The sequence below is a fragment of the Bos javanicus genome, chromosome 12, assembly GCF_032452875.1.
Source record: "Bos javanicus breed banteng chromosome 12, ARS-OSU_banteng_1.0, whole genome shotgun sequence".
In the NCBI taxonomy this organism is placed as follows: domain Eukaryota; kingdom Metazoa; phylum Chordata; class Mammalia; order Artiodactyla; family Bovidae; genus Bos; species Bos javanicus.
In genome coordinates, this window is record NC_083879.1 from 20,876,731 (window position 1) to 21,420,895 (window position 544,165).

The window sequence follows — 544,165 nt, forward strand, 5'->3', positions numbered from 1 at the left end:
TCTTTTTCAAATATTAACTCTAACAGATGCCTGAGAGAACATTATTAACAGCTGCATTCATTTCCAAGTGTCTTCTTTTCTTCAATCTCTAACGACGTGTAACCTAACACGTATTTTGTACTTAATACGACACCTAAGAAACTCATAGAAATGTCTGCAACTCTGAATTAGGTCACAAGGACAGACTTTGGACAGAATCTGCTTATTCTTCCCCAGAATGTGCCTTCCCTTAACTGACAAACACAGTCTCTTTCTCATATTGAGTCACCAGATTTATTAACTTCTATATCTTGAGAACAAGATTGCTTAGAGTTCTTATATTTATTGTATTACATATAAATAAATACATTCACTTTTATTAATAATAAATAAGGCAAGACACCTTGTGTCCAAACTGATTGTGCTATATTTTGCTTCCCTCCCCACCCTTTTTTGCAGAATGTCATTTGCTAAAAGTTTCAAGTCATGCCCGGTGACTAATGTATTGTTCTCTTCCCAGGAGGCGGGGAGAAGCATGAGGTACCTGGTACCCAGCAAAAGCCCTAACGGCAGAGTTATCAGTGAAATTCCTCCAAGTGACAAAGGGCTACAAGACGGGTTCCTCGCTGGTACAATCAGGTCACAAGCCTAAGCAGGCTTGACGGGTGTGGCTGGCTCCCTCCCCAGGGCCCGCTCTGTTCCCGATCTGGGCTTGGCTGGCCGGGCTAGGCTCCTGCCCCTGGCTCTCTGTGGGACCTCAGGCTCCAGGAATTTGGACCGAGTGGTAGAGACATCGCCGACAGAGACGGCAACTGCCAGCTTCCTCCCTATGCCGTCTTGTGATTCAAAGCAGATTCTGCTCCACTTTTTTAAAAGGGGGAGCACGTTAACACCGGAGACCCACAAGGACAGGAGTCAGCAAGGAAACTCGGACAGTCCCATCCAAGAGAAGGTGAGTGAACAGCTTGTCCGCAGTGAATCACGGCAGGGACGTGGTCATGGGGAGCCTAAGGGCGTGAAGGGTTGATTGCTGCATCCCTGGGGGAGGTGATAGGAGCATCAAGAGCACTGGGAGTTGGTCATTTCGAAAAAGACCCTAGACTGGGGTTTCCAAATACACAGAGAAAGATCCCCACACCTGTGCACACCCCCACCCCTGTGATGCCTTTGTGCTTGGCTGCAGAAGGAAAGAGCTGAGAAAAAGAGGATGCTTTTCCATGTGGGGCCTTTATCTGAAATAAACACCTTTGAGCCCAGTGGCTTTACATGCAAACTTCTCATCCTCAGATGACTTCTTTGGGCTGGGACCCTCTCTCACCAATCCTGCCTGATATCGCAGTCAGACAACAGAACAGAAATTGCCACAGGCTGTCCGTGTGGCGTAGTCACTGAACACTTTGTGCCTTGCCTTTCTCTTCTTTGCGTTAATTTCCAGCAAAGGCACTCTCTTCCTTGAAGGGGTACATCTCTGTAGCAGGAGTTCTATCTGCAGCATTCTGCTCTCTGTGAAAGTGTCCTTTTTATGAAAATAATTCACATCACAAGAATTCTGATATCCTAGGTACAATTAGCTCATGGATCAATATTTTAATGTGCATTTATACGCTCAGTCTTTCATGGACCACCCAGAGGAGACCAGGACTGGAATCCCAGGCCTGTTTCCACCCCCATGTTTTCTTAAATGACCCACTGAAGTCTCTAAACATCATCATCTCTATATTTGCAATTTAATAACAGCTACCATGTAAGAATGTTGTAATGATTAATCATGAAAATACAAAGTCCTTTTTAACAGAGTATATTATTTGTTATTCCTATTATTATTACTGATAGACATGGCCCAGCTCTGAGCTAACTAAGTACTGAGAAAAATGAGTAAGACATACTTTTCAAGTTTCTGAGCCAACATAATGCTTCTGGTCTGACCAGAGCTTCACCCAAAGTCATGCATGTAGTAAGTGACAGTTGTTCAGTTACCCAGTCACGTCCGACTCTTTGGGACCCCATGGACGGCAGCACGCCAGGCTTCCCTGTCCTTCACCATCTCCCGGACTTTGCTCAAACTCATGTGCATTGAGTCAGTGATGCCATCCCACCATCTCATCTTCTGTCGTCCCCTTCTCCTGCCTTCAATCTTTCCCAGCATCAGGGTCTTTTCCAATGACAGAGCAGGCCTAAAATTCAGGCCTTCCAACTCATGGTTTGATTTCCAGCAAGTGTTTCTAAGGCAGATACAGAGACACATTCTGCTGCGGGTAGAAGGGTCCCGGGTAACAGGCCTGTTAAGTGATTCTCAGCCGCAGCCGCGCACCAGCCCCAGGCCCACTCCTCTGCAGGATGGAGCAGCTCTTGCCTCACTTGCATCTCTTCCCTCCTCTGCAGGAGCCATGCAGTCTCTCCTACTGGCCCTCCTCCTCCTTCCCGTCTGCTCCCCCGGGGGAGCTAGCAACCTCCATGAGGACCTGACCCTGCTGAGGACGGACCTGGCACTTCGCCTGTACCGGAGCGTGGCCGCGGCCAGCAACCAAACCAACCTGGTCCTCTCCCCCGCTGGCGCCTTCATCCCCCTGGAGCTCCTGCAGTTTGGAGCCCGGGGGAACACTGGTCGGCAGCTGGCCCAGGCCCTGGGCTACACCGTCCATGGTAAGCGGACCTCTGCTCCTCCCACTCTGCTGCTCACGCCCACTGCCCTGCTCACACTCACACCTGACCTCATGCTCAGGCTGCCTCGCGTGGCAGGCAGAGAAGGCTGCCCGCTGGCAAGTGTGCAACAGAAGGCACTGACACTCTACATCATGGTGGTGGCTGTTTAGTCACTCAGTCTTGTCCATGGACAGTAGCCTACCAGACTCCTCTGTCCATGGGATTCTCCAGGCTGGAATACTAGAGTGGGTTGTCATTTCCTTCTCCAGAGGATTTCTCCACCCAGGGATTGAACCCACATCCCCTACATTGCAAGGCGAACTCCCAACCACTGAGCCACCAGGGAAGCCCACATCGTGGTCACTCTCGATAAAATTTCTAAGGTTCGCTTCTACCCTTGGGTTTGGCGGCAATTTCTCCATTGCATTTTACAAGCCCTTTTATAACGCTTACTAGATGCCAGAAACTGCTAGAAGCACCTTACCAATACAATCTAATTCACTGTAGCAACAACCCTATCAAGAGGTAGGTAATTATCTCATCATCCCTATTCTAGAGATAAGCCAATTTAGGCACAGAGCATGTAAGCAAGTTGCCCAAGGTCACACAGCCAGCAAGTGGTCAAGCTGGAACTCAAGCCAGGCTGTCTGGTTCATCCTGCTTTAACAAATGTGTGACTTCTAGGCAGAGTCATATTTACCAACATAATTTGATATTTATGAGTTTAAGCTGGAACTCAAGCCCAGGCTGTCTGGTTCCAGAGACCATCCCGGTTTCATAAATGTGTGACTTCTAGGCAGTCATATTTACCAACATAATTCAGAACACCTCTGCCAGTGGGGGCAAGAGTCTTGTGATACCAGGTCAGCCACACCTGGTCCCACTTGGGGCCTCTGGCCCTGGTCCCAACCTCCCAACTCCATCTGAACACAAACACTTTACACACAACCTTTTTTCTCTATCTAAGAATAAGATGCCAGTGAAAAAGGATGAGAATTAAAATTATATAAATTAACCCTTTTTTAGAGCACCCAGGTACTAATACCAAGACAGCCATGGCAAGAGCTCCCTGGAGGTGGCATCTTGCGTTGGCAAGGTGAATGCTCCAGACAGCAGGCCACAGGCACTACCTGTGTGAACTGTCCCCATCCCTCCCCATCCACACCCTGTCCTCTGCCAAAATAATTCTCGTGAGACTGCTGGCCGACCTGCAAATGCGTTTTGTCTCTTAGGATAAGTGAAGACAAACAGAAGTTATCACGTTGAATTTTGCTCGGCAAGTATATTATAGAAATGCACGTATCCGTGGAGTTGCTCTCCAGCCACATTAGATTCAGTGCAAAGCCATCCATCAAGTATTTCTGAGCTCCTGCTGTGTGGGCTGGTGCTATGCCAGGAATTTAGCAGCCAGGTATATAAGGAACCCTTTGAACACAAGACTCTCAGTCTCGTAGGAACAATGCACACAGAAACACATTTTTAATAAGGAGCAGTTAGTGTACTTATGTGAAATATGTTCGTACCAGGGAGGGAATGATTTATTCCACTAGCAGATCAGGAAGGCTCCCCAGATAACAAGACCCCTGAGCTGGGTTATGAAGAACAAATAGGAATATGAAAGAGGGGCAGGCATTTTGGCCTTGAAACATTTTTCTCACAGAAGTCAGGACTAGAGGGAAAGTGAGAAACGCAAATGGAGTTTCCCTGCAGAGCCAGGGAACTGATGACAGTCGGTGCTTTGCTGTCAGGTAACGTCAGGGTACCTGCCTGAGCAAAGTGTGGCGATTAACAGGGTTTCCATAGAGCCCATTCAAGAATTACCAAATGTCCAGAATGCTTAATGGTCAAACTCTGGGGAACATAATCCCACTTTTTTTTCTTACTTATAAATGGCTTCATTATCTCATGGATCCATGGTTAATTATTACAAACAGGAATGTGCTGCTTGCAGAATTCTAGTTAATGGAATACCCCTGCATGTGTTTGCCCCCAAATGGCTCAGAGAATCACATGGGTGCTGATTAAGTCAACCTGCTACTGCCCACCACCTGCCCTGTCCCAATCTTTCTTTTACAAAGGAGCACAGATCAGGTACGTGAACCCACAGCCCAGGGGCTTGGGGCATTGTTCCCATCTGATCAACAGAGCTCTATCCATGTTCGCAATGAGACAATGGGCGCTTGTCTTCTCACTGACATCCAGCCAATAGGTGACCACCAGCAGTTTTTTTTTTTTTTAATATTTATTTGGCTGCACTGAATCTTAGTTGCGGCACATGGGATCTTTGATCTTTGTTTTGGCATGCAGAATCTTCTTTTTCGGCTAGGCATGTGAGATCTAGTTCCCTGACCAGGGACTGAACCCAGGCCCCTGCACTGGGAGCAAGGAGTCTTAGCCACTGGACCACCAGGGAAGTGCCTGACCACCAGCAGCTTTGCCAATATCCCCACCAGCTGGTCCTTAAGCTGGGCATGAGTTTCAAAGCAGACACCAGTGATATCCCCAAAATATTTTTGTTTTCACTGCATGAAAACATGATTTCCCAATGGTCCAAGTTCTAGGGATTTCCAATGCTTTTCCAAGTCAATTAATAAAGAACACATCTCAGCTTTCACACATCTCAGCTTTCTGTCACAAGAACGATGCTGGGAACAGAGGCCTTGGAGATGGGGGTGGGGAAGAATTCTGTTTGAAGACGCCCGTGGACTCACTTTTACAGTTGTTATGTCACTTGATCCTTATAGAAATCATATGCAATCGCCAAGCCTCCTAAAGTGCCCGTTTTACTAATGAGACAAGAGGTTAATGCAGAGAAGGCAATGGCACCCTACTCCAGTACTCTTGCCTGGAAAATCCCATGGACGGAGGAGCCTGGTGGGCTGCAGTCCATGGGGTCGCTAGGAGTCGGACACGACTGAGCAACTTCACTTTCACTTTTCACTTTCATGCATTGGAGAAGGAAATGGCAACCCACTCCAGTGTTCTTGCCTGGAGAATCCCAGGGACGGGGAGCCTGGTGGGCTGTCGTCTATGGGGTCACACAGAGTCAGACATGACTGAAGTGACTTAGCAGCAGCAGCAACAGCAGCAGCAAGAGGTTAATGATTTGCTAAGACTCAGCTCACCCAACAGGCAAGTGATAGAGCCAGGATTCCAATTCCAGATTTTCTGACTCCAAATCCTGTGCTCTTTCCTCAACTCCTTAGCCTCCCTCTCAGCCACTGAGCAGGCATACAAATTTATCTAAGCCCCCTGCCTTCACTGTTTTCCACCAGACTTGGCTTCCCAGGTGGCATGAATGGTACAGAACCCACCTGCCAATGCAGGAGACAAGAGAGATGTGGGTTCAATCCTTGGGTTGGGAAGATCCCCTGGAGGAGGGCATGGCAACCCATGCCAGTATTCTTGCCTGGAGAATCCCATGGACAGAGGAGCCTGGCGGGCTACAGCGTATTGGGTTGCAGGAGTCGGACATGACTGAAGTGACTTAGCACACACGCACGTATCTTCACTGCTCTCTCAGCCCAACCAAACCCTTTGCACATCGTCCTAAACTTAACTCTCTTTAATCAGCACCACAAAGATGGTTCTGGCCAGCTGAGAATTTCATATACATTAACTTTAAAATCCAGAACCGCCCCCCTTTAGATTCAGTGTCACATTCAAGAAGTTCAGTTCAGCTAATATATCGAGGAGGAAGGCTCTTTCCACGCTGGTCTCTCAAATGAGTTAAAAGGCTGGTCTGCAGCAGGACTCAGAAAAATACCATTTCCTCTAGCATTTTCCTGCCACTCTGTGCCATTCCAGGGACCCTCCCTTCAAACTCTCCACCCCTCCCCAGTACACCCCTGCTCTACTGCAGTCCTCCCCTCCCTGCTGTTACAGCCACCCAACTCCTCCAGCAGGAAAGACGGCTTTGTAGGAGGGGGAACGGGACGGGAGAGGAATCGAGGCAGTAGTTTCAAGGGCTGCAGGGGAGGTACAGTTTGTCACCGTGCAAGTCAGTTCCTTTTGCTCCACTGAAGGACATGGCAACCCACTCCAGTATTCTTGTCTGGAGAATCCCCATGGACCGAGGAGCCTAGCGGGCTATGGTCTATGGGGTCGCAAGGAGTCAGACACGACTGGGCGACTAAGCACAGCAGAGACCAGACTAGGAAATACAGGCAACTCAGCAAAACAGGAGGCTCTGTGAGGTTCTCCGCAGCAGAGGCAGCAGAGGGGCGGACTGTTTCCAGCCCACCTGTCCTTCACCTGGCAGGGAGCAGGGGGCAGGAGGTGGTGAGGTACCACCCCGACAATCAGATGACAACTGATTGAGCAACTTTATTCATCTGTCTGAACCCCCACTCCCTCATCCATAAATGCGATCATAATTGCACTTAATTCGCAGGGTTGTTGAGAGGATTAAAAGTGATCCTGCTTGCAGAGGGTTTAGCAGAGTTCGTCAACCTTCAGCATTTTTTATTCTGACAATATAGGTTAATTCCAGCAGCATCTAGAACACCACTTCTGATGTGCTAATGGTAGGGACAAACCAGGCTCCAGTGGAGATAAGATCTCTCAAGCCCACTGACTCTGCGCCTTGGGCGTGTCTGTCTGGAAGGATGGCGGGTCCCCTGGGCCAAGAGGGTGAGAGGACAGAGAGGAGAGCTCTGTGACACCCCCTAAGGTCATGTGACACTAAGGACCTCAGATATGTCTCCATTCACCCCTGCAGACAGTCTACACCCTACAGGGACGTGATTCAATGAGTATGATCTTCCTCAGGAAAGGACAATCCAGTGAGTTATTTTTTTCATTCACAGTTTTTTCTCATTAAAACAAAAACAAGCACTTGAGTTAGGCTGTAACTCGCTAGGCTATGTATTTATATATGCCTTGAGTCCAGTTTTTACAGTAGTAGATTCTAAGACGCGGCTTTGGTGGTGAAAGTTCTGTGGAGTAAACCTGCCCACAACCGCATCCTGCAGCCTGGTGGCTGGGGCCCCCGGCCCGGGGTGTGTTCTGGGTGCCGCTGCCCCCAGAAGGACTTTAGCCAGGCAAGTTAGGGGTGGTGGTCGGGGGGTGCATCTGCTGCTGTCTCCTGGCCTGGCCTTTGTGAGGGGACACAGAATGGACAGGCAACCCAAGCCAGGTAGGAGGGTCATTCCACCTGGTGCCCTGGGAGAGCTGGTGGAGGCAGGGTGGGCAGAAAGATGGTGCAAAGAGCCTGGGAGTCACAGGGGAGACTTGTGGGCAGCCAGGGGGCCGTCTCTAAGGTGAAGGGGAGGCGAAAAGCAGAAGGAAGGGCTGTGTTCCACAGGCAGCCTGCCTGCAAAGGGGTCCTGCAGGCTGGAAAAGCCCTGTGTGCACAGGTCAGGAGGGTATGCCACCCTGTCGTGACTCAGCAGTAGCTCCACATGCCCAGGGAAGAAGAGAAGCCACAGCTGTGAACAATAGCCTGAAAAAGAATTCCACCACGAATATGCAGAGAAGGAAGCGGCCTCCTGCGTGAGCTGTAAATGACTAGAAGTCCACCATCAGGAAGGTAGAAGCTATGGACTCTTTCAAATGCCTGATATTTCTACATTCTCGCAGGTTCCCGCGGACATGAATAATGGGCTGTCTGCTGGGGCTCAGAGAGATGGGGGAATGGGAGGAGTCCTTACCTTGCCCCTAGATTTTCCAGGTTGAAAGCAGAGTTCCACAAAAGACTACATCCAAACGCTGCTCAGATGTTAGTCGTGGGGATGAACGTGAGGCCCTGTACCAGGGATATCGACAATTCAACACCCTGGTCACTGCCCAGCACTGCTACTATGATGTTCCCCATAAATCCACTGGCCTCGTACATACTTAAAACCCTCTGCCCACCAGCCCAGGTCTCTCTGCTTTTGCACTGCTCCACATATCTGGCTCAGAGAAGGAAATGGCAACCCACTCCAGTGTTCTTGCCTAGAGAATCCCAGGGACAGAGGACCTGGTGGGCTGCCATCCATAGGGCTGCACAGAGTTGGACATGACTAAAGTGACTTAGCAGCAGCAGCAGATATCTGGCTCAAGAAGTTTAGGAAGCACAGTCTTTGGGAGGTTGGTAGTGTTTTTCTATCTGACTTAATCTCAGCTAGATTTGGGCTTCCCAGGTGGTTTAGTGGTAAAGAATCCACCTGTCAATGCAGGAGATGAGGGTTTGATTCCTGGGTAGGGAAGATCCCCTGGAGAAAGAAATTGCAACCCACTCCAGTATTCTTGCCTGAAATCCCATGGACAGAGGAGCCTGGTGGGCTACAGTCCATGGTCACAAAGAGGCGGACACAACTTAGAGACTAAACAATAACAGCCTGATTTCTTTCAAATCTAGCATGGTTTCTTCCCCCTCGACTTTTCATTCTTGGATCCAGGTTAACTCCTGGGCAACTGAGCTATGACTTTTACAAACTGACTGTCTACGGTGGATTAACCTCGGGACCTAAGAGTAGAGAGGCAGGGGTCCCATTCCCCTGTACCCAGCAAGCAGAGCCGGGGGTAACTCCTGTCTTACACTCACCATTTTGACTGATCTTCTTTGCAGACCCCAAGGTCAGAGAATGGCTGCAGACTGTCTATGCTGTGCTGCCCAGCACCAGCCCGGGTGCCAAGCTGGAGCTGGCCTGCACCCTCTACGTGCAGACGGGGACGCCACTCGCCCCCTGCTTTGTGGAGCAGGTCTCCCGGTGGGCAAACAGCAGCCTGGAGCTAGCCAACTTCAGGGAGCCCAACAGCACTGCCATGCTGGCCAACGGATGGGGCCCCAGGCAGACCGCAGGTAAGGAAAAACCATCCACCTTGATGAGGTTAATGGAGGAAGGCTGGGGAGACAGGTCCCAGCTGTTACCCATCAGAAGCCATGCAGTGGGTACACAGGCAGCCCTCACCTGCAGCAGAGGCTTATCCTCTTGGGAAACCCGACCCTCGAGTGAACAGGGCTCACTTTTGGTTATATTCTGTCCCTACCCCCCCCCCAACCCACCCCCAGGGACAGACACACAACCCCTCACACACACACCCACACACACAAGAGTGCTCTTCGGGAGCCCAGCAGACTTTGGGCCATGCAGCGTCCCCAGGTGTGTTTCCACTGAGCTCTGTTCTCATCAACCACTAACCCTCTTCAATGCAAAATGCAGTAGGAGCCCAAAACGTGGTTTCTTAGGAATTTCGCTTAAGGCAGTAACTGTATGTAATAACTGTATATAATGTTTAGCCCAGGGTTATCTTAATGTGCAGCAATTAGGGATGGTTTAATGAAAATCAGCACCTGCTTTGGCAGGCTACAGTCCGGAGTGTAGCAGGGAGTCAGACAGGACTGAGCACGCACACATATCACGCAGTTGTAATTACCATCAAAGATGATGAACGTCACGAACACTTACTAAGTGCTCAGTTTATTTCTTCAGCACTCTTCTAAGTACTCTGTGGTTACGAGCTCAGTTTCCCTCGCCATAATCCTAAGAGCTAAGTGCCATCATTGTCCCCGTTTTACAAACGGAGAAACAGAGGCACAGAGAATTGGGCCTCCAGCCCTGTATCCAGAGAGCAAGGGATTCTAACCCAGGCAGTCTGGCTCCAGCGTCCTTGACGATTACAAAGGTTACAGAGAACTACGGAGAGCGCTGAAGACCCAATGTTTAAAAGGCAGAACAGGGATGCACTTTATGAATCAAGAAACAGCATGTGGGCAGGTGCACAGAGGCAAACTGAACATTCAGATCTTTATTGATAAGGGGGTTTCCCCGTGCAGTTTGCTCCAACATTTCACAATGTCTTTCAGTTTACTTCAAAATGTTTAACTCCCTGCTGCAGCTCGTGGCGCTTCTGGAAGGCCCGAGGCCACGGTCAGCTGCTATCAACCCCAGGGGTGAATGGTCCTCTAAGAAAGAGACGGTACCCCTGAAAAGACAGGGGCTAGGCTGCTTGGGTTCAAGGCCAAGGTCTCCATCTAGGGCAAGTGGGCAGATGGTGGCTTTGTTGCTCACAAGTATGTGACCTTGGACAACCTTGGGGCCCCATCTTTAAAACTGGGAATAACAACAGAACTGGTAGGAGGAGTCGAGGAGGGTTTGCTGAAGCCTTGAAGACAGAGCCTAGCACAAAGGACGTGTTTATTAAAGGGATAAAGAGCTGGAAGGACGCAGCCCCTTGACAGGTGGCCAGCCAGCTCCCCTCTTAGGTAAGGCAAGAGACTTAAAGTCCGTGCCCTGGAGGTCATCATGTAAACAAAGGCTCCGCCAGGGATGAGGCCCTAGAGCACTTGGGGCGAAGGGAGTCGGGGGTGGGGGTGACACTGTGCAGCACCCGGTCTCACTTTTTAGTCTCACCCCCGCCCCCACCCCTGCCCCAGGGGTCTGCCTGAGCAGGGCAGCCTTCTGCTTCTGGGAAACAATCCCAGCCAGAACTAGCCAGAACTAACTGGAACCAGCCCGTAGCACCCCAAGCTATACATAACAAAATAAAAAATTAAAGCCTGGTCTCCAACCACAGCTCTTCACAAGCACCACAGTTCCACAGCTAAGAGTACGAACAAGCAAGCCACAACCCTCCGCGGATGCCTCACACGGGCGGCAGCCTCTCAGCGGCCCCCTGCTCTCTGCTCGCAGGGGACGGGCCGGTGGGCTCCGCGTGGGAGCGCGGTGGCGGCGCAGAGTCTGCGCAGCTGGTGCTGGTGAGCACCGTGTCCTTCCAGAGCGCCTGGCGGCATCAGTTCTCCTCGGACACTCAGCTCCTGCCTTTCACCTGCGCCCAGGGCCTGACCCTCGAGGTTCCCATGATGTACCAAATGGCCGAGGTCAACTACGGTGAGCGGGAGGAGCCCGGGAAGGGAGGGCTGGGCTCCGCTCTAAAAGGATGCGGCTGAGTGGCGCTGCAGGTCCCTCTGCGGTGCCAGGCGCGCCGAGGAGTAAGGGAAGGCCAGGGAGGTGGAGACTCAGGACAGTGAGGGAACCGATGGGGAAGAGAACCCCGATTTCATGCCTGGCCTTTCCCTCTGCACGGAGCAAAGCGGGGAGTCATGTGGCTGTTTGGGCAAACCCCTTCCCCTGGCAGTCACCCCCTCAAGATGAACACCTGCCTCAGCGTTTGGTGTTGAGAAATGACGGTTGGTGGAGAGTCCAGTCTAGAAGGTTCCCTAGAGCATGTCCATCCGGAAGTGCTCATCACTTTGCCTGCCCATCCTGCTGGAAGTCACTCGTCTCCCTCGTGGTGGGGTGCACCTGCAGCTCCCCTTCCCAGCAGACTATTGTGTGTGCTGTGGACGCTCCAGGGTGGGGGGCCCAGCAAGACCAGGCAGGAAGGGCCCCGCTGCCCTGCCTGCCTCACATCTCCTCTCCTGGTCACCCCTCCAAACCCTGGTTTGCATGCTCAGCCCCCTCCAGCTTGTGGGACTAATTATGTTCTTATTCCAGAAGATGTCAGTGAGACTTAAAACAGTGTTTTAGGAGCTTTAGTGTTGAGAGCACTTGCTATCATCCTGCTTTGACTCTATACAGGACCCTTGTGAGTTCCCAGTGCATTTATTCATTAGTTTATTCAACCAATAATTATTCATTGAGGTCAAGTAAGATGGGAATGGAAGAACGTCTGTTGAATAAACATACATTTACAATGGATTGTATTGAAAGTGAAAAGTGAAAGTGAAAGTCTCTCAGTCGTGTCCGACTCTTTGTGACCCCATGGACTATACAGTCCATGGAATTCTCCAGGCCGTAATACTGGAGTGGATAGCCTTTCCCATCTCCAGAGGATATTCCCAACCCAGGAATCAAACCCAGGTCTCCTGCATTGCAGGTGGCTGCTGCTGCTGCTGCTGCGTCACTTCAATTGTGTCTAACTCTGTGTGACCCATAGACGGCAGCCCACCAGGCTCCCCCGTCCCTGGGATTCTCCAGGCAAGAACACTGGAGTGGGTTGCCATTTCCTTCTCCAATACATGAAAGTGAAAAGTGAAAGTGAAGTCGCTCAGTCATGTCCAACTCTTAGCCACCCCATGGACTGCAGCCCACCAGGCTCCTCAATGGGGTGCCATTGCCTTCTCCATATTGCAGATGGATTCTTTACCAAATGAGCCATTGAGTTGACCCAAAAGTTCGTTCAGATTTTTCCATAAGCTATTATGGAAAAACTCAAACTTTTGGCCAACCCAATAATTCTTGCTCCTAACACTTTCCTGTCACTGCTGTGACCCATGCTGGTTGATCTGTCTGCTGGGTGATGCTGGCAGGCAGACTCCGAGATGTTCCTGTTCTCCCCAGCACAGTGCAGGGTGGCTGGGGAGAACACCCACGCAGGGTGGCTGGCACATAATGGAGGCTGAGCAAGTATTTACTGAGCAGATACAAAAAGGTGTATGAACCATGCCCCTGTCTTTCCCTAGTGATTGTAAGATTTTGCTGCAGTGGCCAGTCGGCTCTGCTGTCTGTCCACCCTGAGGCCCAGGCCCCCCTGTCCTCCCAGGGAAGGGATGGAGCCTGGAGTTCTGCCTGAGACTGGGGCTGCCACAGGCTGCCAAGTCAACCCAGCTCACCTAGATTGCTCCCTATTATTTGCCCGCCCTGTGCCATCAGGACAGGAAGATGCCCTGGAGGAGGAAATGGCAACCCACTCCAGTATTCTTGCCTGGAAAATCATGGACAGAGGAGCCTGGTGAGCTGCAATCCATGGGGTCACAAAGAGTCAGATGTGACTTAGCAACTGAGCATGCTCACACGCATACATATGCAGTGCTTCAGACGCTGGGAAATTTCATGTGACATCTAGGCTTAGAGCTTTGGTTGCATGAGTGTGTGCTAAATCGCTTTAGTCAGACTCTTTGCAACCCCATGGACTGTAGTCCGCCAGGCTCCTCAGTCCATGGGATTCTCCAGGCAAGAGGACTGGAGGGGATTGCCATTTCATTCTCCAGGGGATCGTCCCAACCCAGGGATCAAACCCATGTCCCCTGTGTTGCGTTGCAGGCAGATTCTTTACCGCTGACCCAGGCAGTGCATCAATCCAGGAGACACGGGTTCAATCCCTGGGTCAGGGACAATCCCCTGGAGGAAGGCATGGCAACCCACTCCAGCACTCTTGCCTGGAGAATTCCATGGACAGCGGAGCCTGGCAGATTACCGTCCATGGGGTCGCAAAGAGTTGGACACGACTGAGCAACTTCACTGGTTCACTGGTTACCACTAGCGCCACCTGGGAAGCTTTTGGTTGAAAGACAGGAAAATCTGGCACCAAGAGCCTGGGTCCTGATACGGCAACAACAGGCCAGGATTGTAGTGGCTGTCCCTTTAAGAAGGGGTTTGGCTCTCCTGAGTGCCAGTACCCCCATCCTGCCCAGCCACTGAAGGCCCCAGGACTCAAGCCACATAAGAATATCTTAGAGACATTCTAGGTCTTAGGATCAGCAAAGGTGGCCACAAGCCCCCAACAGTCTTGGTCCTCAAACAGCTCCCTGAAGGTGAGGTGGACACCCTCATTGTTAATAAAATGCATTGTTTCCAGTTCTGGGAGCTGGCCCCTCCCAGGGTCCGGCACTGTCAGTTTCCTTGGGCTCCCGGGACAGAACTGATCCCCCATCCACTGAACCCCCAGGCCAGTTTCAGGACCCTGCGGGCCATCAGGTTGGGGTGCTGGAGCTGCCGTACCTGGGAAATGCGGCCAGCCTACTCCTGGTGCTGCCTCGGGACAGAGACACACCGCTCAGCCACATTGAGCCCCACCTCACAGCCAGCCTCCTCCACGCCTGGACCGCCAGCCTGAAGAGAGCCCGGATGGAGGTGTTCCTGCCCAGGTGAGCGGCTGCATCGTCCTGTCGGCGGGCTCCTAGGCCTGCTCCAGTCGGCCAGACCTGCATTACAGAACCCGGGCGGCTGGCTCTAGGGTCTGTGCAGTTACCTTGGAGAGTGCCTCTAAATCTTATCACATCCTAAGAGTATACAGCCATCGTTTTTCAAAACCAAATAGGCAAGATCGCTTATGCAGTTGAGCAAATACAGATATAATTCCCATCAGAAGGCAAATTGAAGCATAAAAGTTGAAGGCTTTACATCCTTGCACTGAAGGTTTCATTCTTTCTAAAGAGTGGTGAGCCTTTCTTTAAGAAAACCCAATAGGTACAAACACAAAACCCCAAGAGGTCAAAAAGTTAAATGATGGTGCTGGATTTTGCTTCTCCAAAGCAAAACCTATTTGCAAAACTCATTACTTTACAAAGGGTTCCTCAAGGAGCATCTCTAAATGATAAGCTTCATTTGAAATCAGAGTAAATGCATAATTAATTTGGAGACCAGCAGTTAAACAAAAAAAATTATCCGAGGGTTCATTTGCAGTGTGTGGATTCTTCATGCTCCTCCCCACTGGCCACCTCAGCCTCCTCCACTGACCAGGCTCTCTGCATTGCTGAGCCAGAGGCCTTGGCAGGATTCCCTCGAGGAGTTAAAAATAAGTCCAGGCCCTGGAACAAAAAACAGAGAGAGAGAGAGAGACCAGTGAGTGAAGGGCCAAGGTCTAAAGTGAGATCGGCCTAGCGAAGGCAGAAGGTGAATTAAACTCAGACATAATGCCTGTCTCTCCAAACCAAATATTTGAACCCCAAATCAAAGCCCAAAGACTGGCTATTTCAGCAGATCTCTCTAGCATGAAGCAGAAACAAGCCTGATGTTTCTGTTATGTTTAAGAGAAGCTCAGCAAAGGAAGAAGAGCTTTCAAGGCTAACGATAGAGAGAAAATGCAGCTGGGAGTAGGACTTTGCTACAGTCTCTTTGAGTGTAGGAGACAAATGGCTGGCCTCATCCTGGAGCAGCTGATGTAAGGAAGAGGCCCCAGGGAGATGCCCAGCGCCACTGAGAACTATTCACTGGTGCTGATTCTGCCTCTAGAACTTGCAATCCCTTGAGAAAAGATCCTAAAAAACTCTGGAGGATGGGGAAGGGACAAGAAGGCAGAGGTCATAGTAACCCAAGTATTCATTCACACTTGACCTTATCTGGATTAAAACAAAAAAAATTTTTTAATCTCTCTAAGACTACTCAGCCTGCTATCCGAGAAGAATATAAGATTTTAGGGAAATAAAACTTCCCTTACCTTTTAGGGGTGTTTCACAGGCAAAACTAACCAAGTTTATTGAAAAGACTGTTCTGTCTTCCATTGAATTTTCTTGACACTCTTGTCAAAATCGGCCATAAATATAGGTTTATTTCTAGACTTCCTGGTTTTATTCTATAGGTACAAATGTCCGTACTTTTGCCAGTACTGCACACTCTTGGTTGCTTACTTTAGCTTTTTAATGCATTTAGAAATCAGCAGTATGAGTCCTTCAACTTTGTTTTTCTTTTTTAAGATTGTTTTGGCTATTCTGGGTTCCATGTCTTTCTATGTGAGTTTTAGGATCAGCTTATCAGTTTCTGCCAAATAAACAGCCAGGTTCTTGATGTGGACTTTGCTGACTCTGTCGATTAACTTGGGGAATACTGCTTTATAACAGTATTAAGTATTCTAGTCCATGAACACAAGATGTCTTTGATTTTCTTCAGGTTTTCTTTAGTTTTTATCAATGGTGTTCTGTAGTTTTCAGTGTACAGGTTTTGTTAAATTCACTTCTAAGTATTTTATTCCTTTCGATGCTATTGTAAATGGGATTTCATTTTCAGATTGTTCGTTGCTAGTGTAAAGAAACAATTTTTGTATCTTGATCTTGTATCCTGCCATCTTGATGAACTCATGTATTAGCTCTAATAGTTTTTTGTCTGTGTGTATGTGTGTGTGTGTGTATTCCTTAGGATTTTCTATATACAAGACCAGGTCATCTGTGAATAGAAAGAGATTTAGTTCTTCTTTTGATTCTGGACACATTTGCTTTCTTTTTCTTGTGTAATTGCCCTGCACACCCTTCAGTAAAGTGTTAAATAAAAGTGGTGATCATCTTTATCTTGTTCCTGATCTAGGGGGAAAGCATTCAATCTTTCACCATTAAGGATGATGCTAGCTGTAGGGGGTTGTAAATGCCCATTTTGAGGTTGAAGAAATCTCCTTCTATCCAAGTTTGTTAAGTGGTTTTTGTTTTTATAAAAGAATGTCAAGTGCTTGGACAAGTACTTTTTCTGCATCTCTTGAAATGATCACGTCGCCCTGGTCCTTTATTTCATTAATATGGTATTTTACATGGATTGATTTTCATATGTCAAACCCACCTTGCATTCCTGGGAGAAATCCCACTTGGTCATAGAGGGATTTATATGTTGCTGGATTCAATTTTTTAATGTTTTGTTGAGGATTTTTACATCTGTGTTCACAAGGGACACTGGTCTGTCATTTTCTTGTGATATCCTTGTCTGGTTTTGGTAAAGGGTGTTTTTTCTAACCCAAGATATTTTTGTAGCATCTCTTCTGACCTGGCCTTCGTAGCCATTCAAGAAACAAATCACTGTCCTCTTTCATAGTCATACCTCGTTTTTACTGTTGTCTTTAGTTACTAAAAATGGTATTACCCAGCTTTATCTCCTACCATAACCACCATACGTGGCTTAAAACATACCTTAGCTCTTTATCAATATCAATGAGAAACAAAACCACAGTGGTAACAGTAAAGTGCGTGAGCTGTCCTGGACGTTGTTCTGAGCGCTTTACCAGGATTACGGCACTTACTATTCACAAAACTAAGAACTGAGCACTAGTATTAGGCCCGTTTCCTAAGTAAAGAAACCGAGGCAAAGAGAGGCAAAGTGACTTGCCCAGGTTCCCTCAGCTAGTACGAGGCTGAGCCAGCATTCAAGCCTAGGCACTGGGTTCCCAAGTTCATGTTCTTAACCGCTATGTTTTAGCACTGAGAGTTCTCAGAAAAGTGAGGTTTAAGGATTTAAGAAAATTTCAGAGAAGGTGGTCTAAAAACTTTTTTTGAGGAACTTCTCTAGTAGTCCAGGGGTTAAGACTCTACACTGCCAGTGCAAGGGGTGTGGGTTCGATCCCTGGTCAGGGAACTAAGATTCCACATGCTGAGAGGTGTAGCCCCCGAAAAAAAATTTTTTTTTAAATTTTTGTGAAATATCAGCATACTTAGAGAAAGCTGGTGCCTTTTTTGGAAACTATGGCCAAGATTCAGAACACACATTTATGAGAAAATCTGATACCTTTGTTTAAAATATTGGGAACATTGTCTTGTATGGCAGTGAAGAACGTGGATATTTAACAGTCTGGTACAGTATTTTTATTCTCCGATAAGTTCTGCATGATTTATAGAAAAGACCATCTAAATTCCAATTTGGAAGTTTTTTGTTCTCAGAGGAAAATCACGTCATTCACCCTTTTAAAGCCGCCTTCAACAGTAAAGTTTTAAACGCCTTGCCCTTGGGGAAACATGATAAAGTTGGTGGGCTGGTTTTTCCTGCTCTCGGGACTTAACTGGGAAAACTCAAGACCCACGCTGCACACAGCAAACGTGAAAATATGTTGTATCAAACAGAAAAATGTTCAACGAGACACTATTAGTTGGCAGTTAGTCAGCAACTTCTTTTCCGCACCTGCTGTGTGTGAGACCCCAGCCAGGAGGCAGATGGCAGGTGGCAGAGTGTAGACACCGAGAGCACAGGCTCTGCGCTCCGTCAGCCTCGTCCAGGCGGGCTCCGTCGCAGACTCAGGACGTCCTCTCGGGCAGGCTCCTTAAACTCTTCAAGCCTCAGTGTTCTATCTGTAAAACAAGAATAATAACACGGTTACGTGATGAAGAGATGAGATCATCCGCATAAAATACTCTTAGTGCCTGGCACATGGTATGCACACGTGGGTGCTCAGTCGCGTCCGACTCTTTGAGACCCCATGGACTGCAGCCCACCAGGCTCCTCTGTCCATGGGATTCTCCGGGCAGGACTACTGGAGTGGCTTGCCATTTCCTACACATGGTAAGCACTCATTAAATATTAATTATTATGAAGAAATAATGAGCCTCTTTTCTCAAATAGTTTACAGTATCATAAATAACACTAACAGGAAACAGACCATTCTATACATCAAAAGAGTGGAACAAAGTGCTTAATAGGGCTTAAAGAACCGAAGGTCACAGAACAGCTGGGGAAGAGGAGGAGGGATCGCTGAACTGAGCTTAGAGGAGAGGATAGTACAATTCAAATTCAAGGCAGACCTGGAAAGAACAGCAGAAGCAAAGGTCCAGAGGTGGGAGAAGGGGCTGTGGGATCAGATTAGTCAGGGGGTAGGGGTGTGGGAAGGAGCAGTGACAGACGAAGTTGGAGGTGAGCCTGGAGCTCCCTGACTTTGAAGGGAGGGGCGTGGGTTGGCATGTGATGAATATCAAGGTGAGAATCTTAAGTGAAAGTGTATATCTTTTGTTGTTTTAGGTTCAGGATCCAAAATCATTTCGACTTGAAAAACATTTTATATTCCTGGGGAGTCATCGATCTTTTTGATCCACTCAGAGCTAACTTGAAAGGAATTTCAGGTAACAACAGTTCTTTTTCCAAGCATATTGGCATTGTGTGTGTGGTGGGGGGGCGGGGTAGGTGCTGTTTTTAATCAGTAATCATGCACTGATGAAGGGATTCACACCTACAAAGCCTTTAGAGGTAAACAGCCAGAGATGATGTGGCTTAAAAGAATAAAGAAAGTGCTTTACTGTATATAAGAACATGCTGCTTCAGATGCCAGATTTGGGTTGGACTTTGTGGGGGCGGGGGTGTTTCTTGAGATGGCCTCTAAGCACCCACCTTCAGAGTGAAGTCAGTGATCAGAGGTCACGATACAGCTCCCCTCCCTCTGCCCGTCATGATAGGAGAAACCAGAGATACTGGTACAATGGAGCCCATCATTCTGACCTCCCACCATCACTCTTCGTTTCTATCTCTGCCCCCTCCCTCCCTGCCTGGACCTCTCTGTCTTCTTCTAATGAACTTCCTTTCTTCAAATTACTTCCACAAAGTATAACCTGGCCTTAAAATGTTCTCCCTCCCAGAGTATTAGGTTTTGTGGCTTATAGTAGACAAGCTCCTGCTAATCTACGGGCTCTGCATTCACCTGTGGTCTGACAGAACTGACATCCAATGTTAAAAGAGAGGGGAAGGCCAGAACCTAATGTTTCAGAATCCTCCCAGGAGACCACTGGCAAAACTACTGCCAACTCCAAAGACTCGGGTTCGTTGCTGCTCTGGATAGTAATGAACTATCTGTACGAAGATGACCCTGGAGCAGGCATTGCCTTGGCCTTGATGCTTTCCTTGCCCGAGGAGCTGATGAAACCTCTGTTTGGAATGCTAGAACCTCATAGCTCAGATATGTTTTCTAAAGCCTTGCTCAGATTTCTTTCTTAAGCCATCGCAGGGGAAAAAAAAAGTGAGTTTAGTCCACACCAGAGTCTCGGCTTGGATATTAGATGTGACCAGTTAGATTCCATGGCAAAGTTACTTATCAGAAAGCACACGAGGAAGGCTCTATTCTAGGTTATTTATAATCTACCAGCTCTGAACTCATTGCCTAAACATGCAAAGAGATAGTAAGCAAAGCAATAGTCAAGTTTGGGCCCAGTGCCCCCCAACAATGCTTGGCATACAGTGGGGAGCCAGTAAACACTGTTGACTTGGAGAATGACTCTACCAGAAATTTTCCCTGGTGACACAAACATAATCTGGCACTGCCAGGAAAAGAAGACTAGAGCTAAAGGCTAAGAGGCAAGGAAAGAGCAAGGGATGAAGGATTTGTGTGCAGTCTATCTTTAATAACACAATCCCATCACTATCTTTGTGGCTCTGGAGCTCAGCTATGGCATTCCTGTTTTGACCAGCCTAATTCAAAATTTGGGAGCCATTCTGACCTTCTCTTCCACACCGCTACATTCCAGTAGTCACTGTGACTCACTGATTGCTCCTTCATCATTCTCAGAAATACATCCTAAAAGGCAGTCAACCCTGTGTCCTCAAAAAGAATTGAGCTCAACCCACATGATGCAGTTCTCCTATCAGTAAAGACCTCTGAGGCTCAGAGCTCCTTTGACAAGATCTAATAAGCAGCCGAGTTTAAAAAGAACCTTTTAAAATACCTAACCTCTTGTTTTACAATGCAATTAAAGTCTACTTATTTTTGCTCAAATCAGCAGAAATATAGGCTTATGGATCTGGCTTGTTAAACAAGTATCAAGCAGTTACCACACGCCAAGTGGGAAGCTTGCATGCCTATTTCCTTCAGATAAAATATATCCACCTTACAATCTTCTCCCATAAAGTTTTATTCCTCTAACATAGGGATCACCAAATGAGGGCCTACCACCTGTTTTTATAAATAAAGTTTTATTGAAACACAGCCACTCCCATTCATTTAAACTCACCCATGGCTGCTTTCCTGCTATAATGGCAGAACTGAGACTTTGCAACAGATGCCATATGCTCTATAATGGCTAAAATATTTAATATCTGGCTTTTTACAGATAGAGTTAGCTGTCTAAAATACTGCTTTCCGATGTTTTTCTTTAAATATGATCAATAGACTAGTTACTTCTGTGCCTAAGTAGACTGTTGACTTAATTCTGGAGACACGGCCACTGAATCTAACAATAGATGTGTCATGCCTAAAATGGGGTAGCCACCTCCCACCTCACATCTTATTTGCAGAGATGAAATTATCATACAGCAAAGCAAATTATCATACAGCAAAGAGAGCTTGACAGAGAGCAAGTGATCAGAAAATGCTGGTCTCCCATCCTACAATTAACAAGGGGCTGCAGATAGTTTTGTACTACTGATGGACACTCAGCAACCACTGGGAACATTTGGTTTTTTCTTTCTATTTGGTACCAAAGCCCAGAATCAAGTTCCCCTTCTCCATTTAAAAAGTCACTCATTTCTTCTTTTATGGCCTCAAATCCTATTTTTGCTGCATGAAGAACGCCCAGCTGGGCCTATGCTGTTTTTCTCCCTATACCACCTTGGCACTACATGTTATGAAGCTTTTAAGAATAATGCCAGTGTCACTCACACTAAAGACATCAGCTAGAGATCCACTTTCTGAGCAGTCCCACTTCCTGTAGGCTCAGCAGGCTTTCATACCAACCCAAGCTTCCTAATCTAAGAAACAGTCCTTGTGCACAAACTTGAAACTTTGAAGAAACTGTCTTATTCTTAACTTTTGTGACTGGTTTCCAACCTCTGCTCAGGAAGACGTACAAGCTCCCTGTTTCTATGATGTGAATGAACAAACCAGCCAGAGTTGTTTGGTTGTGAACTGAAGTTAACTTATGCCATACCAGTGATTGGGCAGAGCTGCAGAAGGTCATCAAGATAGCAACATAGGTCATTCTGGACTTCAGTCTCTTTCCCAAGAAGACCAACTAGCAAGTCTCCACACATACGTCAACATTGTAGAAATGCCCTCACCTGGGGGTGAGGCTGAAGCACCCCTCTGAAACACAGAGACTGAGAAGGACCACGTTAGAAAGTAAGAAGAAATGGCTTCCCTGGTGGCTCAGGGGTACAGAATCCACCTGCCCATGTAGGAGACATGGATTTGATCCCTGGGCTAGGAAGATCCCACACGCCGCAGAGCGACTAAGCCCACGTGCACTACAGCTATTGAGCCTGTGCTCTGGTGCCTGAGAGCCACAACTGCCGAGTCCACGCGCCCCACAGCCCGTGCTCCGCAACATGAGACGCCCGCACACCACAGCTAGAGAGCAGCCCCCACTTGCTGTAACTGGAAAAAAGCCCGTGCAGCAATGAAGACCCAGTGCGGCCAAAAGTAAATAAAGTTATACTTTTTTAAAAAAGGCATAAAAAGAAAGTAAGAGGAATGGCTCCTTTCTGACCACATCACCACCCGCTCCAGGCTGACACAGCACTGCACCGAGAGTGCCCCCTGGTCCATGGTTTCTCCAGTGAGAGAAGAGAGGCCCAAGGTGGACATCTGGCTCATCCAGCTCATTCAAGTGTTTCAGGACACATCCTGGCAGATCCGCTCAGGTCCTGCCTCACGGATCAGAGAGATAGAGAAGGGGGGCAAAGCCTACATACAGCATTCAGCACCTACACCTTAAAAGAGCATACTGCAGTGCACCTGAGCAAAATCCCCAGCCAGGAGCAATGCCCATGGGCAGAGCCAAGCCAGTGGCCCCATCTGGCCAGAGGGCTCAGTTGGCTCTTATGGGATTTGGGTCTCTGGTGAAAGGGCCACCATACTCCCAACTCACCCAGGCAGGAAAGCAAGTTCACAGCCCAACCTAACCACCAAGCATAGTCTCATGTCCCACTCATGCAGGAAGCCTGGCCAGAGAACCCAGATTGCCAAGAAGCCTGTCCTACGGCCGTGCTTGGGCAGAGCTAAGTCAGATGCCCTGCCCAACTGTTGAGCACAGTCCCTGACACCACATAACCAGGAAGCCTGATCAGGGACTGTGGATGACCTTGGAGCTCAACTCATGGTACCACCAAGCCAAAGCCCAGCCTGTGGCCCCACCTGACACAGAGCCCAGCCAATAGCACCATCCAGTTGGGAAACACACCCTGAGTCCCCATCTGACCAGGAATGGTTGCAGAGCCCAGCCCACAACTGCCCAATCATACCATCCTGCCAGGGAACACAGCCTGCAACCTCACTCAACCAGAGGTGATTACCTAACTAGCAGCTCAACCCAACCATGAAACATAGCCAGAAGCTCCACCTAAAGAGGAAGCCCACCCAGTGGCTCCACTTGAACGCACAGCCTAGCCAGCAGTCCCACCCAACCAAAGAAGCCAGCCAGCAGCAACCCCTGCAACCTCTGAGCATACGCAGTAGCCTTGTTCAAACAGAGACCCTGATAGAAGGCCTCACCCATCCATAGCTGCTGGGAGCTGACTGGTGAAGGTCTTTTTCCTGCCACAGCAAATCTATAAAGTCTGGGAGAGCAGACTGCTTACTTTAAATACATAGATGTTAATGCAAGGAATGAAGGAGCTTGAAGGATTAGAAAAACATGATAGAACTGAAAGAAACAAATAAAACCCCAGTAACTAACTGCAGTATGCTTGCCTGGAGAATCCCATGGACAGAGGAGCCTGGCAGGCTGTAGTCCATGGGGTCGCAAAGAGTCGGACATGAATGAGCAACTAATACCCACTCACTCAACTCTCATAGAGAAATGGAGATCTATGAACTAACAAAGAATTCTGAGTAATCCTCTTAAAGAAGTTCAGTAAACTACAGGAATGCACAGACAGACAAAATTGAGAAAACAGTGCACAAATAAGTAAGTTCAAGAAAGAAACACAAACTATCAGAAAACCAAAACAGAAATCCTAACGCTTAATACAGTGACTGCACTGAAGATTAGAGCCTCAACAGCAGAATTGATCAAGCAAAGGAAAAAACAAAAACCCCAGTGAATTACATTTGAAATTATCTAGTAAGAGGAGCAAAAGGAATATAGTGAAGAAAGCCTACGGTAGTTGGCTTTCTTCAAAGCCAGCAATATATACACTATGGGAAGGAACCATATATACACTATGGGAATCCCAGAAAGAAGAGAGAGGGACAGAAAGTCTATTTAAAGAAATACTGGCTGAAAACTTCCCAAAATTGGAGAGAAAAATGGGCATCCAGATTTTTGAGGGCCATGACCCCAAATAGGTTGAACTTAAATAGGGCTACCCTGAAACATGTTATAATTAGTCGAAAGTCAAAGACAAAGAATTTGGAAAGCAGCAAGAGAGAAAGGGGACTTCCCTGATGGCTCAGATGGTAAAGAATTTGCCTGTAATGCAGGAGACCCAGGTTCAGTCCCTGGCTTAGGAAGATGCCCTGAAAAAGGAAATGGCAACCCACTCCAGTACTCTTGCCTGGAGAATCCCCATGGACAGAGGAGCCTGACAGGCTGCAGTCCATGGGGTTTAAAAGAGTTGGACACAACTGAGCAACTAAGCATGCACACAAGAGAAGAAACAAGTTACGTACAAGGAACCCCCATAAGACAACCAGTGGATTTCTCAACAGAAACTTTGAAAATGGCTGTTATCAAAACGATAAGAAATGGCAAGAGTTCAGTGGTTAGGACTCCACACTCTCACTGCTGAGGGCGCAGGTTAGACCCCTGGTCAGGGAACTAAGATCCTGCAAGCCGTACGCCATAGCCAAGAAGAAATAGCAAGTGTTGGTAAGAATGTGGATAAAAGGGATCCCTCGTGCACTGTTGGAGGAATGTAAACTGGTGCGGCCACTATGGAAAACGGTATCATGTTTCCTCAAAAAAGTAAAATAGAACTTCTATATAATCCAGCAATTCCATATCTGGGTATGTATCCAAAGGAAATGAAATCATTGTGTCACAGAGATATCTGCACCCTCATGTTCTATTGTTTAGAACAGTCATGGAAAAAGTTAAGTGTCAACATATACGGTGGAATATTATTTGGCCATAAAAAGAAGAAAATCCTGCCATTTGCAACATTATAGAAAAACCCTGAGTGCATTACGATAAGTGAATTAAGTCAGAGAAAGACAGATACTGTATGATCTCACATATACTATATATAATCTAAAATCTAAATCTAATCTAATAAAAAGCTAAAATCATAGAATCAGAGTACACAGTGGTGGTGGCCAGGGTGGGGAGAATGGCTGAAGGTGGTCAAAGGGTACAGATATAAAGTATATTATTTGCAATATACACATACATAAAATCATCATATTATACACCTGAAACTTACACTGTACATGCCAATTACACCTTAACAAAGCTGGCTGGGAGAGTGGCAAGAAAGCAAGATGTGAGGAGAGGGCTAGATGAGAAGGACAGAAAGAGGAACTAACCACCTACTTGCAGAGGCCATTTCAGGTTCTTTTCGGCACTCTGTATATTCTGGGCTGGCTGCTATGTGAGATACACTCTCCATCTACAACTAAGTGACAAGAAGAGGGAAAGATAAACTAGAAGCAGATCCTGGCGATAACTTTTTCAAAGCATTAATACTGCCAATATTAAGTAATAATATCTGGGGAGACAAAAGACACAGCCAACTATGTGATGATGAGAAGCTGACAATGGAATGTCAGATAATCGGTTTACATTTTGCAAATCTTATGTTTATACAGTCTCACATTATGAAAACCCTTAACCTTCTGAGAGTATGGCCACATACAAAGCACCATGGGCTCCACTAACAAAGGGGAAGGGGGCTCTGAGTCATTCAGATGACACTTGCCAAGGACTCCTGTGCTGCGCCCCTGAGTCCACAGACACCAACCATTTCCTTACGAGTGAAAATCAGATTAAAGGACATTAAGGCAGCTGTTTTTATGGGGGAAATGAAACAAATGTAGTGTGTGGAACGAGCCCCCAGTATTCAGTCATTCGTCCAACATTCACTATACACCTATGTGTGCCAAGCACTATTATGCTAGTTGAACGAGGTAACAAGTATTTAGAATAATACAGCTTCTGTTTTCTGGGAACTTACAATCCAAAAAGGAAGGTTCAGATGGAAACACAGAAGCTGTTATGGAAGAAGAGTTTATTCATTTGCTTTGGATATTGAAATGTAATATAGGAGTGGAAGGGTTTATTGAGGGGAAGGCGGCCAGCTTCCCAAAGTAGGTTCTGTAGAATGCTAACCTGGTAAATTTGGGGACAGGAGATCGTGTGAGTCATTCCATGGTTAAACACTACATATGACCACGCTCCTGTAGAGCTATGAACACCATGAACATTAACAAATGAGCAACTCTAAGAAGTCTACTGTTAAAAACAAAAGCACAAGCCTATTCAATTTGCATTTCCCATGTTATTACTCATGGAACCCTTTATACAGAATAGCACCTGTAAACAACCTTGGGAACAGATTTTGGGGAAACAGGTTGAATGGCCCTCAGTGTCATTAGACAGTTGCCAACACTGCAGGAGAGAATAAGCCCAAAGCCAGGAGGATCCTCTAGGCTGAGTTCATTGCATAACATATCCAGAGCCACTTAACAGAAGTAAGCAAATTGGGATCTGCAATACAAGATCAAGCAAGAAGAAAAACATAATCCACATATGACTCCTGAATCCTTGTTTTGATGACAAATGCTGGTCTTCTGAAATGTTAACTCTTACCAGAGATAAAATGTATAGGAGATGAGGATGCCGAGGCATGCCAGGCTATGGGTCTAAGCCTATGTCTGTGCAAACATGTAAATGTCACTTCTTGGGCCACTCCTGTAATAGGATGGAGAAAAAAGCTCCTCAGTTGCAGTTTCAAGAAAGTGAAATAGCCAAGTCATCTACTGAAAAACTCATTCATACCAACCAGTTGGCACCATTTCTCACATTGTGCCAGGGCATCTGGACTCTAACACAAATGTATTCAACTATATTCTAGCTGATAGAGAACCTCTGCTCATTTCATTAAATATTTGGATACCATTCTAGATAGTAATGAAGTCACAGATTAGTAAAACCTTCTCATGACCATTAACCATTCCTTATACACACAGTTCTAATTTGGGTCCCACATTTCAGTTTGCTCAGGGAGTTAGCGAGACAGGCTATAGATCATAGATTTTCTAAAAAATGCTACTGAAAAAGACCAACTGCTAAAACCAATCAGAAGGCTGAGTGATGCCAAGTGACTGTTTCCATTGATTTTTCTCTCCCTCTGGCCCTTGTCTGGTCCCCTTCACTGGCACTGAGAAAGATCTGTTCCTTACAGCAAACAGCCAACTCACAATTCCCTTATGTAAAAGACAGATGAGACGCCACATATCCTGTACTCTGCTGGTCTTACTCTCTCACAACACTCATTCACCGTCCCCTCGTATTGTGTATGAGAAATCAAAAATAATTTATCCTAAGATAAAACAAAGAAGCCCTCTCAGAATACAGCATGTCCCTCACGATGTTTAAGACTCCTGACACCACTCCCTTTCCAGGGCATGCTAGAATCAACTAGAACACACTTTTGCAAGGTGGTGGCATCCGTGTGGAAGGGTTGAGTGGAAATGGGCAAGGTACCTGCTGTCAGAACGCCTGTATCTGCCCAACAGGACCTCTGGTCAAGCGTGTGGATTTCTAGTTTCTTCTCGTTCTCAAGATTCTTACTTTCATTTTTTGTGTCAAGTACCAAGCGAACTGTTTAAACATGATGGATGGCTAAATTATAAAAACCTGTCCATTTCTCTAACGTCACCACTCAAATTCCTGTTTGCTAAGCTTATGATGCCTTTGAAATTGTTGACATACAACCATTATAGTTCTCACCTCTCGTTTTCTCTGCAGACTCTAGCCCATGAGGCAAGGTAATTGCATAACTGATATGCTCAGTATACAGAATGCGGTCACGCGGCATGAGATATTTTTAATACATTGCCTTTTAAAGCCCATAGTACAAACCTCTGACTGTCATTTAAAAGTGGCTCTTAAAATGCAGCCCAAGAAGGCATTCAAGGGAAGTCATCTCAGAAGCTTGCTGAATGTGCAGATTCCTGGGCTCTGGAATTTGCATTTTAACACATACTCTGGCAATTCTTATACACCGAAATTTTAGAAATACTAAAGATTTCAACAGTAACTAGAAATTGGGCTTGAAAATTAACTTGAAAAAATGGGGACACAGCCCTGAATATTGAGTGGGATTATTTAGTAGATGGGGCTCAGACAGTAAAGTATCTGTCTGCAATGTAGGAGACCCAGGTTCAGTACTTGGGTTGGGGAGATCCCCTGGAGAAGGGAATGGCAACCCACTCCAGTATTCTTGCCTGGAGAATTCTATGGACAGAGAATCCTGGTGGGCTACAGTCCATGGGACCGCAATTGAGTTGGACACGACTGAGCAACTAACACTTTCACTTATTGGATACTTAACCGAATTTGAGGCTTTGAAAGTTGCATAAAATACTGCACCTTAAAATTTTCCAAATCGCTTCCTATTTCCACAGTAAGCAGCATGCAAGACTATAACTCTGTTCTTTAAAAATGTACTCACATCTTTCAACAAAATGCAAATAATCCCATTTCTATTTCCTCTGCTTAGGCCAAGATGGCTTTTATGTTTCTGAAGCGATCCACAAAGCCAAGATCAAGGTTTCAGAGGAAGGCACCAAGGCATCTGCAGCCACAGGTGTGTGCCCAAGAGGACTGGGTGTCAGCAGTGCTCAGGAATGCTGCGGGCCCGCATCTCCCCCTTTGTTAGACTCATCCAGTTCAGCCTTCACACTTCTAAGCCTTCCCACTAAAATCCCATGTCCAGATGTGATAAGAGCATTAAAAAAAAAAACGGAAAAACGGGGGGGGGGGGGGGGTGGTTAACAGAATCAAGTTCTTGAAAATGAGGGGAGAAAAAGAGCCATTTTGAAAAGGATCTGCACCATGACCCCATAAATAAGGAATAGTCATTCTGAAAATTACCTTCAGGAAGGAATTTATTCCATGAAATATTCTGAGAATAGGACACAGTGTTGGCTAAGTGCTATCTTTTCTTTTTAATTTTCCCATTTGCACCCCATCATAACACTAAAACAATGCTGTATCATTAGGATGCTTTTATTTCTTCAAATATCAAGTGACTTTGTATCCAATTATAATAGTGACTTTCCTCAAATGAAGAGAAAATACAATGGGATTCTACTCTTTTATCTTTCCTGCAGCTCTGTTGTTACTGAAAAGGTCTCGGATTCCTATTTTTAAAGCGGATCGGCCGTTCATCTTTTTCCTGAGAGAACCGAACACAGGTATATTAGTGTTTTTTGATAGGATTCATGTAAATATTTATCAGCACCTCTCTAGCAACAAGGGCTCATTTGTCCACCCCAACCTAAAACAAGCATTCCTTTTAGCTGGTTTCTGTAGTGCTTCCAAAGCTCCCCAGTTGCTATGTCCTGTATCCTGAGAAAAGGGGAATATTTCATAACTACTGAGGAGACTAATACCCTCTTGTGGCTTTTCTGCCTTCTGTTACTCTCAGCCCATTTAAAAATTTAAGTTTCTACTTCTGGGGAGGACTTAAAAAAAATGATGAAAGTAAAATAAACGATGTATCTTTTTTCCCCATTGTTGCTGAACTTTCTGGGCCTTGTAGGCTGAGGGTGTTCATTCAGGCCACGAGTGTCCAAGTTGTCCCCTGGTACTCTCAGCGCCCCTAGTATCCTAGGGAATGCACCTGCGTTTCTATAGCTTTTCTGTTGATCTTCCTCAAGCTTGTTGAAATTACACAGAAATCAAATATTTGCCCTAGGCCTTGTCCTACCATACAACCTCATCTTAATCCAAAGATGGTATGGTACAGGCAGAGCCTTAGCACATCAGAAGGACAAGCAGAAGTCCTTTAAGTCTCAACAACAGTGAACAAAGTATTCAAATGATTCCTCTTAATGTTGCCCCACCTTCTCTGGCAATTACTTATCAGCCTGGGGAAAAAAGAGAGATTCTCAGTAAAGAGTTGTTGGCAAGTCTAAACAATGTGTTAAAAATAAATAGGATGGACCAGGACTAACAAAATCAAGCAAAAGTGGATCTACTTTAACTAAACATCAGGCATTATTTTTATTTATGGAGAGAAAAAATGTCAAGTTAGAATAATGAAAATTATGCATAGGTTTTACACAAATCGTTAAGGAAATACTGTCAACATCATTTTATCTGAGAATCATTTGCGTACGGCTGTAATTTGTGCTAGAAAGCAAAGACACCTGTGACAAAAAGGATGAAGATAATCATTCACTAGGGAATTATCTATTAAGGGATTATTGGGGGGAGAGAAAGTCCATCAACAGAATATATCCTCATAGTATTTCACCAGATGAAAATGTCACTTATCACTCAGAACAGGTATGAGAGAGCCCTCTCTTAGAAAGGATACAGGTCAAAAACAGTTAAGATGAAGAACGACAGGTTCTACTCCCTCAAGAAACAAGAGACTGGACTAAACCTGAACAGAAGGGTCACTGTCAAAAGCTCATAGCCAATAAAGGTTGACGACAGTTAAGAGAACAGTTTCTCTTCTGGAATTCAACTGCATAAAATGATGTAAAATCTTTGAACTGACTAGTAAAGGATACATCACTGTTTCTGTGATAAAGAGTTTTCAGAACTGCCTTAATAAACAGAATGAAAATATAATCCAACACCAGTTCCATGATCCGCAATAGTCCCCGTGAGTTTCTCTGCCTTTCTCCCTGGGAGGTACCTGCTCACATCACACAAGGCCGAGTCGCTACTCTTCTGATGACGGGGTAATGAAAGGACAGAAATGAGCCTCAGCCTCCAGTATACCAAACTGACGAAGCTTACTGATAAGGGCAAATCATAACTCAATCAGTTGACAAATGGGACACATGTAAGAACATTACCAAAAATGATCTTCACCTCAAGATTAAACTGTTGGAGAACATCACTTGTCCAGCCTACAGTCAGCCATCCAGTGATCTAAAGGACCTAAAAGACATGATATTCCCCTCCATGTATTCCCCCTTCCCCTTTGCTGTAGTAGTTCAGTAATTTAACTAACATGCCCAGTTTCTTAATCTGTAAAAACAAATAAAAAAAGCTCTGCAAGAAATGAAATATTAAGCTTGAATTTTTATGGGTTTCAAAGCTTGTGACTGTATTTTGGGGTAAGAGCGTAGACAGAGTATGGTGGCAGAGAGATTAAGGACAAGAGGAGACAACACAAACTGCTTCTTGCCAACTCCACCTAGGGTTCATACCCTGAAATATATTAAGGATCAAGGGTCTAAAGGATCACCTCATGAGCAACCTGTGAAATGCAAGAAAGAACATTCTGATAAGGAAAAGTGGGCAAATGTTGGAACAGAATATTTAGTTGCTTTACTAAACATTCTTGTTAAATATTAACTTTTATCTGAATGACTTGTAAAGCTCTTCTGTTAATCTCAGAATCTAAACATATATAATTTAAAACCAGACAATATATTCTGGATTTTGTGTATCTGATGTTGAATTTAGCCATGTGACTGCAGCTAACTATTAATACCTTCACAATTCCACTTACTAAGTAATATCCTGCTCAGAGGTATTTTTTAAGAGGTTTAAAAAAAATGTTTAAAGAACTGCATATGAAAATACTATGTAACACTACATTATGTTTTTTTCTTGACAGCATTTGTCTTCAGTATTGGGAGAGTTTTGAATCCCCTACACTGAAATAACAGAGCTCAAGCATGTTCTCCACTTTATCTATGCTTTTCTTCAAAAATTACAATTTCATTTTCCTATACCCCTGAAATTTAAAAAATGATCTGCTTAAGTGTACAAAGATAAGGGTATGTGTTTTTCAAATATTATGAACCTAAAAATACTTCCACTTTGCCATAATTTTATAAATTTATTTTACCCTCTTTTAATCTAAATGTGTTTTAGCCTTCTTTTCTACTCGTTATCCCCGAAGCACTAAAAGGCACAGCAGTGACCTATGAATGGTGAGTGAGTCAGGCCACAGGCTCACAGTCCTCAGTAAGGACACGTGAGGCCACAGTGGACTGAGGGTGGATAGTGAATAGCGTTGCCTTTTCCTTATCCTGGACAACTCAGGGAGAATGCAGAATGGACAAAGTCATTTAAAATGTGTTTCCTTTCCATTTAGCTTCTAAAGGAAATGGACAGTTTAAGTGTAACAGCAGAGCAGAACAAAGAGATCCGTGGAACCCTCAGTCTGTTGTGGGACTTCTGCAAGCATGGCATCAGGCTGCTAAATGCTACACATTTCAGAGTATGTGGTGTCCCCCAAATTTACAACTCCCTGACAGCTTCACCACAGTCCTGGTGAGAAAGGAAAAGGGAGGGGTTGAAGGAAAGGAAGTAAGGAAACCAATAGAGTTCAAAGGTGTCTGCTTTTGAAACAGCTTTTAAGAGTCTGCCTATCCGCAGATACGTTTCCATTGTCTAGGCAGAAACGGAGTGTGTCGGAGTGGCCAACAAAATCTAAGAACATAGAGTAAAAAGACAATGCAGATTATGTAACATGTCATTACAGTTAGGTTTAACAAATGTGAACTTCAAGTGGTGTATTTTTCCAATGCTAAAAAGCAATGCCTTTAAAATTCCATTATCTTAAGATGGTTTTAAATGATTACTTTAAATGTGATTATTTCCTAAACCACACAAGAGTAAAATAGAGCATTTATTGATGGAATAACAAAAGTGCTTTTCTTAAATATTCTTCAAAATACATTTGTACAACTTACAATAATATATCCAAAATAACTGTATATACAAAACATTGCCTAGTTTTAATGTATGTGCTTTTTTTTCCCCAAAAATTACAAAGTAACTTTTTTATTTTTTTGGCAAAGTTCAACCTTAACAGAGGTGACAATTTTGAAGGTTGGTTTAAGAAAATAGAACCTGAGGGAAATTGACACGCAAGAGTCAATGACAAGCAAGAGATTTGGAGGAATATTTTTAGTTTGTTAAATAAAAATGTTTTTTTTAGAGTGATACTTTTCACATTACAAAAATAAACCAAAATGAAGAAAAGGTCACTGTAAAATGATGGAAAAAGGATCTGTAGACTTGCTCTTAGTATTTCAAAAAGCCAACAATGCATGTCAAAAAATGAATGCAAGATCACAACAGTCTTGTATTTACTTTGTATTTGGAGAAGGTAGTGAAATAAGTGGCCACATTCTCTTTTCTTTTAATTGCTATTAATATGGTTGATCTGATTGGCTCTTCGATGAATTTCATCCAAGAAGTTCTCCAGTTGTTCTATTAGCATTCTTTTTTTAAACCTGTATGAAAAAATAAGTATAATAGCACTCTCAATTTCTTTTTAACAAATAGTTACATATCAGTATAATTTTTTTTTAAAGAGAAAAACTGCTTTGAGAAGATTTTTTAAAGTGAAATGAAAATGAAAAATCAACAGCTTTATGATATATAAAATCTCTTAGCAAATTATTTTATCAGTACAGTATTATAGTTTGTTTCTAAAACAAACAATCCAGGCCTAGGTACAATGGATAAGAGGTTATTTCTTTCACAATAAAAAAGAAAAACAAGGGAAAAAAAAAAAAACCTAATAAATACAAGGGTTATAAACATTCCAGCAATCTGGGTTCCCAAAGAAATGACTCCAGTAGGTTCTTATGCTCTATGAAAGTGCAATGTTGAAAGGAGTATGAATAAAATATGAATATAATCCCCCACAAAATGGAAGAAATGAAATTTGGCCATTCACATTTAAACTGTGATGTTCTACTATTACAATTTGAAAACTAGCAACAAGTTAAGGACAATCAGACATCAGCACTATAGGATATAGCTAACAGTTAAAAGTTCAAGTGAAAATTTTTAAATTTTTTCAGTAATAAATATAGCAGACTAAAATTGCTTTTGTACAGAAGTATGTATACATAATGTACAGAAGTATGCAGATGCTTTTTAGACTCTCCAAAAACACGGCCCAATTGATGCCTACTTCCTCTGTACTTGTAAACTAATAACAACTAACCACCATAATATTATACAACTCTCTAAAAGGTAACAGAATTCAGGCACCCAGAATACAGCTAAATCTATGAAGTTTGAGTTGATAGCATGTTATATAAAGAGCAAAACAGGTTAAATATTCAAAGTAAGTAATATGAAAAGTTATGGCCTTATCTTGAGACTTGAAAGTAGCCCATGCTCTAGCCACTCATAGAGGAAAAAAAAAAAAAAAGGATTAATGGCTTTATCTTAAAAAAATAAAAACCTTTACATGAAGCATGGAAGAAATTGGTGGGGTACATAATTAAAGGGTGGGTAGCATAATTAAAGGATGGGTATCTTGGAAGGTCAGATGAGATAAACCTTAAGTTTTCTTACAATACTAGAATTCTAAAAAGTCTTAAAGGAGAAATTTTAAAAAACACTTTTTTACTCACTAAACTCATACAACTATGCTTTCCAGTTAATTGCACTTTGTGGTCACCGTTTATAATCTTGATCCACATTCCTTGTACTAAAGTACATAATCTTGGGCTACTGAAGCAATCAGAATAAGGCTCATTTGTCCAGCTCTTGTCCCTTAATTACATGTTTTCCCACGTACAAGTGAACTCCTGCATTCAAATACTGCCTTTCAAGGTTACTTTTAATCACTAATATTAACTGTAGTTCAAATATACAGAGAAAAATGAAAGACTGTAAAATATAAAGACATCAAAAAGCCACAGAGTAGGATAAATGAGAATTATGCCAATACCTGTAATGTGTAGAGAGAAAGGGTTCATGATTTCTAAAGAATTTGTGTGTGGCTATTTTTTAAGTGACCTTAACTTTCAATAAACCAAAAATAAGAATTACTTATTTACACATTGGTGTGTCATATACATGCATAACAACACAAGTATAAAGTAGATACTGTTAAAATACCAACTATAGAAACTGGGGACTCATTTCATCATACCATAATGTACAACAGATTACTTACCTTGATGCTTCTTTAATGACATTTTGTAAAAATATTAGTCTTGTTTGTAAACTGCCTTGCACATGCTTCAGTAAAGTGAAGATTCTTTCATATTCTTAAAATAAGAGAAGCAAAAAGAAAAGTGGTGTTACTTTGCACACTTATTCAATATTTTCCTATTACAGTTTACTACACATCAAGATTAAGACAAAACTAAAAACAGTTTACCTAAAAACTTCACCGTTCTTTAGAGATTTTATAATACATGTATTTCATCAGACATCAACAAAGATAAAATAACTTGTCAAACACTGCCTTTTCTTGGTAAAAGTTCTCATTAGGGAACTCATGTATATATATATATCAAAACATACAGCTTAGAAGAATGAGTAAACCTTTTTTGGTAGTGCCACTGAAAAATAAGAAGTGGCCTTTACAAAAATCCAACCTTACAACAAACTCTAAATTACAGCTAACATAGGGGGTGGATAAAATAGAGGAAAAAAAATAAACAAGAATGCTGTCTCAATTTCAAGTTTTCACATAAAACTTAATAGTCCTCTGTCAAGGACTATAAGCTCCTAAAATGACCAGTACTGAGTCTTACCCACTTCTGGACCCATGGGCACCATCATAGCAGGTGATCTGTCCAAATCTTCTGAATGAATATCAGTAAGAATATTGAAACTTTATCTCACAAAGTTCTTCTCTACTCATAACAGACAACTTCATAATTTTAGTTTTTTGGCCTAAACGCATCCCTGTCACTATTATAGTTTAAATCTTAAAAGTTAAGATGGTGGGTAGGTACTGTGCCAAGAACTTCACAGATATGAAGTCATTTAATATTTATTGCATCTTTGGGGGTTTTTTCTGTTACCTTAAAATTCCAAAAAAAAAAAAAAAATTCCAGTTGCTGGTTGGCAGAATGTTCAAGACTATCGGTTCCTGTCATGGGAGGAACCAGGTTTAATTTTTATCTGTGTGTTTCCCTACTCTACTCTCATCCCTCCTTATTTACCACACCTAACACAGTACTTTGGATATAGCAGTAAGTGTTGGCTGAATAAAGAATGGGATCTTATATAGCTGATATGTTGTTCTCAAGACTGATCTAAAATCAGATCTATGCTTTAGTTAATTTGACTTTTTTCTTAGAGCACATACAAAAATCAAATCTGTTGTCTGTCTCTATTTATACATACTTCTTCCTGGCTTTCGGATCTCTTTCATTATTTGTGCTTTTAGTTCAGTGTTGACCTCTTCGTGGCTTCTGCAATGCATCAATTTCTTTCCTTTGTTGAGTGAAGATGCTGGTATATTCTCTTCAGGACATTGTTCTTTATCTCTGGGCTCCTCGTGATTTTCTAAAAATCCACCAACAGTGAGGTCATTAGTTCCTAAGTGGTCGTGACCGAGAGCCTCTGTATGATTGGTTGGTCGTTCCAGTAAGTTGGCTGGAGAAGATCCTGAAAATTCAGCTTCCATAGCATTTGGTGTAGTATCTGATGAAAGTTGGTCTGCAACATGATTTTCAACCACATCATCCATTGTCGAATCATTAGTGGCTTCAGAAACTAAAAATAAGGAAAAAAGAAAGAAAGATGAGAGCCAATTTCAAAGCACACAGTAAAGAAAACGTCTAAGAAACAATATTGTAGCAAATCACAACTGATCTCCTTGACTCTTAGAAATTAACAATGTGATACGGTTCTTAAGCTTTGCCATATATACAGTGTATTTCAACGTGAAACATTCACAGTATTTACAAAATTTGTACAATTTTTGCCTGGGGGGAAAAAATAAAAGTCAGTTTAAAAAAACTTTTAGTTTTCTGGTTTTTTTCTATGGCAATTTTATTGAATAAGTGGTTTTCACTGCTTTAGGGACACATATATGATCAAGATTATCATGGTTATCCTTTTATTAGAGAGAAGGCAATGGCACCCCACTCCAGTACTCTTGCCTGGAAAATCCCATGGATGGAGGAGCCTGGTAGGCTGCAGTCCATGGGGTCACTAAGAGTCGGACACGACTGAGTAACTTCACTTTCACTTTTCACTTTCATGCACTGGAGAAGGAAATGGCAACCCACTCCAGTGTTCTTGCCTGGAGAATCCCAGAGATGGGGGAGCCTGGTGGGCTGCTGTCTCTGGGGTTGCACAGAGTCAGACACGACTGAAGCGATTTAGCAGCAGCAGCAGCAGTTCATTCCAATTTACCTCTGCCTTATACAGTTACTATTTAGAGGCAAAAGTAAACACAGGAAGCTTAAGCTAATCAGTATTCTGCAGCAACATGGCCCCAAACCTCCAGAGCACCTTTCCGTATAACCATCCACATGGTCTTCACTACTTGAGCAATGAAGAGTAGCTGGTTCCACTTCAGCTCACTAGACTAGACATAAAAGGCTTGCAAGCTTGCCACTTAATATCAGATTATTTTATCTGCTCACCAGAGAAAGCAGCTGAATTCTCAGTTCCCTGATTGCTCACCAAACCACCAGGACCCAGATGAATTCATCGCCTTACTATTCAAAATTTAAACTCCCTCCCCACCACAAAAATTCTCTGAACTTCTGACTCCCTTCCTTCATCCTAAATCGTACTCCATGATTTGCAAACTTCAATGAATAATCTCAACAGCAACTCCTGTTTTAACTGAAATCCAGCTCTCCTGCAAAGAAAGCCCTCGCTCTCAAACTTTCTCCACGGACTTAAAATGAGGTGGTGTCACTAGCCCCTTTTCTTTCCAATGCCGCTTCAAGAGCGTTTCTCCACGCACTCTTGTGAAAACTTGCTCTTTTCATCTATAAAATCCTTCTGTACCTCTCTTTTTTCTATGTTTCTTTTCCTTGAAAAATATATCCACACCAGATTCTTTGTCCTGTAATTTACCACGATCTGGATTTTGCTAATTATTTCCCTGTAGCTACAGAGGCTTGATCAGATTGATGTTCATTCAGTATTTTGGGTGGCAGATACTTCAAATGTAGTACTGTGTAATCCCATCAGGAGGGATCATATTTGGCTTCTCTCCAGTTAAGATGTTCTTACCCATGAATGATCACCACCTACAATTAATTACTCCATTAAACATTCCCTTCATCAACTCTCATTCTTCCCCAATAATAATATTCCACATGACTCAGCGACTGAACAACAAAAAATACTCCACACAGTAATGTCAGCCTGGTCTTTATGAAATGCCAATCAGATCAGATCACTACCTCTTTCAATGGATTTTCACTGTCCTTAGAATAAAGTCTAGAATTTTTTACAATGGCTTCCAAGACCCTCTATGAAATAGACTGTGCATGTCTTTCTTTTGGTTCTCACCTTACCTCATTCCCAGCAGCCCGCAAATATACCAGAATGCTTCAGTTCCCTTAATGCCCTGCTCCTCACAGTATGCCTCTGAGTATACTCTTCCTGTAAGAGTACTATTACTGTCACATAGGTAAATGCACAGCTTCAGTTTACTAATTTCCATTCATCCGTCAAGTGTTGGCTTAAACAGAACCTCCTCAGTAAACTGCCTTGACCCCACAGACTAAATCCTCTTGCCAAATACTTCCCCAAGTATACTTGACTTCCCTTTTTGTAATATTCATCACACTTCTAAGGAAATGTGTGATGACTTTCTTTCCTCATTATAAATGAAGGCAGAGATCACTATTATCTGTTTACAGCTACATCTCAATGCCTAACCCTGTCTAAATTAAGCATATCATTTAATAATTAATTGCCGAATTAAACAAATTGAAAACTATCTTTCTGTGGGTACTGATAATGCCCCTTTAAAAACTGTCATTTCTAAACGCTAAAGATTTGCAAATGATATTTCAAATCATGATAGCTATTAAGCATAATGAATGAATATACGAAATGTTCATTAAAAAGACATAAAAAATGATTACATGCTAATTTGGAATAAACAAGTATTTTCTCTAGACACTCTTGGAACTTTATCCACTTTTCCTATATCAGAAAACTCTCTCTCATGCAGAACCAAACTAAAAGCAGCAAATACTGTTTAAAGAAAAACCCTTACTTTTATGAAGAGGAAGGGGTTTAATGAGGTCTGGCTGTGCTTGGGTCATAGGTGCCGGTGGTCCTTTCCCTCCGATGTGGTTGTTCACAACTGGGCTCTGCTGCCGGCCCCTCAGCAGTGGAGACATGCAGCGTCGTCTCTTAGGGACACCTTGCATATTTGGTTCTCCAGGTCGTTTATGTTTATTTTGAGGTCCAGCCACAAATTCATCTGCCTCATCTATCATCATACCCTGTAGCAACGAAGAATTTCCCTGACTTTACATATGGTTTTCAGTTGTACGACAAACTCCAATTCCCATTAAAGTACATTTTAAAGATGTTGACATAGTATTCTACCAAGCAAATAATTTCGGCTTACTTTAGTTAAATTAAGAACTATTAAATCTGTGCCTCCCACAAAAAAAAAATTATATAATCGAACACTTCAAATTTACCTTTTTATCCAGCTTAAAGGGGTTGCCAAATGTATGCAACCTCCGCGGCTGATCAGGATCAAGTTCTCTTAATGGAGAAGGTACTTGCTTGAGGTACTCCTGGTAATTCCCCATTTGTGCTATAGGAACACTGTGCACTTGGTCTTTTCAAACAGAACAAAGCAATAACAAAAGTTAACTTCGCTGAAACTACCTTCCATTTAGTTAACAAATAATGTGTCCTTGTGTGTGAATGCTACCTGGTCTATTCCAGGCAACTTTTCCTTACCATATATTCTAAATTAGTTTGTTGCCATTATAAATATTGTGACATAAAATCTTGAGTGCTTTTTAATAAAATTTTAAATAATTTTATCTTCTAAACAAAGCAAAAATATTGCAGTTAGTTTCAGTATATAGAATAAACAGTATGTGTAACCCTTCTATGAAAATGTCTCTTCTATTCTACTCCAAAGCAGAATTTAGTTAAAGCATAATTTACAGAAAAGAGGTATCACATAGATGATCCTTTTCATATAAAACTATAGTTGAAATGTTTACATCAGAATTGGCAAAGGGTTAAGTTCTCATCTGACTTGATTTGTAGGTGCCAAAGGTATAGTTAAGGAAATACTAGAATATGACATATATTGGCCATTCCGAGTTAAACTATCAGATACTAGTAGATCACAAGAAAATGATTTTGTGTGTGCCTGTGTATGTGAATGTATGAAGAAAGCCACAAGGAAACTAAGCTATTACCAAAGGTTGTTTCCTCTGGAGAACAGAATTTGGGGCAACAGTGATGGTAGGAAGAAGTGTAGACAATTAGAGATGACTCAACTTTCTACTTCATTCAATGAGAATGTAATATTACAGTCAACTCTTTAAAAGTTATAGTAACACTCTGTATTTTCAATATAAAGAAAAGTTTACTGAAGAAATACCAATATTAAAACCATGATCTAACCTTCATCCTGTCCTTTAAGAAATCTGCGGGTGCTCTTCAAAAGATTAGATCTCATTCTTGTTAAGTGATCCAAAAGATTCCGTCTTGGTATGTCATATGCATTTCTAAACGTCTGTGGCTTCAAATCCTGTTTTAAAAAGATTCAAAGACAAAATGTATTTTGAAACAGAATTAAAAGACTACAATCTCCAGCCCACAGCACAGCTTAGAAAATAAGACATACAAGTCAACTAATTAGCTTAAAAAAATAGAATAAAGAGATATGATACCATCATAATGTACTGTTTTAATAACCAAAAGATAAAAACTCAGTACTGAAGCTCAACCAAATTATCTCAAACTCACATCTGTCCAAGATTTCATTATGTATCCTGGCTAACAGAAGTAAATAAAAGCTTTGATGTGTAATTTACATACTATAAAACAACCCCATTGTACATAAACAGTTTGAGCGTTAATAAATGTACAGTTGTGAAACCAACACTAGGATCAGTTTTAGAACATCCCCATCACTCCACAAGTTTCCATGTGCCCACTTGCAGTCACTCGCAATTCCTATCCCCGCAACCACTAATCTGCTTTCTCTCTACATCCCATTTCATAAATGGAATCTTGCAATATGTAATCTTTTCTATCTGGCTTCTTTCCATAAGCATGTTTTTGAGATTCATCCATGTTGTTCATGTATTGGTAGTTTATTCCTTTTTACTGTCTTTTCCTTTTTACATGGATATACTGTATCTTTATCCATTCACCAGTTGATGATCACCAGATGGTCAACACCGAAATCAGATTGATTATATTCTTTGCAGCCAAAGATGGAGAAGCTCTATACAGTCAACAAAAACAAGACCAGGAGCTGACTGTGGCTCAGATCATGAACTCCTTATTACCAAATTCAGACTGAAACTGAAGAAAGTAGGGAAAACCACTAGACCATTCAGGTATGACCTAAATCAAATCCCTTATGATTATACAGTGGAAGTGAGAAATAGATTTAAGGGACTAGATCTGATAGGTAGAGTGCCTGATGAACTATGGACGGAGGTTCGTGACACTGTACAGGAGATAGGGATCAAGACCATCCCCATGGAAAAGAAATGCAAAAAAGCAAAATGGCTGTCTGGGGAGGCCTTACAAATAGCTGTGAAAAGGAGAGAAGCAAAAAGCAAAGGAGAAAAGGAAAGATAAAAGCATCTGAATGCAGAGTTCCAAAGAATAACAAGAGGAGATAAGAAAGCCTTCCTCAGCGACCAATGCAAGGAAAAAGAGGAAAACAACAGAATGGGAAAAACTAGAGATCTCTTCAAGAAAATTAGAGATACCCAGGGAACATTTCATGCCAAGATGGGCTCGATAAAGGACAGAAATGGTATAGACCTAACAGAAGCAGAAGACATTAAGAAGAGGTGGCAAGAATACACAGAAGAACTATACAAAAAAGATCTTCACGACCCAGATAATCACGATGGTGTGATCACTGACCTAGAGCCAGACATTCCGGAATGTGAAGTCAAGTGGGCCTTAGAAAGCATTACTACGAACAAAGCTAGTGGAGGTGATGGAATTCCAGTTGAGCTATTTCAAATCCTTAAAGATGATGCTGTGAAAGTGCTGCACTCAATATGCCAGCAAATTTGGAAAACTCAGCAGTGGCCACAGGACTGGAATCAGTTTTCATTCCAATCCCAAAGAAAGGCAATGCCAAAGAATGCTCAAACTACTGCACAATTGCACTCATCTCACATGCTAGTAAAGTAATGCTCAAAATTCTCCAAGCCAGGCTTCAGCAATACGTGAACTGTGAACTTCCTGATGTTCAAGCTGGTTTTAGAAAAGGCAGAGGAACCAGAGATCAAATTGCCAACATCCTCTGGATCATGGAAAAAGCAAGTGAGTTCCAGAAAAACATCTATTTCTGCTTTATTGACTATGCCAAAGCCTTGACTGTGTGGATCACAATAAACTGTGGAAAATTCTGAAAGAGATGGGAATACCAGACCACCTGACCTGCCTCTTGAGAAATCTGTATGCAGGTCAGGAAGCAACAGTTAGAACTGGACATGAAACAACAGACTGGTTCCAAATAGGAAAAGGAGTACGTCAAGGCTGTATATTGTCACCCTGCTTATTTAACTTCTATGCAGAGTACATTATGAGAAATGCTGGACTGGAAGAAACACAAGCTGGAATCAAGATTGCCGGAATAAATATCAATAACCTCAGATATGCAGATGACACCACCCTTATGGCAGAAAGTGAAGAGGAACTCAAAAGCCTCTTGATGAAAGTGAAAGTGGAGAGTGAAAAAGTTGGCTTAAAGCTCAACATTCAGAAAACGAAGATCATGGCATCCAGTCCCATCACTTCATGGGAAATAGATGGGGAAACAGTGGAAACAGTGTCAGACTTTATTTTTCTGGGCTCCAAAATCACTGCAGATGGTGACTGCAGCCATGAAATTAAAAGACGCTTACTCCTTGGAAGGAAAGTTATGACCAACCTAGATAGCATATTCAAAAGCAGAGACATTACTTTGCCAACTAAGGTCCATTTAGTCAAGACTATGGTTTTTCCAGTGGTCATGTATGGATGTGAGAGTTGGACTGTGAAGAAGGCTGAGCGCCGAAGAATTGATGCTTTTGAACTGTGGTGTAGGAGACGACTCTTGAGAGTCCCTTGGTCTGCAAGGAGATCCAACCAGTTCATTCTGAAGGAGATCATCCCTGGGATTTCTTTGGAAGGAATGATGCTAAAGCTGAAACTCCAGTACTCTGGCCACCTCATGCAAAGAGTTGACTCATTGGAAAAGACTCTGACGCTGGGAGGGACTGGGGGCAGGAGGAGAAGGGGACGACAGAGGATGAGATGGCTGGATGGCATCGCTGACTCGATGGACATGAGTCTGAGTGAACTCCGGGAGTTGGTGATGGACAGGGAGGCCTGGTGTGCTGCGATTCATGGGGTCGCAAAGAGTAGGACACGACTGAGCAACTGAACTGAACTGGACTGTTTTCAGTTTGGGGCAATTACTAATGCTGCTATGAATATTTGCATACAAACCCTTTATACACATGTATTTTCATTTATCTCAGTAGATACCTACAAGTAGAACTGTTGGTATACAGCAACATTTACCTTTCCTAAGAAACTGCAAATTAACTGTTGATAATTTTCATCAACAATGTGTAAGAGTTCCAGCTGTTCTATAACCTTAAACACTTCATATTTTTCAGTCTTAAATTTTAGCCATTCTAGTGGGCATAAAGTGGTATCTCACTGTGGTTTTAATTTGCATTTCCCCACTTGACTAATAATGTTGAACATCTTTTCATGTGCTTGTTCAGGTCTGTATATCCTATCTGGTAAGGTGCCTATTCAAATATTTTGTGTATTTTTTTATTGGATGCTTATCTTTTTACTACTGAGTCTTAGGATTTCTTTATATATTTTGATACAAGTTCTTTATTCAACATATGCTTTTCTCCCAGGCTGTAGCTTGTCTGGGAGAAACTTCAAAGTTTCTTCTGAAGACAAAAATTATAATTTTACTGAAGTTCAGTGTATGAAATTGTTATGTGTATGTGTTTTTTGTGCTGTATTTTAGAAATCTTCATTGACCCAAGATCCAACATCTTATATTTTTCCTGTAGAAGTTTATAGTTTCAGTTCTTACATTTATAACTATGATCACATTAACTAATATAAGGATCAGTTCATTATTTTGCAGATGGATAGCCAACTGTTCCCACCCTATTTGTTGAAAAGACTGTCTTCTTACCCACTAAATTATTCTGGCATCTTTGTTAAAAATTAACTTTATATATGAAGGTCTACTTCTGTCCCACTGACCAAAATATTTTTCCTCATGCCAGCAACACATATGTTGATCACTGCAGCTTTATAGTAACTTTTAAAATTAGACAGTGCAAGTCTTTCAGCTTTATTCTTTCCCAAAATTTTTTCAGCTACTCTAGGACCTTTATACCTCCATATAAATTTTAGAACCAGTCTGTCAGTTTCGACAAACAGGCAACTGGGATGAAGATCTTTCTAATAATGAGTATTCATAAAGCATTTCAGGATTATACTGTGTAGCCAAGGTCAGTAGTATAAGTACCAAACTACAGTGAATTCTACTATTAGCTATGTAACTTCAGGCAATCTCTAAGCCTGTTTTCTATCTCTCTAAGCCTGTTTTCTATCTATAAAATGAACATGATGGTTTGCTCTTCATCAGTCCATCTGCTCATCCACTCACCATGTATAGTGTTTTAAAATTCAATGATTCAATAATATTAATAGCATAATTGATCATTATTCTGCAGAGGTATAGAAGTTTGGACAAATTGGGTATCAGTTAATAGAAAATTTGACATATTTGACAATATAGACTATTACTAGAGCAGTACAAAATTCACATAACTATTACCTTATTGAGCAAAGCAACTTGGAACCCAGTGTATTCTTTCATATTAAGGTCCAGCAGTCTGTGAGGAACATCCTCTGAAATACCCTGGAGCAGCTGTTGAAAATCTTTCCTATAAGCCATTGATAAACCATGTGATCTGCTTCGGACTTTAATTCCAGTTTCCTGTACTACTTTTTTGCCTACAGAACCGATGACTCGATCAGATTCTATTTTGGCCTAAAGCAAAAATAAATAAAAGCTGTCTTGACATGATCTGAACTGGTAAATTAAAGGCTAAAAGTAGTTTCAGTCTTTTATAAATTAAGTATTTATCACATTTTAAGAGAACATAAGAAATTAAAAACACTACTTAAGTTATGTAGTCTATGTCAAGTGCTTGGTAAACTGAACACAGTTTAAACAATAATGTCTTATGATTTTAAATCATCACAATTCTTACCTTTTGGAGAAAATCACACAAACACAACTTCGATTTATTAACACTCACTACATTGAAACCATGATATGTTAGTTAATACACCCTAAATAAAAATTCCCAATTCAGAGGTGACATAAAATTAGAAAACAACCTTATCAATATCTACTTAAAGACATTATTACTAGCACATAACTAAATGCTCACAGATAAAGCAAACAGCAATATTTTGACTCTTCTAACCTACAATTCAATTAGCAGTTGAAGTAGAGATGGCAAAAGTACTGGAAAAATTGTGCTTTATATAATTTTAATAACTTGGCAGTCAAAGGGTATACTGCTTGACTAATCTGGTACCTACTAACGTGATTTACATCCAAAAGGACAAAATTCAGTATTTTTATACATATTGCAAAAGAAACTCCCATTTTTACAGAAAATGCTATAGGTTTTAAAACATAAAGCAAAAGAAACTGATATTTCTTGACTAAGAAAAACTAATTTCTAACAAATTTCCCAAAAGAAAACATGAGGAATGTTAACATACAAGGCTAGGATCACATTAATAAAGCTACTTTCACAAACTAGAAATTATTATTTGAAATTGTCATTTCAAAACATAGCATATCATGCACTTGAGAATTATGTTAATATATATGTGGTTTTAAAACGTAATCTATTAATACAATTCTACTAGAACCATCAAGAACTAGTATCTGGCCTATTGACCACCTTAGCCAATACCATTCAAAATACTTAATGGCTCTATTTCTTAATATTACCTGCTGACTCAGTTTTTTGAGGTATGAAATGACACTGTAACTAAGTCCATATTCCATACTGTCTGCTATTAGGTTAGGTGCTCCCATCATTCTAACAGCTTTCTTCAAAGGCTACAGGGAAAAAAGAAAATATCACACTCAATCCTAAGCTTGTCAAAAATTTATAGCCATGAAAAATGAAAGTGAAAGTTGCTCAGTCATGTCCGACTCTTTGTGGCCCCATGGACTATACAGTCCATGGAATCTCCAGGCCAGAATACTGGAGTGGGTAGCCATTCACTTCTCCAGGGGATCTTCCCAACCCAGGGATCGAACCCAGGTCTCCTGCATTGCAGGCCGATTCTTTACCAGTGGAGCCATAAACGTATTGTTAATTTTGAAAAATTCACCCCCGCAAAACTTCTCCTTTTCTTCAATAAGGGTCACATAATCATATTTGTACTTCATTAAAATGTTTGTCAGTGGTATCAAAGGCAGTTTGAAATACTAAAGGATTAGAGGCTGTAATAACAACCCCCAGAGTAGGAAAGGGTGGAGTCCTAGACTTCTTAGTATCATGTGGAAGAAGGGGGCAGAAGACACATTGCAGATATAGATTTGACAGAACTTGGGTGGTAAGTGAAAAGAGGAGTCAAGGATAATAGAAGATTCTTACCTTGGGTAAGGATAGGCTAATTAAGAACTACTTTGTGCAATGAAAAATGTCACTGGCACAACAGTCTAGCATATGTGAATGGGAAAGAGTCAGAAAAAGGATGACAGCCACCCACTGACATATTACAAAGTGTATAAAAGCACTGGTGCCAAACTGGAATCAAATCCCAGACCAGATATTTAATATCCATGTGGCACTGGCTATATCCCCCCAGATGCTATGAAACATGAGTCAAATATATGCAGCAGTTCATATTCCAGTGTTTTCCTCCTTTCCCCTCTCCTACACAGCTGGTACTATCTGCTAGACACACACAGATTTTCTCTTACAACTATAATACATGATTTCAAAGCTTAAGAAATTAATGTTATTAGAGACCATTTAGAAAGATTACAGTTGAATACTACAATATTCCTGCAGTAAAAGCAGAAGTAATGTTTTAATCAAGTGTTCTAGAAGTTATTTTTCACAAAATCAATCAAGTAATTATTTTCCTGGAGAATCCCATGGACAGAGAAGCCTGGCAGTCTACCGTCCATGGGGTCACAAAGAGTCGGACATGACTTAGCGACTAAACAACAACAATGTATTTAATAATATATGTATTACTGGTCCTATTGTGATACACTAGGTTTCAAGGAATGTTTCTTGAGATTCAGAGAATAATGCAAACAAACCTTTTTTGTACCTGTAAGGAGAAATAATAATAAAACTGCAATTTAAAAAAGTTAATTGTAAAAGCTTAAATTCTAAAGCCAGCTGCCTGGGATTGAATTCCTGACCCTGATATTAGCTGTGTAGCCTTAGATGAATTGTTTAATTTTTTAGTGTCTTAGTTTCCATATCTGTGAAATAAAAACAGTTATTTCTGCCTCATACAGTTACCATATAAATTAAATGAGGTTAAGTAACACATGTAAAGTGCTGAGGATTTTATCAGGCAGGCCTGGATAAGCATTATATATATTCTCACCATCATCATTATTCTGCAAATCACTGAAACATTTCTTTCTCATATTTATATGGGTCATTTGTAAATTTTTCATGACATTTATTCTGTAACAGCAATAAATAAAAGCTTTAATACCTACAGTAAACTATAAGCATAATACAACATTTTATAACATTCTATTTTTAAGAGTAATATTCTTACCCCAAGATAGTAGGGAGGCATTGTCTTCAAATAACTTTCAAATGACTGTCTCCATTTCAAAGTTGGTTTTGCCTTATGGACTTTAAACAGATCATCTATAAATGAATGCATAATGAGAACAAACTATCATCATTCAGTGTTTTCACACATGAAAACCAAGTCAAGGAAGTTTCATTTTTAAAGTTTGCTTTATTATTTACAAGAGAGAGAGGAAACATCAATTCTATATTTTTAACAAAATTAAAGGTGATAAATTTTGGGTTCTGACATTTTTGAGTAGTAGTAATACCATTTTAAAAATGAAAAGGTGCCAATTAAGGTCTCAAATTAAATGTAATAATAAAGGTAGAATGAGAAAATACACAAGGAAAATCTAGACATGAAACAGATTGGATACAGAAACAAACTATACGTGAAAACATACCTACTAATATTTTGTCTATCAAGCTTTAAATCTGGTGCAATTCCATGAAGGAAAAGATGACTTCTCCAATAACACCCCTCAAAAAATTACAGCCAAAGGGTCTCCAATCAACTTTAGGCTTATCAATATTATTTAGAATATCATTTTGTAACAAATTCATGCACTAAAAAATTTGCCAAAATACAATTCTTAAAAAGAAAATACTCAGATCCAAGAACTATGCTTCTACAAAATATCTTAATTATTTACCATACACAAAGTCTGCTTTACTAATTCTAACTATGTAAGGTATCTGATTTGCAAAAAACTTAGAATATTTAATTTAGAAACAAAATATAGTATTATCTTCAATAGTTTGTAGAATCAAAGGTGTTTGACCCTGACTTTCAATATATCAGAAACATGCAGAGGTTGCTATAAAACCCTTAACAGCTTCAATATTTTAAAATATTAATAAAAATCTTCATTAATTTCCAGAAGACAAGAAAACTCAAAAAGGGAGGGATGTTCTCAAAGATTGCTTTTAGGAAAATTTATATGTATGCTAGGCCACAGAGAACATGACAAGAATGACTTACCTAAAAGGGGAAGGAGCACTGGGTAATTGTAAGGCATCACGAATAAGTTGACACAGTTCAGTGCTGTACTGGCTTTCAAGTAACCAAAGGGATGGCCAAGTTCACTGTATTTTGCACTATTGCTCACATATACCTGTTAAAAAGTAGTTAAAAGTTCACATTTAATAACCTTTGCAGAATGTTATATAAACCATGGATTCAATTTGACTTTTTAAAAAACACCAAATTAAAAAAAAAAACACCAAATTAAATTTTTAGAGGTTCTAATACTGAGTGAAGAGTTGACTCATTTGAAAAGACCCTGATGCTGGGAAGGATTGAGGGCAGGAGAAGGGGACGACAGAGGATGAGATGGTTGGATGGCATCACCGACTCAATGGACATGGGTTTGGGTGGACTCTGGGAGTTGGTGATGGCCAGGGAGGCCTGGCGTGCTGCGGTTCATGGGGTCGCAAAGAGTCGGATATGACTGAGAGACTGAACTGAACTGAACTAATACTGAGTGAAATTAAGTCAGACTGAGAAAGACAAATACCATGATATTGGTTATATGTGAAATCTAAACAGAAAGGCTACAAATGAACTTACCTACGAAACAGAAAGAGTGAGAGATGTGAAAAATAAATTTATGGTTACTGGGGTGTAAGGAGGCAGGGATGGATAAACTGGGAGATTGCAATTGACATATACAGACTACTGTATATAAAATAGATGGAACTAATAAGGACCTACTACTGCACAGCACAGGGCCCATTACTCTGTAATGCTCTACCCATATGGAAAAGAATCTGAAAAGAGAGGCTGTATGTCCATGTGTAACAGGTAGCTTGCTGTACACCTGAAACTAACGCAAGTGTCGACCAATTACACCTCAATATAAGTTAAATAAATAAATTTTTTAAATCACTGCAGTCTTTCAGCTTACCTGCCAACATGTCTGAGGAGATTTTCTTTCCAGGATAAACTGAGTCAGTGGTGAAGGTTCCAACTCATATTTGTCAAAAGGCAATTTGTCAATAACCATGGGTTCACAGTCTGTACAGGAGAACTTCACTACAGGATGAGATGTACGAGGTGGCTAGAAGGCAAAGTCTTATTGTTACTCTTTCACAAACTCTCAGAAACAAACTTTTCGTATCCCTCACCATCAGAGTTTACTCAGTTTCTCAGTTTCACTAGTGAGAGTTTAATTTACTATCAAAAGCACCACTAAGCGGAAAGATAATACTTAAAAATGTAATGCTTAAACTATCAATATTCACAAGAAAAAAAATAAACACTTCAAAATCTGCACAGGATTAAAGTTTTTTAAGTCTTAAAATCAAATGCATCAGAAAACTTAAATGCAATATTTTAGAATTAATTAAGTGCTCATTAATTTTTACATCTAACAAGTAATTAATGTAATTAGAAACCTTCCTAAAGACACAGTTGTAGCAGTTTAACTACCTGATTTCCAAACTGATGATGCACACTGATCAGTACAAGGTTTTAAATATATATATACTTGTAAATTATTAATTTATAGGTATATAATATATACCAAAATAATATTAAAAAATAGAAAAAAGAAAACAAATAGAAGTTCTACTGGTTTCCTTCACTATTCCAGTAAACTATTGGTTACCCCTATGGTAAATATGCCCCACTCTGGAGACCCTAGACTTTTAAAGAAAAAAAAAAGCATGTTATTCTATTCCCCCCTTTAACAGTCTCCTTCCTAAAAGTCTCACCAAAAGAAGATTGGTGAAGAAAATATGAGCTATGAGGAAATAATGTGAAATTTCAGAAATATAAAGGACTCCTTTTAGATTCAGTTACTATCTATCAATACATACACTGGTGGCTCCCAAAACTACTGTCTTGGGATCATCTCTCATTTCTCTTCATGTATCTAACCACCTACTGGACATAACCTCAATTTTCTATAGGTCCCTCAAACATACTACTACCCAATTCATTATTTCACCCCCAAACCACATAACCTGTTCTAAAAACCTAAATGTTATCCTTAATTATCTCCGCCTTACCCTCCATACTTAACTGTCACAAAGACCTAGATTCAGTGATACCACAAATTCTAAGCCACTTAGCAAACAATAAATATGGGGCAGATGCTCACTACTTTAGATGCTGCCCTCTGTCAATGCTAAATTCTCATCTCTCTGATTTCTCATCTCTTCTATTTCTTACCACTCTAATTCATGCCTTCATAATTTCTTAGACTAGATTTGTACAACTGTATATTTTTAATTAGTATCCCTAATTAGTCAGTCCCTTCCAATCAATCCCACGGCCATGAAATATAAATATAATCATATAATTTTCCTGCCTCAAATTATTGAGTAAAAGTAGCATCCAATCACCTAAAAATAGGGCCAGACTCTTTTGTTTTTTTTAAACAAAGAGCCTTGACTGTATGGTCCCTATCTGCCTTTTAACTACCACCCCAAATACACCCTGTGCTCCAGCCTTAAAAACAACTTGCAGTGGCCCAAAGAAATCACTATCTTCTCATGCTCCTGTGTTTCATGTTATCCCTGGCTGCTTTTCGGTTTTCTCCCTTGCCTAATGCAAACAAAGTTTTGAAGTCTGAACTGCCAAGTACCAACCTCTAAGAGGCTTCTTTCCTGACACACTCTTACCACATACCCCAAACCCACACCAGGCAGTTAGGTACCACCTCATCTGGCCTCTGCTCCACCACTTTGACAGGTGGCACACTGGACTCTATCATGTTTATACAGCTGACCTTCCTACAGAAGGTTCCAGATGGGAAGCACTATGTTTTACTCATCTTCTGCTCCTGTACCTGTCACGTACCTGACAAACAGCTTATTGAATCAGTCTATGATTCATGGGGTTTTTTTAGATGAAAATACTAAGATCCATTTAATATCCAAAATAATCCTATGAGATAGGAGTTATTATCTTTATTTAACAGATGGTAAATTGAGGCTTAAAGAAGATAATTAACCAAAGACACATGGCTAATAACTGGTAGAGCCATAATTCAAATTCAGAACCAGTCTCTAATAAATCACATTTAATTTCAGTATCAGTACCTCTTATATGAAATCCTATTATTTATAGAAATTTCATTTCCCCTCTAATATCCTTCAGTTACTAAAATTTGCCAGTTCTTTCCAATACCTCTTTTTTAACATTCTCTCTTCCAACATCTTAATTCAAACTCTTACTAGCTCTATATTGGGCTTCCCTGGTGGCTCAGGCAGTAAAGAATCTGCTTGCAATGCCAAACACCTGGGTTCAATCCCTGAGTTGGGAAGATCCCCTGGAGAAGGAAATGGCAACCCACTCCAGTATTCTTGCCTGGAGAATTCCACGGACAGAGGAGCCTGGCGGGCTACAGTCCATGGGGTCACAAAGAGTCGGATACGACTGAGTGACTAAGCACAACAGCTCTGTATTAAGTCAACTATAGCAATAGTCCTCTAGGTAAACAGCTTACCTGCCAATTCATCTGCTGATTCTGCTGCATATAACCACCACCAGATTAATTTTCCTAAAGGAACACTCTTAAAAATGTCTTCAGTTCTATGAACCCCACTGAGAAAAGCTCAAATTCCTTAACCTTGCATGTAAAGTCATGAGCAATCTAGTTTATTTAATAGTATTCTCAATGTCCTACAGACATATTATGAACCACCTATCCTCAGATACTTTCCATTCCTCTAAATTCACCTTGTTCTTTCCTACTTCCATATTTTCAACATTGTTTCCTGTTCCAACTAAAATCCTACCCACATTCCAAAACCCTCTATGGCTTGTAACAATTTGCAATAGACCACTAGAGTAAAATTGACAGATAATGCCTGTGATACTGGTTTTGGATTTCTTCCTATGCGGACTCAACATGTGCCATATGCACTACTGTAAGTGTTAAATATAATTGAATAAATAACAATATTTCATACAAATATGATAGCTGTTCTTTCAGAATTCTGAAAGGCTCCAGAAGAGAAACTAAAATCACCAAAGAAATCGAGAGCTCTCTAAGGTTAGACTAAAAAACTATGATGGTTCAATCAAAAAACGGAAGACGATCTCTCACTGAAATGTATAAAAACTTTATTTCATGTACTACTTCATTAAATCCCTAATGAACAAAAGAAATATCACAGCTCTTGTATAGAATAAAAGTAAAAAATTATCCTGAAGAGTTGATACAGATTTAAAAGTATAAAAGATTTCAAAGAGTTTAACTTAATTCATAAATGATAGCCACATCAAAAGTTATTAAAGACTACTTAAAGATCTTTGAAATAACAATTCTTATCTTCTAAGGGTAACATCAAAAGAACCACTGTCAGGCTCTCCCACAAAATATTCCACAGTGTCCTCTGAGTTACTACAAAAAATACTAATCTGAAAAATGTGTATTAACAAGACCGAATAGATATTTGTTAAATTTACCCTATTATTATAAGAACCATATAGTGAATACTGATAATTCACCATGACCACTCAACAAGCCCTACTTGTTACTAAAAATAATTCCTATAAATAAGACCAGAAAATCTTTTCTATCTTAAACCTCCAGACTGAGAACACTGAATATAACTAAACTATGCAAATCAACATGAATTTCTAAGATTAAGTCCTAAATGGCTGCAGGGAAACCATCAAAATTATTTTATAACCATTCATTTAAATTCTGTATTATGTCCCTGAGAACAAATCCTTATGTTATTTATATATTTAGAATATATATCTATGATTCTGTAATCAGATGCCAATAATAAAAACATAAGCATAATTTCAGATTCTAAAGGAAAACGATGCCTCTTTTCTATTATTTAAAATTATAATGAACAACACAGTATACTAAAGCAAGTAATAGCTTATCAGAGCACTTGGAACATTTGTCTAATTTCTATACAATAGCCACACCTTTAACTGACAGTAGTACTTAAAGCTAGTATGAAAAGCAGTTACTATTATAAAGTCACAATCTCTGGTACTTACTAGTGTTGGAGAATTTTGATCTGGCCAGAAAGATTCTGGAACAGGCCAATGACCTATAGGAACCCCAGTTTTAGGATTTGGTCTGACATAAATGAGTTTGTGACAACTATGCCAAGGCTGAGATCCAAAAGGTCTTGATATATCTGGCTGCCCATCTATAGCAAAGAAATTTTAAAAAGTAAATATCATTAAAGGAAAAAAACATAAGAAGTTAAACTATGTCTAATATTACTTAGTAAAAATATCTTAATACTTGTTTAGTTCTGGATTTTCCTGTTTTTCTTAAACAGTAGAATACTATCACGACTAAGACTTTAAAATTTAGATTAGATCAGAATTCACGAGAGGGTAACATCAGCAAATTTCGACTCTTTGAGTTCCACAATTGAAAGGAGGTCCCACAGCATCCTTTGCTTGCCCAATATACCTCACGGTAAATAGTTGCTTAACAAATGACATGTTTCCCCCACCAGATGATAAGGGCAAATAATCAATTTTTTCATCATCATGCTCAGCTTAGTAAACACTAAGTAACTATGGCTAAATATGGAGAAGGCAACGGCACCCCACTCCAGTACTCTTGCCTGGAAAATCCCATGGACAGAGGAGCCCAGTAGGCTGCAGTCCATGGGGTCGCTAAGAGTCGGACACGACTGAGCGACTTCACTTTCACTTTTCACTTTCATGCATTGGAGAAGGAAATGGCAACCCACTCCAGGGTTCTTGCCTGGAGAATCCCAGGGACAGAGGAGCCTGGTGGGCTGCCGTCTATGGGGTCGCACAGAGTTGGACACGACTGAAGTGACTCAGCAGCAGTAGCATGGCTAAATAAGTATTTTTTTAAAATCATTTTACTTAAAGCCTAAAAACTAGAACAAAAGTCTAATGTATAAATACAGATTTGAGGCACCTACCTTTAACCTAAAACAATCCTAGAAAATGGTAACTCTCTTCAACAGTACAGCAAACATTTACTGAGTGCCTAATTTTAAGCAAAGTCCTAAAATAATTTTAAAATAAATATATTCCATGTCTAACATTTCAATTCTTTTAAGGTTTCTTTTTTTTAAATTGAACACAGCAATATAATTTATATAATCTTTCCATCTTCTGCTCTCATCTCTATGACCTTTCTCTTCTCCCAGTTACCCACTCTACTGCCTTAACTCTGCCAAAGTGTCATTAACGACTTTCTAATTCTGGTTTTCAGCTATGTCGTACAAGGCAGAGGGTCCAGATGTAAGCCGTCCGTTGGTTCTGGCAAAACTCCTTATACCCTCTGGCTAATATAAATAGTTCATGATCACAGAATATTAGAATAAAGCCAGGCAGGGCTCAGCTAGAGTTAAAAGAATCAAGTTGAATAGCAAAGGCTGGTTTCTCATTTTTGGAACCACACCAACCATTTGGTTCTGATCAGTCTGATCTTTAGTAAAAACTGTAGCTAAGGAATTAAATAAACACCTAGGGCTGAACACTCTTGTGAATCAAGGGACACGGGAGAGGCACATACGCTGGAGAGAGTCAATGTTACAATACTAAAAAATGAAATACACTATTCTGTTCATGTTTAAAAAGGGTTTTAGCTCTTACAAATTATCAGGCTATGAACAACCAATATAAAAAGGCGATAGGACCAAACCACTTTCGTACAACCTTGACTTTCCTATTTAATCGTGCCACTTTACCAACAGCTCTTCTGTCATCTTAATAATTTGACCTTGTCAATGTTAAAGCCAAATCATAGTAATTTTTCAGTTCTAGCTGAATACTTGATAAAGCACGTTTAAAATGTCTGTAAGAAAATGACAATAATACCTTCTACAGGGGAAGGATCTGGTCCTGCTTTCTCAAAGTTTATTACTACCCCACTTTGTACTTTCTGCACCAAGGATTCTAGACACTGATTAAGCATTCTTGGAGAACATACAGAGTATGAGCGGCCTGAAACAAACAAAAAATAAAGTGAACTAGTTAGTTGCAAAAATTGCTACTTTAAGCAAAAAAGAACCATAGTGGGGTTTTTAACAATATTGATTCACAAAAGTTCAATGATAAAGTTTGGACTTTTCATTATCTAATGGAAGAGTAACAAAACAAAAAAATTTATTTTCAATCAACAATTCCATTTTATGAGAGTATGTAAGTTTTTTCTTCTAATTAAAGGTACACGGAAAATAAAAATATTGGTCTGAACAAACCACAATGAAAAAAATCATTACATATATACAATGTATCACATGAAATGAAATATTTTTTAAAGTATATATATAAATATAAAAAACTATTTTCCAACTGAGTTCCAATATAATTTATCTTTACTACACATATTGTGGTAAAGTATGGTAACTAACCCCTTAAAATCTTACACCTCCTGAAGAAAAATGTATCACTAAATATTAATGCTAAGGACATAGAAGACACCCAATAATTATTTAAGTGATTTGCTGGCAGACACCACATATTTTAAGTATTTGCACTTTAAAATAATACACAGTAGCATGTGCTTTTCTGAATTTCATTTGGCTTACATACTTAGAAATTACCTATCTTAAATGAATTTCCCTCTTGAATATTTTAACCTATAAAACTTTTAGTTCAGAAGCATTAAAATGATAGTAATTAAGAAAAAATACCAGTGGAAAGATTTCTTTAACAGGGATTTTTCAATAAATACAGCCAGATCTGTGCTGTCCCATACTGCAGCCACTGCCTATATATGGCTATTAAGAACCTGAAACAGAGCTAGTCCAAATTGAGATGTACAGTAACTATGAAAAATACACACTTCATTTTGTAGACATAAGATGATAATATCTCAATAATTTTAAAACATCAATTTCACAATGAAATATTTGATATATATTTAAATAAATGATTCTATACAAATTAATTTTACCTGTTTTTAGGTTTTTTGTTGTTTTTCTTCCTTTTTTTTGGTTTGAGGGATTGAACCCAGGCAGTGAAAATGCAGAGTCCTGAGAACTGGATCACCAGGGAGTTCCCTACCTGTTTCTTTTCAATGTGACTACTATAAAATTTATCATTATATATGTAACTTACATATTTGTATGTTCTGATCTAGACCAGTGCTTAAAATCATGACAACTAAAAATCTTTAATCAAACATCCTACAGTGTTATTTGTAATAAGCTCAATATGGAAAAATCCTATTCCTTAACAAATTCAACCAATTACTACCAAACAATGTTGTATTATTATACTTGACATATCAAATTACTCATATCAATTTAAACTGAACACGTGATTTGCTAAAGGCTACTCAGAAAAGAGGATATTAACATTAGGCAATAGTGTGATTCAACTCCTCAGAGTCAGCTTTACTTAGGAAAACAAGTATCATGTAACAAATGGTTTACCTGGATGCAACAATGAAAGCCGTAATTATAAAAATACCCACCAATTACTGAGTGTCTGTGCACCTGGCACTATCCTAATCACTCTATTTTATTAATTTCTCTAATCCTAGCAACAATCATATGGGTTACTTTCTCCATTTTACAAATGAGAAAACTAAAGCACAGAGGGATTAATTTATCCAAGTTAATACAATAGAGCAGCCAAGATTCAAACCCTTACAAGGCATCAGAAACATTCATCTGGATATACCACCTTCTTCCCTCAAAACCATGATGTTAATTTGCAATCAGTATTTAAAATAAGAAAGTTTATATGTAACCACACTTATGAGAAAGAATTGGCAAATTAAAACTTCTTTGAGTCAGTTTAAACACATACATAAAAATGCTGATCATCTTAATACATAAGGTATTTAGGAGATTATATAAAAGCTCAGTATCTTATTCCACGATATTTAAAAATATTTTGATGATGTCAATAAAATCAAAAGTTCCTAAATATAAAATTGTGGCAATCCTCTACACTTCTCTAACCTGTGTCATCAACTAACTGATTAGGAAAATATAAGTAAATAAGTTGTGATTTTAGTATGACATTAAATTACTAACAAAGATATTTTATGAAAATTAGAGAAAAAGTAAATAAACTTGAATCACTTATAAAAATAATAAAAATTCATTAACTCTTTTCAAAGTTGAAGCAAATTTAGACACCTTTACAAAGTGAGCCCATAACCTATGTTATGTTTCTCTTATTCTTTATGTCAAAACTTACCTCTTGGAATGCTTGATACTTTGTACTAAAGGATAAAGTGTCTGAGATCACTCATTATATTTGTGAGAAAAACACACACTTTCAAGCCAAGAAGCTGGTTCACTTGTGTTTATGTAGGGTCCACAAAAAAAGAAAAAAATCTTAACACAGCAATAAAGTGAAAAAAAAAACTTTCTCCCTTGGGATTAGGAAGGATTTTAGTATTAATAAAATGGATTAAGACACAAAAGGAGTAATACTAAGTTGGGCAACAGTCCTATTTACAGAAGTTAAGAAAGTTAAATTTATTTAATCTAGAAAAGTCTTCCAATTTTTATAAAATGCTTTTTATCCTTAATACTTCTACCAACATGTCTATTAGGTATTTTTAAAATTTGATACCACCCTTGCACCTCCCCCCAACCTGCTTCTCCTGAGTAACCATCTCAGTACATAGCATAGCCGTTCACCTCCAATTGTTCAGACCAAGTGAATTACCCAGGAATCATCCCTGATTCCTTCTTCCTGCATTACCTTCAGTCTTTCCTTTCCATCAGACCACCTCTCACCATCTCCAAACATAAACACTTGAGATCAAAGTACTATCATCTCTCCTAGTCTCCCTGCTTTCATTCCCACCGCTTTACAGTATATTCTCATCTAGCAGTTGAAGTGGTCTTTCAGAAATGGAAATCAGATGTCATCTCCTATAAAAAGCCCTCCAGTGACTTCTCATCACACTGGGAAAATAAATAATATTTATTTCAGCCTAAAAGGCTATTCACAATTTGGCCCTTGCCCACCTCTAGAAACTAACCTGTTATTCTCTCCTTTTCCCTACATAAGCTTGTAGCCGTATCAGCTTTCCTGTTGCTCCCCAAAATACATGGCATGATCCTTCTCTTACTATTTCCTCTACAGAGATCTTTGTATGGTTTACTCTGTTATTCTGAGTTCTGTTCAAATGCTAACTAGTCTTACTGCAGTGATTATTTCATAATTTAAACAAATATCAAATCATTGTGTTGTACCCCTGGAACTAAAATGTTGTATGTATCAATTTTACCTCAATTTTAAAAAGGAGAGAGGGTTGATGAAGACGCTATAACAATCATTTTAAAGGGATTAATATCTTTTATAAAAGAATAATTGTTGCTTTATTTAATTCTTTAGACAAAGAGAATAACAATTTCCAAGGACATGCAACATTTTAAACTGATTCAAACTGGGGTACACATATCCTTTAGGTTTACGGTAAAAAAGTCACCTCCTTAGAAGACATCCCAGGAAGACTCGTTCTCTGCCTCACTGCCCCCTGCAATCTCACCCTGTGTCTTTACTTGATAGTAAGCAGAACTCTCTGAAACATGATTTATTCATGTTATAGCATTTTATCTGTCATACAGCCCAAAAACGTAAGCCTTCTGTCTATTGATCCTGCTGTATTCCCATGATCAAAAACAGCTAATTGGCATTGAGTATTCATTAATTAAAGATAATAAAAGAAATATGCTTACAATGACAATTATATAATTTTTAAGGTATACATTAAAAATAGAATAAAATATTAATCACTTCGGCAACACATGCAAATTTCATTCCAATTTTTCCTTAATGAACATAAATTACTCTATAAAGGAAAAAACAAATGCATACACTATTCTTATCGTTTAAAAATGCACAGAACTGTTAACATGATTGCATATTTGAACAGTACTCCACCAGTGGATGTTAGCTTTTCAGTTATTGCTACTTTTTCGGTGTTTTATTCTCAAAACACTTTTTAGTCAGCATTCATTGAAAATAAAGAAGAAAGCATACTATAAGAAAACGAGTGGCATTTGAGCAGTCTCCCATTACTGCTAGCAGGAGCATGAAGAAAAGCAAAGTACTACATTAGAAGAGGTTCAGGATGTATGTTTGTGGAAAACTCCCTAATTCTTTGACCAACTGAGGTTTCTGGGTCACTGAAACATATCATCAATGGTGATTTCTGAATCTTTTAACTTATCTACTTCACATACCTATCTATGTAGGGTATTCTTTTTCATCTGTGAAATCTGCAGGCTTCCAAAATCCACAGAAAATTAGAAGAAAGGCACCTAAAACATTAATTAGACCTTACTTTCCTTTGACTTACACAGCTGGCTATGATGGGATCTCAACAGAGCATGGACAGTGAATGGAGACTATGTCACAACCCAGGACACCAATGGAAGAGTGGTGCGCCAGACCTGGACATTTTACCATCAGTTCCTTAAGAGGGAATGACGAGGCACCGTGAAAGCAAGAATACCATGCTTGTCATATTTACTGTGGCAGTCCTAAAGCGTGGACAGTGCTTGGTACACAGTAGGCACTCGATGCATATTGATATGAATTTAACCCACCTGTTGTTAACCAATTCCACCATACAGAAGTTCTGAGTCTATTACATCTTCTGTTTCAAGAGTTTTACTAATGTTCACTTAGCACAGCTGGTTAAGAGTTCACTACCTGTTTTCCTCTAACCTATCTCACTTCCTCTTTGCCTCTGGGTAAAACTGTACTTAACTAGGCATTAATCATTACATGGACAATGAGGTGATTCTTGAAACATTTTTCAGAGAAAATAATTCTATGGCATTTGTAAATCACTGGCAATCTTTATAGATAAGAAAATAAGTTTAACAACTTCAAATATTAGCATTTGCTATACGGTTAGAAAAAAATTATCATGCATTATCAGACCCAATAGTATTTACATCTTATTCAACAGATCAAAGACCATCAATGTAGTTTTAAAACCATGTATGTCTAGTAACTTCTAATTGTAACTTGTTAAACAAAACAAACACGGAGTTTTTGAAATGCACATTTTAAAACATTCAGATAAAATCTGCTTAAGTCACTGAATTACTGCCAGCGAAAAACTTACCGCCTGTCACCTCACACATTGGTGTGATTGCAGAGTCATCTAAAGGCACACCTGTCAACTGCTCTGATTCTACGGACATCGTCCCCGGCAACCGCAACACTAATGCAAAGAGTCTCTGATCCCAACGAAAAGGTTCCTTGGTCAATTCACTTCCAGGCAAAGGAGAATTAAGAGGTAAATGAAGCTGAAAGGGGAAAAAAAAAAAAAAGATGTCCACACACTATGCCTCCCAAAAAGGCTACATTTATTACACTTACATTGAAACTACATCATGAGTCTCCCATCATTCAAATAAGCTAAAAAGCAAAAGCTTATATGTATATATATATATGAAATCGCACATAAGATATTATTACTTCAGTTTTCTTAAGCTCTACTCTGAAGACCTCAATTGAAAAATAATAAATCTATTTCTGTAATGCTCTTCAGACTTCAGTATAACTCACCACTAGGTGCTGAGACTGCTTCCAAATAAATTGTTTCATTTAATCATTAAAACAAGCCTATGATAAATATCTTAGGATTCCTACTTTCTAGATGTAAATTAAAAAACAAGTCTCAGAGAGAATAAATGATTTGGCCTGCTGGGTCCAAACCAGTTGTTTTTTCTATCACACCACATCTCAAACGTTTCCACAGTTAAATGATTTAAATAGGCTTCATTTCATATGAAACACAGATCTTCCCAGAGCATCTGCTAAAAGTAAGTTGTGTCACTCCAGTTATACTGTAAATGTACCAAAGGTAATGATTCATAACCCATCTAAGTAACACTAGAGGGTTTGGGGATTTCTTGCATGTGGTCTTTAACCTATGTCTCTCCCCACCCCCTCTAAGGACCCGCTCAATCAGAATCTCAGATTCTTAAGAAATCTAAAGCGCTTTAACGTGCTTCTGCTGTGTACCTCCGTACTAACAGAGGCACAAGGCACCAAGAGACCCAGACCGTAGTCTCATTCGTAAGTAAAGGGAAGAACCAGACAGTGTGAGCCTCATGCCGGAAGGACATAGTGTTGAAAGGAGGGAAAGCTGAATCTGAATTTAACCAAGGCTTCAGTTCCAACCCAGTTTACTGGTAGTCCCTCAGGACTCCTGAGGATACACAATCAACTTATCCAGCACCACAGAGAGCAGTCAGTCAAACCCAGAGTGTGGGGTACTCGACAAGACACAGGACCTGGCTTCTCCAGTGAAACCTGCCACTGGGCAGGGAAGAGCAACGAGTGGGAGTGGGGAGGGTGGCCAAACCATTAGAGAATAAGAGACAAAACAAGAGCAAAGGCTTGTGAGACAACTGGGAAAATTCAAAATATATATTACTGGGATTATGAATAACATTAAGTGTGATAATGATACAGTGCTAAGGAAAACAAAAATCCTTATCACTTATAAAAAAGATTTTTTTTAATGATATAAAATCCCAGATCAGCGTACTCAGGGACTGATTTATTCAAATATTGGAGTTTTCTTTAAATACAGAACACATTTTAAAATATCACTTCCAAATTAATTGCCAGAGTTTACATTATTTTTGTCAAAACCAAGATGACTATATCACTTATAGACTTTCTAATTCTGACCTCGAAGATTTCTGAACTTGATAAATTAGGGGCTGAAGTCACTCTACACTGACTTAAGAACTCAAGTCTCTTCACTGACTTATATCAAACCATTAAAAAAAAATCAGATTCAGTGCTAAGAAGAGAGTTCCTAGTGAAGCTCTGCTATAATGGCACCTCTCTCCACAAGACTCATGCCAAGAGAACCTCCTGCAAGATTCCCCTATCAAGTCAGCCAGGACTTAGAGCCCATGGCCAAGAGTCATGAGCTTTTCATCTGGCACTGATTCTACTTTTAAGACAGAAGTTAGAGACGCTCAAAGAAATCTGGGCCAGGATGTTCCCTGAGGAAGGTTTTCTAACCTTGAAGGTTCTGTGACACTTGCAAAACAGCTTGGGAACCCCAAGCCCTTGCTGCTAGCCACTGCCACACCCTGCCAGAAGATAAGTATCAAGGCACCAGTGGTGCTGGAGGAAGAAGGTTCCAACTGTTAGTGCAGTAGCTCTGGAAAGTAACGGTATCTGGCCCTGGCTCAAGAATCCAGTGGCTAACAGCACTGTAGAGACCGCATGTACAATGGTGGACAGGACGTGGACCCCTACCATGTACATACACCCCCACCCCTAATCGGATAATAATGAGCATTATCTGCTTACTGGCTACATAATGCTAGATCAAGAATGTATTCCAAGTAAAACAAAAGGCCAAGAAGGGTCATGAGTATATTTTACACATAGCTGTATTAATTTTATAAATGTGTCAAATTTTTATTCATTTTTTAATTTCTTATTATTTCTGCCTTCCATATCACTACCACCCTCATCACCAAAGAGGAGGGAAAAAAATTCCCTGTAACTGAAATGCACTAGTAAAATAGTAAGAAGTGATGGCAAACAAACAGGTACAGGAAAAAGATAAAATGCTTTAGCTTAAAAAGTGAATACTCAAGAGAGCTGAATTACTCCAAACTGAAAGTCTACAGTTGAAATTCTAGCAATGTCTCATAATCACAAAGGGAGGTCTTTCCGAACATATGGAAAATCAAGGCAAAGAGCACATAAATCAAGTAGAAAAATCTAAAATCAACCATTAGAAAAATGTGCAATAAATATGAATAAATAATTCCCAAAGTTAAAAAAGGGCTAAAAAAACCCCAAAATACCCGAGGAAACCCATATGGCCTATAAATATATAAAAAAACTCAAATACACTGATGATCAGATAACACAAATTAAAGGCAAGATGCAAAATCAGACACCAAGACAGCATTTATATGCACTACTAAACAATTACTTAAAGAGCAGTTTTACATGTGTGTAACATAAGACGTAGAGTAAAAGTAAGAAAACATGAAATGGAAGGCTACACACCAAATTCATGATAATTTCTGCTTCTCGGATGGGGAACAGGGAGGGAAATAACAACTGAGTAGGGGAAGAAAAGAAACAGCACTCAGTTATCAGCAACGTTCTGTTTTATTCACTAAATTTTTAAAAATCCTCAACAACAAAAAAATCTAAACTAGCCAAATATGTCAAGAAATGTTTATATTACATATTCTTACCCAGAATATTAGAATACATTAATATGCAAAACCAGTAAATTATCCATTCAAGTAGTTATCTATACATCTCTTATAACAGTATTATTTTACAACAAAATGAAACACAAGAAAAGTGTATATACACATCAATCATTAGCCCCAAAGCTCAGTCATTCATAAGGACTCTACACAGAGTTCTACTTAACTGGTGCTATAAAAATATACTATAAGACAGAATATTTCTTGAAAATTATATTTGTTCTCCCATTTTTATGCCCCTACCAAATATTCGGTATGTGGGATCAGGGAACTTAAAGATGCATAAAAAACATGGTTACTCTACTCCAAGATTTCTGAGGACAGGGGTCATGCTCCTAAATGAAATAGTTTTAGAAATGTGTTTTAAGGAGAAGCTGACAAACAAAAAGAAGACAGAAAGTCACAGTACTGGCTACCAAAACATTTATTAGGATTTTTATTTCTGAATATTTGACAGGAAAACAGTTTTATAAAAGCTGTTTTCTGAGACTTAATTACAGGAAACTTTAGTAAGAGAGTACTCAAATTCAAATGCCTGATGATGCAAAAAGTTATTAACAACAATTATACTGTGGGTGTTGGAGAAGACTCTTGAGTCTCTCGGACTGCAAGGAGATCCAACCAGTCCATTCTAAAGGAGATCAGTCCTGGGTGTTCTTTGGAAGGACTGATGCTGAAGCTGAAACTCCAATACTCTGACCACCTCATGTGAAGAGTTGACTCATTGGAAAAGACCCTGATGCTGGGAGGGATTGGGGGCAGGAGGAAAATGGGACGACAGAGGATGAGACAGCCGGATGGCATCACCGACTCGATGGACGTGAGTTTGAGTGAACTCTGGGAGTTGGTGATGGACAGGGAGGCCTGGCATGCTCATGGGGTCGCAGAGAGTTGGACATGACTGAGCGACTGAACTGAACTGAACTGAACTATTATATGGCAGACATTGTTCTAAACACACACATACACACACACACACACACACACACACACACACACACACTCACTCATCCAATTCTGAATCAATCCAGTGATTTTGAACCACTAAATCCTAAATCTTATAAACATTTTAGAATGATTTCCTTTTATAAACCACAGTCCCCCATGAGTCTTTGATGGAAAGAGACACTTTTTTCCCCTTTTGCTATTCACTTCCAGTTCTCAAGTACACAGGTAATGTAACAAGAACAACACAAATAAACAATAATAATAATAACTGCTTGCATAATGAGCACTCACTATGTATGTGTCAAGCACCATTCTAGGAGCTTTTCATATTTATAATATGTTTATAATAAACCAGTGGGGTAGGTACTATTATTATCCCCAGTTTATAGCCAAGGTACAATGTAAGATTGTGTGTCAGAAGATTCCTGTCTGCAAAACACAGACTTAAATAAATGCTGCTATATAATCAAGTTTAGAGCACCAAAGAAGAGCTGCAAATTTTAAAAACTGGATAAATCATGTGAAATTCAATTAACTTACCCATAACCATGACATTACTGATCTTTATTAGGGTCTTCATAAAATTGTACTTTGCAAAGTTTCAGTCTAACGGACTAATAAGCAAAGAAAACTATTTATACTAACCAAGTTTCATTTTTACTTGAATACAATTGAGGTTTTCTGTATTACTATTTTAATTGATTAATTTTATTGAGCTCACCATTCCAGGTTTCTTATATTACCTTAGTAGCTGACAGAAAAGGAAATGTAACTTCAATTTAAACTAAGGAAGACTGTCCTACTTTTCCTTCTTTCCTTTGGAGAACTATCTTACTGTCCTTGTACCTTTTAGTCTTTCCTGAATTTCTTAAAAATATATATATACAATTTATTTCTCCATAGGTATAAAAAACAAAAGGCAGATTAGGACGGTGAGAGTCTATCACTGAGCATATTCAAAACTCTAGGTACTTAAAAAAGTGCAACTTTCTCTTGTTTTGTATTGTTTATGGTTCAGTCCCTAATTATTTATGATTTTGCTAAGGCTGGACTACAGAACAACTTAAATTTTATTTAGTTATTCACTGAGTGCCTAGCACAAGTAAGGCATTATTTCAGGATTTAAAAGGCTATGGCACCCCACTCCAGTACTCTTGCCTGGAAAATCCCATGGACAGAGGAGCCTGGTAGGCTGCAGTCCATGGGGTCACTAGAGTCGGACACGACTGAGCGACTTCACTTTCACTTTTCACTTTCATGCATTGGAGAAGGAAATGGCAACCCACTCCAGTGTCCTTGCCTGGAGAATCCCAGGGACGGGGAAGCCTGATGGGCTGCCGTCTATGGGGTCGCAGAGAGTCGGACACGACTGAAGCAACTTAGCAGCAGCAGCAGCAGCAGCAGCATACCAAGCCAAATAAATAAGATTTAGAGAAAGTTTTAGCTAGTTCTCTTGATGATAGCCAATTAAAAATTTAAAAACTTCAGTATCAGGATTCTCATAAGCTAATACTTATTTTTTTAAACTTGTAGAATGTAAGAAACAAATAAACAAAAGGCAGCAAACAGTAAAAGAAGATAAATTTCTTTTAAAAACATTTTAAATTTAGGACCCAAAGAGAGTTTTTTTCCTGGTACACAACCTAACTGACTCCTGGATGACGATCACACCAGAGCCCATCGTGAGAGTCAGGTGACTGATGTCATCTGTACTAACTCTTAGCAGGCTTCCCCTTGCATTTGGATGTTCTGCCAGTTGGGTCTACTACTGAAGTAATTCAAATTATAAACCCTTTAATAATAATCATACTTCCCATCTAAGTTTTAATGACCTATTCCCTGGCTGCCTATCCTTCTCCAGTTTAAGAGAAGGCAGGGAGAAGCATCTGATTCTTTTGTGTCCCCCCCATAGCGTGTGTCAACTGAAAGAATAAATGAAGTCCCTCCCATTCCCACTGCCTAAGACAAGTACTAGAGCGCGAGTGGAACAAGGGCTGCAGAGGGCACAGCACCAGTGTCCTGCCAGCAAGAACTGTGACTCCCGACCCTCACACACACACAGATATGGACGCCAACACACAAACAGGGGTTCCACTGCCATGTTTGTGGTGGGTCTCAGAACCAGCCGGTCCTGTCTCCAAGAGCTAAGGTATTATTCTGCCCTGCTATATGAAACCAGCTGATCTCCATGTCCCTTGTACGTACCCACACGTAGAGGATATAAAGACATGAGCTGCAACATCTACCCGACACCTAGAGCAAACAGACAACCGCTCTGTACGGTGAAGCCACTGCAACTCCTCCATCAAGCTCAGTGTACAATACTTATAATGAGAATTTACACATGGACATACTTCTACTGAGGCCATACAATACAATCTCATAAATTCTAGTCTTAGACTTTAGAGATATAAACAGTGTGGCCAAATATTTTTTTCTCATAAACATTTTTTACCTCACACACCAAACCATTACTCATCTTTAAGTTTAATGCACTGGCCTAATACCAATGAACTTGGCACAGTAGCAAAGAAGTAATTAGGTCATTACTGATATAAAAGTTTTCATTGTTACCATGCAGGGCATTTCCTTAAAAATTAAGAATGGAGATCACAAATCAAGCTGTAACTCAGGAATTATTTAATGAAAGGCAACACAGCAGACACTGTAATTTCCTACTTTCAAGAACAATAAATAATTGTAGTATGTTATATGTGCAACAGTAAAAGTATGCATGAGGTACAGAGGAATAATTGATTATTTGGGGGATGAACCAGCAAAGGCTCTCTGAGGAGACAGCATTTGAGTTATTTTGAATAAAAATTTTACTGAAACTCTAGAACCTTTTGAAGATTACAGGGCATATGCAGGGTGAAGATTAAGATGAAAAACATAAAAGGCAAGAAATAACAAATACTGGGATAAAAACTAAATTAAAATTCAGAACTGCTGGAGAGCAACATTCAAAGAAAAACTGAAGACTGTAAGGATGGGTAGGATTTTCCTATATAAAAAATAGGTAACTATTAAAGACCTACTGCATAGCTCAGGGAATTCGTTTCAACGCTCTGTGACGAACTACATGGGAGAACAATTTAAAAAGGAGTGAATACATGTATATGTAAAACTGATTCACTTTGCTGCGTAGCGGAAACACAACATTATAAATCAACTATTCTCCAATTAGGAGAAGGCAACGGCACCCCACTCCAACTCTGGCCTGGAAAATCCCATGGACGGAGGAGCCTGGTGCGCTGCAGTCCATGGGGTCTCGAAGAGTCAGACATGACTGAGAGACTTCACTTTCACCTTTCACTTTCATGCATTGGAGAAGGAAATGGCAACCCACTCCAGTGTTCTTGCCTGGAGAATCCCAGAGACGGGGGAGCTGGTGGGCTGCCGTCTCTGGGGTCGCACAGAGTCGGACACGACTGAAGCGACTTAGCAGCAGCAGCAGCATACTCCAATTAAAATTGGAAAAAAAAGAATGGTAGGATTTTAATAAGGGGGAGAGAGAGGAATAATATTCAGAGGAAATAAGCATATGAGGAAAGAAACAGGAAGCATTCAGGAAATTAGTAGCCTATTTCAGGTCAAGTTTAGAGAAAACACTGGAGAAGGAAAAGGCAACCCACTCCAGTATTCTTGCCTAGAGAATTCCATGGACAGAAGAGCCTGGTGGGCTACAGTCCATGAGGTCGCAAAGAGTCGGACACAACTGAGTGACTAAGACATACTTTAGAGAAAATACAGGGGAATGATAAGGAATTTTTCTTCATCTGCTAATCATTTCCTAGTCTTTCCGTTCTACTAAAACAACTCCCACATTAAGTCATCTTTTGGCCATGATGGTAGATGACAGTATTCCATGTCTAAGTCTTAACAGGCCTCAAAGCTTCACTGTCAAGGCATTGAGATCCAGCCACTGGGTAAAGAAGCATGAACTAGACCCTTGCATGATGAGATACCTTATGGAGAGACAGAAGTCACAGAGACAAGAAGCCAGTACCCAGGCAATGGTGAGCACCAAAGCCCCAGACATGTAAACAAGGCCATCTTGGATGTTCCAGCCCCAGCTAAGTCCCCAGCTCAATAAAGCCAACTCAAAAAATTTTGAGAAACAATAAACTGTTACTGTATCAAGTCACTGAGATTTAGCATGATTTGTTATGCTTCCCAGCAGCATTCAAAGCTATTTACCACTCTTTAGAAAGACACTCTCCATTGGCTTTCACCTTGAAATATTCTCACGGTTTTCTCTGCTTCTTCTGCTGCTCCTCTGTCTTCCACTCCACCACTCCCCTCCTTTACCACTCTTTAGAAAGACACTCTCCATTGGCTTTCACCTTGAAATATTCTCACGGTTTTTTCTGCTTCTTCTGCTGCTCCTCTGTCTTCCACTCCACCACTCCCCTCCACCTCTAACACCTAGCCATTCCATACTGCAGTCTCTCAAGGCTCAGTATTAAGCCTTGGCCAGTTTATACTCAAAACACACAACCCACTTACTCACAGCTTCAAATACTACCTACACTCAGTATCTTAAAATTGTGCATGTCCAGCCTAGATCTTTCTTTTGAGGACCAAATATTCTTCTGTCTACTTGCCATTCCCTTTGAATGGCTCAAAAGTACTTCAAACCCAGCTTGCTCAAAACTGAACTCATGATTTTCCTCCAACTAAAATGGAACTACTCTCTCAAGACCTCTTAGCTCAGTGAAAGGCACCACAATCTATCCAGTTCTGTAAGAAGCTGTCTCCCTCTTCCTTATACCCCCAAAAGCACTATACGTCAGCAAATGTGGTTGATTTAACTTTCTAAATATTTCTTGCAACTGTTGCTTCTTTCTGTTTTATTATCACCAACCTCCATGATCAAGTTACTGTCAGAACTAACAATGCCTAACTGGTCTTCCAACATTTGCTTGTCTTCCACTCCTCCACCCCCTCTCCCCAGATAAAACCCTTGGAAGACTTCCTATTGCAGTCATATTAATAACGTTACTTGGCATGGCCTCAAAACTCCTTGTGTGGTCAAGCCCAACCTTCTTTCCCATTTTGTACAATGATCCTTCTTCTTTTACACTGCAAGTCGCATAAGCCTTCTTCTAGTCCCTCAGTCTCAAAACACTCCCCTCGGGAGCCTTTGTACAGTGCCTCTACCTGGTATGATCCTTCCCACTTTATGTGTAGTAAATCCTTCTCACCTCTTCAAATCTCAGCTTTCAGTGACCTTCTTGACTAGATCTAGTATGCACTTATAAGCTCTCAAAGTACATACTCCTCCCTTTTCTAGGACACATGATCACTGCAGTTTTACTGTTATCACATGATACTTTTATTAATGTTTGTCTTCTCAACTAGACCCAAGCGGGCGGAGCTCCTGCTCGTTTTACCACTTGATCCTTAGAGCCTAGCAATGTCCAATTCACAAAAGGAACTCAATAAAATATGGCTGCATGAATAAAATGGATGGATGGCTTAACTGTAACAGGTATTGAGAAATCTAGTGGACAATAAAAAGCAATGAAATATTTTGAACAAGTGGAATAATACACCTAAACTGTGTGCTTTAGAGTAATTATAGCCAGAGAAAGACAGACTGAAGGAAACCAAGACAAGTTAAGGAGTTGAATCATAGTTTAAGAATAACACCAAGGCAAAAGGAATAGGAAGGAAAGCAAGAAACAAATTAACAAAAACAAAACGCAAGGGACCAAGACCAAAGACAATTACAGAGGCTCTGACAGTTCTCCACCTCCACTAATACAGTAATGACTTAACATGTTCAAATGATAACAAGTTATTGTAACACACAAAGCATGACTTTTCAAAATATGAGAAACTCAAGTTCCAAAAGGACATACACACTCTGAAAAAGCGCACTTTTTCTTAAAAGATGCACAATAATGTCACCAACTCTACCTTATAACTACATACAATTGTTAAATAGTATTCTAAATTCTTCGGAATCTAACATTTAAAATGAAATAATTATAAAGTATTAGATCAGAAGGCTAACTTAAAGCACACTTAAAGCTAACTTAAAAGCTGGCGAATCAGTTTGAGAACAATTATTTCCTAGGTAACTGAGAGCATTTAATGCTTCAAGCATAAACACTTACCGACCAAACTTTCTTGAGTGTGCTATATACATCCTATCATCTGGAGACACATTGTGCCCCTAAACATAACAATAACAATCTTTTCTTGATAAATCAAAGATGAGGTGAGAGACAGAAAGTTAAAGACCTCTTGTTCATACCAAATATCGCCCCGAATCACACAACAAGTTAACAGGCTGTCATTTACTGAAGGGTGGGCCATGGTTTTAATTTGATACTCTGCTTAAATCATCACATTTAATCCTCCAACATACTTGGCACCTATAACTTAATAGAGTCTAAGGTACATCACCAGTTTAATGTATCTCCTTGCTTCTCCAAACTTTAACATGAAACATAAATGAAACTTCTTCCATAAGCAGCACATAATTATCCCTCAAGCTGCATAAACCCCCTATTCTTCTTCCATACCACAGAGGTTCATACCACTTGAGTATCATGGAGTTTGCATCTAAGTCTTCTCCACACTGGATCTGAAGGTTCTTGTGAATCCCTTCTGGCCATCAGAAGTTAAGCAGAACACCAGAGTTTATAGTTTATAGCCTCTGCTTATGATCTTGACCTCTTTGTGGCACCTTTAGTTTGAAGAGTGTCATTTCAAGTCTACATCAAAGACTACTAGAATTTCATTTGCAGTTCCTATTTGATTAACCTTAGAATATATATATTTCGGAGAAGGCAATGGCACCCCACTCCAGTACTCTTGCTTGGAAAATCCCATGGACAGAGGAGCCTGTTAGGCTGCAATCCATGGGGTCGCTAAGAGTCGGACACGACTGAGCGACTTCACTTTCACTTTTCACTTTCATGCATTGGAGAAGGAAATGGCAACCCACTCCAGTGTTCTTGTCTGGAGAATCCCAGGGATGGGGGAACCTGGTGGGCTGCCATCTGTGGGGTCGCACAGAGTCGGACATGACTGAAGTGACTTAGCATAGCATAGCATAGAATATATTTATATTCTCTTCATTTCAATGATAATTTACTAAATGACAAAAACGCTTCTCCTTTTTAAAAGGCTGCTTTGAACAGATGTTGGATTCATCAGTAATAGTTATTCATAATTGGTAAGAGTCATAATACCGTATTATAGTTTTGAAAGTTTTACCTCTCTCCTCAGAAATTTCACAATTTGAACTGCCTATATACTGCACTGCCTATTGTACCATAGGTACATATGTGTGTATCATATTTTTTGTTTCTTTCAATGCTAATTCACTGTAAAGTAATAATTTCCTTAAAATTTTTTTTTACAGAACAATGAGGGATACAAATTTATGTTCTTGGAACTTCTATGAGAGGTAATCCCTGGTCCAGTGGCTAAGACTCCACATTCCCAATGCAGGGGTCCAGGGTTCGATCCCTGGTCAGCAAACAAGATCCCACATGCTGCAACTAAAAGATCCTTCATGCTGGAATGAAAGATCCCATGTGCTACAATTAAGACCCAGCGCAACCAAATAAATAAATATTAAAAAAAAAACTATGAGACTTCTGGATAAAAATACCTTATAACCAGATATCATGGGAAGCAAGTTTGGACTATGATTCAAACAAAACAATTGTCAACATTTGTAAGACAAGTAGCAAAACTGGGATATAAATTGGATATTGTATTATTTATTAAATCCCTTAAATTTTTTGCTAAGCTATAAAGAGAAATTAAATTTAAACTAATTTAATTAACAGTAAGTATACTGTAAAGTAAACTTAAATTTAATAAAATCTATTAAAATCACTTTTTGCTGAGTCAAAGAGCACTGCAGGAAAGTATGTGTGTGTGCAAGCACGTGCACTTACATGGTAAAGATGCACACTTAAGTACTCAGGGTAAAATGGAATGTTTGAAATTTGCTTTAAAATAATCCCCCTAAAAAATGCATATTGTGTATTTAACTGTATAAATGTGTATGGGGCAGGGGCAGATGAAACAAGATGAAACAAGACCAGCAAAATGTAGCTAATGATTGAAGCTAGGGAAGGGTTCTTGAGGTTAATCATTTCATTTTCTCTACTTCTGTGTATGTTTAAAAGTTCCAAAATAATTTTTATATTTGGACATATGTGAATAATAAACACAATTAAAAATGCAAGCAATTAAAAAGCCTCTGTGAAAGGGGAATGAGAAGTCTTGCTTTTATTAGTAGCCCTTGTATAAATGTCATCATTAGCCAAATATTCATGATACTTAAACCAAAAGATTTTAACTCTTTTAAATAGAATATAAAAATTTACTCCAACATGAAATGCTAAGAAAGCAAATAGTTCAGCCCAAGTGAGAGCAAAATGATCCACACATGCAATATGTGTCAATATGCACAGACACAAGCAGATGCAAGTCCATAGGGTCCAGCTGAAAGCTAACAAACGTCTCCTGATTTCAGAAATGCACAGAAGGTAAGGAGAGAGTGGATAACATTTCTTAAAACAAAACAAATACAGAATTATCCTTTAGGGGTAGGAGGAGGGTAAGGAAACCTTGACACAAAAAGATTGAGAAACTTGTCTAAGTAACTGCAGGTTCTGGAAAAAGCAAGATTTACACCCACATTCTCCCATTTTGCTACATTCTTGTTACATATTTGTGTTTTTACCTGATGTTTACACTGTGTTTAATAGTGTGTTACACTACTAAAAATTTGTTTTCCTCTTTGACTTAAAGTAATTTCAGATTGCTGCTCTCTTAATTCCTATGTCTGTTTATATATATTTATAAATAAGGCTAATACCAGTCGCTCAGTCATTTCCAACTCTTTGGGAGCCCATTCCAGGCAAGAATACTGGAGTGGATTGCCATTCCCTTCTCCAGATGATCTTCCTGATCCAGGATCAAACCCTGGTCTCCTGCATTGCAGGCAGATTCTTTACCGTATGAGCTACAGGGAAGTCCTTATAAACAAGGTTGGTTTAACATTAAAAACTAATCAATGTAATTCACTATATTAACAAAACTAAAAAAGAAAAATCATATAATCTCAACATGTGCATAAAAACTGACAAAACTGCATACTCATAATTAAAAAAAAAAAAAAAAACCAGCAAACTGGGAACAAATGAGAACTTCCACAATCTGATAAAAGGAATAAAAAAAAAAACTACAGTTAAAATCACACTTACACGGTGAAAGGTTTTACTCCCACCTCATTCCCCAAGACTGGAAACAGGCAAATATATCTATTCTCACAACCTCTACCAGTACATTTAGTCAAGAAAAAGAAACAAAAAAGGACAAACACTGGGAAGAAGTACAACAGTCTATGTTCACAGTTCACATAAAAAAATTTTCAAGAAATGTGGATAAAACTACTAGATAATAAGTGATTTTAGGAAGGTCACAGAATTCAAGGTCAAAATATAAAAGTAAAATATTTCTATGTAATAGCAACAAATAATCAAAATTTGAAGGTAAAACTAGGAATTTACAAAAGTATCAAAATATATGTGCAAAACTTACACAAGGAAAACCCACAAACATTCCTGAGAAAAATCAGACTTAAAAAGTCTGAGCAAGGGACTTCCCTGGTAGTCCAGCGGCTAAGACTCCATACTCACAATGCAGGGGCCTGGGTTCCATCTCTGGTCAGGGAATTAGATCTCACATGCTGCAACTAAAGATCTTGAGGGCCACAACTAAGAACCAGCACAGCCAAATAAAAAATATTTTTTAAAATAATAATAAATTTTAAAATCTGAAATATATACCTTGTTCATGTATCAGAATAATAATGCAAAATGTACATTTTCCCCAAATTAACTTAGAGATTCAATGTAATTACAATCAAAATTGCAGTAGTGTTTCCTGTAAAACTTAACAAGCTGATTCTAAATTAACATGGAAATTCAAAGACCTAGAACAGACAAAACAAGTTTGAAAAAGAAAAAGCTGGAGACAAACTCAGATAGACAGTGTTGTACTGGCAAAAGACAGAAACAGAGATCAACAAAACAGAATAGAAAATCCAAAAACAGACACTAAAATAAGTGGCCAGTTGACAAAGATGCCACAGCAATTCAATGGGTAAAGGATAATCTTTTAAAAAAGTGACACTGATACAATTAGCTAACGGGGTCAAAAAAGTGAACCTCAACACTTTCTTCCTACTATACAACAAAATTTCTAAATGAATCATGACCCTAAAAGTAAAAGCTTATACTATAAAACTCCTTAAAGAAAACACAGCAGAAAATTAGTAACATTGAGTTTGGCAAAGATTTCTGAAATAGTTCACAGAAAGCACAAACCATAAAAGAAAAAAACAAAAAACAGTCTCTTTAAACAGACAAGACTGGGAGAAAATATTTGAGACATGTATCCAATAAAAGACTTGTATCCAGAATACGTGAAAGATTCTTATAGCACAATAACAAGACAAACAATCCAGTTTTTTTAAAATGGGCAAGAGAATCAGAACACTCACTCCACTATACAGCTGACATATAAGAACATGAAAAGATGTTCAACATCATCAGTCATTAAGGAATGCACACTAACCAAAATGAGATACCACTACACACCCACTGTATTGCCTAAAATTTAAGACTGAAAAAAATCAAGTTTACAAGGATATTGAGCACCTAGAACTCTCATACACTTCCTGGTTAGGAATGCAGAAACAGTATAGCCACTTTAGCTGTTTGGCAGTTTCTTATGAAGGTAGATATACACTATGGTAATATCACCTACCAATTGCACTCCTAAGTATATACTCAAGAGAAATGAAAATATCCACAAAACGATTTTCATGCCAATGTACACAATGACTTTATTATAATAGTACTAGGGGAAAATCCAACTCTTCTACCTTGGTGAGTGGCTAACAAATTATAATATAGCAATATAGTGAAATACTACTCAATAAGAAGGAATGAACTACTGACAGATGCAACAACATGAATGAGGCCTTCTCTGGCAGTCCAGTGGTTAAGACTCCATGCTTCCTCTACAGTGGGCATGGGTTCGATCCCTGGCTGGGGACCAAATGCCAAGCTATGTGGCAAAAAACAAACAAACAAGTAAACAATAACAAAAAATGATGTGGATGAGCCTCAAAAGCATTATGCTAACTGAAAGCCAGACACAGACTACATACTGAATGACTCCATTTATATGAAATTCCAGAAAAGGCAAAACTACATACACACACACACAAAGTGAAACAAAGCATATCAGTGTTTTCCAGGGGACAGTGACAGAAATTAACTGCAAAGCCATAAGACAACTTTTTCAGAATGACAGCTATAGTATTTTATAGCATTACTGTGCTATTAAAAACTTTATATTTGCCAAAACTCACCAAATCTTATACGTGAAATTGCTGTATTTTATTACATATAGATTGCAGTTAGACACAAAGGGGACAATAACAACAAAAGAAATATCAGCAAATACAAATTTTGAGTACCATATATTTAGTGGCAAAAAAAGGGAAAGAAAGAAAATTCCCTGGAATACATATGCCATTTAATTTGGACTCTGGTGCCTTTCACTATTACCACGCTGCCTCCTCTCTAAATATCCAGGGCAGAATATTCATTCTCAATCTTTCCCATGGGACACAGAAGATGTGTATGCAAGCACACGCATACACATGCACACATGTACATACACACACTCTATCTTCCCCCTCCATGGGAATAGCAGACTCAATTCTCAGGAGGCTAATTTAACTATATACACCTTGCTCTCTCCCACTTAAGGCAACATAACAAAACAAAAGCAACCCAGTGGCTTCATTCTAAGGGATAGCTGAAGTACTTTATAAACTCTTTAACAATAAATTACTTGGCACACATTCCATAACATGCTGAGATCCAGATGGGCGTCACCAACAATTTCATTCATTAATTCACTCTGAATAAAAATCTACAAAGAACTAATGCTGTCAGACAATGGCTAAATAAATGGCAAAAATCTGCAGTGTATTAACGTATTATACATCATTGAACTTAAAGAAATTAGGTCAATAGCTATAGCTGTGCTAGGGACAAGGCAGCATTAATGAAATAACTACAGTTGGATAAGAAAGCTGTGGTACATATACACAATGGAGTATTACTCAGCCATTAAAAAGAATACATTTGAATACAGTTCTAATGAGGTGGATGAAACTGGAGCCTATTATACAGAGTGAAGTAAGCCAGAAAGGAAAACACCAATACAGTATACTAACGCATATATATGGAATTTAGAAAGATGGAAACCCTGTATACGAGACAGCAAAAGAGACACTGATGTATAGAACAGTCTTTTGGACTCTGGGGGAGAGGGAGAGGGTGGGAAGATTTGGGAGAATGACATTGAAACATGTAAAATATCATGTAAGAAACGAGATGCTGGTCTGGGTTCGATGCACGATGCTGGATGCTTGGGGCTGGTGCACTGGGACGACCCAGAGGGATGGTATGGGGAGGGAGGAGGGAGGAGGGTCTAGGATGGGGAACACATGTATACCTGTGGCGGATTCATTTTGATATTTGGCAAAACTAATACAATTATATAAAGTTTAAAAATAAAAAAATAAAAAGAAATAAAAGAAATGAAAAAAAAATTAAAAGAAAAAAAAAAAAAAGAAACATGTATAGTATCATATATGAAACGAATCGCCAGTCCAGGTTCGACGCATGATACTAGATGCTTGGGGCTGGTGCCCTGGGATGACCCAGAGGGATGGTATGGGGAGGGAGGAGGGAGGAGGGTTCAAGATGGGGAACATGTGTATACCTGTGGCAGATTCATGCTGATATATGACGAAACCAATACAATATATGACAAAACCAATACAATATTGTAAAGTTAAAAAATAAAATAAAATAATAAAAAAAATGAAATAACTACAGAATGATAATATAGGTAAATAATCAAATGTTAAATTTTGTGGTAGTTATAAATGCTGGAAAAGTTCATTTAGGGTATGAATATCAACTGAGAGACTACACTGTGCAGTGACTACTTGTAAATAAAAGGAAGATAGGCAAGTCCTTGCCCTTGTGGGGCATGGAGGCAGACTGACATTAATCAAATAAGCACACAGATCACTACGTAATTACACATTACACTAAATGCTATAAGGGAAAAAAGTTCTCTACTTTCTCATTCTAAACATCAAAACAGAATCCTATGCTCCAGTCTTAACTAATGCAGATCACTCTCCCCTGGCGAGTCTCTTGCCCTGATATTTTTCTAAAAATCTCTACATCCCATTAACACCAGATCTTTCCTGATTGTACCAGTGTTACCTTCATGAGCAAGCCTTCTCTAACCCCTACAAAAATTAGAAGTCTCTTTTTGTAGTTTGACAGAGAATAGTAAAACTAGAATTTCTTGAGCACCTATTTTCTCATTTAATCATTACAATAACCATGAGATACAGTTATTATTATCCCCATTTTAAAGATGAGGAAACTGAAGCTTAAAAAAGAGAGAGTTAAGATTACATTTCTAATTAGCTGCAAAGTGAGGACTCAAACCTGGATATTTATAACACAAACATATTCTTTAATAGTATTCTTTAGATTAAAACTACCTTAAATTTGAATTGGAAAGACTGGTATGAATTGATGACATATTTTCTTTCAGTGAAAAAAAAAGTATCTATTTCCTAACTCTGTCTACTGCAAAGGCATGAGGACAATCACCAACTCAACAGTAAATATCATCTGTGAGAGTGAAAGCCACTCAGTTGCATCCAACTCTTTGCGACCCCATGGACCATAGTCCATGGAATTCTCCAGGCCAGAACACTGGAGTGGGTAGCCTTTCCCTTCTCCAGGGGATCTTCCCAACCCAGGGATCAAACCCAGGTCTCCCACACTGCAGGCAGATTCTTTATCAGCTGAGTCACAAGGGAAGCCCAAAATCACCTCTAACACCCCTTTTTATGGAGTCAGAGGTTAGTTTTGTTTTTGTTTTTTGTTTTTTTGGGTTTTTTTGGTATTTAGCAAGGAGGAGGAGAAACTGAAAGACAACTGGAATGCCTATATTTCTAAAAATTTAGGTGAGGGTGGAGGAAGGGAATTAAGACATCTTTTATAAGAGATCCTGAAGTTGTACACAGTAAATAAATGTATAAGTAAAGGTGGGTATGGCTCAGCAGTAAAGAATTCACCTGCCAATGCAGGTGACACAGAGGCATGGGTTCAATCCCTGGATCAGGAAGATACCCTGGAGAAGGAAGTAGCAGCCCACTCCAGTATTCCTGCCTGGAAGACCCCATGGACTGAGGAACCTGGTGGGCTACAGTCCATGGGGTCGCAATGAGCTGGACATGACTGAGCAACTAAACAAAACAACATCCAGATTTATGGTTTCTATATATCATTTCCAAGTACACAGAATCTGGTATGATTCCAGGTCTGGGGCAAAATGTACAAGATAAACTTAGAACAAGATGTCAAACTACAAGATAAGGATGTTCCCAAAGCTTTTAAAGCGTAATTAATTCTTTACTACCCCTTTTATTTCAGAAACTAAAAATTGGCCCTCGAAAGCCTAATCTTTCTTTCTTCTTATCAAAACCCCTCAACTTCTTCTGGACACATAGCCGCCCAAGTAAAGATCCCATTTTCTATTCTGCCAGCTTCTGACTGATGGACTCTGACTGGAACTGCCATATACAAGGCTTAGGTCATCTCCATACTAGGAAGCTGCCTGCCGTCCATATCCTGCACTCCTTCCCAAAGGCTTAAAGTCAGTTGAAGTACTGAACTAGGATGTGTGTTAAAACCAGTATCAACCACTCAGATCAAAGCAACAAAGGAGATGGAACCCAGGGCCTAGACAATCGGCTGGAGCAGAACCACAGTACCTCCCAAGCCACCAACCAGTTTGTCTCTGACGTGAGAGAAAAAGAAATTTCCTATTTTAAGCCACTAATACTTTTGTCCCAATTACAGCAGCTGAACCAATATCCTATAAAAATCAGTATCTTTCCAGAAGCTTTCCCAAATCCTTGAAAGTTGACCTGGGTGCTAGTCTATTCTTTTGCTTTGTGGCAGACAATATGCATTCAAAGACACACTGTGCATTAAAGGCAGGGAAGCACCCATTCTAATCAAACCAACGCTGAACGTCTCTTTGTGATGTAATAAACAGGAAGCTGGCTCCTCAGGGATCAAGTCCCACTCTAGTCCCATTACTCAGATCTGCTTGGATAATGTAGATGGGGAAAAAAGCTTCAAATAAAATGAGTACTTCTTAAATCTACTTCCTCAAATGTAATACAGCCTTAGCTCTTACTCAATGAACAACAACAAAAATCCATATAAATAGTTATCAGGCCCTTATAGATTCATTTACATTTCTTCCTTCCCAATATATGTAGAAGATTTAGTCCTTCACCATTCTTTCTTTCCCTAAGATTTTACCCTTCAACAATCATAATCCTCGGTTATTTTTCTGTTTATATCCAAGGATAGTTTAAAATCCAAGGATACCCAAGATGAAATTATCTGATGGAGAAAAGGTATGTGAAAGACACCTGCCTATCCTAGAACCTGCTGCTTAGGATTAGAAAGAACAATACACTGTTACAGCACCTTTATGTGTCTGCCTAGTATGAGAATGTTATTAAAAAGGATGTACTAAATGGCACTGAATTTTTCACTTGAAATGATTTTGTTATATGTATCTTACTCCAAAAAAAAAGATATAAAACTTAGCAAAAAGCCAAGCCCTTTATCAACCTCGTTAAAATGAATAAAGACAAAGATGAAAGTGGGAGAGAAAAAAATAAACGATGATGATGACTGTAACAAATCAATTCAAGAAGTCTGACATCCAAAAAGAAAGAACAGAGACACGGGAAGGAAAAGATCATTAAAGAAATAAGAACATTTCTGAAACTTAAAAGATAAGAATTCCTAAATTAAAGGGGCCTGCCAGGAGCTAAACACAAAGATAAGTAACCAAATGAAATGATGACCATAAACTGGGGTGACAAGAAAGCCCTGAAAGTGCAGAGAAGATGCACAACTAAAGGCCTAAACGCACTACGGGGAGAGCACTTGACCCATGCCTCAGCAAACACGGAGTAGGTTTTGGAAAAAGAAAAGTGGAAAGAAACAGGAAACATTCCAACATTATGGAACAGGCTCTGACAAGTAAGAGTGTCATGTACTCAAGGAACAATGGGGTCAATTCAGTGTTGGTGAAGCACTTAAAGGTAGTAAAAACCAAATAAACCATGGGAAAAGTTAGAATAAATTTATAAAGGACTTTCACGCCCAATTAGGGAATACAGATATCCAAGGTAGGAAATAAGGGGAAAAGGAAGAACACCTAAGTGGCACCAAAACTCAATCAAAAATATAAAGGCAAGTGAAAGTAGCTCAGTTGTGTCCGACTCTTGGTGACCCCAAAATTTTCTAGGCCAGAATACTGGAGTGGGTAGCCATTCCCTTCTCCAAGGGATCCTTTCAGCTCAGGGATTGAACCCAGGTCTCCCACACTGCAGGCGGATTCTTTACCAGCTGAGCCACAAGGTAAGTCCAAGAATACTGGAGTGAGTAGCCTGTCCCTTATCCAGGGGATCTTCTCAACACAGGAATTGAACCAGGGTCTCCTGCATTACAGGCAGATTCTTGACCAACTGAGCTATGAGGGAAGCCCCTCATTTTAAAGTGAAAGTTGCTCAGTTGTATACAGTCCATAGAATTCTCCAGGCCAGAATACCAGAGTTGGTAGCCTTTCCTTTCTCCAGGGGATCTTCCCAACCCAAGGATCAAACCCAGGTCTCCCGCATTGCAGGCGGATTCTTCACCAGCTGAACCACAAGGGAAGTGGGTGGGGGCAGGCAAATGGGTGAAGGTAATCAGAAAGTACAAACTTCCAGTTATAAAGAGAGAAGTCACGGGGATGTTATACAGCATAGTGACTACAGTTAGCAATATTGTACTGTATATTTGAAAGTTGTTAAGAGAATAAATCTTAAAAGTTCCAATCACCAAAAAAATTTTTTTCTGTGTATAGTGGTCAATGTTCACTGAAGTTGTTTTAGTGATTGTTTCACAATACATGACTATAGAATTACTGTGCTATATAGCCAAAGCGTATACAATGTTACGTCAATTATCTCAATTTTTCAAAAAATACATGTGAGTATATACATATTTCAGAACACGTTCATCACCCAAAAAAGAAACCCCATACCCATTAGCATCTCCTCTTATCCGTAAATCCTAGCAACTATTATTTCTGTTTGTATGGTATTGCTTATTGAGACATTTCATTTAAACGGAATCTTTTATGTCTGACTTCTTTCACTTAGCATATTTTCAAGGTTCATCCACATTGTAGTGTATGTTAGAATTTAATTCCTTCTTAAGGCTGAATAATATCCACTGTATGGATATACCACACTTGTTTAAACACTCATCAGTTGATGAACATTGTACTGTTTCTACTTTTTGGCTATTATAAATAATACTGATAAGACATTTTATGTGGAAATTTTCTTTTTTGGATTCGATTCTGTTTATTGACTTCTTTTTTTTTTTTTGAGCATTTTTTATTTTTTTTTAATTTTATTTTTAAACTTTACGTAATTGTATTAGTTTTGCCAAATATCAAAATGAATCCATCACAGGTATACATGTGCTCCCCATCCTGAACCCTCCTCCCTCCTCCCTCCCCATACCATCCCTCTGGGTCATCCCAGTGCACTAGCCCCAAGCATCCAGTATCGTGCATTGAACCTGGACTGGCATCTCGTTTCATACATGATATTTTACATGTTTCAATGCCATTCTCCCAAATCTTCCCACCCTCTCCCTCTCCCACAGAGTCCATAAGACTGTTCCATACATCAGTGTTTCTTTTGCTGTCTCGTACACAGGGTTATTGTTATCATCTTTCTAAATTCCATATATATGAGTTAGTATACTGTATTGGTGTTTTTCCTTCTGGATTACTGGAAATTTTTTCGTTTCTCTTGGGTACATACCAAGGAGCAGCGTTCTGGGGTCACAGGGTACTGTGTCAAACTTCTTGAGGAACTGTCAAACTACTTTCCACAGCAGCTATATCACTTTATATTCCTACCAGCAATGAGGGTTCCAGTTTCTCTACATTTTCATCAACATTTCCTTCATCCATTTTTTAAAGGAAATGTTGATGAAAATGTAGTATCTCATTATGGTTTTGATGTGCATTTCCTTAACAGCTAATAACGATGGTGAACATCTTTTCACATGCTTATTGGCCATTTGTGTCTTCTTTGGAAAAATGTTTCAAGTCTGTGGCCCATTTTTTTTAATTGTGTGTCTTTTTATTTCTGTGTCTTAAGAGTTCCTTTTATATTCTGGATTCAGTTCAGTAGCTCAGTCGTGTCCAACTCTGCAACCCCATGAACTGCAGCATGCCAGGCCTCTCTGTCCATCACCAACTCCTAGAGTCCACCCAAACCCATATCCATTGAGTCAGTAATGCCATCCAACCATCTTATCCTCTGTCGTCCCCTTCTCCTCCTGCCCTCAATCTTTCCCAGCATCAGGGTCTTTTCAAATGAGTCAGCTCTTCGCATCAGGTGGCCAAAGTGTTGGAGTTTCAGCTTCAACATCAGTCCTACCAGTGAAAATCCAGGACTGATCTCCTTTAGGATGGACTGGTTGGATCTCCTTGCAGTCCAAGGGCCTCTCAAGAGTCTTCTCCAACACCACAGTTCAACAGCATCAATTCTTCGGCACTCAGCTTTCTTTATAGTCCAACTCTCACATCCATACATGACCACTGGAAAAACCATAGCCTTGACTAGACGGACCTTTGTTGGCAAAGTAATGTCTCTGCTTTTCAATATGCTATCTAGGTTGGTCATAACTTTCCTTCCAAGGAGTAAGCGTCTTTTAATTTCATGGCTGCAATCACCATCTGCAGTGATTTTGGAGCCCAGAAAAATGAAGTCAGCCACTGTTTCCCCATCTATTTGCCATGATGTGATGGGACAAGATGCCATGATCTTAGTTTTCTGAATGTTGAGCTTTAAGCCAACTTTTTCACTCTCCTCTTTCACTTTCATCAAGAAGCTCTTTAGTTCTTCACTTTTTGCCATAAGGGTGGTGTCACCGCATATCTGAGGTTATAGATACTTCTCCCAGCAATCTTGATTCCAGGTTGTGCTTCCTCCAGCCCAGCGTTTCTCATGTCACCCTGCTTATTTACCTTATATTCTGGATACCAGACCCTTATCCTATATATGATTTGCAAATATTTTCTCCTATTCTGTTAACTGTCTTTTCCTCACAGTATTCTTTGAAGTACAAATGCTTTTAATTTTGATGAAGTCAAATTTATCTAATTTTTTTTTGGTTGTGTTTCTGGTGTTATGTCTAAGAAACCACTGTCTAATTAATCCAAGGTCATGAAAATTTATGCCTAGGTTTTTTTCTTTCAAGGGTTTTAGCTCTTGCATTTAGGCTGCCCACTCATTTTGATTTCACTTTTGTAATGTGGCGTCAGCTAAGAGTCCAACTTCACCCTCTTGCATGGGGGTATTCAGTTGTCCACTACCACTGCTTGAAAAGACTCCTCTTTGCCCATTAAAATGTCTTATTTCCGTTTTCAAAAATCAACTGACCAAAAATGCATGGGTTTGTTTATTGATCTATATGTCTATCTTTAAATACTACTGCACTGTTGTTGGTGGGTTTATTTTTTTAATCCCACAATAGAGTATAAAGAGCAATGGACTTCAAGTAAAAATAAGAACCAATAGTCAAGTCCAACCTCTGCCTCTTACTTGGGAATCGGCTATAATTAGACTCATTTTCCTCACTCTTACAGAATTAGTAAGATGTGAAATTATCTTGTAAACAATAAAGGGTAATATAATTAATTTTGTACATGTTTTATTAATTACTACAATCAAACTCATAAATTTTGGCAGCCAGGAATAAAAGCACATAATAAGAACCTTTCATGATTTATTTCTTAAGAAACAGTACCTAGCACACAGTAGGGCTTCAATAAATATTTATTGAGTGAAATTAACTATTTTCCAATTGCTCTGTATTCTTTCTATTTATTTCCTATGTTAAGACTGAAGAAAAAACTTAAAATTTTAAATCATCAGGTTCTTTCTTTAGCAATTCTTTCCTTGGGGGAAAAAAGGAAGTAAATTTCCTTTAGGCTACTTCTACCTTTTGAGAATTATCCAATACTGCATTTAAGATGGTTCTCCTCATATGATATTTAATAAGGAAAGGAAAAATTTAAACATAAGAGTCAAAGTGTATTCAATAAGATTTAGTAACAACCTGATGTATTTAGTTGCTAGTTCCTACAGTTACACTCTATAGCTGCAGTGTATACTCTTAAAGAGGAAAAAACACCTTTTTATTTTTTTGTTCCAGCAGTGGAAGATCAATAATTTGTTCAGAGGAAAGAGCAATTACTTGAGAATCAACAATATGTTTTACTACAACAAATTTCAAAAGTGAGGTCTAATTTTTTAGTATTATTGCTATAATTACCTACCATAAAATGCAAGCAGTTTTAAAAGTGTCTAATCCAAACTATATCCAGTCTCTTGAGATATATAATGAAGAAGAGTATTTTAAAAATAATGTATATACATATAGAACTGAGTCACTTTGCTATACAGCAGAGATTGGCACAACACTGTAAATCAACTATACTTCAAGTTAAAGAAAGGAAAAGTGGTGTCCAATCCAATTATTTTTAGTAAATTTACAAAGTGGTGTAAATTTTTAGATCAATTTTAGATCATCCAGTTTTAGACCATTTCCAACACCATGAAAAGATCCCTCATTTCCATCTGCAGTCAGTCCCCAGTCCATTCCCAGGCAACCACTAATCTATTTTATGGACATTCCTTAAAAAACAGAATCATACAACATGTGGTCTTTCATACCTAGGATAACATTTTGGAGGTTCATCCACCCTGTAGCATGTTAACAGTTCATTTATTTTTGTTGCTAAATAGTATTCCAAGTTTATCTTCTAACCCACAAACAATCTGTGATCTCTTTTACAAGGAGGTTTAAAAAAAAAAGGCTACCCAAAATAGTTACTCCTTGTATACTCCACACCACTGCCACTGTCTTTCTAAAATCCAAATCCAATCATTTCTTCCTCTACTAAAATCTCTTCAACGATTACCATCAACCTATAAGGCCAAGTCCACACTCCTCGGCAGAGCACACACCACGGGCCATGCTTCTTTCTTGCACACTCTGCCAACAATCAGTTACTGAGGTATATACGGTCCTCCAATGCTCTCTTCTATCACCTTTTATTCCCTTGTACTCACCTACTTTACAAACTTTCATTAAGTTTTCAAAGTCCAACTTAATATACCATTTCCCAGCGCCAGCCTCACTTTCTCAGCAATATGTGCTGCTGCTGCTGCTGCTGCTGCCTAATGGCTTCAGTCGTGTCCAACTCTGAGCGACCCCAGAGACAGCAGCTCACCAGGCTCCCCCGTCCCTGGGATTCTTCAGGCAAGAACACTGGAGTGGGTTGCCATTTCCTTCTCCAATGCATGAAAGTGAAAAGTGAAAGTGAAGTCGCTCAGTCGTGTCCGACTCTAGTGACCCCATGGACTGTAGCCTACCAGGCTCCTCCATCCATGGGATTTTCCAGGCAAGAGTACTGGAGTGGGGTACCAATGCTTTCTCCAGCAATATGTGCTATAATTATTTCTGACACCATGCCTTAACTGTTTACCTCTCTCTCTTACCAAACTCATCCCAGCACCTAACCTTTTGTCTGAACATCACTGGTATTCAATAAGTATCTGTTCAATTAAACAATATGTTCTAATTGCTAACATTCTTCTGCTCACTTCAATAAGGAAGATCCATTGTACTCTTAAAACTGAAGGTAAAAGGACCTAGCAGACATAGTGTAACACAAATGCAAGGTCTAGGGCAGTGGTCTACAAAACAGGGTACACTCCAGGGGTCAGCAAACTATGGTCCTCCAGCCAAATCCAGCCCACAGCTTGTTTCAGTAACAAAATTTTAATTGAAAACAGCCACACTCATTTATTTCAGTATTGTCTGTGGCTGCTTTTACCCTACAACAGCAGAGTTGAGTAGTTCCAACAGAGACCATATGGGCTGAAAAGCCTAAAATATTTACTATCTGGCCTTTAAAAAGAATTTGCCAACCGGAATTACATCATGATGCACAGTGAAGGGAAACAAAATATCACAACTGCCTATATGTAAGTTTTTTCATCTCATCTTTCAAAACTTCTATTTTTGTGTATGCTTTCTAATATTAACACATCAGTGATATAAAATTACTAAATATAAAAATGTGCATACATTAGGGATGGTGCATGTCCATAGTATTATTATTATTAACTAATACAGGTGAATCAATTAACAAAATTTTTTAAAACAAAAAACCTAGTAAGTCTTATTAGGACAGACAAGTTTTAGAATTTACTTGAAAATTTAGTAATCAAAATTATTATACGAACAATTGGGTTCTGTAAGTGCTTCAAAGCACAGAGAAAGAGGCCTAGGATGAAATATTTTTCAAACCCAAATACTCAAAACATCTCTAAGGAATCTTCTATGAGGTTAAAAATGTAATTCAAAGGATGCAGATAGTACTGATTCTTCAAGTTGAATGCAATAAAATATGTGTTACATATATCTGAACTGCTTCAAAAGTGCCTATGGTTTTTAAAAAATCAGTGTTAACAGACAAATCAAATTCCAATTTGCCCTAAGCCCTGAAGCCCAACTGCCTGATATATAATTGATAAATGATTAGTGGGGAAACAGTGGAAACAATGTCAGACTATTTTTGGGGGCTCCAAAATCACTGCAGATGGTGACTGCAGCCATGAAATTAAAAGACGCTTACTCCTTGGAAGGAAAGTTATGACCAACCTAGATAGCACATTAAAAAGCAGAGACATTACTTTGCCAACAAAGGTCCATCTAGTCAAGGCTATGGTTTTTCCAGCAGTCATGTATGGATGTGAGAGTTGAACTGTGAAGAAAGCTGAGCACCAAAGAATTGATGCTTTTGAACTGTGGTGTTGGAGAAGACTCTTGAGAGTCCCTTGGACTGCAAGGAGATCCAACCAGTCCATTCTAAAGGAAATCAGTCCTGGGTGTTCATTGGAAGGACTGATGCTAAAGCTGAAACTCCAATACTTTGGCCACCTCAAGCCAAGAGTTGACTCATTGGAAAAGACCCTGATGCTGGGAGGGATTGAGGGCAGGAGGAAAAGGGGATGACAGAGGATGAGATGGCTGGATGGCACCACTGACTCGATGGACGTGAGTCTGAGTGAACTCCAGGAGTTGGTGACGGACAGGGAGACCTGGCATGCTGCGATTCATGGGGTTGCAAAGAGTCGGACACGACTAAGCGACTAAACTGAACTGACTAAACCATATAAGCTAATAGAATACTTCACTAGATTTTTTTTTTTAATCCACGAGTACTTAACATAAAGTGCTTTTGTAACAAAAGTGTTCCTTAGCTGTGATTGTAGGCTGTTTCCATTTAAGACAACAGATACTAACCTAAGATCCTGAAGGACCCAGGAAATACCACATTCCTCCTTTTATAGGTCCTTAAGGTTAGGAAGGTGGTTTCTAATAACTCAAAAGTTGAGGTTTGATTGCCATGCTCAACAAATTTATAAATTGAATTTACCAACTGAACCTGGATTTGTCAGGTTAGGATTATCATTGTGTTGAATCAGGTTCTCCGACAAATAGTCACAGCCCCCAGAGAGAACTACACTCTACTCTGCTCACCTTTAAGGCTCTTTCTGAGGCCTTCCGAGATGACTAGCATCAGACTTTTGAGGAAGGCTAGCCATTAGACAAGGCTTTTCCCCACGATCTGACTGCTTGAAGTGACATCCAGGACCAGGTCGATCCTGTATCCAGGAATCACGACCCTCCCTGAGGCACCAGTCATCGTGAGACAGTCAGTGCACTTTGGCACTTCTTGAAAACCACTGGACTGCTCCTTTAGCTGAAAGGAAAAAAAACATCAAAACCACAACAAACAAAACAAAGGGGGAAAAAATCAGTAATTCAACCTGAAAAGACAGAACGTGGGGAAAAATATACCAAAACAGCCTTGTCTAGGTCAAAATGTAGCCTTGCCTTGAAGTAGATCAGTTTGAGTACCATTCCAATCACTGCACAACATTTATTCCTAATACGCAAGTCTAAAAACCTGTAAATCTGTTGTATTACACCTGAAAAGAAAGCTTCAAAGTCGAAGTTATGTATAATAACTATTTATGGAACACACCTAAATAACATAATGAAGGTATTTACAAAAAAAACTAACAGCCTCAGGCTTAGGCAAACGTGTCCCAACCGAAGTCCAAGTTTTCAGCCTTTTCACACTCTCAAATTGTAATCTGACTTAGAGAGGCATGAAATACACCTAACAGGCAGACCTGAACTGAGTTTAATTGGCAGAAAACTGTCAGTGCAGTCAAAGCCAATCTACTAGTATTCTTAAATTACATACTGTTGAACAGAAAAGGAATTAAGTTTCCATCCTCTTTATATATGACTTGACACTACAAGGAATACCCCTCACACACATACAGTGCTCCTAGCATTATGAATATCAATCTTCACGCTTGTTTAAAATAAGCACTTAAAAGATGCTTACGTTATGGCTTTAAACAAAACAACTCAAAGATCAGATAAATAATAAAACGACTTAATGTTTATTTAATCTGCTTCAAAACAAAAATTTTATCAGAATCCAAAGATAAAATTCTGCTTATTTCTGGTTTTAAATACAAATCACTTTTCCTAAGACATAACATTAAAAGGCAAGAAAAAGTCTTTATGCTTATTGTCTTAGAAGTTGCTCTGAACTCCTTTAATATATCTGTACCCTAAAAATAATGATACTTTATCAAACAATTATTTTATATTCTTTTCTACTACTTATCCCATATTCCCATTTCAGTTACCACTACCAAATCCACACAGATTTCCATGCTGGAAACCTCAAAATATTATTAAACTATGATATTCTGTTTTCACTTGTCTGAAAACATGGTTAAAGCTTGACCTGTGTCCCCCACAAAAATATGCATACACATCTAGACAGTATCTGGATAAAGATTTCAGGTAATTCACAGAACCCTCTGAAATCCAAGCATGGACCCTGTTCAGAACCCTGTCAAATGCTTTGCTTTGTCCTGCCTAGCATACCTGACTCAGATTTCTGCCTTCCTACGCAGGCACTGGCTTCATTTCAGCACATCCCATGTTTTTCCTGGGTTATTGCATGTATTGATAGTCTGCTAATTCTTCCCAGTTTACCATTCTTTCACGTTCCAGCAAAGTACACTTACTAAAATGTGACTCATCTGCTTAACATCTTCAGTACCTCCTCGGCACACGTTAACAAAATCACCTCCTTAGGATGGTTATCTGGCCTCTGCCTGCATTTCAAGCACACAGTCCTCCTTCTTACAATGACCACACTCCCATCATATAATTTACCACCTTCCAATACACTGTTTTCATACTTTTATATACACTGTTCCCTCTTCCTGCAGTGTCATGGCTCAATTCCTTACTCACTTCTCAAAACTTAGCTTCTCTATTTCTGTCATGAGACTTACCTCAGAGTATTAAAAATGCTTATTTACTTTCCTATCTTCAAAGATAATGTTGTCTAGGGACAAACGGAGAAGGCAATGGCACCCCACTCCAGTACTCTTGCCTGGAAAATCCCATGGACAGAGGAGCCTGGTAGGCTGCAGTCCACGGGGTCGCTAAGAGTCGGACACGACTGAGCGACTTCACTTTGACTTTTCACTTTCATGCATTGGAGAAGGAAATGCAACCCACTCCAATGTTCTTGCCTGGAGAATCCCAGGGACGGGGAGCCTGGTGGGCTGCCGTCTATGGGGTCGCACAGAGTCGGAAACAACTGAAGCGACTTAGCAGCAGCAGCAGCAGCCAGGGCAAAAGCTTTGCTTAATTCCATCTTTGTGTCCTCAGTAAACAGACTACAGCAATACTAAATATAGATGTATGGTATGCCACTATTCTTGTACACAAACCAAAGTCACTATGCAGCGCAAGAAAAATCATTGCTGAATTAATCTAAAATATACTTTAAGCATTCAAAATTGGAACAATTCATTATAGAAGGGTATTTTAGCAGCAACTCCCTAGTAAGTAAAAATTAAATTTAACTATCACCAGTTCTATATACATACCACTTTTTAAAATAATGCTAGTTACAAACATCCAAATCAGGAATTAAGGAATAACAAAGATAACAGAAAACTATATAGTCCTTTAGATAAAAACTCCTAAGCCAAATAACCAATAGTATGAAACATGAACTAATTCTCCCCTCTTTTCCCCTGTCCTCCCCATCTCAGTCTCAGGGTCTGGGAGTCCTCTTCAATAGAGCACATCGTGTGTAGCAGCTGAAGACTGACTACAGTCAGTACAGAGCTTACTTCACAGCTATCCAATAACGGATTCTAAGTTACACCAAACACAATAACGAATGTATTCATAGAAGACCTATTCCATACCCTTCAGACACCCAATTCCCAAGTTTAACAATTCTAAAGGCCAAGAGTCAATTTTTAAACAAAACATCGCTAGTGAAAGTCGTTCAGTCATGTCCAACTCTTTGCAACCCGCATGGACTATAGAGTCCATGGAATTCTCTAGGCCAGAATACTGGAGTGGGTAGCCTTTCCCTTCTCCAGGAGATCTTCCCAACCCAAGGATTGAACCCAGGTCTCCCACATTGCAGGCAGAGTCTTTATCAGCTGAGCCACAAAGGAAGCCACATGTATTGCTACACATGTACATGAAAAACAGTTTTACCTTGCTTTGTTAGAGTGGTTTATTTTCACGTGTTTTTTTTTGTACTTTAAAAATGTATCTATTTGTAGTTACAGTTATGTTCTGAAACTATGGTTTCCAAACCAGACTGTGCATCAGAATCAACTTGGACACACTGAAAAAAGTACGGATTCCTAGGTACATGCCCAGAGCAATGGAACCAAAATGTCCAGAACCAGAGCTGAGGCATGTACGTTTTACAAGAAACTCAGTGGTTTTGATGCAGCCATCTGAAAACCACTTTGCTAAGTATCAGTCATTTATATATGGAAGAGCTAGAATCAGAAGAATAGAAACGTCTACAAATGAAATTTTCGTTACATGTATGGGACTGCTTTTGCTTATTGGTTCTGACAGGCTAATAAATGCAGGGTGAAGTTGCCTCACACTCTGAATAAAAACTATTTTGGTATAGCTTAATACAGAATTCTAGATAATACATTAGTAGTTGCAGCCATACAACTTCACTAAAGAGTGATCAGCCAGCATTTCTTTTTAATTATTCTATCATAGTGTTGTTTAGAGACAATCTTTAAGAGTTTCTCTTTGCTGATTTCAAACTCAAATCCTTAAGAGTCTGACTTTGAAAAAATATATATTTTAAGGGTATTGCAAATGTGATTACTGAAAATTCATTACAGTATTAAAATATATCATCAACCCTTTTAATTGTGCATTTTTTAACTACATATTTTCAAATACTAATAATTGCTGATATATATATACATTTAATAGGGCCAAAAATATGGGTACAAAAGAAAATGTGAATGATCTACATCCAACAAATTCTTATTAAATGTTCCTGAAAAGTTGAATTAATAGAGACTAACATATTTAGTCATGTTATACATATGTTCAGAACATCTGAATCAGTAAGACAGGAGCTAATCTTGATAATGAAAACTCAGGAATGCATTTATACACAGATCTGTTTAATACATTCTACCATACTACAATAACATCCTTCAAGATTCCTTAGAAGTCTTTTTGAAAAAGAAAAAAATAAAAATAAAAGTCTCCCAAATTCTAAGAGTACTGAGAAACAACAATTTAAAATATGTGTCTAAAAATCTTTGCACGATTAAAATAGTTTCAACAGCTTCTGGCACATATTTTGGTAGCTTTAGTGAAACAAAAATACTTATGGGGGGATGGAGATGTGGTTTCTGATTTCAGATAGTAGAAACATTTTAAAATTCTGGATTGTCTTTTAAACATTACACAACATGAAGAGTTAAATGCAAACTACAATTATAGATCCTAACTATAGATTATCCTTATAAAAGGTAAATTCATTCTATATTGCCCAGAATGATCCAGAAAAATCACTAATACCAGTCCACATCTCAAAGACTGATGGGACTTCTGCATCAACTTTTGAGAACTGAAAAAATGAAAGATAAGATCACAAAGGACAGCCACTTTAATACACAGTTGAGCTTACTCAGACATTTCTCTTTCTACAAACAAGTACTCTTTCAAGAAGTTATAGAAGTAGCTGTCCTAGTTTGTCTTAAAAAGCTGGAAAACTCATAAGAAGGCAAAACTTTTCATGTCAAAAGCCAATAGGTTTTTTTGACAGCAAATATCTTCTCTAAAACGATAGGGCAATCACAACATTGATAAAGAGATGCAAAGAGTCTTCAGCAAATCTCAGTATCTGAAAGGTAACACTACTATTAGCACTTTCAAGGAAGAGAAAAATAACTGCTACATGATCCTGGAATGTCATTCATCACCAAGAAGGGACTGGCAGGATTTCTTCTGGCTACTTTATTGAGCAATATAGTTAGCCACGTGTTCCTGGAATCATAGCACAGCAGAGTTTTCCATTGCAAAAGAGTATTAAAGATCTTCTCAAGCAATAAAAACCAGAAATTTTTTTTTAGTAACTCTAATTATAATTTGGTGAATCTACCAAAACATCTGATACATTAGTAACATAACATGATGAATGATACTAGAAGTATTTGACCACAAGTATGCTTATCAACACCAAAGATGACTATGGCAATAAGAAATACACAGATTTCTCATGTATCAGAATTCAAGGTCCCATCTAACTCCTACCTCATAAATGAAAACACTGAAAAAAAAATTATCAAATAACTACATTGAAAATGAAAAAAAGTCAAAAGATACACACATATTCTTCTACCATAAGCCATCATCAAAATTTCTACAGTTATCTAAAAACACTACACTAGAAACACACTCATGAACAACTCAAGACAATGGCCTGGATTTTCATTAAATAAGGCCAAAAAAGATAATTAAAATCATAAATTAAGGTAAAATGATTGCTCAGAAGTTTCATCCATAACACATGCTGTTTCTCTTCCAACCCCTAACACACTGCTAAATGATGACCTGTCATAGAGGAAACAGTATCCCTGTTATTATTTTGACAAACAAGTTATAAGTAATTAGATCATTCTGGCCTGTACAAATTTAGCCAGGTCAGGAGGCGATATGGCACCAAGTTTTTCCATGAACTATTTTCTAGGCTCAAAACAACTTTGTACCAAGTTTCTCTGTAACTTTCACAGATGTAATCTATGAGCCACATCTTACAAGGAATCACAAGATCCTTGAATTTAATCAAAATTAAAATGACTAAAAATTTACATTACACAGGATTTGATACATGCACAGGATAGGTAATATTAACCCTCCTCTCCTCCTTTAGTGCTTCCATACACCTAGTATGTATCTCTATTCTATCATTCATAAAACCATTTAACAGACAATCCTCCCCTTAGGACTGTGAACTTAAGAACCAGAAACCCACCCTATTCATCTTTGTTATCTTCACTACCTAGAAATGCCCTGGTCATAATGGTCATTCAAGGGACACTTAGAGAACAGGAACATAATACCCATGTCACAAATATACAGAGAGGGGAAGCAGACAACAGTAAATCAGGTAAGTAGAATGCAAATTTCAAGAACATACAGTAATAAACAGAAAGACAGCAGATAGCATCAGGGAAAAAGCACTGGGTCTGGAGGGGGTTGGGATGTCTTTGGAATTTAGATCAATTCTAATTCAGAGTTTGGTAATAATAAATGTTATAACCTTGAGCAAATCACTTTGCCTCCCCAGATCTCAATTTCCTCATTTGTAAAATAAAAAGTAATACACCATAAGGATGATTTCAAAGCAGCAGGAACACTTATTACTGGAAAACAGCACTAGCAGAACAGACCAAATACACTAAGTGAGGTAACAGAACTTTGAACAAAGGGCATTGTATGGGTGGGATGCACAACTCTACAAATAGTAACAGGCCACATCAACAGCAGTCACAGCTACTCAAGAATTATACACACATATCTAATGTGGAAATTATCAACACTCACTCATTCAGTAAGTCTTTAAAAAGAATCAAGTTTTGCCAAAGGTAAAGGTTAAGAGGACTGAAGAAAAAGAGGCAAAGGCAATATTCTGCTTGTTATTTCCTAGCAAAAAAAATTACAATACAGATCATATAACACACACACACACACACACACTCACAAAAAAATGAGCAAACTGAAAAGCGTCTTTATGCCTTTTATAAATTGATAATTGTCCTCAAAATGAATCACATTATTTAATTATTTGGACTAGAAGAGACAAGTATATCACATCTCAGCAAAAAATTAACCTTCCACAACAAACACATACAGGATACATTCTCTGGCCCTCAAAGTGAGTCTTGTTGGAATATTAAGAACCCAACATGAAAATGACCAAAGAAACTCCTAAACTTGAAACCCAAAACAACTCACAGACCTATGTTCCAACAGCATATCCAAAATAATCTTTGCCTCATAACAAATGGATTGTCTATCTCAGATAAGAAGTTGTGATCAATTTTGATTTTGACTATCAGACTCAATATAGCTGTATCTACATCCATACTTTTTCAGTGTAAGCCTTGTTCTCAGTACTATGCTAACTATTGTAGAAGATACAACAGCACTAAAAGCTAAGATCCTGGCCCACAGGAAAATCTTCCCAACCTTACTAGGAATGAGTTTTAGGTTAGTATAAACACATAGTTCTACTTCTCCAGTATCTCTCCCAAGGACCTCGGACAAAAGGTGAGCAATTCCAATATCCATATCCATATTTCAAGATATTTTGTAAAGCTAAAACAAATTATCAGAAACAAAGCAGATCTAGATATACGGGAACAAAATATACTGAACCCCAAAGGGAATTTCTACAAAGGTGGTAAGACAGAGTACCCTGAATAATCTCACATGGAGGACTACTTCATATAAAGGTAAAATATAAATAAAAAAGAAAAGTACCTTTGTAGCAATCGTAACTACAAAACAAAATCATAGTATTTCTGACCTGATTACTCATTCAAATTTTTCAAAAGGAAGGCAAAGTGGGAAAAATTTGAAATTTTCAAATTGAAGTTAAACAACCTGTTCACTCTTAATGTACACAATCAATGTCTGTTTCTGAAAAACGGCAGAATATAATTGGCTATACAGTCCAACTAAGTTTAAGAAAGCCCCAAAATCCATTAATGTCAGCTATGGAGCATTTCATAGCTATGTCTATAAATTATTTAATTACAAATTTTAATCTACCAATTTTTCAACTGTTTTTCTGTGAATTATATCCTAAATTCCCCTTCAACGCCAACTGTTCAAACAAAATAAATTTGGCTCTCCTCCCCTCAAGTCAAGATCAGGAAATAACGATTCTATACTAGTTCCAAACCTTCATGGTAGAATTATACAGTGTTCTTTTCATTAGAGGCTACCAAGTACTTTCATTCACATCATTTCATTTCAGTCATTCAACAACCCTATGAGGTAAGGCAAGAATTTATTTATGGACGAGTAGAGATTTAGGGATGCTAGGTACAAACTTCATTGCTAGAAAGTAGTTGAACTTTCAGGACTGTATATCCAATTTGCATTCCACAATGTCGCACAAATCGAAGTATTTCTACAAATTACTGAACTTAAAAACTACACTTTTCCTACTTACACCCTTTGTAAATACAGTGACAATTAAAATTAAGATTCTAAATCAACTGCAAGCAATAAAGAGAATAGCCTAAACCACCTCCTTTCCATACCAACCTATTTTAATAAACAAACACAATATTCAAGAGCAGTTCAAATATTACAGTAAAAACATCTTTAAAGTCAAGATGAATCCCTTGCATTGAACTTATCACACTACACACACCCAACTCTGCACAATGCATGCTAGCAAAGAATACGTGAGGCTAGCTCTCACTTATTTATATAGTATTTGACTAAGAATTAAAATATCTAAAAACCTTCACTTTTCCGAGACTTAGTCAACCTCTTGGCTTTGCTTACTCTAGGAGACTCCACAGTGGAGCGCACATGACAATCCACTGAAACAAGAAGCCATTATTAAAATGCTGCATCCATTTTTTGAGCCTCAAAATAAGAACTCATTTTACTAAATTTACTGTAACTGACACTGTGACCCTCATATAAACTCAAAAATACACATACAATTGAGATGGGTAGTAACTCCAAAATTTTTCACAGAAGGGATTCCTATTCAAGAAAAATTAGAGGCCAGTGCTACAAACAACAGAGAAGGTAAATGAGCTCTAAGAGCCAGATGAGTCTAGACTGCATCAAATAGAGAACCTATTTAAGGTTTCAATATCCTACAATGCCTATACAAATAAAGATTTTTTTCAAATGCCTTTGCATAATCCATGCTGATAAATATAAACATAACTTACCTCATCCTGGACTCCACTGGTAGTAGTCAACTTGCTCCCATCAGTAATTGTAATAATTATTGCTGGCTCCAAAAAAAAGGGGTTTCTTCCCTAAAGTCAAAAAACATATTGATCATATTAAAATCTAAAAATGAGCTTAATTTTTCTGAGTAAAAAGTCAATTTTCAGAACAGTATATAAATCCTCTTTTCTTGTTTTTAAATTTTATTTACAACTATACTTTTGTAAATTTTCAAAAAAGGTTTAGAAGGAAACATAAACTAAACAGGGGTTAACTTGAAGGGTTGGAATTGGGGGAAAAATGGATTTTTCACTTCTTTCTACATTTTTGTACTGTATTAATTTTCACAGTGAGATCTATACTTAAGTAATTAAAAGTATTTAACTTCTTAAAAGGGACCCTACAGTTCAATTCTAAAATATTTAGATATTACACATTAAAATAATTTTTAACTTTCTCAACATTTACCAAGTAATCTATGCCTATAAAGTATCTAGCCAAGTGATCCAGTACAGAGATGGAAGGGCTCCATGAGCTGATTCCAAAGAAACATTAGGCTTGCCCTGAGTTTAGCAAAACAGTCCAATATGAAAAGTCAAAATTAAGAAGGATGGCAACTGAAAGAAATTGCTTGACCAGAGGAGTAAAAAAAACAGCAGCAGCACAGGCAATGAAACAATGGCACAGGCTCTTAAAAGCTCTGCAGTTAGGGCCAATCAACTTCACTAACTTCCACTCAAATCCCTGGCCAAGTCACAACACTATGATCAATTCTAGGTGACAGATTCTGTTAGGGACTCAGATAAACATAAGCTTATCTTTTACACATAAATGGCTCATGAAGCATATTTTATATAACTCTTTAAGACAAAACCATGACCAAACGTAGAAGTTAGAGAGGGTAACTGTTTGAAATCAAAGGTATTGAATTCTCTGCTACTAACAGTGTTCAAGAAAGGACAGAAAGAAGTTTTGCTGGATACAACATAAAACAGCATGTGTCACATGCACATTTTAACATGCATATGAGTCACTTGGAGATCTTAACAAAATGCAGGCTCTGGTTCAGCAGATCTGGGACAAAGACTAAGGTTTCCCATTTCTAACAAGATAGCAGGCTAGGAAACAGTAATGTCCACCGACCACACACAGAATAGCAAGGATGTGGCATGTAATATTTTATAGTTCTGTAACATTTCCCTTACATTTATATAACTCTCAGTTACTAGCAGATTACAGCACATACTCATTTGTTGACTGAATTTACAAGCAGTTTCCACATATAGTCATTGTGATTATAACCTAATCGTAAAGAGGGAGCAAGTGGTATTTGGTATATTAAACTTCTTGATCAAGTCAAGAAAGTGTAAATATATGTAAGTGACATAAACATTTTTCCAACTAGTGTCCAAGAAACAATGGTTCCAAGTAGAGAAAACATCTTCTGGTCAGATCAAATTAAAATATGTTGGAATAACCTCTAAAGGCTTTCAAATGCAGTTGCATTCAAATGTTCTTAGAACCTTGCAGGAGGACGTGATTTCCCCTCCCTTCTTCCTCTACAACAATCATGGGAGATGGAACACATTTTGGAAAACTTTACATTACTCTGCTGCCTCTCACACCATTCACCCCCAACATACACAATAAATTCTCATAACACGGATCTCCTCTTCAATCTAGAAACAGATAGTGTTCATTCCCAACCTCTGAGCTTTGACTGGTTCCCTCATGAAGAATGCTTTTCCTTTTCCCTGCCCACAACCCATCTAATTCCTCATCATTTTTTAAGGCCCAGTTTAAGCCTTCCTCTCCTGCCTTAAAACTTTCCCTGATTACTCTGGCCTTGACTAATTCACCGCACCCCCCCCCCACCCCTTTCCCTCTCCAAATTTTAATAGTGGTAGTTTTCAAACTTAAATAAAAATATAAACATAACATTTCCCCAAATAAAACTAGACCTGGAGTGCTTTCACGGAGTACATTTTGAATATACTTCCCTAAGCATCTGTTCCTTATGTTCACTTTAAATATATTGCATCTCACACAATAATGTGAATATACTTAACACCATTGAACTCTACACTTGAAAATGGTTAAGATGGTAAATTTTGTTAACACAGTTTTACTATACCTTTAAAAAACACACCATCTTGTATTGTTTGCTATTGTTTCTTGTGTTTGAATCACGGAAGGCAAGGATCATGTCATCATTCTTCCTCAGCACTGAGCACAAAATATTTTAGCACTGGACACTTAAGTCACTGACTATAGCCTCATATAGACCTGTCCAAGTTCACAGAGCGAATCAGAATTACTCAAACTTCAACAAGCTTCAAAAAATATAGAAGTCACCTTTACCACAATATAAATGAATGCTTCCCAAACTTATTACACTAGGCAGTAAGAATATTCCACCTCTTTCCTACTTACATCCATCCAGTCATCCACTGTCCATTCATTCATGTTTGCCATTCAAACACTGAGTGACTACTCTACATCAAGAACTGTTAGCTGCATGATACATAATCTCTATTCTCATACATGATAAAAGTATGTACCAATGGACATACAATAACTCTCCTCTCCTCGTCTCTACAAATATCATATTTGGCTACAAATATAATCTGGCAAAAGGAGATAAAATCAAGACATCCTCGTCTGTATCTCACTTTCATCCTTAAGCTAAAACTACTCTGACTGACTTGCTTCCTTTAAGAAACAAATCAGCAAATCTATTAATGGCCACCAGGGCACGGGCTAAATACTTGCATAGGTATCTCTGAATCACCTTTATATTCTAACCTAAATCAAAGTCATATTTTCTGTTCAAAAGTTTGAAAACCATCTACTCTTATTTCTGTTTAAGCACACTTATAATTATCCTTCAAAAGCCAAAGAATTTGTCATATTTATAATTAAACAACTATGTACAGTTATTAAAAACTTCATGGATGATGCCATCCACCCAAAAACTCACACATACTTATTTAAGAACCATAATGTCTAAAAATCAAGTTCAAATGTATTAAAACTTAGCAAGAAGTCTTTAAGTTATGAAAATTTAAGCCAAATTTAAACATTAAAATCAAAGTTAGTTTTTCTTGACAACAAAGCTCTTAACTGATATTTTACTGCAGCCTTGTACATGTAATACTCTTCAGATTCTATGCCTAAAATTACTATAATAACCAGGCACTTGGTAATACCAATAAGCACTTATATTTATCTCATCTGATCCTAAAAACTTGGTGAAGTAAACACGTTTAATCATGGAGATTAAACAATATAACCCTAAGTCACACAACTGATTTTGGCAAAGCCAGAAAGTGATTCTAACTCTAAATTGCATGGTCTTTCTGAAGCATCTGAATGTCGTAACAGCAGCAGCTAAATTCTCTTGAATACAATTCTACACCAACCTGGATTGTGCCATTTCATGCAACAAAGAATGGTATTACAATTGCAGTTGTTGTTTAGTCACTAAGTCCTGTCCGATTCTTTTGCGACCCCATAGACCCCACCAGGATCCTCTGTCCATAGGCTTTCCCAGGCAAGAACACTGGAGCAGACTGTCATTTCCTCCTCCAGGAGATCTTTCCAACCCAGGGACAGAACCTGCATCTCCTGCATTGACAGGCGAGTTTTTGTCCAGGGAAGCCCCCAGTATTATAGTATTAGGATTAGTCACCAGGGAATCCCCCAGTATTACAGGATTACAATCAGTTTGGTTTTATTTAATATACTCTACCTGCAGTAAAATTAACTATGTACGGTAGGACTATTCCATTATTTGGTTTCCTGTTGCTCAGTGATGTCTTATTTCCTGCAGTTCTGTGATGCCATATCAATTTTTCTTTATATTAAATCAATATACCACTCCCCCAAGAAAAACACAGTAAAACAAAATGTTGTACGTATTACTTACTTTTGAAAACTCTATAACTTCAATCAACTTTCAGACACGATATATATACAAATTAAAAAATGAAATAATATTAAAAGCTTTTAATGACTTTTAAATTTTAGAAAATACAAGTAAAGATCAAAGGCAGAAAAAAGTAAAGAAAAATACAGCCATCCTCATTCACCTCTTTACTCATTTAACTCTACTGTGCCTAAGACCCCTTCCTTTCTCAGGTGAGACAGTTTAGTCAAGAATCACACTAAGAAAAGGAACAGTGTTCTGATAAAAATTAGAATAATGACTTAATGAACGTAATTTACACACAAAGAGAGGTTTCTTTATTTCCCCAGGGAAGAATTATCCCAACCTCCATATAAAAATGATTGTATTAACATTTATCTAAGCATAAACTTCTAAATATCCTGCAGAAAATGACCAGACCATGTTGTACCAATAAAGTTTTCTTACATATAGTTTTAGGCTGTTCCTCCTCTGCCTTTTCTAGTATGTTTACTCTTGGCAAAAGCATGTAAACAACTGGAATCTTTCTCTTTCTTACTATCTTTTACCCAGCAAACTAAAACACATTTTTAGTTGTCTGTCAGTATCACAAGATTATTTTTTTCATGTTTTACAAAACTCTGCAAAGTTTAATCAGATAAGTCAATGGCACCCCACTCCAGTACTCTTTCCTGGAAAATCCCATGGACAGAGGAGCCTGGTAGGCTGCAGTCCATGGAGTTGCGAAGAGTCGGACACGACTGAGGGACTTCACTTTCACTTTTCATTTTCATGCATTGGAGAAGGAAATGGCAACCCACTCCAGTGTTCTTGCCTGGAGAATCCCAGGGACAGCGGAGCCTGCTGGGCTGCCATCTATGGGGTAGCAAGGAGTCGGACATGACTGAAGCTACTTAGCAGCAGCAGCAGCAAAGTTTAATAATTCTCAAAACTTGAGTCACTATTTTACATTTTTATTCTTAACAAGGATATCTATGAAGTCACTCTATTTGGAGACAGTTCATATTAGAATTTACCTCAAAATTCACCTCAGTCATAAGGCTAGTCTTTATCTTAGAGTTGAAAAGAAAAAAAAAAAAATTAAGGTCTGCTACGACCAAGGCAGCCAGTAGAGGGACTAAAAGTTTACTTATGCCATTAGCAGAATTAAACTCAGATGTTTTCCTCTCAGAACCCTGGTTCTTGGCATAAAGAATCTAGACATGTACCCAAAAAAAAAAAAAAATACTGCGCAAAGTATAAATCTACCTCTAGAAATATTTATTGATGGAAATCTTGTCATTTAGAATATTTAAATTTAATATCAGCCAAAAGTCCTGAGAAGAGTTCTGATAAAGATAAATACAAAAACTTTCACTTTACATATATTCTCTCAATAATTTAACATTATTGTGATGTTAAAGTAAGGCATAAAAATCTTAATATGAAAGTTTTAAAAATAAAATTAAAATAGATTTATCCAACTAAAACCTATTGCAATTTTGCAAAAATTGCTTTGGAAATGTTAAAACAAGTTATTGGCATTCAGCAGAAATAGTTTTTAAAATGTAAAAATAAGCCTAATTTCCTTCAAATAAAAACTAACCAGGTTCTCAAATTCAAAATTTTTAGTTTTACCCAAGAAATTTAAAATGTGGGTTGGGGGGGGTGCCCCACAGGAGTTTTACTGTACCCTTAAGCTTGTCTTAGCTATTATCTTTTGAAGTGATAGTGAAAGGAAAGCAGCTCTAATATTCAGTAGACCTTTTAGTGGCTATCTCTGCTCCAAGACCAGAGGGCTCAAGTTTTCCTTCCATGCCACCATGCTCCACCATGATATCGGTGCTTTAAACAAATCCCAGAAGGACAGCCAAGTGCTTGTCTATGTTACACTTTTCCCAGGACAGGGAAAATGGGCACCAGAGATCTGCTCTCTGATTCTCTCCTGTGACAGTACCTTCAGCTTACCAACATCTATCACCAGTGAGCTATTTTACTATGGGTCAAGAAAGCTATGGCCAATGGAAATCAACAAAAAAGATGTTTAGATGTATAATGTTATATGGCTAGGCTAAAAGTATATTACCTAGCAGAAAATCAAAAACTTTCAGAAACAGCCTGTGCTTTTTTCCTATTTAAAATTTCCTTTTCAAGCAAATTACAGTGACAACAAGTAAAAATGTGAAGAAATGGAAAGGGCAGCTTTAAGAAATAACTACTACATCACTAAAGGTTCTCATGCATATACTGGACAAGTACCTAGCAGGATGGCAGCTAAAAATTTTGTGAGTTAAGTTCAAGACTAGAAGCTTTAAGTCCCGTTTATTTACATCTCTGTGGAATCTGCATAAATAGTAAAAATATGAAATGAAGCCTGCATTCATTATCTACCCTATTTTCCTCTAATACCATAGATAATAAAGAAGTAACAATAGATGGTCTCCTAAAATGATAAACCAACCACCTCATATTCATTTAGAAACTTTCTGACACTTCCCTTTATATTGTCAAAAATCAAATTCTATAAAAAATATAGAAACATTAATATTAAAAATATTCTATTTTAAACTTATTTCTAGAAGAAAAGCATCTAAGAATGCAATTCACATCCAAAGTCTTATTAATCATAATACTAATAAACACTTTTACAACTATACAGAATTGAGAAAAGGTTTTAATACATACTGTGTAAAACAAGTCAACCAGAATCAATAACATTCTTTAGCTCAATATTGCTCAAACTTCAGACACTTGAAAATCACAACCAGAATTTTTTCAATATTTACAATATTTATATACTTAATATTTTTAACTCCGTATCATTTTTTTTAGCTTCAAACTCTAGCAATAAGACCTATGAAATCATAGTTTTGATGTGCAAATTATATTTTCTATTCAATACTCAGTGTCAGTAATACTGTTTAGCTTTTGTTTATTAAAGAATGAGAAGGTTCATTATATTACAGGGATGAATACACAACTGCTTAATTACACATTCCAAAGAAAATATAATAATTATTTAAGCCACTAACAGCCCAACAGGCTTACATTAAAATCAATACTCTGAGGCCAGAAATACAAGTTTTATGTTTGTTTTTGAATTCAGCAAGACTATTACTTTTACAGTCAAGATCCCAAGTGGTATGGCATAAGTAAGTCTTTGATGTAAAAATTCAGATATTCATCTTAAGAAATTAGTACAAATTAGTGCTTTTAAATTAATACTTTTGATTATGTAGAAGAGATTTCTGAAGGATACACACTATAAACTGATTTACCATGGTAGCCTCTGAAGAACTGAGCTGAGCAACTATATAACTTTCTCTAATGCTTAAACTTTTTAACCATGCACATTTATTACATATTCAAAACAAGTACTCTTCAAAATTAAAATGTGCTTAATATTCAAAAATAAAACTTAAAAAAAATCTGCTAATGCATAAAAGTCTAGTACTTAGAATATGCTAAAGCATAAACTTCAAAAACATGTTAAAATTCCCCATTAAAAGAAATACACTTTTAGTTTCAAGTAACTTCATTATACAATTGTATACTAAAACAGTTCCTCTAATTCCTTATTCTTAAAAAATAGCATTAGAAAGAGATGGAATAATAAGACCAGCAAAAGCAGGAGGGAATCTTACATATTAATTTTAGCATATTGACTGAGGGGCAATATCCTAGGATGATTGAAATAATAAACTAAATACAGGTGATCCTTGAATGCAAGGTTTAGGGGCGCTGACCCCTGCAGAGTCAAAAATCTACACATAACTTTACAGTCAGCCCTTTATATCTGCAATTTCACAACCTCAGATTCAACCAACCCCCAGATGGTTGTAGTATGTAAGAAATTCCACATGATAAGTGAACCTGCACAGTTCAAACTTTTCTCATTTAAGGGTCAACCATACTAGTAATGTAAAAAATATTCACTATCAGAACTGAAAAATTACAAGCTTGACTTTGTGGAAAAAAGTGTTAGAAACTCAATAAATGATAAGTATTAGTGTATCAAAGGAAAGTATCAAAGTGAAGTAATATAAATTCAATATATCTGAAATAGTAAATGGATTGCATAGTATTAATTTCAGTAAAATATGTAATAATTACAGGTTAGGGAATTCCCTGGTGGTCCTGTAAGGGCTCCACACCCTCACTACTGATGGCCTAGTTTGATCCCTTGTCCAGGAACTAAGATGCCACAAGCCACTGTGGTGCAGCCAAAATACAAATAAAATTTAAAATTTAAAAATGTTAGAAACATAACAGAAAAAGTTAAGAAATAAACAACAAGATGAAATGAAAACACATTTTCAAAAACGGGGAAAGTTTTATACAGCAAATGCTGGAAATCTGACCTCCAAAAAAAATACACATCTGCCTATTCTATCACAAATAATCATCTCCTTGGGTGTTGATTACCACCAAACCTACAGACATCACATTTGTAAAAGTCTGATTAAATCATATATTTAACCATTATCATTACTTCCTTCTAAATATCCACATTATGAATATACTCTCAAAAGAATCAAATATAACAGGTGTCCTACAAAAAAGATGGACTTCAACCTCAGCATTCTATTATACAAGTATCTTCAAGACCACAACTGAAAATGAAGAACCGCCTAATAAACAGTACATCTTAGTAAAGTCAGCAAAGTATCAAACTTAATAAAGGAAAATAATTCATGATAAGCACTTGGAAAAACTAACAGTCTGTTGTTTTTCATATGCTATGGCTTAAGGTCAACCTCAAAATAATTTAACTGGATAAACCAAAATGCAAGATTAGTTTTAAGAGGCCCTACTCTGAAAAAAAATAAAAAGTACAGAATTTTTGTTTTCTGGGAAAGAATTTGTGGTAATCCAATTTCAATAAGACATTTTTAGGAGAAAATATTTAAATTTCTCCAAATTCATCATTTAGGTATATGAACTTGAGTAAAAGAATTTCTAGAAATGCACTCTGGCTAGATTCTGATCCAAACATTTATATATGCTTGTACTAAACACCTCCCCACAAGTGTTTATAGATTTAAAATTTTCAAAATAGATGACATACTTGGGAAACAAAAAACTAACCACATAATATATGGATCTATTGTTAAAAAAATTTTTTTACAAGACTTCCTAACTATACATATGAATCCACCAAGGTTTTACATTAGAAATGAACCTCATGAAAAAGCAGATGTCACATATGGATGGGTTGGTGCCTACACAGACTGCTACATGTTTTTGCTTGATACTATATAGCACACTGAAATGGAAGCTCTAAAAACATAAGACAACTTTTCTATATAAGGATTTACATTTAATATAATCTTGTTTGGGATTAGACATTATCCATTATGGATTAACAAAATTTAGATGTAAAGATCCTTTTCTCTTTCTACTACCTGACTTAGGCCCAATGTTCTGGATGCAATTACTTGGGTTTTCCTTCTAACTTACTGGTTTGAAAAATGAGATTGACAAAAATGTACAATAAAAATCCAAAATTTTACATTAATGTCTTCCAAAGTACATAAAGGATCAGAAACCATCAAAACTCAGGCATTACATCAGAAGTCACAAAAACATCACTTTGCCTATTCCTAATAATCCGAAAGTACTAAAATCTGTCATTATCTTATGGACCCAGCCTTTGTATCAATCACCACTGTGGTTCATAGTCTAACCTTCCACAAAGGTTATTTATCATCTTCAATTTCTATGATTAAAAATAATCAATTGTTTTTAATCCTCTCAGAAGAGTTGTTTGGATGCTTCTAGTGTTTATAAACTTCAGAATAACCAGAAGACTTCGTTGATGTTTCCTGATTCCTAACTAGCTTCACCAGCTTTAAGACAAAGGGAGAGTTTTCCTTCAACACTGATACAAGCACAAAACCTGTCAATGAAACACTGATACAAGCACAAAACCTGTCAATGACTAGTCAAATTACATTACCTAATAGCTAAGGCTACATTACTTTTTCTCACATACTCAGAAATGTTTTGTTTTCTAGAACAAAGTTTTTAAGAACATATAATCCTTCCAAGGACCTTCACACGTTCTTCAGCTTATCTGAGCAAAACTAATGGATGGAAAATGTTAAAATGTCATTTCAAGAAAAGATTAAAAAAAAAAAAAAAAAGTACGTAGGACCTAGAATAAGTTTTGATTAAGTCACCACTAGGCTGGGAAAGGCTACCCACTCCAGTATTCTGTCCTAGAGAATTGACAGTCCACAGGGTCGCAAAAGTCGGACATGACTGAGCAAATTTCACTCACTCAAGCTAATGTAAATTTGTCCTCTGATTACAACTAATTCTATTATAAGATTTTTAAGTTATAATACTTTTTAGGTTGATACAGAGCCCCTGTTTGAGTTTCCTGACACACACAGCAACTAGAGGGTGGGATGGGGAGAGATGGGAGGGAGGTTCAAGAGAGAGGGGATATATATGAATCATGAATATATATACCTAATGGATATAATATACCTATGGCTGATTCATGTTGAGGTTTGACAGAAAACAAAATTCTATAAAGCAATTATCATTCAATTAAAAAAAATAAATAAATAAAATACTTTTTAGGTGCAATTATCTCTCAATACACCAAATTTCAAATTATACAGGCCCCAACAGAAACATCATCACATAAAATAATCCTTACCAGGCTCATCCCAAATAAACCTAATTACAAACAATAAAAGGGATCATACATTTTCCATTTGACTTTTCTTCTGCACAAGAACATCTTTCATCTCATCCTAACCTGAATTCTAAAATACACTGCTGCTGCTGCTGCTAAGTCGTTTCAGTCGTGTCCAACTCTGTGTGACCCCATAGACGGCAGCCCACCAGGCTCCCCCGTCCCTGGGATTCTCCAGGCAAGAACACTGGAGTGGGTTGCCATTTCCTTCTCCAATACATGAAAGTGAAAAGTGAAAGTGAAGTCGCTCAGTCATGTCTGACTCTTCGTGACCCCATGGACTGCAGCCTACGAGGCTCCTCCGTCCATGGGATTTTCCAGGCAAGAGTACTGGAGTGGGGTGCCATCGCCTTCTCCGAAAATACACTGCTACAAAGCCCGAAAAATGGTCTAAGATGGAAAGTTCCTCAAAGAAGCTCAAACTTTTCTTGTTTTGAAAACCAAGAACATATTTGTTTGAAGTACTCATTGTTATCAAAACATTTCTGAACAAGTTAGAAGTCTAGGGAAGGGGGAAGACTTTCGTAACACTCAGGGAAAAGTATTTTGGAGAAATCTAGAAAGCTTCAATTCAACACCAAAACCCACTATGTCCCCAGTGGCAAGGAATTTCACTTGAAACAGACAACTGATTTGAGCTTCTTGTGATGTATGCATGTCGGGTTATACAAAAACATTTACTGTTTTTTCTCAAAGGCTGCAGATTAGAAAAGTTTTTCTAAGCAGGCACTTTGCTAGATGATTAACAAATATTCTTTTCAATCCTTAAAAACATTTTCAATTGGTATTATCACCATTTTGTGGGTGACAAAAGTGAGGCAAACTTAAGGGACTTGTCAGTCAATACAACCTCAGCTAGTAGCAGCAGAGCCTGGCACAGCCAGTTCTAACGAAGCAGTTCGTTCTTTCCCTATCACATTTCTTATTCTTAAAAATCTGGATGAAATACTCCATGTACCTACAATTCCTGTTTTTTTTTAATTCAAATAAAAGGAAATTCACAGAAATCGTAATAGGTGTTATTACACTAACAGATTACAGTGTTTATCAATCTTCACCACAATCCTACAAGATAAGATTCTTCCATTCTTATTTTCCTAATGGGGAAACTGAGGTTCAGAGATTACACGACTTGGGTGAAGAGCCGAAGAGATTTTTCTGAATTTTAAAAACAATGCCTAGAGACTTTCAGAAGTATCTTATATCAAAGGAAACTAACTGGTAGTTAACAAATTACAAACTGTCCAGGTAAAAACTTATAATTCCAATAGTAATACTGGCCGGCATATGACAATGGAGAAATCAACTGATTGACTGACTAGGGTAATAGTACTGTATTAACTACATCAGAAACTTAGTAAACTAGGAGTACAAAATCAAAAAGTACCATCAAATATACATATATATATATACACATACGTACACGCACACACATACATACACACATATACAAAATCCTGTCAACTATCCCCTACATTCATATTATTTTTCAGGGAGTGGGGAGGGACAAGGGACTCGCAAGGAAATCCAACTGAATATAACAAACAGTATTTTTACAGGGTGTTACAAGAAAAGCTAAATGCAACACAATGACAAAATGCCTGCTTTTCAGTGGAATTGAAAGAAGGCATATTCCACTAGAGAGCTCCAGATATAACCCCTACCACCTAAATGGATTCACATCTACAAGTTATACCTTTAAATAAAATTTGCTTTTAAATAAAATACAAATTACTAATAAATTTTGCATGACTGTTTCATAACCAATTGCTCTCTTTTTCATAATGTGAAATATTTCATAATGTGACAGAATTAAGCATTTAACTTTACTGGGTCTTACCTTCTACACTTATAAAATAAGGAAGATGAAGTCTAACATCACTTTCAATTCTAAAGCCCCAAAATACAGTAACTATAATTAATACTTAGAGAAAGTCTAATGAAAAGTTCTGTCAATAGATGCAAAAAGTTCAATTTGTTTTTCCAAGAGTGTATATAAAAATTCACTAAGCTTCACACATACTATATATATTTAAGGCGTATCTCAACAAAAAAAGATGGAGGAAAGAAGAGGGATCAGGGAATAAAGACAAAATCCAAAAAACTAGTATTCTATGGTCTGGGACCATGCTTAAATTAGGCAGATTAATAATAAGGCTAAACAAAAATTAAGTTTGTGTAAAGAAATTACTTCTTTAAAATGAAAGAAAACAGGGAATTCCATGCCAGTCCGATGGTTAAAACCCGACGCTTTAACGGCCAGGGAACTAAGATCCTGCAAGCCACATGGCTAAAAAGCGAAAATTAAAAAATAAAATGGAAAAAAAACCAGCACTGGTAATACGTTAGTGTTGATCCACCAAAGGAAAAATATCCACCAAAACAATTCATAAAAGTATAAATTTGAGTGGAGTATGACGACTAAAAATAAATATTTAAGAAAATTAACATAAAATATTATAATCTCCTTACAGAAATCTGTAACACAAACATGGCTAAACAATACTTTTAGTTAATTCTGACCATAAATGACCTTAAATCAATTGAAAATAATCGAATAAGTGATATTCTTTCAATATTTGTTCCTGGTCTTTTAATTTTCAAACATAATTTAATGTATATAATTTTTCATACATAGCTTAATACTAAATTATTGACATTCTATTGCATAAAGGGAAAATATTCTCTTTGAAGAAATGGAACATATTACTTTCACCTTTTGTACTTTTATTTTCAATAATTTCTAATCAAGAATGCAATGTCTGTTCAGGATGGGGAACACATGTATACCTGTGGCGGATTCATTTCGATATTTGGCAAAACCAATACAATATTGTAAAGTTTAAAAATAAAATAAAATTTTAAAAAAATAAATTAAAGAATGCAATGTCTTTAGGATAGTCTTTTTCATTTTCTTTTAAAACCATCATACCAAGGTGGGTTTTTAAGTCTCTTTTAGAAAATAGATTTAGCGTGTAAAATGATGAAGACAAATTACAGCGAGTTTCAAAGAAAATAAAACCTGGGTCTTGAAATCTGTCATAAATTACCACCTTCAAAATTACTGCTCAACAGGAAACAAATCATAGCTATGTTATACTACTTTGAGCTCAGTCAAACCTTATTAAAATATCCCTTGATTTACCCAATAGATGCGCTCCTCAAAAGTTCCTTGCAAATCAAATGTGTGTAAGTATCATCTTAAACGCACTAGGGGGAGCTCCCTATTTGAAAGAATCCTAAAACATGTGCTTTTGTCTTCTGAGGGTTCCTTTTCTAATTTACATTCCTATAAAGGAATGACTTTCTGACTTATCTACTGAACTATATTCATCCAGTTTTCATTTAACACTTAAAAAATCCCATCCTTTATCCCATGCTTATCAACTATCATTAAGACAACTTTGATCACATTATATTTACTTTTCACACTGCTTCCCTTAGGAAGCAATACAAAGCTCACTCCCCCCAAAAATAAATATATTTAATATGTTACAGATTTCAAAGCATGTAATAAATATCAGCTTTAAGTATCACTAGATTTTTATCACTGTACTTTCCAATTCAACAGGGAAAAATAATAGAAAACTAGAGGTAAACAATTTATTCAGGGGAGAAAAGTATGTCTTGTATCTACTGAGCACTTCATAACTTTTGAGGTACATTTTACCGTATCTTCCCATTTCAACCTCTCATTGACTCTATAAGGGTATAAATAGCTTCATTACTGGCAATTTGGGAAACAAAGAAGCAGAGGCACAGGGTAGTAAAGTGACTGTCCAGTATGACAGAGTAATTCAATGTCAAGGTCAGATTTTAAATTCCATTTTCACATTCCTAGCCACTGCTCTTCCTTTACACAATTACAGATGGAGAAAAAAAACATTTAAACCAGTTTGATTATAGAGGGCCCTATCCCATCAGTAATTATTGAAAATAATTTCAGTGACTTTCCAAAACCCTTCAAAGCGGAGGACAGTCTCTTCAACAAATGGTGTTGGAAATACTGGATGTCCACATGCAAATGAATGAAGCTGGACCCTTACTCCCCGTATCATACACCAAAATTAATTCCAAATGGATTAAAGACATAAATGTTAAGATGTAAAAGTAAACCTCCTAAAAGAAAATACAGGGGGAAAGCGTGAATACATTGGATTTGGCAATGATTTCTTGGATATGACACCAAAAGCAAAGGCAGTAAAAGATAAAGAGGAATACATCAAAAATAAACGTCTGTAAAAAGGACAATCAACAGAACAAAAAGGCAACTCATGGAAGGGGAGAAAATATCTGCAAATCGCACATCTGATAAGAGGGTACTATCTAGAATATTTAAAGAACTCCCACAAATCAACAACAGAAGAAAGTAACAATTAAAAAATAAGCAAAGGACTTGAACAGACATTTCTCCAAAACCAATATACAAATGTCCACCCAGCATATGAAGAGATGTACAATATAAATAATATTAAATAATTAGGTAAATGCAAATAAACCAATAAGATAACATCTCAAACCCATTAAAAGGGCTAATATTAGAAAAAAGGAAAATAGTGTTATCAAGCATGTGGAGAAATTGAAATCCTTGTGCACTACTGGTGGGAACAGTAAACAGTGTAACCTTTATGTAGAACAATATGGCCTTTTCTTAAATTTTTAAAACACAGAATTATCAAACAATCTAGCAATTCTACTTCAGGGTGTAAAGAACTGAAAGCAGGATCTCAGGAGACACTTGCACACCATGTTCACAGCAGCATTACTCACAATGGCCAAAAGGTGGAAGCAGCCCAAGTGTTCATCACTAATGCACAGGCAAAATGTGGTATGCACAGAGAAAACTTAAATGTGGTATACACATACAATGGAATATTATTTTGTCATAAAAAGAAATGATACCCTGATCCATGCTACAACATGGAATACTCTATGATTCCATTTACAGCACGTATCTCTAGAGCAGTCAAATTTATAGAAACAGAAAGTAGAATGGTGCTGTTCTTTGACTGCCAGTGGTTGGGGCTAGGGGGAAATAAGGAGTTATTGTTTTGAAAGGAGTTTCAGTTTTGAAAGATGAAAATGTTCTAGAAACTGGCTTCACAATAACCTGAACACTATGAACACTACTGAACTGTTCATTTAAAAATAGTTAGGATGGTATATTTGCTATTACATGTTTAAATTTAAAAAGTAGGAAAAAAAGGTTCAGGGACTTCAGCACAGAATGTTCAAGGATAATAATCTACTTTCTTTTGAAAAGATATCTATAGGTCAATAAATACCAAACTACTGTTTATACATTTCTTGGTAGACTAATGGAAACCAAAAACCCAACTGGGAATCAAGTTTTCATTACTTCACCTACCAGTGTTAAAAGAGAAACCTTTATTACATACTACCCGAGAACTAAATGGGTACCGCTTTGGTGAAGAGAAAAAAGCAGTATTACTAGAAATCTACCTGAATTATCTGCTTCATTCACAAATAGCTCTTTATTCTGAAGAATAAAATTGGCTGGCATTATTCTCCCTGAGATTCACTCAATTTGATCTTGTCTAAAAGCCACCATTTTTCAATGAGGTAAACACCTGGAATAGAAATCCCTCAAAAAATTAAACACATATTTTATCTCCTTTTATGTTATTATTCAAGGGTTGTCTTCACCAAAGGTATAGAGTAGAAGGTACCATTCTAAGTCCTGGAACAACAGAATCAGTACTAGTGTATTGAGTAGCAGGAGTGTGGAATCAGTCCAGTGACAAAAATGATGAACTGCAGGTCAGAGTAATATTTAGAAGCTAAACCTAACTGGAACCTAACTTTAACAATGTTGAAAATAATAGAACAACTTGCTAAAGTATGAAAAATAAACCAATCTACATATGAAATTTTAATCAAATATACATGTCCAACAGATATTAAGGCCAGATCAAATTTTCAGTGCCTCTTAAAAATTCAGCATTATTTGAAACCCTAGTGAACACATGTTAAAAAAAAAAATTTATCACATTTACCTGCAATGATAGCAATTGACTAATTGCTAAATAACTAATTTAGTTATTACTAAAATTTATAAGGAAGACTGACTACACATCATCCCATGAGTATAGAAATATCAGCAAATGGTACTAATTGTCAGATTTATAAGGACTTCAACATGCAAGGAATTTATTAGTGATAGCCAACGTGCTTGAGAAAACATTCACGAATATCCATTTTTTTCCCAGCCACTTTAACCTTGCTGAAGCCCTGCAAGTTCTTACTATACTAATAGCTCAACATGTTTTATTTTTAAGTATGTTAATGCAACAAATAGATATTTAAAACTCTTGGAATTGACTCTGGAAACCTGTATGTGCACGTATGTGGGTGGGAGGAACGTGTGGAGGTATCTGTATAAATATGCAGATATATATAAACCCCATTTAAGTGTTTTAGGAAAACTTTTTCAGAAGCTTATATAAAGTTTTCAGATGCTTTATAAACTCAATATGCCCTTTCATCTAGCTCACCTTTTCTCATTTCCTTCAACTACTGAGATTATACAATAGTATTTAGTACTACGGGCTCCACAGATCCTAGGACAGAGTATGAGAGGGAAAGTACTTAATGTAGAAACACTGAGGTTACAGAAAACAGGTATTCCACAAAAAATAGGCAGACAATCTCACAAAGAAAACATGAACTATTCACTATTAAATATATGAGACACTCAAAATTCTCGATCATTTGCCTTTTTTAACAAGAAAATATATATTTAAATCAGCAAGAAAAAAACCTCATGATGAAAAATAGCTTCTGAAAAGACATTTTCTTCTAATTAAAAGACTACTCAATCATCATTTTCATTTGGAAAATTATGGCTTCGTAAGTTACTTTAATGCTAGTATCATTTTTATGTGCCGACTCAGGATATTACTCCTTGCCTCTTCACTTATTCATCAAAATAACTAAAAGGCATAATCTCTACCCCTTGTTGAATCAATAAATCCTGACATTCAAAAACATCCTCATCTCCAGGCTCTTCTCTTGGTGCAAGTGGTAAGAGCACAGCAGGACCACATTCAACCTCAAACTTGCGTGAACTTTACAGACAAGAACGTAAGTGCTCCCTGGTGGAAGGCGACAATTGTGAAAAAGAAAATATAGGTTTAAGTTACAAATGTCCTCAGCCTCTCCATGACAGTTTTTTCCAAGGAAACACCTAAAAAATATTTTTAATAGGAGGTAGGAAGTAAATATGTCTAAAAGTCTTTCCCACTTATGAAATGTGATACAGAAAATTAATACTCCTGCTATACACTGACAACCTAACAACCAAGTAACAAGTATATCTAATAATAAGGAAATAAGGATAACCGAGTAAGGGCAGGTTTCTTATTTGACTTTGAACTCAAAATTCAGATGGAGACCTTAAGCACTAAGACTGCATAGTACTACAGATAACAAAGGAATCTGAAAGGGAAATAAAGAAACAAACTGAAAAGTTCATGGCAAATCTGCCTAAATTACTAACAGTTGAAACATAAAGCAGCATAGAAAGGGGAAACAGATTACTGTATAAGAAAATACACATTTACTAATTAAACAATGGAAGTACAATTCCATAAAAACAGAAACAAACTGGCTCCAAGTTGAAATGTATACTTTAAATGCAATAGGACTACGTTCAACCATTTCCAAAGATGTTCAGGCAATGAATAGTCATCCCTAAGAACTAAAGGGTAAACATTTCTAAAACAAAAGAACAATTCTGCTTCTATATAGAAAAAAAAACTAAAAGCTGTAGTTGTGGGAAGAATTTCCCTGAAACTTGTGAAACTAAGGAAAAGTGTGGCTGATGGAATTTGTGAAAAGAATAAAATGTATACCAAAATGTGTCACTGTGTGGTAATAGTGCTCTGCACAACACAGAACCTGTCATCCTTTACTTCCTGGGCCAGTTACCCAAAAAAGTGTCATCATGGACCACCTTGCATTATCCCATAGTGACCATCATGTGATTTAAGTATCTTGTCTCATCTTCAAACAGCTAAGAGCAGGAGTATTAGAGGAACTGGGGGAATTCAGGGAGAAAGGAAGGGCTCTTTCAAATTTTCCAACAGCCTCTCTTCCAAGGGTTGGGAGTTTAAAAACAAAATTCTGGACCTGCCATTTAACTCAAGAATGATTTCAGAATTCTTCCTGCAGTGGCTTAGCGGACACACTTCAAAAACTGAGAAATCTTAATGTACTCAGCCAGTACATTGAAAATCTTTTCACCTTTCAGAATTGTTATACAACACGGTTAAACTAAGCCCTTTTGCAACAAATAGAATAATTTCCTCTAACATTTTAAGATCATTTTAATTAACTAGTGTGTGTCAGTCATTGCAAGGGTTGCAGTTGCCAGTGGGTAGGCCATCACAGAAACAGTGTGGTGAAACAGGATGTTTTCCTTTTATTTCCTGAGTGAACTTTAAGGGATTAAAACTAAATTTATGTCAACTTTATGGCATTCAGATTCAAATTCTGAACCCAAATACATTTTAAGAAACAAACAAAAAAAAAACCTGAGGGCTATAAAACCATATACATTGTGGTCAGAATTCCACTTTTGTATTATGTGCATTCTGTATTTTAATCTGCAATGTTTCATATTTGTATTTCACGGTATATAGCTTTTGGACTGGGCTGCTTGTCCACAAAAAGAAAAATTAACTGTGTTTCCACCTTAATATTCAACCTACCTGCCCATAGTTGTCTATGCCAGTTACTAATCTATTTAAATTTAATAAATCAAAAGCTGTCCTTAAGGATTGGCCAAGAGTCGTAAGTCCTTCAGCTTGAAGGTTTTTCAGTTCATTCATAAACGTTGCATGGTTTTCTTTCCATCCGGCCTGAAAAGAAAAATGTGAGAATTTCTTTTTTTCATCTTTTAAAGCCAGGTACACATGGACGGCCGTTAACAATCTGCCGTTCACCAAGCAGCTGCTCGACTTTACTGTACGGTTTGGGGTAAAGTGTCAATGCCGTCTCTCTGTTAAAGAAACTCTCTTCCAGAGGTGGCCGAGAATAAACCTGCTGGCTCTACAGCTTTCCGTGGCTACCAGCCTTAATACTTCATAACTTTCCGGGGAGATGCACTCCCCAACCTCGTGCCCAAAAATCCGGGGATGCAGAGGTATTGGTGGAAAGCAGAAGTGAGCAGCACTTCCGAAGTTCACCCGGAGCTGTCCCACCGGCCCCGCGGCCCTCTCGGGGAGAAAACGGAGACCCGGCCCCGCTGCACCCCACCCCACCCCTCATCGCAAGCCCCCCGCCCGCCAGCCCGCCCCGGCCTCGGGCCGATTCCCCTTTAATGCAAACCCGGGCTCTGCACGGCCGGGCCCGGCTGTCACTCGGGCTAACTTGAATAAATATCCCCCACAGTTCATTGCTGCCGCTCACGCCGCGGAGGGGAAATGTCGGCCATGTTGATCGCCGCGCCGCCGCCGCCGCCGCCGCCGGGCCGGGCTGGGGAGGGGACGGCGGTGGCCCGGCGACTCCGCGCCGCGCCGGGACGCTCCGGAGCGGGGGGAGGGGGTGGGAGCCCGCAGGGGAAAAGACCTCAGCGCCTAGAGCACGGCGGGTGGGGGAGGGGAGCATAAGGAAGGGTGAATGGGGGGGCGGGGAGGGCGAGAGAGGAAGGGACGGGGAAGGGGAGGGGGAGGGCGAGGGCTGTTACCTTGATAGCATAGGGTGGCTCTTCGAAAGTGACCAGCATATACCTGTCTCCTCGGCTGGCAGGGTCCCGGGCACGGAGCTGAGGGAGAACGGGTGGAAAACGGGAGCAGGAACAGGGCGGGCGAGAGGGAAGCACACAGGCGAGGTTAGCAGGCGGAGAAGGGGCGCTCAGCGGCCCCGCCGCCCCCCCCCCCCACAGTTACCGCACACGCCGCGGCCGCCCCCACCCCCCAACACACACACACACCGGCCCCCCCCCAACACACACACACCACCCGGGGCCGGAGCCCGGGCCCTGGCCGAGCCCGGCTCGCAGCTCCCGGCCGCCCGCCGCCCGCGCGGTGGGGGAGGGGGTCCCCGAGCCCGGCAGCTCCCGCAGTCAGGTCCCCGACACCTCCGCCTCGCCGCCCTCCCCCCAACCCCTGCCGCCCGCGGGCCGCCGGGCTGGGGTCGCCCCCCGGGCTCGGTCGGTCGGTACCTTCATGAAGGTCTCTACCGCGCCTTTGGCCGTGTCCAGGTAGGTGGTGCCCAGATGGCTGCGCTGGTTCATAGAGGCAGACGTGTCTATCAGGAACAGTAAGATGGGCATAGTGCTGGCCGGGGACACCGGGGCCCGAGGTGGTGGAGAAAGAGGAGATGGTAGAGGTGGAGGCGCCGGTGGCGGCGGTGGCGGCGGCGGCAACCGCCGCTAACGCGGGGCGGGGGAGCGCGGCCCCCGGGAGGAAAACACCGTCTGGGTCTTTCCTCCGGCTGCGGGGAGTTTCTCCCCCGATAGTTGAGAGGAAACTCCCCGGACCCAGTCCTCCCCGTCGTACCCCCGCCTCCTCCGCCTCCTCCTGCCTGCCTGCCCGCTGGGGCGGGCGCCCGGCCGTCTGTCTGTCGGTCCGTTCCCCCCCCGCCTCGGGGGTCCCGTCCCCGCTCCCGGCCCCTGTGTGTGTCCCAGCGGGAGACGGGCCTGGCTCCCTACCCCACCCCCGGCGCTGGGAGTGGGGACCTGGGAGCTGGCGAAGAGGGGAGTGGGCTGAGGGGAGATTGGCCCTGGGGCTGTTGGGAGAAGTTTCAGGGACTCCCTCCGCACCCCGGCGGTGTCACCACTTTCTCAGCCCCTCTCGCTACTGAAGCGCTTTTCTCCCTCACACTCCGGTTTTAACTCGGGCAGGGGCCGCAGAGGCTCCGCCCTCTGACACGTCCTCTGCCCACGTGACGCACCGCCCCGCTATTCTATTGGCTGGCCCCTGGCCTCTTATTAGCATATTCAAACAGCTCTGGGGCGGGGAAAGCTTGGAGGCCGGCTCCGGGAACAGTTATGGAGCACGCGCAGAGGCGGGGCGTCGGGTGCGCGCGAGAGCGAGCGCGAGGGGCGAGCAGGCGGGCCGGCCAACGCGGAGGCGGGCTCCGGGAAGGGGCGGAGACTGACCACGGAAGGTCCGTGGGGCGGGGGCTGCGTCGGCGCGCCCAGGGCCGGCGCGGTTGTGAGTCTGCGCATCAGGCACGGCGGCCTCTCCTTGGCTGTCGGAGGTGGTAGGGGTCGGGGGAAGGGAAATGGAGGTTGGCCTCAGCTCCTCTTCCGAGGTCTTGGTAGCAAACCCCTTCCCTGTGGGCCAGCGAGGAGGGATGAGTAGCGCGATCAAAAGCCCGGGTAGGAGTTAGCGGCAAGCCCGCGGTCGCCCCCCAGAGGAGGGCTCTGGGCCGGCGGTCGTCGGAGGAGGTTCCTTGGCCCTCGGAGGGCCGGCCCCGGCGCGGGCGGGGCGGGGGAGGGGAAGTGAGAGGTTGTTTATGACCAGGGACTAATCTCCGCTAGTCACACCGCTCCCGCTGGGGAGTGGGGACCACGGGCAACCCTCGCCCGCAGCCGCGCTTGGCCCTGGGCAGCGACCGAGGGCGAGGGCTGGACCTGGCCAGTACCCCTCTCGTTGCAGGACCCACCAAAAAGGATACAAACCATTTTTTTCCCCCTAACAGCCCTAAAAGGACAGTGGGGAAAGATTCACCTATCGATAAACTGTTCATTGCCCTTTTTATACTGGGAGGGAAATAACCCGTCTTACCCAAAGAAGTAACCTCTGTCAAGCCATATTTACTTAGAGCCGTCGAATGTTAGTTTTCAGAGCTAAAAGGGACGCTGGCAAATCATAATCCATTACTCTTTATTTACTTGGCTGCCCAGGTGACACATAAGATTGGTTCTGCATAACCCTTCCAGTGCTCTTTCACATACACTGTATCAGGCTCCATCCAGATACTGCATGAGGGAAGACATCCTCGGTTAAAAACCAGCGCCTGTCATCAAGCCAGATGACATAATCAATCTTAAATGTCCGAGGAAAAGTTTCCTCAAATGTACTAGTCGACAGTTTGACTTAGGGACATACAACCCATATAAGACAAGACTCCCCTACTAGCCTTACATTTCTACTGTTTATTCTGAAATTCTTAATTATTTGCCTACTGGTCATTGAAATAAATTGTTCCTATTACTGTTAACATGAAACATGTTTTGTGGCACTTTTTTTAAATTTTGAATTTTTTAACTTGGACTTTTACTAACATTTAAGATAGTCTCTGAACTTTTGTTATAGTAGGGCTAGTTCAATAATACACTGTTCTGTGAGTAGGTTCCACAGAAGAGTAAAGTATTTTTAAGAGATTTAGACCACAATAGAGAGATTACATCCAGTGTTTACTAAGTGGAGTTAAAAATGATTAAAATATTATTCCTGCCTTCAAAGAACTTATGGTTTTTCTAGAAAAATATAGCCCATATATTATTAGCTACTACAGAACAGAAAGTGATTAGATACTAAATAATTCAGAAAAGAGAAAATGTTATTTCCCTGGGGAAATAACATTTTCTAGGGTCAGTAGGTTTAAGTGGTCCCTTAAAGCAATGTTTCCCAAAATGGAATCCTAGACCTGAAGATAAAGAATTAAGAGTTCCTTGATACTTTAAAATTTTTGTTTTTATTTTAATGACAATATTCAAATTGTTTTATAAGTCACAAAAACAAAATTTTTTTCAAAGTGATAATTTGCAACTGAAAGAACTCTTGATAGAATTTGTCCCCAGTTTTCTCTGTCAGTGCTTTTCAAACTGTGGTCTATGGATTCCTGCCTGTCAGAAAATGTATTCTCTGGAATCATAAGAATTTTTTTTTTACATTTCTCAGATTTGAGAAACACTGCTTTAAAAGATTGATAGGATTTGAATATGTGGGTAAAGGAAAAGAAGCTTCTGATGAAAATCCCTTCTAGACATTGAAAATGTAGTAAAGAAAGGAAGTTAGCACAGCACTGACAGTGGCTTCTTGGGGAACAATCAAGTTCAGCTTGGGCTGGAGCATCAGATACAGGAAGAACAGTGTAAGATCCAGAAAGGTGGGTCAGGTCCAGAGGGTCTTTATGCCAGGCTAAGACATAGAAATTTTTTTTCCATATAAATTGGAGTTTTTAGTTAGTACAAAGTAGTGTTTGAAAGGAATCAAACTAGAGTGAAGTAAATGAGCATGTGTTAATACTGACCTTAGCTATTACTGTTATTTGCAATCATTTCCAATGGAGCCAGCATGGTCTTTCTTCCCCAACTCCATGGAGTTGGTCGACGGTTGCACTAGGGTCATAGCGGAGGTATATGATAGACCTGGGATTAGAGACAAAGATCAAGAGAGCCAAGTCCAAGGAGCCAACCTGGGGCATATAACCAGAAACTACCCTTATAGTGGCACCTGAGATCAAAGACCAGGATTCCAGTTGAGAAGTCCAGAAGTATTGGACGGCAAAGCCCCGAGTAAAACAGGAAAGAAATAAGGACATACATAGACAGCAAATCAAAAGGCCACCTGAAACCAGGAAGCATTGACGAGTAGTCCCTAGACAAAACTGTGAGAAGTAGGCCAAGTTTATTCTTAGTGACTCTGGTTGACAATTAAGCTGTTAGTTGATGATGGCTTAAGCCTGTGGTTCTGGGCCAGAAGACGTGCATCAGCATTATCAATAGAGCTTAAAAATAATAATGAATGTACCAAACCCCCAAGCCCAGAGTACAGTGATACAGGAAAACTGCGATGAGCCTTCGACACCTCATTTTTTAAAAAGCTGTTCAGATGAATCTTAAATAATGCTGATTATGAACTATATGCCTAAAAGTATAAGAATAATGTATGTGTCTAGCCTCTAGTAGTACTCAGTAACTAAAAATTCACATAACCTTCGAGTATTACATTATCTAAAACTCCTAAAATCTGCAAACTAAAGGGGAAAAAAAAACTATAAATGTGGCACCAATATAGACAACAGCGAATTTCATCATATGCTTATTTAATTGTTTGAATTCAACTATGTTTGACAAAAATGTAAAATGAGAAAGCAAAATAATGCCAGAGACTCTCACTGTTCCACTCTGTGAGCTTAGGCCTTGAAGGAAGCACAGATGGAAACATGAATCTCTTCTTCACCTAATCTCTGTGATTCTACAATGTGATTCCAGAAAGATTCTGGTTATATGTAGGCTTATATCTCTAAAACAACCCATCATATGCAAGCCAACTATTTCATCAGACTCAACTGAAGAAACTGAGCTCTTGCAACGCTAGAGGGGAAACTAGTTGGAGTAGTATGTGCTAAACCCTGTCCTGGGGCAAGCTGAGGGATTAGGAAAAATTTTTCTGGGAGGACATTGGTTGGAAGAAGTATGTGGGAGAAAACATGGTCTTTGCTGCTGTTTTTAAAGGAATGCTGCCCAAATGCTATGGCTCCTGATTTAAAAGGGAAGGAATAAATTATACAAAACCCTTAAAGATTAGTGACTCTGGCTTAAACAATAGCCTAAATTGTTGAAATGGAGCTATTCTAACAGAATTAAGAACTGACGAATTATATTCATTTGTAGGAGCCAATCAGAGCCTTTTAAATTATTTTAAAACTAATTAAGCAGGGTAACACAGTTAAAAAATAATGATGTGCCAGTGACTTGGCTTATGGTATCTGGATGTGCCATCTGAGCAGAATAATCAGATGAACTTAGTGTTCCTCATATGTAACCTAACAAAGTTTCTTTTGGCTGTCTTACCATTCGTTTCCTCAGTTGTCTGCTTTACTCTTTGAGACCACAACAGTCAGTGATGTTGAGAGTTTGAGAACATCAGACAAACGTGAAGTGATAAACAAAAAACATCAGATGTGAAATTATGCAGCAGAAAGTATTTGAAAAGTATTGAATAATACATATATAAGGAAATTTAATTTAATTTTGGTCATCCTAATTTATGATGTTATATAATACCAATTATATAATTGGTATTAATCCTCGGGGGCCGGAGGGTGGTTGGAATGCTACTAGAGACTACTGTTAACAAGAGGGACTTCCCTAGTGGTCCACTGGCTAAGAATCCACACTCCCAATGCAGGGGGCCCAGGTTCCATCTCTGGTCAGGGAACTAGATCCCACATACCACAACTAAGACCTGGCACAGCAAAATAATAAAATTTTTTTAAACGGAAATTAGACCTTTCCAACGAGCAGTGTTTCACAGTAATAGCTGAAGACTTAGGCAACTCAAAATGAGTATTGAAAATGAACATATCCAGAATGAGAATTAGAATCACAGTGGAACAGTTTCTCTATCAAAGGAGCCTAAAACATAGCAGTGATTATGTTTACAGATAGATAATGAAAATACACTCATAAGTCAGCAGACCCCAGATAGGATACAGCAAGACCTGTCTTAGAGGATTGTTTTAGAAATGCAAGATAACACACCATATTTTATCAATTCTGAGACACCATGGGTTCTAAGACATGGTCTTAGAACTGAGTAGATGCAGGCAGAATCATGATACTGTGAGATTAACTCCATCTTGTGTCATGTAAAGTGAATATCAAACGAATGGTAAATATAAATTCTAACAAGAACCAACAGTGTTTATTCAGTCATTGGTTCAACCAATATTAATTGAATATGTGCAGGAGCCAGAAATTTAGCAGTGGATAAAACAGAAAGGAAAATGCTTGCCCTTATGAAGTTGACATTCTAGTGGGAGAGGGAGGCAGTAAACAAGGTAAGTATATGGTACCTTCACTCTAACTGCAACGGAGGAAAAATAGAGCAGGAAACCTAACAATGTAACAGAAGGGGGAGGGCTGCAGCATTGGACACGGAGAACGGGGAAGACATACTGAGAAATGACATTTGAGTAGAGACCTGAAAGAAGCCAGGGGCAAAGCTGCGCAGGTATCCAGGGGAAGACAGAATTTAACGATTTACCTTACTGAAAACATTTATGGTTTGAAACAGTTAAGGTCTCATCTGTTGGTAAGTATGCTTTGCTGATATACTTAATAAGTATTCTTATAACAAGTATTAATAATAACTATTCTTGGCTGATACTTAATACATTCTTACTAATAGTACTGCTCTAATTAATTATAATAAAAATTCTTTGTTCATATAGGTTCTCCTTGACAGGCAGAATATCAATTATTCATTAAATATTATTGAATATTATTGAGAGATTTATCTTAAAGTTGACAGGTACTGTTTCAGATTCTAGGGATTCCGTGTTAAATGAGATAGATCTACTCCCAACCCACACAGAGTTGCCAGATAAAATATAGGACCCAAGGTTAAATTGGAATTTCAGATAACACGTCATTTTCTAGTATAATTATGTACCTAATATTATGTGGAGTATACTTATGCTAAAAAAAAGTATGTTTTCTCATCTGAAATTCAAATTTAAGTAGGCATCCTGTATTTTTATTTGCTGAATCTGATCTCACTGAACCTACAGTCTGACCTTCTGGAAGCAGAGATGAGTAAATAAAATTAGTATACAGTGCACATGCTGTATAACCTGGGAAGCCATAAAATGGAAGACACTGGGACTCCAAGGGTGTGGAGGAAACCTGCCTGCCAACCAAGAACGTTCATCCCTAAGAGCAAGAAATAAACTTCTCTGTGCTTGAGCCATGTGTTTTGGATCCATTTGTCCCATGGTCATTTTGTAACACTGCCTACCCTAATTACCCTAGTGGTCATTCCTGAAATTGACTATCGTGGTCAGATTGACTCCAGAATCAGAAGTTGTCATGTAATGTACCAACAATTAATTTAAAACGTAAGTAAACATTTACATTTTGTAAATAAACAGGTAAAAATACTTGTACTGTAGTCATCATTCTCTCAGGTGCTGGTTTTAAAAAACTGGGGTGCCTGATGTGGGGTACAAACCCTTCAGTCGCTCAGTCGTGTCCAACTCTTTGCGACCCCATGAATTGCAGCTCGCCAGGCCTCCCTGTCCATTACCAACTCCCGGAGTTCACTCAAACTCATGTCCATCAAGTCGGTGATGCCATCCAGCCATCTCATCCTCTGTTGTCCCCTTCTCCTGCCCCCAATCCCTCCCAGCATCAGGGTCTTTTCCAATGAGTCAACTCTTCGCATGAGGTGGCCAAAGTACTGGAGTTTCAGCTTTAGCACCAGGTCTTCCAATGAACACCCAGTACTGATCTCCTTTAGGATGGACTGGTTGAACCCCCTTACAGTCCAAAGGACTCTCAGGAGTCTTCTCCAACACCATAGTTCAAAAGCATCAATTCTTCAGCGCTCAGCTTTCTTCACAGTCCAACTCTCACATCCATACAAAACCATAGCCTTGACTAGACAGACCTTTGTTGGCAAAGTAATGTCTCTGCTTTTATATATGCTATCTAGGTTGCTCATAACTTTCCTTCCAAGGAGTAAGCGTCTTTTAATTTCATGGCTGCAGTCACCATCTGCAGGGATTTTGGAGCCCAAAAAAATAAAGTCTGACCCTTCACTCCTCAGGAATAAGCACACTCATTCCTCTTTTTTCCTTTTCACTGCAACATTCCCTCCTAATCAGAGGTCGCTGCGCCAAGGGCGGGATTTACAGTGAGATTGTATCTCAGCCTTTCCTACCTGCTTCAATGTGGTTTCTCTCCGGTTTGCCTCATGTGAAGGGTTTGCTTTGCCAGTTTTTAGGTTTTTTCAGAGGAAATTATTCTAAAAACAGCTGTAGATAGGTTGTGAGGCAGTGAAATCAAGATCTTCCTATGTCACCATCTTGGACCAGCAAATAAAAATACAGGATGCCCACAGTCGTCATCCTAACATGGCTCTAAATCTGAGTATTTTCAAGGCAGTCATGAGGGACATAAGAAAATTACATTATTTGATGGTTTCCCTAAGCAACTAACGCTGTACATTATTTCCAGCTACTAAAATATTATACAATTTTTTTCTTTCAAACAGTTGTAGAATGTAAAGACAGGTATTGTAGGCTCCAAAAATTACAAAAAATACGACATGATTTCTGATTTCAGAAAGTGTAGGGCCTAGCAGAAATAAAGACAGATAATACTAAGCAGAATATAATTAGTGCCAAAAGTGCAAATAGTATCTTCAATTGAAGTGAGAAATTCATTCAGACTAGAGAAGAGGAAGCATTTTTTTCAAAGCTTTACGGTTTTCTATCTTTATTTTTTTTGTTGTTGAAAGGAATTTGTCGAAAATTTACAAAATGCAAAAATAACAGAGAAAACCAAAAGTCACTTTTAATCTCACTACACAGATATAGCCACTGATAAATTTTAGTACATATCCCTTCCTTTATATTTTAAATAAAATTAGGATCCTTTACGTATATTTTTCTAGCCTGCTTTTTCTCCACCTGATATAATGTGGGCATTTTCCACTAATGTTTTAAAATATGACTTTCAATAAACGCACAGTATTCCATCTCATGGATGTATCATGATTTATTTTCTTATTACTAGATATTTTATTTCCAGATGTTTTAGTTTTATAGATAATTCGTCACTGAACAGCCCTAATCTTTGTAATAATTCAACAGCTATTATTTGAACACTGTTGCTGCTCTGGATGTTGGAGATATGTTAGTGAAAAAACAGTTCCAAATTCTTTCCTGCCAGGGGGAAAAAGAGGAGAGACAATAAATATGTAAACTCTGTGCCTTGTGAGATGCTGATAAGTACTCTGGAGAAAGATCAAGCAGGGAAGAGGAATAAGTAGTGGGGCTAGGTGCTTGTCTTTTAAACCCGTGCAATAGAAATAACTAAAACATGGAGTAGAATTTGATAAATGCCAAAACAGATACAAAATGCAATGAAGGACATTACCTAGTTGGTCAGGTCAGGAAAGAGAAACCCCTCAAATCAGCAGAGAACAAGGTAGACACCCAAAGCTAAAGCAAAGAGAATTTCTTTTTTATAAAAGTTAATGACATACTAAAGTGAAGACTGAATAAAAGCTGTTAGATTTGAGGAAGCCACTGTTGACTTTTATAAGGAATATAAAGACAGAAGAAATAAGATGAATTAGATCACGGGGGATTTTAGTGAATGACTGAAGGCAGAGAATATAAACTTCTCTTTCTGAACTGAAAAAAGAGGATGGGATGTTAAGCTCAAAGGACCGAAGAGAACCTTTATTTTAAAGTGAAGGAAAAACCTGAACATGTTTTTAGGTAGAGAAAAAGCAGGGGTAAACTGAAAGTGTGAGAGAGGTCTGAGGGTGGGGTAGGTGTTAGCAACAGGAAAGGACAGGCTCGGGAGCACAGGTGGGAATAACAGGGCATGAAAGAAGGTGCACTGACTTCTCTGAGACCAGAAATAATGACAAGACTGTGAACCATGCCCAGCCCAGTGCTCAGTGCGATGGTAACTGACAACTGGCTGCCCAGACATTTGGTCAAAGATTCCCAGTGTATGTGAGCGTGTTTTGGGATGAGAATATTTGAATGGGTAGCCTGAGTTAAGTCGATTGCCCTCCCCCAAGTGGGTGGACCTCATCGAATCAAAGACCTGAATGGAACCAAAAGGGACACTCCCCTAGGAGGAAGGACCTCTTGCCAGACTGCCTTGAGCTGGACTTCAGACTTTTCAGTCTTCCGGCTCAAACCAAAACACGGTCTTTTTGGGTCTCAAGCCTGCCGGTTTGGGGACTAGAACTGCACCATGGGCTCTCCTAGGTCTCCACTTTGCTGACTGTGGATGTCGGGACTTCTCAGGCTCCATGATCCCCTGAGCCAATTCTTTAAAATCAATCTCATTCTCTCTCTCTCTGTCTCTGTCTCTCTGTGTATGTATATATATGTGTGTGTGTGTGTGTGTGTGTGTATATATATATATATATATATATGTATTTTGTGTTCTGTTTCCATTTGTTATTCCTCTGCAGAACCCTAATGTGCCAGTTCAGCCTTCAACTCTGGGCAATAGTGAAGGATAAGGAAGCCTGGCGTGCTGCAGTTCGTGGGGTAACAAAAGTGGTTCAGGACTTAGCAACTGAACAACAGTGTGCCAGTATATGGCAAATGTTTCGTCTGTGTTGAATGATAAAATCAATTATAGAGAAATTCAAAGGAAAGAATAAATACTGAGGGAGCCATGGGAAATGGATGGTTGCCCAAGCCAACCAGTGATACTGACGGCCAAGTAAACACTCCAGGGAAATCCCTTCATTGGCTGCTGCTGCCGCTTAGTTGCTTCAGTCATGTCCAATTCTGTGCAACCCCATGGACTGCAGCCTGCCAGGCTCCTCTGTCCATGGGATTCTCCAGGCAAGAATCCTGGATACGGTTGCCATGCTCTCTCTCCTCCAGGAGATCTTTCGACCCAGGGATTGAACCTGGGTCTCCTGCATTGCAGGCAGATTCTTTACCAACGAGCTACCAGGGAAGCCCTTTCATTAGATAATATGGACAAGCAAGCAGATCTTCTGAGCTCTTCATGGGCAAGGATTCTAGAGGGCAGGTGGTCAGCCTCTAGGACATTCAACAAGCATTCCTGTAGGTAGTCAGAGCTCTGAATCAGGAATATGAAATCAAGGGAATGGGAAGAAAACAAGCATTTCATCAACTACTTGTGCAGGCCCTCTGCTAGCACTTCCCATGCCTGCAAGATGAGTGTTCTTCCTTTTTCAGAAAAGGAAACAAAGACCAAGTAATATTAATTAAGATAATCCAAGGTCACAAAACAATAGACTCAGAACCTGGATCTGATTCTGGAGGCATTATCCAGGGCAAGCCTGACAGTTGTCATTGACCCGTCTATGGGAGTTGGGGCTTAGGGACCGGCTTCCAATCCCTGTGCAGACTGTAGGAACTGGGATTGTTGTTTATCTAAGTCATATCTGACTCTTTGTGACCCCATAGACTGTAGTCTGCCAGACTCCTCTTTCCATGGGACTTCCCAGGCAAGAATACTGGCTGCTGCTGCTGCTGCTAAGTCACTTCAGTCATGTCCAACTCTGTGCGACCCCATAGACGGCAGCCCACCAGGCTCCTCTGTCCCTGGGATTCTCCAGGCAAGAATACTGGAGTAGGTTGCTATTTCCTTCTCCAGGGGATCTTCCCAACCCAGGGATGCCACCCACATCTCCTACATTGCAAGTGTTTTCTTTACCACTGAGCCACCTGTGAAGCCCAGGAACTGAGATACCTGGATCAAAAACAAGTCAGAGACTTGGACACAGAGGAAAACATAAAGAAGCCAATCAACAAAATATAGTGTAAGGAAGAAATCTGCTCATCAGAATATAACTGGAAGGACAACGGGGTGAGAGCTTCTAAGATATCTGTAACACTTTAATGTTCAATTCGCTAGTCTCCAAAGACTGGTGCTCTTAAACAGTGTGATTCTTTTGTATCAGAGATAAGTAAACTGAGGTCCAGGGTTAAAGATACCTGCCCAAGTGAAAATATATTGTAATAAAATTAAGGGAAATGTTTCAATAACCCCAAACAATTGGACCTTCCCATAAATACATAGTATTTAAAATCCAGGATTCTCAAAGCACTTTTAAATCAAATCATTAACAATTCTGATACCTATGTATCAAATTATTGTCCTATTTTCTATCAGCTAGGTTGCCTCCTCTCAAACACTAACTGAAAGCTCAACATTTTCTTTGCAGGTGAATCAGTTGAGAGTTGCATTCATCCGTGAATAAGAAACCTGAAAAACAAGGGTTATTTTTTTCACCTGTGTCAGTGGTAGGCTGTCCAGGCAGGCCTCATTTGTCCACTCTTAAGTTTTATAATGTCATTAAGAACATGAGGCTTTCTCGGGTTTTTGTTCAGCCAGCCTTAATGTGTGCTTGTCAACTGGTAATGAGCTATTTCCACCTCATGCATTGTAGGTTTACTTTGGTAGACGTGATGGGAAGAAGAAAAGAAAGCATGTCAGCTGAACTGGCTTTCCCTTAGAAAAGAGATTTTTCTGGAACCACCCTAATAATTTCCTCTTAGAGCTGACTGTCCAGCTGTGTTCCACGGTCACTGTCACCTGCGCTGTGGCTGTACTAAGAGATGGGAGGGCACCCCATTGCCTCTGTAGGACTGTTGCCAGGTTAGGAAGAGCATGTGTGTGGCATCTACATCATGTTCTTGGTTCACAGTAGATACTGAAAAACCGGCAGCTCTTATTTTGTTAGAAAAAAATGAAATGAGTAGTGACATTGCCAAATTTCTTCCACAGTAATTATGAAGAAATGTAGAAATGTTTTCATACATGTATAGAATCCAATGTGGTAATGACATAATTTTCAGTAGTAAAACTCATTTATACTGAACTTCCATTTGGCACTAAAATATTGGTATGCTGCTGCTGCTAAGTCGCGTCAGTCGTGTCCAACTCTGTGCGACCCCACAGACGGCAGCCCACCAGGCTCCACCGTCCCTGGGATTCTCCAGGCAAGAAATATTGGTATGGCAACTTTTTAAAACTCATTTGATTAACCAGATTATCATTCTGGACACTAGTCAATAGTTTGTGAATATATGCACTGTAGTCTCAAAAGTTTTACATACGAATGACCTTTTTCTGTCTTGTGTTTCATGAGTTGGGAAGTATTTGTTTATTGTACTTTATTGCTAAAAATGTATTTTGGGACTTCCTCAGTGGTCTAGTGGTTAAGACACCAAGCTCCCAATGCAGAGGGCATCGGTTTGATCCCTGGTCAGTTAACTAAGATCCAGCATGCTGTCTGGTATGGCCAAAAAAAAAAAAGTATTTTATCATAAGTAAAGCATGTTCAAATTGGTAATATGTTGAGAGAATAACATCTGTTGGACCATTAAAATTTTACCACATTTATTTGTATTATTCATACATTGCTAAATAGAGATCATCACTTTAAAAAGATGTCTCTGTAGAGATCATTTGGTTTCTGGTTTCAGTTGCAAGAATTTCTAGTTTGCTATAGGCATTGCCAGTAGAATGGCGATACCAGAAGTTTTATATAAGGTACTTGATTTTTGTGAAGCAAGAAGAAAAAAGAGAAATACGTACTTCATAAGAAAATTAACCATTTTCACATACAAAAACTAAAAATATTAGCAGAATTTCATAGATACAAAAACACCTAGAGCTAACATCTGCCTCATACATATGGTTTCCATGTACCAGTCAATCCCATGATAAAAGCTGAAGTACAATCCAATATTGCATTATATTGAACTTTGATGATATAAATTGCTTTGAAATAGTAGGCAAAAAACAAACTTCACATAAAACCTTTGTCTAAATATTTTCTCTAAAATGAGTTGAATACGGGGGACTTCCTTGATGGTCCAGTGGTTAAGATTCAGTTCTTCCACTGCAGGGGGCATGGTGAGGTCAAAAACAAAACAAGAATTAAATATGAAAGGGGTATGTGTGTGAGAGATAAAAAGAAGGGGATGTAGCCATTTAAAAGTCTATCTAGGAATCATTATGCTTCATGTTTTACAAATACTTTTATCTCTCAATCTTTACAACAACAACAACAAAAAATCTTTACAACAACCCTGAGTAGTTATTTCCCCAGTAAGGGGATCACCTGGAGGTATCAGAGCGTCCTGAACAGGGACTGAGAGCTGGGCTTCAAACACTGAGCAAACTCTGCAGCCTACATCGACTCCTCTAGTCCACGCCCTAAACACGAGACTGTCTCATGAATGTGACTTCGCCTCTCAGTTTTTTCATAGCAATTTTGTGACTTTTGGGGTTCCTTCATAGTTCAGTTGGTAAAGAATCTGCCTGCAATGCAGGAGACCCAGGTTCGATCCCTGGGTCAGGAAGATCCGCTAAAAGAAGAGATAGGCTACTCACTCCAGTATTCTTGGGCTTCCCTTGTGGCTCAGCTGGTAAAGAATCCACCTGCAGTGTGGGAAACCTGGGTTCAATCCCTGGGTTTGGAGATCCCCTGAAGAAGAGAAAAGCTTCCCACTCCAGTACTCTGACCTGGAGAATTCACAGAGTCAGGCAAGACTGAGTGACTTTCACTTTCACTTTGTAACCTTTGATGTTAATAGATGTATTGTGGTTTTAATATTCACATCTGTGAAATGTAATTTTGGTTCTAGTTTGCTTTTCAAAATACAACCCAAGACAATACAAGCAATGTAATATGAAGAAATGAGTAATTAGATGGTGAATTTAACCAGTTTATAAAGTTTGAGCCCACGCTTGCCCTGGCTTGCAAGACTTTTTTCTCTTTAATTACCAAAATACTTGATTCAGTTATCCAGTTAATTTTATATATGTATGTACATCTTCAAATTGCATTTTTTAATTGCCATATTCCACCAGGAAGTATGTACATGCTTTTTCCTTTTGAACTTTTTTTTGCTATTTTTCCCTTTGCTTAGATTTACCCCATCATCTATAGTTAAGCCTGTTTTATAGGTCTGTGTGCTTCTTTAAATTATTTCTTTAATTCCACCTGTTCCCAACTTCAATTCAGCATACATCCTGCGCTTACCTATAGTACCTGTGTCAACAGTATTATTTCATTGGCAACACTGTCACCACTTGAAGTCAGTCTCAGTTGTGAAAACGAATTTGTTTAGGCCTAACAGCAGCAATGTTGAAAAGATATTTTCAATATCTTTTGTAAAGAACTGAAATAAAACATGAGTCTCCCTTTAAGCCACTGGATCTTTTTGCAGACATTAAAAAATTTAAGTAAAGTGCACTTCATTTTTCTCACTAATGCATCCAAGAAGATCCTTTTATACTTTAAAGAGTATCATTTTCACTTTTATGAAGAATTCTGAAACCTATTAGCTACTCAGATCCAATAGTTTTTTCCTTCCCACAGATTGGGCTGAGCAAACTGCCCTGGCAAGAGGCCACCAGAAATTCCAGTTGCAGAAGACTGTAATCTTCCTTCACAAAAAGGCCTGGAAAGTGCCGCTGCTGCTAAGTCGCTTCCGTTGTGTCCGACTCTGTGCGACCCCATAGACGGCAGCCCACCAGGCTCCTCCGTCCTTGGGATTCTCCAGGCAAGAACACTGGAGTGGGTTGCCAGTTCCTTCTCCAATGCATGAAAGTGAAAAGTGAGAGTGAAGTCACTCAGTCTTGTCCGACTCTTCGAGACCGCGTGGACTGCAGCCTACCAGGCTCCTCCGTCCATGGGATTTTCCAGGCAAGAGTATTGGAGTGGGGTGCCATTGCCTTCTCCAATGCCCTATTCCTCTTAAACATCTCTAACCCTTACTCAAGAAAAGGGCAAAGGTTAAGTAAAAATGTTTGGCATAGTCGATTTCTTAAGAATAATAAAAATGCATACTCACACTATGGATAAACTTTTTAAAGTATGTTCTGCCTTATTTTCTGAGGTATAAAAATATTTTAAGGCAATTTCAATGAATCAGATTTCAAGAAACTACTAGGACATCTTTTGTGAATTGCTTTCATTTTGTCTGAATTATGATATGTATTTCAACACTGTGCTCTACCAGAGTATGTAGGTTTGTCTGTCACTTCACAGCTGTCAAAGGGAAATTCTTATTTTAAATCTCTATATCATCATTGAATAGTTCTAATAATAAAAGGCCTAAATTGTAGGTCCTCAGGGATATCAAGGTATCTCATCTACTGTGTTGTTCAAGCTCTGGCAGCATGTTGTAAAACAAATATGTAATAAGCAATAGAGGGTAAGAACAAAACCTAACATTGTTACCTGGTGTTGATAGCACCTGAGATGTTGAATAAGATTATATAATATTTTGTTTAAGACAAGTAGGCTATTTTAATAAGTGAACCAAACTGGGGTGGGGAATTCCAGATATATCTGTTTCAGAATACATCTTATCATTGACCCCTTTTCCTCCTTAAGTAAATGTATTCCTCCTCCTACGTAGCTCAGAGCATTGTCGTAACATTCTTGTGAAAGCAGTCATTTAAAAATGGAGTTCACACAGACTTAAGATAAGGAACTTATGGTTGGGGGGGTGGATGGGGGGTTGGGAGATGGAGGGAAGGGATAGTTAGGGAGTTAGGGATGGACATGGATACACTGCTATATTTAAAAATGGATAACGAACAAGGACCTACTGACCACATAGCTCAATGTTATGTGGCAGCCTGGATGGGAGGAGGGGAGTTTGGGGGAGAATGGATACATGTATGTGTATGGCTGAGTCCATTCACTGTCCACCTGAAACTATCTCAATGCTGTTAATTGGCTATACCCCCAATACAAAATAAAAAGTTTAAAAATAAATAAATAAATAAAAATTACACAATACTATACTAGCTTTCCCATTAAAAAAAAACAAAAAACAGAGTTCAGAGTTCACACTGCAACCTTGTTAAGGTGATCAAATTGTGTGATGACCTTGGAGATAGCTCCAATTGAACAAAGTCTAGTGAAGTGGATCTAGCATAGCAAATACAAAACCCCCAAGCTTCTTTTTATTCTACTAAATATTTGTACTTGTTATGGTTTCCCTGAGGAAGGGTTTGGTGCTGATAAAAGGGCAACAAGCCTGATGGTCTGAATTTGACAGCCAAAAATAAACATGGAAAAAATCCTGACTTTCAGATGCATGACTCTGAGATTTGGCCAGGCTGAAGTCACTTACCTGTGCACTGTAAAAAAAAAAAAAAAAATTGCTAGATGGGTAAACAGAGTGTATCTTACTTATTAATGACTATCAAACAATCCAAGATATTTTAGGCTCAAAATTGTTTATTCACAAATAATGAAGAGGAGCATTAGAAACACACCTACAAAATTACCTCATGTTCATCACCTGATCCTTTTCTTTCCCTATCAGTTGTGCTGCTGTGTGTTCTTAAAGTTATAAATTTATAAAAATGTAGGAAACTTTTAGACAAGTTGTGAGATAGAGCGATGATAGAAGGAGAGAGTGTGTACGTATGTATTTTTATAAACATTTTTCCCCTGGTCCTTCTCAACTGGAGATGTTGACCTGGGAAGCGTTTGGAGATGAACGAGGGCGCTTCTGATTTCTCAGTGGTGGTGGATGTGTCAGACAGCGCGCTGCTGCCGTTCGGGGCCAGAAGCTGGGGGCGTGAAACGTCCTGCAAGCGTGGAGTGTGCACTGTGAAGAAGTACACAGACAGGAGTGCAGGCGCTCCGAGCGGGCCGCAGAGCCACACGGCTGGAGTTCGAACCCAGCTTCTGCCTGTAGGATCTTGACCATCTTAACTAAGCGGTCTCAGACTCAGCTGCCTCATCTGTGAAATGAACACGGTGGTCATCTCTGCCTCACAGAATTCTGTTGTAAGGATTAGGCAAGTTAAAATATATAAAGTGCTTGACACACGGTAAGCTCTCGATGCTGGCTACGGCTACTACAAGTTCACTCAGGTCCTTCATTTTATGTTAATTGGAACTGGTAAGAGACTGAACAAATACAGTTTTTGAAACCCGCACCTCCTAAATTTAAAAATTCTCAGTCTGGAATCCATGATGTAGTAGAAGATATTTCTTGATGATGAGAGTCATAATGGAAGCACACTTTCAATCACTAAATGTGTTCAGACGAAGCAGTAGGAGAAGGTTAAGAGTAGGAGTGGAAAGCATTCTCAGGTCAAAGAAAATTTGTGTGGGCTGTAAAACAGTGTAAGCAGACACTTTACAGGGTGAAGACATGCAGGGGAGGTCTGGTCAAATTATCACTGTGAGTTTGCACAGTGGTGATCAGAGCTGATGAGATGCAACCAAGAAGAGGTTATTACTGACCTAGGACCATGAGGAAAAATCAAATCCAGATCACAGTCAACTTGGAGGGTATCTGTGGAACACACTACACTCCCGTGGGGTCTGCAAGCCTAGAGCCTATCAATGCAGACTGCGAACATCCTGAATAGTTAAATGCTTCTTTCTGTAAAAGAGGAGACTTCTCACTCTGCAGTTAATCTTGGATTTGTTGTTTGCACGCAAGGGCCTTTCCTGTGTAATATTCATTTACACTATAATTCAGTCTTTTGAACATGTAAAGTAAAAGCCACTGAAAGCCAGTTTTACCTCTATTATTTATAAATCTAAAAGTGAGCATTAATTTTAGTGTTTTATACATACATACATTAAAAAAAACCACTGAATCCAAACAAGAATGAGGTTAGTGCCTGTGGGAAGAACAGAATAGCACATCACAGGTGGATGTAACACATTTTTCATAAGCACAAATTAAGCAGCCTGAAACAAAAAGATAAAAGTAAACCAACCACCCTTCCAATTTCCTAAATTGAAGTTCTGTCAACTGTCAGATGTTTAAAGTGATGATTCAAATGATCAAATGCTTTAATCAAAAATAGAATTGAGTATTAGCACCATTAATAGAAAACTTCCCAAAATAGCAATAGTAGTACTATGTTGATTCATTCTCTTTCAGAGACTGAGTCACAAAGTATAAAGTCTAGTAATTTGGAACCGATGACAAGCTATCCCATTTTCCCTGTGTCTTTCTTGGTTCCTCTTCCTACTGTGTAAGTCTTCACACTGCTGAAGGTCCAATAGTTCTCCTTTATGTTCTCTGGCTGCACACTTGCATCTCACACACACACACACACACTGACACACTTTTTGGAGACTCCTTAGAGTCATCTTACTGGCATTACTGTGAATGTTTCTCAAACCTCTGTCTGATCATCCTTTCACTGCACTCCAGTCGTAGTGTTTCTGAAGGCTATGAGATATCGCCAATGAAACACAAAAATTCAACTGTAGAGACTTCCCTGGTGGTCCAGTGGCTAAGACTCTGAGCTCCCAATGCAGGGGGCCTGGGTTCGTTCCCTGGTCTGGAAACTAGATCCCACACGCCGTAACTAAGAGTTCACCTGCTCTAAAAGATCCCATGTGCCACAGTGAAGACCTGGCACAGCCAAATACATCAATATTTTTAAAATTCTACCATAAAATTCACATATTTTCCCCTTACATCTCACACCCATCAACACATCGGGTTTATTTTCCATACATCCAAACCCTGACCCTCTCTCTTGGCCTCCCGCGGGTCCACACCAGCATCAGGTCTTCCTCCGTTGTCCCAGTGGCCTCATCACCGCCATCCATGCTTCCACCCTTGCTGCACTTCACTCTCCTGGACATAGGAGGCGAGTGGTGCTTTTAAAACAGAAGTCACATCCCAACACAACTCTGCACAAACCCTCCACTGACATAATTTCCCTGCAAGAAAGTGTGCTATCCCACTTCTGACACTGGGTTACCTGAGGAAAGCTACTTAACATCTCTGAGCCTCTATTGCCTGCTGGTAAAATGAGGACAATGATTTTCTTATTGGTGTACAGGGAATATACATGTTCGTTGTGACAGGCACAGCAGAGTGTGAAAACTGTACTTAATGCTACTGATCTCTAGGGAAGCCTGTGTGGCAATGAAATGAGCCATAGGATGTTCTATCAAACTCAGGAATGAGGACAGATCTACAGGGTCAGGTGGTAACTGAGAACCTCAGAGCATAACCACTCTGTGACTCTTAAGAAGGAGCCCTCGAGGAATTAAGTGTAAGGCAAACTCACAACCAGAAGATTAGAGTGCTGATAGGACCCAATACTCCAGATCCAGGTCATCTACTTGGATGGTGGGATGCAAGTGATCACTAGTATTTTAAGTAGAGAGAATGCTCAGGTCTGGGAGTTCCAACTTCTTCCCTTCAGTAAGTGAACCCTGGAATTTTAGTCGAATACATGGACACTCAGAATTGATCCCATCCCCTAGCTTTCCTTGCCTCTGAGTGTTCCCTGGTCTTGGGATGGGAGCAGGAGGAATGTATATAATTTTGAGGGTTGTAACTAAAAGAGCATGTCTTCCAACCCCTTTTCTTCATTTTGCTGCTAATTCATGGGGTCGCAAAGAGTCGGACATGACTGAGCGACTGATCTGATCTGATCTGATCTGATGATTAGCTATCTTGGATCCTGATAAGGACCACATTCTAAGATAGTAGAGAAAACAAGATCGCCAAAACTTGTGTTAGGACAGCCAAATTAATATATAGCAGATGACAGGATTGCCTGTTAATTATCTAGCAGCAAGATTTTTTCGGAAGTAACTTCGGTACAAAGGACAGGTTATAACCTATGGACCCAGTCTATGCTGTCCCTGGGAGGCGCCAGTCCTGGCCCCTAGCTGTGACCTCACACTATTCCTGGACCTTACGGCCAACAATGGCTGAACACCGCCCCAGCTAGAGCTACTGTGACTGAGTTTTCTTCTAAGGTTTGACGCACAGGGCTATCAGGGCTGACTCTGGACTCGTAGATTCTTTCCTAGACAAGCTTGATTGGGTGGTAGTGTGTGGTCACAGTCCTTAGCTTTGTTCCAGAGGCTCTCTCCTGACTTCTGATAGAAATTAAGACCTGGAGTCTTAGAATTCAGAGACCACTATCGTGAATAAGGAACAACCTCTCTGGTCCTATACATCACTGGAATGACATCCGATTTAATGCTGTACAGATCTTTGGGAGTCCCTTGGACAGCAAGGAGATCAAACCAGTTACTCCTAAAGTGAATATCCATTAGAAGGACTAATGCTGAGGCTGAAACGCCAATACTTTGGCCATCTGATGCAAAGAGCCGACTTGTTGGAAAAGACCCTGATGCTGGGAAAGATTGAGGGCAAGAGGAGAAAGGGGTGGCAGAAGATGAAATGGTTGAATAACGTCACTGACTCAGTGGCCATGAATCTGAACAAACTCTGGGAAATAGTGAAGGAGAGAGGAGACTGGCATGCTGTAACCCATGGGGTCACAAAGAGTCAGACACAACTTAGCGACAGAACAAACGCAACAAGAAAAGTCTTTCTTCAGCAAGCATGGACTTTAGCCTGAGGTCAGCATTCACAAATTCCATATGCTAAAATGGAGAACAACTTTGTTATTAGATATTTTGAAATTCACTTTGAGTACCACATGCAATGTGTAGATTTTCTCTATACTGCCGTAATTCCAAAACTGATATATTCTGTTTCTGTCTCTTGTTTTAGGGGATATTTTTTTTACTGTGCTAAAATATACATAAAATTTGTTTCAACCAATTTGAGTGTATAATTCAGTGGCAGTTAAGTACAATCTCACTGTGCAACTATCACCACTCTCCATCTCCAGAACTTTTTTATCATCCAAAACTCAAATACTATAACTATTAAACACTAGTTCCCCGTCACTCTCACTTCCCAGCCCTTGCTAACTACTACTCTACTTTCTGTCTATGAATTTGACTACTTTAGGCACCTCAAACAAATATATAGGGTATGCAATCATACACTATTTGTCCTTTTCCGTCTGGCGTAGCTCATGGTTCATCCATATTGTAGCACGTGCCAGAATTTCATTCCTTTTTAAGGCTAACTAATATTCCACTGCATGTATAGACCACATTTTGTTAGTCCACTCATCCATCAATGGATACTCAGGTTGCTTCCATCTTTTGGCTACACAGAACCTTTTGCTGCTATGAAGATGGGCGTACAATATCTTTTCAAGGCCCTACTTTCAGTTCTTTTGGATATGTATTTAGAAGTGGAATTGCTGGATTAGGAAGTAATTCTATGTTTTTGAGGAACCACCATACTATTTTCCATAGCAGCTGCACCATTTTATATTCCCATAAGCGATGCACAAAGACTCCAATTTCTTCACCCCCACGCCAATATTTGTAATTATCTGGGTTGCTGTTGTTGTTTTTATGACAGCCATCCTAATGGGTATGAAGTGGTTCCAGTTTCACATTTTTTAACGTTCTCAATTAGAATTTCAGAAACCCCTACCAGTCAGTACTGGTTTGCATCTTCTACCCTGACTGTATTCTTTGACAAAGTGGTTAATTGGGGAGTTCACTGTGGGATGGACTTTCAAGGTCACATTTGTCTATCGGTCTTCACATCTTAGTCCCCAAAGCTGCTTCCCCCATTTTCAGCCAAATATACTTCTCTTATTTCATCAGTTTTACATAGTACATGTCTGAGTAAGATTTCACTTTATAAAAGAGCTCCTCAACTTAAAAGAAAAATTTGAAAATATGGTCCATACTCTCTAAGGTTCAGAAAAATTAAGTGATTTTCTGAGGTCTCTTAGCTCAGTAGTAGCAGAGTCAGAATTTGAACAGAAGGAGACATCCAGTGAGACAGAAGGTATGCCTAGTAGCAGTCATATTATGTGTGCATTCTGTCAATCATTCATTCATTTTTTCAACATATGTTGCATATACAATTTAACTGCAAGATTCATTTACAAAATAGACTAGATCAGTTGATTTTTGTTGTTGCTGTTGTTTAGTCGCTAAATCGTGTTCGACTCTTTTGTGACCCCATGGACTGTAGCCCGCCAGGCTCCTCTTTCATGGGATTTTCCAGGCAAGAATTCTGGAGTGGGTTGCCATTTCCTTCTCTAGGGGATATTCCTGACCCAGGGATTGAACCCACATCTCCTGCATCAACAGGCAGATTCTTTATCACTGAGCCACCTGAGAAGCCCAGTTGGTCTTTATATCCCACCAAGTTACCAAGGAGAGTGGTAAGGATTCAGAGGAATGAAACATGCTCTGATAAATACCATCATCTTAGCAGACAAGAAACCAACAATAATAATGAAACTTCACCCCTTCCTGCCAAGGGAATTACTCATAAGAGATATATAGTTATAATGGAAAAGTACTGGGATAATTCTTTCTAGAGGGAGAAGAGTATCATAAGTCAAAATTCAGGGATTTCCCTGGTGGTCTAGTGGTTAAGAATTCACCTTCCAATGTAGGAGACCCAAGTTTGATCTCTGGTTGAGGAACTAAGATCCCACCTGCTTCAGAGAAACTAAGCCCACCCACTGCAAATACTCAGCCTGTGAGCTCCAGAGCTCAGCTCTTGGAAAGCCCGTGTGCCTCAACAAAGATCCCGAGTGCCACAACTAAGACCCAATGTGGCAAAATAAGTAGTTTTTTTAATAAATCAATATTTAAAAATAATAATGAATATTTCTGTGAAATGCACTACATTAATACTGATAGAATAGGAAACAGTTGAAGGAGGTATAGGCCACGCATGTAAGAAGCTTATAGTATAATAAAGGCCTAAGACAGTCTACAAACAGCCATGAGCAGAGTGACAAATACTTGAAAGACCAGGGTAAAATCAAAGCACTGAAAGTTTTTTTTAAAGAGACTTAAAGGAGAGAAAGACCCTATTTGGTTAGGGAAATCCAGGAAGTCTTTGTAAGGGACTTTGTAAAAGAGAGTCTAAAGGAAGAGGACTATGGTCTATTCTCTGAAAGGTACACAGATGTTGAACAAGCAGATCTTGGGGAATCAACAGAGGGAAGGCCAATTTAAGTAAAACAAAGTACATGCAAAGACACGAATGGGGAGGATTATGAGCTGTATCCCAGAACAAGCTGTTGAGAATAGGTTGTATATGGGCTAGCTGCAGGATAAAAGCCTGAACAGATGAGTTAGGAACACATGGTGGAAAGAGCCTAGAATGGAAAGCTGCAAAGTGTTATGTTCTACTAAACAGAAAGTGAAGGGGAGTCATCAAAGGCTTCTTAGAGCACTGGTTGTGAGAGGTAGGTTATGTGGACAAGCAGGTTCTCTGGGCCTCAGGTTGTCACATATGCTTCATGCCCTGCTACAAGCACTGCTTTAGGAATATTTATCTTACAGATTGTTCCCTCCTCTCAAATGTCAAGGAGAACAGAGGCAAAGATGATGGCCATATTAGTGTGACAACTTGGTGCAACAAACTCAACTATCTGTACATTAGATTGGGTACACAGTGGACAGGAGTTAGGGTAACAGTTAAGAATTTATTACAGTAGTCCAGGTAAAATGCTTTTAAAGACCCCTAACTACAACCTGGTCATGAGATTGAACACACAGCAGAAAAGCACACTTGAAGGAGAAGGTAGATGACTTTGCAACCAACCAATGGGGAAAGGGAAAGGTGAGGAAAGGCAGGGCACAGAGAAGCATGACTGAGCCTGCAAGACTGAGTCCCTGGGCAAGGATCATATTTCCAAGTGATGTAGTATGAGTTGGGAGGAGGAGGAGCCAGTTAGGGGCTGAGCTTGTGGAAGATTATGCTGGATTTGGGATCTGCGGATTTCAGAGTACCAGTGGCCATTCGGGTCAAGTTGTCCAGCAGGCAGTTGGATTAGGTGGAGGTCACGCTACATTCCTAGAGATTGTGCAAAGTGGTGAGCATTATTTAACCTATGGAGCAAGAGGTCTGCAGGATGCCCTTTGAGGATGAAGCCTTGAGAGGCTTCATCTTAAACCTGTTCTTAAACCTGGGGGAAAAGAGTCATGGAGACTCATATAGGGGTAAGAAGGAGGTCAGCCATGCTTTGGGAATCCAGGGGTGTCAGATAACTTATACTGGTTCCTCCAGATTCCCTCTCCTGCTTCCTACTTTCTGCTCTCAGGCCCAAGTATGCCCCATATGGCTCTGTGTCTTTGGCTTTAAGATGTGTTGAGTCAAAGGGGAGTCTAGCAGGAGACACAGAGGAGGGAGGAGAGGGAGAGGTTGCCTTGGACTGGCTGTGATCTCCTCACTGCTTCTCTCAAAGTATTAGTACCTGCTATGCATGATTCTCCTTCCAGGCTCTGTAACTTTCCCTCACCTTGTCCCTTGGGGCCCAGGAGTGACAACTATTTGGCTGCTGCCATTTCTGAATTCATCCCACACCTTATGGCTCCCTTAACTCTACCTTCAGTTTTGTACTTAGCTTTTTATAACATTTATAACACTTAATAAGTTATCCTAATTTGAGTGTTCTACTTGTTTCCTGTTGGGACCCCAAATGATATACTTACTATACTTTAATATTAACAGTAAGTGTTAACTAGGGGTATGACTGGGAACACTGACATTGTCCTAACCCCTATCAATAGCTCCTTTTCTTTATAGGAATCAACAGCAAAATTTAATTTCAGCCATAATTCTACCTAGTTCTTCAACTCCTACTCAGAAATTGACATGCAATTGAATAAAGGGGACCTTTGCTAATCAAACTAAGCTGTTGTTCATTGTTTTTACTCACTAAGTCATGTCTGACTTTTTGTGACCCCACGGACTGTAGCTCGCCTGGCTCCTCTGTCCATGGGATTTTCCAGGCAAGAATACTGAAGTGGGTTGCCATTTCCTCCTCCAGGGGATCTTCCCGACCCAGGCATCAAACCTGAGTCCCTGCATCTTCTGCATTGGCAGCTTTATGGCTGAGCCACACCTAGGCCTAAAACCATTAGCACATTTTTGATAAAGATGCTGACTGATACATGAAGAAAGTAAACACATAGATAAGAGGGAAGCATCCTTGATTCTTGATACTCTCAAGATGGGCACAACTATCAGTCAAACGCTCTAGGAGTAAAAAAGAATCCCTGCTCTTTGGCTGTCTGAAACACTTAGTCTCTCCAGGAGGTCAATGGCCAGCCATTGTTGACAGCCGAGCTTCTCACAAGCTTCTCCACTTTCAGAGCTGTATCTTACACTGATTTCTCCAGCTTAAAGACGACTTTGAGGACAAGAATATCCGATTCCATATATCTACCTGAATCAACCCTAGGGGCCCATGGAAACAGATGAATTCAGGATTTAGTGGTCTTTTTAAGCCTCTAAATATTGGAAATATTTCAGTTGTGAGACTTATAGAAGGGGGACTTCCCTTGTGGTCCAGCGGCTAAGACTCCACATTCCCAATGCAGGGGTCCAGGTTTGATCCCTGGTCAGGAAACTAAACCACAGCAAAGATCGAGGATCCCATATGTTGCAACTAACACCTGGCACAACCAAATACATTTTTTTTTTTAAAGAAGAACTATAGAGGGAAATTTCAGTAATTCTGGGGTACAGGGAGCCTGGTTTCATTTCTGAAACTTCATCTGTCCTTGCAGTATAAAAAAAATATCTGAGAATGGGGTTTCGTGGCCTTGGCAGGGAAAAGTTTTAGATTTCGAGAGAGAAGGAAGGAGTCTGAGTTCGGAAACATGTCTAAGTGGTGAATAAGCACAGGCATTGAGGTTTTTAAGAGCAGCTGGGTTTGGCAAATATGAGGCTGTTCCTTCTCTCCCTTTTTGTTTTCTTCTCTCCTTTGCATAGTGAGGCAGGCTTCTGCGGTCTCGGAGTATTTCTCTGGTCACTGGTCAGACCCGCAGGAGAGCTTCTCTGATTCTGAGAAACACCTTGAGAATGAGCTGTTCCGAGAAGCTTCCAAGCCTTTCAGCATGGCAGGACCAGGGGTGGCAGATTTCTGATGAGAGATGGTCCTGCTTTCAGGGCTCTGCATCAAAAGTCATACGGCTGGCAGATGCTGCTAAAAAAGCAAGCACATTCCATTCAAGGCAGTGCTTCCAGCATACTGCAGCTGAAGAAGGGACATACTCTGGGTTAGAGCCAAGGCTGAGTGTTGGAGAGTGACTTCAGAGGTAAAGCTTGACCTCTCTCCCCTTAAAGAGGAAACTACCAGGAAGGGATTCTAAGCCATGAAACAAGTCACTAAGGTTGCTTTTACTATCCCCAAGCTCATGGCTCACAAAACTATTGTTAATCCTGGTCTCACCATGTAGCTTTAGGAATGAACACACTATCCTATGATGGGTATGTTTTAAGTTATGTCTTCTATGCATTTAGTATCTTCAACAGAAATGCACATCAAGATTTGCTATAAACAATCCTGATGAGGATAATCAAAAGTTGTGGCCACGTGACTTCCTAGTTTTCTTTCACTTTGATTTATATCTGCTGTGTTCTTTGAGATAACAGAGACTCCTATTTATTACTGCTAATTCCTTGACACAGAATCCCCCTGAAGGATATGTATCATTTCCCTTTTCTCCCAAACATACATGCATGTTAAAAATCATTCCCGTAAGTGGGGAAATTTATAGCAAACAAAAAATTGCTGCATCAGTTCAAGTTTTCAGAGAAATCCTGAAGGGACTGTACATTTAGCTAAGCTGCACAACAATGCGAGGCTAATTCTGGGGAAGAAGGAGGGAAAGCGTTGACTAGGAAAATGTAGATGGCAATAATTGGACAGTCTCAAAATGACAGCTTTGTGACATGAATGCAGAGTCAAATTCATTTTATTTATTGTTTATTTATCTTTGACTGCCTTGGGTCTTCATTGCTGCACGCAGGCTTTCTCTAGTTGTGATGAATGGGAGCTTCTCTTCATTGTGGTGTGCGGGCTTCTCATTGCTGTGGCTTCTCTTGTTACCAAGCGTGAGCTCAGTAATCCTGGTGCACAAGCTTAGGTGAACCATGGCATGTGGGATCTTCCCAGACGAGGGATCGAATTTGTGCTCCCTGCATTGGCAGGTGGATTCTTAACCACTGGACCACCAGGGAAGCCCTAAATTTGTTTTTAATAATAAAATGTCTCATCTGCATTGTGTTATTAGGTCTGAGGCAGTGCTCTGAGCACCTGCCATTGGACTATCTGATTTGGTCCTCACGTTAACACTCTGAAGTGTGGGTACTGTGGTTATTTACATTTGCTAGATGATGAAACTGTGGCCCAGTCACACAGTTTGCAAACAGTAGATCAAGTATTCAAATTTGGGTCTGTCTGACTCCAACATTTCTCCAACAAATGTATTTCATTTCATTTCTCCAACAAATATAAATTGGGCACCCACTCTAAGTCAGGCATTGGTAACAGGCAGACAGTGGTGTCTGTCTGCAGGACATTTATAATCTAGTAATGGTGATGAACGTTAATCACATATTTGGGTTAGAATTGTCATACACACCAAGAACAAATGGTAGAAGAAATTCTCTTATATATTGCAAAACCCAAGGTAATGCCTGTGTTAGATTCCCAAGAAATACTGCTTGAATGGTGGGCTAACCCTAGTCTTGGTAGAGGACCAGGAAGGCTTTTCTAAGGTCTTGAACCTTGAGACTTGAAGGATGATTTGGGCTGATTGGGAGGCAGGAGAAGCTTGCCAGAAAGCAGTGTTTTAAGCTGTCCACCTAAAGTACTCAATTCCGGGAAGAACCTTAGCAGTTAGAAGAGATACAAAGTAGTCCAAAGTTGAAGCATGGAGGGGTGGGCGAGTGTAAGTGAGGGTCAGTTCAGTTCAGTTCAGTCACTCAGTCGTGTCCGACTCTTTGCAACCCCATGGACTGCAGCACACCAGGCTTCCCTGTCCATCACCAACTTCTGGAGCTTGCTCATACTCACGTCCATTGAGTCACTGATGCCATCCAACCATTTCATCTTCTGTCGTCCCCTTCTCCTCCTGCCTTCAATCTTTCCCAGCATCAGGGTCTTTTCCAATGAGTCAGTTCTTTGCATCAGGTGGCCAAAGTATTGGAGTTTCAGCTTCAGCATCAGTCCTTCCAGTGAATATTCAGGACTAATTTCCTTTAGGATGGACTGGTTGGATCTCCTTGCAGTCCAAGGGATTCTCAAGAGTCTTCTCCAACACCACAGCTCAAAAGCATCAATTCTTCAGCACTCAGGTTTCTTTATAATCCAACTCTACAGTCCAACTCCAACTTTATAGTCCAAGGTTCAAGTGAGGGTAGCCAAGGATAAACTATAAAGGTAAGAAGGGTAAGCTATCCAGGGTCATGTAGCCATATAAAGATTTGGACTTCCCTGGTGGCGCATACATAAGAATCTGCTTACCGATGCAGGAGACACGGGTTCAATCCCTGGTTCAGAAGATGCCACATGCCTCGGAGCAACTAAGCCCATGCACCACCACCTCTGGGCTCGAGTGCTCCAACTATTGAAGCCCACATGTCTAGAGCCTGTGCTCCACAACAAGAGAAGCCACCACAGTGGGAAGCCTGTGCACCACAATGAAGAACAGACCCTGCTCGCCACAAGAGAAAGTCCAAGCAAAGCAACGAAGAGCCAGTGCAGCCAAACATAAATGGTTTTTTAAAACAGATTTTAATCTTGATTCTAAGAGCAACAGGTTTCCAGGTGATATTAATAAGGAGAATATCACCCATGGGTTTCCACTGATCATTCTTGCTGGAGTGCAGTAGTGGGAAGGTCAGTTAGAAATCTGTCACCATGGTCCAGACTTGGACTAGGATGATGGCAGCAGAGAAGGGGAGAAGTGAGTAGATACTTAGGAGGCAAATCCCTAGAAATGAAGGATAAGAGTGGGGAATTGTGTCCATCAGGGTGCCTGAATTAGTTATCTATTGCTGCAAAACAAATTACCTCAAACAATAAGTATTTAGTATCTCGCATAGTGTCTTGAAGGAGAAGGCAATGGCACCCCACTCCAGTACTCTTGCCTGGAAAATCCCATGGATGGAGGAGCCTGGTAGGCTGAAGTCCATGGGGTCGCTAAGAGTCGGACACGACTGAGCAACTTCACTTTCACTTTTCACTTTCATGCATTGGAGAAGGAAATGGCAACCCACTCCAGTGTCCTTGCCTGGAGAATCCCAGAGACGGGGGAGCCTGGTAGGCTACCGTCTATGGGGTCACACAGAGTCGGACACGACTGAAGTGACTTAGCATAGCACAGCATAGCATAGCATAGTGTCTTGAAAGGTCAAAGACCTGGGAGCAGCTTACCTGAGTGGCTCTGGCTCAGTCATTCATGAGGCTGATGTGAAGTTGTTGGCATGTGTCACAACATTCTTAAGTTTTCAATGGGGCTAGAGGATCTGCTTTCAATCTCATTCACATGATTGACTGCAGGCCTCAGTTCCTTACGACATGGGGAATGCTTGATGTGAAGGCTGGTTCACTCCAAAGTGAATGATCAGAAAAAGAGAGTGTGCAAAGTGACCAAGAAGAAAGCTGCGGTGTTGTTCACGAGCAGTCTCAGAAGAGACACGCCATCACTTCTGCCACTTTCTACGGTTAACACACACCAAGTCTGACACGATGTGGGAGGGGACTACACAGGACATGAGGGGACTGCACAGGAGGCACAGCCTGCTAGGGGCCTCCTTGGAGGCTGATTGCCACTGTGCTCGTTGTGAAAAAGACAGCACTTTCAAATGAGGGTAATTTGAGAAGTTGTGTATATGTAGGAATCGTTTTGTCTTCTTACACAGGGACAATTTACAAAGGTGTGTGCAAGGAAAAGAAAGACCACAAAGGAATAAAGACCACACTGGAAGCAGTAGAAGCTGTTATCACCCCCTACACCCAAGGGCCAAGAGGAGGGAGAGGTTGCTGGAACTCCGAAGGTGAGAGAATCACGGACAGCAGGCCCACCTTGAGAGAAGCTGAGTTATTTTGTCAGGCGACATGGCCAGTCATGTGCCTGGACATGCAGGGAGCTGACTGCTACCACCTTTCTCTAGCTATACATTCAATGACATCACATGGGTAGCCACGTAGGTTTTGGTTGGTAATATAGCAGAGATCCTAGTGAATAATATGAACCAGAACTTGTGTTTTTTTTTCCTTTCAAAGACCCAGTTGTTAAACATTTACAAGCACACTGCCGGACACAGCCAGCCTGAGGCAACCTCTCAATGTGGGAACTAAGAAAACTCACACTCACTCTCAAGTTAGGAGGAGGACCAAACTCAACCAGGAAGCCAGAGAACACAGGGGCCTCTTGACTCAATTAATTGCTCTTGACTTTCTCTACTCAAACCATCCGCTGGGGGAGACGGCAAGTAAAGGAGGGTGGAGCGTGGATCCAGCACACAAGGCTGCGTATCAAGTAGGATTCTCCAGCTCCGTCCGTGAACAACCATGTAGATGGCGATTCAATTCACTGGACACTGAAAAAAGACAAAGTATCACTTGTCACAATCTCCTTTAATTATACATTTGTACCCATCCATATCCCTCCTGCTTCCCCACATCAGTGGGGGTAACTGGCAAACAGCTGAAAACTGGATTTTCTAGTAGAGTCAGAGAATTAGTTCATTTTTTTGTTTAACTTTTTTAAATAATAGAAATTGACTCTAATTGAGAGAATTTATTAGAAAAGTGTGAGAGAGCTCAGAGAACTGAAAAAGGACTTGAAGAACGAGGCTCACGAAGGCAGAAACAGGGCAACTCTGAATCACTCAAGTGGTAGGAAGTAATCAATGATCTCAGAGCACCTCTGATGAAGAAAATCCTTCTCCAATTTTTTTTTTCTTTCATAACAGCCCTTGAGTTATTCTGTTCAAGATGCACTGTCGGAGGGCTTCCCTGGTAGTCCAGTGATTAAGAATCTGCCTTGCAATGCAAGGGACACCAGTTCCATCCCTGGTCTGGGACAATCCCACATGCCACAGAGCAACTAAGCCCATGCACCACAACTACTGAGCCTGCACTCTAGAGCCCAGGAGCTGCAACTACTGGGCCCACGCATTGCAACTACTGAAGCCCATGTGCCTAGAGCCTGTGCTCCACAAGAGAAGCCAATGCAATGAGAAGCCCACACACTGCAATGAAGAGTAGCCCCTACCCACTGCAACCAGAGAAAGCCCTCATGCAACAACGAAGACCCACCACAGCCAAAAACTAAAATAAATATATCTTAAAAAAAAAAAAAAAAAAAAAGATGCACTGTCCTAGAGTAAAATTTGATTGGCCAGCTTCAGTCACTAACTACTCTTGGCAAGGAGAAGCCAAGGGTTCCTTAACAGGCTCACTGGGACTCACAGTAAGGAGCCAGGAATCCCCAAAAAGGGATTCATAAATAAGAACAGGACGGTGAATGGATGCTGGGAAGCCAAGGAGCAGCAAATGTCCACTCCAGCCTGGGACGTGACTTTGCTCCAGGCTCCCTCCTCATTTGGCAGGTAGGGAAAAGAACAACTTTCAGATCATTACTGTGGAAGTAACGAGGAAATAACTGTTCTTTAAAAATCTCTAGGCATAATGTCAACAGTTTAGAAATGTCACATGATTTGACATTAAGAGAATTAATCTTGAAAAATCACAGGTATGTAAATAAATGTTGGAACTAAAATAAATAGCATCCTGAAAGAAAAGCTGAAATGTGCTGATGCTTTAAAAGGAAGGTCAGATGCCAAATATCAAACCTGATGAAAAGATAAGTGTGTTCCAGTTGCATTCAGAGGAAGTGGAAAATCTAGAGTTAAAACAAAAATAGGCTGTAAGTACTGGGAGTCTGTGGGATGTTTTCTGGTATACCTCAGTTGTAACTATGAGCTAAGAGAAAATGCTTGATATTTAAGACCATGGGTCCCCTGACGTGCACTGCTCTGCTCTCTTATCCACTCATCTAAGCCCTGCTGTCAAGACCCTGCACACATGTCTTCTCTCAGAGCTTCCTGGACCAGCTCAATCCAGCCCAATTCACAATTAAATAGCACTTCTTGTTCCATGCACTCAGCACTTCCTAAATGTCCCCATAGGTTGTTTCACATCTTCTGATGTGTGTGCATCCTGATCCTCACCGAGTCCAAGAATGTTGGAGGCAGGATCTCTGTCTTATGATGATAATAAGTTGCCTGTGGAGCTTTAAAGTAACTTTTTAAAGCTTTGATCTTTCTTCCCTTTTCTAGTTCCTCTTCTGCCTTTACCCTGAAAGTGAGGACCTTAGCAAGGGTTTGCCTCTTCTCCCTCCTTTTTTCTACCTCACAGTGTTCTTGAGAGAAGTAATGAAAGCATGCGTGTAAGAGCCCAGACTTACACCCACGTTTTAATTTTGTTTGCTGGTCTTTCCCCTGTCAGCCAAAATCTAAGTGCATAGGAAGATCCTTGAAATGGTTACTAATATTGATGGGATTTGTTTCGTTCTGCACGTCATTCCTCAATGATCTCATCCACTTGGGCAGTTTCAGCTGTGATCTTTAAGAGGGTGACTTGCCATCTGCCTTCAGCTGATTCATCTTCCAAGCCCTGGGCCCATATTTCCAATGGGAAGTTCTGTAAACATCTCAGACTCAACACATCCTGAACTGAGCTCATCTTTCCATACAAACCTAATCCTTCTTTTTACTGAGGTACTTGATCACAAGTTATAACTGAGCTAGATGTGACTTCAGCTTGAAATACCAGAAATGTTCTAGCTCCAGCATCTCCCACTCAACTCTCTCCCATCCAATATCCTAGTAGAGAATACCTTGTGTTTCTAAAGTTCTTTTTTCTCTGCAGCCCCATATCTGACTTTCATTAAATCTCAACTGAAACCTTACAAGAATGTCCTGGCTAGTCCCTCTATCTCTGCCCCGCCACCTCAGCCCATGCTCTACACTGTCATTAGAGTTCTTTTCCTACAAAAATGGTAAGATTTTATCAAAGACCAGCACCCTCCCCACATACATCAACGCTTTTAGTTGCCTTCTTACTGCATGTAAGCAGTCAAAGCTGTCCAACGTTTTCAGCCCCCGCCAAACTTTCTAGCCTCATCTCCTCTGCAAACTCCAAACCTAATGCTGCCGCTATTTCACATTCCCAAAATATGCCCTCCACTGTCACACCGTTAATTCAGTTAGAGTTGCTTCCATTGTCTTCAATAGTCTTGCCATCCAGGATCTTCTTAATCTTACATCTTCTAAACCGCTTTACTAATTTTAACAGTTAAAATCAATGGTTCTTTTCAAGTAGAAAATACTCATTACCAAGAACTAAAAGTGTGTTGGGGAATTTACATACATGATCACAGGAATCCTCACCACAATTGAGTAAGCTGGGTATTACATGACCACAATCCCTTACCCAAAGTCACGAGGTGAATTGTGCTTCCAAATTTAGGATATCTTGCTTTTTAAGAAAGACGATAGAGTGGACTGAGTCTCAGTTTCCCTATCTGTAAAGTGGAAAGGGTAAGAACTAGCGCGGTACTCACCTCGCGGAGTTGTTGTGAAACACGCAATGTGTTCCATCAGAAAAGTGCCTAATGAAATGGCCTTATTCAATGCATTTTGGGAATCTATTGACTTGTTATAATTCATAATACAGCAGCTATGAACAATGCCTTGGTAGGAAAATAAATGCATCAACTTGTATAGTTACCTAATTTGTATCAGAAAAGTAACCTGGATGGTAATAAAAGCCTTCATTTTGCTGGAAGTTGTGTTTCTTTTTCTTTCTTTACTTTCACTTCCTTCTGCTACTTACCACACCCTTTACTCAGTGTTTCCTACCAAAATCACAGGCCTTCTGCCACTGCAGTAAAAAACGGTTTCTTCAGTTTTCTGGCCCTGGAGAAGGAAATGGCAGCCCACTCCAGTACTCTTGCCTGGAAAATCCCATGGACAGAGGAGCCTAGTAGACTACAGACCATGGGGTCGCAAAGAGTTATTATTAATACATAATTTTCTCTGGCCAAAAAAAAAAAAGAAAAAATTATACAAGATAATTATTCCCTTCCTCTCTGACAAAAACACTTCATGATGATTGTGCTAATTTTAGGAAGTCATGAAAACACTACTAACAAACTCATCTCCTTTACTCTTCAATGGGATGTAGGCAAGATCAAGAATGTAGTGCTGGCAGGGACCTTGAAGTTCAGCTGGTACATATGATCTGGGCTTATTTAATTATCTAGAGGCAAATCTCGTTTTATTGCACTTCTCAGATTTTATGCTTTTTACAAATTGAAAGTTTGTGGCTACCCTGCATTGAGCAAGTCTATTGGCACCATTTTTCAAAAGGCATTTGCTCACTTCATGTTTCTGTCACAGTTGGTAATTTGCATAATATTTCAAACTTTCATTATATTTGTGTGGTGATCTGTGATCAATGACCTTTGATGTTACTATTGTAATTGTTTGGGGCACCATGAACTGTGCCCACATAAGTGGGCAAACAGTTGATAAATGTGTATATTCTGATTGCTCTATTGATGGATTAGTCCCCCATCCCTTTTCTCGGGCCTCCCTATTCTTTGAGACACAACATTATTGTAATTAGGCCAATTAATAACCCTACAATGGCCTTCAAGTGAAAAAAAGAATTACACACCTTTCACTTTGAAATTGTCAGCAGGGTGACAATATACAGGCTATTTGTACTCTTTTCCCAATATTGAACCAATCCGTTGTTCCATGTCTGGTTCTAACTGTTGCTTCTTGCCACGCATACAGGTTTCTCAGGAGGCAGGTAAGGTGGTCTGGTATTCCCATCTCTTTAACTTTCCACAGTTTGTCGTGATCCACAGTCAAAGGCTTTATTGTAGTCAATGAAACAGATGTTTTTCTGAAATTCCCTTGTTTTCTCTATGATCCAATGAATGTTGGCAATTTGATCTCTGGTTCCTCTGCCTTTTCTAAATCCAGCTTGTACATCTGGAAGTTCTCGGTTCACTTACTGCTGAAGCCCAGTTTGAAGGATTCTCTTGATAGGCTGAGTTATACTGATCGATGTCCAAATGTTAACCAACCTTGCATTCCTGGAAACCATCCCATCCCAACCACTTGTTCATGATGTATTATCCCTTTTTCTTATTGAATTTGATTTGCCAAAATTTTGTTAAGGATTTTTGCATCTATGCTCATGAGGAATATTGTCTGTAACAGTTTTCCTTTCTGTAACATCTATGCTTAGTTTTGGTGGTAAGTTAAGCCTTGGCCTCATGAAACGAGTAGAAAATTATTCCTTCCTTCTATCTTTTCTGAAATAGTTTTTGAAAATTTGTATTATGTCTTCCTTAAATGCCTGATAAAATTTATCAGTGAAGCCATCTGAGCCTGGAGTCTTGTTTGTGGCAAGATTTTAAGTCATTAATTCAATTTCTTTCGTAGGTGTTAAGATTATTTGGGTTTTCTACTTCTTGTTATGTCAGTTTGATAAATAGTGTCTTTCAAGAAAGCTATTTCATCTAAATTGGACAATTTACAGACACAAGTTGTTTATAGTATCTCCTTTTATCCTTTAAGGTCTGTAGACTCTGTAGTTGAGCTCCCTCTTTTATTCCTGATGTTGCTGATTTGTATCTTCTCTCTTTTTTTGGCCATGCTGTGCAGCATGCAGAATCTTCCCCAGCCAGGAATAGACCCTGGGCAGTGGAAGATCCAAGTCTTAACCATTGGAGTGCCAGGGTTTCCTGTACCTTCTTTTTCCCCCCCATTGATCTTTTCAAAGAACCAACTTTTGGTTTCATTAATATTCTCTGTTTTTGTCTAGTTTTGAAGAAGGAATTCATAGGGCCTGGACTCCATCTTCTCTGGAGAAGGAAATGGCAACCCACTCCAGAATTCTTGCCTGGAAAATCCCACGGACGGAGGAGCCTGGTAGGCTACAGTCTATGGGGTCGCAAAGAGTCAGACATGACTGAGCAACTTCACTCACTCCATCTTAGGCCTGTTCATGCTGATCATGCTCAGCCACCTTTCCAGTGGACTCTGAACTCTGTGTTTAGTGCCTATGAAAACAACAACAGAAGGATAAGACCCCCTCCAGACAGGGGAACCTTGAAGACAGTATCTAGGTTACTCATCGCCTAAGAGAAAACATACACTAATCACCCCTTCCTCCAGACAGGCCATACATTTTTCTGTATCTATCGGAGTGTAACCTCGGGTTTATTGATTATTGGTTAATTGTTTGACTGTTTGAGCACATGAGCACATAGCACGTGAATGATGGGGTTATTGGGATTGTATTTTCCTTGGTTTATGTAAGTCTCAAGGAATTTGGAGTGGGGGGTTCAGACACGTACACATGGGGTATAAAAGATTTTCACAAATGCTGGTCGGGGTCCTTGGCTAAGAGGAGACTCTGCCTTGGGCCCGCCGGTGTAATAAACTGCACTCCACTATCTGCATTGTCCTTCTGAGTGAGTTTGTTTCCCGAAATGCGTAGCTACAACATTTTCTGTTTCATTGATTTCTGCTCTTTCTTACTCCTTTCTTACTGCTTACTTTGAGTTCGTGCCAAGTCGCTTCAGTTGTGTCCAACTCTTTTTGACCCCATGGACGGTAGCCTGCCAGCCTCCTCTGTCCATGCGATTCTCCAGGCAAGAATACTAGAGTGGGTGGCCCTTCTCCAAGGGATCTTCCCAATCCAGGGATCAAACCCGCATCTCTTAGGTCTCCTGCATTGGTAGGTGGGTTCTTTACCACTAGCGCTACCTGGGAAGCCCCCTTAATTTACTCTCATTTTTCTAATTTCTTTTCCCCCACCTTTACTAAGATAGTTGACATATTGTGTAAGTTTAAGGTGCACACTATTTTAAAATTTTCTTAAGGTCAAAACTTGGATCACTGATTTTAGATCTTTTTTCTAACAAACATTTAAAGCAAAAAATTTCACTCTGAGTACAGCTTAGTAGACAAATTTTGATATGTTGAGCTTAAATTATCAAATAATTCAGGATATTTTATTTCCCTTGTGATTTCTCTTTGATTCAGGGGTTATTCACACATATGCTCTTTACTTTCAAAATATTTGGTGCTTTTCTCTTTATCTTATTGTTATTATTGCTCATTTAATTCTATTATGGTTAGAGAACACATTCTGTAAGATTTCAGTCTTTTGGTATGTATTGGGATTTATTTTATGGCCCAGGATATGAGCTGTCTTGGTGAACATTCCTTGCATACTTGAAAAGAATGTGTAGTCTGAAGTTGATGAGTACATTATTCTATAAATGTCAGTTAGGTTATAGTGTTGATAATGTTTTTGAGATCTTCTACAGCCTTACTGATTTTTCTGGTTGTTTTTTTTCTATCCATTACTATAGAAGTATTTAAAAATTTCCAACTGTGTTTATGTATTTGTCTATTTCTCCCTTTAGTTCTATCAGTTTTTGCTTCATGTATTTTGAAGTTCTATATATACAATTATGTATCATAGCAATGCATAATATCATTATAAAATATCTCTCTGCCTCTTATAAAACTTTTCTTGAAGTCTATTCTTTTATTAATGTAGCCAGTCTAACTTTCTTATGTTTATATTTTTAGATGCTTTTAGTCTACTTATGTTTCTGTTTTTAAAACATGTCTCTCATATATAGCAAGTAATTGGGTGTTGCTTTTTAAATTCAGTCTTACAGTCTAACAATCTCTTCTTTTTGATCAGAGTGCTTGGCCAATTTAAAGTTAATGTAATTGTTAATCTGATTGTATTTTGGTTTACCATTTTGCTGTTTGTCTTATCTTTATTATTTCTTTCCTACCTTCTTTTATGTTAAACAACTATTTGTAGCATTTCATCTTAATTCTTGTATTGACTTTTAAGCCATATCTCTTGGTATTCTTTCTTTAGTGTTTGCGCCAGGGATTACAATCTTTCATTTCTCCCAATCTGCTTAGAGTAAATGTTAATTTAACTCTCATGTTGAAACATAGGAAACCTGTATATAAATATTGAGAAATGGAGTATTTCCTGCCATATCAGAAAACAAGGATGTCACAGTCATCAGTGATCCTAGTCCTCCAATGTGAGCTTCTGAGCCCTAAGGCTCTCAGGAAGAATACCTGCGATTCTACAGCCAGCAGGACTGCAGTCACTCCTTCTGTGAGCCCCAAGGGAGCTCAGGATGTGAAAAACATGGGATACTGGCTCCAGATAGCCGAGATGCATATGAAAGGAATGAGCCCAGACTCTTACATCTTCCCATACATAGAAAAGGGCTAAATTCCTTAACGTGGGTATCTGGGTTTTTTTTTTTAACTTCCTTTAAGTCCTTTAACAAGAGCTTCCCTTGTGGCTCAGCTGGTGAAGAATCTGCCTGCCGTGTAGGAGGCCTGGGTTGGATCCCTGGTTTGGGAAGATCCCCTGGAGAAGGAAAAGCCTACCCACTCCAGTATTCTGGTCTGGAGAATTCCATGGACTATATGGTTGCAAAGAGTCGGACACAACTGAGCGACTTTCACTTGGGATATCTGGTTTTCTTTAACAATAATCTTTTGATGTTCAGATTACCTGCCCTTTGTTGCAAAACTTCTATATAACCCGGTTCCTACTCTCACCTCCTCAGAGCGGTTCTTTCAGGGTCACTTGAGATGTTGTTTCCTGGGCTTGAAGTCCTAAAAATTTCCACCAAATAAAACATAATTCTCAACTTTTAAGTTGTGAATATTTTTTAAGTCAACAATATATATAAACATATATAAATCTATATGTATTATAAACCAAAGAATACTAGACCCCAAGTTTGTGCTCTACCATTCCTGATTCATGGTGAGATATTCAATTTTAAACCATACCTTAATAGTTATAATCTAACCCAAGAAAGTCAAAACCAATTTCTCACTGGATTAAGAAATTTTCTAAAAAAGTTTGTGTCTTTATGCCATTAGAAAAGCTAGTAATGGGAAAACCTGAGCAGCTCACTGAGATTTATTCCTTGACTCTGAAACAAACATATGGAACATTTAAATTTCAAAGTTGAAAGAGAATTAAAAATCCTCTAGTCACACTCTCATTTTATACACAAAGAAGAGAAATCCAGACAACTAATATCACATACATCCATTTATTTAGTAGTTTACTTAAAATTTCACATTCTAAAAACATTTATTAACTGCTTCTTTGTCATTACAGATATAAAAGTGAATAAACACTAAAAGTCATTGAATTGTATACTTAAAATAGGTGAGTGTTATGGTAGGTAAATTATGCCTCATATGAAACTGTTGGGTTTAAAAATACATATATTTATTTATTCATTCAGGCTGCCTTGGGTCTTAGTTGTGGCATGTAGACTTCTTAGGTGCCTACTTGCCCCACAGCATGTGGGATCTAGTTCTCTGATCAGGGATCAAACCCAGACCCCTCATTAGGAGCTTGGGGCCTTAACCACTGGACCACCAGGTAAGTCCCTGAAACTGTTTTTCAGTTCAATTCAGTTCGGTCGCTCAGTCGTGTCCGACTCTGCAACCCCATGAACCGCAGAACACCAGGCCTCCCTGTCCATCACCAACTCCCAGAGTTCACTCAAACCCATGTCCATCGAGACGGTGATGCCATCCAACCATCTCATCCTCTGTCATCCCCTTCTCCTCCCGCCCTCAATCTTTCCCAGCATCAGGGTCTTTTCCAATGAGTCAGCTCTTTGTATCAGGTGGCCGAAATATTGGAGTTTCAGCTTCAACATCAGTCCTTCCAGTGAACACCCAGGACTGATCTCCTTTAGGATGGACTGGTTGGATCTCCTTGCAGTCCAAGGGACGGACTCTCAAGAGTAAAGTTCAGTCCATCAAGGAGTTCACAATGTAAGATAGGCATAAACAATTACAAGAAAATGTGAACATGCTGTAACAGACCCGTATGCTTAATCACGTAACACTGGAGTACCCTGGGGCTCAGGCTTGTACCTCCTGTATTTTCTTTCTACAACCACTCCCTTCATGATCTCATTCACTGTCATGGCTTTAAATATCAATTGTATGTTGATGACTCCAAAATTTTTATCTCCAGCAGATGTCTCTCCCAAACTCCAAACTCACTAATCCAGCTGACAACCTGACATCTCTCCTTTAAAGGCTGTGTATACGTGCAAAGTCATGTCAGTCATGTCTGACTTTCTGCAGTGCTACAGACTACAGCCTGTCAGGCTCCTCTATCCATGGGATTTTCCAAGCAAGAATACTGGAGGGGGTTGCCATACCCTTTTAAAGGGGATTTTCCGAACCCAGGGATCAAATCCACATCTCTCATGTCTCTTGCACTGGCTGGCAGGCAAGCTCTTTACTGCTAGCACTACCTAGGAAGCCCCATTTAAAGGCTCAGTTCAGTTCAGTTCAGTTACTCCGTCGTGTCCGACTCTTTGTGACCCCACTTTGCTTTCTGCCATAAGGGTGGTGTCATCTGCATATCTGAGGGTTATTGATATTTCTCCTGGCAATCTTGATTCCAGCTTGTGCTTCATCCAGTCCAGCATTTCTCATGATGTACTCTGCATAGAAGTTAAATAAGCAGGGTGACAATATATAGCCTTGATGTACTTCTTGCCCGATTTGGAAAGAGTCTGTTGTTCCATGTCCAGTTCTAACTGTTGTTTCTTGACCTGCATACAGATTTCTCAGGAGGCAGGTCAGGTGGTCTGGTATTCCTATTTCTTTAAGAATTTTCTACAGTTTGTTGTGATCCACACAGTCAAAGGCTTTGGCATAGTCAATAAAGCAGAAGTAGATATTTTTCTGGAACTCTCTTGCTTTTTCAATGATCCAACAGATGTTGGCAATTTGATCTTTGGTTCCTCTGCCTTTTCTAAATCCAGCTTAAACATCTGGAAGTTCATGGTTCACATACTATTGAAGCCTGGCTTGGAGAATTATCATCTTAAACTCAACATGTCCAAAAACAAATTCTAAACTTCACTTCCATATCTGCTCCGTCCACAATTTTCATCATTGCAATTCATTAATAGCTTCATCTTTCCAGTTGAGTGAAGTGAGTGAGTGAAAGTTGGTCAGTAGTGTCCGACTCTTTGCGACCCCATGGACTTATATAGTCCATGGAATTTTCCAGGCCAGAATACTGGATAGGGTAGCCTTTCCCTTCTCGAGGGGATCTTTCCAACCCAGGGATCGTACCCAGGTCTCCCACATTGCAGGCAGATTTTTTATCAGCTGAGCCACAAGGGAAGCCCAAGAATACTGGAGTGGGTAGCCTATCCCTTCTCCAGTGGATCTTCCTGACCCAGGAATCGAACTGGGATCTCCTGCGTTGCAGGCAGATTTTTTTACCAAATACTTTGGCATCATCTTTGACTTATTTCTCTCATTTACTCCATCATGAAATCCTACTAGCTCTTCCCTCAGCATATATCCAGAATCCAACCACTTCTTACCATCTCCCCTGACACAATCTTGGTCCAAGCCACAATCTTCTCTTGTCCAGATTACTGCTTTGTCCTCCAACAGTCCATATTCCATAAATCAGAGGAACCTTTAAGATTGTAACTCGGATAAGTCAGTTTTCATATCAAATCCTCCAAGGATTTCCTATCACATTCCTAGTAAAAGCCAGAATCCTCACAATGGCCTCCAGGACCCTACAAAGTCTTGGCCCCCATATCCACTCTATTATATCTTTCTGATCTAGTCTCTACTACTGTTCTTTCTGGCTTCCTTGGGGGCTCAGACGGTAAAGCGTCTGCCTGCAATGCAGGAGACCTGGGTTCGATTCCTGGGTTGGGAAGATCCTCTGGAGAAGGAAATGGCACCCCACTCCAGTACTCTTGCCTGGAAAATCCCATGGACGGAGGAGCCTGATAAGCTACAGTCCATGTGGTTGCAAAGAGTCAGACACGACTGAGCGACTTCACCTCACTTCACTTCACTGTTCTTTCTGCTCACTTTGTTCTAAGCACATGGGCTTCCTTGTTGTTCCTCAGATAGTATTGGCAAGCTCCAACTTCAGGGCCTTTGCACTGGCTGTTCCTTCTACCTGAGCGCTATTAGGTATCCCCATTTCTCACTCCTTCAAATCTTGGCTCACGTGTCCTCTCCTTACTGAAGTCTTCCTGATTACTCAATTTCAATTTGTAATCAATTTGTAACCTCCAACCTAAAACTGATACCCTTGTGCAGAGACTTTCTATGCTCTTCCCACTCTATTTTCTCCATAGGCACTTATCAGTTTCAATATACTATGAAAAATGCACTTATTTGATTCATAGTCTATCTCTATTAGGCTAAAAGCTCTATGAAGGAAGGCTGTTCCAAGCATCTAGAACAATAGGAATTCTATAAAATATTTGAAAAACTGAATAAACATGCCTTAGAAAAGGAAATGAGTATGTTTCCTTCTTCAACTAGGCCAGGTTTTTTTGTCTGGGTTTTGGGGGAGTGGGGGAGGGGAACTGTAGCTAAGATGGAGGAAAAGATTGCTGGCTATTAAGCAAGAGTTAACTGCGGAAGTTGTAGTTGAACTTAGTTATGAAAGATGATCAGGAATTTTCCAGACCAAGAAGATGGTGAAGAGTATTCCAAGTAGAAGGAACAACATGTGCAAGAGCAGAACATTTTGCAAATTTATGGCATGGTCACAAAAGGCCAGAGAGCTGGGTAGTTTCTCCAGGGAAGTATGGAGCAGGGAAAGTGATTTGGTGGGTCCAGAGAGGAGGCCTGGAGGGCTAGTCAGAATCAATCATGGAAAATGGAGGCAGATTCAACCCTGGTCTCCCAACTCTCTTCCTAATGCTATATTCACTGCTTTATACAGTTTCACTTTTCAGTCTAAAAGTTATTTTTCTTTTAGATATTGTAGTCTGATACCTTTACCACCCACATTTTCCTTTATAAATAAATACGCATTCATGATCCAGGACTGTGAGATTTATGGTAGGTGATTATCAAAAAATACCCACATTTTAAAAAGCAAAAAGCTGAAACGGTGCTTTGAAATAGATTACAGATTTTTTATTACTTATATACAAAATACTGAAATAATCAAAACTTCCAAAGAAACAACAGTTGGTGTATTAGAAATAAAACCCTATAGGAAAAAAGTATCTGTAATATAACACAGAGGGCTGTGGAAACAGATGTTAAGTTTTCGGGGGACTGAAAAATATCCTCCAAATTTTTTGGTAACTGGCAACTGTTAAATCAACACTGATATTATATTGACTATTTATTATGTATCTGAATTGTTAAATTAGGAATGAAGAATAGGAAACTGTATGCAGTAAACTGATCATGGACTATAATATCATGTTTTATTCTTAAAAGTGGTATTTCTTATACTTCAGTTCTCCTTAACTTGATATGTAAACTGAAGATCCTGTACCTTTCAAACTTCATTAGAATTAAGTATTACATATTAAAAATATGCAATGGCAGAACAATTATACATATATTCAACAAATATTTGACAGCCTACTATGAGCAAAGAATACAATTTGGTTTTAGATTCCAAACACAAGACACAAAAGCAAGTAGCTATTTCTCTTTTCTTAAAATAACCATGAGGAATACACGGATCTATAGTGTAGAGAACAACCATTCAATGAATCTGCAAATTTACAGTCTTGTTCAGTTTAAGACAAAACAGTTGTGAGAATCCACCTAAAGCCCTACGGAAATCAGACCACTCCCACTGACTTGTATGCACAACTGACTAAAACTTTGTTGAAAGCTGTATCTGCCTATATTTGCCTTCCAACAGAGATGTCACTTAACTTCCTTATACTGTAGTGAACTCAGCCTCCATCTAACCCTTGAGAGCCTGAACCACTGTAATATGACCAATTTTCTATGCATTAACATATACGTCCGTAGTATTTTTTAATTGCATTTCTTATAATATATAGCAAGAGCCAATAGATATTCTGTCACTTTGACCTAGCAACTCTACTCCTGGGAACTTATCCAAAAAGAACTAATTCCACAGAAGCAAAAATCTAGATGCACAAAATCTTTTATTACAAGGCTACCTATAACAGCCAAAATCCAGAAGCAACCTAAATTTCTGTAACCAGAAAATGATTTACAAAAGTATAATACATCAACAACACATCCTATTATGTAATCACTGAAAGCCACAACCATGAAAACTGCAGAAACTTCAAAAATATTTTTGATAAACCTGAAATCAAAAGGCAGTAATTTTTCACATAGTACTGTAACTATAAAGGTATAAACCAGATCTGTGTATGAAAGATTAGATGATAAAGTGGAAAAATGAAAACAACTGTGTTGGGATGGAGGAATAACGAGTTTGTTTTACTTATAAAAATGTTTCAAGTTTCGTTTTGCATCAGCTTTTCAACTAAAGATTATGCCAAGCAGAATCAAGTCACACCAGGTGGATATGTCCAAATAGATCACACATAAAAGCTGATTTTTTATGGAATTGACCCATTTGTGTTTTCCTTACTATAATCATCTCTGTAGTATCATCATTTTTACCATTGTTTTCAACCTTGCAGAGCTGTTTCCAATAGACACATGTTGGGCCTCATCTCAAACCTACCAAGTCTGGAAGTGAGGCCTGGGCATAAGCATTTTATTGATTATTTTTAAAAATTGAAATATAGTTGCCATCAATACTATGTTAGTTTCAAATGTACTATATAGGGGTTTGATATTTGCATACATTACAAAATGAGCACCATGGTCAGTTTAGGAACCATCTGTCCTCATAGAAGTCATTACAATATTATTGACAATATTTCTTATGTTGACTATCACATGCCCTTGGCTTCTTTATAACTGGAGGTTGCACCTCTTAATCCCCTTCGCCTATTTTGCCCATCTCCCCACCCCTCTCCCCTTTGGAAACCACCCATTTGTCCTTCACATCTGTGAGTCTGTTTTCATTTTGCTTTGCTTGTTGGCTTGCTTTGTTCTTTAGAGTATTTTAAATCTACCTCCAGGCAATTCTGAGATGCAGCTAGGGTCAGAACCACAGATATCACTATGTAAGAGAACCAGTGACCTGAAAGGCAGCCTTTTGTGAAATTAAAAAAAAAAAAGCTTTTTAAACTACATTTTAAAGAAAAAACAAAAATTATAGTCAATGTTCAGGTGACATTTTCAATTTTCATTCCCTGGGATGTAGGAAAATGTAGCAAATGTGTTCACACAGCTACAACCCAAGGCATGCTTTCCTGAGGTCCTCAGAGCACACCAAACCAAAGGAGGAGGATCCTGGAGCCATCCCAGACCCGATCCTCAAGGCAGGACTCCTGTGGCCATGGTGACCTTGTAACATGGCAGCAAGTGGCTCTTGGGAATTTCCCAGAAGGCAAATATTTCTTTCTTCATTAAATTTATATGGTGTTCAAAACACTCTACGAGTTCCCTAGTTTTCATTTTGATTTCTAGCAATTTTCAGATACTCAGCTGCTCCCTGCAGGCGCATGAAGCTCTGTTGCCTCCAGCATCCCCTACGGCAGTGTCAGTAGAGAAGGGAGAGCTTTCTGGAGGCACAGGAGGAACAGAGTCCACCATAGTCCTCTCAGTTCTGCCCTAATGATGAGGCCTCTCAATCTACGTCTTCCAAAGTGAGCACCTTACAATACATTCTCCTGTTGGCTAGTGGTGCTTTCCTTTCCTCTTTGATTTATAGGTTCTATGAATGGGCCATTATCTCAGAATATTAGAAGTTGGGAGGAACTTGCCCCAATTCTTTTAAGTTGAGAAAACCAAGGTCCAAAGAAGATAATGATTTTCCCAAGATCATATAACTTTGATGAGGCAAAGCTGCTTCCCTGCCTTAAAGTACACTCTTACTATTATTATCAGGAAACTTCTACGACCAACCCACAGGCTGCAGGGCATGTGCCTGAAGCTGTTCTAATAGTGAGGACAGTTGGCAGTGATTCACCCACATTCTCTTGCCCAGCCACCCTGTGACAGGTAACACATATCTGAGACATCTGCTGTGATATATTGAAATTGTTCAGATGGGTTATCCTGGGAGGGACGCTAGGAGAGACTGAACCTCTGACACTGGCCCTGTTAACACAACTCCTAAGAGGAGGTGGTGTTTGAGTAGAAAAGGAGAGGCAAGAATTGTTTGTAAGCCTATGTACGTACCTTCCCTGGTGACTCAATCAGTAAAGAGTCTGCCTGCAATGTGGGAGACCCGGGTTCAATCCCTGGTTCGGGGCAATTCTCTGGAGAAGGCAATAACAACCCACCCACTCCAGTATTCTTGCCTGGAGAATTCCTTGGACAGAAGAGCCTGGGTAGGCTACAGTCCATGGGGTCACAAAGAGTCGGATACGAATGAGTGACTAACACTTTCACTTCACTTTCATGTACCTTAGATTGCATGTCAACCACTCACCATAAAATACCAAGCACGAGTTAAATAACAGGATACAAGGCTTTTTCAAAATTTCTATATTCAGGCAGTTGCCAAAACATGACTGAGATATAGTCTATATTACCTGGAAGGATTTAATATTTGGAATTCTATATCTACTTTTGTTAGAGAAAAGATTATAGAATGTTTCTGCACAGCAGCCGACTTAGCGCCATATTGTTGGATGTGGCACTGACAGGTCAGACTGAACTGTGTCCTCCCTAAATTCACATGCGGAGGCCATGTGACTGTGTTAGAGATAGGGCTCTGAGGAGATGGTTAAGGTTAAATGAAGTCACCATCTCTGATCCCACACCCACTCCAGGATTCTTGCCTGGGAAATCCCATGGATAGAGGAGCCTGGTGGGCTATAGTCCACGGGGTCGCAAAGAGTTGGACACAACTGAGTGACTTTCACAAGAGACACCGGGGCTCGCTCGCTCTCTCTGCCACGTGAGAACACAGCAAGTAGGCAGCCATCTGCAAGCCAGGAAGGTGTTCTCATCAGAACCTCACTCTGCCTGGACTTGCAGCCTCCAGGACTATGGAAAATAAAAGTGTGTTGTATAAGCTACGCAGCCTATGATATTTTGTTATAGCAGCCTGAGCAGACTGTGACAGGAAATCTCCAAACATCACATGGACTCTCTGGGCTCGGTGTTCCAGACTCCCCAGCGTGGGCCCAGGAACACCAGGTGCTCCCTGCCCAGATCGCCAAATGTCCAGCTTTGGTTGGGAGAGTCCAGAATCAGTAACAGTAGTGTAAGTTCTGCCACCTTTGCCAGCTGTTCACAAGCAGGGTATTATGGAACTAGGTGCTTTCATATATAAACAAGAAAGCACAACTACACACCAATGAATGCAATCACTTGTTCAACAAATAGTCACTGAATATCAACTATGTGTTGGGCACACAGGCATAAGGGATATGGTGGTAAATAGAACAGACGAAACTTCCTGTTCTCAGACAGCTGATCCTCTCTTGGGAGAAGATAGATGATAAATGAAATAAGTAAAATATTAATATATGATGTGCTAGATGATAAGAAAATTAAGCAGCAAGGAGGCTAAGGAATTCGCGGTGATTCTCAATAGAGATGTCAGGGGACATCATCTCACTAAGAAGGTGCCAGAGGAATAAAGACCTGAAAGAGGCAAAGGAGCAAGCCAAGCATATGTCAGCAAAAGAATATTCTAGAATGGTAGAAAGGACTGAGCCATGTTGTCAAACACCAAGATGGGCAGTGTGGCAGAGAGAGGAACTGGGGTGAGAGAGATGGTGTACAGATCACGCAGAGCTTGTCAGCCAGTCCATTAACTTCGTCCTCTACTCTGAGCAGAGCAGCAGTACAACCTGCTTTACATTCTACCAGAATCTCTCAGGCTGCTGGGCTGGCAAAGCTGCTGTGGAGTAAAAGCTTGGAACATATGCTCTATTGGCCTCCTAGGGCTGTTGTAACCAGTTACCACTTATTGGTGGCTTAAAACAGAAGTAATGTATTCTCCCACATTTCTGGAAGCTAGAGACCTGAAATCAAGGTGTCAGCACCACTGGTTTCTTCTGGATCCTCTGATGGAGAATCTGGCCCATGCCTGTCTCCCAGCTTCTGGTGGTGGTGGCAACCCCTGGCATTCCTTGGCTTATAGCCACATCACCCCAATCTCTGCCTGCATCTTCATACGACCTTTTCCCCAATGTATGTTTCAGTGTCTGAGTCCAAATCTCCCTCTCCTTTCTCTTATAAGTACTCTAGCCATCGGATGTCGGGCCCAGCCTAATCCAGGATGACCTCATCTTAACTAATTCAATCTGCAAAGACCTTGTTTCTAAATGAGGTCACATTGACAGTTCCTATATGGACATGAACTGGAGGAGATATTATACGACTCACTATACATACCTGACATTAAATACTTCATTTAGGCTTATAATCTGAGAAAAACCAGCCTTTAAAAAAAATTCAATGCTAAATATAGATCCTACTGTTTATAAGAAGGAAAACATCATGTGAAGTACTGGTAGATCCTTCCATAAGATGGAACTGGCTGAAAACAAATTATAAATAAAAATGCCAAAGTCCAGGTCTGAGGAACTAATCTGTTGGTTTTCTTTTTTTTTTCCCCTAAGTAATAGTAAATTTATATGAACATGCACATATAAAAAGAAAACCAAAAAAGGCTTTCCACAAAATTACTTTCATTAATCACATTTTTAGCCCTGGCTCTGGAAGTGAGTGACCTTGACTCTGGCAATAGGGTCAGCAGTTCTGAACTCAGGTCTCAAAGATAAAGGTAGGGATGTTGTTGTTGTTGTTGTTTAGTTGCTAAGTTGTGTCCGACTATTTGTGACCCCATGGACCATACACAGCCTGCCAGGCTCCTCTGCCATGGATTCTCCAGGCAAGTGTACTGGAGTGGGTGGCATTCCCTTCTCCAGGGGATCTTCCTGACCCAGGGAACAAACCCAGGGCTCCTGCATTGCTGGTAGATTCTTTACTGACTGAGCCACCAGGAAGCCCAAAGGTAGAGTAGGGGGTGCCAATTCATTCCTGGTGACTTAAAAAAAAAAATTTGTTTTAAAGTTTTTATTTACTTATTTATTGATTTGACTGCATCTGGTCTTAGTTACACTGTGCAAACTCTTAGTTTTGGCATGTGGAATCTAGTTCCCTGACTAGGGATTAAACCCAGGTGCCCTGAGTTGGAAGCATGGAATCTTAGCCACTGGATCATCAAGAAGGTCCCTCCTAGTGACTTTTAAAAAAGGGACATGTTTGTGTCCCAGGAAACAAAAGTGTGGGATAAATTCAACCTCTGTAAATAAAAATAATCAAATTCTTAAGTACCACATCTCTTCCCCAGGCACATCCATTTGCCACCCTGCTCCACAAGGCCTTTGGAATCCAGTTCACTGAGGTTCAGGAAAAAATCCCAGGAGCGAAGGGCAGCAAGGGCAGCATGGTGCTTTGCCTCCTTTACCTGCCCGGTTTCCTGCAGCCAGCTGGGCTTCTCAGATGGCCTGGTCTCAGCACATTTTTACACGGCTGAGTCTACCTCAGAATAAAGTCATGGAATGTTTCTGGAGAAGCTATTCAGCACAGGAAGCTGCTTCGAAGCCACCAGCTAGTGATGTCTGGTGATCACAGGAATTCTCTCTTTTGTGTATTTCAGTCTTTTACACACACATACACACACACTTCACAGTCTTTAATGCATCGCCTCTTCTATACGCCACCCCCAACTCTTCTGGTCTAGCTTTTCCTTTTTTCCATACCCTCTCCCCACACATGAGCATTCGGTAACAGCCCCTCACCCGCCGCCAGTACCTAACCTTCCTGAACACCTGCACCACCGGCCTTTCCACGCGTGGAATGCTGTTCACCTGACACAATCCTGCCCCTTCCCATCCTGTGTGGCACATGGAGCTGTAGCCGGACCACACCTCAAATCAAATTGCCTCCAACATGGGCTCCATACACAATTCTAGGCCTGTTTGGGGGAGAGGCACCCGCCAAAGCCCCTATCTGTGTAGACAGACCTCTGCTGCTTCTCTCCACAGACAAGCCACTGCCCCCAGAGCCCATACTATTGGTATTTTAATATTAAGGCTAGACGGAAGCACAGAAGTGTGAAAGCCCAAACCTCAGCGAGGTAACCACTTTCATTGAAAAAATTTTTTCGGCATACCTTTTCATTAAGATTCACCCTCTCTTGACGAAATATCAGTTAATTCCCACCTTTTTTCTAATTTTCCTGGGTCTCACTGCCATTTTCACGTTGTCCTGAGTGCTCCCCCTGGAGAGAAGCTTGGCCTGCAAAATGCAGATCTGAGGAACTGAAGAAAAACGAGAGGCGCGGGGAGAAAGACCCTCTGCACAAGTTGAAGAGGGGCCTGTCCTGGCCACAAGATGGACAGGAGGATCAAGGAAGACGATGTGCTCCCCAGAGTTCAGCTGACTGAGAAACGGGCGCCGAGAGGGTCCACGAGGACAGCGGCACGATCTTCCTATATTTCTGCCAGAGGAAAATGGTCTCTTGCACCACGGGACTTATAAAATCCGGGTGAGCGCCCCCAGCGCAGAAAAGATCTGCTGGGAGCTCCCTTTCTAGGCGCAGGACCCCCCATGTAGGAGAAGCGCATGCGCGAACATGTCACGTGGTGTGCACTTCAGACGGATTAGCTCCAGAAGCGGAAGTGGTTCTAGAGGCCTCTGGGGAGCTAGAACTTTGCAGCAGAGAAGTCTGAATATGTTTTTCTTTAGTATGCCACAGACTAGGGGCCAGTTATTTGGAGCATACTTAGAATTTAGGATGAGGTCACAGAGAAACTGCCTTAGTTTGCATTGAGTCCGTCTCAAAAAGAAATTTATTAAATGGTTAGGTCAGAACTGTGCTGAATCAAAAAGACTTGGGAGGATTCGTTCGTGAAGTACCATGTGTTGGCTTTAACTGGGTTCTCGTTGGCACTAGTCAACTGCAAAAGACATTTTGAGAAGCATCATATGTTAACATAAACAGAAAATTAGATTTTCTTGGGGAATCATTATTAGTTTTGTTAGGTAACCGGGGAAGGGTCTAAGAAGGAAAAATACTTCGAATTTTCAGATACACAGGTTGAAGTATTTAGCCATGTAATGATGTTTGGAATTTGTTTTAGAATATTTAAACTTGCTAAATCAAAGATATGGGGTAGGGACTTCCCTGGTGGTCCAGTGGTTAAGAATTTGCCTTCCAGTGCAGGAGATACTAGTTTGGTCCCTAATTGGGGAATTAGATCCCACATGCCAGAACTAAGATCTGGTGTAGACAAATAAATTTATAAATAAAAATAAATATTAGAAAAAAGATGTTATCTGGGGTTTGCTGTAAACCATTCCGGGGATAATGTTGGTAGGGGAATAGATTAAAACAAGATTGACTGTATTGATATTGCTAAAGCTGAGAAATAGGTTCTATTCTCAAATATTTTCGCATGTTTAAAGTTTTCATAGTGAACATTTGAAATGTACAACTTTCAATAGTGTGATTTAGAAAAAACCAAACACTATTGAGAGAATACTATTTCAATACATTAAGTTGTTCACACGAATAATAAAAATCTAAAATATAAAAAAAGATTCAGTCTCTTTTGCCCTCCCTCTGGTTTCATGCTTTTTCCTTTAAATGGTAGCATATTAAATACATTGCTGTATGCCTTGCTTTTTAATATATCTTTATGGATACATTGAAGAAGAAGTTGGCAACCACTCCAGTATTCTTGCCTGGGCAATCCCATGGACAGAGGAGCCTGGTGGGCTACGTATGGTCCATAGGGTCAAAAAGAGTCAGACACAACTTATCAACTAAACAATTGATGCATATTTTACATATGATATAATTCACCCATTTCAAGTGTAAATTTCAATTTTCTTTTGCAAATTACCAAGTTGTGCAGCCATAACCATAAGGCAGTTTTCCATTTTTTCCATCACTTCAATAAGATCCCTCAGGCCCATTTACGATTACCCCTCTCCACTCTAACCTCCCTCAGGCCCAGACAACCTCCTTTGCGTCCTGATTAGCAACTATGATAAAAATAATTCTTAGTATTGTCATCAGAGTCTGAACAGACTTGGCCAGTTTCCATTCCATCAGAGGAACTAGGCATTTCACAGTGGACTATGCCACATGCCACAACTAAGTCCACCTTTTAAACTCCTGAGGTGAGGGAGACCCTTTTCCTCTGGCTGGGATACAGGACGTGAATAGTTTCAGGTATTGAAACAGTGTTCTCTCTGTAGTGTTTGGTTTTTCAAAATATAAATCACACTGTTGAAAATCATACATTTCAAACTTTCACTATAAAGATTTCAAGCATATAAAAATATTTGAGAATAGTACCTAAGCCCAAGGTAGATGTTATGGTAAAACTGCAGGATGGGAGAGGAGAGAGTAGGCCACGGGAACACATTAAATTGTGCTTGAACCTACAGGCTCTTTTGTCCCCAAACTATACCATAGGGGCTTCCCCCTAAACCAGCTTTGCCAAGAACAGCCTTTTAAAAAAGTTTTGAAAACTGAACGTCCCGGGTGGTCCAGTGGTTAAGAATCCACCAATGCAGGGGACGTGGGTTTGATCCCTGGTCTGGGAAGATTCCATCTGCCGTAACTAAGCCCCATGAACCACAACTACTGAGCCCGAGCGCCTAGAGTCCATGCTCTGCAGCAAGAGAAGTCACTGCAATGAAAAACCTGTGCACTGAACTAGAGAGTAGCCCCTACTTACCGAAGCTAGAGAAAGCCCACGCACAGCAACCAAGGCCCAGTGCAGTCAAGAAAACGTTAATTAAAAAAAAAAAACTTGAAAACCAAAGTCACAGGGAAAATGACTACATGCCCGAATCTTCCATTTTCTTTAATTTTTAAAAAAGTAATTAAAAAAAAAATCCTGGATGATTGCAACCAAATAGGTTTTTCATAGGTAGAAAACAAAAGTTGCGATAAAATGACCGAATCACTATCCTCAGGTATACAGGAAAACACCTGCCACTGACTGTTTGGAATTTTTTTTGAAGAAAGGAAAAAGTCAAACCAAACAAAGGAATCAAAACTCACAGAAATCAAGTTCCAACTCCCATCAAGACTGTTTTGAAGAGCAGTGATCATAAAATGGAAAGAAAGGTGAACAAATTGAGTTGTAAGGCAATTTGATTTACAAAACAAACAACTCTTGCTGCCTGTACTTTCCTCAATGATCTTTGAGAGGAAGAACACAATAGATCCTCAATGCAGTTAATATTTGCCTAAAGAAGTAGTAAATAAATGAGGGCCTATCATTTTCTAAGCACTATGCAAGAAATTTAAGGATCAAAACTGACAAAGATCTTGATCAAGAAATACAAGTACAGTGAAGAAGAAGATATATAAGCAGATAATTTCTATGTAGTGTGATAATCACTGAAAGTAATTTCAAGGTATAGAGATAGCTCAAGATAGCTCAGTAGTGAATACAGTTGGGGAAGGAGGAAATGATTAGAGAAACTGCATGTGCTCATATTCTCCAGGAAAGCAATGACCAGGAGAATGTTCTAGGTAGAGGAAATAGCTTCCCAAGTGGCTCAGCAGTGAAGAATCTGTCTGCAGTGCAGGACACACAAGAGACTCAGGTTCGATCCCTGAGTTGGGACGATCCCCTGGAGAAGGAAATGGCAACCCACTCCACTATTCTTCCCAGGAAAAATCCCATGGACAGAGGAGCCTGGCAGACTACAGTCCGTGGAGTCATCAAGAGTCAGACAGCACAGCACAGCAAGTACTCTTTAGAGGAAATAGCATTTGCAAAGGGAGTGAGTAGTTCAGTCTAACTAGAGCATTAAATGTATCAAAATAGGTTTCTCCCCAGAGCCCTGGGGCAGAACCAAGGTGAAGGAAGTCCTGGGTGAGGTTAGAAGTGGGAAGCAAGAAACAGTTTGATGGTCAAGTCAAAAAGGTCGATGGGAAGTAAGAACTGAACACAATATAAAGGGTCTTCAACAGAGGAGAGACCAGGTAGTGTGAGCAACAGGGTGCGGAATAGTGGAGCAAATTTCTTGTCCTAGTTTATGTGCAGGAGCTCAGAACTAAGGATGTAGAAAGGTGGCAGGTATTGAAGTCACAGCTTTGATGGAATGAGGTGGCAGGTGAAACTATGTGAAAATTGTGGTAGGGCAGTAAATGTATTAGTTAGAAGGAAATGAATGCTCTTCAAATATTCTGTTCAATATTCTGTGGATAAGGGTTAGTATATGGGTAAATGTGAACTTGGGGGGGATTTCCCTTGTTGTCCAGTGGCTAAGACTCCATGCTCCCAATGCAGGGGGCCCAGGTTCAATCCCTGGTCAGGGAACTAAGATCCAGTGCAGCCATATATATATATATATATATATTCTTCAATGTGGACTTGGCTGAATTTAAACAGCATCTCATAAACCAATAGAGAAACAAAGTAAAAGAGTAGGTATCAGGATTGTTTAGATGGGCTGGAAAATAAAAAGTGAAAGTGATAGGTACGTAGTCGTGTCCAAGTCTTTGTGACCCCCATGGACTGTATCCCACCAGGCTCCTCTATCCATGGAATTCTTCAGGCAAGAATGACGGAGTGGGTTGCCATTTCCTTCTCCATAAGATGGGCTTCATCAGGATAAATTGCCATCCTGTCTGATATACTTACAGACAGATCTTTGTGGATAAACCTGCTAACCCCACACAGATGTCTACTTTGACTATAAGAGCAAAAAGAGTAAGAAATACTGCCTCTTGGAACACACTGGAAAATCTTGACTTAAAAGAGAGACAGCCTCTTCTACCCCTAAATTTATGTCACATTGCTCTTGCTACACAGAGGTCCTTTGGCTGACAGGACGTGGTACATATCCTCCTTTACAGGGTTCTTGAAAACCTTTTCTCAGTATTGGCCAGGATTTAATGATATAAACTGTAGTTGAGACTTGCCCAGACCAGAACACCACAAGATATGTGAATCATAGCTTCCCACTATCAAAAGGCATGTGATACACTGGTCATTGACCCATAACCTAAGAGAATATCTTTCTTGCAAGTGGAGAATCCAGTATGACTTTCATTAGAGTACAGAGATAAAGAGCTGGGTGTGGGAGCAGGAGCCTTAGGAGTGGGGGACAGAAAAGGGGAAATAAAATCTCTGACTCAGACAATAGTGAACTTAGAGAGAAAGGGACAGTCTGAGGTATGAGATTCAAAAGGGTGGACAGAGAGCAAGACCCAGATTACAATGGAAGTGGAGACCAAGAAGTCCCCCAACTGCGGTAGGCAGCAGAGGAAGGTCGCTAGAGACTCCTTTGGTCAAGTTCGAGCACAATTTGGGTGCTACCAAAGACACTGTTGTTGAAGATTTTCACCACGTATTTGAGGCTTGGAAAGCAAACTTAAAAAAAAAAAAAAAGTTAGCTTAAGATATCATTTCACTAAAAAGATCTGGAGAATATCAGAAACCTTTTAATTTGTTTCAGGGGAAAAAAAAGTACAAAGCAAGTGATCTATTTCTGTACAGAATTGTCCTAATTCCAGAGAAATAACTTCAGTGTCAACAAATCTCGTGGTCTTTATAAAGTTCTAAATTAATAAACTCCAGCTTTCCTGATAGCTCAGACAGTAGAGAATCTACCTTCAATGCAGGAGAGCCAGGTTTGATCCCTGGGTGGGGAAGATTCCCTGGAGAAGGGAATGGCAACCCACTCCCAATATTCTTGCCTGGAGAATGCTATGGACAGACCATGAGGTTGCAAAGAGTTGGACATGACTGAGCGACTCACACTTTGACTTTCACACACACTACACACACACGTGGCCAAGACAGGCCATAAATTTGAATCACGGTCTAGCTTTCCAAAATAGCAGAGCCAAGTAGACAATCTCCTTGCAGAATTCTTTAAAAAAATATTTTTAATTTATTTGTAAAGTTTTTTATTTTGCGTGGGGGGTGACAGGGGAGGGAATGTGAGCATGTGCCATCCATCTCTATGACGCCATAAAAACTGGTAGACAAGATAATCACGTGGTTCCTTCGACTGTGAGATAACAAACCATGAACAGTTCTGTTTTCATGTGGACGTGCTCTTGATAAAGGAAAGACATTGAGGACTAGGTGACGGCAACTCAACGGTTACGTTAATGTCTCATTCAAGGAAAGGGAAGCAGGAAAATTCTGAATGCGACTTCATGATGAAGGTATAAAGTTGGCAGTCTGGGGACACAGAGTACTTATTTGCTTTATCTCAGCATTGCTAGAGCACACACTAACAATGGTATTCCACTTCTGAAATTCCACTGGTTCTGGAATTCCAGCAAAGGTCCCTCCAGGTCATTGTGTTCTCGCTGATGGGAATTGGGGAAGGCACTGCCTTTTCTTTGCATCATAAATTGTTTAGCAAACTATTCTTAAAAGCCAAACAAAAAAAATAATAAAATTCTATGGAAATTTTCTTGAGCTCTGATTTAATGTTTCCAATTTTTTTTTTTTTTCTGAACAGAACATCCTTAAAAATGAAAACTCAGTCAAAGCTTCAGCTAGTTGATCTTTTGGCAGGTTGAGAAGTCATGATTCAAACGGAAGAGCAGTCCCTTGCATCACCCTACTCACCCTGAGCCTGTAACGGAGACAAGACGGCCTGCCCTCTGGAAAAGGGACACCACCACACTCTGGCACATCTGCTTGTTCAGAATGTTCCCCAAATGTTAACAGCTGCAGCTGGGCCTACCAGGGGGATTCTTCAGTGACACAAAAAGCCTTTCATTCCAGTTCTCAGTGCTATTTGTGATGTTCAGATTCTTCCGTGGTTACTGTTATTCTTGAAGATTGCTTCTGGTTTGGAGCACTAATTAAAACCTGGGGCTCTCTTTTCCCTAGATCAAAGTAGTATTGTGCCCACAGAGAGTGGTATATAAGTACACTAACAGAGCTTTGGCACCGATAATCTCCCAAGTGGGAGGAAAACACCTGAGCTATTCAATACAAACCCACATTTTTAGTAAGTGACATAGCATGTCTCATATTTTCAAGTTTATATCCTTCTAATTTCAAGTCTTCATCCTACTTTAAATATGCGGATTTTCTTTAATCTTATTAATGAAAAAAGAAACTATTAGGGAGATAAAAAGTTTAGCATTTTTCAGGGTATGCTTTGGGGATATTGATTCATTCACTTTATACCCCTTGGTGACATAAATGAAAAAGGATATCAAGCTAACTTGGAAATTCACAGAGTTTTACCCTCTCAGGCTTCTGAGCAATTAATTAGAACAACAGGGAAGCCTTTCATGAAAGCTGTATCTTCAGGCTCACCCTCATGTTCTTTTATCTGAACATAACGTGTTGGTTTCTAATTTCTTTTCTTTTTCTTGCTCTTCCTCCACGTATGTAGGTTAACAACCAATCAAAAAGCAAAGACATTTTCTAATATTAAGATTATGAAGCATTTAACATGATAAACTACTTTCCTAATTTCAAAATACTGCTTTTATGCAGAAAAAAATATCATCATGTAAGTTGCCCTCTTCAAACTGCAGTTAATATGATAATTAGTTTTTTTGATTGTTCATTATCAATACATTTTATTGAGTTCCTAATGGGGTCATAGCAGTATGATGTGCTGCTGTGCTCAGTTGCTCAGTCATGTCTGACTCTTTATGATCCCTTGGACTATAGCCTGCCAGGATCCTCTGTCCATGGAATTCTCTAGGCAAGAGTACTGGAGTGGGTTGCCATTTCCTACTCTAGAGGATCTTTCTCACCCAGAGATCAAACCCATGTCTCTTTGGTCTCCTGCATCAGCAGGTTAATTCTTTACCTCTGCACCATCCAGGAAGTCCATGCTCCATTTTTTTTTTTTTAGGCTATGCGGTTTTACTTGCAGCAGGCATGATCTTCAGTTGCTGCTTGGGAACTCTTAGTTGCAGCATGTAGGATCTAGTTCCCTGACCAAGGGTTGATCCCAGGCCCCCAGCATTGGGAGCATGGAGTCCTAGCCACTGGACCACTAGGGAAGCCCCTCTATGCTTCTTTTGGGCCTGATATAAATCAGGGATCTATCAACAAGGGTCTTGTTGACCAGTGGAAAGTCATGTGGATGTGTGTGAAACATCATTACCAAGGTAGTGTTAGGTTTTGTGGTGGGGGCGGGGGTGTGCTCTTCCTCAGAGGCTGAAGAAGGGAGGGTGCTATTCCCCAGATGCTGGGAGTGATGATGACCCACAGCCTTCAGTGAAGTCCTTCTCCCAGGATTGCCCTCAGCCCAAGACTGCCTTCCCCCAAAGATTATGCTCTGTCCCTGGAAGCAGAATTTATCCAATGACTGGTGGATTAGAGAGTAGGTGTTAGAGGTTTCAGGCCATGGCCTCGAGTCAGGATAACTCAGAGGACCATCCCAGTTCCAGACAACCTGGAAGTTAAGTCACTCCTCCATCTGCCCCACTCTGTTCTACTCCCCAGGGCACTTCGCTGTATATTCCAAATGTATTTCTTTTCTTTAAAAAATTTTTTACTTATTTATTTCCTTTTAGCGGCACTGGATCTTTGTTGCTGCAAGCGGGCTTTTCTCTAGTTGCAGTGAGCAGGGGCTACTGTTCGTTAAGGTCCATGGGCTTCTCACTGCCATGGCTTCTCTGGTTGCAGAGCATGGGCTGTGGGCACTCAGGCTTTGAGCAGTTCAGGCTTGCAGGCTCTAGAACACAGGCTCAGTAAGTGGTGATGCACATGCTTAGCTGCTCTCAGGCATGTGTGATCTTTCCGGACCAGGAATCGAACCCGTGTCCCCTGCAGTGGCAGGCAGATTCTTAACCACTGAACCACCAGGAAAGTTCCCCCAATAAATTCCTTGCATGCAAATTTGTCTCAGAACCTGCTTGGCAGGGAACCCAGCCACAGCAGCATCAAATGCTGATATAATGAAATTAGGATGCCTAAGTTTTGGTCACAGTAAGCACTCAATCTTGACTGTTCTCAAAATTATAACTAATGTCAACTGAAAAGAATGTGGAATCAAAAATCAATGACCAGGAATCAATTTCAATTATTAATTTTTCCCCAAGTTATCTCCTTGACGACAGAAATACTCTTGTAAATCATCTCCAGTCTGAGTTTAACTCAGCAGCTTTCATTCCTTTCTTTTCTCTGCCCAGGTTTCCAGGAGCCCAGGTAAATCCACTCAGTCATCTCCTCTCTATCTGGAACCAGATCACTGATTGCAAAGAGGGTTTGTAGAAACCATCCAGAGTCAGGTATTTCAGAATCAGACAACATTGTGTTAGTATTCTCAAGTGGAGAAATTTTAAAGGGACTCCTTAAAAACAATTCAATAAATATAATAAGGGAAAGAATCATACCAATTTAGTAAGTGAAATATATTCAACGAGTCACAATATGGGGCTTCCCTGGTGGCTCAGACAGTAAAGAATCTGCCTACAATACAGGAGACCCAGGTTCAATCCCTGGGTTGAAAAGATCCCCTGGAGAAGGAAATGGCTACCCTCTCCAGTATTCTTGCCTGGAGAATTCCATGGACAGAGGAGCCTGGCGGGCTACAGTACATGCGGTTGCAAGAGTCAGACACAACTGAGGGACTAACACACACACACACAGTCACAATATGTGACGCCACTGCTTAAAAGTCCTAAGTCCTTTGTTTTTCACTATCCTCTTAGATTACATCTTCGATGTAGGTATTGTTAAAGCCATTGCAGTACCTGCGCTAACTCTATCCTCCTTGGTAGGTGTCTTAACAGAACATAAACTCCCCCTGAGAGAGGCAGGTTGTTAGTTCCTGCCACTAGCACCAAGGTGTTCTTGACCTGAGGATAAAGTCTTTTACAGTTTCACTTTGTTTCTTTATTTTCTCCTCCCTCCCCTTCCTTTACTGTTTTATCCATCCTGCTTTTTGGTCCCTCCCTCTGCGGTAAAGCATCTATCTACAATGTGAGAGACCCGCTTTCAATTCCTTGGTCGGGAAGATCCCCTGGAGAAGGAAATGGCCACCCACTCCAGTATTCTTGCCTGGAGAATCCCATGGACAGAGGACCTTGGTGGGCTACAGTCCATGGGGTCGCAAAGGGTCAGACGCGACTGGGCGACTTGACTTTCTTTCTTTCTTTCCTGGTATTCCTCTTGTCCTGCATCTTTTCCTGTAAGGGTGTGCTTTACGTACCACATTCAACCACTGTTACTGGGATTATTTCTGCTCTTGTCCTGCCTGTTGTCCAGCTTGTCTACGTGGTGCTGAACTCACTTCCAAGTGCCCATCTCAGCATGAGGCTACCATCTCCTGGTGGTGTGGGGAAGGTTGGGGTAGTGAGCTATTCTGAGATGAGGTGTGGGGAGGTGTGATCAGGTGTGGGGAGGTGTAGAGAGGTGTGAGGAAGCATGGGGAGGTTTGGTTAGGTATGATAAAGTGTGGGGAGAGGTGGCAAGGTATGGTGAGGTTTGGGAAGGTGTGGTGAGGTTTGATCAGGTGTGGTAAGGTGTAGGGAGAGGTGGCAAGGTATGGTGAGGTTTGGGAAGGTGTGGTGAGGTCTGGGGAGGTTTGGTCAGGTGTGGTAAGGTGTGGGGAGAGGTGGGAAGGTTTGGGAAGGTGTGGGGAGATTTGGTCAGGTATGGTGAGGTGTGGGAAGGTATGGTGAGCTGTCAGGAGGTGTGGCGAGGTGTGGTCAGGTGTGGTAAGGTATGGGGATAGATGGGAAAGTTTGGGAAGGTATGGTAACCTATGAGAAGGTGGTGAGTCAGTGATGCAGTCTAAGCATCTCATCCTCTGCTGCCCCTTCTCCTTTGACTTTCAATTTTTCCCAGCATCAGCATCTTTTCCAATGAGTCAGCTCTTTACATCAGGTGGCCAAAGTATTGCATTGTGGTTCTATTTTTTCTAAACTGACTCCATGTGCAGTGGGAGAAACTATAACCTGCTCTGGAAAACCTATCTTTGACCAAAAAGGCCTAGCTTTCTGGCAATACTGTCTGGTTACCAGTTGACCCTGGGAAGCAAGCCCATTCTCTGTGCATGTAATTTGTTTCCCTCCCATAGGGAGGACTTTACATTAGGGCTGAATCTTGGTGGTGTACATTCTATGCATTTGGACAAATGTTGAATGACATGTATCCATAATTATAGTGTCAATGTAAGTTCATCAATTGTAAAAAACATACCACTCTGATGGAGGTGTGTGTTGTTTTTGTTCAGTCACTAAGTCATGTCTGACTATTTGTGACCCCATGTACTTCAGTATGTAAGACTCCTCTGTCCTGCACTATTTCCCAAAGTTTGCTCAAATTCATGTCAATTGAGTCAGTGATGGCTGTCTGGGGAGGCCTTACAAATAGCTGTGAAAAGAAGAGAAGCGAAAAGCAAAGGAGAAAAGGAAAGATATAAGCATCTGAATGCAGAGTTCCAAAGAATAGCAAGAAGAGATGAGAAAGCCTTCTTCAGCAATCAATGCAAAGAAATAGAGGAAAACAATAGAATGGGAAAGACTAGAGATCGCTTCAAGAAAATTAGACATACCAAGGGAACATTTCATGCAAAGATGGGCTTGATAAAGGACAGAAATGGTATGGACCTAGCAGAAGCACAAGATATCAAGAAGAGGTGGCAAGAATACACAGAAGAACTGTACAAAAAGATCTTCACAACCCAGATAATCACGATGGTGTGATCACTCACCTAGAGCCAGATATCCTGGAATGTGAAGTCAAGTGGGCGTTAGAAAGCATCACTACGAACAAAGCTAGTGGAGGTGATGGAATTCCAGTTGAGCTATTTCAAATCCTGAAAGATGATGCTGTGAAAGTGCTGCACTCAATATGCCAGCAAATTTGGAAAACTCAGCAGTGGCCACAGGACTGGAAAAGGTCAGTTTTCGTTCCGATCCCAAAGAAAGGCAATGCCAAAAAATGCTCAAACTACCACACAATTGCACTCATCTCACACACTAGTAAAGTAATGCTCAAAATTCTCCAAGCCAGGCTTCAACAATACGTGAACCGTGAACTTCCTGATGTTCAAGCTGGTTTTAGAAAAGGCAGAGGAACCAGAGATCAAATTGCCAACATCCACTGGATCATGGAAAAAGCAAGAGAGTTCCAGAAAAACATCTATTTCTGCTTTATTGACTATGCCAAAGCCTTTGACTGTGTGGATCACAATAAACTGTGGAAAATTCTGAAAGAGATGGGAATACCAGACCACCTGACCTGCCTCTTGAGAAATCTGTATGCAGGTCAGGAAGCAACAGATAGAACTGGACATGGAACAACAGACTGGTTCCAAATAGGAAAAGGAGTACGTCAAGGCTGTATATTGTCACCCTGCTTATTTAACTTATATGCAGAGTACATCATGAGAAACCCTGGACTGGAAGAAGCACAAGCTGGAATCAAGATTTCCGGGAGAAATATCAATAACCTCAGATATGCAGATGACACCACCCTTATGGCAGAAAGTGAAGAGGAACTCAAAAGCCTCTTGATGAAAGTGAAAGTGGAGAGTGAAAAAGTTGGCTTAAAGCTCAACATTCAGAAAACGAAGATCATGGCATCCGGTCCGATCACTGCATGGGAAATAGATGGGGAAACAGTGTCAGACTTTATTTTGAGGGGCTCCAAAATCACAGCAGATGGTGATTGCAGCCATGAAATTAAAAGACGCTTACTCCTTGGAAGGAAAGTTATGACCAACCTAGATAGCATATTAAAAAGCAGAGACATTATTTTGCCAACAAAGGTCCGTCTAGTCAAGGCTATGGTTTTTCCTGTGGTCATGTATGGATGTGAGAGTTGGACTGTGAAGAAGGCTGAGCGCCGAAGAATTGATGCTTTTGAACTGTGGTGTTGGAGAAGACTCTTGAGAGTCCCTTGGACTGCAAGGAGATCCAACCAGTCCATTCTGAAGGAGATGAGCCCTGGGATTTCTTTGGAAGGAATGATGCTAAAGCTGAAACTCCAGTACTTTGGCCACCTCATGCGAAGAGTTGACTCATTGGAAAAGACTCTGATGCTGGGAGGGATTGGGGGCAGGAGGAGAAGGGGACAACAGAGGATGAAATGCTTGGATGGCATCACTGACTTGATGGACGTGAGTCTGAGTGACTCACGTGACTCACGTGACTCTGGGAGTTGGTGATGGACAGGGAGGCCTGGCATGCTGTGATTCATGGGGTCGAAAAGAGTTGGACAGGACTGAGCGACTGAACTGAACTGATGCCATAGTCTAAGCATGTTATCCTCTGCTGCCCCCTTCTCCTTTGGCTTTCAATCTTCCCCAGCATCAGGATCTTTTCCAGTGAATCAGCTCTTTACGTCAGGTGGCCAAAGTATTGGATCTTCAGCTTCAGCATCTGTCCTTCTATTGAATAATCAGGATTGATTTCCTTTAGGATTGACTGGTTTGATCTCCTTGCTGTTCAAGGGACTCTCAAGAGTCTTCTCCAGCACCACAATTCAAAAGCATCCATTTTTTGGCCCTCAGCCTTCTTTATGGTCCAACTCTTAACATCTGTACATGACTATTGTAAAAACCATAGCTTTGACTATACAGACCTTTGTTGGCGAAGTAATGTCTCTGATTTTTAATACACTGTCTAAATTTGTCATAGCATTCCTTCCAAAGAGCAAGCATCTTTTAATTTCATGGCTGCAGTCACCATCTGCAGTGATTTTAGAGCCCAAGAAAATAAAATCTGTCACTGCTTCCATAGTGGTATCCCATTCTTTCAATTCATATTTAATTTTAAAGTTATTTTTAATTTTTAAATTAGGGCTCCTCCTAGTTTCTCTCTACATATGTTTTGTAAAACAATAATATTTTAAAAGAACCTTTATCATGATTGAATTAAAGGTGATGTTTGTTTGTTGAAAGCCTAACTCAACAGTGATACAGTAGATATTCATTAAGTGTTCAACCAGGCCTCATTCACCAAGAACTTTGGCATCTGGATCTTAGGCTCTGTCTTCATTCCAATGTCTGCCATTGACCTAGGCAATTTTCCTGTCATATAGTTGACCTACTCAGCACCCTAGCCTCCAAGTTCAGCTAAGGTTATCGAGCTACTCAAATCTAGCTCCACTCCTATTGGCTGTATGACCTTAGACAATAGTCTGCCTTGCCTAGAACTTTAAAGCCTATAATTCCACTGCCTGGATCAATCTGGTTGTAATTCCAGTCATAATTCCAGTCTTATCTTCTGTGCCTCTGTAACCATGCAATTAGCATATCCATTGCAAATCATCACAACTGTAAGTTTATGACCTCCAACCACAGACAAATCCTCTGCAGTGCTATGCAGTCACCCTATGTGTCTTTAAACATCCACCTTCAACCTAAATTTCTAGATGGTGATTCTAAATCTTTACCACTCTCCTTATGACCCTTCTGCAGAAATCATCAGCAGATGGGAACTCCCTCCAGCACTTGCCCTTCTATCCAACTCCAAACATATCTTCGTTTATCCCTATCCTGCCCTCCTTCCAACTCATCGAGAGAGTGTTCCACCACTTATGCATAGCTACTCTGGATACCAACCTTTCTTATCGCCTCTGATGTTTTAGTCTTTTCATGTATCCATTCTACACTGTATCCCCTCTCTCCCTCCCTGCTGCTTTCTTCCCTGGGCCTATGAATGTGCTTATTCACTCAGTCGTGTCAGACTCTTTGCGACCCCATGGACTGTAGCCCGCCAGGCTCCTCTGTCCATGGGCATTCTCCAGGCAAGAATGCTGGAGCAGGTTACCATGTGCACCTCCAGGGGATCTTCCCAACCCAGGGATCAAACCCAGGTCTCCTGCATTGCAGGGGAATTCTGTACCATCTGAGCCACCAGGAAAGCCCAGAGCCTATGAATAAGCTCATGCTTTTTATCTTTAAAGAGAAAAAAAGGCCTTCTACCTTCTACACAAACTCTCTTTCCATTCACAGACAACCTTCTGCAAAGCCCAGTCTATGAAATCATCACTGCCTCTTTACAATCCTCCCTTTCACTACTTTACCCACCTTGATCTGGCTTCCAGCCCCATCTGAATTGTGAACCTATCCCCACAGATGGCAGAGGTGACATCCCTATTGCTCGATCCAATATAACTTTGATATACACACTGTCTCTGTGTCATTGAGCATTGACCACAGTTCTTTCTAAAGTCCCCTCTTCTTCTTTGGCACCTGTGACATCACTTTCTCCTGATTTCCTGCTTGTGTGTGTGTGCTTAGTCACTTAGTCGTGTCCAACCCTCTGTGACCCATAGACTATAGCCAGCCAGTCTCCTCTGTCCATGGGATTTCCCTGGCAAGAGTACTAGAGTGAGTTGCCATTTCCTCCTTCAGGGGATTTTCCTGATCCAGGGATTGAACCCTCATCTCCAGCATCTCTTTACCACTGAGCCACCGGGGGAGCCCCATCAAGATCCATGCAAGCACACAAGCTGGCGATCTGAGTCTGATACTCAGCTCTTGTTCAAATCCTCTCCTTTTGTCTTCTATTCTCAATTAGTAAAGGGCTTCCCTGGTGGCTCAGATGGTAAAGAATCTCCCTGCAATGCAGGAGACCTGGGTTTGATCTCTGGGTCAGGAAGATCCCCTGGAGAAGGCAATGGGTCCAGTATTCTTCCCTGGAGAATTCCATGGACAGAGGTCTGACCATGTACTATAGTCCATGGGGTCCCAAAGAATTGGACGTGACTGAGCAACTAACACTTTTTAAAAATCTCTTGAATTTGTCTCTTTCTCTCCAGTTCCTCAACTACTGCTCCATCATTTCCAAACTGGGCTGGTCTCCCTGACTACAGCTTTGTCTCTTTCTAGTCTGTCCTTCGTAAGACTGCTGGCAGCTGTCTTTGCTTGTTAAGGTAGCTTTCTCAGCAGAGTCTCAATCCTCAGCTTAGAGTCCTTAAGTGGCAGGAGTGTGTCCTTTGGGTAGTACTTACCTAAATTTATTTTACTTAATCTATTTGTAATCTATATATTTTATATTAAATTTATAATTGTAAAATATCAGGACAAGTTTGGTAGAGAACTATGGAACTCCCAGTCTAGAATCTCTTTCTCAGAATCAGGCCAGTTACTATGGCACTCGAGAGTTTTGTACTTAATAGTTCTCTGTTGCCAGTTTGATGAAATACACATGATATATCCATACAATTTAATGCTTAAATCAAATAATTTAAAATATATTTATTTCAGTTATACAAAAAGTTTAAAGTTCTCCCTCTCTCTATTTAAAAAAAAAGTTTGTCAGTACTTTTAAAAAATTATTTTATTTGTTCATTTGGCTGTGCTGGGTCTTCGTTGCTGCGAGGGCTCTCTCCAGTTGTACTGCACAGGCAGCTTCCCGTGTTTCAGAGCACAGGCTCTAGAGTGGGTTTCGGCAGTTGTACCACTTGGGCTCAGTCAGTAGCTGTGGTTCCCGGGCTCTACAGCACAGGCTTAGAAGTTGTGGCGCACAGGCACAGTCGTCCCTCAGCATGTGGGACCTTCCCAGACCAGGGATTGAACCCGTGTCTCCTGCATTGGCAGGCGGATTCTTTACCACTGAGCCTTCCCTAGTGGGAAGATAGGATCCAACTCTTCTCACTGCTCTGGTATCTGATGTGAAAGGCAACCGGTTTAGTAATTGAAACACCAGGGAAATACCGAGTGAATGGGGACAGCAGCAGAGTTTGTATTATTTGTTTATGATTCTTTATATCTAAATGAGAAATCTTTCTCATTTGCCCTACTGATCCTTGGGTCTGGAGGAGAAGGAAGTAGATAGTAGCGGAAGGACCCAAATCTGTGCTCATGCTAAATATATAGTTTTCTTTCTTTTTTTTTTTTTTAAATTGAGATATAATTGACATACAACATTATTTTCCTTTCGGGTGTAGAATATAATGATTCAGTATTTTTATGTATTGCAAAATGACCACCACAATAAGTTTAGCTACCCATCACCACACATAGTAACAAATTCTTTTTCTTATGATGGGAACTTTTAAGATCCCCTCGCTTACTAACTTCTGGGTATATAATAGAGTATTATTAACTACGGTCACCGTGTCTATATTTTAATCAGTATAACTTTTTCAATTCGTTATTTTTTTCATTTATTTTTAACTGTACTGGGTCTTTGTTGCTGCTCAGGCTTTTCTCTAGTTGCAGAGAGTGGGCGCTCCTCTGTTCTGTGGTTCGCGGGCTTCTCGTGGTGGCTTGTCTTGTTGCAGAGAACTGACTCTAGGGTGCAGGGAGTTCACTGGTTGAGGCTTCTGGGCTCTAGAGCACAGGCTTAGTAGCTGTGGCGCATGGGCTCAGTTGCCCCTCAGCATGTGGGATCTTCCCAGACCAGAGATCAAACCCTGTGTCTCCTGCACTGGCAAATGGATTCTTTACCAGTGAGCCACCAGGGAAGCCCCTTAATCAGTATAATTTTAAAATATGTTTTGATTTCTAATATGACCATTATCCCCTCTTTACTTTTTTTTTTTTAATACTTATGTGGATCTTAGTTGCAATATGCAGGATCTTTAGTTGCAGCATGTGGGATCTAGTTCCCTGACCAGGGATTGAACGCAAAGCCCCCTGTATTGGGAGGCCAGAGTCTTAGCCACTGGACCATCAGGGAATTTCCTTTACCTTTTTTTAAAAGACCATATTAAAATAAATTAAAAGACCACATTACCTTTAATTTTAACCCTCCTCTTGCTTTTCAAAATGCCCATTAGACTTATATGTTTATGCTAAATAATTCTTAGGTCAATAAAGAGAAAAGAGGTGGAGGGAGAATGGACATTCAGAATTTTTTTTATTTTGTTTGCCAAAAAGAAGACTGAAAAGCCATTTAAAAAGTCTTGAAATGCTAACTGTAGAGCTTAAAATTCACTCCAAAAGCCAAGATCTCCCAGCTTTGAATTCCAGTTCCACCTCCCACAAGCTGGGTAAGCTTGGACAAGTTTCTTAACCTCTATGTGCCCTCAGCGGTAACATTGGGATAATCTTATTATACCGACTTAAAGTCTTGTTGTGAAGAATGAATGAGTAAATATATAAAGCTCTTGGCCTGGCAGGTAGTAAGTGCTTAGTAAAAGTTTTTCTTTTCTTTCCCTTTTTTAAGAACTTTTTTTGGCAGCCCTGTGCCACATGTGGGATCTTAGTTCCCTGACCAGGTATCAAACCTGCATGCCCTGCATTGGAAGGCAAATTCTTGACTACTGGCCCACGAGGGAAGCTCAGAAAGTGCTTGGTAAATGTTAACTCTTCTTAATGCTTGCTTAGAACATACACACCACGAAAACAAGAACTTCTGTTTTGGCCACAATCCTATTGGCAGCAATAAATATTTGCAGTTCAGTTCATTTAAGTTCAACAAATATTTATGTGTACTTCTGACATGCCAGACAGACCCCAGAGATGCAGTGATGAGTAAGAATTAAGCTTAGAAAGGAAGGTAGAGTTCTCTCTCCACTCTTTCTTTGCAAGTGCTGTTCCCTCTTCCTTTAATGTTCCCTGCCACTTCTTCACCTGCTTAATTCCTACCATTCATCCAATTCTTAAAACTTTTAGTTCAGACACTATATCCCCACAGAAAAGCTTTCCTGACATCCCAGGATGAGCAAGGAAACTTCCACAGCCCCTGTGGCAACATCTGTCCTGTTCTTAGCAGATGGTGATTTGTGTGTTTCCCACTGACTAGTTAGTAACCAGAGGCAAAGAAGGTGGATCTCAGCTCTGTGGCCTCAGTGCCCAGCCCAGGCTCTGCTATGTTATATGTGTGAAATGTATGGTAAAGAAACTAATGATGACGAAGAAACCTGGCAATCTTTCCAAGACGAGGGGACTCTTTTTGAACAGTTGTGCTATAGCCTTGGGATTTCCAGGTGGCTCAGTGATAAAGAATCTGCCTGCCAATGGTTCAATCCCTGGGTCAGGAAGATCCCCTGGAGGAGGAAATAGCAACCCAATCCAGTATTTCTTCCTGGAAAATCTCATGGATAGAAGAGCCTGGTGGGCTACAGTCCATGGTGTCTGTAAAGAGTCAAACACAACTGAGCACCTGAGCAGGCACACACGCTGTAGCCTTAAGAAGCAAAGATGGGACTTCCCTGGTAGTCCAGTGACTAAGACTCCCCGCTCCCAATGTCCAGGTTTAGTTCTTGGTCAGGGAACTAGATCCCACATGCCACAACTAGGAGTTTGCATGCCACAACTCAAGATCCTACAGGCCACAACTGAGGCCCAGCCAGTCAAATAAATAAATATTTAAAAAAGAAGAAGAAGCAAAGATATGTGCTGCCCCGCAAATCTTGACTTACGAAATGTATAATAACAAAATAGACACAGACTCACAGACATGGAAAGCAAACCTGTGGTTGCCAAAGGGTGGGGAAGGACAAATTTGGGCTATGGGATTAACAGATGCAAATTGCTATGCATAAAATAAATAAGTAACAAGGATATATTGTGTAGCATAGGAAACTGTGGCCGTTATCTTATAATAACTTATAATGGAGTATAATCTGCAATTATAAAAATAATGGGATCCTTCTGCCATACGCCTGAAAATAATATAACATTGTAGATCAACTATACTTCAGTTAAAAAGTTAATAAAAATAAAAATGACATAATAAGCCAAACTTTGTAAAATCTCCTTTTGGCTTAGGTACTAAGTTGTTCTGAAAGTTACATAATAGGAAATAACTAAGTTAAATGGAGAAAAATGAAAATAAAAAGTCACTGTTATTTCTGTGATAACCAGGTAAGCCAGTAACACAACCTATTTGGAAAGCCTGACAGGTGACTAAAAACGTGGGGCCATTTAGATACACCAGCATCCATGTTACTCCTTTATAAAACTGTAGGGGAGAGAGAGGAATTTTCCTATGTCAGAAGTGTTTTATAGAATACCTTTTAAAATGATAAAGGTGGGAGGTCCCTGGCGGTCCAGTGGTTAAGACTCTGCACTTCCAAAGCACAGTGCGCCGGTTCGACCCCTGGTCAGGAAACTAAGGTCCTATTTGCTGTGTGGAATGGCCAAAAAACCAAAAATAAATACATTTTAAAAATAAATAAAACGATAAAGGTGCTAAAATGTCCCTGGTTGCTACGGCGAAACAATAGATATGAATTAAAGTAAGCAAGTCATCTGGACTCATTGGAGGATTAACTGCAGTGTTTTGTTTGTTTTTTTTTTAATTTTTTTTTTTTAACTGCAGTGTTAATCTCTTCAGTGGTGAGGTTTACCAGAGACTCAAGCGTGCCTGATTTCTTAGCATCATGTCCCATATCAACCTTCTGTTCTTCCAGTATTCAGAGAAGGAAAGATGGCTAAAAAGGGTTTCTTCCGAGGAAAAAGTCTCCAAATTTCTTTCCTGAGCTTCCTCACTTACTGGTGATCTTCCCTGTTTTCCTCCAAGGAAGGCACCTCCCCCATCACACATTCAGCCTCATTTCCAAAGAGCCAGGATCCCTTTGCCTTCTCCCCACCCAGCTGGAAAAGCCTGTTCGATCTGGAGTCAGTGAGGAAATCACCATAGAAGTAAAAATGGCCCAGAGAATTTAACATGTGATCCTGAGTTGGGCTGTTAGTATTTTAATAGATGAAGTCTTAAACCAAGAAAACGAATTCCCGGTGTTCAAAGTTTCAGGCATCAACAAGCAAGGGGTGGGAGTGGTTTTGGGGTCTTGCCCGTGGCAGCTGTCTCCTCCACGGACTTAGATGGCTGATGTCTCTTTTCAGTCTCGGTTTCTATTTTTAAAGAAGTGTCTCTTTCCTCTTCCATAAAAATTTGCCTGGGGTTCTGGCCCATAAAAACATTGCAATCACATGCAATGATTTGAGCAAAACCACAGTTATGAAAACCTCAGGGTAATCTCTCAACCAAATACTTCATATTATCTGAAATTATCCAAAATTAATACAGTTACCATCTCCCCCTTCCCAAAGCAGAGCAGAGGGAAAGGGGTTTTGAATTGAACAATCTTCGCTCAGTTAAAATCATTCTGGAAAGAAACCAGCATTTGATCAAGTTTAGACAAGACTCTTTTGGTTGTTGTTGAAGATTGTGGCAATGGTTTCATATTAGGCCTTCTTGCCCCTTTCCAATTTGTTTACAATCACTGCTCCCTCCCCAGGGGATTTGGAATGAATCATCAACTTTTCTTTTTCAAGTACACTATTAAATTAGGCTACAGCCTGGAACCAAACATTTGTTCTTACAAGCATTTCTTTCATGTCATCAGCTGTAATGGAAACCAGAAATTCAGTAGGCAGGCCTTATCTCTAGCAAAGCAGAAGGACGGACATCTAGGCCCACACTTCTGCTGTCATACACCATTTGGACAAATCTAAAAATCATATCTAAGGGCTGGAGAATTCATGCTGGAATTAGAAAAGGCCAACTTAAATTTATTTGAAAATTCATAATTTCTTGTAATTCAGAAGTGTCATTCATATTGAGTAAGAAGTTAAAAACAACTTCTTCCTCTGACTTTCAATCTTATGTAAGATGTTTTTTAAAGGATAGCCACACTTTAAAATAAACAGTGGTTTTTCAATTCCAGCTTCAAGAACTTAAAGATGCTTTCAGTCTATTTTTCATTTCAGAAGACAGCAATTGTTGAATACAAAAATATCTAATTATAAAAATAGCTACCTTTTAGTGACATGTTATTATGAAAATCAGACCTTCACCAAAAGATGTAAATGAAATAACACATGAGGTGACCATTTATCCATTCAACTAAGGGTGTTATCACTAACCTGAGGATTCATGATGCAGCAATAAACCAACAAAAACCCCTGTCTTGTGGAATTTTATATTGAAGGGAGGGCTAGGCAGGATAGATTGTTAACATAATAAGTCAATAAATGTATAGAGAAACATATACATGTGTATATGTTGTATGAAATACATGTGTATATGTTGTATATGAAATGTGTAGAGAAAACAGAGTGGGAAAGGAGATTAGAGAGGGGTGCCAATGGGAAAAAAACATGGTTTTAAATAGGAGGGTCAAGGAAGGTCATATAGAAATGTGATTCAAGAAAAGGACTCCAGGCAGATGGGAACTACCAGTGCAAAGACCCTGAGGCAAGAGTACCTGGCACACTGAGGGACAGCAAAGAGCCCCTTGCGGCCTGTGCAGAGGAAGCAGACTGGAGGATCTGAAAGGATTAAGTCATAGAAGTAGGGCTGGGTTGAGCACATTATATAAGGCTTTATGGGGCATTGTGAAGATGTTGGCTTTTACTTTGAATGAGGTGGGGAGCCATTGGAAGATTTTGAACGCAGACGCAGCATGTGTGCTAAGTCGCTTCAGTCGTGTCCAACTCTTTGTGACCACATGGACTGTAGTCCACCAGGCTCCACTATCCATGGGCTTTTCCAGGCAAGAATACTGGAGTGGGTTGCCATGCTCTCCTCTGGGGGATCTTCCTGACCCAGGGCTCGAACCTGTGTCTTAACACTAGCACCACCTGGGAATCCCAGAAGTGATGTGACCAGACTTAAATCCTTAAAAGATTATTTTGGCTGGTGTGTTGCAAATGGATTTTAAAAAGAGAAGGATAGAAAGAGGAAGACTAGCTGGGTATATACTGGACACTCTGGAAATATTAATACTTGTCTACTACACACTGAATTTTTACATTAAGTTCCTTCTTTTTTTTTTTTTTACTTATTTCAAGTTTTAAAAACTTGCTTCAATAACCTAAAAGGAAAAATAATCTGAAAAAATATATACATATGTGTGGACTTAGCAGGCACGCACACATGGATAACTGAATCACTTTGATATCCTAACTTTGAAACTAATACAATGTTGTAAATCAACTACACTTCAATTAAAATAAATGAAAGGAAAAAATCGCAGAAAAAATTGATTCATTTCTTTGTTTTCCATGTTATTTGGGATTGCAATTCAAACTTGAAAGCAGTACAATTGCATTTCTTTGAAACACTGAATACATTTCAGACTTTTCACCATCGAGTCAAGCTGGTCTCTCATTTAACTTCCTCTTTCCCTTTCCTTAATTTGGGCAAAGAATGAAAAATAACACATTCTCTGAGAGCAGAAACAACTACAAATCAACAGAAGTAGACAAGAGTAACCTCTAATACTAATGGCTGTATTAAGTGTTTGACATGTACTAGGCACAGTACTAAATGTTCAACACGAATTAGTTCATTTAATCTTTTGTTTAAATTTACGTTTTAATTGGAGTATAATTGCTTTACAATGTTGTGCTAGTTTCTGCTGTACAACAAGGTGAATCAAATATATCCCCTCCCTCTTGAGCCTCCCTCCTACCACCCCCCATCACAGAATACTAAGCTGAGCTCCCTGTGTTATCATTTAATCTTGAGAATGACATGCTGAAGTAGGTACTGTTATCACTCCCATTTTCACAGGAAGAGAGAAGTTAAATAACCACTTGAGGTTACACAGCTGGCAAACGGCCAGGCCTGGATTGGGACTAAGGCCATGGGACTCAGAATCTGTGACCACCACAGTACATTACTATTACCTCCTAGCCTCCTAGCCGTCCACAGAAGTGTCCACGCTGAGAGACGGAGAGACAGGGAGGATCTCAGGAAACTTCGGAGAGTGATGCTGTAAAGTAACAATTGTTCACTCGGTTTTATCGTGGTCTGTATGGTTAGTGAGGACTTCTCTGGTGGCTCAGTGGTTAAGAATCCACCTGCCAATGCAGGAGTGGTGGGTTCGACCCCTGAGTCTGGAAGTCCCCTGGAGTAGGAAATGGCAACCCACTCCAGTAATCTTGCCTGGGAAATCCCATGGATGAGGAACCTGGTGGGCTGCAGTCCATGGGGCCTCAGAAAGAGTAGACACAACTTAGCAACTGAACGACAACAAAGTATGGTTAATGAACAAGTGGCATTTCTGTTTATAAATCAGTCTTCTGTGAGTTCAATCTGCTTCAATCAGCACCCTCCTCCCCTTCTGCCTCCCAGCTTCCCTTCCCAACTCCCCACTACCACCACTGCCCTCCCCAATCCCACCCCCCCACTGCCTGGAGCTTTATCAGTCCCGGGGCTGGACTGCACCCACTCCACTGAAGGTGCCACCTGCACCCAACAGCCAGCTCTCCCTCATTACACACCACAGTTCCAAGGGACTGTTCAGAGTTGTTTACAGCTTAATACAAAGGAAATGGCAACCCACTCCAGTCTTCTTGCCTGGGAAATCCTGTGGACAGAACAGCCTGGGCGGGCTATAGTCCACGGGGTGGCAAAGAGTCAGATATGACTGAGCAACTAAGCACACAAAATTATTCAGGGAAAGGCTAAAGTATTTTTATGCCATGATTTTGATTTATTTAGGTTTCTTCCATCTATGTAAAGAGATTTAGTACACTTTGGGAATTTGATTTGTCATTTTGCACTCTGGTTGTTTGTTGCCTCTCAGGAATGTGTGGTTCTTATTTTATTTGCCATCTGAGGTAGGGAAAGCTGAGGTGGTGGACATTTATATTTAGTGCAGTTAATGTGGCATAGATTCCAGATTTATCTCTTGCTATAACTTGATGAGAAAATGGATTTGGAGTTTAAATAAACTGGTAATGGATAATATTAGAAAAATGCCAAAGAGTTTTCTCAGCTGCTTCTCTTTCTTTTTTGTGAACAGACTTTTTATCAAGTCTTTGCATTCCATGTGATTCCTTAGGGCTGCTCAGCACATTGTTGTTCTCATGTAAACATTTGATATATTTTGCACATATTGTGTATGTATATATGTATGCACTGCATAAGTAGTATGTGTTTCTTAAAAAAAATCCTGTTCTTTTATAGAATACAGTAGTTGCTTGCAGGGAAAGGAATGTGGTGGCTATGAAACAGGGCTGAAAAGGAAATTTTATTCCACTGTATATATTATTTTCTACCTTTTGAAATCTACATGATATTTGTGAATTATCTCTTCTAGTTCACTAATTGATTTACTTTTAAAATTAAACTATTTAAGATGAAAAGAAATTAATTCTTTCCTTATGTAGTGTCAAAAACATCATACTCTTTATGATGAATTTATTTTTTTAATTGGAATAGTAAACTACTTGATAAACACTGTTTTAGGAAAGTATTCACCTCAAATGACTATCAGATAAATACTGTATGATCTCATTTTTATGTGGAATCTAAAAAAAAAAAAGAATCATACAGACAGACTGGTCATTGCCAAAGGTGGGAGTTGAGGATTTCCCTGGTGGTCTAGCGGCTAAGACTGTGCTCCTAATGCAGGGGGCCTGGGTTCGATCTCTGGTCAGGAAACTGGATCCCGCATGCTTCAATGAAGATTGAAGATCCTGCATGTTGCAACTAAGACTCAGTGCAGCCAAATAAATAAATGTGTTTTTCGTTTTTGTTTTTAAATAGGGGAGTTGGGAGTGGGTGAAGAGAATCACAAGGTACAAATTTCCAGTTATGAATGTCCTGGGGGTGTAATGTACAACATGGTGACTGTAGTTAATAATGTGAGTGAAAGTTGCTCGGCCATGTCTGACTTTCTGTGACCCCATTGACTGTGACCTGCCAGGCTACTCTGTCCATGGAATTCTCCAGGCAAGCGTATTGGAGTGGGTTGCGCTACTCCAGGGGATCTTCCTAACTGAGGGATCAAACCCAGGTCTTCTGCATTGCAGGAGAATTCTTTACTGTCTGAGCCTCCAGGGAAGCCTGTAGTTAATGATACCGTATTGCATATTTGAAAGTTGCTAAGAGAGTAGTTTTGCAAAGTTCTGGTCACAAGAAAAAAAAATTTGTAACTATATGTGGTCATGGAAGTTAACTAAATGTTAACAGTGTTGATCGTTTCACAATAGCAAATCACTATGTTCCACCCCTGAAACTACTGTAATGTTATATGTCAATTATATCTCAGTTAAGGGGAAAAAGATTAAAGTCCCCATGACCAGACAGCAGACAGCCAGGTGGGAATCTCAGTTCTGCTACCTTCCAGGTGAGCATCCTCAGATACACTGGGTAAGTGCTCAGTGCCTTAGGTTTTACTTGTCTGCAAACTGAAGATATGGGGTCTCTACTTCACTGGGTAGTTGTGGAGTTTAAATGAGTCTTATGGGTAAACCTGGTACATAGTTAAGATGTCTTAATAAATGTTATTACCTTCAAAACAAACAAAAAAAACCCCACAAAATTGTTTTAACCAAAGTTTTCATAAAAAAGATTATGGAGCCTCCCTCTAATAAATATTAAGCTGTATTCAGTTTCGTTCAGTCACATAGTCATGTCCAACTCTTTGTGACCCCATGAACTGCAGCATGCCAGGCTTCCCTGTCCATCACCATCTCCTGGAGCTTGCTCAAACTCACATCCATCGAGTCAACGATGCCATCCGACCATCTCATCCTCTGTCATCCCCTTCTCCTCCTGCCTTCAATCTCTCCCAGCATCAGGGTTTTTCTAATAGAAATATAGAAATTTTAAATTCAGTAGAAGTTTTAACAATATATTCTTAAAACAAAATTTAAAGAGATTTTAAAGCAAAATCATGTTTCTTCACCTTGTATCAATAGCAGCAAAATACGGACACAGTAGCAGATACTGAAAAGCGGAATAGCGGGCAGTGTCCTACTTAGTGGTGGCAAGACTCTAGAAACAGTCCATTTAAAATGAGAAAAATATGAAGATGATGTGATCACCACATTTAAAAAAAACTGAGAAGACAAAATAATAAATACAAATATTGTCAAGGAGAAAGCAAAGCTATCATTTGAACATTGTATTATCCACTTGAAAAAAGAGAAATCCATCTAATATATTAGAAACAATGTTAGGTGGATAGTTACAAGACTTTAAAATTAGTCAATAGACTAGGAGCTGGGACAACTAGGTATCCACATGCAAAACAATGAAACTGGACAGTTACCTCACACCGTACACAAAAATTAACTGAAAATGGATCATAGCTCCAACAATCAAGAGTTAAACTACAATATAAAACCCTGAGAAGAAAATGTAGAACTGAATTTTTATGACCTCAAGTTTAGCAATGGCTTCTTAGAAATGATACAAAAGCACAAATGGCAAAATAAAAAATAGATACATGAGAATTCATCAAAATTAAAACTTCAGAAAACACGTGGGACGGAGGCTCGAGAAGGCTGGATCCATGTATAGTTTTGGTTGATTCACATTGTATGGGGGGAAACTAACAGTATTGTTATACTTCAATTAAAACTAGATTTTAAAAAAGGGCCAGGTCCCTTTCAAAAAAAAAAAAAAAAGACACCATCAAGAAAGTGAAAAGAAAAACCCACAGAATGGAAGAAAATATTTGCAAATTATGCAACTGATTTATTTGATATTCAGAATATATTTTTAAAAACTCTGGCAACTCAACAATAAAATGATAAATAATCCCATTAAAAATGGGCAAAGGACTTTTCTCTAAAAAAAGATATAGTAGTCCCCCTTTACTTGTGATTTTACTTCCCACAGTTGCAGTCAACCATGGTCCAAAAACATTAAATGGAAAATTTCGGTAATAAACAATTCATAAGTTTTGACTTGCTTGTCCTTCTGAGTAACAGGATGAAATCACCCTCTGTCCTGCTCCACCCCATCTGGGATCATCCCTATATCCAATGTATCCTGCCCATTAGTAACTTAGGCTTAGTAGCCCTCTCGGCTATCAGATTGACTGTAGTTTATCAAAGTGCTTGTGTTCAAGTGACTCTTATTTTATCAATACTTCATAATAGCCCCAAAGTGCAAGAATAGTGATGCTGGCAATTAGGAAATGCCAAAGAGGAGCTGTAAAGTGCTTCCTTTATGTAAAAAGATGAAAGTTCTTGAATTAATAAGGAAAGAAAAAATATTTGTATGCTGAGGTTGCTAAGATCTAGGGTAAAAACAAGTCTTCTATCCATGAAATTGTGAAGAAGGAAAAAGAAATTCGTGCTAGTTTTGTTGTTCCACCTCAGATTGCAAAAGTTAAAGTCACAGTGTGTGATAAGTGCTCAGTGGGGCTTCCCTCATAGCTTATTTGGTAAAGAATCTGCCTGCAATGCAGGAGACTCCGGTTGGATTCTTGGGTCAGGAAGATCCCCTGGAGAAGGGATAGGCTACCCACTCCAGTATTCTGGCCTGGAGAATTCCATGGACTGTATAGTCCATGGGGTCACAAAGAGTTGGACACGACTGATTGACCTTCACTTTCACTTTAACACAGAAAAGGCATTAAATGTGAGAGAAAGGCCACATTTATGAAACTTTCATGACAGTTTATTGTTATAATTATTCCATTTTGCTATCAGTAATTGTTATTAATCCCTTGTGTGCTGTGCTGTGCTAAGTCGCTTCAGTTTCGTCCGACTACTTGAGCCCACCAGGCTCTTCTGTCCATGAGGATTCTCCAGGTGAGGATACTGGAGTGGGTTGCCATGCTCTTCTCCAGAGGATCTTCCCGACCCAGGGATCGAACCAGTCTCTTACATCTCCTGAATTGGCAGGTGTGTTCTTTACCACTAGCTCCACTTGGGAATCCCTGATCTTTTTATACCTTCCTTTTAATTTTGCTGTGAAGCTAAAACTGCTCTAAAAGTATAGATGGTTCCTAAATAGGATGGTTTGACTTACGATTTTTCGACTTTACAAAAGTTTGAAAGCAATACATATTCCGTAGAAACCATACTTGGAATTCTGAACTTTCCTCTTTTCCCAGATTTGTGACCCTCTCCTGTGACGCTGCCCTGTGATGACAAGAGTAAATAGCCAACACACACACAACAGTGCTACCCAGACGCCCATTCTGGTTTTCTTTTTTTCTCCCTTCTGCACCCATTCTGTTTTTTACTTTCAGGACAATATTCAATAAATTATATGCTATATTCTATGTTTTATTATTAAATCAGCTTTGTATTAGATGATTTCGCCCCACTGTAGGCTAATGTAAGTTTTCTGAGTATGTGTAAATTACGTTGGGCTAAGCCATGATGTTCAGTGGGTAGATGCATGAAATGTACTTCGGACTTGGCAGTATTTTCAACTTACGATGGGTTTACGGTGATGTAACCCCATTGTTAAGTTGAGGAAGATCTGAATATAAGGAAGAATACATACGTGAGAATAATGGACATTTTGAAAAAGAGGCGACATTAAAGATAATACAGTCTTTAAAAACCTACAAAAGAGATAAGGGTCATATCGGATATAAAAACTCATTATAAAGCAATATTGATTAAATGTGTAGTATGGGCATAGGACCCACAGACAGAACAAACAATCAGAATACAAAGTCTGGAAGCAGGGACTTCCCTGGTGGGGAGACTCTGTGCTCCCAATGCAGGGGGCCCTTGTTTTAGCCCTGGTCAGCGAACTAGATCCCACAAGCCACAACTGAAAGATCCCACAAGTTTTAACAAAGATCCCTTGATAGTCTCACAACTAAGACCAAGCACAGCCAAGTAAGTTTTTAAAAAATAATAATAATTAAAAATAAGTAAATAAAATAAAGTTACTTACAAATTTAGCACGCATTAATGACGGCATTTCAGCTGAAAAGAAAAAGGATGGATTATTTTAGAAGTTTGGGATATTTGCAGAAATAATAGGAAAAAAACAAAGTTAGACTCCTACCTCACAGATACAATCAAAGTTTAGTGGGTTAAAGATTTAAATGTAACAGAAGTTTTCAATGAATCCATTAATTGCTAGCAGAAAATAGAACTTTTCTTAAATTATTTATATAATCTTGGATACAGAATGTCTTTCTTTTCAGCATTGCAATATAGGCAAAATTATAAAGAAAAAAAATTGACACATTTAACTACTTAAAAAAATCTTTATGGCCCCCAAAATTAAAGTTAGAGAAACCAGAGGAAAACTGGTTAGAGTATAGTTCTATATGTAGAATACAGACAGATGTATGATAAATAAAGACAGGGCTCTTAAAACTCAATAAGATAAATATTTGAAGTCAATATTTTGTGTTCAGAGGCCATAAGCAGATATTTCACAGAGGAAACAATGTACATGATCAATAAACGTTTTTTAAAAATTCAGACTCACTAGAATTCAGAGAAATGCAACTAAAAAAAAAATCCTACTTTTCATCTATTAGATTAGCAAAGATGAAAAAGAGTTATATACTCAGAGTGACAAGAGTGTTGTAAAGAAGATTCTCAACCACTATTGGTGGGATTATAAACTGAAACAATTTAGTGATGTGTTTTTAAAAGACTTAAATATGTAACTACTCTTTGATGCAGAGATCCCACTTATAAGAATTTGTCCAGCTGCTGCTGCTGCTGCTAAGTCGCTTCAGTCGTGTCCGACTCTGTGCGACCCCCATAGACGGCAGCCCACCAGGCTCCCCCGTCCCTGGGATTCTCCAGGCAAGAACCCTGGAGTGGGTTGCCATTTCCTTCTCCAATGCATGAAAGTGAAAAGTGAAAGTGAAGTCGCTCAGTCGTGTCCGACTCTTAGCGACCCCATGGACTGCAGCCTACCAGGCTCCTCCATCCATGGGATTTTCTAGGCAAGAGTACTGGAGTGGGTTGCCGTTGCCCTCTCCTAGGGGGAAAAAAATAAATTGTCCCAGGAAAATAGTTATTTGTACAAAGATTTATTTGCAGGGGTGTCTGCCTACATATTGTTTATAAAAGTAATTTTAAAGGAGAAAATATAAATGCTTCATACCAGGATATTGATTAAAGAAGTTATAATACGCCCATATTATAAAATGGCATGCATCTTTTCATTATTTTAATGGTGTATCTATTGACATGAGCAATATTTATTACATATTGGTAAGTTAAATTATAACATGGCACGAGTATATTTTACAAAAATTGTAATCACTATTATATGCACTGTCTTGGCAAAAGCCTGGAAGAAAATAAACCAGCAACATTGATTTTGGTTTATTCTGATGACAAGATTATGGATACTTTTTCATTTATCCCATTTCCATTTTTCCCCTAATCCTGTAATAAAATGATGATTAATAAAGAATGACAAAATTCAAAAGGAAATAAATGGAGAAATAACTATTACAAAATAAAAGAGGGTGCTGAAGACAGTCTCTTTGTGACTAAATCTCTGAATATAAGTTAGGCTACCTGAGTGCTATGGAAAAAAAAAAAATCCTCTGGATTTCACCAAATGCTGACATGAAAGGGAGAGAAGAATCTGAATATTCTTTGTGAAATCCTGCCTGCATGATGCTATTTTAAAAATCATACTAATGGTCATAAAGGATCTTGAAGGGTAAAGGCTAAATAAATTATGATAATGGAAATGAATTAGCAGAAAGAATCTATGAGCTGAGACTTGTTGTGTGTTTGCTAAATCAACTCAGTATCAAAGGCCTGTTGTTTTGTTTTGTTTTGTTTTTTTAGATGCAGCCACATAACCCCTGCTGGGGAATTCTTAAGAAGAGCTGCCCAACTGGCTATTTCATTTCATGATTTACTGGTTATTTTTTCCAAGAATATTCGGACTGAAATAGGACTGCCTGTTGTTATATGTCTTTAAGAAATAAAAATAAATGCTAGCAAAATAGGATCAAAACTTCGTTCTCGATTATTGTAACACGTTCAGAGATCAGTTATAAGGAGCAAAGAGACTACTCTCTGTTACAGACAAAAAGCTGTGGGGCCAAACAGATATAAGGGAGAGTTTTTTCCTCCCACAAATGTATGTCCGACATGTGCAAAGTGCATAAAGCAATTCTCTATTTTGGGCATTTTCCACTATATTTACTTTTTATGCTGTGTCTTAATCTACACAAAATGGAGAGAAATCTGCACAATTAGGTTATTTTTTTTATTTGAATATGCTATTAATGAAGTCTCCTGGTGTCTTAAGTTGGGAACTAGGAAATAGACTCTAAGACAGAGATTATGGGCAGAAAGTCCATTGAGAACGACACGCATAAGGGAGCCAGGGAAGCAGAATAGGGGCAGAAGTTTGGGCTTAAGTGATCTCCTGGGGAGTTGGGGAGGTGAGACAGCTCATCCAAGTTGTCTTGTGGATAAACTGATGACCAAGAGGATTGGATCTTTGCAGTCTCCTTCCTTCATACCCATCGCTCACTGCCTTGGAAAGTATTCTAATCTTCTGCATTGCAGGCCAATTCTTTACCACTGAGGCAACAGGGAAGCCCAAAAGTGTCTTAATCTTGAGGAGAGCTGCTTTCTTCAGGCAAGTCCTTGGGAAGACTTCAGATCAGATCAGTCGCTCAGTAGTGTCCGACTCTTTTCGACCCCATGAATCGCAGCATGCCAGGCCTCCCTGTCCATCACCAACTCCCAGAGTTCACCCAGACTCACGTCCATCGAGTCAGTGATGCCATCCAACCATCTCATCCTCTGTCATCCCCTTCTCCTCCTGCCCCCAATCCCTCCCAGCATCAGAGTCTTTTCCAATGAGTCAACTCTTCTCATGAGGTGGCCAAAGTACTGGAGTTTCAGCTTTAGCATCATTCCTTCCAAAGAAATCCCAGGGCTCATCTCCTTCAGAATGGACTGGTTGGATCTCCTTGCAGTCCAAGGGACTCTCAAGAGTCTTCTCCAACACCACAGTTCAAAAGCATCAATTCTTCGGTGCTCAGCCTTCTTCACAGTCCAACTCTCACATCCATACATGACCACAGGAAAAACCATAGCCTTGACTAGACGAACCTTTGTTGGCAAAGTAATGTCTCTGCTTTTGAATATGCTATCTAGGTTGGTCATAACTTTCCTTCCAAGGAGTAAGCGTCTTTTAATTTCATGGCTGCAGTCACCATCTGTAGTGATTTTGGAGCCCAGAAAAATAAAGTCTGACACTGTTTCCACTGTTTCCCCATCTATTTCCCATGAAGTAGTGGGACCAGATGCCATGATCTTCATTTTCTGAATGTTGAGCTTTAAGCCAACTTTTTCACTCTCCACTTTCACTTTCATCAAAAGGTTCCTCAGTTCCTCTTCCCTTTCTGCCATAAGGGTGGTGTCATCTGCATATCTGAGGTTATTGATATTTCTCCCGGCAATCTTGATTCCAGCTTGTGTTTCTTCCAGCCCAGCGTTTCTCATGATGTACTCTGCATATAAGTTAAATAAACAGGGTGACAATATACAGCCTTGGGAAGACTTAGTTGTAAGCTAATAGCAGCCAACACTTCCAGCGGCTGGGGGTCTGAAGGTCTCCAAACTGAAGGGGGATCTGCGCTGCGTGGTATGGACTGAATGTTTGTGTTCCACCTACCCCCAAGCAATATGTCAAAACTCTAATCCCAAGTTGGGACATTTGGGAGGTAGGTAGGGTTAGATTAGGTCATGAGGATGGCATCATGGGATTAGTACCCTTCCATAAGAAGAGGGAGAGACACAAGTCATCGCTCTCTGTTTGGATGAACCAAGGAAAGCCATGAGAGAGTGTAACCAGGAAGACAGCTCTCACCAGAATGTGGCAACTTGATCTCAGACTTCAGCCTCCAGAACCCTGAGAGATAAATGTTTCTTGTTTAAGCCATAGTGGTTATTTGTTTGGGCAGTCTGGACTTTTAAAGACACTATTGCATTGCAGCAAACACTATTACTAGTAACACCCTAATTTATATTAACATTGCAACATTTCCCAAGTTGTCCTGCTCAGGTAAACATATGAGAAGCAAATTAATAGTTGAAGGTAGAATTCTTAAGAAAGTAGCTCTGCATTTTAACCAAAAAGTACTTATTTGACTTCGAGAGTAGTGAAGTAGGAATAATCATTACTCTCTTCCTCTTGCCCTGTTATCAATCTAGATTATGTAGCAAGTTACTCTGTTAATAAAGAAGTGAACTTAGCACCCTAGAGAAGAAAGTTTGAATTATGTTTGTTTCCCTGTGTTTCTGTTACTGCACAGTTCTGTCCTTTTCCATCTTATTTTGGAGACTAAAAGGGGCGCTTAGGGACTTCCCTGGTGGCCCAGTGGTTGAGACTTCACCTTCCAATGCAGTAGGTGCAGGTTCAATCCCTGGTCAGGGAACTAGATCCCACATGCCCGGCAGCCAAAAATCCAAAGCATAAAAAAATCCCAAGTAGGGGCGAAGACCACTTAGAGCAGGCTGCTTACATTTCATAGTAAATAGTGCAAAAGGTTTTCTATTTTTAATTTATTAAAAAAAAATTTTTTTTTTTAAATTTTGGCTGTGCCATGTAACCTGTGGGAGCTTAGTTCCCCCACCAGGGATTGAACCTGAATCCAAGTCCCAGCAGTGAAAGCCCCCAGTCCTAACCACTGGACCACCAGGGAATTCCCAACACTGAACATGCTTTGATTTGAGTTTTATCTTGAAAAGTACAATAAAAATTGTGAAACTATGTTTATTTTTATTTACCAAAATATAGGCCATAAAGGTCTGTCTAGTCAAAGCTATGGTTTTTCCAGTAGTCACGTATGGATGTGAGAGTTGGACTATAAAGAAAGCTGAGTGCCAAAGAATTGATGCTTTTGAACTGTGGTGTTGGAGAAGACTCTTGAGAGTCCCTTGGACTGCAAGATCAAACCAGTCCATCCTAAAGGAAATCAGTCCTTAATACTCATTGGAAGGACTGATGCTGAAACTGAAACTCCAATACTTTGGCCACCTGATGCGAAGAGCTGACTCATTTGAAAATACCCTGATGCTGGGAAAGATTGAAGGCAGGAGGAGAAGGGGACGAAATAGGATGAGATGGTTGGATGGCATCACCAACTCGATAGACATGAGTTTGAGTAGGCTCCAGGAGTTGGTGATGGACACGGAAGCCTGGCGTGCTGCAGTCCATGGGGTCACAAAGAGTCAGACATGACTGAGCGACTGAACTGAACTGAACTGAGGCTATAATGATCACTACAGGCTCACTCTTAGAACAAAGAATAAGTCAAATGATTGACTGGAATTTTTGGACATAATTTTTTCCAACCAAATCTTATAGCACAAATGACATTTCCCCTTTATTTATGCAGCATGTAAATGAATGTGAACATTTAATCAAATGCTTGAGGGTTTTACTGATCCTACCATAGTCTCTCAGTCCTTTAATTAAAACTCGTGGGGAGTTGGACTCATCTTTAGAAACATCTCTGCTGTCCTCATTCTTCCGAATGTTTCTCTCTAGTTGTGGACGTTTTCACTTGAACATCCAAGAGACATATTCATCTTCAAGAGTCCAAGACAGACCCTTAGTTCTCAGTTTTCCCTGTCCCTTCCCCACCTATCCCATCTTCTCTTCTCCAACTGCCTAAGACTAATATGAGGAATTATCCTTGATTTCTTTTTTCCTTCTCTCACAGGTGACGTCCAGTTCATCAACACGTCCAACTGTTTCTGCACTCCCAACCCGACTCCTTCCCACCGCCTCCACTGCTCCATTCCAGAACTGTCTGCCCCTCCCTGAGCCACTTCACCACCTTCCTAATGGTCTGCCCGCTTCTCTTCTTTTCTCCCTATAACTACTTGCCACAGAGCAGCCAGAATGATTTTTAAATGTATTTAATTTTATTAGGCACAAACTTTTGCATGGTTCAAAGCTTAACACACTATAAAAAGATAAGCCCAGAGAACTCTTGCATTCCTCACTCCAACCTTCAAATGATAGTTATTTCCACTGGTATCTTATTGTTTCATCCTTCTAGGATTTTGAAGGCAAATGCAAGCATTTGTACAAATGTATCTCTCACCTTATTACATAATAAAAGGTAGCCTATCATGTAGACTGTTCTATGCTGTTCTAAATCTTGCTTGCTTTTTTTCACTTATTAATAATTCATCCTAGTGCTCTTTTCATATTAGTACATAGAGATCTTCCATATTTGTTTTTCCTGAAGCTTATGACACTGCTGTTTATTGAACCAGGCACCTTTTGCTGAACAAATAATGCAACAATGAAAAGTCTTATACAAGTGTCATTTCATACATGTGGAGCTGTGTCTGTGGGGTGAAATCACAGAAATACAATTGCAAAATCACATATGTTAGTGTATTTGCCAGTTTCAGAATGAAAATTTTACAGATAAATCTGTCACTTCCCCTGCTTAAAGGCTTCCCCTAATTCTCCATCCCAATCAGAATAAAAACAAAACCCCCCCTGAGGCCCACAAGGCCCTCCTTGATCTGATCTTTGCTTACGTCCTCAATATCAGTGTCTTTTCCCCTCCTTCACTGTGTGCTACGCCTTCTTTTATCAACCTCATAAAATTATCTTCCGTGAGATGTGCAATTTCACTTTGCAGTTGATTTCCATTGTGTTTGGATCAGATGGTCATATATGTGTAAAACCCAGTCATCGGCTTGAGACTTGACAAAGGAATTGTCCTAGAAGGGGAAAGCGGATGCTAATGTTTAATGGGGATGAGTATTACATATATATATATGTATTACTGTGGACTTTTTTTGGCTGTGCTGGGTCTTCCTTGCTGCGTGTGGTCTTACTCTAGTTAGGGTGAACGAGGGCTACGCTCTAGTTGTAGGGCTCAGGCTTTTTATTGTGGTGGCTTCTCTTGCCATGGAGCACAGAAATGCTCTAAGTGCACAGGCTTCAGCAGCTGTGGCATGTGGGCTTAATAGCTGTGGCTCGCTGGCTCTAGAGCTCGGGCTCTGTAGTTGCCCTGCAGGGGTTTAGTTGCTCCACAGCATGTGGAATCTTCATGGACCACGGATTGAACCCATGTCCCCTGCATTCGCAGGCATATTCTTACCCACTATACCACCAGGGATGTCCCAAGGCGGGTATTTATAAGTAGTCACTTAATAAGTAAACATGTCTAAGTTATGATTTTGATTTTCCTTCATAGCTTCAAACTTCAGGGATTCAGATAATGAATGCTGAAATAATGAGGACTTTCTATCATGTCTTAGCTGTGTGACCACAGATTCTAGACACATAAAGGTGGAAGTCTAACCTTACAGACAAATGCAACACAGTCAGGAAAGAACAGTGGGCTCGAAATGGCAAGTGCTGTGTTCTGCCACCAAGTAAGCTGTGGGGGCTTAGGCAGGTCGTTTCATCTTTCTCTGTCTCATTTTATATGTATGAAAAGGAAGAAAATGGAATTCATCATGAGTCTCAACCTTTTCACTCTCCAGAGATTCCTTTTATTACCCCCACTCATTTTTATAATATGTTGAGAAATTTCATCTGCTGAAATTTCTTTGTTGTAATTTATGTTATAATTTTCATTGTTCACTGTTAGCATGTTCATTGTGAATTTATCAATAATACATATGATTTCCAATTCTGCTCAGCATTAAATAATCAGTTAACATTGGCTGAGTTGATATATTACCACCCAAAGCAAAAAACTTCACATTTTCATTTGTCTGGATAGCTCTATCTTGTTTAATTCCTAAGACTGGGAAACTATGGACCTGCCCGACAGTAAGTTTCCTTACCAGTCTGGGAGCCAGTGTTGTGTATACTCATCTAGTCCAGAGGATTTTTTAGATGTGCGTCATGGAACCCTTGGACTGAGAGCAGCAGTGAGGATGGGGAAGACGGAGGCAAAGCCAGGAGTCTTAGGGTCCCCAAATCTATTTTATCCAGGGTACCTCCAGTTTTTTTCTGTCCTATATATTGTGTTCTGCTTGCTGCTGCTGCTGCTGCTAAGTCGCTTCAGTCGTGTCCGACTCCCACCAGGCTCCCCCGTCCCTGGGATTCTCCAGGCAAGAACACTGGAGTGGGTTGCCATTTCCTTCTCCAATGCATGAAAGTGAAAAGTGAAAGTGAAGTTGCTCAGTCGTGTCTGACTCTTAGCGACCCCATGGACTGCAGCCTACCAGGCTCCTCCATCCGTGGGATTTTCCAGGCAAGAGTACTGGAGTGGGGTGCCATTGCCTTCTCCGTGTTCTGCTTAGAAAGGGTTCAAATTATTAAAAATATTTTTTTTCACATGGGGGTAATTTTTGTTTGTTTGTTTTTGGCCATACCACGAAGCCTGTGGGACCTTAGTTTCCTGGCCAGGGATCAAACCCGAGTCCCCTACACTGGAAGCATGGAGTCTTAACCACTGGATCACCAGGGGACTCTCTACACTATTAAAACTAATTTGAAAAATACGTCAATCAAACTCAATTATATACATGAGGATAATGAGGGACAGAAAAGTTAAATGAAATTTACCCAAGGTTACAGAGCTAATTAGTGGCCAAATATTCATTCAGTCAATCAACACATACTTCTTGAACACTGTGGAAAGAAAAATTATAAATATGAAACTTTGATTCAGTCTTGGTCTGAAAACAATCTGTGGGTTACAATAAATGTTTGATCAGAAGCATTTGAATAAATTTCGTTTTCATAAAGTGGTGGAGAATTGACATTGATGTGTGTGTTACTACTGTTCAGTAAGACAAGGAAGAGAGGACAGGAGAATATTTGCATTCTGGTGACCGCAGGAGAGCAAGGAACAAAGAGCCCTGTTAGAAGACAGGCCAGGTGGAGTCCTGTTTCAGTTTCAATCCTTAGGGGCTCTGTCTCTGATTGTCACACTATTGCTCCTTTTAGAGCCCACAGAAGAGGAGCCAAGAGCCCACCCCGTCGCCAAGATTATCCATAAAGTTTTTATTTTGTTTCCCAGATTCATCATGTTATTCTCGCTAAGCGTGGAAAAACTTATATGAAATGTGTTAAACTATAAGATAAATTTGAAAAAGTCAATTGATTGAATCTGTTCAACTTAAGCTGGTAATAAATTCACTGGCTTTATGATAGCTTGCCTACGACGGAGTATTAGGTAGGTTCTGTTTTCAGTTCAGAAGCTACAGGCACTCTGATTCTAGCTTTCTCCCTGCAAACAATTTGAAATAAAGGGTGTCATTGGCAGATTCAAAGACAAACATGACACAAAGCCTCATTATTTCTCAGCACCAATCAAGAGTCAGCCATTCTTCTAGGCATCGTGGACACAGCAATGAATGTGTGCAAAGAGTTTCCTGCTTCCGTAGACCAGATTTCTTGGTTTCACCAGGCTCTCAGCTGTGGCATGTGGGATCTTTAGTTGCAGCAGGTGGACTCTTGTTCCCTGACCAGGAACTGAACCCAGCCGCCCTGCATCGGGAGCATGGAGTCTTAAGCCACTGGATCATCCGGAAAGTCCCTAAACCAGATTTCTCCTAATTTCCAGTCCAGTGCTATTTCTGTCACATTATACAGATGGGAGACTCATTCTGCTCTTTTGCAAATACTTGTAATTACAGAGTATGCGTATGTCTTCTTCACATTATTTATTCATTTATTCAACAAAAATTTACTGAGTAACTTCTATTACCAGACTCTCTGTGCTAAGTGCTGGACACCCTGATATGAATTAGCTCTCCAGGTGCTCACAGACCTATGGGAACACAGACTTGTAGACAAAGTTCAAACCAGCATAATAAGTAGGATGGAGGGAGAGGAGCAAGGTACAGACGTACCATGTGGCAGCAACTGATCAACTCCCTCTTGTATGACATCCAAACTTGGATAGGAAAGGTTAATAGAGGATTCCCAAGCCAACCAAGTGACCTCCACAAAGGTACAGAGACAAGACAGAACATGCAGATTCTCAGAACTATTTGCTGTTTGGTATTGATGGAGTTTGAAGCATGAGATGAATGAGAGGCAGGACATTTTTTTTTCTCAGGTTTAAAATGTCTTATTTCACGTCTACCTGATTAAAAAAAAAAAAAACTCAAAAGTAAACATTATAGAAATGGGGAGGCAGGAAATTGACAAAATCTCTATGTAATGGCCTCTGTTTTCTCTATGAGTTAAGAGAAACAGCTTTTTTTTTTTTTTGGAGACTAAGGAAGGCTGGTAGGAAGTTTGAAGAGAGGCTTAAAAGAGTTGCTGAATTGCTTATAAGATAGAAAGGATTAGGAAAAAAACTGAACGTCCATTAATGGCAGACTGGCTCAATAGATTATAGGTCACTCAAGTGGTGGAATACTATACAGACAGGAAAAATGATAGCCACGGACATGAGAAGAGGTATAAAATATCTTATTTAGTAAAAAAAAAAAAGCAAGATACAGATCTGTGTGTATTACTTTAACTTTTACATAAAAGGCAGTGGGAAATTAAAAATATTTTCTTACCTACATAAATATATCTAGAAGAATGCCTGAGAAAGAGACAGCTTTGGTTAATCATGGGAGGAGAAGGTGGGTGACTGAGGTACATGGTGGGGGCAGACACTTTACATTGTATAGTCTTGAATTTTGGACCACAGCAATGTGTCATCTATCCAAAGATAATATAAAACTGAAATCTCTAAAATGTTTTTAGTAAAATGAAAAAGAATACTTTCTGAGGGCAACGGAAGACAAAACTAAATTTTGGCGTCATGGCTACATTCCTCTGCAACCCAATACTTATGACCAACTTAGGGAAATACAAAGGGAAATCTTTATTTTCACCAGGAGAGCCTATTTGGGAAAGGTGATTTTTTTGAATCCTGGAGATCAGAGCTGGAGAGAGTCTATGGAAAAACCTAACCAAGTCTTCTGGCTTGGCCCTTTTGCAGCCCAAGCTCTCCAACCATGGCTTCTTCAGCTCATCTACAACATCACTTTGGTTACATCCAAGCAGCCCTCCACAAGGGCTTCCAATTCCTTTACTGCACCTGTTGGTACAAAGTGAATTAAAACAGAGCTCTGCTCTTCAGGAGCTGGGAAGTTAAAGGGCAATGATTATTACATGATACATGAACAAGTACCAAACAAGCCTAACATTTTTGCACGTGAGTTATCAAATCAGGTTCATTCTCTCACAAGCAACCCCTTCTATTGCTAAACAAGTTCTTTATATACTTCAGGTACTGTCTACTGACCACATGGCACCAGGCAGGGGGGATGCAGTGATGATCAAACCACCGTCCCCGTGTCTGGGACCACACAGGGCAATGACAGGGAGAAACTTGAAGAGAACATCACCGTAAAGTGTGGTCCGTGCTATCAGGGAGGCAGGAACGGAATTCTGTGGGAGCCCAGAGGCCAGAGCAAGTAATTCTGCTTGGAAAGAGTTAGGAAGGGCTTCACGGAGGAGGACATCTGTAACCCAAGTTTTAAATGAGGGACTGAAGTTGAGGGAGGTTGAGAAAGACATTCCAGGCAGCACAAACACAGTGGGGAAAGGCAGTGCAGCTCAGAATAACATGGTGCGTTCGTGGGTACCAACCCACTTGTTCTGACTCCGTGGCAGGTGCTTTTCTGGGAGTGGCAAGCATCAGGTCTGGAAAGGCAGGTCCAGACAGGGTCACAGTGTCTGGTGTGCTGGCCAAACAAGTTTATACTTTGTCGCGTCAGTAAAACACCATGTTCTCAGCCGACAGGCTAGTTCAGCACTTTGCCTTTACTGTCTAATCTGTTTGGAGCGGGTTGTCTTCTCTTGGCTTCTATAGTCTTGCTAGAGGCAGAATGGGGATGTGGAAGGCAGATTTGTAAACTTCGTGTTACCTTCCCCATTCTTCCTTTTTACTCTTCTGACACATCTAATTAGTCATCGAAGTCTATAACAATTCTGTCACAAATGCATTCTTTGTTTTTTCCTTGGATCAACCATTTAGTATGCATTTACCTGTGACAGGTAAGGATAAGGATAAACGATAAAGGCTTTGTATAAACCCTCTTATTCAACCTTAAAATAGCCCTGTGATGTCATATTTTAGTGTTCTTGGTAACAGGCAACAGTTGTCTTAAGCAGAAAAAGGAATTTACTGGAAAGGTATCAGGCAACTCACAGAATTTATAAGAAGGAAGAGGACTAGGTTCAGAAATGAGCCAAGGGAAGAAGCACAGCACAAAGCTGGGATCCAACCTCAGCAACAATTCCCAGCACATGCCCCGCCATGCCTCTGGATGCTAAGCTCACCACAGAGGCCTCAAAGATTCTCAAACTGACCACAGTGCCTTTGCATCACTACACCCCACCCCCCACCACCACAGAGAGGAGGAAGAGTATCTACTGGCTCTGCTCAGAGTCTGAGGAACAGCTTCCCTTTTGGGCTTCCCACTCCCATTAGGATTCATTCAAATTAGGAAGGATGTTTAGATAATTTGGGCTTCCGTGGTGGCTCAGTGGTAAAGAACATGCTTGCCAATGCAGGAGACAAGAGTTCAATCCCTGGATCAGGAAGATCCCCTGGGGAAGGAAATGGCAACCCACTTGAGTATTCTTGCCTGGAGAATCCCATGGACAGAGGAGCCTGGCAGATTACAGTTCATGGGGTTACAAAGAGTCGGACATGACTTAGCAACTAAATAACAACAGCAAACACAGCAAAAATGATACACACTCTTAAGTGCAATTTGTGGATGAGGGAATAGACTTAGAACAGGTAGGTTAGTCAAGTAATTCAGCTAGTCAGTCGGGGAGCCAGGCTTGGAGCCCGAGTCAGCTTGTTTGCAAAGCCAGAGTGTGATGCAGTCCTCTGCACTGCCTTTTCTAAAGCATCCCAGCTCAGTTTCACAACCCACACAGCAGTCCACGCTCCCATCACCTCGTTTGCATTACCGCCTCCTGCCTGATCTCCCTGCTTTGTGCTCCCTCGTCTCGGTTCATTCTCCACGCAGTTGCTAAGATAATATTTTTTGAGTACCATCCACATCACGTCAACCACTTGTTTAAAAATCTGTGACTCACCCCTTCGAGAGCCTTTCCTGATTAATATCATTCCACACTGATCACTGGGTAATCAGTCAAATAATGTTGCTATAGTGCCAGCACAGAAGTATAATTTATCCTGTACTAGCCTATCCTTATTAATAGTCTCTAGCTATTCCATTGATGTGTGACTCTGCTAAGGTCAGAGAGCCTGTCTTCTGCTGCTTTTGTGACTCTGATGACAGATACTAGGATCAAACACTGGGACTGTCCTTTTATTGAATCCTGGGGCTCTCCAGGAGAGTTGCGTTACTATCATCAATATTATCATTTGCAGAGTACTTCTCGTTGGCTAGTTCATTATTAGCCTCCCTGACATTTCCCCATTGTCTTATGCTTCTCAGCTATGTATACTGGGCCCAGCCTTGAGAAAGTGTGCTGCTGCTGCTGCTGCTGCTGCTAAGTCGCGTCAGTCGTGTCCGACTCTGTGCGACCCCATAGACGGCAGCCCACCAGGCTCCCCCGTCCCTGGGATTCTCCAGGCAAGAACACTGGAGTGGGTTGCCATTTCCTTCTCCGAGAAAGTGTGCTATAAAATGGCTAATAATGCTATCAATTTTATTTCAGCTTTTGGAAACGTTCTTTACTCCGCCTTCAGAGACTGTTAAATTGAGGAAAGGTACAAGGTGGCATGTTTTTTTTCTGGGAGCTGGGAGGGGAGAGGAAATAGTACGGATATTTAGAGCATGTCCGTCCATTCCAATTCGGAATAATAAAGATGGTATAAACGTGGAGCACCACATGCAGTTAGGGAACCTGGTTGGCCTGGTGACCAGTCTGAAGTTTGTATAGGAAAACCTCTTGCCTGGTTCCTGAACAGCTTTCATACCAAAACAGAGCAAGACCTTATGGTCTTTTCCTCCCATGCCCTCTGCCTAACTTTTGTGTGTGGAAAAACTTTAGCCAAAAAATAAGTTTAATCAAGCAAATGAGAAAATGCAAAAACAAAGGAAAACAGTCAAGGAGACCAAGTAATAATAGTTTAGTTATTAAGCATAAACAAGGCCCTTTAGTTCCTTTTCCAGGGCTATAGATAATACTCTGAGCCATATCCTGTGAGCTGTCTCATAGATACTGAAAAACCCACCAGGTGGAGGAAATTAACTCCATGATGACCAGACTTACGTAGCCATGACATAAGCTGCCACAGTTCTGAGAACTGACCTCAAAAAAATGGAAACAAACCGATGCTGGAAGCGAAGCCTAACTGTACTTAAAACAGTCACTGTGATGCTGGTGAGACCACCTATGACCAATTTCAAGATGACTGTCAGAGCTGACTGCTGTTTTTGTGTGTAGCTGCCTCCCTCTGTCTATAAAAGCTCTTGCCTCCTGACTGTAGGCAGGGAGAGTCAGCCTCTGGACAATGCTGACATCCAAAATAAAGCAAACTTTCCTTTCCACCAAAGCGGCCTCTTTATTGCCTTTTGAGCAGGGAGCAGCTGCAATGTCACTGCATTTGAGGTTTGAGGGGGTAGAAGGTGGGGGATGAATGGGCTGGAGAGGAAGGCCAGGGACCAGATGATGACTGTTGTTTCAATTTGAGAGACGTGGAAAGCTCTCAAAGGTTTCAGGCCGTGTTAGGGAGTAGCAGGATCTGATGTGGGTTTTTGAAAGATCACTCTAGCAGTGACGAAAAGGGTGGCTTGGAGGGAGCAAGACTGGGGCCTTGAGAACAGGAAACCATGACACACCACCACTTCCTTCATCATTCCATTCAAGGGCACAGGTTATAGCTCCTTTTTGCACGAATCTCAAAAGAGAATCAGATTAAAAAAAAAAAAAAACTTAATCTGTAAACATACGATAATATCTAAAGTCTTCAGGATTTTATTCCCTGGAAGTAAGGATACGTATTTTAGATACCCATAAAATTCTTCAGGGACTGAATGTAGGAGATCAAAGTTTGGATTATACTATTTCATCTGTCAGTAACATGTTGGCCTCCTTCTGTTTCTCAATAGAACGTCTAGTTTGTTCCACATTCCCTCTGAACTCTTCTTATTTATTTGTTAATGTTCTCGTTGCTTGAGTTTTTTGTTTCTGCTTTTTTCTCCCTAGAGACAGAATGGCAGTTGAAGAAAGAAAAATGTTGAGTCAAAAGGCACAAAAGCCCTTTTCCCATGATATCTCCTCTCTTGAGGGAAATTAAACTGATGGTAACCAGTTTTACTCAAGAGGAGGGATCTTTGGTAACAAATATTTGTCCCGATCTTTTTGGCCTCTAGTATTAACTGCCAAGCAAATTCTATTGATAGGAGACATACAGGTATGTGATTCTGCTCCATTTCACTTTAAACTGTTCTGAAAAGATATTAAGATTTAATCTTTCTGCTTGCTTGTCATTACTGAGCTTCTTCATGCCCAGCACTGTGCTTGGTACGAGGGACAGTACAATATGAGAGGAAAAGTGAGTCTCTGCTTAAGTCATACCGACTTCCCTGGTACTCTAGCAGTTAAGACTCCGTGCTTCCAATTCGAAGCGCACTGATTTGATCCCCGGTCAGAGAACTAAAATCCCACATGCCAAGAAAATAATAAAAACTGGAGGGGGGAGTGGGGAATGGGGTGGCGTGTAGTATAATAAATTAATTCTGAGGATAAGTGCTTTTCCTAATATCAAGTCACTGAGGCCTAAGCAGTAACAGTGTCCACATCTAAGACAGCTGTGTTGTTACTTAAGTTTATGAGTTTTAAAAAGTGATCAGATATATACAAAGACTTTCAGATACCATTCTGCCCAGATTCTAGACCACAGATCTTCTGTCAAGGTCTTTGAGGACAAAATTGATCTAATTCATTTTTTTTTTTTTTTTGGCTGCACAGCGTGGCATATGGGATCTTGATTCCCTGACTAGGGGTTGAACCCATGCCCCCTACAGTGGAAGTGCAGATTCTTAACCACTGAACCACCAGAAAAGTCCCTGATGATTTCATTCTATATTAACAGAATCATTTGTCTTTCTCTAGTGTATAATTTTAGATGGAAAATGGAACCAAACTCAGGCATTTATAGAAAACTGTGTAATCCCCCATCAAAGTTGCCATAACATATACAATGTCCATTCCATAAACTGTAGTTATATGTGAGAGTTAGAGACGATTCCTTCAGATGAATAAACCATTTTGTCCAAATGGCAATAAATTTCACCCTCTCCCCCTTTTCATTATTTCCTATGAGCAATGTTTATTCTCCAAAGATCCCATTTGATTTCTACATACATTCTTGTAAACATTATTTGATGCAGGAGATTTATAGCAAAACTGACTGCCTACCTGTGCACCAGAACCTGAGCATAGACCTGACCTTTATTATTATTTTTTAATATAAATTTATTTATTTTAATTGGAGGCTAATTACTTTACAATACTGTATTGGTTTTGTCATACATCAACATGAATCCACCACAGGTGTACACGTGTTCCCCATCCTGAACCCCCCTTCCATTTCCCTCCCCATACCATCCCTCTGGGTCATCCCAGTGCACCAGCCCCAAGCATCCAGTATCATGCATCTAACCTGGACTGGCAATTCATTTCACACATGATATTATACATGTTTCAATGCCATTCTCCCAAATTATCCCACCCTCGCCCTCTCCCACAGAGTCCAAAAGACTGTTCTATACATCTGTGTCTCTTTTGCTGTCTCGCATACAAGGGTTATTGTTACCATCTTTCTGAATTCCATATATATGCGTTAGTATACTGTATTGGTGTTTTTCTTTCTGGCTTACTTCACTCTGTATAATAGGCTCCAGTTTCATCCACCTCATTAGAACTGATTCAAATGTGTTCTTTTTAATGGCTGAGTAATACTCCACTGTGTATATGTACCACAGCTTTCTTATCCATTCATCTGCTGATGGACATCTAGGTTGCTTCCATGTCCTGGCTATGATAAACAGTGCTGCGATGAACATTGGGGTACACGTGTCTCTTTCAATTCTGGTTTCCTCGGTGTGTATGCCCAGCAGTGGGATTGGCAGTTCTATTTCCAGTTTTTTAAGGAATCTCCACACTGTTCTCCATAGTGGCTGTACTAGTTTGCATTCCCACCAACAGTGCAAGAGAGTTCCCTTCTCTCCACACCCTCTCCAGCATTTATTGCTTGTAGACTTTTGGATCGCAGCCATTCTGACTGGCGTGAAATGGTACCTCATTGTGGTTTTGATTTGCATTTCTCTGATAATGAGTGATGTTGAGCATCTTTTCATGTGTTTGTTAGCCATCTGTATGTCTTCTTTGGAGAAATGTCTGTTTAGTTCTTTGGCCCATTTTTTGATTGGGTCATTTATTTTTCTGGAAATGAGCTGCAGGAGTTGCTTGTATATTTTTGAGATTAATTCTTTGTCAGTTGCTTCATTTGCTATTATTTTCTCCCATTCTGAAGGCTGTCTTTTCACCTTGGTTATAGTTTCCTTTGTTGTGCAGAAGCTTTTAATTTTAATTAGGTCCCATTTGTTTATTTTTGCTTTTATTTCCAATATTCTGGGAGGTGGCTGACCTTTATTTTTAAGCCAAAATCTTAACACATCAACTCCTCTTCTCTGCTTGCTCACTGGACTCTAGAACCAGCAGTCCTCTAATGACAAAAGCAAGATATGAACCAGATGGAGTTCTGCCCTTGACTTCACAAGGGAGTTAATCACACCCAGAACCTGGCTCAGAGCAGGCACTGAACAAATATTTGCTGGAAGAAAGAATAAAGGACGATAATATCTAAGGATTTGTGAGCTTGAGTTTTTCTTGAGCTGATCGAAGGACTCTGATAGACTTAAGACCCTCGAATGACAAGCTGGGGATGTTATAGACTGGTTTCTGCTTTCAGTTGCTAATTTGTTGAGACCCACCCTGTTCTAGGAATAGTAGCCTCACTTCTTCTTGACCAAATGCACTTGGGGGTTCCTCTGTTCTTGGTCTCTTAAGGGGCAAGTTCACTGGTCAGTCTCTTCCTCTCACTTCAGCCTAGGTCAGGTGTAAGGGTGGTCTGTGGTGTTACTAGTAAAGAGAAAGCCAAGGGGGTACAGAAACGCCCACGCTCTTCCTCCTCCTCTTTTCTCTCACTATTTTACCCTAACCGCCACCATTCCCCATTGGTTGTTTCCCACTTCCCCCTCTTTCTATTCTGTCCTCTTAGTTCCTCCGCGGAAAACTCCAGAGGAGTTGGTTTTCCTCTGAGATATAGATGAATCTAATTCTTGTTTATTGCTGGCAGGAAGTCAAAATGATATTTCCACTTTGGAAGAGAGTTGGGCAGTTTTCTTACAACAATAACATATTTTTACCATACAATCAAGCAACCTGGCTTCTTAGCATTTAGCCAAAGAAGTTGAAAACTTATGTCCACCCAAAAACCTGAACATGGATGTTTACATCCAGCTTTATTGATCGTTGCCAAGCAATGATCAGTAGGTGCCAAACCAAGATTTAGTAGGTGAATGGTACATTCAGACAATGGAATATTATTGAGTGCTAAAAAGAAATGAGCCATCAGGACATGAAAAGACATGAAGGAACTTAAGAAAAGCATATTGTTAAGTGGAAGAAGCCAATCTGAAAAGCGTGTATACTGTATGATTTCAATTATAAGGCATTCTGGAAAAAGCAAAACTATGGAGGCAATAAAAAGTTTAGTGGTTGCCAGAAGTCAGGGGCGTGGGGAGAGTGAATAGGCAGAGCACAGGTAATATTTAAGACAGTGAAACTATTCTGTATGACACTGTAATGATGGGTACATGTCATTATATGTTTGTCCAAACCCATACAATGTACCACACTAAGAGGGAACTCTAAGTTAAATAATGGACTCTGAGTGATAATGAGGTGTCCGTGTCAGTTCATCAGTTCTAGCAAAAGTACCGCTGCGGTGGGGGATGTTAGTAGTGAATATAGGCTGTACGTACGTGGGGATGGAGGACCTAAGGAAAATCTCTATACTTCTTGCTCAGTTTTGCTGTGAACTTAAAATTGCTCTAAAAACTAAAGTCTATTAAAACCATATAGTTAGAGGACAACAGTAAGTAGTGAGTGTTAGTCGCTCAGTCATGTCCGACTCTTTGTGACCTCATGTCCTGTAGCCCGCCAGGGTCCTCTGTCCATGGAACTCTCCAGGCAAGAATACTGGAGTGGGTTGCCATGCCCTTCTCCAGGGGATCTTCCTGACCCAGGGATCAAACCCAGGTCTCCTGCATTGTAGACAGATTCCTTACCATCTGAACCACTAGGGAAGAGCAGTTAGATGATACAGATATATATTAATAGATTAGATATAAATAGATAAAATTAGATATAATTAGATAAAATTTAATGAGATATAAATTAGATAAAATGAGCCTTTACTTCAGCCCTTTGGGTACATGAAAAACTGTTGTTAGCCCAAGCTTGCCTGGGTTAGAGAGAAGCAGGGAGGATTGAAGAGGAAGAGTAAGAAAGAAGCCGTGCAGAAGCCTTTGCTAGCTTCCAGCACAGGTGAGTAGGGAAAAAGTCACAGCCTGTGTTCTGTTACTCAATGGGCCGCACACACACACACACACACACACACAAAGACATTGGACTGATCAGAAATGCTGGATGCTACCAGTTGAAGAGTGAGCAGGCTGGCTAGTCTCTCACTCTGAGAAATGTAAGGCCATGGGAGATCCCAGTGCTCTATATCTTGGATCACTTTTCCTGTGCCCTTCCATTGGATTCCCAGGTCTGTGTTTTCCAGATTACTCCAGTCATTGAGGGCCATCTGCATTAGCAGTACCTGAAATGCTTTATAAAAATTCAGATTCTCAGATCAAGCTCCCAGGAAACCAAATTCAGCCATTCAGGGATAGTTCAGGAACTTTCAAAAAGTGCCCAAGGCACTCCAGTGCATCCGGGTTTTAGGAGCGAAAAAGAAAGACCCTTGCCGCAGGGGTCCTAGTGCCTGCTACTGGGAAGGGAATGGGGAAGGGAGGAAGAAAACAAGGGAGGCGGGATGTTTATCTGATGTTCTGGATGTCATTTAAAAGATACACTTTTGGATAAGCATCATTTGTATGGAAGCGCTATGCCAGGGGACTGTGATTTTTGCACTATAGGGATTTTGTGAGCCTGCCGAAAACCCACCAATGCATAACTGAGTCAGCAAGAAAGTTCAGAGTTCAAAATAATAGAATCTCTGTTCTCAGATTTTTACCTTTTGAAAAGTTGGAACTTTTGCTGAAAGATGATGTTGCCCTGGCTTGTGACCCAGTTCTTTTTTTCTTTTAAAAATTGATTTATTTGAAAAATCAAAATTAAAACAATTTTATTTATTTAGCTACACCAGGTCTTAGTTGCACCATGCGGGATCTAATTCCCTGACCAGAGATCGAACCTGGGCCCCCTGCATTGTGAGTAGAGCCTTAGTCACTGGGCCAACAGGGAAGTCCTCATGATTCACTTCTGTGAATGAGCTTTCTCCTTCGTTTTGAGAGCAAGTCGTCATCACCACCCCTTTCCTGCTATCCCTGTGTTCTCCATGAGGTTCCCTTCCGAGTCCTTCTCAGCTTCCCCCACTTCCTCGAGAGCAGCCCCGTGCCAGACCCTGGCCTGTTCTCTCAAATGAATGATCTTATTCATTTCACAACAACCCTGTGAGGTTGGGGCTGTAATTATTCACATGTTACAGAGGAAGAGAGGGGGGATCCAGCAGATTCAGTGACTTGCTCAAGGACACGCTGGTAAGTGGCTCCCCTCCTACCTTGCCCTCTAGTTCTGACACCTAGGACCCCGTCTAGGCCTCCTGGTCACAACACCAGGCCTTCAGATCCAGACCCTGTATTGCTTTTCTAAGTTGTCGCTGTAGATCTGAATGCCCTGCTCTTGAACCCAGTCCCGGAGGTGGGTGTCCCAGCTGCTTACTGACTGCCTCACAGGGCAGTATCCCAGACCTCTGTGCGTCTTTCCTCAGATGAGGCCGGATGCCCAGATCGCCACTGCGTTAGTGAAAGCCCCGCTCTTTTCTTGTGTTTCTTCTGTGATTCTCACACGGCTTCCACATGCACACTTCCGACACCAGCTATGTGGGGTTAGTCTCCCATCAAGCAATTCTCTGACCCCCGCTGGGTATCCTATATTTTAACTCCGCTAGTTAAATGGATAGTATCTATAGCACCAGTTCCCACAGGTTAAGGGCTCAGTCCCATGAGACTGCTTCAGATGCCCACTGCAAATAGTAAGTCCCCAGCCCCCGACCCCCAACTTCTGTCCACTTTGGCTGTAAACCAGAGGTTCCTACCAGCCCTCATCTAATTCAAGGGATTTGCTAGAGGGGCTCACAGAACTCAGGGAAACACATTTACTATTTTATTAAAGGATCTGATAAAGGATACAGATGAACAGCCAGATGAAGAGATGCATAGGCTGAGGTCCGGGAGGGTGCTAAGTGCAGGAGCTTTGGTCCCTGTGGCGATGGAGATCCATCACCCTCCTGGTGTGATTGTGTTCCCCAGGCTCACTGAACCCCTCTACTCTTGAGAGTTTATGGAGGCTTCCTCACGTGCTGCTGTTCAGTCACTCAGTCGTGTCCAACTCTTTGAGACCCCATGGACTGCAGCACTCCAGGCTTCCCTGTCCTCCACTATCTCCCAGAGTTTGCTCAAATTCATTTCCACTGAGTTGGTGATGCCATCCTTCTTATCCTCTGTGTCTTCTCCTTTTGCCTTCAATCTTCCCCAGCATCAGTGTCTTTTCCTCACATAGGCATGAGCAATTATTAACTTCACTTCCAGCCCCTCTCCTCTCATGGATGTGGGGGGTTATGGGGTGAGGAAGGGGATGTGTCTGCAAGTTTCTAAACATAGCTTGCTTTTTCTGGTGACCACACTGATTAGAACAAGAAATGCTCCTATTGCTTATCACTTCGGAAATTGCAAGGCTCTTCAGAATTCTGTGTCAGAAACCAGGGCAGAGACCAATATATATATATTTCTTATTATTTACACCTGCCCAGCTTTCTGTCCCCAGACTATGTTGCTGAGGTTGAAACAGAAAAATCCATGCTGTTTACTATTAGGAAAACTTTGACTCCTCTCTGAGCCTTTTCCCTGGATGACCTTGTTCCCTATAGTTGGCCATCCAGGAGTGAGGAGTCAATCCAAAAAAAGTTGCCTTGGTCCAATTATTAAGCCTAATTCCGTTCTTTTAATCCTCTCCTAAAAGTTCACCAGATGGCCGATACCAAAATTGGGTTGATTATATTCTTTGCAGCCAAAGATGGAGAAGCTCTATACAGTCAGCAAAAACAAGATTAGGAGCTGACTGGGGCTCAGATCATGAACTCCTTTTGACAAAATCAGAATTAAATTGAAGAAACTAGGGGAAACCACTAGACCATTCAGGTATGACCTAAATAAAATCCCTTATGATTAAACAGTGGAAGGGACAAATAGATTCAAGGGATTAGATCTTATAGAATGCCTGAAGAACTATGGACGGAGATTTGTGACATTGTACAGGAGGCAGTGATCAAGACCATCCCCAAGAAAAAGAAGTGAAAAAGGCAAAATGGTTGCCTGAGGAGGCCTTACAAATAGCTGAGCAAAGAAGAGAAGTGAAAGGCAAAGGAGAAAAGGAAAGATATACCCATTTGAATGGAGAATTCCAAAGAATAGCACAGAGAGATAAGAAAGCCTTCCTCAGTGATCAGTGCAAAGAAATAGAGGAAAACAATTAATGGGAAAGACTAGAGATCTCTTCAAGAGAGTTAGAGATACCAAGGGAACATTTCATGCAAAGATGGGCACAATACAGGACAGAAATGGTATGCACCTAACAGAAGCAGAAGATATTAAGAAGAGGTGACAAGAATACACAGAAAAACTATACAAAAAAGATCTTTATGAGCCAGATAACCATGATGGTGTGATCACTCACCTAGAGCCAGACATCCTAGAATACAAAGTCAAATGGACCTTAGGAACCATCACTACGAACAAAGCTAGTGGAGGTGATGGAATTCCAGTTGAGCTATTTCAATTCCTGAAAGAGGATGCTGTGAAAGTGCTGCATTCAATATGCCAGGAAAATTGGAAAACTTAGCAGTGGCAACAGGACTGGAAAAAGTCAGTTTTCATTCCAATCCCAAAGAAGGGCAATGCCAAAGAATGTTCAAACTACTGCACAATTGCCCTCATCTCACATGCTAGTAAAGTAATGCTCAAAATCCTCCAAGCCAGGTTTCAACAGTACATGAACCATGAACTTCCAGATGTTCAAGCTGGGTTTAGAAAAGGCAGAGGAACCAGAGATCAAACTGCCAACATCCATTGGATCATAGAAAAAGCAAGAGAGTTCCAATAAAACATGTATTTCTGCTTTACTGACTATGCCAAAGCCTTTGACTGTGTGAATCACAACAAACTGTGGAAAATTCTTAAAAAGAGATGGGAATACCTGACCACCTTACCTGCCCCTGAGTTATCTGTATGCAGGTCAAGAAGCAACAGTTAGAACCAGACATGGATCAACAGACTGCTTCCAAATAGGGAAAGGAGTACGTCAAGGCTGTTTATCGTCACCCTGCTTATTGAACTTCTATGCACAGTACATCATGAGAAATGCTGGGCTGGATGAAGCACAAGCTGGAATCAAGATTGCCAGGAGAAATATTGATAACCTCAGATATGCAGATGACACCACCCTTATGGTAGAAAGCAAAGAGGAACTAAAGAATCTCTTGATGAAAGTGAAAGAGAGTGAAAAAGTTAGCTTAAAACTCAACATTCAAAAAACGAAGATCATGGCATCTGGTTCCATCCATTCATGGCAAATAGATGGGGAAACAATGGAAACGGTGACAGTATTTATTTTCTTGGGCTCCCAAATCACTGCAGATGGTGATTGCAGTCATGAAATTAAAAGATGCTTGCTCCTTGGAAGAAAAGCTATGACCAACCTAGATAGCATATTAAAAAGCAGAGACATTACTCTGCCAACAAATGTCCGTCTAGTCAAAGCCATGGCTTTTCCAGGAGTCACGTATGGATGTGAGAGTTGGACTCTAAAGAAAGCTGAGCACCAAAGAATTGATGCTTTCAAACTGTGGTGTTGAAGAAGACTCTTGAGAATCCCTTAGACTGCGAGGAGATCAAACAAGTCCATCCTAAAGGAAATCAGTCTTGAATATTCATTAGAAGGACTGATGCTGAAGCTGAAACTCCAATACTTTGGCCACCTGATGCAAAGAACTGACTCATTGAAAAAGACCCTGATGCTGGGGAAGACTGAAGACAGGAGGAGAAGGGGACGACAGAGGATGAGATGGTTGGATGGCATCACCAATTCAATGGACATGAGTCTGAGCAAGTTCCAGGAGCTGGTGAAGGACAGGGAAGCCTGGCATGCTGCAGTCATGGGGTTGCAGAGTCAGATACGACTGAGTGCCTGGACTGAACTGAGAAGCTCCGTGCCCTGCTGGAGCGGCAGCCCCTTTTCTGTTTTCAGTGATATCCAAACTGTTGCCTGTGGAACTCTGTGAAAACTTGTCAAGAAGTACACAGACATCTTCGAAATTTTTAGGTGCTTTTGTCTAAAACCAATTTTCCTGAGGATGTGCCTGCATTTATATCAGATGTTCTCCCATTTCATAAACTTTGTTGTTGCTGTTGTTTAATCACTAAGTCATGTCCAACTCTTTTGCGAGCCCATGGACTGTAGCCCACCCGGCTTCTCTGTCCTTTGGATTTCCCAGGCAAGAATAGTGGAGTGGATTGCTATTTCCTTCTCCATGGGATCTTCCTGACCCAGGGATTGAGCCTGCGTCTCCTGCATTGGTAGGTGGATTCTTTAACACTGAGCTACTTGCTTTGCATGGAGTTGAAAATGGCAACAGAAAGATACTACTAAATATTGAGTCGGGGAAAAACTTTTGTACTGAGATATAATTGACACATTATTTTTAGGTGTACAATATCATGATTCAAGACTTGAATATATTGTGACATGATCACGCCAAGTCTAGTTATCATCCACCACCAAACATAGTTACAACTCAATTTTTCCCCGGGGATGAGAACTTTTAAGATTGACTCTCTTGACAACTTTCAAATATGGATTTCAGTATTGTTAACTATAGCTAGCATGCTGTACACTACATGTACACTAGGACTTATTTTATAACTGAAAGTTGTACATTTTTGACTCCCTTCACCCATTTCATCCATCCTCTGATTTCCTGGAGGAAACTTTAATGGTCAATAAGGCAACTTAACCCACAGATCTTTCTGGTCTTCCTTATAAGTATTCCTGATAAGAGAGAAGAAACAAGGGTATTTTGACTTATCTTAAGACGTTTTAGATTCTATAAAGTAGACCACAGCAATGCATTTGTCTTTTTGAATTAATGTTTTCATTTTCTTCAGAAAAACACAGAGGTGAAATTGCTGGATGATGCAGTAGTTTTATTTTTGTTTTTGAAGAATCTTCATACTGTTTTTCACAGTGGCTGCACCAATTCACATTTCCACCATAAATGCACAAGGATTATGCCTCCTTGCCAACACTTGTTATCTGTTGTATTTTTGATAATAACTACTCTGACAGGTGTGAGGTGATATTTCATATGATATTGAACTCAACTACAGCTAATAATCTGTCTTACAAGATATATTTCATTTTATTTTTATAATTTTCCTCGAAATGCTTATTGATAATTATTTATTTGAATGGAAAAATGAAGTAAAATTTTTTTCTGACAGAATGTAAGCATAATTTCCCTGATTCATCTGACAATAGGATTTAAATAACTAGGCTACAGCGTGATCTTCTTCTATAAAAATCTGCTGTTCTCAAAGTTGGAGAAAACTATATGTAAGCATGGGATGAGATAAAAGCACTTTATTAAAAAATTGTACTAGTAAATATATACTCAATTTAAAACATTAAAAAGTTCCCAATTCTTTTTTAGTATATATGGTTAAACAAAATGCCATTAAGTGACAAAATAACAGATAAAAATAGCAGTTATATAATATGTTTTGGTATATTTTAATAAATGTGCAAAAATTCTTTTCACAAGTCAGGTGGTTTCCAATATTTTGCTTTAAATAAAACCCATGAAAGCATCATAGAATCTGTCAGTAATTCATCAAAAGTAATATTGGATAATAGACAACTATAATTCATATAGCATAAAATTTACCATTTTAAAGTGTACAATTCAGTGACTTTTAGAATATCCATAAATTTGTGCAATCACTATGATAATTTTAAAACATTTTTATTATCTGAAAAAGAAATCTTGAACATTCCTTAGCCATCAAAATTGGTCCCCCTTCCTTCTTCCCCCCCATATCCCCCTATGCTATTAGCAATTACTAATCAGCTTTCTGGGTCTGCAGATTTGCCCATTGTGGGCATTTCATATAAATAGAATCTTACAATATTTAATGACTACTTAACAACATGCCTCCTGATGTGCCAGGTACTATTCTAAAAGGAATACAATGATAAGCAAGCAGACAGTTCTCTCCTTTCCCAGGGTTTCTCTTCTAGAAGAGGAAGACTAAAAAACCAGTAAGAAACACACGATTATTTTGGGCAGAAGTAAGTACTGGGAAGAAAATAAACCCAGGTGATATGCTCGGAAGTGCTATGAAGAGGTAGGGTTCATTTGGGAGTGTAAGACTGTTTAAGTAGCTAACATTGGAGCTGAAGCCACTGTTTAAGGAGCTAACGTTGGAGCTGAAGCCTCAGTGGTGAGAAGAAAGTAGCTGAAAGGTGAACCCCGTTGGTGCAAAGACTACCAGGAGGAAGGAGGTTGGTGTTTCTGGGGATTTCCAAACCAGGGCTTGGAAACTACTGAGCAGAAGAGGTGAGCTTGTAGAGTCATTTCATGGTAAGTGCAATGGTAAGGAGTTGATGTGTTTGAATAAGAGGAGGAACTGATCTGGTTTATATTTTAAAACAAAATCCTTCTGGTTACTGTGATCAAAATGGATTGTATGGGTTCAAAAGAAGAAACAGAGAAAGCAGTTAGACTCCATGTGGCAGTAGAGGCCAGAGATTATGGTGACCTCGGGTGGAGATGATATAAATGGGAAAATTCAAGATACATTTTGGAGGTAGAGCTGATAGCGCTTGTTAATGGTCTGGATAGAACTGTGAGAAAAAGAAAAGGATTAAGGATAACTCCTAGGATCTTAGTTTCGAACAACTACATGAAAGATGTAGTAGATTTAAAGCTACTGTTGGGAATGTTTGCAACACCTATTAAACAGTTAAGTGACAATGTAGAGTAGCATTAGATATGTGAGTTCAGAAATGTGGTCAGGGTAGAGATTATTACTGGAATCAAGAGCATATGGATGGTATTTAAAACCATTGCGGCAGGCTGAATAATGTCCCTTAAATATGTCTATGTCCTAATTCCTGGAAACTTAAAGAACCTATCGTGTATGAAAGCAACTTTAAAAATCTGTCATTTGTGCAACTTCTCTGGTAGTCCAGTGAGGAAGACTCTGCACTCCAATGCAGGGGGTCCGGGTCTGATCACTGTTCAGGGAACTAGATCCCACTAGTCGCAACTAAAAACGTACCTCGTGCCACAACTAAAACCCTGTGCAGCCAAATAAATAAATATATTAAAATAATCTGTCATTTGTAAGTCTAAAAACCACCACCCAAGGCAGGTTTTATTATCCTACATTTAGTAGATGGTCAACTAGAGGCTCAGAGAAGTGGAATGCCTTGTTCTAGGTTGCAAAGCTGGAAAATACCTCAACCTCCCTTCAAGTGCCTTACAGAATTTCTATGAAGTTGGGAGGTGGTAAAGAGACAGAGACCTATCACCTTGGCTGTGCCAAAACTTGCCCTATAAGACAGGTATTTCTACAAGGCCCATCCTGTTCTTTGTCCAGCTCTGGCATATTCTTTTTCTCCCCTCCAAAGCCCTTGCCAGCCCAGTCACACCATATAGACCAAGACCATTCCTCAGCCGGATTGATAACTGTGGGAGGGCTAATGGGGTTATCACATAACCAACGACCCCACAAGCCAGGCCCTGTGCCAAGCAACTGACATTCATTCAGTCATCACAATAACTCTCTCCATTGTTTCCAGTGCAAGCTAGAAAGGAAGGATCACTGGGGAATGGGAAGAAGGACCAAGGAGCATGGGTGCCTGAGTTCAAGTCTGGGGGGTGCTATAGGCCTAACTTGAAGCTACAGTTTAATTATGGGCTAGTAACACAGCCATCTAAGAAAACGAGGAGGTTGACAACACAGGTCATCTCTTAAGTTCCTTCGAAGATGCTTGCATGAGGTCTTTTCTTCCCCGACTCCTGGCGCTCCACTATTAAGGGCAGTGGCAGGAGTACAGCGACAGTCCGCTCCACCGAGGGCTGCCCTTTGGTTCTCTGTCTTAGAGGACGGTGCAGGCGGTGACTCCGAGGCCACCAAGCTCCCCAGGCCAGGAACGATAAGTAGGCGATAGGTCATCTCAGGACAAGGGAAAGGAAGTTCTGAAGAACTACTACTCCCAGGAGACCACGGGGTACCACTCGGCGGCCCGAGGCAGACGCGTGTTGGGAGCAGCTAAGCATGCTCGGTGGTCAGGCCCCCGCCTCGCGAGGGACAGATAACTCGTGCGCATGCCCAACCTCTGGCCAACATGTTCAAGCTTCTTTCCTTCCTGCGGGATTCTTTTCTTCCCCGCCCCACCAACGCCCCCTTTTCAGGGATTTTTGCGGTGGGCGGGATACCCCAAGCGCGTTCCCAGGAGTGTGTACGCGCGCGTTCTCGGGAGATGAAAGAGGGAGGGCACTAAACACTGGGTGTGGAAGGTGACCAGGGGACCGCGGGTGACGGAAGGCGCCTGCGCTCTAGAGGCGGTGCGGCGAGGCTACGGGAATGGCGGAGGAGCGGGGCGGAAACGGCCCCAGAGGACTGGCGGCGCACGCGCATTGGGCCGCCGGCGCCCCGCCCACTTTGTCAGTTACCCCTCCTCCTCCTCCACCACCCTCCCGGAAGTGCAGCCGCCCTCGCGCCCACCAGCGGCCACCCCCTGCGGCAGGCCCCGCCCCCATCGGCCCCGCCCCCCGACTCTCCACCCCCTCCCTCCGGTGGTGGCGCCGGGTTGCAGCGCCGGTCGTGGCGGTTTCGTTGCCCGAAGCCGGGAGCGCGGAGTCGTCCCCGGGGAAGGCGGCCAGGCTATGATCGCGGGTCCCCGGCGGCCCGCTCCGGCCAAACAGAGTCTCTGTCTCAGCTGGTGCCTGCGCTCGAGCGGTCGTCTCAGCCCAATCCCGCGGCGCAGTTGGCGGCGGCGCCCCCGGCGCGCCCCCTCCTCCGATGGCGGCAGAGATCCAGCCCAAGCCTCTGACCCGCAAGCCGATCCTGCTGCAGCGGGTCGAGGGTTCTCAGGAGGTGGTGAACATGGCCGTGATCGTGCCCAAGGAGGAGGGTGTCATCAGTGTCTCGGAGGACAGGTGAGAACCGCTGCCCCCTCGGCCGCGAGCAGGGGCGGGACGGGCCGGCGGTCCCCGAAGCCCGCTTCTGGGGCTGTGCCTCCACGTCGGCGCGAGGGCGAGAGCGCTTGCCCAAGTTTTTATTCTAATGCGCATCCTGCTGGTGCCGGTGTCCAGCCGCGCAGTCGCCGCTGCTGCGTGGCTCCGGGACGCGGAGCCGGGACGGCGGCGTTCTGTTGGGGCTTGCTCGGGTGGCGTCCGCCGGGGCCAGGGTGGCCCTTGGACTAACGGTGCGCCGGCCACTGGACCTTGGTCCAGCCCTGAGGACAGTGGAGGGAGAGGGAGGCGCTGCCCGGCCCTGCAGGTGTGTGCGTGGGGAGGATGCTCAGAGCTCTGTAAGATAACTAAGGGGTTTTGAGAACTCTGGTACAGTTCTGAAGGCTCCAGACGGAGGAAAGCAAATGCCACTCCCTTCGCCCAGACATTCTCACCGAATCCAGATCTCCCAGACATCTTCCACTGAATTCAATAAATATTGCAAGTTGTGAAGAGTATCTGGGCTTGTGCCCAGAAGGAGAGCTGACTTCTCTCCTTTGCCCTATTTAAGCTCAAGGGGAAGCTCCTAGAACTTTTGGAGGGACCACTGCTGCAAATAGCTCTGGAGTTCCTTCCCTTTGCTTGCTTCCTTTCTTTTTTTTTTTTTTTGCCTAATTTTGCTTAATTTGCAGAAGTAGAGCCAGTTGTTCTGCCTGTAGTATTCTCCCATGTTTTTTAGACAGTGCTGTTTTTTTGTTTGTTTGAACTTAATGTCCTTTAATATGCAAAGATTATGCAGATGAAGCTCATTTCCAGAGGAATGAAGCTTAAATATAGTAGTAATAGTTTTGATCTGGAATTGTTGCTTTTGTAGTTTCAACTCGTATTCTACAAAATGTCATATTGTAGAGGTGTATGACAAGGAGCTTTAGCCTTTAAATGGTAGATAGGTTTTCTTAATGTAAGTTAACATTGTACTGAGGTAAAACATATTTTTTCTTGGTGACTTGTAAAATTTCAGGCAAAGAAAGGCGAAGCAACAATGTGTTCATACCGTCTTTATAGTCATTTCAGTGCTTTGCATGCAGTGTGGTCTCAAAAAATGTTTCTGACAGGTCTATTCATATCATAGATTCTTCAGTATAATTAGGATGATTACATATTAATGTCATATTTTTCTCTACATCGTACTCCATAAGATGGCCAAATGGTGCCTGATTCACTTCCTATACAGATCCAAGGGAAAATATTGTAAACATACCCCAATGGCAAGCAGTCTGCTAAAAACAGAAGAAATTCATGGGCTGTAATGGAATATATGGATGTAGAAACCACTTGAAATTCACAGAGAAGGCTTAAGAGTGTTTAATTTTTCCACAGAGGCAAAATTCTACTGAAGAGGTTGCTTCTGGACCTAGAAATTCTTTGTCACAGAATTATGTTTTTTTAAAAGAGAATATATCGATAGACGTCACTTTCCCTGTCTTTAACTACTGGAGATGAAACTGCTCATTCTAATTGCTGTAGGAAATTCATAAGTAAGTTTGTTGAATCAAGTAGGAGAGGGAGAAAGGTAATTAAAACCTAAGTGGCTTTAGTATTAGTTTTGGAACTTTCTACTTTGGAAGTAGAAGTTAGTTTTCCTAGTTTTCTTTTTTTTAAGTGTTCAAAGGGATCTTAGAGATTATTTGCTATAACACCTTCATTTTACGGTTGAGAAAATTTAAGCCAGAGCATTTACCTGCCCAAATTCATGTACCTGGTGGTGAAACCAAGCTTGGCTCCTGGTTTCTGATTTCCGTCTCACTGTTTATACTAAAGGAAACAACTTCAGTTGGGGGTACATTTTAGAGTATTTGGAGACTCTGAAGTAGCATATATGAAAGACAGTGAAGATGCGTTTCATTTGATTATGGGACAAAATGACTGCAGTGTTTAGCTATATATTAATTTTTACTCTCTCAGTTTACAATGTAAGTAATAGAAAATATTTTATAATGCAGTTAGTGTTAAAATAGTAAGTCTAGGATTTTTCTTGATGTATTTTCTTATTACTAAGGTCAACAAGTCTGTGTTTCTGTAGGTCATATAGTCACATGTGACAAGAACTTTGTTAGAGCTCAGTTTCAATCATGGCTTCCATTAAAAGAGAACTGATCTCTATTCTTTCTTTTCAAAAGCTGGTGTCACTGTCACTTGACGTAATAGTAAAGATATGAAGATAGAATATTGGATTTTCATCAAAACCTACCAAGCCATTTCCATTTACCACTTCAGCTAGACTCTAGTAGTTTTCATTCCTGAACTGTAAGGTTAAACCACAAAATAATGTCCTAGTTCTGAATGACAGTGTTTCACAAGTCCTTTTGAAACCTTGGTTTTCCTTTTTGACTTCTGATTCCTAATAGCCTTTATGATATCTTCGAAAGCAACATTTTCTATCTTTTTAAACAATGTTATTGGTGCTTGTTGTCCATTTATCTTCTCCATGAATTCCCTAAGGTGCTATGTGCGTCTTACTCATTGTAATATCTTAAGGTCTAGTGTGGTGGCCGGCACATAGTAGGCCCTCAATGAATATATATTGATGCCTGATCTTTTTGTTTTTCCTGAAAGCATATCTTAATTATTGTAGACATTTCACTGATATTTGTTGGAATGAATTTTATGAAAACCAATGGAAGTTTTGTGTGGACAGATGTTCGGAAAAGGATTGGACTGGATGGCCTTGAAAGATGCCTTAAGGCACTTCCCTGGTGATCCAGTGGTTATGACTCCGAGCTTCCACTGTAGAGGGTACAGGTTTGACCTCTGACTGGGGAAGATCCCGCATGCCACACCGACCAGCCCAAAGTTTTTAAAAACATGAAGAAAAGGTGCCTTAAAATTTTGAAAGACCATGCATTGTTCATTCATTGTGTCAACAAACATTTAAATGCCTTTCCTGTGTTCCATGCACATGTGCACACGTCATTGGTGAAAATGACAAGGTCCTTTCAAGGTGCTCGTAGTTTAGTGGGACGTCAGTGTGTGTGTGTGTAATTTTAGAAGAAAATAAAACCACAACCTCCAAGATTTAGTTCTGAAAAGAGAATTTTTACATGAGGAAGAATAGCTGGGTTCTACAGCCCTTCTTGTTCCTTAAATCGTACTTACTTTAGGGGATTCTTTTGTTTGGGCTGTAATACCACTTTCACCCTAAGGCTGCTGTCCATCATGGGTTGATAATATTTTAATCTTCAGGACCAAGAGTGGCTGAAAACCCTTATTTTCAGTTCATCTGAGCACAGTTAAAACAGCCTGCAACTTTACTTCATACCAAGGGAGAAAACATAAGGAAATTGAAGAAATGTAAAAATGGGATTTCCCTGGTGGTCTGGTGGTTGAGACTCGGCACTTTCACTGCCGTGGCCTGTGATCAGTCCCTGGTGGGGAACTCTCACAAGCTGTGGCCAAAAAAAAAAAAAAAAAAGGAAGAAGAGATAAAAACAATCTGACTTACAAGTATAGATTTCTGGTATCATAAAATAGAATTTGTTCTCAGAACTCACTGGCCTTATCTGAGCCTGTCTTTGCTTTGGTTGTAGCTAGATTCCATCTCCAAAGGATATGCCCAACTTGGGTCCATTGGGCTCCTCATTTGCAGCTTCTGCCTGGACTGTCTTTTCTGAGTGAATGTCATTTTAGCATGCTTTGCTTAGGAGTTTCCTCCCAGACGTTTTGGCTGTATTTTGGTCTAGACCACTGTCTAGCTTGCAGCTTACCAGGGTGTGTCCAGTGGAGCCTCTTCAGGTACTGAAAGCTAGAAGAGACTGCTCCAGGTGGTACCCAGCCCAGTCCAGACCTTTATCTTTGTAAGTTCTTTATATGCATATCTTCACACAAGTCAACAATCTTAGCATTCACACTGAGTTTCAGTAACTCTAGGTAGTTACTATTAAACAGTTATAGGAAATTGTTCCTTCACTAGGAGTGTATACCCATGCAATGGGTAAAAGTGGGTCAGATTTTTATCTTATATAAAGGAGATGTGTTGAAGAGGGGATACCACCCAGTGGGGTTGTTGAAGAATCTCCTCTGCTTGTAATGGTTAGAGAAGAGACCAAGGAACCCTCTTCCAGATGGGTATTGCAGCACGAATAGGAGTTTATGTGAGAAAGCAAGGGTGTTGTAAGGGGCATTCTAGCTCGAGGGGGGAAGAAAAATCTCCCCGTGCATTGAGAAGCACTAGAATAGACCGGTTAAGAATGTAGTCAGGACTCAGTTGCTTGGTTGTGTCTGACTCTTTGTGACTTGAACCTGCCAGGCTCCTGCAGGCAGCTTGAATTCAGAACTCAGCTCTGAGTGTCACACTTTGAGGAATCTGGAAAATTAGTGCCTCCAGAGGAATAATTATGATAGCAAACATTCTAGAAATGAGAAAAGAAGAGAAGCAAAAGGCAAGGGAGAAAAGGGAAAGATATACCCAAATGAATGCAGAGTTCCAGAGAAGAGCAAGAAGAGATTAGAAAGTCTTCTTTAGTGAACAGTGCAAAGAAATAGAGGAAAACAATAGAAGGGAGAAGACTAGAGATGTCTTCAAGAAAATTGGATATATCAAGGGAACATTTCATGCAAGGATGGGCACAATAAAGGACAGAAACAATAAGGACCAAACAGAAGCAGAAGATATTAAGAAGAGGTGGCAAGAATACACAGAAGAACTATTGAAAAAGGTCTTAATGACCTGGATAACTACAATAGTGTGGTCACTCACCTAGAGCCAGACATCTTGGAGTGTGAAGTCAAATGGGCCTTAGGAAGCATTACTATGACAAAGCTAATGGAGGCGATAGAATTCCAGCTGAGCTATTTCAAATCCTAAAAGATGGTGCTGTGAAAGTACTGCACTCGATTTGTCAGCAAACTTGGAACACTCAGCAGTGGCCACAGGACTGGAAAAGGTCATCTTTCATTCCAATCCCGAAGAAGGGCATTGCCAAACAATGTTCCAACTGCTGCACAATTGTGCTCATTTCGCAGGCTATCAAGGTAGTGCTCAAAATCCTTTAAGCTAGGCTTCAGCAGTATGTGAACTGAGAACTTCTGATGTCTAAGCTGGATTTAGAAAAGGCAGAGGAACCAGAAACCAAATTGCTAATGGTTTAGAAACCAAATTGCTATGATCTATCCACTGGATCATAGAGAAGGCGGCAAGGGAATTCCAGAAAAACATCTACTTGTGCTTCACTGACTATGCTAAAGCCTTTGACAGTGTGGATCACAACAAACTGTGGGAAATTCTTAAAGAGATGGGAATACCAGACCACATTACCTGTCTCCTGAGAAGCCTGTATGCAGATCAAGAAACAACAGAATCGGACATGAAGCAATGGACTGGTTCAAAATTGGGAAAGGAGTTCATCCAGGCTGTATTGACACCCTGCTTGTTTAACTTATATGGGGAGCACAACATGCAAAATGCCGGGCTGAATGAATCAGAAGCTGGAATCAAGACTGCCGGGAGAAATGCCAACAACCTCAGATATGCAGATGACACCACTCTAATGGCAGAAGGTATAGAAGAACTAAAGAGCTTCTTGACGAGGGTGAAAGAGGAGGGTGAAAATGCTTGTTTAAAACTCAGCATTCAAAAAACTAATATTATGGCATCCAGACCTTGGAAGGAAAGCTGTGACAAATCTAGATAGCATATTAAAAAGCAGAGATAGCACTTTGCCAGCAAAGGTCTGTCTAGTTAAAGCTGTGGTTTTTCTGGTAGTCAAGTTCATATGTGAGATTTGGACCATAAAGAAGGCTGAGCGCCAAATAATTGATGGTTTGAAACTGTGGTGCTGGAGAAGACTCTTGAGAGTCCCTTGGACAGCATGGAGATCAAACCAGTCAATCCTAAAGGAGATCAATCCTGAATATTCACTGGAAGGACTGCTGCTGAAGCTGAAGCTCCAATACTTTGGTCACCTGATGGGAAGAACTGATCATTGGAAAAGACCCTGATGCTGGGAAAGATTGAAGGCAGGAAAAGAAGGGGATGACAGAGGATGAGATGATTGGATGGCATCACTGATGCAATGGATATGAGTTTAAATAGGCTCCAGGAGTTTTGGTGATAGACAGGGAAGCCTGGGGTGCTGCAGTCCATGGGGTTGCAGAGAGCCAGACAAGGCTTAGAGACTGAACAACAACCACAAACATTCCTAAAACCTCTGAGTGACAGAATTTGAAACTCTTCTCTGGATAAAAAGGCCTGAGGGTGTGGTGGTAGGGTGTGATGGAGAAGGCTGTGGGGACAGGCCTGCAGGGGGTGAGGGTAATTGGGAGGGACAGTGGAGAACTGCCACCTTGTATGCCACTTGATTAAGGACCAGTTTAGGAACATCATTATCTGTGTTCTCTGTAAGTCCTAAGGGGTTAGGACCATATGGTGGGTAATAGGGAGTCATATTTGATCTCAGTAGACGGTCTGTCCTCCAGTGTCATCTTGTTCAGTCGCTCAGTTGTATCTGACTCTTTGTGACCCCATGGACTGCAGCGCGCCAGGCTTGTGTGTCCCTCCCTGTCACAGAGGAGATAGCCAATTTGTATATTATGTTCATTGAATGAATTGATGCCATGGCTGATCTATCAATTGTTTGGAATGGAATGGGCCTGAGGAGGTGGTGTGTTTCCTGAAGTAAAGATATGTAAGTTGAACCTGAGAGAAGCTGGAAAGAAAGTGAAATTGGTAGTCACTCAGTCTTGTCCAACTCTGCGAACCCATGGACTATATCTCACCAGGCTCCTCTGTCCACGGAATTCTCCAGATAAGAATACTGGAGTGGGTAGCCATTCCCTTTTCTAGGGGATCTTCTCGACCCAGGGACTGGACCCAGGTCTCCTGCATTGCAGGCAGCTTCTTTACCACCTGAGCCACCAGAGAGAAGGTTAGCAGCTTACTTTGGGACTGGCTAATGTTACAGCAAGGAATAGGAGTGGGAAGGGGCTGGAATGAGAGAGCTTTAGGATTTGAAAAAGTCTTTAAGGCCTTTTTCCCCCCAACTCTGAACTACTCTAAGAGGCCATGAGTACTTGACTGTTTCTTCTTTATATTGGAGTATAGTTGGTTCACAATGTTGTGTTTCTGCTGTAGAGCAAAGTGATTCGTATACATATACATATGTCCTCTCCTTTTTAGATTCTCTTCCTAATGGGTCATTATTGAGTAGAGTTCCTTGTGCCATTAAACAGAGGCTTGACACACTCAAAAATAAAAAAAAGTTTCAGTTCAGTTCAGTGGCTCAGTCATGTCTGATTCTTTGTGACCCCGTGGACTGCAGCACGCCAGGCTTCGCTGTCCATCACCAACTCCCAGAGCTTGCTTAAACTCATGTCCATCGAGCTGGTGATGCCATCCAACCATCTCATCCTCTGTCGTACCCTTCTCCTCCTGCCAGTAGCAGTAGGTTCTTATTAGTTATATGTTTTATATATAGTAATATGTATATATCAGTCCCAGTCTCCCAATTTATCCCTCCTCCCCTCCCCGCCTTAGTAGATAAGATTGTTATCTGCATCTGTGATTCTGATTTTAAGTAGGTTCATTTGTGACTGTTTCTTGAAAAGATAATGTTAAAATATCATTTGTAAATCCTCACACTATTGGCTCATACCATCGATTCTTTTCATTGTGAAATTGTACTGTCTTGGTCCTCTAGTTGAAACCGTTAGTTTCATTTAATACATTGGCTCAGTTAGTTGAGCTCATGGTATTTTATATACCATGCATTTTATAACACTTGAATTAAAATTTTTCAAATGCAAATCAACATTTTTCCCAATGTGCAAACATAGTTCTGAAAGTTGAGGACTTTCTGGAATGAGGTCTCTGGAGTGAGGTCTCTAAAGTTGACAAAATTGGAAGCCATCTGAACTGTTTTTTAGTTTGACTAAAAAGGTCTGTCTCATCAAAGCTGTGGTTTTTCCAGTAGTCATGTGTGGATGTGAGAGTTGAGCTGTAAAGAAAGCTGAGCGCCAAAGAATTGATGCTTTTGAACTGTGATGTTGGAGAAGATTCTTGAGACTCCCTTGGACTGCAAGGAGATCCAACCAGTCCATCCTAAAGGAAATCAGTCCTGAATATTCATTGGAAGGATTGATGTTGAAGCTGAAACGCCAATAGTTTGGTCACCTGATGCAAAGAACTGACTCATTTGAAAAGACCCTGATGCTGGGAAAGATTGAGGGCAGAAGGATAAGGGGACAACAGAGGATGAGATGGTTGGATGGCATCACCAACTCAATGGACATGAATTTGAGCAAGCTCCGGGAGTTGGTGATGGACAGTGTGGCCTGGTGTGCTGCAGTCCATGGGGTTGCAAAGAGTCGGACATGACTGAGTGACTGAACGGAAACTTCTTTTTGAGTATGTCAGGCCTCTGTTTAATGCCAGAAAATTAGTAAACTTTCAGCTATGCACCAGAGACTCATCACTTGCTGCTAGCAATTGCTGGTTTCAAGGTCCCCAAATGGGAATCTGCCTCATATGATTTTGAAAATGAGACCTTTACCCTGAATTCAGAGCATGTGGCAGTCTTCATGCCAGCAGATCTGTCTGGAAACAGGCTGCCTCTGGGTCTCTAAAGGTCAAAATACAGATTGACTTTTTTTAATATTTAAAAAATTTTAATTGGAGGATAATTACTTCACAGTGTTGTTGGTTTCTGCCATAGAACAACAGGGATCACCCTTAAGTTCACGTATTTCCCTTCCCTTGTGAGCCTCCCTCTCACCTCCCATTAGTTCAGTTCAATTCAGTCGCTCAGTCGTGTCCGACTCTTTGCGACCCCATGAATCGCAGCACACCAGGCCTCCCTGTCCATCACCAACTCCCGGAGTTCACTCAGACTCACGTCCATCGAGTCAGTGATGCCATCCAGCCATCTCATCCTCTGTCGTCCCCTTCTTCTCCTGCCCCCAGTCCCTCCCAGCATCAGAGTCTTTTCCAATGAGTCAGCTCTTCGCAGGAGGTGGCCATAGTACTGGAGTTTCAGCTTCAGCATCATTCCTTCCAAAGAAATCCCAGGGCTGATCTCCTTCAGAATGGACTGGTTGGATCTCCTTGCAGTCCAAGGGACTCTCAAGAGTCTTCTCCAACACCACAGTTCAAAAGCATCAATTCTTTGGCGCTCAGCCTTCTTCACAGTCCACCTCTCACATCCATACATGACCACAGGAGAAACCATAGCCTTGACTAGCCGGACCTTTGTTGGCAAAGTAATGTCTCTGCTTTTGAACATGCTATCTAGGTTGGTCATAACTTTCCTTCCAAGGAGTAAGCGTCTTTTAATTTCATGGCTGCAGTCACCATCTGCAGTGATTTTGGAGCCCCCCAAAATAAAGTCTGACACTGTTTGCACTGTTTCCCCATCTATTTCCCGTGAAGTGATGGGACCAGATGCCATGATCTTCGTTTTCTGAATGTTGAGCTTTAAGCCAACTTTTTCACTCTCCTCTTTGACTTTCATCAAGAGGCTTTTTAGTTTATAAGGGTGGTGTCATCTGCATATCTGGGGTTATTGATATTTCTCCTGGCAATCTTGATTCCAGATTGTGTTTCTTCCAGTCCAGCGTTTCTCATGATGTACTCTGCATATAAGTTAAATAAGCAGGGTGATAATATACAGCCTTGACGTACTCCTTTTCCTATTTGGAACCAGTCTGTTGTTCCATGTCCAGTTCTATCTGTTGCTTCCTGACCTGTATACAGATTTCTCAAGAGGCAGGTCAGGTGGTCTGGTATGCCCATCTCTTTCAGAATTTCCCACAGTTTATTGTGATCCACACAGTCAAAGGTTTTGGCATAGTCAATAAAGCAGAAATAGATGTTTTTCTGGAACTCTCTTGCTTTTTCTATGATCCAGCGAATGTTGGCAGTTTGATCTCTGGTTCCTCTGCCTTTTCTAAAACCAGCTTGAACATCAGGAAGTTCACGGTTCACGTATTGCTGAAGCCTGGCTTGGAGAAGATCACTATGGGAAAGCTGCTCAAGGAGGTTCCCTAAGGAGGCTCAGCTTCCAGTGATCCCCGAACTCCTGACGATTCTGAATTTCCTACTTAATTTACACGATCAACGCAGATTCTATCCAGGGCCTAAAGATCTTAATCAGGGTACATTCATCTGGATATCGCAAGGTAAGGGGAGATGTTTTGAGAGACAGTTTGAGAGACAGTTCTGACTCCTAAAATGAAGCGTCTGGGATTGTGAGATCCTGGCCAGCTATCTTGTATTTCAAGTGTTACTAAACTTACTTTGAAACAAGAAAAATAGGCTTTAAAATATCATAGGGCAGTAGCAGTCAGATAAGACTTTGGAGAGTTGATCTTTTTCCAAGCAAACGAAATCAAAACTTTAAAAATGGAAAAACTGTTTTTTCCTTGCTCAGCATCTTCCCCTGGCTTAGTTTTCACTGTGAATTTAGCTTTGAGAGGGAGAGATTTTTTGTTTGTTGTTGAAAGCCATTTTGATGTCATTAAAAAGTAACAGCTTTGGAGAAATTAAAACAGTACCATTTAGAAGTCAGTAAGTAAATTGTGATTTAAGACTATGTTAAGTATTGATCTACTGATACCTGGAACCCTAAACTGAAAAGTGAAAGTGTTAGCTGCTCAGTCGTGTCCAACTCTTTGTAACCCCATGGACCAGACAGCCCGCCAGGCTCCTCTGTCCATGTAATTCTCCAGACAAGAATACTGGAGTAGGCAGCCATTCCCTTCTCCAGGGGATCTTCCCGACCCAGGGATCCAACCCAGATCTCTTGCATTGCAGGCGGATTCTTTATGTTTGAGCCACCACTCTAAACTAAGTTATATGCAGAATTACTTACCTGAAAAGAAAATGTCCATCAAGCCAAACTTTTTTTTTCTCAACTACAGTATCAGAATTTGATCTCTGATTCCTCTGCCTTTTCTTAATCCAGCTTGAACATCTAGAAGTTCTTGGTTCACATACTGTTGAAGTCTAGCTTGTAGCATTTTGAGTATTACTTTGACCAGAGATCAAATTGCCGCTATCCATTGGATCATAGAAAAAGCAAGAGAATTCCAGAAATACATCTACTAAAGCCTTTGACTGTGTGGGTCACAATAAACTATGGAAAATTCTTAAAAAGAGATGGGAATACCAGACCACCACCATACCTGCCTCCTGAGAAATCTGTATGCAGGTCAAGAAGCAACAGTTAGAACTGGACATAGAACAACAGACTGGTTCCAAATTGGGAAAGGAATACGTCAAGACTGTATATTGTAACCCTGCTTATTTAACTTATATGCAGAGTGCATCATGTGAAATGCCAGGCTGGATGAAGCATTAGAATCAAGATTGCTGGGAGAAATATCAGTAACCTCAGATATGCAGATGACACCACCCTAATAGCAGAAAGTGAAGAGGAATCGAAGAACCTCTTGATGAAAGTGAAAGAGGAGAGTGAAAAAGCTGGCTTAAAACTCAGCATTCGAAAAACGAAGGTCATGGTATCCGGTCTCATCACTTCATGGCAAATAGATGGGGAAACAATGGAAACAGTGACAGACTTTATTTTCTTGGGCTCCAAAATCACTGCAGATGGTGACTACAGTCATGAAATTAAAAGATGCTTGCTCCTTAGAAGAAAAGCTATGACCAACCTAGGCAGCATATTAAGAAGCAGAGATGTTACTTTGCCGACAAAGGTCTGTCTAGTCAAAGCTATGGTTTTTCTGGTAGTCATGTATGGATGTGAGAATTGGACTATAAAGAAAGCTGAGCACCAAAAAATTGATGCTTTTGAACTGTGGTGTGGGGAAGACTCTTGAGAATCCCTTGGCTAGCAAGGAGATCAAACCAGTACATCCTAAAGGAGATCAGTCCTGAATATTCATTGCAAGGACTGATGCTGAAGCTGAAACTCCAATCCTTAGGCCACCTGATGCAAAGAACTGACTCCTTGGAAAAGACCCTGATGCTGGGAAGGATTGAAGGCGAGAGGAGAAGGGGTCGACAGAGGATGAGATGGTTGGATGGCATCATCCACTCGGTGGACATGAGTTTGAGTAAGCTCTGGGAGTTGGTAATGGACAGGGAAGCCAGGCGTGCTGCAGTCCATGGGGTCACAAAGAGTTGGACATGACTGAGGGACTGAACTGAACTGGAAAATTGTTTCAGAGGTGTAAGCAACAAATAAGACCAAAAAGGAAAACAGAGTCCTCTACTTGTCTCTTGCCAGGGAGTGCTCTTTGTGCTCTCATGTGTCTTTAATTTAAGGAATCTTGGAAAAGAACTGAGACTGGGAGTCTGATCCCCGCTGAACCCTGCATTGACCTTGGGCACCTGGCATTTCAACACTGTAAACATTAGTTCTCCTTCTAGCAAAGGAGAGTGCAGCCTGTCTGTGAGTATGGCACTGTGATGACCCCACATCGGGATGAGACAAATGTAAAGTCTCCACACCTCCATGATCCTAAAACCTGGAGCCGGAGAAAGTGTTCAGAGGGGGCAGGCTTGCCACAGGCTTTATGAGATGGTGTAAAATGATGCTTTCCGGAGTCTTTGGCTGGTAGCCGTCCTTTATTCCTGGATGAAATATTAAAGAGGCGTCTGTTTTGTATCGATGCCTAATACCTAGTTGAACTGGATTCTCTACATTCTTATTTCCAGATGAATCCTTCAGTTTGAAATATCAGTACTAAACAGTTTAATCCTTCAGTTTGAAATATCAGTACTAAACAGTTTAGCTCTGAGTGGTTTTCTGGGCCCTAAGTCAGGTCCTGAATTGCCTAGAGTAATGCTTTTGAAACTTTTTGGACCATAAATCATAGCAAGAAGTATATTTGCATTTGCTACTGGAGATTCATAGACAGGGACATATAACACACATGTATAACCAGGACAAAAATTTGGTTAAATGGTATCCTTTCATTGTGACATGCACACTGATATTTTGTTTTGTCGGAGCCGTCATAAAATCCTAGTTGTGACTCATGCAGATGATTTCATGACTCAGAATAGGTTGAAAACACAGTTTTTTTTTTTCTTTAAACTGTTTATTTTGTGTTGGGGTATAGCTGATTTGGGATAGTTTGAGGTGAACAGTGAAGGGATTCAGCTATAGATATACATGTATCCATTCTTCCCCAGGCTCCTCTCCCATCTGGGCAGCCACATAAAATTGAGAAACTGTTGGAAGTTTTGTACACTCTTTGTCTGTATGTAGTTTTGGTTTTCTAGGAAATGGAAATACATTAGAGTTCAACTCAGGGATGTTTACCCACCAGCCTACCTCACCCCTGACCTGTCTTGCTTTTCTGAATTTCCATAGATTAGAGAATTGACCTTGTCTCATTGGAAGCCTCCGGGTCAAGAGATAACTAACTAAGCCCTTTCAGCTGAAAGCCAAAGAGAGTTCAGAAGAAACCAGGAGTGCAGCAAATTGAACAGCTGTTGAAGTAGCTGTGTTTTGGTTTCCTGTGATGTGTTCATTTATTACTGAGTTAGGACTCAGAAATGATACATCTCATCTAAGTTATGAAAGTCAGTACTAACCTCTCTATATGACTGACTGTGCTTTTCTTTTTAGCTGGGTGGATATACCTGTGATATGGAGCTATTGGGGGATTTTATGTGTTGTCTATTAGTTATTAAATTTTTAATCTTTTCCTCAGTTTCTAAGGATCAGCTTATATTTTAAGTAATTATTATAATTACTTAATCCTCTGAAGGGTGTTTATATTTTAAATAAAGATAATATAACCATAATAAAGAATAATCGCTCATATATCTCTCAGAACAGACTATGTCGTATGTATTTCCCTCTAGCAGTTTTCCTAATGTAACTTTCAAAAATAGGACTGTAATCATACACTTTTCTGTTCTTGTCCCCTACTTAAAATTGTGCCACCAGGTCCCTAGTCTTTAATCATTTTAAGTGGCTGTATATCTTTCCTTCAGTATTCACCCATATTTATTGAATGCTTGTACTATATGAATTTGCTCCTGGAACTCACCATGAACAAGACATCCTACTTTTGAGGTACTGATTACTAGGGGACAGCGTTGACCATTATCCAGCACCGACTGTTGGCTGTTTGTTTTCAGCTTTTTTAAATGTTATGATGAACCTTGTTGTGTGTGGAGCTGTTTTTCCTTCCAGATTTTAGGTGATTTCTTTGGGAATAATTGTAAGAAGATTGCCATATTGCTTTCTGAAAGGCTTGTGCCACTTTATAATATTTACAGTGACACAGGAAGTATTAGTTTTCCAAATCTGAACAGCCACTGGTATTATTATTTAAAATTTTGGGGGAAGGAGGTTAAATTGGGAGATTGGGATGGACATATGCACATTGCTATATATGTAATAGATAACTAATAAGAACCCACTGTACAACCCAGGGAATTCTATTCAATACTCAATAATGACTTACATGCGAAAAGAATCTAAAAGAGTGAATATATGTCTATGTGTAACCGATTCACCTTGCTGTACACCTGAAACGAACACAACATTGTAAATCAGCTGTACTCCAATAAAAAATAAAAAATTTCTTCACAATTTACTTAATAAATTATGGCACTTCATTGATGTTTAATTTGCATATTTGGAATGATTTATGAATATTTTTCTGTTTGCTTGTTTACTTGTTAATTTTTCCTTTTGTGAATTGTCTGTTCCTGACCTCTGTTTCTCCTGGTTCTCCTGAACAATTGTTTTGTTTTTTGTATGTATAGATATATTTTATAAATATAGTAAGAATACTAACCATATCTCTTTTATATATCCAGATATGTCTTATACTGTCCTGTTAGCCTTTTTATTTTTTATATAGAAAATGTTCACTCTTATTTAACTATCTATCCTTTTCTTAAATTGAAATTTCTTCCATCATTCCTAATTCTTTACCCAGAGATTCATTGAATATTCATTTGTCTTTCATCCTAGTCATAATTTGGTGAAAATATAACTTTTGATGTGTTTCTTCTTTTGTATGTTTCATCCGCATGGCTTATTTATTTTACCACTAGAGATTTGTATCTCTTAATCTCCTTCACCTATTCCACCCTCCCCACTCCCTTACACTTTTAATTATTGTAGCTAATGAGTTGTTCTTGCCTCTTTGCCATTATGTATCTATAATAATAGCTGGACTTTCTTTAGCCTGGTCTGCGAGTTAATGGGAAAAGCATCATTTGGCTCTTTCCCAAACTTCAGGATTTCAGAGTCTCTTTCTGCATCTGTGAATTGAGAACAATGATTCCTCTGAGGATTGTGGGGAGGTTTACATGAGATGACATTCCTGTAGCACCTGGCATTGTACCTGGAGCATGGCTGGTGCTCAGTACAAGTTGGTTTTATTTTTTATGTATGGTACCACCATGCCTGTTGTCATGGTTTCATTAAGGCTTGACTATTTTAAGAATCGCCTTGGATACACAGAAGTGGGGCTGTGGAATTTTTGGTGGTTTGTTTTCTTATGGTTGAGTCCCTTTGTCTTTTCTCTAGATGTATCAAGGTGGGTTACTCTGTCATCTTTTTACTGCCACTTCCCAAGCTTGTCCTCCCTGAAAGTCAGGGGTCAGGGGAGGTGTGTGGCTGGTGGGTGGCGGTCCTGTGTTCTCTTTTGCAAATTTTTCTCTCTCTCCATTTGCCATCTTGTTCTGAAACGGTGTGTTCACTGCCCCTGTTGGCCTCCTGGGGGGCAAGGGCAGTGTATCCTGGGTACTCCATGGGGAGTATTGGGTTGGCCAAAAACTTTGTTTGGGCTTCTCCGTAGATGGTGCAGAAAAACCCAAATGAACTTTTTTGGCCAACCCAGTATATTGAGGTGGTGGTTTAGTCTCTCCGTCTTGTCCAAGTTTTTTACAACCCCATAGACTGACTGTGGCTGGCCAGGTTTCCTCTATCCATGGGATTTTCAAGGAAAGAATACTGAAGTGGTTTGCCATTGCCATTTCCTCCTCCAGGGATTTCCCCAACCCAGGGATCATACCTGCATCTCCTGCATTGGCAGGTGGATACTTTACCAACTGAGCCACCCAGGAAGCCCGATATATTGCAGTAGGGGTGAAATTTTAACTACCCCCAGTTTAGCTGTCCTCCACCAGAAGACTGGACATTATAAATTGGCAACTAGTGGGCTGAGGTCCACCCTCAAACAGATTTTGTCTGTATATGCTATGCTTTTAGAAGTTTGAATTGGTAGCCAAGTTTTAAAAATCTGGATTTCACATACAAATCCAGCTTGTTGGCTTCTCTTGACAAATGAGAAGATACAGCCGGAAGTCCCCCTCCTGCAAATCCCTGCTCTGCCCACTTGGCCCTGAGAGGCCACGCCCACGCTACCCCTGCTGCCTGCTGCCAGGAAAACAGTGCATGGTAACCGAAGAGCTTTCTTGGCTTCCTCTGAGTCTGAAAGGTATACTTCCCCTTTTATGGAGTCAGTGCTTAGAGGTTTTCTTTTCTTTTTTTTTGGTATTTAGAAGAAAGAGGAGAAATTGAAAGATATCCAAAATGCCTATATTTCTAAAAAATTAGGTGGGGGTGGAGGGAGATAATTAAGACACCTTTATAAGAGAACCTGATGTTGCACACAGTAAATAAATGTATAAATAAAGAGAAGTATTGGGAAATTAGGTGTGGCAACCTATCCCTTTCTGGATGCCTTGTAACAGTGTTTGGGGCCGGGAACCCAAGTCCCAGAAGCCTGGGTTTGACTCAGTAAGCTTAATTAAACTTTATTTTTGGGCTTCCCTGCTGGCTCAGTGGTAAAGAATCCACCTGCCAATGCAGGAAACACAAGTTCGAACCCTGTTCCAGGAACATCTCACATGCCAGGAAGCAGCTAAGGCCGTCAGCCACAGCTGTTGAGCCTGTGCTCTAGAGCCCAGGAGCTGCTGCTCCTGAAGCCCATCTCTGTGGGCATTTCTGCTTTAGCGACTGAAAATTTTTCTCTTGTAGAACTGCTCTAGGGATTAGCAATGCTCCGTGGGGCCGCCTCCTGCTCTCCTGACAGCTGCGTTCCCTCAGCTCACTCTAAATGTAAACATACTCACAGGCATTGACATTTTTCTGATTACCCATCATTCTGGGATGCTTATCACTGTGTTTCTCAAGGCCTCCAGCTCAGGACTTAGAATGTGGTAGGCAAAACTGGGGCAATAGAGCCTTGTGTTGTGTGTTACTTTACAGTGAGGCCTCCCCCAGTTTATAGGTGGTGGTTTACTCAGTAAGTCGTGTCCGACTCTTGCGACCCCATAGACTGGAGCCCACCAGGCTCCTCTGTCCATGGGATTTCCCAGGCAAGAATACTGGAATGGTTTGCCATTTGCTTCTCCAGAGGATCTTCCTGACCCAGGGATTGAACCCGTGTTTCCTGTATCTTCTGCATTGCAGGCAGATCCTTCACCTGCTGAGTCATCAGGGAAATCCCTGGTTTATAGGGGTCACTCTGAAACTAGCTGTCAGATAGCACTAGGTGGGTAAAGAACCTGCCTGCCAATGCAGGAGAAGTAAGAGATGTGGGTTCGATTCCTGGGTTGGGAAGATCCCCTGGAGGAAGAAATGGCCACCCACTCCCACTCCAGTATTCTTGCTTGGAGAATCCCATGGACTGAGGAGTCTGGTGGGCTATGGTCCATAGGGTCGCACAGAGTCGGACATGACTGAAGTGACTTAGCACACACGCACGCAAATGGTGGAGTGTCTTAGGTTTTTTTGGTACTGTGAACAGAAATCAACCTGGCAGGAAGCTCAGGTATCTTGCAGAATCCAAGGACGGGGATGGATTCAGGCCGTAGGAAGGGAACTAAAGACTGGAACCTCGCTGCTGCTCATGGGTTTGTTTGTATCTGCTTCATTCTTTTCTCTTGCTCACACTGGCTTCCTGTGTTTCTTACTTAGTCCACATGGCTGTCAGCTGCTCCTGAGTTTTACATGTTATAGTCTAGATGAGCAGAGAGAGATGATGTCAGGCTCCCAGTCCCAGTTGCAGAATTCCTGGGGAAGGGACTTACTGGTCCCCAGCCAGGTCATCTGTCCATTCTAGGGGAGCACTGCTGCAGGAATGTAATCACTGCTGCAGCCTGGGGATGGGGAGTGGAGGGCAGGTCTCATCAAAGAGGGGCTTCCCAGGTGACTCTGGTAAAGAAACCGCCTGCCAATGCCCTAGCTGCGTGTTTGATCCCTGGGTCCTGAAGATCCCCTGGAGTAGGAAATGGCAACCCATTCCAGTATTCACGTTTGGAAAATTCCAAAGGAAGTCTGGTGGGCTATAGTCCATAGGGTCGCAAAGAATCGGACAAGATTAAGCATGCACATGCACTCTCAGCAAGAGATGTAAGGTCAGCAATCCAGCATGTGCCCACCGCTTGGGTGGGGCAGGGCGGGGTGGGGTGGTTGTCCTGGTAGCCGCAGAATGGTGAACTCAGACTCTTGCTTTTCTCGTGATTTTCACTACCCTCTTTTCCTTGAGGTCTGCTCATGTATATAGCCCTTGACACGTTCAGGTAGACATTTTTCCTCACTGCTTCGTTGGCTGATTTGACATGTTGACTGCTGCTTTCCTCTAGTGAATATAAAGTGAGGGCTGGGTAGACATTTCACAACTAGTGCTGAGCACAAAGCTATTGTTATTTGAGAAATTGCAGCACTGATAAGTGGACCCCATGTGGTGACCATATTTCTAAACTCCAAAACACATGGTAATGTAAAAGATTTTTTTTCCTGATGGATGAGTATAGATAGATGGATGAATATATATGGATGGACCGATGAATATGTATTGATAGATCAATGAATATATATATATGTAGATAGATAAACAATATATTTTGTTATACATTTAGCTAACTGAAATTCAAAAATGACTTGAAACTAGACTGCTGAGCACATAAGGACACTGTCTTTATCCTATTTCAGGGAGGAGGCTGAAAAAACTCCAGGATATTAATGGTAATGAATAACAGTTAACATTTACTGAGTACCTGCCGTGTGCCAGACTCTGTGTTAAGCCCTCTCTCTGCCTTTTCTTATCTAACCCTCCAAATGATTTTAGGAAGCTAGTATTTTACTCTTATTTGAAAGACAGGGATCAGATGCAGCCAAGAAGCAGCAGAATGGGGATGTGCATGCCCCTGGTTCCTTGGACCCCACAGCCCTTTCGTTCATCCTCCCTGTGCTACATGAGCCCTCAGAGGTGTAGAGGGACCAGTGAGGAGCCTCCATGGACATCACAGCAGGCTGAACTTGGTTTTTCAGAGGAAAGCTAGCAAATCAGCTAACCAGTCAACAAGTGACAATGCAAATTAAGTGAAAAAAAAAAAGAGCAGACATCCTTTTTACATCTGTGCAATGCCTTCTTCATCTGCTCTAAGTATGGGTATTACAAAACTGTAGATATAACTATGAATGATATCAGGAAGAGCTATGCATTTCCTGATGGACAACAGGGTCTGTGAATGATGAGGGCCTTTTGGGCTCCGTGGGTGTGTTTATAGGCTGATCCTTCTCACATAACTGGACCTCTGGAGATAGGTGGTCCTTGTCGCTCTTTGTCCTGCCATCTCCAGCATGTGGCTTTCATCCCTATGGTTGCCCCATGATTGAAGATGGTTCTTTGGCTTTCAGTGTCACATGTGGTCATAAATCCATCACAAGGCCACCTAGCTACAGGGGAGGATGGTGCATTTATTTATTCATTGATTGATTTTTAACACTTTTTTTTTTTTCTTTTTGGTCATGCCACATGGCATGCAGAATTTTAGCTCCCTGACCAGGGATTGAACCTGCACCCTTTGCATTGGAAGTGCAGAGTTAACCACTGGACCACCAGGGAAGTACCAACACTAACAAATTTGGATACTGGGAAGACAGATAACTAGTGTGATCTCAAATGAGACCATTGTCTAGGTGAACTGCGCTGTACTCTTTGAACCAGTGTTGACTTTAAGCTTGGGAATAGCCTTGTCCCCATGTGGGGTCCATTTGAATTTTGTAGCCTGTTCAACTGGTGACAGCTTCTCCTCCTCCTCCCAGCCCTGCCCCTTCTGCTTAAAGCACTGCAGGACTGCCTTTGCTGCTTGGAACGGCTTCCCAGACTGGCCAAATGCTGGAATCTAAATCCTAGTATCAGGATTAGAAATCTGTGGTTTCTTAAAATCATGGATATAGGCCAGGGACTTTTAAGCTTTATTGTTGTTGTTTAGTTGCTAAAGGTATTTAACTGGTCATGGACCACCCTCATGTTCATCAATTATTCTGGCAAACAGAAAGACTATCAGGAAGTTTCCCCAATTCTTGTAGGCCTTTTAGAACTACCTGAACTCATTCATTTGCTCTTCTCATTTAGAATCAGATATTGAACTGCTGGAAGAATTTGTAATTGTCCAACCAGTGGGTGCTCTCTCACATAAACAGCTGTAGTGTGGTTTCTACCAATATGTTTTTTAAAATTTATTTTATATTGGGATATAGTAGACTTTATATTTTTGGGCTCCAAAATCACTGCAGATGGTGACTGCAGCCATGAAATTAAAAGACACTTACTCCTTGGAAGGAAAGTTATGACCAACCTAGATAGCATATTCAAAAGCAGAGATGTTACTTTGCCAACAAAGGTCCGGCTAGTCAAGGCTATGGTTTTTCCTGTGGTCATGTATGGATGTGAGAGGTGGACTGTGAAGAAGGCTGAGTGCCAAAGAATTGATGCTTTTGAACTGTGGTGTTGGAGAAGACTCTTGAGAGTCCCTTGAACTTCAAGGAGATCCAACCAGTCCATTCTGAAGGAGATGAGCCCTGGGATTTCTTTGGAAGGAATGATGCTAAAGCTGAAACTCCAGTACTTTGGCCACCTCATGCGAAGAGTTAACTCATTGGAAAAGACTCTGATACTGGGAGGGATTGGGGACAGGAGGAGAAGGGGATGACAGATGATGAGATGGCTGGATGGCATCACTGACTCGATGGACGTGAGTCTGAGTGAATTCCGGGAGTTGGTGATGGACAGGGACGCCTGGCGTGCTGGGATTCATGGGGTCGCAAAGAGTCGGACACGACTGAGCAACTGAACTGGACTGAACTGATAGTAGATTTCCAATCTTGTGTTAGTTTAGGTATATAGCAAAGTGACTTGTTATGCATATACATGCATCTATTCTTTTTCAGATTCTTTTCCCATATAGGTTTTTACAGAGTATTGAGTAGAGTTCTCTGTGCTATATTTGTTGATTATTTATTTTATATATAGTGCTGTGTGTTTGTTAGTCCCAGCCCCCTAATTTATTCCTCCTCTCCTTCCTCCAGCTTCCAAGATGACTTTTTTTCCCCTCTTGTTACTCTGAGTTTGTTCTTGTCTTTAATTCTAGCATAAATTGAGGCAATTCTCTTCAAACTATAAATCAAAAGCACAGGCAGAGACAAGAGAAGGCAATGTTGGATGGTAAAGAAAGCCAGATAGATCGGCCTGAATTGAATCCCAGCTCCTCCACTTACTAGCTGTATGACTCATCTCATCGAGGTTAAAATCATTTTTAAAATGTGTTGGTGTGGGGCTTCCCTGGTGGCTCAGTGGTGAGGAATCCACCTGCCAATGCAGGAGATGCAGGTTCGATCCCCGATCCAAGAATATTCCACATGCCATGGAGCAACCAAGCCTGTGTGCCACAACCATTGAGCCTGTGCTCTAGAACCCAGGAGCCACAACTGCTGAAGCCAGTGTGCCCTAGAGCCCTTGCTCCGAAACAAGAAAAACCGCAATGAGAAGCCTGCGCACCGCAACTGAAAAGTAGCCCCTGCTTGCCATAACTGGAGAAAGTCTGGTGGCAGCAACGAACACCCAGCACAGCCAAAAATATGAATGAATAAATAAAAAATGTGTTAGGGCGCTCGTAATTATTAAAGTACAGAAAGAGTTGTATGTAAAGGTTCTGGTGCATGATAGGATTTTTAGATGTTAGAAAACGCATTAATTCAGGGGTTTCCCTGGTGGTTCAGGGGTAACGCATTCGCCTGTGGTGCAGGAGAGGCAGATTCAATCCCTGGATCAGAAAGATCCCCTGGAGAAGGAAATGGCAATCCATTCCAGTTTTCTTGCCTGGGAAATCCCATGGACAGAGGAGCCTGGTGGGCTACAGTCCATGGGGTCGCAAAGAGTCAGACATGACTTAGCGATTAAGCAACAACAAGGGCTTCGACTCTGCACTCTCAATGCAGGGGCATGGGTTTGATCCCTGGTCAGGGAACTAAGATCCTGCATGCTGCAACTAAGAGTTTGCATGCCACGACAAACATCAAAGATCCTGAGTGCCGCAGTTAAGACCCGACACAGCCAAAATAAATAAGTAAAAATAAATATTGGAAAAAGAAAATACATTAATTCAATTGATATCTCCAGTTCAAAAACTTAGGAGATTTGGTGTTTGGCATAGTCTGAAGCATAGTGTCCGGCACATTACAAGCACTCAATAACTAACTCTGCATCAAATTAATAATCCAAGAATTTATGTAACTCTTTGTCAAAGTGGAGAAGAAATTCCCTAGGGGTAAAGTTGTTACTTCTGTTGCTTATTTATCTTCAGTTATACACCCGGGTCAGGTATTATTATAACGGATTGTTTGGGAAACAAGCACTTTGTAAATGTTAGTTATTATCACGACCCAGAAACTGGATTCTAAAGTAATAGAGCAGGAGATGCACCTGTCACTAGCAAACTGTCATTTGACCTTCTGTTAACAAAATATATCTTGTTTATGTCAGCGGAGTATGAGCGAGACGGTCACAACAGGCCTATAAATGTGGTATTGTAGTTAAGAGGACATGGAGCCCCTTTTGTATTTGGAATCATTTTGGTTAAAAAAAATTGCAAATAAATATAACTCACAGTATGCCACTGTATTTTCAATTTTTGGATAAAATTAGTATATACTTCAGCTGACAAAATTGAGCTGTTTGCCAGCATTGTCATTCTTAATTTATAATTCAAAGTACCTACCTGCATACAAAGTAGTCATTTTTCACCGTTTAATTCTAGTGGTTGTTAGTTTCTTTCCCACTGAATGGACAAGATAATTTATCTTGCTCTAATAGTCTGTGGCAGAAAGCAGAAGCCCCGCAGTGCCGGTGTTCATGTAATTCAGTGACTTCAACTATGTGAAATGTAACTAAAACCTAGAAAATAAGTAAAAGTGACCTGTAGCAGTCAAAATGTGATACAGGAACCCTGCTCCCTAAAATATGTATATTTTCTTCCTAGACATACCCTTCAGACACGTACTAATATACTGATGTTATACTGAAATGTGTTAATAGTTACTGAAATACCATATTTCATTGACTTGAAGATCCACGTTTTTTTCCTTTAAACGTCTCAGGATTAGTGGTTTCAAACAACATTAATTGTTTGCATAAGGTTCAGTGAGTTGGCTGGGGTGGTTGGTAGACCTGCCTGGACTTGTTTACATGACAGAAAGGCAGCAGCTAGAGAGAAGGGGAGCTCCAACCTGCAGGTACTTTTTCAGCTTCTGTTTGAGCCACGTTTGCTAATGTCTCACTGGCCAAAGCAAGTTGCACAGTCAGGCCCAAGGTCAGGGAGTGGGGTAGTAGACTGCCTGTTGATGCGAAGGGCAGTCACACCACAGACTGTGGCCACAGACACTGAGATGGGAGGGGTTTCTGAGTGTATTTTTTGCCAGCCATCTGCCATGATATTGCAGTGAAATCATAGTGTTTTATCTTTCTCAGTCATAAATAATGTATCTATGATTGATGATAGACTTGATTAAATAGGGTGTATGTATTCAGTTTTTGATAGAAACAATTCATACTGAATGTCAGAATTTAAAATAATGTAGAGGAACTTCCCTGGTGGCCCACTGATAAGGAATCTGCCTTCCAGTGCAGGGCACATGGGTTCGATCCCTGGTTGGGGAACTAAGATTCCACACGCTTTAGAGCAGCTAAGCCTGAGTGCCACAATTACTGCGCCCCCGCACCTCAGCTAGAGGGAAGTGTGTTTGCTGCCGTGAAGAGTCTGTGCACCGCAATGAAAGATCCTGCACGTTGTAACTAAAAATTTAAAAAGAAAATTAATTAATTAATTAAAGGGGCTTCCCAGGTAGTGCTAATGATAAAGAATCCACCTGCCAGGGCAGGAGACGCAAGAGATGTGGGTTTGATCCCTGGGTCTGGAAGATCCCCTGGAGTAGGAAATGTCACCCAGCTCCAGTATTCTTGCCTGGGAAATGCCATGGACAGAGGAGTCTGGTGGACGACAGTATATGGGGTCGCAAACAGTCGGACACGACTAGGCGGCTAAGCACACACATAAGAGTTAAAGTGCTTCCTCATTCCCTTTTCCCCACATCTCACATCCTAGAGGCATCCATCAAGGACAGTTTGGTGTATATTTGGTGTGCTGGGCTGAACAGGGGCCCCCCAAAGATGTATTTTTTATTTTATTTAAAAATATGTATTTTAAATTAATTGTTTGGCTGTGCCGGGTCTTAGTTGCCAGCACTCGGGATCTCTGATCTTTGTTGTGGTGTGTGGGATTTTTCAGTTGTGCCATGCTCTAATTCCCTGACCAGGGATCGAACCCAGGCTCACTGCACTGGGAGTTTGGAGTCTTAGTTGCTGGACCACCAGGGAGGTTCCCATTTGAATTGATTTAAACCACTAAGTTTGTTGTAGTGATTTGTTACAGCAGCAAATGCACATGTCTATTTAATTTTTTACTTTTAAAGGAATACTTGGTTATTAGCTAGAAATTCAAATAAAATGAAAGGGTAGAAAGTAAAATCCCTCATTTTCTTCATCAGGTATTCCTACTGTTAATAGTTTCTTATGCATTTACAAGACTTCAGGAGTAGCCGTATTCATTCTTTCCTTTTGATACAAATAAGATCATATCAGACATGCTTATTTCTTACTCTGCAGCTTGCTTATCTAATTATAGTCTTGGACATATTTTTGTATCAGAATAAGGTGATCTGCCTCATTCAGTACTGTAGTTTATCATTCCCCTATTACAGAAGACTTATGCTTTTCTTTCTTCTGTTACAAACAATGCTGCAATGAAGGATCTTCAATAAATCTCATTGGCTGTTATCTAAAAATATAATTGCAAGCAATTAAATTACTACCTGAATGAATGTCACTGTGTGTGTGTTGGTGCAAGTGCATGCTACAATAAGGGTGGGGAAACGTGTGATGGTGGTGATGCTTTAGTCACTAAGTCGTGTCTGACTCTTGCAGCCCCATGGACTGTAGCCCACCAGGCTCTTCTGTCTGTGGGATTTCCCAGGTAGGAATACTGGAGTGGGTGGCCTTGTCCTTCTCTAGGGGAAATGTATATCTTCCCATTAAACGTTTCGCATATGTGTTATTTTAACTTTTTTTTTAAGTTGTGAAAAGCACCTAATACATAAATGTATAGTTAAAATGTACTATTGGAAAGGAAATACCCTTGTCAAGAAATTGAACATTTCTGATCCAAATTGGAAAAGACACGTGTCCCATTGTTCATTGCAGCACTATTTACAACAGCTAGAACATGGAAGCAACCTAGATGTCCATCGACAGATGAATGGATAAAGAAATTGTGGTACATATACACAATGGAATATTACTCAACCATGGAAAGGAATGCATTTGAGTCAGTTCTAATGAGGTGGATGAACCTAGAACCTATTATACAGAGTGAAGTGAGTCAGAAAGAGAAAGATAAATATCGTATTCTAACACATATATACAGAATCTAGAAAAATGGTACTGAAGAATTTATTTACAGGTCAGCGATGGAGAAACACACATAGAGAATAGACTTACAGACAGGGGGAGAGGGGAGGAGAGGGTGAGATGTATGGAAAGAGAAACATGGAAACTTACATTACCATATGTAAAATAGATAGCCAATGGGAAATTGCTGTATGGCTCAGGAAACTCAAACAGGGGCTCTGTATCAACCTGGAATGATGGGATGGGGCGGGAGATGGGAGGGAGGTTCAAAAGGGAGAGGATGTATGTATACCTATGGCTGATTCATGTTGAGGTTTGACAGAAAACAACAAAATTCTGTAAAGCAGTTATCCTTCAATAATAAAAAAAAAAGATATATATATAGAGAAATTGAACATTCCTGGCCTCTAGAAGGACCTTGTATGCCCTTTCTTGATTTACAGCCCCCAGAGGGAAACAGTATTCTGACTTTTATTACTGCCATTTACCTTAAGTAGAACTCTAACAAATTTGGCCATCTGGCTCTCAGAAAATTAGGATTGTGATCTAGAAAAGAATATATACATATATGTATAACTGAGTCACTTTGCTCTATACTTGAAACTAACACAACATTGTAAATTAACTATGCTGCTGTTGCTGTTAAGTCGCTTCAGTCGTGTCCGACTCTGTGCGACCCCATAGATGGCAGCCCACCAGGCTCCCCCGTCCCTGGGATTCTCCAGGCAAGAACACTGGAGTGGGTTGCCATTTCCTTCTCCAATGCATGAAGGTGAAAAGTGAAAGTGAAATTGCTCAGTTGTGTCCAACTCTTCGAGACCCCATGGACTGCAGCCAACCAGGCTCCTTCGTCCTGGTCGTGGGATTTTGCAGGCAAGAGTACCGGAGTGAGGTGCCAAAAAAGAACATTAGGATTGGTAAGGGTTGGTGGGGCTTCCCAGGTGGTGCTAGTCGGGAAGATCCCCTGGAGGAGGGCATAGCAACCCACTCCTGTATTCTTGCCTAGAGAATCCCATGATCAGAGGAGTCTGGCGGGCTACAGTCCATAGGGTTGTAAAGAGTCAGACATGACTGAAGCGACTTAGTGCAGCAGCACTAGCAGCAAGGATTGGTGTAAGTGTACAACTTAACAGTTATCCCTCAGCATTCGAGAAGGATTGATTCAAGGACCCTTGAGGATACAAAAATCTGCAGATGCTCAATCCCTTGTATAAATGGCACAGAGGGACTGTCCAGTGGCTAAGACTGCACGCTTCCAATGCACCGGGCCCGGGTTTGATCCCTGGTCAGGGAACTACATCCCACAAGCTGCAACTAAAGACCCCACATGTTGCATGTAAGACCTGGCAGGGCCAAATAAATATGTATATTTAAAAATGGCATAGAATTTGCATGTAACCCACACACATGCACCTGTTCATATCATCCCGATTACTTACAATACCTAATACAATGTAAATGCTCTGTGAATAGTTGTTGGTGATTGGCGAATTCCAGTTTTGCTTTTTGGAACTTTTGGGGAATTTTTTTCTAGTCCAAGGTTGGTTGAAACCCATGGGGGTGGAACCCACAGATATGGAAGGCCAACTATCCTTGTAAGATTCCCAGAAAAATATATAATGTCAAATCTGCTTTTAATGGACAACAATCATGGAAAATATCTTTTTGTAGGTTTGTTTTTCGGATTCTTCAGTTGTCTGTGTTGCGTGTGTATTTGATTGTTTTTATTGTACATGTATCAATGCCATTTTAGCTCTACCCTTTGCAAGTATCACTTTTAGAAATGATGGCTGAAACGTGGTTCTGCTTTTTGGCCTTCATCCAGAACTCATGAGTGGAGAAGAGCAGCAAAGAGGAATCTGGTTTGATGGTGAGAGCCTGTCAATTTCCCCCCCTACATTCATGATTTTAGTTTTGAGTGGTATGGAAAGTAAGAGAAGTCAACAAAAGCTAAAGCCATTATAATTGATTTACAATTACTCATGGTGTGGTAATTTCATATGTTCATGATGAAGAATGCTTGTGTTAAGAAATAGTTAAGTATGGACAAGGTAGGAATTTTGCTTTGTTTGCTGTGTTATCCCTAGTGCTTAGAGTAGTACCTGGTACACAGCAGGAGCTCAGAAAATACTAACTATAGAAGTATATATATATATAGGCTGTAAAACCTACTGCTGATGCTTCGTATTGACAATCTGCAGGTATTTGGAATATGTATATGTATTCATAGTAGTTCAAGACCTCACATTTTATTATGTGAATGGTGGTCATTATTTGTTGTTGTTTAGTTGCTAAGTTGTGTTGGACTCTTTTGCCCCTCTATGAACTGTAGCCCGCCAGGCTCCTCTGTCCATGGGATTTCCCAGGCAAGAATACTAGAGGGGGTTGCCATTTCCTTCTCAAGGGGATTTTACTGATCCAGGGATGGAACTCTTGTTTCCTGCATTTGCAGGCAGGTTCTTTACTACTGAGTCACCTGGGAAGCCCTGTGGTCATTGTTTGCTGTGTAGTGACTTTTTTAAAAAAGAATACCCTGTATTTTGAGTGAATATATTTCATCTGAGATTTTGGGGAACTCTGCTTCCTCAATACACAACATTCTCCTTGAATGAATAATTCTTTAAAAAGCATATTATACTGTACAGTTTTTTCATGCTTTATCACTTGATCCTTCCTACAGTACTTGTGAAGTACGGGATTCCTGACATTTGATTATCTGCCTAGTTGTCTACTTCATTTTTTCTTGCTGATGGAACCCCAGTTTTGCGCAGGTGCTCACCCCTACCCCACTGTGACTCCGAACTAAATTTTGATCAGTTTAAGCCTGTTATGAGAAGTTCCTTGCCTTTGCCAGGGATTGGTTTAGAAAGAGGCATGTGACCCATTTCTGGCCAGTGATGTGAGAGGGAAGGTCTGCTGGCAGAAGGCCCCTCCCTTCCCCACCTGCCTCGCTCCACACACACACAGGGAAGAAATGAGCTCAGTTTTTCTGCTACTTGTCTGGACTGGATGTGACCACTTGGAGCTGTTTTAGCAGTTTCGAGACTACAAGCAGAGGTAGCCTGAAAATACGCTGGATGCTGAATATGATGGAAGAGAAAGATGGAGAGAACCAGCTACCAAATGAACCAACCCTGGAGCAGGCCTGCTACTTGACTTCTTATTACCTGAGAATAAATTTCCCTTATTGAGAACATCCTGATATTGGTATCCTTATTGCCCTTTTACAGGCAAGGAAACTGAGACTCACAGATCTTTAAATAGAATGATCATCGTTAGACGGCTGACTTCTCTGTTGAAGCCGGGAGAATTGAAACGTGTGCTCTGGTTCCTCATCCAGGGCTCTTCCTGTTCCATGTGCAGCTTCTCTGTCAACAGCCCTGCCTCCCGGTTGGGAGGGAACTGGATTACCAAATTTAGGTATTTTTGTTTGAAATGCATTTTAGATAGTTCCTAGTTATTTTGTGGTTGATTACTTGTGACAAATACTGCTTTGAAATTCTTATGGATATTGTAATCTGCCTTCTTACCTTGGCTGACATAATTGAAACTTTATTTATAAATTAACAACTTTTACAATTGAAGTAAAAAAAATTTTTTTTTTACTGTTTTGCATATATACATTTCAAAATGTTTTTTTATACTCTGCCTGAGTTTGTAGATAGGTATTTAAAAAATTGTGTTAAATTCTGAGAAGTGATACTGTTCATCTGTAAAGGAATTAAAATAATCATTGACCAGCCTATTGGACTGAATGGGAGTAGGGGCTGGCTGGCTGGCTTTGGAAGCAGTATTGACATTTGTTAACGTGGAAAGGTATGGCTGACCGTATTCATGATGTTCTTTGCGCTACCATTTACAGACTGTCCTTGGACTTTCTTTTGTGTCCAATCCCGCTCTTCCCTCATCTTCTCTTCCCCTTATGGGTAGAGAGGGTAGAGAGAGTGATCAGTGGCCTGAGGTATATTCCTTCTTATTGCAGAGCCAAACTGGGCAGTGTCTAATCTGAGGAAAGGAGCTTATTCATAGTTGAAGAATTCAGTTAAAGCATATTTAATGTCATGTGAAAGACACTTTGATGGAGGAAGATTGGGTATTTTTGAAAAGAAAATGATTCTTGAATGAACTTACAGTTATTAGTGGTGAATAGTTGTGGGAAGGATAGACTGGGAGTTTGGGATGCACATGTACACAGTGCTGTATTTTAAACAGATAACTGATAAGGAGATACTGTAAAAAAAAAAAAAAAAATTGAAAAAAGACAGTGAAAAATAAAATTATCTTACAAAAAGAAAAGAAAGGTTTTCCTGGTGGAAGCGGTGACTGAGTCCCCTGCCTCCTGGAGACTGTGGTGTGTGTCTGCCTCCTCCCCTTCTTTCTCAGGCGGAAGTGACGGCCATGTTGCTAAGGACCTCTGTGTGGGGCGGAACCTGCTCTTCTCTTGGCCCTTTGGCTCCTTCCTTGGGGCTGGAGGGCTGGCCAGCTGAAGTGAGCGGACTAAAAATAGGACCAGTTCTTTAGCAGAGTGGCTGAGTTCCCTCAGCTTGTTCTTTGCCTTCCTAATCTAGTAAAATATAGTACGTTGAAGAATCTGATCTTGGAGAGTGGTGGGATTTTCACTGGGCACCTTCCAGAATATTTTCTTAATTCTTGATTTCACTTAAAACTACAAGTGAACCCAAATTCTTGAGAATTACTAATGACAAAAATTAAAATTCAGTTTTGTATAATTATTAAGAATATCTTCATTGTATGATCCCCCCCCACCATTGGAAAGCTTTTTGTCCTTAAAACTTTATTTCACAACTAGAATGAGCTGTGTGATGTCCTGATAAGGGTAACTGAACACCAGGATTAGCACAGGGTGACACCATATGTTGGTGATTATCAACTTCTCCTTAAGGGTCCTCTTGGACTTCTGTTTGAAGTGCTTAATGATTTGATTTCTCCTTTTAAAATTAAATAAACATGTGAGTGGAGAACTTCCCTTCAAACCAGCATAGCTGTTCTTCAGGAGACTATCTGGAGCCATGAAAATGTAGAGTATTTTAAGATCTATATGAAGATATTTGGCTTCACCATGACATGTAGTTTGGGTATTAACAGAAAACCTGCTGCAAATAACAGAAAATGTGACTCATTAATAGTCTCAAACAAATAAAGGGGTTATTTTCCTCTTGTTATTAATGTGAGAAGTCCAGAAGTGGGCATTTCAGGATTGGTCAAAGCCATCAAAGACCCAGGCCTCTGCCTTTCCATTCGGCCATCTTTAGTCATCTTGTCACTTCGAAGTCTCAAGATGGCTGCTCTCCAGCCAGCATTGCGTCTGCCTTCCAGGCAAGAAGGAGGAGGAGGGCAGATGGCAAAAAGGCATGTACCAGCTGTGCCTGTTCTCTTTCAAAGAGCTTCCTGGAAACTCAGTTCAGTGACTTCTGCTTGCATCTCATTAACCAGAACTGTATCATACTGTCGCCCCCAGCTGTACATGAGGCTGGGAAATGCAGTTTTTTGGTGGGGCAGGTTGGCATGCTGAACACAATTGGAATTCTCAACACAATTGGAATCCTCTCAAGATAATTCAGATTATTTTAAGAGGACTATTTTGCCCCTAAACTAATAAGACTCAGGAAAAATAAAATAAATGAACATTAATTGAAAGCCTACTGCATACTAGACACTGTGCTAGTTGCTTATGGGTGGGTTTATGTTATTTAAGCATCAGCACTCAGAAAGGTCATATGTACATTTATTTAAAAGGATAAAGTAAGTTCAAGGTGGATTTATAGAGGATTCATTTATTAATTTATTCTTTGTGGCAATGTTCTTGTGTTTAACCTATTAAGCTTGGAATTAATGTAAAGGACTATATCTTGAAACCCAGATACTATAATGGGGAATTTTTACAAGTTTAATTATATTAACTTAAATCAATGTGTTGAAGCATCCATAAATGGAGGCTTAGAGAAAATATTTGCAGTATAGATGAAAAAGTCTTAATATTCATAATAGATAAAAGCTTCTACAAGTAAATAATAAAAATTCACCTTATTAGAAAATGAAAAAATATGGAAAAGCAGCCATTTCTCTGAAGCAAATAGTCTGAAAAAGTTGGGAAAAAAAGCAATGCAAATGAAAAGAAATACTGAATCACTATGTCTTTGATCCCCAGCTTGGCAAATACTTAAAAAAACTGATAATAACCAGTTTCACCCAGATTCTGGGGAGAAAAAGCACTTTTATGTACTATTGGCAGTAGTGTTAGATTGATACCATTGTTTCAGAGAGCAGTTTGGTGTTATCTGTCAAAATGTGAAATGTACGTACCCGCTGACTTAGCAGGACCCCTTCTTGAGATAATGACATGATTTTACAAAGATGTTAATTGTGGCATTGCAATTAAATATAAATGTGGAACAAGCCAAGATGTTCATCAGTAGGGACATGTTTAAATAAATTATGTGATGGCCATACAATGTAATTATTTAACTGAAAAGTTGTCTGTGGACTATTAAGTAGTAATAGTAACCACTATTACTATATAAGTAATAAAGTATTTAACATGTATACTATTTTTGTGATACCTCTCCCTTTAAAATAAATCTATATATGTATACAAAAGAATTGGAGTAAGAGGTCTGACGATTTTTTACTTTTTATATGTAGACTTTCTATGTGTAGATATTATTTGAATTTTTTTGCAAGAGTGAATTACTTTTGTGTGTGTGTACATATTTTGCAAGGATGAATTAACGTTTTTTGAAAACCAGTAGAGACTTTTTAAAGCAGGATTAAAAAAAAAAGGAATGTAAGCATTTTAAATTCTATAAAAATGCTAATAGTGATTTTTATGGCTTGTCTTCTGGAAGTTATGGGGGAGCAGAAGGGGGCAAACGATGTGGTAGGGAGAAAACGGCCTGGATTAGTGAACAACCCGAATGATACAATATCGGAAAAGACATAGTATGTATCTTTCAATTACCTTGTATAGGACAGAATAGGCTAGATTATATTGCAGTGACACACAACCTCCAAATCTCAGAGGCCTATGCCACAAAGATTTATTTCTCACTCATGGTTCATGGCTATTGAGAGCTGTTGATCCCTGGGTTGGGAAGATCCCCTGGAGAAGGGAAAGGCTACCCACTCCAGTATTGGCCTGGAGAATCCCATGGACTGTATGTAGTCCACGGGGTCGCAAAGAGTCGGACAGGACTGAGTGACTTTCACTTCATGTTTCACTGCGGGCTCTGCAAACAGAGTTGGGTTGGCTAACAAAGCCTCCATCCACTAACTTGGACAGTGCCACTCACCGCGTCGAGGCGGGGACTTGGCAGATCCTGCACTGGCTTTTAAAAACCTCTTCCCAGAAGTGAGCCACCTCACTTCCACTTAACATCTCATCAGTCAAAGCAAGTCTCATGGTCATGCCTAAATTTAAAGAGGCTGGGAAGAGCATCCTACCACGTGCTTGGGAGGAGGAGCATTGGGGGCTTTGGGAACACCCGGATGACTCTTACAGCGCTTCATAGGGGAACTATAAGATGAGCTTCTATAACAGTGTCTGGCACGTACTTATGTTTTTGTTTTAATGGATAAAGTGATTTACGTTAATCTAGATGGATATCTTAAGAAATGTGTAAGAAATGACTTGCATATATATTGAATAACAGGCATTTGTTGACTTCACATTCCACTAAATTTGCTAAAGATAAAAAGATTTGTTTGGGAACAGGTACTTTTTTTTTAAAAATTGAGGTATAGTTGATTTTCAATATCTTATTAGTTAATTTTGTATATAATATATTGTATGTAGTTGATTTTCAGTGTTGTATTGAATAATGTATTATTCAATATTGTATAAATCAGGTGTACAACATGATTCAAAATTTTTATCAATTATATATCATTTAATGTTATAAAATACTGACACTATTCACTCTGCTGTACAATATATCCTTGTAGATTATTTCTTTTATACAGAGTAGTTGGTACCTCTTTGTTCCTGACTCTCTTGCCCACAGGCACCTCCCCACAACCACTAGTTTGTTCTCTATGAGTCTGTTTCTATTTTTTATTTTATTTTTCACATTTCACACATGAGTAGTAACATACAGTATTTGTCTTTCTATGTCTACTTAATTCACTAAGCATTCACCTCCAGGTGTCCCCCCATTGCTGCAAATGGCAAAAGTTCATTCTTTTTAAGGACTGAGTAGTACCCCATTGTGTATGTGTACCATCATGACCCATTCATCTGTTGATAGACACTTAGGTTGCTTCCATATGTTGGTAATTGTAAATAATACTGCTATGAACATTGAGGATACATGATGCATCTTTTTTAATTAATGGTTTCCATTTTATTCCGGAGAAGGCAGTGGCAACCCACTCCAGTACTCTTGCCTGGAAAATCCCATGGACGGAGGAGCCTGGTAGGCTGCATCCCATGGGGTTGCTAAGAGTCGGACACGACTCAGCGACTTCACTTTCACTTTTCACTTTCCTGCACTGGAGAAGGAAATGGCAACCCACTCCAGTGTTCTTGCCTGGAGAATCCCAGGGACGGGGAGCCTGGTGGGCTGCCATCTATGGGGTCGCACAGAGTTGGACACGACTGAAGTGACTTAGCAGTAGCAGTAGTACACCCAAGAGTGGGATTGCTGGATTAGATGGCAGTTATTTCTGGTTTTTTGAGGAACCTCCGTACTGTTTTACATGGTGGTGTACCAGTTTATGTTCCCACCAACAGTGTGTGGATAGGTACCTTTAAGATTTTGTGATGATTTTTCATAAATATTTTGAAAATCCTCCTCCTTTTGCTCATTCTAACTCTATGAAGAAAGTGTTTGTTATAAAGGAAATTTCTATGAGGCTTTTGGTGTATTTTTAAAAAACTCTAATTTAGTTAGGTTTTAATTTATATAACAATAAATTCCTATTTATAGTATCAGGGATGCATTTTATAACAGGAACTCTTTAGCTATGCTATCGGCTGAGTGGGAAGGTACATTACATTAACAGAAAGGACATCTTTTTCCACAACCCCCTATACTCTTGAAGTCCAAGGGCAGAGTTCTTTTTATGTTTTCATTTTTTAAAATTTTTTGTTTACCATGGATTTTTTTTTTTTTGGCATCAATTTTTGTTTTTTGGCCATGTCCCACGGCATGCAGGATCTTAGTTCCCCAACCAGGGATCGAACCGCCCCCTGCAGTGGAAGCGTGTAGTCTTAACTACTCGACGACCAGGGAAGTCCCCCTTAGAGTTCTTTACTATTGTGATGTCCATCATTTAGCCAGGAAGCTAAATGGAGTTCCTCTTCTTTCTACTCTTCCTTCCTTTCCCCATAGTGCATCCTGTTTTCTCATAAATAAGCAGACTTTTCAGGTCCTTAAATTTCTCAGGATGGAGTAAGATAAGACAAACGTTTCTCCTAGAATCTGAGAGGAGGCAGAAAATCCCTCCTGCTGTTTTCATCGAATGGTGGATTGAATCTCAAGAAATCTCGAGAAATGTGTTCAGAGCCTGATATGTTTGAGATGTAGGCCAGCTTTCTAGGCCTTCCATTTTCCATGCTAACTTGCTTGATTGCTTGGTTTTATTTTTCTCAATTCTCTAGTTGTTAAATAGAAAACGTGCTTTGCTCTTTGTGTTAAGGAAATTGGATGATAAAGGCTGAAGCTGCCCATGTGTTTCTGTTTAATGATAGTGTCTCCTGCCATTAGTCAGCAGTCTTTGTACTGACTGTAGCACTCCAACACCTGTGAAGAGAGCAGTCATACCTCAGCTGATGTAAGAGTTTGTGGTGCCTCTTAAATCCAAGTGACAAGCACTTCATGAACTCAACAGAATTTTGTCTTGTCCTCAGGCCACTTGGGCTTAGTGCTACGTTTTGGCAGCGCTTCCTTGACAGTATCAGTAAAGAGAGGATATGAAAGATAATTAACATTCTTTTTGAGCACGTGGACTGTGTGCCAGCAGTGTCTTATTACGCTGGGCTTATTAGCAGTGTGCTCTAGGCCAACAGATGGCCTGTTTCTAAGACTAGTTAGTACCAGTGGCACTGATAATAAACTAAGGCTCAGCAGTACGGTGCTCTGCTGCTGGCCTCCGGGCTTCCCGAGGGCAAGGACTGTATCTCGTTGCATCACCGTGTAGTCCCACAGTGTGCGTCAGTCAGGTCAGTTCAATGAGGGGTTCCCCTGATGGTTCAGGGGCTAGGACTTAATGTTCCCAATACAGGGGGCCCCGGGTTCAATCCCTGGTCAGGGAACTAGACCCCATGTGCCGCCTCTCAGACCCAGCGCAGCCAAATAAATATTACTTTAAAAACAAAAGGTTACTTCAGTGCCTGTGTAAGCGGATGGGTGAATGAAGGAACCAGTGGACATAGTCAGTGGAATCACCTGGCCCCTAATTTTGAAGAGCTTCATAATTTGAAGAGCCTCATGATTTACAAATCATTAATGGATCTTGACATGGTCGATGGATGTGGAAATGGAGCATAACACCGCCTGACTGTCTTGTATGAAAGGAACCTGCCTGTCTGTCCCCGTCATTCATGACATACGCCCAACCCACACTGTGAGTATGTCGCATCAGCCTGTGACTAATTAACCCATATTCTCACAGAACGTTGCTGGAATTTCCCTGAACACAGAACATCCCAGTTCTAGAAGGTGGGAGGTTTGCCAGCACAAAACAAGGAAGGCTCCTCCCAGCCCGTGGCCACTGTGATCCTAGGAGAGGGCGTGGTGGAAAGGAAGGAGCTGTGCCCCGTTCCTGTCATCTAGACTGCTGGAACGTCTGCACCTTCCATCAGACTAGAGAAGCAAACAAAATAAGTGATGCCTTTGGCCTCTCAAAACATGACCTGGGATGGTGAGCAGCAGAGCTCCAAGCGCGCAAAAGCAAACGTTACTGCGCTTTGTCTTGCTGACATTCATTCTCTCTCTCAACCCTGTCAGTTCCTTCCTTCCTCACAAGACCCACTTCTTCCAAAAGCAGGCAAAGAAAGAACTCCAGCAGAGAGTTTGCTTTAGTAGAGATTCTCCTTCTGGCCCTTCCAAAATTAAATAAGGAGCTCAGTTCCCTCTAATAGGACTGGGGACTGTTTTCATTAAACAAACCATTTTAAAATTTTATTTAAAAATTCATTAAACAAAAATTTCAAAAACCATTCGTTCTATGGTTTTTCCATAGAATGTGAGAGTTGGACCATAAAGGAAGCTGATGCTTTTGAACTGTGGTGTTGAAGACTCTTGAGAGACCCTTGGACTGCAAGGAGATCAAACCAGTCAGTCGTAAAGGAAATCAGTCCTGCGTGTTCATTGAAAGGACTGCTGCTGAAGCTGAAGCTCCAATACTTTGGCCACCTGATGCAAAGACCTGACTCATTAGAAAAGACCCTGATGCTGGGAAAGACTTAAGGCAGGAGGAGAAGGGGACGGGAGAGGATGAGATGGTTGGATGGCATCACCTACTCAATGGACATGAGTTTGAGCACGCTCCAGGAGATAGCAAAGGACAGGGAAGCCTGGCGTGCTGCAGTCCATGGGGTCACAAAGAGTCAGACAGGACTGAGCGACTGAACAACAACAACAACATCCTATTGTGGGTAATCAAAATAAGGATGAGAAAAAACAGTGGTGACTTTCAATACACACAGGCAGAGAGAATGGTTCCTTGTTTCTAATAGTCTGTAATAATCGCCCTTACAAGCCCCCTCCCGGTCCAGAAATGGGGGAGGAGTTTAACCATGGTTCAATCCACTGCAGTTAGTGTGATGTAACAATTTTAGTAGCATTTAGGTAAAGGCTCACTTTGAGACATGTGAAGTGTTTTGATTCTTGTATTTCCCCTCCCTCTGCATTTCTCTCCAAGATGGCATCTGGTGAGGTGGAGGTGGGGGTGGAGGGGATGTGTAGACCCACCTGGTGACCTCTGGACCCTTTCTGGCTGTGCCCTGGAGCAGCTGCCCTGGCCCATCGCCTGGGCTGGAGGTGGCCGAGGGTGGCGTCCCTCCCTGGAGTCGGCCGCGGAAAACTCTTGCTGGTGGAACTCCTGTTTTGCTTGTCATGCTCCGTCACGCCTGGTGGGGCTCTTGGCGGGCTCCGCTGCACTTTGGCTCTTGCAGGCATGTTTCCCCGCTGGGTCTCTGCCATGTTCTTCGTCCAGCTCACAGCCTAGCAGGCTGACACCACCTTCCCAGGTGCTCCGGCGGCCTTCTGTCCACCCCAACCCGCGTCTTAATTTCCATCCCACATCCGCCCAGGCAGGATTTTCTGGGTCTTCTGGAAACAAAAGTCAGGTGAAAGTTAAATGCTGGCCGTTGTTCTGTTTGCCTTTGCTCTAGCAAAGTTGACTTTGCTGACTGACCCTGGTTTGGTGGGGTGGCCTGCGGGGCAGTCTTTCCCCAGAATCCTAAACGGGAGGCGGAGAGAAGCCTCCGCCCTCTCACCTGCCAAGGCGGGGAGGTTGGCACACGCTTACCCACCTCCTTCTGTGATTCCCGCTGCCCCTCTTTCCCACTTCCCTCTGTACCAGGCCTCCCTCCTATCCTCATCCTGTCAGATCCTAACTTCCTTCCCTGCTCCCCCCGCCCCCTGACTGTGTCATGTGGCTTGTGGGAGCTTAGTTCCCCAACCAGGGATCGAACCTGGGCAGTGAAAGCGAGCAGCTCTAAAAGTGAAAGTCGTGTGGTCATATCTGACTCTTTGCAACCCTGCGGGATAGTCAACGGAATTCTCCAGGCCAGAATACTGGAGTGGGTAGCTTTTCCTTCTCCAGGGGATCTTCCCAACCCAGGGATCAAACCCAGGTCTCCTGTATTGGAGGCGGATTCTTTACCAGCTGAGCTACTGCACCGCCAGGGAACTCCCCCAGAACTTGCTTTCCATGTAAAACTCGATGAGCAAGTCCCATTGGCTTCAGTATGTTTACTGAAGTTAAAGGGATTTACAAAAGGACCTTTTCTCAGAATAAAGCCTGGAATTCCTACTGCGAAATCCTATGCTCCTTACCTTGCCCCCCTCCCCGCCCACTCCAATTCTGCCCTAACAGAAGCCTCACTGAGCCAGACAGTTGCCTTTGATAGGTTGGGGAGGGGAGGTGGTCATGTTCAGTACAAGTAATTAATAGCATGAAAATACTCTCTTCATTAAGTGTATAAGAATTAAAGGGATCTTATTATTATTGAGACTTCCCTGGTGGCTCAGATGGTTAGGAATCTGCCTACAAAGCAGGAGGCCTGGGTTCGATCCCTGGGTCGGGGAGATTCTCCAGAGGAGGAAATTCTACCCAGTCCGATATTCTTGCCTGGGAAATCCCATGGACAGAGGAGCCTGGCGGGCTACAGTCCATAGTCATCCGCACGGAGTTGGATGCAATTGAGCGACTCAGTTTTATTTAAGACTACTTTGAATTGAAGGGTCTGTGGACTTTATATCTTCAACAGAGTTGCAAATAATAAAGTGGGTGCTGCCTCAACTCTCTGCGTGAAAGTTTTAAAGTACATGGTGTGATGGTGGTTAGGCCCGTCCTTTTGTGTTCCCTCAGGCACACAGGGCAATTGCTATTAGAAAAAAATACAGAGATTAGATCAGTTCTAGAGTGACTACGTGGTACCAGTGACTCTAAATCTTGGGTGGAGGGGTTAAAAGAAAAAAAAAAGAGCTTCAACATTAATACGATGATGATGAAACTGCCCCAGTTAGTAATACAGTAGAATTTTCTGTTTTTAAATCAACAACAACAACAAAAAAAACAGACTTCCCTTGATCCTTTTTTCTTAATTTTATCTTTTTGCTCAATTTAATTAGATATGGAAAGCTAAGAGTGTGGCAGCGGCAGGGGGGCGGGTGGCGAGAGAGAACGAGAATGATGGGTTATTTAGCTTCATATAAAACAGTGCATTTTAGGTTTATAAAATTGCATTGAAATTGTACGTCATTATTATTTCCTGTTTCACTAGCCGTAGGATTAACCCCAAACACATTTATGCCGTGCTTTCTCCCCACTCCAGGAGGCCACATGCTAGCTGTGTGGGGCTTTTGTAGTATTTGCCTCCTTGAAGATGGTATTTGAATTGTAAAAGGATGTTTAAGTGGAGCACTTAACATTCCTCTCTGAGTTCCCAGTCCCTTCTTCTTTAGTTAGTTTCTTTGTTTTAATTCAGTTCAGTCGCTCAGTCACTCAGTCGTGTCCGACTCTTTGTGGCCCCATGGACTGCAGAATGCCAGGCTTCCCTGTCCTTCACCAGCTCCCGGAGGTTGCTCAAACTCATGTCCACTGAGTCGGTGATGCCATCCAACCATCTCATCTTCTGTCGTCCCCTTCTCCTCCTGCCGTTAATCTTTCCCAGCATCACGGTCTCTTCCAATGAGTCAGTTCTTCACATCACGTGACCGAAGTATTGGAGCTTCAGCTTCAGCAGAAGTCCTTCCAATGCATATTCAGGACTGATTTCCTTTAGGATTGACTGGTTTGATCTCCTTGCACTCCAAGGACTCCCAAGAGTCTTCTCCAACACCACAGTTCAAAAACATCATCTTTCTTTATGGTCCAATACGTACATCTATACGTGACTACTGGAAAAACCATAGCTTTGGTGTGTTTACTAAAAAGACGTACAACTTGAGAGTTGCGAGTTAAGTTTTATTTGGGGCAAAATGAAGACTGCAGCCTGTGAGGCAGCATCTCAGATAGCTCTGAGAGACTGCTCCAAAGTGGCAGCGGGGGAAAGTCAATAATTAAGGTTTTGGTGAAGGGGGAGTTTAATACCATGAAGCACTCATTTTACGAAAGGTTTTTTTGTTAGTCTTGAGGATCTGATGTCACCATGAAGGGATTTAGCGCTTCTCTAGACATGAGCCATGAAATTAAAAGATGCTTACTCCTTGGCAGGAAAGTTATGACCAGCCTAGACAGCATATTAAAAAACACAGACGTTACTTTGCCAACAGAGATCCGTCTAGTCAAGGCTATGGTTTTTCCAGTAGTCATGTATGGAGTTGGACTATAAAGAAAGGTAAGCGCCAAAGAATTGATGCTTTTGAACTGTGGTGTTGGAGAAGACTCTTGAGAGTCCCTTGGACTGCAAGGAGATATCTCCCACTAGTCCATCCTAAAGGAAATCAGTCCTGAGTGTTCACTGGAAGGACTGATGCTGAAGCTGAAACTCCAATACTTTGGCCACCTGATGCGAAGATCTGACTCATTTGAAAAGAAAGACCCTGATGCTGGGAAAGATTGAAGGCGGGAGGAGAAGGGGATGACAGAGGATGAGATGATTGTATGTCATCACCAACTCAATGGACATGATTTTGAGTAAACTCCAGGAGGTGGTGATGGACAGGGAGGCCTGATGTGCTGCAGTCCATGGGGTCGCAAAGAGTCAGACATGACTGAGTTACTGAACTGAACTGAGATATGAGGAAATGCGAGGATTGAGGTCACAAAATCTGTTCCTAAAAGCATGCAACTATCTAAAGACCTGTCCCACCAGATTCCCTGTAGCACAGAGTGCCTCACTCCACCCTGAACTCCCTCAGGGGTTGTTGAAGGTCAATAGCTCTAAAAGCTTGGGATTCAATCTCCGTAGAGGCAGATGGCAAATGCCTTTGTAGTTCAGTCGTTGGCAGTGCTCTTGGTAAGTGCCAGTTTGTAGTTGACAGTCGGCAAAGGAATGTCTCTGCTTTTTAATATGCTGTCTAGGTTGGTCATAGCTTTTCTTCCAAGGAGCAGACATCTTTTAGTTTCATGGCTGCAGTCACCATCTGCAGTGATTTTGGAGCCCCCAGAAATAAAGTCTGACACTGTTTCCACTGTTTCCCCATCTATTTCCCATGAAGTGATGGGACCAGATGCCATGATCTTAGTTTTCTGAATGTTGAACTCTAAGCCAGCTTTTTCACTCTCCTCTTTCACTTTCATCAAGAGGCTTTTTAGTTCCTCTTCACTCTCTGCCATAAGGTTGGTGTCATCTGCATATCTGAGGTTATTGATATTTCTCATAGCAATCTTGATTCCAGCTTGTGCTTCATCCAGCCCGGCATTTTAATTATTGCTCCTTATTTCAGTCTTGTGAATCTGTCTAAATCTGCATAAGCCCACACCCACTGTCTTGCAGCCACTGCTCCCATGATAGCCCTCTGGTGGGTAAATGATTGTTCTTTCCTGGCCAACAAGCACACATTTACAGTATCCTGTAGCTCAGGGGTTCCTGGCCTCCAGGATCTAATGCCTGATGACCTGAGGTGGAACTGATGTAATAAGAATAGAAATAAAGTTCACAAGGAGTGTAACACGCTGGTTTCATCCTGAAACCACCACACCACCCCGCTGTCTGTGGGAAAATTGTCTTCCACTAAACCAGTTCCTGAACTGAACTGAACTGAAACCAGTCCTTAGTGCCAAAATGGTTGGGGACCAAAGCTATAGACCACTGGTTGGTTCCAGAGACAGCTGTGCAACAGCTAAGCTGCCCTACGTATATGCTAAGTCACTTCAGTCGTATCTGACTGTAGCCCTTCAGGCTCTTCTGTCCATGGGATTCTCCAGGCAAGAATACTGGAGTGGGTTGCCATGCCCCTCTCCCTCCTCCAGGGGATCTTCCGAACCCAGGGGATTGAACCCACAGTTCTTATGTCTCCTGGCGGGTAGGTTCTTTACCACTAGTGCCACCTGGAAAGCTTCCAAGTTTTAAATTCTAAACCTGGGGGAAGTCAGTAACATGAAAATTAACCAGTAGGAAAAAAAAAAAAAGAAAATTAACCAGTAGGAATTTTAGGGTAACGTTCATTCATTTGTTCATTTACTAAACATTGTGAACAATATGCTTAGTACTGTGCTGGGCTGTGAGCATAAAAACACAGGACATACCATTCTTCCAAAGCTCACAGAGGCACCAAGGTAACCAGTTACAGCAGAGAAGTTAAAGTAGAGAAAAGTGATCCAAATTGCAACACTTCCGGCCAACAGCACGGCTTGTGGGATCTTAGTTCCCCAACGAGGGATTGAACCTGCACCCTCATTAAAGCTCAGAATCCTAGCCACTGAACTGCCAGGGAAGTCTCTAAATTGCAACACTTTTAAAAGTAAGGGTACACTTAAAAATAGTTAAGATGGTAAATTAAAAAAATTTTTTTAATTGGAAGATAATTGCTTTACAATGTTGTGTTGATTTCTGCAGTATGCAGCAACTGGAATCTGTAATTGTGTATATAGATCCCCTCTGTCTTGAGCCTCCCTCCCCTCTCCCATCCCACCGCATGTTGTATGTTTTCCTTACAATTGAAAAAAAGAAAAGGGTTAGTAGTTTTTTTAGGCCAGGACCACAGGCATACACCAGGATAGTCCTGGGCGAGCCAAGTGAATGGATAGTGTAAGTCAGAGCTATACTAGAAAGATGGAAGGGTCAGGGGGTGGATGGGGTTGGTGGGGAGCAGGGAGAATGAGTGGAAGGCGAAAGCATACTGGCCTTACTTTCCTCATCTGTAAAATGGGTATGATTATAGCATCTAATCCTGGGGGTCTTCATGAAGATTCAGTGAGTTAATTCAAGCTCCTAGAATTCTGCCTAAGAGTTCAGGATATTTTTAAAAGTCTTTCCACCCATTTTTCAGTAACCACCTGTTACTTTCCTTGGTTGTAGATTTTTTTTTTTTACACAGTAACCTCTCAATAGGTGTTCGTGGTTTAATCTTTTCTTTAAAAAGTTATTTTACTTTATGCTTTATCTTTTGACTGTGCTGCATGGCACGTGGGATCTTAGTTCCCTGACCAGGGATCAAACCTGTGCCCCCTGCATTAGCAGCACAGTCTTAACCACTGCATTGCCAAGGAAGTCCCTGTGGTTTAACCTATAGAACTCATCTAGTCTCATCAGTGAAGCCACTTCTCTCTCCAGCATGCCACAGGTCAGAATGCACATCCTGCAGACATTTGGAAGCTATCTTATTTCTCATCCCCTCTAGAAATTCAGGATATACTCTGGTTTCTGTCCTCCCAATCTTGTCATCATTTCTGTCTTTCCACAACAGGCAGTTTTATAGGCAACTCTTCGTAAAGGAATGGACCCTTGTTTAATGTAGAGAAGTAATTTTTTCACCTCCCACCCCATGCTTTTAAAATAAAGGGTAGAATAAACAGAAATAATTAGAAGACTATGCTCTCACTGTCACCTCATATTCCTTTCAAGAGCAGTCTTTGAAGTGGCTGAACCCCATTTTGAGATAGCGTAATTAGGGACGAAGGATTAGAGCAAGGATCAGGTTGGGAGACACCAACAGAAGTGAAATTGATTCATTTAATCAGAGACTACTCCAGGCACCTGCCTTTCTTGGGGTAGCTGTGGACAGATTACTGCTGGGTTCTGATAGGATGAATTTGCTAAAAGCAGGAGTTCAGATTTCATCACAGATACTCTAACCCTGTATTTCAGGTCTTGCCTGATTGTTATTCTCTGTTCCCAAGAACTGTGGTGTGAGCCATCACTCTTCCACTTTTAAGACTCTTGATTTGCTTGTCATGTTCCATTCATTGCTGGGAGTGGCAGGAATCTTACGTGCTGGGATCTTGAATCTTGAACAACGGCCTTAGGCCGCCTTCATTCTGCTTGTTTTTTGTTTTTTTTTTTAAATTTTATTTTATTTTTAAACTTTACAATATTGTATTAGTTTTGCCAAATATAAAAATGAATCCGCCATTCTGCTTGTTTTAATTCCACTGGTGTTCAACAAATATTAGTTGAGTTCTTGATTGTATTAGGCACTATTCTAGGGAGGGGATACTATTTTGGGGGAGAAAGGAACAATGATCGTAATAGGTAAGTAAAGACAGTGTTGCAAAGTGATAAGCACTGTGGGGAAAAAAACCCAGAGCAGAATAAAAGGACTGGGAATGCAGATGTAGGGGCAGGGAGGGAGTTGATATTTCCACTTTTTTATAAATGAATGGTGAGGATGGTCCTCACTGAGAAGGCAGGATTTGAATCAAGACTGGAAAGATGAGGAGGTTAGCCATGGGGCCATCTGGAAGTGAGTCTTCTTGGCAGAGGGAACAGTTGGTGCAAAGGCCCTAGGGCAGTGGTCAGTGTTGGTTTTCCTGGTGGCTCAGACAGTAAAAAATGGTAAAGAATCCGCCTGCAATGTAGGAGACCCGGGTTTGACCCCTGGATGGGGAAGACCCCCTGGAGAAGGGAGTGGCTACCTACTCCAGTACTCTTGCCTGGAGAATCCCATGGACAGAGGAGCCTGGCAGGCTACGAGTCAGTCGCCAAGAGTCAGACGTGACTGGGCAACTAACACTTTCACTTTTCAATTTCAGTGTGGCAGGAAGGAGAGTGCTAAGAGATGTGGCTGGGGACTGTCAAAGGGTGAAAGATTGCATTGTGGACCATTGAGAAGATGTTGACTTTTAACTGTGGTAAAATGGGAGCCATTGCAGAGCTTTGAGCAGAGGAGGGACGAGATTTGACTTGTTTTAATAGTATCAACGGCTGTTGTGTAAGTGATAACTAGGTTCTGGGTGGGGCTAAGTGTGGACAGAAGCTGGGGGCCAGATCGCAATAGGAGAGATGATGATGACTGACCTGTGTGATGATGGCAGAGGTAGTGAGAGGTGACCTGGATTCGATCCCTGAGTCGGGAAGATCCCCTGGAGGAGGGCATGGCAACCCGCTCCAGTACTCTTGCCTGAAGAATCCCATGGACAGAGGAAAGTGTCGGGCCACAGTCCATGGGGCCACAGAGTTGGACACAACTGAGTGACTTTCACTTATGTAATAAAAGAAAAAAATGTATGTTTATCTTAAAAGTAGTCATCTGTCCTTAAAAAAAAAAAAAGGCAAAGATATTTATGACATACAAAGCAAAATTGTTTTACCCCACCCATGGCAGCCGCCACTCATGTTTGGTACCTATTCTTCAGTAAGATTCATTTAAAATATTCCTCAGTTTGGAGGACTTCAGAATTTCAGTACAAAAATGTCAGTCACTTATAGGATAAGTATCTCTGGACTTGAGAGCTAAGCACAAATATTATCGAGGCCAACCAAAATCCTGTGGAATTCAGCCAGGATGAGGCAACTCAGGCAGGGTATGGCCAGCCCTGGCTGAGGGCAGAATGCTGACAGCGCATGGTGAGGTGCAGCCAGAACTTCGGAAAGGAAACTGGTATCAACGGAGGGAATTTTCACCTGATGCAGCATTTAACACTTAGCCCTCCAGCCAGTTCCTTCCTTTGGATCAGCACTGTCATACCTTGCTAAGAATTAGTGAATTCTTCAGTCCTAGCTGGGGGACCCAGAGTCCCCTGGCCACTACCTCAGACCTGCTCCCACCAGCAGCCTTCTGGGGAGAGTCTGCAGGGAGACAGATGCTGAAGGGGAAAGAATATTCTAGAATTTCACTTGAAAATCTCCAACTCCTAAGTAAGTGATGGAATGAGACCTGAGTTTGTCTTTAGAACATAAAATTCTTCCACAGTACAACCCAGATCTTCTCTTGTTCTTGACAAGTACTTGTGACAGCCTTGCTCTGTGGAAGGAAGACAGAGATACACGAAGCGTCTTCTGACATGCAAGGCTCATTAAATTGCTCCTTCCTCTTTCTCTGCTCCAAAGGCTCCTCTCCAGTGGCTCCAACCATTAATATTGATGGACAGTGAAATCGTTGTTGTTGTTGTTGTAAATTGCAGATATTGATAGTTTGTTTAATTTTATATATGAAGTATACTGCATTTCATAATTTATGTGCAGAATGCGGCAGGACCTAAAATAAAATGAAACCGGCCTAACAACAATTTCTATTTCAGTGAAGTTTTGGTTCACAGTTTGGTGTTTCCACATTCCTGTCTTCAGTGCCTCCTGTCACGTTACTGAAGACAACAATAACCAAAAAGGCAAAAATTAAATTCCATTCCTTGTGGTTGGAGAAGAGGAGACAGGATGACCTTACTTGATGGACCAGATGAAGGGCACGTGCCTGCTTTACTCTGTCATGATTTAACTGAATGGAATTTTCTTCCTTGAGGCTTTGTAATGTCTAAAAAGGACCTAAGAAACTGACTGACCAGCATTTTAAAAATAGCTCATCACTAGAGATAGAGCAGCAGGATAAATTCTTTGCAGAGTTTAGCCCTCTTCAAACGACATCTTTGTGTGCCCAGTGGAACTTTTCTGTTTATAACTGTGATTTTTTTTTTTTTTTTTAACATTTTGACTACAATCTGAGTTCCTCTGCCAGGGATAGAACCTGCACCCCCTGCGTTGGAAGGCGAGTCTTAACCACTAGACTGATGAAGGTCCCCGCTGTGATCCATTTTGATGGTTTTAAACCATGCCTTGACAGTTTCCTTGTGTATCAGATTAGGACTTTCTCTAGAGTATTTCTCATGTATTCTTTGGTTTTGAAGTTGAAATTCTGAAATTCACATTTGTAGTTTTAAGCTATGGAGAAGCAGTCTTGGAAAATGCCTATGAAGTTAGCTGATTAAGTGATTCTCTAGGCTGGGAAGTAACTGACACACACCAAATGGATTGTGTAGGCTTCTCTTAGCCTGCTTTGGTCTAGATGCTTATTTTCTCTACAGTAGCTTTAGGAGCACAGATCGTTACTGGTATTAATGCAATACCTAAAAGAATTGGAGCCCCTTGAAAACTGATGCAGTCTAATCATGAATTTGTTTTAATGTTGTCTTTATGAAATATGAGATGAATTGGGGGTAGATTGTATTTAAATTTCCCAATTTAACATGATTTTCGGAAAGGCTCTTGAATGATGGGATTCCTCATGGCAAATGCTCTCTTTAGCTATTCTTACTATTCTGTGTTTATCTGTAAAGTTTGTAGTCAGTGTCATGAGATAAAGGCATGTGAAAGGGAACTGTTACATTCTGTACAGATGTTACACACTACATAGAGGATAATCATTAACAACATAACAAGCTTTTTATATAAAACTATTGTGTGCGTAGTGGAGAATTAGAAAATTCTTACACACAACACATCACTTTAAAAGAGTTCTATTTGGAAAGCAAGGAGAACATACTTATGCCATTATGGCCAAGGAGTATTGAGCCCTTTTCTTCAGTAGTTCTTCTCTTTTTCTTTATATATATATATATATATATATTCAGTTTATGCACATATTACATTCTTTAAAATATATGGAAAGTACAAAAGTCTGTAAAGCAGGATCCCACCATCTTGAAACAACCAGTATTAAGAGATTTTTCTTAACTCTTATTTTCTTCTGATTTTAGTATAGTTAAGATCTTTTAATATACACAGTCTTCTCAGCCTTGTATTCACCTGTCATGATTTCACTAGCACAGTGAAGGTGATAGGGTGGAAATATGAAGCCTGGCCACTAAGGATTTATTTGAGCTATTGAATCAACCTGGAACTGCCTGCCTTCTAGTCTTTTTGTTTAAATCTCTTTGATTGGGTATTCTGTTATTTGCAGCTTAGTTCGGTTCAGTTCAGGCACTCAGTCGTGTTTGACTCTTTGCAACCCCATGAACTGCAGCATGCCAGGCTTCCCTGTCCATCACCAACTCCCGGAGCTTGCTCAAACTCTGTGTCCATCGAGTCGGTGATGCCATCCAGCCATCTCATCTTCTGTCGTCCCCTTCTCCTCCTGTCTTCAGTCTTTCCCAGCATCAGGGTCTTTTCAAATGAATCACCTTCACCGTTGCATCAGGTGGCCAAAGTATTGGAGCTTCAGCTTCAGCACCAGTCCTTCCAATGCATATTCAGGACTGATTTCCTTTAGGATTGACTGGTTTGATCTCCTTGCACTCCAAGGGACTCTCAAGAGTCTTCTCCAACACCACAATTCAAAAGCATCAATTTTTCGGCGCTCAGCTTTCTTTATGGTCCACTCTCACATCCATACATGACTACTGGAAATTTTGCAGCTCACATCATCCTAAACTGAGGGAACTGTCTTGAATTAATTCATGCTTTCCATGTATAATTTCTTTTATAAATGTGAATGGAGAATAAATGTCTACAAATGGAATTTCTGAGCTATATTCAATATCTTGTAATAACCTATAATGGAAATGAATTTGGAAAAGAATATATATGTGTATAACAGAATCACTTTGCTATACACCTGAAACATTGTAAATCAACTATTGGAAAGTGTGTGTGTGTTAATGGATCATTTGTGTCTGACTCTTTGGGACCTCATGGACTGTAGCCTGCCAGGCTCCTCTGTCCATGGGATTCTCCAGGCAAGAATACTGGAATGGGTTGCCATTCCCTTCTCCAGGGGATCTTCCTGACCCAGGGATTGAATCCTGTTCTCCTGCATTGCAAGCAAATTCTTTACCATCTGAGCCACCAATCAACATATTTCAATTTAAAAAAAAGAAAAACAATACTCCTTTTAACTGGGAGTGTTATGTCCAGTTTTTGTTCTAATTGTGGGTACTTTTAAAGTTTGTAAGTATCATTGGAGCAGTATCTGTGGATTCCCTTAAAACATATGCTTCAGCACATTCTTTCCTTCCTTCCTCTCACCCATGAATTTTGTTGAAATAATTAGAAATGTTTGTCCACACTTTTTTTTTAAATAATTTGCTCCTTCAGCATCCTTGTTGATTATTTCTCTCATGATGTTAACAATTAGCATACATAATTTAGACCACTCTAGTTTCATTAGTTTTACTGCTCACTACTACTTCTTTTATACTTCTGTATGCCTGCACTTAAGATTTCTATACTCCCTTAAGATTTTTTTTTCCCTGAAAAGATATGTGGAAAGTATATTTTTGAGTCCTTTTATGTCCATTAATAGCTTTCTTCTGCTTTATAATTAATGATAGGTACAATATTATAATTTAATAATAAAATAAAATAATTATTTTCATAATAATTAAAATTTTCAAATTCTTAGACCACAGTCTTTTTCCTTCTAAGTTCTGGAAATCTTACTCCTTTGTCTTTCACAGCCAGTATGGCAGCTGAGAAGTCCAATGTCCATCTCATTCATATTCCTTTTTCAGTTTTTATTTTATTTGGTGTTTAGTGGTATGTTTGTTTGTTTGTTTGTTTTGGGCTGCACTTTGCAGCATGCAAGAATCTTAGTTTCCCAACCAGAGATCAAACACATGCCCACCCATGGCAGTGAAAGCAGAGAGTCCTAACCACTCATCTGCCAGGGAAGTTCCTCTTTTGTATTTTTATCTTGCTTTTTTAAAAATTAATTTTCCCCTCTTTTTTATTTTTTAAAAATCTTGGTGGAGGTTCAGATTTTATTGAATTTTTCTCCTCCTGACATTGAGAAATTTGGGGAATGTGTGGATCTTTTATGATTAATCCTGTCAAGTTCTGAGTAGATCCTTTTAGTCTGAAAAACTCATTTGTAAGTTGTTTCTTTCTCCCATTATTTATTTAATTACTACTTCTCCTTTACTTGTTATTTTTCCCTTCTGTTTTATTTTCTCTTTCTGAAATGCCTGTAATACACACATTGGATCCGTTGTGGAGGTGCTGTCTTTTTTCACTGATAGTTTCCGCTTGGTCACTGTTTTCCTGTGAGTTCTGGGAGCTTTCACTGAACAGATCTTCACAGGCTCCAGAGTGGTTTTCTGCGGTAGCCAGTCTGCATTTCAGTGCCTCTGTTCTTCCGGCCACCAGTTTCACTTTTACCTTCAAATACTAGTTTCTATTCTTTTTTCATTTGCCTTTCATTTTATTAGAGATTCAGTGTTTTGAATCTCCCTGAGAACGTAAATTTCAAAATTTGTAAAGTTGTCTTGTTTCTTGCCTTTACCCTAACTGTTCAGAATGTGCCTCTTAAACATATGAATCTCTCTAATTTGTTAGCTTCTCTGCTCATCTGCCAAGTGAGGTCTAGTTTATTCCATGTTGGTAACTGAAATCTGCTTTGTCAGAGACTCTGTAGGTCATTGTTCAGTTCTTTTCATTACCAGCAAAAAATAGGGGGAAAAGTTAGATGCTTGTAACTTCTCAGCAGCAGCTCGGAGTCCTGATAGCCTGTGTGGGGTAAGGCTGGAGCTGTGGGCAGAGGGACACAGCTGCAGGGCAGAGCCCTGCTTTGTTGCAGAACAGTCTTCCTTTTGTGTTGCTTTGGCAGCTCTGAGCCTACTGGGGTAGTTTCCCTTCCCCCGAGTAGCTGCCTGGTCTGGCACCCAGGCAGAAGCTCCAGGGTGGCTCTTTGTCCAGCGCTGGTCTTGCCCACCTCTACTTCAGGAGCTGTCCACCGGCTGTAAGAGGGGAGCTGGTGGACTTGGCCCCTCTGTGTGTGCGTGGAGTGATTAAGAGTTTAAGCCTGAGTTTTATAGCCATTGTATTCCAGTCTCTGGCTTGGCTGCTGTGTTGTTCAGTTGCTAAGTCAGTGTCCAATTCTTTGCTACCCCATGGACTGCAGCATGCCAGGCTCCTCTGTCTATGGGTTTTCCAGGCTAGAACACCGGAGTGGGTTGCCATTTCCTTCTCCAGGGGATCTTCCCCACCCAGGGATTGAACGCGTGTACCCAGTACAAAATAAAAAGTGTTTTTTTTTTTTTTTAATGATCCACATTAAAAAAAAAAAAGAATGAAAACCCTCTCTGTGGGCTGGACCCCTTTTTGTGTTTCTAGTACTGATCTTGTTCTGTGATAAGCACTCTACGTGCTTTTCAAAATGAAGGAAATGTAATACTTTGGCCTCATAATGAACAAAGATATTTAAAATATCATGGATCCAGGTAAGGGTCAATTAAACTTTTGTAAATTTACAATACCTTTTAGCATCATCAGAGAGGAAAAGGCTGATGTTTCTCACGTGTTCGGTACCAAAAAAAATAACTTTAGAGCAAGGAGGACTTTTTTTCTAAAATGTTTATGTACTGATCAACACAATCAAGTGTGTTGTGTTTGGATTAAGTGGGTTTCTTCCACACTAAAAAAGCAGAGTTGGAGGAGACGGTAGGGAAATATATATAGTTACCCCGACAGGAAGCCCTAATCCTTTTCAATGGCATAAGAAGAGTTGAGAGATAAATTATGAAGTGATCATCATTTTCCATGCCAGCCTGTAAGAACAGCAGCTTTGTGTAACTGAGGGAATTTCACAGAGCAGCATGTTTTTTTGTCTGCTGTACCTCTAAGCGTATTAGATGTATCAGATCCAGACCTGAGTAATGCCCTGTGCAAGGTGCTGTAAATGCCTGTCAGCCATTTTCTTGGGTTCCTGTCTTCCATTGTTGTCTAAATCTAGGTTTATTTCTCCTGCTGCTCTCATAGTCTGTTTTATTTCTCTTTCTGAGTGGTCAGACGACCTCAGGAATAGTGTGGTGGGTAAGTGAAAGTGTTAATCGCTCAGTCGTGTCCGATGGGACCGCCGTGGAGCCTAGCTCGCCAGGCTCCTCTGTCCATGGAATTCTCCAGGAGAAAATACTTGGGAGTCAGACTGCCTGAGGGTAACTCCTGGCTTTTTCCCTCCAAAGGGAAACACAGTTCCTCATATCTGAAATGGAAACAAAAATAGGACCTCCTCTGAATGTTTGTGAGGATTAAGAAGTGAAGGGGGACTTCCCTGGTGGTCCAATGGTTAAGACTCTGAGCTTTCACTGCAAAAGGCTCAGATTTGATCCCTGGTCAGGAAACTAGGATCCTGCATGCCCTGAGGTGTGTCTAAAACAAAAATTTAAAAATGCAGAGTGATAAAAAATAAGTCTCTAGTAATATCTGTCTCTTTTTCAAAAAAATAAAAGAAGGATGCAAGTCACAATGTGTCTTCCATAGAAGGTGCTCAGGGTGTTTGTCTCTTAGTTCGGGAGAGAGAAAGATGGTGTCCCTGGTGTTTCTTAAAAGGGTACTAACCCCATTCCTGAGTGCACCACCTGCATGACCTAATTACTCCCACCTCCTAACACCATCACAGTGAAGATGAGGATTTCAATATATGAATTTGTAGGGAATCCATTTATTCGGAGGAATCTCTTGGGCTGCAGTCCATGGGGTCACAAAGAGTTGGACATGACTGAGGACACACATGCATTTAATTCTGAACCGTTATTATTATCCCTTCTACTACTTTTAGCTAGCTGATCTCAGATGGTAAAGAATCTGCCTGCAGTGCAGGAGACCCTGGTTTGATTCCTAGTTTGGGAAGATCCCCTGGAGGAGGGCAGAGCAACCCACTCCAGTGTTCTTGCCTGGAGAATCCCATGAACAGAGGAGTCTGGTGGTCTGCAGTCCATGGGGTGGAAAAGAGTTGGACGTGACTGAGCGACTAACACTCACTTTCACTTTCACATTTTACCTTACCGTAACCATACCACTGCTCTCCATTTCTCTGCTAGGGTCCCCATATCTGGGCAGTGCCAGAGTGGAACTCTCTTCTCAGACTCTGAAAGTTCCCTTGTACATTTTAATCTGGCTTAACTCTTAATGGAAAGGATTCTCACCAGAAGTTTCTCCTTCTTTTCTGCAAAGTGCTGGATGCCCACCTTTGTTTCTATCAAGGAGCCTGACAATTGTCTGTTGGGTAGTTGTTGCTATTTCTTGAAAGAGTTTGGCTTTTGCTGGGTTTTGCTCATGTTCAGGTCCATGGGTCGGTTAGCTTCAGCAGTCTTCACATTCACATTCATGCATGCACATTTACACTCACATACTCTGACTATAAGCATGCTTTAGACCGAAAACTTCGTTCTTTTATGATTATCCTTTGTTATCTGAGATAACATCTGGCCATCATTAACTGGTTATTATCAAAACAGACCTGTAGGGCATAAGCAGTAAAACTTGGGAAGTGACATTCCCAGAAGAGAGGGGCAAAGAGCTAACTGACCTTGACCCGTTTAGGCCGGATGGAATACAGCCAGTTCTTCGGCTTTGTGTTCTGTCTTCTTGATTACAGACAGCAAAATCATTGCAGCAGTTACCCAGGGTCAGTTAATTGAAAGGACTCACTAAGTATACTTACTTAAGGCTTTGATGGATAGAGTACAGCAGGAGAAAGAAAACACAGGTAAACATCAGGGAGGTCTGGAACATTCCAGGGCCTTTCTTTGCACGGCATACTTTTGTTTTTGGATCATGAGCCTTTAAGACCATGTGAGGTAACTTGGTCTAGACAAATAGATCAATGGAACAAACAGGATGGAGTTCAGAAAGAGACCCACACACATACATGGCTAATTGAGCTAATTGATTTTTAGCAAAGGAGCAAAGGCAGTTTGGTGGAAGAAGGATTCTTTTTTCAGGAAAAGGTGCTCTAACAGTTGATACCTGCATACGAAAAAAAGGAACTTTCCATGCCTCATACACATACAAAAATGAACACAAAGTGGATTATAGACTTCAGTGTAAAACCTAAAGCTGTAATCTTCTAGCACAAAATCTTTGTGACCAGAATCTGCATTTTACAAAACTGCCAGGTTATTTGTATGCACATTAAAATTTGAAAAAGACTGCCTTATAAGTGCAATATAAAGATGAGTACTAGTTGTACAGGTGGCAGGGGTTGGGGGAGAAAGACAGGCTTCAGCAGAGGGTCAGCACCCTCAGGGGCATAAAGATCTGATGAATGAGGTCAGTTTCATTGAATGAGTTCACACGAGAGTTTTCAACAGAGTGCAGTGAAAGTTTTTTTAAAAGGACAATATAATGTGCTTTTTGTTTCTAAAATTAAATTTATTCAGATTTTAGAATTCTAAGATCATGCTCTTTTTGTAAAATGAAAGCGTTCGCAAAATGTAGATTTTGCTTTTGTTTGAAATGTTTTTTTTCTTGGCAGAATAGAAACCTGGTAAGCCTGTATTTAATTCACCATCCTTTCAGGTTAGTGAGTTAGAAGACTAAGAACAGTTTGGTAGGGTATTGGACAGATGGACCAGCGAAACGGACGGGGGTCAGATCCTGGAAGACCTGTTAGACCATAGAACCGGACTTGATCGCCACATCTTTGAAGGTTGTGACATAATTGGATTTGCATTTTAGAAAGTTGACTTCAGTGCCCGGTTGAAGGGATTAGAGAAGGGTGAAACAGGAGGAGACCAGGGAGGAGTTTCTTGAGGGTATCAATGCAAGTGTGACCAAGCCGATATTATAGATAGTATAGAGACAACTAACGGGTGTTAGTTACATTAAGGAGGTAGGACTGACAGGGTTTAGCAGTGTATTGGATGGAAGAGCAGTGTAGGCAGCAGAGAGAAGACTTTAGTTCCACTAAGGAAAATTGGCAGGAATTAGCAGCCGACTGGATGGAAGAGGTAACTTTACATAATTTAAATTATTCTCTGACTTTAAATTTTGGCCAATTTAGTATAACTAAGTAAGTGCAAGTCAGCGCAGTTCTCCAAACTCTTATATGGATTGATTTAAATGACTCTAGTGTAGAGTGATTGAGCATCTGTGCAGTGTAGTCCCTCAAAGACAAAGAGAAACTCATTAAAATGAGATCAGAGAGTTAATCCATCTTCACACTTAAGTACTCATTCATGAAAAGCTGTGTGAGTCAGAAAATGCTGATTTCATTCATTTTATTACAGATATAAGTCCTTGGGAGAGTGCTGGCTAGTAAAAATACTGGATTCTGCTAACCTTTTCAGACTTTTTTTTGCAGGGATTAATTTTACATAGCATGCTTGCTTTACAGAATGGTTTTTGGTGGAAGGTCTACATGTTATGTTAGCCTTAGTTCAGGATTCTTATGAATTTCAGTATCTTTTTGCAAATTAATGAATTCTTAAAAAAATTTTAGAAAAGACTTTCATTTCAGCTATTATCTTACCTGACTTCTCTCCCACAAAAGCAAAACTGAGGGTTGACTGGTAAACAGAAGGTTCTGGTTTTCTGGCTTGCTCTCTTTATTTCATTAGTTTCCATGTAAGCTTTTCTATTGGCATGGCTTAAATCCAGCATGTTTTCCAAGGGCAGCCAAGCTATAGTGAATTACTTCCGGTAATAGATGTTTCTTCAACCAATATATAAAGAAATTTTGCTGTTTTAGGTTCATCTACACCTTTTACACCATGTACTTTGATACATCAAGGAAATTCTGCAGAAGCTTATGGGGAGGGTTTAATATGAAAGGAAAGTTAATGTGATTTTGATTTATGGGATTTATTAACATTCATGAGTATACATTATGTATCTCAAAAGCCCACAGGAAGAAAGGTTGATTATAGGAAGAGAGGATATCTGTATACTTTGGTTTTTCAAGAGAGCATGAGAATTTTTAACCATCCATGCTAAATCATCACTTTACATCAAGCAGAATTGTAGAGGGCAGTAGCTACTGTTGTATGTTTATTTGACCTGACAGAGTAAAGATGTATTATCATTGTCTTTTTGATTTTCCTGTTTTATCCCTCCTTTGTACTACTACAAAGCATGTCAGATGCATTTAAAATTTGTGAGAAGTATGAGTAGCCTTAGTTACTTTATAAAATAGCCTGGATTGTAAGGGCTTTTATGATTCCATCCAGAAACTGACTACTTGTTTCTTTGTCATAATGGATAGCAGATGGATGTTTGAAATAATGTAGATTATTTAATGTGGAATCTGAATTCATTTGTGCCATTTAGTGTTTTCCAGTAGTGAGGAGAATTTAATCACCTAATGAAATACACTTAAGCACTGCAGAAAATAGACATTTTACCCACTCTACTAACTTCAAAGCAGTCCATATGCTATTACTGTCTCCTTTATCACTGACATACGCTACTGTGATTTATATATTGAGAATATTTAACATGAGAACTCTGAAAAATTTTTCTAGAAGGATTATTCTGAGATATTGTACCAATGTCTTCTTGGCGTATACGTTTAAATAATTTATCCCAACCGTTTATACCTATTCAGGCATAACTTTTCAAAGTTGTTCATTCATTTTAGAGATCCACGAATTGTTATCTATTCTCTAGAAATAAAAAGTGTTTCATTTGCACGTGATTTATTGATACCTACAAGTGATATTAAACCAACACAGATTGCCAAGTGGACGACGTTCAGTACTGCTTGAATTAATATGCACTACTGTTTCTCTAGTCATAAGCTCTCTGTATTCCTAGAGGAGGTCATGCCTCTCTGTTACGTACAGTTATATACAGTTGTTGTTATGAGTCAAGGCCTCAAGATTGTTAATAATTTATTGTGGACAGTTTCAAACATATACAACACATGAAAATGACAATGTACCCATCACCCAGCTTCAGTATTCAGTCTTTTTTTTTTTGGTAACTCAAGCATTTTATATATTCTTAAAAGTGTTATTTATTCTTAAAAATGTTATTGGAGTCTAGTTGAATGATCAATCTTTTGCCAGTCTTGTGTTATATATCTCCACATTCCGTCCTTTGTTGGGTAGGGATGCTGGAATTCACTTTAAACGAATTCTGGATTAATGTCTTGTTTCACCTGTTAATGTCATAAATGATAAGTTGTTTCACATTCCACAACACGATTATCATACTGAGTTGAATTAATAATTTCTTAATATTATTTAATATGTTCAAATTTCCCTAATTGAATATATATATTTTTTAATGGTTGATTTATTCAAAGCAGTATCCAAACAAGACTCACACACTGAGTTTAAGTATTTTTAAAATTTAATGTATATATTTTTGATCACTCCATGCCTCACGTGGGATCTTAGTTCCCCAACTAGGGATCAAACCTATTTCCCCTGTGTTGGAAGCACAAGATGGTCAGGGGAGCCCCAGGACAACAGAGTTTTGATGTGATTTTTCCCACCATCTTCCTCTATAACTTTCATCAATTCTTTAATTCCTGTAGATTCCTAGCACCTTCACACAGTCATTGGGAATGGTTATGTTTTTGCTTCATTCATCTTAGGGTGTTTTGTAAAGGATAAAGAAAATTAGAGAAAGGCAGACAAAATGGATGGACTTTATGGGTTCTGCTGTACTCTATTTAATTCATTAGTGGAAATTACTTCCCAAAGCCATGTTCTGCTCAACTTGTGTCCATCTTATTCAAGGATAATTTCCAGTCACCATTGAATTATAAGAAAATTGTATCGAAAAATGTATAGGGATGGTCAGAAAGCTCATTCTGGTTTTTCTGTAAAACAGTATGGAATTTTTTTTTTTTTTCTTTTTCTTTTTGGTCTAAAGTTGTAGGGTATCAGGAAAATAGTAGAATAGCTGAGTTACAGTCACCGTCATGATCTGATCAGTTCAGCCAGGAAAGGAAATAACTTAAGATCTCCAGGATTCAAAAGGAACTTTTAAGGTTAAAAACTGTACTTTAAAACTCCCTTATTAGAGTTTTGGGGCCTGGGTTCCTGGTTGGAGAGCTAAGATTGCACAAGCCGCTGTGGTACAGCCAAAAATAAAAGAGTAAAATAGTGGCTAGCAGCATCTGTCGCAATCTGCCTTCATCATCAGCACGCCTCTCCGGGCTGGAAATGTTGTCGTCACCTTTGACTCTTTCTCCTTCCCTTGTTGATTCCTTCTTAGTCACGTATCTAGGATTTGATTCTTCCTCTTTATTGCCCTTATTCCCCTGACACCACTGTATTCTAACATGTAGATCCCCATAGCAGGCTCTCACTGGTCTTCCAGCCTTTAATTTTCCTCCTGTCTAATCCAGGCTGCTCACTGCCAAAGCAGTCTTTTGAAAAACACTCCCCTGTCATTATCTAACTTTACCTACTTACTCCTGGTTCAGAAACTCTCCTTTGTTACTTTTTTCATAGGTTATCAAGACTAATTCTTCCAAACCCTGAGTTTAAGTTGAATCCTGGAAGGGTACCCTTCTGCCCTACCCTGCCGGAGTGAGCAAGTGTTCTTTTTATACATTCTTGGCCAAGACGCCCTCTGCAGACCTGTTCTAAGTAAAGCCAGTCTGTCCACAGCTGATCTAATTGCTGTGACCCCAGCCGCTCTATGAAGACTACAGTTTCTGAGAGAGAGTCTTTCTGCTCTGTTTCTCTTTTTAAAGCTTAAAAAAATTGTTTTGTTTATTGTGGAAATATTAATAGACAACCATTTGTCTATTTAGCACATAAGTATACACTTGAGGGGCATTGGGTGTGTTCACATGTCGCGCGGTCATCATTACTCTCCATTTCCCAAATGGAAATTCCATACCTGTTGAGCAGTAACTCCCCACCCTCCCCTCCCCTAGCTCTGATGTGTTTTGTTTGTTTGTGAAATTTTTAAAATTATTTTTATTTATTGGGCTGCATGGGGAGTCTCTGTCTTCACTGTGGCATGCAGGATCTTCAGTTGCAGCTTGTGGGATCGAACCCAGGGCCCCTGCACTGGGACTCGGAGTCTTAGCCTCTGGACCCAGGGAAGTCCCTCTACTGTGTCTTTCAGGTGTAAAATTTTTGGCCATTTTGCTACCTGTGGCTGCCTTGAAAGGGAGTAGTTTATCTTTCTACAGATTCAGAAGAGCGGCAGCCAGGGGGATCCTGTGTGAGTCATTGCTCTTTCAGTCATTAACTCCCTATTGAGCGTTTGGCTGTAGGAAGAGTGGTGAGTGGGATGACAGGCCTTCCCACTGCGTACACAGTCAAGAACAATATTTAATTCTATATTGTTCCTCTAGTGATTCCATCACATGCCTCCTGATGAGTGATATTGATGAACACTGTCATATTGTTGACTTGCTCAAACCAACTGCTCAAGGCTTGTGCTCATGAGTCTCTGTCCTGTGAGGGGCTGTGACTTAGGAGCAGATGGGGTCTCTGATGCTAACTAATATCCAGAAACTGCCCAGCCTCAGAGCTCTGGGGCATTCCTGGTGCTTCCCTGTGGGCTGTTCTTCACCATCGCACTGGGAATGTGTTCATTTTTTTCTCTTTTCTCTTTTTCTTTAATGTATCTTTATGACCTTTTCCAAGCATCTCTCTTATGCTAAGTACTGTATGTATTCAAAATTAAAGTACTGTAGGTATTAAGAAAATCAAAGATAAAAATATTTAAAGATAAACATTTTGAAGTCTTTAAGAAATTACTTGTCCAGTGGGCAAAGGACTTGCACACCAGCATTGATGGCTAATGTAACTGTCCTTACATTGGCGAGATACGGTGTGATCCTGGAGCTTAATTTTGCCCAGGAGTCCCAAAGGCTTGTAGGGGAATTATGCTCACATGGGAGAGCAGATAGCCAGGTAACAGTTGTTATGGGGAAGGAGTTTTGAGAATGGTAAAACCCACAACTGTGCCAGGGCAGGAAGGCTGTGCTTAAACATTAGCCACTGAGTTAAATTACTAAGAAAACAAAATATGCAAAACAAGTCTCCACTGCAGGTAAACTATTTGCAGATACAGAATAGTTTACCAGTAATAAAAGGACTCAGGGGCTTGTTTCTCTCAAGGCTCTTACTACTGATTGATAAAGATATCAATTACCTGTATTTCATGTGTGTTTGTAATCTCTCCTCTGACATCTGGGTTTGTTTAATCTCGTTTGGAGATTTCATTTTATAGATTTTTAAAAAACAATGACAGGAGATCCAGGAGATACGGGTTCGATCCCTGGGTGGGGAAGATCCCCTGGAGAAGGAAATGGCAACCCACTCCAGTATTCTTGCCTGAAAAATCCCATGGACAGAGGAGCCTGGTGGGCTACAGTTCAAGGGGTGGCAAAGATTCGGACACGACTAGCACACACACTCATACAGAAACCAATGAAGATATTGCCATTTGGTTGTGACTTTTAAAACTCTAAATGTAAAGGCTTTGGCGACCTTTGGTTGAAGAGAAATTATCCAGCTGGTTAAAATGCCCTGGGGGGATTGGCTGTGGTTAGCGCCCCTTGATGAAACACTAGGCTGTAAATGATTGGAATGACTGTTTTTGTTTTTAAAGCAGGAGTACCTTTCAAAGCTCAAGGTGTTGAACTATAAAACAGCCACATCTCTTCTCCAGCTGCTGATTGCTAGGTTCCTACAGCCATGGGAAAAGAAGTCCAAGTGCCTGTGGTTCAGCAGAGTTGTTTAGGTCCGATGTAGTGAGCTGGTTAATACTTGGAACTGAGCTGCCTGGCCCTGTGGTCTAGAATCTGGAGAGCTCCCAGCTTGAGCCCCTGTCTCTGAAACCCCCCGGCCGCCTTCATTCAGTCCACACAGCAGCCTCTGTCTATCCTGGGAAAAACCCTCTATACAGAAATACACAGTGTTTTGTAGAAGATTTGATTTAGTTTCTTTACTCCATGTGATCTGAATGCATATAATGAGAATCTCATAGTCGGTTCTTACTACGAATAACCATAGGGGGAAAAAAAAATCTTTCAGCTCTGTTTTCCAAGAATCTCCACGACATTCTCTCTGCATTAGAGGCAATTTTTTTCCCCCTTGAAGCAAGTCACTGTGAAAACTACCAAAAGACATTGACTCACATCCCCCTGCTCAAAGTTCTCTTAGTTTGCAGATTGATAGGGATTGCCTTTGTTAGTAAGGAGGTTGTAATGTGTGATCTAGTAGAAAAGTAATCCCTGAAAATTCAGGGTCTTCAAAACACAGTAGGATTCACTCCCCACCCCTGCACCTCCACCCCAAGTGGTGGCAAAAATAACAATTGTCCCCCTGGGAAATGAAGCTCATCGCTATGGTAACTAATGAAGGTTGCATCATTCTAGGGCACATTCTTAAAAGCCTGGATTTCGACATGGGTAGACACCCCGTCTTATTTTACCCAGTAGCTTAGCAACCTGTGGTCTCCTGGTTGTCACCACCTCCAATCTTCCCTCTTCCTACAGAAAAGTGACCTATATAGATGGTTTTTTATTGTGGGCACTGTGAATTTGGTTCAGTCTTAGGTATGTTTATAGTGACCTTATTTTCTGGACCAAAAAATTAGGACACGTGCAGGTTCTGAGAAGTAAGGGGCTTTTCTCCTACCTCCGTGGCAGCCCTCGCTGAGGTCTTCACGGATCTTTTTTGGTTCTGCATCGCTTAACTTTTGGTGTTATTCATGGCTTTGTCTTTAGCTCTTTTTCTTCACTAATGACTTACCTACTGCTTGTGTATGGTGACTCCCAGATCTTAATTTTCAGCTCAGGCAGGCAGGTAGGTAGTTCACTAATTCAGTCTGCAGGCTCAGCAAGTTCAAGATGAAGTCAGCATTGCCCTCCTCAGGAATCACCTATTGAAGAATGGCAGCACCATTCACACAGCCCCCCACCTCCAGACAGCCCCCGGGGCCAGGTGCTTCTACAGCATTTCCCGGCATGCTGTGTGTGCTCAGTCCGTGTCTGTGCAACCCCATGAACTACAGCCCCCGCCCCCCCGCCGCCAGGCTCCTCTGTCCATGGGATTTCCCAGGCAAGAACACTGGAGTGAGTTGCCATGCCCTTCTCCAGGGGATCTTCCCCACCCAGTGTTTCTGATCTCCTCTCTAGTCCAAGACCTCCTCCTATTTTGCTTGTTGTTCTGACCACATCCTCCAGTGTGGTTACTTTAGGGTAACCAGGCTTCTCCAGGCTTCTCCTGAGCAAACAAAAATATTCGGAGTTTGTGGCCGGCTGCTCACCCTCCATCAGCTTCCCAGCATCCTCAAAGTAAAATCCAGACTCTTGAGGGTGGCAGAGCTCTCGAAAGCTTCATCCACCGCCTCCTGCCCCAGCTCTGTCACCGGAGTAAGATGCTCCCGGATGCTCCTGGACCAGTGCGGGCTTCTCCCTGCCGTGGATCTAGTGCACAGCTGGCATTTGTTTGTTTTTGTGCATTTCATGTACTAGTCCCTTTTGTTGTTGTTGTTCAGTAGCTAAGTCGTGTCTGACTCTTTGCGACCCCGTGGACTGTAGCACACCAGACTCCTCTGTCCCCCACCATCCCCTGGAGTTTGCTCAAATTCATGTCCGTCTCACCCTCTGCCACTGCCTTCTCCTTTTGCCTTCAGTCTTTCCCAGCATCAGGGTCTTTTCCAATGAGTCAGCCCTTCGTATCAGATGGCTAAAGTATTGAAGCACCAGCTTCAGCAACAGTCCTTCCAGTGAATTATTCAGGGTTGATCTCCTTTAGGATTGACTGGTTTGATCTCCTTGTTGTCCATGGGCTTCTCAAGAGTCTTCTCCAGCACCATAGTTTGAAAGTATCAATTCTTTAGCACTTAGCCTTGTTTTTGGACTAACTCTCACATCTGTACAGGTTTTTAATAAAATGATTGTTGAATGAATTAATGATCAAAAAGTCAATGATTGGACTTCCCTGGTGGTCCAGTGGTTAAAATTCCTCCTGCCAGTGCAGGGGACTCGGATTCCATCCCGGGTCTAGGAAGATCCCACATGCTGCGAAGCAACTAAGCCCACGCGGCTAGAGCCTGTTCTTTGCAACAAGCGAAGCCCCCAGTTGCAACAATTAGAGAAAGCCCACTCACGGCAATGAAGACTCAGCATCACCAAAACTAAAAAAAAAAAAAAAAGAGGTCATTGATTGAATGTGTAAGTGCACTCGTGGGGCAGTGGGGCAGAATTCCTAATTTTGAAGATTTTAATAGTTTTAGAAAACACAAGTTGTTCCCATCCCAGCAGTTCATTGTCCCCACCAGGATAAGTGGACTTAAAGATGGCTAGAATGTAGAACAGAGGGTATATTCCTGGATAGGATGTGGAAGGGTGGACCTGGTGTGGTGCCTGGCTGTATATCTCTGTATAAACATGCACACACACAGAGACACGTGGGCAGATACACAGTTCAGCAACCGTGTCCAACTCAACTCCACTGGCAGCATCTGAGTATTAGCACTGGTCAAAACAAGAAAGTCAAACAGAAACCTGTGAAAATCTCATAAAGGAAGCAACCCCCCCGCCCCACACACACACTTGATTGTACCCCTCTGTGTGATCATAATGGCTGCTGAGCTGAGGGCTGGCTGTGAGGAGTACACATCTGTCCTGGCTGAGGTTGTAGCTCAGACAGGCGCTGGATTCCGTTCTTTGGAATAACTTGGAGTGGGGGGAATGGGAGGCAGCCTGGGAATACCATTCCCTTTCTTATTTCTTTGGAGTATCAGTGGATGCTGGCACTGAGAAGGGAAGGATTTCTAGTCCCTTCCCATCATCTCAGCACGGTGTACAGATTTTTCGGTGTCAGCCCAACTCAGTTGCTGCCCTTCTGCCTGAGTTCTGTGCAGGTATAAATAGAGACTTCCTGACTAGGACAGGTGACCAGAGGGAGGAATTTTTGACCGGTCTTTCTTGTATGTCACAAATGATGAGCACCAGTTGGGGACCTCACATGGGGCTTGGCCCTGGGGCAGATGCTAAGTAAGATAAAATGTAGTTTCTTCTGACTGTATTTAGAGCTCAGTCATGGAGCCAACCAGCTCTGATCATAGGGGAGTTTTTGATAAATGCACAATTTATCTAACATCTATTTTAACCTTAAATTTTTTTTTTAGGTCTGAGGAATAGTATTTCAGGACCATATTTTAAAGTAATTTTTACTTGTTGAAATGTGGTCAGCTATGTCCAAGGTATTTTCAAAATAGCCCAGCTGTTCAACTGACTGAGCCCCACTGGGGGGGCCTCATCTTGCTAGTGTTGAGATGAGCACTGCTTCTCCCTGATGTGTTTCTGCCTACCGCTGAGAACTTGGGGGAGAAGAGGCCAGGGGAGAAGAAAACAGGACGTGGCAAAGTGGCCCGGGCCGTGCTGTGTTGGTTTTCTGCTTCACCCCAGGACTTTGCGTGGGCGACGAATGCAGTTTCTCTGCATTTCAGCAGGTCATGCATTTTTTCTTCTCCAGGACACTGACCTCTACTGGTTTAACTCTGACTCTTAATCAACAGCTGTTATTTCTTAAAGATTTTTTTTTTTTCAAAGAAAAAAGTTTTTTGTGTTGCTTTCAAAATATAATTTGCGAAAAAATGAACACTTGACTTACAGGCTTTTTATAGTGGAATTTACATTTATCGAAGAAATTTTGAGCCTTCCAAATTGTGCTTTTGACCTCTGGGATGCAGTGTCTTTTTTTCCTTTTTAAACTGCTGTTACAACTCTGAATATAAGAGAACAGGTGTTTTTATAGCATTTTATTTTTAGATTGTAAAATTTATCAGTTATCAGATACATGTTCATGTAAGGAAGCGAACATGTTAATATTTAGTGAAGACAACACAGAATTTAAAATAACTGCATCCGCTCACTAGTTACGGATAAATCACTTAAGCTGTGTTGGGCTTATACTTTTGTCTCTGAAGGATGGTTTCTGTTTCATAGGGCTTAAATGTATATGCAAAGTGTTTGAGGGGCTGTTATTTCTGTAGAAATGTTTGTTACTGTTATTCAAATTAAAGCTAATATTATCCTGCTACCTTTTTGACTTGTACAGCTATTTTAAAAAACCTTTAACCAAGTCTGTGCTAATTGTGTTGATTTGATGTGTACCTTTTTTAACCAGGATTTTTAGGAACACTGTTACTTTAAAAACAAAAATGTGTGTGTTTATATATTTTAAAAATAATTTGTGCTTCTGAAAGACCATTGGTTCAGCTAACACTAGAAGAGTGTAACGACCTTTGTGCTCATAGTGTAGCTGCTGCTGTGGACTTCAATATTCACAACCTAAAAGTTGAGAGTTATGTTTTATTTGGTGGTATTTTTAGGACTTCACGCCAGGAGACAGCATCTCAAGTAACCCTAAGAGAACAGCTCCAAGGAGGCAGGGGAGCAACCAGCTTATATAGAAATTTTACAATAAAGGCAGATAGTCTGAACATCAGATGATGATTGTTAATGAAAGAAAACCAGATATCCCAGGTTAACAAAGTTAGCACTTTTCTACGTATGGGAACATGCAAGAGTCTGGGCTCACTGAAATCGTTCCTTTGATCTTGGCTATCGGGAGTCAGTATCCTGGGTCTTCACATCCTGAGCTTCCTCAGGGCTCACCGTGGGGCATGGCTACAGTCTGATGCCTGATAGATGGCAGGTATTTTTTCCTTCCTGAGTTCCCTCAGGGCTCACCAGCTCACCATCAGCAGTGGCAGCAGTTGCTAATGGCTGTGGCATCCTTGTTTACTGATTTAGCAGGAAGTTAGTGACTGTGCCAAAGCCTTTGACTGTGTGGATCCCAACAAACTGTGGAAAATTCTTCAAGAGATGGGAATACCAGACCACCTGACCTGCCTCTTGAGAAATCTGTATGCAGGTCAGACAGCAACAGTTAGAACTGGACATGGAACAACAGACTGGTTCCAAATAGGGAAAGGAGTACGTCAAGGCTGTATATTGTCACCCTGCCTGTTTAACTTCTATGCAGAGTACATCATGAGAAATGCCAGCCTGGATGAAGCACAAGCTGGAATCAAGATTGCCGGGAGAAATATCAGTAACCTCAAATATGCAGATGACACCACCCTTATGGCAGAAAGTGCAGAGGAACTAAAGAGCCTCTTGATGAAAGTGAAAGAGGAGAGTGAAAAAGTTGGCTTAAAGCTCAACATTCAGAAAACTAAGATCATGGCATCCGGTCCCACCACTTCATGGGAAATAGATGGGGCAACAATGGAAACAGTGGCTGACTTTATTTTTCTGGGCTCCAAAATCACTGCAGATGGTGATTGCAGCTATGAAATAAAAAGACCACTTGCTCCTTGAAAGAAAAGTTATGACCAACCTAGACAGCATATTAAAAAGCAGAAACATTACTTTGCCAACAAAGGTCCGTCTAATCAAACCTATGGTTTTTCCAGTAGTCATGTATGGATGTGAGAGTTGGACTATAAAGAAAGCTGAGCGCCGAAGAATTGATGCTTTTGAACTGTGGTGTTGGAGAAGACTCTTGAGAGTCCCTTGGACTACAAGAAGCTCCAACCAGTCCATCCTAAAGGAAATCAGTCTTGAATATTCATTGCAAGGACTGATACTGAAGCTGAAGCTCCAGTACTTTGGCCACCTGATATGAAGAACTGACTCATTTGAAAAGACCCTGATTCTGGGAAAGACTGATGGTGAGAGAAGGGGATGACAAGATGAGCTGGTTGGATGGCATCACCGACTCAATGTACCTAAGTTTGAGTAAACTCTGGGAGTTGGTGATGGACAGGGAGGTCTGGCACGCTGTAGTCCATGGGGTTGCAAAGAGTTCTTGACACGACTGAGCAACTGAACTGAACTGATTCCATTTCTCAGGCTTCCCAGGTGGCACTATCGGTAAAGAACCTGCCTGCCAGTGAAGGAGGCGTAAGAGACATGGGTTTGATCCCTGAGTTGGGAAGATCCCCTGGAGGAGGAAATGGCAACCTACTCCAGTATTCTTGGCTGGAGAATCCCACAGGCAGAGGAACCTGGAGGACTACAGCTCATTGGGTCTCAAAGAGTCAGACGCAACTGAAGTGACTTAGCACCTAGCACCACCACCATTCCCATTTCTCAGTGCCTTTATCTGTAACTCACATGTAAGAAGCTGCTCCATGTGTAATCGAAACTCAGATGATCTGTAGTAACTTTAAACTCAGTGTACTGAAGTGAAACTCGCCTTGTTTTCCTGCCTTCCTCTCCCTCGCCGCCCGCCCTTTGTTAGGGAGCAGCTCTGCACAGCCTAGTGGTGTCTGAAGGTGGATGCCTGGTTCACCCTGGGGCTCTGTGTAGCCCATGACATTAGTGAGAGCGTTTTTCTCAGGTTGAGACTTGAACCTCAGTCTTCCAACTGAGATCACTCACCTGGTGTAAGGAGATAATGAAGCTCAGGTCCTTGATGTCTCATTGCAGAAAGAATTCAGTGGGAGACGAAGTGATAGGTAAGAAGTGGATTTATGTAGAGAGAAACACACTCTACGGACAGAGTGTGGGCCATCTCAGAAGGCAAGAGCAGCCTCAAAATGTGGTCTGGTTAGCTTTTATGGGCTGAGTGATTTCATCGACTAATGAACGGGAGGGTTATTTCAACTATTTTTGGAGAAGGGGTGAAGATTTCTAGGAAGGGGCCACTGCTTTTTGGTTTTTGATGATTGGGCTCGAAACTGTCATGATGCTTATGGGTGTGTTATTCAGCGGGCTGATGTGTTACAATGAGCATGCTATACTGAAGACCTAGGTCTAGTGGAAGTCAACTCTTCCCCAAATCTAGTCAGTTTCTGTCATGTCCTCAGGGTATGTCATTCTGTTCAGGGTTATGACCTACCCCCTTCCTTCCTGTTTCATTAATAATCATACCCACCTCTTGAGATTCCCTTGGGCAGCAAGATCAAACCAGTCAATCCTAAAGGAAATTAGTCCTGAATATTAACTAGAAGAGCAACTAAAGAGCCTCTTGATGAAAGTGAAAGAGGAGAGTGAAAAAGTTGACTTAAAACTCAACATTCAGAAAACTAAGATCATAGTATCTGGTCCCATCACTTCATGGCAAATAGATGGGGCAACAGTGAGAGGCTTTATTTTGGGGGGCTCCAAAATCAATGCACATGGTGACTGCAGCCATGAAATTAAAAGACGCTTACTCCTTGGAAGAAAAGCTATGACCAAACTAGACAGCATATTAAAAAGCAGAGACATTACTTTGCCAACAAAGGTCAAAGGTCAAAGCTAGAGGTCGCAAAGAGTCTCGACGCACATGACTGAGTAACTGAACTAAACTGATTCACTGGAAGGACTGATGCTGAAGCTGAAGCTCCAATACTTTGGCCACCTGATGCAAAGAGCTGACTCATTGGAAAAGACCCCGATGCTGGGATAGGTTGAGAGCAAGAGAAGGGGACGACAGAGAATGAGATGGTTGGATGGCATCACCGATTCAATGGACATGAGTTTGAGCAAACTCTGGGAGATAGAGAAGGACAGGGAAGCCTGGTGTGCTGCAGTCCATGGGGTCACAGAGTCAGCCACGACTGAGTGACTGAACAACCAGGAAATGTCTCAGGATAACCAGCCTGTTGGGGATCTGGATGCCAGATTCTTTTATAGAACCAAGAGAAAAGTGGTGAGGAACCAACGTCAAGAGGCAGAATGGAGAGGGAGAGTCAGTAAGGAAGTAGAGTAAAAAGGGCCATTGGTTTTTCAAAACATCTCTGAGAATGGCCAGCCTTTCTAAGGGGTGTGTTAATCTCTTCTTTTCACAGGTGGACAGGGTCAGATTATCTCCCTGTGAGCTGATCAAAGGCACTTTAGTTAAACACTTAGGCAGAGGGGCAGGGTCCTCTGAGGCAGGCTGTTGCCTATAATAACAACAGCAATGAAAAGCAAGTGAAAGGAACAGTTCCAACTGGTTCTTTGGTTCCAATTGGCCATCCAGTTGTTTCTTCTCTGCAACATAACCCCCGGACAGCCAGGGAACTCCCTCATACTTATTTTCTAATGAGGGAATGAAATTGTGATTGAGCAGGACTCTATGGGGCCTTCCCAGGACAGAACCCTGCCCTGTATCCTCTGCTTTAGTTCCTCTCTGAAATACTTCGATAATAGTATCTGATACATACATACCGAGTTTTTTTTTTTAATAGATGTGAAAACTCCCACCAAATGGAAGATGTTACCTGCTTGATGGCCATGAGCTCATAACCCACATAACCACTTTCTATACATAATGGTTTGCATCTACTAACCCCAAACTCCCAGTCCACCCCTCCCTCACTTCCCCTCTGCCTTGGCAAACACATGTCTAGAAACGGAATGTTTTTAAATATTATAATGTGGTAACTGAAAGTCACAATCCCCCTCCTTTATAGAGATTGCTGTTGTTACTTGTTGAATGGTGCAGTTGTCTGTTTAATGACTTTTCCAAGCTCTTTCTGCAAAGACTGTATTTCTTGTTGTATGTGATCATTGAAGTTTCTGTTCTTCTGAGGTCAACCAGTGATTTCATTAAGGAGAAAAAGGTCTTTCTTCCCTTTAAATTCTTTTGGCAAACACTGCCCTGGAAAGCCCTTCAGACCTAGAGAACTGAGAGAAAGGCCAGTTTCTTCTCTACTCCCTCAGTGAACCACTCGGCAAATCAAAACACACATCCCCCAGATTTGAAGGGCAGGGTTCCAGCACCCTGGTACCTGCAAGCCACTCTGTGAACACGAGCCACAGTCCCCACAGCTACCTGCTATGTGAATGGGACATGCATGATGGTAGCTGCAAGTAAGATGTGACATTTACTGCCACAAACCTGCTTCTTCATCCGGCATTCCCATGGATGCGGCAAGTGTCTAACTAGACTTTGGAATTCTGAAACAGTGATTCTGACAGTTCTTCCCAGCTCCATAATTGATTTGGTACAGGGACTGATTCTTGGAACTTCCTGTTCTATCATTTTCCATGATGGCACTCATGGAGATAATAGTCTCCATATTAAAATGTATTGGTGTATATTATGAAAAGAATTTAAGTGAAGGCTGATTAGGTGTATAAATAATGTATTTATTGAATTATTTCTTAGGAATTATTTTCCATTACACCTGTCCATCTCACAAATTGGCTGGTTGACCGAAAAGATGGAATTCTACAAGTGTATGTAGTGGTGTCCTGATACATCACTACATCGACTCTCGTGGCCACACAGAGAAAGGGCACGTCCTCGTTGTGTCTGTACTTAGTCCTTTCCTCCTACTGGGCGACCCACTGATTAACTGGGGAAGAAATCCAATACAGTTTAAAACTTAGTCTAAGGTAGTGACTTAAACAGTCTATTTAGATATTGTCCAGTTCTCTCTGAGATAAAAATGCTCAGTGTCCGCTTTTTACCCTGGGATGGTGTGAGGGTATGGGGTGAGAGTTGTGGGGTATAGGATCTCCTGGCAGCCATGGGGCACTGTTCATTTCCCTTGGTTTGACGTTGGCTACTCCCTCTGGTCTCTGGGGCAGGGTCCCTTTACCTCCTTGTTGTGTTGGCCTTGTGGGTGGGTGCTGGTGTAACCTGTGGTAGGGCCTTTCTGGTTGATAAGAACCTAACAGTATCCCCTGACAGCATCATTTTCTCTTTGACTCCTCCTCTCCGAGCTCTCGGGATGTCTTGTTGTTCAGTCACTCAGTCGTGTCCAGCTCTCTGTGACCCTATAGATTGCAGCATGCCAGGCTTCCCAGTCCTTCACAATCTCTTGGAGTTTGCTCAGACTCATGTCCATTGAGTTGATGATGCCATCCAACCATCTCGTCCTCTGTCCTGGACGTCTACCACGTGTCCATCTGGTGTGGACCCTCATCCCCCACCTTGTTGCAGGATTACCCTGTTCCCTGGTGGGTTCCACAGTCAGTCCTCTAGCTTAGTAATCTGAGTCTCAAGAGTTTTATCATTGCTTGGAAAAACCCTCTTTGAGACAATGGCCTAGCTTGTAAGACTGAATTTACCAGTAAGCCTTCTTTGTGTGTCAGATGTTGGATATTGCTTCATTATCTCTTCCTGTGTTCTTCCCTAGTAAATCCCAGTTACTGCCCAGGGAGGTGAATGCTTCCAGCAGACTAGGGCAAAGGCCATATACTCCCAGAGCAAAACAACTACAAGAATAATTTTCGAACACTGTCACATGTGGGTATATAAATACATATGAGGATAAAATTTAATTATCCTTAAATATTTAATTATAAAACAGTCATGTAATTCTAAATATATGCAGCCTTAAATTTAAGGAATATAGTATCTTTAGAAAAGCGTAAGTGGTGTGTATGTGCACATATATATAATGTGCGTGTGTATATGTATATATATAGTTAGGATCTATATATTCATGTGTTGTATAGAGATATGTTATAAACAAACATGTTATACGTATTTATATGTGATATATATTATTTAATTATAGCAATATGACTATGTCATGTACACACACGGAGTTGCCCCTTGAACAGTTGGAGGCATTGATTCTCCGTGCAGGTTAGAATCTGCATATAAGGCTTCCCTGGTGTCTCAGTAAAGAATCCACCTGCCAGTGCAGGAGACACAGGTTCGATCCCTGATTTGGGACGATCCCACATGCCTTGGAGCAGCTAAGCCCTGTGCACCCTAACTATTGCGTGTGCCGTAGAGCCCGGGAACCACAACTTCTGAAGCCAACGTGCCCTAGAGCCCATGCTCCACAACAAGAGAAGCCACCACAGTGAGAAGCCCGCACACTGCAATGAAGAGTGGTCCCCACGCGCTGCAACTGGAGAAAAGCCTGCGCAGCCACCACAGTGAGAAGCCCGCACACTGCAATGAAGAGTGGCCCCCACGCGCTGCAACTGGAGAAAAGCCTGCGCAGCCACCACAGTGAGAAGCCCGCACACTGCAATGAAGAGTGGCCCCCACGCGCTGCAACTGGAGAAAAGCCTGCGCAGCCACCACAGTGAGAAGCCCGCACACTGCAATGAAGAGTGGCCCCCACGCGCTGCAACTGGAGAAAAGCCTGCGCAGCCACCACAGTGAGAAGCCCGCACACTGCAATGAAGAGTGGCCCCCACGCGCTGCAACTGGAGAAAAGCCTGCGCAGCCACCACAGTGAGAAGCCCGCACACTGCAATGAAGAGTGGCCCCCACGCGCTGCAACTGGAGAAAAGCCCGCGCAGCAACAAAGACCCAGCACAGCCATAGATAAATAGATCAAATTATGTTAAAAAAATAAAATCTGCACACGACTGTATAGTTGGCTTTCTGTATCTGTGGTTCCACATCTGCAGAGTCAACCATTCATGGCTTGTGTAGTACTGTAGTGCATTTTTGGTGGAAAACAATCCACTTATAAGTAGGCCTGTATAGTTCAAATCTGTATTGTTGAGGGTCCACTGTATGTATATTTAAGACCTTCTGTCAACTTTCCCATGACCAAAAATAGTGTGATTTAACACACCCATTTCTTTTGTTGCAGGACTGTACGTGTGTGGTTAAAGAGAGACAGTGGACAGTACTGGCCAAGCATATACCATGTGATGCCTTGTAAGTATCTGGATCTCTGTCTTTAAGAATCAGATGTGGACCCCAACTCCCCTTCCTTCCCAGATTGCCTGCTTTGTGTTCTCTTGAGTAGAGAGGCACGAGGGTTGGGATTATCATTATAATGGAAAGGACCGTATTATATCATTTTAGCTCTCTGTGTAAAATGAGAAAATTGTTTTGAAACTGACTGTATATACACGGTTTCTGAGTAAGATTAATGGAAGGACTTCAATACCTTGGCTCCCTGATTACAGTTGTCTCCCTCTCATTTCCAACTTTTTGTTTAACTTTTTTGTAAAGTAGTTCCTTAGACAATTCAAAATTTTGTCCAGTGATTACATTTGTGAAGTAAACTTGTTCTTACATTATTGTTCTATTATTTATTTAAATTCAGGACATTCAGCGTTGAACATTCAGCTCTCAAAAGGATTTGCTGTGGATTGAAATGTTCTAATTAGAAGTCTGTCTCATTTCCCCAAAAGCTCCTATGAGAAATATGTCCTTGCACTGATAAATAGTGAATCTTTCAAATATACTTTTTAAAAAAGATGACTAATTCTTAGATTTTCGAACTGGCAGAAGTTCCCCTGCGGGGAGAGAGCTGCTGCCCGCGCCCCACAATCCCCTCCCCAGATAGGAAATTTCTTTATAGGCTATGGTTTTATCAAAATTAATGAAGTTTGGGTATCTTATTCCATATTTATTTTAGTGTAATTATTTGCATTCATTGTCAGTCATATTACGAAACATTTCTCTTACTCCCCTTCCTGCAAACCTTAATTGAAATTGTCATACTAGAAAAATGCCCTGGGCTTGTCGTCTGGGTCTCTGTACCCTCTGGCTTCCTGCAATGTGCACCTCTTTCCTTGATACCAGTATCCCCGTTTGAGTAGTACATGCCACGACATACAAGCCAGAAAAATTCATGCTGCACTATAGATGTGCTAAAGCTTACGCCTCTGGCAAAAGAAGACTGTAATAACTTAAGCAACAATTTTGCGTGTTTATGAACAAATACGTTATTAAGGATGTAATAGATTTCTGTGATTTCAGATTTATCTTTGAGGTTTGCATTTCTTTAGAATTGTAGTGAATAGATGATAACCGTGTAGTTGAACCAAGTATCCCACTCTACGTTATCAAAAAATAAACTTATAATTCAGTATAGTAAGTCCCCTACATGCAAATGAGTTCCATCCTGAGAGCACGTTCTCTTAAGTCCAGCAAAGTTAGCCTAGGTACCCAACGAACACAATCGGCTACATAGTACTCTACTGTAATAGGTTTATAATACTTTTCACACAAATAATACATAAAAAGCAAACAAACACAAAAAATAAACATTTAATCTTACAGTACAATGCCTTGAAAAGTATAAGAGTATAGTACGACCGCTGGCATGGGGGGGCACGTTTGCATCTTTGAAAACTCGCAACTTGAAGGTTTCGTATGTAGGGAACTTACTATGGTTAGATTCTCACCTTACTGGTTGTGCCTCCAGCAGACGCCAGTGCACAGCAAAGACCCAAGGTGAACTTTCTTCTTAAGTCTTGGCAGTGATGGGGCCTTAGGTAAATGGAAAAGGAAAGGAATTCTATGATTGATTTTTTCCCCCTTATTTTTAAGTGGTATAACCAGTTTTACCTACGGCCTTTTGCATCACACTTGACATAATCTCCAGCAGGATGAGCTGGGGAAATTCTGTAGTCCAGCAAATTGAAGTTGACCCCAGAGTCATGTAATTTCCATGTGACTATGAAGACAGGAGAGGCCAATGTGGGCAGAGTGATGAGGGCTTGGGGATGGCACTTAAGGAATCTCATTGAGATGGGTGTTGACAGGAACCTCATGAAGATGCGGGATCCTAAACAGTTGCTTACCAACCACCCCCACTCTCCAATACACACATCCATAAACATCTGATGTCACTCTTTAATGTTCTCTTTACTCAAATATCACGGAGGATACAGAGAAGCCTCGGTTGCATGTTTGTGCTTTAGTAAGCTGTATCCATGAGTGACTAAAGAAAGCTGCTATAGCTCTTGCACCCGATATAGGCGCTCAGTAAAGAAGTACTTACTGCAGACTTGAATCTGCTAACAAAGATGAGTTTCCCTGAGAGTGTTATCATACATTTTCCTAAGTGACCAAACGTGATCTTTGAGAATGACCCTCTAATTATTTTGCCTGTGACCGTCTACGAAAGGGAGTAAAGAAGGGATTACTTTGCTATCAACTTGTGGTCTGTGGACCAGCAGCATCAAGGTCACCTGAGAACTTACTAGAAATACAAATACTGGGCTCCACCTGAGACCTACTGAATGAGAATCTGCATTTTAAAAGATCCTGAGGTGATTTGAATGCCTTTTATATTTTGAGGTTGCGTTTTGGCATTTTCTCCAACATGCAGGAAATGGTTTTTCCAGTAGTCATGTGCAGGTTGAGAGTTGGACCATAAAGAAGGCTGGACACCACAGAATTGATGCTTTCTAATTGTGATGCTGGAGAAGACTCTTGAGAGTCCCTTGGACAGCAAGGAGATCAAACCAATCAATCCCAAAGGAAATCAACCCTGAATATTCATTGGAAGGACTGATGCTGAAGCTGAAGAATACTTTGGCCATCTGATGCAAAGAGCCAACTCACTGGAAAAGACCCTGATGCTGGGAAAGATTGAGGGCAGGAGAAGAAGGGGGTGACAGTGGATGAGATGGTTAAATAGCATCATTGACTCAATGGTCACTGACTGAGTTTGAACAACCTCAGGAGATAGTGAAGGACAGGAGAGCCTGGCGTGTTGCAGTCCATGGGGTCACAAAGAGTTGGACACAACTTAGTGACTGAACAACCAACATGCTGATCTATTTACGTATGTTTATATGAACACATGTGAAGGCTCATGCCTGTACAGTGTTGATTTGTAAATACATAGATATAAGTACACATTCTAGTTGGTCAAATATTTACTGTGCACTGACTATACACAGGCCATCAAGCTGGATGCCAGAAGATGCAGGTGAATGGCGGGTGAATGGTCAGGATAATTTTCATAATCTTTCATTGTTGGATGATCCCATCTATCGTGGAGGGTGAAAAGAACAGAAGGCTGTGTTCTTCACAGTTGATTGGAAATTGGCTTCTATATTAGGGATCATATGCATTCAGATAACATAGGAACTGATCTCTGAGCAAGATCTTTTCTTTACCTTAAGAGAAGCAGAATCTTATTGCATAAGGAAATAGGCTACATTTTCATGTCATTTAGAATGTATTCATTTATTGAATTTCCACTTTTTTTTTTTTTTGGCAATCCTTTCTACTGGAAGTTGTTTTGTTAAGAGGTTACTCAATATTGTCCTTAAATAAGGGGTATGTGGTATTGGTTACAAAGGGGCTTCCCTGGTGGCTCAGATGGTAAAGCGTCTGTTTGCAATGCAGGAGACCTGGGTTTGATCCCTGGGTTGGGAAGATTCCCTAGAGAAGGAAATGGCAACCCGCTCTTGTACTCTTGCCCGGAAAATCCCATGGACGGAGGAGCATGGTAGGCTATAGTCCATGGGGTCGCAAAGAGTCAGACACGACTAAGTGACTTTAATTCACTCACTAAGTGGAAAACTACAGTTTACTAAAGGCTATAATATGGACACCACAAGGAAATAGATTGGGAAACAGTGGAAACAGTGTCAGACTTTATTTTTTGGGCTCCAAAATCACTGCAGAGTATGACTGCAGCCATGAAATTAAAAGACGTTTACTCCTTGGAAGGAAAGTTATGACCAACCTAGATAGCATATTCAAAAGCAGAGACGTTACTTTGCCAACAAAGGTTCGTCTAGTCAAGGCTATGGTTTTTCCAGTGGTCATGTATGGATGTGAGAGTTGGACTGTGAAGAAGGCTGAGCGCTGAAGAATTGATGCTTTTGAACTGTGGTGTTGGAGAAGACTCTTGAGAGTCCCTTGGACTGCAAGGAGATCCAACCAGTCCATTCTAAAGGAGATCATCCCTGGGATTTCTTTGGAAGGAATGATGCTAAAGCTGAAACTCCAATACTTTGGCCACCTCATGCGAAGAGTTGACTCATTGGAAAAGACTCTGATGCTGGGAGGGATTGGGGGCAGGAGGAGAAGGTGATGGCAGAGGATGAGATGGCTGGATGGCATCACTGACTTGATGGACGTGAGTCTGGGTGAACTCTGGGAGTTGGTGATGGACAGGGAGGCCTGGCATGCTGTGATTCATGGGGTCGCAAAGAGTTGGACACCACTGAGCAACTGAACTGAACTGAACAAGACAGATATGACCATATTGTGTGTTTATAGTCGTACAAGAAAAGTAGTATTCCAAATCCAGAAGAAAACAGAGATAATATCTTGTATGTGCAATATATGATTTATTTGCTTACTTTGTCCATTAAAATACCTTTAAAAAAAGTTGAACTCATAGAAACAGAGAGTAGAAAAGTGGTTGCTAGGGGCAGAGAGGTGGCAAATGTAAGTTCAGTTATAGGATGTGTGGAATCTGGGGATCTAGCGTATAACATGGTGACCTACAGTTGATAATATGTATTGTAAGATTGAAATTTGATGAGAGAGTACAACTTAAATGTCCTTACCAAAAAAAAAGAAAGAAAGAAATATGTGAAGTGAATTAAAAATGCATTAATTTCGCATATATATGGAATTTAGAAAGATGGTAACAATAACCCTGTGTACGAGACAGCAAAAGAGACACTGATGTATAGATCAGTCTTATGGACTCTGTGGGAGAGGGAGAGGGTGGGGAGATTTGGGAGAATGGCATTGAAACATGTATAATATCATGTATGAAACGAGTCGCCAGTCCAGGTTCGATGCACGATACTGGATGCTTGGGGCTGGTGCACTGGGATGACCCAGAGGGAGGGTATGGGGAGGGAGGAGGGAGGAGGGTTCAGGATGGGGAACACAGGTATACCTGTGGCGGATTCATTTCAATATTTGGCAAAACTAATACAATATTGTAAAGTTTAAAAATAAAATAAATTTTTAAAAAATGCGTTAATTTGATGGCAGGAATCCTTTCACAACATATATCAACTCATCACTTTGTAAGCTTCAAATACCTTATAATTTTATTTGAAAATTATACCTTAATAAAGTTGGAAAAAAATAAAGTCACAGAACCTGAAATATCAAACACTGAAAAGAAAAAAAAGCCCTTTTAATATGGTGTTTGTCACATTCTGAGTAGGATAGTAACATTTTTTAGCATTGAGAAGCATTTGGAGTTGATTGCAGGGAAGGGAGCAGAAGACATTAGATGAGCAAGAAAGAATACTGAGGGCCAAGTTTGAGGGCAAAGAGTGAGCCTGAAAGGCAGAGTGTGATACGACTGCATGAACTTCAGAGAGTGGCAGGTGAGAGAAAGATGAGGAGCAGATGCATTGTAATCAAAAAGCCAACCACTGCTTTGGAGACATCCTCATACCCTGTCTTTTCTGAGACGCTCCCGCTTCCCTGGGCTTCCTTAGAGGCGCAGTGGTAAAGTATCCGCCTGCCAGTGCAGGAGACTCGGGTTCAATCCCTGGTTCAGGAAGATCCCCCGGAGAAGGGAATGACAACTCACTCCAGTTTTCTTGCCTGGACAATCCCATGGACAGAGGAGCCTGATAGGCTATGACTTGCTTCCTCTCCAGGAGGGATCTAGGAGAAACTAGATTTGCCTGGTTAAGGCTGTTTGCCCCTGAGCCAGTCCAGTTTTCCCAGGAATTTAGAGTTTGGAGTGGGAAATGCTAGTCTCCACATAGGCTGGTCCCGTGAGCTGGGAACACAGAAATCCAACAGCTTTGTGGCATTTGTGTGCATGAAGGAAGTGTGAATCACTTGGCTCCAGAGGGAGAGAAGCCTGAGCAAGTGATGCCTTCAGGTTTTCTTCATGCTCTGAACTCCCAGGCTTGACTCTGATTCTGCCTTGAGTTCAAGAGGTCCCTCTGTCTTACTGCCATATGCCTGTTTGCACTGAAGTCCATGTGTTCCTGCTGCTTGCCGCTGCAAGTGTCTGACTCAGCCTCACCCTGAGTGTATCCCTCCCAGTTCCTGTCTTTTCACTTTCTCCTGCATCTCTGTGATTGTTAAAGAGAAAATACTGAGCCACGCAGTCCAGTAGGTCCCTATTGGTGCCTCTGAGGTTTTGAGATGAAAACAGTATGGGAAAAGTGAGGGCAAGTAAAGATGAAAAGCAGAAAGAATTATCTTGTTTAATTTCTTTGGACAGTGCATTCAATGATTTTTAAATGTTTTTTCCATGCCACACACTGTGCACTGTGCAGTGTGCTAAGAATAAGATGTTTGTTTATTTTTATTTTGTTTTGGCCATGCTCTGTGGCATGTGGGATCTTAGTTCCCTGACCAAGGTTTAAACCCATGTCTCCTACATTGAGAACATGGAGTCTTAACCACTGGACCACCAGGGAAGCCCCAGGATAGAGTGTTTAATATGGGAGATGATTCCTGTCTTCATGGTATGTACAGTTGGGTTGGGGAGCCAGACCTAAAATGAGTACCACGGTGCATGGTGAGTTTTAACAGAAGTAGGTATAATGGGCACATGGTCACAAGAGGTCCCTGAGAAAGTTCCATTTTATCTTTTTAGAATTTATTTATTTTTATTTTGGCTGTGTTGGGTCTTTGTTGCGATGCACAGGCTCTTCGTTGAGGCTCACGGGCTTTCTCTAGTTGCAGTGAGGGGGTCTATTTTCTAGTTGCAGTGCACAGGCTTCTCACTGCGACGGCTTCTCTTGTTACGGAGTCCAGTTAGGTGCGTGGACTTCAGTACTTGTGGTGTGGGGGCTCAGTAGCTGCAGTTCCCCGGCTCTTGACGGTCGGCTCTTGTGGTGCATGGGCTTAGTTGCTCCATGGCATGTGGGATCTTCCCAGACCAGGCATGGAATCCTATGTCCCCTGCATTGGCAGGCAGACTCTTAACCACTGGACCATCAGGAAAGTCTGGAAGGTCTATTTTAAACCCTGCTATCTGTAGAGAATTTGGGGTGACTGATGACTTGTTTTTTAGTTTCCTCTAAGCTGATGTTTGGCCACCTCATGCAAAGAGTTGACTCATTGGAAAAGACTCTGATGCTGGGAGGGATTGGGGGCAGGAGGAGAAGGGGACGACAGAGGATGAGATGGCTGGATGGCATCACTGACTCGATGGACGTGAGTCTGAGTGAACTCCGGGAGATGGTGATGGACAGGGAGGCCTCGTGTGCTGCGATTCATGGGGTCGCAGAGTCGGACACGACTGAGCGACTGAACTGAAGCTGATGTTTATGGATGAGTGAGAAATAAGAGTATGTCCTTATCAAATATTCTTTCAAAAATAGTATCTTCCTGACATTATCTCACCTGGTAGCTGGAAAGTAGCCTACTATGACAAGATCAAGTTATAGCCTTCCCAGCTGGGACCTGCCTGACCTTGAATACCAGGGAGGAACCTTCCTGAGGGTGCAGAGTTACGGTTTTAGTTATAGCTGTAAATGTGATTATTTGTTCCAGGCTTCTCATAGATACCATTTCAACCACTATATTTCCATCTTACCACAGAGGGGAAAAGGCAGAGGAACCAGAAATCAAATTGCCAACATCCGCTGGATCATCAAAAAGGCAAGAGAGTTCCAGAAAAACATCTATTTCTGCTTTATTGGCTATGCCAGAGCCTTTGACTGTGTGGATCACAATAAACTGTGGAAAATTCTTCAAGAGATGGGAATACCAGACCACCTGACCTGCCTCTTGAGAAACCTATATGCAGGTCAGGAAGCAACAGTTAGAACTGGACATGGAACAACAACAGACTGGTTCCAAATAGGAAAAGGAGTTCGTCAAGGCTGTGTATTGTCACCCTGCTTATTTAACTTATATGCAGAGTACATCATGAGAAATGCTGGGCTGGAAGAAACACAAGCTGGAATCAAGATTGCCGGGAGAAATATCAATAACCTCAGATATGCAGATGATACCACCCTTATGGCAGAAAGTGAAGAACTAAAGAGCCTCTTGATGAAAATGAAAGAGGAGAGTGAAAAAGTTGGCTTAAAGCTCAACATTCAGAAAACAAAGATCATGGCATCCGGTCACATCACTTCATGGGAAATAGATGGGGAAACAGTGGAAACAGTGTCAGACTTTATTTTAGGGGGCTCCAAAATCACTGCAGATGGTGATTGCAGCCATGAAATTAAAAGACGCTTACTCCTTGGAAGGAAAGTTATGACCAACCTAGATAGCATATTAAAAACCAGAGACATTACTTTGCCAACCAAGGTCCGTCTAGTCAAGGCTATGGTTTTTCCAGTGGTCATGTATGGATGTGAGAGTTGGAGTGTAAAGAAAGCTGAATGCCGAAGAATTGATGCTGTTGAACTGTGGTATTGGAGAAGACTCTTGAGAGTCTCTTGGACTGCAAGGAGATCCAACCAGTCCATCGTAAAGGAGATCAGTCCTGGGTGTTCATTGGAAGGACTGATGCTAAAGATGAAACTCCAATACTTTGGCCACCTCATGCAAAGAGTTGACTCATTGGAAAAGACCCTGATGCTGGGAGGGATGGGGGCAGGAGAAGGGGACAACAGAGGATGAGATGGCTGGATGGCATCACCAACTCGATAGACATGAGTTTGGGTAAACTCCGAGAGTTGGTGATGGGCAGGGAGGCCTGGCGTGCTGCAGTTCATGGGGTCACAAAGAGTCGGACATGACCGAGTGACTGAACTGAACAGAGGGGAAAAAAACAAACAAGCAAACATGAAAAGCACAGGCATTCCTGTTTTCATGGTTGAGTTATTTCAGATTTACTTTACCAACTAGCTTTGCTATTCATGGGGTCAGACAAAGGAGTAGAGGAGAGAGAGTGCAGGCAGGAGCCGGGGTGGCAGGTGTTTGAGATTTTTCTTACTCTGCAGAGTTGGGTATCATGTCTGGACCTTTCTTGCCAACACTTTCCCCATGGAGAAGAGTTAAAGCCACTTTGCTGCCAAAGGTACAGTGAGTAAGAGTTTAAGAGGGTCAGAGTCTCAGGCCTGAGTTGAGGATTGGCAATTGGAAAACCTCTGTGGATTCTGTCACTGCCGGGACAGACAGATGGAACTTACTTTGGCTCCTAAGTGTTTATGCATTTGTCCCCGAAGTAGAACAGAAGATGGCTCTTCAAAGGTGACTACAGATAAAAGGCATACCCAGTAAATAAAATGACCATTTTGTAGGATCTTCAGCTCTCTGCCTTGAAAATCCCATCTGGTGGGATGGCATTTGCCCGGGCTGAGGCTGTGGTTGGGCCCCTTCAGTTTTCCTACCAGTGTGGCCGCTTGACCATTTGCTCAGCTAACTTTGAAGTATAAGAACTCTACTCAGTGAAGTAAGTCAGGCAGAGAAAGATAAAGACCGTATGATTTCCCTCTTGTGGAATATGAAGCACCAACAAATAAAATAAATGAACAAACCGAATAAAAATAAACGCATAGATATAGTGAGAACAGATTAGTGGTTACCAGAGGGGAGGTAAAATGCGTAAAGGGGATCAAATGCGTGGTGACAGGTGGAAACTAGATTTTTGGTGGTGAGCACACTGTAGCAAGCGTAGAAATGTTGGGGTGGGCAAAAAGTTTGTTTAGGTTTTTCCATAACATATTATACCACCCTGTGTAATGTTATGAAATGTATGTAATGTTATAAACCAATGTTACCTCAATAAAAATAAATCTAAAATTTTTAAAACTTTAAAATTTAAGTGAACACATAAATAGTAGTTAAACAATAAAGTGTAGGAACTCTAGTCCTCACTAAAAGCCTTCATTTTGAACTGACTGTTTTTCCAGTTTTATGTATTTTTGCATCAGCCTGGTTGAGAGAAAGGCTGTCTGTTGTTTGTGATGTGTAGTATAAAGGATATATATGCAGTCGATTATTCATCTATATTCTGAGAGTTCCTGCTTCGTGTTGTCCTTCTGCAGAAATGCCTGCATTCATTGGGCTCTCAGCCCATACTGCTGTGTGTACACATGAAATGTTTTATCTGCCTCTTTAAACAAAATTTTATTGGAGTCTAGTTGATTATTTTGTGTCAGTTTCAGGTATACACCCAAGTGAGTCTGTTACACAAATACATATATCCAGTCTTTTTTAGATTCTTTTCCCATATAGGCCATTACAGAGTCCAGAGTAGAGTTCCCTGTGCTGTGCAGTAGGTCCTTATTAGCTGTCTGCTTTACATACAGTGGTGTGTATATGTCTATCCCAGTCTCCCAGTTTATCCCTCCCCACTCCCCCCACCCCCCCGGTGCCCGTAAGTTTCTGCATCTGTGTTTCTATTCTGTTTTGTAGATAAGTTCATTTGTACCCCTTTTTGTTTTACATATAAGTGATATCACAGGATGCTTGTCTTTCTCTGTCTGTTACTTTACTCAGTGTGACAATCTTTAGGTCCATCCAAGTTGCTGCAAATGGCATTATTTCGTTCTCTTTTATGGCTGAGTAATATTCCATTGTACATATGCACCACATCTTCTTCATCCACTCCTCGGTTGACGGACACTTAGGTTGCTTCCATGTCCTGGCTATTGTAAGTCATGCTGCCATGAACATTCGTCTGCCATCATGCTCAGCGCCCCTTTGAAGAAACACTAAGGAAAATGACTTTTCAAGTAGGAGAGCCAGAAACCCTTGGCCTTCTCTAAGAGAACTTCTCATCCTGTGTTAACAGCATCCTGGGATGATCCAAATGGATTTCGGGCCCTGCAAACTGATCTGTTTAGTTGGGCAGGAGCAATCCAGTCATGGGGCCCCAGCAGTCTGTTCCATTTCCTCCAGGCTGTTTTGCTCATATCTAAGTTTCTGCGTGATTCATGAGGCGAAAAAGGTTAGGAGAAGCAACTCTATGGACCTGATACGTAGTCCTTATAGGTAAGGTGAAACATGGGCTCTGTTATATTCCCAACAGATCTTTCTTTTGATTTTCTTTCTCGGATTTGATGTATTTTCCTCAGTCAAGACTTTTTGCTTATTTTTAGCCTTTTTTTTTTTTTTTCGTATCTATTTTTAAAGCCATTTTCAATTCTTTGTGAAATGAGGTAGGGAATGCATGGAGTAAGTTATCTTAGTTAAGACAAATGAGAGATGCAGGTTGAACATACTGTTTGCATTAAATTCTGATAAAGATGCATTGTTTAATATTGGAGTGTTCATCATTGCTCGTAGGATAGCATTTGGGCCTGGGTGGGAAACTGGACTTTGATTTTCATGTTTGCTGCCGATTTGCTGACTCACTTCGGGCAAGTCCTGTCATTGTCTCTGCTCTGAACCTAACAGATAAGCTGTCCATTTTCTGTTTCTCAGATTTGCAGAAATATTTTGGTTATATGTCAAGTAAATATTTGTAAATTATTTTCAAGTTGTTGGTGTTTAGCAATATACACTCTCTTTGCTCATCTTAACCCAGAGGGATTTAGGAAGGATTGGCTGATTTGTGAGGTTGTCTTTGGATTGGTGTCGCATCTGTTGGAATTGTAGTCTTAGAGCAGCTTGAAATTGAGGATTTAGAAAATTAAAATGATTAATGTGTTCATATTGATATACTTACATTTGGGATGGAAATGAGTTAGTCTGTAATTTTCCCATTGGTGAGGTCCAAGGCTGGGGACGGTGGCGGTGGTTTGTGCGCTGTCCCGCCCTTTCTGCTGGGTTTATTGGAGTTTTGGGGGAAATTCACGTGGGAAGATGAATGACTAAAAGTTATTTAAAATAATGAATTTGGTATTTCTGTTTTTATAAGATAGTGCTTGCTTGGGTGAGTTTTAAACAGTATGTTTAATTCAGCTGAGGAAGTTTGTTGGCTGTGGGGGATGTGTATATAATTCAGAAATGCTCATCCTATTGTTTAATTCATATCTTATTTCACATAACTTCTCGGTTCCTAATTGTGACATATACTGCTCCTTTGTTGGTTTCTTTTTGGTATAGGTTGTATTATAGAACCATGTGTAGCAAATGACTTGTTTTTATTATTCACATTTTCCAAAATAATAATGTAATCTGATCTTTTGATTTTCTGTTTACTAAGAAGAAAAAGTGCCCAAGGAAGTTTGATATTTCACAGAATTGAAGAAGAACAGATTATCCAAGCTAAAGATAACAGATATTAATTAATCTGAGTGATTATAACATTTATTTACCATACTCTGATTTTCATCTGACAGAGTAAAGCTTCCTATAGTCAGATCACTTTACTGTCACTTAAAACTTGTCTGGGAGAAAAAGGGACCACTGCCCATTCACCGTCATTTTGCTGATGTTACTTAGACTAAATTAAAACAAAACCAAGGGTTAATTTTAGTTGAGTTCATAAAATATTTGATTTAAATGAAAAATGCTTTTTCATGCTAGGCAATTGAAGTCCTAAATATAAGTGTTCTTAGTAAAGTAAAACATGGGCCGAATACTGTAAACCTAATAAATATTATTTTGTGACACACAGCTGAATGAAGTAGTGTCCGGGAATTAATTAAATTGTTGCTTTATGGTGGTGGGGTTCTCTTTGTATGCCTCTCTAGTCAAGGCCCTCCTATCGTAGAATCCTGACATTTTGTTTGTTTTTTATTTTATTTTTAAAGAACAATTGCTTTACAGTATTGTTTTGGTTTCTGCCAAAGGATCCTGACATTTAACTTAACTAGGATGCCTTTAAATACCTGAAGTTTTATTCACAGAGTACTGTTGCTTATTTAAAGTTCCCACCAGCACATCCCAAGAAGATTAGTGTCTCCTGCCAAATAATGCCTTTAGCATAGTAAAGCTGTCAGAATGATTGAAATCCACAGTTCAACCTTCATTGGAACTTGTGTTTATTTGAGTAAAGTTCAAATGATCAGCAAAGGACAGGAAATAAATTAGTCATAAAATGAAAGAATTATAGGTTTAAATGATAGAAATGGGTAAACTTTCCCCCAAATAGAAGTATTTTGAGAATGCTTCCTCTCAACTTACATTTTTTTAGAAAGCAAGAGCAATATTTCTTCTTAGATCATCCATGGGATAAAGATGTTAGAAATCCAATTAGCCAGTTTCTCTCTAATCCATTTAATTTTTGCTCCCTTGAATTTGACGTTGGTTTCTTGTGTTCCCTTTGCTTAGGGCTGATGCGTGGTCAGCTGTTCAGTAGTGTCCAACTCTTTGTGACCTCCATGGGACTGTAGCCCACCAGGCTATCAGTATTTTACCCATGGAAAATCTCTGTTCATGGAATTTTCCAGGGAAGAATGCTGGAGTGGGTTGCCATTTCCTTCTCCAGGGGATCTTCCTGACCCAGGGATCGAACCTGCATCTTTTGCATCTCCCGCATTGGGAGGCAGATTCTTTACCACTAGCACCATACAGGCTCATATCTTGAGCTTTTCCCTCTTCAAATTATATGGTCATTAATATAATCACCCAGACTAGGGGTTCTCTTTCATTCTCCCTAAACTTTAAGTTGAACCCCTGCCTTAAACTACCAGATTTCATTTAAAAAAAACAGTATTACAAAAGTGTTTTAAGATAAGATTTTGACAGTCCACCAAGGTCTAAAGTCCTGACACTAATATGAGAGAGTATTATTTCCCATTACCCACAGACCTCTACAAATTTCTTTCCTATCATATTTGTACTTTTCATGATCTTGCTTCCTAAAATTTTGCCAAATATCCTTCTTTTGAGTGTCGTCAGAGAAGGCAATGGCACCCCACTCCAGTACTCTTGCCTGGAAAATCCCATGGATGGAGGAGCCTGGTGGGCTGCAGTCCATGTGGTCGCTAAGAGTCGGACACGACTGAGCGACTTCACTTTCACTTTTCACTTTCATGCATTGGAGAAGGAAATGGCAACCCACTCCAGTGTTCTTGCCTGGAGAATCCCAGGGACGGGGGAGCCTGGTGCGCTGTCGTCTATTGGGGTCGCACAGAGTCGGACACGACTGAAGTGACGCGGCAGCAGCAGCAGTCCCAGACTGAGTAGGGAGATGGCCAGTCTTGATCAGACAACTTGGAAAATGAGACTTCTCTTGTTTCTTCATTAAAAAAAAAAGTTAATAATTCTATTTATTTATTTATTTGTGGCTGTGCTGGGTCTTCAGTGCTGCTCAGGCTTTTCTCCGGTTTTGGTGAGTGGGGGTACTCTCAGGTTGTGGTACCTGGACTTGTCATTGCAGTGGGGTTCTCTTGCTGCAGGGCACAGGCTCTAGGTCACACTGGCTTCAGGAGCTGTGGCATGTAGGCTCACTGGTTGCAGCTCCTGGGCTCTGGGGCACAGGCTCCATAGTCGTGGTACACGGGCTTAGTTGACATTGGCATGTGGGACCTTCCTGGTTCAGGGATCGAAACCTGCATCTCTTGTGTTAGCAGGTGGATTCTTTACCACTGAGGGTGGAAGCTCCTTCCCTTATTTCTAGATAAAATATATTTCAGCCAGCCACTTTGCTTGACGATTGGAGAATGCATGTTTAAGGTAGGCGAATAGAACAGTCTCTCAACCAAGTTCATCTCTTACCTGAACTTTCAGCCGTCAGAAAGACCCAATTATTTCTTCATTGACTGGAGAATTATTAGTTGTTATAGCTGAATTCTTCTTTGTGAAATATCATGTTTTTGCAACCTGGCTACAAATATTGTGTCTAAATCATATTTTGTTTCTTTATTCCCTTATTCTTCCTTCTGCAGGATTCCCTCGACCATGTGGTCATAATTATTACTTTACTGTGTCTTACTATGCTTCCTCAGGCAATCTTGCCCTTTGATATTTTTTTGCATGGATGAATAGGGGCTTACTGTATATGGACCATGGCACTAGTCTTTCAGAGGTTGCTTTTTCAATTAATTTCTGGTTAGTTGAAGTTAGAAGGATCTCTGTGTCAATTTATCTACTCCCTCAACCCCAAAATGGAAAGACACTATAACAACAAATGTGGGCATCGATATTTCTTTTTGTTTTTTAAGTAAGGTGGTTTATATTTATTTTTTTTAATTTCGGTTGCTCTGGGTCTTTGTTGCCTCTTCGGGGCTTCTCTTGTGATGGGGAATGGGCTTAGTTGCCCTTTGGCATGTAGGATCCTAGTTTTTCAATCCGGAATGGACCCTACATTGGAAGTCAGATTCTGAATCACTGGACCACCAGGGAAGTCCCAATATTTCTTTCAATCCACTTCTTTCCTCTTTGGCCCTGCATCGCCTGTGGGTAACCAACCCAGGGCCTCTTCCTGTGGGAATGTTATAATCAGGAAGTGGTTTGAAAAGCATCATAAGACTTACATACGGAAAGTCTTCACACACACACACACACAAGGTTTTTTGCAGGGTTTTTTTTGGTGTTTTACCATAATGCCTCTTTGAAAGAATGTTTACACTTTTGGGGGCACCTGGGAGGTAATATCTCAGTCTCTGTCAATCCCCCCCACATGAGTTCTATCATATGGGTTCTGCAACAACAGAACTTCTGTTAAAGCTTCTTTTACTTACTTAGGAAAGGTTTTTTCCCTTTTGCATTCTGAAGGCATTTCTTACTATCAGTATAAAGTGATGTGAACCAAGGAGGTGACATTGGGGACAAGTTTTATATTATGGCTCCTATATATAGTTGGTGTCATAATCCATCAATTCCTTGATGGCAGCTATAATATCTTACATATCATTGCATCAAATGTCTTGAACATAGTAAGCGTTCTAAATTTTTGTTGAAGAATGACAAAAAATTTAGTTAATGGGGATAAAATAAGGAATAACAAAATAGCAGTGTTGATTTAAGGGTAGCTTGCGCAGTATTGTGGGAAAAAAAGTCCTTTAAATCACATTCAAGAGATCAGTGGGTTTTCTAATTATTACATAACCGGATAGGAACTTTCAAGTAAATCATAGAAAATACTTTTACATGGTCAGGGAGGCAGCTGAGTGATGAGATTTTTCTTTATTATGTGTAGCCACTTGGACTGCAGTCCAATTTTGCTTCATATATGCATACTTATAATAAATTGTTAGATATTTAAAATTTTTAACAAGAATAGCAAAATAATAAGTAAAGACCATGTTATAGAAATACTCATGTCTCTCAAACCTAAGAACTGTGTTGAGTTTTTCCATGTGTATTTTTACGTATGTGTCCTTTATGTAGTACTATAATCAGTATAATTTTTTCTTTTGCTTTTTTCAGCTAACATGATAGTTTTCCATGGAATCATTAAATTTTAATCCTGCACACATGTTATGGGATTATGAGACCTGGCATCTTAGCATGTGTGTAGAGATTTTGCCAACAGAGTTTATAGGCCAAAGATGAGTAAGACTGGCTTTCTTAGGGCAGCACATTAAATATTGTTTGATTGCTTTTCTCCCAGCAGTGTTCTTTTGGGAGTCTAGTTTAAATTTGTGGCTAAAGCAAAAGAAGATATTCTGCTATATTGGTGAAAGTTTTGGTGGGGGGGTATGTTTCTATTTATTAAATATATCATGTCTCAAAATTAGAAAAAGTAAGTAGTTTTTGCAGTTCAGAGGATTTTGTTGTTGTTGGTCATGGCCCTTGTATAGAGAATCAAAAAGATGTTACCAAGTGTTTATGAAGTGGTTCTGTTAGTAGAACTTGAAGTGTGTGTGTGTGTGTTTTTTATATAGTTTAAAGGTGTTTGAAAATAGGACTGTGTGTTTGAAATCTGTCTTTGAACCTCCTTTAGCTTTTTTTTTACCCTGTGTGACCTTGGTTAAGACATCTAATCATAACTTTAAAATGTGAATAAAAATATTTGATGTTGATTATGATTTTGATGATGGGTAATTCATGACCTGTAGGGCTACTGTGAAAAATTATGTTGAGGATGTCTATGGCAATCCAGTGGTTAAGACTCTTAGCTTCCAGTGGAGGGGAAGCAGGTTTGGTCCCTGATTGGAGTACTAAGATCCCATATGCCATGTGGTATAGCCAAAATAAATAAAAGAAAAGAAAAATGAGTGTAAGTTATGTTGAGCTTTGTAGAGCACCATTTCGATATGAAATAAAGTTGTCAAAAGGCCCCCATTCTTACTAGTAAGCATAGAGAAGGGGCTGGGAATTGGAAACTGACCTGGCAATTTGGGGTTTCCAAGCCTGCTCCTTTCACCCAGGCGTGGTGGTAGCGAGGGGGTCAGTCCCACCCGGCAGGGAGGCCCTGTCCAGGTCTGGGTGAACTGACTCACCTGACTTCTTTTCTCTGGAGCCTGGCCCTGTGTTGAGCTGGTTTTCTTTTAGATTGAGACAAAGCCTCCAAGCCTTTCCCCAATTAGCAGCCTCCTGCCTCTGCTTTGAGTACTGACAGTAAAAGACTTCTGTTAGTCCACATGCCACAAATCAGTTCTGAATTTAAAAAAAAAAATAGATTTCTGTTCATTTGTGTGCAGGGCAAGGAGGGGGACGGAAATAAGATCTTTCTTTTATGTCCCTAGTTCAGAAAAAATGGATTATTTCCATTAAAGATGGGGTTTTCATGGAAGAGAGAGGTTGGTGACAGAAGGCTCACACAGCGCAGTGTTGTTAATCTACTCGAGCAAATTTAGACTGGTATTGACAGAACAGGCAAGACCATGCGCCTTGGAACCTGTCCAGTTTGAGTGTCTTACTTGTTACAGTCGTTAAAAGGATAACTGAAAAACTCGGGGTTAGTGGTAAAATTATTGTTTTTACTTTTTGTGAGCGGGAGTTCTATGAACTGTTTGTCAGGAAATAGTGGGGGGGCGGGGAAAGTAGCCACACACTTTGAGCTAGTCAGTCACTCCTGAATCCACGAGCATCATCGTTTTGTTAATTTCATCAACATGTTCATTTCTTTCAGCTCCATGTTCATGCATGTCTTTTAACCCGGAAACAAGAAGACTGTCCATAGGTCTAGACAATGGTACAATCTCAGTAAGTACCCGTAAATAAGATTTCCAGTTGAAATACTTCCCCCTCCTGTGGACTATGTATATGTGTATTGTGATGAAAATTATTTATTAGTGGTTTTTTTTTTTCAAATTAGCAAATTAATTTCCTTGCCAAGTTAAGTGGAAATTGCAGTGCAGCAAATACTGGTAAGGTGCAGGGAGAGCTGTCATCAGTATCAAATGCCAATGACATTCAGCTTGATAGACATGTTCACCTTCACGGCGGTTAGAATAGGGGCATTATAAGGCCATGGGGTGAACTACCTGGTTCTGGGGGTTGGCAAGAGCAAGCTGTGATGCCAGCAGCTTTGATGAGATGGTTAAGCCTGGCGCCATATGTGGCCCCATGTAAGTGACAGGACATGAGGAAAACGCTCTTCTAGACCTGGGTGTCTGATCTCAACTTTGATACTTGATGTTGACCTCCTTCTTTCTCCTGCTCCTTGGGGTCTCTTTACCGTCCTCTAACATGTGAATAGAATTCTGTCCATTTGTACAAGTTTGTTAAGAAAGCACAGGACCTAGATTTAGTCTGTTGAGTAGATCCAGATAAACATTAGACCCATTGGTTAGAGGTCTTGAGGGAACTGAAGTGATCAGAGATTGGAATTTCAGGTTTTACGACTTAAATCATCTTTTTATATATTTATTTTCAACTAGTATATTAACTAGTAACATGGTTGATCTGGTAAATTCTCCAGTGTTGTCTTTACTCGTGGGCAAGAGAGGCCCTGCTCTGGGACCTGGGAATTAGAAGACCCCTCTCTGGCACACCTCCCCACAGGATGAAGGATCTGAGGGGCCAGAGGTTGTGTCCAGCCTCAGCCCTCACTCCACTCACACCCATTCTCTGGGTACTTGACTCTGGAAACTTCCTGCCCCCAAAGAGCTTAGGGCCTGCTTGTAGGGCCTCCATGGGCCTTTTCCCTGGATCTGTCCTGAGGAGGATAAAACTAATAAGTGTGCCCTTAGCCTGAAGGGTGGTTCAGGGGCAGTGATTTGAGGTGGGTAGGATGTCCGCATGGGTGGACAAGGCCCCTCAAGGTGTCGGTGGAACTGGGGGAACTGGGAGTGGAAAGGGGCCTGGGTTGGCCCTCTCCTGTCACCACACTATGACAGGGAACTTCAAAGGGCCTAAAAATTCTGACTTTATACCTGTGCCTCCAAGTGGTTGAAGGTATGTTTGTCTAGATTGGAGGAAGAGACCAATTGGAGGAAGAGACCATATGTAATAGTTTAACTTAACTTAAAACTTTTAACAAATTTAGATACATGGAATGTGGGTCTTCCTTTCTGGTCTTGACCCAGCCCTGCTTCAGGGTCTGAAGAGGTGAGCCTGACATTTGCTATTTGATCTTTAGTGAAAACATTTGTTGGGTGGTTGTTATGGAAATTTTAACAATATTTTAACAATATTGTTACATATAACAATCAGTCCTTTGCCAAATATTTACAGAAGTCCTATAAGAGCTAATGCATTTGGGAGGTCTGTAAACCCTGTTCCTTAGGATGGAATTGAAGGTCATGATACAGATTGTTGTCTTTTTTAAAGAGAGCCATTTGTAACAAGTGTGGTGTGTGCAGTATAAATTTACTTTTAAAAGGCAAGGAGAGATAATTGGATTGTTCAGTGAGCTGAAGCTTCATCACAAGAGAAAATCTGAAAAGATGAGCTGAGATCCATTTATTGCCAGCAGTTCATGCAATAGTACCTGTGACACTATCTGTGAAAAACCTCTGTGTGTATAGCATATAAGAGATGCTTTGCATTTTGTGAAGTCAGTATTGGGGATTGATGGGTGCTGATAAATTTGGCTTTGAAGGCAAGACAGGTGAGCAAAGTAAGTTCTGGAGAGTTCTGGCTATTTATTGAATCATTATTCCTTTAGTAAATGAAATTGCCAGAAAACTGGATCATAGTGAGGAACTGGACCAAAATGGTTCGTTCTCTGGATGTGTCAGCTTGGTGTCAAGATACCAAATCTCATCTTACTTGATCTTCTAAAAAAGATTAAGACTCTGGCTTGAATGAAATAATTTCCTTAAAATTCTCTCTTGTATATTGCTGAAGAAGATGAATTGTATACCCTACCTGTTTTCATCTGAAGAATTGTAAAGAGTTCTGTATTAGGGAACAATATAGTGAGAGAACAGGGTGTTTAATGTTCAGAATTCTCATTGATCACTACAATATGAGGTTCTTTACTAAAAATACTTACAGAATCTCACCTATTGAATAGTTTACTTGCTGGACATGAGAAATTCTTTTCAGAGACCGTAAATATTCTGTTTCCTAAATATACCAAATATATTTTAGAAGAAATACTATTGGTTCACTTACTTTAAAACACAGAAAGTAAATCCTTATTTCACTTTATTTTGCTGCATAAAAGAGATTGAAGAGGCAGTTAACCTTGTGTAACTGAGCAGTGTATTAAAAATGAAGTAGAGAGCTTCCCTGGTGGCTCAGTGGTAAAGAATCTGCCTGCTAATATAGGGGGAGACACAGGTTTGATCCCTTATCCGGGAAAATCCCACATGTTGTGGGGCAGCTAAGCCTCTGAGCCACAACTATTGAGCCAGTGCTCTAGAGCCAGGGAGCCACAGCTACTGAAGCCCCCATGCCCTGGAGCCTGTGCTCCGCAAGAGAAGCCACCGCAATGAGAAACCCACACACCGCATCTAGAGAGTAGCTCCCACTCACCGCAGCTAGAGAAAAGCCTGAGCATCAGCACAGACGGAGCACAGCCAAAAATAAACAAACACAATCTTTAAAAAAATGAAATAGAGGTAACACAAAGAGAGACCATTCTTTCAAAAGTTTGGCCACAAAAGGAGAGGGTAGGAGAGAGAGAGTGAGTGCTAGAGCAAGGTGTGATGGTAGACGAGCACCCAGAGGGTCCAGAACAATGTGGAGAATTTAGGTTTGGGAAAGAGTGGGGAGACTTAATTTTTAAGGTAGGCAAAGACAAAGGCTGTTTTGAGATATAAGAGAGAAATGACCTTTTATTTCTCTCATGAAGCAGCAAGTTAGATCACCTACTGAGAGAAGCAAAGCTGAAGGTGGTTTATTTTCATGTCCATAGCTTTTGTTCTTTCTGATCGTGTAGCCCAGAGCCTCCTTCCACCATCCTGGTCGACAGTCCCAGTTATCTCTCAAGGTCTTGTTCAAATGTCGTCTTTTCTCTCTTTCTTTTTTTCCTTTTTTCTTGGACTAGTGGTTCCTGAGGCCTCCCAATTAAAATTTATCACATGTAATACTCGGTAGGTTAGTTACATCATACTGCTTATTTAACCTATTTTGTGAAAAGTTTTAAGTCTGTCTCCTCCATTAAAGTGTTCACTAAGAAACTGGCCAGTATTTTATCCATCTCCTCTCCCATTGGATCTTAGCTAGTGTGGTTCTTTGTAGTACAAATTAGGGACTCAGTGAATAATTTGTTAAATAAGTTGTTGACTAAGTATATATCTGATCAGATCAGTCGCTCAGTCGTGTCCAACTCTTTGCGACCCCATGAATCACAGCACACCAGGCCTCCCTGTCCATCACCAACTCCCAGAGTTCACTCAGACTCACGTCCATCGAGTCAGTGATGCCATCCAGTCATCTCATCCTCTGTCGTCCCCTTCTCCTCCTGCCCCCAATCCCTCCCTCCCAGCATCAGAGTCTTTTCCAATGAGTCAACTCTTCGCATGAGGTGGCCAAAGTACTGGAGTTTCAGCTTTAGCATCATTCCTTCCAAAGAAATCCCAGGGCTGATCTCCTTCAGAATGGACTGGTTGGATCTCCTTGCAGTCCAAGGGACTCTCAAGAGTCTTCTCCAACACCACAGTTCAAAAGCATCAATTCTTCGGCGCTCAGCCTTCTTCACAGTCCAACTCTCACATCCATACATGACCACTGGAAAAACCATAGCCTTGACTAGACGAACCTTTGTTGGCAAAGTAACATCTCTGCTTTCGAATATGCTATCTAGGTTGGTCATAACTTTCCTTCCAAGGAGTAAGCGTCTTTTAATTTCATGGCTGCAGTCACCATCTGTAGTGATTTTGGAGCCCCCTAAAATAAAGTCTGACACTGTTTCCACTGTTTCCCCATCTATTTCCCATGAAGTGGTGGGACCAGATGCCATGATCTTTGTTTTCTGAATGTTGAGCTTTAAGCCAACTTTTTCACTCTCCTCTTTCACTTTCATCAAGAGGCTTTTGAGTTCCTCTTCACTTTCTGCCATAAGGGTGGTGTCATCTGCATATCTGAGGTTATTGATATTTCTCCCGGCAATCTTGATTCCAGATTGTGTTTCTTCCAGTCCAGCGTTTCTCATGATGTACTCTGCATAGAAGTTAAATAAGCAGGGTGACAATATACAGCCTTGACGAACTCCTTTTCCTATTTGGAACCAGTCTGTTGTTCCATGTCCAGTTCTAACTGTTGCTTCCTGACCTGCATACAAATTTCTCAAGAGGCAGGTCAGGTGGTCTGGTATTCCCATCTCTTTCAGAATTTTCCACAGTTTCTTGTGATCCACACAGTCAAAGGCTTTGGCATAGTCAATAAAGCAGAAATAGATGTTTTTCTGGAATTCTCTTGCTTTTTCTATGATCCAGCAGATGTTGGCAATTTGATCTCTGGTTCCTCTGCCTTTTCTAAAACCAGCTTGAACATCAGGAAGTTCATGGTTCACATATTGCTGAAGCCTGGCTTGGAGAATTTTGAGCATTACTTTACTAGCGTGTGAGATGAGTGCAATTGTGCGGTAGTTTGAGCATTCTTTGGCATTGCCTTTCTTTGGGATCGGAATGAAAATTGACCTTTTCCAGTCCTGTGGCCACTGCTGAGTTTTCCAAATTTGCTGGCATATTGAGTGCAGCACTTTCACAGCATCATCTTTCAGGATTTGGAATAGCTCAACTGGAATTCCATCACCTCCACTAGCTTTGTTCATAGTGATGTTTTCTAAGGCCCACTTGACTTCACATTCCAGGATGTCTGTCTCTAGGTGAGTGATCACACCATCGTGATTATCTGGGTCGTGAAGATCTTTTTTGTACAGTTCTCCTGTGTATTCTTGCCATCTCTTCTTAATATCTTCTGCTTCTGTTAGGTCCATACCATTTCTGTCCTTTATCGAGCTCATCTTTGCATGAAATGTTCCTTTGGTATCTCTGATTTTCTTGAAGAGATCTATAGTCTTTCCCATTCTGTTGTTTTCCTCTATTTCTTTGCATTGATTGCTGAAGAAGGCTTTCTTATCTCTTCTTGCTATTCTTTGGAACTCTGCATTCAGATGTTTATATCTTTCCTTTTCTCCTTTGCTTTTCGCTTCTCTTCTTTTCACAGCTATTTGTAAGGCCTCCCCAGACAGCCATTTTGCTTTTTTGCATTTCTTTTCTATGGGAATGGTCTTGATCCCTGTCTCCTGTACAATGTCACAAATCTCATTCCATAGTTCACCAGGCAGTCTATCTATCAGATCTAGGCCCTTAAATCTATTCTCCTGTAGAATGTCACAAATCTCATTCCATAGTTCACCAGGCAGTCTATCTGTCAGATCTAGGCCCTTAAATCTGAGAAATAGATTTATAATATCTGTATTATAAATGTATAATCATAAGGGATTTGATTTAGGTCATACCTGAATGGTCTAGTGGTTTTCCCTACTTTCTTCAATTTAAGTCTGAATTTGGCAATAAGGAGTTCATGGTCTGAGCCACAGTTGGCTCCTGGTCTTGTTTTTGCTGACTGTATAGAGCTTCTCCATCTTTGGCTGCAAAGAATATAATCAATCTGATTTCGGTGTTGACCATCTGGTGATGTCCATGTATAGAGCCTTCTCTTGTGTTGTTGGAAGAGGGTGTTTGCTATGACCAGTGCATTTTCTTGGCAAAACTCTATCAGTCTTTGCCCTGCTTCATTCCGTATTCCAAGGCCAAATTTGCCTGTTACTCCAGGTGTTTCTGGACTTGCTGCTTTTGCATTCCAGTCCCCTATAATGAAAAGGACATCTTTTTTGGGTGTTAGTTCTAAAAGGTCTTGTAGGTCTTCATAGAACCATTCAACTTCAGGTTCTCCAGCGTTATTGGTTGGGGCATAGACTTGGATTATTGTGATATTGAATGGTTTGCCTTGGAAACGAACAGAGATCATTCTGTCGTTTTTGAGATTGTATCCAAGTACTGCATTTCGGACTCTTTTGTTGACTATGATGGCCACTCCATTTCTTCTGAGGGATTCCTGCCTGCAGTAGTAGATATAATGGTCATCTGAGTTAAATTCACCCATTCCAGTCCATTTCAGTTCGCTGATTCCTAGAATGTTGACATTCACTCTTGCCATCTCTCATTTGACCACTTCCAATTTGCCTTGATTCATGGACCTGACATTCCAGGTTCCTGTGCAATATTGCTCTTTACAGCATCGGACCTTGCTTCTATCACCAGTCACATCCACAGCTGGATATTGTTTTTGCTTTGGCTCCATCCCTTAGTATATATTAATATAGTTGGTTGTAATAAGTACCTGCTTAAATTCTGAGATAGTTTATTTGTACAGTTCTCTTGCTATTCAAAATGATTTTCAGAATGGAACTAACTTCTACAGGGGAAGAAGTTATGCCAATAATTTAATTCATCCTGCATTTGAGTTTTCAGAAACGCCTTCTGTTTTAATGTTGAAAGAAGTCAGTCAGATTGTGCTAACTGCTATTCATGATGAAGTGGGACTTAAAATAATGCCTTGTGTATTCTAATCAGCCAACAAATATGTAAATATCAACTGTGTGCAAACCCTTCTGCTCAGCTCTAACATGTGACTCCTGATGTCAAAGAGCTTGTTCAGCTTGGGGCAGAATGAAAAGTGAAGTTATGAAATAAATATTAATAACACAAAGTAAAAAAAAAAATACAGGAGGAGTACCACCACACTGGTAAACGTGATGGTGGCAAGCCAGTGAGGTCAGAAGAAAGTAGTGGAGAACAGTCTGGGGTGGCTCCATGGAGACTGATAAAGATAGGAAGGAAAAGGTATTTTAGGCACAATGAATGGCATGGGGGCGGGGTGGGGGGAACTCATGCTCATCTTTATATTTTTCCTTCTTCATCCAAACTGTTAGGGAGGGAGTCCCGTAGTAGTCCAGTGGTTAGGAATCTACCTGCCAATGCAGGGGAAATGGGTTCGATCCCTGATCTGGGAAGATGCCACATGCCTTAGGGCAACTAAGCCTGTGCACCCTTGAGCCTGTGCTCTGAACCAAGAGAGGCCACCACAATGAGAAGAAAGAGTACTGCAATTAGAGAGTAGCCCTGTTTGCTGCAACTACAAAAAGCCTGTGTGCAGCAAGGAAGACCCAGTGCAGCCAAATAAGTAAATAAACTAACAACAGAAAAAACTTAAAAAAAAAGAAACCCAAAACTGTTAGGGAGCCAAGAGTTTTATTAAAATCTTGCCAAGATAAATACATAGTCACTGGAAAGTTTTTGAACAAGGCCCCAAGTTTATAAAATCTCTGTTCTTTGAAGATGAATTTCATATATGTGTTACAGGAAGTTTGATTGTGATGAGTGGAAAGGATTGCTCGGTATGGTAATGAGCATTCAGAATAAGAGTTACTGTATAAAAATAAATGATATTGACCATGTATGGATTTGATACTACCGTTTGGGTAGTTCTTGTGGTTACTATAGTCTTCGAGTTTGTATCATTTATCCAAGGAAATGAAAAAGGAAAGAGAACCTTTATTGAGCGTTACTGTGTACCAGGCACTCTGCATGCGCGTGTTCAGTCGTGTCTGATTCTTTGAGACCCTTTGGACTGTAACCCGCCAGGTTCCTCTTCCTCTGTCTGTGGGATTTTCCAGGCCAGAATTCTGGAGTGGATTACCATTTCCTCCTGCAGGGGATCTTTCCAACCCGGGAATCGACCCTCACTGCCTGCATAGCAGTCAGACTGCTTATCTGCTGAGCCACTGGGGAAGGCCCATCAGGCACTCTGCTTTACGTATACTCCCTCATTACAGCTTCAAAGTAATTCTATGATGTAGGTGATATTACTCACATTTTTCGGATAAGACTGAGGCCTAGAGAGTTCACATGCTTCCCCGGCTCACTTAGCCAGGAAATAGCTCCTAGTGGAGCTGGGGACTCTGTGTGCCTTGAAGCCTGGGCTTTGTCCTCACCCCACACTGCTGGTCAGGAGCCATTCCTGCCTCTGTTCAAGGCTTTCCCTCCTGTCTGTTGCCTCATTCGGTTATGGGTCTGTTTGCTTCACCTGACTGTCATCTGCCTGAAGGCAGAGGCCACGAGCTTCCGTGTTGTTTCCTGGGCCACTATGGAAACTTTGTGAAAGGTCTGTTGAAGGAAAGAGCGAGGGCATTGCAGTTCCTGCCACTCAGGATGCTACAGCCACAGTTGGGCACTTAACCAGAAGGATAAAATTACTCTCAACAGTTGATGTGATGAGTGCACCTTATGTTTAAATGACAGGTTTAAGCGTATAGAAGAATTTGAGGTCCATACTCTGCTTCCTGAAATTAGTAAGATAGATACATGAAGCAAACAACTGAAAAACCTAAATAGAAATATTATGTGTTCCTGAAAGTTTGTGAGACTGCTGGAATCCTTGGAGTTCCTTGCCTGGTAGATGGGTCACTCCAGTCCCTGCCCGCATCTTTTTTATTTTTTTAATTAAGGGTTATTTTAAAAAATGATTATTATTTTTTATGTTTTGGTCATGCAGTGCAGGATGTGGGATCTTAGTTCCTTTACCAGGGGTCAGCCCCTTGCCCCCTGCATTGGAAGCTCAGAGTCTTAACCACTGGACCGCCAGGGAAGTCGCCCTGCCCACATCTGCACATCGCCTTACTCTCTGTGTCTTCACATGACCTTCTTATAAGTCATTGGATGGAGGGCTTACCCTCATCCAATATTATCTTGTTTTAACTAATTATATCTGCAGAGACCTTCGTTCCAAATAAAGTCATATTCTGAGGTTCCAGGTGGATATGGATTTTGGGAGGACAGTATTCAACCCAGGCAATAATGTTATTTACAGTGTCCTAACACTGTAACGTCCTAATGTTATTTACTGTGTCCTAACAGTTGCTTAGGAAGCAATTTTGTGAATGTATAAAATGATGCCTTTGGAGGTATCTAAAGATATTAATGTTCAAACTGGATTTAGAAAAGGCAGAGAAACCAGAGATCAAATTGCCAACATCCATTGGATCATCAAAAAGCAAGAGAGTTCCAGAAAAACATCTACTTCTGCTTTATTGACTACACCAAAGGCTTTGACTGTGTAGATCACAACAAACCAAGGAAAATTCTTAAAGAGATGGGAATACCAGACCACTTTATCTGCCTCCTGAGAAATCTGTATGCAGGTCAAGAAGCAATAGATAGAACCGAACATGGAACAATGGACTGATTCCAAATCGGGAAAGGAGTACATCAAGGCTGTATATTGTCACCCTGCTTATTTAACTTATATGCATAGTACATCTGCTTATTTAACTTATATGCATAGTACATCATGAGAAATGCTGGCCTGGATAAAGCACAAGCTGGAATCAAGATTGCCAGGAAAAATATCAATAATCGCATATATGCAGAGGATACCACCCTTATGGCAGAAAGTGAAAAAGAACTAAAGAGCTCTTGATGAAAATGAAAGAGGAGAGTGAAAAAGTTGGCTTAAAACTCAACATTCAGAAAACTAAGATCATGGCATCCAGTTCCATCACTTCATGGCAAATAGATGAGGAAACAGTGGAAACAGTGGCTGACTTTATTTTTGGGGGCTCCAAAATCACTGCCGATGATAATTGCAGCCATGAAATTAAAATATACTTCCTCCTTGGAAGAAAAGCTATGACCAACCCTAGACAGCATATTAAAAAGCAGAGACATTACTTTGCCACAAAGGTCTGTCTAGTCAGATCAGATCAGATCAGTCGCTCAGTCGTGTCCGACTCTTTTTGACCCCATGAATCGCAGCACGCCAGGCCTCCCTGTCCATCACCAACTCCCGGAGTTCACTCAGACTCACGTCCATCGACTCAGTGATGCCATCCAGCCATTTCATCCTCTGTCGTCCCCTTCTCCTCCTGCCCCCAATCCCTCCCAGCATCAGAGTCTTTTCCAATGAGTCAACTCTTCTCATGAGGTGGCCAAAGTACTGGAGTTTCAGCTTTAGCATCATTCCTTCCAAAGAAATCCCAGGGCTGATCTCCTTCAGAATGGACTGGTTGGATCTCCTTGCAGTCCAAGCCACTCCCAAGAGTCTTCTCCAACACCACAGTTCAAAAGCATCAATTCTTTGGCGCTCAGCCTTCTTCACAGTCCAACTCACATCCATACATGACCACAGGAAAAACCATAGCCTTGACTAGATGAACCTTTGTTGGCAAAGTAACATATCTGCTTTCGAATATGCTATCTAGGTTGGTCATAACTTTCCTTCCAAGGAGTAAGCGTCTTTTAATTTCATGGCTGCAGTCACCATCTGTAGTGATTTTGGAGCCCCCCAAAATAAGGTCTGACACTGTTTCCACTGTTTCCCCATCTATTTCCCATGAAGTGGTGGGACCAGATGCCATGATCTTTGTTTTCTGAATGTTGAGCTTTAAGCCAACTTTTTCACTCTCCTCTTTCACTTTCATCAAGAGGCTTTTGAGTTCCTCTTCACTTTCTGCCATAAGGGTGGTGTCATCTGCATATCTGAGGTTATTGATATTTCTCCCGGCAATCTTGATTCCAGTTTGTGTTTCTTCCAGTCCAGTGTTTCTCATGATGTACTCTGCATATAAGTTAAAGAAACAGGGTGACAATATACAGCCTTGATGAACTCCTTTTCCTATTTAGAACCAGTCTGTTGTTCCATGTCCAGTTCTAACTGTTGCTTCCTGACCTGCTTTTCCAGTAGTCATGTATGGATGTGAGAGTTAGAGTCTAAAGAAAGCTGAGTGCTGAAGAATTGATGCTTTTGAACTGTGGTGTTGGAGAAGACTCTTGAGACTCCCTTAGACTGCAAGAAGATCAAACCAGTCAATCCTAAAGGAAGTCAGTCCTGAATATTCATTGGAAGGACTGATGCTGAAGCTGAAGCTCCAATACTTTGGCCACCTGATGCAAAGAGCTGACTCATTGGAAAAGACCCTGATGCTGGGAAAGATTAAAAGGCAGGAGGAGAAGGGGACGACAGAGGATGAGATGGTTGGATGGCATCACCGACTTGTTTGGACGTGTGTTTGAGTAATGGAGTTGGTGATGGACAAGGAAGCCTGGCATGCTGCAGTCCTTGGGGTCACAAAGAATCGGACATGACTGAGTGACTGTACTGAAAGATATTAAAAGAGGACAATTCAGAATCCCTGTGGGGGACAGAAAAGATTAAATTGAAAGGGACCTTAATTCTTCTATCTAATGCCACCTTCCCCTAGATTATTGTAGTTGTTTAGTCGCTGCATTCTGTCTGACTCTTTGTGACCCCATCAACTGTAGCCTCACCAGGCTCCTCTGCCTGTGGGATTTTCCAGGCAAGAATACTGGAGCAGGTTGCCATTTCCTGCTCTGGGGATCTTCCTGACCCAGGGATTGAACCCAGGTCTCTTAGTCTTCTACATTGGCAGGCAGATTTTTCACCACTGAGCCACCAGGGAAGCTCTTCCCCTAGATTAAGTGATACATATTGGGTAGGTCACATGTCAAGATAGTGGTGACAGAGCTAGGACCTTCTCGACCCCCAGACAAATTTTTTTCTAACCATACCAAACCAATTTCTTCACACATCTAGGACAGCATGATTGCAGTGAATTGCCCCAGGATGATCACTAATGAATTGGAAGCTTGTGTTATTCCATGAATTTAGTCATTGCTAAAATAATTCTTTTAAAGCATTTGACTGTTTACCGTAACAAGGTGTCATGGATGAGTTGTTAATCACTACAGGTTGTAATAAGCCTGCAGGGGCTGAATCCAAAGGGTGAGGTCACGTTCTGTGGGGATGACAAGTAACCCATGTATAAAGCCCTTCAGCTGTACCCAAGCTTAGTGTACAGTCAGGACACTCCTTCTGGTGGGAAAGTCATCAGAAAACCTTCACCTTGATCAGCTCAGACACCACAGTGCTACAGCCAACTGGCTCCAGCTTATCACCATCATGGTGCATTTCAGGATTTGTACTTACAGGAGAATTGATGTCACTTCTGGAATTTCGCTGCCTTCTAAGAACTTCCCAGGTGGTGCTAGTGGTAAAGAACCCACCTGCCAATCCAGGAGACATAAGAGACCTGGGTTCGATCCCTGGGTTGGGAAGATCCCCTGGAGGAGGGCATGGCAACCCACTCTGGTATTCTTGCCTAGGGAATCCCATGGACAGAGGAGCCTGGCAGACTATAGGCCATATGGTCACAAAGAATCAGATATGACTCAACACTCATGCACAGGATTGCTGGTATGACACCATGCATGAATAATATCCTGCTCATGAGCTCAGTGGAGGCTAGATTTGAAGAAAGTTTCAAGAGGTCCTGTGTTCAGAGACATGTAGATACATAATCTTCCGGGCTTCCTTTGAAACTCTCACACAGCTTATGATTACACTAGCTTAACTTATGATTCCCTCATTCTCCCATGGTTTCTACCACAGAAGACCATCTTTTCTGAGTTGTTTCATCATTCTGTGACCCTGGACTTCTGGTGTGAGGAGTTCCTTTTATAGACTGTTAAATAGCCATTTGGGCTTCCCTAGTGGCTCACTGGTAAAGAATCCGCCTGCCAATGCAGGAGACTTGGATTCAGTTCCTAGGTCTGGAAGATCCCCTGGAGAAGGAAATGGCAACCCACTGCAATATTCTTGCCTGGGAAGTCCCACGGACAGAGGAGCCTGGCGGGCTACAGTCCATGGGTTCGCAAAGGAGTTGCAAGACTTGGCCCCTAAACAATGAGATAGCCATTTTCTTCTGAATTTGTGCTAATAAGTTATAATAAACTTAAATATGTATAAATATTTAAATATCATCATTAAATACACATCAGATCAGATCAGTGGCTCAGTCATGTCCGACTCTTTGCGACCCCATGAATCGCAGCACGCCAGGCCTCCTTGTCCATCACCAACTCCCGGAGTTCACTCAGACTCACGTCCATCGAGTCAGTGATGCCATCCAACCATCAGTACTGGAGTTTCAGCTTTAGCATCATTCCTTCCAAAGAAATCCCAGGGCTCATCTCCTTCAGAATGGACTGGTTGGATCTCCTTGCAGTCCAAGGGACTCTCAAGAGTCTTCTCCAACATCGCAGTTCAGAAGCATCAATTCTTCAGCGCTCAGCCTTCTTCACAGTCCAACTCTCACATCCATACATGACCACAGGGAAAACCATAGCCTTGACTAGACGGACCTTTGTTGGCAAAGTAATGTCTCTGCTTTTGAATAGTTGCTTACAGTTTATTCATACAGTATAATTCACTGAAGGTGGTTTTGTCAAAGAAAACTCTGACAGTGGGAGTATTTGTTTGGGTCACAAACCTTGGAATCTCTTAAGAACAAGCCTGTCTCTTCCTATTATGTCATCTTATAGGTAGTTCAGTTCTCTTTTGTTCAGTATCTGAATGTTATCTTAAAAGCTTGGTCAAGTCGTACTGAATGCATATGCCAAGAGCACTCTTTGGCCCCCGATTTTTTCATGGCACCTCCATTACAATTATGAACTTTTGAAGGTCCCCTTGATCCCACTTTTAGACCAATTCTGTAGCATGAATACCCGTAGGAGCACCCAGATTGCCCTGCATTTTAAATCAGGTGCTAAGAAGATCCAGTAGAGTGTGTAGTAGGTTGAAATCATTTATATGTTCCCTATAGGAGGTATCTGCCACAAAAGGTGGCCTTATGAGGATCATTATATTACTATTTTATTTATTTTAAAAAAGTTTTTTTAGTTGTGCTGCTCAGCTTGTAGGATCTTCTCTGACTGAACCTGGGCCATAGCACCACTGAACCACCAGGGAACTCTCCATATCCATATTACTATTTTATTTTATATTTTTTAGAAATGACTTAAAAATTATGACTTTTTTTGTTTTTAATATTTATTTGGCTGCTCCGAGTCTTAGTTGTGCCTTGTGGACTCTTAGTTGTGCCATGTGGGGTCTCATTCCCTGCCCAGGGATCCAGCCCAGGCCTCCTGCGTTGGAAGCATGCAGTCTTGGCCACTGGACCACCAGGGAAGTCCCTTACTGTTTTAGAAGGTGATCATCTTATCCTGGCCACATCAAACAGTGTATCTATGGTTCAGAAAGGAAATAGCTAGGAATTGATGAGTACATTATGTTCCAGTTACTTTCCCTTTGTCTTATTCCATAATAATTTCTGCCTACGCCTGGATCCTTCCCACTAGCTTTTTTTTTTTTTTTAAATGGCTATGCTGGGTCCTTGTTGCTGCACTCAGGCTTCCTCTGGTTACAGTGAGCTGGGGCTTCTCTCTAATTGCTGTGCTCGGGCTTTTCACAGCAGTGGCTTCTCTTGTTGCAGAGCACGACTCTTGGCACTCGGGCTTCAGTGGCTGTGGTGCCTGGGCTTCACTGTCCCCAGGGATGTGGGATCTTCCCGGACCAGGGATCAAACTCGTGTCTTCTGCATTGGCAGGAGGATTCTTTACCACTGAGTCACCAGGGACGAACCGCGCCCCCCACACCCTACCCATTAGCTTTTAAACTCAACTTTCTTGTTATTAAAAACAAAGTTTGTTTTTTAAGAACAACTCACTTCCCTGTTCAGAAATGGTCTCTCTCTCTTCTCTCCTTATTATCGAACATCTCCAAAGACTTGTCTGTCGTCTCCTTCTCATTTCCTCCCTACCCCGTCTCGACTGAAAGCACTGCAGTCTGGCCTCCAGGCTCATCAATCAATCCAAACAGCTCTGACTGTGGCTACAAAAGATCTCTCCACGTGCGTCTGCCTGAGGGACGAGTTTGCGTCCTCATTGTGTGTGACCTCCCAGCAGCATTCTGCTCTACTGTTTCTTCCTGAAATACTCTTTGTGTCTATCCACGATACACATCCCTGCTGATTCTCCTCCTGTTTGCTGTTCTCTCCTCTGTTTCTGAGCTCGGGACAGCTTTGGTTCAGTGTTGGGGTTTCTCAGCATTTGCCCTCCCAGGCCCCTGCTTCTCTGGGCAGCCTTGCCCATGTCAGGGCTGCATTTGCTGCCCATGTGATCATAAAGTCCAACTTTCAACCTCTATCCAGACATTTTTTCTGAAATTCCAACTTCCTTCTTAATATTTTCTGTCGAATATCTCAGAGGAACCTCAGATTCACCAGGTCTAAAATCAGACTCCTGGGGCCTCCCTGGCAGTCCAGTGTAAAGATTCTGTGCTTCCACTGCAGGGGGCGTGGGTTCAATCCCTGGTTGGAGAACTAAGATCCCACAGACTGTGTGGCATGGCCCCCCCCCAAATTTTTTTCTTTAAAAATTAAAATATTTCAGTAGAGTTATTTAAAAAAACAAAAACAAAATCGGACTCCTTTTATTCCACACACACCTGGTGTTTCCAGTGTCCCCTTTTTAAGTGATTCTGTGTGCGTTGCTCAGTTGTGTCCAACTCTTTGTTTGTGACCCTGTGGACCCCATGAAGCCTGTGAGGCTTCTCTGTCCGTGGAATTCTCCAGTTAGAAATCCTAGAGCAGGGAGCCATTCCCTTCTCCAGGGGATCTTCCCAACCCAGGGACCAAACCCAGGTTTCCCGCATTGCAGGCAGATTATTTACCATCTGAGCCACCAGGGAAGCCCCAGGCAACTCTGTGCATGAGCCAGGGCTCTTTGGAGTTCCTTTTCTCCCCTTCTCTGACTCTGTCCAGCCCATTATTTGTGAGTTTTTGCCTCCTGAATACCTCTCAGCTCCCCACTGTCACCACCATCATCACCACCCCATCATCTCCCTGGAGCCCCGCATTGGTTGTTCCAGATGTGCTCTGCCTCCTCCAGCCTGTTTTCCATATGGGAGCCAGAAGGATCTTTCCAGAATACACATTTTATCTCCACATACCCTCTGTCCAGCCTCTCTCGGGCTTCCCCTTGCTGTTAGCACCCCGGCCAGAATTCTTCCCATGACCAGTCTGCTGGCTCTGGCCCTGCCCCCTGCAGCCATGCTTTCCTCAGTGCCCTTCCCCCTGAGTTTCCGTCACTCTCGGGTCCTTGTGCCCGCCCTGTTCCCTCCTTTCCCAGAGCCTCTGCCTGGGGCGTGCTTCCTTCCTCCCTTTACCTTCTCATCCTCCAGATTTCAGTTCACTTTTCCTTTCCTTGGGGGCATCATCCCCGATCTTCCAACAGTCCATGTCCCCAGATTATAAGTGTTCATAGCACTGAGCACCCCTCCTTTGTAGCCATTGTCAGAGTTTCTGTTTTATGCCCATTCGTGTGATTATCTGATTATTGCCTGTGTCCAGTATCAGCTCTGTGAGGCGGTGGCTGTGTCTGCTTGACTCTCTGTTACATTCCTGACATAGTACAGTGCCTGGGAATTGGAAGTGCTTTGCATGTAATCTTTAAAAATGTTTCTTAAAATATTTATTTTGTGTATTTGGCTGTGTTGGGTCTTAGTTGCAGCACTCGGGATCTTTCATTGCAGCACACAGTCTGTAGTCGTAGCACACAGGCTTAGTTGCTCTGAGTCATGTGGGATGTTAGTTCCCCGACCAGGGGTCAAACCCGAGACACCTGTGTTGCAAGATGGATTTGTAACCACTGGACCACCAGGGAAGTGCCTGCATATATTTATAGACTTAATTAATGTGAGTGCATGAATTAGCATAGTCCATCAGGTTGACAGTGCAGAGGTTAAGAGCACAGGCTCTGCAGTCCGACTGCCGGAGTCAAGTCTCAGCTCTGCACCCATAAGCTGGGTCACCATAGGCAAGTTGCTTTATTCTGTGTGCCTCAGTTTCCTTATCTGTGAAGTAGGGATAGTAGTTGTATCCATTTTTCAGGGCTCTGATGAGGACTGTCTGACAAAACACGTAAAGCTCTCGGGACGGCGCCGGTATGCAACAAGTCCCCGTCAGTACTCGAATGCTCCTTATCAACATCATTGTCACTCGCAGAAACATCATCAGTTGATGGGAACCAGTAAGCTTTGGTTAGAATCTCTATCCTGTGGATTTAGCAGGCCAGTTCCCAGGGGAAGAAGGGTCTTACGGCAGCATGCTCCTTAGGATGCTTCCACTCCTTCCTGGTCCCGTCTTCCATCTTAACTGCATCATGACAGTAATTCACCAGTGACTTCTAAAACACGGGCTGTCAAATACTGTAAAAAAAAGTTTATTATCCAGGTTACTACCATTTGTCACCCTCAGTAGAAGGTGGAGCTCTGAGAGGTGACTGAAGATTGAAGAAGTTGTAGCAGCTCTCTCGTCCCAAGAGTCACCCTTCCTCCAGTGGATGGAGCGAATAGGGGAGGACAGGTGGCCAGCCATCAGGTCACTTTCTGTTCATTTGGGAATCTGGATTTTATAGGCCAAGATTTTCAGAGAGTTGTCTGTGGCCCTACATGGTTTGTTTCAACACTGGGAATCAGTCTCATATCACAAATCTTTTCACCACTTCCATCTAGAGTACGAGAATCGTCTTCTCTGCGAGCACACACGTTTTGCCATTTGTTTGGTTTTGGCTGCGCTGGGGTCTTCATTGCTGCATGCGGTCTTTTCTGTAGTTTCAGTGCGTGGACTTCTCACTGGGGTGGCTTCTCTTGTTGCAGCGCACAGGCTCTAGAGTGTAGGTTCAGCAGTTGCAGCATGCATGTGGGATCTCCTCAGACCAGGGATCAAACCCGTGTCCCAAGTTGACAGGCAGATTTTTAATCATGGGATCACCAGGGTAGCCCAGTATTTTGCTACTTTTTATTCTGAGTTCTCTCTTACACAGACTATAGATCCCAACCACAGTTCTCATATCACTGTCACTGAGTTGTCAAAGTTCAAAGCCCAGAGGGGCTGAGGTGGCATTTCTGTGTCCGTCACCTTTGAAGGCTTTCCTCCCAGGCACCTTGACAGCACCAGAGTCGTGAAAAATAGCCCTTTAAGCACCAAATGACATTTATTCCTTCGCTATAAAGCTTGAGAACTCACTAGAGCCAGTGTGTGCGAAGGAAGCCCTTATTCTTTTCCAGTCCCTACGGTGGCTGGCTGCTGCACCTGGTGTTACAACACCTCCTGTTCGATCGGAAGCGGGCTGCCCCCGACCATGGAAGCTTATGTTAGCAGAGAGGGGAGTAGCATTAGGTCTTTCCCGGCCCCTGGGATGCAGCGCTGGTGTTCACTGGTGGGCTTGTGTTTCTTTGTTCCACTGTGATTGGATGCTACTGGCCTAGGGTGGTAGTAACTCAGAGGGGTTTTTGTTTCCAGAGTGGGGGCCCTCCCTGTTTATTTAGCTCCTTCAGTACCGCACCTTGAATGCAGGCGCCACAATCCACTCATCTCCATCTTCACCTCCTTCAGGTGGAGGAGTGGTAACTCTGCTTGCTCCCAATTACCAGTGCAGGTTACATGTTTATAAATACTCATTTGGTGTAGGAAGAAAATGATCGGTATTAGACCATCAGCTCATTGAAGCAGCAGACACAGTTGCAGAAAGACTGCTCCCCATATTTGCACAGCTTCTCTAGCGGTTGTAGTCACTCAGGTCCAGCTAGTTTCCAGGACTGGTTGTTATTCAGTCGCTAAGTTGTGTCTGACTCTACGAACCCCATGGACTGCAGCACGCTAGGCTTCCCTGTCCTTTACCACCTCCTGGAGTTTGCTGAAACTCGTGTCCATCGAGTCGGTGATGCCATCCAGCCATCTCATCCTCTGTCCTGGCCTGGGGAGCGGAGAAAACCATACGGCAGATTCTTCCTGCCAGAGCTTGTCTGTCATGGATGGGAGAGAAAGGAGCCAGAAGGGTACTTGCAGTTTGGTGGCGTGGCTGGGTAATTTGTGGGCTGTTTGAAATTTAGTAAACCCTGAGTTCTCTCCAGATTTCCTCACCAGCTCTTCGTTCTCTAGCAGAGACTTAGATACGGATGCTCCCCAGGGTTCTGCCTTGTGCTACCTACTCTTTCTTGATGGCTTAATTATCGCACACCTGCAGCTTTCAAGGCTGCAGCCCAGTCTGTCCTCCTGATGTTGAGCTCAGACTCCAGCTGCCAATTTGGCATTCCTACCTAGGGGTCTCCAGGCCACCTCTGATTTAGCATATTCTAAATAGAAATACTTCCTTTTTTCCAATATATGCTCTTTTCCCATATCCCTTCAGTAAATGGCATCATCATTAGCCATTTGTAGCGGCAGGCTATAGTCCACAGGATCACAAAGAGTCGAGCACAACCGAGTGACTAACAAACACACACAAGTAGCCCCAACCAAAAATGAGTTATAATACATCCACCCGTGTGCATGTGTGCTGAGTCACTTCAGTTGCGGCCGACTCTTCGAGACCCCATAAATTGTAGGGGTCCTACAGTTTATGGTCCTGCCAGGTTCCTCTGTCCATGGGATTCTCCAGACAAGAATACTGGAGTGGGTTGCCATGCCCTCCTCCAGGGGATCTTCCCAACCCAGGAATCGAACCTGTGTCTTTTATGTCTCCTGCATTGGCAGACGGTTCTTTACCACCAGCGCCACCTAGGGAGCCCTGTAATGTATTTGTATTTCCTCTCAAATCTGAGGTCGACCAGTTCCCTGGCCTGACTCACTACCTCAGCACTGCCTCCATATTTGCCCTTTGTCTCTTCCCAGGAGGATTTTGCAGGTTTCTGTCTCCCGCAGCATTTCCCTGGACTTTTGAAGTAAACTCCAGGCCGGTCTTCTTGTCTGTTGTTGCAGCCTCTGGCTACTCTGTCATCAGATATCCAAAGTTCTAGTATAATTAGGCCAATCCTCTGGGTTTAAACTCTCCATAACTTCCAGAAAAATAAAATCCAAACTCCTTGATTCCTGCCCACTTCGCCAGCCCCATGTATCACCACTCTCCTACCCAGGTTTCAGCCTTACTGCTTGCCCGTGTACGTGGAGTCACTTTGCTGACCTCCTGCCCTGAGAAACTCCTCTCTCATCTTTAAGCCTAAAGCCCCAAACATATTCTTCTGAGCAGGTTGCATGACCTCCAGGGTAGGTTAAAAGGCTGTTTTTAAAAAAAAACAAAAACAAAACTTGTAGCACACGTGGAAGTGAAAGTCACTCAGTCATGTCTGACTATTTGTGACCCCATGGGCTGTACAGTCCATGGAATTCTCGAGGCCAGAATACTGGAGTGGGTAGCCTGTCCCTTCTCCAGGGGATCTTCCCCACCCAGGGATGGAACCCAGGTCTCCCAGCCACAAGGGAGCCCCACATACACATCCTCAATCCGTTGGGTTTTGTTGTTGTCGTTTGTTTTGTCTTTGGCCATACCCACAGCATGCTGGGTCTTAGCCCCCTGACCAGGCACTGAACCCACGGACCCTGCAGTGGAAGCTCAGAGTCCTCACTCCTGGTCCACCAGGGAAGTCCCAAAAGGCTCTTAAGAGTTTCCTAACACTTAGTGCTAACTTCTACTTCAGCGTGTATGTGATAATTATTAGTTCACATGCAGATTTCAGCTATATGATTATGTATTAAATGAGACAACACCTATATAGCTCCTAAAAGTGCCTGCCTGGTATGTAGGATGTATTTAGTAAGTGCTGATTCCCATGCTTTCTTGACCTCCCTTAGCCCAGCCGTGTGCAGGCAGGAGCCGTTTTCTGTCCGTGGGTGTTTCCAGGACCCAGTCCAGAGCTGGAATGAACTGGAACGTCAGCAGGAGTTTTCACATGAATCAAAACTAGACTGGTTGGTTTCTTCCGCGTTTTTACCCAGAAGGCCTTGCTCCTTTCATTTTCGTTCTTATAATCTAGTCACCCTCACAGAAGCCCTCGTTTCCCGCCAGCTCTCTGATATGGTGGAAGCTGGCATTTTATTCTCTTCCCTGCCTTTGTCAGGTGGAGCTCGTTTCCCGCTAGCTCTCTGATATGGAAGAAGCTGGCGTTTTATTCTCTTCCCTGCCTTTGTCAGGTGGAGCTCACTCTGGATTTGTGGGGAAAATCATTGTTAACTCACTGCCTTCGTATAGCCAGGGCCAGACCTCCTGGTGACTGAGGTATGAGCTTGGGTCCCAGAAAGAACCACATCTGACTTCCAGCCCTGTCATCTTTTAGCTGAATAATGGTGGATGAGTTGGTTCCCTTCACATAAGCCTCAATTTACTCACTGTGGACTGGGAAGAATAATGCATCCCTATGGGGTTGTGGCCACCTCATGCGAAGAGTTGACTCGTTGGAAAAGACTCTGATGCTGGAAGGCATTGGGGGCAAGAAGAGAAGGGGACGACAGAGGATGAGATGGCTGGATGGCATCACCGACTCGATAGACATGAGTTGGGTGAACTCCGGGAGTTGGTGATGGACAGGGAAGCCTGGCGTGCTGCAATTCATGGGGTCGCAAAAGAGTCGGACACGAATGAGCGACTGAACTGAACTGAATGGAGTTGTGAGGATTACATGAGATAATTTATATAAGGGCCTCAAAAGCTGGTCCTTGTTATTTATACAGCAGAAATTCTGTACAAGAAAAGATGAATTTGAGTTTACGTTTTGATAATTTTTATCTGAAAGCGTATTAGTTTTCATGCAGTCGTTTGCAAAGATAATATTTTAAAAGACTTTTTAAACCAGTTTGTTTCTGGTGAGCACCATTTTTGCCTAGTAAAACTGACGTTACGGGGATTGGTTTGGCCAAAAAGTTGTTCAGGTTTGCCCATAAGATGTAATGGAAAAACCAGAATGAACTTTTAGGCCAACCCAATAATTTTTTTTTTCCAGTTTTACTGAGAAATTGACATATGTCACTCCATAAGTTTAAGGTGCAGAGCATGATGGTGTGATTTACATATACTGTGCAACAGTGACCACAATAGGTTCAGCAGACCTCCATCTTCTCATATTACAGATACAACAAAAAGAAAGGAAAGGAGAAAAAAAATTGTTTTTTCCTTGTAATGTGACTTAGCGTTAACTCTCAACTCTCATATAGCATTGTTAACAGCAACTAATGTTTGCTTTCTACTTTTGCTCATTGCTTGCTACCTGCATATTTATTGGTTTGAATAATGTTCAGGGCTAAAAATTTGTGAATTTCAATCCTGAAAAAGCTACTTAAACTTTTTAGCATTTAACATTTAGCATAGACCCAAGTGTCGAGCCTGGGTTGTGCAATCAGTTATGCCTGTGACCTTGGATAAGTCCTTTAGTTCCTCTGGACTTCTGTTTCTCTATCTAAAGAATAAGTCATTGTTCTAGGACCCTTACAAATTCTAAAATTTCAAGAAATCCAAAACTTACCAACCAAAGATCCAGACCTCTTTCACCAGCTGCTTTCATAAGTAGGAACCATAGTTGGCAGCCTTGGCTATCAGGCTAAACTTCATGACATCAACCATGAGCAATTTTCAATTTCAGTGGCAACTTTTTTGTCCAGAACAACATGGTCAAAATTTTTGAGCTTTTCTTTTTTCGTTTAAAAAATAAGCATTAACAACTAGACTTTATGTAAACTGGTCTCATGTAATTTGCTGTAATATTACAGCAGGACTTTTATGGGGTGTGGATGTTGTCTTCGGTGTTCAGTTCTTTGCACTGTGAACAGTAATTGGGGCCCCGAATACTTCAGTGACTTTCTTTGTGTGATACATCGGTGTTCTGGCTTCAGATTTTGGCCTTGAGCAGGATGTTCCCCATTCTTTGAATAACTACCAGGAGCATTTGTCTTTAAGATTCTGAAATTTGCCAGAGGCAGCCTTGGAAGTGGTTACATTCAAATTTGTGTATCTTTCTTCTTTTACTTGCTCTCTCCCTTCCTTCCTCTTGGGAGAGATACTATTGAAAAACCAACTGGATCTGGTTACCTGCGCTCTGTGTTTGGGGACTAGGGTGGGAAAGCACAAAAACATTTTATTATTGAAGTTAAAGAAAGGTGATAACGGGTAAACAAGCACCCAGGCAAACCTAGAGAGAGAGTAGCGTTTATGTGCTCACAGACCTTGAAATTCTGTTTTGTGTCTAAGCCTGTATTGGAAGGAGAATTTATTGAAAGAATTTGTAAATGCATTTGTGTTTCTTTGTAGGTGATATTTTGAATCTAGAGAGGCTAACAGCTGCTGTTGCCATACAAACCCCAATTATCTTTTCTCTTGCTTCAAATGCTTCCTAGTAATGTGACATGTTAGTCTTCTTAGAAATATAACTAAGGGTTTCTTACAGTTGAGAGCTGGGGGTTTGCAGCTAAAGGATTGCTTCTCACCACTTCTCAAAATACATATGATGAAAAAAGATTAGGGCCATTAGGCATTTCATGGAAGGTAGAAAAGGCTTTTACCCTCCCAGTTCCTAGGTAGAGGGAACGTTCCAACATTTGGTAGCCAGCAAAGCCTTTTTTCATAATGTGAAAACAAAAAGGAATAACTCAACTCTCTGGGCAGATTGACAGAATCTAAAGTGAAGGTTAATCAAAACCAAAAGTCAGGTCAGTCCCTGAACCCATTGTCCTCACTGTAGTCTGTGAGGTCAGAGCTGTTCAGTATTTTCATAATAATACTAAGATGGTCTGTTCGCCTTTTTATTTTCATTTTCTAACAAGTGTGCAGATTGAATGCAAAAGCAGAGACCAACAGCCAGCTATCTTCTGTTAATGAGATTTGCAAAAATGGAGAACAACACCATGCTTTCCACTTAAATTTTTTGTTTTGCACAACATAGATATTTTTGTAAAGAATGTTATTTATATTGCAGTGTAACAAATTTAATGTTGTTATTTTAATGAATTAATAGTTTACAGTTTTCTCCACTTTAATTTATATTATGGGGGACTTCCCTGGCAGTCCAGTGGTTAAGACCTCCCCTTCCAGAGCAGGGGGTGCGGGTTCAATCCTTGGTTGAGGAGCTAAGATCCCACATGCCTCGGGGCCAAAAAAACCAAAACATAAATAACAGAAGCAGTATTGTAACAATTTCAATAAAGCCTTTAAAAACATTCCACATCAAAAACAAAATCTTAAAAAATTATGATACTGTCAATAGATTCAACCCACGGGGTCCTCGATAATTTTTAAGAGTAAAGGAAACTAGAGACTCGAAAGTTGGAGAACTGCTAATTAAACAAATAAACAATTAAGGCACGAACTCCAAGCCAGTGATGGCTAAAATGTGGAGATAGCCGTGAGAACCTGGGAATCTTTGAATTTTGGGGTTCTTGTACAGAAAGGAAAAATAAAGCACATATTGAAAGAAAATCCAAAGAGAGAGCAAGATGTACTGGTAGAGAGAGGCTGAATGAGAACCCCATGGGGGAGACACAGACTCCTTCACTCCTCATTCCATGGACTAGTGACCTTCTAGAGCGGACGCTTGGCTCAAAGGCTGGGGAGGAGGGCCCTTATATGGGCCGGCTAGGGTCCTAGAGAGAAAAGGTAGTTAGACTGGTCAGCTTCCTGCCTTGACTTTGAAACTGAAGGTCAGTGGGTGAAGTTGAAGCTGAAAGGTCACATGGAAAAGGGGCCGGAGGGGCTGTGATGGCCACATGCAAGCTCTAATCACGAAGGAACAGAAGCTGAGTTGTTGGATGGGTTGGTTGAGAAAGGATAGTAGATTGCACCCAGAGGAAAAAAACAGATAATAGAGAGGCTTTGAGCCTGCAAGAGAGACAGGAGGCAAGTGTGGCTTCAGTGGTTAGTGTTTCCCCGTTACAGCCTTTGTCTCTTTACAGTAAATCCTCTTCTTTACTGGCAAACCAAAAGAGCCTGAGTGAAAAGTAGAGAAACACAAGTGTACAGATTACAAGGACCAGCACAGTTTATATGATTAAGATATGAATTTAATTCTGAACCACCTAGTAGCCAAGGGAACAAGGATTCACTTTTAATCATGAAGCCAGATAATAAAGAAGAAGGCAGCTATAAGGGTCATGATGAGTTTTCTAACACTGAGTTTATAATCAATCACCTTCTTATGTATGGAGGTTCCTTAAAAGATTAAAAACAGAATACCATAGTCCCACTTCTGGGATCCAGAAGTCCCACTTATGAGTATATATACCTAAAATAATTCAAAGCAGGGTCTGGAAGAGAAATTCACACCCCCGTGTTCATGGCAGCATTATTCACAATAGCCAAGAGGTAAAAGCAACCCAGATGTCTCTTGACAGATTAAAATTTTAGAAATTGGTATGTACCTATAATGGGACTTCCCTGGTGGCTCAGATGGTAAAGAATCTGCCTGCAATGTGGGAAACCTGGGTTCAATCCCTGGGTTGCAAAGATCCCCTGGAGGAGGGCATGGCAACCCACTCCAGTATTCTTGCCTGGAGAATCCCATGGACAGAGGTACCTGGCGGTCTATGGTCCATGGGGTCGTAAAGAGTTGGACACTACTGAAGCAACTTAGCACACGCAGAACATATACATATAATAGAATATTATTCTGGCTTCTTAAAAAAGGGAATTCTGACCCATGCTACAACATTGATGAACCTCAAGGACATTTTGCTTTGTGAAATAAACTAGTCACAAAGGGACACGTACTGTGTGCTTCTCCTCATGTGAAGTATCTAAAGTAGTCAAAATCATAAAAATAAGAACTAGAAAGATGCTTACCAAGGACTGGGGGGCAAGCTGGAAATTAGGTTTAATGGGTATAGAGTTTCTGTTTCGTAAGATGAAAAAATTTCTAGAGCTACGTTGTGCAGCAGTGTGAATATACTTTACACCACTGAACTATACATGCTGCTGCTGCTAAGTCACTTTAGTCGTGTCTGACTCTGTGCGACCCCATAGACAGCAGCCCATCAGGCTCCCCCGTCCCTGGGATTCTCCAGGCAAGAACACTGGAGTGGGTTGCCATTTCCTTCTCCAATGCATGAAAGTGAAAAGTGAAAGTGAAGTCGCTCAGCTGTGTCCGACTCTTAGCGACCCCATGGACTGCAGCCCACCAGGCTCCTCCGTCCATGGGATTTTCCAGGCAAGAGTACTGGAGTGGGGTGCCATTGCCTTCTCTGGAACTATACATGCAATCCCCATCAATTTACCAGTAATATTTTTCACAGAACTACAACAAAAAATTTCACAATTCATATGGAAACACATAAGACCCCAAATAGCCAAAGTAGTTTTGAGAAAGAATGGAGCTGGAGGAAACAACCTTCCTGACTTCAGATTATACTACAAAGCTCCAGTCATCAAGACAGTATGGTACTGGTATGAAAACAGAAACATAGACCAATGGAACAATATAGAAAGCCCAGAAATAAACCCATGCATCTATGGGTACCTTATATTTGACGAAGGAGGCAAGAATACCCAATGGGGCAAAGACAGCCTATTCAATAAATGGTGCTGGGAAAACTGGACAGCTATATGAAAAGAATGAAATTAGAACACTTCCTAACACCATACACAAAGATAAACTCAAAGTAGATTAAGGACTTAAATGTAAGACCAGAAACTATAAAACTCTTAGAGGAAACCATAGGCAGAATGCTCGATGACATAAATCAAAGCAAAATTCTCTGTGACCCACCTCCTAGAGTAACGGAAATGAAAACAAAAGTAAACAAGTGGGACCTGATTAAACTTAAAAGCTTTTGCACAGCAAAGGAAACTATAAGCAAGGTGAAAAGACAACCCACAGAATGGGAGAAAATAATAGCAAATGGAACAACTGACAAAGGATTAATTTCCCAAAATGTACAAGCAGCTCATACAACTCAATACCAGAAAAACAAACAACCCAATCAAAAAGTGGGAAGAAGACCTAAACAGACAGTTCTCCCAAGGAGACATGTAGATGGCTAACAAACACATGAAAAGATGCTCATCATCGCTCATTATTAGAGAAATGCAAATAAAACCACAGTGAGATATCACCTCAGACCAGTCAGAATGGCCATCATCAAAGTCTTCAAACAATAAATGCTGGAGAGGGTGTGGAGAAAAGGGAACACTCTTGCACTGTTGGTGGGAATATAAATTGTTACAGCCACTAAGGAAGATGGTGGGTATGGAGATTCCTTTAAAAAACTAGGAATAAAACCACCATATGACTCAGCAATCCCGCTCCTAGACATACACCCTGGGAAACTAAAACTGAAAAGAACACATGTATCCCATTGTTCACTGCAGCACTATTTATAATAGCTAGAACATGGAAGCAACCTAGATGTCCATCGACAGATGAATGGATAAAGAAGTTGTGGTACATATACACAATGGAGTATTCAGTTCAGTTCAGTCCAGTCGCTCAGTCGTGTCCGACTCTCTGCGACCCCATGAATCGAAGCACGCCAGGCCTCCCTGTCCATCACCAACTCCCGGAGTTCACTCAGACTCACGTCCATCGACTCAGTGATGCCATCCAGCCATCTCATCCTCTGTCGTCCCCTTCTCCTCCTGCCCCCAATCCCTCCCAGCATCAGAGTCTTTTCCAATGAGTCAACTCTTCGCATGAGGTGACCAAAGTAGTGGAGTTTCAGCTTTAGCATCATTCCTTCCAAAGAAATCCCAGGGCTCATCTCCTTCAGAATGGACTGGTTGGATCTCCTTGCAGTCCAAGGGACTCTCAAGAGTCTTCTCCAACACCACAGTTCAAAAGCATCCATTCTTCAGCACTCAGCCTTCTTCACAGTCCAACTCTTACATCCATACATGACCACAGGAAAAACCATAGCCTTGACTAGACGGACTCAACCATAAAAAGGAACACAACTGAGTCAGTTCTAATGAGGTGGATGAACCTAGAACCTATTATACAGAGTGAAGTAAGTCAGAAAGAGAAAGATAAATACTGTATTCTAACACATATATACGGAATCTAGAAAAATGGCACTGAAGAATTTATTTACAGGGCAACAATGGAGAAACAGACATAGAGAATAGACTTACGGACATGGGGAGAGGGGAGGAGAGGGCGAGATGTACGGAAAGAATAACCTGAAACGTATTACCATGTGTAAAATAGATAGCCAACAGGAATTTGCTGTATGGCTCAGGAAACTCAAACAGGGGCTCTGTATCAACCTAGAGGGGTGGGGTTGGGCCAGAGATGGGAGGGAGGTTTAAGAGGGAGGGGATGTGTGTATACCTATGGCTGATTCATGTTGAGGTTTGACAGAACACAGCAAAATTCTGTAAAGCAATTATCCTTCAATTTAAAAATAACAATTAAAATTTTTAAAAAAACTTAAAAAAATTGTTAAGATGGTTAATTCAATATCATGTATTTTTACCACAAGAAAAAAGTGAGTCACCTGCATGTAAATGAATGATTGAAGCAGTAAGTTATATATTTGACAATATGCAAAATGAGAAATTTACCAGCATTGAACTTCCCAACAAGATTTTGGTTTTGGATCAATTTCTGTTATGGAGGCATATGCAAAAAGAAGACATTTCTGTTCCCAACCAGAACTGTCGTACCTCTGTGATCAAGAAACATCATCCATGTCATGTATTCTGTCCTCAGTAATGGCTTTGCACAGGCTCACATATAAGGGTATCTCAGAGCTGTATGCTTTATAGCACTTTTGCTGGGTAGTTAAGCTCATGATATTCCTCCCTTTATGCTCCATCGTGTTGGCTGAGTTGAGATCCTGTTTCTTTCTTTATTTTTATTTTCTTGACCATACTGCATGGCATGTGGGATCCTAGTTCCTCAACTAGGGATTGAACCCATGCCCCCTGCATTGGAAGCTTGGAGTCTTAATCACTGGACTGCCATGGAGGTCCCAAGAGTTCCTGTTTATTTTTTGAATGATCTTGCTGGATAGTTGGACTTTTTTTTTTTTTTTTTTTTTAGGAGGGAGTGGAAAACCTATACAGAGACTCTGATTAAGTTTTCTTTGTAAAAATTAGATTTATCAAGTATTAAATCAGTTTATATGTTCTGGTATGCAACAAACACAACAAAGACTGAGTAGCGAATTATCTAATTTTAGACATTTCTATTCCCTTGAGTCGTGCTATATTTTAAGAAATAGATCATTGGCAAACTTTCAACTAAAACAAGAAACTTCATAATTTATATTTATATATATATGTGTGTGTGTGTGTTTTATGTGGAAGATACCATGGTTCTATTATTAGAATTCTTCAGAATCTTTTTCATTGAACCTTAATAAGTGAGCAGGTGGACTTAGTGCTTAGTCCAGGTGCTTAGAAGAGTGTAACATTCACTCACTGTATAACTCAGAGAGGAGTGTCAGGATGACTATGGAAACAGTAAAAGAGCCAAGCTCATAGCTTTCTGATTTAATTATTATTGATTGTTCAAAAGGTCTTATATTTTGCAGTGGTTTAGCATCACTGAAAAATGTGGGGCGGGGGCAGCGGGGAGGAGGAAGAGAAAAAAGAAAGAAAGAAAGAAAGAAATATATTGGGTTGGCTAAAACATTCCTTTGTGGTTTTCTCTAAGATGGTTTGGAAAACCGTGAAGAAACTTCTTGTTGTTCAGTTGCTCAGTTGTGTCCACCTCTTTGCAACTCCATGGACTTCAGCATGCCAGGCTTCCCTGTCCTTCACTATCTCCTAGAGTTTGCTCAAACTCATGTCCATTGAGTTGGTGATGCCATCCAGCCATCTCATCCTCTGTTGCCCCCTTCTCCTCCTGCCCCCAATCTTTCCAAACATCAGGTCTTTTCCGATGAGTCTGGCCAACCCAGTACTTGGCACAGAGTTGGCGCCTGCTGCCTTGACCTCCATACAAAGTTTGGGTGTTTTTGCAGGGGTGCAGACACTTTCATTTCTTCTAGCTCCTGGGCCTGCCTATGCTCCTGTCATGGCTGCCTGATCCCTGGATGGAATCAGAAGCTGTAGCGTGGCACTGTCCATCATTTCCTGCATTTCCCAGAAGAATCCAGGACGTCCCTGGAACGTGTGTTGTGTAGGAGTCTCAGAATGACTAAAAGAAGAAAACCAAACATACCTTTCATTTGAGTGAACACAGAAAGTACTGCCTGTTGACCTCTTCCTTAGACTGACGAAAAGCTGAGGAACAACTTGACTTAGGTGAAGTGACCTCTGTAACCGCACAAGAGCCCTGGCATCCACAGACGAATGTTTATAAACCCACAGAAAACAGTCGTCGTTCTTGTGAAATATGCCTTCGGAGGGTTGAGAACGGTGTGCATGTACCCAAGCGCGGGCCTCATTGACATGCTTTAATGACGGCATGTCGGCAACTCTTCTTTTCAGTATGATGTGGCCCAAAGAAAGAAATGTTACTATCTGACTGACTGATTCTGCAGGACATGGTTTTCATAGGAATTTAAAGAGACAAAGGGCGGAGGGGAGGAAAATTGACAGATGTACAGAGAAGCTGATTAGAATTGCTCCATTTTTATTTTTTTGCTGCATGCCCAGCCCAAAGCGCTGACCGTCAGTAACGGCCCTTAACATTGGAACGTAACCAGTCTTGCCAGGTTTTCTTCCTCTTTTCTTCTCTTTCCTTAATTTGATCTGAAACATGCCTTCTTCCTTTCCTACTAAATTTTACCAATAGAATGGTGCTTCCGTCCACCTTGGCAGTTACAATGTGTTAAACGTCCCATGTAACCTCATACCCTGTCCTGTATTGATCGTCTCGCTGTAGCTGCCACAAATCAGGATTTTTACTGGGTCCATAATGTGATGGACCCAGGGTCTGTGATATCACTGTTTTTCAGTTTTAGTCCAAAAGCAGCAACCATAAATCTATCTTTTTTTTTTTTAACTTGGTTTACCAAGGAAAAAACAAACAATCACAGAAATTAATGAAAATCTAAATATGATCTCAAAAAGCAGCATGTGAAACTTTGTTGAAGAAAATTATCCAATTTTGTGAATATACATAAAAGAAGACTTTTAAATGTCACTTCTTCCTGAAGTTAGAGATTTAGTAAAATTCCAATCAAAATTTTTAATATGATATTTCATTTTTGTCAAAAAAAGGTTATTATAATGATCATCCAGCTACATTTTTTAAGAAGAGAAACTAGGAGACACATAGCTTCTGTGTTAAGACATATTTTATATCTGCAGTAATTAAGTCATTTTCATTTTGACACAAGAATAGAATAGCAGATCAATATAGCAGAATTAGACAGCTCCCAAACAGACCCAATTATGTGTAAAAACATAAAACAGGCTAAAGAAGACATTATAAGTCAGTTGCGGATGGGAAAAGTTTTTAAATAAATACTGCTAAAGCAATTGGTTTGCTGCTAAGAAAAAGATCGATTTTAATCTTCACTTCATGTCCTACACCAAAATAAATTTCAAGAGCCTTAAGCAGCTTTAAACATACAAAATAAAGCTTTAAAAAAGAAAAATAAAAAACTAGAAGTAAACAGAGTGAGCAGTATACAGTCTCTAAGAGGAAGAACATATAAGCTTAAAAGAGTGGAAATCACAAAAGAAAATATCATATTTGATTATATAACATTTCAAAATTTCTCAATCTGAAAAAGCTGCTTAAATACAATTTTATGAAAACAACAGATGAGTTATTTAAAATACGATAGAGTATGGATATTATCTTCAAACTGTGATGCTATGCTAAGTCACTTCAGTCGTGTCCGACTCTGTGCCACCCCGGAGACGGCAGCCCACCAGGCTCCCCGTCCCTGGGATTCTCCAGGCAAGAACACTGGAGTGGGTCGCCATTTCCTTCTCCAATGCATGAAAGTGAAAAGTGAAAGTGAAGTCGCTCAGTTATATCCGACTCTTAGCGACCCATGGACTGCAGCCTACCAGGCTCCTCTGTCCATGGGATTTTCCAGGCCAAGAGTACTGGAGTGGGGTGCCATAAGCATATAGAAATAAATAACAAAAACACTAAAATGCTATAGATAGCAGAAAAGTCAAAGAAGAGGAAATAACTAAAGTCTAATAAGTATTTTAGAGTGTTAAACATTTTTAAATTATATTTTTACCTAAGCATAGCAATTTTAGAATATTATTTAAAATTCATATTGGCTAGAATTGAATAAAATAGATTCTCTTTAGACACTGATAGAGAGGACATATTAACACAAACGGTTTAGAAAAAGCACTGGTAATATGCAGTGAGAGCTTTAGAAGTATTTGTGCCTTTATAGCAATAATTTCATTTCTGGAAAACCATTCAAAGAAACTCATCATAAAAACAGACAAAGATCATTTATAAAGATAGTCTTGTTTTTTAATAATAAAATATTTTAATAAAATAATAAAAATATATTTTAAAATAAAAACTGGTGTTTTAGAAATTTAATGGTCAGAGACTAATTAGTTGAAATCTCAATATAGTCTTCCAATGGAATATTATGTAGCCATTAAACTTGTTTTCAAAGAATATTTAGTAACACGAGAACTACTTCAGTAGTACTACTACTATTCCAATTTAATGTGTTCTTATGTATACCAGGGAAAAGGTTGAAAAAAATAATTAAAATATTAACAGTATTTATCACTGGTAGAATTATAGACAATTTAAATTTCCTCCTTGATACTGTTCCACAGTTTTCATTTTTACTTCTATGATAAGAAAAATAAATAGTAAAAATAAAACAGTTCTTTAGTCTGCTTATTTCTGAATTTGAAATTCAACTAGATAAAAAATAAGTAAAAATATAGACTATTTGAAATTTTTCATCAAGTTTCATTGGAAGGATATACAAATAAATACAGAACTTTGGATAAAACACATTTTTTTCTCATCTACAAAACACTTACAAAATCATTACTATCTTCACCATGAAGAAAATCTTAACTAAATTCTAAAATGTAAAAATGTTACATGTTTTCTGAATATAAGCTAATAAAATTAGAAATTAACAACAAAAAACAGCCGTAAATATAACTTCTCATAAATTAAGAATTTTTTTCTAAATTACTCCTCATTTAAAGAGGAAATCAACATATAAATGATATATTTATTAATTCATAAAATAACACTGAAATTGTTTTAAAAGCAGCTGCTTTGTATCAAAACCTATGGAATACAGTCAAATCTATACCTTGAGAATTTTGCCATAAAAAAATTTTACTTTAGCATAAAGATGTATACATGTGAACCTAAGCATTCAGCTTCATTTATGAAAAAGTGATAAAGTAAGCTAAAAGAAGGTTGGAATAGAAAATTATAAAAGTAAATCTTGAAATTAGAGATAGAGAAAACAAAAAGACAGTACATAAAACCAAAAGCTGAGTTTTAGGAAGTACTGATAAAATAGACAACAAATTCCTAGCACATGTCATTAAGGAAAACTATAAAGATAAAAAGCAGATGATATTAAGTGTAAGAAAATAGATACAAGCATATTATATTTATAACCACCTAATTTTGCTGTAATGCAACATACATGTTTTTAAAAATTATTGGATGATGCATGATCACAGGATAAAAACCATAGGACATATGGGAAAAATTGGGTGTGGGAAAAATTGGGGCACGTTACTCAAAAAATTTTTCCAGAAAACAAAGTTTTGTTGGTGATATTTAAGAAATGAAGATAGGACACTGGTTAAAATGCTAGCATAGTTTTTATGCATGTGTTACATAGTTGAGGAATCCATAAACGTTATAATATATACATAATTTTACCTGGAAAGAACACGAAGCTTGCATGTGGAAGTGGACTTCAGAAAGGTCACAGTTTGTGAGTTATTTTGAATTAATGGAGGAGGTTAACTGAAATCAGAAGGCCAAGTTTTAACAGCAGATGAAGATAGGTGTGGTTCTCAGGCGGTGATACCCTGAGGTAGACGGTAGATGTTTAAGGGATGAGTGTGTGTGTGTGTGTGTGTGTGTGTGTGTGTGTGTGTACTGTGCGTTCCTGTGCAGCTCAGTTCAGCTGGGTTCAGTTTTCTATGCTCACCTAGTATTTCTGGAGGACAAAATCATGCGTAAGCACCTATGAAATCAGAGCTACGCTCAGATCATTCCCTAATATACCAATCCTGTTGAAACTAATTCATGTTTTCAGCATAAGTGGTATAGCAGAACTGCCTGTATAAGAGAATGAAAGAATCAGAAGACGATATTAGTTCTGTAGTAATATATTTGAAAATTTGAAAATGAATGATTTTATAACAAAATATAAATTAATAAATTTGACTTGAGAAGTAGAATGCTTACATAGATCAATAGCTGTAATTGGAAATTAGAAAATTTTACGTAGACATGTCTGTGAAGACGACATACAGATGGCCAAAAATCACATGAAAAGATGCTCAACATCGCCAATTGTTGACATGCAGGTCAAAGCCACAATCAGGTATCACCTCACACTGATCAGAATGGCCATCATCAGAAAATCTACAGCAGTAAATGCTGGAATGGGTGTAGAATATAAATTGGTACAGCCACTATGGGGAACAGTGTGGAGGTTTCCTAAAAAAATAAAAATAGAGCTTCCATGTGATCCAGTAATCCCACTCCTGGGGGCATATATCCAGATAAAACCATAATTCAAAAAGATACATGCACCCCAGTGCAGCACAATTTACAATAACCAGGACATGAGGCAATCTACAATGAACATTTAGAATAATGTTATGGATAAAACATTAAAATGGATAAAGAAGATGTGATATACATACACACACACACACACACACACACACACACACAATGGAATATTACTCAGCCATAAAAAGAATGATATAGGACAGTGGAATATCACTCAACCATTAAAAAGAATGATATAGGATTTCCCTGGTGGCCTAGTGGATAGAAATTTGCCTACCAGTGCAGGGGACGCAGGTTCGATTTCTGGTCCAGGAAGATTCCACTTGCCACAGAGAAGCTCAGCCCATGAGCCACAACCACTGAGTCCACGTGCTACAACTACTGAAGCCCGAGCGCCCAGAGCCTGTGCTCTGCAATAAGAGAAGCACAAAATGAGACGCCTGCGTCCTCCGGTGAGGAGTAGCTCCCACTTATCACAACTAAAGAGAACCGGTGCAAAGCAACGAAGACCCAGCACAGCCAAAAAGAAAGAAAGAAAGAAAAATTTTAATGTAAGAAAAAAAAGAAAGAATGTCATTTGCAGCAGCATGGATGGACCTAAAGATTTTCACTGAGTGAAGTCGACTTCTTATTGCACAACTCAGACTGAAATTGAACAAAGTAGGGAAAACCACTAAACCATTCAGGTATGACCTAAATCAAATCCCTTATAATTTTACAGTGGAAGTGACAAACAGATTCAAGAGATTAGATCTGATAGACAGAGTGCCTGAAGAACTATGGACAGAGGTTCGTGATATTATAAAGAAGGCAGTGATCAAGACCATCCCCAAGAAAAAGAACTGCAAAAAAGCAAAATGGTTGTCTGAGGAGGCCTTACAAATAGCTGAGAAAAGAAGAGAAGAAGCTAAAGGCAAAGGAGACAAGGAAAGATATACCCGTTTGAATGCAGAGATCCAAAGAATAGCAGGGAGAGATAAGAAAGCCTTCCTCAGTGATCAGTGCAAAAAAAAATAGAGGAAAACAATAGAATGGGAAAGGCTAGAGGTCTCTACAAGAAAATTAGAGATACCAAGGGAACATTTCATGCAAATGTGGGCTCGAAATGCAAAGATGGGCTCGATAAAGGACAGAAATGGTATGGACCTAACAGAAGCAGAAGATATTAAGAAGAGGTAGCAAGAATACACAGAAGAACTATACAAAAAGATCTTCATGACCCAGATAACCACGATGGTGTGATCACTCACCTAGAGCTAGATATCCTGGAACGCGAAGTCAAATGGGCCTTACGAAGCATCATACAAACAAAGCTAGTGGAGGGGACAGAATTCCAGTTGAGCTATTTCAAATCCTAAAAGATGATGCTGTGAAAGTGCTGCAGTCAATATGCCAGCAAATTTGGAAGACTCAGCAGTGGCCACAGGACTGGAAAATGTCAGTTTTCATTCCAGTTCCAAAGAAAGGCAATGCCAAAGAATGCTCAAACTACCGCACAGTTGTACTCATCTCAGACACTAGTAAAGTAATGCTCAAAATTGTCCAAGCCAGGCTTCAACAGTACATGAACTGTGAACTTCCATATGTTCAAGCTAGATTTAGAAAAGACAGAGAAAGCAGAGATCAAATTGCCAGTATCCATTGGATCATAGAAAAAATAAGAGAGTGCCACAGAAACATCTGCTGCTGCTGCTGCTAAGTCACTTCAGTCGTGTCCGACTCTGTGCGACCCCGTAGATGGCAGCCCACCAGGCTCCTCCGTCCCTGGGATTCTCCAGGCAAGAATACTGGAGTGGGTTGCCATTTCCTTCTCCAACAGAAACATCTACTTCTGTTTTATTGACTACTGCAAAACCTTTGACTGTGTGGATCACAACAAACTCTGGAAAATTCTTAAAGAGATGGGAATTCCATCTGACCTGCCTCCTGAGAAATCTGTATGTAGGTCAAGAAGCAACAGTTAGAACTGAACATGGAACAACGGACTGATTCCAAATCAGGAAAGGAGTACATCAAGGATGTATATTTTCGCCCTGCTTATTTAATTTATATGCAGAGTGCATCATGCGAAATGCTGGGCTGGATGAAGCACAAGCTGGAATCAAGATTGCTGGGAGAATAATCGATAATCTCAGATATGCAGATGACACCACCCTTATGGCAGAAAGAGAAGAACTAAAGAGCCTCTTGATGAAAGTGAAAGAAGAGAGTGAAAAAGTTGGTTTAAAACTCAACATTCAGAAAACTAAGATCATGGCATCTGGTCCCATCACTTCATGGCAAATAGATGGAGAAACAATGGAAATAGTGAGAGACTTTATTTTGGGGGGCTCCAAAATCACTGTAGATGGTGACTGAAGCCATGAAATTAAAAGACGCTTGCTCCTTGGAAGAAAAGCTATGACCAACCTAGACAGCATATTAAAAAGCAAAGACGTTACTTTGCCAACTAAGGTCCGTCTAGTCAAAGCTATGGTTTTTCCAGTGGTCATGTATGGATGTGAGAGTTGGACTGTGAAGAAAGCTGAGCGCCAAAGAATTCATGCTTTTTAACTGTGGTGTTGGAGAGGACTTTTGAGAGTCCCTTGGACTGCAGGGAGATCCAACCAGTCCATCCTAAAGGAAATCAGTCCTGAATATTCATTGGAAGGACTGATGCTGAAGCTGAAACTCCAAATACTTTAACCACCTGATGTGAAGAACTGGCTCATTGGAAAAGACCCTTATGCTGGGAAGCGTTGAAAGTGGGAGAAGGGGACGACAGAGGATGAGATGGTTGGATGGCATCACCGACTTGATGGACATGAGTTTGAGTAAACTCCGGGAGTTGGTGATGGACAGGGAAGCCTGGCGTGCTGCAGTCCATGGGGTTGCAAGGAGTTGGACAATGCCTGAGCGATTCAACTGAAGTAAGTCAGACTGAGAAAGACAAATACCATATGATATCACAAACAAACTTACAAAACAGAAATAGAAACACAGATGTAGAAGACAAACTTATGGTTACCAAGGGAGAAAGGAGATGAGGAGGGATAAATTGGAAGATTGAGATTGACATATATACACTACTATATATAACATAGATAGCTAATAAAGACCTATTGTATAGCACAGGGAACTCTACTCAATACTCTGTAGTGGCCTATATGGGAAAAGAATCTAAAAAAGAGTGGATATATATATGTATATGTGTAACTGGTTCACTTTGCTGTCCACCTGAAACTAACACAACATTGTAAATCAACTGTACTCCAATTAAAATTAATTTTAAATAAAGAAATTGGAATATCTGTCAAGAAGCTGCTATTTTTTAAAGGACTGGGAGTTCCTGATTTTATAGTTGAATTCTAATTCTTCAATCTGAGTTGTTCATTATATTCCAGATTTTTTTAAAAAGTTGTGTGTGCTCAGTTGCTCAGTCGTGTCCAATTCTTTGCAACCCCATGGACTGTACCCCACCAGACTCCTCTCTGTCCATGGAATTTTTCAGGCAAGAATACTGGAGCGGGTTGCCATTTCCTGCTCCAGGGGGTCTTCCTGACCCAAGGATTGAGCCTGAGTCTCTTTCCTCTCCTGCATTGCCAGGCAAATTCTTTACCGCTGTACCACCCGAGAAGCCCTCATACCACAGTTGATCTTAGCCAAAAGGCTGAAAAGCAGCCTTTTTAAAAGGTAAGATGCTTAATTCATTTTCTGAAGGTAAAGTGTGCCAGATACTGCTTTAAATATTTCATAAATATTAATTAATCCTCACTGCAGTCTTATGAGGCTATTACAGAGAAGAAAACTGAAGCACAGAAATCCTGAGTAACTTTCCCAAGATCATGTAACTAGTACATGTTTTAGCTGGGATTTTAACCATACAGTTTGGTTCCAGAGCCCGAGGTCTGAACTCTTACCTACCCTGTTCTTTGCTACCTTTAAACTAAAACTGAAGGAAGCTAGCTAGCTCTCTGGTTCCGCAGTGACTCTGAGTTGTATGAAGTACACCCCTTGAAAGGCCTAAAATCTGACTTCCCCCAGGGACTGCTAACAAGGAATAGGCAATGCAGCCTTCTAGAAGAAGGGGGAGGGGGAGTTTGGTGAGAGTTATAATCAAATTTTAAAGCAAGGGAGCAGAGAGTTGGTAGATAAATTCCCTCTTTACCCCGCTGTCCAGTGGGTTCTTCCAAAGTCTGGCATTTGTTCTGTCTGTCCAGAGACCTGCTGTGCTCTGGAGAACCAGCTGGGCTTCTTCATAAAGCACAGCCCAAATTAGTGACACGCCATTCATCTTTTTCTGCCTCACTTTGCTTCTCCCTCACTCAGACCATGGATACCACATCTCCAAACTAAGAAATAGCACTTAAGTTTCACCTCAGACACAACTTTTTAGGAAACCAGGCTGCAGCAGAATTTGAAGATGAAATTCCTAAAACAAGAAGTGTATATGGCAAATAAACATAGAAAAAGTGCTCTGACTCATAAGCCATTAAGATCATGCATATTAAACCATAGTGATAAAATAGACAATTTTATCTAGTTTATAAATATTAACAAAATATTTCTTTTACATTTATATAAAATATATATTTATATTTATAAAATAGATAAAATAGATAATTGTATGTTAATTTGGCAAAAAATTGAAAAGATGAGTAATATCTAATGCTGATTAGATATGGGGAAGTAGGCTTTTGTATGAGGGCCAGATGGTGGGGAAATGAAATTCTGCATACTTCTACAAAGTGATCTGGCAGAGTGTATTCAAATATTAAGTGTACACAATCTTTCAGCCAGCATCTTTGCAACATATGCGTTAGTTCATATGTTTATACATTTGAAGACATTTCTTGCTGTATTGTCGTGATAGTAGAAAATAGGAGACAAGCAGAATGTCCATTTAATGAAAGATATTTGAAAAAAATATGGTATATCCATATTTTGGAGTGTGTTTTGCCCTGGAAAGATAGTTCTGATATACTACAAATGAAAAGAACAAATTATAGAATAATGTATATAATATGATCCTATTTTTATACTACACAAGAAACCAGAAAAAAAAAAACCTATATGTTTACATAAGGGTTTTCTGTAGGGTGATAAAAAACATGTGGAAGGATACAATAGACTGTTAGCACTGTCTGAAAGGATTGAGATAGAGAGTGGAGATAATTACTAACCTCTTCCTTATATATACTGTGTGATTTGTATGCTCATCTATTACAGTGAACATTAAGACAGGTGTGATAAGAACCCAGCAGCTTTCCCTAAAATCAAATTTCAGGCAAGGGCAATAATTCCTTTTCAACCTTGATTCTTTCTTATGATTTCTTTTTAACATTGTTCTAAGAGTTCTCTAGATAAGGGAATAAGATTTTTTTTTTTAAAAAGGAAATAAAATGTATATTGACTGGGAAGGAAGAATTAAGACTATCTTTGTTGCAGATAACATGATGATCTATGTAGAAAATCTCAAAGAATTGTAAAACAAAAAACAAAAAACCCCAAAATCTCTTGGGACTAATAAGCAGTCTTACTGAGGTTTCTCACTGGAAAAGGCCCTGATGCTGGGAAAGATTGAGGGCAGGAGGAGACCAAGGGCAACAGAGGATGAGATGGTTGGATGGCATCACTGGCTTAGTGGACATGAGTTTGAGCAAACCCGGGGAAATAGTGAAGGAAGGAAGCCTGACAGGCTACATACAGTCCATGCGGTTGCAAAGAGCTGGACATGACTTAGCAACTGAACAACAACATTAAGATTTCAGGATTCAAGGTAATATACAAGTCAGTCATTTCCTGTGTACCAGCAATGAACAAGTAGAAATTGAAATTTAAAAAAAATACCATTAGCATCCAGAAAGATGAAATACTTGAGTGCAAATCTAACAAAATATGTAGATCTATATGAAAAAAGCCACAAACCTCTGGTGACTTAAAGAAGAACTAAATAAATAAAGAGGTGGTCCACGTTCATGGAAAACTCAGTATTGTCAAGAGGTCAGTTCTTCCCTCTTTGATCTATGGATTCAGTGCAGTCCCACCAACCACCCAGCAATCCTTGGAATTTACCCAAAGGAGTTGAAAAAATATGCCCACACAAAAACCTGCCTGCAGTTGTTTGGTGGTGGTTTAGTCCCTCAGTCGTGTCTGACTCTTTGCAACCCCATGGACTGTAGCCCATCAGGCTCCTCTGTCCATGAGATTTTCCAGGCAAGAGTACTGAGGTGGGTTACCATTTCCTTCTCCAGAGGATCTTCCCAACCCACATCTCTTGTGTCTCTTGCACTGGCAGGCAAGTTCTTTTCTGACTGAGCTAGGAGAGAAGCCGCAGCTGTATTTGTAATTGCCAAAACCTGGAAGCAACCAAGATATCCTTTAGTAGATGAATGGATAAGTAAACTGTGGTACATCTTGTCAATGAAATATTATTCAGAGCTAAAAGAAACGAGCAATCAAGCCAAGCAAAGACATGGAGGAAATTTAAATGGGTATTAATGAGTAAAAGAAGCCAGCCTGAAAAGGCTGCTTAACATGATTCCAACTGTATGGCCACCTGGAATAAAGCAAAATTTTGGAGACAGTGAATAGCTCTGTGGTGCCAGGGATTAAGCAGGAGAGAAAGATGAATAGGCAAAACACAGAGGACTTTTAGGGCAGTGAAAATACTCTGTATGATACTCCAATGGCAGACATAATGTCATTTTACATTTGTCAAAATCTACAGAATTTGAACACCAAGAGTGAAGCCTAGTGTGGACTTGGGGTGATAATGATGTGCGATATAGGTCATCAGGTCTAACAAGTGTACCACTCTAGTGGGATGCTGATGAAGAGGGAGGCTATGCATGTGTGGGGACAAGGGCTTTATGAGAAAATCTGGACTTGGGGTGATAATGATGTGCGATATAGGTCATCAGGTCTAACAAGTGTACCACTCTGGTGGGATGCTGATGAAGACGGAGGCTATGCATGTGTGGGGACAAGGGCTTTATGAGAAAATCTGTGCTTTCCTCTCAATCTTGCTGTCAATCTAAAAATGTTCTTAAAAATTAAATGAGGAAGGATAGAAAGATGGATAAAATAATTTTAAATGTGTATGTCTTTTATTAAAATTAATTTACTTATTTTGGATCGTGTGCAGGATCTTTAGGTGCAGATTGCAAACTCTGGTGGTAGCAGGTGGGATCTAGTTCCCTGATCAGAGGTTGTACCTGGGCCCCCTGCATTGTGAGCATGGAGTCTTAGCCATTAGACCACCACGGAGGTCTCTGTTGTTTTAATAAGGAAAACTGAAAATAATATAGACATTTGTCAACAGAAGAACATTCCAGTATATCCTATACAGTCGTTAAAAAGACTGAAGTTGATAAGTATGTACTTATCTGGAACGATGTACATGATTTGTTACCAAAAAATAATATTGTTAAATGATACTAATATTTTGTTTTATTACATATTCCAGTAATACTTTTCATAATAATTATCTCTGAGAAATAGTATCATAAGGAGCTTTTAAATATTTATCAGTCTTACGTTTCCTAGAATAGCAAATTGTCTGTTTGATCAAGAAAGTAATAATGAAAAAAAATGCTGACAGTTTCTGAAATTTTCTCCATGATTATGTATCTATTTTCATAGGAAAAACAAATGAACAAGAAATTAAATTCACCTATCCAGTGAACTGAGAATTTATTATATTTGTATATCTTAACCCTAAACACAAATCTGCATCAAGTTGTTTTATTTTATATCCTGCCTGTTTCTGATAGGAGTTAATGTACCTTTTGCCCAAGCTAAAGAACCCTTTCAGTGTATTCAAAATAACATATGCACGATAAGAACTCAATGAACACTTGCCCAAATAGCAGTTGTCTTTAAGAAATACATTTTGTGTGCATGATAGGAAATTTGGGATGCTCTAAAGTATCTTTTGAACTGTGGTGTTGGAGAAGACTCTTGAGAGTCCCTTGGACTGCAAAGAGATCCAGCCAGTCCATCCTAAAGGAGATCAGTCCTGGGTGTTCATTGGAAGGACTGATGCTGAAGCTAAAACTCCAATACTTTGGCCACCTCATGCGGAGAGCTGACTCATTTGAAAAGACCCTGATGCTGGGAAAGATTGAGGGCAGGAGGAGAAGGGGACAACAGAGGATGAGATGGCTGGATGGCATCACCGACTCAATGGACATGGCTTTGGGTGAACTCCGGGAGTTGGTGATGGACAGGGAGGCCTGGCGTGCTGCAGTTCATGGGGTCGCAGAGTCAGACACAACTGAGCGACTGAACTGAACTGAACTGAAAATATGGGGGCACAGAAATAGATAGCTAGTGGGAAGCTGCTGCATAGCACAGGGAGCTCAGCTCAGTGTTCTGTGATGACCTGGAGGGGTGAGATGGATGGGGGTGGGAGGAACCTCAAGAGGGAAGCAATATATGTACATATAGCTGATTCACTCTGTTGTACAGCAGAAACTAACACAACATCGTAGAGCAATTATCCTCCAGTAATAAATATAAATAAAGAATGGGGCCCAGAGCTGAGCTATTCTTGCCAAGGATTAGGGGTGGTCGTGAACCATTGCTCAGATACGTACGTGCCTTTTTACCCACACTTACAAGCTCCTTATGGGAAAACTACTAGACTTCTCTAAAAATTAGTCTGCTCTCTTCAATTGTGAGCCTAGCTCTTCAGAAACCAGAAATGAATATTACGCCACTCCTTGAAGGAATAATGAAACGAATTTAAAAAATGACAAGTTGCATAATGTTATTACTGAGAAAAACATGGTGAAGAAAATCCATTTGCAGATAAGCTTCTTAAGGAGGGCTGGGGTGGAAGAGTCAGTACCCAGAGGGACTTGGTTAAGGTGTTTATCCTCTCACATCACCTTGTACTTCACCTTTGTGGCACCTAATCATGCACCTCTGAAAAACCACAGAAACTGTATGAACTCAGTAAATACCCGGATTGCAAGTCACGCATCTGTGCGTCTGTCCTTCTACCGCCTTTCTTGAAGTAATCAAGGAGCAATTCTGAAAGCCTCCAAATGTTTTGAAAAGATTCATTGTTCTGTTTTTCAGTTCCCATAAAGACAGCATCAGTTTATTACTCTTGGCGGTTTTCCTTGTATTTGACAACCTATTGTTTAAGGATATATGGAAATATACTGTTTAAGAATGCACTGGGATGACCCCAGAGGGATGGTACGGGGAGGGAGGGGGGTTCAGGATGGGGAACACATGTACACCCGTGGCGGATTCATGTTGATGTATGGCAAAACCAATACAATATTGTAAAGTGATTAGCCTCCAATTAAAATAAATAAATTTATATTTTTTAAAAAAAGAATATATGGACATTTCAAAATTTGAAATGCTGCTTTCAGATTTTGCATTTGAAAGAAATTAAAGGACTCAAAACCTGGCCTGAACTTATATACCTCTGACTGGCTTCTACATATGGGTCTTTGTTTGTGCTTAGGTGAAGTATGCTAACATAAACACCAAATCACCTCTTCTGTGTCTTCACAAAGAGTATGTATAATGTGTTATATAGAAACTGATCATTTTGAGTAAATTTGAAACTGAAACTAACCTCATCAGATTGGGAGACACCTTTTACATATTTTGTTTCCACTATTTATTGACTATGTTTTGCATATCCATTTTTTCACTATATCTTGACTCTCTACTGTGCCAAAGCACTGTGTCAGGTCCTCTGGGGGCACAGGGATGAGTAAGATGCAGCCTTGAGAAGCTTGTTATACTGGGAAATAAGACTGCTATTGGAAACCGAATCTTTAAAATAGCTAACTTATTTTCCTAGTAGATCATTACCATCCTGTTTGATCTCTGGCCAGAGACTTGCAAAATTTCAGCTGTGGTACCACCGAGAAAAAATGTAATTTGAATCGGATTTACCTTCAAAATTGGCCTGGATCAAAACTCTGAACTTGATCCAGTTTTCTTCTGATGTATACTTAAAAAAAAAAATTAATTTCAGTTGTAAGGTTAAAAATTACGATAATTGCATTGGATCATAATTATGATTGTTACTTTTAGAGAGGAACAGAAAATGCTGAGTTGATTGGCAAAATACTAATGTTAGATGTAATTCAGTGATGATGTTTGCTTTATACAATCCAGTTTTTACCAAACATGTTTATTCACTTAAAGAATTTCTTTTTGCTTAATATTTTCCTTCTCTTTTGTAGGAGTTTATTTTATCAGAAGATTATAACAAGATGACTCCTGTGAAAAACTATCAAGGTAGGAATTAGAGTAGTGTTTTCATTGCCTTAGACTTTGAAATGTTCCTTGACGGCTTCCGTGGCCACAAGAGGGGACTTAACTTAAAACAGTCCCTGGGAACAAAACACCGCAGTGCTTTGTGGTGAATATTATCCCGGTTTTGGAATCAAGAAGCAGAGGCCCAGAGAGATTGGCTGACTGGCATGTAGTCCCGTGGCCGGTACAGTTGCAGAGCCGGTTGCAGAACCAGTCCAGTTCCCATGTGACTCCTGTAGCCATGGCCTTTGTCCTTGGTCTCCCTGCTCCACCCCACTGCCTGCAGACCCTGCAGCAGACTTGGAGAGTGGGGCCGGGCTCAGGAGCGAGCTGCTTTCCACGGAGCTCGTTCCATTTTTGGTTAACGGTTGTAAAAGGTTCATATTGTCTCAGGGAAGGCGTTCGGGTTTTATTGTGTCTTCAACATTGGCATTGTTCCATAGACCATTTACATAGTACAGATCAGGAGCAAGTTTTCACTAAGGAGTGTTTCCTCCAGGTCAACAGTGGCAGGGCCCAGAACATTAGAAGTAGACCTTGGAACATTTAGAGGTCATTTCATCCACATCTCATGACTTCATTCATGATCCTCCGGCCTCTCCTCTTGAGGTATCCTTAGACGTAGCAACCCTTCCTGACTTTAGAAAATTCTCAGCATTAAGTTCTTCATTTCTAGATGTTGAGCAAAAATTCATTTCCCTATGGGTTTATTCTTTTTTTTTTCCTTTAATAACTATTTTTTTTAAATTTTCTTTTGAGCCTTTTATTTTGCATTGGGGTCTAGCCCATTAACAATGTTTAGATAGCTTCAGATGAACAGTGAAGGGACTCAGCCATACATATACATGTATCCCTTCTTTCCCAAACTCCCCTCCCATCCAGGCTGCCACATGACATCGAGCAGAATTCCGTGTGCTATACAGTAGGTCCTTTTTGGTTATCTATTTTAAATATAGCAGTGTGTACATCACCATCTCTATTGGTTTATTCTTTTAGTGTTTTTTTTAATATATCACTGATCATTTATTGAGTACCTACTGTGTTCCAATAACTGAAAATTATAATAGTGAACAAGGCATGCATAGTATCCATGCATCCCCCATGAAAATAGAATCAAGTAAATCTAAACACAATTAAAGCAGATCAAATTCAGTGATATAAAAAAGGGAAGTACATCACAACCAAGTGAGGTTTACTCCCGAAAAGAAAGAAAAGCAGGGACAGGTGTTTGTATGTCCATATCGTAGCTGCCTTATTCACAATAGCCAAGAAATGGAAACAGCCTAAATATTCACAGATGGATGAATGGGTAAACAAAATATGGTTTATCAATACAGTGGATTCTTATTTGGCCACAAAAAGAGACTGAAGTGCTGATACCCGTTACCATGTGGATGAACCTTGAAAACATGCTGAGTGAAAGAAAAGACCATACATTGTGTGATTACATTTATATGAAACTTTAAGAATAGGAGAATTCATAGCCACAGAAAGTCAGTTAGGGGTTCCTCAGGGATGGGACTAAGGGGATTGGAGGTATGGGCTTCTTTTGGAGGTGATAGAAATGTTCTGGAAATAGAACATTTCCCATAATGATTGCACAACACTGTGAATATACTAAAAATCACTGAATTATACACTGAAAAATGGTTTAAATGGTGGATTTTATATAATGTGGATTTTTATCTCTATTACCATTTTTTAAAACAATCACTTTTAAAACAAATACCAGAAACAAAGACATTACAAGAAAGGAAAACTACAGCCCCAATTCTCTCATAAACTTAGATGTTAAAGTCCTAAAAGAAATACTAGCAAATCCAGCAACATGTAAAAAGAATTATACATGATGACCAAGTGGGGTTTATTCCAGATACGCAAAGCTGGTTCAGTGAAAATCAGTGTAATCAGTCATGTCAAAAGCCTAAGGAAGAAAAATCATAGGATCATATTAATTGACACAGAAAAAGCAACCAATAACACCTGATTCTCACACATGATCTAAACTCTCAGCAAACTACAAATAGACAGGAACTTCCTCAACTTGAGAGAGAAACAACTGTTAAAAAAACAAACTATAGCTACATCATGCAGTTGACTCTTGTCCAACTGCAGATCGGGAAGTGCTGTAGTATTTACTGTTGAAACATACCTGCGTATAAGTGGACCCATGTAGTTCAAACGTGCCTTGTTCAGGGGTCATGTGTACATAATTGTGAGAAACCAGATGTTTCCTCCCTAAGATGAAGATCGTGGCCCCCGTTTAACAAGTACAGCCAGGCTTCGAGCCTAGGTTCCTGAAGCTTAGCGCTACGTATGTATCTTCAAATGGTTTCTTTTTGAATAAGAGAATTCTGTCATCTTAGAAAGAGTATGTGCTTTGAGTTTTAGGGTTTGTTTTTTGTTGGTTTTTGTATTTTCAGTAGTCATAGGCAGCCTGACAGAGAAAGAGAACCAACTGTGGCAGAGAGACTAGGGTTTTAATTCTATCCTTGTCGCTCATTGATTGTGTAGCTTTGAGCAAGTCATATAAGATTTTTGAGTCTCTGTCTCCTCCTCAGACATAGAATGGTAGCTTGGAGTGCTGTAAACTCCCTTATCTTCCTACTGTCATCCCCTTGGACTTAGAAAGGAACCGGAAGAGGATCAACGGCGCCTTCTTGAAAAAAGGGAGCAAGGCGCTGAGGGCCACGTTCTGCCTGAAGTAGGCTTGAAAGTGAATCATTAGAGAGTCAGCTTTTATTCCACCATTGGTGGGACTTAAATTGGGCATTTGATGACACAGACGTGACAGGAGTTTCTCTAGGAAGTCCCATCCTTGAGTTTAAAACAATGTTTTGATCTTGATGGTGGCCAATTCTCTGAAAGACAGGTACTGTGTAGAGAAGTTACAATATTATTGCTTCTATGCCCCTTCTAAATCCCTTTAGACTCTCCAGCTTCAGATGTCAGATTTTTAAACATCAGGCATTTGGTGAAATGTCTGTCCCAGAGGGATTCACTGTGGTTCTGGCCGTACTGTTTGGTCACCAGTCTAGAAGGGTGATCTTGCCAAAGCCAGGTTGTGTGTGTAAAAGAAAGAGGCCCCCCAGCTTTGCAGAGTCATTACAGTGACTGAGTGAGAGAATATCTTTCAGTCCTTGGCACTTGTTAGACGTTCAGAAATTGGCAGTGATATTGTTACTGCCGATAGAGCTGCATTGATCCATCCATGTCTCGTCCTATTTTCATGATGAAAATGGGAAGCTGATGTCTTCTCTGTCACCTCGTCACACTCAGGATGTCTCCTCTCACCCACCAGGCTGCCACCTCCTGGGCCCAGGTAGCCTGGTAAGGTCCAGGTTCTGAGACTTCAATCTTTGTTTATTCCGGTCAGCTCTGTTCAGTGGCCGTGGACACCCCCATACCTCTCCCCCTGGAATTGTATAAGAAGAAGAAAGAAAATATTTTACTGATTTTATTTGGTACTTGAGAAGCCATGAGACCTTGACCAAACTCCTCGACTTGATCCTGCCTCAGTTTGCCCACATGCAAAGCAGGGAGAGGGGGTCGAGGGCGTGAATGGTGTCTTCTAACTCTGAAGCTCTGTGATGCAATACTTCTGTAATGGCGGTGCCCTTATTCCTGAGCGACCCTGGGAAATTTGCTCCCATTATCTCATTATGTATACTTTGATGTAGGGGATATTTTATTCTTTTTTTTTTTTTTAATGTGGCCCTTGAGAATAATTCTGCCGTCCTTTCCAAGCTCCAAGCATTTGATTTGTCATGGAAGATTCATCTAGAACTTTGTTGTGGGTTTCAAAGCCAGCCTTCATCAAAAGGAGGACAGTAATGCTCTTTGCTTTTTTTCTTAAGCTTAAATAAACTGACCCAGTAACTTACTAGGAGAGTGTCGTTCCTAACGTGTTTTGCAGTCACAGTGATCTGGCTTTCTCTAGACCAGCAGTTCTAACAAGTCTAAAAGAGGTGGCCCTTGACCCTTGGGTTATTGGGAACATTTTCTTATAGGGACTCGGATGTGGTCTTCTCTGGGGTCATGGCTGTACCCCTGATGAGAACCACCATTCCAGCTTGCATTTGCCATGATGATCTACTGTTTAGCTTACGCTGGGGCGGGGGAGGAGACAACCTTGCACCTCTGTGGACCATGCTGCCGGGGACCAGCCCCGGCTGATCCAGGGTATTCGAAGGAGAGACGGCGTAGGCGAAGATCAGGAAACAATTGCTTAATTAAATGTTAATTAAGGATATAAAGAGTAATAGAATGAGGATAGCTCAGTAAAATTCAGTGAAGAAAAGAGGCTGAAATAAGGATAGCTCAGTGAGGAAATTCAGTGGAGAAAAGAGGCTGAATAATTCAGCCAGAAGGTAAGAGAAAGAACGACATGGGGAGACCAAGTTTCGGTGAACAAGGCCCCGCACTTTATTTTCCAAAGTAGTTTTTATACCTTAAGTTATGCATAGAGGATAATGGGGGAAGGGGTAGAGTCTTGCAGCAAGCCAGGCTTTCTTCCTGCAAACTTATCATATGCAAAAGCTTAGGTGATTTGCATCATCTTCTGGCCCGGAGGCCTGTTAACATTTTAAGACCCTTTCTTCAGAAAACTTATTTTTCTCTAAAGGTGATTGGTCAGGAGCCACCCTCCAAAAGCATTAGATAAAGTTGCATTCCTACAGAGCAAAGGTATGGTGGGCTATAACAAGAAAAAGAATTAACTCAAGGGTCCCAGGTTACAAACATTAAAGCTACTACTTACACCAATTATATTAATCAATACACTGCCAGGGACACAGCAGGTAAGGGATATGGAAACTTAGCAGCAAACATTGGCCCAACAAATGAAAATCCCTTCACCAATACAATTTCTAATCAATCTTTTAACTACTCAAAAGAATCTGTGTTTAGAGAGTTTAGAACATCTCCTGCCTCTCACAGTTGGGAGGCTCTGAACAATCACATGTGGCCGGAAAAACCTATTCAGGCAGGCCAGAGGATTTCCAAAGGAGTTTGTAGGTTAAAACACTGTCATACCCAGGAATTATTAACTGGAGCTGTAAGCTAACTCTTTTTTTCAGAGAGGTAGTGGGGGACAGCCCCCCGTAAAGTCAGAGGTGTAGGTGAAAGCACAAAGCAGAAAGTAGGCATACTCTGGTTTTGGGGGTAGATGCTCGAGAATTTCCAGGGGGACTCCTGAAGCTCGATCCCGCCTTTGCGTACGCCGAGCCTCCTTCCTCATGACCTTTGTCATGGGCGGAGTTCCTCACGCTGTGATAGAATTCCAGTTGAGCTATTCCAGATCCTGAAAAATGATGCTGTGGAAAGTGCTGCACTCAATATGCAATATGCACTCAATATGCAATATGCCGGCTCCCGGCACCATGCCTCATTTAGAATGCTTGATGGGTTGTTTTCTTGTCTCTTGGTTTTCAGCGCATCAGAGCCGAGTGACGATGATCCAGTTTGTCCTGGAGCTGGAGTGGGTGCTGAGCACGGGACAGGACAAGCAGTTTGCCTGGCACTGCTCCGAGAGTGGGCAGCGTCTGGGAGGTTACCGCACCAGTGCTGTGGCCTCAGGCCTGCAGTATCCTTTGCTGGACAGAATCCCTTGGTGGGAACTTAGCTGTTGACTTCTTTCTTTCATGAGCATTCTGGGTATGTGCACTTTGAAGGTTTCGTGTTTTATTTGCTGAGCTGCCCTTCTGATTAAGATGCTTATAAACTGTCCTAACACGTAAATTGTCAGGGGTCCTCATGTAGGCGGGGTAAATCAATTTCGCCTGAAATAACAGTCCCTGCCGAGCAGGTTGTGGGTCTGCCGCGAGCAGAGTCTGACGTCTACACAGCACACAGCCCAGATTTGTGAGCCTCAGCTGTCAGAAAGATTATGGAACACGGAGATAATGCAGTCTTTTATTTTTGTACAGAAATAATTTACACATAGGTATTAAGGTTGAGAACCCTCGCATTTTGGTGCCTGGCAGAAGAACCACAGGATCCCTATTCATTTTAAGAATATTTATTGAGAAGCTGCCATGCTGGGACCAGCGTAGGCTGAACACGGTAATGCTATGTACGAGTCTTTGTTCCAGGTGCCAGATTTTTCCAGAATGTGTAGAATGATACTAACTCTTATCTCCCAAGCTTCCAGGGTCCGTGTGCTCACTGCGCATACCTGCTAATGATGGGTGATCCTCACATCCAGCGCTCTGGGCACTTGGGCCTGACAAGTGTGAGACCTGGATGGGTGATGCTACCATTGTAAGAAGGAAGGGGCCCTGAGTTTCTTCTTTCAAAAGCATAGAATCTCTCCACCTTCTGACAAATGAGGAAACAGTTAGAAACAGATTACTTGTCTGCAGAAACAGGATGAAAGAATAAGACTTGCTTTCAGATTTTCATCTCATATTTATAAAATGCCTGTTCAGTAACTTGCAACCATCTGGCAGAGTACCTTGCTGTTTCCTTGCAGACATGTGGCAGTTGTTGTATTTGTGTGTGTGTGTGTTTAGGATAGTGTCACTCTTATTTTCCTACTGGAAGGGCAAGAGGAAGAAACCGAGAGTGGCCATATGGAAAGTTTTAAAAATAGCAAGTTACCAAGAAGACCAGAAGCAAGGGTGAGGAGGAATGGAAATCGAGATCAACTTATCTTTGAGAGGGTGGCTGATAAAAGAAACTCCATGCTTTACTTACTAAAAAGCCAGTTCAGACAAGCATAATGCTTGAATTGAAGTACATGATCTCTCCTGCCAGTAGATTAATGATTTCTTGTAGTGCTTAGATTAGATCTCCCCGAGAGATCATCCGTCCAATTTCTCATTTACAGATGAGCAGCTACAGCCCAGAGTGGATCCCATGCCTCTCTCTGCAGCCCCCTAGCTGGTATAAAGGAAAATCACCACCACAACCCAGGTCTTCTGCTGTGGACTGCTGGGTTTTCCCAGCAGTTAAACTGCATTACCCCTTTGAGAAAAGAACCAATGGCATCAATATAATTTGTTCTTAACATTCTGGCTTCTCTATCACTAGCCAAGCCTAGTGATGTATCTTCTGTATCACCTAACCAAGCCGGGGAGCATAGAAAGAAATACAGATCTTGCCCTTAAGAAGTTTATTTTTAAAACAATCTGAAAATGGGGGGGGGGGAACCCCATAAATACACAGAATTAAACTTGTCCTGACTCTTATTATAGTCTTTGACTCATCTGTTCAGGCATCTCCAAAGGTCATCTTCATTTTTCAGCTGTTTCCTTTGGCCACACCATGTGGTTTACCAAGCAGAAAAAAATCATGTGATTGGCTAGCAGAAGCTTTGATGTGTAGTGAAAGCCTCAGGCTTCCTTCCCCCGTGCAAATGACCATTCAGTCCAACCTTGGAAGGGAGCTGCAATACTGCAGAGATGCCCTTCCAGAAAACTCCCTCCACCTCCCTAGCTCCAGTTCTGGAGTCACAGTGCCAGCCCTAGCTCCTGGGAGCGTGTATCTGCCTGGTACTTTCCCAGTGCCGTGCCCTGATGCATAACGACGCTGAATTTGCCAGTCTCATCCAGGAACCATGTGACTTTCCCAGGCTGCAGGGCTTTTCCTGGGAGCCGCCTGGTGCGTAGATTGCTAATAAGCAACCCATACAGCATTAAGGTTCACTTAAAATCCAGTTTTTAAACCCATTTGTTTCATGGGACCCCCCTCCTCCACCACCTCGCCCCCCTTGTCTTTCTGCCGTCTTCTATACTTACAGGGTTTTTTTTCGGGGGGCAGGGCGGGGGTGGTTAGTGATAATGAAAAGAAGATCTGTTGAAATAACTTAAAATGTTCAGAATAATATTATGACCCCCATTTCTCTTCATAGTGGACGCTGGTGGTGTAGATAAAAATCTTCTACATATAAATTCATTCTCTCCCATCTGCATCTCAAACAGTCATTCAAACAAGCCAACAGTGATAGAATAAGTCAGAGGGAATATAGCCTTTCTCCTCTTCTTTCAGGCCTCTTTGCGAAGTAAATATGCAAAGAAAGTAACCAAAATTCAAGTAGAGAAACAAAGGATGACAGGACGACTGACCAGTTCACAAATTGAATTATCAGGTTTGAAATCACCTCAAAATCTTTGTTGCTTTGGCTGAAGATCTGACGCTTCAAGTATTAAGTGAACTACCGTTTTGTGTGTGTGTGTTCAGTCGTATCCGGCCCTTTGCAGCCCCGTGGACAAGAGCCCACCAGGCTTCTCTGTCCATGGATTTTCCAACCAAGAATACTGGCGTGGGTTGCCATTGCCTCCTCCAGGGGGTCTTCCTGACCCAGGGATCGAATCTCCTGGGTCTCCTGCATTGGCAGGTGGCTTCTTCACCATTAGCACTGCCTGGGAAGCCAGACTATCCTATTACCAACAACAACAAGGATAGTAACAATAAGGAAGTGAAGGAGAGGAAAAAGAAGAAAATATCTTATATTTGCAGCCCCTGAGTGTTTACCTAGTGCTTCTATATAACGTTACTTTGTTCCCTAGCAAAACATAAAGACCTAATTCTCAATTTTCAGAGTAGAATGCATCAGAGAGGCTCAACAGGTTAAGAGACTTTCTTGAGGTCACGTGACTGTTAACCTGGCAGAACCAGGATTAGAACTTGGGTTTTTAAATCTTTGAGCTAGCCCTGGGCCCAACTAGATACAGCAGAATGGAGCTGTTTCCCCAAGGTCCCAGGGCAGGTTGACGTAGGACGTAGAACTGTTTTCCTCCCCTACCTCTGTTGCTGGTCTTTACACTGATCTAGCCTCATCCTTCATTCTGTCATTGGACCAAGTTTTGGTCCCATCTGGTCATGCTTCCAGAAAAATAATTTAGGTACTCTGCATCTTAAGAATTTATCCATGTTGGAGATATTTCCAAGGTACCACCCTCTTCTGTTTGTTCCTGTTTGGGAAAAGAGTACTGAAAAGCTATTAAGAGTATCTTGATTTTCATATTTCCTCATGTCACACTAAATTCCAGTCACTCTGGCTTTGAGGTTTTACTATAATTTTATTTTAGCCCTCTTCCAAATAGCTTGTGTTGCATCCATGTGTGTGTGTGTGTGTGTGTGTGTTATTTCCCCAAAGTTGCGAAGACAGGCATCTGTTTTTTCATCTGTGTTCTTATAATTAATCAAGATAATTAAATTTAAGGCGATCTTATTCTTTGTAAATCCTAATATTGTTTTATGTATACCTGATAACTTTTCTCCCTATTCTTGAGACCAGGAGAATTTGCTCTACTTTGTTCTCCTTTGCTTAAAAAAATGTCTTAATATGAAAATTTTAAAACTCGTATCAAATTGAAGAAGATAGTGTAGTGGACACTCATGTACTTACTGCTCCAATGCACTGTGGGTCTTCTGTCCCTATCTGTCTGTCTTTTCACTGGAGTAGTTTAAAGCAAATTCCAAACCTTATGGCTTCTTATCCTTACACACTTCATTATGCACCTCTCAAAAATATGAATCTTTTCCCAATAACCACAGTGCTGTCATTACTCCTAAAGTTGACAATCACTCCTTGATAATACTGAATAATTGATACATTTTCAAGCTTAACATACTGTTTCAGAAGTGGCTTTTTGCAGTGGATCTGTTTGAAATCAAGTCCAGACAAGGTCCGCACGTTGGAGGTGGTTGCTGCATCTCCTGAATTTCCCAGTCTTCCTTTCAGATTTTTTTTATTGCCACTATACGTTTGTTGAGGGGACTGAGTCGGTTCTCCTTTAGAGTCTCACGTTCTGAAGTGACCTCTGCTTCCTCGTAATGTCATATAACTTGTTCTTCTTCCTACCTTTTCCCCTAATTTTTCTGTAAGCTGAAAGTGGCCTCTGATATCTTGATTCAGTTCGGATTCAGCTTTTGGGCAGAACACTTGGTATTTGTACCGTGTGGTTCATTCTGCTCCTCATCAGGACACACAGCATGTCGGGTCATCACCCTTCCAGTGACAGCAGGATGGATCGGTGGTTCTGGTAGTGACAGCGGGGTCCCTGCAGGGCACTCTTCCCCATCAGCCTGTCCTTTATGGGTTCATCCACTGCTTTTCTTTTCCCAAATCTGGTCCTTTCATTAGGATTGCGAAAGGGTGATTTTGTAATCCTTTCATTTTTTTCCTACATTTATTAGTTGGATTTCTTCTATAAAGTAGAACTTTCCCTCATTGACTACAGCTGTTTGGTTATCCTGAAATACAATTAGTATAGGAAAAGCAACATAAGTTCTTAATTATTTCTCTTTAATTGCTCATTTTTTAGAGCAGACATTTAATGCCCTAGTTACCTTCAGTAGAGATTTGTTTTTTGAGCATTATTATAAACTCTTGGTTTGGTTTTTAATGATATATTCAGTATATTTCAGTAAACTGCTCCTCTTTTCCCACTTTCTTTCTTTTTAAAAATTTTTTAAAAATTTATTTTTTTTTCTTGGCTATGCCAACCAGCTTATGAGATCCTACTTCCCTGACTAGGGATCAAACCTGGGTCCTTGGCAGTGAAAGTGTGGAGTCCTAACCACTGGATCACCAGGGAACTTGTTCCCCTTATTTTTTTTTTTTTTTTTCCTGATGCTCATGTTGTCCCATCTTTGGCCAGTAAGAGCCACATTATTTTGGCTCCTGTGTCTTTTTGATAGAACCCCACTCGCCTTTGGTAGCATTTTTGTTTTGTTTTTTTCTTACCAGACCGCAGCAGGTTTAATAGCGGCCCCAAAGATATGCCCAAGTTGTAACCCAGAACCTACAAAGAGGACCTGATTTGGAAAAACAGTCTTTGTACATGTGATTGTGGTTTTGAGATGAGATCAGTCTGGATTAAGGTGGGCCCTTGTTTGTGTTCAGCTGCTCCGTTGTGTCAACTCTTTGTGACCCCATGAGCTGTAGCCTGCCAGGCTCCTCTGTCCACAGACTTTTCCAGGCAACAATCCTGGAGTGGGTTGCCATTTCCTACTCCAGCATTTTTGTTTCTTGACGCAACATGTTTTAAGCTCGTCTGGTATTTTCCCGTTCCAGCCCTGGAATCAGCCGTTCCTCTTAGTGAGGAACAGTACTCAGATATAGCTAGGAAATAAGTGTATGTGTATTTTTTAAAAAAGAAAACAAATCATCAGTTCATATAATATTTCTATTTCAGATTTCACCTTATAGAGTTTTTATTTCATTTTTGTACTTGATTCTTTTATCTTGGGCTGAAAACCTTAGTTCCTAAGCATCAGCATAATTCCTTATTTTGCTTTTCCCATGGTATATTTAGGGCTTCCCTGGTGGCTCAGTGGCAAAGAATCCACCTGCCGGTGCAGGAGACTTGAGTTTGATCCCTGGGTTGGGAAGACCCCTGGAGAAGGAAACGGCAACCCACTCCAGTATTCTTGCCTGGAGAACCCCATGGACAGAGGAGCCTGGCGGGCTACTGTCATGGGGTTGAAAAAGTTGGACATGATTTAGTGACTGAGCACTAGCATGGGATATTTGTTTCAAAATAATGATACAGTATTATAATAACAGGACCACTGAATGAGATTTTAGTTTTTTTTGCTGTTTTCTTTGTCCTGAGGATATATTCTACCAAGAATATACAGTTAAAATACTGTGTTTTAAAGTGATTTGAAATAATTATGTTAGCTCTGTGGTTATATCAGGAAGTTGATAGTAGCTGTATTCATTTTTCTTTGTTGTCAATTTTTGGGATTTTTTTTAATTATAAATATTTTTCATATGTAAAATAATTACAAGATTCCATCATGGAAATGACCTGATGAGAGAAAATTCTTACTACCACCCTCATCTGCTCAGTTTTTTTCTCCCCTCTCCGTAGGCAGCCATTTAAATTTTTAAAAATTTTTACACTTAAAAATGTTTTTCGTTAATTTTTTTGATTAAAAATTTTTTTTTTTTTTTAGTTTGTGTGTGCCAGGTCTTAGTTGTGGCACTCAGAACCATTAGTTGTGGCATGCAGGACCTGGTTCCCTGACCACGGATCAGACCTGGGCCCCCTGTTTCGGAGCCCAGAGTCTTAACCACTGAACCACCCGGAATGTCCCGACGGCCATTTTGATCAATCTTAATTTATCTTTCCAGTTTTCCTTTCATAAATATAAGCATGCGCGCGCGCGCGCGCACACACACACACACACACACACACACACACTTATATTTCCCTTTTGCTCTTACACAAAGGTAGGGTAGCATGTAAACTCTCACATACCTCGGCTTTATTTCCCCACTTAATAAAATACCCTGGAAATTATTCCATGTCAAGTTTCCTAGCTGTGTAGGGTTCTTTTGGCCGAATGTATCATAGTTAATGGGTTTCCCAGGTGGCCACTAGTGGTAAAGAACCTGCTTGCCAGTGCAAGAGACATAAGAGACTCAGGGTCGATCCCTGGGTCAGAAGGATCCCCTGGAGGAGGGCATGGCAACCCTCTCCAGTACTCTTGCCTCGAGAATCCCACGGACAGAGGAGCCTGGAAGGCTCTGTAGTCCATGGGGTGGCAAAGAGTGGGACATGACTGAAGCGACCAGGCACGCATCGTATTTTCTAAGTCCTCTTTTGATGAACTTTTGGATCGTTTCCAAACTTTAGCTCTTACTGCGTTATGGGATATCATTCCTTATTTTGACCACTGCATCTCTGGGGCAGATCTGTTCAAGTAGCATTGCTGGGCATTCCCAACCAGGGATGGCTTTGGGTTGTTACTGGAGACCAGTCACATAGGCAGCCTCTTCTTACATGGACCAGCATTCCAGGCTCCCAGAAGGAAAGCAGGTGTTTGGCACAAATTATATTGTTTACACAGTTAAGGCACAGTCAGCCACTATTGTCTGTTAAAGTGGTGGGAACGCTCCCAAAATCCAAGTTCCCAGACGCCATGCCAATCTTGAAATAGCAGCCTTTCAGAGGATACCAGTCAGGCCTGCTAGGTTTTTTTTTTTTTCCTGCAAAGTACCATTTTCATTTCTTCAGCTATCCATTCATGTGTCTTGCCCATTTTTTTTTTAAAACTAGGTTTGTAGTCTTCTTCCTAACTGCTCTTTTTATATTAGAGATTTGGACCTCCTGTGGCATCAGGTGCAGATATTTTTACCAGTTTGTCTTGTGCCTTGTTTATGGTATTTGCTTGTTGTTTGTGTTTTTGAATCATAGCTTTCCCCACTCCAAGGTTAGAAGGAAACTCTCCCATCTAGAACTTATATTTTTCATTTTTTTAATTTAGATCCCTCATTAGTTTGAAGTTCATCCTGGCATATAAAGAAATACAGATCCTGTTCTATTTTTCCAAATGACTGCTCAGTGTGTGCCGGCTTTATGTTTCACTCATCTTTTCCTTGTTCATTTGAAAAGCCAGCTTTTTATCAGATATGTACTAAATTTCTACATGCTTTGGGGCTTATTTCTAGACTTTCTATTCTGTTCCTGTGGTCTGTCTATTTAAGTAGCACACTCAGTTAAAGAGACTACAACATGTTTTAACATCTAGTAGGGCTAACCTCCCCCAGTCACAATACCACATTACTCTTATATTCAGAGTATTCTTGGCTCCTCTTGCTTGCTTATTTTTCTATGTGAACTTTAGAATGAATATATCCAATTCTAAGGGGAAAAATTAATTTTTGCAGGGATTATATTAGATTTATAAATTCATGTTGTCAGAATTCTCATCTTTATCATGTTGAGTCCCACTGTGCAGTAATACAGCATGTCTTCTACTTAGTTACTTCCGCTTTTTGTGTCTTTCAGCATTATATCCAGGTTCTCCTCGTGTGAGATTTGCACCTTTCTTTTACATTTATGCTTTTTTTTGGTGGGAAGGTGGGGGGCAGTCAACCCATCCACTCACTTTTGAGAAACAATCCTTAATGCTTACATGATAGATTTGATGTTGAAACCCGGCACGTGTTCATTGGTGACCAGTCAGGCCAAGTAACCATCCTCAAACTGGAGCAAGAAAACTGCACCCTGGTCACAACATTCAGAGGACACACAGGTGGGACTGAAAGCCGACCCTCCAAGTGCTGCTCTCACACCGACTGTCCCCTGCCGCGTGTTCTGATATTCACATGATGTGCTGTGAAAGTGACGAGGTACACTCTGGGCCTGTGTGATGGTAACACGGGATAGATGTAACTGATTGCAGCATGATTCAGTATGATGGAGGGTCAGAAATGTTCTCCGTTGGTTCAAACAAAAGAGCAAACAGTCTGTTTCAGCAGTGGTGGTGATCTGGTTCTTTGTCAGGTTATGCTGGAGAAAGCCGTGGTGGGCAGATATTAAATGAGACGTTGTTTGAGGCTGTGTGGCAACTGCACGAACCCTGGAAGGACAGCTCGATCTGTCCTTGGCCTCCTTGGAGCAAGAAGATGGTGGGTGGGACAGACTTCTACTTCGAAGACAAGTGAAACGAAAAATAGATTTCTCACTGGTAGCTAGCCTACATAAAAAAGGAACAGGTTCCTCTTTAATTTTCCTTACTCTGGAGCTCTTTTCAAGACCCCCTTTATGTTACTGGCCTGCTCAAGGTCATTTAAGCAGGGTGATAAACTATACCCACACTTAGCCTTTGAAAGACTTGGGTAAACAGTGATGATTAATTTTTTACTCGTGTTTTTAACATGTGATGTTGACCCTGGAAAATGAATCATTGCCTGTCCATAGTTCTTAACAAGCTTTTGTGTCTTCTGCGGTTTACCAGCCCACTGTTCAGTGTAGAACAGAGTTAATATGAGTCTAGATGTCTATAAGAACAAAAGTAGGTGAATGAGGATGTAAAATGGGATAGTACCTAGATCATAAGGGATTTCCTGAAGGGAAAAAGAGGAATGCTGTAAAGAGAAGATTGAATCTAGGGGAAAGATTCATCAAAGATCATCTTAATTATCTGTGCCTTAGGGAGGAAGAACACACAGAAACCTCCCTTGTGGGTAGAACCCAGGTCTCTTCTGATTGGATTTCTCTTTTTAGCCACCTTTACTCTGACCTGACAGGGACCTGAAACTGCCCCGTGTCAGGACTGTTTCCCCGCTGACCTCGGTCTCCTGATCTGTGGCTTCCCTAAGCCCTGTCTCCACCTGCGCTTGCTCTTGTCCTGGTGGAGGAGCCCTGCTTTGGACCCCTCATTCCCCAGCGTCCTTGGGCCCATCTTTCCTTCTGTCCCCCTCGCTTCAGCTGTGCATTCCCCAGCATTCTCAGTTTGGGGCTCCTTGACCCCCCTCCTTGGTAAATTTAACCTGGGATTCAGACTCGTGCACTCGTCTCCTCGTGCAGTCAGCTGCGGGGTCTGCCGGGGGTCACGGCCTGAGCCTCTGCCGACCGTCACCAGAGCCATCCCTCCAGCCCAGACCCAGGAGCCGCCTCACAGAACCCGGCTCCATACGCAGGACACCCCTCCTCTCATTCCCTCGGCAGCTTTTTTAGACCTTCCCCACTCTCCCCAGACCTCGCTCAAAGAAAAATGAAGGTTATCAGAAGCTTTCTTAAAATGTTTGGTTCTTGACCATCCCATCTTCCCTCCACAGTAGGCCAACTTCTCCTCCTCTGCCTCCTCATCTCTTGCCCTCCTGCCTCGTGCTGTCCTCGGCCCCAGGCTCTTCTTTCTCAGGGTCTCCACACTGCAGGTTAATCCTTCGGTCTCCCTTTTGACCAACTCTTTGCAAGTTACTAACATCGAAACTTTTTTTTGCTTCTGGGGGAAAAAAAAACTAACAAAACCCCTCTGATCTCATCTTAACAGCAGTGCTGCTTTTTTATTTTTTTAAGTTGCAGTGAAATGTGCACAACCTAAAATTGACCATTTTGACCATTAACCTTTTTTTTTACCTTTTTTAGGGGGGTGGGGAGGGGTTGTGCCATGCAGCACACAGTTCCCCGACCAGGAGAATCACTGGGAAGTCCCCACTTTGACCATTTTTAAGTGTGCAGTTTAGTGACAGTAAATACCTTCACACTGTTGTGCAACCACCACCACCCAGAACATTCTTTATCTCGTAAAACAGAAACTGTGCCCTTGAGACGCCAACTCACTCCCTGCCCCAGCCCCTCCCCCCAGGCCCTGGCAACCACCATTCTGCTGTCTGTCTGTCTGCATTTAGTGAATCTAGGCACCGCACATGAGGCGAAGCCTACAATATTGGTTGTTTTGTGACTGGTCTGTTTCACTTAGCATAGTACCTTCATGTTGGCACGGATTCTTAAAAGACTGTCATTTTCCCCGCTGCTTCACATTCTTCCCTCCCATTGGCTTTCCTGCCACCTGCAGTTTGGCTCGTTCTGTCACTCCAGTCACACTGCTGTCCCCGAGGTGGCCAGTGGACACGCTTTAAACTCTGTCCTACTTAACCTCTCGGTAGCGTTTGACATTGTGGCCATTCCTTCCTGCTGCGACTGCCCTTGTTTGGCTTCTGAAACACATTCCGTCTCCGTTTGAAGCCTCTGAGGGCACTCACTCCTCTCCTTTGGGGTTGTACTGGGGGATTCTGCCGGGACCTCCTGGGCTCTCCCTAGTTGACCTTGGCCACCACTCCCAGTCACAGAACAAAAACGGATAGTCATCGTTCTCAAATTCCTCTCTACCCAGTGAGTGAGGCTGAAGCTAAACAGTGATTATAGTGCCTGGTGGCAGAGTTGGGGGAGCCACACCATGCTTGTCCATGAATATGGAGCGGGCACCTCGCTGGCACGGGAATGGGAGTTGGTCAGGGAAGTCTCCCCAGGGGAGATGTGGCTTGGACCTAAGAGCTTAGGGGAGGAGTGAGAGTTGAGTTCATGAAAGAGAAGGAAGGAGAACAGTGCAGGCAGAGCAAACCAGCAGAGCCCAAGGCCTGGGGATCTGCAAAAGCCTGGTTCTCTTGGGAACTCCTACTAACTCTTTGGCTGGAACACAGAGTGTGGATGGTCGGGGGAGGGAGAGGGGAGAAGGAAGCCAGAAAGGAAATGAGAGTCAGTTCAGATCACTGAGAGGATTATCCTGACATCAGGGAGAAATGGTTTTAAGTGAAGAAGTTAACCTGGTCGGATGTTTTTTTTGTATACTAATTTAAATAACATTATTCATAGTGTCCATAAAGTGAAACAACTCATGTGTTCATCAACTGATAAATGGAGAAATAGAACATAATATATCCATACAAGGGACTATTACTCAACAATACGAAGAAATTGTTGATATGTGCAATAATATGGGTAAACCTTGAAAGCATTCTGATAAGCCCAGAAGCTTCACCCCAAAGCAGTAGCTTCATTTTGCCTCTCCCCATTCCCCATGCAAAGAAAACCGTTCCTTTGTTTTTTGCCTACTCTGGAATTTTCATATAACCTGATTGGATGTTAAAAGATTGCTCTGGCTATAGAGAGTGATATGATGGAAAAGCTGGTAGGAAACTTTGCTTCACAGTGTGGCCGCAATGATGGGAGAGCAGGGAGTTGATGGACCCAAGGTAAAGTTTTAGGCAGTTAGCTCAGCAGGTATGGTGATGACCTGGAGAGTTCCCAGACTTGGTTTCGGCAAAGGTGGCTTTCAGCCCAAACTTCTGACTCTTTAATAGTTAGATGTTGTCCAGAGCACTGATCTGAGGGCTCAGAGTTCAGTATTGCTGCCTCCAGGTCAGAAGAGGCAAGCAGCTGCCTCTATTTGTGAGATGAGCCAGGGGGTGGTCCGAGGGTTTGTTTCATGTCTTCCAAGTTGACTTCCCTGGTGGCTCAGACAGTAAAAGCGTCTGCTTACAATGCGGGAGACCCAGGTTTGATCCCTGGGTCGGGAAGATTCCCTGGAGAAGGAAATGGCAACCCACTCCAGTACTCTTGCCTGGAAAATCCCATGGACGGAGGAGCCTGGTAGGCTACAGTCCATGGAGTCGCAAAGAGTCAGACACAACTGAGCAACTTCACTTTCACTTTTCTTTCTTCCAAGTTAGTTCCATGGGCTTTCCGGGTAGCACCAGTGATTAAGAACCTGCCTGCCAATGCAAGAGATGTAAAAGACGTGGGTTGGATCCTTGGGTCAGGAAGATCCCCTGAAATAGGAAATGACAACCCACTCCAGTATTCTTGCCTGAAGAATCTCATGGGCACAGGAGCCTGGCAGACTATAGTCCATGGATTCGCAAAGAGTCGGACACAACTGAGAACCTTGATATTGTATCTTATCTTTCTGAAAGAGGGCAAAATATTTTCACGTGATTTCACCATGAAGTATCTTAGAGGAAGAGAGGACATGGCCCAGAAAGGTCATTATCTAACCCAAAGGCAAATAAATTTAGCAGGTCACATTTCTTGTTGTTGTTTACTCACTAAGTCGTGTCCGGCTCTTTTCAACCCACTGGACGGTAGCCTGCCAGGCTTCTCTGTCCATAGGATTTCCCAGGCAAGAATACTGGAGTGCATTGCCATTTCCTTCTCCAAGGGGGTCTTCCCGACCCAGGGATCAAACCCATGCCTGCTGTATTGGCAGTCAGGTTCTTTACCGCTGAGCCACCAGGGAAACCCCGATCACATATCTAACTTATCATTATTCCTAGACAGTAGTACCTACCCAGTCTCTATCTCCCATCTGGCTACAGCACTGCTGATTCATTTATAGGTAGTATCAGGGTGTCTGAGAGATTCCATGATGATTCGAGCATTGTGAAGCTCTTCCTGTGTAGTAAGTCCATCTGGGCCTTGGGAGGTCCCAAACTCAGCCAGACACAATTGTGGACAAAGGGTCTATGAATGGAGAATTAGCTTAATCACCTCATTCCTTTACCCTCCAAACAAAGACTTGAAGATGAGCCCAGATTCATTAAAGGCTGGTCTTGGGGATCTAATCAGTACAGATTCAAACTCAGAAGCAGATAAGTTCTTCAAATATGTGTACGGAGTCACAGCCATTCATCCATCACTCTCTGTCACAGTGCAGAAAGTCATATAAAAAAATGTGAGTTAGTGATGGAATCTGCCTAATAGCCGTACCCGAAGGCCAAAACATGGCATTTACTAACCCATGGGGATTTAGTAAACTGATTTTATATTCTTACGCTCCCTCTGCTGGTTTTATTTCTGGAACTAAATGCCAACTATCATAGTTCTTTGATATTTCTGCAGAAATTAGAATATATTTCTACCAGGAAGTCATATACTGATTTGAACAAAGGGAAAAAAATCAGATTTTGACCATTGAAAATTAATAGTATCCATAAAATCTTTTTTTTTCTTCTAAGAAATTTTTTGGTTAGTATGAACATATTGGAAACAGGAGGGCTTGAATGTGAACCTGCCAAAGTATACTACTTAATGGAAAATGAAATACAGACTTGTTCACTGACTGTTAGAAGTCTTGAAAGTAAAGTTTAGCTAAACAAAAATAAAACAAGAGCAGGCAAAGTTCAGTGCAAATGTGCACGTTCATATCATTAATTTGCAAGTTTAATTTTCGTTTGCAATGGAGGCTTTCACACCCAATAGACATGGATTTTCATCGAGAGTCAGTCAAGTCCTAGGGTCTCCATGTGACAAGGGCTGCCACACATTGGTGAATAAACTCAGCCTAGTGCTTGCTCTGTTCAACTCCCTCTCATGCAGTATGAGCCATTCAACCAATAATTGGAAATATGATGTGTGTAGCAAATGTTCTGAAGCCCCAGTGCTGCACATCGGCTGCTTTAGGGGCAGATAACAAGAAAGTTTCTTCTCATCCAGAGAGTTAAAGGAAGGTTTCTAAGAAAAGTGGTGTTTAAACAACACTGTAAGGAGACTGATAGCTCAGTTGGTAAAGAATCTGCCTGCAATGCAGGAGACCCTGGTTCGATTCCTGGGTCAGGAAGATCCACTGGAGAAGGGATAGGCTACCCACTCCAGTATTCTTGAGCTTCCCTTGTGGTTCAGCTGATAAAGAATCCGCCTGCAATGCAGGAGACCTGGGTTCGACCCCTGGGTTGGAAAGATCTCCTGAAGAAGGGAACGGCTACCCACTCTAGTATTCTGGCCTGGAGAATTCCATGGACTGTATAGTCCATGGGGTCGCAAAGCGTCAGACACAACTGAGCGACTTTCACTTCACTAAGGAGACTGGGTGGCGGGAACATTCCAGACCCCAGATGTATGAAGCCAGTTTGAAGCCCACAGTGGGTAAGTGTGAATGGAGCCCATTGGCCCCTGTGGAGAGCCGGGCATGAGGGATACAGGCCAACCTTCTAGGCAACGTGACATCTTTCTCAGGCAGTGGGAAAACAGCGGTGGAGCTGAGGCAGGGTGGTGACGTGGTTTCCATGGTAACAGATCCTGTGGTAGCAGCCGGTGGGGGATTGAGTGGGGAGAGTGTATAGAAGGAAAGCTACTGTTGGAGTGCATGGATAGGGAGACTCCTGTCTCAACCGGAAGGACAGCATTGGGCGTGGAGCTAAGAGCAGGCATTTGAGGTCTGTCTAGGAGACAGGGGTCAGCAGTGCTTGATGATTGATTCAGGGAGGTGTGGCTTCCATGTTTCTGTCTGAAACATTCGGGTGGCCAGTGGTGCCATTTCTGGAAAACGGGAACATTGGCGGTGACAGCAGGTTCAGGAGGGAATATCATGGTGCTTTAACCCGAACGTGACCGAGCAGCACGCTGAGGAGGTGGCAGGGGGTCAGCTGGAGGTCCCCTTGTGGATCTCAGGACGAGGTACAGCCTAGAGACTAGAGCAGGTCTACCTTTCCAGAAACACCCATCCCTGCAACCTGGAGGGAAGAGCAGTAACCGAAGGGTCCGTACTTTATTCAAGGACTCCCTTGGATGGCTCTCCTGCAGCCTTGCTTCACCCACGCAGCCTCACTGAGCAGGTGTGATTGGGACCCTCGTGGTGAGGTACCTGGTCATACTGGTAGACACACACCTGGCACTTGCGGGCCCTGACTTGTGACCCTCCACTTCGCCTGTAGCTTTTGAAAGATATATTGTCAGCCTCCAAAAATTAGTTCCCTAAGCATTTGGTACCATGTATTTAATTTCTAAGTGTTTATACTCTGATCTGGTGCCATGGTTGGGAATTTCTTCTCACTAAATCAGAATGGTGAATAGAGTTTTATGTATAAAAGTGTTCATCTTAGCAAAATTTATAATAGTGAAGAGTTGAAAAATCTAACAGTGAGTGAAATAAGGTGCATCCACATGCTGGAATATTATGCAGATTTACGGGAATGCCCTGGTAGTCCAGGGGCTAAGACTTCGAGCTCCTGATGCAGGGGACCCAGGTTCGATCCCTGGTCAGGGAGCTAGATCCCACATGCCACAACCAAGACCCGGCACAGCCAAGTAAGTAAAAAGACACTTGTTTCACCATTAAAAAAAAAATTGCATTTATGAGAGTATATACTAGTATAGACAAAACCTTGGCTTTTAAGAGTGAATTCATGTATGTTCAGTTACTCACGTTAGTCACGCTGTGGAGAGCCAAGGCGGGGAGAAGCATATAATAAAACACTGGGTGGGATGGACAGAAATCTGGAGTGAAGTACAATCACATGGAATAAATGATTTTTTTCAATTAAAATATCAGAAACTCCGGAAACCCACAACCACTGCAGTTTTGGATCTCATTCTTCATCTTAGTTATAGGTCACAAAGGATGAGGAGAAGGGTCTGGGTGTGGACGGAGTGGGAGGTGTGCGTGTCTGCACTGCTCGGAAAGGTGGACTTGCTGAGGGTGGGTCACTCTTCCTGCTGCCAGAGGTGTCAGGCGGAAAGCCCTGCTGCTTATCCGGAGGTCTGTCTGCTGATAGAGGCAGTGGTCTTCTCAGAAGGAAGCTCCCACCCCAAGGTGCTCCTGAAGCTTCTGTCCTGAGGGTTCATTGCTCTCATGTCCTGTCCTCCCAGGCACTGCCACTTACTTAATGGGCCAAGTGAGTAAACATTCACTGACCCTGTGTGCTACACTTGGCCGCTCAGTCGTGCCCGACTCTTTGTGACCCTTTGGTCTGCAGCCCACCAGGCTCCTCTGTCCATGGGATTTCTCAGGCAAGAATACTGGAGCTGGTTGCCATTTCCTCCTCCAGGGGATCTTCCCAACCCTGGGATCGAACCCAGGTCTCATATGTCTCCTGAGTTGCAGGTGGATTCTTTACCCACTGAGCCACGCGCTGTGCTTGAAGACAAAGATATAGGAGCGAAGTCTGCAGTGGGGACAGATTTGTAATCCAGCAGTTTGATCCAGTGCGTGATGACGGCAACAGAGCATGTGATGTGTCTCACCTAGATAGGAGTGTTGGGGGGAAGGCTTCCTGCAGGAGAGGGCCTTTGAGCTGCTCCTTGAAGAGGGTGGTAAAAGGTAGGACCTCTGCACTCCAGGCAGAGGGAGTAACCACGTCTTGTGAGAGAATGGCTCCACCAAACACCCTGTGTGTACATATTTCATCCTCAGAACTAACATTGTACATTTATGTTGGCGTAAAGTGTCTTGGGCTTCCCTGGTGGCGCAGATGGTAAAGAATCCGCCTGCAATGCAGGAAACCTGGGTTGGATCCCTGGGTTGGGAAGATCCCCTGGAGGAGGGCATGGCAACCCACTCCAGTATTCTTGCCTGGAGAATCCCATGGATAGAGGAGCCTGGAGGGCCACAGTCCAAGGAGTTGCAGAGTCAGACATGACTGAGTGAGTCAGCACAGCACAGAGTCTCTTATTTGGTTTGATTATATCCATAGAGCTTAGCACAGTGCCTGCCTTATAGAAGGTGCTCAGCGCATGCCTGTTGAACTGATTTGAAGTGAATGCTGTGATTTTTTGATACAACTGATAAGCCAGCCTCCAAAAGAGATCCCGTTATAAGGCTGTTTACATAGAGATGGGATAGGAACACAAAGTGATTTTTATTATATCTCCCCAGTTGCATCCTGTTTCCTGTCTTGCAGCTTCTCCTTCCTTGTTTCCGACTCGTATTAAAGCCTGTGGTATAACACTCTGAGCCCTGGGAGGGTCTGATGAATATGCTGCAACTTGCTTTAACCTGGTTATCTCTCTTCCTGCCTCCATTATCAAGAACTCCCCTCCCCTGCTCTGACTCCTTACAGCCTGATGTAATGTGGAAAAACTAGAGACTGATCTTATTTCTGAAATGTAGTTGATCTCGTGATGGCTGCTGAGATAGCATGGGGACATGGTGGTCCCCGCTTCGGGCAGACTCCACGAAGGACGCCGTCGCCGCGACGGCCCAGATGAGGCCTCCTGCACTGTCATCACAGCACGTGTTGATGGCGTGTTTCCCGTGTCCCGGGCACTGTTCATTCTAGGCGCTTCTATATGTTCACTCGGCTCTCGCAGGAGCAGACGAGCACACGTGCTTCTACTCCTCCATCTTGAACCAATAACTCATTGAATCTTAACAAAAGTATTATCATCCCTCTTTTATGGATGAAGCTTCTGAGGCTCAAGAGTATTAAAACAACATCCCCGAGGTGCTGTTATTTGAATCTAGAATCTGGTTCCAGAGCCTTGGCACTTCTGATACTGGAAACAAACTTCAGTTTCTTCACCATCAACCATCCTTGTCCCACAGTCACCAGCAGAGAAGGCCCAAGGGCCTGCTTCTCATAGCACGGTGCTGGTCGGTGTTGGGGTGTACTGGTTAGGGGGAGCTAATGCTATCTATCACTTGGCACATAGAAAGCCCTATTTAAGTATTTCCATGTTTATTTGGACAGAACACACACAGCCCGGCCAATGACGTCTTTAATTAAATAAGCCAAGTAGATTTCTTGCTCATGTGACAGTCCAGCGCAAGCGTTCCCATTCTTTTCTATATGGTGATTCAGGGTCCCAGGCTCCTTCCAGAATTTCTGTGTGCCCCAGGGTCTTGCAGTGCTCTGGGAGAAGTTTAAAGAGAAGGAGGAAAAGGGCCATCTAAACTGCCCAGGCCCGGAATGGATGCGTATGACTTCCACGTACTCTCTGGGTTCCCTTGCTGAGAACTGGTCACTGGTCCCCTAGATGCAAGAGGGGCTGGTACCTGGGTCCCTGCAGGACCACAGATTTCCAGGGAAAGCTGTATGTACAGAAGGGGGGATGTGGATTTCGGAAGACTGTTAGCTGACTCTGCCATGGATATTTAACAAAGTGAGTCACTTGAGTACAGTTGTGTGGGAATAAACATTTTGCACCATGGAATCCATATCCTGAAGTATTACATTCTCGGATACTGAAGGAAGGTTAAAAAGGAGGGGTATATAGCATTCGATAACGGGGAGAGAAGGCGAGTTATAAGGAGAAAATATTCAGCTTTCAAAGGCTTAAGCAAGCACAGCTGAGGAGTTCCAAATAAGATTTGTGGATACGAAAAAAAAAAAAAAGATTTCTTTTTCTTTTTTCACCCACGCTGTACGGCATGCGGGATCTTAGTTCCCCCGAGCAGGAATCAAACCTGTGCTCCCTGCAGTGGAAGCTCAGAGTCTTAACCACTGGACGCCAGGGAAGTCCCGAAAAAAGATGTTTGTGTCTTCATTCATCTGCTTCTTCGTTCTTTCAACAGATACCACCAGAGCCTGCCTGCTGCTGGCTCTGTGCTTATTGTGGAGACGGCGGGTGGGGGCGAGGGGCGGGGGGAAGAGCAGGGGAGGGGGGAGGGGAGGGGAGATACAGAGGGTGGTCAGCACAGGTGTGCTGCTGGGAGTGGTGTGTGTTCTTACAGGGATAAGAATACATACAAGTGGCTTGTTGTGCAGGTACCAGAAGAAGCTATTAAGCATAATCTAGATAGTGGGTTTTTTTCTTTGTTTTTTCTTTTTTTTCCTTTCGATCTTGAAAAAATATCTCCTCAGACGCTACATGAGAGAAACTTTCCTAAAAGCTTTTAGAGTGCAGTACTTCATTAGAACAGATTGATGATCTAAAGAAGAAAGTGTCAGATTCCAATAAATAAGAAGCAATTGTATGTTCTTTTGAGAATATAATGTTTTTCAATAAAAATGAGTAAAAAAAATGAGTCTCACATTCTGAAGTATTCATAAGCTTTGTGCTCATCTTATCCAGAAGAAGTTGCTATTGTTCTTACTAGGCGAGGAGTTTGATTTATGGTGGGAACTGCTGGGGAAAAAGATCTGTTATAATATGTTACAGCCACGCCCCTGGAGCAATGCTGATAGATGGCCGTCTGTGCTGCACACGACAGTGTGTGGAGCAGCCCTGTGTGCCTGGCCCGGTCGCCCTTACTGCACACGCGTGCAGCAGGCAGTGTTAAGCAGATATTAGCATCAATATTAGTGGTGGTCATCGTATGACCATCGTCCCCAGTTTACAGAGGAGGAAACTGTCGCTTGAAGATGTAAGTAATCTTCCCAGAACCTATAAGTTTAAATTCCCCAGGAGAGAAAATACATTTTAAATTCTGCCTAGCAACATCTGTATTCAAGAATTTTAAAACAAAAATAGCATGGTAAGAAACCATATTCCAATAAAAATTAATTTTAAAAGGAAAAGAAAAAAATCATTGCACTTTTAAATTAAAGAATGAAAAATCTAATTGAATTTTTTAAAACCCCATTTATTTCTCATCTCCTGTTGGCGGGCTGAGGGGTAGTCAACAGCAGCTTGAAAAAATTTGGTTAATAGTTCCGGACAGTGCAATATTTTCCATGCTTAGAACCATGTCTTTTTTTTTTGAAGGTCAATTAATTGCCTTTTTCATTTCCCTTTAGTTTTTACAGTGTTTGATTTTTATGGTACATTAAGTTTGGGGGAAAAGATGCACAAAGCGTGGGACTTTTATTCTTGGGGCCAATTTTTTTTTTCTCTTTGGGGACTTAACTTGTTCTTTTCAACAAAAGTGTATTATGTGCCAGGAACTGCCCTAGATCTGAACTCCCTTGCTCTCACAACTTGACGATGAATAGCGTTGTCACTCAGTGCTTCGTGGCCAGCTCTGTCTGTTCTCTCAGGTGGGGTGACTGCTCTCTGCTGGGACCCTGTCCAGCGGGTGTTGTTCTCGGGGAGCTCCGATCACTCTGTCATCATGTGGGACATCGGTGGGAGAAAAGGAACAGCCATCGAGCTCCAGGGACACAAGTAAGGCTGCTGGTGCTTTTTTATCTTATTTTATGCTTTTATTTCTGGCTGTGCTTCTCAGCTCGCAGGATCTGAGTTCCCCAACCAGGGATGGAACCTGCGCCCTCAGCAGTGAAAGCTTGTAGTCCTAACCACTGAACCACCACCAGGGGATTCCCTGCTGGTGTTTTTACAAAGAACTCTGGGAGAGGACTCCAGGCTGAAAGCTAGAACAGAGGCATGCAAGCCAGTCTCCGTGCCCAGAGCTGAGCGTGGGAGTAACATGGCAGGGACGCAAATGGCCACTTTGATTTATATCTGTACGGAAATATGTTTATTTATTTATACCCTATTTTAGTTCACAGATGATTTGAGAGTGCTTACCAAAAAGCCATAAAATAAAATAATGCCAGTAAAGAAGTAAAAGGCAAAAAGGAGGACCAGGGAGAAGACCATAAGAGTAAATGTTTGAGAGGAAGGGCAAAAAAAGAGCTTCAAAACACAAGCCTCGAAGTCCTACAGAATTTCTGTAATTGAGTTCAAATGTGGCTGCAAGATTACTGGCAGCTGAAGGAGAAAAGGAGCGATCATATCCTCACCTAGTACATTCTGTCCTTCCCCGGACAGTTCCTGAGAACTCGCCTTAATTCATATCAGACTGTTCTTCCTTAAGGGGTGGATTTCAGGAGGCCGAGGGGAACGGCAGAGAAAAGCTTAGTGCTGTTCCTGGGAGCAGTTCTCACACTTCGCCTGCTCAAGGAATCACTGAGGAAACTGCGAAGTAGATGCCTTGGCCCCGTCCTCTGAGGTCCTCACTGGTCTGGAGCTGAGGGCGCCGTGTCGTCACAGGCTCCCTGGGCAACTCTCTTGGGGACCCTTGGGCCTCACTGAGTCATCCTGCTTGTGCCGCCCACAGTGCCTGGAGGCCAAGCCTGATCCTGTGGCTGGAAAGAATCTTCTATCTGCTTTAGAACTCCAAAGCTAATCCGAATTGTGTTTAACTTTTAAAGTTTCCAGACATATTAAAGATGACTCTAATATCAACTTCCCTGAGCTGGCTGGTTTTAAGTGGCATTAGCTCTGCTTACAGATCTGTCTGGAAACACTAGTTTTAAAAACTTCTCCCTGGGATTTCCCTGGCAGTCCAGTGGTTAAGACGTCACCTTCCAACACCAGGGCTACAGGTTGTATTCCTGGTTGAAGGGATGAGATACTACATGCCTCATGGCCAAGAAGCCAAAGCATAAAAACAGAAGCAGTATTGTAATAAATTCAGTAAGGACTTTAAAAATGGTCCCCAGGAAAAAAAAAAAAAAACTCTTAAAAGCAAACAAACTTCTCCTAAGTAGTTAAATTTATAGTTTGGAGTTATTAAATATGAGCTAATTCAATTTGGGGCTTCTCACATCGTTCAGTGGTAAAGAATCCGCCTACTAATGCCAGGGGCGCAGGTTTGACTACCTAAGCCTGGAAGATCCCCTGGGGTAGGAAATGGCAACCCCCTCCAGTATTCCTGCCTGGAGAATCCCATGGACCGAGGAGCCTGGCAGGCTCCAGTGCATGGGATCACAAAGAGTCAGACACGAACGAGCACACACAGACACAATTCAATTTTGGAGGGCCTATGCACGGACCATTATTTTTTGCGTTGGAGTTCAGTTTTAGAGACATAGCTATTAAGCCCTTCTCTCCCACATGAGAGAACAGATCAGTTGTCTGGGGCTACACCTGGCTTGTGGAGCCACTGGGACCTCAGTATCAGGTCCTTAAAGGAACTGTTCCCTTCTGTTTCTCTCCATGACAAAGGGACACATATAGAGGTCACGTAGAAGGAACTGACGTCATCCATGTAAGTGAAGAAAAAGAAAAGCCAGATACAGCCCTGCCTCACAATGGGTTTAGTCGCGGTGGACTCGGAGACCCCACGGAAGAATACTGGAGAAGGGGCATGCCATTCCCTTCTCGAGGGCGTCTTCCCCACCCAGGGATTGAACCCAAGTCTCCTGCGTCTCCTGCATTGTCAGGCAGGTCCTTTACCTCTGTGCCACCTGGGAAGCCTTGTTTCATAACACACGGTTATTATTTAATCTGCCGAGTAATTCCTGCAACTTGGGCTCCTTCAGAGAAATAAAATACAGGCTTAGAATGAAGATCAGTAATGCTTGTTGGACTCATTCAGATTAGCTCATAATTAGCTTTATTTTTACGCAGTGGTTCATAAAGAGTGCTGGCAGGGCGAGGGTCAGTTCTCACCGCCAGCATCTCTGGGTGCAGTGTGTCCTCAGGCAACACGTGCTGGGAAACCTTCCAGTTGGGTAAGAAAGGAAAAGGCTATCAAGTGGAGATAGAGTCTCTCAGTCCCGGAATAATGAAACCTAAATGAATAGGTCTTCCAGTTTCTAAGACATACTGGCTTGGACGTTGAGAAAATGAAGCAGACTATCCTTGGAGTCCACCCTGATAGGATATCACACCTTGGTGGGGCGGGCAGGCTGGTGAGATCCAGAGCTGCCAGGCAGAAGTGCCTTGACCAGGAATAGAAAGGCCTTGACCTGGTGTTTATTTAATTTAAATTTAGTAATAAGGTGGAGTGTGTGAGGGGCTCCTTGTCACCGGTCACCTCAGAGGGGTTACCCTGTTGTCGCTGAAGCAGGCGAGATGCGCTTCCTCAGTGTCACTGAGTTCACTCTGTGAAAGCAGGTCTGACACCTGAGCCGGGGGAGGGGAGCACTGGAGCCACTGACAGGAGGAGCATGGGGCTCACAGAGAAGGGCCCAGGACGTGCGGCTGGAAGGACAAGGCCCACGTTCACAGCATCCGTTCCTTTGCCCTGAAAATTGACCACTGGATTCATGTTCAGTGATTCTTGTATTTGAGTAGCACCTAATTCAAGAAGGAAATGGCAGCCCACTCCAGTGTTCTTGCCTGGAGAATCCCAGGGACGGGGAGCCTGGTGGGCTGCCGTCTATGGGGTCGCAGAGAGTCAGATACGACTGAAGCGACTCAGCAGCAGGACCTAATATTTTGTCAAGGAGTTTTCAAAACACACAGACACCTCAGTTTAATCTTATATTAACCCTGGGAAAGAGGGAGGTCAGATACCTTTTTTTTTTTTTTAATGAGAATATTGAGCTGTGGGCTTCCCAGGTGGTGCTAGTGGTAAAGAACCCGCCTGCCAATGCAGGAGACATGAGACATAGATTTGATCCCTGGGTTGGGAAGATCCCCTGGAGAAGGGCATGGCAACCCACTCCAGTATTCTTGCCTGGAGAATCCCACGGACAGAGGAGCCTGGCGGGCTACAGTCCATGGGGTCACAAAGAGTCAGACACGACTGAGGTGACTTAGCACACATGCACAAATAGAACTTCCATCCTCAAAGACCCCAAAGCTGGTAGCTTAGGACTCCCAGATCAGTGTAGTGGAGAAAGCTTCTGGAACCTTCTTTGTAGTCTGTGCTAGGCCCTGGCGGGGGGAAGTGGACATTGAATAACACAGTCCCCACCATGCCCCATGGTGTTTTCTGTCACCATTCTACTTCAGAAGGCAAAGACTTTCTGCTTAGGTCTGAGGCTGCTCCTTGCTCGCCTACAATTCCTCATTTCCCTGCCTTCCCTCAGGGTGACGGTTGGCGGCCCGAGTTCCCATTCATGGACCAAATCCTTGAGTTCGGGCACCGGGGAGAGCAGACGGAACCTGAGGCCCCCTGCCCCTTGTGGTGGGGAGACTCCCTTCCCCTCTTCTAGAGATGTCCAGCTGTGGTGTGGAGGGACAGCTCCCTATGGCTTCCATCCCGGGTTCTGAGCTTTCACACCATCCTTCGGTGGGGAAACGTGACATTTATGTAGTCAGTTTGATTTGATGTGTAAAAAAATCCCATCAAAGCAGAGAGAGCTTTAGCACAAGTAAGTGATTGATGACAGTGAAAATGTCTCCAAGTCCAAGGGAAAAAAGCTAAGAAAGTATATTTCTCTAGCACAGTATTATCTGCATTTGAAGCATTGTGGTACTTGTACTTCCTGGAGCAAGTGAAACATGAATCATGGGCAAGCTCTGTGGAAAGAAGGCAGAGACAAAGTTTTCCACTTTCAGGGACCAGTTACATTTTTTGAGAATCAGTTACCAGTTAGATGGATATGATCGAAGCATAAACCTGGACATTTATTGTCCCAGGTCCACTTTATCAAATCTGATCAGGAGACTTGGACTTTTTATATTCTTCTGTAGTATCTATCATTTCATGACCAGGTTTATGATCACATTTTTTCTTTCAAATAGTGTTTTCTTAGGTCTCTGAGACTTGCTAGCAATTTAATTTAGTGGTAACTTGATTTGAAGCACATATAAGGAACTTGCCTGGTGGTCCAATGATTAAGACTCCATGCTTCCAATGCAAGGGGCCTGGGTTCAGTCTGTGGTCAGGAAACGAAGATCCCACATGCTTTGAGGCCAAGAAATAAATTTAATAAAATTCCTTCATAACAGTGGGCCAACACTGGGGGCTAGATCGTGTGTTAAGCAGCTTTTTAAAAATGTGTATGTGTGCTCAGTCATGTCCGACTCTTTGTGACCCCATGGACTGTATCCCGCCAGGCTCCTCTGTCCTCGGGAGTCTCCAGGCAAGAATACTGGAGTGGGCCATTTCCTTCTCCAGGGGATCGTCCCAACCCAGGGATCGAGCCTGCGTCTCTTATGTCTCCTGCATTAGCAGGCAGGTCCTTTTACCAGCTGAGTCACCAGGGATAATAAAATAAAATTAAAAATGAAGCAGAGGCAAAGGTCTGCGTGGTCCCTTGTGGTGGATTTCCCCACCAAGACTGGGATACACAGACTGCCTGAGGCTCTGTCACACACGGCCTGTGTCTTTGCATCCTCTTTCCACAATCCCAGCTCAGGGTTTCTCTTTTCCTGCTCTTACCACGAGGAAGACTTTTGTTATCAGCCTTCTCAAACTCTTTTGGTAAAGCAATAGGCAATTCATGAATAAATGTGCACTGGGAGGATTTGTGCTTTTCTCTTGTATTGAAGTCACGAAAGGAAGTAACATTCTCGCCTTCAGCTTCTTCTGGGTTTGGAGGAGGAGATCAAGGATGAATACGTATGAAAGCTTTCTCTCCATGCCCATCTGAGATTTAGAAGCGCTTCTTACTGTCACTGTGGAGAGTTATTAGGGCCGATGGAAAGAGATGTTTTTTCTATTTTTAACTATTTAGCTAAACACATAATAGATCAAAGTATTAGCAACTAGTGTTCTCATAGGAAAAAAAAAAGTTCTCACAGAGGGTAGAGTTCTCTCCTCTGTAGAGGGTGGTGACTGAGAACTACCTCAGAGTCAGGCCAGGCTGTGTGTGAGGCAGCTCTTCAGCTGCAGGCTCTGTAGGCTTGGACAAGGCACCTCATCTCTCTGACCCTCAGTTTCCTCATCTCTAACATAAGTGTAATATGAACGAAAAGCCCTCAAAGGTTGTCAAAAAACGTAAATAATATAATGCATGTAAAATAATCAGCACAAGATTAAGGGGATATTAGTGACACTTGTTAACATCATTCTCATTAAGAAAAATGATAATAATCCATAAATCAAGCCTCCAGATAAGATGACTGTTTCTCTCTGATTGTGGTGGTGGTGGTTTAGTCCCTAAGTCTTGTCCAACTCTTACGACCCCATGGACTGTAGCCTGCCAGGTTCCTCTGTCCATGGGATTCTCCAGGCAAGAATGCTGGAGTGGATTGCCATTTCCTTCTCCACGGGATCTTTCCGACCCAGGAATCAAACCCAGGTCTCCTGCATTCTTTACCAACTAAGCTATGAGGGAAACCCCCAATTGTTGCATTTCCAGTGGAAATATTGCCACGTGCGCCTACTCCCTCTTTGCCTGATACGTTCAGCCGATGTTCACTTAGCTCTGTCTACAGACGAGACTTTGTATTGGGCTCTTAGGACCCAGAGGTGACTAAGAAAAACAGGCCCTGCCTCTCTTGAGCTGCCCTGGATGTATGAAAACAAGGGAAAGGTGGACAGCTTGCCTTTGCACTAGGAAGTAGGTAGCCTCCTGATCTGGATCTCAGGAGATGAATAGGTTCTCAGAGTTCTTAGGATCAGACAGAACGGCAGGAACTCAGGACAGTGTTTTCAGGTACCTGGAGGCCTCTCAGATGTGACTTGCTCCCCGACCTCCCCTGCTCCTTGGTGGCAGTTGTGCTTTAGGTGATTTAGTCTCTCAGTCGTGTCTGACTCTTTGCGACCCCATGGACTGTATGTAGCCCTCCAGGCTCCTCTGTGCATGGGATTCTCCAGGCAAGAATACTGGAGTGGGTGGCCATTCCCTTCTCCATGGGATCTTCCCAACCCAGGGATCCCGAACCTGAGAGTCCTGCATTGGCAAGCAGGTTGTTTACTGACTGAGCCACCAGGGAAGCCACCCCTCTGGTCCTTGGAGGTTTGGAAAATTCATGAAGGTGGGAGTTTCAAATCTAAGAGCCTGAGATTTCTGGAAGTAGGTGCATAGCTGATTAGATTTCACCAAGTGGGCTGAGACTTTCCATACTTTGGACAGTTTCATTTCTTTGGTATACAGTTAAGCACCACCCCCTACTCTTTGGGGATGGAGGAGGACCTAAGCTGACATTTAGGTAGATGTTAGCCTGTGTCTGAAAATCTGCTCCTATAGAGAATATGAAGGCTTCGCTACCCTTTTCTCTTAAGAAGCATTAGACTCAGGACCAGCTTCAGGGCATGTGACCTCTGCAGTCGCACGAGGCCTCATGCTTAAAATGGCCCCACCCTTGGTTTAATGCTCTGCTGTCATTATCTTGTAATTCTTTTATTTTAACAAAGTGGGGTCTTTATACACTCATAAGAGCATTTGCAGTGCAGTCCACGGAATGCTCATTGATTAAATAATAACCAGTTTTAAGATGCTTTCTAGTATCAGTGCTACCATGATGCCAGATGAAACATGAGTGCAAGAGGAAGGTATCCTTCACTCTTTTATCACCCTGGATCTGTAAACCTGGGAATGTTTCCTCATCTTGTTTTTAACTGCAAGGTGGTTGTATTTTGAATCCTTTAATCAAGAAGCCCCGGAGCAGCTTTATTACAAGGCTTGGGATTCCGCATTCATCATTGTGTTCTTCTGTGTGGGAATATTAATATAAATATAAATATAAAAATATAAAAATAAATATAAATTATGTATCTCTTGCTGAATGTTGCTGCCAGCTATGAGTGGCAAAGCAGTTCCTTCTGTAGCTTATTTGGTTTTGCAAGATCATTGATATGTATCAAGGTGCCTTAACAAATGAATTGTAGTTCAGATCACTGGGTGGTTATGAGTCTGTTCAACTAGATGGATTTTCCTTCTTGCCCCTGAATGTCACAATGGCATCAGTCCATCCCCTGAAATGTATGAAGCATTAATCACAACCAGGAGAGATAGAAAATTGACTTTGTTTTTTAGTGAAAGATTTTATATTAGTCATTAATTAGTAAAGGAACTAGTAAGATGTTACAGCCAGTTCAAAGGGAAATTCAAAGAGTAGAAACATGAAGAGGCAATGGAGAGTGCTGAAATGCATTTGTATTTTCACAACTGACTTCTTCCATGGGAGGAGCCGGGCATGGGGATTCATTGCATCTTCACTGGATAAGATTCATTTGCAATACTGTCAATTTCCTACAGTTTACAGAGTTATAAAATAGCACAATTAAAGATAATAACTCTGACTCCCACAGAGGCAGAAAACACAGAAGGATGTGTCAGATTACACTTGATATTCCATTGAAAAAGATACCCAGCAATCTCTTTTTACCCATTTCCAAGTTTTTGATCTGAGAGATCCTCCCCTCTTCTCACCTGTAATCATAATAATAAGATTATTCCTGGTCATAGAAAAACAACTGGCCTCACAAAGTTTGACCTCATCATTTGCATTGGTGCAGTAAGAGTATTAATTAACCTATAGGCCATCTTAGTTGGCTTTGCAAATATGGAGATGTATGGTATTAAGCAACTATTAAGACCATGAAATTTACAAAAGTTTTTATAAGAAATCTTGGATTGGGCTTTTCAGAGCCTCTGTTATCTGCTATTCCACGGCTAGGTGGGCTGCCGTCTATGGGGTCACACAGAGTCAGACACGACTGAAGCGACTTAGCAGCAGCAGCAGGAAAACAAGCCCAAGAAAATCATCAGTGTTCACCTATAATACTTATAACTTTGGTTGAATTCTTTGAGATTTTCAACATTTGCTAGTTTCTTGGCCTGGTAGCTTTCTTAACACCTGTAATGCCAGGACCCTGCAAACCAGGTACAGGACCAGTTTTCCTTTCGGGAAGCAGGACCACTTCCCAAGGCATTGGCCCCCTTAGTTGCTAAAGAGGCTACTCATAACTGTAGGTAAGGGCTTGGTTGCCCAGTGATATCCTGTGGATAGATTCTAATTAAGCCTGTAAAATATTGCCATGAAAATCAAGGTGACAAAGTAACAGTTTCTGAATTCTGGGGGGTTTCTGAGAATTGGATATTATTCTTAAATGTTTAGATTTAGCTTACCAAAGCAGACTTTACTAAACTGTAGGTTCAGTTCAGTTCAGTTCAGTCGCTCAGTTGTGTCCGACTCTTTGCAACCCCATGAATCGCAGCACGCCAGGCCTCCCTGTCCATCACCAACTCCCGGAGTTCACTCAGACTCACGTCCATCTAGTCAGTGATGCCATCCAGCCATCTCATCCTCTGTCGTCCCCTTCTCCTCCTGCCCCCAATCCCTCCCAGCATCAGAGTCTTTTCCAATGAGTCAACTCTTCTCATGAGGTGGCCAAAGTACTGGAGTTTCAGCTTTAGCATCATTCCTTCCAAAGAACACCCAGGGCTGATCTTCTAGGTTAGAGACAGCCTAAAAAGTAAGAGAAAAGGCATCCTCATAGATCAAAAAAGTAGAATGTTAAAACAACAGCAACAGTATTCTAGACAAATAACGCCAGTAAAATTTCCCTCTTCAGTTCATTTGGTCCTGTGTTGTTAATTCTTGTTCTGCTGGATGTTGGTTTAGCAGTCTGCATTTGTAAATCCATTTACATCCAGACTAAAAAGAGTCCTGAAATCCAAGGAAATCCTGACTTAATCCATATCCCAGGGCATTTGTAAAGCCATCTACTTCCAGACTAAAAAAAGTCCTGAAATCCAAGGAAATCCTGACTCAGTCCACTATCCCAGTTTACAGACTAAGTTATGTCAGTCTAGTATTCTTTGCCTAAAGAATCTTTAAAATGCCAGTATTTAAAAGTACCTGGTGCATAGAATTGTTTTCCTCAAAATTCTGAGATTGTCCCTTCTGGCCTGTAGCTTGTGACAAAGCCTTCAGGCAAGCATCAAAATAATACAAATTTACCTGTAGATTATAGAAACTTAATGGATATTTTTTTACTGTGATAATATCAGAATTGAGAAGAGTGAAATTCTCTACTGATACTCCCTACATAACTATTTCCTGAGCAATTGATCAGTGTTTTCCCTGAAGGTAAAAGCATATTATGGACAGTGGAAGCATTGATAAAGCTCTAGGGTCTTGGCATGTAATATACAATCTCAGAAATATATTAATAATCTTTTAGCCATACTGACTTAACCTAGGGAAGACTAAGCATCTTGTCTAATCTGACAGCTCTTCCTATGCAACTCTTAGAATAGTAACACAGTAAACAAATTGATTTTTTTTTTTTAATACCATCTCTATTTTTATGAGGCAAAGGAAACAGATCTGTAATTTTCCAGAACCCCGCTTGGAAATCTCAAAGATAGTTTTAGGTGTAAAAAATATCCTAAACAATTTTTTCCCCAAAAAATATAGGGCTCAACCTGGGAAGGCAAAACCAAAATTATTGTCAAAGGATACTTATCTTTAGATACTTAAGATAGGAGCACAGGTGCCTAAAAAAAACAATACTTGGCTATCTATATAATCAGAGTAACAAGAAGACTTGGGAAATAAATACAGAAAGCAGTACAGTCTTAAAGAATGTAGCTCTTTTTCAAAAGAGGGCCCTTGTTCTTCTTTTCATTCCTTAAATAATCAAGAACTTTTCAAATCAGCATAAAGCTGTGAAAAGGATTTTGGTGAGACAAAATCTCTGCTAGCTAGGCAGATTCTATAGAAGGTAAGGAATATCCTTTTGCATTGTAGTCCAAGGCATTAATCAGCAAACTAAGGAAGCAAGCCATCAAACCCAAGGGAATTATACCAAGATTTTAATGTATTTTGCAGCTTTTTTTTTTTTTTTTTTTAGACTCTCAAGTATTATAAATCAAAGCAAGCAAAATTCACTTTCCATGTTTTGTCCTTTATTTTTCTCTTTGATATTCTGGAACAAATTTATATTTTACTTTAAAATTGCCTTTTTCATTCAAGCTCTCTCAAAAGTATAAAATGGAGTTTTCCAGAGGCTACATAAGTGACATCATAATGCCCACAGAAAGAGATGAGTGTCTGGCTCTCTCCTGCTAAGCCAGACATTAGAAAGACTTGCATAGATATTAAACAGTGCCATTTTGCCTTCAAAATATTTTGTTTTGGAAAATACATTTTTCCCAAAACATATGTTATTTGGTTAAAAGGGAATGGATTCATCATTGCTGTTTTCAGATGGATCAGTAGTTTAAAATTTTCTCAGATTGATTTCAAGTATATTGATAGTTGTTGTTCAGTTGCCTAGCCGTGTCCAACTCTTTGAGACTCCACAGACTGCAGCACGCCAGGCTCCCCTGTCCCTCACCAGCTCCCAGAGTTTGCCCAAGCTCATGTCCACTGAACCAGTGATGCCATCCACCCATCTCATCCTCTGTCATCCCCTTCTCCTTCTGCCCTCAATCTTTCCCAGCATCAGGGTCTTTTCCAGTGAGTCAGCTCTTCACATCAGGTGGCCAGTTATATTGATAGTTACCATCAGGCCACTTATATTAATAGTTACCACTCACTTAAACTAAAGCTCTTTGGTGTCCTCAAATAAGACTTGAGAATGTAAAGGGGTCCTGAGACTAAAAAGTTTGAGAACCACTGCTTTAAAACTACTCTCTCGTTTTTTCCCCTCCCCAAAACTACAACACAGACACAGTTGTATTTCCTTCTCATCATTGCACCTGGCATCATCTCAGTCACCCATTTTAATTCTAGTAATTAACCAAAGTAACTAACTTATTTTGTAGAGAAGACTGGGAGGACAGAGGATATGGATAATTGAGAACTTTCCATCATAAGGAGCATCTTAGCACAGCTCATGAAACGTGACGTCAGCTTCTCCTGCAATGTACATCACTTTTACATCCCTCTAAAATGGTAAAAGAAAGGAACATGTTCATTTGACATGACTCATCTACGTTATGTTGGGCTTCCCAGGCGGCACAGTGGTAAAGAATCCCCCTGCCAATGCAAAAGACGCAGGAGATGGGGGTTCGATCCCTGGGTTGGGAAGTAGGAAATGGCAACCTGCTCCAGTATTCTTGCCTGGAAAATTCCATGGACAGAGAAGCCTGGCAGGGCAGCAGTCCATGGGGTCAAAAAGAGTTGGACGTGACTGAGCAGACATGTGCCTAAGTTACAGTCTCTCTGTAGCACATAAAAATAAGCAAACATATATAATCTTAAATACTATGCTGTACAGTTGAAATTTCAGTAACTTATTTAGAAATGATCAAGACTTCCCTGGTGGTTCAGTGGTTAAGAATCCACCTTCTAAAGCAGTGGACACGAGTTCAATCCCTGGTCGGGGAACTAAGATCCCACGTGCCAAGGGTCTACTGAGCCCTCAAGCCACAACTAGAAAGAAGCCTTAATGTTGCAAGGAAAGATTCTGAATGCCCTAAGGCCTGATGCAGCCAAAAATAAATAGATTAATTTTTTTTTAAAAAGAAAGAAATTATCCATTGTAGGTGTCTGGTGACTTACCAGTTAGCTCAACTTACTGTGATTCCATTGTAAATTACCCAAGATCTTGGGAATTATCTTTAAGTTGGTATGCTTAAAACATAACTGTTATCTAAAGTTTATGAGAAAAATTATTTAATTGAACATGCTTATTTTTCATAATCTTAAATATTATATAGGCATAATATTAGCTTATTTGACCACTTATCCTATATAAATTTAGAAGAAATCAACCCAAGTAAAGCAAAATGTACATTTGCATTATATTTAACATTAACAAAGCCAGAAAAAGACATGGCTGTGTTTTGAAACTCATCACACTAGTCATTTGCCAAAGAGTTAGTTTTGTGAACTTGGGAGTCTTAAAATATCACTGAGTTAGATAGTATTTTCTGTAAAATAATTTTTATTTTTAAGCCTAGTAAATTTAAAGCTTTAGGGATTTAATTTCCTTATTTTCTGTGAAATTCAGAAATATTCAATTTATATAAACATTTGTTTATCTTTATAAGCAAGTGCTTATAATTTAACAGGTACCATAATCTAATTTATTGACACCTTCAGAAATAGGAAAGTGTTCCATACACAAGAGGTAAACACCCCCTGAATTTCAGACACAGGCACACAGAGCTTAACAGCTTCAGTCCTACAACTGGAGGCACAAGTCAAAAGAAAACACAAACACACACACACACAAAATCACCAATCCACATTTCACAGAGTTATTCTCCTTCCCAGTGAGCACAGAATTCTCAATTAATTTGAGCTCAAAACAGAAGAATATTCAAACAAAAACCGCCAAGAAGCCAGATTCCCCATTCTTTCTCTCCCAAAGTGGAGTAGATCTCTGTCATCTTTTGGTGGTGGTCACTAAATTGTCAGACCCTTAAACTGGATTCCCCACCAAGAGGGAATAATTTGTCAGCCATGTACCAACCAGAAAGAAAAATAAGACACAAACTGAGGGAAGAGGGCATGAGAACTAGAGAGAGACACTCAGTGAACTCAAGTCTGTTGCTGCTGTGGATTCACCCCGGGAGCCGTGCTGGCGCCTCGCATCTTAAGCAGCACAGTTACCTGGCTCCATCAGGTGCCCGATGACCTTACAAATATAACATGAACAGATGGCACAGATTTTATTTAATTGATAATTAAGGAACCAGTATGATTATAAGTAGTTCAACAGCTTTTTTCCTTAAGTGTTGGTAATTGACAGAGACCACCTCTTCTTGGGGCCTTAGCATCTCACATGAGCATTTTAAAAACTCGAACTATGGTTGATTTATCATGTTGTGTTAGTTTTAGATATACAGCAAAGTGATCCAGTTATACATATACGTATATTTGTTGTTGTTTAGTCGATAAGTTGTGTTCCACTCTTTTGCAACCCCATGGACTGTAGCCCACCAGGCTCCTCTGCCCACAAGATTTCCTTGGCAAGAATACTGGAGTGGGTTGCTGTTTCCTTCTCCAGGGATCTTCCCAACCCAGGGATCAAAGCAGCATCTCCTGCGTTGGCCAGCAGGTTCTTTACCACTGAACCATTGCTGCTGCTGCTGCTAAGTCACTTTCAGTCGTGTCCGACTCTGTGCGACCCCATAGATGGCAGCCCACCAGGCTCCCCCGTCCCTGGGATTCTCCAGGCAAGAACACTGGAGTGGGTTGCCATTTCCTTCTCCAGTGCATGAAAGTGAAAAGTGAAAGGGAAGTCGCTCAGTCCTGTCCGACTCTTCACGACCCCATGGACTGCAGCCTTCCAGGCTCCTCCATCCATGGGATTTTCCAGGCAAGAGTACTGGAGTGGGGTGCCATTGCCTTCTCCGAGGAAAGTGTATGTATGTATATATATATATATATATATACCATGTGCTATACAGTAAATCCTTGTTGTTTATTTTATATGTAGTGGTGTGTATCTGCTAACCCCATAATCATAATTTATCCCTTCTCCACTTGCCCCTTTGAACATAAATCACAGCAATATTTTCTTAGTCAGTGTCCCAAGGCCAAAGAAATGAAAGCAAAATAAGCAAATGGACCTAATCAAATTTACAAGCTTTTGCACAGTAAAGGAAACCATCAATGAAACGGAAGCACAACCTATGGAACAGGAGAAAATATTTGCAAAAGATGCAATCAACAGAGGCTTCATTTCCCAAATATACAAACACCTCAGACAATGCAACATCAGAAAACAAACAACCCAATCCAAAAAATGGCAGAAGACCTAAGTAGGCATTTCTCCAGAGAAGACCTACAGATGGCCAACAGGCACATGAAAAGATGTTCAACATCGCTAATTATTAAAGGAGCATTTTGACTAATTTTAAATGTTGCAAATCTCAAGTACTCTCCCAACGTTAGCATGTGGACCATTCCATTCTGGTCTCCAAGGTCTGCTCTTGGGTGCCACTCAGGGGTGAGCCTGCACTAGACTCACCGCCAGGCTTCCTGCCCTCAGGGCTCTCCCTGCCCTCTGAACGGTCACTGACTCCTCTTGCTTCTTCGGCAGTGACAAAGTCCAGGCCCTGTCCTATGCACAGCACACGCGGCAGCTCATCTCCTGTGGTGGTGACGGTGGGATCGTGGTCTGGAACATGGACGTGGAGAGGCAGGAGGTAGGTTCACAGAAGGCTCGAGCCACCCTTCCATGGCCACCAGGCTGGGCTCTGCACCTCCGACTCCGCTGAGGAACGCCTCAGCCTCCCCGCCTGCTCACTTTCTTTCTTTTTTTTTTTCCGGTTGTGCTGGGTCTTCGTTGCTGTGTAAGCTTTTCTCTAGTTGCGTCTAGCTGGGGCTACTCTCTACTTATTGTGCGCGGGCTTCTCATTGCAGCGGCTTCTCTTGTGGAGCGTGGGCTATAGGGCACTCAGGCTTTGGTAGTTGCGGGACTCGGGCTCTAGAGCACAGGCTCAGCGGTTGTGGTGCACACAGGGGCTTAGTTGCTGTGCCGCATGTGGGATGTTCCTAGACCAGGGATCGAACCCCTGTCTCCTGCATGGGCAGGCAGATTCTTTACCACTGAACCACCAGGGAAGCCCACTTTTTTCTTTGAGAAAACCATGAAAATAAGACATGTTATGTCAGAAAATCAGAAAAACAATAATAGTAAAATAAAATACAATTCTAGTATGAAAGGAGCTTCCTTTTATAAGCCCCTCACAAAGTTGCACATAATACTCATGCAGTGGAGATTCGTAAGGAGGCTGAGACTAAGCTGTTTAGACTTCAAATCTGTTGCATGATTTACAAGTTCAGAGGAGAAGAAACATTTATTTTCAGGTAATTACAGCCGTTCGGTTTAAAGTGCACTATGAAAGCAGACAACTTGGCCCTTTATGTTATTGGGGGAAATGGCGGCTGGTGTGTGAGAAGTGGTATTTGATGAAGAATCCTAGTTTGGTATTAATAGAAATATTAGAGATAATTTTTTGTGTTTATGAGTCATATTCTAAACAGTTCTCCAGATATAAATATTTTTTATTTATAAAAATTTGTCATTTTTAAGCAATTATTTAAGTTTTGTCATAACATTCTTTTTTCTTTTTTTCATTTACTATTTACACAATTTTTTATTGAGATAAAATTTACAGAACATAAATTTTGCCAATTTAACCATAACATTCTTTTTTCGATGAATTTGCTTTTTCATCGTTCAGCATCATAACAGCTGGTTTGTTTACTGAACGTCCCCTTTGACAAGTACTTTGAAGTTAACCATTTTCTCATTTCCCTAGATTAATGCTGGGTAAATTTTCCCTTTGACCATGTGTATTCTAATCTGTGTCCTCAAAGGATACAAGAATTAGAAGAGCAACACTTTAAAAATTAAACAAAGGCCATTTCCCAACTTCTTTCCACAGCCTCACCCCAGTCTCATTTCAAGAGAGTCATTGCCGTTACCCACAATGCTGTGCCTTTCAAATGCCAGTAATTAAATGCTTAAGAAGATTAAAGTTTGATTTGCTCAAACTGTAAATCCACAGGAGTTCTATTAGTAACTAATTAAAATGATCCTTTCAGTCAGGAAGTGAGGAATAGTGGATTATTGCTTTTGAAAATACAATCTGGCCCTATTGGCATAAAGACAGCGTGTGCCGGCCAGGTGCATGGCGGCCTGCTTTGGGTGAGGGACGGTCACGCCCGGTGTGCCCAGGCTTCTTCCCAGGCCTGACTGACCAGACCCGGGGAGGGGAGCCGCTGGGCTCGTTTCCCTGTGTGCACACAGCCTCTGCCCTCGGTAGACAGAAGTCCAAGGAGAATACCAGTGCACTCTCCAGAGAAGGAAACCAGGCGGTTGGTCGGTGGGCAGTCCTTGGAGCCATCTTGCTCCAGTGATGCCTTTTGACATGCAGATATACGGGCACTTGGTACTTGTTGACTATTGTAAATCTTCTCGAGTGATTTAAAGCTCTAACTGAGCGGTGGTGATGGTCGCATCCATCTTTCGCGAGTGTCATATATGATAAGCGTGCAGCCTCCCAGGTGTGTCCGTGGGGCTGCCTACCTGTGGCAGGTGCCGTGCGGCGCCCAGGTCGGGAAGCCTGAGACATAATGAAGCTGTCCCTGACCCGAAGGGCTGGTAGCCTTTCTGGAAGAAAAGACGTGGAGGGGAAAGCTTCCGAAAACGATTCGATGGTATAAATAAATCAACCACAGTTGACAGAGCATCAGAGCTGGGGCTTGTCACCATCAGCTCACCTTCCAGTGAAGGGTTGTGGCGAGAGAGAGAGAGAGCACTCTGACCAAGACGAAACACAGGAGTGGTCACATGCAGAGCAATGGACGCAGAGCGGATGGGGTGGCGGCCCTGAGGGCGGGCAGGTGGGAGAAGGCCTTGAGTGGCTGAACACAGATCTGTTTGACATCTTGATGTAGGTTAAACGTGTGTTTATACATTTAACAAAATCTGATTTTTTTACAATTTTATTATTTTTTTAAGTATATATAATACACGTTCTTTGTAGAAAAATTACAGTGCTCGTTAACAAAGAGAATATCAGTTACTCAGGGTTGCTGCTGAGTCGCTAAGTCATATCCCATGCTATTGCAACCCCATGGACTGTAACCTGCCCGAGCTCCTCTGTCCATGGGATTTCCTGGGCAAGAACACTGGAGTGGGTTGCCATTTCCTTCTCCAGGGAATCTTCCCCACCCAGGGACTGAAGAATCTAGTGGATTCTTTACGGCTTGGCCACTGGGGAAGCCCATCCATGATATCACCACCCAGAAATATCACTCTTCACACACTGGCAAACATCCCTTCTTACATTTTTCTCTGCAGATACACATGTTAGATTTTTCTTTTTTTGACGAAAAAGAGAATCATATTACACATGCTGATTTTTCCCCCCTTTTCAGAGCCCTACTCTCAGCTCCCTCCTCTTAGACACCCACTAACATATTTTATACACATCCTAAACCTGCGTGCTTCCTTGTAAAATATGGGTGTGTGTGTGTGTTTTGTAAATCTTCCTTATTTTCCTACATCATAACTGTTCTGAAAAATCACAATATAGATAAGTCTTTTAGGGGTAAACTGTTGTCTTCAGCTAAGAAACTTTGTATTATTTTATTGATCTGTCTTTACATGAATTAGGGCATGAAAATTACCAAGCAAGTTGAAACTTACTTCTTTCCCTCAGGTTTTTTTTTTTTTTTAATGTATTATCATTCTTTCTGTATCCTTGTCATTGCACTCTGCATTTTTAATTTTTTCGGTCATGCCGTACAGCTTGTGGGATCTTACTTCCCTATCAGGGATATGACTCAGGCCCACTGCATTGGAAGCTCATAGTCTTAACTACTGGAGCACCAGGGAAGTCCCTTTTCCTCAGTTTTAATAAAATAAATAAACTTTCTTAAAGTGTCACCTTTTTGCTTTCTTTTTTTTCCTCCTGAGAAAATATATAGCTTTAGGTTTGTTTCTGCTTAAAGCTAGGGGAGAACTTCCCCAGGTTCAGTTCCTGGTCCTGGAAGATTCCACGTGCCATGGGGAGACTAAGCCTGTGCACCACAACTATTGAGTCTGCGCTCTAGGGCTGGTGTGGAGAAGGCAATGGCACCCCACTCCAGTACTCTTGCCTGGAAAATCCCATGGATGGAGGAGCCTGGAAGGCTGCAGTCCACGGGGTTGCTAAGAGTCGGACACCACTGAGCGACTTCACTTTCACTTTTCACTTTCATGCATTGGAGAAGGAAATGGCAACCCACTCCAGTGTTCTTGCCTGGAGAATCCCAGGGACAGGGGCTTGGTGGGCTGCCGTCTGTGGGGTCGCACAGAGTTGGACACGACTGAAGTGACTTAGCAGCAGCAGGGCTGGTGAGTTAACAACTACTGAAGCCCTAGAGTCCATGCTCGGCAACAAGAGAGCGGCCCCTGCTCGCTGCAACTGGAGAAAGCCTGTGCAAAGCAGTGAAGACCCAGTGCACCCAAAAATAAATAAAGTAAATTTTTACAAAAGAATATAAGGATTCTTTTTAAAATAAAAAATAAAGGTAGGGAAATGGACTAACCCTGCTGACTCCGACATGACAGTGGGCTAGTGCTTTTTGAGTTCCCACTGTGGTCGGGTCCTGTCCCCCCAGCACATGTAGCTGCATGCCAGTGTAATAAGCAGATGTATATAATTGTACACAGAGAGAATATAATTGTGTATGATCAGAGTATGAGATAATTGCATATGATCAGAGACTGTGAGATAAAGTCCTAAACCAACATAGCTGTCTGTGGTGTGGCCTCTACATCCAACCCCTCCAGCCTCAGCCCTTTACACCCTCTCCCACCCCCAGCCCTTCTCTCCTCACCCCTACACTGCGCTCCAGCCATCCTGCCCTTCTCTCAGCCCTGCCCTCTTTCAGCCCCGTGTGCCTGGCCTCCTGTCATCCATCCCCAGATCTCAGCTTGTTATCATTTGTCAGAGACAAGTCCTGAACCCCAGCCTAGATCATCCTGTTCTCATAGCACTCTGTGCTTCTCTGTCTCTGACCTTTGATCCTTCTACTGTTTCACATAATGAAAGTGAAAGTGAAGTCGCTCAGTCGTGTCCAACTCTTTGCAACCCCATGGACTGTAGCCTACCAGGCTTCTCCATCCATGGGATTTTCCAGGCAAGAGTACTGGAGTGGGTTGCCATTTTCTTCTCCAGGAGATCTTCCCAACCCAGGGATTGAACCCGGATCTCCCGCATTGTAGGCAGACGCTTTACAGTCTGAGCCCCCAGGGAAATTAACTACTATTAATATGATTATCATGTTTCATCTTCCCTGATAAATTATAAGCTCCATGATGTTAAATTCTTTTTCTTCCCCACTACATCCCCAGGACCTGACACGTCACGAGGCATTCATTAAATATTTTTTAAATGATTGAGAAATCACATGTGTTTCTTAGACACACATCCTGACTGCGTAAGTTTCAGCAGTGTCGATGCTTCCGCGATCCTCACTGCTTCTCACTGTCATCTGTTGTGTGCTTTGTTTGGCAAGACCCCTGAATGGTTGGACAGTGATTCCTGCCAGAAGTGCGATCAGCCTTTTTTCTGGAACTTCAAGCAAATGTGGGACAGTAAGAAAATCGGCCTGAGACAGGTGGGTGATATGCTTGCTTCATCAAAACGTTATCACCTAGAAATAACTTTACCTTGTGATCTTGGAAGAAATAACACCCCTGGGTGGGAGCTGTGATGGGGGTAAGTTATTCTCTTGGAGTCACTTTCTGCTGAATTTATTCCCTTTCTCTACTGAAGCTCATTCCTACTGGATTTAGTTTCTGTAGTGACTTGTTCCCAGTAGTTAAGTGATATGATTTTAGAATTCTAGTGGCATCTAGTGAAATATACCTTAAAATTAGAGGGGCCGAGCTTAGCTCAAATGGTACCAAACCATGAAATTATGTAAGTGATACTTATTTCTCTTTAATTTCACTTTCGTTCCTTCCATCTTAGTTTTAGTTATTTAGATCTACTTATAAGACAGCATTTTCAGCCTGATTCTATGGTTGGGTTTGGTCTGCCCCCCGGGGAAATCAAATGCCAGTCCACCCAGCTTGAGCACGGCCAACATGTAGACAGTGAATTGAGCCTGGTTTCATCCCAGTTCTTCTTCACCGAACAGCGTGATCTCTGGAGGTGGAACTTCCTCCGTAAACCCTCCGCACACCCGACACCATTAAGATAACCCAACTGGGGGAGGTTCACATTGATGATAACTGGAAAGAGCCAAGACTGGGGAAAGGGGCGCTTGGGGCCGTGGCACAATCAGATTTACTTCCTAAACAGTCCTCATTCTGAGTAAACAGAATCCAAAAAGAAGAGCCTCTGGCACGCGCTTCCAGTGCGCTGGGGCCCTCCCGTTGAGCATCCGCACCTGGAGGCTGTGGGTCACACCTGGGCGTACCTGGCGCAGCGGAGGCGCACAGGCGCAGTTGAGCACGTTTTCTCTTCCCTCCAGCACCACTGCCGCAAGTGCGGGAAGGCGGTCTGCGGCAAGTGCAGCTCCAAGCGCTCCCCGATCCCGCTGATGGGCTTCGAGTTTGAAGTGAGGGTGTGTGACAGCTGCCACGAGGCCATCACAGATGAGGAGTAAGTCACAGCAGCCTGCGGAATTGTCGAGGTTAAGGGACGAGGGCAACCCGAACGCTGCACCGAGCCCCGCAGCCATGAATAATGGCACCCTGGTTTCTGGTGGTTTCCAATATGGACCGTGGCAGGTGGGCAAAGCCCTCCTTTCCATCAGGAGGTGGTGTCCTCTTGTGAGGCAGGAGGAGAGAGTGCAGCGCTGAGAAATCATCTCTGTGCTGTTGTTAATCCCAGGGGTGTGTGCATTGAAAATAGATGTTCTTGGAGGAAATCCTCTGCCTGCTCATTTACTGGAGAATTGCCCGGGAATACAGGAGCCTGAGCTTCACTGTTAGCCGGAGCTGGTATCTTTGCAGGAGCGAATAAGCCCACGGGCCCCAGAGGTTTTATTTTCCAGAAAAAGCCAAGTCTCTTCTCCTCAGAGTCTTGTACCACCAGTTGCCCAGCTGCTGAATCTTGCAGGTTGGCCTTGCCCAATAACCCAGAACCTGAGATTACAGTGCTTTTTTTTTGGTGGGGGATGGGGGGTGCAGATCCATGTTGCCTTTTTCTTTTCTTTCTTTAACATTTAAAAAATTTTCTTGGCCATGCTGCACAGCACTTGGGTTATTAGTTTCCCAACCAAGTATCGAACCCTCACCTCTCCCATTGGATGCTCAGATTTTTAACCACTGGACTACCAGGAAAGACTCCATGTTATCTTTTTAATGTTAGCTGTTGCAAACTGCCTTCCATGTAAACAGAGTGTTCTTCACCAAGTGTCCCTTTTAGTGAATTAGAATCTCATAGGGGACTTGTCTGCCCAATTCTCACCGCCACCACCACCACCTCCGCCCCCATATAATGTAGTAAAATCATTTTAAGTACTAGATGGATGTCCTAAAAGCTGCATATAAATAGAAACATATTTCAGATGCACTCAAGGAGGTCAGCATTTAGAGGAAATTCTTGGCAAGTTAATAAAACAAAACATTCTTTTGCAGATAACCCTCATGTTAATGGAAATGTTTTTTATTCATATTTAATCACAGCAAATATAAATTAAGATGCCCTTGCATAAGTAAGCACTTATGTTCACTGATTATTTTCTGCTCATCATATGTGATGAAATTAATAAAAGAGTGCTTCTCATTAAATTAGGGAGCTGCGAGAGACTTTAGGGATATTCCTGTTGAATTCTTCATTAAAGACACAGATTCAGAGGGTCTAAGTGACTACAGATTAAACCTAATTCTTTAGTTCTAAATATTTTAAAGCAATCATCATTTTTAGGGTACTGAAGATCTGTTCTCCAGATTGAGCAATTAACAGCTGTCTCAGAGAGCCCACTGCTGAGGAGTGGGAACTTGAAACATGATTAGAAAACTGCAGCCTAATCCCCTATGTTGCTGTCCCACACCACTGGTTCTTCTGCCTCTTCCCCATGGGTACATTTTGCATTGCCTCTAGAGCATCTAGGCAGTTAGCAGCCTTCTTACTAAAAAAATGCAAGGCTTGAAAAAATAAAAAGCAAGTAGCAGTGTTTGTTTATATATTGTTTTACTTGTTAAAGCATTAGAATGCCACAGAAAAACCCAAGTCTGCACTTATACCAGGGTAAAGAGGAGAAAAAATAAATAGCCCTTAGATGAAAGTGGTAGTGTCTTAGGCATTTTAACAAATGTGCTTTTTTAAAAATGAAATAGACCAAAGTAGACTTTTATCAGCAAGCCCTTCTGAGATCAAACTTAGCAAAAGCACAGTGGGTTATTTTAAAGATTTGTTAACAGCACGGGTGGAGAATCTCACAGACTCAGTCAGAGCAACAAATTTCTCCAGAAAGTTTCTAAAGAAACTTCAACATCTCTTGACCATTTTGGACCGTCTAAGAATCCTTTCATTCTTTTCATCCCCAGGGAATAAAAGTAGTTCTGAGGAGCATCTCTAACCGTGAGGTCGTTTGAGCCATTTGGCTAAAAATTAGAGCTTACTGTCACTCTAGATCTTCTTCATGTATATACTCTGCCTTTCACTTCTGGAAACTTCCTTTGCTCCCTCCAGACGTGCGCCCACCGCGACCTTCCACGACAGTAAACATAACATCGTGCACGTGCACTTTGATGCGACCAGAGGATGGTTACTGACTTCGGGAACTGACAAGGTTATTAAGGTGGGACGCCTTCGCATTTTCGAAGCTTGCTGTGTTTGTCCTTGTTCAGTCACTCAGTCGTGTCCAACTCTTTGGGACCCAGGGGACTGCAGCACACCAGGCTTCCCTGTCCTTCACCATCTCCCAGGGCTTGCTCAAACTCATGACCACTGAGTCGGTCCATTTCCATCTTTGGCCCTAAGTAAATGTACAGAAGCATCAAGACTATGTGAGGTGAGCTCAGAAACTTTCTCTTAAAGCTTACCCTGAGCAATGAGCATCTTTGAGAACCTGTTACACGCCATGTACAGTCACTGGCTATACACGCCAAAATGAGACCTGGCCCTCCCCTGAAAGGAGCCGCTAGTCTCCTGGGGACATACTCTTAAGAAGACAGTTAATTATTATTAACATGTTATTAACATATTAATTATTATTAACAATTATTAACATGTTCAGCAGCCAAAAGAGTAAAACGGACAAGGGTTACTGGGAGAGTTCAGGGGAGGAAGATGGTGCTGCTGGCCTTGGCTTTGTGAGGACAGAAGATTTTGAGCCGAGCATTGGATAAGGCAAAAAGTAATAAACAAGATCTTTTCCCAGTGAGATCAGTTAATCCAGAAGCAGTCCTCCAGAGCCTCTCTAAGAATTGTGCTAGGCCATGTGGATTCCCTGCCCGAGCCAAAGCCCAGGACTAAAGAGGCCATGCCCACGTCATTCTCTGAGGCTCCCAGTGGCAGAGGCTCGCCTGGGTTCACTGAGCCCAACTTCCTGGGCTCTTCTGGTTCCTTCGTGGAGGCAACTGCAGGATAAGGTGGTTAGAATAACCCTCTTTGGAAGCCACCAGTCCTAAGTAAATTCTGGGCATCTCGCTTCCTTTATTTTTGAAATCGAGACATCTCGTAGAACTGTTTGGAAGATGAGATGAGATACAGAAAGGACACATCTGGCTACCCATTTGTTGCCTTATAGTGTTACTTCCCTTCTTCCTTGAATAAATCTCATCTGCCTTTATTCTCCATCAGCTGGGTTAAAACTTCCAGCTGCCTTTGTCCTTTTTTTGAGGATTATGTTGAACTTTTTGATGGATAAGTACTACTGTATAGATTTATCCATGATGCTCATATAGTACTCAGTTCCTTGTTAAGTTAAAAAATGCACTTGAATTCAATTTTAAGGACTCCTTATACACGTTATATGGCTTCTCAACCCAGTTGAATGGTAGTTCATCAGTGCTCAGTTGCTCAGTCATGTCCCACTCTTTGCAACTACCCCATGGACTGTAGCCCACCAGGCTCCTCTGTGCGGGGGATTTTCCAGGCAAGAATACGGAAGTGGGTTGCCGTTGCCTTCTCCAGGTGTTCATCAGGGATCTTTTTCTTTTTACAGTTGTGGGATATGACCCCAGTCGTGTCTTGATGCCCCTTCCAGGCGCCAGAAAGACAGAATTTACTCAAGAAACGGTTGTTCTAACCCCAATCACGACTGGAGCAGTAAAGCAGATGTGCGAGTGGTGGGAGAGAAGCCGAAAAGCTGAGCTGAGCTTGCGCATCGCCTGCACACGTGGCGGTGAGCGGTCAGTGAGCTCTTGTGAGGGAACTCTTTCAACTTGTTCATACAATATAAAAAGAGGATATTTTTTTAACAAATGGTTTATACAGTCTGGCTCTGCTCCCTTGTTTTGAGTATACCGAAAACTCAGTATGGGGTGTTTTCAGTTTTATATTTGTTGACACTTGGTTTTAGCTGTTTCTTTGTGTGTCGGAGAAATGAGGAGTGTATAACTATTCAGGGTACTTGGGGTCATTGTGAAGTAGTTTCCGTGATCCTCTCCCTTGGGCACATATCCCGTGGTCTGTGTCTTCCCCCAACTCAGCTTCCTCCACTGTTCCCCAGAGTGAACATATTCACAATTTATTTGCCGTGTGTCTACTTTCGTAGGAGTCCCCCTCCGTTGAGAGATCTGGAAAACCATCCTTGTGGTTTTCCCAGCTGATTTCTTAAATTGCCCGAAGGATGATCCATTTGTAATGTCTAGATCTTACAAGAGTGGAAATGACCTTATGTTTCTGCCTCAGTTTTTCTCTTTCCCACATTAAAAAAGAAAAAAAAAATTGCTGTGAGAAAGCCACTCTTAGCCACGGAAGTAGATTATCAAACTCAGACCTTGAACTCTCAGTGCCTGGATCCTTTCTAACTCAGTGGGAGCTTTCTGAGCCTTTTGGGTTTTAGTTTTATTGACACAGCTCTCCTTTGCTCTTGATATTAAAAACAAGCAAAACGAAACAACAAAACCCTGTGTCCTTCAAGAATAGTGTCTTTAAGATCTGTGGTTCTGTGTGATATCACCTCTGAACTTGAACATGTTCATTGCTGTGAGGTTGTATGCTGCTTTATCCCTCACTGTCTGTATTTGCTTCCCCTTTCAAAACCAGATATTTAAAGATTTTTATCTTCGTGTATTTTATCAGAACACTTTGCACGCTTTAATACTCCAACTGTGTGATCTGAGACATAAAAGGTACTCAGGCCTACAGCTCATGCTGTGTGTTCCAGTTGGGAATGTACAGAAAAGAGGGGGATGGGAGGCTTTAGGAAATGAACCTGAAGAACCCTGATTTTAAGGGAATCCAATCAACTTGATAAACTGAGATATTCTTGTGTGTAGAGACCCCATTTGGCTACTTGTTTTCAACCTGTAAAAGTAGAATTTAAATGAGCAGCAGGCGTGTGCTTTGTGCCCACCTCCTTCTCGGCACTTTACCCGGACCACCTCATTCATCCCTCACCCGTCAGGAGCATCAGGGGACCCCTGAGTCCTTGGGGTTCACACAGTTACACAAAGCCTTGCAGATCCACAGGCCAGTGACTTGCCCTTCCCTATGTGAGCCCTACCTCCGCAGGGTCTTGTTCTCTGCTGACTTGACAATTGAGGGTGGTCGTAGTTTCTCCCCTCACGATCATTTATTACTTTTCTAACTGGGAGAAGGACTCCCAGCCAGACTTGGATAACCGCCCCCTCACCGCCACCCCAACACCGACCAGCTGTGCTTCCTGGTGACAGACCTCCTCGAGATGGTTCTGCTGCTGCAGCTTTGGGGCACAGGACAGTGGGTATGCCCCGTGCAGCCATGGTGCAGGACAGCCATGACCTGGGAAATCAGGGCAGATCAGCCCATGTGACCATACTCTGAGGCTGTGGACACAGACACACCATCCAGCAGCAGTTACCACTGGCCACTGAGCTGCCCCTTCCACCCTGCCCTTGCTGGCCATCAGTGAAAGCCATTATAACTCACCTGAGTCTCTTCTGCATGGTTGTGAGAGAGCTTTAAAAAGGGAATTCAATTTAAAATATTCAAATATCTGTTTTGTAGTTTACTGCTAGAACCTGGAGCCACTTACGGAGTTGTACATAATAAAGAACGATGTGGTAGACATGAGTAGTAGAAATGAATGGCTGTCCTCTCCCTTCCTTTGAGCATGGCCCGAATACAGAGAGGCAAACAGTGTCAGGGAGGCAGTGGGTCAGGTGCCCAGGAGACCCGACGTGGTTCCGAGTTGGGTCGAGATGAGCTCGGATCACGCCAGGGAAGCTGATTGTCCCCGTTGGGTCACATGTGAGCCTGTGATTGCTCTGGTCTGTGAGCCCGCCCTTCAGTCCACCCACCTCCCTCCCAGCGCGGCTGTGCCCCCAGCCCACGAGCCGCTCAGAGGCGGAGACCAGCGGCCACACCTCCTGGTGGTGAGCGTCGCGGCCAGCGACCACAGACGCGTCAAGGTACCCATTGCTTTGCTCTTTCATTTCTCCTCATCCGTGTAGGTGCTTTAGTTCGGTGAGAAGCACTTAGCATGCCAACTGTGTGTGTTTATAATACTGTGAATCCTGGAGTATTACATTCCCACCACCATTTGTGTAACTCATCGATATGTGTTGGTGTTGGGGTGCCTTCCAAGCATTTTATGGAATAGAGGCTTCATTCATTAGGAGCAAAAGCTGGCACCAGCACTTGGCTTGTCTCCTGTCTGGGTTAACTTTCATCGTTCTTGTTTTACCCCACTGGAATTGCACTTTATATATATATATAATTTTTCTTTCTGCTCTATTGCTTCAACACACAGAAGCTCTGGCAAGTCAAGCCTAACGTGATCAATGCTGGGAAGTGGCACCCCGTACATACATGCTTGTGCCTTTTATTTGGTGGGGCAGGACCAATCCCATGCTCCGTCTCTCCAGAGAAATGACGTTCCTGGACCCTTTCGCTGCCTGGGTTGTCTCCACAGCAGCACAAGTGGTTTTAGATGAAGTACTTGGAGTCATGTGTCTTTTTTTTTTATGAGGTCAGTCAACCATGGTGTGTTTCTCATTGGATTGTTTGAATGTTATGCAAAGAATCGTAAAATCACAGGACTGGAAGGGACTCTTCAGGCCTCTAGAATGTTCCAAGCACAGTCACACCAAGCAGTTAGATATAGTTGAGGTATCAGCAAGGGGAATCTATAAAAATTTTGGAAGAACAGTTGCTTTTGAATGTGAACTCATAATGGCATGAGTGCGAGGAATGACTTCGAGGCTCAAGGCAGGGAGCCCTCAGAACTGGGTCTGGTCTTCTCGCCGCAGGCAAATCTGATACCTCCTGTGGCTCCGAATGGGTGGGCTCGTGCAGCAAGGTAGTCACTGCAGGCCTCCATCAGCTTAACCCGCTTCCTGCGCTCACCCCTCTGACCTCGCCAGCCTCTCAGTTTAAGTGGGATCAAGGGCACTGAAACTGCATCTTGCCCTCTGCCTGCAGGGGGCCCTGGTGAGTCTCCTCATCGCCCTTCCCATGAAATACCGCCTTTTCCTATTTTTGATACTCATTTTTTCAAAAGCCGAATTTATTTTTGCTTGACATTAATCAAATTTTAAAGCCTGGATTTTACCTTTTAAGCAAGGGACTCAGTCTGAACTATGTATCAAAGTTACCAGACATAGATATCCATTAAATGAGATCCCTTTGGTTTTGCCTTTTCACAGTAGTTTAATTCTAAGTGACCTTGTCCACTAAGATTTCTGTTTTAAAATGAAAAAACATTTTGCCAATGCTTTTGGCATTTTCTTTCTCCTCTAGAACAAAGTTAAGTCGCATTTTTCTGGATGTGAGGGTGGCTATCTATCAACGTGATGGGGAAACACAGAGATTAAGTCCATCCTGAGCACCGAGGGATCTATATCACCCTTGAGTCTCTTAACTCTCATAGTCCAGCCCTTTGCTGAGTGTCCACCACACACCAGCCTTTGAACCAGGCCTGGGGTCAGGAGGTCCATTCTGTGGCTTGGGCAGGGGCCACACAGACGAGTTGGTGTTCAGTCGCTCAGTTGTGTCCGACTCTTTGCAACCCCTGGACTGCAGCATGCCAGGCTTCCCTGTCCGTCACCAACTCCTAGAGCTTGCTCAAACTTATATCCATGGAGTCAGTGATGCCATCCAACCGTCTCATCCTCTGCCATCCCCTTCTCCTCCTGCCTCAATCTTTCCCAGCATCAGGGTCTTTTCCAGTGAGTCAGCTCTCTGCATCAGGTGGCCAAAGTATTGGAGCTTCAGCTTTAGCATCAGTCCTTCTGATGAATATTCAGAACTGATTTCCTTTAGGATTGACTGGTTTCATGTCTTTGCTGTGGCTCATTTCTGTGCCACGTGGTGACTCTGGTGACAGAGGGCGTGGGGTCCCGTCCCAGGATACACAGGTGCTCGTGCACCCACAGGGGAGGGGAGAACCCAGAGGAAAGGACTCCAGAGCTGAGAGTTAAATGAAGAGTTGGAGTGAGCTGAGGAAGGACCTGAGTTTCCAGGCTGTGGAAGCAGTGCCAGCAAAGGCCCAAGACCTGCACCAGCCTGGCACTGGGGTCCCACCTGTGGTTGGAGCTCCAGAGTAGCGCATGTGCAGCTGCAGTCCTGGAGCCTGCGGTCCTCTCATCACTATCAGATGGATGCTCATGGCCGCAGGGGGAGGGAGGCAGCCCACAGTTCACCAAGCACCTTTACCCAGAGGCTTGCCAGACGAGTCCAGTCCTCCCGCAGCTGAGGCCAGTATCAAAGTTACTTTTTCTTTGGAAACACCTGGAATTATCTTAAAAAGGACCCCTGGTTAACTAATTTTTGAACTTTGTTGTGGGGGCACAGCCACTCACCGGAGGCCATGAGGTGGGGCTGGAGACCACTGCTTGCCTGGTTTTGGTCTGGACGAGCTTGTGAGCTCAGTTGCTAAGTCATGTCCCACTCTTTGCGACCCCATAGTCTGTAGCCCGCCAGCCTCCTCTGTCCATGGGATTCTCCAGGCAAGAATACCAGAGTGGGTTGCTACTACCTTCTGCAGGGCTCCCTCTCCACCCAAGGATCAACCCCAAGTCTCTTACATCTCCTCCATTGTCCAGCAGATTCTTTATCACTGTGCCACCTGGGAAGTCCCTAGATGAGCTTACAACATACGAATCCCATTATTCCCTGGCTGCTGTCCTTTGAAAAAGGACAGCCTTTGACCTGTGGAGGAGGCCATTCTGGACAGCAGAGGCCACGCCCACATGTGATCTCTCCGTGAGCAAGCAGGCCACTGCTGTCCACATTTGCCTCTGGCCTTCCATCGCTCCTGCAGCAGTGGGTCGTCTCAGTACAGTGTGGTAAATGTGATAAATGCTCTTGGCAGGGGCACTCGCCAAGGGAAGGGAACATTTTTCTCAATTCAGTGACTGTAAAAGGGCTCCGTAGACCCAGCTGTGCAGAGCCTGGGGCCTCCCCATCCCACGGTGGGCCTCGGTCCTTCCTGGTACTTGTACTGCACCCACGGGCCTTTTTCCTCCAGTGCCCAAGTATCGCATGTCTGTAACTTAATTCAGGAACATCTGTGTTCGTTTTTAAACTTGAACTCAACTTGACCATCAAGAACTAGATACACACCAACCCTTAGGTTTTTAGTTTGTCATTTTGCCTTTCAAATTTATCCCTTCCACGGAGAAGCCTGTCTGGGCCTAACACAAGAAAGCAGGGTGTAAAATTAGATCTGTCCAGCACTGGAAGGGGATTCCTCCGTTGTGTTTCTTAAGCCAGGGAATTTTTGAACAGCAAGTCCATAGCCCCTTGTCTATTTATAGTGGAAAAGATGTGGAAAGGAGATTAAAAGCCTTGAGGAAAAGTTGAATTCGATAATCATGCTTAAGATCCCTTCCAATCTGTGATGCTACGATTCTATGACTGTTGTTACTCACTGGACTAACCTGACCATTACCAGTGACCTGCCTGCTCGTGGCTGACTTAACTCAGGTAAATGGGAGTGTGCCCCACTGCCTTTGTCTGGTGTCACATCAAGTAAACCGCTGCCTGTATTTTCCCATCTAGAGCCCAGGAGGTTTGAAAAAGGTTGGAGAAGGCAGAGGTCAATCATGGTACCATCTCATTAAAAACAGATACCTCAGAATGTTCACCTCTGTGGATCCAAGTGTATCTGACTTTCTTGGGAGAGAAAGGGAATAAATGCAGGTTGGCTTAAAGGTTAGATTTGGAATGCAACCTTGATATTTAGGATCCTTTCTCCTCCCCCGTACACCCCCCGGCCCCGTCTTGGTTCTCCGGGAAGCATGAGAGAGTAAACTGTAACACAAAAATGGGAAATGGTTCGAAAGAAGTATTTCTCTTAAAAACACTCTTCCCTTCATTTAAATGGATGGCCGCCTTATGTTAGTAGCATATGAAGTATGGACCAAAATACTGGTGTCGCTGGTTACCGATGTATACTTACATATTTGTGTTTTACGCCATCTGCCTTTTTTTTTTCAATGTACTGTCATTTTGCAGAAGAAAATACATGAAAAGTACAAAAACTGTTACTAACTGGACAACTGGGAAGGTGCTAGCCCCACATTCGTGCCTGCCTCCCACTGACTCCATAACCAGGGACAAGGACGCTTCCATCCTGCATGCCCATCAGCCTGCAGCCCAGTTGGAACCTGGCTGCCACGGCATGTTGCTTTACAAAATGTCTTGTCTTTCTTTATGAAATGAGAAAGGGGTCAGGCTGAGAATGTCATAAGCCCAAAGCTGGAAGAGGTTTCTCAAATGTGGTTCTAGCTGAACCCCGCTGGCATCGCCACGCCCTCTACCACCAGATTCCACCAACCAGACCAAGCAGTCTTGACATTGACTTCCTGAATGTGACTAGGTGGGAATGAGCCAGGATTTCCCACAACGTTAAATGTCTGCTGAATGTTGTGAATGTTCCTGAACTCTGCTCACTTTCCCTCTGTGCTTCCCTCTAACCAAAATGTGTGTGTAGCCATGACCTGTGTCAAGACCCAATGCAAGCTACCGCCACGGTTTAAAATAAATCTCTGTGGAAACCTTCCTGTGGTCATGTTATTGTTGTCGAGCTGTGCCCTGTGATCACATGCACCCCAGCAGCCCTGCGTCGGTATTCACCAGGGCTGGCTGAGTGGTCCTTTTAATCTTTCACATAGTGAGAAAAAAGTGAAAGTCACTCAGTTGTGTCCAATTCTCTGCGACTCCTTGGACTGTAGCCCACCAGGCTCCTCTGTCCATGGGATTCTCCAGGCAAGAATACTGGAGTGGGTTGCCATTTCCTTCTCCAGGGGATCTTCCCAACCCAGGGATTGAACCCGGGTCTCCTGCATTGCAGGCAGATTCTTTACCACCTGAGTAACGAGAGAAGCCCACATAAGGCTGCTTTAAGTGTGGTTGATAAGCTTTCCAAATGAAGTGAGAGAGTCGACTCAGGAAAAAATATAGCCAGGAAAGGCCTCTATAAAAACTCATGAGATCCAGGACTTCCCTGGTGGTCCAATGGTTAAGACACCAAGCTTCCAATGCAGGGGGTGTGGGTTTGATCCCTGGTCTGGGAACAGATCCCACAGGCCATGCGGCATAGCCTGCCCCCGCTGACAAAAAAAAAAAAAAAAAAATGCATGAGGCCTATTTATGGATAAATTTGTGAAGCAATCAATGACTTGTGCTGTGCTAGGTCGCTTCAGTGGTGTCGGACTCTGTACGACCCCATGGACTGTAGCCCACCAGGCTCCTCTGTCCATGGGATTCTCCAGGCGAGAATACTGGAGTGGATTGCCATGCCCTCCTCCAGGGGATCTTCCCTACCCAGGGATGGAACCCACGTCTCTTACATTTCCTGCCTTGGCAGGTGGACTCTTGACCACTAGCGCCCCCTGGGAAGGGCCAGTGGGTGGGGCAGCTGAATGGCCCCCTCCTCCAGCCTGCCTGTCAAAGCACAGCCCCACCCACACCCAGCACTCCAGCGCCCCCTACTGTCCTTCAGGAAGGGAGAGATGCAGGCTGGTGGAGCCGGTGCTCACGGCCCTTCCAGGCAGATCCACCAAAAAGCCCCTTTCTTGGAGCTCCCTGGCTAAGAGCCCGATCTGAGCACCTCAGACACCTCCGAGGCCCGGCACGGTGGGACTGGCTGAGCTGTGCCCGCCCCTCCCCGGGTCCTCCTCCTCCGTTGATGCCGAGTTATGTTCATTTCCCCTTGAACTTCCAGAGTGTATGTAGAGCTTTCCTCCGAAGAAGGCAATGGCACCCCACTCCAGTACTCTTCCCTGGAAAATCCCATGGACGGAGGAGCCTGGAGGGCTGCAGTCCATGGGGTCGCTGAGGGTCGGACACCACTGAGCGACTTTACTTTCACTTTTCACTTTCATGCATTGGAGAAGGAAATGGCAACCCACTCGTGTTCTTGCCTGGAGAATCCCAGGGAAGGGGGAGTCTGGTGGGCTGCCGTCTATCGGGTCGCACAGAGTCGGACACGACTGAAGTGACAGCAGTAGCAGAGCTTTCCTAAATCTGTTCACCGATTGTGTTAGAGCTCTCCCTGTTTCACTAAGACATAAAATGCAAATAATTTAAAAGTTTTACCGAACGGCAACACCAGATTGCCAAGTGCATAATTGAAGCCGCTTCTAATCTTAGCACCTGTAAACCAGGCCTCCAGTGACTGCTTGTAAATAAGCACTGACCCTTGGTTCCGCCTTGCCCCTGAAGCCTCAGGGCCAGGCCAGGGCAGTGTAGCATCCCCTCCTTCCCCCTCCCGGCCCTGCTCCCCTGATACTGACAATGACACGGAATCTTTAAGAAAATCACACTCACAAATCAAGGAGAGATTTACACAGAAGAAGCTACTGCGGAAAATGAAGGTTCACTTGCTCTCAGCCGCAATCATGTATTTTAAAATAAAAGTTTCCATCCTGGACTCCTCATTGCTACAGGGGGTAATCTTTAGGGGTTTTTTTCTCCCCCCATGAATTTTAGCACACTTGTCAGTTAAATGCTGATGTTAGTAGCTAACACGTATCAAGTCTTTATGACACACCAGGCATTCTGCTAAGAGCATTACAAGTGGTAACTCACTGAATCGTTACAACCACCCCATGAGGTAGGGAGCACTCTAATCTCCGCTGACAGGGAAAATGAGGCCCCCAGAGGGTAAGTTAACCCAGCTGCGGTCCCATGAGGCGGTGGTGAGTCAAGCTTTCAGTACTAGGCTTTATATATAAAGAACGGGACTAAATTCTGTGACTCCTGACGGAGAGGAAACCAGCTCAAAGCACAGCCATGGAAGATGGGCCGGTCTACGGCGGGGAAGGAGCAGTGGGGTCTCCTCGCTGGCCACTGGTCCGCACCTTGCCGTATTTCCTGAGGCAATTCCGGCTCCGTGTTGGGTCTAGCCTGGGCTATTTAAATCTCCGAGCCAGCTCTTCCAAGATCTCAATGAGTTTCTCCTCTTCGGCTGGTGAGGACGATGTCCTCGCAAGAGGCAAGTGTGTGGGCACCGGTTTCCGGTCTGTAAACGTGAGAGAGAAACACAAAGTCACGAGCGGCAGGGCCGGGCCTCGGGTCAGTTGTGAGCGGCCACCTGCCGGGGGCGGGGGCCCACACGGGAAGGGGGTCGGCCACTCCTGCACTAAGGGTCCGTGGGGACAGTGAGGTGCTGCAGAAGGGAGGCTGAGGCCGGGCGGCAGGCTGAGCGCCGACAGCTGGCGGCAGGACTCCAGGGGGCTGGCTGGCGGCAGGCAGGGTCCCCAGGCCTGGGTGCCGGCTGGTGGGGGTCGGGGACCCGGGAGTGTGGCATATTTGGTCTGGCAGGTGATAGTGAGAGAGGGTACGGCCACCCTCCTGGCCGCCACAGGGTCCCCAGAGCTCCATCACAGCTCACTCAAGCGTAGCCACCTCCGAGGCGGGAGGGGAACCTCCACCTTCTTTCCTCAGCCTGCCCGCTCTTCTCGGATCTGCCTGTTGGGATCCCACCTGGGTAGGGCGCAAACGCTGAACAGATAGCCACCCCCAGCAACAGAAAAGCAGAGATTCACTCCCAGGCCCTGGGCTCTGACAAAGGAGCTTCCAGTCTCCGATGTGACCCACAGGTCCAGCCGTGCCCAAGACACTGAAGTCAGGGGTCACAACCCCAGGACTTACTTCATCCTCACAGGACCCACTGAGTTCAGGAAGGCGGATGCAAAAAGCCAGGAGTGCAGAGCCAGAGGTGAGGCCCTTCCCAAAATAACAGGCCAAGGAGCCGTCCCCCGAAGGCAGGCCAGCACATCAAGGGGAAGGGAGACAGCCCCTTCCCACACGACGGGGGAGAGAGGAGGGTCCACCTCCAGACACCCTCGGGCTGTGGTTCAGAGAGAAAGTCACCTTGGAAGAAGCAGCCGCTGGGCTGGGCGGTGGCAGCGGGGGCAAGGGCCAGCCACAGCACCGTGTCCGCGCCCTGGGCCTCGGAGCGCAGCCTGGCCCCCAGCCTGGCGTGGAAGCCCGGCATCGACAGCCGCACACCTGCGGGGAGGCACACACAGGGTCGTGAGGACAGCGCCCTCATCCTCAACTGAGTTGGCTGCTTTAATACCAAAATAACCACGCGGAGTTGGAATGAGATCACCAACTGCCCTCTTTCCACTTCAAAACAGTGTTCATGCAGGCTGTCGGCCCAGACAGGCCTGTCCCCTGGGAGCAAAATCCCCTGGACCTCCAGATTCCCATCCTGAGAAATGAGGGTCACACCTGGGGGCAAAAGGGGATCAGACTCCCCCCGTCCTGGGGGACCCATCTTCTCAAGGCTTCTGATCCTCCCAGGATCCAGGCTGAGTGTCCTCCGGGCTGTGAGCGTGTTCTCTGCTTTTTCAGCGAGGCGTGTTGGAACAAGGGAAGGGACTCTTTCCTCCCTCTCCCTCATCCTCCCCAGCACTGGCTGCAGACTACACCACCCCACACACACACCCCCATTTGCCCACAGACCTCGGGGAACACAGAGTCTTTACAGTTAGCACTCTGGGAAACACAACTGTTCTCTCATGAAGCCAAAGAAAGAAAAGAAAGCAGAGAAAACAACATTGGAGAGATGTAATGAGATCAGAGGATTTCAGAGAAAGGATCATCTAAAACAAAATTTAAAAATAAACGTTTTTTTCTTTTTCCCTTTACAGAAACAGTACTTGCTTATTGTGGGAAAATTAGGGAATACTTCTGATGAGTAAACAGCAGGCATTTGAGTCCCCCGTTGGGCTTCCCAGGTGGCGCTAGTGGTAAAGAACCCACCTGCCAGTGCAGGAGACATAAGAGACATGGGTTCAACCCCTGGGTCGGGAAGATCCCCTGGAGAAGGGAATGGCTACCCACTCCAGCATTCTTGCCTGGAGAATCGCATGGACAGAGGAGCCTGGCGGGCTACAGTCCATGGGGTCGAAAGGAGTTGGACACGACTGAAGCGACTTAGTGCTCACACACACATCATACCACTCGGGGAGGACGAGTGTCTGTGGGCTCAGGCCCTTCCGCAGCCCTCCCTCTGGACACTGAGGCCCAGTCAGCAGCCTCTGAGAAGCCCAGTCTTGGCCCTGTGACCTGTGGACCACAGACGGCTGACCGCACCCTGACCCAGATGCTGGACTCAGGTGGTGACCTTGGAGCGCAGACTCAGCCAGCGCACAGGTTGATGTGAGGACCGTCAGGGTGATGTCCTGCGGGGATGAGAGGTTGGTGGTTCTCCACTGGCTGATAGAGCTACCTGGTCAGGCAAGGCTGGGCACGTCTCCCACCAGGAAGTGACACAAGATAAGAAGCCGCCCTCTCCCAACAGCCCTGGCCCGAGGGCCTCCTGGGGTGCTCGGCGGAGGACACCCCCCCTTTCCATTTACAACAGGAGGCTGCCAGATGTCCTCAGCTCCCCCCGCCCCCAACCGGCAGGCGGGCCTGCTGCACCACCCCCCCGCCCGGTCTCCGTGGGATGCAGTGGGGCACGATGCACCCCCTTCTCCATGGGGACGTAGGTGTATCAAAAGTAAGACCAGAAGGCTCTAAGGTCTGAGGGCCCGATACCTGCATTTAATGAGATAGCACTGTTTGCTTCCCATAGACATTTATCCGCAGCGGTGTTGAGGGCTGAACAGATGTCCCGTGCAGGTGTTCCCTAATTTATCAACCTACTCTCCAAGCACCAGTGCTGGGACGAGCAACCTCATTTTCCGCATCTCTTAGGATGAATTCCAAGGATGTAGATGCAGATATTAAGGCCTCTGCTAAACCAGCTTTCGGAAGGTGACAGCAAGTGTATGAGAGCCTGCCTCTCACTAGACTGTGGCCGGGCCCAGCTGGGACGTCCCAGCCCCTCTGTGTGCCTCAGTTTCCCCAGATGTAAATGGGCATGGTGGTAGTGCCCACCCCAGGAGGGGGTGAGGGCACAGGCGATGGTATGGAGACAGCGCTGGGAGCAGCTCTGGGCCCTCGTGTCCCAGGCGTTCTGCCACGGCTGCTGTTTTCAGTTCCCTTGCTGGGGGAGGAGGAAAGAGCTACAGAGCCCAAGTGATACGCCGAGGTCTCAGAGGTGGGAGGGACTGACCCCGCAGAGAGTTCTGTTCTCCTTCCCTCTTTTTCCACGCTTCCAGAGAATTCCACCTGCCCCCTTGTGATTGTTACTTCCCCTTGTGCATTCACTATTTCTAGAAACCCGGGCAGTGGGGAGGTGGCCTGGCCTATCCCCACGTCCCCAGCATCTCCCATAACACTGGGTGTGGACCAAGCACCCTCTGTCCCGAGGGAGGGGTCCCCAGCCATACCCCAACCCAGGCGCCACCCACTCCCTGGGCCATGCACACGTGGGGCAGACTGACCACACCAGCTCTGCCTCTGAGGACCAGGCTTCTCCCTCTCCAGTCCCAGACTGCCTGGCTCCCGCAGAAACGAAGCCATTCCTCATCCTCCTGATACCAGTTCTAGGTCATTCCTGGGGAGAGTCCGTCCTGCGGCCGCCCAGATATTTTTAGATGAAACGTGGGCGGCAGGGAACTTAAAGACCTACCTGGGGTGTCGACCCAGCCGGGATGCATGCATGAGAAGTGGATGGCCGGGTGCGCTCGGGCCCACCGCTCCGTCAAAACCACCTGCTGCCTCTGGACAGGGTGAGGGTGAACAGATGGGAGGGGGAAGCAGGGGGGCTGAGGGTGTGCAGAGCCCCCGTCCCCCGCCCTCCACAAAGTCAGATCGCAACTTCCTCTAGAATCATCGGCTCTTCACTCAGCGAGCTCTGGCTGTGACCCAGGGCTGCGTCCTGGCCCCGCCATCTGAGACGCAGACAGACCAGCAGCAGGAATGAAGCTGCAGGTGGCCTGGGGGCTTCGCCCTCCCTCCCCCAAGGAAAGTACACCCACAGCGCCCTCTCGCTGTTACCGTATCTGCTGCTGGACGCGAGTGCGGTGGGAGCACAGACCACCCCCGGCCCCGTGCCCTGCAGGCACTGAGTGGGTGTCTGCGGACATGTGAAGGAACCTTGGAGTGTGGGAACCGTCCTGAGAGGCTTAGAGAATGCATCTGCTGCAAATTTCTTTAAAAATCGCCAAGTGCCCCCACATAAAGCCTCAGCTGTGTGGAGGCCACTGCCCCCTCCCAGGGCGGTTAGATTACATTTTACAAAGAGCTCCACCTGGGCCCTATTTATGGAGTGAGTGCTTTGTCCCCAGGTTCCCCAGAAAATCTGTAGAGAAGCCTGGTGCCTCTGATTGGTGGGATGTTGAGTCATGACAAGTCACCCACCAGGAGCTGGTCTGGGGGTTGGTGAGCGAAGGTGGGGCAGAGAACTGGGGTACAGAGGGAGGGGGTGGGACAGGACTCCTCTGTGAACAAGAGGGAAAGCTGTGGGCGAGGGCAGCTTCACAAACCACCAGGGAGCCCCCCACCAGGTGAACTGAAGGGCAGGAACGGTGAATGTGGCAGGTATACAGCCAGCTCCTAGAACAGCTGTGATAAGCTGAGACACAGAACTTTCTGTTCCGAGTGGCCATGAGACCAGACCTCTAAGCTTTCGTGTCTTCAGAACTGGATGTGCATCCCCCTCAGTGGGGCTTCCCAGGTGGCGCTAATGGTAGAGAACCTGCCTGCCAGTGCAGGAGACATGAGAGACACAGGTTCGATTCCTGGGCCGGGAAGATCCCCTGGAAGAGGGCATGACAACCCACCCCAGTATTCTTGCCTGGAGACTCCCTTGCACAGAGGAGCCTGGCGGGCTACAGTCCATGGGGTTGCAAAGAGTCAGACACGACTGAAGCAACTGAGTGCATACCCCACAAAGGGAGCCAGAAACCCAGCATGGTTCTGGTGGTATCCATCCAGCCAGTGAGCAGGGGCTGCCCAGGGGGAGAGAAGGGACCCCCTGGGTCCATTTCCTCTCTGAGCCACGCAGGACAAGGAGCCTCTGCTGGGTCCTGCTGTGGGGATCACCTGCTCTCACCACCCTCCTTGTGGGTCTGAGATATTCGGGAAGAGAGGTGGCAGCTTTTGTGGCTCCTCCTCGGGGTGAGCTGAAGCCCCGCACCTCCACCCTGGTCCAGGCAGAGCTGAGCTGGGCTTCTGATGGAGAAGAGGATTCTCTCTCCTGTGAGGGACATTCAGGTGCTCTGGGAATTAGATTCAAGCCATTGTGTATCCTAGAATAAGCCTTCCATGGAGAAGAGCCCAGGAGACCGTGTTGAGAACAGCCCCTCGCTTACTTTGTTCTGTGCATAGACCATGGTGCCATCGAACGCTGTCCTTTCTGACTGCGGGTCATCGGTGTTCAGTTTCTGAACCAACATTCCTCCAGAGGACACTGTTATCTGCAGTAAATGGAGATTTGTGAAGAAAAGTTTGTAATACCTTCCCATCCCCCTTCTCCATGTATCTGTTTCTTATTGCTCTTGCGACAAATGACCACAGACTAAGAGGCTTACAAAAGCGCAGGTGGATTCCCCCCAGCTCTGGAAGCCAGAGGTCTGAAATGTGTCTTGTGGGGCTAAAATCGAAGTATCAGCAGAGACCTTCTGACAGTTTGAGGGGGGAATTCCCTCCTTGGCGTCTCCGGCTTCCGGAGGCCACTCCTGGGCCTCGGTTTGTGGCCGTACCACCCTGACGACCTCTGCTTCCATCCTCACGTCTCCTCTGACTCGGGCCCTCTTCTGAGGACCCTGCGGCTGCACTGGCCCACCTGGATAATCCACGAAACCCACCCCCCATCTCATGATCCTTCACTAATCACATCTGCAGAGTCTCTTCTGCCAGGTCAAGGTGACACAGCCCCAGGAACTGGGACCTGGACCTCGGGGATCCAGGGAGGTCATTATTTGCCTCCCACACCCCCCACAGCAGAGAGAAGGCAGCCTGCATAAACTGCCCTCTTCCTGACTTCTCTCATTTCTGTCATGTTAACCCATTAGCCGTTAACTCCATAGCTGTCCCCTCCCACTAGAGTGGCAGATTCTCCAGGAAATATACCCACCCACCCCTGCCTGCCTCCCCAGCTCCTCCCTTTCCCAATGCTTTGCCAACTCTCGGATGACTTTGGGGAGGAGACTTTGGTGAGGGCTGGGGTTTTGAATGTGGCCCTTTGCATGGCTCTGCCTCCCTTTTCATGGGCTCTGTGTGCAACAACCCAGCCAGGATGAGAGGCAGGAGCAGGGGATGTGGAGGAGCCCCTGAGAGCAAGAGGGAGCTGGGTTGACAGCCGGCTCCCAGGAAGCCTCTATTGCCAGAAGGGGCATCCTGGAAGCCCAGGCCGTGCCTCCGGAGCTCCGCAAGTATGCATGTCCATGGGACAAAGCCCCAGGCCGACCTTCACCTAGGCCTGGACCCCTGCCCGCTGCATCAGCAACTCCCCAGATCCACCTGGATGCTGCCTGGGCCGGAGCACCACTGCCGGATCTCAGGTTATCAAACCTCAAGGCCTCTGGACCCTGGGGGCCAAATTTGGCCCTGACTGTGGAAGTGGACAGCATGCCCACCACCTTGGGACAGTTGGGGCCGCAAATGTAGGACCACTGATTGCCCATCCGGGACAGAGTTGCTGACTTACAAGACATCCCCAAAGTCAACTCACCACTCGGGGGTCGTGTTCTTTCTCCAAGACAGGGATCAGGGCGGTTGTGAGAACATATACACCTGGGGGGCACAGAGCATTCGTGAGGTCTCAGGGGCCGTCGGGGGCTGGGACCCCTCCTGTTAGATGGCCCTGGGGTGGAGGCGAGGTGGCGCCCTTACCTGACTCCTCCAGGCGAGCGGCAAGTGGCTGCCTGAGCCGCAGTCTCCTCCTCTTGGAGGGTTTTTATTTCAGCATGGAACCAGCCCTGTATTGCCATTACTCACTAGCCTGTCCCTTCTCCAGCCTCACAGGGGTTTCCTTTCCCCAGGATTGGAACAAAGATGCCTTAGAACCTCAGACACCAAGACGAAAAGATGTCCACACCAGAGAAAGAAAAAAAGCAAACTGCACAACAGTCTGTGAGCCCGCTTTGAGGAGGAAAAAAAAATGTATATAGACACACGTGTTCATTACATCTAGCCTGTACGTGGAAAAATATGAAGCGGAAACAGGACACGCAGCAACACGGCTCAGGCCCCAAGGGTGGGATTAATAAAATATTTCCTTCCTTTACTGGACATTTCTGTACGGTTTGAACTTGAATATTTTTACAATGAGCATAGCATCTTACGATTATTTCTGTAATCATAAAGCCATACATATAACATTTTTAATGAAATGAGGAAGATACTGTTGAAGTGTTATTTGACATGGAAAGATATTCACAGTATACGGAATGAAGCATTATACAATGGCAGGAAGAACAGAATTCCATTTTTGTGAAAAAAGGTGTGTCAAAATGAGGAGAAAGTATCTGCAAGGATGATATTTTGGTGCGCTAAAATGTTTAAAATGCTTCTGAGTGGACAATTATTATGTCTAAGTGTTAGTCTTTGAGTCATGTCTGACTTTTTTCAATCCTGTGGACTGTAGCCCACCAGGCTCCTCTGTCCATGGGATTCTCCAGACAGGAATACTGGAGTGGGTAGCCATTCCCTTCTCCAGGGGATCTTCCCGACTCAGGGAAGGAACCCCAGTCTCCTGCATTGCAGGGGGATTCTTTACCATCTGACCCACCAGGTTATGTCTATGTTCTTATGTTTATCTGTATTTTTTTTCCCCAAACAATGAACATATATTACCTTTTGTTACGGGGTGGTGGGGGGAGGGGGAGCAGGTTTAAATGAAAGCCCCGGACTCTTTCCTGAGTCACTCCTCAATTCCTGCCTGACCAGCTCTCCCCACCTGGAGCCCAGCACGTGTCCCACCCTGCACCCAAGCTCACGGGAGCAGCCTGGCACTGTGGGGAGGGCACTGGGGGAGCCAGCAGTCTGGATTTGAGTCCTGGTTGGCACCTGCCAGCGGTGCGACCAGGGGCAGGTCGCCGGACCAGTACAGCCTGGGTTTCTTGCAAAAAGGAGACGACAGCTGGCGAGCCCACCTCCTGACATCAGAGGGTTTGTGCCTGAGAACTGGAATGCTCTCTGTGGGCACTGGTTGTTGCCATTTTCTTTATCATTATTACTATTATTATTAGCGATTCTCAGTTGTGCCTGTCACCTCACACAGCATTCTCAGTTCTCCATACCCCAAATCGTTGCTGGAGGGGCCAGCCTTGTTAATATTTGTGCTTGTTTTTAATATTCATGATTTTTAATGTCTGGTGAATGCTGGGCCTCCGACAGCTGTTCGCCTCCATGCGGTGGCCTTAAACCCTTCCTTTGCATTCACTGCTGGTGACTCTCTCTCTGATTTAATTTGCGAGAAGTAGAAAGGACTTCTGCCAAAAGCTATCAGCCCTGCCACGACGGATAGTCATAAATGACTCCTTGGCAGAAAGGAAAGGAAAGCTGGAAGCAGGTTCCACGCGGAAGCCTTCACCCTCTCCCTGAGAGACTCCACTGCTTCCCTCCAGGATCAGACTTGCTCACCCCGCTGACCCAGCACACCTCCAGGATAGATGAGAGCTGGGGGGCCCCTTTGCGTCTCTCCCCAAAGCCCAGGAAACAGTGATGTGTTTTGTTTTCTGCTTCATCCTCTGCGAGAATATGCTGTATCCATTTAGATGCTAGTAGAGTTACCCTGTGGGGTTTCCCTGAGCCACCAGGGAATGGTAAAGAATCCGCCTGCAATGCGGGAGACGCGGGTTCAATCCCTGGGTCGGGAAGATCCCCTGGAGAAAGGAAATGGCAACCCATTCAAGTATTCTTGCTTGGAGCATTTCATGGACAGAGGAGCCTGGCAGGCTACAGTCCATGGGGTCACAAAAGAGTTGGACACGACTGAAGGACTGACACTTTCACATTCAGAGTTACCCTGTAGGAAGATTAGCTGGGCCACTCATCCTCAACTGTAGGGCACAGCCAGGTAGTAGGTGCTTTCTAAAAACTCCTGGAGAAACTGCAGTTTTTAACAACAGGCCTTCCGGGGCCTCTTCTATCTTAAAAAAAAAACACAACAGATCTCCTTGCAGGTCATCGCAGAGTGCTCATCTCAGTGCTGAGTGAGGACCTAGAAGGGGAGGATGGTTGGGGGAGGGGAGGAGATTCAAGAGGGTGGGGATATGTGTGCACCTATGGCTGATCCATGGTGTTGTACAGCAGAAACTAACAACACTGTAAAGTGACTACACTCCAATTAAAAAAAAAAATCTCCTTCATTCCAAGTTCCCCACCCTACTTCCTGGGGCCCAGCTACACCCCCAAGCAGATCTGAGCCATCATGCACGTTTTTTTGCCTCCTGGGTCTCCAGCTTTATGATTTCAAAACACACGTGTCACTCTTCACACGCAGCAAGCATTTCTCCCCTCTCAGAAGGAGATGAAGCCTCTCTTTCCAGCCATAAGCAATTTAGAATCCTCCAGCCTCCTAGCCTCCCTTCTGAGGCCCCTCCTATGTACCTTCCACATCTTTTCAGGCCAGCAAAGAGAAACACAAGAAAAATCTGCGAAATGCCCCATATAACTTCCTTGTTCCTATTCCCTCCTGCCTGTAAAATTTCTAGCCTTGTACAGCTTTTTCATGCCCCATCTACTGCTAAATGGATGCTCCCCAAAATTATCAATCTCTGATTAAAGCCAATAAGAACTTTAAAAAAAAACTGCTCAATTAATAACATAAAAATGTATAAGTAATATGTATGTATATATTTGGGGTCCCCTGGTGACTCAGATGGTAAAGAATCTGCCTGCAATGCAGGAGAGCCAGGTTCAGTCCCTGGGTGGGGAAGATCCCCTGGAGAAGGGAATGGCTACCCACTCCAGTACTGTTGCCTGGAGAATCCCATGAACAGAAGAGCCTGGCGGCTACAGTCCATGGGGTCACAAAGAGTTGAACACGACTGAGTGACTAACACTTTCACTTCATGTATATATTTATATATTTTTTTAATGAAAAGAATTGGAATTAAGACAATCCCAAAGAGGTTCTGTGACTTTTCCAAGTTCCCAGCAAGTCCATGCAGAGTGGAAAACAGATGGCAAATCTTTTTTTCTTTTTAATCTCTTTCCTTGAATCATTAAACCACAGAGTCCCAGCCTACTGAAGTGCCAAGGGAGTAGGAACGATTCCCTTGTCTGCAAGTCACTGTTCCCCAGGGATGAACTTGGCGCCAGGAGCTCCTCGCCCAGCTCACAGATCCTACCACCAGCCCGCTGTGAACACAGGCCCCAAAGCCCTACAACGCTCCAGGCTCCCAATCAGATTAAGCAGAAAACTCCTCCACCTGGCATGGTGGACTTCTTCCGGAAATGTGCCCCCCCACCTTGAGGGGTGACCCCCGTATCCTGTTTATCACAACACACACCAAGTCGTGACCCTGGGCCTGGCACTGTCGTTGAGCCATGTGGCCTCGACCACATGGACAGAGCAGACTGAGTTAGAGGTGACCCCGACCTTAGCAGGAGACCCGGGTTCAATCCCTGGGTCGGGAAGATCCCCTGGAGAAGGAAATGGCACCCTACCCCAGTATCCTTGCCTGGAGAATCCCATGAACAGAGGAGCCTAGTGGGCTACAGTCCATGAGGTCCCAAAAGTCGGACACGACTGAGCGATCAGCACTTTCTCTTCTTCCTGACCTGAGCTGTGCCAGTCGAACTCTCCCTCCAAGCATGTGTACACAGGACCCTTGACTCAGCGGCCCCCATATTTGGCCCGTGGGTATGGACAAGCAGATACAGGGAGGGCTGGGACGGAGTCTGTGGACAACGGTCCCAGAGAAACGGAAAGTTCGCCCGGTCCTCATGCTCTCCTGTCCTGTCCCTGACGCCCCTCCAAAGCCCAGCTGTGCCTCCACCACTGAGTTCTATGAAGGCCATCCTTGCGTCCCCCTCCAGGAGATCAATTCTGTTTAGTCAGCTTGTGTGGGTTCCTGCTCCTGGTAACCAGACAATCGCTGAGACACTGGGCTTGTCTTAGCTAGAAAACCCACCCATTTGCCTGTGACATCAGCTCATGGGAATATCCCTGGGAAGGCACAGGCAGGCTCTGCTGGAAATGGCTGTGGGTGTCTTTGGCCATTTCAGTGCTATCAGGAACCAGTTCTGTAACTTCTGTTCCTCCGAGACTGACTAGCTAAGACCAGGGACATTTCGGGGATTCTGAGCTTTGATGTGGAAAGAAAAAAATAAATAAATAAAAAGGAGAAGCTATTTTAGAGTCTGGGCTCCTGGGGGAGGCAGGCCTGGGTATAGGGAAGACACCTTCAGCCATGGGATAATGTGCCCAAGCTGAGGCTGCTCCCAGTAATAAGGAAAGTAATTCATTATCATTATGACTCATTAGTATTTTAAATTTACACAATGCCTTCCTTCCAAGGAACTCATTATGTCGATGGAAGTTCATTACGAGAAGGAGATTTGGGAGTGGATTTATGTTGGACACAGTCTTCTAAATACAGCAACAAGGACCTTAATGACATGGGTACATGACTTGAAGCAAATCTCTCTCTATAAGCTAATTAGCAAGGGATGCTAAACTGTGTCAAGCCGGGCGATGCCGGAGGACAGATGCGTAGTCCTCTTAAAGCGTTCCAGAAACCACAGTTCCATCCAAATATTAAATTTATGGGGCCCCTGAAACCATACCATAGCATGGGTATGATATATTTCAATAGCATTAAAATAGTTGTTTGATGAGAAAAATATACTGCAGCGTTCACACTTAGCACAGAGAACTGATTGGAGATTCTATTAAAAGAAACCTTTAAAACCAGCTTGAATTAAAGTCATTTTGGTTACTAGGTGGGTATATTTGGGTCCATGCTTTACCAGTTGTACTATCTGCTGGGGAAAATAATTGTCCTTCTACCCCTGGGAAGTTACTGGTGTGCATTTTAAAGGAGCAGACAGCTGCATGGTGAATACCATTTGGTACTTGTCCCACGGGTACAGTAACACAAACATCCCACAGTGAGCCCCGGGGCCTCACACACTCACTTTACAAATTATATAAAGACCATTTCAAAGATCATATTACGGGGAAAGCTGGCAGCACAGAGTCCCAGAGAAAATGAGGAAGCAGGACCAAGCTGAGTCCTGCTCTCAGTAATAAGGAAGATAATTCGAGTCATCAATTTCCCGTGGGGCATTTACTCTTGGTTTGGGGTCAGACAGCATGAGGGGGAGTCAGATATTTTCCCCGTGCCCCCAACCTCAACTTCCCCCTCTCCCTGCCACTTCCAGTTCCACGTTTTAAATACCAGTGGCTGCATGTGTGCTAAGTCGCTTCAGTCGTGTCCAACTCTTTGCAACCCCATGGACTGTAGCCCACCAGGCTCCTCTGTCCATGGGAGTCTCCAGGCAAGAATCCTGGAGTAGGTTGCCATGCCCTCCTCCAGGGGATCTTCCTGACCCAGGGATTGAACCCGTGTCTCCTGTGTCTCCCATACTGCAGACAGATTATTTACCCCTAAGCCACGGGGGAAGCCCCTTTAAATGCCAGACCCAGTACTAAGTACTGTGAGGGATCCTCGCCTCGAGGTGTTCATCAGGCATTAACACGTTATCATGTAATGAACCTGCAGTGAGGTCAATGCTGTGCAGAAGTGTGTGGACTGCTGTGAGCACATGGGGTGGGGTGGGGGTGCATCAGAGCCACAGTAGCGACAAGATGACGTCTGAGCTAAGATTGAGAGGAGAGGCAGAGTGTGGGAGGGGGCAGGGGTGGGAAGGAGGGTGACCAGGCATGGGGTACAGTCTGTGCAAAGAGCCTTGGGGTGGAGGGTTCACTCAAGGGTGGTTGAAGCCGAGAGCAGCCAGAGAGCCTTGTTTAAACGTGGGGACAGACCTCTGTGAGCTCTAATGGGAAGGAGCCATCTGGGGGTGGGGGTGGTGGTGCCTGGCACCTGTCTTGGGCTCCAGGTCACCCACAGAGGTGAAAATGTCATCACTTCCTTGTCCTCCCCAGGCCATCCGAGGTCTGAGCCTGAGGACTCTTGTTGTTTAGTGGCTCAGTCGTGTCCGACTCTTTGGGACTCCGTGGACTATAGCCCGACAGGCTCCTCTGTCCATGGGCCTTCCCAGGCAAGAATACTGGAGTAGGTTGCCATGCCCTCCTCCAGGGGATCTTCCCAACCCAGGGATTGAACCCAGGTCTCCTGCATTGCAGGCAGATTCTTAACCCCTGAAGCCACGAGGGAGGCCCGTGCCTCAGGATGCTGGAGGCTGAAGCGGTGTTTCTGGTGCAGGATGACTGAAGCTGCTCTGCTGTCACATCTGAGAGGCAGACTGTTACCACTACCCCTGGGACCCAGTGAAAGGCCCTGCTTTACAGCAGGGAGAGCGCAGGCTCATTAAAAGCATGAAGGTGCTTAACTGGGATTTTGTTTTTAAGATTCCTCAAATGAGCACTTGCTAGAATGGCTGTGGGTAGCACTTCTTGAAAAACACCATGGAACCCCAACCAGATCATCAGACAAGGTTCTGAGCCCCCAGGACAGGATGGGGCCGGGCTCCCTGGCTGCGAGAGTACGAGAGTGGTGCCCATGGGGCCCTGAGAAAGATCACCCCAGCCTGAGCACTGCAGCAGCTCAGATACCACCCTGGAGAGGCAGGCAGGGCAGGTGGGGGGCGGGTGTCCAGGCACACCATGGCCCGGGGGCTCAACTCTAGAAGGTTTTTCTGCCTCATCCCAAACAGCCTCGATAGCAGCAGAAAACCAAAGCCGACGGGTGAATGACCTCTGACTTCTGGGACTCTGACCCCGACCTCTGCGCAGCGCTGCACTGCATGGCAGGGGCCACTGCATGTCCTCCTCGCCAGCTGACAGTGCTGAGCACCCGCTGTCCCCAGGCCTGAGCCAGGTGACCTGTGCTCTAAGCTAGAGAGAAAACTGCCCTTTCTAGGAGCGCATGGATTACCAAGGAGGGCACCTCAAATCCATCGCAATGAAGGATCTGCTTCTTACCAAGAAACAGACTCACTGTGCCCAGAGCTAAGATGCTGTCCTTTCTTTTTGCTTTATCTTATATATCTGTACATACAGTAAAACTCGTGTGTGTGTGTGAGTGTGTATAGCTCTCTGCGCCTTTGCCAATGCAGAAGGTTGGGTATCTAACTATGTATTACATTGTAGAGTGATTCAGAACCATCCATCACCCCAAATATTCCCTCACAGCCACCTGGACCCTTTGTGGTCACACCCTCCTTGCATCCCTAGCCCCCAGCGACCACTGATCTGTTCCCAGTCCCCAGAACGTCATGTAAATAGAATCGTATGATGCGTCCTTTTGAGTCTAGCTTGATTTTCACCAATGCACTGAAGATTTATCCACATTGCTGTAAATGTCCTTGTTTTGTTCCTTTTACTTGTGACACAGCATCCCATGCTGTGGAAGTACCACAGTTTATTCGCCAGTTGAAGGACAGCTGGGTTGTCTTCAGTTCAGGGTGATGAGGAATAAAAATAAGGTAGCTATAAACATTCATGCTCATGTTTTGGTGTGAACATCTGATTTCTCCTGGGAACATAGCTTCCAATTCCTTCTTTAACCCTTGCCTCTAGCCTGTAAAGGTATCATGATCCCATTTTACAGAATGGGGATGTGAGGCTTGGGGAGGTTGAGGCAGTTTGCACACGTCACAGGAGGAGCTGGATCACAGGCTGAGCTCCTCGTAAGGGCCAGGCAGTGCCTGCCCTCAGTGACTCAGGCCCTTTACTAGAAACCACCTATTGATGGGTGACTTCTATGGTGCTAAGACAGAGTCACAGAGGGTGCTCTGGGAGCCAAGAGCAGGGGCCCTGGCCAAGCTCCAGGCTAGGGGTGCTCTCAACCGAGTCGCAGAGAAGTGAAAGTGAGCCAGGAAGGGGACATTCCAGGCGGAGAAGCCTCAGAGATAAAAGCATGGAGGTCATGGGCTGACTGGGGGCTTCCCTGGGGGTCCAGTGGCTAAGACTTTGAGTGCCCAAAGCATGGGGCCCGAGTTCAATCCCTGGTCAGGGAACTAGATCCCACGTGGCAGCAACTAAGACCCAGCACAGTCAAATAAGTAAATATTTTTAAAAATAATAATGCACTGGCAGAGGATCCATGTTGGGAAATAATGGAAATATGTCTGGGTGGATAGGGGAAGTACAATAACAAAGGACTGCAATTCCAGATTCAGGGATTTGGGTGTTACAGAAATATTACCTGACATTGCTGTACTGCTTACTATTCCCAGGTACTGTGTCTCTCTGGGAATCTTGACAGTTTGGGAGCTGGAAGGTTTCAGGAACCAAGGATTATTGACAAGTGAGAATGCCTGGTGCCAAACACATTCAGTGTCTGAGGGCATATCCCTCAGAAGTACTGTTCTCTGCTTTCCTGGGGTCTGGGCCCCAGCTCCCTTCATGGATGAAAAGAGAACTTACTGTATAGTCACTGAAATTGTTTGTGTGTCTGATTCCCCCATTGCACCAGGAGTCCCTATAATTTCTGAATCCTTAGCACTGATCACAGCTTAGTGTGTGCTCTATAAATGTTTACTGAACGGACAAAATATTTTGCTCATTAAACATTTCAGGCTAATAGTTAACCACATCCTTAACTCAGAGGACTCATTTCCAAAGAATTAGAATATAAGAAAACAGACCCTTGTTGCAGATTATTGTTTGACCATATTCACTCCCTCTTCCCCACCTTCCTGGGAGGAGTATGTTTCCCTGACTCTTGATTCAGGGCTCTGTGAAATGACTTGTTTTAGTGGTTAGATGTTAGCAGATCTGCTTGCAAGGTGCTTGCACACTTGGGCTTCTGCTCTTGCTGCTGGAACATACTCTGGCCAGCCTAATGGTCCAAGGAGGATGCAAAGATTTGGAACATAATGTAGACCTTATTTGCTGAGATACCCTGCTGAGCCCAGCTGAGGTTAGTCCACCCAACAGACCTGCGTAAGAGTTAGCAAGAAATACGTGCTTATTATTGTGTTCCTCAGAGATCTGGGAGACGGTTGTCATGTAGCAAGAGCTGACAAATACAACCCTATAGCAAAAATGTACCAACTATAATTTTATTTAGGAAGGTGAGTCACAGACTCTGGTTTCAAACTATTTCTGGCCCAGTTTCCTTGTCTATGAAATCTGTAGAGTTGTCAGGAGGACTGAATGAGATAATTCAAGAAAAACAGTACAGCCCTGGCATGTGGAAAGTGTCCAGTGTGTACATTATTACCATTAGTATCATCACTGTTAAGGTGGGGCTTCCCTGGTAGCTCAGCAGTAAAGAACCTGCCTGTCAATGCAAGAGATGCAGGTTCAATTCCTGGAAGATGGGGAAGGGTCAGGGAGGGTGAGGAAGATCCTCTGGAGAAGGAAATGGCAACCCACTCCAGGATTCTTGCCTGGGAAATCCCATGGACAGAGGAGCCTGGCAGGCTACAGTCCATGGGGTCGCAAAGAGTCAGATGTGACTTAGTGACTAAACAACAAAAACATATTAAGGTGTTTCTGGACCCTGGGTCCCTGCTTTCAGTAGCAGTTCCGTGGATCTATGCCAGCAGTAGAAAGCTCCATATAACAGAATGTGAAGTGAAGAGAATGTGAACATTTACTGCACACTGATGTATGTATGGGCTTCTCTGGTGGCTCAGTGGTAAAGAATCTGCCTGTAATGCAGGAGCCACAGGAGACTCAGGCTCGATCCCTGGGTCACGAAGATCCCCTGGAGGAGGGCGCAGCAACCCACTCCAGCATTCTTGCCTGGAGAATCCCATGGACAGAGGAGTCTAGCAGGCTACAGTCCATAGAGTCGCAGAGTCGGACATGACTGGAAGCAACTTAGCACGCACATGCTCGCACACACGATGTATGTATGGCCTTTCAAAATGACCTCAACTGAACTTCCCCACCTTCTACTAAAGGGCTGAGGCACCCCGCCTGTTTATTACAGCCACTTAATTGGTGACACAGCAGTTCTGGAGGACGTGGACAGCATCCTCGTCTTGCGCCCCGTGGGTGAGAGGGGCAGAGATGCGGGTGAGAGTTTTAACCGGCTCGAGCTCGGGCTGTGGCCGGCTGCCAGCACAGCACTCAGCCAAGCGCCACCACCCCCTCCCCACATCTGTCTTCCCTCCTCGCAGACTCTTAATGCCGCTGAATGCTAACAGGCAAAATGTATATGCTTGGAGAAGACCCAAAACCCAGGAGCAAGAACAGCAACCCAACAGAATCTGTCTCATGAGATCACTTCACCTCCACGCTTCATCTCCCCACAAAGCTGCCCCAGGCAGTTCCTTTTTGTTCCCCGGGAGAGTGAATGATGAAAAACCTCTCCAGGCCCCACCCACACCCACAAAAGGAGAAGGAGAGTGATTTCCAAACTGTATCTAATTCATGCACTATGATATTGTCACGCAGAGCCACACACAGTCACAGGTTCTGACAGCATCTCAGTGATCCTCCACCAAACCTAAGGGTTTCCAAACCCTTAGAACCTGGTGATAAATTCTGCAGATGCTAGTATTGTCTTGTCCTCAGGGTTATCAGGAATCTACTGACGTCTGCCTGAGGACTGGAGGTATTTCTATCGGCCCAACTGAATCTTAGAAAACAGAAAACAACGTAACCCATGTTGCATAATCGGGCTGAGAAAACATGTTTCGTATTAGAAAGGCAGCCAGCAATTTCCTAGGACTCAGACATAGGTCTGAGCTGTCCACTGGGCTCGGGACCTGCTCAAGAATAATAATATTTGAACCTCCTTGTATCTCCTCATCTGTGAAGCAGAGAGCCGTCTACCTGCCCTCCCGTCACTGAATTGCCTCTGTGTACATTGGACTCCATCTTCCCCTCTGGAGAGGATGAATAAATATTAAGCATGAAAATTATCAGGCTTCTCAGAGAAGTTGGAAAGATCAATGTTTCTAGCACAAGTAGGAAATGAAAATGAAGAGATATCAAGGTCCTTGGTAACAGACCCGATCCATACAAAAGTACAGCATAACCGGCTGTGTAATGAAAAAGGCAAAAAATAAAGGAAGTTCCCTGGCAGTCCAGTGGTTAAGACTCAGCACTTTCACTACTGTGACCTGAGTTCAATCCCTGGCTGGGGACCTAAGATCCCACAACCCATGCAGCGCAGGAAAAAAAAAAAAAGGCAGTGTTGGAGTCCATCAGATCTACCCACATTCTCAATCAATGCAGATTCCCAGGGGGTCCTCTAAGCAGTGCCCCAGCCCTACACCATGCTTCCCCAGCATGGCAGGTCTCCCCACTCCCAGGCTCCCTTAGCCCTTATTTCACATTAAAGCAGTTTCAGATCTGAGGAAGGAGATTCTGGGGGAGAGGCTGGCAGAACTGGTCCTGGTTATGAACATAGGCTCTGGAGGCAGACGGACCTGGCTTCAAATTCTGGCTCCTCCACTTGACCTTGGGCAAGTTACACAAGCTCCCTCAGTCCTAGCTTTTCCATCTGTAACTGTACAGGCAGGAATACCTCCACTACAGGGCGGTCCTGCGGGTTCAACGACGTGTACACATCCCCCGCACCCGCCCCCGGGCCTAGCATGCAGCACACACCCAGTGGAATGGAGTGGGGTGCTGGACGGGTGGGTGGGAAGCAGCAGAGCTGGCTTCGTCTTGGGCAAACCCTTGTACTTTTTGAACAGAGGAGCCCCCACTTTTGTTTGCCACTGGGCCCTACAAATCACAAAGCTGATCCTGGGGGTGCAGCCGATCTAGGAGGCCAGCTGCTAGGACCCCAGGAGTCCCTACCATCCAGGAGAGTCAGAAGGCAAACCCTGGCATGACCCCACATTCGTGTACTTCTGGTACTTTGGGCAAGGATACCGCATTTGGAACAAAGCAGAAGATGGGAACATTTTGTCCTAAACCTGCAGCGTTTCATAGCAAGCTCCCAGAGATTTGTTTAAAAAGAAAGAAATGCAAGCTCAGAGCTTCAGAGTGGGCAGAAGGGTCCTTCTCCACTCCCTATGTTCCCCTCCTCCTGGAGAGAGCACAATGAGCAACCTCCTTCGGCCCCTTCCTTCCCCCATCCCAAGGAGGTGAGCATTCTGGTAATAAATGTAGTACATTTGGGAGCAAGAAACTGGGCTTCCTGGGAGGGGTTGGTGGTGTCTGTCTGGGATTATCCAGCCACAACAAAGCCAGCAAGGCTGTCTAATTCTGGGAGTTCAGCATTAAGGAAGCCATCTGGCTCTCACCTGAGCCACACCCTCCAACCAGCCTCATCAGCAACAACAGTGACTTAGGGCTTTCGTTCATTATTATTCTACTCCTCACACTGTTCAGTTCTTGGGCGGGAAGAGGTTGCTATCTAATGGTCACCCTCAATGACCCCAGGAGCCACAGGAACCCCCACCATTCATCTTGTGACTTAGGATTAATTAAACCGGTTTATTAAAAGCCTCACTTCCTCAGAGGAAGCGGTATGGTCACCGGGGAGAATCTGAGATTCATTGCCTCTCCAAGGTGAAATCTCTCCAAGGCACTGAAATCGTCTACAGACGGTCCCCAATTTACAACAGTTTGAATTAAGATTTTTCGATGGTGTGAAGGCAATATGCATTCCTTAGAAACTGTATTTTGAATTTGGGGCTTTGAACTTTTCCTGAGCTGGTAATAAGCGGTAAGACGCTCTCTCAGGATGCGCGGCAAGTTCCCAGTCAGCCAGGCAGTGACAAGAGTGAACAGCCTGCACATTTACAGCCACTCTGGGCCAGAAACCGCTCTGTTTTTCACTTGCAGCACAATATTTCATAAACATGAGGAATTCAATACTTTATTATAAACTAGGCTTTGGGTTAGATGATTTTGCCCAACTGTAGGCTAACATCAAGTGTTCTCAGCCTGTTTAAGGTTGGCTGGGCTGAGCAAGGATGTTCTGTAGGTTAGGTGGATTAATGCATTTTCAGTTTACAACATGATCAACCTACGCATGATGGGTTGACTGGGACCTAACCCATCCCAAGTTGAGGAAGATCTGTATTCCAGACCCCTTGGTTCAAGGAGAAAAATCCAAAGAGCCTAAAATCCTGGCCCCTTGGTTCTCAAACTTAAGTGTGCATCAGAATCGTCTGGAGGGCTCATTCAAACACAGATTTCTCAGCTCCATCCCAGTTTTGGATTCAGTGGATCTCGGGGTAAGGCCCAAGAATGTGCATTTCCACCGAGTTCCCTGGTGATGGTCCAGGAACCCCACTTTGAGAATCACTGACCTGGCACAAAACACGTTGGCCGGTTATTACAGAGCAGGGTCTGGAACCCGGGGGTCCTGTGTTTCAGGTAAACGAACGCCTTTCTAGGTCCATGTTCTTGTCTTATGGCTGCTCCTTCCTCAGCCCTGGCCGGAAGTTCACTTTGCTGCAGTTTTCATACTTGCCCTCTCCACCTAAGGTGACCCTGCCCTCCTCACCAAAGTCATGTCTATAATGAGCCTTGAGCTTCCCAGGAAAAAACCACTTTAAGAATAGTATTTCTGGCACTAACGCATATTATAAAAAATAAGACAAGAGTGTTTTATGAAGAAAAAATAATGCATTTAAAGATAAAGTGAATACAATCAAGCTACGCACCAAGAACTCCAAAAGTTTATCACTACTTTTCTGATCCTTCTACAGTTTCTCATCCTTCTCCATTTATTTTGCTAAAAATAAATAAGAGAACCGCTTACACTTACCCAGAGTGTTGGTAGCAAAGTTTTTTTCGAGTCCGTCTTCTGTGAGCTCTCTCTTATTGACCATGCAACCTGCATTATTGATCTAGAAATTACAAATTTCAAAATAAAGGAAAATAGGGCCAAGGGACCTGTTTCCACAACCCACAGCCCCACGCCAGCACTGGTCACACACGTGTAGGGTGACAACTCATGTTCTGCTCTACTGTCTCTTCACACCAAAACCAGGTGTGCAGCCGGCTCAGCCACGGGACTGTGCAGAGACCTCCAGTGACTACGGCTTGGCCAGGCAACCTAATTCACAATAAAGTGCCCTGGAAATCTGTCTAGACCAATGCTATCCAGTACAAGTATGTAATTTCAAGTTTTCTAGAAAGTAGTCACATTAAAAAGGTAAAGAGAAAAACAGCTTCTCAGAGTGATCTGAGGTGCTGTTTCCCAGGCTGCAGTCCTCATTTTGCCCCAAATAAAACGTAACTCACCCAGAAAATAAATAAAAACATAAAAAGAAACAGGCAGAATTGATTTTAATAATGTATAATATTTAACTCACTATATCTAAAATAGTAGCATTTCAAGATGTAATCAACATAAAAATGTAATCAATATAAAAATGTTAGTTTACTTTTGTTGTTTTTTTTTTACCCTAAGTCTTCGACTTTGGTGGATTTTTACACTGATGGAAGATCTCAGTTTGAACCGGCTACATTTCAAATGCTCTGTAGCCATATCGGACAGTGCAAGACTAGACTTGGGCCTGAACGAACGTTGTGGAGCACACGAGAAACAATCTGGGCAGAAAAGCAGCTCAGCTCAAAGCAGAATATGTGGGAGGAGCAGAGGGACAGCAACCCACCTGAGTCTTCCAACTTTCTCCATGGAGCAACTGACTGTGATGCTAAAAGATTTGGTTGTCTGCAAAGGTGTTCTTTTGGACTAAGCTTTTTAATTTCCCCCGAGCCTCTAATTTTAATACATCAATCCCCAAATCTACAGAGTTCAAGAATGGCAGTACACAATTCATTTTATGAAAAAATGGAACCTTTCCATCACCCCCAAAGACCCAGTATAGGGTCCCTTCCTTTACTCACACATCCAAGCAACACGGTTAGAATGAGTCTAATGAGTGAACCTGGTGACATGAACAGGCCTCCCCATCAAAGAGTCTCACTAACGTGTCGCCGTAAAGATACACACACACACACACACACACACGCATGCACGCACACGCACACACACACTCTTCATCCACACAGAGGAGAAACACACATGCATGAGTTTTATCCCCTACTTATGTTTACAAAGCTCACCAAGACATTGAGGGTATGTTCCTGCTTGAAATTTTCAACAAATTTCCAGACTGACTTGGGAAGAGACAGGTCCACAATATGCAGAAAGATGTTCTAAACCAGAAAACAAAAGAAGCTTTTTTAAAAAATGTACTTTTTTCATTAAAAAGCATTAAAAAAAATCATTTGGAATGATATAAAATGGAAAGTCTCACTGCTCAGAAGTACATCATTGTTCACAGTTTCTTATGAATCACCCAGGAATACTTCAAGTACATACAACATTTATACATACATGTTTTAGGCATTATATATAAACATATATCTATATACATACACTAAGCATTATATATACATATACATGTGTATGTGTAGTCCTTTTCCATATAAATAGATTCAGACTATACATTGTTCTATATCCTTCTCTTTCACTTAACATGTTTTAGAGATTTTTTTCTTAAATATAAATCTACCTTATTTCTTTTAATGGCCACAAAACATTGCATAGATGTGTCATAGTTTCCTACCAATCATGTGGGGGTTTTTTTGTCAATATTTTGTTCCTAAGAGAATATCTAGGGCACATCAGAACTATGAGATGACAACTTCCTCTGTGACTCAGTCCTTGCTTACAATGTCAATCCCAGCCTTGTGCTATGGTTACCTCTGGACACAGCCCCACTCCCCCACCCCACCCCCCGTAGACTCACAACTCCCTGATGGAGGAGCCACATCGAGGGCGCCCCATGCCAGTGGTGCACACACAGCCATGCATGTAAATGAGCAATGCACTTTGGCTGTTGGGCCCTTTCTCCCAGCACATAAATGAAACTTGCATTCTCAGCACCCACTGATCGTCCCTGAGTTCAACGTCACTGAATGTCGCTGAGGCTCAGTGTCCCTGAACTCTAGCAGGCGTCAGAGACTTATCACCAACCCAGGGCAGAGATTTCTGCTGCTGGGAACTGACCTCCAGACAAGCCATAAAACCCATGATAAAGCAGAATTCAGTGCCCTGCCTCTGTTTCCCCAGCAACTGAGCCACTGAACCCAAGGAAGAATTTCTACTGATCTAAAACATGTTGCCTCACCCTGAGACAAAGGCTCAGAGAATGAGAAACGTTATCATGACTCAGAAGGCCTGTAAGGAGCTTGAATGCCGTGTTCGGCTTAAGTCTGCCATAACTGAGTCTTCCTCTGCCTTCAAGGGAGAGGAAAAGCACTGTCCGTACAGGATTACACTCTTCTCAAAAGTCTCTGAAGGCCCTGGCCCAGCCAGAGTGAACACGAGGCTGTTGACTCACACCAGAGTCAGCCATGAGCCTCTCGAGGGCAGGCCAAGTCCGGACACCTAATCCTTTCATTCCAAGGCCTTCCCTGACATCTCTGTAGGACCCCCCTCCCACCCTGCAGGGCTGCAAAACACTCACACAAAACCCAGGTTTGAAAACCAACAAAATTCAAGTGAGCTAAAATCAGTTTTACTCTGATCATCCCACAGTCTCCTTGAGTTTCCTAGAAGCACCCAAGGCATCTCAGAATTAAATAGAAGCAGCAGCAGGGAACAGGGAAATCAGCCATGAATTCTGGTGAAATGAAACATCCTGAAAAGGTGCAAGGAATCATCTGGCTCCCTCTGCGAGAAACTAGGAAGACAGAGGTGCCCAGAAGAGCTCAGCTGTCCTCTGTGACCAGGAGAAGGAACCAGCCAGGTGCTGGTGTGTAAAAAACCCAGGGGCCCAGGTTGGACCTCTGGCCTGGAAACTAGATCCCACATGCTGCAATAAAGAATTCGAATGCCGCAACTAAGGATGGTGCGTGCTGAATGCAACCTGAACAAAATATCACTTCTAATTTTCAGATGAGGAAACTGAGGTTCAGGAAAGCTAAGCGCACTGTCTAGCCCACAAGGCTTCAGTGAGGGCAGAGCCCAGCTCCTCCCCTCGTCCCCCTGACAAAGCTTCACAGACAGAGAGGAGCAGCTGATCCTGGGGTTCCCTCCTCTGTTCTGTGCACCTGCTCCTCCAGCAGCATCCCCATAACCGCTGCTGCTCTGTCCGCCACCTACAATTGAGGGGCCCACAACTCCAAGTTTTAAGCTTTTAAAAAATTGTTTTTAATTGGAGGATAATTGCTTTATCAACAATTTGCCAATAAAGGGCTGTCTAGTCAAAGCTATGGTTTTTCCAGTAGTCATGTATGGATGTGACAGTTGGACTATAAAGAAAGCTGAGCACCAAAGAATTGATGCTTTTGAACTGTGGTGTGGGGAAGACTCTTGAGAGTCCCTTGGACTGCAAGGAGATTCAACCAGTCCATCCTAAGGGAAATCAGTCCTGAATGTTCATTGGAAGGACTGATGCTGAAGTTGAAACTTCAGTACTTTGGCCACCTCATGCGAAGAGCTGACTCACTGGAGAAGACTCTGATACTGGGAAAGATTGAAGGCAGGAGGAGAAGGGGACGACAGAGGATGAGATGGTTGGATGGCATCACTGACTTGATGGACCTGAGTTTGAGTAGACTCTGGGAGTTGGTGATGGACAGGGAGGCCTGGCGTGTTGCAGTCCATGGGATCGCAAAGAGACAGACGTGACTGAGTGACTGAACTGAATTGCTTTATAGTGTGTTGGTTTCTGCCATACAAGGCCATGAATCAGCCATAAGTATACAACGTCCCCTCCCTCGTGAGCCTCCCTCCCACCCCTCTAGGTCATCACAGAGCAGCAGAGACTGGAGGCACTGAGTCAGTGAAACCACACCTCCAGGGATGGGCAGAAGGTATCGCCAGCCCTGGACCACCGAGCTCTCAGGGAGTGCTGGAGACCACTTACACAGATGCAAGAGGAGAGGATTTGCCGGGGGTTTGTGTGTGGGGATGGGGCAGGCTGCAAGCTGCGGGCTCCCTCTCTGCACCCCAGGAAACATGCTGGTTCCTGCTTTCAGTTCTTCCTCCCAAAGATGGTGCCGTTGGGTATAAGGAGGGCTCAACAGCATCAGCAGAACCATACTGGCATCTTTTCCTATATAAATCCACTTGGTAAAGAACGTGGCCGAGCCCACAGCGGGCTGGAATCCAGGCAAGCCCTCCCCTGCCTGTGGCCCGAGATCAGTGTTCCCGTTACGTCCTGCAGCAGCGCCACCCGAAGTTACCGGCAGGCAGGCAGCCAGCCCTCCAGCTCAAGAACTGCAGCCCCCAGATCGCGGCCCCACTTGCTGACGCAGAGGAAGGTTTAGAGACCTTCGTGCTCACGGCCAGCACGAAGCTTCCCGGGGCATCTGATGGCGAGAGGCTGCCAAGTCAAAGGGAGAAGGACAGCCTCTTGCCTTGAAAACGTTACTTCCAGATAAAGGATAGCCCTCATGGGCAGAGGCAGAATACTCCATTCTAGACTGGGGCAAATTTTTTTCCTCCTGGCCACGACCCACGCCTGCAGGAGTGGGGCGCCATCCACCCCTCAGCTGTGGGCAGCACATGGAGAGGCAGCAGGCGTGGGGGCTGCCGGAGGAGTGGGTGTACAGGACAGAGGAGGGAACTCCAGCTGGGCCTGGAGGCAAGACGCTCTCGGTGGACGTGCAAGGGGCCCGTGGTCACTGCCGGCCAGCCTGCTCCCCTCCCCGGGACCTGGGGTTTCCACCGGGGCCAGCTCCTCGGGGAAGCAACTGCACAGGTGCACAGACCCCACATCCAGGCTCTGCTTATGCTAACGCTCTGCCTTCACCGGCCTGCAAGCCTTAGGTTTTCTTTTAATTTTTAACTGGAGGATAATTACTTTACAATGTTGTGTTGGTTTCTGCCATACAACAGCATGACTCAGCCGTAAGTATACAATGTCCTCTCCCTCTCGGGTCTCCCTCCCACCCCTCATCGCACCCCTCTCGGTCATCACAGAGCACCGAGCTGAGCTCCCTGTGTTACACGGCAGCTTCCCGTGCTGTCTATTTTACGCATGGTAACGTATATGTTTGGGTTTCCCTGGTGGCTCAGACAGAAAAGAATCTGCCTGCAATGCAGGAGACCTGGGTTCAATCCCTGGGTTGGGAAGATCCCCTGGAAAAGCAAATGGCTACCACGCCAGTACTTTTGCCTGGAAAATCCCATGGACAGAGGAGCCTGACTGGCTATAGCCCATGGGGTCCCAAAGAGTCGGACGTGACTGAGTGACTAACACGGCCGCTTTCAATGTACATGTTTCCACGCTACTCTCTCTCTATCCCACGCTTGCCTTTCTCCACTGCGTCCACAACCCTGTTCTCTGTGTGCGCATCTCTATTCCTGTCCTGCAAATAGGTTCAGTGAAGTCAGAAAGAGAAAAACAAGTATAATATAACAAGTGTAATAACACAAGTATATGGAAGTCTTGTGCTTTGTACACCAGGGGCCCCACACTCTGATTTTGCACTGGGGCCCTGCAGATTATGTAGCCTGTCCTGGTTCCAAGTGTCAGAGCAGGAAGCCCACAGAACGGTGAGCCAGCTTTGAACACTCTCGATAGGAAGCGGGTCTCATCAAGGCCGAAACGTCATTTGCGGTCCTTCTTTATCCGAAGGCCACCGAGTCGGTTTACAGCTTGGCTCACCCTGAGTCCCCTGGACATGTCTCAACGACGCGGCCTCCTTCTTGGGGGAGGGGTCCCGGCAGGGCCCTGTCTGTGTCATGTCGCCAGGCAGGCCTTCACTGGGGGAGTTGGGGTCACTGCCCCCATCACCTGGGTCGGGCCCAGCCTTTGAGAAGCGCGGCTCCAGCTCTGATGGCTGAGGCCGCCTCCCAAGCAGAAGCGTGAAGAGAGCTCTGCCAGCTCGGGTGCAGGAGCGTGGCCAGGAGTCCCACCCCCACACCGCCGTGCCCTGCAGGCAGGAAGCCCCCCGCAGGAGGGGCAGAGAGCCGCTCACCTGGTTCCCACTCTCCCGGATGATCTCAGCTTTGGCACCTTCCGCTCGGCTGTGATCTCGACAAACCAGGTGAACTGTGCCACCTGGTGGAATTCAAAAAAAGCGGCCGTGAGGGACAGCCACAGTGACAGCCCTGGAGACGAGCTCTTCCGAAGGCAGGATGAACACACACGGGCTCACAGAAAGAGGACCTGATACGGAGACTATTCTGGAAGATCTGGACAGATGGTCCCCACAGTCACAGCAGCCAGTGGAAAGGAGAGGGTGGTCCTGGAATCCATGCTCCTGCCTACCTGGGGTGACGGTGCAACTGGGGCAACGTCCTGATTTTCTTTATGGGTCTGAATACACCAAGGATGAGCTTCCCTGGTGGCTCAGGTGGTAAAGAATCCGCCTGCCAATCCAGGAGACCTAGGTTCAGTCTCTAGGTGGGGAAGATCCCCTGGAGAAAGGAATGGCAACCACTCCAGTATTCTTGCCTGGAGGATCCCACGGACAGAGGAGCCTAGTGGGCTACAGTCCAGGGGTCACAAAGATCAGACGTGACTAAGCACACACACACATATATCAAGGATAAGAAGGGTCAGTCTTGGTCACACCCGCATCCCTAGCATCTCATAGGGAATCTGACACACTGGTCTCAACCCAGCTGCCCTTTAGACCCACCTGGAAAGTTTTTAAAGCTCCCGGCCTAAGGATGGTTTAAAAGCTCCCCCAGGTGAGTCTAATGTTCAGCCCAAGTTGAGAAGCCCCTAATATGTAGCCGGAATTTAACAAATATTTACTAAATGGGTGAATCCATAAACGGCACTCAAGACTATTCCAGCAAAAGTCACACCATCATCAATCAAGGCTTATTTAAAGGGGAATGCCTTGGCTGCGGCAGTTAAGACATAAGCATTATGGACCCTGCTTTCCTCACCTAAAACACCCGGCTTTATTAAATAGGGTCTGTTGCACAGGAGGCTCCAGGCAAACCACATAACAGCCCCTCAGCTTGATCCTCCTCCCAGCTCTTCAGAGTACCTCCCAGTTGCTAAGATGCAGTTAATCTTCCCCCTGCTTTGACAGATAATTAAATACAGCTCCAAATGGCACAATACTCCCCTGGAAAATGCCTAACTTTGGAGAGAAAAAAATCTCAAGCATCTTGAAAAGTGATAAATTCCAAGGTTTATTTCCCCAACTTCTGCCGGAACATCCATTTCTCCAGGAGAAGGGGCTCTAGAGAGGCATGGCTGACTCTTCTAGCCACCACAGTACTGTTGAGTGAGCCGGGACAGTTGAGCTGGGGCAGAAAATTTGTCATTTACCTGGAGGAAGACTTCAGCTGATTGAATAATGTATGGGCACCCAGAGAGCCTCTTTCTAGATCCAAGCTTAGGGAGGAGAGAGAGGAGGCAGTTTCCAGCTGCTCAGACTCCAGAGACTGGAAACCAGGAGCAGCAGGAAGAAGGAAGTTCACCGCATCCCGCCTCCCGTTATTCTGGGGGCTCTGTTCTCAACTAGGGTCCACAGCCAAACTGCGACGGATTCCCAGTCTCTCTCCCACCCCATCCCCCCACCCCCATTCTCACTGAGGAGACAGGAACTAGGGACCAGGTGTCCAAGTTTTGTGTTTTTTTTTTAAGTCTCCACTGGTGATTCGGATGCCTAGGGTTAACTGGAGCCCCTTACTGTTCTTAATCAGAAAACACTGCCATGTGGACGGGACCTCAGCTCTCCTGTGAATGAATAAAGTGTTGAGGAGAGCTTCCTCCGGTCACTCACTCTGTCCACCTCTAGTCTGAAGCTTAATGCAGCAAAGGTCCGTCTAGTCAAAGCTACAGTTTTTCCAGTAGTCATGTACAGATGTGAGAGTTGGACCAGAAAGAAGGCTGAGCACCAAAGAAGTGATGCCTTCGAACTGTGGTGCTGGAGAAGACTCTTGAGAGTTCCTTGGACAGCAAGGAGATCAAACCAGTCAATCCTAAAGAAAATCAGTCCTGAATATTCATTGGAAGGACTGATGCTGAAGTTCCAATACTTTGGCCACCTGATGCAAACAGCAGACTTATTGGAAAAGACCCTGATGCTGGGAAAGATAGAAGGTGGGAGGAGAAGGGGGCAACAGAGGACGAGATGGTTGGATGGCATCACTGACTCCATTGACATGACTTTGAGCAAGCTCCAGAAGATAGTGAAAGACAGGGAAGCCTGGCGTGCTGTAGTCCATGGGGTCACAAAGGGTCAGACATGACTGACCAACTGAACAACAAGAGAAAGCCGGCAGCTGTGCCAGTCAGCACGGGGTCCCTGTCCAGGGCGCCTGCCTGTGCCGGCTGGGGCCTTCCTGACCCGTGTGTGACACAGGGCCCTCTCCCCAGTGTGGACTGGCCGCAGGCTGCCCTTGGGGCCCAGCACACACACGACTTAGCAGGCTGCTCACCTGGCTTGGCGATCTCCATGGCGGTCGCTTTTCCGATGCCGCTGTTCCCCCCAGTGACCATGAAGGCTCTTCCGGGAACTTGGACCTCCAAGTCATCAGGGACAAAGTCCTTGGACGCAGACTCATAGCCACTCCTGGAAGCAGCAGACCCACAGAAGGAATGGACATTAAGGAGCAGGGAACACAACCTCCTGCAGTGAGAAGGCCCAGTCCTGGGCTGGGCGCAGTGCTCTCCCCACACATCAGACAGCCCCTTCCGCCCTGGGACCCCGCTCTCCTCCCTGGTCTTGTGAACAACACCATCTTCTCAGAGCCTATACCATTAGCTTCCTGAACTTCTGAAAATACCTGGAGATTCCAAAAGTTTGGCAGCCAAACTATTTTTCTCTGCCTCTAATACCAGGAGGTGCCCCTGCCCCTTAAAACATTCTTTGACAGGTTTTCTTATTTTTATTTTTTGGCCTTTTCCCCCACGTTGGGGCAAATGGAGAGGAGCTCAGGAGACCGAGAGCATCGTGCCCACTGCACCCCAGGACAGGTGTCCCTCCCCAGGTATAGAAGGACCACAGCAAAGTGGGGAGATGTGCAATTTGGGAATGAGGAGGGGCAGGTGCAGTTATGTGAGGGCTGAATCCCTTGGAGGAAGCAAGGCTCCTTCAGGGCCACAGGGTGTGTGCTGAACACCTCGAGGGGGCGCCGTTCAGGTCATAATGATGGCCCATTTGCATCAGGACAAGTTTCTGCCGGATGACAGCAAAGCACAATGAGAAGGAGGTGCTTTTTCCAATTGGCCCAAAGGCATCATATTGGTCAGAAACAACTCTGGGGGACTTCCCTGATGGTCCCGTGGTTGAGCCCATGCTCCCAATGCTGAGGGCACTTGTTTGATTCCTGGTCAGGGAACTAAGATCCTGCATGTTTCGTGTTGTGGCCAAAATAAATAAGTAAAATGAAGAGATAGAGAAAGAAAGAACTCTGAATTCTTCAACTGCTTCTCTCTGCTCTTTGAGACTCCTCGTCTACCTTGACTGTCCTGAAAGTGAAAGTGAAGTCGCTCAGTCGTGTCCAAGTCTTTGCGACCCCGTGGACTGTAGCCTACCAGGCTCCTCTCTCCATGGGATTCTCCAGGCAAGAATACTTGGAGTGGGTTGCCATTTCCTTCTCCAGGGGATCTTCCCAACCGAGGGATTGAAGCCAGGTCTCTTGCATTGCAGGCAGACGCTTTAACCTCTGAGCCACCAGGGAAGCCCTTGACTGTCCTAGTAGTCAATATTTCCTGGTTACAGAATCAGCTGGGGGAATGGAGAGGGGTTGGCAGGAGACTCTGAGGTTAGAGCTCCCCACACACCGGCAGGCTAGGGGTCTCAGCCTGTATCTCTCGCCCAAAGAGCTGATTCCCTGCAACATAGAATGCAACTCGTTTCCCCTGGAGGTTCTGGAAGGTGCCCTGTGCCCTTCCCATGCCCTGTTTATGCACAGACTGCCAGCAGCTGGTCTCCTGCCCCACACCCTAGTATAGCACAACTGCCAACTACATGCCTGGACACCGGTGAAGAGGGCCAAAGAATGTTTATGAGCTCAGGTTTGGTCTGAAGTCATTGCCACAGGGGCGGTCATTGCCCCTGGTCTCACAGTCAAGAGACCAAGAAGAATGTTATTGCTGCTGTTCTCACCATCTGGAACTCTTCCAGACATCCGGGGCAGCTTTTCATCGCCTCGGCTGTGAGCAGCCCACTTAGTGGGACAAGCAAGACTTCTGACTGTTCCAAGGCTTCCTGAAAGGCTGACTTGAAACTGAACGTAATCTCAGTCATAAAGCCTTTGGATCCAACAACCTGGATTTAAATCTCAGCTCTGTGTCCTAACAGCTGTGCCGTCTCCTGTGTTGCTTTAACCCTTTTGAGTTCCAGTCTTTTCATCTGCACAAAAACTTCTTGGGCAGCCTAGGTGAGATTATTATGTAAAGCATCTATCATATGCTTTGAATAAGTTAAGAACTCAATCCCAGGTGACTCAGTGGTAAAAAACCTGCCTGACAATGTAGGAGACATGAGTTTGATTCTTGGATCAGGAAGATCCCCTGGAGAAGGAAATGGCTACCCACTCGAGTATCCTTGCCTGGAGAATCCCATGGACAGAGGAGCCTGTTAGTACTATTAGTATAATAATACTAATATTATTACTAGTATTAATAATAATATTAATATATTTCATGTTCAAAACAGCTCATTTGCTTGCTCCCCTGCCCCTTCCCTCCCCTGCTCGCCCACTAGTCCTTCAAATCATTAGGGACTCCGAGAGTAACTTAAACTATAACCAAAGATGAAGCTGGAAGATTTGTTTTGCCTCACGGTGGACATCCCAGAATCACTGTGAAAAGATTTTCCTGCAAAGGAAAAGAGGTTTCTTGGAAAGAACCCAGGATCAGGGAATCAGTGACGAGGGGCCCAGGCAGGAGAAGGCACTGGTGGGGAGGGAAAGAGAGCTTTCAAGAAGAGCAGGCCACAGAGAACACACCCCAGGTATGCCCCACAGGGACCAGGCCCCAGACCCCTCCTCACAGCTAGAGGAGACTCTAGCCTCTGGGTTACCACGTTGATCCTATTAGGGAGTAAGGTTTGCTGAGGGTGGCTCCTGCGGATTAAACGTCTTCCTCAAACTCCAGGCTGTGAGCCAGCTGCCAAGTGGGTGGAGCCAGACTGGCCTACAGGACACGTCATAACTCCCTTTGTCCTCTGTCTTCAACACTGGGATTCCACCCTGATCCACTCTGATCCAATCCGATGTTAATAAGATTTAGCTTTTTTCTTATCCTCCTGCCCTCTCTTTTTATTTTTATAAACTCCTCATATCAGTTCTTATTTTTCAGATGCAGAGAGAGGTAAATGACTTACCCAAGACCATGGGATGGTAGGTGATAAAGCCCACAGGGGTTTCCATGCTCTCTACACTGAGCCTAGGAGTGGAGCTCAGCCTCACCAGTGGTGCTCAGAAGAGTGGTCCCCAGACAGGCAACATCAACATCACCTGGGAATCTTTCTACAGAGCCGGAAATTTCAGGGTGAGGCCCAGCAATCAGTGGTTTCACATGCCCTACAGGAGGCTGATTCAAGTTGAGCAATCGCTGTACTTAGTATTTCCTGAACCCCTGAATGTAAGAGTCGCCAGGAGGCAAGGTCCTCAGCACGCTTCCCCCATTTACCCAACACGGAATTTGCTAAGGTTCCACCCACACCTGCTAGGTGCTAACAGTCAGTTGTTTTTTAATTGCCCCTGGTAATTCTTAGGTTCAGACAAAGTTAAGGAAACTGTGTCTAGATCCTGCTGCCTAGGGGCCCAATATAAGGAAGCTTTATAAAAATCCTGGTGTGCCAAGAAAAAGCATTGTAAACCCAAACTACAGACTCTCGTTGGAATCAAAGTAAGGTATTGTCTTTCCCTCCAATTCACAAAATGCACAACAGCAGGGAAAACCACCTAAGCTTACACCCCTCCTACCCCACAAAAGAGTCTGGGCAGAGACTTTCAGAAGTCTGCTTTCCTGTGGGACAGGAAGCTGACTCAAGCTCTTCATGCTGCATTCTGTACAACCTGGAAAGATCCCGCAAATAGTGGTCACTACGAGTACACCCCTTTGAAAAAGAGGAGGCCATTGTATTCACCTAAATTCAGTGGGTTAGGGTTGACAGCTACACTGTTGCAAAGAAAAGCCAATTCTGAGTCCTTGATAGATCTGTTTCTTTGACTTTAACCTTCCTTTCTCATTGCTTTTGTTATAATCATGCATTATGACCTGCCCTTATAGTTGTAGTTTAAATTATACAGGGAGCCCTGCCCCTCTGCCTGAAGAGATAAACACGTACCTCCTTCCAGGAGATATTTGCAAGATAATGGTTTTTACTTCCTCAACTCCTCCCCTTCTCTGTCCTATAAAAGAACCTCACACCCAGACCCCAGACAAGATGGTTATTTTGAGATATTAGTCTGCCATCTTCTCTGTCAGCTAGGCTTTCCAACTGTGTTCCTGGTTAATGGGCCTGTCATTTGGCAAGCAGACTGAAAGTGGACTCAAATTTGGCTTAGCCAGCCTAGAAGCCTTGCTGCTTGTGGCTACCTGGCCCCGGGTATGTATCAGGGAATACTGGGGCAAGGCCTTAGCAGCTGCTGGAACTATTTGTCCTGAGGATCTTCCCTTCAAGATTTCCTGATGTGGCACCAGCTTCCCCAGTGCCCGGCAGTTGAGGCAAGAAACTGACGTTGATGGGACTAAATTTTGTAGGGTAAGTCTCTCCAGTGTGCACGCTGGAAACATACCCCCACCTCAATTTGGGGTTTTCCTTTAGGGGACAAGCCAGTTTGGTTGGGGTACCCTGTTGGGGGGGGGGAATTGTTGTTGGACTGTACCTGAGCTGGAACTGGTTCACTGGGGAACTAGTTCTCATGCGGGTAAGCCTATCCTAGTTGGAATTAGTTCATTTGTTTTGTAGGATACGTTTATTTACCTGATTTGGGAACCTGCTCAGTTGGAACCAGTTTATTGGGGAACTAGTTCTTGTGGGGTATCTACCCTAGTTGGAATTCTTTGATTTGTAGGGTAAGCTTGGGAGTTGGGGGCCAATTTGTTGGTGTATCAATGCTGCGATTTTTTTGTGGAATTTTTTATATTGGAATTGCTATTCATCTTTTGTGTTGTGGTGTGGTTATACTTTTAAAAATGGGAAGTATTCCATCTATAAATGGGAATTACTCCATCTATCTTGAAGGAGAGCCCTTTCGGGCATATATTGGATAATCGGGCAAAATAATATAATTGTAAGCCTATGACTATGCTACTCTAATAGGGTGTGGACCCCATATATGTTAGGATCAGAAGAGCAACGGACCCTGAATGGCTCACTCAACTATTAGGTTATCTCACAGTTAGAAGTGTTTTGCAAAAGAGCAGGGAAAAGAGATGAGATTCCATACGTAGGAGCATTCATGCTACTGCATCAGGAGAAAAAGGAGTCGGAGGACTACCACCTTACCGTGCAGAGGTCTGAGAGAAAACCCAACGGGGTACACAATGGGGCAGACGAAAGAGCTTAAACAAAATTTGAGAGAGAAAACAAAAACCAGCTGAGGATCCATCACAGTTTCTAGAAAGGATTTATCAAGTTCATAGGTGCTACACAGATATAGACCCTGAGGCCCCTGAGAATGTAAGGATGATAAATATGGCCTTCACCAGGCAAAGTGCTCCAGAGATTAAAAAATTATAGAAATTAGATAGTGTATTTGAAATACTTCTCAGTTAGTAGATGTTGTTCTTAAAAGTATTCAACAGCAGGGAACAATGACAGAAGCAAGGAGATGTGAAACGGAATGAATACAGGTTTTCTGGTAGCAGCACTAAAAATGAGTAACCTAAGGAGGGTGCACAGTGGCTCAGGGGTAAAGAACCTGCCACCAATGTAGGAGATGCGGGTTCAGTCCCTAGGTCAGAAAGACCCGCTAGAGAAGGAAATGGCAACCCACTCCAGTATTCTTGCCTGGAAAATTCCATGGACAGAGGAGCCTGGCAGGCTACCGTTCACGGGGTCGCAAAGAGTTGGACACGACTGAGCGACTGAGCACACATGAAACCTAAAGGTAGGCCACCACTGGGGAAGGAAGAGCATGCTGACTGCAGCGGCAAGGACACTGGAGAAGAGATTGCCCTAAACTAAGACAGGAGCCCCAGGTCACTCTGACAGTGGGGAACAAACTGATTGACTCTAATTGATACCACTCTCCTTTGTAAATTAAGGGCTCAAGTAACATTTCCTCAGAACAGCTTGACATCAGGGTACCACCAGGGCCTTTTTGATCTCGTGCATTTGGGGACTATGGCTCCAACTTGGGGAGCTTCAGCTCCATTTGGCGGGGCTTTGGCTCAAATTTGGGGTGTTCTCCCTGTGAAGGGAAATAAGGTGCTTTGGACAAGGGTCACAAGCCTAGTGGGACTAGGAAGTCACATTTGGGGCAGTTTTGCCATTTGACTCTGAAGGTGACTTTCTGGCTGGCAAGGTTTTGGTTTGATTTGGTTACTTTGAGCACAAAGATTTCTAGTACTAATGGCTTGAGCTAAAATGGGAAGCACTTCCTCTAAGGTTCCACTCCCACCTGGGAGCCCCTTGGGAAGTTTTAAATGACTGGCTGAAATCTAGGGAAGATCCTCAAAAGTATTTGTAAATAGGTTACCGAAATGGGAAGCCATTGGTCTGACTAAACTAGGCATAGCTGATATTTAGAGCCTAGCAGGATTTTTGGAAGAGAACTTCTCCTCTAAGCTAACTTTCCAACATAGGTAAATGGGTATGTCAGTCCTTCAATATCATTCGGGCAGCCACCTAATTCTTTGAAGAAAAAAGAAAAAAATAACTGTCCTTGTTTTAGGACCAGAGGTATGGTTCCAAAAAAGAATCCAAAACCCACTAATCGTTTTACCACTCCCAAGGCCTTCCCTGTTTATCTTAAGAGGGAGTTTGTAAGTATTAATACAACTTAGCAACTAAAAAAGAACAACAAAGGATTATAAAGGGGAAATGAAGTTATCCTGAGGAAAAAGTGTATCTTTGCAAATGTTCTACCTGGTCTTCTCAGGAGCCCGTATCTCCACCATATTTTTAAAATGCAAATTTTGAAAAAGAGAGTAATTTGGACTTGCTTTCCATAAACATTAGTAAAAGGAATTTAGCCATCTAGACAAGTGAACTTAATTTATTCCATCTGCCAGAAACCCAATTTTAATCTGACCTCTTTTGTAGACTGATGGGTTTTACATTGCTGTACCCAACTCAGGGCTGAAATCTTGAAATGAGAATAGAATTTGGCTTTTCTCTGTTAGAGAGACAAGTTCTGTTAAGATGTCAAACTACCTTTGATAACAGATTTTAAGTTCTTTACCTTTTAAGTGATCTACTCTGTATTTGCCTTTGAAATCTTTTATTGTTACTTTGGCTAAGTGAATATTGTTTCACGGTGACTTACAATCCTGTTGTGTTTTAAAACCCTTTTGATGTTGTTTTGACAAAACTTACCAAATCAAATTATAATAAAGTTTCTTTGACCTCTAGCAAAACTTCGGGATGTTTCAAAGGGCTTTTGAAACACCCCGAAGAAACATTAAACTCATTAGGTTCACTTGGTATCTTAAATTACAATGGGAAGTGTTATCTAATGAGTAATAAATCTTCTTTGGTTATATTTTATGGTAAATGATATTCTAGAAATTATATGAAATTTTGATGTGTCCTGCTAAAGTATTATCATCATAATTCTGGTTATTATCTGAAAGTGTGGCATGTCACAGCAGTAACTTAGGTGCTTTAAATGTGGCTTCTTAAGTCTTTTTTTTTTTATTATAGATAGTTATGATTTCACTTTGCCATTGCAAAAACTCCTCCCCTTCAAGAAGATTTATAAAAAGGACTTTTGGATAAATGCAATTAATTCTAATGGCTTCACAAAGCTGTTAACAAAAAGGATTAGTTACAGGGGAACTGAGTGAACTGGTAGATATGGTTAGTTTTTGTGGTTTCTATATAAAGAAAATTACTGGTTTAAATCTGTTTCCCAGGGGTAACGAAAATCTTCCCCTTAAACTAATTAATCATTGTTCTAATTTGGTCTTTGTTTTCAAATTGTTTGTGCTTTGTGCCTCCTTGATGCACCGTCATTGTCAATTTCACTAACTGCATTACTTACATCTTGTCTAATTTATAAGATTGTTGTCTCTTACAATACCCAGGGTGTAATCAGGCCTTGAACAAAACTTATATGGCTAAAAACATAACGTAAAAATCATTGTAATAGTGTAATTCTAAGTATGGGAAGAAGCAATGGGAGGGAAAATGTCTCCTGGATCATAATCAGGCACAAGATCCAGAGAATCTTTCCTTATTGATGGGGGTTGAATCCGAAATTTAGCAGCTAGAGTGGCATATCAAAGAATTTTTTCCTGATCTTGGATGAGCCTTCCAGCACCGTGGGACAAGATTTGATCGTGAACTGTCTCCCAAATACTGGTCAAATTCCTGACCAAGAGGGGAGGAGCAGAGAAATGGAATATTTCCTGCCATATCAGTCATCTGCAATTGGAGCCTTCCAACATAAGCCAGTGAGCCCTGAGGAAACTCAGCCTATGAGAACACAGGATTAACTGCCCCAGATACCTGAGGGTACATATCAAGGAAATAATTTTAAAGAGCCCTGACTCTTGCATCTTCCCATACATAGAAAAGCCCTAAATTCCTAAACTTAAGATGCTGCCTCTCGGTTTGAACTTCAGTATGCTACAGATGTAAAGTGGACATTATCCAAAGAGGAACGAAGAAAGACAAATCTCAACATCTGGAACACTGGCAACGGGCACGGATGGCTGCGAACACTCCCCAAAAGATCCATCTGATGAAGCAGATAGAACACTTATCACCCTCTTTTTTCCAAGATTGTTGAAGGGACAATGATAGTGGGAAATATTGCAGGGAAGAGCCAATTCTGACTCCATGATGGATCTGTTTCTTTGACTTTAACCTTTGTTTTACATTGCTTTAGTTATTATAATCCTACATAATGATCTGCCTCAGGGAACCCTTCCCCTCTACCTGAAGGAACACATCCCTTCCCTGAGGTTGGCCATTCCAGGAGATATTTACAAGATAATGGTCAGTATTTCCTCAACTCCAACCCCTCTCTATCCTGTACAAGAACCTCACATACAGACATGCAACCAAGGTGGTTATTTTGAGACTTTAGTCTGCCATCTTCTCGATCTGTTGGGTTTCACAATAAAAGTCGTATTCCTTGCCTCAACATTTTCTCTCTGTTAACTGGCCTCTGTATAGCGAGGAGACTGAGCTTGGACTCAGTAACATTTCCCACATTTTCTGCAGCACTGCCCCTGAGGAGGGTCTGCACTTTTTCAAAAAACACTTCTGCAAGCCGAGAAGGGAAGAACAGCAGCTGTCTCCCCTTGGAAAGATGCCTGGAGTCCTGGGATGATGGAAATTTGCCCAGGTAGCCTTGCTGCTGCTGCTGCTGCCGCTGCCAAGTCGCTTCAGTCGTGTCCGACTCTGTGCAACCCCATAGACGACAGCCCACCAGGCTCCCCCGTCCCTGGGATTCTCCAGGCAAGAACACTGGAGTGGGTTGCCATTTCCTTCTCCAAAGCATGAAAGTGAAAAGTTAAAGTGAAGTCGCACAGTTGTGTCCGACTCTTCGGGACCCTATGGACTGCAGCCTACCAGGCTCCTCCGTCCATGGGATTTTCCAGGCAAGAGTACTGGAGTGGGCTGCCACTGCCTTCTCCCAGGTAGCCTTAGGAACTGATAAAAATACTGATAAAAACTTAAGGCAGGGAAGAGAGGAAGTCTCTTATAGAAGAGGGTTGCATAAGAGAAGAACCTGCAGGATTTTTTTTTTTTTTTTGAATAAAATATCAGGATTTTTTTTTTTTTTTGAATAAAATATCAATCTAGGCCCCAGTGCACATCAATTGAATCAAAATGTCCACTGGGAGGGCCTGAAAGCTGATATCCTCAACAATTTTCTGCCGGTGATTTTTGGTTTCAAACAGGGATGAGAACCACTGGGAGAGACTAATTCTAAGATTAAAATCCACCTCCCAGAAGTGGCCACCCCTCAAAGACCACAGTGAGGGGGCGGGTCGACTGGGGCACAGCCAGGGTGATCACGGGGCGATTGGCGGGGGAGGGGGGAGCGGGGCGGGAACCATCAAGCAATGTTCAACAAGCTCACACTGGACGCGTGGTCTACACCCGCCCTGAAACTCGTGCCCGGAATGTTCCAGCTGGAGGGAGCGGTCACAGTCCACAAGCCGCATTTTATTAGTAAGGACAAAAACACATCCAGGAAAGTACTAAGCGGAATCTCAACTAGCAATTTAAAACTAACCCCTTCTGACGCCGAAAACAGCCCCAAGGAGACAAGAGCCAGAGCACGCCCAAGCGGGGTGTCCAGGCAACGCCCAGGAGGCTCGCAGACCCCTGGGCCGTCTGACGTCAGTGGGTGGAGCCCCGCGAGTACAAGCCCCGCCCCTGGGGGCCAGCCGGGCCCAAGAGCGCCCCCGGGTTGGGTCGTGGCTGCAGCAGGTGGGCTGCCGGCAGGCGAGCGCCTCCGTCGCTCGGTGGGTCCGAGTGATCGCCGGGGAGTCGCGGGCGCGTTCCCGCTCATCCCGCCTACCCGCGCCGAGGCGGGCCGCGTGACGGCCGCCGGGCTTGCCCGCCCCCGGGCCCCGGGCGCCGGCGCGGTACTCCGCGCACCCTTACTTGGTGTATTCGCGCAGCCCCTTGGCGAACCACGCGGCGCTGCGGTAGAGGAGCATGGTGGGCAGGGCGCCGCACGCAAGAGTCCTGCGGCCCCGCGCTCCCGGGCCCCTGCCCCGCCCTTCCGGGCCCGCCAGCGGTTACATCATCGCAGTTATGTAAACGCCACGGCCTCCGGGGCTGGTCCCCACTGGGAATGCGGCCGGGTCTCGGTACTATACGGAGCGCGCCCCCCACGGCCCAGCCCTGCCCTGCCCTGCCCTGCCGCGGCTCTGGAGAGCGCCCCACTCCGGCCCGGGCCTCAGAAGGCAGCGGGGAGGGAGGGCAGACCCTGCAGGGAGGGTCCTCATGGGGTGCAAGCCGGCGTCAGTACCTGTTGGGGGTTACCTGCCAGCTGGGTATCACTGGGACGCAGAGCTGGCACCGAAACACACCTCCTCGAATCTGATGACCCAGAAAATGGTGTGGACTCAAAACGAGGAGGCTTACTGATACTGAAAAGATGCCTCCATCTGATGGGTTTTAGCATAGGGGTTACTGAAAAACTAGTATTTTCTAAGTTTCCACCTATCTTATTTCACCAAATACTTGCAGTAACTCAGCGGAGGGACAGTGCTTCATCAGCAGGTGCGATAAGTCTGTAAGGTGCTCACAGTGACCCGCCTGGGGCAAGGCAGACTAGATCTCCCTCCTGAGAGGTGAGTCTGTCTCCGAAGTACAGGCTTTTGCCACAGTTCTGCAACGTCATGTAATGTCAGGAAGGAGCCCTTTACCGCTTTCAAATCTTCATCTGCCTCCCCAATCCCCCGAGGCCAAATAAACACACAGTGCAAGTGGAAAGAAAAAAAAGCATAATGGCTATGCCAACCCACACGCTAGACTAGTCACCCAGCCCACTCTGGGCCCTTGTTATGTAGGAGTCAGGCACCCTTGTCCCCATCTGACCTCCATCTCTAACTCCGTTAGGAGAGCCTCACTCGGTTAAATTCTGTACTGGTTTACCAGACTCACCCAGAGACTGAGCCATTCTTACATAAGATGTGCAGAGACCCGCTGGTTTAATGGCCTCATTACCTACAGTAGAGGATATAGGTTCGCTGCCCCCTCCCAAGTGGGCGTATTTTTAATTCAGGATACCTTTTGAAATACATTTCCCCAGAACAGCTTGCTCCTCTGAACAGGACTGTGAGGTTCCCCTGCATTGCTCGTCTTCTTGCCAGAGCGATGAAAAGGAGTTTAAACAAGTGGCATTCTGCAAAGCCACCCAGCCTGATGTGACTTTTCAATGCCAGTCAGGTTGGACCAGGAGAGCATTTTGGACCCCCAGAGTTACACAACTGCTTTGTACCCTCGGCTTTGTGTCAGTGATGGAAGAGGTACCAGTCTGTTCAAACTCACCACCTCAGGAAATGTGGTTTTGGCTCACAGAGCGGGTGAGACGTTCTTGTGAACGACACGGTGTATTGAGGGCATCAGCAGCACCTTGCTGTAAAAGGTTGGGTGGAAACCGAGCTCTCTCAACCTGCTGTGTACATCCCGGTGTGCTGCAGACCTACTCTGACTTAGTTTTCTTATTCGCATACGGTGGGGATGAATATGCTCACTTCATGGGGCTGTTGTGATGATTAAATGCATTTGTAAAGAGCTCAGCAAAATGCCTGGTTATGGTCAAAAACCGTTCATTTCCTGCCCTAAGTTTTCTTCTCATTCTTTCCCTCCTGCATTGCAGCCACCCCGTGTACATTCCATGCATGTTCTGTTAGTGCATGAAGCATGTAATATTTACCCTCAAATCAACAAGTATACGCTAGGAACTGCGCTGTACACAATTCATAGGGGGTTTTGAGAAAAGACAACCCACATCTCAGAAGGGACCTCCGTTCTTCCCTGGATGACAAGGAACAAGAAAGAAAGGACAGGATGGGATTTGTGGGAAAAGGGTCCAGTTTAAGGACCTAGCTGAGCTGGATTTTGGTTCTGTTTTGTCACTGATTCTCAGTGTGGCCCTGGGTAATAGTGATAAAATTTATGGCCACCTGATGGGAACAGCCGACTCATTGGAAAAGACCCTGATGCTGGGAAAGAGTGAAGGCAGAAGGAGAAGAGGGAGACAGAGGATGAGATGGCTGGATGCCATCACCAATTCAATGGACATGAATCTGGGCAAACTCCAGGGGATGGTGAGGGACAGGGAAGCCTGGCATGCTGCAGTCTGTGGGGTTGCGGAGTCAGACACGACTTGGTGAATGAACAAGTCCAAATGTTGTGGATTATGTCACTTAATCCCTACAATGACCTAGTAAGGTTGCTCTGGCTATCATCTCCATTTTACAGATGAACAAAACTGAAGCTTAGAGGGGAAGCCCCTTGGCTGAGGTCACGTTTACTGTGAGGTCACAGTAAATGCACCCTGGAGCCAGGATTTGAGCCACGCAGTGCAATTTCAGAGCCAATGGCCTCTCAGCAGACCATACTCTATGGGGGCAAGTCACTTAACCTTTCTGGGCCTCAGTTTTCTCATCTAAATGAAAAGGACATTAGAGAGATGACATCTGGGGCCCCTTCAAGCTCTTTCTATGACTAATAAGAGAATTACACAAAGATGTTAAGTAAGTTACGCCCAAGGTGCTTTTAAAAGGGCAACATCCAGTGGGTATCTTTGCTTCATTTCAGGCGGGGAGAAAGCCTGGAAGATATCTCTTCTCTGTCTCTAGTTTCAATTTGCTAGTCAAAAGCCACACAAAGAAATCACCCTCCAAAGCCTCCTTCTAATTGATTCAGAGCCCTGAAGCTAATTTTGACCAAACTGGAAGGAGAAGCAGAAGGTGAGGATTGAGAAGTCCATGGCTTTCTGCGCCAGAGATATACATGATGGGAGGTCTGCGTGTATATACACACACACACACACGCACACACACATACACACCAGTGTTTGCATCTCTTCCACTGAAACTCAGTACCAGTTTCTCCAACCCAGTTGTCATGGCAACACCAGCTGCCAACGAGATCATGGAAGACAAGGTTATAATGGCAGTGCTGCCTTAATATTTTACCTGGCAAAACCACTTAGATAATAAGATGAATAACCATAAATCATAAATCCACGGGAAGCCCAGGCACTGCTCATTGTATGTGTTTAGGGTGCACTTGGGGGTGGGGAAGAGAAGTGAAAGCAAAGGGAAGGAAACGGAAAGGAACGAGGGAGAGGCAGGGGGCGGGAAGAAGGGTCTCTGATGCTGCTCCCAGTTATTCCTCAGTGTCCAGACCTTGTCTATACATGGATTAAGCAACCGGTCTCTTCTGCATTCACGAGAAGGGATGGGGCCTCCCAGCCTGACTGACAAAAGGCTTACAAGAAACCGAGGCTGTTTTGGGGGGTTCACACTAAGACAGGAGAGAAGCAGCTCAGGGGTGACGTGGCAGACAAGCCACCCACTCCGGCACCCAGCAGGAGGCAGGACCCCCTTAGAACCGCCTTTGTGGTTATCTTCCCAAGTCCCTTGATGCCCCCTGCTTTTACGGACGTGCTACCCCCAAGGCAACTGTCTGTTGCCCATCTGAACCAACTCCCTGAAGAGCAAATCCACTGATTTAAGGGTTTTCTTCCTTTCCTGGCAACTAATCATGGGGCGGCAGGGGGCAGGGGGATGTCATTTGGTAAGAGCTTTGTCAGTGGGGAGGGAGACTCTGCTTACACCAAACACCCTTTTGTGCCTTTGAATTTTGTACTGTGTTCATGAATTCCTTATTCAGGTCGAAAAACAGGCACTCCCTGGTGGTCTAGTGGCTGAGACTCCATACTCCCAGGGAGCCCGGGTTTGATCCCTGGTCGGGAAACTAGATCCCACATGCTGCAACTAAAGACCCTATAAGCCAAAACTAAGACCTGGTGCAGCCAAATAAATTGATCAAATAACTATTAAAAGGTTTATAACTATAATGAGGTCTTCCCTCATAGCTCAGTCGGTGAAGAATATGCCTGCAATGCAGGAGACCCGGGTTGGATTCCTGGGTTGGAAAGATCCTCTGGAGAAGGAAATGGCTACCCACTCCAGTACATTTGCCTGGAGAATCCCATGGACAGAGGAGCCTGGCGGGCTACAATCTACGGGATCGCAAGTGTCCGACACGACTTAGCAACTAAACCACCACCAACTATTAAAAAAAATACGATGGTCCACCTTCATTCTCCAGCCCTGTCCACCCTCCAAGAACCAAACACATGGATGAGACGGGCCAAGGGCAGGACAGTCGTGACACCTGGGTCCATCAGTCACCCTAAGTGAATGAACAAAGGAAATGATTTCCGGCAGACGTGGCTTATGTTGGTCTGAAACTCTCATACAGTCTGTTTCTAGGGCTGCTTCCTGGCAGGCAGGTTCTGAGTGCAAAAGTTTTCTCCAGTGAGGCTCAGGGGCCAGAGGTAAGTGCGCTGATGCTCTAAGGGGTTGTTGTGCCTGGCCCTGACCAGTGACTCCCAGGACCGCCTGGTTCTCACTGCTGGGTCCAGACAAGGGCCACCAGGGGCAGGGAGAGGGTGGCAGACACACAGTGACAAGAGCTGGGGTCAAAAGTCGGAATATCTACATTCAGCCCTGATGCCTCTTCAAAGGAGACGCCCCACGTCCCTGAGCCTAAGTCTCCCCCAAACCGCACTCCACCCGCCCAGTCCTTGGGCCGTAGGAATAAGGATGGAATAGAGGACCTTTTCTCTTATTTAATAAGAGCTTATACTCCACTTGCCAGGTACCAAGCACTGTTCTAAGCTCATTTAAAATGAGCAGCCTGCAGCACAGAGAATTTCAAGGCATGTCCATGACGACACTAGAATCTAGAAAGGACCAGAGCCAGGATTCCAAGCTGACAGTCAGGATCTAACCTTTTCTGTAGGGAAACCCCCAACACGTCTCCTGGTGGCTTCTCTTCAGTTTCTTCTTTAAGTCATGTGTCTGTGGAGCTGGAAGGGCTTCCCCAATGGTCCAGGGGGTAAAAAATCTGCCTGCAATGCAGGAGACACGGGTTTAGTCCCTGGGTCAGGAAGATCTCTTGGAGAAGGGATAGACTACCCACTCCAGTATCCTTTCCTGGAGAATCCCATGGACAGAGGAGCCGGGTGGGCTACAGTGCATAGGGTAGCACAGAGTCAGACACGACTGAGCACGTGGAGCTGGAAACCTCCCCTACCATCTCCTTCCTCTTTTGGGTTGGTTGATTGGTTCCTATGTTGACTGGGTGGCTTCGAGTTCCCACAGTTCTGCCAGCTACCCTCCCCACCTCCACACCCTCTCTCCCTAAGTTAGAGGCACTTGGAGACCAGAGATGGGTCTCAGTCAACTAAGCCTGAGACTGGGCTTGAGCCTGTGAACACATGTGCCCTTACATAGGCATGGAATGACTAAAGGGCCCTGCCCTTGCCAGCTGTTTAATCCTGGGAAGGTTTGAGGAATGCATGATTTTATTTATGTATTTTTAAATTGTGGTTAAAATATATGTATCATAAAGCGTACCATCTCAAATTTTTTGTAAGTGTACAGTTCAGTGGCATTAAGTACGTTCACATTGCTGTACCACCATCACCACCATCCATCTCCGGAGCTTTTCATCTTGCAAAACTGAAACTCTGTGCCCATTAAACATCAGCTCCGTCTTCTCCCTTCCACCCAGCTCCTCGCAACCACCATTCTGCTTCCTGTCTCTATGAACCCGACTGCTCCAGGGACCTCCCGTTGAGTGGAATCGTATAGTATTCGTCCTTTCATGACTGATTTATTTCGCTCAGCATAATGTCATCAATGTTCATTAATGTGGCAAATGTAGAATGTTCTTCCTTTATTAAGACTAAACATCTGTGGTAAAGAATCTGCCTGCCAATGCTGGAGACGCAGGTTCGATCCCTGGGTCAGGAAGATCCCTTGGAGGAGAAAATGGCAACCCACCTCAGTGTTCTTGCCTGGAAAATCCCATGGACAGGGGAGCCTGGCAGGCTACAATCCACAGGGGTCACAAAGAGTCAGACACGACTTAGCGGCTGAACACACACACACACACACACACACACGAGTCCATGGGATGTATACGCCACATTTTGTTTATCCATCCATTCATCCCGCAAAGGACACTTGTTGTTTCCACCTTTTGCCTAGTGTGAATAATGCTGCTGTGAACACTGGTGTACAAGTATCTTTTCAAGACCCTGCTTTCAATTCCCTTGGGTATATAACCAGAAATGGAATAGCAGGATCATATGGCGTTCTATTTTTAATTTTTTAAGGAAGCTCCGTGCTGCTTTCCATAACAGCTGCACCATTTTCCACGCCCACCCACAGTGCACAAGGGTTCCAATTTCCCTACACCCTTTCCCCCAACGCTCGTTATTCTCTGGGTTTTGCTGTTTTATAGTAGCCATCAGAATGGGCGTGAGATGCTATCTCTCTGTGGTTAATTGTGGCTGTTAAATATCTTAAAACACATTTTATAATTCCTGAGATATTCAGTCCTGCCTCCATTGTGTATTCATTGCCTAGCACATCTAGTTATCTACTTAATCAAACGCACAGTCTCACTCTCTATTGGAGGGGCAGTTTGCTCCATACGAAATGTGGTTTTGTGGCTGTGAATAACAGAAACAAATCAACTTGTTTCCCTCTCGTCATTTTTAATCCACTGCTGGGGGCCACTGAGCTGCCCTCAGGTGGGTCTTCATCTAACTGGCTCCTCAGTCCTCTCACAGAGGCTTCGGGTTCAGTCAGGCTCACGTGTTTAGCACGAGGAGGGAAATGACAACTGCTTTCTCAAACTGAGCTCTCAGTTGTTCATTTGGCAAAATAAAATGTCAAATTACTAGTGTTTCCATTTTGATGCACAGAAATGATGGACCCTGCCAGTTACAGAGGACGTTAACTTTTTAAATGAGTTTAAAAAGTTTACTCATCATTTTTGAGGCAGATCTCTTTGCATTGATGATGGGAAGAAAGTCATGGTGTATATGGAAAAAAGCAGGTTGCAGAGAGGTATGAATAATGTGATAGAAATTATATAAAAATCACATATTCATACTTAAAAAATACACATAAACATGTTCTGAAATGAGACTAAAAAATGAATGCCGGTGACCTTTTTGGGGACTAGAACTAAGAGTCAGGGTAGGGTTTGAAATCTTTTACGCTTTTATACCTTTTGACACTACTTGAATGTTTAGCCGTGAGTGTGTATCACTTCTATAAAGAAAATAAAGTTTTAGAACAGTCATTTTAGGAAAATAAAAGGGCTTATAAAAGGGATTCTGCTGCTGATTTATCTCCTGCCTTCAGCTGTGGAGACACAGCTCTGTCCTGGGTCAGGTTTCCTGGAGGCAGAGCCTGCAGAGGAACTTCACTTAATGCGATTTATTGAGGGGAGTGGTCTCAGGAGAAACCCAAATGCAGGTCAGGGGGAAGCACAGGAAAAAGGAAGAAGTCCGGGAAGGGTGTGGCTTCTGTGAGGTCTGGCTTGATCCCTCGGGGAGCTCTGGAACATGAACGACAGCAGAGTTGGATCTGCCCTGAAGCTGGGATGTCCTCCTGTCCCGGTCAGTCCTTAGCGATGGACAGTCACCGTGTATGTGTGTGCGTGTGTGTGTGTGTGTGCGCATGGGAGTGTAACTCATGCACAAGTTGGCTCTACCCAGCTGATGGTGGGCTCCAGGAAAGGCTGCGGGTGTGAGCCATTAGCTGCCGCACCTGCTGCAGCTGGGGCGGCCCCACTGGGCTGGGATCCCAGGAGCTGAGCCCCAGCGCCCTGCCCAGTGGACTGGGAAACTGGCTGCTTTATAAACAGACTTATATACCATAGATTGAGTTGCAAAATGCCTTTTTTGTGTGTGCAGCTATGGAAAACCACAGGCTACAGGACATTCTAAGGCTGAAATATTCCTATGAAGAGATAAAGGGCAAAAAGAAAAATTGGCTTGGAAGAATTCAATCAGACTGTAAGATTTTTGCAATTGTGGGGGGAAATCATTAGAAGGAGGTCAGCGCTGTCAACCAGGGACAGAGCTGTTCAGGAAGGAGACAGCAAGCAGTCTCTCCTGGGCAGCGATGCTTGGAGGGTGAATTTCATGGACAATGTATACCTTATCATTGATTATATCTCCCCTGCTGCTTTGGTGGTTAAGTTCAAATCCAGACTTGAAACCAGGACTAAGTAACCCAGGGAATAAGCCAGCGAATAAAGGCTGGGATGGAGGGGGTATACTGCAAGGTCCGAAACTTCCTGGGCTGCCTTGGCGTCTCTGAGCCTCACAGAGGCCCAGGGTCCTAGCTGTGAGTTCTCTGATTTCACCAGATCTACCCACTGCCCAGTGGGGGTGGCTCACCATCCGGCGAGTGCCCCCCATCAGTCAGACTGGCCACACCCCACCCTCTCAAGTTAACAGGCTTTACTTCCCTGCCAGCCTGTGCAATTATTCACACAAACCAGTCACATCCTCCTGCGGCTCTACAGGTGACCCCACCCTCTTACAGGACTCCTTCCATGCCTGTGTGTCTACTTTGTTCCTGTATGCAACCTCCACGTGGCACCGCATGGCATGCCATGGCCTTCTCCCCAGGCTGTGAGTATATGTGACTCAGAAAAGGCTGTCAGTCTCATCTGTTCAATGACAGCTGCTGTATGCTTGGCCACCTTAGTCAGGGTAAGGGACCCCTTTCTCACCAATGGAATGAAGAGGAAGCGATCAGAAGAGAGGGTTTTAAGAGACTTCAGGAGTGATGAAATTTGTGGAACTTACTGCCACACTTGGTATGTACAAATCAGCAGAAAGTCCCAGCTGCCTTTTCTTTTCCTATGAAGTGGAAGTATACTTCCATACAATGCAGTAAGAAAATTTTAAACTTTAAAAGTTAACTGATTTAAGAAACTGTTCCAGAGAAAACAATAGAAGATTGTATCTGAAAACACTCACCACCTGAGTGTAAGCTGGGGCAGCCACTATGGAAAACATTATGGAGGTTCCTCAAAAAACTAAAAATAGAGCTTCCATGTAATCGAGCAATCCCATTCCTGGGCATGTATCTGGACAAAAATATAAATAAAAAAGATACAGGCACCTCTATGTTCATGGAAGCACTATTAACAACAACCAAGACATGGAACCAACCTAAATGTGCACCAGCAGATGTGATACACGTACACAGTGGAACACTACTCGGCCGTATAAAAGAATGAAACAATGCCGTGTGCAGTAACACGAATGGAACTAGAGACGATCACACTAAGTGAAGTAAACCACACAGAGAAAGACAACTATCATAGGATATCACTTACCTGTGGAATCTAAACTATGACACAAACGAACTTTTAGCAGAAACAGACTCACAGATACAGAGAGTAGGCTTGTGGTTGCCAAGGGGGAGGGGCTGGGAGAGGAATGGACTGGGGATTGGGGGTTAACAGATGCAAACTCTTATATACAGAATGCATAGACAACAAGGAAGTACTGCATAGCACGAGGGAACTATATTCAATATCCTGTGATGAACTATAGTGGAAAAGCATAAAAAAGAATATATGTATGTATAACAGAATCACTTTGCTGCAGAGCAGAAATTAACATTGTAAATCGACTATATTCCAATTTAAAATATTGGAATATATGTTAAATATACTCCTCCTATTTCCCTTTTGTTAAAGAGCAAAATGCCGTCTCCCAAGATAGTCAAGATAACCTGGCTACTATGATACCAGCTGACCTGAAAACAGAATACTGAAATTCAATCTCTGAGAAAGATGCATTTTCTTCTTACTTTGATAATCATGAAAAGAAAAATGACCACTAGAATCTGTAAGAAGAATTTTCTGTCAATTCATTTTTCTAGAATCTCCACTACAAAACCCTCCATCTGCTTGAGGATTATGAGCTCTGTGGAGCAAAATCTGCCTATGACAGGCCACTGATGGTCGCTGTCTTCCGAGTGCAAAGTCTGCACCCATGGGGATCCCACTGGTTTAAGGACAAACAGAGCCCCAGGGCCTGGAGGATTTTCTCCCTGGGGGCACTCAGGGGAGGCGCTGAGGAACAAACTGTCCCAAGTTCATTTCTTCACCATGAAGATGCCCACAAGGAAACCAAAGCACAAGATACAGTTACACAAAAATGGAAGTTACTGGCTACTCTGCTTCATCTCACCCTAAACCAGATGGAAACAATGTGAAATACTGAAAGTAACGTCTTGTTGCCCTCACGGTCACCGCCAGCCTGGGGCTGTCCTGGGTCAGTGTGTGCCTCTTGTGTGGCCTGGGGGGCACACACATGTGGTACTCTAACCCACGGAATCAGAATCAGTGGGGTCCCACACATGACAATAGCTGTGGGCTGTGATTCTGCCTCTCGAACAAACCCATGGGTAGTTCTGATGTTCGCTGAGGTCTGAGACCCACCAGTGTGGCTGACCCCAGTGGAAGAATTCCATTTTACTGTGTTCAGCTGCCATCTCGATAGATTCAGGCAAGGAGTAGGATCAAGATTTTTTTTTTCAATGTGGCAAAAAGAATTAAGTGATTTCAGGGTACACTTTGTTTTTGCTGCAGACTTTTCTCAGAAGAGAAAATCTGATTATCCCTCCTTGCCATGTGGATCTCTTCTTTGAGTTTTCATAACATCCAGAAAGTTCAGCTGTTACTGTGTTCATTTACCCAGAATACCATTGCCTTAGGATGCTTGGCAGGGACGGGTAGCCATGTTCTGGGTCAGCCTCGGCGCTTCAGTATATATGAATACCTACACTTCATATATATGTGTGCGTGCTAAGTCGCTCAGTCGTGTCTGACTCCTTGCAACCCCATGGACTGTAGCCCACCAGGCTCCTCTGTCCATGGGATTCTCCAAGCAAGAATACTGGAGTGGGTCGCCATGCCCTCCTCCAGCGATCCTGACCCAGGGATAGAACCCGTTATCTCCTGCGGCTCCTTCATCGCAGGAGGATTCTTTACTGCTGAGCCACCAGGAAGCCCATAAGTATATATACTTCAGTACACAGGTTAGACACTTAAGGTATAAGCAGTGTATTAATAGAATGTCCGCCCTCTAGGCCTTGCTAGCCATCACTACTGTCAGCTTGCCACGCTCTTCTTCTATCAAGAGCCCAGATGAGGGAAATGGTACTAATGGAATCAGTTCAAGGGCCTGCAGCCATCACTTCCTACACAGTGTGGACATCGTCTCTGGATTAAGCCAGACTTTCAGAGAACCACAGTCGTGGACATTTGCCTTGGCCGTGAACTTCTTTCCTGAAATGTGTCAACCATCATCACCATGCCTTGAGTGAAGTGAAAGGGTTAGTCACTCAGTCATGTCCAACTCTTTGCAACCCCATGGACTGCAGCCCGCCAGGCTCCTCTGTCCATGGCATTCTCCAGACAAGAATCCTGGAGTGGGTAGCCACTCCCTTCTCTAGGGGATCTTTTTGTCTCAGGGTTCTTTACCGTCTGAGCCACCAGGGAAGCCCTCCATCCCTTGAGGGAGGCCCTAATACATTACCAGTCAAAGCCTGCTAGTGTGGGTGAACGAATCACCTGAGTCACCCAGGGTCCCTTCCATGCATTCATGCACAGGAGTTCTCTGGGATCCATTTGTTTCAGAGCAACTGTCTGGGTCCCTCACCCATGGAATGTCTTGCCTGCTCACAGGCCCTCTCAGGCACCCAGCACAGAGACAGCGACGTGGAGACACAACAGAAATGGCATGGGCACCACAGATGAGCGCAGGAATTGCAAGTTGCAAACCCTCTGATCTTCCTCTGTGACTCGAAAAGAAAGTTAGAAAATACCCAGGACTGGGGTGGAATAAAGGCTCTCCCTTCTTTGCCCAGCAGAGGGCGCAGCTAGCACCCTCTTCTTAACCCAGGAGGAAACCAGGACCAAACGTGATTCCAGGAGACAGATGCCCCCAAACTCAATGAGCATGCTCCATGGGACTCATGCGTCCTTTTCTCTTAAAGTCATGGAGAGGAACGAGCCCCTCTTTATTTGAGCCGACATTTATGAAAAAGGGAGGTGCCCCACACTGGTGGCCACTCAGGAATTGGTTTGATTATAAAGTTTGCACACACACAGCAGCCCAGCTCCACATAAAACCAGACAAAGGCTGTGACACGTGACAGAATCTTCATCTAGAATTCTAAAGCACAGGGGCTCCCCCTACCCCAGGGGTGACACCCTGACATGGTACCACAGCTCCCAGGAACCTCATCTCAAAACAGCGTCAAGAGGGTATGATAGCGGTGGCTGTTGTGTCATCGTGGACTTCCAAACAAATGGATTTACAGAAGACTTCCAAACCCTAGCCTGGCATTAAGTAGATTTGCTACCGTGTAGAATTAAAACTCAGAGACCAAAAACATCTACATTAGTGAAATCGCATGCAACCCAGCCAAAAAACACACACCACTGGTTTATACCATCAGCAAATCAGAGAAGTACGCAGATAACCAGGAGCTTTCCAGGTAGCACTAGTAGTAAAGAACCCGCCTGCCAATGCAGGTTAGACATAAGATACATGGATTTGATCCCTGGGTCAAGAAGATCCCCTGGAGGAGGGCGTGGCAACCCACTCCAGTATTCTTGCCTGGAGAATCCCGTGGACAGAGGCGCATGGTGGGCTACAGTCCACGGGGTTGCAGAGTCAGGCAACACGACTGAAGTGACTTAGCACACACACACACAGATAACCAGGGAAAGAAGCAGACCCAAGGCCCAGCAAAGGATCTGCAGGAGCAGAGAAAGCACTGAGAAAGGGACACTCTGTCTGCGATGCCCAGCTAGCGGTCTAGACCAATGCCGAGCGGGAATCTACTTCTTTGACCTTGGCAGCTTTTACAGCTGTCTTTGGGATGCTGTGCACCCCCATCCCCACCCAACAGAGCAAAACCAGCTGATCTGGGGGTGAGAAAGATGCTCCTTAACGTTCCCCAAAGGCAGCCAGACTCATTAAATAAGAGCACTCTTCTCATAACAAAAGCCACCATAGCAAGGAGAGATAAAATGTGTCTTGTTTGCAAGTCCGTGCTCTTTCTATTACTTCAAGGTGCCCATGGCTGAATAACAGCCCAGCAGGGGTGGCAGTAACAACAAGCCTCGCTCTCTTCACAGTCACTGGAACTGCAACTGTGATTTGAAAAGCTCTCCCATTCTTTGCCTTATCCCCTCAAAAAAAAAAAAAAAACCTTTGAAAACTCTTATAAGTACAAAGTTGTCACTCTGAAAAGAGCAAAAGTGCCTTTCCCAGACCCAGGCGGGCAAGCATTTGTTGAGTCTGCTAGAATACTCAGCATTTTGCTGGTAAGATCTTTGCAGGCGTTGAAGAAACCAGCAAACTCTCCCAGCAGCTTGCCCTCATGGACTCTCAGATGTGCCCAGGTCCTATGCGCTCACTCTGCATGACCCCCGAGTACCACCACCCACCTACAGGCTGACAGCATGACCCCCAAGTATCACCACCCACCAGCAGGCTGACAGCATGACCCCCGAGTAACACCACCTATAGGCCGACAGCATGACCCCCAAGTAACACCACCTACAGGCCGACGGCATGACTCCTGAGTAACACCACCCAAGTACAGACGGATGGCACCCAAGTCTGCAACTCCATTCCTGAACTCCAGGCTCATGAGAAGCTCCACTGGGCCTCCTCACTCAATCAGTTGCTGGGTTAGAAATCTCTCCTCTGGGTTTCCATGATTCTTAAGTATGTATTTCTACCATGTCTCTCACATTCTACAGTAATTGTTTATTTATGAGCCTTTCTAGGAATAAGACTTGCAGCCTGGCTGGGAGGCAGAACATTTCCATAAGAAAAGGGAAGTGAGGGCTCAGAGGGGTCTAGAGAGCTACTTGGATAAAGCTGATGCATTCAGGGAGGGCTTCCTGGAAGAAGGAGTATAGTCCGAACCCCAGTGAGCAGAGAAAGGTAGGAATGGGAAGTGGGATGGCAAAGATGAAGGGTGGTGCGTTTGGGCAACTGGGGAAACCCAGGTGGAAGGAGCGGGGTGGCTGAAGAAGACTAGGAGGTAGGGCAGGCATGGCGGCACAGGAGCTCGACCATCGCTGCCATAGAAACCCAAGAAAAGCAACCTCTTGGCTTCGGTTTCCTCATCTGTAAGCTTGGAGCTGACAGCACAGCTTAGGGTTCAGCTACTCAGCACCCTTTCCCTTCCGAGCAGGGCCCTAGCCTCTGGGGAACTTTCTCCACAATCACATGTACAGAGGGTGTATCTGGGGCACTGTCCTCCCTGGAGGTGCCTTCCCCGCCCTGGGGCCGCCTGGCACCCAGGATCCAGGGACCTGGCCGCCCTCCCAGGATGGGCTGGTAGGCACCTGGCGCCCAGAGAGGGAAACCCTCTGGGGCTCAATCACTTCACTGCTGGCTCAGAGCACCTGGCCAGTCCCTAGGCCCAGGCTTTCTGGAGCTGCCTGGTTCCTTCCTCTCACACCAGCCTCCTAACAGCCCTTCTAACAAATTACCTCTCAGGTTAGCTGGAAATTTTGTTCCTTATGTTCAAAAAATCCTTTCTGATACAAGAGTCTGCATCAAAAGGGGTGAGGTGGGAACTGAATTGAGTTCAGAACGAGGGCCAAGCCCTTAGCACGGCATCTGGCACATAATAAGCCCTCCCAGCTGGTAGCGATTGTTACTGAGAAGTGGAGGCCTGGAAGATGGGGAGGATTGTTAAGCAGAGAAATGGCCAGTAAATCAGCGTTTCAGATTCTTTCAACATGGCACTCAATAACAAATACACTTCCTGTCACAGCCTAGCAATCAGGTGACCAAATGTCCTCACTGGCTCAGGGAGTCCCGGTTTATGCTGTTCTCCTGGTGTGATTATTATCAGAGATCCCCTGTACTCGCAACAGCTCAACAGTGTCCCAGTTTGGAAGGTAAATTACTTGGTCAACGTATCAAACACACGCATGTGCTTGTATATCATACAATACTTACTTGGCATGCTAATATTTTCTATTCTGTTTTTTTTTTTTTTTTAAGTGGTCATGAATGCATGCTCAGTTATGTCTGACTCTTTGTCACCCCGTGGACTATAGCCTGCCAGGCTCCTCTGTCCATGGGATTCTCCAGGCAATACTGGAGTGGGTTGCCATTTCCTCCTCCAGGGGATCTTTCTGACCCAGGGATCAAACCTCCGTCTCCTGCATTGGCAGGCAGATTCTTTACCACTGAGCCACCTGGGAAGCCCTTTTAAGTGGTCACAACCTACTAAATTCATTTCTTGATCTTCTAATGGGTCATGACCATCAGTTCTCTTAGGCGACCCTGGGAAATGTCCACGTTCTTCTCTGCAGCTTCTCTTCAACACCATGGGATAAGGTGGTGCCATGGAATATGGTGGTGCCAATATGGTGATTCATTTCAGAGAGGATGCAGTGTTCCAAGGGGGTTAAACAGAAAACATGGGCCTCACTAGTAAACCTCTCTGTCGGGGGATTCTATAGACCTGTTGCTATTGTTCTCGCGGTTATGGATTTACTGTCTATTGCCTCGCTATGATGAGCACAAAAATTTAATTTGGCTTCAAACAGTTTTCGATTGCCAGGGAAAAAAAATCAATGCTGCTTATTAGGGCTCTCGTTTGTTCATTAAAATAAATTACCTTTGGGTTCTGAGCTGACTTTCATAAGACAAAAGTTTGCTGTTATTAAGAGGAACAGACTCCATGGATGGTAACATCTCTAAAGGAAAGTTCTAGTTTGCAGCCTGATTATGAGGTGAGAGAGGGTGGGGCAGAGGTAATGACTGCTGAAAACTGTTCCTTGTTTTGAGCATCTCTATGGCACTTAGTCCATCAGAGCTTTCCCCTAACACTGCGGGGCCACAGGGGATATGCAGCACTATTGATCCAAGAGCCTTTGGGTCTCCTTGGAGCTAAACCGAGCCCCAGGTAGCCTTCATCGGGATGTTAAGAGAAAGGATCGTGTATTTATGCATTCCAGAACACTGCCCAATGGGTTTCCCAGGTGGTTCAGTGGTAAAGAATCTGCCTGCCAATGCAGGAGACGCAAGAGACACGGGTTCAAGCCCTGGGTCCGGAAGATCCCTTGGAGAAGGAAATGGCAACCCACTCCAGTATTCTTGCCTGGAAAATCCCATGGACAGAGGAGCCTGGTGGGCTACAGTCTGTGGGGTCACAAAGAGGTGGACACGACTGAGCACGCACACACTAAGACTGCCCAGCAGACAGCTGCCAAAAGAGGAGGGCGTTTAACAGTGAGGTGGACTCAAACCAAAAAGGCTCTAAATCATATACATTTCCCAACACAGAGCAGAGCTTGTAGCTACTGATTGCATATGAGGACAGCCATCTTGAAGACATTCTTTTGATGTCTCAGATTAATATGATGACCAGAGCCACCGGGCAGCCTCTTTTAAAGGCCCCAAGCACCAGAAGGAAGCTGGAAAAATGAATGCTTGTATTTTGCAGCTTTTGATATGGAAAGCTTGGATGGTTGGGAAAGGTCATTGATAAATGGAGGTGGACCTCAGGTATTTTAGACCTAAGTGCTTTTGGCAGCTGTGACATTTCTGTGGGCTAGGAATTTTGAAAACTTAACTGCAGGCTATGCAGGACCTTTGATATTTCCTTTTCCATCACTATTCCTGTTTCACCATATGTCAATACTACCCAAGAGCAAATCAGCTCTCTAGACTGACATAAGCTTGAGAGTCACAGACATCGCCCCTAAACATCAGAGTTTAATGTCTGACTGATGACTGCAGCTAACGAATTCCATGCTAGTCAGTTGAGAACTAGGAGCTATGGTTAAAAACAGACATTAGGAACTGCTAAAATCAAACACATTTTAACCAGATGCAATCTGTACTTCCTGACACAAGAAACTTTTTAAAAAAGAAGCAGAGAGAAAGGTCGTGATTACAACTGAATTCAATGGTATAAGTAGTTGGCAGTGGGTAATTTCTCTGCATCAATGATTGTCAGAGGAAAGCCTCAGCTTAGCACACTGAACTCAGAGCAGAGGAGGGAAGCTTTGGGTGAATTACTCCTCACCTGGAAAAACCTGATCCTACTGTTTCAATAACCCTGTGCTTAGGAGGAAGCTGTTCTGTGAGTGGTGGTGGTGGTTTAGTCACTAACTCTTGTGACCCCCATGGAGAGTAGCTCGCCAGGCTCCTCTGTCCATGGGATTCTCCAGGCAAGAATACTGGAGTGGGTTAAAAGCTGCACTCCATGGTGCCTGTAAGCTAAATTTCAATAGAAACTACAAACGACGGACCCGTAGACTTTGCTTTTAAGGCCCTGGTGATCCCAGAGGAACGAGGGACTGTATGGGACGGTCCTCCAAAAACTTCATTCCTGCAGAGGGCAGAGAAGGGGAAGTTGAGAGAAATGCTTTCAAGAACACGATGCCCATCAGGAAAATGAACCGAACATCTGCAAGAGCCAACATGTTAATCACACAAACCGAAGCTTGATCCCCTGCTTGGAGAATCTGCCCAGTCTCCCAAGCCACCCAGTCTTCAGGGTACTTAGTGGATGGACAGAATGGCAGTCCACAGGACATCAGAGCTGGGGCTAGACATCACTGTACCATTTGTCTGGGTACTAACTGGCTACAGGTCTGCTCTGCTTTTATGAAAAGCCAGCAAATGATGATCCATATTTCTAATGATGCATTCTACCAAAGGATCCCTTTAAATATCCATGTGTCTTGATGGGCTTAAATAAGATCCAGGGTTTCCCTGGTGGTCCAGTGGTTAGGAATCTATCCCCCAATGCAAGGGACACGGGTTGGATCCCTAGTCAGGGAGGATCCCACATGCTGCGGAGCAACTGAACCCTTGCACCATAACTGCTGAGCCTGTGCTCGAGGGCCCAGGAGGCATCAGAGTCCACGTGCATCTACAGTCCATGTTCTGCAATGAGAGAAGCCACCACAATGAGAAGCCTGAGCACCGCAGCTAGAGAGTAGTCTGCACACAAAAACCCAGCATAGCCAAAATTTCAAAAAATAATTTAAAAATAAGATCCAATTTATGGGTCACATTCCCACAGTGTATCCACTGTGTAATATAAGGGTCCCATTTACTCTGCTTCCAGGGCCCACAGGGCAGCGTGGAGCAGGCAGAGAACTCTTCCTCCGTGTGCAGAACCTGGTGCTGTATTAGGGGCAGGCACCATATGATCCGGAGAAGGCAATGGCACTTCAGTACTCCTGCCTGGAAAATCCCATGGGCGGAGGAGCCTGGTAGGCTGCAGTCCATGCGGTCGCTAAGACTCGGACAGGACTGAGCAACTTCACTTTCACTTTTCACTTTCACCCATTGGAGAAGGAAATGGCAACCCACTCCAGTGTTCTTGCCTGGAGAATCCCAGGGACGGGGGAACCTGGTGGGCTGCCGTCTATGGGGTCGCACAGAGTCGGACACGACTGAAGCGACTTAGCAGCAGCAGCAACCACATGATCACCATTGACTAGTTCAGCCACCCGACCCACCCCCACCCCCACCCCCAGGTGGGACAGGAGTTTACTGACATATCCTTCGCCACCATATTGGAAAACTATCAAATCAGCCCAGACTCACACCCTTCCTTATGGTGATTCTTCTCCCCATGGCAATGTTTTCTCTCAACTATTCTCAGGCCTTTGTCTCTAGGCCTATTTAACCAACGGTAATATGATGCATTGGGTGTTAATTCTAGAAGGTCTTGAAGGTCTTCATAGAACTGTCCCAGTTGAGCTATTTCAAATTCTGAAAGACGATGCTGTGAAAGTGCTGCACTCAATGTGCCAGCAAATTTGGAAAACTCAGCAGTGGCCACAGGACTGGAAAAGGTCAGTTTTCATTCCAATCCCAAAGAAAGGCAATGCCAAAGAATGCTCAAACTACCGCACAATTGCACTCATCTCACACGCTAGTAAAGTAATGCTCAAAATTCTCCAAGCCAGGCTTCAGCAACATGTGAACTGTGGGCTTCCAGATGTTCAAGCTGGTTTTAGAAAAGGCAGAGGAACCAGAGATCAAATTGCCAACATCCGCTGGATCATTGAAAAAGCAAGAGAGTTCCAGAAAAACATCTATTTCTGCTTTATTGACTATTCAAAAGCCTTTGACTGTGTGAATCACAATAAACTGTGGAAAATTCTGAAAGAGATCAGCATACCAGACCACCTGACCTGCCTCTTGAGAAACCTGTATCCAGGTTAGGAAGCAACAGTTAGAGCTGTTAGGACATGGAACAACGGACTGGTTCCAAATAGGAAAAGGAGTACGTCAAGGCTGTATATTGTCACCCTGCTTATTTAACTTATGTGCAGAGTACATCATGAGAAACGCTGGGCTGGAAGAAGCACAAGCTGGAATCAAGATTGCCGGGAGAAATATCAATAACCTCAGATACGCAGATGACACCACCCTTATGGCAGAAAGTGAAGAGGAACTAAAGAGTCTCTTGATGAAAGTGAAAGAGGAGAGTGAAAAAGTTGGCTTAAAGCCGAACATTCAGAAAACGAAGATCACGGCATCCGGTCCCATCACTTCATGGGAAATAGATAGGAAAACAGTGGAAACAGTGGCTGTCTTTATTTTTCTGAGCTCCAAAACCACTGCAGATGGTGACTGCAGCCATGAAATTAAAAGATGCTTACTCCTTGAAAGGAAAGTTATGACCAACCTAGATAGCATATTCAAAAGCAGAGACGTTACTTTGTTAACAAAGGTCTGTCTAGTCAAGGCTATGGTTTTTCCAGTGGTCGTGTATGGATGTGAGAGTTGGACTGTGAAGAAAGCTGAGTGCTGAAGAATTGATACTTTCGAACTGTGGTGTTGGAGAAGACTCTTGAGAGTCCCTTGGACTGCAAGGAGATCCAACCAGTCCATCCTAAAGGAGATCAGTCCTGGTGTTAATTGGAGGGACTGATGTTGAAGCTGAAACTCCAATACTTTGGCCACCTGATGTGGAGAGCTAACTCATTTGAAAAGACCCTGATGCTGGCAAAGATTGAGGGCAGGAAGAGGAGGGGACGACAGAGGATGAGATGGCTGGATGGCATCACTGACTTGATGGACGTGAGTCTGAGTGAACTCCAGGAGTTGGTGATGGACAGAGAGGCCTGGCGTGCTGCGGTTCACGGGCTCGCAAAGAGTCGGACACGACTGAGTGACTGAACTGAACTGAATACGATGCATTATTTAAACTATAAGAGTGACTTCCCTGGTGGTCCAGTGTCTAAGACTCCATGCTCCCAATGCAGGGGCCTGGGTTTGATCCCTGGTCAGGGAACTAGCTGGAGAAGCCAATGGCACCCCACTCCAGTACTCTTGCCTGGAAAATCCCATGGATGGAGGAGCCTGGTAGGCTGCAGTCCATGGGGTCGCTAAGAGTCAGACATGACTGAGCCACTTCACTTTCACGCATTGGAGAAGGAAATGGCAACCCAGTCCAGTGTTCTTGCCTGGAGAATCCCAGGGACGGGGAGCCTGGCGGGCTGCCATCTATGGGGTCGAACAGAGTCGAACACGACTGAAGCAACTTAGCAGCAGCAGCAGCAGGGAACTAGAGCCCACCTGTTGCAACTGAAGATCCCAGACGCCACAACTAAGGCCCAGCACAACCAAATAAATTATGAAATAGAAATAAATATTCTAAAACACTAGAAGGAAATGCCCATCACCCTCAGTCTGGGTCTGAGCACACGTTCTGGCTGTGCAGAAGCACTGACGGCTCAGTACGTGGCCCTCACATTTCCCAGCCCCCTTGTGGGTATCCAGAGCTGGGAGACTCATTTCAGCCAAAGGACTGTGGGACATTTGGGGGCCAAAACATTTAAAAACTGACTCATGATCCTTCGCTTTGATCCTTCCCCTGCTTTGACCCACTGGAAACCGTGGGTTGAGATGGTCAGTGCTCAAGACTGAAGCAGCTTAGAGCATGACATCATCACATCACTTGGAGGAAGCCCTGGAAAGCCTCCTGACCCACACCAGAATTTGCATAAACAAGAAATAAACCTTCATAATCAACAAGGACCTACTGTACAGCACAGGGAACTCTACTGCATATCCTGTAATAAGCTAAATGAAAAAATAACCTGAAAAGAATGGATATATGTATAACTGAATCACTTCGCTATACACCTGAAACTAATATAATTATATTCAGTATAACAGATGGGGAAACAGTGGGAACAGTGGCTGACTTTATTTTTCTGGGATCCAAAATCACTGCAGATGGTGATCATAGCCATGAAATTAAAAGACGCTTACTCCTTGGAAGGAAAGTTATGACCAACCTAGACAGCATATTCAAAAGCAGAGACATTACTTTGTCAACAAAGGTCCGTCTAGTCAAGGCTATGGTTTGTCCAGTGGTCATGTATGGATGTGAGAGTTGGACTATAAAGAAAGCTGAGCACCGAAGAATTGATGCTTTTGAACTGTGGTGTTGGAGAAGACTCTTGAGAGTCCCTTGGACTGCAAGAAAATCCAACCAGTCCATCCTAAAGAAGATCAGTCCTGGTGTTCACTGGAGGGACTGATGTTGAAGCTGAGACTCCAATACATTGGCCACCTGATGTGAAGAGCTGACTCATTTGAAAAGACCCTGATGTTGGGAAAGATTGAGGGCAGGAGGAGAAGGGGACGACAGAGGATGAGATGGCTGGATGGCATCACCGACACGATGGACACGGGTTTGGGTGGACTCCAGGAGTTGGTGATGGACAGGGAGGCCTGGCATGCTGTGGTTCATGGTGTTGCAGAGTCGAACACGACTGAGTAACTGAACTGAACTGATTCAGTATAAAATTAAAATTAAAATTTTTAAAAAGAAACAAACTTTTGTAGTATTAAGTCACTGAGGTTCCAGGATTGATTTGTTCCTGCAGCATAAAGTTACTCTGACCAATGCATTTGTCACCAGAACCCACGAAAGTGGATTCTCACTGTAGAACTAAAGACTTCTATTTAATGACATTTAAAGTTTTAGCTTTGATTTGACATTTTCATTTCCCATGACGGCTTTGGTACTTAAACAGAGGGAGTAAACCGTTTTCTTATGACTATACCTTATTTCATTGAAATAAATAAAGATTTCTAGGTATTCAGAGACCTGCAAATTCAGGGTCCCAGAGCAAAATCAGATACACACATTGTGTGTATCTCTGTCATCAGCCTACAGAGGCCTGCCTTTCTTGGCATCTCTAATTTAACTGAAGACATTATTAGATGGAAATATTTTCCAAGGCTCAAGACAACCTTTTCACACAAAGATCTTTAAATACTGGATGCCAACGTTGTTGGGTAGGAACTGCCTTTCCATTCAAAACCCAGCTGTGAAATGAACATGAGTAATGACTGATATACCTGCTCACTGCTAATGAATAAAAACAGCTGCTGCTCACAGGAGAGTCAATCAGCACACAGATGGCTTAAAAGGATCCTAATAAATTTAATAAAAGCATCTTTCCTCCCCCGTGTGCCTCGTGTGCTGCCTGGGACCTCGGGATTTTGTCTGACCGGCAGTATCACAATTACCCTCTTTAGGCTTTAGAAGTCTCCCCAATACATTTGGTAGAACTGCTAGATATAGTGATTGCAGGGGGCATATTATGGAAATTTTAAAAAGTATTTTTACTATTTTTATTGTGATAAAATATATATCATACAATTTTGGGGGGCTACTTTAAATGTAGCACTAATTACATTCACAAACTTGTGCAAATATCACCACTATCAATTTCCAAAACTTGTTCATCACCCCCAAACAGAAAGTCTATAACTATTAAGCAATAATTCCCCAATGCCCACTTCTGGTGGTAGATGTAGTGATTTTAACATAACCTCTATGGCAACTGGCTTTGTGGGGTCTTGTCTCATTTATGCAGTCATGTTAGCAGGTGAATTGTTTCAGTTTGCTGTTTAGATAACTGAATCGCAGCCTTTTGACTTGATAAAAAACCTCTGTCTTTCACTGAAAGATTTTGCATGGGACATTTTCTTACGGGGGACTCTTAAGCAGGGTACATCTTATACCTTATAAACTCTTCTTGCTAAAGCAGAGCCATATAATACATGTTCATTTTCGAACTGTCCTATAACAATGACAACTTCAGGGCCTGTTGAAGTGGCTGAACTGTTTGCCCTGACACTAAATGGCCCCAGACTACTTGGCTATACGAGTTCTGTCTGAATTTGAAAATTTTATTTTGTTCTTTTATTTCCTGTCAAGCTGTCAGCTTTCACTTGATACAAATCTAAGAGTACTATTTTTGTATTCATTTCTTGTTTTGTATTGTTGCTTTTGTAAACAAAAAAAAAAAGCTGAAATGAAATTCATGTAACAGAAAATGAACCATTTTAAAGGGAACAATTCGGTGACATTTGACATATCCACAATGATATGCAGCCATTGCCTCTGCATGCGTGTGTGCTCAGTCGCTCAGTCATGCCTGACTCTTCATGATTTCATAGATTGTAGCCCGCCAGGCTCCTCTGTCCATGGGATTTCCCAGGCAAGAATACTGGAATGGGCTGCCATTTCCTTCTCCAGGGAGCTTCCCGACCCAGGGATTGAACCCTCCCACTTCCTCAACCTTTCCTCACAGTTCAAACTTCTGAGTAACTGAGATCATTTAATGGAAATGTTTATGTGTTCATTCAGTAAAAGAACGCATGGAGTGCTGACGACGACCACAGCCTGAGATTCGTCTTTTCACAGGGCTCCACGTAGAGGCATAGGGACTGGGAAGGGAAACCTCTGGTCCAGTGACCCCCAACCTGGGCAAGAGACACAGGAACCATCTAAACAGATTTTACAAAGCAGATATCTGTCCTCAGTGTTCCCCAGGGCAGGGTCTGGCACTCTGTCCTTTCAAAATGTTCAGCAAGAAATTCTGCATGACAAATATGCTCTTGAGTGTCCCTTGGACTGCAAGGAGATCCAACCAGTCCATCCTAAGGGAGATCAGTCCTGGGTGTTCGTTGGAAGGACTGATGTTGAAGCTGAAACTCCAATACTTTGGCCACCTGACGCGAAGGGCTGCCTCATCTGAAAAGACCCTGATGCTGGGAAAGATTGAGGGCAGGAGGAGAAGGGGACAACAGAGGATGAGGTGGTTGGATAGCATCACCAACTCAGTGGACATGAGTTTGGGTGAACTCTGGGAGTTGGTGATGGACAAGGAGGCCTGGCATGCTGCGGTTCATGGGGTTGCAAAGAATCAGATACGATTGAGCAACTGAACTGAACTGAACTGAATGTGTGTCCGAAAATCATCAGCTCTTCCTAGCACACATTTTGGGGTTTTTGTTTCGTTTTGCTTTCTGACTGTGCCATGTGGCTTGTGGGATCTTAGTTCCCCGACTGGGGCCCGAAGCCCGGGCCATGGCAGTAAAAGCACTGAGTCCTAACCACTGGACTGCCAGGACCTTCCCATCAAACATTTTCTGTTTAAAGATGAAGCACCATCATCCCCTGGCTGACCGAGGGCATCCAGCAGCTCACCTGTGAAGGCCATGGACAGCAGCAGTGCCAGGAACGTGAAAAGCAGAAACACAAAGCAGGCTGTAAGGAGAAGGACTGCGTGTGGGTGAGAACACAGAGACTCTCCTTTCCTTCCCACTGCAGTTTACTTACATGTTGCATGAAATCTGCCCTTTCTATCAAGACAGCAGATGACGGCAGGGGGTAGGAGGAGGTCTTCACTTGGCGGGGCTTCCACACCAGAGGCAGGAGTTCAAGCCAGGACTTGCATCTCTGAGACAGCTGAATGTCTTTTCTGATCTGGCTGCCAACTCCAAGGCCCAGCTTTCCTGCACGACCTCTCCAAAGTGACAGCTTCTAGAAAAGGAGTTCATGAGCGGCTGCTTTGCCAGGGCCAGGATGCCAGGAGCCATTGGCATTCATAGAGCCAGGCAGGATCTACCCTGTGCTTCCTGGGCGCCTGTACCCACTGCAGATGGCTCCTCCCTGCCCTGCGTAAGGTTCTCTGACAACTCGCTTTATCACTTAAGGAATCTGCATCACAAAGTCGTCTTCTTCCCTTCCATTTATTTATGGGTTATACATCCCGTAGTGTTAAGTGTCAGTTGCTCAGCCATGTCTGTAGCCCGCCAGGTTCCTCTGTCCATGGAATTCTCCAGGCAAAAATACTGGGTGGGTTGCCAGTCCCTTCTCCAAGGGATTTTCCCAACCCAGGGACCAAACTCGGGTCTCCTGCATTGCAGGCGGATTCTTTACCGTCTGAGCCACCAGGGAAACCCATATATCTCATAGTATCTGATATGATATTATTTATACTGTTCTGGTAAAAACGAAATACATACACATGTAAGAGCTATGAAACACAAATAGTGTCATTTTGGTGATTCTCCATCTGCATTAAATGCTCTTGTAATTGCACTTAAAACTGTCATTATAGGGAATTCTCTGGCAGTCCAGTGGTTAGAACTCAGTGCTCTCATTGCTGGGATTCTGGATTTAATTCCTGGTCAGGGAACCAAGATCCCCAAAGCCAAAAAAAACCCACAAAAATCTGTCATTATATAATACTAAGGTGAATGATAAAATTTATGCTACTAACTTTATTTTTAAATACTTATTTATTTGTTACAGCATGTGGGATCTAGTTCCCTGACCAGAGATTGTACCTGGGCCCCCTGCATTGGGATCATGGAGTCTGAGCCACTGGATTGCCAGTGAAGTTCCTATGCTACTAACTTAAAATTGTTAGTAAAAAATTTTCTTTTTTGTTTACTTAAAATGACATTAAATAGCAAATGAAATATACTATGACAGATCCAAAGAGCTGCAGAAGAAAGGGAAAAGCTTTCTCTTTCAATACCTTGAACAGTTTTTTCCCAGCTTTTTGAACAAGATGCTCTGAGATTTCATTCTGCAGCTGAGCCTGGCAAGTCCTGGGGTGATCTGTGGATCACGAGGGACACAGCGCTGCTGGCCATGTGGCAAATTAAAGGGAGAATGCCATTAATCTATCCGTATCTGTTTTAGTTCCCGGTTTACAGTGGGGGTTGAGGAAGAAATTTGTTGCTGATACTTGATAGAAAAGCGGGAAGTGGATAAATCCCATCTCTATTCCCGGCCTTGGGCTTGTTACCAGGATGATAAAGTGATCAGCATCCTAAAAAGATCCTTCACTGCTCTGCGAGCTTGTGACAGATGGTGCCACCTGGCCACACGTGTAAGCCAGGTGTTCAGTGACACAGGAGCCCCTGTCACGCAAGCCTCCTGCCTTGGGGCAAGGCTGAGAGAGGGGGCTGGGGCAAGAACATCCCTCAGGACCACCCAGAGGAGAGCATAAGGACCTGCCCCCTGGGTGTGGCTGGGGCTCACAGCCCACTCCACGCTCTCCAGCGTTGATAGCTGAACTCTTCACCCCTGAGGCTTCCATGTCCTCACTTAAGGCACGAGCATAATTATAAGACTCTCCTAGGAGACTTGTTAAGATGATTAAATGTCATAAGGCACGTAAAGCACCTAACACAGAGTCTGCTACACGACAAATGCTCTGTAAGTGTTGGCCCTTATCATCATCACCATTATTCTCCTCCACTATGATGATGGAAGGGGTGTTGTTTAGCCGCTAAGTTGTGTTAGGCATGTGGCTTCCCTGTTATCTCAGACACTCCCCTGCCCCCAGCCCCGGAGTTCAAATAGAGAACTGAAGAAACGATGAAGGAGGGAGACCTGGTGTGTCCCGTGGACTGGGACTCAGCCGCCACGGGAGACAAGTAAACCCACCCTCACTCCTGAGCGCATCCGCAGCCTGGCTTCATTGGCGCCAGCCTCTGCATCACCACCGCCAAGGACTCAGGCTCACTTCTGCTCTCACCCTGGGACACGTGATTCTCAGATTCCCTTTGGCCACTCTGGACCCAGGAAGTCAGAATCTCTGCCAATGTGACCTGAGAATCTGCACTTCCAACCAACTCCTCTGGGGACTGTGAAGCAGGCGGTCCACTCGTCATCCCATCCTTTTTATAAGCAGTGGCTGGAGAGTCTTCAGCCCAGTCTTCCTTCGAGCCTGTTTGCTCAGGGAAGTGTGAGGTGCTGGGGCCACGCTGGGCTGTGGGATTTCACTGGGAGGGAAGTGACCAGCATAACCCACACGGGGGCCTCTTTATCCCTCAGTGCTAATAAGGACCACCCAAGCCACAGCCAGGGATTGGGGTGCCCGCCCCTATTCCCCTGCATCCCAGGAGAGCAATCGGGGTGATGGACACCCTCTAAGACAGTGACTGAGTTTCCCACTGACTTTGCTTGGGCCAGGACAGGTCACCGACAGCAATGACTGCCTCCAATGAACACCGCCATGCCTTCAAGTTTACTAAGCGCCAATTCCAATGTGGCTCAGGGTGCCACATCCTGGTTTCTGATAAAATGAGTTTCCATCGAGTCTGTTTAAAAGAATTGAGTGAAACTGCTAAGTCAACCAAGAGTCCTAAAAGAGAAGATAACTCAGGATTAATGGTGATAGGAGGACATCAGAATTGAGATATTCAGGGAATCTAGGAAAAATCGGTACTGATGAACCGATTTGCAGGGCAGGAATAGAGGTGCAGATGTCGAGAACGGACTTGGACACAGCGGGGGAAGGAGCGTGGGACACATTGAGAGAGTAGCTTTGACGTGTATACACTGCCACGTGTGAAACAGCTCGTGGGAAGTTACTGTGGGACACAGGGCGCTCGGCCTGGTGCTCTGAGATGACCCAGAGGGGTGGGGTGGGAGCGGGGAGGGAGGCAGGATCAAGAGGAAGGGGATATATGTATCCTTACGGCGGCCTCACTTGTTGTACAGCAGAAACCGATAAAACATCATTATCCTCCAATTAAAAATTTAAAAAATAAGATGTTAGCAACCAGCTATCCCTCCAAATACGTGACCAAAAGTATCAAAGCATGTTTCCAAGGGGGAATCTTGGTAAGACAAGTGGGTGGCTTCTGGCTCAGTCTGCTGTCCAGGATTTCTGGAACCTGGTGCCTTTGAAAAACAAGCGTAGCCCCTGCTCTCGGGCTTAAATTGTTTAATGGGCAAACTGCAACCAGGACCTGGCAGTTTTGTCTGCAACACCACCTTCTGGGGACTCCACTCAGCTACCAAACACCCTGGAAGCGACTGGCAGAGAGTTCAGGAGGATAAACGAAGTCCTCTTTCCAAACTGCCCTCTCATTTCCTTGCATCTTTAAAGGCACCAAATCCTCAGTCACCCGTGCCACTTCTGTCCTCTTGGTACATCCAGAGACTCTCTCTTGGCCTAATTTTTTTGCATTCTTCCCTCTTCTCTATCCCCATGTCAACACCTGCATCGTCCTCTCACCTGGCCTGTTCCACAGCCCCCCACTAACTCACCAGCACAGACCTCACGCCCCATCAGGGAGATGAGATGGGTACCCAGGAGCCAATACAAATCAGTGTGTGAGAGGGGCCACCAGGGGAGTGCAAAGAGGTACAGGCGCCCAGAGGAGGGAGGGGTCCTGAGGAAATCAAGGAATGCTTCCAGGAGGAGGTGTAGCGGCGTTGGATAATGAATGAATGGGCAGGGTTTTGACAGGCAGAGTGGCTTTGCAATCAAAAAGAAAATCCTACAGGAAAAGATTCAGGGAAGAAAAGCTCAGGGTGGTTCTGGGGAGAGGCAAAGCCCCCATTTGGCTGAGTATAGGTCCTCCAACAGATAAGTGAGAGATACAACTAGAACGAGGACCTGAGAACAGGGAATGTTTCCAATCAACCTCAGGGCATTTGCATTTGATTAGGAAGGTAAAGGGAGTGGAGGACATGGAGCTGTGAAGTGACATGAAGTCAAATCATTTGGGAAAACCTGGACCAGTGGGGTGGTGATGGGGCTGAGAGACCAGTGAGGAGGTTGATCTGTAGTTCAGCCAGGAGGGTGATCTCGAAATGCAGACAGGGCAGGGAATTGAACACCAGTGAGATGTGCTGATAAAGGAAAGAAAGGAGCAGAAAAGCACTCAAGTGCTAGGCCTGTGTGCATGCTAAGTCGCTTCGGTTGTGTCTGACTCTCTGGGACGCTGTGGACTGTAGCCCACAGTAGGCGTGCCCAGAGGTGAAGGGGGCTGTGGACCCAGAGCCGTTCTGGGGAATAAAATGTCAGGGTGTGCCTGAGGAGGGTGAGATGGGGGGTGAGGGCAGGCATATCAGCGAGAGGAGAAGCTTGTATTAGGAGCTGGTAGGTCATTCACCCATCCAGGCATTCAGGGGACACTCGCTGTGCTCCTACTGTGTGCTGGGCACTACTGGAGGTGCTGGGGGTGCAGCAGTGAGTGAGATGTCCTTGGAGGAGAGGGAGGTGAGGAGCTGGTGGCCAGATGTGGCTATCAGCACGTCAGGGTTGCCAGGCACCGATCCGCCATCCCCTTGCTTTCCTGACCCATACTTCAGTCCACTCGACCCTCTGCTCAGGGTGTTTCTGAGTATTATTGCTCTAAGATAAGTCGCTGAAGACTTCCCACGAGGTTGCCTTTATTCAGACATCAGTTATAAACAAGACCGGACATCTCACCTGGAGGTCAATGCTTTCATTCCAAGGAGCCCCGAGGTCTCCAAGTATATCCCAAATGTCAAGACAAAAAGCCAGGGCCCTCTGCAATGTGGCTCCGCCCCTCTGCATACAAAGCGCCCCACCTGGAGAAGGAAAGGGAAAATCCAGTTTGGCAAGGAGACAGAGTGGGTGGGGTGCGAGGCTACCCCAACCCACGCCCTCTCCCTGCGTGTCCCCTGGCTCTGCTGCCATGACTCGTTGGTTGTATCAGGGACTCCATCCACTCATACGTTTTCAAACACATTGTGTTGAAAACACATCCTGTGCACAATGACAAGCTGAAGTTTCCTCAGTTAGGAGCAGAAGTAGGGGCACCGCGCCCCCAGCCGCCCGCCCAGGGCCGCCCTGAGCCAAGCACAGACCACCCACAGTGTTCACTTTGGGCTCGAACAAGTCACGTGATCTCAGACCCCCTCCCCCACCTCCAATCCTTCAAGGCTAGGGCACTTCTCAGAGCTGCAACTCACCACTGCTGGCAACTTTAGAAATGCACTGATGCTGTGCCTCCTCCACACCTCCCAGCATGGTTCTTACTTGCCAACAAAGTTCTGGGAACCAAATCTAATTTATTCAGAATTTATTAGAAAAATCTGTGGCAGGATCGCCTCAGCACCCATTAACTACCTCCGTGTGTGTCACCTGTGGCTGCAGTGACCTCAGTCAGGCTGGATTCCAGATGCCGGCTTTGTCATCCGTCAGCCTGCAGGTGCGGCCTTGTCAGCCAGGATCAGACGGAAACATCTTTCATTTCACAGATGAGGGAACCGGGCTCAGAGAGGTTAAGAGGCTTGCCCGCAAATGCACAGCTGGGAAGACACAGGGCCTGGAGGGAAGGTATCATTTACTGAGCTACTGCCAAGTGTCAGATGTTGGGTTTGGAGGAGGAAATAACAATCTACTCCAATACTCTTGCCTGGAAACATTCCATTTGCAAACACGCTTTTTAAAAAGACCTCAGTGCTGGTAGCGCAGCATTTGGGGATGCTCCCGGCTGGCTCTCTGGAGGGGAAGGACCTGAGTACAGAGGGTGCTGACGGTGACAGCGGGTGGGGTGTGTGTGTGTGTAGAGATGGAGGCGGAAGTGAAGACGGAGGAGGAGCGCACACCGCCCGCTCAGTGCGGACCTGCTGGCAGGATCATCCCTGGCAGCGCTGATCCTCTGCCAACACACCAGCAGGGTGATCCCACCAGCGCTTCCTGCTCCAGGGGTTACAATGAGATACGGGGCTTCTCTTCCCTATCACTTTGCTTCTCGGACGCGTCACACTCAAACCTGCCTTGGTACCCACAGGAGCCCCTCCGCAGCAAGTCGGAGTCCATGGGATGGGAGACGGGTCACCTGGAACCAGAGGCAAGTCACCAGCGCCCTGCCAGGGTCTTCCTCACATCACTGCATGTCATCCCCCAGCTCCCCAGAAGGTACAGAGAGAACTGAGAGTCAGATGGTTCACAGGCTCAAAGCCGCTTAGCTACCGAGTGGTAGAACTGGGATTTGTAATGAGGCTTCTGTGACTCTATTTGAAAACTGGTCTCTTTGACTTCCAAGCCCAGTCTCTCCCCCTTATCCCAGGGCAGGAGGAAAGGGGAGGAAATCCAGAAAGGAAGGGCTTCCCGGTGATAGTCAAGAGCGGCAGGAGGTGGGCACACCTTCCCTATCAGCGCTGGGGGTGCGCGGTCATGTTTCACCAGGTAAGGAGTATCGTGCCCATTCCACAGATGAGAAAATGGAGGATCAGAAGAGTTAAGAACTTGCTCAAGGTCACACAGCTAGATGAGAACTCAGGGGTCATCAGCTCCAACAAGCTTGACAGGTTTGCCCTCACTCGACCAGAGCTAGCTCCCACAGTGTGGAGAAGACAGGCATCAGAGCAGAGCACGAGGGGGCCATATACTCTGTCCGCGGAAGGCAGTGCTGGGGGAGTCCCAGTGAGCACGGGCAGATCTGCCTCCTCCTGCCTTTCGGGCAGCAACCATGGAAGACATGTGTGCGACACCTAGTAGGTCTTCAATATACATCTAATGCACGATCCTGCGAACTGCTATGCAAACATCACGAGGCTTCACCCTTTCCACAATGTCCTTGCAAAAACTGTCACCTTGGTGCCCCGACACACAGAGAATCGGGAACAGCAGCCTCCTCTCCATCACTGACCTGCTTTTCACCGACAGACATGAAGCTAGACCAGACTGCCGGCCTCACGTGGCTTGCCAGGGGCACACCTCTGTCAAACAGAGAGGGGGTCCCCAGTCGTGGACAACTGGCAACTGAATGAATTAGACTTTTTTGTTGGTGTCCACACTTGTTGGGGCTTCCCTTGTGGCTCAGCTGGTAAAGAATCCACCTGCAATGCGGGAGACCTGGGTTTGACCCCTGGGTTGGGAAGATCCCCTGGAGGAAGGCATGGCAACCCACTACAGTATTCTGGCCTGGAGAATTCCATGGACTGTATAGTCCATGAGGTCACAAAGAGTCGGACACAACTGAGCGACTTTCACTTTCCCTTTCACACCTGTTGAGGTCAATTACCGCAAGCGTGCCATGTAAACTAAACCACTAAAACTCCATCTAGAAAAACAACTGTCCTGTATCCAAGGATGAACTCAACTATCCCAAAGGGCAGGAGGAGGTTTGGTCCCGCATGGCAGCCAAGAATCTGCCTGCAATTCAGGAGCCAGGTTTGATCCGTGGGTCAGGAAGATCCCTGGAGAAGGAAATGGCAACCCACTCCAGTATTCTTGCCTGGAAAATTCCATGGACAGAGAAGCCTGGAGGGCTACAGTCTGTGAGATCACAATGAGTTGGACATGACTGAGTGACTAACACAATTCAGGGCTTCTAAGGGTCTTTCCTAACCTCACTCTTCGAGGTGAAGAACTGGTATGTCCCCCTTTATGCCAAAGAGCTTGCTCTGAATCTCATCATCTTCTGGGGTGTCTGGGGGAGAGAACCCCACTCCCCATGTCCCCAGAAACATTACAGAACACATCCCTAACCCCTGCACACCTCTCTTTCTGCCTCAGCTCCTGATGGGCGGCACCCCTGCCCTCAGACAGTCCTCCGGAGGTTTAGGACTGGTGAACTTCATAGCACAGGCCCCGGGTACCAGGGAGCAGCATGGGAATACCCCTGAGAAGCTGGTGGGATTTCCTTCTCAGGGGTTGGTGTGGACTTTGCATCTAGCCAACACCTTCCTCTTACATCATAGAAGGGAAATAACAGAGGGAGGAGAAATAAGCGTAAACTGTTCCTATTTGTGTGGCAGAGTTGCCACAGATGTATGTGTGTGTGTGTGTTCAGTCGCTCTGATGCTGCTGCTGCTAAGTCACTTCAGTCGTGTCCGACTCTGTGCGACCCCATAGACAGCAGCCCACCAGGCTCCCCCGTCCCTGGGATTCTCTAGGCAAGAACACTGGAGTGGGTTGCCATTTCCTTCTCCAATGCATGAAAGTGAAAAGTGAAAGTGAAGTTGCGCAGTCGTGTCCGACTCTAGTGATTCCATGGACTGCAGCCTACCAGGCTCCTCCATCCATGGGATTTTCCAGGCAAGAGTACTGGAGTGGGGTGCCACTGTTCAGTCGCTCAGTTGCGTCCAACTCTTTGCGACCCCATGGACTGTAGTCCATCAGGCTCCTCTGTCCATAGGATTCGCCAGGCAAGAATACCGAAGTGGGTTGCCATTTCCTCCTCCAGGGGATCTTTCTGACCCGTGGATCAAACCCACGTCTCTTGCGTCTCCTGTGTTGGCAAGCAGATTCTTTACTACTGTGCCACGTGGGAAACCTGCCACAATGTGTAAATTTCCATTAAAACAACATGTGAACCGTTCCTAGTATACCTACAGCCCAAGCTATTCCAGTGGAAGCCATGTGTATTTGTCTGTGTTACATTATAACAAGACACATATTTGCATGTGGGCCACTAAGTAGGCTAAGAGGCACATGCTTTAGTCTGTGAACCTTGAAGAAAAAATGAAAAACAATGTAGGGATGCAGAGAGATTTTTAAAAATTTAAATATCCCAAGTTAACTGCTTTCTTGTGTGTGTGTGTGTGTGTGATTACGTGTGCTTCTTTTTTTAATTGAAGCACAGTTGATTTACAATGTTAGATTAGCTTCAGTTATACAACATAATGATTTAGTATTTTTATAAATTATACTCCATTTAAAGTTATAGAATATGGGTTCTATTTCCTGTGCTGTACATTACATCCTTGTACCTTATTTATTTTATACTTACTTGACTGCTTTCTTTAGTCACTAACTGAAAATAATGGTAGAAACATCCATTTGGAAAACCAGTGATATCTTTACTGGTTATAACATCAGACCCAATGAGACAAGCCAACACCAGGTATGAGATCCATCTTATAAATGAGGCCATTCTCATTCCAGTAAGCCCTTTACTTTATAAACTGGCAAGACGGATGAGAAGTAAAAAAGACTGATGTGTTGCTACTTCTGTCACACCTTAAAGAATGTTCCCTGGGAGACAGAAGGCTCTACATGGGAACTGAGCTCTGACCCCAAGCTAGAAAGAGATGGCGTTCCCACGCAAGGCTGCAAATGCTGGACAACAGACTTCGTAAGTGATGTTCAGCGTCACACAATGATAGGAACGAAATGTTAATTAAAACAACCATGAGTATCAGCTTTCACGTATCGGATCGGCAAGACGAGGAAACAGTTTAGGATTCTAGTGAGGGGAGAGGGAGACAGCTCAGTGCATCGTCGGTGGGAATGTGAAAAGTGCCACTTCTTTGGAGGGTGATGACAAGCAGAGCGGGCAGGGGAACGTGTCCAGCGCAATCCCATTCATGGAAAACTGTCCCCACGTGACATACACGCGTAGGAAAAGACAGAGCACACCAGTGAGCCGTGGTCAGTAACCATTTCCAGCGGCGGAAGCAGCCACAGCAGGACCCCGGGGCGGGGCAGAGGAAGCAGTGGAGGCGGGTGTGCAAAGCTTGTTTGCTTCTACTTTATAACCTAACACTGCTTCACCTTTTTATCCAGGAGCAGGTTTGCTTCTATAATTTAAAACATTCAAGGGACTTCCCTGGTGGTCCAGTGGTTAAGACTCCACACTTCCACTGCAGGGGCAGCAGGTTCGATCCCTGTTCGGGGAAACTCAGATCCTGCATGCTGCACAAAAGTGAAAGTGAAAGTCTCTCAGTCGTGTCCGACTCTTTACAACCCCATGGACTAAACAGTCCAAGGAATTCTCCAGGCCAGAATACTGGAGTGGGTAGCCATTCCCTTCTCCAGGAGGTCTTCCCAACCCAGGGATCAAACCCAGGTCTCCCACATTGCAGGCAGATTCTTTACCAGCTGAGCCACTAGGGAAACGCATGCCACACAGTGCGGCCAAAAAAACAAAAACAAAATACAGAAATAATTCATACAGTTTAACAGCAAAAAGCAACCTGATTAAAAAGTGGGAGGTTGTGAATAGGCATGTTTCAAAGAAGACACGCAGATGGCCAACAGGTACACGGAAAGATGTGCAACATCATTGACTGTCAGGAAAATGAAAATGAAAACCACAATGAGATATCACCTCACACCTGTGTGAATGGTTATTATCAAAAAGACAAGAAATAACAAGTACTAGCCAGGATGTGGAGAAAAGGAACTTCTCACACACTGCTGGCTGGAACATAAGTTGGTGGAACCAGTGTGGAAAACAGTATGGAGTGCCCTCAAAAAATTAAAAATAGAAATACCATAGGATCCAGCAATTCCACTTCTGGGTATTTATCCAAAGAAAACAAAAACACTAACTCAAAAAATACATGTGCACCCCCAATTTCACTGTAGCATTATTTATAATAGCCAAGATACGGAAACAAAGTCTATCAATGGGCGAGTGGATAAAGAAATTGTGGTATATGTACATCAGAATATTATTCAGCCATAAAAAGAAGGAAATCTTTCCATGTGTGAAAACATGGATGGACTTCAAGGGCATTATGTTAAGTGAAATCAGTCAAACAGAGAGAGACAAGTATGATCTCTTATATGTGGAATATCAAACAAACAAACAAAAAACCCAGAAGCTCACAGACACTGAGAACAGATTGATGACTGTGGGAGAGAGGTAGGCTCTGGAAATGAGAAATAGGTGAAGGAGGTCAAAAGGTAAAAAGCAAACAAACAAAAATATGCTATGAAGATCCATCCACTAGTACAGTAGGAACATGCAAAACTCAATCACACGCTCCCCTGGCCTTTCAAATGGAAGCTCTTCTAAGAGAGGGTGGATCCCTCATACACAGGAGATGCTCAGATAGATCCATGCTAATAAGGGTGGTAAGGACCATTTTAAGCAAGCTCTAAGCTTTCTAAGTACTAAGAAAATTAATATGTTTCTTGTTTGGTAGAAAGTTTCCCTATTTGGTAGAAATCTGACATAGGAAGTGACTTCCGGAGTGGGCTGGGTAAGCCCCTTCTCTCCAGTGGGAATCAACAGTGACTTGTGTCCGAGTGGTAGGACTGTTTGTCTCTCATTTGCTTCTGCATCAGTAAGAGTAGTGATAACAGCCCCTGCCGTGTCTTCCCCTAGAAGTCCAGTGATGATAAAGGGTATTAATTGATAATAGAAAAGTAATTGGTAATAGTCACCAAACAACATTCTTAACACACTTTCATTTTTCAGTCCAGTTGTTGTATCTCAGTGGTAACCAACCAAGGGTAATTCTGCCTCCCAGGGGATGTCTGGCAATGTCTGGAGGCATTTTTGATTGTCCTCACTGGGGTGAGGATGGTGGCTAGTGACTCGTGGATGGAGACCAGGGATGTCACTAAATATCCTGCAAAGAATGGGGCAGCCCCCCAACAACAAAGAATCTAGTCTAAAATGCCAATAATTACAAGTTTTTATAACTAACATTTACCGTTTCAGTATTCAGATTTATAAAATACTACTTTATTTTAAACCTCTGGTTTGTGTTGATTACAAATGGGCACCTGCCATTGGACCCTGCCATCTGCCTCTACAGGGATGAGATCACGTGCTGCTGACCTTCAACACCCCGAGAGGAGGCCAGGGTGGAGAGCAGAAATGAGGCAAAACTATACTTGAGGAAGTACTGGCAAGACAAGTCTTCAGATAGTTAAATATTTTCAGGGGCCGATCCTAATTCTTGTGTCTCCTCGTATCTTCATGGTGATGACTGTTCCTTGTGGCTAACAAAAGTTTCACGAGACTAGAAGAAACTTTTGGAAAAAATGTGCTTGACTGCATGTACTCCCCCTTCACCAAATTACATGTATACTGACCTTCCACCACTATCTCTGGAGCAGTCTCTCAGAGCTCTCTCGCTTCCTGGGTAGCTCAAACGGTAAAGAATCTACCTGCAATGCAGGAGACCTGGGTTCGATCCCTGGGTCAGGAAGATCCCCTGGAGAAGGGCATGGCAACCCACTCCAGTATTTTTGCCTGGAGAAGTCCATGGACGGAGGAGCCTGGTGGGCTATGGTCTGTGGACTCGCAGAGTCGGACAGGACAGAGCAACTAACACTTTCACTTTCTTTCACCCAGAGCTATCTGAGACTCTGTCTCCTGGGTTGCAGTCCTCACTGTGCCCCAAATAAAACTTAACTCTCAACTCTCACGTTGTGCCTTTTTTTTTTTTTTTAAGCTGACATTTGTTTCTTAACAGTGAACCTGTATCTAGAGGTGCCTAAGTTTTTCTTAACATCTAGCACTTCAACAGTATTCAGCATTACTGATGTTCACTTCAGAGCCCCAACCTGGGCACATTTTTGACTCGGTGATTGTGGTTTTCATTAACTGACTTGGTAAATTAGGCTGTTTACCTAAATTAGAGGTGAGTGGAAACTCAGCTCAATTTGGCCTGGTTTTGAATAACATTAAATGTTAAACCTTAACCACCTCCATACCTGTTCCTCCAAAGACAGATGTTAACCTGAATTGTTGAATATTTCCTACAGATGTTTTGGGTGCTCAGGACACAAATCCTTTATTATCTATAGCTCTTTATGTATCTTCTCCATTTCCCCTCCTAACCATTCCATCCTGCATGAGTTCCGTGGAGGTAACTGCAAACCTACTGTGTGCCAGAGTGACCCACCACTTCCCTAGGAGTCCTTCAGTGTTTGGTCCCTATGAAATGGAAAATGTCCATCCTCAGAGCTCTACACACACTTTTATCACGACCATGTCCAAGTCACCTGCTCAGAGACCCCATAGGGCCTCTATCTTCACTGCCCAGTAGTTACCAAACTGTTTCTAAGAACCCAGCACAACTTGCTCTCACCCTGAAGTTCACTGTTCCTTTACGACCATTCTTTTCCATGGGAAAACCCATTCTCCTTAGACTCCATGAAGATTAAGTTTCCCTTTCTCTCCACACAATTAAGAAACAGCACTTTCACATTGTAGTCATTTTCTTTCCAGGAAGCACAAATCAGCACATTGTCATCTTCCCCTGAACAATTCTGAGAAACCATCTGCTAGGATTCTCTCTCCAACTTGAAAGGCTGCACTGCGCTGTCTCCACTCACCTTTTGAGCTGATATCAAAGAGCCAGATCCAGGACCAGGCTGACCTTGGCCACTGTGGGGTCGGGGTGGTTGGTCCAAGTCTACACCTGATGGACTTCTCTTCACCTGCGGGTCCCATCTCCGTGCCACACGCTTCCTTTCTCTGTCTCTCATCTCAGATTTCTCTCCCGCAGCAGGACAGCAACTCCTGGCTTCTCCCTGGGAGGGAGAGGTTTATCTCTGTTTCCACCCTCCACGTGCGGAGAGCACAACCCCGCCACCGGCTTCAACATCCTGAAGTACTTCCCAGGGCCGGAAGGGGGCAGCAGCGCAACCCCGGGAAGCCTTTTAAAGACGGGCTGTGACAGAAATGGTATGGACCTAACAGAAGCAGAAGATATTAAGAAGAGATGGCAAGAATACACAGAAGAACTGTACAAAACAGATCTTCACGACCCAGATAATCATGATGGTGTGATCACTGACCTAGAGACAGACACCCTGGAATGTAAAGTCAAGTGGGCCTTAGAAAGCGTCACTACGAACAAAGCTAGTGGAGGTGATGGAATTCCAGTTGAGCTATTTCAAATCCTGAAAGATGATGCTGTGAAAGTGCTGCACTTAATATGCCAGCAAATTTGGAAAACTCAGCAGTGGCCACAGGACTGGAAAAGGTCAGTGTTCATTCCAATCCCAAAGAAAGGCAATTCCAAAGAATGCTCAAACTACCGCACAATTGCACTCATTTCACACGCTAGTAAAGAAATGCTCAAAATTCTCCAAGCCAGGCTTCAGCAATACGTGAACCGTGAACTTCCTGATGTTCAAGCTGGTTTTAGAAAAGGCAGAGGAACCAGAGATAAAATTGCCAACATCCACTGGATCATAGAAAAAGCAAGAGAGTTCCAGAAAAACATCTATTTCTGCTTTATTGACTATGCCAAAGCCTTTGACTGTGTGGATCACAATAAACTGTGGAAAATTCTGAAAGAGATGGGAATACCAGACCACCTGACCTGCCTCTTGAGAAATTTGTATGCAGGTCAGGAAGCAACAGTTAGAACTGGACATGGAACAACAGACTGGTTCCAAATGGGAAAATGAGTTCGTCAAGGCTGTATATTGTCACCCTGTTTATTTAACTTCTATGCAGAGTACATCATGAGAAATGCTGGGCTGGAAGAAGCACAAGCTGGAATCAAGATTGCCGGGAGAAATATCAATAACCTCTGATATGCAGATGACACCACCCTTATGGCAGAAAGTGAAGAGGAACTAAAAAGCCTCTTGATGAAAGTGAAAGTGGGGAGTGAAAAAGTTGGCTTAAAGCTCAACATTCAGAAAACGAAGATCATGGCATCCGGTCCCACCACTTCATGGGAAATAGATGGGGAAACAGTGGAAACAGTGTCAGACTTTATTTTTCTGGGCTCCAAAATCACTACAGATGGTGACTGCAGCCATGAAATTAAAAGACGCTTACTCCTTGGAAGGAAAGTTATGACCAACCTAGATAGCATGTTCAAAAGCAGAGACATTACTTTGCCAACAAAGGTCCGTCTAGTCAAGGCTATGGTTTTTCCTGTGGTCATGTATGGATGTGAGAGTTAGACTGTGAAGAAGGCTGAGTGCCGAAGAATTGATGCTTTTGAACTGTGGTGTTGGAGAAGACTCTTGAGAGTCCCTTGGACTGCAAGGAGATCCAACCAGTCCATTCTGAAGGAGATCAGCCCTGGGATTTCTTTGGAAGAAATGATGCTAAAGCTGAAACTCCAGTACTTTGGCCACCTCATGCGAAGAGTTGACTCATTGGAAAAGACTCTGATGCTGGGAGGGATTGGGGGCAGTAGGAGAAGGGGACGACAGAGGATGAGATGGCTGGATGGCATCACTGACTCGATGGACATGAGTCTGGGTGAACTCCAGGAGTTGGTGATGGACAGGGAGGCCTGGCGTGCTGCGATTCATGGGGTCACAAAGAGTCGGACACAACTGAGCAACTGATCTGATCTGATCTGATCTGTGGTTCTTGTCTGGAGAATCCCAGGGATGGCGGGGCCTGGTGGGCTGCCGTCTAATGGGGTCGCACAGAGTCGGACACGACTGAAGTGACTTAGCAGCAGCAGCAGCAGCAGTGGCACTTCAGTGCCGAAGTTATAATTCACTGGTTATAAATTAGTCCTGGAAACATTCCATTTCAGGGCCTTAAGGTTAGTGGGTGGTGCAGGCATGTCTGGCAGCCTCTTCTTTTTGCTCTCTGCATGCTGGTAGCTTATGAGGAAAAACAGACTGAACACGGAGAAGGAAATGGCAGCCCACTCCAGTGTTCTTGCCTGGAGAATCCCAGGGACAGGGGAGCCTGGTGGGCTGCCGTCTATGGGGTCGCACAGAGTCGGACACGACTGAAGTGACTTAGCAGTAGCAAGGTCCTTCAAATGGGTTCGGGACCAGAGAAAACACCTTAAGTGATGGAGGACAATTGTGATATGGAGAAGAGACGAAACCTATTCCGTGTCAAGTCAGTCCAGACCATGGATCTGAGACAGTGGAGTTACAGGGAGGCAGAACTGTGTAAACTCTCTAACCCTCCTTGTCTTGGATTTGAAGAAGGCTATTTTGTGTTACTGCGACAGGTGAGCATCAAGTAGAAGTTTTCCACTGAACTTAAACTTTCATTCTGATGAACTCAACCTCTTTTAAATTTATCACAAATGTGTGAGGCTCTTTATTAAAAAGCAGATTCCTGCCCCACTACCCTAAGATTCTGAATCTGTCAGTCTGGGCTTGGACCCAGGAATCTGCATTTTAAACCCTGTTATGTCTCCAAGGACCCTATTTGGAGAAGCAGGGGAATTCTAGGAGGCTAAAGGCCTAAATGACTACAGACATTATCATGTGAATAAAGGCCATCTGTTAGCAGAACTGAGTTACAAATTGAATTGAGTACAAATTTTATTATGCACGTTGTTCTGTGGAAGCCTCGAGGTGGCCTACTTAACGGGGCCCTGCTGGTGAAAGTGAGTTCAATCATTCACTGCTTAAGCAGTGCTCACTCAAGGCAAGACACTGTGAGTAAAAGGCTTATTTTATAAAATCCACTGTATCCCATAAGGAATTTTAATTCAAAAGTGTAATAAGCTAATGAGTATATGCCTGAGTTTAATTACAAAGGAGTCTGTGAGTTAATGAGGGTATGCCTGACTTCTTGACAGAAGCCATGGAAATGAAGGGAGATATTAAAGTTGGCCAAAGACCAATTTGTGCACCACATAACGAGCAATCGGGGAACCAGTCAAAACCAACCCCCCTGTTCCCAAGTGTTAATTCCCACTGGCTTCCCCCAGATCCTGCAGAGGGCTTTTTTTTTTTTTTTTTTTTTGCTGCACTGAGTCTTCATTGCTACATGGGGACTTTCTCCAGTTGTGGTGAGCAGGGGCTACTCTCTGGTTGCAGTGCTCAGGCTTCTCACTGTGGTGCCTTCTCTTGTTGCAGAGAACAGGCTCTAGAGCCCAGGTTCCGTAATTGTGGCTCACCGGCTCAGCTGCTCCGAGGCGTGTGGGATTTTTCTGGACCAGGGATTGAACCCGTGACCCCTGCATTGGTAGGCAGATTCTTAACCACTGGACCACCAGGGGAATCTCAGAAGGCTGTCTTTTATAGTGTGTTATTCTGAAACAAATTAGTTCTGTGTAATCATTCACATTCTTTTCAGGCTTTCCTTGGTGAACTGTCCATTCTTCTATTTGAATTTTTTTTATTTTTCCTATATTCACCATCTACTAATCCTGGATGGCTTCCTAATTTGAGAGAAACCATCTGGGTCCCTCCCTTCAATGTCCACCTGAATCAGAAAGCATCTTCAATAGATACTCTCATTTTCTTTTTGAGTTTTCTCAGCACAATTTTCCTGAAGACAATTTAAGAAAAAAAGAGAAGCAGAACCTATGTACTGAATGAATTTATAGAAGAAGGATGGAAAGACAGTCAACTCAAGCCATAGTCTGGATGAACCTTGAGCATATTATACTAAGTGAAATAAACCAGTCACAACAGTACAAATTCTGTATGATTCCATCTATTTGAGGTATTTAGAGCAGTCTAATTCACAAAGACAGAAAGCAAAATGGTGGTTGCCAGGAGCTGAGGGGAGGATGGGCTGGGGTGGGGGGTGTTTAATGGTTATAATTTCAGTTTTGCAAAATAGAAAAGAGTTGTGGAGATGGATGGTGGTGATGGTTGGACAACAATACAAATGTGCTTAACATTACTAAACTGTGCACTTAAAAGGTGGTCAATTTTATGTTACATATATTTTACTGCGATTTTTATTAAAAACACTGGGTCTAGCAGAAAAAATAAAGACAGCCAAACCTTCAGATTCTAAAGGCCCCATGGAACTGGGCACCTGCCTAAGATGCTCCACAGAAATACTGGTGTGACCTTGAGCCCCTTTTTTAGCGGTCCCAGGGGCCTGTAGGGAGGATATGAAGACCCACCCCTGAGAGATGGGTGCCTGCTTCCTGAAAGGTCTCCAGCCTCAAACCTTCCACTCAGTTCTAGCTGGTGCCCTAGAGCAGGCTGGGGAAAAGGAACAGCACCTGTGCTCAGGTCACTGTTCAGGCTGCCGAGTCCAGGAGCACATCAACATCCCCAGGGCCTGGATCAGGGTTGGGGAAGGCGCATATCATATGATATCACTTACATATGGAATCTAAAATAGGACACAGGGACTCCCCTGGTGATCCAGGGGCTAAAACTCCACTCTCCCAATGCAGGGGGCCTGGGTTGGATCCCTGGTCATGGAACTAGATCCCACATGCTGCAACTGAGGAGTCTGGATGCCAGAGCTAAGACCTGGGGCAGTCAAATAAGTAAAACTACACCGTAAAATACATGACACAAATGCACCCATGTCTGAAACAGAAACAGACCACACAGAGAACAGACCTGTGACTGCCAAAGCGGGGGAGACAGGAGAGGAGAGGACTGGGAGCCTGGGATTCGCAGATGCAAGCTGTATACAACTTCAACGACAACGTCCTACCGTATAGAGCATGGAACTATATTCAGTATCCTGTGATAAACCATAACGGATCTGTTTTCTTTTTGAAAAAAAAAAAAATATATATATATATGTACGTACGTATAACTGAGTCACTTTGCTGTACAGCAGAAATTAACACAACACTGTAAATCAACTATACTTCAATAAAATTGTTTTAAAAAGAGTTGGCCCTTTTTCCTTCGTGCCCACCCCCAGTGGACCCTGAACACACTTCTGGCACCTTTCGCACCAGTGTTGGGTTGTTTCCATTTTGTCTCCATTTGCACAATGGGGGCTCCTCCACTCTAAACACTGAGTGAGCACAGGGTTTGATGCTTAATTAGCTGCTGCTATGTCCAATCAGTTGTGTCCGACTCTGTGCGACCCCATAGATGGCAGCCCACCAGGCTCCCCCATCCCTGGGATTCTCCAGGCAAGAACACTGGAGTGGGTTGCCATTTCCTTCTCCAATGCATGAAAGTGAAAAGTGAAAGTGAAGTCGCTCAGTCGTGCCCGACTCTTAGAGACCCCATGGACTGGAACCTACCAGGCTCCTCCGTCCATGGGATTTTCCAGGCATGTGTACTGGAGTGGGCTGCCATTGCCTTCTCTGGCTTAATTAGCTAGCTCTCAATAAATATTTGTTGAATAAATGAATGAATAATTGAATCTTACTCTGATTCCTATATGTGAATTCGTACTTATGAATCCTATACATGAAGATTTATCATGTATAACAGATTTTTTTTTCAGTGTGAAACTGATGCATTTTCATTTCTCTTAACTTATAATGCCTTAGTAAAGAACTGAACAAGTTATCAGTGTTCAGATTATCTATGATTGCACGACTGCTCCAAGTGGCAAAAAAACAGCAATGATCATTTATTATTACTATATCTCTCAGTCCTGGGGGTTAACTGGGCTCAGTAGACAGATGGTGGCTGGCATTGCGGTCATCAGTAAGCTTCCTCATTCACATGGATCATGGTGACTGATGCTCGCTGGGGCTGGGGCTCAGCTGGGGATGTCAGTCAGAACACCACATGTGGCCTCTGCATGGGCCCTGGGCTTTTTCCCAGCATGGAGGCAAGGATTTAAGAGCACATGTACTAAGACGGGGAGAACCCCAGGAATCTGTACACTTGTTATGATTTAGCCTCAGAAATGGTGGTTTGCTGGTAAATGTTTGACAACCAGTTCTGTGTGTTTGTGTGTAATTATGACTGTAGCATTTGCTGGCTTCTGTGGGTGGGGCTAAAGAACACCCACCTGCCAAGGAAGAGACACAGGTTCGATGCCTGGGTGAGGAAGATACCCTGGAGGAGGGCATGGCAACCCACTCCAGTATTCTTGCCTGGAGAACCCCATGGACAGAGAGGAGCCTGGCGAGCTACAGTCCATGGAGTCACAAAGAGTCAGACATGACTGAAGTGACTTAGCATGTAGCACATGACATAAATAATCCCACCCTGGCTATTTTCAGGCTACTAACATGACTCCACTGGGCATGGAGCTGGGGAAAGATATGCACGATTGCTGGCTTGCAGGCACAGGGGCTCCAGCACATGACAGCCCAGCACTCACATGGCACCACTTTCTCTGTGCCCTGTTGATTGATCCAAAGACCCACCCAGGTTCAAGGGGGAGGAGACAGGCTGTGCCTTTTGACGGAGCATTGGCGAAGTCACAGTATAAGAAGAGAGGAAGGCATGAGGGATCCTGGCAAGGCCATCTTTGGAAAATCCAATCTACTGCAACCACCAAAACCAAAAAATCCCAAGGAATGCACAGAAAATGTGATGTGCACACAACCTCCAGAGGATAGGCTGGTGAGTAAAGTTTGTCTTTTGCTGGAAGAAGATGCGACAGAAAGGTAAGAGCGAAACCTCTCCTGGGGTAAAACATATGATGGTGAGGAGCAAAAGCACAGAAACAGAAGCAAAAGCAGAGATATACAGAGAGAAAATCTGCAAGGGGAGATCCTTTCTCCTGCTTTGATTTGAAACTCTAGAACTTCATTCATTCAATAACTGTTTATTCCATGCCAGACACTGCTGGAATGAAGTAGTAAACAGAACAGAAATCCCTACTGTATCAGTTTTCTGGAGTTGTCATCACAAAGTACCATATGGGTAGTTTAAACAACAGCGATTAATTTTTCTCACAGGTCTGGAGGCTTGGAGTCCAAGACCCAGGTGTCAGGTCTCCTTTCTTCTGAGGTCTCTCTCCTTGGCTTGTAGATGCTCATCTTTTACTCCCTGTGCTTTTTTCTTTTTTGGCTACACTGGGTCTTTGTTGCTGCATGTGGGCTTTCTCTCATTGTGGTGAGCGGGGGCTACTCTTCACTGTGGTGCACAGGCTTCTTACTGCGGTGGCATCTCTTGTTGCAGCTCTCAAGCTCTAGAACTCAGGTACACGGGGCTCTGATGCTCCGCAGCAAGTGGGATCTTCCCAGACCAGGGATCAAACCCATGCCTCCTGCATTGCAGGTGGATTCCGCCAGGGAAGCCTCCTCCCTGGGTCTTCAGGGAGTCTTCATGCAGTCTTTCCTCTGTGTGTATTTGTGTCCTAATTTCCTCTTCTTATAAGGACACCCATTGTATTGGATTAGGGCCCACTCTAATGGCCTCCTTTTCATGTCATTAACCAACCCACTTCAGTATTCTTGCCTGGAGAACCCCATGGACAGAGAAGCCTGGCAGGCTACATACAGTCCATGGACATGATTGAAGTGACTTAGCATGCATGCATGGTTGCGATCTACCGCTTTACAAAGAATGATCTCCAAATACAGTCACATTCTGGGGGATTAGGACTTCAGCATATGAAATCCAGGGGCACACAACTGATCCTGTAACACCCTCATGAAGGTTATGCTCCAGGACTCCACGTCATGTTCTTTTAGCGACATCATGTGGCCGAGGCCATAGAAATGGTGGCAAGGGATGCCCAGAGGAAAGCCTGCAGCATTGACATGGACTTCAAGGTAGGATCAACTCTGTGGAACAGTTCAAGCTCCCCAGCTACCCTGTGGGAGAAGGCGATGGCACCCCACTCCAGTACTCTTGCCTGGAAAATCCCATGGATGGAGGAGCCTGGTAGGCTGCAGTCCATGGGGTTGCTAAGAGTCGGACTCGACTGAGCGGCTTCACTTTCACTTTTCACTTGTATGCATTGGAGAAGGAAATGGCAACCCACTCCAGTGTTCTTGCCTGGAGAATCCCAGGGACGGGGGAGCCTGGTGGGCTGCTGTCTATGGGGTTGTACAGAGTCGGACACGACTGAAGCGACTTAGCAGCAGCAGCAGCAGCAGCTACCCTGTAGATCAGGCTGTTGCTATTCTCCAAGTTAGACATATTCTGACATAGTTTTTCACCTCCCTTTCCTGTTTCCCTCATCCTCCTCCCAAGAACCCTTCCCCACTAGACCTCAGGCTCTGCTTCTAGACAACTTTACGTATATAAGATAGTTACACTGCATTACGTCAAAAGGCATGTGATAAATGGTTGACCCATACTTTAGGGTATTAAATTAACCTCTGGATAAGAATGATAGCCTGATCCGTCCATCATACAATGGTATACTTCTATATTCCACTTAGACATAGAACCTGTTTCATTATCTGGGACAGTACAAATGTCTAGTTTCCCCATCAATCATTTATCTAGAGGTTTTAAAAATTATGAAAATGTCCAAAATATCCTCATGTATGTGAGATAGTAGCTTCTTTCTGATTCTATCACTCCTTCTATATGTATCAGCCAAGGTTCTTCTGCAAATTTTTCCCATATCAACTGGGACTGTTTTTGGCAGCATGGTCTATGGTTTCTAAATGAAAGGCAGCATACATTGTTCATTCTTTCAACTGCCCTTTCATTTTCAAATATTCCTTTAATTTTCTAATTTTCGGAGTAGTTAATAGCCTTAATTGTACTTTCAGTGGCGACAAATGAATTTTTCTGTATGTTTAAATCATTAGTATCATTGCAGATTCATGGATTTTAGAGACTGAATAGATTTCAATCAACCACAAGCATTATTCTGTTTGAGGGTCAAATTCTCACAATTTTGGTCAGTGGGAACCTACTCAAGTTGGCTCCTTTAGACATGACAAGAAAACTTCCCTGATTTCTGGGAAAACTTGTCTCAGGTTCTCTTTGTTCCTTCCTTTTCCTGTATCTAGAAATAGTCATTTAACACTGGCGCCCTCGTTCCTCTTGGTAGGGGGATGGTATTAGAGGCTAAGGGAGATATTCATGGTTTCTGGAATACTGTTGCTATTAGTCCATTACGATAAGCAGGGGTATACATGCATATGCTTAAAATTGTGAGTTCATTAAAAATTTTAAATTTAACACTACATAGCATTTTATTTTACTTCCTTGAAATTATAATCGTGCACCTTTTCTCTTACATTGAAAACTTGATTCCTAATGTTATTAACACAATTACTTAGATGCTGTGTCATATAATAGAAAGTTTCAAAAATAACAATACCAACACTGCTAAAGAAATAAAACAACCAAGGCAAAATTAAAAATTTCTTTGTAGCTCTTTCCAAGAATTTTTTTTGATGTAGACCATTTTTAAAGTCTTTATTGAATCTGTTACAATATTGTCTCTGTTTTATGTTTTGGCTTTCTGGCCAGGAGGCATGTGGGATCTTAGTTCCCTGATCAGGAATTGAACCCAAACCCACTGTACTGGAAGGTAAAGTCTTTCACCACTGGATCGCCAGGGAACTCCCTCTTTGTAGCTCTTTTTATCCTTCAATATATCTCACTAAGGAGTTAGAGTCAAAATATTGTGCCCTAAAGTCAGTTGAAATAAATCCTTCCTCCTCTGTGTGTTTATGGTACGATTAGATATACAGTTATGCTCATGTATTTGTTTCCAATATTAATAATTTGTTCACAATTATTTAAAGACCAAAACCTTCTAGAAGGATATTCACAAAGAAGTCTTGCTTCTACCCCTGCCTCCTCCATTGTTTCCCTCAAAAATAACCATTTGTATTAATTTGGTGTTTTTCTTTGAGTATATCTTTGTGCAAATGTAAAGAAACACATAGGTATACACTCTTATTTTCTTTCTTACACAGTATGTAGCAGTATTCTGCACCTTGTTGTTTTTCTCACTTTATATATCTTGGTGATCTCTTCATACCAACACACTGAAGCCTTTGCCCAATTTTTTATAGCTGCATAGTACTCTGTGTGGCCATGCCATAGTTTAATCAAGCTATTCCCGACTGCTGGAAAATTGGATTCTGTACAATCCTTTTGCAGTCACAAATAATATCCACAAGGAATCAAATTAGCTTTTACAAGTATCATTTTGTACTTGTATAAGTGTACCTAGGGCTTCCGCAGTGGCTTAGAGGTAAAGAATCCACTTGTGATGCAGAAGACACAGGAGCCATGGGTTCAGTCCCTGGGTTGGGAAGATCCCTTGGAGGAGGACATGGCAACCCACTCCAGTATTCTGGCCTGGAAAATCCCATGGATGGAGAAGCCTGGCAGGACGCTACAGTCCACAGGGTCACAAAGAGTTGGACATGGCTGAACCGACAGCATGCACGCACACGTGCACACACATGTGTACCTGGGAGATAGACTTCTCGACATGGAATTGCTGAGTCAATAGATAAGTGTATCTATAATTCTGCTGGACACTGACAAATGTACCTCTATACAGATTGGAGGTGCTGGATTCCTACTAGCACTGTAAAGGGGGAGCCATCTTCTTACAGTTTCACTAACAGTATATTGTCAAATTTTTGGATTTTTGCCAATCTGATAGGAGAGAAATGCAATGTTTATTTTCAATTTCATTTCCCTATAACTGAGGTTGGAAATATTTTTCATATGTAAAGAGCTATTTGCATTTGTCTGCAATAAATTTATTCACATCCTTTGGTCATTTATATATTGGGTTATTAGTCATTTTCTGCTCGATTTCAGAAAGCTCTTCATAAAATGAGCACTGTGGATAAAGCAGGAACAAAACAAAGTCTGCCTTCACAAGGCCAACTTCCCAAGAATTATTCCTTTCTATGACTGTGCTGCCAGGAAGAATTCTCTTCTTTCAACCCAGAGACTGAGGCCATAGGCAATGATGATTAATGAAGTTGCCATTGCCATCATTTGTGAGCAATTTTCCAATTTGACCTAATTTTCCAGGAAAATAATCTATGTTCCTAAAGGAATAAATCAATTTCCAAAAGTATAGGAATGTGAACTCATAAAACTATAGAAAATCATGTTCTCAGAAATATTTATAGAAATGAGATTTTATGATATATTCACATGAAAGGGCAAGCCATAGAACAGTATGCACAGCATAAAAACAACTTTTTAGAGTCTATCTAGCTGTAAGTGCAGGAAAAACTTTGGAAGACACTACCTCAAAGTGTTTGCAGTGGTTACCTCTGAATATTGGGATTATGGATGATTTTTAATTTTCTTCATCTTTGTTCTATTTTCTAATATTTTCTTTTTACCACGAACCTGTATTGCTTTGAAGACTAACAAGATTGACAACACTGTTTTTTAAATAAGAGTATTGAAAAAAATTTAAGTTAAACTTTACGTCTTGAGTGAAAAGGAGCAATTGATTTGGAGCAAAGTATAAGAGAGAAAAGCTTATCTTTTTCAATAATGTGAGCTCACTGATGCTGAGGATCAATTTATTTTTTAGTGCCCATTCACATTTAACAATAGTAATAACATTTACTATTTGCTCCAGAGACTTTAAGATTTACTTAGAGTAATTTTATGAATTGTGAATCACTGAGGATCCCAACATTTTATGCAAGAATACCACCAGCTCATCTAAATCAACTCTATTTCAACTTCAAATTTCTAATCATTGCCTGGTCACTTCTGGGGCACTGAGACCAGGTACCTTAGCCCTGTCCTTACTTTCTCCATCTTCATCCCATGCAACCATCTGATAACCTGTTGAGTCTCTCTTCGAAATATTCCTTGTAGCATCTACATCTACTCCCCTCTGACTCCCCAGCTAAAATACTATTCATGGTTCAGATTACTTCCATTATTACAGTAACTTTCTGCATTAGAAAAGAATGGTTAAAAAGCAATGAATAAAGAAAGAATTCAACCTTTAAGCCTGGGAAAAGGAGACCTTAATCCAATAAATTAAAAAATATATATTAATGAAAAGGCAGAGGATTCCTACACAAATGAAGGAACAAATTAGAAGCACAGAAGTCCAAAAAATGAAGAGGAAATAGGCAAACTACCTGAAAAAGAATTCAGAATAATGATAGTAAAGATGATCAAAAACCTTGAAAACAAAATAGAGAAAATGCAAGAATCAATTAACAAAGACCTAGAAGAATTAAAGAATAAACATACAGAGACAAACAACACAATTACTGAAATTAAAAATACTCTAGAAGGAACCAATAACAGAATATCTGAAGCAGAAGAATGAATCAGTGAGCTGGAAGATAAAATGGTGGAAATAACTTCTGAAGAGCAGAATATAGTAAAAAGAATGAAAAGAACTGAGGATAGTCTCAGAGTCCTCTGGGACAATATCAAATGCACCAACATTCGAATTACAGGGGTCCCAGAAGAAGAAGAGAAAAAGAAAGGGTATAAGAAAAGTTTTGAAGAGATTATAGTTGAAAATTTCCTCAACATGGAAAAGGAAATAGTCCATCAAGTCCAAGAGGCACAAAGAGTCCCATACAGGATAAACCCAAGGATAAACATGCCAAGACACGTACTAAGCAAACTAACAAAGTCTAAACACAAAGAAAGAATATTAAAAGCAGCAAGGGAAAAGCAACAAACAAAATACCAGGGAAACCACATACGCTTAACAGCTGATCTTTCAGCAGAAACTCTGCAGGCCAGAAGGCAATGGCAGGATATATTTAGAGTACTTAAAGGGATAAATCTACAACCAAGATTACTGTACCTGGCAAGGATCTCATTCAAAAATTGATGGAGAAATAAAAAGCTTTACAGACAAGAAAAGTTAGGAGAATTAAGTACCACAAAACCAGCTTTATAACAAATGATAAAGGGACTTATATAGTCAAGAAATACAAGAGAAGGAAAAAGATCTACAAAATCAACCCCAAACAATTAACACAATGGCAATAGGAACATATATATCAATAATTACTTTAAATGTAAATGGATTAAATGCTCCAACCAAAAGACAGACTGGCTGAATGGATACAAAAACAAGACCCATATATATGCTGTCTATAAGAAACCCACTTCAGACCTAAAGACACATATAGACTGAACGTGAGAGGATGCAAAAATATATTCCATGCAAATCGGAAGCAAAAGAAAGCTGGAGTAGCAATCCTCATATCAAACAAAAAGACTTAAAGATTACAAGAGATAAAGAAGGATACTACATAATGATCAAGGGATCAATACAAGAGGAAGACATAACAATTGTAAATATCTATGCACCCAACATAGTAGCACCTCAATACATAAGAAAAACAATAACAGACATAAAAGGAGAAATTGACAGTAACACAATAATAGTAAGAGACTTTAACACCCAATTCACACCAATAGACAGGTCATCAAAACAGAAAATTAATAAGGAAACACAAGTCAAATGATACATTAAATGAGATGGATCTCACTGATATCTTCAGGACATTCCATCCAAATGCAGAAGAATACACATTCTTCTCAAGTGCACATGGAACATTCTCCAGGATAGACCATGTCTTGGGTCACAAATCAAACCTCAGTAAATTTAAGAACATTGAAATCATATCAAGCATCTTCTCTGACCATAATGCTATGAGACTAGATAAAAACTGTAAGGAACACAAACACATGGAGATTAAACAACACATTTCTAAATAACCAACAGGTTACTGAAGAAATCAAAAGGGAAATCAAAATATTTCTAGAAACAAATGACAATGAAAACATGACAACTCAAAACCTATGGGATGCAGCAAAAGTAATTCTCAGAGGAAAGTTTATGGCAATACAATCCTACCTCAAGAAACAAGAAAAACATCAAACACACAACCTAACTTTACACCTAAAACAACTGGAAAAAGAAGAAGAACAACAACAAAAAAACCCCAAAATTAGTAGAAAGAAAGAAATCATAAAGATCTGAGCAGAAATAAATGAAAAAGAAAGAAACAATAGTAAAGATTAATAAAACTAAAAGCTGGTTCTTTGAGAAGATAAACAAAATTGACAAACCTTTAGCCAGATTCATCAAGAAAAAAAGAGAGAAGAATCAAATCAACACAATTAGAAATGAAAAAGGAGAGGTTACAACAGACAATGAAGAAATATAAAGGATTATAAGAGACTATTATGAATAACAATATGGCAATAAAATCAATAACCTGGAAGAAATGGACAGATTCTTAGAAAAGTTCAATCTTTCAAGACTGAACCAGGAAGAATATAAATTATGAACAATTTCATAATTTATGAAACCCAATTACAAGCACTGAAATTGAAGCTGTGATAAAAAATCTTTCAGAAAACAAAAGCCCAGGACCAGATGGCTTCACAGGAGAATTCTATCAAACATTTTGAGAAGAACTAATGCCTATCCTTCCAAAACTCTTTCAAAACATTGCAGAGGAAGGAACACTTCCAAACTCAATTCTATGAGGCCACCATCACCCTGAAAACCAAAACCAGACAAAGACAACACAAAAAAAGAAAACTATAGGCCAATATCACTGATGAACATCGATGCACAAATCCTCAGCAAAATTTTAGCAAACAGAATTCAGCAACACATCAAAAAGCTTATACACCATGATCAAGTTGTGTTTATTCCAGGGATACAAGGATTCTTCAGTATACACTAATTAATCAATGTGATACACCATATTAACAAGTTGAAAGATAAAAACCATATGATAATCTCAACAGATGCAGAAAAAGCCTTTGAAAAAATTCAGCACCCATTTATGATTAAAACTCTTTAAAAAATTATCATAGAAGGAACCTACCTCAACACAGTAAGGACCATATATGATAAGCCTACAGCTAGCATTATTCTCAATGATGAAAAACTGGAAGCATTGCCCCTAAGATCAGAAACAAAACAAGGGTGTCCACTTTCACCACTATTATTCAACATAGTTCTGGAAGTCCTAGCTACAGCAATCAGAGAAGAAAAAGAAATAAAAGGAATCCAGATTGGAAAAGAAGAAGTAAAGCTCTCACTATTTGCAGATGACACAATACTGTACATAGAAAACCCTAAAGAGAGTATCAGAAAATTACCAGAGCTAATCAATGCATTTAGCAAAGTTTCAGGATACAAAATCAATACACAGAAATCACTTGCATTTCCATATACTAACAATGAAAAATCAGAAAGAGAAGTTAAGGAATTAATCCCATTCACCATTGCAACAAAACGAATTAAATATCTAGGAATAAACTTAACCAAGGAGACAAAGAACTGTAAACAGAAAATTATAAGACACTAATGAAAGAAATCAAAGATTACATAAACAGCTGGAGAGATATTCCATGTTCCTGGGTAGGAAGAATCAATATTTTGAAAGTGACTATACTACCAAACACAATCTACAGATTCAATGCAATCCCCATCAATTTACCAGTGACATTTTTCACAGAACTCGAACAAAAAATTTCACAATTCACATGGAAACACATAAGACCCCGAATAGCCAAAGCAGTCTTGAGAAAGAAGAATGGAGCTGGAGGAAACAACCTTCCTGACTTCAGATTATACTACAAAGCTACAGTCATCAAGACAGTATGGTACTGGCATGAAAACAGAAACATAGACCAATGAAACAAGATAGAAAGCCCAGAAAAAAACCCATGCATCTATGGGTACCTTATAATTGACGAAGGAGGCAAGAATACACGATGGGGCAAAGACAGCCTCTTCAATAAACGGTGCTGGGAAAACTGGACAGCTACATGAAAAGAATGAAATTAGAACACTTCCTAAAACCATACACAAAGATAAACTCAAAGTAGATTAAGGACTTAAATGTAAGACCAGAAACTATAAAACTCTTAGAGGAAACCTTAGGCAGAATGCTCGATGACATAAATCCAAGCAAGGTCCTCTATGACCCACCTCCTAGAATAATGGAAATAAAAACAAAAGTAAACAAGTGGGACCTGATTAAACTTAAAAGCTTTTGCACAGCAAAGGAAACTACAGGCAAGGTGAAAAGACAACCCTCAGAATGGGAGAAAATAATAGCAAATGAAACAACTGACAAAGGATTAATTTCCAAAATATACAAGCAGCTCATACAACTAAATGCCAGAAAAACAAACAACCCAATCAAAGAGTGGGGAAAAGACCTAAACAGACATTTCTCCAAAGAAGACATACAGATGGCTAACAGACACATGAAAAGATGCTCAACATCACTCATTATTAGAGAAATGCAAATTAAAACCACAATGAGATATCACCTCAGACCAGTCAGAATGGCCATCATCAAAAAGTCTACAAAAAATAAATGCTGGAGAGGGTGTGGAGAAAAAGGAATGCTCTTGCACTGTTGGTGGGAATGTAAATTAATATAGCCACTATGGAAGATGGTATGGAGACTCCTTAAAAAGCTAGGAATAAAACCACCATATGATCCAGCAATCCCACTCCTGGCATACACCCTGAGGAAACCAAAATTGAAAAAGACACATGTATCCCATTGTTCACTACAGCACTATTTACAACAGCTAGAACATGGAAGCAACCTAGATGTCCATCAACAGATGGATTAAAAAAAATGTTGTGGTTCATATACACAATGGAATATTACTCAGCCATAAAAAGGAACACATTTGAGTCAGTTCCAATGAGGTAGATGAACCTAGAACCTATTATACAGAGTGAAGTAAGTCAGAAAGGGAAAGATAAATATCATATTCTAGTGCATATATATATGAAATCTAGAAAAATGGTACTGAAGAATTTACTTACAGGGCAGCAGTGGAGAAACAGACAGAAAGTAGACTTGTGGACATGGGGAGAGGGGAGGAGAGGGTGAGATGTGTGGAAAGAGTAACCTGGAAACATATTACCATATGTAAATTAGACAGCCAACGGGAATTTGCTGTATGGCTAAGAAACTCAGACAGGGGCTCTGTATCAACCTAGAGGGGTGGGGTGGGGAGGGAGATGGGAGGGAGGTTCAACAGGGAGGGGATATATGTATACCTATGGCTGATTCAGGTTGAGGTTTGACAGAAAACAACAAAATTCTGTAAGTCAATTATCCTTCAATAAAAAATAAATTTTAAAAAAGCAATGAATTAGGAATCTTAGAATGACTAAGTAAGGGGACAGGATGGGTCTTGTTGTTGTTTTTTTAGTCTTTAAGTCGTGTCAGACACTGTGACCCAATGGACTACAGCACACCAGGCTCCTCTGTCCTCCCGTATCTCCTGAAGTTCGCTCAAATTCATGTCCATTGAGTCGGGTATGCTATCTAACCATCTCATCCTCTGCTGCTCCCTTTTTCTTTTGCCTTCAATCTTTCCCAGCATCAGGATCTCTTCCAATGAGTTGGCTTTTCAAATCAGGTGGCCAAAGTATAACCACTGACTTGTAAACAAGTCACTGAAAAGCAGTTTACTGAAAAGCTCTATCCACATGACTTGTCTTTATCTGACCTAAAGCAATGCTTAGTTTATGCAAACAACTCTAGTCTACAGGCATTTGTCCAAAAAAAAAAAAAAGGGAATGCCATTGTTTAATATCACAGCTGCCTGAGGCAGTGTTACTTAGCTTGGGCTAGTAAGAGGCTGCCCCATAATAATAACTGGAGAATAAGATAGAAGCCTTATAAAGAATTCTGAGATATTTCTGGGAATCTGGAAGGTCACAAGCGTGTGAGTGTGCACATGCTTCAAAAAGTGAGGAGGCTGTAATTCCATACCTTAGATTGACCTTGAGGTCCTGCAGAAGCAGGAAGTGAAAGCTAAGGCAAGGATTGTAAACAGCCTACATGAGCATTGAAGGCATGTCCCAACACATGCATGCACGTACACACACACACACACACACACACACACACAAAGGAAGGGAGACTAATCAGTTCAAGAAGAGTTCTTAGTTCAATTATTAGCTCACCACTAAGCATCAAGCAGACTTCAGTGGCCACAGGCAACAAAAAATACAGACTTTATAGAATTAATCCAGGAAAAGTCACTAAACAAATAGTAATAACAACAAAAACACAACAAACTTGATGAGGGGGAAATCTCATTTCCAGAATTATCACATTATAATATTTAAGATTATATTATTTTACATGTTCACTTTTTAACAAAAACTGTTATGACATGCAAAGAAACAAGAAAGAATGGCTCATACTCAGCGGGGAAAGGGAGTCAATAGAAACTATGATTCTGAGTTATTTTCTTTTTGGTTAAAAACTGTCTCTGAGGAAGTGCAAATGTTAACTTACTAGACCAAGACATGAAACAGCTGTTATAAATGTGATCAAAGGACTAAAGGAGACCATGCCTAAAGAATGAAAGGTAAGCATGAGAATGATGTATCAATAAAGAAAATTTATTTTTTTGAAAAGAACCAAATAGAAATTCTGGTCTTAAAAATGAAAAACAGAGGGGCTCACAGCAGATTTGAACTGGCAGAAGGAAGAATCAGTGAACCTGAAGACAGGTCAATTAAGATGATCCAGTCTAAGCAACATTAAGGCGAAAGAGTGAAGAGAAATGAACAGAGCCTCAGAGATTGGTGGAACACCATCAAGCTACATATGATACGGATACATATGTATGATAGGAATCTTAGGAGAAGAGGAGAAAAAGAAAGAGGAAGAAAGGATATTTGAAGAAATAGCCATAAACTTCTCAAATGTGAGGAAAATCTGCATCGAATTTCTACACCTAAGAAGCTCCACAAACTTGAAGCAGTACAAACCCAAAGAGGCCCACATTTAGACACATCGCAGTCAAACTGTCAAGAGAGAGAGAAAAAGAGGGAATCCTGAAAGCAGCAAAGAAATGATTCATTACATTCAACCCTCTCCCCACTCCACTGAATGTTATTTTCTGGAAGACTGCTCCTGGACACGATCCAGGTAGAATGTGAGGTAACAATCATTTGCAAGCATCAACAATGCCAGCCTATTGATGAAGTCAAAGATGGAAGATGAAGTCTTTCCAGGTTCTTCCTCCACTCTTTAGAGTCTCTCATTTGGGGTCCCATCTGGGCCCTCTCCACCCTGTGAGTGAGGACTGAGAGGGAACAGAGGGGTCTTTGCAAACAGTGTTAGGGGAGCCTGTCAAAGTGACATCACTAGAGATCTGATGTGACAATGACTGCCTGCCCTCTGAGGGCTGCAGAACTTGCCCAGTTGGGAAACAGCTAAGCAGTAAGTAACTGTTGGCTTTAGATTGGGTAGGGTTAGTTATAAACATAGCGATATATAACATTTCCTTTAAAAATGAGTTTCTAGCCTTGACTTCGGAGAAGGCGATGGCACCCCACTCCAGTACTCTTGCCTGGAAAATCCCATGGATGGAGGAGCCTGGTAGGCTGCAGTCCATGGGGTCGCTAGGAGTCGGACACGACTGAGCGACTTCACTTTCACTCTTCACTTTCATGCACTGGAGAAGGAAATGGCAACCCACTCCAGTGTTCTTGCCTGGAGAATCCCAGGGACGGGGCAGGGGGGCGGGGTGGGGGGGCTGTGGGCTGCCGTCTATGGGGTCGCACAGAGTCGGACACGACTGAAGCGATTTAGCAGCAGCAGCAGCAGCCTTGACTTATAAGATTGAAAATTAGAGATGTGTCTTTGACTCATGTTTTTATACCCATATAGACACATTTACAGTTTTATATTGTACTTTATATCTAAATGGGCAAACTATGTATTTGACATGGTACTTATTTTATCTCTTTCTCAAAGATAATTGAAGTGGTAATAAGGAAAACTTTGGAGATAAATTTTTTCCAACATTCTAACCCAGAAAGACTGCCATTCAGTCAGCTGATGTTTAGTGAACATCTATTATGTACCAGACGTTGTGCTAAACACAGCATAGACAGATGGGAGATGAAGTGTTCCTAGCAGGAAGGTGGCAGGCGAGGCGAGGGTAAGGTGGGTAGGGAGGACGTTTGTACTTTCTGCATTGGGAGATGTACGGGAAATGCCGCAGAAGAAAGACAGAGAAGCCTGCACAAATGTTTATTGTGCAGGGGGCTCACTGGGGACAGACAGGTCCCACACAGAAAAGAAGACTTTTGTAAACTTTGTTTTGTTGTCTTCTGAAAAACAGATTATTGTCTTCAGTGACAATGTTCAATGTTTCTACATTTGCTTCTTCCTGTGGGTGTCTATATTTTCCTTTAGCTGTAGGGTTGCATGAGGAGGGAACATTTCATTTGAAATTAGCAACCAAGTTGCTAAATATTTTTGCTATCAGTCCAATGCTGGATACAAACATCATCTCTCCCTTTCTCACATACACACAGGCACACACGCACACACACACACACACTCTGGCTATGTGTTCTTTCCTTCTCCCTCACTCCCTGCTCCTGAATCAGAGAGTAGAAAAAGAGGGAGAAAGTCTGTAAATCTCCTGAAAGGACTCATGATGCTCCATGGTGTTGTGGTGCTTGGCAAGGCCCACTGTGTGAGGCCAGACCCTGGAGGATGCTTCCAGAAAGCTCAACGTTGAAATCCAAGCCCTTGTCCTCCCTGCACTCTAACTGCTGTCCCACATTCAGACCTTTTCCTCATCTCTAGCCCACCTTTGTAGCCGGAATTTCTGTGGATGGTTCCGATACCTGATACATCAGATAACGGCAGTGTGTGGACGTCTCCTGCCCTCCTCCCTCATTCCTTCCATCCTTCTTTCCTCCCTGCTATCTTTATTTCTTCCTCCCTCCCAAGCTTTTATCTCACTATGAAATACAGAGCATTTACTGGAGTATATAAAATATCCGTAGACAACTTAGCACTTTTTAAAAAATAATGATACACACGCCAGTGCCACCAAATAAAGAATTGGAATATGACTACTAGCCCCTCAGAAGCCCACTCATATACCCACCCAATCACAACCCCTAGTATCCTACTTCCCCAACCCCTTCCTCACATGCAAGTAATTACTATCTTAAAAAAATTTTTTTTTATATTGGAGCTGATGTATTAGGTTCAGGTATACAGCAAAGTGATTCAGTTAGACACACACATATCTCTATTCTTTCTCAGATTCTTTTCCCATCTAGGTTATTACAGAATATTGAGTAGAGTTCCTTGTGCTATACAGTCAGTCTCTGTTGGTTATCTATTTTATGAATGTGTGTGTTAGTTGTTCAGTCATGCCCGACTCTTTGCAACACTATGGACTGTGTAGCCCTCCAGGCTCCTCTGTCCATGGGATTCTCCAGGCAAGAATAATGGAGTGGTTGCCATTCCCTTCTCCAATTTTACACATAATGGTGCCTATATGTTAATCCCAACCTCCTATATAATTACTATCTAGAACTGGACATGGAACAACAGACTGGTTCCAAATAGGAAAAGGAGTACGTCAAGGCTGTACATTGTCACCCTGCTTATTTAACTTATATGCAGAGTACATCATGAGAAACGCTGGGCTGGAAAAAGCACAAGCTGGAATCAAGACTGCTGGGAGAAATATCAATAACCTCAGATATGCAGATAACACCACCCTTATAGCAGAAAGTGAAGAGGAACTAAAAAGCCTCTTGATGAAAGTGAAAGAGGAGACTGAAAAAGTTGGCTTAAAGCTCAACATTCAGAAAACTAAGATCATGGCATCTGGTCCCATCACTTCATGGGAAATAAATGGGGAAACAGTGGAAACAGTGTCAGACTTTATTTTTTTGAGCTCCAAAATCACTGCAGATGGTGATTGCAGCCATGAAATTAAGAGACATTTACTCCTTGGAAGAAAAGTTATGACCAACCTAGATAGCATACTGAAAAGCAAAGACATTATTTTGCCAACAAAGGTCCATCTAGTCAAGGCTACGGTTTTTCCAGTGGTCGTGTATGGATGTGAGAGTTGGACTGTGAAGAAAGCTGAGCGCTGAAGAATGGATGCTTTTGAACTGTGGTGTTGGAAAAGACTTTTGAGAGTCCCTTGGACTGCAAGGAGATTCAACCAGTCCATTCTAAAGGAGACCAGCCCTGGGATTTCTTTGGAAGGAATGATGCTGAAGCTGAAACTCCAGTACTTTGGCCACCTCACGCAAAGAGTTGACTCATTGGAAAAGACTCTGATCGTGGTAGGGATTGGGGGCAGGAGGCAGAGGGGATGACAGAGGATGAGATAGCTGGATGGTATCACCAACTCGATGGACGTGAGTTTGAGTGAACTCTGAGAGATGGTGATGGACAGGAAGGCCTGGCGTGCTGCGATTCATGGGGTCGCAAAGAGTCGGACATGACTGAGCGATTGAACTGAACTGAACTGAACTCTCTTGCTTGTCTCTTTCGTGTTATCCCCTAAGTATACTGCCCTAAATAATAGAATTTAATTTTGCCTGTTTGAAAATTTTCCTTCAAGGTCTTTGAACCAGCTTCTTTCTTTCAGCATTCTGTTTACAAGGTTCATCTACATGGTCGCATGTAGCTATGCTCTCCATTGCACGAACAGACCACTACATTTGAACTCCATGTTATTGCTATGGTCACTGGATTGCTTACATTGCCGAGCCCTCTGAACAGAACTGCTTGAACATTCCTGTGCACATAACCTGGACATAGTTCATAAGTTTCCTCAGGGCACATATCTGGGAGCGGACCTGCTGGGTCATAATGTGTCATTATTATTCACTATTACTGGCTACCGTGTTAACAGTTCCTCTTTCCCACATCCTAGAAAACATTGCGTCCTCTTTCACATCTTGGTTTCAAACTTATATTCCCAAAATAGACCCTCCTACTAAACTGACTCCTGTAGGTCCAAGGGTTTGATCTTCTGTTTCCCACATGGCTTGTAACAGAGGACATCCCCATGTGTGGCCCCCTGCTTTGAGCACACCCATCAGAAGGTGATGAGCAACTCCCCAGTGAGAGAGCCAAAACCTCAGATATATTCTGGTTGATGTAACACAAATAAATCACTATGTGACTGTGGCACTTGATTATTTAAAAGCAAAACAAAACTGTCATATGTTATAATTGATCATATCACACTTGTGTGCCCTGACATCCTAGTTGAGAACCACTGACCCTGTTGGCCTGTTATTTCAGTGGCTTTGAGCATTGAATGTACTGACCACCTCTTCAGCCCAAAGCCATGATCATCCACCATCTTTCTCTACCAAAGCTTGTCCCTCAAAAGCACAACCAGGAGGACAAAGAGAACAATGGTTAAAATTTCCTAATAATGAACCCACCTACCCTGTTGGTGGGAATGCAAACTGGTACAGCCACTATGAAGAACAACAGGAAGGTTCCTTAAGAAACTAAAAACAGAGCTAGCATGTGATCCAGCAATCCCATTCCTAGGCATATATCCAGAGGAAAACATATTTCGAAAGGATACAAGCACCCCATTGTATCCTTGCAGTATCACTGCAGTACTGCTTACAACAGCAGGACATGGAAGCAACCTAAATATCCATTAACAGAAGAATGGATAAAGCGGAAGTGATAGATACATACAATGGAATATTCAGTTCAGTTCAGTCGCTCAGTCGTGTCCATCTCTTTGTGACCCCATGAATCACAGCACACCAGGCCTCCCTGTCCATCACCAAATCCTGGAGTTCACTCAAACTCACATCCATCGAGTTGGTGATACCATCCAGCCATCTCACCCTCTGTCGTCCCCTCTTCTTCCTGGCCCCAATCCGTCCCACCATCAGAGTCTTTTCCAATGAGTCAACTCTTCGCATGAGGTGGCCAAAATACTGGAGTTTCAGCTTTAGCATCATTCCTTCCAAAGAACACCCAGGGCTGATCTTCAGAATGGACTGGTTGAATCTCCTTGCAGTCCAAGGGACTCTCTTCTCCAACATCACAGTTCAAAAGCATCAATTCTTTGGTGCTCAGCTTTCTTCACAGTCCAACTCTCACATCCATACATGACTACTGGAAAAACTATAGCCTTGACTAGATGGGCCTTTGTTGGCAAAATAATGTCTCTGCTTTTCAATATGCTATCTAGGTTGGTCATAGCTTTTCTTCCAAGGAATATTACTCATCATAAAAAGGGATGAAATAATGGTATTTGCAGCAACATGGATGCCCCCAGAGATTATCATACAAATTGAAGTAAATCAGAGAAAGACATATATTATACCATTTATACGTAGAACCTTACAAAAAAAGATAAAATGAACTTACTTACGAAATAGAAACAGACTCACAGACTTAGAGAACCAACTTATGATTACCATGGGGTAAGGGATGGGGGGAGGGATGGGTTGACATGTACACACTGCTATATATAAAATAGGTAACCAATAAGGACCTACTGTGTAGAATAGGGAAATCTGCTCAATATTCTGTAATAACCTAAATGAGAAAAGAATTTGCAAAAGAAGAGATACATGTAAATGTAAAAAAGATGTAAGATTAAAAAAAAAAATCTCAATAGTGCCACACAGACTCGAAGGCTTGCCCTCTGGGATGCTATATTCAAGGGTGTGTTCTTTCCCGTGCCCCCACAGGGTTGGACCAGCTGACCTGATCCTGGCCAGTGGCCCTGTCCTCCATCACAGCCATCCCGCCATCCAGGCCAACCGGGACTATGTTTCCCTTCAAGGTGAGAAAATGGATGGGGCTTGCCTGCTTCCGCTCGCTGGTGGCCTCCTCCTCCAGCATTCGCCAAAAGAAACTAATCCACAAGCTCCAGGAAGAAAAGGCCTTCCGCGAGGAGATGAGACACTTCCGGGAGAAGATCGAAGACTTCCGGGAAGAGATGTGGAATTTCCGGAGCAAGATGCGTGCCTTCCGCGGTGAGATCTTGGGCTTTTGGGAAGAGGATAGGCCTTTCTGGGAAGAGGAGAAAACCTTCTGGAAAGAGGAAAAAGCCTTCTGGGAAATGGAAAAATCTTTCCGAGAAGAAGAGAAAGCCTTTTGGAAAAAGTACCGAATCTTCTGGAAGGAAGACAGGGCCTTCTGGAAGGAGGACAACGCCTTGTGGGAAAGAGACCGGAACCTCCTTCAGGAGGACAAGGCCCTGTGGGAGGAAGAAAAGGCCCTGTGGGTGGAGGAGAGAGCCCTTCTGGAGGAGGAGAAAGTCCTCTGGGAGGATAAGAAGACCCTCTGGGAGGAGGAGAATGCCCTCTGGGAGGAGGAGAAGGCCGCCTGGGTGGAAGGGGTTGTTCCGGTTGTGGAGCAGCAGGTGCTGGAAGGCGGGCACCACCACGTCAGCGGCAGGCCCCGATCACCAGCCTCCTCCCGGGGTAGGGCGTGAGCGCAAGAGGCACTGGATTGGGACTCAAGTGGAGTCACACTCAGGGTGACCCCCACATGCCTAAAAAAATATGCTCTTATTTGTCTCCTGGCTTCAAAAGATCTAATAAAGTCCTGAGGAGAGGCCTGGAAAACCAACTTTTGTAGGGAGGGCCAGCTGCATCTTCCCAGGTCCTGTGATTCTCCGAGGTCACTGTCACATCCTCCATGGGCTATAACTGCTGTCCCTAGGGCTGGGGCCCCGGCAGCTCTGGTGAACCCGGCAGGAGTGGGTGGATGTGAGTGGAGGCCCTGGGCTCGCCTTGAAAGAGTCAGAAATGAAGTGGGGGCAGGTGCTCAGACAATGACAGCGAGAGATAGGGAGGACCAGAGAAGGGCAGAGACATCTCTGCCTCTGTCCAGTTCTGAGGTAGTAATTTCTCCTCCACTCTGGGCAGTCTTGCCTGGCAAAGGAAATGGCAACCTACTCCAATACTTTTGCCTGAAAATCCCATGGATGGAGGAGCCTGGTAGGCTGCAGTCCATGGGGTCGCAAAGAGTCGTACATGACTGAGCGATTTCACTTTCACTTTTCACTTTCATGCATTGGAGAAGGAAATGGCAACCCACTCTAGTATTCTTGCCTGGAGAATCCCAGGGACAGAGGAGCCTGGTGGGCTGCCGTCTATGGGGTCGCACAGAGTCGGACACGATTGAAGCGACTTAGCAGTAGCAGCAACTGGGCAGTCTTGGAGGCTGTAATGGTGTTAACATTTCATTCGTGGGTTTTCCTCACCTGGCAGGCTATTTAGACACAGACAGCATCCCTTAATGACTCACCTGCTCACCGTTCCAGATTTCCACCAAACTTCGCTTACCATTCTCTGTAGCATGAGAAAGGGGTGTGGCATTAGGCTGAGGCTCTAGAGCTCCGCCCACTCCCCTTTTCTGATGCTGGAATAGTTGGACCAGGTGAGCCCACCTGCAAGGTGTAAGGTAGACCTCCTGCCCCATACTCCTATTAAATACTCAGGTCTCAGGTACCTGTGTCTCTGCATTATCAATCCCTTCCTTTGTGTTTCCCTTCTTCCACTCAATTAAAATTAAAATGCCCCAGGGAAGTAGAACACTAAATGAATGTACGCTAATGTGAACAGCCATTTACACACCCAGCTTCTCTTCTGGTGTCAGATTACATATATGGGCATTGATATGGAAGGGCCCAGAAGGTGAGTAGTAAGAAATGTCAAGGCCAACACCTCTTGCTGCCTGGCCCTCACTCTCATTCATGCAGCCACTTACGTGCCTTTGTACATCCTTTACTACTTGACAAGTACGTTCACACCTGCCAGCTCATGTAACCCTCCTCACAACTCTGTAGGTTGACAGGGAAGGTCCATTAACCCATTGCACATGTGGAGAAAGAGACCTGGAGAAGCAGAGGGACTTCTGGTTGCGAGCAGCAACCAGAAGGTCCAGGAGGAGAACCCACACTGTCTGCCAATTGGTCCCATTCCTCTTCCAACACAGCCTGGGTTATAGGATGTGGCTTTAGACCAGTTCAGCCAATGATAGTGTCAGAGCTGGATGAGACTTAAAGCGCTTGGGGACTTCACTGTGGTTTGGGGTGGTGTTCCAAAAACATGGAGAGAAGAGGACAGAGTCCTTGGGGACTTCACTGTGGTTTGGGGTGGTGTTCCAAAAACATGGAGAGAAGAGGACAGAGTCCCCTTGGGTGTGCTGAGCAGACATCAGGGTACCAGGAGAGTGGGCTGACTCCATGAGCAGCTTCCATGGCTCCATATCACTGTGGGAAAGCTGGGGTTCCTTGGAAGGCCGCTGATCCTCAGGAGTCAGGGCCAGGGCACTGGGATCCACCTTCTCCTTTGCCACACACCCAGACTTGCATCCTCAGGTATCAACAGGCAAAGATGTCAGTAAGCGGAGGGAACAAGACGCTGGTGTGAAGACAAGGGAGACAGCTAGGGACCCTCACTGTGACTGAATGGATTGAGAGCAGATTAACACTGCTGGCGGAGAGTCTGAGGATGAATAATCAACTGGTGAGTAGGCAGAAAACTGAGCAAAGGGAAGAAAGCAAGTGTATAATAAAGACATGTGCAGAAAAGGAAAAACCACGGCAGAACACTACACGCCCAGCTATGACCAGCATTTACATAGTTAAATATCAACACTGATTGTGATCTAACCACAGTTACAATGCACAATATTGGAATAAGAGGAAGGATGGGAAATCTCCTTTTTTATTGTGGGAAGTCAGGCTTCCCAGGTGGCGCTAGTGGTAAAGAACTCGCCTGCCAACGCAGGAGACGTAAAGAGATGAGGGTTCGATCCCTGGGTGGGGAAGATTCTCCAGAGGAGGAAATGGCAACCCACTCCAGTATTCTTGCTTGGAGAATCCCATGGACAGGGGAGCCTGGTGGGCTACAGTCCATGGGGTCACAAGAAGTTGACATGACTGAAGCGACTTAGCATGTAGCATATATTAGTCCAACACTGAAAATGCAAAAAGCCGTGACAGAGCATATTATTTACAGCAGTGTTTCTCGTACTTTAGCCTATATCAGCCACACCCTCTCTCCAGCAGCCCAGAACATCTCTCCTTCCTGGAACTTGAACTCCTTAGTGACTCACCTCTGGCACCTGTCACACCTGGAGTCGGGAGGGTTCTCCTCCCCTCAGCCTTCACCTTTGCTGACAGGCTCACACTCATCCTTCAGGATCAGCCTGGTATCACTTGCCCTGGGTCACCCTTCCTGACCCCGTCATCTGAGTGGGGATCCCTCTGGGTGTCTCTCACCGCTAAACCCCACCTGGCACAGCACTCACTGGTCACACAGGCTGTCCTCGCTGACTTTTTTGCCTGAATCCTCCTGTAGACTATAAAGGTTAAGAGGGCGGAAACAATGCATGTCTGAAAGCTCTGTGGCTGCCCTGAGATCCCAGGATCCCAGCACCTTTGGAATACCCTTCTCATGTTTGGAGAATTTCTCACCTTGTATGAGAAGGCCAGAAATGTATTTCCCAGCCTCCCTTGCAGCCAGGGCTCAGATATGCGACCCAGGCTCCACTCGTCACTTGCATCCATGCCAGACTTCAGTGAAGAAAAGGAGGCCAGGCAGAGTCATTGTGTGACAGTGGCAGGAAGTGAGTTCTCAGAGGCAGCAGGGCTGAGGTCCTGGCCAAAGGGTCCCTGCCTGGGACAGTGGCTTGAGCCTCAGGCCCAAGCCCAACTGCAAGGGCCATAGAGAACTATATTCCCGGCAACGTGCCTAGCTGTGTAGCCACTAGCCCCACTTCCCTGACTGTTGGGGAGGTTCTGTAAGCAACCTAGTATATTTCAATAAATACTCTGATAAACTAGCTCGAGTGTGTTTTGTTTTTTAACTGAGTATCAGGACAAGATGGAGAGTAACTGTCCTGCTTTAGGCATTATTCCCAGTGCCTAACAAATCTTGGGCACTTAGCACTCAATACCTATTTAAGGATACATATGAATGAGTGAATGAATGGATGGATGAGGGAGAACAGGTCCCCTGGATTCAGTGCCCCGACCCCTGACTTCCCGGAGGGGAGGCACGTGCATGGCGGTAGATGCTTCCAGCCTTGCCCCTTCTCAACTAGGAACCATACATCCAGGTTCATACCCAGGCCATGCAACCCCAGACCCCAAGGAGAAAAAGGACAAACAGCCCCTGTTCTGCAGAGAATAGCACCCTGAAGACATATGACGATCTCTTTCACCCCAGAGAAGGGGAAACCATATGGGTGAATTCTCTCACTCCTGCAGGTGAGTACAAGCACACACCACCACTTACTCTTCTTATTTTTAACTGCATTTTTTATTCTTATGTATTTATTTTAATTTTGACTATGTTGTGTCTTCATTACAGTACAAGGGCTTTCTCTAGTTTTAGCGCATGGGCTTAGTTGCCCTGAGACATGTGGTATCTCATTTCCCTGACCAGGGATCGAACCCACATTCCCTGCACTAGAAGGCAGATTCTGAACCACTGGACCACCAGCGAAGTCCTGTTTTCTTTTTTCTTTTCTTTGCCCATTGTGAGCCCCACAGCTGGAAAGGCTGGTTTTGCTCCTGCTCAAGGACTGTGTGCTGTGTGCCTGCCTCACTCCTCCTCCATGTCTGAAATGAGCTTTGGGGAACACAAAACCATGCTTAGCAACAGCCTGCCTGGGGATCGATTGCTAGGGGGTCACTGCACACCACGATGTGCTTTTTGCAGAACTCAGAGCTGGTTGCTTAGCAACGAAATGAGATGCTGGTTTAACTAGTTCTAGATCTACATTTTCCTAATCAACACAGGGAAAAGACCCGGCCAGCCTTGAGAAGAGAGAACGCTTGTTCGTTGTGGGTGAGCGCTCACTCTGCTTTAAAAGTTGGCCAAAACTTTATTGACTACACAACAACAAAGCACTGCCCACTGCGTTCGTTACAACTCAGCTAATCCTCGCCACAACCCCGTGAGACGGCACCAGCATTGGCTTCGATTACAAGTGAGGAAACTGAAGCACATGGAGCCCAAGGTGATGCAATCAGTAAGAGGTGGAATGGACATTAGAACCCAGATTGTCTCTGCTCCAGAACCCAAGCTTTTGTCAACTAAGTTAAAATGCCCCCCTTCCGTAGGCACTCCCAGATGCCTCTGCCTTAAAATAGTTAAGGCAGAATGGACATTCTTCAGCCACGTAAAAAGTTAAGCTGCAGGGACTTCCCTGGTGGCATAGAATCCACCTGCGAATGCATGGGACATGGGTTCAATCCCTGGTCCAGGAAGATTCCAAATGCCACAGAGCAACTAAGTCCATGCACCACAACTCCCAGAGCCCATGCTCCTAGAGTCTGTTCTCTGCAACGAGAAAAAAGCCACCACAATGAGAAGCCTTCACACCTCAACAAAGAGTAGCCCCTGCTCGCGGCAACTAGAGAAAGCCTGAGCGCAGCTACAAAGACCCAGTACAACAACAAAAAAAGTTAAGCTGAGTTTAACATACTCCTTCCATCTTAAGAATGCTCATCCAGAGAATGACCTGGCTTTGATAGCCAGCCACCCCCCACCCGCCCCCGACGCCCCGCATGACACATCACAAAGAAGATATTCTAATGACAGTTCCTTTGACTCTCCACCCACATGTCACTCTCCAAACCTGGCAGAATATCAACCAGATTCTAATGTGACCCAGGGGACACTCTTAGCCCCAGTATCCCCAGCGGGTCTGACCTGGTTCAAGGTGATGGGAGGCTGTGACTCGGGTTGAGGAGGTGTGGGGGGCAGTCTGGCTGAAGAGAGAGAATTGGGAGGAAAGAGCGCCCTTGTGGGAGTTGTTAGCCTGGGGTGACCACACCCCTCTCCAATGCCCACAATCTCCTGGTGAGACTCACCTGGCACCCAGGACACCCTTACTGAAAGCCCCAGGGAACAAGACATGTCTCTTTCTCCTCTGCCACAAAGATCCATTTAGACCCTACTCCAAAACCTCAGCCTTTTACCTTCCACCCTGCCCTTCCTGCATCCTGGGTGTTCAGGCCAAGGCACTTCTGTTCTAGCTACTTTTCGGCATCTGCCTTTGATCCGCTGGGCGGCTGCCTCCTAGCCCAGGTCTCTTTTTCTAAGTTGGAGCTTCTTTACTCCTTTTCATCCTCAGCCCCTTTCCCTCCTTCTAGTTTGTTCTTTGCAGCTCTTCTGGATTGGGAGGTGAGGGGCTCCTGGAAAGAAAGAGGCAGATGGGCGACCAGGCACCACTTGTTCTCTTGGGTTTTGGAACATCTCCCACATCCTCCCTAGATTCTACCATCTCTTCCCAAATTCTGTTTCCTTTTAAAAGTCCCTTGGGTTGAATTTTCCCTTGACCTGTGGTCAGCAGCCCATTGTTGTCCCTCAGGCAGGGGACCAGGGAGCTGTGAAGTCATTTCATTAGCATATGTGTCACCAGTTTGAAACTAAGTTTAACCATGAGGACCAGATATCCCATTACATTCTTAATGATCATTACATATGTAGCAACTTACACATTACAAAGATTATCCTGTTTGTGTCTTGGGTGATAACCCAGTTAACTTTTCACATCATTTGCATTTCTTTCATTATTTACTGTTAAATTTGCATGTCTGATTCTATTACTGTGTTGTCTTATATCTTCAAGTCCAAAATTGAGTCACTGGCTGCAAAGTGGCTTGTTGAATGCAATGTGATGGAATGGAGATGACGTTTTAGAGAAAACAGGTGGTGAGAAAGTGGGTTATGGAGGCTATGGAAAAATCAGTGTCTAAATTTGATATTAGATATTGGAAAGCAATTAAAGGTTTTTGTCTGTTTGCTTGCATGTTTTTTTATGTGAAAATTTCTTTTTCTATTTATAGTCCCAACCAGCTTACAGGAGATGGGATTCTATCAAAAAGCAACATTTATTGGCAGAATAATCTGGCGAGTTTGAGATACAAGACAGCAATTCTTTGGGATGCTAAGAGGAAAACTCATCGGAATTCTTAGCTAGTAGTAGCTCTAGAATTTCTGTTCTTCAGGGCATTGGAGATTTAATTGGCACAGAACCCAGAAGCTAAATCCCCTTCTTCCAGCCAAAACTTGTCACCCACCATCGTTTCTAGGGCTAAACTGAGAGGCAGGCAGGGAGGAAGAGATGGAAGAAAGAATGAAACACAGGCGGGCTCTGTATGAGTGGGGCTGTATGACCCGTCTCTACTCACACTGTGTGGCTCAGGACCTCAGAGTAATATATGTAAAATACCAAACTCATAGCAGTTCCTCAATAGCTGTCTACTCCCTGCCTTTTCTCCCCCTACCTCACGTAATATGCCCCATTACTGAGAATCTACCTGGTCCATCTGTTTCTTCAGCTCCTTGTGCAGACCCTGGCTGATAGTAAGTGCTCAGTAAATGTGTGTGTGATAGAATAAGCCATAATTTGCTAACACTTCTACCAGCTTTGAACCTTAAGTTGGTTTTAAACTCTTTTTCTTTATCAATATCACTATAATGAATATATTTGTTCCTATTTTAGATATGGACTCAAGGAAGTAGAAATAGTGGGTCAAGGGGTAAGTTTCTCCCAATTATTTTCCTGTGTGTCTGTATTAATTGATCATTCTGCCAGCCTTGTATAAATGGCATTGGTTTTTCTACCTTCTCATTAACTTTGGGTATTTCCATTAAAAAAAAAAAAAAGATGCAAATGGGTGAAAATGGGACCTTATTCTTTATTTTAAATTTGACTTGTGAAACTGAACATTTCCTAATGCCTGTTTACTAGTTTTATTTCCTCTTTTGTGTGGGTTGTCAGCTCACATCCTTTGTTTATTAAACTACAGGATTTTAAGCATTTTTCCTATCAATTTGTATATTTACAGGCTAAAGATATTAACTCCTCTTTTGTTTGCTGCAATTCTTTTTCCACTCTGCTGTTGACTGTGTTATTGAAGTTCTGCTGTATGATTTTATTTCTGCTTTACCATGGTCAATTTTAATTTTTAAAAAGCTTGCAGTTGTATTTTTTTTTTCCTGGAAAATTTACACTTAGAAAGTTTTTCTTCATACACAGATTTGGTAAATATTCATTTCTATTTTCTTCTGGATTTTCTCCCTCCAATAGCTTGTTGTTAAGTGTGTAACTCTTGAATGTAGATGGAATTAAATTAGTATCTGGTGTATGGAGAGAGATCAGGGCCAGAGATAGCTTTCTGAATTGCTAATTAGGAATTCCTTAACAATGTACTAAATAACTCTTCCTATCTCTACATGAAGCCTCCTTTGTTATATACTAAATTTATATGTAATATGATTTTTGTGTCCCTTCCTTCTACTTAACGTTTTAATGCATTGGTCAGAATTTCCAAAAGGACGTTATATAAAAATGGTAACACTGGGCTTCCTGGTTAGTTTTTGGTACTAATAATGGGCTGATTTGAATTTACTCAGAGATCCTGGGAATTTAAGGCCTAGAGTGAACCTCCTTTAGCTAGGCAAGAGAGGCCCAGTCACAGATCGCAAATACCAGCTGACAAAACTATTATTATTATCTCTATCTTGTTAGAGATTTTTGAGCTTTGTGACTGCTTTGGTCACAGTGAATTACAGGGGAGGAAGTGCTGAGCAGAACTGGGCCTCCCAGTGAGATAAGAGATAGACAGGCTCCAGGCTGGACATTTACGACTAAGCCTCCTGTTTGCATTTCCTGAGAGGAAAGGTAGGTGGGCCCCAGCTGAGGAATTTACAATCAACCTCCTGTTTACAAATAGACAGTCCTTGTCTCTAGTAAACATCTCAAGGTAATAATCATGGCAAGGACAAAAAGGGAAAAAACAAAAAACTGAGGAAAGGATTAAGGGATCTCCCCTTCTCCCCTTTTCATGTGCAGAAAGACTCCATGTGGGCTAAAAGTCGAGGGATAATGTCAGGCCATGATGAGTCCCGCTCTTCCCAGCAGCCTTTACTTCAAGATCCATCTTGGCTGAGGTGTGTGTGCACAGCCGAGGGGAGGGTCCGGAGACAAATTAACCAGGGGGGGACAAAGCAAGACTGGCCTGAGGGAAGAAAAAGACCGGTAAAACTGCACCCTTGGAAAGGATTTAAACTTCCCAAAGACGTGATTCTCTCTCTCTGAGCTCGCCCACACACCTTTCCACATGAACTTTTCTTTTCAATAAACCTCTTACTTGACTCTTTACCTTCTGTCCCCTTGCCTGAATTCATTCTTGAGTAGGCAAGCAAGAACTAAGGACTCTAGCCCTAACTTCTTGCCCCTGTGATCCAGAGGTTAGGACTCCCGATCCGGGAAACTGAGACCTTGCTTCTAGCTACCGCTCACTGCTGCTTACTGCAAACTACCCTTTAGTGCTGCGGGTGTCCGAAATCACCAGGACAGGAGCTGGTGAACACTTCAGCCTTGGTCTGACAGAAGAGAGTGTATAGGGACTTCCCGGGTGGTCCAGTCGTGAAGAATCTGCCGTCCAATGCAGGGGACTCGTGTTCAACCCCTGGTCATGGATCTAAGATCCCACATGCTGGGGAGCAACTACACCCCTCGCCACAACCAGGGTCTGTACGCCACAGTGACCGATCCCACAGAACACAACAAAGATTCCGCGAGCTGCAACTGAGGCCTGACACAGCCAAGTGAAAATAAGATACAGAGACTGTGTAAAGGCAAGAGGTCTTGGCAAGAGCATCTCCCGATCACGTGGCCTGAGAAGCAGAGCAGACCAGCCCGGGGCACAGAGAGAAGCAGAGTGAGAGCCAGGGACACCGACCCCCACTGGTTTCTGGTCCCTGACGGTCCATGTCTGGGCTGCTCTATGAAATGCTCTGCTGTCCTCATAAGACCTTCTCCTTTTTTACTTAACTTAGTTTAAGTGATTTCTATTTCCTGAACCTGAAAAAGGTCCCATGGAACAAGACTCACCTTCGTGAGCGACCAGAGGTTTTGCTGTCTCCACTGTGGACCCAACGAGCCGGGTACTGCAGCTGTTGGCAGAAGCAATCCATCAAATGAAGGGTTGGGAACATTGCCGAGATGACTCTAAGGAGTTCCTGGATCCTCTGAACCTGCAAATGGAGGATGCAATGATCAGAAAATTCTAAGATTCAGAGGAAGCCTTGGAACATGGGTGACGTTGTGATGTTTTTGTGTGTGTGGTCAGTCGTGTCCGACTCTTTGCGACTCCACGGATTGTAGCCCACCAGGCTCCTCTGTGTATGGAATTTTCTAGGCAAGAATACTGGAGTGGGTTGCCATTTCCTTCTCCAGGGTATCTTGCCAACCCGGGGATCAAACCTGTGTCTCTTAAGTCTCCTGCATTGTCAGGCAGATTCTTCACCACTGCGCCACCTGCAGTGAGTGGCACATATAAACGCAAATGAAAAACGTGTCCTTCATAGTCTCACCACCCACACCCCCACCACACACACAATCCTTCTCTTTCCATCAGGAATTTTGGGTCACCTGTTTTGTGCCAGACGCTAAGGAAGGTGAGGCAAATTTTTTTATGTACTAAGAGAATGCTTTGCAGGGGGGAGCTTTGTAGTGTGGAGCAGGGTCATTTAGCCCAACAAGGGCATCAGGAAGGTCTTCCTAAAGAAGCAAAGGAAATAAGGGGGAAACAGGGCATCAAGTCCGTATGATGCCTCAACTGACAGCCTCACTGACAGCACCGAGTCTGATGCTCCATTCACCTCGGGGCTTCACTGATTGTGCAGTGGGGATGGGTGGTCAACAAAGTCGTTTCCAAGCTTTCATTTGATCTGAGAACACTAGTAACAGATGGAGGAGGCAATGGCACCCCACTCCAGTACCCTTGCCTGGAAAATCCCATGGACGGAAGAGCCTGGTAGGCTGCAGTCCAAGGGGTCGCTAGAGGCGGACATGACTGAGCGACTTCACTTTCACTTTTCCCTTTCATGCATTGGAGAAGGAAATGGCAACCCACTCCAGTGTTCTTGCCTGGAGAATCCCAGGGACAGGGAAGCCTCGTGGGCTGCCGTCTATGGGGTTGCACAGAGTCGGACACGACTGAAGCAACTTAGCAGCAGTAGTAATAGAACAGGTATGGGTAAAAAAAGAGTCTGTAGTGTTCATGGGTGCTTATTTCTGGAAGGCAGTAGGCAGCTGCAGTAATTTTGAAGTTGCTAGATTGTTGACTTTTAAATTCTTCCACCCAAAACAACTCTAAGCTAAGCTGTGAACAAAAAAGAACTGAGAATCACTCGAAATACTTGAAGAGACTGCTGTAATTAGTATCCTCCTTTCTGGATGTTATTACTCTGAGGCATGGGTTTACAGTAGTAAAACATTTGGAAAGAAGAATTTGTTGGTTTTTAGAACCTGATTGGGATGTCCAAGACATTGAGTAATGAGGGAATAATTTCTTTTTTAAGTAATACTTTTTGTTGTACAAAGAAGACTCTTGAGAGTCCCTTGGACTGCAAGGAGATCAAACCAATCAATTCTAAAGGAAATCAACCCTGAATATTCATTGGAAGGACTGATGCTGAAGCTCCAATCCTTTGGCCACCTAATTCGAAGAGCCAACGCATTGGAAAAGACTCTGATGCTGGGAAAGAGGGAGGGCAGGAGAAGAAGGGGGCGACAGAGGATGAGATGGTTGGATGGCATCATCGACTCCTTGGACATGAGTTTGAGCAAAGTCTGGGAGATGGAGAAGGACAGGGAAGCCTGGTGCGCTGCAGTCCATGGGGTCACAAAGAGTAAGACATGATTGAGCGACTGAACAACAACAACAAACAAAGAAGCAGCAAAGGAAAAAGTCAGCCGGCACTCCACCTCTGCATGGCAATCCTGCTCTAGTGAAAAGAACAACACAGTCCTTCAGAACGTGGGCAAGTGGGGAGACCTAGAAACAAACTAACCACAACAGACCCTTCCTGGACCAAAAAATAGAGTGGGAGGGAGAGAAACTGGGGGCAAGAGATTAGATTTGGGAGGCATCCTTCCCCACCGCTCCCCCTGGGTCCTTAGACAGAAGGAATCTCAGGTCAGCATGAACTTGAGTTCATGAAGCCCCCAAGAGAAGCCTGACAAGCAGCCAGAGAGAGGACGATTCTGGTGAAGGAGGGTCTCCCACAGATTCCCTTCTGTGCATGTCGTGCCTTCCGGCGTGCAGGTGAGGGCCCAGAGGAGGTGTCACTGGGGCCATGTCTCTTTCAGGAGGGCTCTGACATGGCAAGTGGGGAGGTCACTGTTCACACTTGAACTTCAGTGATGGGCCAGTGCTCGGGGAGCTCACTGGCCTCCATAACACAGTGGTCATTTAGCCGCCGAAATCAAAGGAAGACAACCCCGCTCCCAAACCATTGTGATGTTCTTTCTCTTCAATCTTCTTGGAAATTTCCATCCAGGAAGGAAATTTACCAAAGGAAAAACCCTGATATCTGTTTAGAGTTTGTAAACCACTTTCAAATTGATTCTTTCATTTGATTCTCTCCCACAAAGCCTTGTCTAGTGCACTGGGATCACTTGATTCAGCTAGCAGACTTAGATTTGCCAAAGGGCACATAGATGGTAAAATTTAGCAATTTTTGCAGCAAGCCTAAGTTGTGTTCTTTCTGTCTCCCAACAGTTTTGCTAAGGAGTTTATGTTATTTTATGGGTTGCCCCAGAGCAGGAGTTTATAAAGCTTGCTTGGCAAAGGCTCAGGGATTCCAAGTCTGTGCCCGAGGGTGCTCGGGTGGGGAGGGGTGAGAAGGTGTTGGGGTGGTGGCCCTGAGGTATCTGTGTCTTGCACTGTGTGTTATTTTCTGCAGGAAGACACCATCTGCAGAAAGGATTCTGCAGTGGTCTTATTAATTTTCAAATCCCCATCTTCAAGTCCTTAATAGATGCTCAATTAACATGCTTGGAAAGAATATTTGGAGGGCAAGAGGGTGAGCTTGATCATCGTTGTTGAGGAGTGGAGCAGTGAACAGTGAATGGAATGGATCTGAAAATAAAAGCTTTGCAAGGGCCATGATTAAAAAAAAAACCTGTAAACTTGGCTTAATCAAACTGAAAATCTGGTGGATCAATAACGTAAAACAGAAATCATTTTTAGGGATTTAGCTTTCACGCAGCAGCAATACAGTCTCTCTCTCTTTTTTTTAAGGATAAGTAACATCTTATTTATTTAGTCAAAGCTGTGGTTTTTCCAGTAGTCATGTATGGATGTAAGAGTCAGACTATAAAGACAGCTGAGCACCAAAGAATTGATGCTTTTGAACTGTAGAGAAGTTCTTGACAAGAACGACTCAAGAAGTTGTAGAAGACTCTTGAGAGTCCCTTGGACTACAAGGGGTTCAAACCAGTCCATCCTAAAGGAAATCAGTCCTGAATAATCATTGGAAGGACCGATGCTGAAGCTGAAACTCCAATACTTTGGCCACCTGATGCAAAAGAACTGACTCATTGGAAAAGACCCTGATGATGGGAGAGATTGAAGGTGGGAGGAGAAGGGGACAACAGAGGATAAGATGGTTGGATGGCATCACCAACTTGATAGACATGAGTTTGAGCAAGCTCCGGGAGTTGGTGATGGACAGGGAGGCCTGGTGTGCTGGAGTCCGTGGGGTTGCAGAGTCGGGCACGACTGAGTGACAGAACTGAACTGAAGATCTTATTTTTGTTCCCAGAGGTAGAACGGGGTGAAGGAAATTTGGGTCAAGGAGGGGAGCTGAGAGACAATCCTTCCCAGTCTCATCTGAGTCCTGTAGCAGCAACCAGCTCTGGGGAAACTAAGGAAGAACAGAATTAGTCTTGGGCTTTCCGTGGTGGCTCAGTTGGTAAAGAATCCACCTGCATTGCAGGAGACCTGAGTTTGATCCCTGGGTTGGGAAGATCCCCTGCAGAAGGGAATGGCTACCCACTCCAGTATTCTTGCCTAGAGAATTCCATGGACAGAGGATCCTGGAAGTGCTACAGTCTATGGGGTCACAAAGAGTCAGACACAACTGAGTGACTAACACTTTCAGGATTACTCTAAGATGCTTGGGAAACTGGGATCTTTTATTCCCATAAGCCATCTATAGATCTATTGGTTTGTGTCCACTGAAGCCTGGAAGCAGGAGTATCCAATCCCCAGGATTCTGCATTCTTCATCCCCACCGTCATCTCAAGCTTCCCAGGTGGCCCCAGGCGTAAACAACTTGTCTGCCACTTCAAGAGACCCAAGAGACGTGGGTTCGATCCCTGGGTCGGGAAGATCCCCTGGAGGGGGAAATAGCAACCCATTCCAGTATTCTTGCCTGGAGAATCCCCATGGACAGAGGAGCCTGGAGGGCTACAGTCCATGGGGTCGCAGAGAGTCGGGTACAACTGAAGCAATTTAGCATGCAGCACTCACTGTCATCTCAGGGACATCCACTGAACCCTCTGAGTACCTGAGTACACCAGACTTCCAGGGCAGGGAAAAGCTCGCCCAGGTAAGCAGTTCACCTGCCTACTCACTTTCAGACACATCTCTGTTCCCCTGTTCCCCTCAGATTTCTGGGGGCTGGTCGAGTTCCTGTACCCATGCCTTTCATTAGGTTGGGCCATGAGAGGCATAAGTGAACAACGAGAAGAATTTGGTATACCCCAGACCATCCTGCCCTCCACCCTTTCCAGCCTTGCCTTGGGCAGTCGCTATACCTCTGGCAGAGACCACTGGTCCTCCTTGGACCCAGGTCTGCCTCGTAGCCCCTGCCCTGCTTCCGCTCCTTCCTCCTCCACCACCATGACCTTCCCTCACCCCAAATTGCAGCTCCTGCCTGGCAGCCAAAACCCTGGGGTCCCCAGGCAGTCCCTACCACACAGCTCCAGCTTCCAGCTCCTGGGGTCTGAGGACTCAATCTCCTCCCTTTGTTCCTCCAGCCCTAGGATTGGTAGCAGTTTCCTGAAGCTGTTAATCTCTGGGTTATCTCCCCTGTCACTACCGGCCCCCAACTTCCCCTCAACCCCTTTCAGCACTTGCAACCCCATTATAACTAGCCTGCTGTGTTAATTCCTTCTCCTAAACTCTCTGCCCTGGGGTCTGCCTTCTTGACTGCTCCCAGACTAAAACACAGCTTTAGCACAGTCAATGGGCACATGCTAAGTCACTTCAGCTGCGTTCAACTCTTTGCAACCCTATGGATTATAGCCTGCCAGGCTCCTCTGTCCATGGAATTCTTCAGGCAAGAATACTGGAGTGGGTTGCCATGCCCTCCCTTCAGGGGATCTTCCTGACCCAGGGATGGAACCCGCGTCTCTTATGTCTCCTACACTGGCAGGGGGGTTCTGAGCCACAGGGAAGTCATAGTGAGTGTTCTCAGCTAATCTGTTCATCTCTCTTTCTATTCTCTGACAAACAGTGAAATTCCACCCCTCCTTCTCTTTGAATTGTAGGCACACACTCAGTAAACACCCACCCATCTTGCATCGTGATTGAACACCCTGGCAGGGGCTCTGCACCCAGCTGCCTTTTTCCCAAGGATCCACAGAAGGGAAGGCCACTAAGGAAGACCTTTGTAAAAACTATTTATTTATTCATTTATTTGCGGCTGTGTTGGGTCTTCACTGCTGTGTGGGCTTGTCTCTGGTTATGGTGCGCATGGGCTCAGTTGCCCTGTGGCGTGTGGGATATTGCTTCACCAGGGATAGAACCCATGGCTCCTGCATTGGCAGGCGGACTCTTTCTTCGCCACTGAGCCACCAGGGAAACCCCAGAAAGACCTTTTTGAGTGGAGGTTAGCTTAACATGCTTTATTTGCATTACTCAAACGTTTACTTAGGGGATCAAGAGAGTTTAAACTGTGTCTGTTGTTTTGGCATTCTAAAAAGAATTTGTTCCTATTAAATGCATCAAAAGCTCTGTCTGCCTCAGTAAGAAAGTAGACACAAGAAAGGATCCCAAATCAGAAAGTTTTCCACAGGCAGAAGAATCTGCCTGCCAGTGCAGGAGATGCAAGAGACGTGAGTTCGATCCCTGGGTTGGGGAAGAGTCTCTGGAGTAGAGAATGGCAACCCACCCCAGTATTCATACTTGGAAAGTTCCATGGACAAAGGAGCTTGGCAGTCTACAGTTCATGGGGCTGCAAGTCAGACACAACTGAGTGAGCGCACACAAAGACAGACTAAGAAGAGGTAAAAGGTTCCATAGGTGCCAGAGAAGACATCAGAGTCCCGGCTCAGAGACAAGGGACTTTATTACTCATGGCACAGCAAGCAACATAAGCTTCAGGCTCCCTTGTTTCTCAAGTACTGTAGGGAAATATGCATTGGCCCAGGCAGATACTGAGCACACAGCGGGTTTACGTTACAGCAGAGAAAGCCTGAATTCAAGAAACCCACATCTTTCAAAGGGACCGCAAGCTGACCTACCCAACGTTGAGACCAGAGAGAGACATTATCTTCATTCTCCCAGATACCAAGAAAATCTGCCCCCTGCCCTGGAAGGGGACACTATTTCTGTCTCCCAAGGCAATCTGCTTTATAATCTTCTGTAAAAAAGATAGTTGAAAAGATAGTCTGATGAGAAGTACAGTACTCCCAGCTCATAAAACATGTCAAAATACAAAAGACGCGTGGAGAATTTTCTCCTAATACGCTCCTGGTTAAGAATCACCAATGAAGGATATTGTTTCTGAATCTAAAGGCGGTTCATTTTTCAAACAATGAATTGACAAATGAGCTTTTTTCAAGATCAATTCATTAATCTGGCTGTGCTGAATCTTAGTTGTGGCATTCAGGATCTTTAGTTGCAGCATACAAACTCTTAGTTGCCACATGTGGGATCTCGCTCTCTGACCAGTGATCAAACCCAGGCCCCCTGCATAGGGAACATGGAGCCCAAGCCACTGGGCCACCAGGGAAGTCCCAGTCAAATGAGCTCTTTTCATCCTATATTATGAATTGTGCAATGGGCCACTGCCTTATGGTTGAGCTACCACAACACAAATCTAGTTTATTTCTGTATAAAAAATAAACACCAGGTTCAAACTTGCAGCTGTAGGAATACTGTGAGGGTCAAATGAAACAATACATGCAAAATGTTGGCACATAGCAGGCAATAAAATTTAGTTCTTCTCTCTCTTCTTCTACGCTTTGCCTGCTTCATGGCCTTGCCTGAAACTGTCCTGGCTGTGCATCAAGAATAGCTCAGATTTACGTCTTTTTCCTGCTACTGGTGGCTCTGCTGAAAGGAGTCCATTGAAGCCTTTAAATGAGTCCCAAGAGAGGCACCCAGCCTTCTAGAAGAGCAATAAAAATGACTGAGCAGCCGGCAACCTGTTAGCTGTGATTTTATGAGCTGCCACTCACTCGACTCTCCCATTCCTCCTGGCTTCTTTTCCCACTTCCATCCCCACCCATTCTGTTGGCCTTCTCAAGGCCACCTTCTAGAGACTGTTTACACTCTGTTCTCCACAGCCACAGCTCTTGTTGATTCACTCAGCAATGATCTGCAGACGACAGGATCTCTTATATAGAAAAGTCTAAGGAATTTCACTAAAAGAAATATCAGAACTAATAAGCGTGTAGAGTGAAGTGACAGGATACAAGATCAATACACAAAGATCAATTGTATTTCTGGAAGGCAGTCATGCTGTCCACTATACCACCAACACGAAAGAGATGAAAGAGGCATAGCCCATTTTCAAGGTATTGTGAAAAGTACTGATGCAGAAGGGGAGAATCTTGGACTTTATCTCCTGGGGAAAAGGATGACATCATTAGTTGGGTTTCTTTCTTTTTTTTTTAAGCTGAATTCTTTTTTTTTTTTTTTAAGTCTTTATTGAATTTGTAACAATATTGCTTCTGTTTCATGTTTTGGCTTGTTGGCCAGGAGGCATGTGGGATCTTAGCTCGCTGACTAGGGGCGGAACCCGTGCACCCCTCTGCAATGGAAGGTGAAGTCTCAACCACTGGATCCCAGGAAAGTCCCTAAGCTGGGTTTCTGAATCTCCTCACTGGTAACCTTTGGACCGGATCATTCTTCATGGTAAAGGGTGGTCCTGGGCATCTCTGGGACTTGATGCCGGCCCTTAGAATAAAAAATGCCTCCATTTGAAAGACAGTCTGAACAGAAGTGCAATGTTTCTTGACCTTGGTATTGCTTTTGCTTAGTTGCTAAGCAACTAAGTCCTGTCCAACTCTTTGTGACCCTGTGGACGGTCACCCTTCAGGTTCCTCTGTCCATGGGATTCTCTAGGCAAGAGTACTGGAATGGGTAGCCATTTCCTCCTCCAGGGGATCTTCCCAACCCAGGGATCAAACTGGGGTCTCGTGCATTGGCAGGCAGATTCTTTACTGCTAAGCCACCTGGGAAGCCTGCCTTTTGATGTGGGAGAGGTCGAGATCATATCTGGTTGAGAACCCTACAAAAAAAGGGAGACACTGCGAAGCAATTGGCAGAGAAGATCCCACACAGAAAAAAAGTCAAGCTGAAGGTGGTTTGTGCAGGAAGAGATTGTTCTTCTCTGGAGAAAAGAGCCATCAACAGGAGTAGGCCCTAGAAACAACAACTACAGAGGTTCGATTTCAGAGCATCTGGATGCACTGGGACCACGGGCCTCCGCTCACCATGCAGGCTGTACCAGCCGCAGACCATCCCCCAGGCAGGGAGACGCTTTGCCCTCTTGAGACCCTTTTGTTCAGACAGCATCTTCTTCAAAGTGTCCAAAGGAAAGCCTGGATTCCTTTTTAGCAACTCTCTGAGATTTTCCCCCCGCCTCTGGCTGGCAAGCTACTTCTGAGAACAGAGCAAGGAGGGGTAAATAACAGAGTCACCCCATCCTCCAAGCTGGGAAATGGCATCCTGAAGTGTAACCACTGCCCCCGGTCCCCACTGGGTCCCTGTAAGAAGCCTCTGAGTTCTAGGAAATGCACCATGTGATCACAGGCTACGCATTTAAAAGACTGCACTCTGGTTTCCAAAGAAACAGGATATTACAGTGAGAGATTGTCCTCATTATCCCTGGTTAACATCCGTGTGCATCTGAGGACAGTGGCCCACGGCGCTGTGCTGAAGAGGGATTTAGCCAGGACTCAGCCTTCTTTGTGGGGGCAGCGTCACTTGCTGGGGTTCTCAAGCAGACAGGTGGGTATCTAGCTCAGACTCTCAGAAGCAGAACAAATGACTCACCAGAATGAATCTGTGGCTGCACCTCAAAGGTGATTTGGGGTCTGGAGTTGAGAGCTAGCTTGGCTTTCCTCACGCTATGCATTGTTAAGGGACTGAAATCCACTCCCTGCAAGTGGTCGGCCCAGCTGGGGTTTTTGGATCAAAGGCTGGGCAGAGTTGTGGGCAGGCAGGCCATATCTGGGGGGGTGTCAGAGCACTGTCCCCTGAACTCCTCAGTCTTTAAGGGGACTCTCTGAAGC

At 42.7% G+C, this 544,165-nt stretch overlaps 5 protein-coding genes and 1 long non-coding RNA gene across 23 annotated transcripts; 3 read left to right on the forward strand and 3 right to left on the reverse strand.

Annotated features, from left to right (window-relative positions):
• The first annotated feature begins 400 nt into the window (after positions 1-400).
• SERPINE3 (serpin family E member 3) lies at positions 401-31,923 on the forward strand. 2 transcript variants are annotated; one of them, XM_061434674.1, is made up of 9 exons: positions 405-931; positions 2,362-2,622; positions 9,176-9,409; positions 11,241-11,438; positions 14,218-14,416; positions 18,972-19,072; positions 28,596-28,682; positions 29,209-29,292; positions 31,680-31,923. In XM_061434674.1, exons 2-9 carry the CDS (start codon positions 2,367-2,369, stop codon positions 31,721-31,723), a joined length of 1,203 nt encoding a protein of 400 aa, XP_061290658.1. In that variant the 5' UTR covers positions 405-931; positions 2,362-2,366; the 3' UTR covers positions 31,724-31,923. The 2 variants fall into 2 exon arrangements, with proteins under 2 accessions (XP_061290657.1, XP_061290658.1); XM_061434673.1 differs by having other exon boundaries at positions 401-931; positions 29,209-31,923.
• INTS6 (integrator complex subunit 6) lies at positions 14,608-119,171 on the reverse strand. Of its 6 annotated transcripts, XR_009739897.1 has the most exons (22): positions 118,491-119,171; positions 118,014-118,091; positions 117,037-117,186; positions 97,688-97,777; positions 60,891-61,074; positions 55,658-55,783; positions 53,840-53,994; positions 49,776-49,928; positions 48,851-48,983; positions 47,849-47,943; positions 46,041-46,151; positions 44,844-45,059; positions 40,412-40,538; positions 39,463-39,605; positions 39,027-39,258; positions 36,179-36,550; positions 34,995-35,088; positions 33,167-33,309; positions 26,681-26,782; positions 25,406-25,487; positions 18,141-18,307; positions 14,608-15,079 (listed from the first exon to the last, which is right to left on the reverse strand). XR_009739897.1 is itself a non-coding variant. In XM_061434670.1 (18 exons), exons 1-18 carry the CDS (start codon positions 118,599-118,601, stop codon positions 33,216-33,218), a joined length of 2,664 nt encoding a protein of 887 aa, XP_061290654.1. In that variant the 5' UTR covers positions 118,602-119,171; the 3' UTR covers positions 32,687-33,215. The 6 variants fall into 6 exon arrangements, 2 of the variants coding, with proteins under 2 accessions (XP_061290654.1, XP_061290656.1); XR_009739896.1 differs by lacking the exon at positions 25,406-25,487; XR_009739895.1 differs by having other exon boundaries at positions 25,406-26,782.
• A 107,954-nt stretch (positions 119,172-227,125) lies between these two features.
• Positions 227,126-419,722, forward strand: WDFY2 (WD repeat and FYVE domain containing 2). Of its 4 annotated transcripts, XM_061434675.1 has the most exons (13): positions 227,384-227,469; positions 256,458-256,647; positions 299,933-300,000; positions 317,852-317,925; positions 362,664-362,718; positions 368,170-368,320; positions 376,619-376,731; positions 388,616-388,742; positions 403,153-403,258; positions 408,129-408,230; positions 409,092-409,222; positions 411,260-411,368; positions 412,737-419,722. In XM_061434675.1, exons 2-13 carry the CDS (start codon positions 256,493-256,495, stop codon positions 412,764-412,766), a joined length of 1,221 nt encoding a protein of 406 aa, XP_061290659.1. In that variant the 5' UTR covers positions 227,384-227,469; positions 256,458-256,492; the 3' UTR covers positions 412,767-419,722. The 4 variants fall into 4 exon arrangements, with proteins under 4 accessions (XP_061290660.1, XP_061290659.1, XP_061290661.1 ...); XM_061434676.1 differs by lacking the exon at positions 256,458-256,647 and having other exon boundaries at positions 227,126-227,469; XM_061434677.1 differs by lacking the exons at positions 227,384-227,469; positions 256,458-256,647 and adding an exon at positions 290,663-291,301.
• A 1,812-nt stretch (positions 419,723-421,534) lies between these two features.
• DHRS12 (dehydrogenase/reductase 12) lies at positions 421,535-461,889 on the reverse strand. 8 transcript variants are annotated; one of them, XM_061434680.1, is made up of 10 exons: positions 461,754-461,887; positions 451,444-451,577; positions 449,016-449,098; positions 444,144-444,236; positions 442,837-442,918; positions 428,742-428,803; positions 427,381-427,485; positions 425,697-425,787; positions 423,041-423,178; positions 421,535-422,186 (listed from the first exon to the last, which is right to left on the reverse strand). In XM_061434680.1, exons 1-10 carry the CDS (start codon positions 461,807-461,809, stop codon positions 422,077-422,079), a joined length of 954 nt encoding a protein of 317 aa, XP_061290664.1. In that variant the 5' UTR covers positions 461,810-461,887; the 3' UTR covers positions 421,535-422,076. The 8 variants fall into 8 exon arrangements, 7 of the variants coding, with proteins under 7 accessions (XP_061290664.1, XP_061290666.1, XP_061290669.1 ...); XM_061434684.1 differs by lacking the exon at positions 421,535-422,186 and adding an exon at positions 424,302-424,359 and having other exon boundaries at positions 423,090-423,178; XR_009739900.1 differs by lacking the exon at positions 421,535-422,186 and adding an exon at positions 423,404-424,359 and having other exon boundaries at positions 423,094-423,178.
• A 4,398-nt stretch (positions 461,890-466,287) lies between these two features.
• On the reverse strand, positions 466,288-494,844 carry LOC133258269 (uncharacterized). 2 transcript variants are annotated; one of them, XR_009739901.1, is made up of 5 exons: positions 491,973-494,844; positions 491,295-491,416; positions 486,389-486,592; positions 486,257-486,316; positions 466,288-466,749 (listed from the first exon to the last, which is right to left on the reverse strand). It is a non-coding gene; the product is annotated as an uncharacterized LOC133258269 (long non-coding RNA). The 2 variants fall into 2 exon arrangements; XR_009739902.1 differs by having other exon boundaries at positions 486,257-486,331.
• A 24,198-nt stretch (positions 494,845-519,042) lies between these two features.
• On the forward strand, positions 519,043-525,442 carry CCDC70 (coiled-coil domain containing 70). Its single transcript, XM_061434686.1, has 2 exons — positions 519,043-519,271; positions 524,557-525,442. Exon 2 carries the CDS (start codon positions 524,637-524,639, stop codon positions 525,303-525,305), a length of 669 nt encoding a protein of 222 aa, XP_061290670.1. The 5' UTR covers positions 519,043-519,271; positions 524,557-524,636; the 3' UTR covers positions 525,306-525,442.
• Positions 525,443-544,165: the final 18,723 nt, after the last annotated feature.

Excerpts from the sequence above, each read along its gene's own strand:
- WDFY2 (XM_061434675.1), top strand. The coding sequence starts at position 256,493 with ATGATCATCGTTAGACGGCTGACTTCTCTGTTGAAGCCGGGAGAATTG. Across the intron at positions 300,001-317,851 it reads CATATACCATGTGATGCCTT|CTCCATGTTCATGCATGTCT; the intron begins GTAAGTATCTGG and ends CATTTCTTTCAG. Across the intron at positions 317,926-362,663 it reads TAGACAATGGTACAATCTCA|GAGTTTATTTTATCAGAAGA; the intron begins GTAAGTACCCGT and ends TCTCTTTTGTAG.
- INTS6 (XM_061434670.1), bottom strand. The coding sequence starts at position 118,601 with ATGCCCATCTTACTGTTCCTGATAGACACGTCTGCCTCTATGAACCAG. Across the intron at positions 118,092-118,490 it reads CGGTAGAGACCTTCATGAAG|CTCCGTGCCCGGGACCCTGC; the intron begins GTACCGACCGAC and ends GTTCTCCCTCAG. Across the intron at positions 117,187-118,013 it reads AGCCACCCTATGCTATCAAG|GCCGGATGGAAAGAAAACCA; the intron begins GTAACAGCCCTC and ends TTTTCTTTTCAG.
- SERPINE3 (XM_061434673.1), top strand. The coding sequence starts at position 2,367 with ATGCAGTCTCTCCTACTGGCCCTCCTCCTCCTTCCCGTCTGCTCCCCC. Across the intron at positions 9,410-11,240 it reads GGGCCCCAGGCAGACCGCAG|GGGACGGGCCGGTGGGCTCC; the intron begins GTAAGGAAAAAC and ends CTCTGCTCGCAG. Across the intron at positions 28,683-29,208 it reads CAAGGCATCTGCAGCCACAG|CTCTGTTGTTACTGAAAAGG; the intron begins GTGTGTGCCCAA and ends TCTTTCCTGCAG.
- DHRS12 (XM_061434679.1), bottom strand. The coding sequence starts at position 461,809 with ATGCTCCTCTACCGCAGCGCCGCGTGGTTCGCCAAGGGGCTGCGCGAA. Across the intron at positions 451,578-461,753 it reads GGGCTGCGCGAATACACCAA|GAGTGGCTATGAGTCTGCGT; the intron begins GTAAGGGTGCGC and ends TGCTGCTTCCAG. Across the intron at positions 449,099-451,443 it reads CATGGAGATCGCCAAGCCAG|GTGGCACAGTTCACCTGGTT; the intron begins GTGAGCAGCCTG and ends GAATTCCACCAG.
- CCDC70 (XM_061434686.1), top strand. The coding sequence starts at position 524,637 with ATGTTTCCCTTCAAGGTGAGAAAATGGATGGGGCTTGCCTGCTTCCGC.